Source organism: Heteronotia binoei, chromosome 21 (assembly GCF_032191835.1).
Source record: "Heteronotia binoei isolate CCM8104 ecotype False Entrance Well chromosome 21, APGP_CSIRO_Hbin_v1, whole genome shotgun sequence".
Lineage (NCBI taxonomy): Eukaryota > Metazoa > Chordata > Lepidosauria > Squamata > Gekkonidae > Heteronotia > Heteronotia binoei.
In genome coordinates, this window is record NC_083243.1 from 30446808 (window position 1) to 31023523 (window position 576716).

Consider the following 576716-nt stretch of genomic DNA (forward strand, 5'->3'; position numbering starts at 1 on the left):
TGGAGAAGTGATTTTAAGAGACATGCTTTCTCCAAGCTGGCCAACGGGGTGGTGGGGGCTTTGAGAGCCACATAATATGTATGAAAAAGCCACAGTTTGGCCACCCCTGTGCTATAGAATCCATCCTCCAAAGCAGCCATTTTCTCCAGGGGAACTGATCTTGGTAGTTGGAGATTAATAGCAAAAGCAGATATCTTAAGTGCCACCTGGAGGTTGCTAACCCTATGTGAAAGCCCATCCTGCCAGCCCACTAGTATCCAACTGTACTGGGGTGTCTCCAAAGCCTCTTTTGCCTGAGGTGTTCTTGGGGATGGACTCAGAAGCAGAAGAGCTATTAGCTCTGCCCAAACCCGAGCAGTGGCTAAAGCTCTTTGGAGTGGAGGAATCTGACCATGGTGAATTAGGGGGCCTTGGAAAAATATCCAGGCCCTCCACATCTCAGCTCCCTGGGGCAGCTCACACTTCCGGTTCACTGCTCTATCAGTCCTTTTAGCCCAGGACCACTAAGCCTCTGGCGTGCCCCAATTTGGGGTCCCTTTTTTCAGGTCACTTTTGGAGTGTTTCTGCACCCTCCTCAATCACCTGTGTGGCAGTGCCTGGTGTGGGGCTCGAACCCCCAACACTTATCCTCCACCCTCCATCCTCCACAGGCACCTGCAAAGGGAGCACCCGAGTCTGTTGCCTCCAGAGCAAAGAGTGGCACCCAGCAGGGGGCAGAAGCGGCCAACTTTGTCTCAACAAGAAGGGGTGGGAGAAGGGGAGGCCCGTCTATGCAAAAGACCCACCCTGAGGGTGCTGTGGGTGGGAGTGGAACTTCCAGGCAGGCCATCTTTCAAGACACTGGTGCAGTCAAGCAAAAAGGCTAGGGGGAAGTTCCTTGTCGCTGAGATGGTTGCGGCAGATGGCCAGTGTCCATCGAGGAGGATGTGGCCTTTCACCAGCTGCTGTGCTACGTTGCTCTGGTATTCCATCCCGAGCTGGTGTCTTGCCCTCCATGCACCACTCTGCAGTGGAGATGGTCAGGGCCAAGCTGTCTGGAGCACAAAAGTGGACCGCATACTTCATGGCAGACATTTGAAGTAGGCAGCAGCATGGCTTCCTCTCCCTCATCACCTACCAGTGGCAACCAGAGGACCTCCAGACCGACCATTGGTACTTACAGTGAGGGGTTATTCTCCTCTGAGTACAGGAGGACATCTTGGGTGCTTTCCACCATCTGGTCAGGGAGGCAGGAAATAGAATAATTCTTCTTCCTCTTCCTTGACCCTGGAGCACCCAGATGTCCTCAGCTGGGATACTCCGAGAAGCAGTTTCTAAACTATCAACCTTACTCAGAAGAATGAAACAGTAATAAATAACAGTAAATGCAGCTTCTGCTGAACTATAAGTGTTTAATTTGTAATGTCGAACAAATGTTGAAATGGAAGACCATGTCGCAGCCCTGCACACTTCGTCCACTGAGGCATATTTGTTAAAGGCCACATTAGTTGCCGCGCTTCTGACTGAATGTGCTGTAATCCTTTTGGATACTTCTAATTTCATTGCTCTATAAGCTTCTGTGATGCATTGCTTAATAGCATAACTGATGGCAGAGGTTGACATCTTCTGGCCCAACCTTGGTTGCGTAATGTTGATAAACATGGCATCCGTCTTCCGAATTGGTTCTGTCCTAAGTATGCCTTCAGGCAGCGTCTAACATCTAAATTGTGCCCCATTCGTTCCCTAGGATGTTTAGGGTCTGAACAGAATGATGGCAAATGTAGTTCCTGTGATTTGTGAAATTTAGATATAACCTTGGGCTGAAAGGTAGGATCTGTACGAAGAACCACTTTGTCTTTGTGAAAAATACAGAGTTCTTTCTTTACAGACAAAGCATTAATCTCCGAAACCCTTCTTGCTGATGTGATCGCTATCAAGAAAATGGTCTTCAAACGTAGCCATCTTAGCGAAATGTCCTGTAAAGGCTCGAAGGGTGATTTTGTGAGTGTGGACAAGACAGTGTGTAACCGCCACATTGGGAACCTGTGTGTTTGTGGAGGACACTTGAGTGTGGCCCCCCGTAAGAATCTTTGTACGTGTGCATGTCTGGAAACATCTTTGCCATGTATCAGTCCCGATACAGAGGATAATGCTGCTACTTGCCTACGTAAAGTGGCTGGTTTCAGACCAGATTGTAGCCCATCTTACAAGAATTCCAAATTGAATTGAAGGGTTTAGTGGATCCCTTGCTTTCCGTCGGCACCACCTATGAAACGCTTTCCAAGTTGCATTGTAAATCCTGGTGGTGGACTCCTTTCTGGAGGCCAATAATGTATTAGTAATCTCTGAAGAGTAATCTAACTTCAGGAATGTAGACCATTCAATTTCCACGCGGTCAATTGCAGCCATTCTGGGTGTGGATGCCAGATTGGGCCCTGTGTCAGCATGTCTAGAAGGATCTCCAACCTCAGGGGTTGAGTGGTCGATAACTTTTGAATAGAAGAGAACCATGGGCGTCGTGGCCACCACGGAGCTACCAGGATAATTTGTGCTTTCTGGTGTTGTACCTGACGAAGGAATCTTGATAGCACCGGAATTGGAGGGAAGGCATACAGAAGTCCCTGAGGCCAAATCCCTGTCAGAGCATCCACTGCCACTGTGGCCAGATGAAAAAACTTTGTGTAAAATGTTGGTACTTGACAATTGATGTGAGAAGCAAATAGATCCATGACTGGTTGACCAAACTGTTTGATTATCTGTTGGAACACTGACGTCTTCAATCTCCATTCTCCAGGTTGTATGGTCATTCAACTGAGCCAATCTGCTTGGATGTTGGCAATGTGTTCTGCCCTGATGGACAGAAGGTGATGTTCTGCCCAGTTGAATAGTGTCTTTGCTTCTCTGAATAGAGCTGAGGATCTCGATCCCCCCTGGTGGTTCAGGTAGGACTTTGCAACCATGTTGTCTGTTAGTATTAGAACATGTTGTTTCTGCACTAGATCGCTGAAGAATAGTAGGGCTAGATGGATTGCTCGTAACTCTAAAACACTGATTGGGAGTTGAGCCTCTGACATTGACCAGCGACCCTGTGTTGGGATGTTGTCGAGCGTCGCTCCCCATCCTGACAGACTGGCATCCGTGAACAGTTGTACTTCTCTGGGAAGGTAGTAAACTTTCCCTTGTCGAAGATTGGAGTCCTTGGACCACCACATCAAGGCTTCTTGACCTCTAGTGTGACCTTGATCTGTGGATTCTGCTTTTCCATGATCTGGTACTGATGGGGACGGAGCAAGCTTTGTAAAAGTCTTGTATGTAGTCTGCCCCATTGAACTGCGTCTATGTTTGAAATAAGTAGGCCGAAGGGAAGTGCTCTGAATTGGAAATGTCTGTCCCAAGCAGAATCGAAGGAACCGCCGATGAGATAATAGGATGGAAATGTGGAGATAAGCTTCCATAAGATCCAATGATGTGAGGAACTCTCCTGGTTGTAGGGCCTCTGTGATTGACTTCAGGGTCTCCATGCAAAAGTGCCGAAGTTGAATGAATCTGTTGAAAAACTTTAGGTCGAGTATTGCTGTCCAATCCCCATTCTTCTTGGTGACCGTGAAGAATATTGAGTATTCACCTCGACCCACCTGATCTGTTCTATAGCATGGATTTCTAGGAGATGTGTGATGGCCTTGTTTGTTAATGATCTTTTTGCCAAATTCTTTCGGATTGGAGATACTAGGAAACGTTCTGGTGGGGTGTTTTTGAATTCTATTGCATAACCGCAAGAGACGATCTCTAATGTCCAGCAGTCTGTCCGGGAAACCTCCCAGGCATCTTGAAAATACTGAAGTCTTCCCCCTACTGGAATTGAAGTCCAGTCACGCCTTGTTAAACTTTGATTCCTGTTCCTGTTTGTCCCTACAATCTGAGTTCTGTTTGGGAAATCTAGGATTGTTGAATCCTTTTCTGAAGGGTTGTCTTGGTTGATTCCAAGATGATCTCTTGTTATCTGAATAAGGTCTTGGTCTGGCCAAGGTGTGTGAGGAACGAAATGGCTGAGAATAAAAACCTCTTCTATCAGTTCTCCGAAGGTTCTTTGGCATGGCCTTCCTTTTGCCTTTAGTTTCCACTAAAATCTTGTCTAAGGCACTACCAAACAGTTTTTCTCCTTGAAATGGGTAAGATATCACGATTTGCTTGGATTGGTTGTCTGCGGGCCATGCTTTCAGCCAGATGTGTCTTCTGGCTGCTGCCCCTGAGGCCAGACCTCTGGAACAAAAGATGAGTGCGTCTAAGGAAGCGCCGGCCGTGAATTCCACTGCTTTAAGCAACCTAGAGGTTCCCTCCATTAACTTATTATTTTCTGGTAACAGCTGAGAAAGCCTCCTAGCCCAGACTATAGCTGCTCTGGATACAATGGAGGACGCTGTACATGCCTTTTTTGCCATGGTTACCGCCTCGTGGGATCTTTTTAGAGCCAGATCAATCTTCTTGACCCAATTGTCTCTGATGGAACCATGACCGTCTTCTGACACCAAGCCCGGATTCTGAAGTGCCGTCATTGGCGCATCCACCACTGGAACCGGTAACATCTCATTTGCAAAAACAGGCAAATCATATAACTTTTTTACAAAACCAGGAAACTGGCGATTAGAGTTAGGTTTTCCCCATTCAGCTTTGAGTTGCCTCTCAAAAAATTGTGGGAATGGAAAAACCTTAGAAGTTGTGTGTAGCCCTGGAAAAAACTCCCTATCCCCAGTAGTTTTGTTCCTGGGGTTGGTATTCCCCTCCTCAGGTATTCCCCTCCTCAAGGGGAAGGATCCTGCAGTGCTGGTGCTGCCATAACTTTGGTTAATAAATACTGAAAATCATCAGCTTTAAAGCAACGAACTGACTGTTTCAGGACACACACATCCTCCACCTCATCTGAAATAAAACTCTCTTGATCTTTAGATTGAGACTTCACATCCAAATGAGTCTCTTCTGAATCCTCCTCTATAAATCTAGAATTATTAATCTCTTCTCTGGCTGCTTTAGTTGGCCAAGTGCGCTCTCTGGGCAGATTTAGTTCTGGGAGGCGTGAGGAGGAAAGAGAAGGGGAGGGAGACCTGGACCCCACTGACCCCATGCCCATAGTCCCTGATTGACAAGTGTTGAACAGCTCTGCCCTAATCGTTTGCTGGAGCATGGACATAAATTCTTGAGAAAAGGGCCCCGTGGGGTGAAGTACATTACCACACCATTGAAGTAGGGCTGGGTCAGTCGTGGAGGCTTGATCCGACATGGACTGGCCGCCTGAAGTGGCTCCCGCCGGGAGGTTGGCAACCATCCCATGGGGCGAAGCAAGGGGCTCATGGTGACCATCAGCAGAAAAGCGTGCCAAAAAGCCTTCCCCAAGATGGCTGCCGTCCGTTGCAAGCTTCTGCTGAGGAGGAACATCGAGCCCATCTGTTGCCGCTCCTGCGCGCTTTAGCCCGCGGTGACTAGAGCCACCATGTCGGGAAACGTTGCTGGGAACCGCAGCAAGCTGAGAAGTCATGTAGGCCCCGGGGTCCCTTCCCACGGCGTCGGCGTGAGAGCCGAGCGAAGCTGTGTCCTCCAGGAACTCGTCCCTGAAGGCTTCCATCTGCCGCTCCTTGCGGCGCTCCACAGAGAGGTGAGAAGAAAAAAAAAAGTCAGCTGCTTTGCAGCAGCCGCGGGAAATACTCCCTCCCTGCTTAAAGAGATATGACTGAAGAAAATAGGTAAAGCCTAAACCAGATTTAAAGTTAAAGAGGAGTAAAGGTTGACAGATAAGACTTAGATAATGGGAGCTCAGCTAACTAGTTGCTCTCCTTTCAGAGGCAGGAAAGAAACTGAGAACTGGGTGCTCCAGGGTCAAGGAAGAGGAAGAATTATTCTATTTCCTGCCTCCCTGACAAGATGGTGGAAAGCACCCAAGATGGCCTCTGACTTGGAGGGAGAATGCCTGGGTTTTGATTGCCCACATGCCTACCAATCCAGAAGCACTGCAGAGGGGGAATTATGAAACAGTAACCTGTTGGGTTAGGAAAAGCACATTGACTGGGGCTAATCGTTCTTCACAGCCTAATCTACCTAGGAATGGCACAAATAGCACTTTTGCAGTTCAGGACTGAACCAGTTAACACCCCCCTCCCCCTGCGTTGTTTGCTCCCTGCTGCTTTTCGCAGGGAGCAGAAAGTTGGGGGGTTAAATGGCTTTCTGCTCTTCAAGGATTGCATCAAAATTTGTGGTGGTTCTTCAGTTTGTGAACCACAAACCACCTGAGCCAGTTCGTGTCCATCCGCACCTCCCAGGGCTATGAGGGTGAAATGGAGGGAACAATGTACACCATCCATAGTTCCTTGGAGGAACAGGGGGACAAGAATATACTCAAGTTTTAAATATGGAAAGAAACCCACAGCGAGCCATTAAGGCCGATGGAATATTGCACTGTTCTAGAGGTGCCATTCTTCAGAGAACCGCAACACTGATAGAGGTAATGATGTCCAACTGTACAGTCCAGTTGCCCCCCTTCCTTTAAAGGAAATTGTATTCTATTTAACAAGCACTTTAACATAAAATGAACCATTACCATATACAGTTAGCTGTACAGTACAGAAAGGATGTCCATTAGTTTATGAATAACCTGATGCTACCCACAGCATAAACCATCCAGTTTGCAGGTACATAAAATATGACGAACAGAAAAATAAGTAAAAACTGGGAAAAACATTCTTTGGGATTCAAGGGTAAGTTATTACACTAAAAGGTTAATGATTCACAGTGAGTGTAAATAACTCGATTTAGTAGCAGTGTTCCCTTTAAGCTGAGTTAGTGTGAGCTACTTCAGTTTTTTAGCCTCTGGCTCTCACATTTTTGCCTTGCCTCATGAAAAATGGCCCTAGAGCACACTAATTTATGCAATAGCTCACAACTTTAATGCTAGTAGCTAAGTAGAATTTCTGCTCACAAGACTCCAGTTTAGAGGGAACATTGCTTAGTAATAATTTAAATTGTGGGAGGCAATTCCCCTCCCCCCATACCCAATTAGCAGATTACATCTCTGAATGAACTGAAGGACTGAGGTTACCGTTCAGGTTTCCCTATAGCACACAATCAATGGCATTAATGGCAGACTCCACCTAAGACATGTTGTTGTAGTTTAGACTGCATAACCTCATGCCGCATGGAACATAGGTGCTTGTGCATCATGTGGCTTATGTATACATCCATTTCCCCAATTCTTATTGAGACAATACGACACGACCCACACCAGAATGGCAACCTTCCACCCCTAGTTATGCTTTTTGCATGCCAGGCATTAATTACAGGTTCATTATAGCCAGGATATGGGCCCCTTACATTACTTACCCGAAGCCAGGTCTGTGTGTGCGCCACGGGTTATGCAAGAGCATTAAAAAGTTGCAGCATACAGTACTGCAAACGGTATGCCTGACAACTATAGCTTTCATTTTATTTGTATAGTCATAGCCTGCTCTCCTCGAAATCATCTCCCAAAGTGGCTTACATGGATAAAAAGAGATGGGCCCTGCCCTCAGGCTTACAATCTAGAGATGTAGAAGGGAAGGAGCATAGGGAAATGGGAGGGGAGGAAAAATCAGCTTTCTAAAAGGATTCCATCCCTCCTGGTTGCAAACATGTGTTTAGTACACAACTTGGTTAGCATGAGGAGCAATTGAATAAGATTTTCGTTAGGGCTAGAGCATCATGTCCTATGCCATAAACAAATCAGGTAAAACATTTTATACATTGTCACAAAATTCTGCTCTTAGTCCAGATTTTTATGTAGTTAAAATTCTTCAACAAAGTCAAGAGTTCGCTGAAGGAGCAGACCATTCAGATGAATCCAGTCTGAAAGAAATGCTCTATACATGCCAGCTGTGGCAGCAAATACCAATCCATTACACAGAAACAGTTATACTGGGAGGAAGGTGGTATTTCTAGATGATGGATTCCAGACCTCATTACATCAAAATAAACTTTCTATAGCTGTCTGCAGGGTAATAGATAGCATGGCTGCTTATTACACAGTTAACCTGAAGGGAATGGCTACAAACAGAAGACATTCTGAAATGCCAATCACATGCCAAAGTCTCCTGAAATGCTAATGGGGGGAGAGGAGAAGAGAATGGCTGCTACTACCTTACCATGCCAGAAAAGAGCAACAAGCAGCTCACTGAATTGCCGGGCTGTTCCATTAACTTGTGGGCTGCAGAAAGTGAAGCTAAAACTTCACTGCAAATCCCCCAGAACTTTTCACTTTACATAGTAGGAGGGAGAGTTCCAGAGCATGTGCCAAGATCCCACTTCCCGTTCCATCTGCATAACGCTAATTCTTAAATGCCATAGGTACTGCTTGTTATTAAACGCAAAAAGCAAATGTAAAGGTAACTTGTGTTTTATTTAGCTTCCAATTTCCTGGGAGGTTAAAGAACTATAATTTGTTCTGGACAACAGAAGAAAATAGGCTGTGCTTACAGATAATTTTCTGCCATATTCTTTCTTCAGGACCACTGTTTTATTGTTGCCCACTCTATTACACGGGATGTACATATCAGGTGTTAAAAGGTCAGTGCCTGTACAATACATTCTACAACTGAGCACCACTTTCCTTAACTGAACAGGCAAAGAGAAAGTACACGGAACATCGGCATCTGGCAGTATTTTTCCCAAAAAAAGTGACTAAAATGGGTTTAGGTTGATTAACACTATTAAATCACATCTAATATTTGATACTACATGATTTCATTACAGCTATACGATACAATTATACAAAATGTGTTAACATCAAAGAATACAACCAAAAAAATTAAAGAGAGCAAACAAAACCTATATAACTTTTTTTCTCTTTACAGGAAAATACTTTTGAAGTATGCATGTAACTGCCCATTCTTTTAAAGAAAATCTACTGCAAGCAAAGTTATCAACCTCCAGAAAAAAATCACACATAGCATTACTAAGCATATCCCCCAAAAGTGTACAATATGCACACTTAGAAAATACAAAATTAAAAAATTGTAAGCAACAGGTGAGCTTCGTATTTATAAGAATGTGAAAAGTCCAATTTTAGCACTGTTGTAGAAAGAACTGTCTCTGATGCAAGTCCATGAACTGTCTGCCTCCTTCAGATGGGGCCACGCTTTACAAAAACACCATGCTCTCGGAACCAATTACAGAGCAAAATCGAGCATCGTAGCAAAGAAGTCTTAAAGTTTATTTTTGCTACTTTATCAAAAACAAGTCCTTTAGGCATGTAGGGCTTTTTTTCTTTTTTTAAATTCTTTCCTAGAAACAATATATAAAGGGGAGGCTTATTTATTCCCAATCATTCTCCTGTAAGGTAAGATGCTTTGAGTTCAAGACCTTTCTTCTTGCAGTTTCACTGGTTATTTTTGGCCTTCGCGTGTGTTAAGATGTGAGATTTCAGGTTAGTTGACTGAGCAAACTTCTTATTGCAGCCATCAAAAGGGCACACATAGGGCCTGTCGCCAGTATGAATTCGCACATGTGTGCGTAAATTGAAGTCCAGTGAAAAGCGTTTGCCACATCCTTCGAACGTGCACTGTGGAATGAAAAAGAGAGGGTGTTAGCAACACAAGTTAAGAAATGCGTGCAGATCAATGTCTCATTTAATGGATTTATGTGCAAACAAAGAAGTGATCCATGGAGTGCCAGATCAGGATCTCACAGGTGAATTTCACTGAAACCAGGATCAATTCACACTTGTGTACAGGGGTCTCAAGTCAATCCAAGCTATGCTCCATGACTTCAGCAGTGCCATTTCCAACCACTATGGGTCCCAGGGCCAATCCATTTAGTTATCAGCAGAGTGTTCCCTTGATCCAAGGAGTCTTCCTCTGCTGCCAGAGGCTCTTCTGCTGGTGGAAGATTCTCATGCATAAAGATGGCTTCTGGCCCTGGGCAAAACCACTGCTGATAGCAGAACGGAGTCATGAACCATTTACCTGAACACACATCCCAAGTACTATGCAGAAATGCCTCTGCTATAATGTTAGGCACTACTGTAAAGAGTTTGAGCTGTCAATTTTATTACATTAGTACTTTCATTTAATGTTGTTTCTGTCTATAATTGTTATGAGGGTAAGGGCTCTACACAAAAATGTAACTACAATCATTTATGTAGAAACTGCAGCCAATCAAGGACAACATGGGCAAAGGGAAGTGGAATTTCTGGATGCTCAATATCTCTTTCGAGCACGGTCACCTTAGTAATACCCCTTTCCTCCTTGTACTTTGGGGGGAGGTAGAAGGCTAATATTTTGTCATTTACTGGTCAGTTTTTGCATTTGGCATTCACTCAGGTCAAGTACAAGTTCTAAAGTCCATGGAAGATTGATTTCCACTCTACATTTTTAGCACTCTCATATAACCAGTGACCCAGCAAGTATATATATATATGATAGCCAATCAACAGCTTGATAATCTCTGCTTTTGCAGTCTTAGCAAAGCAATACAAATTGGAGCGTTCTTAACCCCCCCACCCCAAACTATGCTTGGGAATTGGCATGGCCCTTGTTTAATATACACGCTGAATTAATTCCTACAACACTTAAACATACATTACCAACAGACAGTCACATCACCAGGAAGACACATTTCTATTACACTTAATGCAGAATGGGGTAATCCAGCAATCATCACTTAGATCTATAAACAGGATGGCATGTCTTTCAAACACCTCACCCCTCGATCCTAATTTTGCACTTCAGAAACGTAGCCTATATATCCTAACTGACCACAGTTATGCATTCCCTATAATTTATTCTTCTTACAAATAGCAAGCTTGCCAAAACATGGCATTTTTGGACCAGAAATTTTATAACAAGATAGGTAGTGAGAAATATAGACATGAACAGGAAGCTGTGCAGTGTACTGAAGCATCCTTCCTCATAGGAGCTCTCAACATCCCTAACATTTGATAATTCACCAGGTACTAATCACCTCTAACTGAGCTGCATACTTTGCCAGTGCTCTTATCAACAACACATTAAAAAAGCCAGCCTTTTAAAAATAGGAACTTTTTAAAAAACAGGATTGCAAAGAGGCTTTCTCCACTGCCCTGATTTTTGTGCACTGTTCCAATCATAGAAGAGGAGACAGTTTGCATACAAGCACATTCTAAGAACCTCAGAGAAAACAAAAAACCAACATACAATTTGTTTATGGTGTTGTCCAGTTTGTACATCTTGTTCTGGCAAACTAGACAGTATGACTTATCAGGGAAAGACATCCCACACCTACAAAACCTCTGAGGCCTGGCCTGTAGTGGGAAAACGCAGCATGTCAGAAAAGGGAGAAACAATTAAAAAAAAGAAAATACTGCTCTCCATTTACATCAGCTGCCCTGACAATTAAAAAACCATCAAGGAGGATGCAGCGTGCAGAAATGCAAGCAGCATCTGAAATGCTTTGTGCCATGAGTGAGGAGAGGGCAGTTAACAACCATGCAATCATATTTCAAGCATTAAGTTAGGAATAACTTTAGTTGATACAAGTTTACTGGCCCTCTGTCTGCATGTTAATAATGGTCTCTGTGCACTTGGGTCTCTGAGCTGTAGACTTTTCCAGCTAAGGAATAATACAGCTTGCTTTACTCCAAGTTACTCAAGTAAAGATGAGGCTAGCGTTCAGTCTACATACAACTTTACACATCTTCCACACTCATCAGGGATGGTCCCAGTTAAATGCTATCAGCTAATTCTACCTCCATAGCATTTAAGATTCTTTCCAGCTTTTTCAGCTGATGCATGTTACCTAAGCACAGTTTTATCTCGGAGCAGGTGCCTTTTTTATCTCACAAATTACAGCCCAGATGACTGCCAGATGGAACGCTGTGGAAAAAGTTACCTGAAAGGGTTTCTCTCCAGTATGAACTAGTTGATGCCGCTTTAGCTTTGAGCTCTCCACAAAGGCTTTGCCGCATTCTGCGCAAACGTGTACTCGTGGCCCGTGAGTGTGCAGATGCTTCCTCATGGCAGAGTTATCCCTGAACATCTTTGTGCAGCCCTTGAAAAGAATGCAAACATATTCTTTTAGTCAGTGGGCAAGTTCCAAGGCATGAATCGCAACTGTGTGGTTCAACAGAAACAATCCATTCACACTGCACCTCTTTCCCCACCAGGGCCAGGGAAAAATAAAGCATACCACAGCTAAACAACTACCTGCCACAAGGAACTGGTGGCAGAACAAGACTAAACTGGCTAACAGCTGCTGAACCTTGGGCTGGATCCTAAGCACTGCAGGCGGAGTGGCGCCTGCCCTTCTCCCAATATAGCCTCTTGTGGGTGGGTGGACTCAGGAACAGTGGGGAGATGAAGTGGGAATCAATGGAAATTTTGCACAAGTCCTCCTTTCACAATGGAAGGAGACTTTGGAAATATCCTGTACTGAGGCCACTGAGAAAAGAGCATAATATTGCTTAATGCTCCTGAGCTTATGATGGCACTTAAACTTCAATAATTTAAATACACTGAAAGCGCCACTAACTTGGCTCCTGATTTATCCTGTAAGCAACTCAGCAAAAACAGTATCACAACGTTTTACTCACTTTGTGAGGACATGCTATCGTTCTTGGAGCATCATCTTCTTTTATTTTTCTTGGCTTCATTCTTACAAGACAAAGAGAAATCAAACAACACTGATCAGTCAACCAAACATACCTATCTCAGATATGGATCATTATACCTCTCTCATGACCCAGAGACATTATATGGTGTGTATAAGAGCCATAAACAAGCTATATTATACTGTGCTTGTGGGAATAATGCCTCTGATGGGCTGAACTGCAATGATGGCACACTGGGAAAAGGCCCTGGCTTGCAGGGAAACCTAGGCAAGGCTAAAAGAAGGGACAGAAAACGAAAGAAGAGTAAACTTAAAGGAGGGAGTGTGGTTCAAAGGAAATGACAGGGAAGACATTTATTTCATCAAGAAGGGGCTAATGAAAACAAAATCTCTACATAAATTAGGTCAGAAGGTGCAGTAAACTATGGGGGATGAGAGAAAGGGAACAGGAGGCTGGTCAGGAGACAAGGCAGTTAAAGAAAGTAGTTGACAAGTCTAGATTCTGATGGGAATCCTGGCACAAGCATAGTGTACCCTTAAATGAATTATTATTTGAATGAATAATCAAAAGATGTGCAGACTGTATTACTGCTATGAATTTGACAGAGTGGATTTTCTAAGTAAGATGTAGTTGTGGTTTTTTTTATTCCTAACCTGGCCTAATCTAAACACACAAAAAGTGGATAATGTATTTCATATAGATAGGCTCATGTAAACTTGAACTGGGGACCACAGAGAAGGAACATGAAGCAGTCCAAAAGGACCATCTGTTGTTTTGAGCTTTTCAGATCTTTCCTTTCCTCAGAGAAAGATAAAACAGTTTCAATTCCTAGATTATCAGAATTTACTAAAGGTCTAAATGGAAAAAAAATCAAGCACATCATAATAATCTGTACCTACTATATATATATTTTCTCCAAGATACTTTTCTTACTATTACTCACCTTGCAAATTCAGCCAGCTGTTTGGGGTCTGAGAGATCAATGCCCGGGATTCCTCCAGGTGGGAGCTTCTTTCCGGTCATGTACTCCGAGTAGTCCGGCGGCGAGTTCTCTCCGATGATCTGCTCCTCGACCACAGTCTCGTGGTCAATGTCTTTTTTGTCATCTGAAAGGAATAGAGCAACCTGAATTTGGATTTAAAATCCATGAAGAACACACCCCCTCAGGAAGCACTGCAACGTTAGTTGCAGGTTTTTGCTTTGTTTTTGTTTTTAAATTTCCAAAGCTATTTTGTTCACATAAACAAAAAGCTTGAACTAGATCTCTATGCAGAACACAAAATAAATTAACCATTAGCAGAATCGCACATCCTTGGTAACCTTATATGCCTACAAGATTTTTTCAAGTTCAACAGTTCAGCTACTGAGGGAAATTTCCAAGAGGGAAATTCTCTGGCGTTAACAGCATCAACCCCCATCAGTTCTTCACACAGCCAATTTTTAAAGAATCACTGGCTGCTAACAAGAACCAATCACATTTAAATTATTCAATAGTCATCTTCTTTTACAACAACATATACTTTTAATATGCATCGAAGTACAAATACATAAACTGCAAAGAGACAACATATTCCAGCCAATGAAGAATATTGGGCTATGAGGGAGGGGCACAGAGAAGTCTCATTTTACAGGGCTTGCAATAAGCCTAGATCCAGTAGCCCCTCACTTCTTAACAATTTTGCATTAAAGTAACGGAGATAAAATGGGACTGCATATAGTGCTGAAGTGTGGGAAAGCAACTGAAGGCTAGTGAGCTTTGTAACTGAGACGAGATCACAAGGTTGTAACTGTTAAAACAAAAGGGAAGCTTCTCCCACAGACTGAACTCAGCCACTCTTCCCTCTAGCATTCTCAACTGTACTATCTAGAAAGGGAACAAACTGTCATAAATGTACGGCAAGCCCTCTTCAGATTCCTCAAGCAGACTGTTCCACCAGGCCCCAGGATCCCTCGCCTGAGAAGGCCATTGGACTTGCTTGTTGTGTAGAGACTCTGGGGAAGGAAGTTGCATCAGAGCAGAGAAACTGTAGAGGCAATAGTTAAGTAGATTGCAGGAAGCGGGGTTAAAAATGACTATGAAAGGAACTTCATCTTTCCCCATTATAATATCTCATTTTTACTGAAAAGCACAGTATAGATAACAAAGTAATATTTTGGATTACTGAGAGTTTGCAGGTTTACAGTTCTATCACAACTACTAGCGCTAAGGCTGAACATTTCCAAGTGCACACCTAGAAACCTGACAGGTTACATAAGCCCGTTAGGGGAAGGTGAGATATAAATATGATAATAAAATAAAATAACTACAGAATCCCAACTGCAAGCATCTCCCCCAACAGCAGATACCAGCCATATTAAGTTCAGTCTCAAAATAATATTACTAATAATAATGTAAAAATTCAATAAGATCTGAATACACTGGAAAAGTGGGTGGATGTGAACAAGATGCAATTTAACAAGAATATGTGCTAAGTTCTACATCTGGATAACACAAATGCAGAACACACAAACTGGATTGGGGATACACTTCTGGGTAGCAGTGTGTGTGAACAAGATCTTGAAGTATGGGTGGACTGTAAGTTAAATATCAACTGCCCAGTGTAATGTAATAACAAAAAAGGCTAATGCAATCTCGGAGTCTATCCAAATCACAAGATATCCTAGTCCCACTGTACACTGCATTGGTCAGGCCAGTGTGCAGTTCTGGAGGCCTCACTTCAAAAAGGATGTGGATAGAATGGAGCAGGTGCAGAGGAGAGTGATGAGGATGATCAGGGGCCCAAAGACCAAGCCCTACAAGAAAAGGCTGGGGGCCTTGGGAATGTTCAGTCTGGAGAAGAGGAGGCTGAGGGGGGAACATGATTGCTGTCTTTAAGCATCTGAAGGGCTGAGAGGAGGGTGGGAAGGTACTGGCTAGAGATTAGGAAAAACTTTTTTTACAGTAAAAGTTGTTTAATAATGAAATTGGCTACCCAGGGAGGTGGTGAGCAATCTTTTAAACAGTGGTTGGGACTAGATGGCATGTATGGCCCCTCCCAACTCTGTAATTTTATTCTACATTCAATAATAGGCTTTTTTGTGTGTGTAACATTTTTAAGAGGTCATCCTACATTTAAGGGTTGTCATCCCTTAACAGTAGTTAAGTTCCCAGTCCAAACAGAATTACTTTTCCTCAGGCCAAATCAACTACTCAAACTACTGTCTACTACGGCACAGAGTCCATATGAATTCTATGTACACTTTAGGCCTACTTAGATAGGTCTACCAAAGAATGTACGGAGTATACATTTTAAGTTTGTCCTTCAGATTATGCATGTTCTGAAATGTTTTATCTTGGAAGGATTGGGTTTTTTTTTTAATTATGTGATGTCATGACAGCTTATGCAACTGAAAGATTTATGCAATTAGGACTCAGAAAATCCCTATCAAGCAACTGCCAAGGTGCCCAAAAATGTTTTATCGATGCATAGAAATTAAAATTAAATTAAAAGACGTTTGCTCCTTGGGAGGACAGCTATGGCGAACCTGGGCAGTATAATAAAAAGCAGAGACATCACCCTGCCAACAAAAGTCTGTCTAGTCAAAGCGATGGTATTCCCAATAGTAATGTATGGCTGTGAGAGTTGGACCATAAGGGAGGCCGAGCGCAGAAGAATAGCTGTGGTGCTGGAGAAGAATCCTGAGAGACCCTTGGACTGCAAGAAGATCAAATCAGTCAATCCTAAGGGAAATCAACCCAGACTGTTCCCTGGAAGGTCAGCTGCTGAAGCTGAAGCTCAAATACTTTGGCCACCAAATGAGAACAGAGCACTCACTGGAGAAGATCCTGATGCTGGGAAAGACAGAAGGCAAAAGAAGGGGACGGCAAAAGATGAGACGGCTGGACAGTGTTACTGATGTAACAAACACAAATTTGAGCAGACTTTGGAAGATGGTGGAAGACAGGAGGGCCTAGCGTGACTTTGTCCATGGGGTCACAAAGAGTTGGACTTGACTGTGCGACTGAACAGCAACAGAAGAACTTCTTTCATGTTTATTATCTACAAATGGCCACAAATATTAAGCACATTTATAAGAACATAAGAGAAGCCATGTTGGATCAGGCCAACGGCTCATCAAGTCCAACCCTCTGTGTCACACAGTGGCAAAAAAAATGTTATATACACATATACACTGTGGCTAATAGCCACTGATGGACCTGTGCTCCATATTTTTATCTAAACCCCTCTTGAAGGTGGCTATACTTGTGGCCGCCACCACCTCCTGTGGTGCCTGGAGAAGTGAATTCCACATGTTAATCACCCTTTGGGTGAAGAAGTACTTCCTTTTATCCGTTTACCGTGTAAAAGGACTTACAGCCATCACCTTTTCACTGCTTTATTCCACAAAAAGGAGATGGAGAAAAGTACAAGGTATGATAACCTGATAACCTCACATTTTTAGGAATAGCAACTAAATGCATCCCTATATTAAATTACAAAAAAAATGGCAAAGAGAAAAAACAACACATACACTGAGACTACTCTGCTTTAAAACGTTTCTTTGTATATAAGATACAGCTATTCCCAAATAACAAGGAGATGCCACAGGTTGCTGATAAATATTTTCAGTAAACCAGCAATGTGTATCACTGACACTTATAGCTTTTGAATATATCTCATGGTACACTTTCTCTTGCGCAAACATTTTTAAGGATTCCTCCTCCTTCCATGAGCATTTAGTCTCATCTCAGTAATTACTATTTAAGACATATCAAGCCATCAGAGGGCTTATATTTTAGTAAGGAGGAAAGATGAGTCTAATAAAGGAGCCTGGAGAAGATACTGAACAAATGATGTTACAGTGATTCAGCCTGCAAAGGCATGCATGTCTATTGAGGGAGTACTCAGACGTCCTGGTTTTGCGTTGATGAGTATAGAGGGGGAGTCTGCTCAAAGAAGACAGACTTGGCAGAACCACGGGAAAAGGAGGCAAAGGTGGTGAACTGGCATGGAATAAATAGAACAAGGTAACAAGTAAAATCTGAGAATATACAATTTGTTTACACAAATGGTAGTGTCATTTCTCCACAGTTCTGTGAAGCGAGTAATGAGCGCGATCTAAACTAAAGCACATAGGATTTTAGATTCCTGAACCCTGGGCAAACCCACAGAGATGGTAGCAATTCAGTAACATTCAAACCATGGAGCAGATTCTCTGGGATAAAGACACTATCCTAAAACAGAGACTGTCTTCTTAATTTTCCAATACGAATTAAACACGTTTCAGCACAAATTGCTTAACTAATACACAACTCAGTTGGTGACAATGTATGTGCCTGCACTCTCATCGACCCACCATTCAGAAGATAATTCAAGGCTTTGCTCCTTGGATCAGATCAGTGATACTAAGTTGCTTCGGAGCAACACACAACTCTGACATGTCACCTGAGCAACCTCCCCCGGCCCTCTTTCAGCACAGAGGGCAAGGCCATTGTCCAGCAGGGGTTTCCGTCCTGAAACAGAGGAGGAAAACAGGCAAGCTGTGAGCTTCCCTGAGCGGCAAGTCCTGCACTAGGGGTGGCTGTAAAGAGACTGTGCTCATCAACAACTTTTATCCTTCTACCACAGCCTCTGCACCCTCAATCCTCTGCACCCAGGTGGCTGCTGGGAGGGACAGCAAGCTAGCCACAGTGGGGTGGCAGTTGTTTTGCTCCCCTTTCTCCAGGCACTCTCTCACCTTCCTTGCTGTGACTCATGCTGAGTGGGGAGCAGGCAGGCAGAGGGAAATCATTCCTCTGCTCTATATACACAAGAGCCAGCTAAGGCTCAATTTCAGTAGGGAAAGACAGCTCCAACTGCACAGAGATGCTCTAGCTATTAGAAAGATTATAGCATTATATTAGAAAGATTATGATTGTTGTTGTTTCTATTTCTGTACTCTTGGAATCCACCTTGAACCTTTGTGAGGAAGGCAGGCTACAAATTAGATAAACAAAAACATACAAGCAGTAGTCATGTGGCTCTTTGGGTTAACAGTAATTGCAAATGTGGCTCTCTGCATGCCATAGCATAGAGTTATCACTGGATTAGAGCCAAACAGAAAAGAGCTTTCTTGTCTGCTCCTTCCAGTTGCAGACTATTGTGCATTATCCTGGACAGTCCCCTCAAGAAAAGTGTGACATGGGAGTCTGCAGTCTTAAAGGAGAATAGATTAAAATTGGCTTTCAAAGGGTGGAGAAAGTTTAGACACAACCCCTTGAGTATATCCCAGCTAGAGTGAACAAAGGTTACAGGAGAAAACCATCAAACTTCCCACTGCAGACGGCCGTGCTCCCTGAAGTCATGTTCCCCTGGGATAAGATTTGGCAAAGCATGGGCAGGGGTCCCCAAACCCCAGGCTGCGGACCGGTCCTGGTCCGTGGCCTGTTAGCAACCGGGCCGCGGAGTGAGGCAGAGATACCACACCACCCCTTTTGCTCCACCTGAACTGAGTGAGGCAGAGCAGCCCATTGCCCCTTTCAGCACCTGGGCAGACGAAAGAGCCAGTGTGGCCTCCCTCCTACGTACCACTTCTTTCACCTACCCTGGTCCCAGGTGGATGGAAGGGGGAGTGTGGCAGTGACCTTTGCCTACCCCTCATTTAAAGACTCCCATGGGGGGCAGAGATGGGGGGGGAGCCTGAGGTGGCAAAAATCCCAGCACCGCCCCCCGTCTTCCATGAAACCGGTTCTTGATACCAAAAAGGTTAGGAGTCACTGGACACGGGGGTCAACACTGGAAGGGAGGAATTGATGGAATTAATTGGTTGCTAGCAACAATGCAATCTACTTGGCTTCCATAGAAGAACATTCAGTGAAAATACATATGTATCATTTTCAATAATGAGAAAACTAAACATTTATTAAATCTAACTGGTTCAACTATTTGGAAAAGCAGGGGCATTTAATACACATTTTGGTTAATTCGGGTTCCCTACTTAAGAGCAGTTAATTTCAATCTTGATTTTATTCTTTGACAGGTATTTTACTGAACTGTGTAAAGATTCCACTGTAGAAATAACTACAATTTGCAGCTCAATTCCAACACTGTACTGTTCAAAGTGTGATCTAAATTCACACTTCAGACTATATGGCTACCACCTATTTTGACACTATGAGGAATAAACCGAGTGCCTTATTTTATTTCCTGTACTAATTAGTATCAGGGCACTGCTTCTATATGCCTGGCTTAAACTAGTTCTGCAAAACTGATGGCCTACAAAGCATAGATGTACTCCGAAGGGGAAAACCAAGAAAATCATAAAGCCAGCAGTGTGTTATTTCAGACAATAGCGCTGATGGACCTCTCAAGAGCTGCTTGGTTACACAGAATGTCAGAGCAAATTTTGGATGTATAACTGAACTATGTTTCTGTAGAGAAAGCTGTGGCAACAGTTATTTATACAAGGATTAACAAGTTTCAGATACCAACTCTAAAAAAATGGCATTAATATTCTAATGGTTTCCAAAGATAACTGGGCCCATATTTCATTTAAGCCACCATTACCTGCAATGTTAGTTTCTACACAAACAGCTTGCTGGACATCTGAAAACCCAAAGTTCTAACCATATGCTAGTACTTGCCTTTCAGACTTTTGGCAAGCTTTAGCAATCTGCATGCTCATTTGCTTCCAGGTCATACAAACCCTCACTTTGGTCAAGTAAGCATGTTCTGAGGGATACTAGAGTGAATTTATTAGCCTCTTAGGCAGGACTAGAGGGAGTCATGGAGAAAGAGAGGGTTGGTCAAAGGATGCAATATTGGAATGCCACTTGCTTGGCGTTCATAGAGGGGAAAGCTGTGAACTTTGTGTGATACTTGCCAGTTTCTCAAAAACATTAGTTAGCCCCTGTAGAAAATGGAATGCTAAACTAGGTGGGTGCCAAGGTTATACTTTGCTTCGGGCACAAAAAAACCGTGGGCCAACCCTGGATGGGTCCCCATACTAAGTAAATTTGGACTTGTGGGTTACCATACCATGAGGGTAAATGCTGCTCTCCCAGTATTTTGGAAATATTTACACTCCCCGGATCTCCAAGGCATTTTTATTTCAAAGCTCATGAGTCATGTGAAGTCTTCTTGTACTATTACCATTCTGTAAAGCAACTGAACCCTTATAAAAGTTTTGTTTTGCAATACTACATTAGGAAGGGGGAAAAGTCAATTAATATATATATCACATAGAAATGTTTTTACGTGCATTTCAGGAATATCAACATAGAACCTGGCAAAACTGTGCTGTTTTGGCGGAATTGATCAGTCTTTTAAAAAAGCTTCCCCCATTTAAATAATACTCTAGTTTAAAGATAACTCTGAATATAAGCAAGTTACAGTGCATGTTTATAAATTCTTATAACAGAACCCTGGAAAATGATCTTAGTAGAAAATAATTAACTTATTTTTGGTTCTCTATTAGATAAAAAGCAAAACTTCAGAATCCTGGTCTCGCAAGGACCTACGCCCTTACAATCCTCCAGAAACTTGTTTTCTTAGGAAGTGCCAGATACTTACATCCCAACACTATGCATTTTTACTCTATGCAATCTCACTTAAGTGGTCTTGTATAGGGTCCTGATTGCATACAAATAAATATCCATCAGCTACAATTCTACATTGATCAAAGCTTTTGAATTATGTTCCAGAGGTATACAGAGGCACCAGCTAATACAGTAACTTATTAATATACATACTTATTTGGAAACTATAAGCATTGTATAATGGGGTTCAATTTTCTTTTCTGGTGGGTTTTTTTGGTCCAACCTGGTTTAGTCATTCTGTCATAGCGCTACTTTATAAAAATGATGTTACTTTTTTTTTAAATGCCAAGATGAGGAAACATGACCATCAAAGTCCATATTCTCCAGGTAGTAATAAGCTAAAAGTGAGTGTTAATTTGGAAAATATTGAAGTTTATATAAACTATTTATCCAAAAGAGGCATATACTCTGTTAGAAAACATACATGTCACTGCACTGAAGGATCCAAGTTCTTACCCATGTTTACAGCTGAGGGTACAAGACACACTATTCAACATGAAAAACTACAATAATAGCAAAGAAAACAGCTAAATTTTGAAACATCAGCATTTTTGATCATTAAAAATTTTATGTAATTTGAAGGCATTCATAGAAAGACACCAGAGTCCCAAAATGCTTCAGAGCTTTACTCAAATGTTATACAACAAAAACACCCTTCTTGTGGTGATATTCCCTCTGAAAAATTGGAAATTGTTTCTGAACTACATGCAGTCAGTTACATGCACCTGCTGTGTGATGTAAAGAGGAAGGTCATAGACAGCAGCTTTAAAAAACAAGATTCCAACTCTGAGCTATTGCCAGGGTCCGGGATTCAAGGATTTACTCTGTTCCTCAAAGAGCTATCAGTGGCCCACAGAAGTCCAGTGGCATCCTTAAAGAGTAACTATTCATCAATTTTTAAGGTGCTGCTGTTGTACTCTGCTGATAGGCAAAGTTAAGTTCACTCTAGGGCAGGGGTGGCCTAACTTGCTTAATGGAAGAGCCACAAAGAATAAATGTCAGATGTTTGAGAGCCACAAGACATGAACAAATACAACACACACGTTTTTGTCACAACTCTTAATATTGGACTAGGTAGTGCAGGCACCTTACATGCTCTCTTTTCTCCCTTGGCTCTTGTGCTCTCTTACCCCGATCTGTGTGTCTGGGTGACCTCTGTGATGAAGGGCTGCCTGAGGTCCCAAGCGCTATGCACACTTACTCAAGAGTAAGCCTCAATCTCTGGGAGCCACACGATATACGTGAAAGAACTACATATGGCTCCCAAGCCACAGTGTGGCCACTCCTGCTCTAGGGCTAATGAAATCAGTGGCTGCATCGGAATAATTCTGCACAGTTAGGTCTTGTGAAAGGACTCACTCCTACTTGTGGGAGGACTACGTTGAACACTAAGAGGAGTTCTGATGATATTATAACAGTCTTCCTTTCTCTCTCAACGCTACAAAGTCCCTAAAGATCAGCTTCAGACTCATTGGAGCCAGAAAGAAATCTATTCGCAGAAAGACGGGCACGACTTGAAGGGGAAGGTGGAAGAAGGGAAACGAGGAAGGAGGGCAAAGAAAGCCCGTGAAGACACACACACACGCAAACAAAAAGGCCCGAAAAAGGAAGAGTCAGAAGGGGTGGCACAAGATTAAGGGGAGTCTGAGGGAGAAGGCGGGTCCCGAGACTCCGCTAGAAAAAGGCAAAGCCGCGAGAGGAGAGTAAAGGGGAGCTGAGGGAAAGAAAAAGGCGCTTTAGGTCGTTCAAAAGTATTTTTTTTAAGGCGGGAGGAGGAGGCGAAAGACGACACCCCTTCCTCCTCCCCGCCTCGGCAGAAAGGCGCTGGCTGTGAGGGAACGAACGGGGGTGAGGTGGGGGGAGTTTCCCAGCCAAGGCACTGAGAAGCGCCAGCGGCCACCCAGACGGAAGGCTGAGGATACAATGCAGCGGAGGGAGGGGTGGTGGGGGCGCCACCGAAGCCGAACTCTCGCCGCGTGCCCGCCCCGCCTCCCTTCCCCTCCTCCCCCCCCTACTGCAGAAACTACGCCATTGCGGCCTAGTCCAGGAGAGAGCGTCAGTCAGCGAATGAGGCTGTGGAAGGGGAGAGGAGCGGGAGGGGGGAAGGGGAGGGGAAGGAGCGCGCGCGACCTGGCTCCCCTCCTCCTCCTCCTCTCCCTCGCGGCCGCCATCTTGGCGGGGCCGCCGCCATCTTTCTTTCCTTTTTCTCTCCCCCCCCCCTGCCGGAGGGAGCCGGGCAATCAGGAAAGGGAGCAGCAGCAGCGCAGACCCCGCCATCTTTTCGGGGGAAGCCGCCGCCATACTTGCCCTGGCGAGATGAACATGGCGGCGCCCATCACACACATCCCAACATGGCCTCCCTTCAAAACAAAACGGGGCTGTAGGAGCCCGCCGAGCCCTCCCCCGGGGCCCGCCGCCCCTCCCAAGTGCCGCGCCCGGCCCGGCCCGCTCCACTTACCCGAGGCCCACATGGTGACCGAGAACTCCCCCTCCAGGGTCTTGATCTGCACCTGCTTCTGCTCCCATTTCCTGCCGCCGCCGCCCCCTTCGGCCCCTCCGCCGCCGGTCAGGTAACTCTTCTTGCTGCTCTTCTTGCCGCTGCCGCCGCTCTTCTTCACCCGGCCGCCGCCGCCGGACGAAGAGCCCCCTCCGCCGCCCTTGCTGCCAGCCGCCGCCACGGTGACGAGGGTCTGCTCGATGTACTCGTCCTCGCCGGCCGGGGCCGGCACGGGGATGAGGATCTGGTCCTCGAAGCCGTCGTCGGCCCGCAGGCCGTCCGAGTCGTCGCCGCCCACCACCTCCTCGCGGGTCTGCACCAGGATCACCTCCTGGTGGTGCGGGTGGTGGTGCAGGTGGAGCTGGCCGCCGCCGCCGGGCCCGACGCCCACCACCCCGCCGCCGCCGCTGGGGTCGCCGTCGGTGACGAGCGGCTGGAGGGCGATCATGGGCGGGTGGTGGTGGTGGTGGTGATGGTGGCGGCGGTGGGGCGGGTGGTGAGGGCCGCAGTCCTCGCAGCACTCGTCGTCGTCGTCGTCTTCCTCGTCGTCGTCCTCCTCGCCGCCCACCACGGTGGTCTCGATGGTCTCCACAGGGATGGTCTCCACCTCGATCTCGTGCAGCTCCACGATCTCGGCCGGCATCTCCGAGCCGTCCGTGGCGATGTAGAGGGTATCTCCCGAGGCCATGGTGGTGGGGGAAGGGGCAGCCCCCGGCAGCAGCTGTGGGCCTCCTCCGCGCCTCTGCCCGACGCCGGCGGGGCTGGGGCTGCGCTCGCTCCCCTGCCTTCCCCCGCTTCTCCTGCTACGCCGCCGCCTCCTCCCCCTTCCACACAAACACCAGCTCTTCGTTGGGAGGGAGGCTGGGAGGCAAGCAGGCAGCAGCAGCCACCACCGCCGCTGCCGCCAAATCCCGCCTCGCGAGACTTCCGCCGCTACCGCCGAGAGAGACAGACACCCCAAGCCACCCTCACCCGCCATCCAGACCCGCGGAGGCTGCCGCGGCCGGCGGGCCACGCCCACCCCTCGCCGACGCCAGCCAATCGCCGCGCTCCGCTCGACAGAAAGCCGCCCGCCCCAATCCCTCTCCGCGGCTCGGACCAATAGACGGGCCTCCCGGCTCGCTTTCGTCCGGCCCTTTTTCGTGTTTCCTCCTATCGCGGAGAAACTGAGGCCTGGGGAGGATACGCCCCCTCCCCTGTTCCCAGTCAGCTTTTATCACTCGCTTCACAACCCAACTGTTCCCTCGCTCCGGACTGCCGTTGCTGCTTGAAGCCCCGCCCACCGCTCGTGAGGAAACGGTTCGCGGCGGCCGTTGGCGGCGCGGCGTCGCTCGGCGGGAGGTTTCTAGGCTTCGGGTCGGCCCTGTGGCGTGAGGGAGTCGGCAGCGTGAGACTTAGATTTGAGCCGCAGGTAGGTTGTGGGTAAGCCAGCGCCATCTTTCTTTCTCTGTTCTCCTTCCTTTGAGGCGCAGTCACACATCTTCTCGGTCCAAGTCGGGAAGGGAGAGAAGGGCGCCGCGCGTGTTGTGTGTGCGGTTGCTCCTCGATCAATCCGAATTACGGGGGATCGCAACTGGCTGCTTTTCTTAGGGAAGATTCCCCGACGATCCTACGACCAGCGTCTGGCGCTTCTTGTGGAGGTAGTATCCCTCCCCAAATATACCCGGATCTTGCTCCACCCAGCCGCCGTTTTGTTCCCGAGCTCTTAGCAGTGCGCTTTCCTTGCGTGTGGGAGGCGATTGACTGAATTGCGTGGGGAATGTTATCCTTGGGGGTTGTGACTCCAGAAAGCTCGTACTGGAATAAGTGTCAGCCTTTAAGGTATCCCTGGGTCTGCGTTTCCTACAATAGGGACGACACCTCCGCCCGCCCTTGCAGTTCCATGGCGCTGAAGCCATCTGCATAGAATTGGAGCCTAAAGCTGCAATTTGTTATGAGGCCAGTAGTGAACATAAGAGAAGCCGTATTGGATCAGGCCAATGACCCATCCAGTCCAACACTCTGTGTCACACAGTAGTCAAAAAACCCAGGTGCCATCAGGAGGTCCAGCAGTGGGGCCAGGACACTAGGAGCCATCCCACTGTGCCCCCCCAAGTACCAAGAATACAGAGCATCACTGCCCCAGACAGTTCCAACGATAAGCTGTGGCTAAAAGCCACTGATAAACCTCGGCTCCATATGTTGATCCAATCCCTCCTGAAGCTGTCTATTCTTGCAGCCGCCACCACCACCTACTGTGGCAGTACATTCCATGTGTCAGTCGCCCTTTGGGTGAAGAAGTACTTCCTTTTATCAATTCTAACCCGACTGCTCAGCAATTTCATTGAATGTTTACGAGTTTTCATATCGTGAGAAAGGGAGAAAAGTATTTCTTTCTCTACCTTCTATATCCCGTACATGGTGTGAAAGAAAACAGTTCGGTAAGTACATAGCATAGTTCCTGGCCGCATGTTTGAGTTGAATCTGGGTTTTTTGTACCCTATAATTGATGCTACCCAGCATTAAAAACATGTGGGCTACAATCCTAAATGGCAAACCACTTCATGAAAAGTCTGCCATGAAAACGTTGTGATGATGTGACTGGTGCTTGCGCAGGGGACTACCTTTACCTTTTTAATCCTAAATGCACATTCTTCCCAGAAAGGCTTGCTTTTTTATAGATTAAAAATTCTGAGGAACTCGCTGCCTGTCAGGTTTTTTTTTTCAGATTTTAGGGAAACAATTGAGTGAATATCTAGAAGTGGCTTAAGTTTAGGAAATCCTTCTGGCGAATAAAAAAGTGACTGTTGCTTATCTTCCTTCCAGGGTTCTGTCGTCATTGGGTGTGTACTTGTAAGGATAGAAATGTTAGGAGAATTAGCCTTCCTTCCATTTAATTCAATATTGTAGTATCTCTAAAAAAATAAAGATGATGTTATGCCTGCAGGACTTGTACAAGAGCCAGTGAGGCAACAAAATTTAAATGTATAGGAAGTGATGCCCTATAGGTCTTAAAAACAGCACTGGTATGTTTGAAGAGGCACCTCTGCTTACTGCTAGCATTGTTGTGATGAACGTCATATTTAGTGCAAAAATAGTTGTGGGTGGACAGCGTTGTCTATGTAGTGAATGTGTTGGTTAAGGGGAAGCAGCATGCTGTACTCCCAATTATATGGTGATGCTGTTCAGTTAAATTGAAAGAAGCATCTTAAACTTGATTTTGGTCAGGCTTTTAGAACTATAGAGCCATTTCAGTTAACGCAGATTTAATTTGGAATTCCCGGGGTTAAATAAATGAGTAGAAAATTGGCACAAAATATAGCTCTTAATTGTACACAAAAAAAATGTAATAAAATTTTAACACTGAATAGTTAAAGGTGAAAAGCGTTCAGGTACAAATATTTGCTCAGGGCAGTGTACATGCCCTCATCCCATATCCTGGCACTCACACAGTGCGCTTCATGGCAGTATGAAAAGCTGTACAGTAGTCTTCCAAGGGTTAGTCAAATTCTTGGTGCAACATATTGGTTCTGTTATCAGTTAACTTGGGAAAATTTTCATTGCATGTTCCAAAAGAGGAGCAAAATTTAAAAAGCTAATATACCTCAGAAGATCTAATAGCAATTAGTTGAAAAAGAGGTCACACAAAGGTTCAGCGGGACAATAGGCAGAATAAGTTGGGAGATATGAAAGATGGTTGACAATTTTTTTGTGTACTGTAGCTCATAGGCTTACATTGCAGCTGCTTGATTTTAGGAAGGGAAAGGATTAAAAACATAACCCTGAATTCCCACAGTTCAGAGACTGATTTTTAGCAAGACATCAGTTTGCAGTTTTATTTCCTGAGATGGCAAGTCATAGTACAAACTTAAGTTCTGAATCCTAATGCTTTCCTTAAGAGCAAGGTTTTATGAGTACATGCTTTTTTTTGTTAACATGATAAGAAAGCCTGACCAAGCCATCTCTGCATCCACACTCCTTACTTGGAATTCAGACAATTCTGAGAGAACCCAGTTCATTTAATACCTTTGAGGCTGCGAAGGGTGATGGCAGTAGGGAAGGAGTCCACAACTGCAACATGTTGCTTTTCCAGAGTAGCAACCATTGATTTCTGGAGTTCCATTCTTCTTTGTCATTAGAGTGAGAAAACCAGACATCCATGTTCAATACAAAATCTGTGAGACTCACTAGTTGTATCGACAGAAAGTAGAGTTCTCTTGCTTATTTCTTTTTCCCATTGTGACAGGACTAAATCTGTTACCATGTCACCTCTATTAGTCTATCTCAACCCTTCCCTCCATTGCTCCAGGGAAGGAGTCAGAAAAAGGCAGTTAAGGTCCTTGAAACACCCAGAGCGGGAGAACAAGAAAAGGGGGAGTACATAGGAGAAAAGGAGCATGTAACAATCATTCCCAGGTAGGGTCTAGACCAAAGGTGGCCAAATTTGCTTAATGTAAAAGCTACATAGAATAAACGTCAGATGTTTGAGAGCCTTAAGACATAAATGTCAGATGTTCGAGAGCCGCAAAACAGGCAGACAAATAGATGGGGTGAGGCGGTAGAGGTAGAAAGAAAGCAACTAAAGTTAATGCATTTTCCAGGACAGCCAACAGGGTGGTGGGGGCTTCGAGAGCCACAAAATATGTATGAAAGAGCCACATGTGGCTCCTGAGTTAGTTTGGCCACCCCTGGTCTAGACCATGGGTGTCAAGCATACAGCCTTTGGGCTATAACAGGCCTATTCAGGGCTCTTATCCACCCTGTGAGCAACTGGCATGAAGGAGGGAAGTCAGGCGGTTGCTGGGGGGTGGGGAGAGAAACAGGTACACATGTGAGGACACACCAGCTTGGAGCTTACCAGATGCTAGAGGCCCCTGGCTCCCAACATGGCCAACCAGCCCAGAGTGACCTTGGGCCAGCTGGGGAGAGTGGCACTGGCTATCAGACCTGGCAGAGATAGGCTTCTTTCTGGTTCACTGCTCATGACTAGGGATTTCTTTCTTCCAAGCTGTTGGAGGGGGCATTCTTTTGTTTGGCTTGGGGAGCTGACTCAGGATTTCTCCCTCTTTCCCAGCAGGGAACCCATGCTTCCCTTCCAAGTCATCAGATCAGGCAGCCTTCCCTAAATGATAACATGCCACACGCAATTAAGCCTAAAGGGCAAGGCACTATTATATTGAAGGAACATGGCCAGTATGACTTTGTGTGTACACTTTTTAAAATCTGTCACCCTTTCTCTTGCAGCATTGCCTTTGCGCACGTGTGGTTTGGAAAGACATTGACAAGCATGGCATTCGCCAAGAAGAGAAAAGTAGATTCAGAGTGTCGTGTTATTCAAGAAAAATGGAAAAATCTTTATTTTTCTGTGGAATGCAATGGGAAACCAACTTGTTTGATTTGTTCAAAGCAGATATCTGTTCCTAAAGACTACAACGTTCGGCGGCACTATGAAAGTTGTCATGCTAAGAAGTATGATAAGTACAATGGAAAATTCCGTGAGGAAAAAGTTGCTGAATTGGAGGAGTCATTAAAAAAAGTTGCTGAATTGGAGCAGTCATTAGAAGAACAACAATCACCTTCTAAAAAGTTGCATCAAGCCAGTGAAGCTGCAGTTAAGGCAAGCTATCTGATAGCACACGAACTAGGTGTGTCATCCAAACCCTTTTCAGAAGGGGAGTTTATTAAAAAGTGTATGACCATAGCCGCAGAAGCAGTCTGTCCAGATCAGAAGCAGGCTTTTGCAAATATAAGTCTCTCAAGAAACACGATAGCAGAGAGGATTTGTGACATGTCTGAGAATCTTCGTAAGCAACTTACAGAAAAGGCCAAGTCCTTTACTGCATTTTCAGTTGCTGTAGCTGAAAACACAGATGTTACTGATTTAGCACAGCTTGCGATCTTTATTCGTGGAGTTGATGAAGAGATGCATGTTACAGAAGAATTTGTAGAAATCATTCCAATGAAAGACACGACCACAGATGATGACATCTTCAGAAATCTTGTAGGAGCTCTGGATAAAATGGGTGTTGACTGGGCAAAAGCAGTGAGTCTGGCCACAGATGGAGCCCCACAGATTATAGGGAAAATAGCTGGAGTTGCTGCAAAACTCAAAGAAAAATTGCTAGCTGCAGACCCACAACATCAGTTTTTCAATTTCCATTACATTTTACACCAGGAAACTCTGTTCAGTAAAACCTTGGAGATGGATAATGTGATGAGTGTGGTCATAAAAACTGTTAATTTTATACGAGCCAGAGGTCTCAACCTTAGGCAATTTAACAGTCTTCTGGAGGAAAGCATGATCAGACGTGGGGTACCATATGACTCTGAAGTGCGATGGTTAAGTGGTGACGCTGTACTGAAACACTTCTACGAACTACGAATTGAAATACAGGTATTTATGGATATGAAAGGGAAAGCTGTTCCTGAATTACAAGATAATGAATGGCTTCAAGACCTTGCTTTTATGGTGGATATTACGGAACACCTGAATTGTCTCAATGCAAAGATGCAGAGTCGCAGCAATATTGTAACAGAGTTCTATGATGGCATTTGTGCTTTTGAGATGAAGCTTCAGCTTTGGGAAATGCAACTTCAAGAAAATAATTTGGCACATTTTCCCACCCTGAAATCTTTGTCCGATGCTCCTATATACACAGAGAAGTACTGGAGCAAAATTTCTGACCTTAAAGATGAATTCCAAGAAAGATTTTCTGACTTCAGAAACCTAGACAAAGATTTTGGAATTTTCAGTAAACCGTTTTCTGTGGATGTGCATGAGGTTCCAGAGGAGCTCCAGATGGAAATAATTGATCTGCGGTCTGAAGTTGAACTGAAGGATAAGTTTTCTGACGTTGGTCTTACCAAATTTTATCAGTTTTTGGGTCCAAATTATCCCCAGCTTAAGGCTTTTGCTTCTAAAATTCTGTCTATGTTTGGGACAATGCACATCTGTGAACAGCTCTTTTCTGTAATGAATGTGAATAAATCAAAAATACGTTCTCAACTTACAGATACACGCCTAAACAGCATACTCAAGATTGCTACAGCACAGACCCTGACTCCAGATTTAGATGCGATAATTCAGAGCAAAAGGTGTCAGTTATCAAAGACTGCAAATAAAGGAAATACTGCTTAGAATTTTAGTGTTTTAAAGCATGTTTGTAATTTCAGTAAAAATAATGTTAAATGGCTTTCCTTGTGTTCTTTATAAAGATTATGTCTCTGGTAATGGAATGGTCTGTTCCCCTTCTGATATCTGTGAGAGTTTGGTCTTATTGGGTGGAGCTTTTGTTTCAGTTTTCACTTTTGTATGTTAGCTGTAGTTGTTGGTTATGGGAGTTGTCCCCTTGCAAATACATGACTGACATTTTGACCCAGCTTGTCTCTGCTGAAATGGACTTGAGAACAGGTGCCTGAATGAATACTCTAACCTGGGAACCCACTGCCAAAGGGGGACATTACTTGGAGAGCCCCTACCACTCTGAGTAGGCCTGGGGCAGAGGAGAGGTTTGCAATGGCTAACCATTTCATATTTTCCTAGGCTCTGAGCATTTATATTTTTAGCTTCTGCTGTCCTTTGCTTTTTCTTGATGGGTTATTTGAAAAATATTGCATTGCCAAATCCCACTATTTTCCCACCTTTCCATTTTAGGCAGGCATCTTTTAAGGATGGTGGGGAAGCTAGGGAGGTGTCAGATATCAAGGACTATTAAATAAACAAAATATTGCTATGTGTTACTGTTTTAAGCATGTTTGTATTTTAAGTAAAAAAATAATGTCCTCAATTGTGTTCCTGTCTTTTATAAAGTTTATATCTTTGCTACTTGGCATTACATTTTATGACATGCATGGTGACTCAGCCTGACAAAGTTGCATTTTTGTTAAATCCAGTCCTTATCACAAATGTATTATTTTTTTTTAATACACTTGTATCCTGCCCTGTCCCAGAAGTGGGGTCAGGGCAGCTCACAACATATGAATAAAATACAGTGAATATATAATTAAAAACACAATCAGGATGGCAGTTAAGAAACACACATTACTCCAGAGTAGTCTAGTATGCCTCCTGTTAGACATTAGCAAGATGGTAGGCATCCATAGGCTTACTATGGGCCACCTCAGCCAAAGGCCTGGCAGAACAGATTCATTTTGCAAGCCCTGCAAAACTGTAACAAGTCCTGCGGGTCCCAAATCTCAGAAGCATGTTCCACCAGGCTGGCACCAGGGACTACCAGCAGATGTTGGTCCGCAGAGCACAAGGCTCTTTAGGGCAGGTTCAGGGAGAAATAGTCCCAAAGGTATGTTCATCCCAGGTTGCTTAGGGGCTTTAAAGGTTCTTACCATAACCTTGAAATGGATCTGGTACTCAGTTGGTAGTCAGTGCAGTTGGTGTAGCACCGAATGCATGCCTGCCATCAGCAAATGTGCTACCACATTCTGCATTAACAAGTTTGATGCCCCAGCCTATAGAGGGGCATAGGATGAAGGGCATGCAATGGGGTGTGTGGTGGGAACTGTAGTTGGAAAGCCATGGAAGGGGAAGAAATACAGCTGTTGGGATAGAAGGTGCTGAGTGTGTTGGGGTGGCATGCAAGAGCAGGGGTATAAGTGGAGGCTAAGCTAAAGCAGGAGTCTTAAGCCACCTTAAGGACTTAATGATTGATTTTGTTGCATCCACTAAGCATTTGTGTCTTGCTTTTCTCTCCAACTGGGGACCCAAAGCAACTTGCAAGTATTCTCCCAGACTGTGTTTTTGTTCTCACAACAACTGCAGAGTTTGTTAGATAGGCCAAGAGTAACTGGCCCAAAGTCACTCAGCAACTTTCATGGTAGAGTGGAGCTTATGAACCTGGATCTCTCAGTTGTTAGTCCCCATGCTCAAATCTCAGCACCATGGGTACACATATGTCTTTGTGGAAGGTCAGGTCTCTAAGGGACGGGAGTCAAGGAAAAGAGTGGTCGGTGGGAGCAGACTTGAGATTTAATTATATGGATGAATCACATAGAGGTGATAGCAGAAAAGGCCTGTTTTTGGTCATTGATAAGTGGCTGACAGAGCCAGTTTGGTGTAGTGGTTAAGTGTTTGGACTCTTATCTGGGAGAACCGGGTTTGATTTCCCACTCCTCCACTTGTATATGCTGGAATGGCGTTGGGTCAGCCATAGCTTTCACAGGAGTTGTCCTTGAAAGGGCAGCTGCTGTGAGAGCCCTCTCAGCCCCACCTACCTCACAGGATGTCTGTTGGGGGAGAAGATATAGGAGATTGTAAGCTGCTCTGAGTCTCTGATTCAGGGAGAAGGGCAGGGTAAAAATCTGCAGTCTTCTGAATCTTTGGAGGGTTCATGGTTTTTTTGTGGTAGATTGAATAAGTGTTGAAGGCAATGGCTCCAGTTCCTTGGAGTATAATATGCATATGTTTTGGGGTGCACCTCTCTAAGTGGGGAGGAAACCTTGCTTCACACACCAAAACACGTCTAAGTTTGCAGAGGAGAAAAGGTGTTGATCTATGTAGTGAGGAAGTATATTTTCAGAGATGGAAGAGGACACCTGGGATTCCTTGTGCCAAGGAGAGGGGGTTAGATTGGAAAAGTTTCTCTAATGTGAGAGGTGGAGTCAAGGCAGATTACACATAGTTTGTAGAATTGACAAAATGGAACATTCACACTGCTCCCCACCCACCAGTGAAAAGTTACTATAACTTTTGGGTAGGTGGGGGAAACAGTGTAATGCTTTACTGAAGGATGAGCCTTCTGAAGTTGGCCTTAGCAAGTTTTAACAGTTGGGGGTTGAATTACCCCAAATCTTTTGCTTCTAAAATTCTATTACTGGGGCAGTATCTATGAACAGCTCTTTTCTGCAATAAGTGTCAGTAGATCAAAAGCATGTCAGCTTGACACGCCTAAACAGCATATTCAAGATTGCTACAGCACAGATGTTGACTCCAAATTTTGATGCAATCATTCCAGAGCAAGAGGTGTCAGTTATTAAAGGAAATACTGTAAGACTATTAATATTTTAAGTGCATTGATATTTTTAATAAAAAATACTGTTAATTGGCTTTGTATGCGTCCTTTATAAAGTCTATATCTCTGGTACCTGGCATTACATTTTATGATACACATGGGCTGGGCCCAACAAAGTGACATTTATGTCAAGTCTGACCCTCTTGACACTTGATAGGACAGTGGCATTACATTAAGTGTGGGCTTTCTTTGCTGAGAGAAAACACCTCAAAATTGAGAAATAACCACTGAAACGATGTAAAACAAACATATCTACTTACTTTATTTAATGAGTTTGAGTTGGTTTTCAGTTTTAAAAAAGGGTACATATGAACTTAATAAATTGTTAAAGTAATGCACAATATGGGAAATTAAGAGTGACTATGCTTGTAATTATGAAAAAAGTTTTGCAGTCAAGCTTGTGTAAAAGAAAATCAGATGTTGTGCAGCAGATCTCAGTGGACTTCCCAAGGGGAGGTGATCTCTCTATACACAAGGACTCATCTGGTATCACATTCCACTTCTGGGAAACAGAATGCTATGAGGACATTTTAGACCAATTCATAACAAGTTCTCAGATGAGTTCATGAGTATAGATACTATAAAAGCAGTAGAACTCTTAAGATGAATGGCAATTACCAAGTTTCTAATCGTTCTACCAATAACATAAGAGAAGCCATGTTAGATCAGGCCAATGGCCCATCCAGTCCAACACTCTGTGTCACACAGTGGCCAAAAAATTTTATATATATATACACACACACACACACTGTGGCTAATAGCCACTGATGGATCTCTGCTCCATATTTTTATCTAAACCCCTCTTGAAGCTTGCTATGCTTGTGGCCGCCACCACCTCCTGTGGCAGTGAATTCCACATGTTAATCACCCTTTGGGTGAAGAAGTACTTCCTTTTATCCGTTTTAACCTGTCTGCTCAGCAATTTCATCGAATGCCCACGAGTTCTTGTATTGTAAGAAAGGGAGAAAAGTACTTCTTTCTCTCCTTTCTCCATCCCATGCATTATCTTGTAAACCTCTATCATGTCACCCCGCAGTCGACGTTTCTCCAAGCTAAAAAGCCCCAAGCGTTTCAACCTTTCTTCATAGGGAAAGTGTTCCAGCCCTTTAATCATTCTAGTTGCCCTTTTCTGGACTTTCTCCAATGCTATAATATCCTTTTTGAGGTGTGGCGACCAGAACTGCACACAGTACTCCAAATGAGACCGCACCATCGATTTATACAGGGGCATTATGATACTGGCTGATTTGTTTTCAATTCCCTTCCTAATAATTCCCTGCATGGCGTTGGCTTTTTTTATTGCAAACACACACTGTCTTGACATTTTCAGTGAGTTATCTACCACGACCCCAAGATCTCTCTCTTGGTCAGTCTCTGCCAGTTCACACCCCATCAACTTGTATTTGTAGCTGGGATTCTTGGCCCCAATGTGCATTTTCTTAATGATGAGTGTGGCGGAACCGGCCCGATTCTACCTTCAGACCCGGTCCCGTCAGCTCCCTATGGAGTCGCCAACTCCTGGAGGGAGCTATTTCTCCTCCTGCCCCTTGGGCTCGCTGCCACCACCTGCTCAGTCCCGGGGTTCAGATTGAGAGGAACAGGACTCCCAATCCCCCTTTCCAGCTGTGAGGCCAGGCCTCAAGGTCCTCTGCCACCCTGCACTTGGGTTTCACAGAGACCTCAGCGCTTCTTTGGGGCACCCCTGGAGGATTGGCACCTTATCCAACTGCATGCCTTCCCCCTTCCCCGGGGCCCCCTTCTCAAAAACAGCGTGGTCTAAAGCGGTCTGGGGATCTATGTGGTACAGTTTGACTGCCAGCATTTTAAACAGAAAAAACATTTATTTAAAAGGGAAAAGGATAGGGAAAGAAAAACAAAACAAAAACAGTTGCATCTACAAAATTAGCATAGCACAGCACACAGCATAACAAAGAAAAGTTGATTATAAACGCATCCTGCTGGCCCTGATCTAAACTTGCCCTGTCTTGTGAATTACTTACTTAGTCCGCCTGCCTGGGGGCCTCCCCGGCAGGAGCCTCCATTGCTCACCACATGCTCGCTCGAGCCCCAGTTCAAATCTGGCTTCTCTTCCTGCCTAACACATGCAAGGAACAACAGCACTTCCTGCCTCTCTAGGAGATTTTCCCCCTAGCGTTGTTGGTTTGGCTCTGGAAGGGAGGGGGGGAGTGAGGGGAAGGCTACAACGCCGGCTGAGGGATTTACTGACCCCTGCCAAATGAAGCACCACCACTGACTAAAATGGCGTTTCTCCACAATGAGACTAGAGCCAGTTAAAATGCTTGTCACCCCCACATGGGTGGGAAAATAAAACAACCTGACACCTGAAACATAATTAGTGCAAGTCCTCCTCACTGGCAGTCTTTAAGCAGGAGCTGTACAAAGTCTTGTCGGGGATGCAGTCTAGGCTGATCCTGCATTGAGCGGCCCCTTCCAGCTTTGGTTCTATGATTCTGTAAGTAAATAGATAATACCCTTACGTAAAAAGGAAAATATTTCTAGAAAGCAGTTCTCAAAAGGTGAGTACTCTTGAGAATTAAGCATGTGAGGATTTGTTGTGCAACCCAAGGGCTGAACGGTCTATCTGAAAAGACCAGACGGGAATTCAGTTTTCTCCCCTTGAGGTTAAGAGGTAATAATAAGAGAAGGAATTAGGCTTGCCAGTCCCCCAGTTGGGGGCAAGGGGTCCCCTGGTCTGAAGGCTCTCCCCACATTTCAGAATTATTAGAAAGTGGGAGGGGGTTGAATGTTCATTGGGCAATCCATTATGCCCTATGGAGACTGGTGTAATGGTGAATCAGTCCATAGGTATCTGTGGAGGTGTGCTTTGAGGTAAAGGCACCAACTTTTTGGCATCTGGTGACTTGCTTCAACCCCCCCTCCCCCAATTTAAAAAAAATTGGAACGGGGGTCTAATTCCATGAGGCTCAAAAGAAGGTGCCCTCATTCTCCATTATTTCCAGTGGAATTTAAAAGAGTGCAGCCCTTTTAAATGTGATGGTCAGAACACCCTTGGGAGTTCAATCATGCTTGCCACAGCCATGCTCCTGGCTCCACCCCCAAAGTCCCCAGATATTTCCTGAGTTGGATCTGGCAACCCTAGAGGAAATACATAGATCCCCTCCCTTTCTCAGAAACTGATAGGAAGACACCACCAATGAAAGTGTCTGGCTGATGCAAAAGTGGCCAAGATAAATGGGAGTCTTGTGGCACTTTAAACAGGATCATAACTTTGTTCCAGCATAAGCTTTGTGGACTCACTTAGTCAGAGGCTGTGAGTGTGCTATGACTTGATATTGTATGAAAAAACAAAGCAAAGGGCAATGAAATGCCGGAAACACAAATTGAATCAAAAATAAAGAGGGCATCCACTAGTTATGCTAAGCTAACGAAATCCTGTCATAAGTGAAGAGTCTCTCATATTGCTAAGGCAGCTCTCTCTCACAGCAAGAGAAAAATTCCAGGTATGGCTTGAGTTCTACTGACTTATTTGGTACTGTGAAGAAAGTACAAGACACCCTTTGGGAGTTCTTTCTGAGAAGAACTGGCTCTACTACTCCAGTGGATAACAGATGGTGGTTTTAGAAATCAGTCTGGTTGCTCATCTCTGCTTAGTGGAGGTGCAAAGAGCCAGTGGTGGATTCCAGGAGGTAACCTCATATCATGCACAAATATCCATTTGTATGTGAATCCTACCAAATACCCATTAACTTTCACAGGCATCCTTTTACTGGAACTTGAGGTTCCAGGGAGTTGTAACGTTTTGCTTCTTTTCTGAGACCCGTTATATGTCTGTAACAGCCCTTGTCTGTAACAATCTGAGACGACACCTTAGGCTGTCTCCTTGCTTTCCTTATTCCCTACTTATTTTTGCTGCCACCAATAGACTTAACCTTCTTAGCTGAACTTTTCTGTAGGCTCAGTTATGTTCGGTAGAATGATCAGCATTTTGTGGGGTGGCTCTGAGGTAAAAATGGGATCCCTTGCTTTAAATCTGGGGTGTCAAACATGCGGCCCGGGGGCCAAATGAGGCCCCCGAGCAACTGGCTGTCATCTGCTTCCTTCTCCCTCTCTCTTGTTTCCTTCCGCATCACAGCTTGCTTTGCAAGGCTTGCTCAATTGCACAGGAGCTACAGAGCAAAACCTCTATTTTCTCTATTGGCTGAGGATTCTCCCTTGTAGAGGAAGGGGAGGCAGAGCTTGTTTTCACAGGCTCTCTCAATCTCACAGCAGAGCTACTAAGCCAAGCCTCTCTTCCTTCTATTGGCTGAGGCTCCTCCCTTCCCCTACCAGTCCCCTCGAGAAGGAAGAAAAGAGCCAGAGCTTCCTTTGCCCAGTTTCCTGGATCCCATGGGAGAAATAAAAAAAAAAAAACCTTTAAAACCAAGAAGTGCTAACGTTTTAAGCATGTTTTAATTAAAAAAGAATTAATTGTGTTTGTGTGCTTTATGAAAATTTTATCTCTGCTACCTAATCTTAAATAGGTACACACTTGACCTGGCCCAAACCAACATAGCCCGGCCCAACAAGGTCTCATGTCAGATCCAGGCCTTATAACAAATGAGTTTGACACCCCTGCTCTACGTATACTGACCCAGTTGCCAGTTGTCCCACAGGGACTACAGAGAACAAAAAGGAGGAGGATCTGAGAGATGGACTAGACCAGGGGTGGCCCAGCTGTGGCTCGGGCGCCACGTATGGCTCTTTCACACACATTGTGTGGCTCTTGAAGCCTCCACCGCCCCAACAGCCAGTTTGGAGAAGGCATTTTTCTCTTTAAACCACTTCTCCAAGTCAAGCCAGCCAGTGGCTTGGAGAATGCATTTAAAGAAAGTTGTTTTCTTTCCACCTCTCCTTCTCTCCCTCGCCAATCTATGCCCCCTCCTTCCTTCTGTCTTGTGGCTCTCAAACATCTGATATTCATATCTTGAGGCTCTCAAGCATCTGACATTTATTCTATGTGGCTCTTACATTAAGCAAGTTTTGCCATCCCTGGACTAGACAGTAACGGGAGGCACCTCAGCTGTGACTTCCATGACCCATCGTTTCTGCTACTAAGAGGGGAAGGCTCAAAAGCAAGGCTTGAGTGTCCAGAAGGATTTCTGCTCTTGCTGTGAAAATACCTCCTTTTGCAGTTTTTTTTTTGTTTAAGCTGAAGCTGAGCTCTCAATGATTCTGCTTCGCTTTTTCCTTTTCAGTAGACAAGGCATTGCCCTGGGGGTGGGGGGTGGGGACACCTATACCTTTGTTTGCAGGTCAACATACACTATGCCGAGTCATACAAAATACATCCTCGGCAGGTATCACATCACATACAACGTTTAGGAAACGATTGCAGTCAGCTAAATGTTGCAAGCGCCTGTTGTCCTTGAAAGATAAATGTAGCGGTGTTCTGTGATTTTCCAGCTATTGAAGTTTTTGTTAAACATTTATTGTAGCATTACCTCACTGTTACATTAAGAAGGTTCAGTCAGGCTTCCAAAAGTTTTCAGGGCTTCTTGCCAGTGGTTTTAGAATATATCTTCAGATGCAGCCTTTGGGTGGATATGTGCATGGTGTGCAACCTTTGAACTGGTAAGGAGAAGATGCCATCCATTTCAGTCTCACTGATTTCAACCTGACAGTATCCACGGTAGTAGTTCCACATCAAAGGCAAGTCGACTGAAGTTTCAATGCCACAGGACCCAGAAGCATCAGAATGGTGCAAAATGAGGCAGCGTACGGAATGCGACAGTGCGAGTCCTGACAAGAACACCACGGACAGCACATATTCTGCCTGTGCTGCGCCAGCTACACTGGTTGCCGGTTGAGTACCGGGTTAGATTCAAGGTTTTGGTTATGACCTTTAAGGCCTTGAGCGGTTTGGGACCAACCTATCTACAGGACCGTCTCCTCCACTATATCCCTGGAAAGGTGTTACGCTGTACTGGTCGAAATCCGCTGGTGATCCCTGGCCCAAAAGAGGTCCAGCTGTCCTCAGCAAGGGCCAGGACTTTTTCAGTCCTGGCCCCGACTTGGTGGAACGCTCTGCCAGAAGACATCAGGGCCCTGCGGGAGCTTTTATAGTTTCGCAGGGCATGTAAGGCAGAGATTATCCGCCAAGCCTTTGCATAAGGATGGCAACGGTTGCCTTGCTGGCACCTTTTTCCTCCCCACCCCCTCTTGGGGGGATCCCCCCACCCCTGATGTGATGTAATGACAATAAGAGCACTTTAAAAGATGCCATCAGGGTTTGTAATCTTTTTAATGTAAGTGTATATATATATATATATATATATATATATATATATATATATATATATATATATATATATATATATATATATATATTTGTTTTAATGTTATACATTGCCCAGAGCCTGGCACTAGCCGGGATAGGGCGAGTCATCAAATGCAATTAATAATAATAATTTTAAAAAGCCCATTATAAAATAATTAATTTTTTAAAAGGTATACACAGCCCTTTGGAATCCTTTCTATCTTTTGCCCAGAGGCGTCACTAGGGTGGGTTGCACCCTGGGGTGTAACTGATTCAAGTCAACCCCCCCCATTGGGCATCACCCCTTTTGGAGGGCTGCGTCACCCCTCCGCACACAACCCCGCCCACTTCACATGGCCCCTCCCTCATCCACCCTCTGGTCACATGACCAGCCCCCTCTGGTCACGTGACCAGCCCCCGTCATCCAACCCCGTTGGAGTTTTGGAAGCCCCCCCCATGCACAGAAAGCAAGCAACTCAGCAACACGGCACCGGTTTGGGAAGCCCCTCCTCCCCCCCACCCCCCAGGCACACAGAAAACAGGCAGGACTCACTCAGCAGAGGCACCGTTGGAGTTTTGGAAGCCCAGCCCCCCCCCCCATGCACAGAAAGCAAGCAACTCGGCGGCAGCGTGAGCTGGGAAGCTCAGCCAGCCCGCCCACTCACCCCTGCTGAACAGATTGCTGATCCCCTTGTGGTAGAGGCGGCAGCGCGGCCCCGGTTTCAGAATCCCGGCCAGCCCACACAGCAGCAGCGTTCTAGTCCCAGGGCCAGCCCCTTCCTGTTGGGGGGGGGTCATGGGTCAGTGCCTGGGGCCAATGAGAATGCTCTGGGGGAGGGCCGATGGCCCCCTTGGCCCCGCCCTAGTGACGCCGCTGCTTTTGCCAAACGTCACTCAGCACTCCGTTTCATTCTAGGGGAAAGATGTGATTTTAATAAATAATGCAGGTTCAGATGCTCAAAGCCACAAAAACATATTGCTAGCCCTGTAACACCAAATAACAGTAAGAGTAAAGATTTTTCAAATATTTTGTTTTGCTTGTCTTTTTGATTTTTCCTTATTCATTTGTTTACAAATTTAAAACCAAAATTAAAATTCATATATGAAGAGTAATGAAAACATAGGACAAGAAAGAGGGATCAGTATGGGAAATGCAAGATGAAGCCAAAAAAGTCTTCCCCTGCCGGGAGTGACCAGGAATAGACAAACGTTTTGTTAATGTATGGGTTTGAGTGCTTGTTATGTAACCAATAATTTTGAAAAATCTTTACTCGTATCAGTTCTGACTAGTAATACTTTCTCTAATTAATTTGTAAATGAAAATTAAAACGTAATCTTAACGATTTTAATAGTTCTGTATTTTTCCCAAGTAAATCTAGGTATTTGTCTTCAATATTTGCTTTGTGTTGTTAAGGGCCTTCAGAAGTTGTTCAGGGTTATAGAGACCTTTAGAAAAATCTGATGCTACTAGATTCTGTGTTTTTCAGGGCTTTTTTTGTAGCAGGAACTCGTATGCAGATTAGGCCACACCCCCTGATGTAGCCAATCCTGGACCGTACAGTAGGCCCTGTACTAAGAGTCCTGTAAGCTCTTGGAGGATTGGCTACATTGGGGGTGTGGCCTAATATGCAATGGAGTTCCTGCTACCAAAAAAAGCCCTGGATCTCATCATGTGTACTCATTCAACATATCATTTGCAAAGCATCTGCATAGGTAATTTTGAGGACCCTTCTTTTTTGTAGGGGTAAACACAGCGTCTGTGCTTAGTCTGGAATTTTGCACTCTAGATATCTCAAAGCAATGTTGAAGTAAAGAAACTGTTTACCACCTTGCTCCTTCACTGGAATTGTACATGAGACATACAGAATTCTTCTGCGGGTGTGCTTTTTCAGCCTTCTGCAATCCATGGATTTTGGAGCGACCAACCTGTCCTTAAGATCTTGAATTCTAGTAACATCTAACAACTTCGGAAAGTTCAAAATTACATTGAAAGGTGTTCCAGTTTGGAGGGGGGCAAAACTGGGAAGAATATTGCATTGTGACCGTTCTTAGAGCTACTGACCTTCCACTTTTTGTCGCTGTCAAGAAGCAGTGAATGAACTCCTTGCATGAGGTTTATAATGAAACAGCTCAGTTGCAAGTGCATTCCCCTACCATAGTATGTTTTGGAACGACTTTCCTTTTGTACGTTGAACCTTTCTTTAATCAGACTTCACTGGAGAAACACTTTTAACATGTTTTGAGTTCAAAGAGTTGCTGGAAAACGTGTGGCTCCAAATCGGGGGTGGCCAAACTTGCTTAATGTAAGAGCCACATAGAATAAATGTCAGATGTTTGGGAGCCACAAGACATGAAAGTCAAGATGTTTGAGAGCAGGAAGGAAGGAAGGAAGGAAAATAGATGGGAGGAGGGAAGACAGAGAGGTGGAAAGAAAGCAACTTTAACAAACCTGCTGGCTTCATTTGGAGAAGTGATTTAAAGAGACAAATGCCTTCTCCAAGCTAGCTGATGAGGCAATGGGGGCGTCAAGAGCCACAAATATTTGTGGAAGAGCCACATGTGGCTCCCGAGCTGCCATTTGGCCACCCCTGCTCCAAATTAAATTAAATTAAATCGTGCCAAAGGCAGACTCCATTCTTTTAAAGAGCAGTGTGTGGTATTGTCCTGTGTTGTCTCCTTGTAAGAAGAACTAACAGAAAACAGACTTCAAACAGCTACATTCACATTTCTTGTTCCTGCTCTTCTCATTTCTTGAAATAGTAATTTTGATTCAGTAGAAACAAAAGAACGGGGAAAACAGCCCTGTTTTTATTATAGTGTTCATTCTTCTGCCAAGAAATGTACTTTGCGTGCTTCATCTTAGAATGCTCAGAGAGGAGGCACCTCACTAAAAGTTTGGCAAATGGATGCCACGCTTTCTTTATAAATCCCAAGCCTGCAGAAGCTAAGCTTCACAATGCAGCTTGTTCTTTTGCTGAGTAGCGTTTCATTTAAAGATGACTTTCCCCTGTAATTATGGAGACTTGCTGCTGGAATGTTCCAAAAGCAGCAATGTGTGTCAAGCACTGCATTTGCTGTACAGTGGAATCCTATGCACCTTCTATTACTCCATCCATGTTTTGACATTTCTGGTTGGTTTGGGCATAGATGACTGGAACGGCTTCTGCATTGCTGCACTTGCTTAATGAACAATATGTGCCCTGGGGGTCTCTACACCCTCTCATTTTAACTCTCTCACCCCAAATAATCACATGTAATCACCTCAAATCCCATTAGGTGTGACCTAGAGCAGTAGTGCTGAACCTTTTGTATCTCATGTCCCACCAATCACTGTCAAAGAAACTGGGTCCCGCTCTGAGACAGTGTGCTGTAGTGGTTAAGAGTGGGGAACTCAATCTGGGGGACTGGGTTTGATTACCCACTCCTCATCATGAAGCCTGCTGGGTGACCCTGGGCCAGTCCCAGTGCTCTCAGCCCCACCTACCTCACAGGTTGCCTATTGTGGGGAGTGGAGTGGAAGGCAATGGGAAACCAGTTTGATACTCCTCAAGGTAGAGAAAAGGAGGGTATGCAAACCAAGGGCGCGGTCACACTACAGGCTTGGGCGTACCTCTAATTTCTCCAAAACTATTTTTTTCTGGGAAAATGCAATCAGATTGATCACTGACCGCTGCTGTGCAATTACTGCAGAGAGGGTGGGCAGGCAGATTTGTTTTTTTTAAAAGTCAGCTTTGTGCACGCGCTTTGCTCTTAGGTGAATATGCGGTTATGTGCACATCGCTAATGGCGGCAAGGGACCTCCTAAAGCAGGGCTGTCAAACATACAGCCCAGGGGCAGAATCAGGCCCCCAGAAATTACACACACAAATACAAAGAGAGAGAGAGAGAGAAGAAAATTATTAGGAACTATGGTCTATACCAGGTGTGGCCAAACTTGCTTAACATAAGAGCCACATAGAATAAACATCAGATGTCTGAGAGCCATAGCATGAACATCAGATGTTTGAGAACTGCAAGAAAGGAAGGCAAATAGATGGGGGGAGGAAGAGGTGGAAAGAAAGCAACTTTAAATGCACCAAGCCAGCCAATGGGGTGGTGGTGGGAGCTTCGAGAGCCACACAATAGGTGTGAAAGAGCCACATGTGGCTCTTGAGCCACAGTTTGGCCAGCCCTGGTCTATACTACTGCATATAGCTTGCTGAAGTTATGATCCTATTATGGAATTTTGCATAATTTAATGTGTCATGTTAATCCTTACATTTTGCTTCAGCTCTGTTTATAGATCTGGTTGGTTCTATTACAGCCTTAATTCTATGATATGGTTTATTGAATGTTCCATCTGTTGATTGTATTTATTCACTCTGTGTAATTCATCTTGAGTCCCGGTGAGAAAGGCATACTATAAATAACACAAATAAATATCCCTGAGTATGCAGAAGATCCAGTCTTCCTACTGTAGTAATAGACATTTGACTATGAAGTGTGTTATTGGAGGTTACAAGTGCAGGGTGTTTTTTTGGTATCAGGAACTCCTTCGCATATTGGGCCACACACCCCTGATGTAGCCAATCCTTTAAGAGTTTACAGGACTTTTAGTACAGGGCCTACTGGAAGCTCCAGGAGGATTGGCTACATCAGGGATGTGTGGCCTGGTATGCAAAGGAGTTCTTGCTACAAAAAAAGCCCTGGGTGTAAAGAAACATAGGCCATTTCCTGCCTACTCTCACCCACATCTCCCCCATCCAAGCAGGAATTCTATAAGCTCTCTACAGCTGGTGAAGGTCAGTTTCCCCTCTGCTCTGCTCTTCTTACCCTAGTCACTCACTGTGTGTAGCCTACCTCACAGGGTTGTTGTTCCCAATGTTTTATGCTTCCTGGAGCATAAAGTCAGTACAATGATTCAAGGGGAGACCTCTTTTGGTTAATTTACAAAGATATTTCTCTGCATACCTCTGAGTATATAGACGCCTTGATTGATTTTATATCTTATGGACTGGATATTTTATGTACTCTGTGACTGTTGTTATACCAATAAAGGTCTAGGATGATGATGTACATAGATGCCTCGTCTCAGTGTATGGCCTAGTTTTGCTGCCTTTGTGAATGATCCAAGCCGCTCACCTTACTATTAAAGGTAGTAAATGAATAATCGGGATATTAAAATCTTGGGCCTGGAATATTTTTTTTTAGGTTACTGTGTCGCATTGCATACTATTTTGTCTGCAATCTTAGATGCACTCGGACATAAGGACTACTGAAATAACTACTATTTATTGTTGGTCCAGTAAATCAGTTTACCTTTTGCTGTTCCGGCCATAATCAGGTATGGGATCACATGGGCTGAAGTGTTACACAAAGCACAATCCAGAAATAAAGTCCGAGTCCAGTGGCACCTTTAAGACCAACAACGTTTGAGGTATAGGAGGTCTGAAATATATTTTGCCATCTTTTGGGCTTGGAAGAAGAAGAAGACTGCAGATTCATACCCTGCCCTTCTATCTGACTCAGTCTCCAAACGGCTTACAATCTCCTATATCTTCTTGTAGCAGGTGTACATGTCTCGCCACCTTATTGAATGTAGCACCTTTAATTTATTGTAGTTTTTAAAAATTTTATGTAACCGTTTTAATTGTATTCATTAACTGTATTTTATAATTGACTTGTATAATAATCATGGTACATACCATGCCTTGTTAGCCGCCCTGAGCCTGCTTCGGCGGGGAGGGCGGGATATAAATAAAATTTATTATTATTATTATTATTCCCCCACAACAGACACCCTGTGAGGTGGGTGGGACTGAGAGGGCTCTCACAGCAGCTGCCCATTCAAGGACAACTGCAATAGCTATGGCTAACCCAAGGCCATTCCAGCAGCTGTAAATGGAGGAGTGGGGAATCAAACCCGGTTCTCCCAGATAAGAGTCCGCACACTTAACCACTACATCAAACTTTCATGTGCATGCACACTTCTTCAGATGCAGAAAGTAGTTTCTGAAATGTGCTTGCTGTTAGCATTGGTGACCACTAGATGTCAGAATTCTGTCAATCAAATTTATAGTCACCGAAGTAACTTTAGAAATGGCATTGGCAAGCAAAAAAAGGTATCCACTACTAATGGGTTTATCTTGCAGCACCTTATTGATTGTTGTATAACATTTCTCGGATGGCCATAGAAGCAGGTGACTTCATTGACCACAGCTCTCATTTAGTACTGTTCCATACTTCAGTTTATCCCAAATAGAGCTCCAATTTAAGAATGTTTCTTCATTGTGACATCTGTCATGAGCTGTTATCTTCTACCACTCCATAGGCCTTTACAACTTGCATTGATCTCATATCAAGCTGAGCAGAGCATTTCTGTTGGGAGAGAAAAATCTATTCCCTTTCTACATGGATAAAGGCTTTCAGATGTATTTCTGAATAAAAAGGGTCATCAATAAGAGTGGAGGGGGAGCACTTTAATCAGCTTTCCTGAAATTAAAAGAAGACACAGATGTTGGCATGGATCCACCAAAAAATTTCCACAAATGGATGGGACGGAGAAATTTGATGATGCCTCACTCTTGCTACTGAGATTTACCTCCTCCCATTGATATTATCGGTGGTCCCTTGAACGTAGGGAGCAGTCCGGGGTGCATTTTTGGCTCCAGCAGGGAGGGGACAAGGTGAGGAAGTCATTCACTGGTGGAAATTACCTTGAGTTGGCAGAAATTACCAGTGAATCCCAGCCTTGGATCTTCATCAGTGGTGGAAAGAGTCTTCAAGTTACAGCCAACATGACATCCCTGTAGGGTTTTCAAAGCAAAATATATTCCAAGGTGGTTTTCTTTGCCTACCTCTGGGACTTGGTAGTCTTCCATCCAACCGGGGCTGATCCTACTTAGCTTCTGAGGTCCGACAAGATTGGGATGGCCTGGGCCAGGGGTGGCCAAACTTGCTTAATGTAAGAGTCACACAGAATAAACATCAGCTGTCTGAAAGCTGCAAGACAGGAAGGGAGGGGAAGGCAAGCAAATGGATGGGGGAGGAAGGAGAGAGGGTGAGATGGAAAGAAAGCAACTTTAATTTTAAATACATTCTTCAAGCTGCTGGCTGACTTGGCTTGGCTAAGTGATTTAAAGAAAGAAACGCCTTCTCCAAGCCAGCTGACAGGACAATTGGGGCTTCGAGAGCCACAAAAACCAACACATTTGACACCAGCTACAATGGACAAGGAAGGTTTCTTCAGTAATCTCTGTCATCATGTCATTTCTTCAATAATCTCTGTATAACTAGAGAATTACACCTGATTTATGATACCAGGTCTCTCTTTGTTCAGCTCTTCTTCCCTTCTGATCACTAATTCTGTGCTGCTTGTTACAGCATTCAAAAAGGTCTTTCAAAACTTGTCCTAAGTTTATACATTTAACTAGTACCCATATTTGTTTATGTTTTAATGTAATTTTTAAATAAGCTATTACTGGTTATATGTTTTAGTTATATGATGTACTGGCCTGGTTAGGGCTGTTTTTGTAGCAGGAACTCCTTTGCATATTAGGCGACACACCCCTGATCTAGCCAATCTTCCTGTCCTAAGAGCCCTGTAAGCTCCCCCCCACTTTTTTGTTTGCACAAGCACTGAAACGTTGTAGTACTTCAACAGCCTCAAGGGGGCAGCATTAAATCACCATCCATGACACCTGAGGCTTGTAGCAGGTGTACATGTCTCGCCACTTAGTGATTGCTCCTTTTCCCACTCTTTTGAGTGGTCTCTGATTGGTTCCCCCCTCCCACATTTGAATTCCTTTGCTTGTTATGCATCATGTGAGCAGCTCACTACAACACCGCACTAGAGCAATGAGCATGCCTGATCACAGGTCTGTGCTTATTTTGCTCTGGAAGTTGATCATCCTTTTTGAAAGCAGCCTAAGATTGTGTATTACTTATCCAAAAAAGCATGCAGGACAGACAACTAGGGATCTCAAAAATGAAGTTTTGTGTGCAGAAAACAGACCCTCCTGGAGGAAATCCCAAGGGAAATTTGTGGTTTGCCCTGGTGGAGGCTGGCAAGCGCTGTTGATTCTGGATCATCCCTCGCAGCACAGAGTGATGGGATGTTTTCCTTGGCCCAATGAACAGTGACTGGAAAACTTTTGAATGACTCCCACCCCAATACCCATCTTCCATTTGGGTTAAATGAGAAATGTGACTTGAACTCTTTTGTTTAAGCAATATGGTATTGCGTGTGGCCCACTCAGGGCTTTTTGTGTAGAAAAAACCCCAGCAGGAACTAATTTGCTTATTAGGCCACACACCCCGACATCACCATTGCTTCACACAGGGCTTTTTTTTTAGAAAAAGCCCAGCAGGGACTCATTTGCATATTAGGTCACACCTCCTGACATCACCATTGTTTCACTCAGGGCTTTTTTGTAGAGAAAGCCCAGCAGGAACTCATTTGCTTATTAGGCCACACCCCCTGACATTACCATTTTTTCACACAGGGCTTTTTTTGTAGAAAAAGCCCAGCAGGGACTCATTTGCTTATTAGGCCACACCCCCTGACACCATTGTTTCACAGAGGGCTTTTTTGTAGAGAAAGCCCAGCAGGAACTAATTTGCTTATTAGGCCACACCCCCTGACATCACCATTGTTTCACACAGGGCTTTTTTGTAGAAAAAGCCCAGCAGGGACTCATTTGCATATTAGGCCACACACCCCTGGCGCCAAGCCAGCCAGAACTTCATTCCTGTGCGTTTCTGCTCAAAAAACCCCCTGGGCCCACTGTATCTTTAAGAGGTAAACTACCCTTTGAGTGTGAGAGGTTTGCAGCTGATGATTGTGAATGTGAAGAAGATGAGGAGGAGGAAGAGGAGAGATTGGATTTATACCCCACCCTTCACTCAGAGTCTCAGAGCAGCTTGCAATCTTCTTCCTTTCCTCTCCCCACAACAGACCCCTTGTGAGGTAGGTGGGGGCTGAGAGAGGTCTGAGGGAACTGTGACTGATACAGGGTCACCCAGCTGGCTTCATGTAGAAGAGTGGGGAGTCAAACCTGGTTCTCCCAGATTAGAGTCCACACAATTAACCACTACACCCAACTGGCTATCTAATCTAATTAAGTAATACTTAATTGCTGTTTTAGCTAGTTATAATTGATCCACATGTGAGCATTTGGCAATTGCTGTTTAGAACAATTAAGCTATTGATATGTTGCAATTTGGGATTGCTTTATTAAAGTTTGGTATCACATTATCATTGTTATTAAATGGGAGGAATTTGATGGATTTGACTAGTTGCAGCTATTTAGCATTAACTTTCATATGCTGCAACTGAAATGTGAGAGGTTGGTCTCTAAGAAGAAAACTTACAAATGTGAGTGGAGCTTGTGCCCCATCCCAACATCTCTTTTTTCGAATTATTACAATTGAATACATTTCTCAGTAAATGACCACCAAGTTGGATTTTTAAATTGCCGATTTATTGTGGAATTATTCAAACTGGAACTTTGTGATACGTAAACTTCTCCAACTTATTTTTCACTTAGTATTTCATGTTTGATGTCAGCCCTGTAATATAAATCTTTGTAATGACATAATTTGACATCCTTTTTCTGGAGGCATGTATTTAGTACTTTTTCTGGATCACTGAAGTGGAGGGGCCATCTATTCATTTGTTATTTTATTCTATTCAGCATTGTGGCATTTCATCAAGCATATGCATATTATGATCTCGGAATGGGGGGCCACTGGAAAGGGAACTTGATCTCCTGCTGAACATGGCCCCAGACCTTTGGATGCCAACTCCTGGCAGGGAAATTCCTGGAGATGTGGGGGGGGGGGTGCTTGGGGTGGGCAGGGATATCAGCAGAGTATAATGTCATAGAGGGCACCATCCCAAGCAGCAGATCTCTCATTGGTAAATTCCCTCCTAATTTGAGATCAATTGTAATTTTGGAGATCCCCAAGTCACACCTGGAGATTAGCATCTCTTCCCTGATCAGGTGTGTTTACATCAGGGGTGGGGAACCTTTTTTCTACCAAGGGCTATTTGGATATTTATAACATCATTCGTGGACCACACAAAATTTTCAATTAAAAAAAGCAGTGCTCCACCAAGGGAGAACAATTCAGGCCAGCAAAATTAATGCAAATAATTGTTTTTCTATTTGAAGTCATGTGGAGAGAGCCTTTTTGCCACACACACACACCCGACCCACTGACCTAGGTCCAGGGCTTTTTGTAGAAAAAAGCCCAGCAGGAACTCATTAGCATATTAGACCACATCCCAGCAGCAGTCCTTCACAGTGCCCACCACTGAGGGGAGAGAGAGAGAGATGAGGGAAGAAAGGGAAATGAAATGGAGGGAGGAAAGGTTACTAAAGGAAAATAAAGAAATGGGGGGAGAAAGGGAAATAAATGGAAATAAAATGGGGGGAAGAAAGGAATAAAGAAAAGTAAATAAATAGGAGGAATAAAGGGAAATGAAATGGGATGGAGAAAGGGGAAGAAAGGGAAAGAAATGGGGGGGGGAGAAATTGAAAGAAAGGGAAATAAAGATATGAGGGGGAGACTTACCTGAACTATGACAGTGACTTTTCCAGGCCCCACAGCAATCCTAGACAGCCAGCCAGGCCCCAAGGAGGCTGCTGCACAGCGCGGTTGGGCCCCATGATCCTCACTGGCCAGCTGGATCCCAGGAAGGCCACCACATGGCTTGGCTCAGCCCAGCAATCCCCAAGGGCCAGACCAAGTGATCTTGAGGATGTTCAGGCTGGACGTTCCCCACCCCTGGTTTACATTGTCTCAACCACATACTCTCACTGACTTTCTTCTCTCCTTTCCATACAGATCACAAATGGATTTGCTATGCTCGATTTCCCACAATGCATCAGTGCAGTGGACAGCACCCACATTCAGATTAGAGCACCCAATGGCAGAGGGGCAGAATACACCAACCGCAAACAGACTACACCAACCGCTCTCTTCTGCTACAAGGGACTGTGGATCATCCTGGCAGATTTGTAGATGCAGAGATTGATTGGAGTGGGGAAAACCACAATGCATTTATTTCTTGATACTCAGACCTCTTCAAGGCCATGGATGCTGGCTTGTTTTATCCTGGAAACCCTACTATTAACTTGGGTGGTGATAGGCAAGTTCTAGAACTAATTGTAGTAATGGTATGCCCCATTAGATGCTGGTTGCTGAAACTGTATGGACAATATTTGGACAGATGTAGGAGGACTTTTGACCACACACCAAGCAGGGTGAGGAATGTTGCAGAACGTGCCCTTGGACATTTAAAGACACATCAATAATGCTTGCAAAACGGATTGGAGGTTTCGGAGCCTAATGTTGCAAGCATTATTACTACCTGTGTGATCCTGCACCATATAAGCAAAAATAAGGGACACACCGTTCTGGGTGAACTTTGCACCAGGAATCCTCCAGCAAAAGAACACAATGTGAGGGGGAGGGGCAACAGACATAAAAAGGAAAGGGAGAAAGCCTGAGGTGCAATCGTTGATTTTCTCTTGTGGCACCAGAAAAGATTTTTGATTGGGATCTGCTGGGGCATGCTCTCCAAACTTTATGTTTCAGTGGCGCTTTGCTGCAATGTGCCTGGGTACACAGCAATACTCCCTCTGTGGAGTCTTGTGAGCAAAAATTCTACTTTGTGAGCTCCTGGCATTAAAGTGGTGAGCTACTGCATCAATTCATTTCTTCCAGGGCCATTTTTCCTGAGCGAAGACAAAAATATATGAGCTGAGGAGGCTTTGGGAGCAGGGTAGCTATTCCAGCTTAGAGGAGGTCCACCATGAAGAAGAAGAAGAGTTGGATTTGTGCCCTGACTTGCACTTGGAGAGTCAGAGTGACTTACAGTCTCATAAGAACATAAGAGAAGCTATGTTGGATCAGGCCAATGCCCCATCCAGTCCAGCACTCTGTTACACAGTAGCCAAAAAAACAGATACTATCAGGAGGTCCACCAGTGGGGTCAGGACAATAGAAGCCCTCCCAGTGTTGCCCCACCAAGCACCGAGAGTACAGAGCATCATTCGCTCCAGACAGAGAGTTCCAACAATATGCTGTGACTTATAGCCACTGATGGACTTCTGTCCCATATGTTTATCCAATCCCCTCTTGCAGCTTATCCAATCATCTATGCTTGCAGCTGCCACCACATCCTGTGGCAGTGAATTCCACATGTTAATCACTCTTTGGGTGAAGAAGTACTTCCTTTTATCTGTTCTAACCTGACTGCTCAGCAATTTCATTGAGTGCCCATGAGTTCTTCTATTGTGAAAAAGGGAGAAAAGTACTTTTTTCTCTACCTTCTCTATCTCATGCATAATCTTGTAAACCTCTATCATGTCAACCCCAAGCACTTTAACCTTTCTTAATAGGGAAAGTGTTCCAACCCTTTAATCATTCTTTCCACTCCCCACAACAGACATCCTTGGAGATAGGTGGAGCTGAGAGAGCTCTGAGAGAACTGTGATTGACTCAAGGTCACCCAGCTGGCTTCATGTGGAGGAGGAGGGGAGAATCAAACCTGCTTCTCCAGATTATAGTCCACCACTCTTAACCACTACACCATGCTGGCTCTCTAAGCTGCTAAGAGACACAGTCAGCCATGATTCCCTCCTTCCAATCATTCCCACAGTAATTACGTAGGTGGAACATACAAATCTCCAAGAGTTAGAGCTCCTTTCCTTTCCTCACCTCTCCCATGTTTGAGACAGTGTGCTACTATAGTTCTACGAAGAACCACTGTACTATTCTATGGATTTGCTGGCAGCACCTCTCCACCCTGAGCTGCAGGTTTGCCAGCCCTCCCTCTCCCAGGCCATGGGAAGGTGGGAGCAGGGGTGGAATTCTAGCAGGAGCTCCTTTGCATATTAGGCCACACACCCCTGATGTAGCCAATCCTCCTGGAGCTTGCAGTAGGCCCTGTAAGAAGAGCCCTGTAAGCTCTAGGAGAATTGGCTACATCAGGGGTGTGTGGCCTAATATGGAAAGGAGTTCCTGCTACAAAAAAAAAGCCCTAGAGGCAGAGAAGAAGAGTTAACTCTTGGAGGTAAAATGCTGTAGAATCCATCCTCCAGTGTTGGAGTCCCAAATGGTAACACCATTGATTCCCTTTTGGGACTGGAATTTTGTATAAAAAGATTAAGCGTGGATCCACATAAAATTATTCCTGCGGCTCTGAATAAGATTTTTGCACTAATTAAAATGTTGAGGAAATAGTATCAAAACCACCTGTCTACAACTGGGAGGTGTGTCCGCCTGCTTGACTGAAGTATATTGCTGTTTTCATATGTACTCGTGAAGTGACTAACCTGCTAATGAGTGTTATTGGTACCTTTAAACCGTGGAAACAACAAAAGCATTCTTCTGTTTAGTTTTGACAAGTCAATGGGGCTTGTCATTGAGTTTCAGTTTCTTCAGGAGGGGGAAGAAGATATGTATACGGGACTGTTCCTATTTTTTGTAAGAAAAAGCCCAGCAGAAACTCATTTGCCTGTTAAGCCACACCCCCTGATATCACCATTGTTTCACACAGGGCTTTTCTTGAAATAATAATAATACTTTTTATCTATATCCCGCCCTCCCCGCAAGCAGGCTCAGGGCGGCTCACAACATGTAAATGCAGTGTACAATAAAACCATATACAATAATTACAATTTCAGTTATAAAATCAACCTTAAAATCATTAAAATTACAATAGGATTAAGATTATGGTGCTATAGTTAAGATCTTCCATAAAATCCAGTGACTGAAACATAAAATATATCCAGCAGGACCTTCTTGGCTCGGTATTAAGTGAAGGCCATTTTAAAGAGGTGGGTCTTACAGGCCCTGCGAAATTGGTCTAAACATCGCAGGGCCCGTACCTCCTCCGGAAGTTGGTTCCACAGCAGGGGAGCCGCTATGGAGAAGGCCTGATCCCGGGTGGACTTCAATCTGGCCTCCCTTGGCCCAGGGATATTCAGCTGGTTCTTTCCAGCTGACCTCAGCGCTCTCTGGGGTTCATACGGGGAAAGACGGTCCCTCAAGTAGACAGGTCCTTGGACATATAGGGCTTTAAAGGTAATAACCAGCACCTTGTAACGAACTCAGTACACCACCGGCAGCCAGTGCAGTCCGCGCAGCCCTGGCTGTATGTGCTCCCATCTTGGGAACCCCAACAGCAGCCTAGCCGCTGCATTCTGAACCAGCTGCAGCCGCCGAGTTTGGCACAGGGGCAGCCCCATGTAGAGGGCGTTACAGTAGTCCAGTCTCAAGGTGACCGTAGCATGGATCACCATTGCTAGGTCCTGGCGCCCGAGGAAGGGGGCCAACTGCTTCACCCGTCGAAGATGAAAAAACGCGGACTTGGCAGTAGCCGCTATCTGTGCCTCCATTGACAATGAAGGCTCCAGAAGAACCCCCAAGCTCCTGACTCTATGGGCCGCTTTCAGCGGCACACCATCAAAAGCCGGGAGGGGGATTTCCCACTCCCCCCAGGGCACCATGGCCCAAGCAAAGGACCTCTGTCTTCGTTGGATTCAGCTTCAACCCACTCAGCCTGAGCCAACCTGCCACGGCCTGCAATGCTAAGTCCAGGTTTTCCGGAACGCAGTCAGGCCGGCCGTCCATTAGTAGATAGAGCTGGGTGTCATCCGCATATTGGTGGCACCCAAGTCCAAACCTCCGGGCAATCTGGGCAAGGGGGCGCATGTAGATGTTAAATAACATCAGAGAGAGAACTGCGCCCTGTGGCACCCTGCACACTAGTGGGTGCCTCTGGGACAGCTCTCCTCCAATTGCCACCCTTTGTTCCTGACCATCAAGGAAGGAGGAAAGCCACTGTAAGGCGGACCCCCTAATCCCTGTGTTGGCAAGCCGGTGGGCCAGTAGCCGATGGTCAACCGTGTCGAACGCGGCCGACAGATCTAACAACATCAGCACCGCCACGCCGCCTCGATCCAGATGCCCAGATAAAGCCCAGCAGGAACTCATTTGCCTATTAAGCCACACCTACTGATACCAAGCCAGCCGGAACTGCGTTCCTGCCCCCCAAAAGCCCTGGTTCTTATCATTTCACATTGATGTTATAATAAATAATCATACTTAAGAAATGAATAAGGTTTGCCTTATACGAATTGGGACCATTCATGGTAGTTCAGCAGTCCCATCAAGAGTATGGCAGTTTTGTAGTCCCATCAAGAGTATGGCATGCTAAACATACCTTCCATACACTTCCTGACCAAAGGCTTCATTGAAAGCCATCATTTGGAAAGTGTTATTACATGCCAAGCCATTTTTTAAAAATAGTGTCCACACACCCACTATCTTTCCTTCACTGTGATTATGCCTGTAGAAAAATCTAACATTGTACTTAACGTATTTAAGTTTAACTGTGAAGACAGAACTTCCAAGACAGGCAGTGTCCGCACGCGGCAGCATACATTCCTCTTAAGTGAAGTGAGAAGTTAAAGGGAGTACTTGCAGGTGCAAGTGGAGGAGTGGGGAATCAAACCCGGTTCTCCCAGATAAGAGTCCGCACACTTAACCACTACACCAAACTGGCTCTCAGAATAATTATGCATTGGATTTTTCTTACCTAAATGCAGAACTTCACATTTATCCCTGTTAAAGTTCATTTTATTTGTTTTAGCCCAATTTTCCAGCCTGACAAGATCATTCTGTATCCTGACTCTGTCTTTTACTGTATTTGAGACCCCTCCCAATTTAGTATCATCTTCAAATTTAATAAACATTCCCTCTATTCCTTCATCCAAAATCATTTATGAAGATGTTGAACAAAGCAGTTCCCAGGACAGATCCTTGAGGCACTCCACTTGTCACCTTGTATCTTTGAACTGGCAAAACACACACTTGTACCAATGTCGAATGCAGTAATGCAAAGGGAGAATCCCAACTCATTTGTGGGGGTGATCTCCTCCCTCTACTCACCGAACGAGCAAGTCATGACTACATGTAAGACACTCCCGACCAGTGTTCCCTCTAAGCTGAGTTAGTGTGAGCTGGTTCACAGTTTTTTAGCCTCTTGTTCACACATTTTTGTCTGAGCTCAGGAAGAATGTCCCCAGAAGAAACTAATTCATACAGTAGCCAGATTGCTCACTCACAACTTTAATGCCAGTCACTCATGAAGTAGAATTTTTTCTCACAAGATTCCACAGCTTACAGGGAGTATTTCTAATACCATTCATATAGGCAGGGCTCTTTTTCTAGCAGGAGCTCCTCTGCATATTAGGCCACGCCTCTCTGATGTAGCCAATCCTCCTGGAGCTTACAGTAAGCCCTGTACTAAGAGCCCTCTAAACTCTTGGAGGATTGGCTACATCAGGGAGGCATGGCCTAATATGCAGAGGAATTCCTGCTAGAAAAAGAGCCCTGCATATAGGTTCTTTTATAGAGTGACTGGAAAATGGACAACGCCACCCTGGAGCAACACATCAGGACATAGTGGTCTAAGGAGGTTGGGCTTGTAAATAGTTTCTTCCTTTAATATGTAAGTACTTCCCCATAGTAGGCACCCCTTGTGGGCCGCTAGTTCCTCCCTCCTGACCTTATAGGGTTTGAATTCTTCCCCCATGTTCCCCTCTGGCCACCCCCTCACCACCCAGTCGAGCACCCGTGCAAGTGTCTTATGTTTCTGGGTGGCCTTGGCGACCTCCGCTGCGTGAAGGGGCGGCTCTGGGAGGCTTTCCATCAGCATGACCTGGTGTGCGGGGGCGGGGTCTGGACCCATTTCCGGAAGCGGCAAGCGGCTGAGCGCGTCCGCGTGACCCATAGCTTTGCCGGCCCGGTGTACCAGTGTGTAAGTGTAGGAGTTGAGGAATTGATTCCACCTCAACACGCGCTGTGACAGGATTTGGGGGGTTTGTCGATCTGGGGCCAGCAGACCTAAGAGGGGCTTGTGGTCCGTGGCTATGGTGAACCTCCGCCCGTACAGATATTCATGGAACTTGCGGACCCCCGCCACGATCGCCAGAGCCTCCTTGTCTATCTGCGCGTAATTGCGCTCTGCCGGTGTCAGTGTGCGGGAGTAGTACGCTACCGGCACCTCCCTCCCGTCCGGGAGTTGGTGCCCCAGGACTGCTCCCACCCCATACGGCGACGCATCGCAAGCCAAGATGACGGGGAGGCCCTCGTCAAAATGGTGGAGCACCGCATTGGACACCAGAACGTCCTTGACCGCCTGGAACGCAGCGGCTTGTCGTTTGCCCCAAACCCAAGGGGCTTTTTTGTCCAGTAGGCGGTGAAGGGGCTCCGCTAGGGCTGCCTTGTGGGGGAGGAATGAGTGATAAAAGTTAAGGACCCCCAAGAAGCTTTGTAGCTCCGCTTTGCAGGTGGGGGCCGGAGCTTGCACGATGGCCCGTGTCTTTTCTTCCGTGGGGTGGATTCCCGCTGCGTCCACGGCGAACCCCAGGAACTCCACCCGCGGAACCCCCAGCAGGCACTTCTCCCTCTTGACTTTGAGCCCCGCAGCCTGGAACCGGCGGAGCACCTCTCGTAGGCGGTTGCCGAATTCTTCGGGGTCCGGGGCGGCGACTAAAACGTCATCGAAGAACGGCTGGACTCCGGGGATCCCTTTAAGGAGAGCGTCCATTATACTCTGGAAGATCCCCGGAGCGACGCTTACCCTGAACTGTAGCCTCCTCACCCGGAAGGCCCCCCTATGCGTTACTATCGTCTGGGCCTCGGCCGTCTTATTGTCTACCGGGAGCTGTTGGTAGGCCTGGGCCAGATCCAGCTTCCCGAAGATTTTAGACCCCGCGAGGGCAGCCAGGACGTGGCTCACCACCGGCACTGGGTAGGGGTTATCCTGCAGTGCCCGGTTTATCGTGCATTTGTAGTCTGCACAGATCCGCACCTCCCCGTTTGGCTTTAGTGGGGTTACAATGGGGGTCTCCCAGGGGGCGTAGTCCACTGGCTCCAGGACTCCCTGGGCTGTGAGGCGGTCTAGTTCGGCCTCTATTTTGGGCTTCAAGGCGAACGGAACCCTCCTTGCCTTGAGCCGAATCGGCCTGACCGTGGGGTCTAGGGGCAGGGAGATGGCCGGCCCCTTGTAGCTTCCCAGGGACCCATCGAATACTTCGGGGAACTCTTTGCAAATCTCCCCGAACCCGCTGGGCGTTAAGGTTTGCCCCACCCCCTCCACGCGTATCCCCAAGGGTTTGAACCATGCCAGTCCTAGCAGGGTGGCAAGTTGGCGCTTTACCACCAGGATGTCCAGCGGCCCGTGGAAGGACCCCCTCTCGACTTGCACCCGCGCCCACCCCGCAATTTGCACCGGGTTCTTCTGGAAGTCCCGGAGTATGAAGTTCGCCGGCCGTAGTTGCAGCCGCTGCCGGGGGCACAGTTCCCTCAGGGTCTCCTCCGCTATGAGGGAAATGGAGGAACCTGAGTCCACCTCCATTTGGCAGGGGTTCCCTTCGATGAGGACTGCCACTTTAATTTTATCGGGGGTGGCGAGGGGCAAGTTCAGTACCTGTAGTGACGTGGAGTCTGTGGAGTGGGACTCCGCTGACTCGTGGTGCGTGGTCGGCCTCCGTCGGTTGAGCTTGGCCCGGTAAGCCCTGGCGATGTGGCCGGTCTTCCCGCAGCTCCGGCAGTCCCAGGTCCGGTACTGGCAGTCTCTCCGATCGTGGGAGTCGCCGCAGCTGGCGCACTTGGTGGCCGGAACCCTCTCCGACGCCGGTGGTCGATCGGCCGCTCGGGGGCGTTGGGCCGCTCTGTTGGGTGGGCCGGCGGGGCGACGCAGCTGGTAGGCTTCTCCCTCCTCCATGCGGTCGTGGTCCAGCTCCTCGTGGTGGACGGCATCTGACCGGGTCTTGGGAAAGGTCCTGGAGGTCCTCTCGAACGCCACCGCTTCGCTGAAGGCGTTCTGGAGGGTGAGCTCTTCTTTGGCGAAGAGCTTCTGCTGGAGCCTCTCGTCGCGGAGGCCCCACGTGAATCGGTCGGCCAGGGTGTCTTCCAACTGGGGGAAGTTGCAGTTCCCGGCGATCTTGCGGAGGGCTGCCAGATAGTCGGCGGCCGATTCTCCTGCCGCCTGGTCCCTCCTGTGGAACAGGAATCTGCGAGCCACCCGTGAGGGCTGCGGCAAGAAGTGGCCCGTGAGGAGTCTGATGATCTCCTCGTAGGATTTCTCCGCCAGGCGGGCGGGCGCCGAGAGACCCTTTGCGATCTCGAACGTGGCAGGCCCGCATACGCTCAGGAGAACATCCCTCTTTGCTCCGGCGTCGGTGATCTTGTTGGCCCGGAGGTAGAACTCGACCCGTTCCGAGTAGGACTCCCAGCCCTCTGGATTTGCAGGGTCGAAGGGTTCGAGGTAGCCGGTGATTCTGCCCTGGTTGGCCATGGTGGCAGCGGCGGTCGTGACCGGTCGTTCGTTGCCCAAGATCTCCGTCGTAGCCGATAAGGCTAGTATCCCATCCTCGTCGCCAGTGTAACGTACTCGATGCGGAGACGAGAGTAGGGCAACATTGTTTATTAGGAGCACGTTGCAAGAGAGCGAACACGCGGGCCGGGTCCCACTTATATACAATCCCCGGTACAGCCTACGGGGTTGGTCAGGCCAATCCTGACCCGTTGAACTTCCCGCCACAGCTATTGATTGGCGGGGAATTCGCGCCCTGCGCTGGGGCTGCTGGGACGGCCCAGTTGCCCCTGCGCCCGGTCGCATATTATTTACTGATACACTACAGGGGGGTTTACCTGAAATGCTCTGTTTCTTTTACGTTATGATGAATATAGTTAAGCTTGCTTTTTCTATATAAAATGTATTTATTAATAATAACAGTTTAATTTAAACAGTACAAACTTTCAAACAAAAAGGCGATGCGCTTCAACTTTTCTAAATATAACAAGACTCTCTGCAAACATGTACCAGAAGAGTCTTGGATTGTGGACTACCCAGGGTACAAATAGTGCAAGCAAGTCAGACTGTTGTTAAAACTGAAGACTCAAACACAGTCCTGCTTATGGGAAATAAGTATTCTTTGGACAGACAGGATGCCTACAATGCAAAGTTTGTGTTTCTCGTTTGTTTGAAGAGTGTCTTGCATTTTCTGATGACTTCTGTGTGGAAATATGTAGTGGTTGCCACATTGTACCAGGATTGTCCATGTAGGCAGCAGTGGGAGGTGGATGCTGTTGTGTCAGGAATAGTAGTAGTAGTAGTAGTATATATTTTATATATAATTTTTTTTGCCACTGTGTGACACAGAGTGTTGGACTGGATGGGCTGTTGGCCTGATCCAACATGGCTTCTCTTATATTCTTATGTTGTTAACAAAGCACTGGGCTTGGGCTCCAAAATCCCACAACATAGAGAAAATGGAAATGTTAGATGTTGGACTCTATAGCATTGTACCCCACTGATGTCCCTGACCTCCCTAGAAGAAGAAAAAGAAGAATTGCAGATTTATACCCCACCCTTCTCCCTCAGTCAGAGACTCAGAGCGACTCACAATCTCCTATATCTTCTTCTCCCCCCACACCCCACAACAGACATCCTGTGAGGTGGGTGGGGCTGGAGAGGGCTTTCACAACAGCTGCCCTTTCAAGGATAACCTCTGCCAGAGCTATGGCAGACCCAAGGCCATTCCAGCAGGAGCAAGTGGAGGAGAGGGGAATCAAACCCGGTTCTCCCAGATAAGAGTCCGCACACTTAACTGCTACTCCAAACTAGGCTCCATCGCAGATCTCCAGGTAGGACCTGGCTATCCTCCCAGAAACGAACCTGAGTTCCCTGTGGAAGAACCACTTATGTCTGCATGGTTAGTGGTGACCAGATCATGTGCATAAAATTCCTTGGCTCCCTCTTGCAACCGCACAGGCACAGCTGGCTGTCTCATCCGGGCCTGAAACTTCAAGCTTCAAACAATTATCGACGGTTTCATGCTAGCATCCACATGCAGAATGTGAGGCAGCTCTGAGTAAATGTTGCCCAGGGACATGTTATAAGGTGCTCTTGAATGTGAATAAAGGAATGCCAAGAAAGGTGTTGGACCTCCCAATGGGATGGACCTTCAGTGCAAGAACCCTCCAGCACTGAAATGGTGGCATACTGGCATGCAAATGGGAAAAAACTGCCACCCAAACTTGCCCTTTCTGGATGGGTTTTGGCAGCAATCTACAATGCAAAAATAAATGTTCAGATTACGAGCAAGAAGTTATTTTAAGAATTCATTCTGCAATGCGGGGTGGTATGGAAAAAACTATGTTAAAAAGGGGAGAATGAGGAAAAAACAAGACAGCACTGGGATGTTATGAAGTTGTCTAGACACTTGTGGGGGTGGGGGGGAGGAATCCAGTAATGTTGGTGAACAAAAGTGGAATATTAAGGCAGTCTGGAAAATGCCAAACCAAGACCTTGCATCTTGAAAGCAAGTTTGGTGTAGTGATTAATAGTGTGGACTCTAATCTGGGAGAACTGGGTTTGATTCCCCACTCCTTCACATGCAGCTGCTGGTGTGACCTTGAGTCAGTCACAACTTCTTTCAGAGCTCTTCTCTCAAGAGCAGTTATCTCGAGAGCTCTATCAGCTCCACTAACCTCACAGGGGAGGTGGAAGGGAAAGGAGATTGTAAACCACTCTAAGACTCCAAGTGAAGGGTGGGGTATAAATCCAATCTCTTCTCTTGTTCTCTCATGCAGCTGGTTCTAATGGCACTTGCCCCAGCAGATGTTTGGCACATGCACCAAAAATTGCCCACCCCACATTTAGGTCCTATGATGCCATTCAAAAGGAACCCAAATCATGACAAATCAACAGATGGCAGTATCATAATCCCTCTGTATAAATTGATGGTGCAGCCTCATTTGGAGTATGGTGTCAATTCTGGTCATCACGCCTCAAAAAAAAGATATTATAGCATAGGAAAAAGTGCAAAAAAGGACAACTAGAATTATTCCAGGGTTGGAACATTTTCCCTATGAAGAAAGTTTAAAATGCTGGGGACTCTTTAGCATGGAGAAACGTCAACTGAGGAGTGACATGACAAAGGTTTACAAGATTATGCATGGGATAGAGAAGGTAGAGAAAGAAGTACTTTTCTCCCTTTCTCACAATACGAGAATTCGTGGGCATTCGATGAAATTGCTGAGCAGTCAGGTTACAACAGATAAAAGGAAGGACTTCTTCACCCAAAGGGTGATTAACACATGGAATTCACTGCCACAGGAGGTGGTAGCAGCTTCAAGCATAGACAGTTTCAAGAGGGGATTGGATAAACATATGGGGCAGAGGTCCATCTGTGGCTATTAGTCACAGGGTATTGTTGGAACTCTCTGGGGCAGTGATGCTCTGTATTCTTGGTGCTTGGGGGGCAACAGTGGGAGGGCTTCTAGTGTCCTGGCCCCACTGATGGATCTCCTGATGGCACCTGGGTTTTTTGGCCACTGTGTGACATAGGGTGTTAGACTGGATGGGCCATTGGCCTGATCCAACATGGCTTCTCTTGTGTTCTTATTCCTCATGTCTCCTGTTATTACTTGTGAGAGCAAAGGATTCTTTAGATGATAATATTCTGTTAAACATTTACCAGCGCAGGTGAGAAGGAGGATTGGCTCTATTAAATTGCAGAACTTTTATTTGTGCTTCGGAGAATCATCAACTTCCAGCAAAGGCAGGCCTGCATAACTTGACAGTGACTCATCACTCTTTCTGTGGTGAACCCGATTAGCAAGCAGTGCTGTACACCACCTCTTTGTTGCCATTCCAGGCAGGCAGGAGACAGGGCAGCTCTCCTGCTATTACAACTGATTACTGGACAGTAGGGATCAGTTCCCCTGGAGAAAACAAATGCTTTGGAGGGTGGACTATGGCCTTGAAGCCTGCTGAGGTCCCTTCCTCTCCCCAAACGAGCAAGTGCAACTATTTGAATAGCAATTGATGTGTTTTAATTAATTAAGTGATGTTTGATGGAACAGTGTAACTAGCAATTATACGGATAGTGACCAATGTATAGCAATTAATTAAGGAATGTTTGATGGGACAATGTAACTACCAATGACATGGTTTAATTAATGACACAACACCTTACAATCTGATAACGTATTTAATGCTTTTGGTTGGTTTCCCCGACAGGATCATAAGGTAGTATCATCAGCACTGCGGTCCCAATATGTACGGTTCCCTTTCTTCAGCTACTTTTAAAATCCAGGATCACACCAATTTACTAATAGAACAAAGTCTGAGAGACCAGCAGCACCTTCAAGACTGTAAGCCGCTCTGAGACCCCCAAGTGAAGAGCGGGGTATAAATCCAATCTCTCCTCCTCCTCCTCCTCTTCTTTCTCCTTAATATTTCTTATCACTTACTTCATCACATTAAACATTTATTTATTTATTTATTTTATATCCTGCCCTCCCTGCCAAAGGCAGGCTCAGGGCAGCTCACAGACCAAGGGTCGACACAAGCACATTAGTGTGCCGATAAAATAAACAACATTCTGTCCCTCTGATTGAGTGGGCAGCAATTTGGAGGGAAAACTGGCCCAGATAGGTGGGACCTGGGAGGAAAGCATAAACAACCCTAGCTGGAGAGAGAGGTGGTTCTCTTTGGAAAGGCTGCAGCCAAGAGTGTTCACCCTAACTTGTAAAAGGCTGGGCTGGAGAAGGCTGCAAACGGAGAGGGATCCCTCATCCAAGGAGGGTGAGTTGATCTGAAATTAGAAGAAAGGAATGTCTAATTAGTCATACCAGGGCTTTTATTTCTTTGTACCAACCTTTGCTGTTTTCACATTCAGTGTTGCACAACCATTAGTTGCTTTGAGCACTTTAAACTTGTTATTGTTTTACGGCCTGGGTCCTCATGTCTCTTTGGTCACAGATAGAAGGGGGTTTTTAAAGAAGGAAGACACATCCAGTGGGTGCCAGATGCTTACCAGAGTGGTGGCAGCCATAGAAGGCCCTCCCTCATCCCCTGCTGTATAACAGGGGGAAACATAGAAGCAGGACAAATGGAGGATGATGTATAATGCGGATGCTCTCCCAAGCAGTGTAACAGTAAGGAGGCTGAGGCACAGAAAAACATTCAGGTGGAAATGGCCCAGGAGGCACTGCAGGCATGACTAGTTAAATTCAGGGCTTTTTTATAGCAGGAACTCCTTTGCCTATTAGGCCATACACCCCTGATGTAGCCAATCCTCCTGGAGCTTACAGTAATACTAAGATCCCTGTACTAAAAGCCCTGTAAGCTCTTGGAGGATTGGCTACACCAGGGGTGTGTGGCCTAACATGCAAAGAAGTTCTGCTTTGGTTAAAAGCTTTGGTTAAATTATTCAGGTAGGGTAGCCATGTTGGTCTGAAGCAACTTGTAAAAGGAAAACCTTGTCAAAACACTTTCTCCTTCCTATGTTGCTGTGGGCATAAGGTCTCTAATCACTTCCAGAAATTTGAAGTCCAAGCTTTCTTTTCAGTGATGAGAAGCAATGCTGATAAGGAAAGCCAAAGAATGAAAATATCACAACAGGAGATAGGATATGTAGTATATGTGGACTCTGTGTTTAATGTTATGGGTGAGTTCCTGCCTGGCTCATTGGAGCCATTAGGACTGACCTTGGGGACATGGAAACAGTGGGAAGCAGGATCCAAATCCCTGTTTCCCCGGACCAATCAGCAGCCCTCTGCTGATTCAAATGGCCCAATGACGTTATAGCATAGGAACTTTGGAGTGTATAAAGTTGGCCCAGTTCAACAGTTTTAGCCTAGCCGTTCCTATGCTGTAACTTGAATAAAGAGCCTTGATCACTGCCACCTTTGCCTTTTCATGTATTGAATCCACTTAGCAAGATACGTCTTTCCGGAACTTTTAAACCATTTCGTATCTTCCTCTGCTTAACAATAATTAACCTCTTCACGGAGCCACAGAGAAAAACATTCATACATGGATCGATGCCCCCAGGACTTTTTTTGTAGCAGGAACTCCTTTGCATATTAGACTACACCCCCCTGATGTAGCCAATCCTCCTGGAGCTAACAGGGTTCTTCTTACAGGGCTACTGTAAGCTCTTGGAGGATTGGCTACATAAGGTGGGGGGTGTAGCCTAATATGCAAAGGAGTTCCTGCCAAAAAAAAAAAAAGCCCTGGAACAATTTCTAATCTATGCAGTTGGCTCTGCACCCTAGGAATCTTCCAAATCTCTGTGGTTTTATCCTAGAGATCTGGAAGATTCCTAGAGTGTCACAGTGGATGATGATGACAATGTAGCAAACCTACTGGATACCATACCCTGCTCTGGGCTTCTGTGCCATGATGGCTGCTGTGAATTTTGGCAGGCTGGTTTTACGAGAGCTCACAAGCAGGTAGAAGCCATGGGCAGGACTATGAAGTTCTTCCTTTAAACTGTCCAAGAACTGAAATCATAAGGTCCACTACAATTACTGGCTTTCATCTTCCTTCAATGTCCACTGACTCCAGTTGCACTGACTGTAGTGTTTGCATGAGACAGCATGCAAAATTATGTTTACTACAAAAACGGGTGGTGGTGGGGGAGAGATATATCAGGGCATGATGAAAATGTTTTGGTCTGTACCCTGTAGAATCCTAGGCTTGAATCCTGCCTACGGTTTCCACAGATGGAAGCTTTTCTGTCCACGGAGGAGCAATTTCTCCACCTTCCTGCCCCTACTGCAGCCTGAAACCTACCCCCAAAACTGTGTTCCCTCTGAGCTGAGTTAGTGTGAGCAAGCTCAATTTTTTAGCCTCCAGCTCACACAGTTTTGTCTTAGCTCAGGAAGGATGGCCCCAGAGCAAGCTAATTTATGCAGCAGCTCACAACTTCAATGCCCGTAGCTCATGAAGTAGAATTTTTGCTCACGAGATTCTACAGTTTAGAGAGAGTATTAATGCTGATAGTGATAGGAGATGCCAAGGAACAATTGAAGAGGCTAGAAGTCTGCTGTGGAAGGAAGGAATTAGTAATAATCACTTGCACGCACTGTGCATGGGTGGAAGTTTCAGGCAGGATACAACCCTTAAAATGGATTGAAGGCTGTGTTGCAGAATTAATTGGATTGCGCAGTGCTGGGTGCAAAACATTTTTCCTTCCAGGATGCATCAAAGGCAATTAAAACAGATGGTGGGTGAAAATGGCCATACTTCCTTGGAGAGGATAAACACCAGCTTGAATCAGCTGTTACTCCAGCACCAGCCAGGATTCCTTGTAGGGCAGAGGAGAGAAGGGAAATATTCTAGCCTTCCGTATGTGTCACAAAGTTGAAGACTAATTTTGATGATGCGCTAGACCAGGTAAACAGTTAATTGGGGTCATATCGGGTGGTATACCCAGTGGTTGTGGGCAAACACCTCCCTCCCCTAAGCATAGTTTCATTAGACAGTTCCTAGAATAATAATAATAATAATAATAATAATAATAATAATAATAATAATAATAATAATAATAATAATAATAATAATAATAATAATAACTTTTTATTTCTATCCCACCCTCCCCACCGGGGCAGGCTCAGGGCGGCTCACAACATAAAATACATTATACATCAATTTACTTATAAAATCACAGTTAAAACAATTTACAAATTATTAAAATTATAGAATTAGAAGGGACCTCCAGGGTCATCCAGCCCAACCCCCTGGACAATGCAGAAAATTCATAAACACCTCCCCCTAAATTCACAGGATCTGCATTGCTATCAGATGGTCATCTAGCCAAGGAAGGAGAACCCAGCCCACCACCTCCCGAGGAAGCCTGTTCCATTGAGGAACCACTCTAACTGTCAGGAAGTTCTTCCTCATGTTAAACTGGCAAATCTTCTGATTTAATTTCAACCCATTGGTTCTGATTCTACCTTCTGGGGCAGCAAAAAACAATTCCACACCATCCTCTATGGGACAGCCATTCAAGTACCTGGAGATGGTGATCATATCACCTCTCAGCTGCCTCCTCTCCAGGCTAAACATGCCAAGCTCCTTCAACCTTTCTTCATAGGACTTGGTCTCTAAACCCCTCACCATCTTCGTTACCCTCCTCTGGACCCGTTCCAGATTGTCTATATCCTTCTTAAAATGTGGTGCCCCAAACTGAACACAATATTCCAGGTGAGGTCTTACCAGAGGGGAGTAAAGCGATACCATCACTTCACGTGATCTGGACAATATACTTCTGTTGGTTGAGTAGTGTTATTGGATTTCCAGGTACAGAGGATAGGGGAGGGGAATAGAAGGAAAGGGGAAGGGTACTTGAATATAAAAAGTTTTTGTAATATTTCTACTTATACAATGCTCAATTCATATCATCATTAGTATCTAAAATCTTAAAATATTCACTGCAAACAGCTCTTCTCATTTAATAATGCAATACAATAGTCCTTAATATCTCTTGAAGCTCCTACTAAGACAAGAATATAATTATATATGGCAAAAATTTTCATAAATTACTTGATTGACTTGTTTTGGAAGTTTATATATCGCGACCTAGCCAGTTATATAATGGTTCCCAAATTTTCTTAGTTTCACAGAGATTGACACCTCTCAGTCAGGCTGATAAAGTATCTATTTCTGCAAATTCTATGAGCTTAGATATTAGTTTCTCTTTACTTGGTATTTCTTGAAGTTTTCAGTATTTGGCGTATATTATTCTAGCTGCATGTATTAAAAACAATTTCGTCTGTCTGGAGTAATCTTCTGGTAGTATATGTAATAAAAAGAACTCTGGTTGGAATCTAACTTGTATTTTCAGAATCTTTTGTAGTAATTCATGGAGCATCTTCCAATAAGTTTTGGTTCTGTCACATAACCACCAGATGTGGTAAAAAGTTCCAGTTGCATTTTTGCATTTCCAGCATTTGTTTGACATATTATGATACATTTTTGCTAATTTGTCTGGAGTTAACTGCCATCTATAAAACATCCTATATATTTTTTCTTTTAAGTTCATTGATCTGGTCATTTTTATATTACATTTTCACACTTTCTCCCAAACTTCTGAATCTATATTATGACCCAAGTTTTGGATCCACCTGACCATGCAGTCTGACAATATACTTCTGTTAATAAAGCCCCAAATTGCATTTGCCTTTTTAGCCACCATATCATACTTTTGACTTATGTTCAGCATTTGGTCCACCAAGACCTCCCCTTTTCACACATACTACTGCTAAGACAAGCCTCCCCCATCCTATAACCATGCATTGGATTTTTCCTACCTAAATGCAGAACTTTACATTGATCTCTTTTAAAATTTATTTTATTCGTTTTAACCCAATTTTCCAACCTGTCAGGATCATCCTTTATCCTGACTCTGTCTTCTACTGTATTTGCAAATCTCACCCCCCCCCCCCCAATTCATTTATAAAGGCATTGAACAAAACAGGCCTCAGGACAGATCCTTGAGGCACTCCACTTGCCACTCCTCTCCAAAAGGATGAGAAATCATTCACAAGCACTCTTTGGGTACGATCTGTCAGCCAGTTGCAGATCCACCTAACAGTAACAGGATCCAAATCACATTTTACCATCTTGTCAATAAGGATAGTATGTGGAACCTTATCAAAAGCCTTGCTGAAATCAAGATAAACTATGTCTACAACATTCCCCTGATCAGCAAGATAGTCATTTTCTCAAATAAAGAGGTTAGTCTGACATGACTTGTTCTTGAGAAATCCATTCTGGCTCTTAGTAATTACAGCCATCCTTTCTAAATGTTCCAGGACTGATTGTTCGTTGATTTGTTCTAAAACTTTTCCAGGTATAGATGCCAAGCTGACAGGTTGATAGTTACCCGGATCTTCCTTTTTCCCCTTCTTGAAGATGGGAACAACATTTGAGCCACCTCCAATCTTCCAGCACCTCACCTGTTCTCCAGGAATTGTCAAAAATAATGTTACCTGTCCCCTTCCTTGGAGACATGGTGGGTTACCACAAGAAGCGGGGCCTTCTATGTGGTAACCCATCAGTTATGGAATTCTCTTTGCTCTGTTAGGAATTTATTTGGGAAGGAAGGAAGGAAGGAAGGAAGGAAGGAAGGAAGGAAGAAAGAAAGAAAGAAAGAAAGAAAGAAAGAAAGAAAGAAAGAAAGAAAGAAAGAAAGAAAGAAAGAAAGAAAGAAAGAAAGAAAGAAAGAAAGAAAGAAAGAAAGAAAGAGGGAGGGAGGGAGGGAGGAAGGAAGGAAGTTTTCATTTTTATGGTTTTTTTTTTATTGCAGGATTTTATTATTTGGCTGTTTTACCCCATAAACTTTGAACACATGAAAAGCACATGTTCATATACATCATCTGATTATTATTATTTTTTTTGCATTTTGTAATTGCAGTGAGATGTCAAAACAAATTTCCCGAAAGGTATTAAAATGATTCTATTTATGGGATGTAGGTGGAACAGACTGTCTACACACAAAGTTGCCTGGAACTGAGCCAAAGCACTGGTCTGGTGGCCTCTGGGTGGAGCTAAGTCTCAGTGGCAGAATATCTGTTTCATGCACAGAAGGTCCTAGGTTCAAATCCTGGCATCACTGCCTGAAAGAGACCAGTGGCTCGACTCAGCCTCAGGCAGCTTTGTGTGCAACCTGACATGCAAAGTCTCCACTGGATAACATAGCAACAACCCCAAAGGCTTGTGTGAACCAGGCAGAGTAGTTAGGCAATTCTATGATCAACTCTGAGCCACTATCATGTATGAGACAATGTAGGCTCACCAGCTTCAGGTCCTTTATTTTCTGGAGATTTTGGGGGTGGAGACTGGGGAGGGGAGTGGCCTCAGTGGGGTACAATGCCATAGAGCCCCCAGGGTTTCTCCAGGAGAAATTGATCTCTCTCATCCATAACTCAGTTGTAATTTTGGGAGGTCTCCAGATCCCACCTGGAAGCTGGCAGCCCTGTAATGTAGTGTAGTGGGAAGAAGAAGAAGCAGCAGCAGCAGAGATCCATCAGTGGCTATTAGCCACAGATGGAATTCTCTGTCTGGGGCAGTGATGCTCTGTATTCTTGGTGCTTGGGGGGGGGGGCACAGTGGGAGGGCACAGTGGGAGGGCTTCTAGTGTCTTGGCCCCACTGATGGACCGCCTGATGGTGCCTGGTTTTTGGCCACTGTGTGACACAGAGTGTTGGACTGGATGGGCTTGATCCAAAATGGCTTCTCTTATGTTCTTATAATAGTAATATTTAATTTATATCCCGCCCTCCCTGCCAAAACAGGCTCAGGGCGGCTCACAACATAATATAAAATACAAAGATTACATAATAAGACAACAATCTACAACATTGTACAATTTCCTTAAAATTCCCTTCAAACCAACTAATTGAAACCAACAATTTCATGCGATCATACTCGGTGCTACATTTTCAAAAATTTCCAATCTTACTCATTTACAGATTTTCGTAACGACGGTACAGCGGAATCCGCATTAAGAAAAGGCCAGCTGAAAGAGGATAGTCTTGCAGGCCCTGAGGAACTGAGCAAGACTCCGCAGGGCCCGCACCTCCTCTGGTAATTGATTCCACCAGTGGGGAGCCATGATTGAGAAGACCCTTTCTCTTGTAGTTTTCAGTTTGGCCTCCTTCGGCCCGGGGATTATCAGTAGATTTTGTGAACCTGATCTCAGCACCCTCTGGGGTACATATGGGGAGAGATGGTCCCTAAGGTAGACAGGTCCTCGGTCATAGAGGACTTTAAAGGTAATGACCAGCACCTTGTAACAGATCCGGTACACAATTGGCAGCCAGTGCATCTTCCGCAGCCTTGGCTGTATGTGCTCCCACTTAGGGAGCCCTAATAACAGCCTGGCTGCCATGTTCTGCACCAGCTGTGGTTTCCGGGTTCGGCACAAGGGCAGCCCCATGTAGAGGGCATTACAGTAGTCCAATCTCAAAGTGACCGTTGCATGAATCACTGTTGCCAGATCGTAACACTCCAGGAAGGGAGCCAACTGCCTCGCCCGCTTAAGATGAAAGAAGGCGGATTTGGTAGTGGCTGCTATCTGGACCTCCATTGACAAAGAAGGCTCCAGTAGCACCCCCAAGCTCTTGACTTTGTGCGCCATTACCAATGGCACCCTGTCAAAAACTGGTAGGGGGATTTCTCTTCCCAGACTGCCACGGCTCAGGCAAAGGACCTCTGTCTTTGCTGCATTCAGCCTACTCAGCCTGAGCCATCCTGCCACAGCCTGTAACCCAGGTCCAGATTTTCTGGGACACAGCCAGGCCGGCCGGCCGTCAGTAGATAGAGCTGGGTGTCATCGGCATATTGATGACAACCCAGCCCATACCTCCAGGCAATCTGGGCAAGGAGACGCATGTAGATGTTAAACAACATCGGGGAGAGGACTGCTCCCTGTGGCACCCCACAATTATGGATGCCTCTGGGACAGTTCTCCCCCAATCGCCACCCTTTGTCCCCGACCATCAAGGAAAGAGGAGAGCCATCGCAAAGGCAACCCCTGAATCCCCGGGTTGGCAAGGCGGCGGGTCAGTAATCGATGGTTGACGTTATCAAATGCTGCCGATAGGTCTAACAACATCAGCACCACCATGCCGCCTCGATCCAGATGTCACTGGAGGTCATCCACCAGGGCGACCAGCACTGTCTCCGTCCCATGGCCCAGACGAAAACTAGAGGCCTCCCGGTTCCTTACAACAAACAGTTCCTCCCGTTTTTTAAAATCAGCTCTTCTCTTTGCCTGGTCAATAACAGGCTGAGGATATCCCCATTGTTGAAGGATCAGGCCAATGGCCCATGCAAGCCAACTGTAGAAGATTATACATAATCGAAACGGAGCTAATAATAAATCCTGAGGTCTTCGTATGAGACTTTGGGCTGAATGGACTGCTGCGTGACTACTCATTGAGTTCATAAAAGCCACAAGTGTCGGGTTCAGATTATTTTGATTAACTGTCACTCCTGTTTTGTTATATATATTCCACCCCAAAGTCCCCACATATTTCTTGAATTTATAATACAGTGGGTTCGATGCATTAAAGAGGCAAGGTGGTAGTGTTAACCAGTTCTTCATTAGATACAGCATGGTAGGTGTCTACTCTACAAAGATTGAAGAACTGTGCCCACAGGGTCAACTATATACATTTCAGGGTTCCCGCGCAAGCATGCTATTGGATCATTCAGCCCAGCAGGGGGCCCGTGATTGGAGCAGGACAGCAGGGATTTGTTCCCAAGTCCCCAAGCTCAGTCCTTCAGGCTCCAATGAGCCAGGCAGGAACACCATCGATATTTATATTAGTTCACACACATAACAAATTGGACCAGGCAACCCTAGTAGGGGTGTGGCCTAATATGCAAATGAGTCCATGCTAGGCTTTTTCTACCAAAAAAGCCCTGGATCAGGCCAATGGCCCATGCAATCCAACACTCTGTCATACGGTGGCCAAAAAACTCAAACCCAGTTGCCTTCAGAAGGTCCACCGGTAGAGCCAGGACACTAGAAGCCCTCCCCCAAGCACCCAGAATACAGAGCATCACTTGCCCCAGAGAGAGTGTTCCATCTATACCAGGGTGGCCAATATTGCTTAACCTGAGCCACACAGAATAAGCGCCAGATGTTTGGGAGCCACAAGACCTGAACATCAGATGTTTGAGAGCTGTAAGACAGGGAGGGAGGCAAACTGATGGTGGTAGGAGAGAGAGAGAGGTGGAAAGAAAGCAGCTTTAACTTTAAATGCCACTAGCTGCTTGTGATTTAAAGAGAGGGATGCCTTCTCCGTCCGCTAATGAGGGCTTCCAGAGCCACGCAATATGTGTGAAAGAGCCACATGTGGCCACCCCTGATCTATACCCCGCGGCCAATAGCCCCGGATGGACCTCTGCGCCAGCTGTTTATCCAATCCCATCCCTTCCTCATAAGAACATAAGAGAAGCCATGTTGGATCAGGCCAACGGCCCATCAAGTCCAACGCTCTGTGTCACACAGTGGCAAAAAAATTTATATACACACATACACTGTGGCTAATAGCCACTGATGGACCTGTGCTCCATATTTTTATCTAAACCCTTCTTGAAGGTGGCTATACTTGTGGCCGCCACCACCTCCTGTGGCAGTGAATTCCACATGTTAATCACCCTTTGGGTGAAGAAGTACTTCCTTTTATCCGTTTTAACCTGTCTGCTCAGCAATTTCATCGAATGCCCACGAGTTCTTGTATTGTGAGAAAGGGAGAAAAGTACTTCTTTCTCTACTTTCTCCATCCCATGCATTCTCTTGTAAACCTCTATCATGTCACCCCGCAGTCGACGTTTCTCCAAGCTAAAGAGTCCCAAGCGTTTCAACCTTTCTTCCTCAATCCAGTTTTCTGGTACCAGAGGCTTCAACTCTGCCTCCAGCCGCTGAGGACGGACGACAGGGATTCTCCAAGAGAGGAAAGTCGCGAGGGGCTGGGCCTCGTCCGGCAGGCTCAGCGGCCGGGGGCGCCCTCCACTCCCCCCCCCCGGGGGCCGCGCGACTGGCGGGAAAAGCCCCTCTGGGGGCGCGCCGGTCTCAGGTGCAGCCGGGGGCGTGGCCGGCGGGCGCCACCCCCTGCGGGGCCCCGAGGTGCTATAAAGCCCGCGGGCGGGGCGCCAGGGCCGGGGAGAAGCGGCCGGAACAGCAGCAGGAGGATGGGGAACCGCGTCACCCGCGACGACTTCGAGTGGGTCTACACCGAGCAGCCCCACACGCAGCGCCGGAAAGAAATCCTCGGTAGGCTGGGGGTCTCCCGGGGAGGGGGGCGCTTGGCGTGGCCGGACCAGGGCCAGGTCCCGGGGGTGGGGGGGTGGGATGAGGGCTTCTCTGGCTGCCCGGGCTGGAAGAAGCCTTTCCCGGTCGGATCTTCCCAAAGGGGGCTCGCTGGGTTTCCAAACTCGCTCTCTCGCCTTCTGCCTGGTCGGAGCGTGCCTTGAATCCCGGGTGTTGCTGCCTGCTCGGGGAGGGGAAAGGAAGTCTGCACATGCTCTAGGGCGCTGTCGCTTCATGGGAATGGTCGCCATGATCTAAGGATGCCAATCTCCCAAGTGGGATCTGGAGTTCTGCTGGCATTATGGCTCATTTCTAGACTGCAGAGCTCAGTTCCCCTGGAGAATATGGCTGCTTTAGAGCGTGGACTCTGTGCCACTGTACCCCACTGAGGGTCCCTGGTCATCCGACCCCAAATCTCCAGGAGTTTTCCAACCTGGATCTGGCAACCCGACCCCCCATCCCCCGCCAGTGACCGGGGGAGGGGGGGATCGGGCAACCCCATTGCCATCCGTCTTAGGGCTTACTCTTTGCAAGGAGGCTTACAACCCCCTCCCCTCCCCAGTTCTTGCTATAATCAGGTTGCCTTTTGTGTTTCAGCTCCTCCCCCCCCCCCCCCCCCGGAGTTCTTTTCCCCTTCCTTTGTTTGGAACCCCAAGTCTGTTCTCCTCTTGTGAAGCTGAAGGGCCAGGCCCATGTTAGGGAGGGGTTGCTTTCCCCTTTGCTGCATTGGCAAGATGACAAGTTATTGCTTGGCATGCGGTTGTGAAACAGGCAGGTGCTCTGCTGCAAATCAGGCTGGGGGACTTGGGGTGTGCCTGTCCTCCCCTTTTGTCCTTTTGGGAAACTGTTGCTTAGGCTCCCAAATAAGGGGTCACCCGCTGGGGTGTAGTCTCCCTACATTGTGCAAGAGATTTGTCTAGATGACCCTTGGGGTCCCTTTCCATCTCTGTATTTCTGTGTTTGCATTAGAGGGGCAAACATTCAAGCCCACATGGAAAGCCATGGTTTTTTAAAAATAGCCATGTTTCTTTATGAGCTGCAGCATTTGCCCATAATATAAAGATGTAAGCATGCTTTACATGAGCCAGTTTGGTGTAGTGGTTAAGTGCATAGACTCTTATATGGGAGAACCGGGTTTGATTCCCCACTCCTCTGGTTGCTGGAATGGCCTTGGGTCAGCCATGGCTCTGGCAGAGGTTGTCCTTGAAAGGGCAGCTTCTGGGAGAGCTCTCTCAGCCTCACCCACCTCACAGGGTGTTTGTTGTGGGGGGGGGGGGAGAAGATAAAGGAGATTATGAGCCACTCTGAGTGGAGGGTGGGATATAAATCCAATGTCTTCTTCTTACTAGACTTCGGGGCACCAATGACTAAGCAGTGCAGCAGTTAAGTGTGTGTGTGGGGGGGAGTCCCAGCCATTTCATGGCACCCGTGTGTAGTTCCGTCTCATGGGGTTTTCCAGGCAAGAGACAAGCAGAGGTGGTTTGCCACATTTTCCTCTGCCCCATTGGTTTCTCTTCAGATCGCATAAATCTTGCCCCACTGGTTGTCTCCCATCTGGGTACTCTAACCCTCCTAAGCTTCCAAGCTTTTCTGAGAGCAGGCAAGTGTGGGCAGTTAGGACTGCTAAGTCGATAGGCATCTTAAAACCTGAGGTCCTTCCATGATAACAGGCCAGGTTTGCATGCCAAAGAAGTCAAGCTGAACAATCTACGATGAAGCTGTAACATGCAAGGAAAATAGAAGGCTGTGCATTAGTATTTACTATTCCAGTACACCACAAAACATTACCTGTTTCTCAATAAATATATCCACGGCTTCTGGAAAAGGTTGGTGGTTGACAACAGTGAACATATGAAGCCACCTCGTGCTGCTGAGTCAGACCACCTGTCTGTCAAGATCAGTATTGTCTATTCTGACCGGCAGCAGCTCTGCAGGGTCTGGGTAGAAAGTCTTTCTCATCACCTCCTAACTGACCCCTTTTAAGTAGAACCTTCGACAAAACTGTGGGGAAGAGGCAGAGAGAGGCAAACTTGGCAATGACACCAGCAGCAGCCACACCAGGCAAGTCGGGCAAAGAGCGGCTCAGTTGCTGGCTGTGTGTGCAGGCTGGGAGGGCTGCAAGCAGCGGGGAAATGGGGGGGGGGAAGGGAAGCCTACCCAGGGCCCCTAAAGGTGTGGGGGCCCATAGGCCAGTGCGTAGTTGGCCTTATTGTTAATCTGGCCCTGGGCTTTTGCCCAGCAAGGCTTCTTACTGACCATTAAAGATTGAATTGGCTGTGCAGAATTGTTTGAAATGTTGCTTTGACAGCAGATGGCACTGCAGCGGCAGGTCCTTCAGTAGAACAAAGGTGGAGTCCAGTGGCACCTTGAAGATCAACAACGTCTTATTCAGGGTGTGAGCTTTTGTGTGCAGGCTCACTTCCTCAGACAGAATGGAATGAGACTTATTACCAGTCCCTGCATCTCAAAGGAAAAGATACCATCAGTTACCTCCACACTTGAGAGGAGAGGGATGGGGCATGACAACAGGGTCAGAGGATTGCTCCATAATTGACACATCTAATACATTTGTTTGCATGTTTTCTCCTGGAATTGAATCTACAAAATGATCAGGGCCAGTGCTAGGGGTTCTGGTGTCCTAGGCGAGCTGCCCACTAGCACTCCCCCTGAATTTTTTTTGTTTAAAACAGAGAATTGTGGGACAAATGAAACGCTTTACATTTTTAATTTACAGTTTTTTATTTTATTTTTAAATTGTGAGATTAAGCTACTTGGCCTACTCACATGCGCTGGCCATGACAATGACTGTATAAACTTAGCTTGTTATTTCTGCTTGCATCTGTTAAAACATTTCATTATAGTGTATGCATGCATGCTGATTTCCCATTCAACTTCTGCCTTAGATGTATGGATGGGTGAGTCTCATCCCATTCTGTCTGACAAAGTGTACGTGCACGCGAAATCTCACGTGTTGTTGGTCTTCAAGGTGCCACTGGACTCTAACTTTGTTCTGTTGCTTCAGACCAACATTGCTACCCACCTGGACCTCGGTCCTTCATTGTGTGGTGGAAGGTAAACTGTGGCAGCCATTGTACAGTTGGTTTCAGTCACAAGTTCTCTCAGAGCTGTTCCTCTCAAAAGCAGCTTCTGTCAGAGCTCTCTCAGCTCCACCTACCTTACAGGGTGTCTGTTGTGGGGACGAGAAGGGAAAGGAGATTGTAAGCCACTCTGAGACTCCTTTGGGTAGTGAAGGGTGGGGTATAAATCCAATCTCTTCTCTTCTTCACAAATAAACACAAGCCTTCATTGGCATATATCAAATTGTAAATAAGGCAAAAAAGAGATACAGAAACGACAAAATAAACCAGTCATATACAACTATACCTTGGACAATTAAGCCTTGATTACCAGACTCAAGAATAAAGCGACCTTTTCAGTTATTTCAGATGACAAATCATTCTGAAGATGGCATACCTTTGCAGCATCTGAGCAACTTGTCATATTAAGCAGAATTGGGTCTAGAAACCTAAGGCAGATAGTATCATATTGGGAGCAGTAAAGAAGACTATAGGACAGCAAACCAACTTGTTTTGAATTGCATGTACAAAGTCTTAATGAGAGTGGGATTTTTTTACATCTACCATAAGTAACTGCTGATGGGATAGTATTACATCTGGCAAGAGTAAATGCTCTATGCAATTGTGGAACATGGAGAGTTGATAGATAAGAAGGCAGGTGACCAATAGTTGGGGAGATGATGAATAGTTGGGGCTCTTCTCTTCTTCATCATCTCCTATGGTAGACGTTTTGTGCCAGCCATTTTATGGTTGTGTACACCATGCTGTGACAGAATTTTAAAGGTGCCAAGTCAGGTGTAAAAAGGCTGGGGATCCCTGCTCTATTTGCTTCTGTAGTGAAGGCAGGCATTCAACCCAGTGCCCTATTTCATCAGACCGGTGGTCCATGTATAGGACTGTTAACTCCTGCTTCAGAAATACCTGGAGATTCTGGGGGCGGAGCTTAGGAAGGGTGGGGTTTGAGGCATAATGCCGTAGAGTCCACCTTTCAAAGTAGCTATTTTCTCCTGAGGAACTGATCTCTGTTGTCTATAGATAATAGAATAATAGAGTTGGAAGGGACCGCCAGGGTCATCTAGTCCAAACCCCTGCACAATGTAGGAAATTCACAAATACCTCCCCCTAAATTCACAGGATTTGCATTGCTGTCAGATGGCCATCTAGCCTCTGTTTGAAAACCTCCAAGGAAGGAGAGCCCACCACCTCCTAAAGAAGCCTGTTCCACTGATGAACCGTTCTAATGGTCAGGAAGTTCTTCCTCATGTTGAGCTGGAAACTCTTCTGATTTAATTTCCATCCACTGGTTCTGATCCTACCTTCTGGGGCCACAGAAAACAATTCCACACCATCCTCAATATGACAGCCCTTCAAGTACTTGAAGATGGTGATCATGAAGATGGTAATCCCAGGAGATCTCCAGCTCCTACCTGGAGGTTGCAAAACAAAACACAACCTCAAAGTTACGATGACAAAATTACTAATATTGCAACAAATAACAGTACATAAAGAGAACAAGTCCCTTGATGAAAAATCATGAAGGGTCAATATCCAAAATCCGATCGGACTTGATACTGATTCCAGTAGATGCAAAGGCATTCAAGTCTCACACGTAGTTGAAGTTGGAATTCCCCGGAACAGGTCATCAACTTCTGCCACACTTGTTTCAATCCTTTGTCAACACAAGATATTCCACAGTACTTATATAGAATACAGTTTGCAATATTCAAACATTATACATAGGGACCATGTCCGTTTGGATTTTGAATATTGACACTTCATGATTTTTCATCAAGGGACTTGTTATCTTTATGTACTGTTATATGTTGCAATATTAGTAATTTTGTCATCATAACCTTGAGGTTGTGTTTTGTTATGCAAATCAGTGGTGACTTTTCTCTTTGTTTAACCTACCCAGAGGTTGTTTAACCTACTCAGAGGCTGGCAAACTTATCTGTGTAATCCAGCATCCTGTTTCACACAGCGTTCAACCAGAACCTTGGAGGACCTACAAGTGTAGCAGAGTGGCCAAGGCCTGCCCTGATGCTGCCTCCCACCACTGTTTATTGAGATGTTTACAGCCTCTGAGTGCGAAGGTTCCCTTTAGTCTTCTTAGGTAGGCATCACCAATGAACACATCTGTCCCAGGAATCTGTCTTCTTCAGATATGTGAGGAGCAGACACAAGAAAAAAAGAGGTGATGGGCTCATTATTGGGTGAAAATCCCTTGATCCAATAAGCTTGTCACTTGATTGAAGAGAGAAATTAGGTTGGTCTGGCAGAACCTGTTCGAAGAAAATCCGTGCTGACTTCCCTGGATCACCAAGTTGTCCTTTAGGTGCTCATTGACTGATCCCTTTAAAATCTGCTCTAGTATCTTCCCTGGGACAGAAGTCAGACTGACTGTAGTTTCCTCCTCTTTTTTTTTGGAAAATTGGGATAACATCTACTCTCCTCCAGTCTTGTGGCATATCTCCTGTCCTCCAAGAGGTCCGGAAGATGATGGACAAAGGCTCTCCAGGGTCTCTAGAAAGTTCTTTGAGCACTCTTGAATGCATGCCATCTGGCCGAGGGGGGTTCGTACTCATTCAATGCAGTCAGGTGCTTCTCAGCTACCTCTCTGTCTGTGTCAACCAGCAGCCTTGCCTACTACCATCTCTAGACGAGCCTGTTCTCTTCTTCAGGGAAAACACTGAGGCAAAATAGGCACTAAGCCTTTCAGCTTTCTTGCTGTCCTCTGTCAGAGTTTCTCCATTTTCACCCAGCAGTGGGCCCGATGCCTCTTTTATCTTGCTCCTCACATATCTAAAGAAGATTTTCTTCTTGTAGCAGGCCTCCCTGGCCACCTTTAGCTCACTGTGAGCTTTGGCCTCTCTGATGGCTGGCCTACAGTGCCTAGCAACCAGCACTCTTCTTTAGAGATATGTCCTTGTCTCCATTTCTTGAACATTTCCTTTTTTTCTCCCTTAGCACACCACAGAGTTCTCTGTTCATTCACATTAGCTTCTTGAATTCTCTTCCATGTTTCCCTCTTGTTGGAATAGCAATAGTTTGAGCTTGCAAGAGCTCTTGTTTTAGGAGAGCCCACCCTTCACTTGCTCCTTTCCCTTCCAGCGCTCTTGCCCATGGAATTTTTATCATGCCTCTGAATTTATTAAAGTCTGCCCTACTGAAACCTAACATACATGTGTGGCTACAAGCTTCCTTGGTCCCCCACAGCAAAAGGAATTCTAGGGATACATGGTCACTTCCCCCTTAGGTCCCTTTCACCACCTTCACCCCATCTACCATCTCTTACCTGTTGGTCAATATTGTCGTGTATGGCTGAGCCCCTTGTAGCTTCCTCCATCATTTGATGAAGGAAGTTGTCAGCCAAACAGGTCAGGAATGTGCATGACTATGATAGACTAGAGGACTGTGGACTGGACTCTAGGATAGTTAGTATAATATAGTGGGTTCTATGCACTGAAGAGGTGAGGTGGTAGTGATAACAAGCTCTTCATTAGATACAGCATAGTAGGGGACTGCACTACAAAGACTGCAGAACTGGGCCCACGGGGCCAACTATATACAACACTGGGTTCCCATGCAAGCATGCTATTGGGTCATTCAAACCAGCCGGGGGTCTCTGATTGGTGCAGGGCAGTAGGGAATTGGATCCTGCTGCCCATTGTTCCCAAGCTCGGCCAGGCAGGAACTCCTAAAACAGTCTTCACTTGAGTCCAGTACACAACAGGTGGATAAGGAATTGGTTGGAGAACCACACTCAAAGAGTAGTTGCCAATGGCATTTCATCTGAATGTAAGGTTGCCAAGTCCAGTTCAAGATATATCTGGGGACTTTGGGGGTGGGGCCAGGAGACTTTAGTGTGGAGCCAGGAGACATTGGGGGTGGAGCCAGGAGACATTGGGGGTGGAGCCAGGAGCAAGGTTGTGACAAGCATAATTGAACTTCAAGGGGTTCTGGCCATCATATTTAAAGGGACAGCACACCCTTTAAATGCCTTCCATCCATAGGAAATAATGAAGGATAGGGGCACCTTCTTTTGGGGCTCATAGAATTGGACCCCCTGGTCCAGTTGTTTTGAAACTTGGGGGTATTTTGGGGAGAGGTACTGGATGCTATGCTGAAAATTTGATGCCTCTACCTCAAAAAAAAGCCTCCCAGAGCCCCAGATACCTGCAGATCAATTCTCCATTATTTCCCATGGGAATAGGTCTCCATAGGGAATAATAGAGTTCCCAGCAGACATTTCCCTCCCCTCCCCCGCTTTCTGATGACCCTGAAGCGGGCAGAGGGCCTCCAATCTGGGGGATCCCCCACCCCCACCTGGGGATTGGCAACCCTATCTGAATGCAGGGAGGTGTCCAGTGGGGTGCCACAGGATGACTTAATTTGGGGTCTGATACTTTTGAAATTTTTATCAGTGATCTGAATGAGGGTGTGGAGGCAGGTGCTCATTAAATTTGCAGATGACACCGAGTGGAGTGGAGCAGCAAATACATCAGAAGATAGAGAGAGAATTTAACAAGATCTGAACATGCTGGAAAAGTGGGTGGATGTGAGCAAGATGCAATTTACTAAGGATAGGTGTTGACTTCTACATCTGGATAACAAAAATGTGGAACACACATACTGGATTGTGGGGGTGGTGGTGGTGGTGGAATATACTTCTAGGTAGCAGTGTGTGTGTACAAGATCCTGGAATATAGGTGGACCATAAGTTAAATATGAGCAGCTTAAAAAAAAAAAGGCTAATGTAATCTTGGGGTGTATCAACTGAGACGTAACATCCAAATCACAAAATGTTCTAGTCCCGCTGTACACTGCATTGGTCAGACGGCATCTGGAATATTGAGTACGGTTCTGGAGGCCTCACTTCAAAAAGGATGTGGACAGAATTGAGCGGGTGCAGAGGAGAGCGACGAGGATGATCAGGGGCCTGGAGACCAAGCCCTATGAGGAAAGGCTGATGGAGTTGGGAATGTTCAGTCTGGAGAAGATGAGGTTGAGGGGGGACATGAGTGCCCTCTTGAAGTATTTGAAGGGCTGCCACTTAGAGGAGGGCAGGGAGCTGTTCCTATTGACCTCAGCGGATAGGACTCACAATAATGGGTTTAATTGTAGGGCGGGAAGGTACCGACTGGATACTAGGAAAAATCTTTTTACAGCAAGAGTTGTTCAACAGTGGAATCAGCTACCCAGGGAGGTGGTGAACTCCCCCTCACTGGCATTCTTTAAGCAGCAGCTGGACAAACACTTGTCAGGGAGGCTCTAGGCTGATCTTGCATTGAGTAGGGCATTGGACTAGATGGCCTGGATGGCACCTTCCAACTCTGTGATTCTTTGATTCTAATCTGGCTAATGCCCCATTAAGCCCTCAGGCCACCTGTGTTGTCTCTAATTCGTACCACACCCCACTGTACAATTTCTGATACCTGTTCTGATACCATGTTCCTGGGTGGGGCATGATGTTCCTTCAGCTAGTTTTATGTCCTGTTTTCCTTTTGAAAAACAGGCTTGCTGGTGTCAGCGAGAAAACAAAGCTCAAACAGGTCCCAAGGGCACCTTCTTTTGCTCTGCCATTTTGCAAGTCTATGGCATGGAATGCTACCCTGGGCCTGAGTGTGAGACGCAGGTTAGGGTTGAGACTGGCACATCAAGCAAACGGCGCATCTGCTTGGGATGTCTCCTTCTCTTGTCCTTCCAGTTGGTGAATGTGGAGTTAACAGAAGAACCATTTGCATGCTGGGAAAGTGTTATAGAAAGGAATAATAAATAGTTAATAAAAGGCAGCGTGTAACTTCTGGTTGAGGCAGGCTAGTGCTGACCTATATAGAGTTGCCATGTTATAATTGAGGCTTGGAAATTTTCTGGGCTTACAACAGATTACCAGACTACAGAGATAAATTCCCCTGGAGAAAATGTCCGCTTTGGCCTCTATGGCATTATACTAGGGTTGCCTTACCTTCAGGGTAGATTTCAAAAAAATACCTGTAGACCAGCATCTCTGTTCCTGTTCCAATCAGACAGAAGATATTGCTCATTGTATTCTATCCTGTCCATTCTGTGGGCCCATTGGAAATAAACTGGTGAATCAATTTCTTATAAAGTTTAAATCAGAAGAGGAATGTATTAAATTCGCCCAAGACTTGGTGAGAGATGTAAAAGTGATCCCACCGCTTGGGAGCAGTGACCATAACGTTATTGATTTCACCATTTGTATAAATAGGGAGTTGCCCCAAAAGACCAGCACAACCACATTTAACTTTAAAAGGGGTAAATTCTCTGAGATGAGGAGACATGTGAAGAGGAAACTGAAAGGAAAGGTAAATACAGTCAAAACCCTTGGGGAAGCTTGGAGGCTATTTAAAACTACAATCCTAGAAGCTCAGATAAAATATATACCACAAGTTAGGAAAGGCACAAACAGGTACAGTATAAGAAGAGGCCTGCTTGGTTAACAAACAAAGTAATGGGAGCTGTAAAAGGTAAGAAGGACTCCTTTAAGCGGTGGAAAGCTAGTCCAAGTGAGATTAATAAAAGGGAACACAGGCTATGGCAAATCAAATGCAAAACTGTGATCAGACAGGCAAAAGGGGACTGTGAGGAGCATATTGCAAAAAACATAAAGACCAACAATAAAATTTTCTTCAAATATATTAGAAGCAGGAAACCAGCCAGGGAGGCAATGGGGCCCTTGGATGACCAAGGGGTAAAAGGATTACTGAAGGAGGATAGGGAAGTGGCTGAGAAGCTGAATGCATTTTTTGCCTCAGTCTTCACTGTGGAAGATGAGAAGTGTTTGCCCGCTCCAGAACCACTAATTTTGGAAGGGGTGTTGAAAGACCTGAGTCAAATTGAGGTGACAAGAGAGGAAGTCTCTTGTCAACTGGATCGAGGCGGCGTTGCGGTGCTGATGCTGTTAGACCTGTCGGCCTCATTTGACACAGTCGACCATCAGCTACTGACGCGCCGCCTCGCCGACATTGGGGTTGAGGGGTTGGCCTTGCAATGGCTTTCCTCCTTTCTCCTGGGTCGGGGACAGAGGGTGGCTATTGGGAGTGAGCGGTCCCGGAGGCGCACACTGGATTGTGGGGTGCCTTAGGGAGCAGTTCTCTCCCCGATGCTGTTCAACATCTATATGCGCCCCCTTACCCAGATTGCCCGGTGGTTTGGGCTGGGTTGCCATCAATATGCAGATGACACCCAGCTCTATCTACTAATGGACGGCCGGCCCGACTCCGCCCCAGGGAATCTCAACCGGGCTTTACAGGCTGTTGCGACGTGGCTTAGGCTGAGTGGGCTGAAGCTGAATCCAGCGAAGACAGAGGTCCTTTGTGTGGGTCGCAGCGCTCTGGGAGGGGAAATAGCTCTCCCGGCCTTCGACGGCGCGCCATTGAAAGCAGTGCGCCCGGTAAAGAGCCTGGGTGTTTTACTGGAGCCTTCATTATCGATGGAGGCCCAGATAGCAGCCACTGCCAAGTCAGCATTCTTCCATCTGAAGCGGGCAAGGCAGTTGGCCCCTTTCCTTGAGCGCCGGGACCTCGCAACAGTGATCCACGCAACGGTCACCTCAAGATTGGACTACTGTAATGCCCTCTACTTGGGGCTACCTATGTGCCGGACCCAGAGGCTGCAGCTAGTGCAGAACGCGGCGGCCAGGCTGTTGTTGGGACTCCCGAAATGGGAACATATACGGCCGGGGCTACGTGAACTGCACTGGCTGCCGATTATATACCGGGTCCAGTACAAAGTGTTGGTCACTACCTTTAAAGCCTTATATGGCCGAGGACCCGCCTACCTGAGGGACCATCTTTCCCCATATGAACCCCAGAGAGCACTGAGGTCAGCCGGGAAAAATCTAATGACTATCTCTGGGCCGAAAGAGATTAAACATCAGAATACCAGAGCACGGGCCTTTTCAATCGCGGCCCCTGCCCTATGGAACCAACTCCCTGAGGAGGTGCGGGCCCTGCGGAACCTCGATCAGTTCCGCAGGGCCTGCAAGACCACCCTCTTTAAACTTGCATATTCGGACTGCTAAAGAAAGCTGTCAATTAAGGATCCGCCAATGCGGCTCTAAAGACCTATACCGCTATGTATAAACTGGCAGAACTAGCGTCAAAAACCATCAGCACTGTCAGACCAAGTTGCCTAACTGTATTGACTGGTTTTTAATGTTGTTAAATTTAATGTTTTATATTGTTAAATTTAAAGGTTTTATCTATTATTGTATGTTTTTATGAAATGTTGTTAGCCGCCCTGAGCCTGCCGAGGCGGGGAGGGCGGGATACAAATAAAATTTATTATTATTATTATTAGTCTTACAACTGATAGACGAATTAAAAACTAATAAGCCACCAGGTCCGGATGCAAGAGTTCTGAAAGAACTCAAAGTTGAACTTGTGGATATCCTGACAAAAATATGTAATCTTTCATTGAAATCTGCCTCCGTTCCTGAGGACTGGAAGGTAGCAAATGTCACCCCCATCTTTAAAAATGGTTCCAGAGGAGATCCGGGAAATTACAGGTCGGTCAGTCTGACTTCAGTACCGGGAAAGTTGGTAGAAAGCATTATCAAGGACAGAATGAGTAGGCACATCGATGAACACAAGTTATTAAGGAATACTCAGCATGGGTTCTGTAAGGGAAGATCTTGCCTCACTAACCTGTTATATTTCTTTGAGGGGGTGAACAAACATATAGACAAAGGGGACCCAATAGATGTTGTTTACCTTGACTTCCAGAAAGGTTTTGATAAAGTTCCTCATCAAAGGCTCCTTAGAAAGCTCGAGAGTCATGAAGTAAAAGGACAGGTCCTCTTGTGGATCAAAAACTGGCTAATTAATAGGAAGCAGAGAGTGAGCATAAATGGGCAGTCTTCGCAGTGGAGGACGGTAAGCAGTGTGGTGCCGCAGGGTTCAGTACTGGGTCCCATGCTCTTTAACTTGTTCATTAATGATCTGGAGTTGGGAGTAAGCAGTGAAGTGGCCAAGTTTGCAGATGACACTAAATTGTTCAGGGTGGTGAGAACCTGAGAGGATTGTGAGGCACTTCAAAGGGATCTGTTGAGGCTGGGTGAGTGGGCGTCAACGTGGCAGATGCGGTTCAATGTGGCCAAGTGCAAAGTAATGCACGTTGGGGCCAAGAATCCCAGCTACAAATACAAGTTGATGGGGTGTGAACTGGCAGAGACTGACCAAGAGAGAGATCTTGGGATCATGGTAGATAACTCACTGAACGTGAGACTCAAGACAGTGTGCGATTGCCATAGAAATGGCCAACGCCATGCTGGGAATTATTAGGAAGGGAATTGGAAACAAATCAGTCATATCATAATGCCCCTGTATAAATCGATGGTGCGGTCTCATTTGGAGTACTGTATGCAATTCTGGTCACTGCACCTCAAAAAGGATATTATAGCATTGGAAAAAGTGCAGAAAAGGGCAACTAGAATGATTAAAGGTTTGGAACACTTTCCCTATGAAGAAAGGTTAAAACTCTTGGGGCTCTTTAACTTGGAGAAACGTTGACTGCGGGGTGACATGATAGAGGTTTACAAGATAATGCATGGGATGGAGAAAGTAGAGAAAGAAGTACTTTTCTCCCTTTCTCACAATACAAGAACTCATGGGCATTCAATGAAATTGCTGAGCAGTCAGGTTAAAACGGAGAAAAAAAAGTACTTCTTCACCCAAAGGGTGATTAACATGTGGAATTCACTGCCACAGGAGGTGGTGGCGGCTACAAGCATAGCCAGCTTTAAGAGGGAATTGGATAAAAATATGGAGCAGAGGTCCATCAGTGGCTATTAGCCACAGTATAGATATGTGTATGTGTGTGTGTGTGTGTGTGTATGCGTGTGTGTTTGTGTGTGTATATATATATATATAATATATGTTTGTGTGTATATTTACACACAGACATATATTGGCCACTGTGTGACACAGAGTGTTGGACTGGATGGGCCATTGGCCTGATCCAACATGGCTTCTCTTATGTTCTTATTGGATGATGCCATTCCAGATGTTACCCTTAAGGTGGCTACTTTCATCTTTTTAGCAACAAAAATAAGGAAGAAGATAACCACAGCCACCAATAAAAGAATTTTGGCCAAATTATAGTTTCATTCTGTCACGTTGTTTTATTATTTATGTTTTAAATCTTGTTCATAGTTCTGTATTTTACTATGCTTTTTTAATGTTTTAATTTTTATGGCTAGAAGTAAACTGTATTCTTTGGGGGGTTTGCTGGGTTGTTATGGCCTATGGCTTCAACAGTAAAACACCATGAACTTTTATTAGGGTTCCAGGTCAGACTCAATAAATATTTGGGAGTGGAGCCAGGAGCAAGGTTGTGACAAGCACGGCTGAACTCTGAAGGGAGTTCTGGCTGTCACATTTAAAGAGACTGTATGCCTTTTAAAATGTCTTCCCTCCATTGGAAATAATGGAGGATAAGGATACCTTTTTGGAGCTCACAGAATTGGACCTCCTGGTCCAATATTTTTGAAACTTGGGATTTATTTTTTTTTTTTTAGGAGAGGCCTCATATGCTAAACTGAAAATTTGGTGCCTCTACCTCAAAAAACAGCCCCTCCAGAGCCCCAGATACAGATTGATTCTTCATTTTTTCCTATGAGAATTGATCTCCATAAGGTATAATTGAGTCCAGTGGACCCGCTCCCCCATTTTCTGATATCCCTTATGTGGGAGGGGATTTCCAAACCAGGGTTATCTCCTGCCCCTGACTGGGGAATGGCAACCCTGTAATTGTACCCTGCTGAGGTCTGCCCAAACCTTGGTCTCTACAGGCTCCACCCCCCCCCCCAAATATTCAGGAATTAACCAAACCAGAGTTGGCAGATGTGAGGAAACATCTGGGTCAGCTTGGGGGGAAGTGACCACTGAATTTTTCGGTCACTTTCTCCCAGTACCTCAGGCACACCAAATAAAATCCTGTCAGAAAATAACTAAGCACTAGATGTTTTTAAATTGAAGACCAAAAATATATTTATTGATTTACAAAAGGCAAGGAAGGGAGTGAAATAATAGTTATTGATTAGTATAAACAGATCAGTTGGCAAGCAGAAGTTCAACTAAACAATCTCTAATTCCCAGAGTAGGGCTGCCAAGTCCAATTCAAGAAATATCTGGAGACTTTGGGGGTGTAGCCAGGAGCAAGGGTGTGACAAGCATAATTGAACTCCAAAAGAAGTTCTGGCCATCACATTTAAAGGGACCACACCTGTTAAATGCCTAACTTCCATAGGAAATAATAAAGGATAGGGGCACCTTCTTTGGGGGCTCATAGAATTGGACCCCCTGGTCCAATCTTTTTGAAACTTGGAGGGTGTTTTTAGGAGAGGCACCAGATGATATGTTACAAATTTGGTACCTCAAATAACAGAGCCCCAGATACCCGCAGATCAATTCTTCATTATTTCCTAAGGGGATTAGGCCCCATAGGGAATAATGGAGTGCCCAGCAGACATTTCCCTCCCCTCCCCCCACTTTCTGATGACCCTGAAGCAGCAGGTAGGTCTCCAAACTGGGGGATCCCTTGCCCCCTCTTGGGGATTGGCAACCGTACACCAAAGATGTTGGCAGGCTGAAGTACTATGAAATATAAAACTGGCAGTAGATATACAAAACTAACAAGCAGTCAGTCAGTGCTTTCTTAGCACTAGAGAAACGCTCTATTCAGAGAAAGGTTATAAACCCTATGCTCAGGTTTCCTAAACCATAAATTAAAAAAGGGTCACACACTCTTTGTCTTTCACACAGAGGACTATCTGACTTGTGCCAGAAATATTCCCACACAGATGCTTTCACTAGATTACAGGCACACTCCAGGCCTTAGAGTGATACTTTAGGACTCACACCCTTGAGAGCTATTACACAAGCCCCTCAATCATGTGTGTCTCAGTCCCACCAAGCTAGTTTCCCTGTCTCCTGGGATTTCTTCTAAGCCACATGTCTAGTCTCTCTCCCAGTGTGTTGGTGTGCTCTAAATTAAACCAGGAGTCTGCCCTGAAGTACTGACAGATCTCCTCAGCAGAGCCTTCAGTTTTCCTCTGCTTTCACTCAGAGAGTTTCCTCACAGAAGGTGCCTGGTTTTACCTCTTCTTCCAAATTAAACTCTCTCTTCCAGACAGAAATTTAAATCTAGTTCTGTCACAAGGAACTCAGCCAACAGGCTGTTCAAGGCACCTTCTCAGTTGAATCTCCCAACTGAACTCCTTTAGTACTGAAACTGAACTACTCCGTGAGGTGATTTTCCCCACTGCAAGCCTCCTTCAAATTGATACATTTGGTATCTATGGCTGCGGCTCAGTCAATCAGAGTGACCTGTTCCCTTCTCACCCAGGCTAACTGCTTCAGTGCATTACAGCAGCCCTGCTGAAAGGTCCCTCTTTGTGGAGTAGAAAGACCTGCACTGAGTTGCTTGTTGAGTTATGCAACAAAGATGGGAAAGTTGAGAGTCATGCATGCCGCACCTCCCCCCTGCCCCATGACAGTCATGGCCCAGTTGCTGGGAGAGGCAATACCAACGGAGGAAGGAACAGTGGTGTAGCTTCTCCCAGGGAAACACAAATAAGACACCTTTGCTTGTTTTGGCATGCTCTTGGGAGCCTTTTCGTGGCCACTGCTGGTGTTTGGAGTTTGTTTTTTTTTAATGCATCACGAATATGCCAGGAATGCCCCAAACAATCCCCCACGTGATTACAATGTGGAATTTGCTGCCAGAGGATGCTGCGATGGCCACAGGCATTTTCTTGTCATGAGCTACAGTTGATTTATGGTGACCCCATGGGATTTTCAAGGCAAGAGGCATTCAGAGGTGGTTTACCATTGCCTGGCTCTGCGTAGCAACCCTTTGTTGGTAGTCTCACATTCAAATACGAACCAGGACCAATTCTGCTTAGCTTCCAAGATCTGATGCAGTAGGCTAGCCTGGGCTATTCAGGTCAAGATAATGAGAAAATGGAGGCCAGCTTGCCCCCTGCAGACAGGGTTGCATCCAGATCCTGTCCAGGGCTTGGGACTGGCTGCCAGAGGCTTCCAAAGGAAGGAGGAGGCTTTACAAGGCATCTCAGGGCTTTTTTTTTGTAGCAGGGACGCCTTTGCATATTAGGCTAGACCCCTGTGATGTAGCCAATCCTCCAAAGGCTTACAGGGCTCTTAGTACAGGGCCTACTGTAAGCTCCAAGAGGATTGGCTACATCAGTGGGGCATGGCCCAATATGCAAAGGGATTCTGCTCCGTCAGGAAGTTCTTCGTAATGTTTAGCTGGAAGCTCTTTTGATTTAATTTCAACCGGTTGGTTCTGATCCAACCTTTTGGGGCAACAGAAAACAATTCTGCTGGAGATTTTTGGAGATGATTCTGGAGACTTTGGAGGTGGAACCTGGGATGCACAAGGTTTGGGGAGGAGAGGGACCTCTGGGGTATAATCCCTTAGGGTCCTCCCTCCAAAGCAGCTATTTTCTCCAGGGAAGCTGGTCTCTGTTGCCTGGGGCTTATTTTAATTCTGTGAAATTTCCAAGCCCTGCCAGGAGGTTGGCAGCCCTACTGGGCATCCAGTGGGAATGAAAACAAAACCACTCAGAAGTGCCTGTGTGTATAAAAGCCCTATGGGACAGGGTGGTAGAAAGGAGATGAATTAAACGAGATGGAACAAAAGAGCTGGTTGGATCTGAACCAATTGCTGTACAGCTGTGCTGTAAAATGAACCATGTCATTCAACGTTCTCCTGTGCCGGAGCTGCCTGAAGAAAAATGTCCTGTCCATTTAACAGAAGCTTAAATGGGAGCCTGGTGGCTCAATGGTAGAGCATCTGCTTGGTAAGCAGAAGGTCCAAGGTTCAATCCCCGGCATCTCCAACTAAAAAGGGTTCAGGCAAGTCGGTGTGAAAATCCTCAGCTTGAGACCCTGGAGAGCTGCTGCCAATCTGAGTAGACAATACTGACTTTTATGGACTGTGGGTCTGGTTCAGAATAAGGCAGCTTCATATGTTCATAAGCTTAATAGGATATTGTTTATCAGTTGATTTTATGGATTGATTCATGCCAAGAAAAGCTTCAGCTGCCCATGATTGCAGGTGGAAGCCTCTATTAAAGGGACAGGATGCTTTTTCTCCAGGCCTGTTGACAGCCATCCTATGCTAGTAGGGTTCTCAGACCCCAGGTCAGAGTGGGGGATTCTCCACTTTCTGATGCTCCTTCCCATCACCAGCCAACTGGCTGGTGGAGGAAACCCTGCCTCCAAACAGCCACGTTGTGCAGGATGCCCCCAGTGCGATGACATCACATGGAAGTGGTGGTGACACTCTGGCTTTTGGGCCAAACTTTATGATTTGAGGGTGATTTTTACCATGGAGTTTTGACCTTGAACTACAGTGTCACATCATGACGTCCCCAATGTGATGTTGTCACTTCTGCATGATGTCATAATATCGGGGATGTTGCACAATGTCCCTTCCCCCTCCAAGAACATCCCTCCAAATACCCCTGCCAGTGAGAAGGTAGAACCTGGCAACCCTATGTGCTAGTAATAGGTCAGTTACCTTTATTGGAATTAAGGAGAAATAAAAGACAGGGCAGGGAAATAGATGTACACACATATGCATACAAATGGATAAAACGAAGGAGCTGGGGATGTTTAGCCTGGAGAGGAGGCGGCTGAGAGGTGATTTGATCACCATCTTCGAGTACTTGAAGTGCTGTCATATAGAGGATGGTGCGGAATTGTTTTCTGTGGCCTCGGAAGGTAGGACCAGAACCAATGGGTTGAAATTAAATCAAAAGAGTTTCCGGCTCAACATTAGGAAGAACTTCCTGACGGTTAGAGCGATTCCTCAGTGGAACAGGCTTCCTTGGGAGGTGGTGGGCTCTCCTTCCTTGGAGGTTTTTAAACAGAGGCTAGATGGCTATTTGACAGCAATGAAGATCCTGTGAATATAGGGGGAGGTGTTTGTGAGTTTCCTGCATTGTGCAGGGGGTTGGACTAGATGACGCTAAAGGTCCCTTCCAACTCTGTGATTCTATGGTTCTATGAGTCAAGGCAAAAGAACATTCTAAAAAGGTCTAAAACTGGTAAAAAATAAGTAAAAAGTCAATACATACAACTAGACAACACAGTCTCAACAGTCTTGCAACAAGAAAATAAGAAAAGCTAACTTCTCTCATACATCAATACTTAGTATTAGATGGCACACTTTTTAGAATATCTGACTCCAAGGTTAGGGTCTTATGCGCTGTCTATGCAGCACCCAACGGTGTGGGGTTTAGCATAGTCCGAGCTACGGCCCAGTCAAATCATGAAGTTAGCATGGCTTCCCCGCTTGTCTCTGGCTTAATTATAGTCTTTGGCAGTCTCCCAAGCCCAATCAGGAAGCTCGCTTGATGGAACCTTCTAGAAAATGATGACATCTCTTCCTGCTTTTCTTCTCTTATCTAGTTACAAAACTGAGCACAGGTTCCCAGGATCAGTCAGTTACCACATTATTGAATCTGGCCTTGAAAGGGATAAGGATGGTGTAGGTAGGGAGGCCCAATTACAGACACCTGCAAGGAACACCTGCGAGCTGGAGCAGATCTGCCAATATTCACGTTAACCCTTGAAGGGAAGAAATCAGAGTGCTTTGCCATGCAATGTTCTTTCCCAGTCTCCATTTCCTTGACAATCATCCTTTCAGGTCTTCTCTTTTGGAGCAAGTCAGGGGTAATTCTGTAGAAAAATAGGTGGCGGAGCTCATTAGCATAACTCATTAGCATATGCCGCCCCCCCCCCAGCCAAAAGCAACCCGATGCAAGAAAGGAGAGCCCCAGGTGAGCGAGGCCTGCTTGGACAGGCTAGAGAGTCAAAAGGCCAGCAAGCCACCCCCCAAAATCACATAGGAAGTGGAGAAAGGTTGGTGTGGACTTCTCCAGGGGTTAATGAGGGCTGCTGGGGGTGTGGCAAAGCCCCTGGTGGCTGCCTGGCTGCCCCTTCTCCTAATCCATGGATTGTTACGCAGCTGCACCTACTATTCAATGGACAAGGGAGGTGGGGAGGAAGAGGGGGAGCCCTTAGAAAGGTTCAGGAGCTGCACTCCTGTGAGCTCCTGCTGAGTGAGGCCTGGAGCAAGTGGAGATCGACCTTTTGACATTTGTCTAGGTGCCTTTTGCCATAGAATGGAATCCTGCTTGTCTTGCTTCTTGTAACAATGCAGTTTTTGACTGCCTATGAGTGTGCGTCCAACTGAAGGCATGAAGGGAGAGGTGAGAGCTGTCACTTTATGGCAATCCACAACATTCAAAGAAGCCGAGTGTGTCCCAAGGCTGCTGTTCCCTTTAGGCTAGACCTGTCTTAACCCAAAGGTTTCATTTTAGGATGTTGTGGTTGGTAGCTGATGATCTGGACACCGAAATATTCACCTGCATTTTTATAAAGGTGAAAGGTAAAAGTCATCATCCAGACTTCAACTTGTTGAGCTTCCAGTAAAACAAGCCAGTGCAGTGTAAAAAAGGTAAAGGTATATCCCTGTGCAAGCACCAGTCGTTTCCGACTCTGGGGTGATGTTGCTCTCATGTTTTCACAGCAGACTTTTGATGGGGTGGTTTGCCATTGCCTTCCCCAGTTATCTACACTTTCCCCCCGGCAAGCTGGGTACTCATTTTACCGACCTCAGAAGGATGGAAGACTGGAGCCAGCTACCTGAACCCAGCTTCTGCTGGAATCGAACTCAGGTCGTGAGCAGAGCTTAGTACTTCAGCACTGCAGCTTTACCACTCTGCGCCACGGGGCACTTGGCCAGTGCAGTGTAATGTGTTGAGGCTATAGGAGAAGGATGGTTGGGGGGGACCTGGGTTCAAATGCTCACACTACCATGAAGCTCAGGGAGGGGCTGTGACTCAGTGATAGAGCATTTTCCTGGAAGGTCCCAGGTTCAGCCCCCAGCATCAGGCAGTAAGTGATGTGAAAGACCCCTGCCTGAGACCCCTGGAGACCCGCTACCAGTCTGAGCAGACAATACTGACCTGGGTGGACCAAAGGTCTGATTCAGTACAAGGCAGTTTCATGTGATTTCATGTGACCTCCAGGTGCTCCATTGGGCCAATCATACCCGGGCTGGTTCCAGATTTTGGAGCGCACTGGCTTCTTCCCTCCTCAGCCCACCCTCAAGCTGCCAGCCTAAAGGTCCTTCCCCAACTTGGGTTTCCCAGATTTTAGTCTGATGCTTGAATTGCTACATCCCACTGGGTCACTGGAAAAAGACTGTATCAGATATGAGAACCAGCATGGTGTAGTGGTTAGAATGGTGGTCTAGGATCTGGGCAGGACCAGTGCGTAGGAGTAGGCCAAGTAGGCGGCTGCCTTGGACGCCACTTGGCCTAGGGGCACCACGAGGCGCCCCCTCTCCCCACACCCCACTGCCGTCCTGACTTTGTGGAGGCTTCCCGAGGCTCAGGCAGCCTCCGCAAAGTCGGGGTGTGTGGCAGCGTTTTACGGAGGCTTCCCAAGGCTCAGGCGGCCTCCGTAATGTGTGGTAGCATTTTGCGGAGGCTTCTCAAGGCTTGGGTGGCCTCCGCAAAGTCGGGCGCAGTGCATGTGCTCTAAGAGCGCCTGCTGCCTTAGGGTGTGGCAGTGACGTCATTATGAATTTAGCTGTGTGTGCGAAAGAGCGAGATCCATCCTGGGGTGCTGGAAACTCCAGCGCCGGGCCTGGATCTGGGAGAGACAGGTTTGAATCACCGCTCTGCCATGGAAACTGGTTGGGTGCCACTGCCAGGGCTGGTTCCTGGTTTCGGGGTCCCTGGGGCAGAGGATACCCAGGGCCCTCCTTCCATGTCCACTCAACCCATGTGCCTCACTGATTTGCCTGTGCATCCTTCCCTTGCCCCACTCGCAAGCCCTCCCGCTTTTTGGGGCGTATGGGAGGGTTGGCAGCAGTGGGCCATGTTCTGGGCCCCAGCAGCTGCCTGATTGGAGGGTATGCTGACACTAGTCCTACTAGGTGACTTTGGATCATTTTTCTTTTGGCTTAAACTAGCTCACAGGATTGTTGTTGTGAAGATAAAACGGAGCAGGGGTAAATGTTGTAAGCTGCTTTGAGCTACCATTGGGGAGGAAAGTTGGCTACATTTAAAATGAGGGGGAAATGGAGCTTATACACCAATGAAGGAGGGAAGATGGTGGAAGGTGCAGAGTGGGTGGAACGACCTCAGTGTGGGTGGGGAGTGACCTACAAGGGGCGGCAAAAGGCCGGTGGGCAGGGGGAGGATCTGAAGGAATCTGTATGCTTTTGAATTGTCTCGAAAGCAGAAGGGAAAAACTTACACAATAGCAACCTCAGAAAACCTGGGGAAACAGCAACCAGAAAGCAAACTGAGCACTGAATGGAGGTACATCAATGCAAAACAACAAAGAAAATCTGACAGACATGCACACTGTAACCTAGGAAAAATACCTGTGCGTCGTTGTTTCTGCGGAACAGCAGCCTCTTGCAGTGACTCAGTACTGAAGTTTCCTAGGAGAAAGGTCTCTTTCAGCTGTTGGATGGGTGTGAGTTTGTGTGTGCACTAAATAAAATAACATTTGGCACCCTTAGCAAAAATGTAGCTTAGCCAGGGGTAGAAATGGGTTTTGAAAGCGGGACCTTCGAGCCTAATGGTGCTTTCAGTCATGCTAAATAATGCAGTTTCGATCCACTTCAGCAACCATTTGCAAGTGGATTTTTCCATTTCACACTGCAAAATGCAGTTGCAAAGTGCATTGAAAGTGGTCTGAAAGTGTTATTTAATGTGTGTGAAAGTAAAGGAGGGGATTGAGACAGTGTTAGGATTAAAGTGAAACCATTGATGAAGAGAGCTTTGACCCTCAAAAACTTATACCCTGGAAATCCTGTTGGTCTCTAAGCTGATCCTGGACTCTGATCTAGCCAGGGCTTTTTTTAATATAGAAGTCCAGCAGGAACTCATTTGCGTATTAGGCCACACACCCTGACATCATCATTGTTTCTCACAGAGTTTTTTTGTAGGAAAAGCCCAGTAGGAACATATTTGCATATTAGGCCACACCTCCTGATGCCAGGCCAGTTGGAACGGCTTAAAAAAGTTCTGGATCTAGCTCTTCTAAGGCAGACTGACATGGCTAGCCACTTGAAACTATTTTCTATGGCTTCCTTATGTCCCTGGGAGTTTTTCCTCCACACAAACCAAATCACTCAAAGCCCATTTCCAGATGTCCACGCTCTCTTGCAGAATCTCTGCTGCCTTTTCATGTTTAGCAAGCTAGGATTCAGCTCTCTTGAAAAGGGATCCCCCAATTTTGCAATATCCCTCAGCTGGGCAGACTGTTCCTCCGAGTCAGGGCTGGATTAACAATTAGACCAAGTGGACATTGTCCCATGGGCCCCCACGCCTTTAGGGGCCCCAGGCCGGCTTTCCCCTCTGGTTTTCTCTTTGCTTCCAGCCTTCCCAGCCTGCACGTGAAGCCAGCAACTGAGCTGCTCTTTGCCTAACTTGCCTGGTGCAGCTACTGCTGGTGTTGTCACCAAGTTTGCCTCTCTCTGCCTCTCCCCTGCAGCCTTAGTAAAAGGGGCTTTTAAGAAGGTGGCTGCAGTCTGTAGCGGGGGCTGTGGGGTGGGCACTCTGAGATAATTTGCAAGGGACTCCCCAAAATTTTGACTGCCCAGGGACCTCCACAGGGTTTAATCTGGCACTGCTCCAACGATAGTCAAGGGAAGAGAGCTCTGGTTGGAGTTGGCAGCCTTGTAACCGTGTGCTAGCAGCCTTTTGGGGGCCTAAAGGGTAGGGTTGCCAATCACCAGGTGGGGGCAGGGGATCTCCCGGTTTGGAGGCCCTCCCCCTGCTTCAAGGTCATCAGAAAGCATGAGGAGGGGGAGGGAAATATCTTCTGGGCATTCCATTGTTTCGTATGGAAACCAGTTCCCATAGGGTATAAGCAGGGGTGTGGAATTCTAGCAGGAGCTCCTTTGCATATTAGGCCACACACCCCTGATGTAGCCAATACTCCAAGAGCTTACAAGGCTCTTTTTTGTAAGCTCTTGGAGGACTGGCTACATCAGGGGTGTGTGGCCTAATATGTAAAGGAGCTCCTGCTAGAATTCCACCCCTGGGTATAATGGAGAATTGATCCACGGTTATCTGGGACTTTGGTGGGGGGGGCCTGTTTTTTGAGATAGAGGCGCCAAATTTGTCACATAGCATCCAATGCCTTTCCTCAAAAGACCCTCCAAGTTTCAAAAGGATTGGACCCAAAAGAAGGTGCCCCTATTCTTCATTATTTCCCGTGGAGGGAAGGCATTTAAAAGGTGTGTGGTCCCTTTAAATGTGATAGCCAGCACTCCCTTTGGAGTTCAGTCATGTTTGTCACAACCTTAGTCCTGGCTCCATCCCCAAAGTCCCCAGATATTTCTTGAATTGGACTTGGCAACCCTACCAAAGGGCCCTTGGGATACACTTGCCTAGCCAATACAGGGAGTTTGACTGCCAGCAGCACCAATCCAAGGGACGCTGGGAAGGAAGGCTTTTGTGCCAAAATGGCCCTCCTGTTGTATCTCCAAGAAGTACCAGGCTGTGAAATGTAAAACTTTTATGGTGTGTATTTGATTGCTTAGATGCCACTAGAGGGAACCCAGAGCAAGAAATCTCAGGTTCTTATTCAGGCTGCAGAACTGTGGTCCTGGTTTGATGGCAGGGCCTGGACTTAGGGTTGCTAGGTCCCACTCAAGAAATATCTGGGCACTCTGGGGGTGGAGCTGGGAGCAAGGGTGTGATAAACACGACTGAACTCTGGCCATCGCATTTAAAGGGACTGCACGCCATTTAAATGCCTTCCATTATTCCAAGTGAAGGATAGTGGCACCTTCTTTTGGGGCTCATAGAATTGGATCCCCTGGTCCAATCTTTTTGAAACTTGGGGGATGTTTTGAGGAGAGGCCCTGGATGCTATGCTGAAAATTTGGTGCCTTTACCTCAACAAACAGCCCCCCAGAGCCCCAGATACCCATGGATCAATTCTCCATTATCCCCAGGGTTGGATTAACAATTAGGCAAAGTAGGCACTGGCCTATGGGCCCCCAAGCCTTTAGGGTGACCGGTCCAGCTAGGGTTGCCAAGTCCAATTCAAGAAATATCTGGGGACTTTGGGGGTGGGGCCAGGAGACTTTGGGGGTAGAGCCAGGAGACATTGGGGGCGGAGCCAGGAGCATGGGTGTGACAAGCAAAATTGAACTCCAAGGGAGTTCTGGCCATCACATTTAAAGGGACAGCACACCTTTTAAAATGCCTTCCTTCCATAGAAAATAATGAAGGATAGGGGCACCTTCTTTTGGGGCTTGCATAATTGGACCCCCTGGTCCAATACTTTTGAAACTTGGGGGTTATTTTGGGAAGAGGCACTAGATGCTATACTGAAAATTTGGCACCTCTACCTCAAAAAATAGCCCCCCCAGAGCCCCCGATACCCGCCGATCAATTCCTTATCATTCCTTATTGGAATTGTTCATGGAGGTGCATAATGGCTGTGGGGGTGGGGCTTCCCCCGCCGGCCAGCTGGCTGGGGGAGGGGGGAAGCCTGTAAAACCAGGGGATCCCCTGCTGGGACCTGGGGATTGGGAAGCCTAGGTCCAGCTCCCCCCTCCCTCCACTCTCTGATAATGCTGAAGAGGGGGAGGGCCTTCAAATTGGGACATCCCCTGCCCCCAACTGGCGATTGGCAACCTTAGCCTGGATTTAGAGGTGACCCTGGTGAGGCAGCAAAAGAACCATAGCTAAGGTGCCCAGCTCTAGGTTGGGAAATACTTGGAGATTTGGGGGCAGAGACTAGCGAGGGCAGGCCTGGAGAGGACGCTCAGCCAGGTATAATGCAATAGACTGCACCCTCCAAACCAGCTGTTTTTCTCCAGTTCCAGGGAAACTGGTGTCTGTGGTCTGAAGATCAGTGAGGTCAGAACTCCCTTAGGTTTTCAATTGTGCTTGTCACACCCTTGCTCCTGGATCTGCCCCCAAAGTCCCCAGATACTTCTTGAGTAGGACTTGGCAACCCTAAAATGGACAGAAGCCATCTCTTTTCTTGCATGAGCCTGGCAATACTCTCTCAAGCTATAGCCCATCCCCTTCACTATGTAGCATCCTCCTCAGGGATCCCCTGGCCCTCAGGGATAGCTTTTTGAAGGGCGTAAAAAGGTGGAGGAAGTGTGTGAGAGAGCTGCTCCATGACTGTGATCCTTTCACAGCATCTGACTAGGGTGGCTAGTCAGTGGTGACACCTGGGGAGGGGGACGGGGGATGTCATCAGCATTGTAGCATCATGGCACTTCTGGGGAAGACTTGGACCTGACAAAGACATAAGAGAAGCCATGTTGGATCAGGCCAAGGGCCCATCTAGTCCAACACTCTGTGTTGCACAGTGGTGCAAAGCAGGTACCATGAAAATGCTCCACTCTAGGAATTGCTGAGTTTCCAGCGATTCCTATAGTGGCAAGTTATCACTTCTGGTTTTCCCCAAGAAGTGACATAATGATGGCCATTTATTACCTTTATTTTTCTTGTTCCTGCCACTGGAGCAATGGTGAACAGCAAGAGCTGGTGATGGGAGACCTCTCTCCCCTAGTGGCAGTTGGACTCAGGAACCTGAACTCTGCAAGTCCCTTTTCCCTAAGGAGCTGGTTCACTGCCTTCAGAAAGAAAGAAATTCTGAGGTGTCCCCAAAACAGCCTGCAACATGTAAGATTTCACCATGAACTTTGCAATTTTAAGCACGTTATCTTAAAACCTGGGGAATCAAGCCAAACAGAAAGTCCTCCAGTGCCCTGAACTTGATTTGCTTTCATGTTTGCACCTAAGTTATTGTTGGCTTCCTGGGACTCAAAGCAGTTCTATTTATTTTAACCTCCCAAATGTTTTATTGCTCTTGTTTTCCCTCCCAACACCCTTGTGAGGTAATCAAAACAAAGGCTTGGTGTGTGTGTCTGGCAGGTGGCCACACAAATTCCAGTCAGAGGTAAGACATGCAACCAAGTCTAAATATACCTCTTCTCAAGGCCATATATACATGTTACAAATAAGACAGTGTTGGAGGCTGCCCTGTTGGAGGTTCCACTGTTGGACTTGGAGACTGCCTGCTATTACAACTGATTTCTGGACAATAGAGTTCAGTTCCCCTGACTGCTTTGGAGGCTGGACTCTATGGCATTGGACCCTGCTGAGGTCACCCTCCCAAATCTCTGGGTATTTCCAGGGCTGGGAGTAGGCCCAGTAGGCGGCCACCTAGGGGCGCCACCCAGCCTAGGGGTGCCATGAGGCGCTCCCTCTCCCATCACGGCTGCTTCCTGACTATGCCAAGGCTTGGAAGGCCTCGACGAGGTCGGGAAGACAGCAGGCCGCGCTCAAAGCTGGCTCTGAGCACGCTCACTGCTACGCCCCCTCACCTCGGCGAAGTGCCAGTGGCTCTGAGCATGCCCGCTGTCTTTTTGACCTCGCTGAGGCTTTCTGAGCCTCGGCAAGGTGTGGGTGGTTGCCTGGCCCTCTCCTGCTTCAGGTTTTAAATTTTTTATTAGTTTTCCAGAAAAGTAAAGGGAACAGCGGAAAAGTGGGATAGAAAATTAGATATAAACATCTGTATCAATATAGTTTAGCCTGTGTGGAAATAATCACACCTTATCAAATATTATCACTTTACTCTATATCATCATGATCTTAGTAAAATGTTTTAACGATTGTAGGCCTATGGTTAAATTGTCTACTTAGCTTTGCATTTCAAATATATGTGACATTATAATATGGATCAGGGGTGGCCAGTGGTAGCTCTCCAGATGTTTTTTGCCTACAACTCCCATCAGCCCCAGCCATTGGCCATGCTGACTGGGGCTGATGGGAGTTGTAGGCAAAAAAACATCCTGAGAGCTACCATTGGCCACCCCTGATATAGATTACAGGAGAAGGGGGTAAACGTTCACACCAGAGAATCTTAGTATCTAACCACACATATAGCTTCACCCAAAGTTTTCTTGCTTCTTCCTTAGACTTCCCTGTAAGCAGCTGGGATAAATAGTCCAGGCCCTCTTCTGCTTCAGAGGGAGCTGGGAAGAAGTCTTTGAAGTGGGAAAGGGCCGAGCAAAGGGGTGGGCCAAGCGCATGGGGCCCCATGATGTCACTTCCAGTGATATCATTGGGCCGCGCGCACAAAGTGTGTGCGAAAAAAACTAGTAGTGGGGCGGAAGTGCAGGTTTTGGCCTGGGGCGCTGGAACCCCCAGCACCGAGCCTGGGTATTTCCCAACCCAGATTTGGCAACTCTTCTTCCATTGCTTGCTCCTGGGCTGAAATTTCATATGCAGATTTGAGCCTTTTGCATTTGGATTCCATCGAGTAGTTAGCGCACCACAAAAAAAACCCATTGTTCTTTCTTCCATCCTTTGCCAGATGGTCAGGAGTCAGGAGCAGTCCACACCCATGCTGAGTTGATAATTTACTTTTTTGTCGGAATCATTTCCCCCCTCCGTGCTCTGCAATGTTAATGGAACATGCTTATTTCCTGGAAAAGTAAGCCTTCTGGCCTCTCTGTAACAACAAGCCCTCGGCTTTCTTGCTGTTTGTAGCTATAGGTATAAACCTTTCTGCCAACTGAATGGAACCTTCCATGTAATTTACAAAGTGGGCTCCATTTTGTTGGTCACTAAGGGTCACTGGGGGAGGCAATGGCAAACCACCCCGTAAAAAGTCTGCCGTGAAAACGTTGTGAAAGCAACATCACCCCAGAGTTGGAAATGACTGGTGCTTGCACCGGGGACTACCTTTACCTTTAAGGGGCATCAAAGACTTTGTTCTTTTGGCTGCAGGGGGATCTAGAGCTGGGTGGCAAAAATTGCTTAATGTAAAAGTCACATAGAATAAGTGTCAGATGTTTGAGAGCCGCAAGATATAAACATCAGATGTTTGAGAGCCGCAAGATGGATGGAAGGAAGGGAGGAAGGGAGGAAGGAAGGAAGGAAGGAGATATATGGGTCTTCCACAAGTCGGGGGTTGCCAACCCCCCAAGTGGGGACTGGAGATTGCCTGCTATTACAACTGGTTTCCGGACAATAGAGTTCAGTTCCCCTGGAGAATTGGACCCTGGAGTCCACTGCTTTGAAGGAAGGAAGGAAGGCAAGCAAACAGATGGGGGGGGAGAGAATGGAAATAAAGCAACTTTAAATGCATTCTCCAAGCTGCCGGCTGGCTTGGCTTGAAGAAGTGATTTAAAGAGACAAACACCTGCTCCAAGCTGGCTAATGGGGTGGTGGGGGCTTCGAGAACCACACGATATGTGTGAAAGAGCCACATGTGGCTCCCAAGCCACAGTTTGGTCACCCCTGATCTAGGGAAAGCAGGTCACAGCTGAAATTACAGCTTCTGGATGTGGGTATGGACATTCCCTTTAGTCATTGTGGCTAGTAACTATGGATGGATCTCTTTTCAGTTTAATTTCCCTGGTCCCTTTTTCGCTGTTGCAACTTTGATATAATTCCTCAGGGCACGAAGTATGTTATGTATGAGAATCAAGGTTATGTTGCTATATGTGGACTCAATTGAAAACTTGGGTGTTCCTGCCTGACTCATTGGAGCCATTCGGACTGAGCTTGGGGACTTGGGAACAATGGGCGGCAGGATCCAAATTTCTGCTGCCCTGGACCAATCACAACACCCCACCAGTTTGAATGACCCAATAACATGCTTGCACAGGAACCGGAGATGTATATAAGTTTGTCCCCGTTGGCCCAGTCCTTGGTCTTGCTAGTGCAGCCACCTACCATGCTGTACGCAATAAAGAGCTTGTTATCACTTCCACCTTGCCTCTTCAATAATAATAATAATAATAATAATAATAATAATAATAATAATAATAATAATACTTTTTATTTGTATCCCGCCCTCCCCGCAAGAGCAGGCTCAGGGCGGCTCACAATGCCTAAGAACCCACTATAATATAAAGTACATTCCTTTTCCAGAGCTGTTACAACTGAACCATTGATTGACAGGAAGCCTTTTTTTTTTGGCTGCCTTCTTAAATGTCTTGGGCATCTTTGACAGCCTTCGCAACCAGTTCATTGAGCAGAGCAGGTTCTTTGCTTGTTTGATAGTGAGGCAAGAGAGATGCACAATTGAGATTAGATCTTCAGGCTTTCTTCTCCCCAATGTGCCTGCTAAATGTTAATTGTCCAGGAACACCATGTACCGCTTGTAGTCAGAAGCCAAAACCCTTTTAATGGATTGCTTGCTCTTACTGGTATCCATTAAAAGAGCTTCCTGTGGTTGTGTTAAACATTTAGCTTGCAGCATTGGCTTGACCTCTTTAATTTTGTTGACTTGGCGATGTCTTAAAGAAGAGAGATGGCATAGTTTCATAGCTCATTGAATTGGTGTCTTTTTTTTTTTTTTGGCATGTTCTCCAGGAGAGGGTAGGGTGAGATGGATGGGGCTGTCCTTGTGACATGGCTCCGGTTGCCTCCCTACCCTGGGGAAAATGGCTGTTTTGAAGGGTGGACTCTATGGCATTACCCTTTTGAGATGATACTCTTGACATTCTTTCTTCCAGTGATTGTAGAGGCATCCTCTGAGATGTAAAGCTCAGACTTCCTGTCTTTGGCTATCAGAATCAGGCCAGAGAGGGTCTTGTGAGAGCCAGTTTGGTGTAGTGGTCTTATCTGGGAGAACCAGATTTGATTCCCCACTCCTCCACTTGCACCTGCTGGAATGGCCTTGGGTCAGCCATAGCTCTGGCAGAGGTTGTCCTTGAAAGGGCAGCTGCTGTGAGAGCCCTCTCCAGACCCACCCAAGGGTGTCTCTTGTGGGGGAGGAAGATAAAGGAGATAGTGAGCCGCTTTAAGATTTGGAGTGGAGGGTGGGATATAAATCCAATATCTTCTTCTTCTTCTGTGAAATTGGCCAAGTGCATCCATTCAGCTATACATGCTATGACTGCGCATGCACAAAAACGTGTACAGGAGAGCCAGATATGTGTGATTTGTCCACCAAAGAGTAGGCTAGGACTCTATTTAAAAATAAGCTAAATGTCTGCCAATTGGCTGTTCAGGAGTTTTAGCTTTTTAAAGAAAGGTAGGGTTGCCAAGTCCTAACTCTGTTTTGGCAGGGGACCCGGAAGTGGCATCATTGCACCAGGCACATCATGCCAGGGATGCTCTAGGACTCAGGCAAAAAAACCTACAACACCTCTATGGCACCATAGAGTTTCTACCCAAATGTTAGAGCACCCCTGGCACAATGTCTCCAGCATGATGACATCACTTCTTGTTGATGTCATCGCGACAGGCCTGTTGCCGCAGGGCTCTGTACTGGGTCCCATGCTCTTTAACTTGTTCATAAATGATTTAGAGTTGGGAATGAGCAGTGAAGTGGCCAAGTTTGCGGATGACACTAAATTGTTCAGGGTGATGAGAACCAGAGAGGATTCTGAGGAACTCCAAAGGGACCTGTTGAGGCTGGGTGAGTGGACGTCAACGTGGCAGATGTGGTTCAGTGTGGCCAAGTGCAAAGTAATGCACATTGGGGCCAAGAATCCCAGCTACAAATACAAGTTGATGGGGTGTGAACTGGCAGAGACTGACCAAGAGAGAGATCTTGGGGTCGTGGTAGATAACTCACTGAAAATGTCAAGACAGTGTGTGTTTGCAATAAAAAAGGCCAACGCCATGCTGGGAATTATTAGGAAGGGAATTGAAAACAAATCAGCCAGTATCATAATGCCCTTGTATAAATCGATGGTGCGGTCTCATTTGGAGTACTTTGTGCAGTTCTGGTCGCCGCACCTCAAAAAGGATATTATAGCATTGGAGAAAGTCCAGAAAAGGGCAACTAGAATGATTAAAGGGCTGGAACACTTTCCCTATGAAGAAAGGTTGAAACGCTTGGAACTCTTTAGCTTGGAGAAACGTCGACTGCGGGGTGACATGATAGAGGTTTACAAGATAATGCATGGGATGGAGAAAGTAGAGAAAGAGGTACTTTTCTCCCTTGCTCACAATACAAGAACTCGTGGGCATTCGATGAAATTGCTGAGCAGACAGGTTAAAATGGATAAAAGGAAGTACTTCTGCACCCAAAGGGTGATTAACATGTGGAATTCACTGCCACAGGAGGTGGTGGCGGCTTCAAGAGGGGTTTAGATAAAAATATGAAGCAGAGGTCCATCAGTGGCCATTAGCCACAGTGTGTATGTGTGTGTGTGTGTGTGTATGTATGTGTGTGTGTGTGTGTGTGTATATATATATATATATATATATATATATATATATATATATATATAAATTTTTTTGGCCACTGTGTGACACAGAGTGTTGGACTGGATGGGCCATTGGCCTGATCCAACGTGGCTTCTCTTATGTTCTTATGACCTCAGAGTAGCTGTTTTATTGCAAGGAACTTCAAGAACAGAATGGAAAGGGAGATTGCTGAATTACAAATTATTACAACACTTGAACAAACACCTCTCCAGGATTTAACAGGGATATTGTTGTTGTTTTTTAATCTCATGACATATGCTAAATTCATTCAGTCCTTACAAGTATATTCTCACCAAGAAGGGCTAAAGTAAAAAAAAAGGTAGTTCCCTCTGCAAGCACCAGCTGTTTTTTCGACTCCGGGGTGACGTTTCTTTCACGTTTTCATGGCAGACTTTTTTACGGGGTGGTTTGCCATTGCCTTCCCCAGTCATCTATACTTCCCCCCCAGTAAACTGGTTACTCATTTTACCGACCTCAGAAGGATGGAAGGCTGAGTCAACCTGGAGCCAGCTACCTGAATCCAGCTTCCGCTGGGATCGAACTCAGGTCGTGAGCAGAGGGCTCCAACTGCAGTACTGCAGCTTTACCACTCTGCACCACAGGGCTCTTAAGAAGGGCTACACATCCTCTTCATTTTAGTGTATTTCTTGTTTGGAATACTAGATTAGTGATTGTAATATAATGCAGTGAATCAGAATGGTATATTGGGATGCATTCCTCTGACCTGGTGACAGAGAAGACATAACACAGCAGGGCTTGAATTCAGCAGGAGCTCACAGGAACACAACTCCTGAACCTCCATCCAGGGTCTGATCCCGGGGCATGTGCAAATGAGATATGCTACTGAGCTCCTGCACATTTTTTCCTACAAAACAACCCCTGTAACACGGCATCATAAATCACCCCGTCTCAAGGAAAAAGATACCATCAGTTACTGCCACACTTGAGGGGAGATAGATTTAGCATGACAACAGGACCAGATGATTACTCTTAACGCTCCATAATTAACACATCCAACACATTTATTTGCCTGTTTTCTCCTGGAATTGAATCTAAACAATTATAGCCATATGGATTTAGCCTGTTATTCCCGCTTGCATCTGTTAATACATTTCATTATATTGTATGCATGCATGCTATTTGCTGTTCAACTCCTGCCTTAGATGTATGGACTGGTGAGTCTCATTCCATTCTGTCTGAGGAAGTGTGTGTGCCCATGAAATCTCACACCCTGAATAAAACTTTGTTGGTCTTAAAGGCACCACTGGACTCTAACTTTGTTCTAGTTTTTCTTTTCATTAGTTCAGTTCCCTGCACTGCTAAGTAGTTCACTGTCTGACCTTACTGGGCGGTTCTCAGAATGGAACTGTGGTGGGAGGACCACGTCCTCTGCCTTGAGATCAGTGGAGACAGGGCAGGATAAAAATGTACTAATGTACAAGATGCAAATGTACAAATGTAAAAGATGGTAGTCTATATTGTTATGTTGTATTCATAACATAGTAATGCAACTTTAGGAAATCAACAGCTGTGTGTGGTGGTTGGAGGGTCAGGTGGAAGATCGGGGAGCCCCAGGTTCTAATCTCCGCTCTGCCACAGAAGCTTGCTGGGTGACCTTGGGCCAGTCACAAACTCGCAGCCTAACATAGCTTGCAGAGCTGAACAGTATGGGGCCACAGCTGATGGCAAAAACCAATGCGGAAAAGCCCACCATCTCACAGTTGAAGAGGGGATCAGTATTATGGTCACAACTGTGCTAGCAGCATGGTGGGATATTGACTTCCATTTGAACATCAAACCTTTCACTCTGCAACTGTGTATTATGCATGTTAATACCATCAAGTCGTTTCCAGTTTAGGGTGACTTTATGAATTAATGACATATGAACATATGAAGCTGCCTTATACTGAATCAGACCCTTGGTCCATCAAAGTCAGTATTGTCTACTCAGACTGGCAGCAGCTCTCCAGGGTCTCCAGCTGAGGTTTTTCACGCCTATTTGCCTGGACCCTTTTTAGTTGGAGATGCCGGGGATTGAACTTGGGACCTTCTGCTTACCAAGCAGATGCTCTACCACTGAGCCACCGTCCCTCGCCATTTCATTTTGCTCCAAAATGTCATGACTCCAGGGTAAAGTAGATCCTTATAAATGGTTACTCAGGCAGGAAATGCGGTGGATTTTTAAACTGAACTCCCTAACACCTAATGGATTGAACAATGATTGGGATCTTTCTTTTTTTTTTATGATAATGAATTTCATGTTTGCAACTGTATGTAAGTTTCATTGTGGATCTCTGTGGATATTATATCTGATATTTAAAGAGTTTAACATGCACTGTAACTTAAGGATTTAGGTAATGTTTGACATCTGTTCATATATATTGCTTGAGGTGTGTGGCCGCGCGGTAGCCTCTTTATTCTGCAGAAAATGATTTCAGCTATTGCTTGGTATGAATGTCTTAGGAGTCATGAAGGTCCTTATCTATATTTTCTTGTTATATTTTATGTGTCTTAGCTTGTGACACTATTATATTATCTCTTGTGACACTATTATATTATCTCTTGTGCAGCTTGTTAAAGCCTCTGGTGAAACAGGGCTATATGCGCTTCCCTGTCGCTCAATGCGCTCTGCTGCTTTTGCGAAATAGCGGCATCACGTTTTTCGCTTCTACAATTTTTCGGCTTCAAAAATTACGAAGTTGCACTGTGTCACCTTAGCAGAATAACGCTGTATATATTATTCCATACACGCCTTCTCGGCTGAAAGAATTACTCTTTGAATTCCTGTTCATGGCTTTTCAAGAATTTTTCCCCCAGACATCTACTTTATAAAGGAACTCTGTATTTGAAAGATAAGACTTGGTCTTCGGGGGAAATGTGTTTATCTGTAAATGTGTATTTACTATTGTAATTTTTGGATTTAATATTGTAATTTTTGTATTCAATATATTATTGGTATAAGTTTTCCATAATTGGTTGGTTGTTCGTGGATGCCTTTGGGCTGTTTTTTTTTCCTCTTCACTTTTCCACGTTGCTCTTTCGGTTACTCAACCCCCAGTTTGGGGCAGGGGATCTCCTGGTTTGGAGGCCCTATCCCCACTTCAGGGTTATCAGAAAGCGGGGTGGAGGGAAGGTTTGAATGACTGTTGGGCACTCCATTATATCCAATAATGGAGAATCGATCTGTGGGTATCTGGGGCTCAGGGGTGTATGTTGTTTTTTGAGGTAGAGGCACCAAATTTTCAGCACAGCATCTGGTGCCTCTCCTACCCCCCCTCCCCAATTTTCAAAAAGATTGGACTAAGGGGTCCAATTCTATGAGCCCCAAAAGAAGGTGCCTCCGTGCTGCATTATTTCCAATTAAGAGAAAGCATTTGAAAGGAGTGCGGTCCCTTTAAACGTGATGGCCAGAACTCCCTTCAGAGTTCAGTTGTGCTTGTCACAACCTCACTCCTGGCTCCACCCCCAAAGTCCCCAGATATTTCTAGAGTCGGACCTGGCAACCCTACCGTACTGCCTTTTCCAGTGAATCTTTTCTTTTTATAACGTGACCAAAGTACAAAAGCCTCCGTTTAGTCATTTTAGTTTCCAGGGAGTCCATTAGTCATATACATTGCAGCATAATAACTGTGGATGACATTATCACATTTAAACAAATATACACGCCTGGAAACATGCTGTGTACCAGGAACAATTGTTCTCTAATGCGGTAGGCATAAAAGTCTGCATACTACCCACTGAGTGAAATAAACCTTGTTATTTCACACATTCCAAAAGATAACATATTTCATTGGGTTGTGTCTTTTTTAGCTGCTCCAAATTTTCTATTGAAAAAAGGGGGAGGGATTCTTGGAAGAAAGGAGGATTCCCCCCACCCCCTCATTTCCCCCCCCTGACCCCAGAGGGGAATTACCTTTCTAACCACATACTAAATATTGATGGGGAAATGTTGCAGTATCCTCTGGTAGGGAAGGATCTAGAGAACAAAGGAGCACTTCTGCCTAGTAGCAGCTCTTGATCTCTGGTCATCTGGACAGTCTGTAGTAGTGCAGATCCTACCAGAGTGTTGTGCTTAGCTATCCGATTCATCTACAATGATAACATTTTGCAACAGTCACCGTAAAGGCAGAATTAATTAATATTCCTGAGCAGAATTAACGAACAGAAGGCTTGATGGGTTTTTTTTTTCCTGTGAAGGGCAATCAGGGTGAGGCTGGTGCGCAGTAATATAGCCGATGTTCCATATGCAGAAGGACCCAAGGCTCCGTAATCCCTGCCATCTCATAAGAACATAAGAGAAGCCATGTTGGATCAGGCCAATAGCCCATCCAGTCCAACACTCTGTGTCACACAGCGGCCAAAAAACCCAGGTGTCATCAGGAAGTCCACCAGTGGGGCCAGGACTCTAGTAGTCCTCCCACTGTGCCCCCCCCCCGCAAGGTCGAACTGTCCATGAAATGTAGGTAGGTGATGTGAAAGACCTCAGCTTAGGACCCTGGAAAGCCACCTGCCTGTCCGAGTAAGCAATGCTGACCTCCATAAGGTTGCCAATCTCCCGGTTGTGACTGGAGATCATCTGGGATTACAAATTATTTCTAGCTGGATCCAGGTGGGCAGCTGTGTTGACCTGAAGCAGTAGAACAAAGTAGGAGTCCAGTTGCACCTTTAAGACCAACCAAGTTTTATACAGAATGTAAGCCTTCATATGCATGCATACTTCATCAGACAATGGGATGGGGTACAGTGAGCAGAGCTACTTATAGCTGGTAGGCAGTGGTTGAGAATGCAAAGTGGTATAAAGTTAGAATCCAGTGGCAAAATAGTGAAATTAACAAACTGAAAGGACATTTGGTCTGAATAGCATTTGTGTGGGAAACCAGTAAAACAGCAACATGTCAGAATGAGAGAATGAGGTAATAAATGTCTGTTAATTACTCTATTGCTAGCAAGTCTGGGTTAAAATGAGGACATTTCTTTCTCAGAGGTTTTTTCTGTCCACCTAATTTACCTTTTAACATGCAGCATATATATAAATATCATTCTAGTTTGCCATTAGAAAAAAAGAATAAATTAAAATATAGTGGAAGATGGGTTTAGTATATGTAATGAGATAAACAGTCAATATTTCTTATTTGAGTATGTCAATACAAAAAAGATTATTCTGATACACTAGCCTAAAAGAGAAATACATTTGAATACTGTGGCTATATAGCTATACATGGTGAGTGGGTTTAGCATATGTAATGAGATTTAAAAAATCCAATATCCCTGTCCAGTCCTGGGGAAGTGTTTGTTCCAAGTTTCATAATAATTTATAATTCAGCAATTTCCCTCTCCATTCCAAGTTATCTCCGGGTGACAGAAGTCAGTTCAATTTGAGAAAATGGCCGTTTTGGAAGGTGGACGCCATGGTATTCTACCCCATTGAAGTCTCTCTTTTCCATAATCCCACCCTCATCAGGCTCCACCCCCAAAAAATCTCTAGGTATTTCCCAACCTGGAACTGGCAACTCTACCTTCATAGGACCAATAATCTGATTCAGTATAAGGCAGCTTCATGTGTTTTTATGCTCAAATGGACAAGGTCTGCTGGGGTGGTCTGTTTATTCAGCTCACATTGTGTGTGCTTTTCAAGTACCTGTTCAGTTCAACCACCACAACTGTGCTAGTCACAGAGGCCCAGTGGCTTTTAAGGGCATTGCTTGTAGCACCTCAGGGCAACTGCTCTCTGCCGGGTTAAGAGTCAACGGAGAATGGGACCACGAAGGTAAGGAGAACTGTGGAATAACAACACTCACTCTGTGTAGAAAAAATGCAGTTGTATTCAGTATATATTCAGTCTATTTCAAAATATATCCTCTTATGAGTATCTCAGTGGTACAGACAAAAAACCATCTTGTGCGCAACACTCCTACTGTAAAAAAATAATAATCAAAATTGATAAAAGTCCAACGAATCATAAAAGAACCAGTCCATTTCGTTTCGGAAAGAACCCTTCTTCAGGGAACCGTCTTTTATATTTATGGGCTCAGTAGTGTTGCAGTGCTGTATTTCATATCTACAGAATTTACAAGCTTTAAAGTATACATTAGCACATTCAGACTGGAGAAACAAATTAACTTAAACTAACTTCTACTTAAGCTCTACTATAGGGCTTAAGTAGAAGTTAGTTAAAATTATTTGTTGAAATACATGAAATTCAGCACTGCGACACTACTGAACCCATAAATATAAAACACGGTCCCCTGAAGAAGGGTTCTTCCCGAAACAAAATGGACCGGTTCTTTTATGAATCGTTGGACTTTAATCAATTTTGATTATTTTTATGGACAGCAGGAGTGTTGCGCACAAGATGTTTTTTTTTCTGTACCACTGAGATACTCATAAGAGGATATATTTTGAAATAGACTGAATATATACTGAATACAACTGCATTTTTTTCTACACGGAGTGAGTGTTGTTATTCCACAGCATGGTTAAGAGTGGCAGACTCTAATCTGGAGATCTGGGATTGATTCCCCACTGCTCCACATGCAGCCAGCTGGGTGACCTTGGGCCAGTCAGAGTTCTTGCAGAGCTGTTCCTCTCAAGAGCAGTTTCTGTCAGAGCTTTCTCAGCCCCAGCTACCTCACAGGGTGCCTGGTGTAGGGAAAGGAAGGGAAGGAGGTTGCAAGCTGCTCTGAGACTCCGAGTGAAGGGTGAGGCATAAATCCAACTCTTCTTCCTAACACTTAATGTGGAGGCTGATCGTGATCAAATCAGATGATCTGAGAGCTGACAACTGTATAGACTTTATATCTTTATTTTAACCTGTTTTGGTCTTCTTCCCCCAGCCAAGTATCCATCCATCAAGTCTCTGATGGTACCAGATCCCACTCTTAAATGGATTGTGACTGGAATGGTACTCTCACAACTCCTAGCTTGCTACCTGGTGAAAGATTTGCCCTGGAAATGGGTTTTCTTCTGGGCGTATGTGTTTGGAGGCTGCATTAACCATTCCCTGACACTAGCTATCCATGACATCTCTCACAACGTCCCCTTTGGCAACAAGCGGGCAAAATGGAACCGATGGTTTGCAATCTTTGCCAACCTGCCCATTGGTGTACCTTACTCAGCCTCCTTCAAGAAGTACCACATCGACCACCATCGATACCTTGGTGGGCACAATCTGGACACGGACATCCCCACTGATTTTGAGGGGTGGTTCTTTTGCACTCCATTTTGGAAACTGATCTGGCTCATCCTCCAGCCCGCTTTTTATGCCTTTCGACCCATGTGTATGAACCCGAGGGCAGTGACTCAGATGGAAATCTACAATGGTTTGGTGCAATTTTTGGCTGACTTCATCATCTTCTACTTATGGGGTGTGAAGCCCATAGTTTATATGATAGGAGGGACGATCCTTTGTACAGGCTTACATCCCATTGCCGGGCATTTCATAGCAGAGCATTATATGTTCTTGAAAGGATATGAAACCTATTCCTACTATGGGCCCCTCAACTGGATCACCTTTAATGTTGGTTATCATATGGAACACCATGATTTCCCAAGTATTCCAGGGAGCAGTTTGCCAATGGTAAGCTCCTGAATTTTTATTACATTGATTATTTAATTCATTTACACCCCACCTTTCTCCCAAATGGGGACACAGAGCAGCTTACATCATTCTCCTCAGTTTTATCCTCACAACAACTCTGTGCAGTAGATTAGACTGTAGGTGTGACTAGCCCAAAGCGACCAGTGAGTAGCTTTGAGTAGGGATTTGAACCTGGGTCTCCCAGATACTAGTCCAAAGACTCTTAGCCACTACATCACACCAGCTGTCCCCACCAGTACTGTAAGACCTGTGGTGTGCTGCTCGTTGCAGAAAAGTGGTTCCTAAATTCTAATTAACTCCATTCTTAAGGCTGCCGGCTCTGGGTTACCTGGAGATTTTGGGGGCAGAGCCTGAGAAGGGTGGGTTTGGAAAGGGAGGGACTTCAGTGAGGTATAATAATATATGGATCTAGGGGTCTTCGTGGACCATACGTTGAACATGAGTCAACAGAGTGATGTGGTGGCTAAAATGGCAAATGCAATTTGGGGCTGTTTTAACAGAAGTATAGTGTCCAGATCATGTGAAGTGATGGTACTGCTTTACTCTGCTCTGGTAAGACCTCACCCGGAGTATTGTGTTCAGTTTGGGGCACCACATTTTAAGAAGGATATAGACAAGCTGGAACAGGTCAAGAGGAGGTCAACGAAGATGGTGAGGGGTCTGGAGACCAAGTCCTATGAAGAAAGGTTGAAGGAACTGGGGATGTTTAGCCTGGAGAGGAGACAGCTGAGAGGCGATATGATCACCATCTCCAAGTACTTGAAGGGTTGTCATATAGAGAATGGTGCAGAATTGTTTTCTGTTGCCCCAGAAGGTAGGATCAGAACCAACGGTTTGAAATTAAATCAGAAGAATTTCTGGCTCACCATTAGGAAGAACTTCTTGACAGAGCGGTTCCTCAGTGGAGTAAACTTCCTAAGGAGGTGGTGGGCTCTCTTCCTTGGAGGTTTTAAAACAGAGGCTAGATGGCCATCTGACAGCAATGCTGATTCTATGAATTTGGGATGAGGGTATTTGTGAATTTCCTGCATTGTGCAGGGGGTTGAAGTAGATGACTTGGAGGTCCCTTCCAACTCTATGATTCTATATGGCCCACCTTCCAAAGTAGCTATTTTCTCCAGCTGAACTGATCTGTTTCCTGGAGATCATTTGTAATCCTGAAAGATCTCTAATCACCACCTGGAGGTTGACAGCCCTTCCATTCTTGGAAGCTAGCATGCGGAGAGAGCAGAGCTGACTTAAGAGCTGACTGGCTGAGCCAGCTGACTTAAGCAGCAGCCAATAAATGTTTATCCCTTCATCAGCAGCCAATAGATGTTTATCTCCTCATCAGCTGGCTCAGCCACATCTAGTAAACAGCACCTGAAACAAATTGGTTCAATCCTGCCTCCTGTTTCCATTTGTACAATGGGACGGGGTGGGGATTGTTGTTGATTTGAAGCAGTCCACTTGGATTTATGCTTTGGAGGACATTTTATTAGACTATAGCAGAAGGGGGAAATGAGGTAGTTGCCTTCTGTGGACAAAACTCCTTTCTATCTGAGGAAATGTTAGGCAGGATCCAAGCCTCATCATTCCACTCAGAGCTTTACGAAGAATGTTTTCATATGTAAAAAAAGGGAGAAATCAATATTATGGGATAGTCATCGAATGTAGTCTTCTAACAAATACGTGTATCCTTAAATAATTCTTGGGTCAGGATTTATGTGAAACTGGATCCCTGATTATTTTTTTTGTTTACCCTCAAGTCACAGCTGACTTTCAATGACCCCAGAGTTTTCATGGCAAGAGATGGTTTTCAGGGGCGGTTTGCCAATGCTTGCTTCTGCATCATAACTCTGGGCTTCCTTGGCGGTCTCCCATCCAAATATTAGCAAGGGCTTCCCTGCTTAGCTTCCGAATTCTGATAGGTATGCAGAAGAATTAGGTGTTGGCTTGGTGGTTAGTTCTGCAGTCTGCAGGAGGGGAACTAAGTTAAGTCCAGAGAAGCAGCAGCTGAGAAGGAGGGGGAGGAGATTGGATTTATACCCCACCCTTCACTCAGAATCTCAGAGCAGCTTACAATCTCTTTCTCCCTTCGTCTCCTCACAACAGACACCCTGTAAGCAATGATCCCTCTAAGCTGAGTAAGTGTGAGCTAGCTCACGATTTTTTAGCCTCCAGCTCACACATTTTTGTCTCAGCTCGGGAAAAATGGCCCTAGAGCAAACTAATTTATGCACTAGTTCGCAACTTTAATCACAGGAGCTCACAAAGTAGAATTTTTGCTCACAAGGCTCCACAGCTTAGAGGGACCATTGCCTGTGAGGTAGGTGGAACTGAGAGAGAACTGCTCTTGAGAGAACAGCTCTCAAAGAACTGTGACTGACACAAGGTCACCCAGCAGCTGCATGTGGTGGAGCAGGGAATCAAACCCAGTTCTCCCAGATTAGAGTTGGAGCACTAAACTTGTACACCAAACTGGCTCTCTGTAGACTCTGGGCATGTGTTTCCTGAACATGTGGTCTCCGTGCAGCTAGGAGGGAGAACAATTCTTTGCGGTTTCATTTCATTTTTTAAAATACTGTGGTTTTAAATTATAAGATGCTTCAAGCAGGGCTCTGAAGAGACGGTATAGAAATGTTTTAAATAAATTTTCCTCTTCCATGTAACAGACTTGGCCCTTTTACTTTGTGTAAAGTTTGTTTAAACTTCCCCCTTCTACAGTCCAAGCTGAGTGATTTTCTCCATGCTATAGCCCTGTGCTGATGGCCAAAGTGCATATGGATAAACAAATTTATCTATGTAGTTTCCTCCCTGACTTTCCTTCCCAGGAGCCAGCTTGGTGTAGTGGTTAAAAGTGCAGTGGTTAAATGTGGGAGAACTGGGTTTGATTCCCCACTCCTTCACATGTACCTGCTGATGTGACCTTGAATCAGCCACAAGTTCTCGCAGAGCTATTCCTCTCAAGACCAGTTTCTGTCAGAGCTCTCTCAGCCCCACCTTCCTCACAGAGTGTCTGTTGTGGAGAAGGGAAAGGAAAAGAGATTGTAAGCCACTCTGGGATTCCTTCAGTTAGTGAAGGGTGGGATATAAATCCAATCTCTTCTTCTCAACTCAGACTGCATGGTCTATCACCCTGCCTCTGTTTTAGCCTCATAACCACCCAGTGAAGGAGGTTAGACTTCAAGACATGTATAGCCAACTTTGAACCCATGTCTTTCAAGTCCTCATTCAGCACTCTAACCCAGGGGTGTCAAATATGTGGCCCGGGGGCCGAATTAGGCCCCCAGAGGGCTCCTATGAGGCTCCCAAGCAACTGGCTGTCGTCTGCTTTCTTCTACCTCTCTTGCTTCCTTCTGCATTACAGCTTGCTTTGAAAGGCTTGCACACAGGAGCTACAGAACAAAACCTCTATATTCTCCATTGTCTCAGGCTCCTCTTTGGGGGAGGAAAAGTGGGAGGGAGAGCTTGCTTTGCCAGGCTCTCTCAATCACACAGCAGAGCTACTGAGCCAAACCTCTCTTCATTCTGTTGGCTGAGGCTCCTTCCCCTCGTCATTCCCTGGGAAAGTAAGGAAAGAGCCAGAGCTTCCTTTGCCCAGCTCCCTGGATTGCATGGGAAAGATACAAAGAAAGCACCTTTAAGACCAATGAGTGCTAATGTTTTAAGCGTGTTTTAAGTTTTTTTTAAATTGTGTTTGTCTGTGTCCTTTATAAAGTTTATATCTCTGCTGCCTGGCATTACATTTTATGACACACATGGCCCGGCCTGACAATGTCTCATTTGTGTCAGATCCATCCCTCATAACAAATGAGTTTGACACTTCTGCTCTAACCACTAGCCATGCTGGCTGCCAATTCACATTAATTAGTCAACCTTCTCACAGTATAATTTCCCAGAAAGAATAAGCTCTGCTTTAAAGTAGGTCAGTTTGGAAGTGATGAAAGAGGCATCCTAACAATGTTAAAATTACAGGGCTAGAAGGGAAGAGAAAGTTATTTATCCACTTGATCTCTGAAGGCTGCATAAACACTTCCTTGTGGGAAGTTCTAGCAGTCACTCCCAGACTTCCAAGAGAGCTGTGAAATGGAGATGATTGGAAGCGAAGGTGACTTTCTACATGCTTAAGGCAGCCGAGTTAAAAGGCCCTGAAAGCATGGCTCACCAAAGCACAGGTGCATATGGACCCACCCCCTCCAGAAGACTTGTAGACCTCCCCCCAGCCCACTGCTAAAGAGAGGGAGCAATTATAAAACCTGCCAGGGCTACTTTTTCCTCTACTCGTGTGCTAAGTTTGATGATCTCTCTTGGGCGAGGACAGATATAAACAGCAGCTTTTAAACACTGAGCTGGTGTGAAGTTTGACTGTTAAATAATGACTATCAACTCATTCACAGGCTGTCCTTTCCCCTCCCACCTGCCCCCAGCAGTCCTCTCCACGTGCTCCAAGGTTAAAGTCAACGCCATATGAAAAAGTACAGATTATTTAGCATGATTTGTAGGAGAGGAACAGTGGCCAGGACTGGCACACCTATTAGGCAGCTGTAGGCAGTCACCTATGGGAGTAGCCCTGGGGAGGGACACTGAATTGGGTGCCTCCCAGGAGGCGAGTGGGGGAAACCAACGAGCAAGTAAGGGAGATCTGCTGCCCTTCCGGCTCGTAAATAAGGGCTCCGTTGATCCCATTAAGGGGAGGGTGGGATATAACTCTAATAAAATAAATTATTCCAGATTCTCTTCTTGTTTCCATGTAATACATCTTTACCAGGGCTTTTTTTTGTAGCAGGAACTCCTTTGAATATTAGGCCACACCCCCCTGATGTAGCCAATCCTCCTGGAGCTTACTGTAGGCTCTGTACTAAGAGCCCTGTAAGCTCTTAGAGGATTGGCTACATCAGGGATGTGTGGCCTAATATGCAAAGGAGTTCCTGCTACAAAAAAGCCTTGCATTTTTCTAAATACAATTAAAATGCGCATACACCCCCCCCCTTGATTTCTTGCACTAGGGGCAGTCCCTGCTATCTACAATTTTCACATTATGGGTCGGCTCCAAGTTGTATGAATGAAAGGGGATTATTTTCCTTGTAATTCCCTTCCTGAAACAACCCTGCCCTGCCCTGCCCTCAGTGTGGTATAGCAGTTAAGAGCAGTGGACTCTGATCCGGAGAACCAAGTTTGATTCCCCACTCTTCCTCCATGTGAAGCCTGCTGGTTGACCTTGGGCCAGTCACAGTTCTTTCAGAACTCTCTCAGCCCCACTTGCCTCACAAGGTGCCTATTGTGAGGAGAGGAAAGGAAGGCTATTGTAAGCTGCTTTGAGACTCCTTAGATAGAGAAAAGTGGGGTAGAAAATCCACTCTTCTTCTCAGAAGGAGATGACTGAATCCAATTTTCCTTCTTCCTTCAGTTCCCTGTCCCACTCACGCTGTATATGGCATTTTGTTTAGAAAGTTCTCTCACATTTCATCAGAAGAATTATTTCAGGTAGGGGGGGAGGAGTATGCAGGGGAGGCTGCTGGGTATAAGGAAGCCCTAGAAGATCTGCTCTGCTTTCTTTTCCTTGAAGTTTGCAGCTAGTTTAGTATCGTTTTTAATACATATAATGTATGCAGTAAGCCTTAATAATGGATTCCATAAAAAAAGAAAATGCTTGATGAGATGTAATTTTTTCCTTTTGCAGGTAAAGAAGATAGCTGCAGAATATTACGACACACTGCCTCAGCATCAGTCTTGGGTTCGAGTTCTGTGGGACTTCATCTTTGATAAGACCATTGGTCCTTATGCAAGGGTCAAGAGAATATGCAAGCTAGCAGAGAATCCTGAAAGACTTCACTACAGTGTCCCTTTAAAAAAAGACTGATGTGCCCCATGCCTTCTAGGAGTGCAGCTGTATTTTATGTATGGAGCGTGCCGAGACCTGATGTAATATTTCTGATTTCACAGGTTTTCCTGTAATCCAGAATGTGAAGAAATATTATGATGAAGCCAGTCAGAAGCACTTTTTCAAATTAATAGTCTTTCTTTTTTTTAAAGATATTATCGGTTGTGTTTACTATCTGTTGAAAGACATACATGTGCGAAAGATTTTATCTTAAGAACATTAGAAGAGCCTTGCTGGAGCAGATCAGTGGCCCATCTAGTCCAGCATCCTATCTCACACAGTGGCCAGCCCAGCTCCTCTGGAGTGCCAACAACAGGACACAGAGGCCAAGGCTTTCCCTTGATGTTGCCTCCTGGCTCTGGGATTCAGAAGTTTAGTGTTCCCCTCAGTCACCATGGCTTGCGGCCACTGACTGACCTATCCTCCATGAGTCTATCTAATCCCCCTTTAAAGCTAGTTTATTCCTGTCACCATCACTGCATCCTCCGGCGGCGAATCTTCACTTTCTAGAGCTGGAAAGAACGTACGAAATAAGAGTTAAAGGGATGAAAAGGAATAAATGCTTTCCCTTTAAGATTGAGGGGGGTCACTCTGCCTTGTGAGGAGTGGTAAAGCTGCAGTACTGCAGTCCAAGCTCTCTGCTCACGACCTGAGTTTGATCCCGGTGGAAGCTGGGTTCAGGTAACCAGCTCAAGGTTGACTCAGCCTTCCATCCTTCTAAGGTCGGTAAAATGAGTACCCAGCTTGCTGGGGGGAAAGTGTAGATGACTGGGGAAGGCAATGGCAAACCACCCCGTAAAAAGTCTGCCGTGAAAACATTGTGATACGTCACTCCAGAGATGGAAACGACTGGTGCTTGCACAGGGGACCTTTCCTTTACTTTTTTTTTTTTTAACTTAGAAAAAAAATTGAAAAAGGAGAGGCAGGCCATAAGTCTAATATTGTGAATGGTGCAGAGAAACTGAATAGAAGTTTCTCTCTCTCTGGAAATACAAATGTTGTCACTCAGCAGCATTTACTGGTAATAGATTCTGCACCACCCAAGGGAGATGCTTCCTTCCACCAATGCAGCCAACAGCCACGTGGCACTCCTTACCACAAGACACCTTGAGTAAGCAATTAGCTGCAACAGGATGATGTCTGTAGATAGCGGTGCTATGATGGAACAACCATTGTACACTTTGATAGACGTTTGAAAACATGCGTTTTAACTTTTAAATATACGCATTTTTGAGTGGATATTGAGTTCTTATTTGAAATTGTAAAATGGGCATGTATTGGTCAGAAGCACACTAATGGCCCTAGAGCACACTAATTCATGCAGTAACTTTAATGCCAGTATCTCACAAAGTAGAATTTTTGCTCATAAGACTCCACAGCTCGGAGGGAACACTGAACGTGATCCCATCTGTCCTAATTATTGGAAAGGGAAGGGATTTCGGATGCTGAATGGGGCATCACCACTCCACTTTCCAGATGGACTCACATTCCAGTTGTATCTGAAGAAGTGAGTAGCGACTCATAAAATCTCATGCCCTGCCACAGATTTTGTTAGTCTTTAAGGCGCTCCTGGACTCTTGCTTTTTTCTACTGAGAGCCAGTTTGGTGTAGTGGTTAAGTGCATGGACTTAGAACCGGGTTTGATTCCCCACTCCTCCCCTTGCAGCTGCTGGAATGGCCTTGGGTCAGCCATAGCTCTCACAGAGCTGTCCTTGAAAGAACAGCTTCTGGGAGAGCTCTCTCAGCCCCACCTACCTCACAGGGTGTCTGTTATGGGGAGGAAGGTAAAGAAGATTGTGAGCCCCTCTGATTCAGAGAGAAGGACGAGGTATAAATCTATGGTCTTCTACTACTACTGCAGGAAAGGCTGTTGGGGATCCAGCAGTATGCACTAGCTAGGATGAAGAATAATGAAGTTTAAAGTGTTAGAAAGAATTTCTTTAAAAACATAAACTATAGTAGTGGACAGAAACAGTTAAAATATGTTGGAGTTAGCAAGATATAGTACAAATGATCTAAATGGCAGAGATTTTTTGTCTGAGGAAGTTTAAAAGATTAATAGTAATGTTTGATGAAGCTTAAAAGATTAATAGTAATATATGTTTGAATATTTCATGTATTTTTTAATCTCCAAATAAAGTGTTTTTCTTCAAAGAAATAAGCCAAGATGACATTAGAAAGCTCTTACACCTTGTTAACCCACATACAAATTGAAACTGGGACTTCAAAACAAGGTTTAGTGAAGATGATACTGTGTAGTCAGGCGAGCAGCTTGAGAACATCTGAAGCTGCCTTATACAGAGATGAAGTGCACGGACTCTTATCTGGGAGAACTGGGTTTGATTCCCCACTCCTCTACATGCACCTGCTGATGTGACCTTGAGTCAGTCACAAGTTCTCACAAAGCTGTTCCTCTCAAGAACAGTTTCTGTCAGAGCTCTCTCAGCCCCACCTACCTCACAGGGCATCTGTTGTGGGGAGGGGGAGAGAAAGGAGATTGTAAGCCGCTCTGAGACTCCTTCAGGTAGTGAAGGGTGGGATATAAATCCAATCTTCTTTTCTTCTTATACTGAATCAGACCATCGGCCTAGTCTATTGAGGTCAGTATTGCCTACTCGGACTAGCAGAGACTCTCCAAGGTCTCAGAACTCTTTCACATCACCTGCTACCAGAGCCTTCTAACTGGAGATGCTGGTGATTGAACCTTGGACCTTCTGCATGCCGAACAGATGTTCTTTCACTGAGTCACAGTCTCCTCTGATTGGTGACAACAAAAAAGGGACAGGGATAGGTGGTAGTATAGAGGTCAGTGAAGCATCATTCCTAGAGTGGCAGTCTCGTCCAAAAAGAGCAGGCTACTGAGACTCTGCTGCCATTCTGTTTCACTGGTGTGGGCTGACATGTGCTGTGGAGGTCATCTGCCTTCACCAGTAATGGATGGTCCCCACTAGAAGTGTGAGATCTGCTGAAGAAACATGACACATAATCAACAACGTCAATAATGCTTGGGATTATAGTTGGCATAGGAAGCTGCCTTATAGAGTCAGTTCTAGTGCTGTATGAATGACATCTGTTCTCCAGGGTCTTAATCAGAGAAGGACCCTTCCCAACCCAGATCAATGGAGACGCCAAAGATTGAACTTGGGACTTGGCATTACCAGAGATCACTGGAGATGTCAAGGACTGCACACAAGGCATGAGTTCTGCTCACAGAGCATCCAACACCTCCCCATTTTTTAAAAAAAGCTATAGGCTCCTCTTTCCTACCTCCCAATATAGGCTTATTGATATGACCTAGAACCCATTTATATGCCTTTTGATGGATCACCAAAAAGACAAGTGGGTTCTAGATCAACTCAGCCCTGAACTCTCCCTAGGAGGTTGAAATGACCAAGCTGAGGCTTATCGTACTTTGGTCACATTATGAGAAAATAAGCTGGAATGGGTTCAGAGGAGGGCGACGAAGATGATGAGGGGTCTGGAGACCAAGTCCTATGAAGAAAAGTTGAAGGAGCTGGGGATGTTTAGCCTGGAGAGGAGGCGGCTGAGAGGTGATATGATCACCATCTCCAAGTACTTGAAGGGTTGTCATATAGAGGATGGTACAGAATTGTTTTCTGTTGCCCCAGAAGGTAGGAATGTTGCCCAGAACCAATGGGTTGAAATTAAACCAGAAGAGTTTCCAGCTCAACGTTAGGAAGAACTTCCTGACAGAGTAGATCCCAGGGCCAGCCCTCCCACTAGGCAAATTAGGCATTTTCCTAGGGTGCTGGGCTGGGGAGAGCATCAAATTGGCCCCTCCTGGCTCAGTGCCATAGACAAATGCCCAAATTTTGGCACCCACCCTGATCATCAGAGCGAGTGGGAACGAAACCCAGCCGGCATGCAGTCTCTGTAACGTTCTCTGAGCGTCCTCCGCTTTTGGGCAAAGGATGCTCAGAGAATGCTACAGAGACTGCATGCCTTCCAGGCATCCCCCCCCCCCCCCGTCTGGTCTCTGATGATTTTGATCATCAGGGAGCGAACAGGGAGGGTACCTGTCTGGTGTGCAGTCTCTGTGGGGCGTGAGGGGCATTGAGGTGCCGAGGGCAGGGGATGCGGGGAGGCGGCAAGCCTGCCTGGGGTGCCCCATGCCCTAGGGCAAGCCCTGGCAGTTCCTCAGTGGAACAGGCTTTCTCGGGAGGTGGTGGGCTCTCCTTCCTTGGAGGTTTTTATACAGAGGCTAGATGGCCATCAAGGACAAGGAGATTGACAACAGGCTGGCAAAGGCAAATCGTGCATTTGGCCGACTGCACAAGAGTGTGGAGCAACAAGCATCTGAAAAAAGGCACAAAGATCAATGTTTACAAAGTGGTTGTGATGACAATCCTCATCTACGGCTCCAAATCGTGGGTTTTATACCGTCATCACCTGCGACTCCTTGAGCGCTTTCATCAGCGCTGCCTTCGCACCATCCTCAACATCCACTGGAGTGACTTTGTGACCAACACTGAAGTCCTCAAGAGGGCAGAGGTTACAAGCATTGAAGCACTGCTGTTGAAGATGCAGCTGTGCTGCACAGGGCATATTTCTAGGATGGAAAACCACCGCCTTCCCAAGATTGCTCTGTATGGCGAACTTTCCACCGGCCATCGAAATAGAGGGGCACCAAAGAAGAGGTACAAGGACTCCTTGAAGAAATCCCTTGGCACCTGTCGCATCAACCATCACCAGCGGTCTGACCTAGCCTCAGATCGCAAAGCATGGAGGCACACCATCCACCAGGCTGTCTCTTCCTTTGAGAACGCACGCATAGCTGTTCTTGAGGACAAAAGGAGATTGAGGAAGAATCGCACTGCTACAGCACCACCCCCAAATCAGACTTTTCCCTGCAGCCACTGTGGCCGGATCTGCCTGTCCCGCATTGGTCTTGTCAGCCACCAGCGAGCCTGCAGCAGACGTGGACTACTGCACCCTTCTTAAATCTTCGTTCGCGAAGTCAAGCCGAGAGAGAGATGGCCATCTGGCAGCAATGCTGATCCTGTGAACTTAGGGGGAGGTATTTGTGAAGTTCCTGCATTGTGCAGGGGTTGGACTGGATGACCCCGGGGATCCCTTCCAACTCTATGATTGTAGGACTCACTGGAAAAGACAACCATGCAAGAAAAGTTGACAGCAAAAGGAATACAGGAAGGCTCAACGTGAGATGGAGTGACTCAGCCAAGGGAGCCACCACTCTCAGTTGGCATAACCTGAACAAGGTTGTTAACAATAGGCTGTGTTTGGAGGCCTTTAGTTCATAGGCTCATTAGGAGTCAGAAGCAGCTTGCTGGCACTTAACACAGAGCATTCAAATGTGGGAATTCTTGGCCCCACAGCAAGAGCCAGTTTGGTGTAGTGGTTAAATGCATGGACTCTTACCTGGGAGAACCGAGATTGATTCCCCACTCCTCCACTTGCACCCGCTGGAATGACCTTGGGTCAGCCCTAGCTCTCGTAGGAGTTGTCACTGAAAGGACAGCTGCTGTAATAGCTCTCTCAGTCCCATCTACCTCACAGGGAGTCTGTTCTGGGGGGGGGGAGAGAACGTAAAAGGTGATTGTGACCACTCTGAGACGCTGAGATTCAGAGTATAGGTCGGGATATAAATCCAATATCTTTTTCTTCTTCTGTTCTCAGATCAACAAGTTCCACACAGCTGGCATCAAATTTCCCCTAAATTTAAGGCTTTTTGTGTGTGTGTGTGGGTTGTGCTCAGAAGAAATGGAAAGCATTTTGATGAGATCAGCAACATTGCTAAAAGGCAGAGGTTCTGTATATTGCTTGTAACCACCTCAGGAACCTAACGTAAGTTGGCCAAAAACAAATTGGGCAGAGGTCAAAACAATTACACAAAGGGGTATGGAAGATACTGAGCAACAGAGTCACGTCTGGAATTCCTGGAAGACTGCCTTATACAAACAACCTTCTGGGTTGATTGGGGATAAAAACCTTGAAAACGCCCAGCAGAACCTCTAGACGGGGCAGGCCCTAGACTGTCCGGCACCCTAGGCAAGGCTAACTTCTGGCGCCCCCTCCCCCTGCACTGATAGCATCACTGAGTCACATGGGGAGGTGCCCAATCCGGTGTTCCCAAAAGGTCAGTGCCCTAGGCAATCGCCTAGTTTGCCTAGTGGTGGGGCCAGCCCTTCCTCTAGACCAGGGGTGGCCAAACTTGCTTAACGGAAGAGCCACATAGAATAAACACCAGATGTTTAAGAGCTGCAGGAAGGAAGGAAGGAGGAAGAACAGAAGGAAAATAGATGATGGAGGAAGAGAAAGGTAGAAAGAAAGCAACTTTAACTTTAAATGCATTCTCCAAGCTACCGGCTGGGAGAAGTGATTTAAAGAGAGAAATGCCTTCTCCAAGCCGGCTGAAAGGGTGGCGGGGGCTTCGAGAGCCACGCAATATGCATGAAAGAGCCACAGTTTGGCCACCCTGGCTATAGACATTCCTCAGATGGCAGTCTTCAGGAGTACATAGACCAAAAAAGGCCAATCTCTAGGAACACTCCATTTTCTGCACGCTGGTCCAAAAGGTTGTGGTCGTCAGCTTCTTGTTAAAGTAATATTAAAAGCAAAAATCCGAAGACGATATGCAAATATTAAGGTATGAAATCTCCATATCTTATAGGTCAAAAACCAGGACAAAAAGTGGTTGTTCCAGAGGATAGTATATACCAGGGTACCCAAACTTTTCATAGCTGCAGGCAGTGTTGCCTCTAAACTGAGTTAGCGTGAGCTAGTTCACAGATTTTTCACCTCCAGCTCACACATTTTTGTCTTAGCTCAGGAAAGATGGCCCCAGAGCACACTAATTTATGCAGTAGCTCACAACTTTAATGCCAGTAGCTCATAAAACAGAATTTTTGCTCACAAGACTCTGCAGCTTAGAGGTAACACTGGCCGCACGCAACTTTGGAATTCTGAGACAAGGTTGCGGGTGCAACTACAAGTTGGCTTCTGTGGGAGGTGCAGCTGACCATAAAACGTCAGGGAGTGAGGTTATGTGCAAGTCTAATAACTCTCCAACATTTCAGGCACAAGTTCTATTTAACAGGATACCTTTTAAAAGGAACACACACACACAGTAGCACAGCGAAGACTCTTTTGGTGCAGCGGCAGCTGTTGCCAAAGCAAATCTACTGCTGCCAATCAAACCTCCCATGGCAATCAGAAGCCTTGCTGGGCAAAAGCATCACCTGTCCCCATTCAACACTTGGGGAGGCACCATGGCACCCACGAGCACCATGCTTGGGAGCTACGGTATATACCTTGCAGAGGGCCACTTGGCCATTCCTGATACAGTCATTCCATAGAAAAAGAGGTGCTGGAGTTCGTTAGCAAAACTAATTTGCACAACTCATTTGCATATGCCACACCCAGCAACACTGGAATTATAGCAGCTCAGCATCTACCTTAAAATGCTTCTTGAATTATAATGGTCATAATAAAACCTTACTCCCATCCAATGTTTCCTCTCAGCTGAAGAGTCTTGTGAGCAAAAATTCTACTTTGTGAGCTATTAGCAGGAGTTGTTTTTGTAGAAAAATAGGTGGTGGAGCTCATCCACGATTGTTATGCAGCTGCATAACAAGGTGGGAAGGAGGAGGTGGAAGGAGGAGGTGGAACTCTCAGAAAGGTTTAGGAGCTGTGCTCCTGTGAGCTCCTGCTGAATTTGAGGCCTGGCTACTAGTATTAAAGGTGCTGGCATTAAAGCTGTGACCCACTGCATAAATTAGTGTGCTCTGGGGTCATCCTTTCTGAGCTAAGACAAAAAGGTGTGAGCTGGAGGCTAAAAATCTGTGAGCTAGCTCATGCCAACTCAGCTTAGGGGGAACATTGCTTCCATCATATTTTTAAAATTACTTTCTCCTATGTGGCCACAGTGGCATGAGGAAGATTTTCCATTTGTCTGCTTTATATCATTTTGATTATTTCCCCATTTTGTGTGGGGGAAAATATTAGAAAGTTTGTCAAATCTTAAAGTTCAGCCAAATTCTCACAGGGGGGGTTGAACAATGGAGCCCTGAAGCAAGTATTTGGGGGAGGGGTCAAGAAAGAAAGAGCACAATAAAATTTAGAGCAGGGGTGTCAAACTCATTTTGTTATGTGGACTGAATCTGACATAAATGAGACCTTGTTGGGCCAGGTCATGTCAGGCTGGGCCATGTGCGTACCTATTAAGATTAGGTAGTAGAGATATACACGAACCGGGCAAAGGAAGCTCTGGCTCTTTCCTTCCCCAGGGGACCAGAAGGCAGAGGAGTCTCGGCCAATAGAAGGAAGGAGAGGCTTGGTTCTATAGCTCTTGTGCAATTGATCAAGCCTTGCAAAGCAAACTGTTATGCAGAAGGAAGCAAGAGAGAGGGAGAAGGAAGCAAACAGCCAGTTGTTCGGAGGCCTGATAGGAGCCCTCCGAGAGGAGCCTGATTTGGCCCCCAGGCCACATGTTTGACACCCTTGATTTAGAGGTTCTGGAGCTCCGCTCCTGTGAGCTCCTGCCCAAAGGAGGCCTGCAAGAAGATAAATAAAGCCCTGATGCAGTGGAATCCGTGTCCACTGCGGAAAGACCAAAATAAAAGCTAATCAAGGCCACACGGACAATGAACAATTTATTACCAATATGAACACAGATACTGTGATGCACTGATGTACCGCTTTAATATTGTAATAGCTCCGAGAGACCAGGAATCCGCTGGCTGACGCAGCTGGCATCTCTCTGCCTCCACTGGCGATGCCACTAATAGGTTTCTGTTGGCAAAAAGGGGGTCTTTGTATACATTGCAGACTACCAGTAAAATTACTTTGAAGTCATCTAGTAAAAGCGAATGGTTCACGTGTTTCCTTACCTACTATACTAAAAAGGAAAAAAAAAGTCATACATTTAAATAAGCAAATACAAAATACAAAAAAAAAAAAAAGGCTGACCAAATCCGATGCGCATTGTCAGATGAAGTTTTAAAAAATCCGGAAATTTAAATTTTAATATTTTCTTTTGTAAGATTTTTAAGACTTTTTTTTTCTTTTCTTTTCTTTTTTTAAATGAAGCAACTCCAAGGCAGCAGCAAGCTTCAAAGTCTGCTGAGTCTGCTAATAAAAAGGATTTTAAGAACAAAAGACGGTGCCGGGGGGGTCCTCTTCCACCATCGCGCATGATTCTTGGTACACTCTGAAATGATCCAATTGCCGTTCACATCCTCTGTACCTTCCTGATGGCTCCATCGACATTATGTGGTGCTGATTCTACTCAACTCTTGCCTGATGGCTGGAAGAAAACAACAACACCACAATGAAACAAGCTGTAAGCCAAGAATTGTGGCTAAGGCTGGCTGCCATTCTAGCCTAACCTAAAGACCACTGACTGGCTTTGGAATCTGGAGCCAAAGAATAAAGCGTGAATCCCAGGGTCAGGGCGGGCATTAGTATATACTGAGGAGGGGGCACTGTCTGGCCCTGTGCATTCTGGCTGGGCCCACTGTTGCTGACTCCTTACTCCCAGAGCTTTTTTTGTAGCAGGAACTCCTCAGCATATTAGGCCACAGCCCCTGGTGTAGCCAATCCTCCAAGAGCTTACAGTAGGCCCTGTACTAAGAGCCCTGTAAGCTCTTGGAGGATTGGCTACATCTGGGTTGTGTGGCCTAATATGCAAAGGAGTTCCTGATACAAAAAAAGCCCTGCTTACTCCTCCAATGCCTTCACTCATACCCTTCCGCTGCCTACTTATCAGTGTTTTGTCATCTGTGCTCTCAGCTGTATACGTTGCATAGCACTACACGGGTGAAATTCTAGCAGGAGCTCCTTTGCATATTAGGTCACACACTGCTGATGTAGTCAATCCTCCAAGAGCTTACAAGGCTCTTTTTTGTAAGCTCTTGGAGGATTGGCTACATCAGGGGTGTGTGGCCTAATATGCAAAGGAGCTCCTGCTAGAATCCCACCCCTGGTTGTATGCGATGAAATGGCAGAAGGGAGGTTGTGTATGAAGTCTTTACCCCAGGTAGCACCTTCAGAGTATGTAGATTATGGGACCCCATGAGAGAGGCAGCATCTATAGTGGTTACAGCACCACACTAGGGTTTGCAAGACCTGAGTTCTAACCCCAACTCTGCCATGAAGCTAGCTGGGTGAGCCTGGGCTGGGCACTCCCAAGGTTATTGCGAGGATGGAAGGAACAAGGGAGGGGCATGTATGCCACTCCAAGCTCCATTCATTATCGACCAGTCAGCTGGTTGATCCTGGGCTGTGTTCTTGCCTCCTGAAGACAACAGTCTCAGAGTAGAGCCCCAGTGCAATTCTAGTCTTGTATGCTGCTGCAGTATTTGTGAAACTTATCTCTAATAGCTATTCATATTATCCTGTCTTGGAATGGAAGTTGCAATGATCTGCAAACACGGGCACACCTACATGAATATATTTGGATATTAACAGATGATAAAGATGGGGTTGGGGTTGAACTCTACAAAGCCTAAGGCAGGATATCTTCCCACCCACCCCTTTTAAGCAGCGTTCTAACTCATCCAGCAACATAGGTGTGGAGGAACCTGTTTTTCAATGCCTTTTGGATTGTTTAAAATGTAGTATGCCTAGGGTGTTATCTTTTAACTTGGAAGCATGCCAAAGCACAGGTGCTCTGCTAATAATGAGGCTGTTTGCTGAAGGATCGGCAAAAGCTGGTGCATAAACATAAGTGGGGAACCTGCTTTTCATCAAATAGAGTTTCCGTTGTCTTTCGTCATGCTACACAGCTCAGCATTCACTAAGATCTGAGACCAAGCAGAAGAAAAAGAGCATTCCAAGTACCTTTCTAGAACATCCGCTCCACAGGCAAACTGGTTTGATACCATTTTTTTTCACCACAGGCACTCCCAGTTTCTCTTACCAAACTATAGTTTCCAGGATTTGGATGTAAGAAACTAACCCACCAGTCCTGGCCCTGTTCTCCGCAACCCCACCTGCAGAGGCAACGCAGGGCAGGGATGGATCTTCTCAGTGGTAGCACCTCTCCCTTTGAAGCTTATCGCATGCTTCCCTACTCCCTTTAAGAAGCTGTGCTAAAACATTTGCTTTTACCTACTTCTTAATAGCCTGAGGACTGTCATGAAGGTTGTTTAGGCTGGGTTTTATTCTCAGGGGTGGGTGGGTTATGCTTCTTGATTTTACCGGTTTGTTTTGAATGGTTTAACAGTTGGAGAAGTAATCCACCGGGGGGGGGGGGGGAGGGATCATTCTTTTCTTTTAGAACAACAAAAGACCGTATTTTAAAAACCACAAGAAATTCATTTTTCTTCTTACCATCGATTATCTCTTCTTTTACTTTGTGTAACTCTTTTACAACTTCCTCCAATATTTCCTATGGAGATAAAACAATTGTCAGCTGATCAAAAATGTCTTTTTCCTCTTTTTAAGAATAATATTTCTTATTCACACTCAATTCTTACACAGGGCTCTCTGGAGCCCCTTGTTCAAGGAACTGAGTCTACACTGGTTTATTCATGTCTAACTGAGAGAATTCTGACTCTTAAAAACTGAAAATCTTGTTGGTTTCTAAGGTACCGTAATTCTGGACTCTGCTCTAACTGTTCAGCTGCTAAGCAGCCCTCTGAAACAACATCAATACTGCTTAACTTTGGCAGTGCTACAGCATCTTTTGATCTATTTCATTTTTAAGCCCTAAAAATATCAGGGTGGCTAAAAAGATTTTTTAAAATGTCAATTGAAAGTATAATAAACATATATAATTAAAAACACACCACAATATCTGTTAATTACAAGCACAGCAAAACCCCTACTTAGCAGCTCTAAGGAAGAAAGCTTACTGAATGACCTTTGCAAATGGATTTGCCTCCCATGCCCTCAAGATGCAAACAGCAAAGAAGCTCTACATACACCCTTCAGTACCCTGTTCCTTCCCTTTCCTCTAATCAACAGACCTTGAGCAATGTCTAAAAGAGTACTCAATTAGTTTCTGAAGGAAAATATGATAGACAGGAATTTAGCAACCAATAAGGTTAAATTTGAATCACTGTCTAACATCAGATAGGAAATAACTTCCCCTTGAGAATTACTGAAGGATAAATAGTTAATGTTAGTTTTACTGTTAAATGTCCATTTATTGTTACTTTAGAGCAGTGGTCCCCAACCTTTTTGGCACCAGGGACAGGTTTTGTGGAAGGCAATTTTTCCACAGACTTGGGGGGTGGGGTGATGGTTTCAGGATGATACAGTTAGTTGTGTATTTTATTTTGGTGTGGTGGTTAAGTGCACAGACTCTTTTCTGGGAGAACTGGGTTTGATTCCCCACTCCTCCACTTGCAGCTGCTGGAATGGCCTTGGGTTAGCCATAGCTCTCACAGAGTTGTTCTTGAAAGGACAGTTTCTGGGAGAGCTCTCTCAGTCCTGGTACCGGTCCATAGCCCAGGGTCATGCTTTAGAGTCACGATTTCTCTGTGACTTTGTAACCAATCCTGAGCCTGCTTGTGGGGAGGGCAAAATAGAAATGGAAAAAATAAAATAATAAATAAATGTGGTATGAGAGGTAAAACCCACTGATTCCTAAAAGGAGTATAAAAGGAGCATTCCAGAATTTTATGAAATAAAGTATTGGTTCTACCCAGATCACAAGGACAGATGATCTGAATATGGAATATTACAAAATCTCCCCTGCAATACTGCAGAACGGTTAGCGTTAAGACAAGCTAAGAGCAAATGCCCTAGCATAATGAGGAACCACTGAATATCTAGTATAGGACAAGAAGGACCAAAGTCGTTAAGATGTGGTAGAACCAGGGCTCTTTTTGAGCAGGAATGCACAGGAACAATAGAGACATCGGATATGTGGCCTATTATGCAAATGAATTCCTGCTGGGCTTTTTCTACAAAAGAAGCCCTGGGTAGAACAAACTCTATGAACACAAATTACTGTGCTATTGAGCTTGGTGAGATGACAATACTGAGGGTCTCTGCCTCACCCAGCTGGAGAACTTCTATTATAAGGCCCAACTGCTGTAATCTAGGGTCAATGGCCTTTATCCACACTGAGTAATAAGCATCTTGTCTGAGAGAAAACAGTAATCCATCCACTTCTATTTTGAGCTTAAAAGCACTAAGCCATGCTCTAGCTTCCAACAACTTTTGGCCTAGTTCAGCTCTGAGACACATATCTGAAATACATCGAGGGACACTCACTACCCTGCGCAACAAACTGACCAAGAGGATGATCAATAGATCCTAAGATTACTGAGATCCAGATAGCAACACCATAGAGTAGCTGTGAAATTATTTTTAAACACCTGAATTGGACCAGGGATATATCTTCCTCATAACATCCCTGATGTGATGACATCACCCAGTTTCTCCCATAGCTTTGTCCATTTGACTGATGATGATCCTAGACCCTTGCCAGTCCGCTTCCATCCTAGACCCTTGCCAGTCCGGCTTCCGTCCGGGTCATGGGACGGAGACAGTGCTGGTCGCCTTGGTAGATGACCTCCAGCGACATCTGGATTGAGGTGGCGTGGCGGTGCTGATGTTATTAGATCTGTCGGCTGCGTTCGATACGGTCAACCATCAGCTACTGACCCGTCGCCTCGCCGACGTAGGGGTTAGGGGGTTGGCCTTACACTGGCTTTCCTCCTTCCTCAAAGGACGGGGACAAAGGGTGGCAATCGGGAGTGAGCTATCCCAAAGGCACACACTAGATTGTGGGGTGCCGCAGGGAGCAGTCCTCTCCCAGATGTTATTCAACATCTATATGCGCCCCCTTGCCCAGATTGCCCGGAGGTATGGGCTTGGGTGTCACCAATATGCAGATGACACTCAGCTCTATCTGCTAATGGACGGACGGCCTGGCTGCGTCCCAAGGAACCTGGACCTGGCTTTGCAGGCCATGGCAACTTGGCTTAGGCTGAGTGGGCTGAAGTTGAACCCGATGAAGACAGAGGTCCTTTGCGTGGGTTGCGGTGCTCTGGGGAGGGAAATTCCTCTCCCGGTTTTTGACACTGAGTCAAGAGCTTGGGGGTTCTACTGGAGCCTTCATTATCAATGGAGGCCCAGATAGCAGCCACTGCCAAGTCGGCATTTTTTCATCTGAAGCGGGCATGGCAGTTGGCCCCCTTCCTAGACCGCCAGGACCTAGCAACAGTGATTCATGCAATGGTCAACTCAAGATTGGATTACTGTAATGCCCTCTACATGGGGCTGCCTCTGTGCCAAACCCAGAAGCTGCAGCTGGTGCAGAACACAGCGGCTAGGTTGTTATTAGAGCTCCCGAAGTGGGAGCACATACGGCCGGGCCTGCGTGGACTGCACTGGCTGCCAGTGATATATCGGGTTCGTTACAAAGTGCTGGTTATTACCTTTAAAGCCCTATATGGCCGAGGACCTGTCTACCTAAGAGACTGTCTCTCCCCATATGAACCCCAGAGAGCACTGAGGTCAGCGGGGAAGAACCAGCTGACTATCCCCAGGCCAAAGGAGGCAAGACTTCAAAACACTCGCACACGGGCCTTCTCTGTTGCAGCGCCACACCTTTGGAACCAGCTCCCGGAAGAAGTGCGGACCCTGCGGAGCCTTGAACAGTTCCGCAGGGCCTGCAATACCATCCTTTTTAAGATGGCCTTTGCCGACTGCATGATCGAAGGATTTGCTTAAAATGACTTGCCATCATATTCGCTGATAGAATAGCACCAGAAATGTTAATTTTAACTTATAATTAGAATGTTTTAAGATTAATGTTGTTTTAATATCCATTGTATAATTTATTGTATGAAATGCTGTTAGCCGCCCTGAGCCTGCTTCGGCGGGGAGGGCGGGATATAAATAAAATATTATTATTATTATTATTATTATTATTATTATTATTATTATTATATTGGATATACATCCCACCCTATACTCTGAATCTCAGAGTCTCAGAGCGGTCACAATCTCCTCTACCTTCCCACCCTCCCACAACAAACACCCTATGAGGTAGGTGGGGCTGAGAGTGCTTTTACAGCAGCTGCCCTTTCAAGGACAGCTTCTATGAAAGCTATGGCTGACCCAAGGCCATCTCAGCAGGTGCAAGTGGAGGAGCGGGGAATCAAACCTGGTTCTCCCAGATAAGAGCCCGCGCACTTAACCACTACACCAAACTGGCTCTCAACTCCTACGAGAGCTAGGGCTGACCCAAGGCCATCCCAGCAGATTGAACCTCTCTGCAAAAAGGCTGTGGGAAACATTCATATTATGCAAAATTACTTATAATTCATATGATATATCTTACAACCAATATGAAATACATGTGGTGTCTGTTTGGTACCCCTTACCTGCTTTTCTTTCTGAAAATGACATCATTCCACAGAATCAATATTATAGAACAGGGGTGGCCAACGGTAGCTCTCCAGATGTTTTTTGCCTACAACTCCCAATGGCTGGGGCTGATAGGAGTTGTAGGCAAAAAAAAAATCTGGAGAGCTGCCGTTGGCCACCTGTTATAGAAAATTAATTTATTTTTGATAGTCCTATTGCTTATGTATATTATGCAACCAATTGTTAAACTTCAGTTAGTTTTACGTAACATGCAATGAAGGTCAGACTTTGAAGGATTGTATTAGATTAGATATAGCAAGGTATCTATTTATGTTTCCATTGGTTTTCTGTTTGATTTTTAAATGTAATACTGTTGGATTAAAAATTATTTTAAAAAAAGGACAACTCTTATGAGAGCTAGGCCATTCCAGCAGGTGGAAGTGAAGGAGTGGGGAATAAACCTGGTTCTCCCAAATAAGAGTCCACATACTTAACCATTACACCAAACTGGCTCTCATTACACCAAACTGCACCCTTCTGGTACATAAAAGCCACATATAGCTTCCCCTTTGGCCTAGCTGTATACTCTTCTACTAAGTGGAGAAGAATTAAATAGTAGTCAGTTAAATAAATGAAGAATCCTCTCCTGAAACCAATTTGTTCCCATCCTAAAATATTATTCCATTAACCAGGGCTTTTTCAACAGGAACTCATTTGCATATTAGGCCACACCCCCTGATGCCACTATTGTTTCACATAGGGCTTTTCTGTAGTCCTATTGCTTATGTATATTATGCAACCAATTGTTAAACTTCGGTTAGTTTTATGTAACATGCAATGAAGGTCAGACTTTGAAGGATTGTATTAGATAGATATAGCAAGGTATCTATTTATGTTTCCATTGGTTTTCTGTTTGATTTTTAAATGTAATACTGTTGGATTAAAAATTATTTTAAAAAAAGGACAACTCTTATGAGAGCTAGGCCATTCCAGCAGGTGGAAGTGAAGGAGTGGGGAATAAACCTGGTTCTCCCAAATAAGAGTCCACATACTTAACCATTACACCAAACTGGCTCTCATTACACCAAACTGCACCCTTCTGGTACATAAAAGCCACATATAGCTTCCCCTTTGGCCTAGCTGTATACTCTTCTACTAAGTGGAGAAGAATTAAATAGTAGTCAGTTAAATAAATGAAGAATCCTCTCCTGAAACCAATTTGTTCCCATCCTAAAATATTATTCCATTAACCAGGGCTTTTTCAACAGGAACTCATTTGCATATTAGGCCACACCCCCTGATGCCACTATTGTTTCACATAGGGCTTTTCTGTAGTCCTATTGCTTATGTATATTATGCAACCAATTGTTAAACTTCGGTTAGTTTTATGTAACATGCAATGAAGGTCAGACTTTGAAGGATTGTATTAGATAGATATAGCAAGGTATCTATTTATGTTTCCATTGGTTTTCTGTTTGATTTTTAAATGTAATACTGTTGGATTAAAATTATTTTAAAAAAGGACAACTCTTATGAGAGCTAGGCCATTCCAGCAGATGGAAGTGAAGGAGTGGGGAATAAACCCAGTTCTCCCAAATAAGAGTCCGCATACTTAACGATTACACCAAACTGGCTCTCATTACACCAAACTGCACCCTTCTGGTACATAAAAGCCACATATAGCTTCTCCTTTGGCCTAGCTGTATACTCTTCTACTAAGTGGAGAAGAATTAAATAGTAGTCAGTTAAATAAATGGAGAATCCTCTCCTGAAACCAATTTGTTCCCATCCTAAAATATTATTCCATTAACCAGGGCTTTTTCAGCAGGAACTCATTTGTATATTAGGCCACACCCCTGATGCCACTATTGTTTCACATAGGGCTTTTCTGTAGAAAAAGCCCAGCAGGAACTCATTTGCATATTAGGCCACACCCTGATGCCACCATTGTTTCACATAGGGCTTTTCTGTAGAAAAAGCCCAGCAGGAACTCATTTGCATATTAGGCCACACCCCGGATGCCACCATTGTTTCACATAGGGCTTTTCTGTAGAAAAAGCCCAGCAGAAACTCATTTGCATATTAGGCCACACACCCCTGACACCAAGCCAGCCAAAACTTGCATTCCTGCTCAAAAAAAAGCCCTGCCATTAACCTTTGATATAGATGGGAAGAATACAGTTTCCCAACATATAGTAAAAGGCAGATTGGGCAATAATTAGTGGGGGTCAGACCTATTATGCTTTTTGAAAATTGGAATAATTACAGAATGCTTCCAAATGGGGGGAATTTCAGCTGTCGAATTTATTGCGGGGGGGAACTGGCGCTAATATGTTACCCCACCAGGAAGAATCTAATCTTAAATAAGTCATTTGGGACCCTATCAGAGCCTGGAGCATTACCAGATCACACATGACAAATCATACTACATACATCCTTCTCCAATACAGGAACCCAATTGGGAAGATCCCCAGGTATTGTACCCACTGCCTTAGTATTACAAGAGGGGCTAGAGCAAAACAACTTTTTAAAATATGTTGTCCACCAACAGGCAGAGATGCATGACGGTAAGTTAGATCTCACAATCATAACCACAAAAACGATTTCCCAAAAACGTGATAAAAAGGTAAATGTAGTCTCCTGTGCAAGCACCAGTCGTTTCCAACTTTGGGTGACGTTGCATCACATTTTCATGACAGACTTTTTACGACGTGGTTTGCCATTGCCTTCTCCAGTCATCTACACTTTACCCCCAGCAAGCTGGGTACTCATCTTATCGACCTCAGAAGGATGGAAGGCTGAGTCAACCTTGAGTCGGTTGCCTGAACCCAGCTTCCATAGGGATTGAACTCAGAGCTTGGACTTCAGTATTGCAGCTTACCACTCTGCACCACTCACTATTATTAGGTGATCTAATAAAAAGTCACCACCCCTTACACTTTTCTTCTCTTGTTTTATCAAGCAGCCTGTTCTACCACAGGAACTACCACAGAAAAAACTCAGGACCACACTGAGGACATATCAATAGCTTTCAGAAGCCAGCAGGGTTGGTCTTGATTTGAGTCCAGTAGCACCTAAGAAACCAAGATTTTCAGGGTATTGGCTTTTCAGAGCCAAAGCTCCATTTTGTTGGCCTCAGTCTCTACCTCACTGGTGTGCCACCAGTCCATCTGCCAATGTGAAAAAGGCGTAGCCTCAGGTCAGGGGCCATTTTGCAGAAAAATAGGTAGTGGAGCTCATTATCATATGCCTCCCCCAGCCGAAAGCAACCTGATGCAAGAAAGGAGAGCCCCGGGCAAGCGAGGCCTGCTTGGGCTGGCTAGAGATCCAGTCAGCCCAAGCAGGCCTCGCTCACCTGGGGGTCTCCTTGGCTTCCCCCGCCTCAAGTCAAAAGGCCAGCAAGCCACTCGCCACCCAAAATCACATAAGAAGTGGAGAAAGGTTGATGTGGGCTTCTCCATGGGTTAATGAGGGCTGCTGGGGGTGTGGCAAAGCTCCTGGTGGCTGGCTGGCTGCCCGCTCTCCTAATTCAGAGATTGTTATGCAGCTGCACCTACTATTCAATGGACAAGGTAGGTGGGGAGGAAGAGGGGGAACCCTCAGAAAGGTTCAGGAGCTGCCATCCTGTGAGCTCCTGCTGAATCTGAGGCCTGCCTCAGATGAGCCTCTGCACACAAGACTAAGGAGGCCAGATTGGGCAGGAAGAACAGGCAGCAGGTGACTCCTTCGCATAACTGAATTTTCGTTTCCTTTAGGACTGTGGATATGTTGACATAAGATGAACACCTCTTATGTACGGGTACATGTGAAGTGGAAGCTCTGACATAACCTACAAGCTGGAAATAGGCACTTCAAGCACTTCCTACATGGAAAGCATGGAAAGGGTGAGACACTTGTGGCTTTTGCTTTGTGTACATATACTGCAACACTCGCAATAGCAGCATATTCATGTAAGTGCTTTCTAGGAAGAAATTCTGTAACATTCAGATACCATTTTGAACACAAAGGAAGTCAGGATAGCAGGGAACAGCCAGCTCTTGAAAGCAGCCTTTTGAGGAACCAGGCAAACTGTGAAGCTCTTCCTCCATGTGATCTTGGTAGTGTTAGCAACAAGGGAGGCTCACAATATAAATGAGCTTTGGATAGGCACTTCTAAAAAATCTGCATCCATTGCAGACCCAGAGTTTGGGCACAGCACTGGTTTCATTATTCCCAAATTTTCAAGAGCATCATTAACAGCTGGGATTCTCTTCAGTTTTGCTTTGCCCATCCCCAGGTTCTGGAAATTCAATTCCTCCCTTGTTCCCCCCTCCAAGCCAGTAGGAGCATGGAGAAAGTGGAAGCTGGCCTTGGCAAACTGCTGTTAGTCAACATCTGTGTTCCCACTATGGTTTACAAGACCTCTGGAGACCATGTCTACTGACATAGAAAATTACAGCGAAGAAAAAGGAGGAGGAGAAGGAGGGGAGAAGAGGGGAGAAGAAGAAGATTGGATTTACATCCTGTCCTTCACTTGGAGTCTCATAGTGGCTTACAATCTCCTTTCCCTTCCTACAACAGACACCCTGTGAGGTAGGTGGGGCTGAGAGAGCTCTGACAGAAACTGTTCTTGAGCAGAACAGCTCTGAAAGAACTTGTGACGGACTCAAGGTCACATCAGCAGGTGCATGTGGAGGAGTGGGGAATCAAACCCGGACCTCCTGGATTAGAGTCCGCACTCCTAACCACTGCACCAAACTGACTCGGGGACAAGAGAAAAGAACCAGAGATGCCAATTTGAGACCTGAAAATCCACTAGTCCTTTGAAGGTCCAGTCTACTGCCGTTACCTCCTAAGAAGGACAGACTTGACCTCACTGGCCATTTCTCCCCTGCCTTGGGAACTGATATAACATTATAACAACACTTGAAACAGGATCTCTGAATTCCCAAATGAATCCCCAGAAAAGTAAGTCTGTAGCTTTTTCCTTCTGGAGGCCTGGTCTCTTTACATTTTAAAAGGTAATTATTTTCCATAGTACATATAAGTGTGCCAGCCAAATTTATTTCCATGACCTTCCAACGCCAAAAGCTTTCTGTTTAGTAGCATCACCCATTCTTTTATCCACACTAAGCAGACTGCTTCATGATAAAGTTTTAAATCTGGTAATTGGAATCCTCCTCTCTCTTTTGCATCTGTTAAAATTTTCATTTTGATCCTTGGTTTCTTCCCAGCTCATACAAATTCTGAGATCTTCCTCTGCCATCTGTTAAACTGTTTGCTGTCCTCCACAATCGGAATAGTTTGAAATAAATACATTATTCTAGGTAAAATGTTCATTTTAATTACAGCTATTCTTCCCAGCAATGACAAATTAAGTTTATTCCATTTTATCATGTCTTCATCCATTTTATACCATAGCTTCTCATAATTATTTTTAAACAAATCAATATTCTTCATTGTTATCTCCACACCCAAATATTTTACCTTCGAGGTAACTTCACAACCCGTTAGCTTTTGTAACTCCTTTTGTTTACTTACTTGCATATTCTTACATAAAATTTTTGATTTTTCTTTATTTATATAAAATCCCGCCAGTTCTCCATATTCTTGTATTTTAGCTAACAGCAAGGGTGTTACTTGAGTGGGATTTTCATTTATAAACATTATATCATCTGCAAATGCTCTATATTTATAAGTAAATCCTTTTATTTTTAATCCTATTTCTTTGTCTTCTTGAATTTGCATCAGCAAAATTTCAAGTGTCATTATAAACAACAGTGGAGAGAGCGGACACCCTTGTCTTGTACCTTTACTAATTATCATATCTTCTGTAAGGTCTGCATTTATACATAGCCTTGCACGTTGTTCAGTATATATTGCTTTTATCATCCTTATAAAGTCTTCTCCCAACTCCATTTTCTCCATAACTGCAAACATAAAGTCCCAGTTTAGATTATCAAATGCTTTCTCTGCGTTCGCAAACAATAATGCTACTTCCTTTTCTGGATGTCTTTCATAATATTCTACAATATTTACAGCAGTCCTAATATTGTCTCTTATCTGTCTTTTGGGGAGAAACCCTGCTTGATCTTACTTTATAAAGTTTATCAAATATTGCTTAAGTCGTTCTGCCAGTATTCTTGTGTATATTTTATAGTCATTATTCAATAATGAAATCGGTCTATAATTTTTTACATTCGTGACATCTCTATCTTCTTTTGGAATTAACAAAATCACTGCTTCCTTCCATGTATTTGGTATTTTACCTTTTAATCTTAAAGAACTTAGCTGTATATCCATCTGGCCCAGGTGCCTTTCCAATTTTCATTGCATTGATCGCAGCTTCAATCTCTATTCTTTCAATTGGCGCATTCAAAACTTTTTCATATTTTCTGTTAAGGGTGCTATTTTAATATTTTGTAAATACAGTTCCATCTTTTCTTTATTTTAACACCCTTAAATAGTTTAGCATAATATTTTAAAAATTCTCTCTTTATTCCTTCTTGGTCCACTATCTCTCTTCCATCAGCCACAATCTTACTAATAATTTTACTTTCTCTCTTTTTTTTCAATTGCTAGGCCAGGTACTTTCCAGGTTTATTTGCTCCCTCAAAAGACTTCTGCTGTAATTTTTTCAAATTCCATTCCAGTTCTTTATTTAACAAATGTCTCATTTGTGTTTGCAATATTGTAATCTCCCTCATAATTTTCTTTTTCCCTGGCCTTTTCCTTAATTCACCTTCTATTTTCTTTATTTCATTTTGAATGTCCAACATCTGTTTATCTTTTGCCCTCTTACCTTTATTGTTCAGTGTTATCAATATTCCTCTCATTACTGCTTTATAGGCATCCCACACCGTCAGGAATTCAATATCTTCTCTGTCGTTTATTTGGAAGAAAGCTTTGGTTTCGTTTTCTAGAGATGTCACTATTTCTTTATTCTGTAGCAAATTTTCATTTAATCTCCATCTTCTTGATTTTTTCAACGAATTTGTAACCCACGTTATTGGGTTATGATTAGCTCCTATTTTAGGTAAAATCTCAATTTTCTTTGTTATAAGGCCCAAATCTTTAATGCCCCACAACATGTCAATTCTAGAAAAAGAATTATGTCTTGCTGAAAAAAGGGTATAGTCCTGTACTTCAGGATTAAATTTCCTCCATATATCTTCCAGATTTTCTTGTTTAACCAATTCAAAAAAAGATTTTGGCAATTTTCCTTCTTTATTATTTTTTTTTGTCCAGATCTATCCAATGCATTCTGAATTGTTCCATTAAAGTCCCCCATTATCAAAACTTGATCATATGTCAATTCATCAAGTTGTTGTGTAACATCCTTAAAAAATACATCCTTCGCTCCGTTTGGAGCGTACAATCCCAATAACAACGTTTTTTTCCCATTCAAATTTATTTCTGCTACAAATCTTCCATTTTTATCTTTTAAGTACTAATTTCAGATCCAATTCCTGTTTAACATAAAAAATCACTCCCCTTTTCTTCTGCTCAGCCAGGGAATAAAATTCTAATCCCAATTGTTTATTCCATAAAAATATAGAATCTTTCTGTGTTATATGTACTTCTTATAGACAAACTATATTACAATTTTGCTTTTTAATCCTATGAAATGTTGCCCTTCTTTTTTGTGGTGAATTTAGTCCATTTACATTCTAAGATAATAATTTGTAATCCATCATGATGCAAATTCTTTATGTTCTTCATAAAATCTACGCAGTTCTTGTTCATTTGTAATTGTAATTCTTTTCCCCTGAAGTTCAAAGCTCAAACTTTCAGGTATTATCCATCTATGCCTCATTTCGTTTTCCCGGAATTTCTCTGTCAGTTTTTTGTATGTTCTTCTGTCATTTATCACTTGCCTTGGTAACTCCTTCATGATTCTTACTCTTCTACCTCCCACTATCAATGTCTTTTCAAAATTTTTGTTCATGATCTTTCCCACCATTTCCTTTGTCATATATCTTATGACCACATCTCTTGGTAGATTATTTTTTTTGACATAGAATGAATTCACTCTATACATATAGTCATACATATTTTTAGTCTCTTCAGAATCTTCCTCCAAAAATTCTGCAATTGTTTTATTATATATTCTTTCAAGTCACTTTCTTCCTTTTCAGGTACTCCTCTCAGACGTATCTGAGTCTCCATCAATTTGCAATCATGGATTGCCACTTTTTCTTGTATTTTCAACAAGGTGGAATAATGTACTTTCATTCTCCCTTCTACCTCCTGCACTTTCTTGGATGTTTCCTCAGTCTCATTTCTGAGATCCTCAATATCTTTTTTAATCTCTTCTATAATTTCTTTCTTAGAGGCAGTTATCATCTCTTTCATACCTTTCATCATTCTAGCCTCTATTGCGTCTAATTGTTCCTGCATTTTCTCCAAAGAAGTAGCCCTTATACGGGTTTGCTTATGCTCTGACGTTTAAAAACACCAAAAGTTTTACTCTAACCAATTTAAAATTTGACTATCAGATTCAAAAGATTAGAGCTTGCTTTTTCCAACAAGCCTAATTTTGCTGTCCTCAGAGCCTCCTAGGCTGAGATATTAATTTTTAAAGTTTTTATTTCTTTCAAAATGGCAGTCGCAACTTTCTACTTCCCTTTAAAAAAAAACTTTTTTCCTTTAAAAGCTTCTAAAATCCATTATTAACAACAATATCCAATAGTATTTATCTTTTCATTACCACCTCAATTGTTTCCAACAATCATTAATGTCCCGAACACCTTAAAATATTATTTTAATTTTGACCTCCTCGCAACGGCTGCCTATGTTTTTCTATGGTATTATAGTCCTAGAGTAGGCTTTTCATCTAATGCTTCCTGCTTTACTTGCCACCAAATCCCGTTTTCGCTGGTAGAGAGATCTCACAATACTTGATGTACTTCTTTTTTCAAAACCGCAAGTAGACCAAACAATAAATTCCTTTTCACTTTTTAGCACTGTCCTTTAAATTTAAAAAGTCCAAATTTCACCTCTTCATCCCTTCTTCTTCCAAGCTTTCGAGATTTCCATTTCCCACCTTCTGAATTTATTCTGTTTAACTTTAAATAGTCCCAGAATGAAAGATAGTAATCTGTACCTTTTCTGCAAGTTATCCAGATCCACACTGGTCTTGTGTAGCTTTAGATGTTTAACAATGTCCAAGAAGGTTAGGATTCTGTCAAGCTTATGTCAAATAAATGACTCTGAAAACTTCTGCAGATGATGAAAATGCAACTCTTCTCCGGAGACCCCTCAAAGTCTCAAAGGAGCCCCCCCGGGACTCCCTTTTAGCCAAGGTAAATCTCCTCAAAGTTTTTTGTGCATATCTTGGACTAATCTCTGACTGAGAAAAGTAGGCAGTAGGCATTAATTTGCCTTCCACTACCCCGAACAGAAGTTCCAGCCTGCTCCCTTTATGAGAAGCAGCTTAGCTCAGCATTTTCCTATCCCGGAAGTCCTCCTATTGCGCAGGGGCCATGCTAATCTTCTCTGTATCGTTCCAATTTTAGTATATGTGCTGCCGAAGCTGGCATGCTTATATGTACTATGGGAAAAAAAGATGGATGGTTTTTTCTCTCATCATTATATAAGAAATAATTTGTTGAATATGTGGATGAAATATAAGAAATATGGTGATGAGAGAAAACTGTTATGGATAGTGCCAGCAGAAGTGATAAAAATAACGGCTGGAGTGGGTGAAGAAAAGTGGTTGTCATATAATCAGCTATTAAAAATACAAGGCAGTAAAATAGAGTGGAAAACTGCAAAAGAGTTGAATAATAAATATGACTGGTTTCAAATGCAACAAATAAAGAGTATGGTGGAAAAAGATATTAAACCTGAAGGAATAAGAAAAGAACAAACAGAAATGGAAATAGTTCTGCTTGGAGATAATGAAAAATTAATTTCAAAACTATATAAACTGCTTTTGAAATGGTCTACAGAAGATGAAGTAGTGAAATCTCAAATGATTAAGTGGCAATTAATGTAAATAAAGAAATACAGATGGAAACTTGGGAATATCTTTGGAAGAATTCTATAAAGCTTTCAACATGTCATAGTATTAAAGAGAACTGTTTTAAAATGATGAATAGATGGTATATAACTCCTAAAAAGTTGGCAAAGGTGAGCAATAAGATGCCAGATAGATGTTGGAAGTGTAAAAAACATGAAGGTTCTTTTTACCATATATGGTGGACTTGTAAAAGAGCAAAAAAGTATTGGCAGATGATTCAACAAGAAATATCTAGGATCTTGGGATATGAAATCAAGAAAGTTGCAGAGACTTTTCTGTTGGGATTATATATGGAAAAATTTCCAAAAGAAGATAGAACTATAATTTGGTACTTGCTCTCAGCTGCTAGGACATTGTATGTGCAGTTGTGGAAGCAAGAAAGAATACCAGAGAAATGGGATTGGATTATAAAAGTTGCAACATGGAGTGAAATGGACAAATTGACAAGAATTTTAAAAGACTATGATCTAGAAACTTTTAAGTTGGAGTGGAAGAACTTTAGAAGTGGAAAATAAAAGGAGTGGAAAATAAAAGGACATTGGACAATTTTTGATAATGATTAAGTCTTAAAAGAAAGAAAAATAGAAATTTTTGTTTCATTAGTTAAGGGTACCTTTAAATATTAGTATTTTAAGTATACAACACCGGCGGGGGTCAAGTAACGGGGGGAGGAGGGGTTAGAAAAGTAATATATGGGATAGATAAAAAGAAGTAATTAATAATGCAAGAATTGATTGTTACCATATGTTACTGGAATAAAATTGTTTTAACAGTAAAAGGTAATTATTTTCTATAGGAATAGACCCAGCCTCTGGAACTTCAGAGACAAGTCTTCCCACAAGAAACAATGGCTCTTTAAAATTTAAAGGGAACAGAGACACTGACTGGGAGTTGTTTGTTGGGGCCAGTTTCTCCTCCCTCCCCTCCTGAATGCTCTGAAACCCAAGAAGATAACTGTTCATTATTCCTGGGATTTCAGGAATGTTTTGGCTCATTTTCAACGCCCCCAAGGCAACCTGAAGTACTTAATTTCATATATATTTTCAAGTTCTGCAATATCCAAATGCATACCCCTAGCTTTTGAGATTTAAGAGTAAGCTGTAGTCCCACCATCTTGATATCTAACATTTCCACAAGTACCATTTTGCTAGCTAGTCTAACATTAATTTGATGTCTACTGAAACAAATCCAGCCAGGCAACCTGTTGATCCTGTTCAAAGAAGAAGAACTGCAGATTTATACCCCACCCTTCTCTCTGAATCAGAGACTCAGAGCAGTTTACAATCTCCTTTATCTTCTTCCCCCACAACAGACACCCTGTGAGGTGGGTGGGGCTGAGAGGGCTCTCACAGCAGCTGCCCTTTCAAAGACAACTCCTGCGATAGCTATGGCTAACTTAAGGCCATTCCAGCAGGTGCAAGTGGAGGAGTGGGGAATCAAACCTGGTTCTCCCAGATAAGAGTCCGCATACTTAACCACTACACCAAACTGGCTCTCAGAGAGAAATTGCTTTTCTTGGGCACCCAATTTCGAAACACAATTTCCCATCCCCATGCATGAAAGGGTAGACCACCGACTCACCTGTTTCATGCGATCAAAATCTAAGGTGTCCATTGCCACGTCATTGCTGCTGCTTGCTGGCTTCATCCTCGAGAAAGAGAGAAAAATGAGAGAGAAAGAGAAAAAAAGGTCCTTGTGGTGTTCCAAAACCACTAGATACGCTTAGTAAAGCATTGCCTCTGAAAGACATCATGCAAAAGCATGGCTTTTAAAATGATTGTTAGTGAAATCATTCTACCAACTATGGCTGGTTAGGGCATAGGTCAAACCAGGAAAGGGAAGAGGAAGAAGAAATGGAGGAGGAGGAGACTGGATTTATGCCCTGTCCTACACTCAGAGTGGCTTACAATGTCCTTCCCTTCCTCTCCCCACAACAGACACCCTGTGAGGTAGGTGGGGCTAAGAGAGCTCTGAGAGAACTGCTCTTGAGAGAACAGCCCTGAGGGAACTTGTGACTGACCCAAGCTCACACCAGTAGCTGCATGTGGAGGAATGGGGAATCAAACCCAGATTAGAGTCCTCCATTCTTAACCATTACACCAAACTAACTCTGCATTATGTCTAAACAGAGCCACTCTGTCAGCAATTCCTTGTTGCACAAAGCAGTGCAGAAAAGCAGTTGGGAAGCCCTTTATTTTGTCATCGTTTCAGCAGTCTGATGTGCCACAGTTCCCTGTTGCATCACTCAGGAAAAGCTGGCAGCCAGCATGGTCTTACTAAGCAAGTAGGAGGAGGAAGAGGAGGAGGAGACTGGGCTTGCCCTTCACTCAAAAGTCTCAGAGCAGCTTCCAATTTCCTTCTTTCCTCTCCCCACAATGAACAGCCTGTGAGGTAGGTGGGGCTAAGAGAGCTCTGAGAGAACTGCTCTCGCGAAAACAGCTCTTATGAGAACTTGTGACTGACACAAGGTCACACCAGCAGCTGCATGTGAAGGTGTGGGGAATCAAACCCAGATTGAAGTCCTCCGTTCATAACCACTAAGGCAAGCTGGCTCAGTTCCTTAACTTAGCTAGCTAACCTAAGTGTGGTGTTTCTTAACCTAGCTAGCTTCCGTTGTGGCTTCTCACAACATACAAAAAACACAGACACCCCAGCTTGTTTCCTGCTGCCCCCTTTTAAAACAGTGCAGACAGGGACTATCAACCAAGCCTCTGAAGTGAAAAGCAAAGGCCATTTGTCAAGACAAACCAGGATTTTAATGACTCTGCAAGCTGAATCCCAGTTTTGCAAAGCAGCCTAAAATTAGCCATGGTCTTGCATTATGTCTGAACGGAGCCACTCTGTCAGCAATTCGTTGTCGCACAAAGCAGTGCAGAAAAGCAGGTGGGAAGCACTTTATTTTTTCATCGTTTCAGCAGTTTGATGCGCTGCGGTTCCCTCTTGCGTCACTCTGGCAAAAGCTGGCAGCCAGCATGGTCTTACTAAGCAAGCAGCGCCAAGCGCCTTTGAAAAACCCCTGGATTTTCTACCTGAGAATGACCTAGGAAAAGGGAGGATCACATTTGTGTGCGTGAGGATTTTTGATCAGCCAGGCCAAAGTTAGATAGTTTCCATGACAACTTTATGGCAGAGCCTTTCACGGTGGTTAATAATTTACTGTGCTACAGTAGTAGCCAAGGCTTCCAGGGCTGGGTGCTTTTCCCAAATGCTTCCTCTTCTCCCATGCACACCTGCCCTTGTTTTTCCATAAAAACTAATCAGTGCTTAAGTTACGCACCACTTGATATGCAGCTAGAAGAGCGCCATCTACATAGAATCCTCCCTTTACCTGTGCCAGTAGCCACTGAGCATTCCAGAACCTAAGCCGGGCTGGGGGGACGTCAAGTTGTTAAAACCAGGGTGGGTTTTTTTTGTAGCAAGAACTCCTTTGCATATCAGTCCACTCACCCCTGATGTAGCCAATCCTCCTTGAGCTTACAGTAGGCCCTGTACTAAGAGTCCTGTAAGCTCTTTGAGGATTGGCTACATTAGGAGTGCGTGGCCTAATATGCAAAGGAGTTTCTGCTACAAAAAAAGTCTTGTAAGCTCTTGGAGGATTAGCTTACAAAAAAGAGTCTTGTAAACTCTTGGAGGATTAGCTACATTAGGGGTGTGTGGCCTAATATGTAAAGGAGCTCCTGCTAGAATTCTACTCCTGAGTAGTGCTATGCAGTGTATACAGCTGGGAGCACGGGTGACAAAACACTGATAAGTAGGCAGCTAAAGGGTATGAGTGAAGGCATTAGAGGAGTAAGCATGCTTTTTCTGTAGCAGGAACTCCTTTGCATATTAGGCCACACACCCCTGATGTAGCCAATCCTCCTGGAGCTTCCAATAGGCCCTGTACTAAGAGCCCTGTAAGCTTCTTGGAGGATTGGCTACATCAGGGGTGTGTGGCCTAATATGCAAAGGAGTTCCTGCTACAAAAAAAGCCCTGGTTAAGACTATGTGGTGCATATGTTTAGAGGAATTGTTAGTTGGGAGAAGGTCTGACCCCCATCGAGTGATTGGCTCACCAGGTACCCAAACTGCATGTTAAAAACTCACAAAACTTCCTTATGCAACAGAATCAGGCCTTTGTTCCATCTACCTCAATGTCCGCTATGACTGACAGCAGCCCTCCAGGGTCTCAGGCAGAGAAGGGGGTTTCCCATACCTGAGATCCTTCAACTGGAGATAACAAGTGGTGATCCCTCACCAACATTTGCTCTGCCCTTGGACTTCTTGCATCGGCACAAGCCATCGATTCCCCACCAGTTGCTCCACAGCGCCTCTTGCTTCGGGGCTACTTCCGATTCCCATTGCGGCAACTGGAACTCCAAAAAACTAGCATCCTGTTGCTGCAACAGTAATAGGAAGTAAGAGGTGCCCGCGGAGCAACTAGTGGGGAATCCATCGCTTGAGCCTGCGCAGGAAGATGAGCAGGGGCGGAGCAAATGCCGGTGAGGAATCACTCAAGGACTGAACCCAGGTACTTTGTTAAAATATTTGTACTTTGCCTTCGTCTTGGCTCAAGGCAGCAATCTTTTGCATGCAGAATGGGTGTGTTGCCTCTGAGCGATTACACCCTTCCCATTATAACACCTGATTCTTCAACATGCAAGAGAATTTCTGCTTTCAGTTTAATTTATGCAGGTTTGCTGAAAGCCATGTTGGCAAAGCCCAAGATATTTATAGTTAAAAAGGCACCGGGATATCTAACCGGTTGCTGTTCATTTTTAGACAAGCACAGAGAAATGCATGGGTGACAAAAAACGAGTTGTGTTTTCCCATTACATCTGAACCGTGCCACTGCGCTGGCACCTGTTAAATCTTGAAACAGTAACTAGTTTTTGTTTTGTTTTGCTTAATCATGGCGACCTCTGGTGGGTTTTCAAGGCAAGAGACGTTCAGAGGTGGTTTGCCATTGCCTGCCTCTGTCACCCAGTATGCCTTGGAGGTCTCCCATCCAAATACTAGCCAGGGTCGACCCAGCTTAGCTCCTGAGTTATGACAAGATTAGGCTAGCCTGGACTATCCAGGTCAGAGCAGTAAGTAGTATACGTGGTGGTGGAAATCTAGGGGACACTCCCTACGTGACTTTTCTTTTTTGTCTCGGGTATTCTGAGTCACCCAAGGGCCACTTACACCTTGGTATTGTCAAGAGGACTCTTGCTATTAACAGGGAGTGCTTTCACTTTCCACTGTCTCTGCTTTGCACTGCCACTATCTCTTTGTAATGGGGGAAACATTCATTTCTGCCTGGTCTCAGGAATGGCCAAGGCCATTCCTGCCTGATTAAGCTTGCACCAGCAAGGGGCCTGGGAAGAACTCTGGGGGGAGAGACTGCTCGCTTCGCACCTTTTCTTTGAATGTGTAATGGTCTAAGCCTGATCTATAAGAAGGGGCAGACTGCCCACCAAAATCAGTTTGCACAAGGGTCGTCTTGTCCTGACCTGTAATGTATCAATAAACAGCTAATCTTGCAATGGACTGATCATTGAACTGCTGGGGACTTGACAGGTATCAGTGCTCCCTCTAGGCTGAGTTCGTGTGAGCTAGCTTACAATTTTTTAGCCTCCAGCTCACACATTTTTGTCTCAGCTCAGGAAAAATGGCCCCAGAGCACACTAATTTATGCAGTAGCTCACAACTTTAATGCCAGTAGCTCACAAAGTAGAATTTTGGCTCACAAGACTCCACAGCTTAGAGGGAACATTGTGGTATGTGCTGCAGAATGCAGCAAATATAACTTCACATTGACGTCATCCCCTACATGAGCCCCTTAGAAGCAACAGCTTGTTAAACAGCAGAGCAGTGCAAACAATGGCAAACTGTAACAAGGGAGACAAGTTGTTAGCTGAGGAATGAAGAAATGACATGATTTTGCAAAGGTGGGACAACAAAAGAACCAGAGCATCCCCCCCCCCCCAGTACCTAAAAGATGGCTGAAACTGAATAGGGCTCTTAGGTTCAGGACTCCTCCCCACTGATAGGTTTCTATGGCAATGGAATGAAACAGGATATGGAATGAGTACATGCAGAAGCATCATGCTCACAACCTGCTACATACAGATCTCCTAGAAACGATCTTCTGTCGCTTACCTAGAGAGTAATGAAGCGACGGGTTTTTCCACTGAGTTGCTTCTCTCCCAGGGCTTCTTCCCAGCATCTATTGGATTAAAAAAAATTACCATTGTTGTGACAGATTCAGGTAAGTAGCTGTATTGGTTTGAGGCAGCAGAACAAAGCTTGAGTCCAGTAGTACTTTTAAGACCAACAAAGTTTTATTGTGGGGTAGAAGTTTTAGTGCAAATATTTAAATCCAGAATAAAACCTTGTTGGTCTTAAAGGTACCACTGGATCCATTTTTATAATAGCTGATTATTTTTTGCAACTGATTTTCCTCTTAAATATCATGGGTGTTTTTTTTTTAAATGATATATGTTGCAGAGAGGTGATCTAGGCTAAGAGTACAGAAAACTCTGCTAAAGTGGGAAACTACTATGTAAAAATGCAGGTATGGCAAAGAAGGACGTTTTCAACTAATACTACAAAAATTAAGCTGCTCTTTGTGGGTTAAACAGACATTAAATTCTGAACTTTTAAACATAAAATTCATATGTTCACAGAAAAAGTTCAACTTAGATGGCGCTCATGCTGCCTGTTTTCATCCTTGTATATTACATCCAGGGGTGGAATTCTAGCAGGAGCTCCTTCGCATATTAGGCCACACACCCCTGATGTAGCCAATCCCCCAAGAGCTTACAAAAAAGAGCCTTGTAAGCTCTTGGAGGATTGGCTACATCAGGGGTGTGTGGCCTAATATGCAAAGGAGCTTCTGCTAGAATTCCACCCCTGGTTATATCTGATGTGGGGGTCGTGGTAATGCAAGAACAAAGATAACAGTGTGGGAGGGGTTGGGGGCAGGTAAGGAAATCCACATGTCTCCTTTGTCTGCCCCTTGCGTGGAGCCACCTCTCCCATGTGGCACCTCCATTCCAACACCACTGAAACATTGAGGCATAAAGTAGCTATTCCCACTGCTGGGATATATATAAATTGGCCCTTACATTTGGAGGCTTTGCAGCTCAAAAGGTTTACAACCAGAATTCTTTTGGGAAAAAATAGTACTGAGAAATAACTCCCCAGGAAAGTTCACTGGCCCTGGAAGTTTAGAGTATTAGACCAGCCTGGGATACTGGGAAGCAGGGCCTTTTTTGAGCAGGAACACAGTTCCGGCGGCTTGGTGTCAAGGGTGCGTGGCCTAATATGCTAATGAGTTCCCCTGATGCCAAGCCATCCGGAACTGTGTTCCTGTGTGAAACAATGTCAGGGGGTGTGGCCTAATATGCAAATGAGTTCCTGCTGGGCTTTTTCTACAAAGAACAGCCCTGCTGGGAAGAATATATTCTCTTGAACAGGATTCTTCCTGTCATGAATTGCTAGGTGGACAGCACAATTTCTGTGGTGCAAATAATACCCATGGACATGATATAAGAATTGATGGTGAGCGTTGGGGGATCCAAAGCAAAAAGCATGGAGATCCATGAAGATCCGTGGTTCAAAACCAAGTTTTTGCTCTAGGGTGCTGCCAAGAAGCCTTGGATCCATGATTTCTGTGGTGCAAACTCTGCCCATGGGCATGAAATGTGATTGGATGGTGAGCTTGGGGGGATCCAAAGCAAAAATCATGAGGATCCATGAGGATCCGTGGTTTGGAAACATATTTTTCCACTGCTGTGGCACCACAGATTCGTGGAGGCATGATTTTTCTGGTGCTGCCTATAGTCTAAGTCAGGATCTACAGCATGAAGGTGGTTTGATTTCATTTCACCATAAAAATCATGAATTCATGAGGATCCATGCTTTGGAACCCTGTTTTGGCACTGGTGAGGCACCATGACTCTGTGGAGGCATGATTTTTGTGGTCCTACCTATAGTCTAAGACAGGATCTACAGAATAATAGTGGTTTGATTTCATTTCAACGTAAAAATCATATGAATTCATGAAGATCCGTGTAGATCCGACTTTTACCCAGATCCAGTTTTTAGAGTATCCAGTTGCAAACACTTTGCATTTTTGCTTACTTGTCCCTTGCAATCCTTAGCTCTTCCCCCTTTCTCCCTCTTTGCCAAAATGCAAGCTGTAACCTCCTCGGTTGGGGCAGAGATTTGCCTTATGTTAGTCTGTACAGCACCGCATACAGGAACAAAACTATGAATATTATTACCAGTTCTCCTTTTTCAAGGTGAGCAGCTCTCTAAATTTTATACTGGCTTGTAAGAAAGTCCCACTGAATTTAATGAGACTAGAGGAGAGGGGACCTAAAATTGCAGCTGAGAGTCCTGAACCTTTACTCAGAAGTTCCACATATCTCAGCATTTAGTATCAAGTATGTATGCTTGGGACTGTGGCCTTCTTTGCTGCAGATCCCAAACAGTTTATGCACTTAGATAAATGCAAACAGCCGTCAGATCCCTGGAAAGAAATGCATGCCATATTGAGAAGGGAAAACCAACCTGGGTTTTTCTCTTTCTGTTCAGATGAAGATCCTGTGAATTTAGGGGGAGATATCTGTGGGTTTCCTGCATTGTGCAGGGAGTTGGACTAGATGACCCTGGAGGTCCCTTCCAACTCTAGGATTCTATGATTCTAGGTTTCTATCCTTTTGCCACTGCTGCACAACTCTAGAGAAGGAAATTTAAACTTTAAACCCCTTCTCTGGTGTGGCGCTGCAGAGGGGCGCACAAAGTCAGTTTTGGCTAGGGCTCAAAATGCTCTAGGGCCAGCCCTGCTGAGGCTTCCTCTCCCCATACAAACACCCAATGGGGTGTTTAAATGGAGTGTGTCAGATTGCCCACAGGTCCCTTCATTTTTTGAGTGGGGGAGCCATTTTTTGGTTTTGTCCCCCCCACTCAAAAATATGTAGATCCGGCCCTGTCTGGTATCTTTGTTTACACCAAACATGTCTGGTGTTCTCTTGGTGATTCCTCTTCCATACCCTTTTTTTAAATTGTAGATTTTAATGTTTTTGCATGTGTATTTTAGTTTTGGCTTTACTTGTTTTAATGCTGTACTTTTGTTTGGTTTTGATGATTTTTAAGACATGTTTTTAATTATGTATGTTTTTAATTTGCCAGCTGCCTTGGTGGCCCCAATGAGGGCAGAAAGGCAGAGTACAAATTTTGTAAAGAAATAAAATAGAATAAGCCACAATTAACTATTCCCGAGCAATTTATCCACATTTCAGTTGCCTTCAAGTCAATGAGATACACTTAAACTGTTCAAAAATGCTACCCACCCCCTGCCTGCAAGCTGAATTGGAACAGTTCACCTCAGGATTCCATCACCACATCATGCTGCATGAGTCTGCAAGCCTTTAAACTGCACCAGTGATGTGCTTGCCAACTGTTTTAAAAAGGCAATTGGTGAGAGGGCTGAATACCTGAAGAATTCTGCTGCTGGACAGGGCCTCGCGTAACGGGTGAAGGTGAGGTGCTTGTATCTTCCTGGGGGGAAAAAATAAAACTTCAGTCTAACATTCTGGAATAGGTCGTATTTCTCTACAAACTGCTACACTGGGGACAGCTCTTTCCCTGCCTTATAAGAACACCACTCAGATGTTCCTTTCCTTCAGCAAAGTAAAAAACAAACAAACAAACAAACAAAAACCTGGAGAACATGTCATGCAGTTGCCTTTTTATCTTCCCAAAGAAACCTTCTGAGTCCCAACCTTAGGAAACAACAGCATTGTATTTCACATGATCCATCTTTCTCTTTTATATGAATCTGCCTCCTTCATAAAGTACTGGTTTGAATTGTGGAGTTTAACTTTTTATTTATTTTATTTATTTAAAACATTTATGTGCTGACTTTTTTTCTTATGGCGCTCAAGGTGGCTTACTGAATCCAGTTTCTTTTAAAAGTTCATTTCAAGGTTGGGTTGTATCATTTTGTTGCACTAACATGAATACTCCTTTATTGGGGAGGATATGGGAGGAGGAAGAGATGGAGATTGGATTTATGTCTCACCCTTCACTCAGAGTCTCAGGCTGATTCCGCATTTGGCGTTTGCCCTCCTTTCGCTCCAGGGTTGTTCCATGCGGGCCAGATTTCCCGATTCCGCATTAGAGGATTTCTTCCGGATTCAATTCCCAATCTGTTCCATGTTTTCTGATTCCGCATTACCGCTGCTCCCGGAGTTCCCCCTCCCTCATACGTTTCCCTGTTTTTTTACACGCATACGTGTTTGCTTTACAACGTAACGTCTTTGTTTGCATTACAACGTAATGCCAGAGGCATAATACTGGCAAAGTCAAGTGTTTTCCTTTCGCCCTGCCATTGGCAGGTTAAGCACCTGAGTCGGCGATCCACCGTTTTTATCCACACACGCTGAATGTTAAGCACACAGTTTTCTGTTAAAACTTATAACAAATTACAAACAGATGCGTGAAAGGGGAGGGGGGAAGAAATATTCAGAGGGGTTAAGGGAGAAAGTTTCCCCAACCTATCAAAAATATAAAGCTGTAAACTTAATCAAATTTCTGCTCCCGTTTGAGGCCATTGGGGGGGGGGGGATTGATAAAGGTGGCAATCACGCATGTTTAAAGTAGTTCGTGCAACATCACTTTTTATTTAGCTGTGTTGCAATGATCTTATTTGGAAAAAAATATAGCAGATAGGATTGATTTTTTTCGGAGGGGGGAAGAAAGTAATCACAATGCAATGGCACATTATTAAATTCACATGGAATATAGTAAAGAAGGGGGGCGGGTGCAAGTAAGTGATGCATTCGGGAAAAAGAAAATAGCGTTACATCGTATATTGTTTTCGCGTTGTAAAGCGAAACAAGTTGGTTTTTTAAAAAAAATTAATCAATTTCAGGAAAATATTGCATAATTTTCAAAGGGAGTAAAATTGCGGAAGTATGACGAAATAACTGGGCGGAATCATGGGCGTGGAGTTATGTGGGTGTGTTCTACTGATGCAAGAAATTTGACAGTGCACTGGCTCGAGTTCCGCACATAAAATTCTGAGCCTCGGAACCGCAGCAAAAAAAAAATCTGGTATTTTGCCGATCTCCTTAATCTGGGGCAACACCGCTTCGGAGGCGGGTCAAACTGCCGCCCCGGGTCAAAATGTGCGGAAACCAACATCTGCCCCAGAGGAAACACAGTGTCGGAGCCGGAGCAAAGGCTAATGTGGAATCACCCTCAGAGTGGCTTACAATCTCCTTCACTTTCTTTCTCCACAACAGAAACCTTGTGAGGTAGGTAAGGTTGAGAGAGCTCTGACTGAGAACTGCTCTTGAGTGAGCAGCTCTGAGGAAAACCTGTGGCTGACCCAAGGTCACCCAGCTGGCTGCATGTGAAGGAGTGGGGAATCAAACCCAGTTTTTCAGATTAGAGTCTGCTGCACTGCACAAAACTGGTTGAGATCTTAGCCCAACTCCTTGTTAAGTCTCCCCCTCTCATGTTTTTTGGCATCAATCTCAAGATCCTGATCATTACATTCAACATCCTCCCCCTCCCCTCACAATCCTGGCTCCTCAGGAGGGAATTCTTGGGGCACAAGAACAGGAACTCCCAGATCTGTGAGTAAACAAAGATGAGGTTTACCAGTTCCCTTGTGCAACAGTGCAAGAATGTTTTAACAGGCGTGACATCCATTTTAAAGCTGCTATCAGAATCAAATACGTTTAAAAAGAACGCATGCTGAGTGACATGAACTTCTTGCCCCTTCTCACAATGTCAATAATGCTTTTATGTACTGTGGTAGTAGTTTTGGGGGGCAAGGTACCTGGCAACCTGAGAAATATTGTCTAGAGAGGGACAAGCTTCTGGATGGTTTAAGGGCTGGTTCAGGAACATACATTCTGCCTAAATCTGGGACACACACCCAGGCTAATCTCAGAACACTTTGGCTTCTTGAAACAAAGATAGAAAGCTATTTGCAGAACTCAACTCACATGGCTGTGAACGATCATGGAATTTAGCCTCTTTTGACAGGGCCATCCTAAGCAGAGTTATTTCTCCTCAGCCCACTGACTTTAATGGACTTAGAAGAGCGCAACTCTGCTTAGGATCGCACTGCGAGCTGCTTGACCTGCTCCAGCCTGAAAGCACAAGCTGATCATGTGACTGCTGACACCATGTGATACACTCAGTGCAGACAGGCTTCTAAGCACACCCACTCCACCAGAATTAGGGTTGGAATTGAGTACAGGCTGTTTTCTTGCCAAAAGCACCATGAGAAGATGGTCATGAGACTGGGCCCTGACTTTATGAGGTCATTATCATGAACTTCATAACTAGGGTTAGATCTTGGTGGCCCTGTGAGGGCAGAAAAGTGAGGTATAAACTTTGCAAACATTGAAGTAACAAATAAAACCAGTGGTGACGTGAATCCTGTTTAAGAACACCATGCCTCTTTTTCTAGGAAAAGAGGGCTTCCCGCCTGCCATAGAAGCACACTCACTTGCATCTCTTGACTGTGGTTAAAACCAGGAGTCCCCAACTTTTTTAGGCTTGTGAGCATCTTTGGAATTCTGACCCAAGGGGATAGGAGCACTTCTGAAATGGCTGCAGCAGGATGCAGAGCCAGCTACAAAATGGCTGCCACCAGTGGCTGAACCAACCACAAAATGTCAGGAGGGTTATGCATAACTCTAATAGTTGAGTTGGGGTAGGCAGGTTGAGGTGAGAACATGGTGCGGGCAGGGTACATCGCTGGTATGACAATGTCATTTTTGAAGTAAAACCATAGTTTCCAGCTTCCTAGAGTCATGTTCTGTCACTTTTCCCCTGCTTATTAAGTCACACACCCCTGATGTAGCCAATCCTCTGAGAGCTTACAAGGCTCTTTTTGATAAGCTCTTGGAGGGTTGGTTATATCAGGGGTGTGTGGCCTAATATGCAAAGGAGCTTCTGCTAGAATTCCACCCCTGCTGGTCACACTATTGGGTTTAATACTTGACAGGTGCCAGGAAGGGTGCACATGGGAACCACGTTGGGGACCCCTGGTTAAACCCCAAAACTCCAGGCTTCTCATATCTCAGTTAGTTTTCTCTTTTGCAAACTCTACCGCTTGAGCAGAGCTTCCACTTACATTTTGGCTTTCCTCTTCTTTTTTGTCAGTTGGCTTGTCTGACTGTGATGCTGCTTTCCTCCTTAGGACAGAGTGAAAGAGAGACTATAAACCGGTCCCTGGGAAAGACATTCATGGCCCTTGAATTCAGGGAACCTGCTTGTGCAAGGGTTGTACTTCCCCGCCCCACCTCCTTTGCTTTGCAATGAGAAGAAATGAAGGATCTGAAGTGGGCAATAAGGCTGCATCCATATGGTGAGGAGTCTCCAGTTTGCATGCAGAGCTGCTGCAAATGCAGAGGTTTCTGCATTGCCAGTGAGATTTCCACACTGGAGTTTTCTGTATACTTATTCCCCATCAGCCCCCATTTCCCCCCTGCATTTCCCCCCACTGTGCCACTGGAGGGTTTTTTATGGCTTAAAAATAGTAAATATAACCAGGGGTCATTTTCTAGAAAAATAGGTGGTGGAGCTCATTAGCATAACTCATTAGCATATCTTCCCCCCCACACACCAAAAGGCCAGCAAGCCACCTGCTGCCCAATGACATATAAGAAGTAGAGAAAGGGTGGCATGGGCTTCACCAGAAATTAATGAGGGCTGCTGAGGGCGTGGCAAAACTCCTGATAGCTGCCTGTCTGCCCACTCTTCTAATCCAGAGGTTATTATGCAGCTGCACCTACTATTCAATGGACAAGGTAGGATGGGAGGAAGAGGGGTAATCATCAGAAAGGTTCAGGAGCTGAGCTCCTGCTGAATCTGAGGCCTGAATATAATACTAGATTAATTGCTGTTTGTTTGGGCTTTTTAAAGCTTTCTGGTGACTCTGCAGGGAAAATGGCAACAGAGGGGCTGATGGAAGGAAAATGGTGCCATTTGGGCAGGTCCATTGAAAATGGGCACTTTCCCATCTAGATGGCATGATACCACACTTCAGCTATGCTTGGACCTAAAAAGATCACAGAGAAACCGGCTTTTAAGCATTTTCATTTTCTGTACTTGAGTGTTCCTGTTACTTCAGGGTTTCCCACCCATTCCACATGTGTTTTGTTCCCTCTAGTGGTCGACTTGATATTATAGCGTTTTATGTCTGGCATAAAAACCTGAAGTTTAAATCTGCAGGGAGATACGCTGGATATAAAAAATGTAATACTGAATCAACCACTAGAGGGAGTAAAACATGCTAAACAGACCCTGCCCCTGGAAGCAATGGGCTCCTCCAGTTGGGGAAACAGCATAACAGAAGATGGGGGAAGGATTATTGAGGTCCGGTCAGAGCATGATGTCATACGGATGCTCCTCACCCCTCCTCCAAAAAAAAAAAAGCCCTCAAACACTGCAGTCTGGACGTCAAAGTGGAGAAGAGCTTCCACCTGTAAGCAACTTAACTTGGCCTAAATGAAAACCAGGACTGTGGCTATTCTTTCTGAAACAATACTGAGGATAACTGTGGACTTCAGACTAATTCATTGGTGGTCATCTGGTCTCTTCTCCTAAGGCAAGATCTCCAGTATCCATAGCACCTTTGACCAATGCTGCTAACGCCTTGCCTTGAAAATGTCTAAGAAAGGCTACCCCAATCTCCTCACATCGGTTGCCGGCCACTGGAGCCCCATGGGCTGAATCATGTTGCCAAGAGGCCAACCTGCTCCCCTCTGGCACTGCAGACTTCTTGACAGCAGGACCAAGTGCAATAAAAGAGGGTTGCTTTGTGCTATTCTGTGTCCGCACTTGTATTTTTCTGACCCAAGAGCCATTGTACACGGATGTGGGTGGGTGGGACAAGAGCTAGACACCAAAAGAAAACTGGAGAAGGGGTGGCCTTCCAACTCTCAAAGTGGTCCATCTATGAAACTCACTTTATTGCATCGGACACCATCAGAGTCACATGTAGCTGCTTTATACTGAATCAGACTCTTGGTCTATCAAAGTCAGTACTGTCTACTCTGACTGACAGCAGACAGGCTCATAGCTAACCAGGGGCCTACGAGGCCTGGGCCCCTCACCCCCGCCCCCTCATCCCAAGGCTGCCCTTCTCCCTCTCTCTCCTGCATGATTTAAATCTCCTGTGTGATTTAAAGGTGGACTAAATTTAAATCACACAGGAGAAGTGCCCAGGAGCAGTCACTACCCCCCAATCAGCTGATTGGTGGGCTCTAAATCATGTGAGGAGGGTGGCAGAAGCAATCATCAGCCTCCTGCACAATATAAAGGACCCCCTCCCCCATCCCCCCCGCACTCTGTAGCTACGGGGCTGGCAGCAGCTCTCCTGGGTTTCAGGTTTGCATCATCTTATCAGTGTTCCCTCTAAGCTGAGTTAGTGTGAGCTAGCTCACAGTTTTGTAGCCTCCGGCTCACACAGTTTTGTAGTAGCTCAGAAAGGTTGGCCCCAGAGCAAACGGATTAATGCAGTAGCCAAATCACTCGCTCTCAACCTTAATGCCAGTTGCTCACAAAGTGGAATTTTTGCTCACAAGACTCCACATTTTAGATAGCACTGCACCTGATCTTTTTAATTGGAAATGCAGGGGGTTGAACTTGGGACCTTCTGTGTGCAAAGCAGATGCTCTGCTACTGAGCCACAGCTAAAGACTCACTGCATTCAGCATGCAGCACCTATTAAAGAATGGTGACCTAATTTCAGCTGGTAGCCTAGATATTTTCAGCAATGTGATGCTGTATCTTGAGCATTGTCAGGTGATTTCATGGGGTCAGTGGACAGCCATGCTGCTGCTCACAGATAACGCAAAACATCCTTTCCCTCCATTACCGCGGCCGGAAGGACCCACCTTTTTGCCAGCAATTTATTCATTTCTTCCATTAGTCCTCCTCCTCCACTACTTGTTCGATTGGCATCGCTCTTGGAAGCCCCGCTGGGGCTGGAGCCTCCCGAACCATCCTCTGGCTTTTAAGACAGAAACCAGAACTTCTGTTCTTCAAGGCTCTTAAGACTCAGAGTCTGTTTTTGTGACCTACTTAAATGACTGTGAAACGCTAAAGTTGGCATTGCTCGCTTGTGTTGAGAAGGTGAACTAAAAGGCAACTGTACGCTCCTTTAGGTCGGTGGCTAAAGTGTGCTATGGACAGCGTGGTGAATTTTTGTCTGCTTCTGTTATAATTATTGAAATTTAAACATTTTTTAAAAAGTAGGTTTCTTAGCTGCAATTGTGTTGTTAAAAATATAATGGGGTGAAAGTTTGTTGTTGAAATTTAATTGTTAAAATTTAAGCATTTCAATTTTTAAAGTAGATTTCTTAGCTGCAATTGCGTTGTTAAAATATAATGGGGTGAAAGTTTGTTGTTGAAATTTAATTGTTGAAATGTAAGCATTTCAATTTTTTAAAAGTAGATTTTCTTAGCTGCAATTATGTTAAAAATATAATGGGGTGAAAGTTTGTTGTTGAAATTTAAGCATTTCGATTTTTTAAAGTAGATTTCTTAGCTAGAATTGTGTTGTTAAAAAATATAACAGGGTGAAAGTAACTTAAATTGCTTACTGCTATAGTTTCTCTTAGGCTGTTCACAGCAGAAGATGGGGCCTACTACCTTGGCCATGTTCTTACTGGTACTTCATTCTGGCCCAAACTAATTTACTTTAACCCACAAATAATACGACTCACTTCCCCTTTTCAGATTAGCAACTGAATATAATATACAGTATAGACAACTAAACCCAGCTGAATAAAACACAAGCAGATTCCAAGTTATGGACACAGTCCATGTGGTGAATATTACTTTCAAAATAAACTGAATATTAAGAGAAGCCATGCTGGATCAGGCCAATGGTCCATCCAATCCAACACTCTCTGTCACACAGTGGCCAAAAATCCCAGGTGTCATCAGGAGGTCCATCAGTGCGGCCAGGACACTAGAAGCCCTCTCACTGTGCCCCCCCCCCCCCCAAGCACCAAGAATACAGAGCATCACTGACCCAGACAGAGAGTTCCATCAATACTCTGTGGCTAATAACCACTGATGGACCTCTGCTCCATTAACACATTAGCACATGGTCTCCCTCTCCCTGTCTTCTTTAATTAGTAGGTTCCTGGATTTTAAAAAATGGCTTTGTTTTTCCACATGGGAACTGCTGAGGATAAAGGGGCTAGAAAAATGCACTGTATGTGGGTGGGTGTGTATTGTTAAATTTGGATCATATAATCTGATCAAGAGCTAGGTACGCTGATTGAGGGGACATCCTCATTCATTTCAACAGGCAACCAGATGATACTGTACATTTTAAAGTTTTTCCTTTTTTTCCATTTTTGCTCACAACAACCTGGTGAGGTAGGATGTGCTGAGAAAGACTGACTGGCCCAAGGTCACTCAGTAAGCATCCCTGGAATAGTGGGGATTTAAACCTGAGTCTCCCAGATCCTAGCAGTTTGAATAGCCCAAGGCTGGCCAAGCTCATCAGTGTTTGGGAGCTAAGCAGGGCCGGCCATGGTGAGTACATTGATGGGAAACAACCAAGGAAGACTGGAGTTGCTATGCAGATGAAAGCAATAGCGAACCACCTCTGTTTGTCTCTTGCCTGGAACGCCCCATGGATGGGGTCACCATAAATTGACTGCAACTCAACAGCACCTTCTTCATCTCCCAGGTCCTATTCTTCAAGCTTCAAGAGGGGATTAGGTAAACATATGGAGCAGAGGTCAGCCAGTGGCTATTAGCCATAAGTATAGAACAGGGGTGGCCAACGGTAGCTCTCCAGATGTTTTTTGCCTACACCTCTCATCAGCCCCAGCCAGCATAGCCAATGGCTGGGGCTGATGGGAGTTGTAGGCAAAAAACATCTGGAGAACTACCGTTGGCCACCCCTGGTATAGAAGGAACACTATATGTCTGGGGCAGTGATGCTCTGTATTCTTGGTGCTTGGGGGGCAACAGTGGGAGGACTTCTGTAGTCTGGCTCCACTGGTGTGGACCTCTTGATGACACCTGGTTTTTCACACCACTGTGTGACACAGAATGTTGGACTGAATGGGCCACTGGCCTGATTCAACATGGCTTCTCTTATGTACTCATGTTCTCATGACCATTTAACTTCTATACCACACTGGTTCTCAAATCACCCCATATTACAATGAAAGAGGATGGCGGAGAGGCAGGGACTTTCCTAAGGTCTCCTAGGAGTGAGCTGGACTTCTACCTTCTTGACTGGCACTCCTAACCTCTATGCTGCAAGCAGCACCTTGCCAGGAATCTTACCCGTTGTACTCTTCTTAATTTGGCACCAGCCAGAGCTGCTGCGAGTCCTGATACTGACCCATCATCAGGGCCAGTCCCCGCTGGCAAGGGGGGAGGGGGAGGCGGCGCAGTTCCTGTAGGTGGAGGAGGTACCGGTGGAGGAGGAGGTGGTGGAGGTCCACCAGACGACAAGGGTACTCCAACAGCAGCAGAGGGATGACCTGGTGGAAGGATAGGGCCTGAAACACAAAAGAATACTCCATTCAGTGACTCAAATGCCTTGATCCTTTAGTCACTGCCTATTGCCCCAATCAAGCAAATGAAGTTCGAGAGAGAGAGACTACCAAGCTGAGTTCCCACAGTTCAACAGAAAGATAATATGTACTGAGTGCATCAGTTGTATACTGCAGCCTCCCCCGTAAGGCCACAAGAATCTTAAGCACTAAGAGAAATACTGCTTCCCCAGAGACTTACTCAAGATGTCCTTTCCGCCTCCATTAACCACCAATCAGTAAATAATTCTCCAGCATTCCAGCCTCCAGCAGCTCCCCTTGCTATGAGACAAAGGCTTCCCTGCTTGATCAGAGTTCCTCCCACTTTCATACCCCTCTCCCTTGCTGAACTGGCATAATGCAAGAAATCTGCAAGCCCTTCAAAGGAAACTCTGTCCTCTATATACCATTACTAACTGTTCACTGATAACTCCTTTGCTTGAGCCTTTTGTAAAGCAATCGGGCAAGGTTATAGATACTTCTTCAATCCCACCAGCTTCTCGTTCTGTATCTGATCAATGATACTGATCCAGTGGATCAGTGGTTCTGGATCTGAAATACTCCCACCTCTCACTCTGAACTGATAAAAGGTATTGTCAGTTCTAAAAGAGCCAGTCCTTGGGTAGGAGGACATGATCCGTCCAAACATACCAGTGAGTGTCCCCCCTTCTACAGCACCCTTTCATTCATCTGAGGCAACATCTGGACAGGCGATTCATGGGATGGGTTGTCCCTGCTTTTGCAGAGGAAGAAAAGGGAGGACCCCAAGACTGTTGTGGATCACAAGGCCTGTGTGACTAATAGACACATGTGGTGGGGGGCTAAAGTAAGAAGAAGAATGGGAGTGAAATGGAGTAGCAAAACTGGGAGGATCTAACCCCATATGTAGAAACAAATTGCCTTTGATAAATATAGCTTTTTGTGAAATATGGCTTTTTTGTGTCATTTCTCAAACTGGTTTTACCCAAGAGTCACTGCAAGCCGCATGTAGACTGCTATTATCGTTGCTATGTTTTTGTTCATCTCTGAGAGAGTTGCTGCCATTCAAACACAACAGTTATTCTTTGGTTCAGCAATTACAAAGATAAATTCTTCCAAGACAGAGTGATATACTTGATTTATCCTTTACTCCATTTTCATCCTCACAACAACCTTATGAGAGCAGATAAGGTTGAGAGAGAGTGACTAGCCTGAGAGCCGTCCTGAGCCTGCTTCGGTGGGGAGGACGGGATACAAATTAAATATTATTATCATCATCATCCAGTCAGTTTCACAGAAGAATATGGCTCTGATTGGATCTCACAGCACGTAGGCCTATGCTTGGCCAAACTTGCTGGGCTGTAAGCACTGCTGGAACTCTGAGAAAGATCATGGGAGCTGCCACAAAATGGCTGCTGCAGGTGCAAGGCCAATCACAAACCACTGGGAGACTCCATAAATAGAGACAGCAACTTCTCGATGAGTGCTTGCAAAGGTGATACCTTTAGGGCCATATTGAAGCCACTCCTGCCCTGAGGAAGCAGAGGGAAGCTGAGATCAGCTTTGTGTTTTGAGAAACAGATGCTCTTTGGTAGCAGATTCTAAAAGAGTTCCCCCCCTTCAACTTATTATAGCTTTATACTGTTTGACTCAGTGCCCACCTCTTGGAATCAATTGAGACTGTGGAATTTGGTGGCACTGGGTTTCTCTCACTGCTGGAGGGAAGAAAGACCTAATGCCCTTGTTCCAAGCTGGAGAAGCAGAAAGAAATGCAGTCTTAATTTCTCCCTCCATCAAGAACATAACTGTTTATTACAAGAGGGTTGCTCTCCTGAGCCTGTTATTGACAGGATGCCAAAAGCGGTCCAGTAGCTTTCTCAGAGAAGAGACGGTCATAAAAGTGGCGAAATGAAACAAAGAAATAAGACAATAGATGGGAATTCAACATATTCATATCACAATCCTCCTCCCAAACTCAAGAAGAAAATGGGTACCAAGAAATACAGTGATGAGTACCATAGCACACTGGTGAACTCCATGCTCTAATCACACCCCATTGGTTCTCTACAGCTCCTACACTAAGATACATGTAATATGTACAAAGAGTTAGGTAGTTTATTTATTTTGAAGTATCTTTTTTAAAACAACAACAACTCTCCATTTACATCTATGAAATGTAAAGGTCTAAATTCTAGGATGCTCACGTATTATCCATTTCCAGCTGTTTCAAGAGATTAGCCATGAGTCATTACCTGCGTTTACTTTATCTGCCCCCATCACCATTCCTTTATGAATGACAGATGAACATCTCATACATGAAAAAATATACTTTAGGTAAATACATTTCCCCTATTTTCACAGGCTTTTAAGCACTATGAATTACAGAGAGTGTACACTGACTTCAAAGATACCCATCTAAGAGTTGTGAATAATTTCACATTTGAAAGAACCAAAGTACTTGTTTACATACACAGATCTCTATAGGACGGAGTTTGATGAATTGAGGTCTGTGATCACATGGGGAGAATGAACTACTATTGCCTATTAAAGGTTTTGCTGGCTTAGAGCCAATATGAGAACTATGCAATATGTGGGCTGTATTTTCATTCCTCTCTCTGAAATAATCTGTTCCTATGACAAGGAATCAATTCTGTGTTATAGACACACAGCTCATCTTGTAGATAACCACGCATAGTCAGATTTTGCAATGCTTAGCAGACACAGAATTTGCACCTCATAATAGCCAAACATGGCAGATGCTATACTCTTTCATCACAGATGTGACAGGATGTATGTGAAAAAACTCTGCTTATGTATATTGAGGGCAGCTTGGGGCCAAGCTGGAGATTTAAATTACACTGAATCAGGGCTTTTTTTGTAGCAGGAATTCTTTTGCATATTAGGTCGCACCCCCTTGATGCAGCCAATACTCAGAGAGTTTACAGTAGACCCTGTAATAAGAGCCCTGTAAGCTCTTGGAGGATTGGCTACATCAGGGTGTGTGTGGCCTAATATGCAAAGGAGTTCCTGCTACAAAAAGGGTCCTGCACTGAATCTAATATAGATTCAAGTGGGTAGCAGCATTGGTCTGAAGCAGCAAACGGAGTATGAGTCCAGTAGCACCTTTAGGACAAAAGCTTATACCTTGAATAAAACTTTGTTGGTCTTAAAGGTGCCACTGGACTCGAACTTTCTTCTACTGCATCTAATACCACAAATACATTTTTTAGTTGGGACTTGGGAGAAATTATTGGTTAAGAGATTTCCTGAATATACATAGCCCCATAATGATAACAAATCCATACACGCACACCTGTAAAATTTCAACAGGAAGACTATACCAATCTTCCTTCACTTTTGTGAAGGATTATGTTGCAATATGAGAATAAGCAGAGATGAGACTGCCAAGAAATTCTGATTAGAATGCCAAGCGCCTCGCAATGCAGGTGATTCTAACACACAGCTCTTGTGCAGCTCATTTTAAAACCAAAAGAGTTGTGATAAGATATACCTTCTCTGAGACATGATATTAATGTTTTGTCCCCAGAAAACATAATAGTCACTGGATACACTGGTCCTTCAGACAAAACAAATACTCGAGTGCAGAATGACCAGGTGAAAAGCAAAAACCAGTAGTTCAGTTACATCCCATTTGTAAGAATAAAACCGTCCGTAAGGATAAAAGTAATTGAGTATCACATCTACAATACGTCCTCCTAGGCTTCATCACAAGCCAGCCATTAGCGATTGACTCACAGTTAGCTCGTCCAAACTATTCTGTGAAGGATGATCATTCAAAACTATTCTGTGAAAGATGATCATTCAAAAATTTTGAAATAGTGTTCATACAGACAGAGGGCAATGACATCACCTCATATGAACAGATGGTGACCACATGTCCATCTAACATAGTATTCTCTACTCTGACTGCCCACAGCCCTCTAAGAGTCTCATTTCCAGCTTTGTCACCTGAGATCATTTAATTTGAGATAGCTGGGATTGAACCTAGCACCTTTGACATGAGAAGCAGTTACTAAACCATAGAATAATGGCAACAGTGTTCCCTCTAAGTTGAGTTAGTGTGCACTAGCTTACAGTTTTCTAGCCTCCAGCTCAAAGAGTTTTGTTTTAGCTCAGAAGAAGAAGAAACTGGATTTATATCCTGCCCTCCACTCTGAATCTCAGAGTGGCTTACAATCTCCTTTATCTTCCTCCCCCACAACAAACACCCTGTGAGGTAGGTGGGGCTGAGAGAAATCTTACAGCAGCTGCCCTTTCAAGGACAGCTCTGGAGAGCTATGGCTGACCCAAGGCCATTCCAGCAGCTGCAAGTGGGGAATCAAACCCAGTTCTCCCAGATAAGAATCTGCACACTTAACCATTACACCAAACTGGCAAAATGTTCCCAGAGCGTACTAATTTATGCAGTAACGCACAACTATAATAGCAGTAGCTCACAAATTAGAATTTTTGCTCACAAGACTCCACAGCTTAGAGAGAGAGTTGAATGGCACCTTAGCAGTTCTTTGGAGTAATCCTTTACATGTTTTAGAGGTCTAAAGCAATGCTCAACCAAGTTTGCTTCCCAAATCTTTCGATAAAATATGCTCCACAATTGAATGAAATAGATTGCACAAATCTTGTAGGCTGTCTGTTTGGACAGATATCCTTACATTATGCTTAAGTCTATATTATTCCAGAATGGTAAAGAACTACTGGACTAGTTCCCTGAGGAAAGTCAGAAATGTGACAAGGAAGATATTTTCAAAGTTGTTTCATTTAGCTCACAAATTATGAAGTGAGGCAAGTGAGGACAGATAAACTAACAAAATGTTGAGGACTGTTAACTTTGAAAGATTTATTCACCAACATGTAGGTCCTTGGCCATGGTCTAAAAAACACCCGATGCAAAACAAATTGAAGGTAACCAGATCTGAGTCTGGCAGGTCCCTGGGAACACTATAAATGTCACCTTGTGTTCACATACACTAATTTTTTGTGTGCCACCAAGTTGATGTCTCAGAGGGTGTTCAAGGAAAGAGACATTCAGAGGTGGTTTGCCATTGCCTGCCTCTACATCACAACACTGCTTAGCTTCTGAGATCTGATGAGATAGGGCTAGCCGGAGTGGGGGGGGATAAATAGACAGGGCTGAGTTATTGTTATTCTAACTTAAATATTCCATTCTCCTACTTTCTTAATGACTCTTGATGACGATTTTTCTTCTTTACAGAGCCTTTTGCACCAGGTCAGGTATTCAGAATACATTTTCCATTATTTAATATCACAGCTCACCTCAACTGTTGATCTTTCCTCAAGGCTGAATAAAACTTGGCTGAAACATTATCTCAGAGCTCTTTCCACACAGTTCCACTTAACTGAAAACACTAATCATCTTTTTGGTACCCTTCTCTGAACTCTGCCCCAAATTTTCAGGCTCCCTCCCCACTTAAACATGAAAAATAAAAGCCAATGATACCACTGAGATCTAATAAGGTCTACAGCTGTAGTATTTTTGTCTAGCTGAGGTGGGGGAGGCCTCTGTTTTTGCACTTCAATGTTATGAATTATCAGAAACAGTTGTGCAAAGGGGAGTTATAATGTTTTAAAATACATAAACAAAAGGTAGCATTTCTCTATTTTTGTCTCATGTTCTAATTTTTGTTCAGCTAGTGATCTATAATAATCTAACATCAGGAGCAGGCAATTTCCTGAACATGTGCCAGACAGCAACAGGACAACCCATTTTGCGCAATACATGAGTCCAATTCTCTGCCAGAGCAACAAAGAGCCTTTGAAGTGCTGGCAGCACTGTTGGGTTTTAGCTGGCTCCTACTTTGTCCGGCCAAGTACCAGCCTCGATCCTTCCACCCTGACCCCTGTCTACTAATACAGTGACATCTTCATAGATAGGCGTTGCATCCTTTTGGATCTCAGACCAGCATGAGATGTACCTCATCTAGGTCTGATCCTGATCTACAGACTCTCACAGAAGATCTTGGAACTGAACCCCCAGGAGTAGAAAGGGATCAAACCTTAAATAGGGTGGAACTGAAGGAGTCTGCTCCTCCCTACAATTTAACCAAAAACTTTCTGGTTCCCCTCTACGTCTTTCAGCTGCTATTTTAAGATATGCCTCAGCTCTGGGTCTCCAGCCAGTGTGGTTCTCTGGATTGTAGCCTACGCAACCTACCTTTCCCATAACCGCTAAGAATTTTCCTGAAAGGCTGACAGAAAATGTGGTTTTATAACCAACCAGTGGGAAGCTAACTTTTTTTCTCTCTTTAAACCCAGCTATGTCAAGCCATGTACTTACTCAAGTGGGAAATGGTTGATGAAGTCATGTAAGGAGGGGTCCTCTTGGGCAAATTCACCTCAGAAACAGCCGCGTAATGGGGAGGTAACGAAACAAAGTGTGACATGGATTGATAGAGGTGATGTGGCGCGTGAGGTGGAAGTTGGGAAGGTTGCGAAAAAGGCTGGATAAAGGACCCAGTTGGGCTGGTTATAACAGGCAGATGGGAAATGGGCACAGCTTCCAAATAGGAGAAAAAGCCCTCGTCTGTTCTCTTTACCTGGGTCCTAGAGGAGGTTAGAGGAATTTGTGTGGCTACATGTTCATCAGGGTGGCCATTCAGACCTAGATGAGGTACATTTTCTGAGGCGACTTGGACCACTGTGTCTGTAGACCCTCTGATCCTGCCATTCTGGGCTGGAATCACAGGAAGCACTACTGGAATATGGGGCTGCAGGACCAACCCCTTTTGAATAGGGGGCGTGAGGGTTACAGGAGGAGAGGAAGACTGAGGAGAATATGAAAGAGAGGAACGTCTGATGGGCTGCTGAGGGGTGAAAGGATAATGGGAAGCAGGTGCAGGGGGAGGGGATAAAGAGATTTGTTTGGTGGTCCTTGTAACAGGCTTGTGGCCTGGCCATGCTGGACAATAGGATGGGCTGGGAGATGGCGAGAAATCAGAGGCAGATTGTTGATGGCCAACTACAGGGGATTCTCTGGCTCTGTGAGGAGACTGGATGGAAGAGGCTCTGCTGGTGGGTTCAGGGAGAGAAGGAGACGCCGAAGAGATCACTTTGGCATATGGAGGTGGAGGAGGAACAGTGGCAGCAGAAGTGGAAGCGTTGTAGTTACTGTAGTCAGGAGGAGGAGAGTGGCCGTGGAAAGGGGAAGAAGACACTTTAATCTGAATGGTAGAGACTGAAAAGGACAGAGAGGGGAGGAAAAAATAAAAATGGGTTTATACAGAGGATTGAATTAAAGTAATGGTTAGAATAAAAGGATTAAATAAATCAAAACCCAAGCTTAAAAAAAAAAAGTTAATGCGGATGTTGCTTTTAAGGATGAGCCTAGAAAAGCTGCTAATTCATTTAGTCCAAAGCCAACACAAAACACAACACAGGCCTGTCAACTACCAAATCCTTCACAAAGAAGAGGAGGAGGAGTTAGTTTTATACCCTGCTCTTTCCTATCAAAAGAGTCTTGGAGCAGCTTACAATCACCTTCCCTTCCTCTCCTCATACCCTATGAGGTAGGTGGGGCCGAGAGAACTATGACTGACCCAAGGTCACTCAGCTGGCTTTCTGTGGAGAAGGTGTGGGGAATCAAACCTGGTACTCCAGACTTGAGTCCCTCACTCTTAACCACTTCACCATGCTGGCTCTCAACCCATCAACATAAACAGCTTTTTGTTCAAGATCCACCTGTTTATACCTTAACTCAACCTAAGAGTGTGGTTGCCAACTCTGTACCTCACGCTGCTCTGGTATCATGTATATAATATGGAGAACAGGTTGGAGGGAAGCATGGCATAGTTAGTGTGGTTAGCTCCCTGCTTATTAAGGAGTGATTCCCACTCCTATCTGGTCCTCAAGGCCATATACATGTTACTGGAATTGTATGGGAAACGGCAACACCGAAACAGCAATCAAATCAGCAGGCCAACAACATGCATAATCAAGGGCACTGTGACTTTATACATAGCTCATTATCATTGACCATGAGCCAACACAAGACTAAAGATGTCTTAATCCTGAGGTACAGCATCCGTTCTGCATGCAGAATGTCCCAAATTCAATCCCTTGTATCAGCAGCAAAAAGGAACAGCTAGCAGGTGACGTGAAAGACCTTGGCCTGTGACCTTGAAGAAATGTTGCCAGTCAGACTACAGCAAGTCCCCAAGTTACAAACAGGTTGTGTTCCAGAAGTTTGTTTGTAAGTTGGGTATTTGGAAATTAAAACACATTTCTCACCGAGATGCAGGTCAAAGATGGTTTCAGAGGGTAGCTGTGTTGGGTTTGCAGTAGAAGAGCTACATCTGATTCCTGTGACACCTTAGAAACCAACAAGGGATTTAGAGTACAATTGTTCAAGTCGAAGTATCTAGTGAAGGGAGCTTGGAATTTTGAAAGCTCCTACCCTGAACATCTTGGCCTCTAAAGTGTCACTGGACTTGAATGAAACAGATGTTGTTTAGATTAATGGATCAGCCCACGGAAGTCTATTTAACTTATAATGTAGCTGAAATTCTGTATTTTTAAAAGGAGAACAGGAAAACAATACTGTTATAATACTGCTATCCCTGGCATCTCCAACTAAAAAGGGTCCAGGCAAGCAGGCATGAAAAACCTCAGCTTGAGACCCTGGAGAGCCGCTGCTAGTCTGAATAGACAATACTGACTTTGATGGACTGAGGGTCTGATTCAGTAGAAGGCAGCTTCATATGTTCATATGTGCTGTAATTAAACAAATAAAATAATGGTAGAATGAGAAAATGTTTTTGTTAATGCTAGTATGGTTGTGCTTGTAGAAGGCAGATCTCATTACTGAAAGCTAAGGCTAAGCGGCAGAACTTTGGGGAAGGGCTGCAGGTGGTTCTTTAACTCATTTCTGAAGCTAAATGGCTTCTAAGTGTTGGAATCTTTTAGGAGCAGCCAACACAAACCCACTTCAGAAGGGAAAGGTGGCTAATTTATCATAAACCAAAGGCTCCCCCCCCACCCTTGCTTAGTCTCCATTAGTACTTTGTGAGTGTCTATTCTTCTACATTATCCCTCCTTGATCACTTGTGGCTTCTCCCATAACTACCCTGCTACCAGTTCTGAACATGTGAGTCACTGCCTGTGTTTGTAAACGCCAGTCATTTGTAAGTCGAGGACTTGCTGCAGAGAATATTGGTTTTGATTAGACCAGTATTCCGACTCAGCATAAATCAGCTTTGCATGCTCAAATGCCTTTTTAAACTTTGCTCCTTTGTGACATGTGTGTATTATAATGCCAGATAGGAGAGACAGAATATACAACTGTGGCAGAACAGCCCCACTGGGTGGTGGCTGGTTACCAGAGTGTTCTCCTGGAAACCTTGGGTCTAAGGGAGTTTCCAACCAAGGAAAGGTATCTTCCCCCTTTCCTTCCATAACAAAAAAACCAATACAGATTTGGCATTTGCGTTACAGACCAACTGAAGCCAAAGAGAGCCAAGAGCTTGGATTAAGGATGTGAAAGGACCTATTTAACAACTTCTGAAATCCCACAGCACACCGAGAGGTAAGTTCAAAGGTTCTGCACTTTAAACTTCCAGTTAAAATCTTTGCAATTTGTTCCTCTGTGTTCCATTATGCGGTCCGTTGCTGTCTGACTGGAGCATTTTTAAACCACAGAATAATCCCCATTGATATTCAACAGGCCAAACTGTTTCCATAAAAGCACAGGGAGCAGCCAAGAGTTAATAGAGACAGGCAGTGAGAAGGCTGGACGCAAAAGAATGTTACGTGCCTGTGGTAGAGGTTCTTCTTTCCAGAGATTCCTGGCGCTGCTGCTGCTCCATCGCTTGCCTAGAACAGAGGGGAAAAAATTATCCTGTTATATTTAATTCATTTATTTAATTCATTTATACTCTGCCTTTCTTCCCAGTTAGTTTGTATAAGGCAGGGGTGGCCAAACTTTGATAAATGTAAGAGCCACACAGAATAAACGTCAGATGTTTGAGAGGAGGGAGGGAGGGAGGGAGGAAGGAAGGAAGGAAGGAAGGAAGGAAGGAAGGAAGGAAGGAAGGAAGGAAGGAAGGAAGGAAGTTCAACCAGAAGCGTCAAGCCAAGCATATAATGGTTCCCAATGTTTTTTTAGCCTCTTCCATAGTCTTGTCTCTCAGTAGAGAAGATAAGTAGTCCAATTCAGCTGTATCTAATATTTTTCCAATCAGTTCTTGTTTTGTAGGCAGTCCCCAGTGTTCCCATTTTTGCGCAATCAATATTCTTGCTGCTGTATTAATATGTGCCATCAAATGTTTTGTCTCTTTTGTATAATCACTAGGATATATGTTCAATAAAAATAACTCTGGTTTAAATTGAATTTGCATTCTTAATATTTTCTGCAATAACTCATGTATCATCTCCCAATAGCCTTTAATAACATCACAAGACTACCACATACGATAAAAAGTTCCAATGTGAGATGTACATTTCCAACAATTATTAGATACTTTAACATACATTTTAGATAATTTTTCAGGAGTTACATACCATCTATAGAACATTTTATAAACATTTTCTTTGAAAGCAACCAATTTAGTTATGGTAATTCTAAGTGATCTCCAGCCCTCACCTGAAGATTGGCAACAATGGTTCCCCAGGAGGAAATGGCTTATTTGGAGGGTGGAGTCTATGGCATTGTACCTTCCCTCAAATTTTCAGGAATTTCCCAACCTGGAGTTGGCTGCAAAGGAAGATGCTGCTGAACAGGAGCGAGCAAGCAACCAGTTCTGGTTAAGTCATGCCAATGAGGTGGCATCAAGTCACCCAGAAGGTGCTGCCAGGCCTAGAATATAGCCAACCTCCAGTTGGAGCCTTAAGATCTCCTGGCATCACAACTGAACTCCATACAACACACATCTCTTCCCCCTGGAGAAAATAACTGCTTTGGAGGGTAGACTCTTCACCCAAAGGGTGATTAACATGGGGAATTCACTGCCACAGGAGGTGGTGGCGGCTACAAGCATAGCCAGCTTCAAGAGGGGATTGGATAAAAATATGGAGCAGAGGTCCATCAGAGGCTATTAGCCACAGTGTGTGTGTGTGTGTGTATATAAAAAAAATTTGGCCACTGTGTGACACAGAGTGTTGGACTGGATGGGCCATTGGCCTGATCCAACATGGCTTCTCTTATGTTCTTATGACTCTATGGCGGGGTGGCCAAACTTGCTTAATGTAAGAGCCACAGAATAAGTGTCAGATGTTTGAGAGCTGCAAGACATGAACATCAGATGTTGAGAAAAGGAAGGAAGGAAGGAAATATAGAGGGAGAAGTGGAAAGAAAGCAACTTTAAATGCATTCTCTAAGCCACCAGCTGTCTTGGCTAGGAGAAGGGATTTTAAGAAACAAATGTCTTCTCCCAGCAGGCCAATGGGATGGTGGGGGTTTCGAGAGCCACACAATATGTGCGAAAGAGTCACATGTGGCTCCTGAGCCACAGTTTGGCCACCCCTGCTCTATGGCATTATAAAATTTAAACATATAAATATATAAAATTTAACCTAGCATATATAAAATTTAATCTAGTTTCATACAACAAGATAAACTGTATCTCAGAATCTCGTATTTGGAGCATTACCTGCCTCTACAGTTCAGGCACAGCCAAATATGCCAGCTGGTTTTTGGGATCTATTACCTGCCCACCCTCAGAGCAAGCAAAATTATGTAGGACAGATGCGCCAGTGGACAGAGTTAGTACTACACAGAACCTACAGTTTCCAGGAATACCCACCAGAGGGCCTTTCGTATGGAAATCACGTTGAAGACTGATCGCTAACACTTATAATCTGTCCTCTCTTTGGTTAATTAAAAAGCAAATGCTCATGCTTTGAGCTAATGTATTAATATGAACAATACACAAAAACTCCTTTAGAAATTACAACAGCACGTTAAAAAGAATAATTTCATTCTGTTCATATTAACGCAGTCTGAGCAAAATATATGCAATGAAAATATTTTCAAAATATATGTCATGATCTGTTTTAACTAAAAAGCACCTCCTGAATTTGAACTGAATCTTCTGATCCTTCCTAGAAACAGAAAAATCCAATGATTAAAAAAAAAAAAACCACCAGAGCATTCCTAACGCAAGTTAATTAAATCGTTACTTTGGATAAAGGTAATTTCTAATAAAATATATAAGAACATGAGATTGCAAGAAGCATCCTGCTGGATCAAATGAGTGGTCCATCTAGAAGTCCAACATCCTAAAACAGCTGCCTAGCAGGGCCCACAAGCAGGCAACAAGACATTCACCTGATGCTCCCTCCTAGGATTGGTTTTCAGAGCTTTGCTGCCTCTGTATATGGATTCTAGGGTTGCCAATCCCCAGTTGAGGGCAGGGGATCCCCAGGTTTGGAGGCCCTCCCCCTGCTTCAGGGTCATCAGAAAGTGGGAGGAGGGGAGGGAAATGTCTGCTGGGAACTCTATTATTCCCTGTGGAGACTTATTCCCATAGGAAATAATGGAGAATTGATCCGCGGGTATCTGGGGCTCAGAGGGTGGGGGGGTTGAATTTTGAGGTAGAGGCACCAACTTCTTCAGCATAGCATCCAGTGCCTCTTCCCAAAATGCCTCCCAAGTTTCAAAAAGATTGGACCACTGGGTTCAATTCTATGAGCCCCTAAAGAAGGTGCCCCTATCCATTATTTCCTATGGAAGGAAGGCATTTAAAAGGTGTGCAGTCCCTTTCAATGTGATGGCCAGAACTCCCTTTGGAGTTCATTTATGTTTGTCACACCCTTGGTCCTGGCTCCACCCCCAAAGTGTCCTGGCTTAACCCTCAAAGTCTCCTGGTTCCACCCCCAAAGTCCCCAGATATTTCTTGAATTGGACTTGGCAACCCTAATGAATGCTGTCTTTTCTACCATGGCTAGAACTGATTTATATATGATTTAGTGCCAGTGTGGTAAATGGCCACTGCCCAGACAATTTAGAATCCCAGTTTGGTCCAAGATAGAGGGAAGAAGATTGGATTTGAAATGGGATTTTGTGAAAATGACACTGATGAGGGTCAACTGATGACAGGAAACTGATAACTAATGGAGAGCTTTAAGAACACTGAATTAAATACACTAAAATCATACATGGTCAGGGCCTTTTTTTGTAGCAGGAACTCCTTTGCATATTAGGCCGCACACCCCTGATGTAGCCAATCCTCCTGGAGCTTACAGGGTTCTTCGTACAGGGCCTACTGTAAGCTCTTGGAGGATTGGCTACATCAGGGGTGTGTGGCCTAATATGCAAAGGAGTTCCTGCTACAAAAAAAGCCCTGGATGAGATACTTCTGTAGGATCCCACACAACAGAACATCCACCTTTCCCCTGAAATGGTCAGTTCGGGCTACTACAGACATCAAAAAGGTAAAGAAATCAGGGTTTTAATAATAATAATAATTTTTTATTTCTATCCCGCCCTCCCCGCCGAAGCAGGCTCAGGGCGGCTCACAGCATAAAATACACATTACATCAGTTTACATTATAAAAACATGGTTAAACAGTTATAAATTATTAAAATTAACATAACAATATGGCGTTATAAACATTAATTTCGTAAACATCAGATAATAAAAACATTTCCAGCAGCATACCTAGCTTTTTGTCACTTGTGCCCCCCCTTAATTTATTTTAAACATTTTAATGTTAAATATGTGTCTATTTAAGTGTCATGGGTGCTGGGGACCCTTCAGAGGAAGTTGAGTCTGATGAGGAAACTGTGCCCCTGCCACCTGCACCAGTGCCCCTGCCTCCTGCTGGAGAAGATCCCAGCCCCCCTGCCTCGCCCTCTCGGGTGGCTCGTGTGCGTGACCGCCTCCGGCAGGACCTCAGGGATCGGAGGAGGGCGGCACGCTCACAAGCAAGACGCTCCCTGAGCCCTGAGTTCTGAGAGGATTCTGGCCCTTCTAAGAGCAAGGATGCTTGAGTGGTAACAGGATCCTGGCTGCCTCCCTGAGCCAGCAATTAGCCCAAACGGGCAACAGCCAGCAGAGGGCTATATAGCTGTGGGCTTTGGGAGGAAGCTTTGTGGAAGCAACTAGTCATCTCCCTGACATTCTAGCATCCACTCCGGCTTGACTTTGGTTCCTGACTCCCTGACTTTGGCTTTGGACTTCTGGACTCCCTGACCTCGGCTTCTGGACCTCAGACCTGCGATACTTCTACAGTGATTCGGATTTGGCGCCTCGGACCCTCCTGCTTACTGGCTACAGACCTCGGACTGCCTCTGGACTTTGCCTGACCCGGCCCCAGCCGTGACAGATTGCTTCCACCGACAAACACCCACTCCACAGGATGGATGCTGAAGCAAGTGAAACCACAGAACTACTGGCTGCGCTCCAAGCCCAGGTACAGCAGCTAACACAGGCAGTAGTGCACTTGCAGCAACAACCTGCGGCCAGTGCTCCAGCCAAGTGCCCAGTTCCCCCACCTGACAGATTTGGGGGTGCCGTGGAAGAATTTCCTGCCTTCCTAGCACAGTGTCGGCTGTACTTTGAACTGAGAGCACGGGACTTCCTCAATGACAAAACCAAGGTGTGTTTCGTCATCAGTCTGTTAAAGGGGCAGGCGGCCAAATGGGCCACACCCTTACTGGTCGCGTCCTCTCCCCTACTGACTGATTACCAGGGGTTTGAGGCCCACCTGTCTGCTGCTTTCTCAAACCCAGTCCAAGCAGCCACAGCTAACCGGAAGATCAGGGCACTGAAACAAGGCAACTCCTCGGTGGCTCAATATGCCACTGAATTCAAGCTCCTGACCCAGGACTTGGCGTGGAATGAGGCTGCCCAGATGGACCAGTTTACTGAGGGGTTGGCAGAGGAGGTCCTGGATGAACTGGCCAGGGTGGAGCAGCCACCCACGCTCCAAGAACTTATCACCCTCTGCCTCCGCATCGATGGCCGCCTGGAAAGTCGCCGCCAAGCCAAGACCAGAGGGCGCCAGCTCCCTGCGCCGTGCTACCTGGCTCCTCGCCCGTCCCCAGCTAGTACCAGCACCAAGGACGAGCCTATGCAGCTTGGAGCTGCTCGACCCCGCCTGACCCCAGAGGAAAAGACCAGACGCCGCACGCAGAATCTGTGCCTCTACTGCAGCACGGCAGGCCACTATGCCTCTGGCTGCCCTGCTAAGCATCGGATACCTGGACCTTCGCTGCCACCGCCGCCAAAAGGGCAGCCCCAGGCGTAAGTGGACCCCCCAGCCTGGGGCGACTAGCTGGGTCCTCCGAACAGCGGGCTGATACCCCAGGGCCATTCCTGCTACCAGTCAAACTCCGTCTGCCTGACGAACGCTGGCTGTTCGTGTATGCCATGCTGGACTCGGGAGCGGCCCACTGTTTTATAGATGCCGCCTTTGTGAAGCAGCACCAGATCCCTGTGCAGACAAAAGGGATTCCGTCGCTGGTGGAGGCTATTGACGGGCGCCTCCTCCGTTCTGGCCCCGTCACCCAGGAGACCTGTCCCATCACCTTCCACGTCCAGCAGCACCAAGAACAGCTGCGGTTTGATGTCGCCCGCATGCCTCGCTTCCCGCTGATTCTAGGCCTTTCCTGGCTGAAGCTGCACAACCCCATCGTGGACTGGGCCCAGCAGGAACTACGCTTCCGAGACCCATGCCCCCATCTGACTCCTCCCACCACTCTAGCAGCTGGCATCCCGAGTGGTGGTCCTCAGCTCCCTCAGAAGTATGTGGACTTTGCTGATGTCTTTGAAGAGACAGGAGCTGATCAGCTTCCCCCTCACCGGCCCTACGACTGTGCCATTGATTTGGTACCTGGGGCACCACTCCCGGTGGGGCGTCTGTACCCAATGTCGGAGCCGGAGTTGGCAGCTCTGCGAGACTTCCTGGACAAGAACCTGAAACGCGGATTCATCCGACCCTCAACCTCTCCCCTATCTGCTCCAGTGCTCTTCGTGAAGAAGAAAAGTGGGGAGCTCCGGCTGTGCAATGACTACCGGGCCCTGAACAAGATCACCATCCGCGACCGGTACCCTCTACCACTGATCCCTGAACTCTTGGATCGCCTAAAGGGGGCCCAAATCTACACCAAGCTGGACCTCCGTGGAGCGTACAATTTGGTGCGCATACGGCCCGGAGACGAATGGAAGACCGCGTTTGGGACCCGATACGGGCAGTACGAGCACCTGGTAATGCCCTTCGGACTGACCAATGCCCCCGCTGTCTTCCAGAGGTTCATGAATGACATATTCCGGGACCTGCTCGACCGCTTCGCGATCATATACCTGGATGACATCCTAATTTACTCCCGCAATCCTGCCCAGCACGCCGAGCACGTCCGCCAGGTCCTGCAGCGCCTACGAGCCCATGGTCTCTACGCCAAGCTGGAGAAGTGCGACTTCGACCTGCGCTCCGTCGAGTTCCTTGGGCACATCGTGTCACCGCAGGGGATCCTCATGGACCCGAAAAAAGTAGAAGCGGTCCTGACCTGGCAGGCTCCTCAGAACCGCAAAGACCTGCAGCGGTTCCTCGGTTTTGCCAACTACTATCGGCAATTCATCCCGGCCTACGCATCCCTGACCACACCCCTGACTCAACTACTCCGCCCCAAAGAACCCTTCCACTGGTCCCCAGAGGCCGATAACGCCTTCTCCACCCTGAAGACTCGCTTTGCCACCGGGCCACTCCTGAGATACCCCGACCCCCAGCTTCCCTTTACGGTGGAAGCTGATGCCTCCAACGTGGCCCTGGGAGCAGTGCTGTCCCAGCGCGAGGAGCCGTCCCAGCCACTACAGCCCTGCGCCTATTACTCGCGGCAGCTCACTGCTGCAGAGAGGAACTATACCATCTGGGAGAGGGAGTTGCTCGCGATCAAGGCGGCGTTTGAGGTTTGGCGACATTACCTCGAAGGGGCTCGCCACCCTGTTCAAGTGCTCACCGATCACCGGAACTTGGAACACCTCCAGACCACCCGCCGTCTCAACCAGCGCCAGATCCGGTGGTCCCTATTCTTCTCTCGCTTCGACTTCCGGATCTCCTACATCCCCCATACCCAGAACCGGAAAGCAGACGCGCTCTCCCGGAAACCGGAATACGCCCCTGCCTCAACTGAGACTGCGCCCGCTGCTCCAATCCTGCCGCCCTCAGTATTTGCAGCCACCTCCACTTCACCAGCACTCGTGGAGGACATTCGGGCTAGCCAGGCCAATGATCCCTGGGTCCAGCAACACCTCCAGGCTCTCCAAGATGACCCAACAGGGGAGTTCACGACTCGAGGCGGCCTCTTGCTACACCGCGAACGCCTCTATGTGCCGCCCGGGCCCTTGCGGGCAGAAGTGCTACGCCTGACCCACGACTCGTTACCCGCCGGGCACTTTGGACAGCATAAGACCACCCACTTGCTGACAAGGGAATTCTGGTGGCCACGAGTTCGCGCTGATGTTGCCCGCTATGTCAGCTCCTGTGACGTCTGCCGACGGGCCAAAGACATCCCAGCCAAACCCTCAGGGTTGCTGCAGCCCTTGCCCACATCTGCAGGACCCTGGGATACCATCTCGATGGACTTCATCACGGAACTTCCACGCTCCAAGGGTCAGACTTGTATCTGGGTGGTCGTCGACCTATTTACCAAGATGGCCCACTTTGCTCCGTGCCCGAAACTCCCCACAGCTCAGGAGACGGCCCAGCTTTACCTGCAACACATCTTTCGTCTGCATGGACTCCCAGCCCATCTGATCTCCGATCGGGGCCCTCAGTTCTCCTCTCGGTTCTGGCAAGCCCTCCATTCCAGCCTGGGTACTCGAGTGCACCTGTCCTCGGCCTACCACCCACAGACAGATGGCCAGACAGAGCGCACCAATGCCACGCTAGAGCAATATCTCCGCTGTTACACCTGTTACCAGCAGGATGACTGGACCACTCTATTGCCCCTAGCGGAGTTTGCATACAACAACGCGGTCCATTCATCCACCCAAATGACCCCGTTTGCTGCAACCTACGGGTACCACCCTCGGTTCTTCCCAGCGATCCTACCACCCACGAATGTCCCCGCCGTCGATGCCTACCTGCAAGAACTCCGTGCCAGCCAAGACTTGCTCCGAGAGCAGCTACAGCAAGCCAAGGAGGCGTATAAACGGGCTGCGGACCGAAAGAGGCAAGAAGGCCCTCCAGTGCAGCCGGGGGATCAGGTGTGGCTCTCAACTCGCTACCTGCGCCGGCCTGGTCGGTCTCACAAGCTGGATGCACGGTTCATTGGACCCTACCCCGTCATTGAACAAATAAACCCCGTCGCCTTCAGGCTCCAGTTGCCACCCCACCTCCGCATTCACCCCGTGTTTCATCGCTCCCTCCTTGTTCCGGCTGCACCCCCTGACCCAGCTCGGACTCCTTCCCCACCGCCGCCACCACCAGTGTTGGTGGATGACGAGGAAGAATATGAGGTGCGCCAGATCCTGGACTCCCGGTACCATCGTGGAGGCCTCCAGTACCTGGTGGACTGGGAGGGATACGGCCCAGAAGACCGGTCTTGGGAGCCCGAGGACAATCTTCATGCCCCGGACTTGGTGCACCAGTTCCACAACGACCACCCCGACCTTCCAGGTCCCTCGACGGCGGGGGGCCCTGGGGGGGGGGATAGTGTCATGGGTGCTGGGGACCCTTCAGAGGAAGTTGAGTCTGATGAGGAAACTGTGCCCCTGCCACCTGCACCAGTGCCCCTGCCTCCTGCTGGAGAAGATCCCAGCCCCCCTGCCTCGCCCTCTCGGGTGGCTCGTGTGCGTGACCGCCTCCGGCAGGACCTCAGGGATCGGAGGAGGGCGGCACGCTCACAAGCAAGACGCTCCCTGAGCCCTGAGTTCTGAGAGGATTCTGGCCCTTCTAAGAGCAAGGATGCTTGAGTGGTAACAGGATCCTGGCTGCCTCCCTGAGCCAGCAATTAGCCCAAACGGGCAACAGCCAGCAGAGGGCTATATAGCTGTGGGCTTTGGGAGGAAGCTTTGTGGAAGCAACTAGTCATCTCCCTGACATTCTAGCATCCACTCCGGCTTGACTTTGGTTCCTGACTCCCTGACTTTGGCTTTGGACTTCTGGACTCCCTGACCTCGGCTTCTGGACCTCAGACCTGCGATACTTCTACAGTGATTCGGATTTGGCGCCTCGGACCCTCCTGCTTACTGGCTACAGACCTCGGACTGCCTCTGGACTTTGCCTGACCCGGCCCCAGCCGTGACATTAACTAATAAATTTAAAACAATCATATCTTTAATTCTGAACCTGAACAACATTGTGCCAATTGAAAAATCCATGCAATGGGGTCAGATAGAAACATAGAGTTGGAAGGGACCTCCAGGGTCATCTAGTCCAGTAGTCCCCAACTTTTTTGGTACCAAGGATCGGTTTTGTGGAAGACAATTTTTCCACGGACCAGGGGGAGGGGCGCAATGGTTTCGGGATGATACAGTTGTGCACTTTATTTTGGTGTGGTGGATAAGTGTGCAGACTCTTATCTGGGAGAACCGGGTTTGATTTCCAACTCCTTCACTTGCAGCTGCAGGAATGGCCTTGGGTCAGCCATAGATCTCGCAAGTGTTATCCTTGAAAGGGCAGCTTCTGGGGAGAGCTCTCTCAGTCCCACCCACCTCACAGGGTGTCTGTTGTGTGAGAAGATGATAAAGGAGATTGTGAGCCACTCTGAGATTTGGAGTGGAGGGCAGGATATAAATCCAATGTCTTATTATTATTATTCTTACCACACTGTAATATATAATGAAATAATTATACAACTCACGGCCCAGTTGCTAACAGACCATGGACCGGTATGGGTCCATGGACCAGGGATTGGGGGCCCCTGATCTAGCCCAAGCCCCTGCACAATGATGGAAATTCACAAATACCTCCCCTCAAAGTTCACAGAATCAGCATTGCTGTCAGATGTCCATCTAACCTCTGTTTAAAAAGGAGAGCCCACCACCTCCCGAGGAAGCCTGTTCCACCAAGAAACCATTTTAACAAGGTACTAATAAGGGCCCTTTCCTTACAAAACTCAGGGGGGGCATTTGCAGAAAAATCACAATAATAATAATAATAATAATAATAATAATAATAATAATAATAATAATAATAATAATAATAATAATAATAATAATAATAATAATAAAGAATTATGAGGTTTACAAGAAATCTCAAGATGGAACAACCACTGTCTATGCAAGTGTAGCCAGTAGCCGGTGTGAGTGCTGATGGTGGTGAATCAAGAGCACAGTGCAAAACCAGAGCAAGATGGAGAAGGAGAGAATGCAGATAGTGGTGGGATGTGCTACAAACCAGAAAAACTGTCAAGCATACAAGGTGGTAGCAGCAGACAGAAAAAGGAAGCAGCAGTGCTGCTTTTTCCTTTTTTCCTTTAGGCGATCAACACACATATGAACATATAAAGCTGCCTTATACTTAATCAGACCCTCGATCCTTCAAAGTCATTATTGTCTACTCAGACTGGCAGTGGCTCTCCAGGATCTCAAGCTGAGGTTTTTCACACCTATCTGCCTGGACCCTTTTTAGTTGGAGATGCCAGGGATTGAACCTGGGACCTTCTGCTTACCAAGCAGATGCTCTACCACTGAGCCACCATCCCTCTCCCGCCAGAGAGAGAAAGGAGACAGACAAGGATCAGCCAAGCAGGAGGTGGAGGCATTGCTCCTTCTTTCTCCTTTCCTGAGCTCCTGTCACCGCACAAGAGAGAAGGCTGGTAGAGGCAGTGGAGTTAGCCAGGAAACAGAAGGTATTGCCTTGCTGCCCCCGTATATGCAGGGGTGGAATTCTAGCAGGAGCTCCTTTGCATATTAGGCCACACCCCCTGATGTAGTCACTCCTCCAAGAGCTTACAAAAAAAAGCCTTGTAAGCTCTTGGAGGATTGGCTACATCTGGGGGGGTGTGCCTAATATGCAAAGGAGCTCCTGCTAGAATTCCACCCCTGCATATATGTAAGGGTACTCTCTCCTCAGACTTCCCCTGCCAGCTTGCAGCCTAATCAGGAAGCTGGAGCAGGAAATCACTAACTGACCCCGCCTACTAATGTGCCACTACATCTGGTAATATCTGCCCCTCGCCCTCACTTAGTTTCACCTGAGGGTGACATTATTGGGATGTGTTTCATCAGTATACCGAGTGGCAAGGCTATGACTAAGGAAGTGTGTAGGTTCATTAGTTAAACAACATTATTACTGCAAGGCGCAAACTCAGCGTAGCTAAAAGACAGGTTCTAGGTGCAGCTAAACAAAATGAAGAAGAGAAAAGTTACTAGCTAGTTACTTAAATTCCTTGGAGCATCTGGTCTTTGCCAGTTATAGAATCATAGAGTTGGAAGGTACCTCCAGGGTCATTTAGTCCAACCCCCTGCACAATGCAGGAAACTCACAAATACTGCCCCTTAAATTCACAGGATCCTCATTGCTTTCAGATGGTCATCTAGCCTCTGTTTAAAAACCTCCAAGGAAGGAGAGCCCACCACCTCCTAAGGAAGTCTGTTCTATAGAGGAACCACTCTAACGATCAGAAAGTTCTTCCTAATGTCGAGCCGGAAACTCTTCTGATTTAATTTCAACCCATTGGTTCTGATCCTACCTTCTGTGGCAACAGAAAACAATTCCACACCATCCTCTATATGATAGCCCTTCAAGTACTTGAAGATGTGGTACCCCTCATATCAGGGGGCACCTGCAAGCATCCTTCATTCCCCTCTTTCATTCCTCATTGCCGTGCATGCATGAGCGACCATGCTTCTCAACAACTACCACAACTTCAAACAAAGGGACAGCTTCCCCTTTTAGACACTTCCCCCAAGTGGTCTCTGAGGGCCTTAGTCAACCTGGGTGCCAGGTCCTGGAGCTGAAGCCCATCAGAAATGGGACCCTCCAATCAAGAGCTATTAACCCTTTAGGTTGCAAATGATTCTATCTACCCGGAAAATTGCATCTTTCCCATACTCTGCCTGTCTCAGGGATGCCAATAAACCTTTCCATCACCATAAATGACAAAGCCTATCTTGCCCATCTGCCCCTCACTCACAATCCCACTTTTCTCCCAGATGATGGCAGGTCAACACAACCGGCACAAAACATAATTCTTTTTAAAAAAAAGAAAAGAAAAATTGAAACAGCCACCAGGAAACAAGCTTAAAAAGAGAGCTGTAGACCTTCTAATTTTCTCTGGAAGGCTGTTCCACAAAACCAGATCAGCCACTGAAAAAGCCCACCAGAGGGAAGTATCAGAATGTGTCTTTGCAGGGGTCAGAACAATAAAGGTGCTGCTGTGCCGAGCAAACCTGCAGCACAGGGTCCAACTGAAGAGAAGAAATATCTGTAAGGGCACCAGGTCATAAGGAGTGTAGGGCTGCTGAGGTTAACTAGCAAAAAGTGAACAAAATTGAAACGAAACTGAAAAGACAGAGACAGTGCTGGTTGGGAAGGCAGAGATCTTGAAGGACACTGTGCTCACCACTTTCGGAGTCCAGCTGACTCATGCATACTCAGCGAAGAGCCTTGGGGTTATATTGGACTCAGCTTTATTACTGGAGAAGCAAGTTAATGCATTGGCTAAAAAGGCTTTCTTCCAACTCAGCCTAGCCCGAAAGAGGGCCCCTGATATTGACACAGCTGATCTGGTCACCAGGACCCACTCCACAGCCACATTAAGATCAGGCTACTGCAAAGCTCTGTACACTGGTCTCTTCTCAAAATCCATTTGAAAAGTCCAGTAGTTGCAAAATGTCACAACTCTGCTATTACCAGGTGCTAAATGGAGCATTCATATTACACCCATCCTGCAGCCACTTTCCTGGCTGCCCATCAGTTACTGGGCTCAATTTAAGGTCTCAGCTATCGCACACAAAGCCCTTTGTGGCCTTAAACCCTCATACCTGCAAGACTGCCCCCTCCATGCTCTGCCATGCCAGCTTCACTCATCAGAGTAGTGTCTTCCGCAGGTGCAAGGCTGGTCCTACAGTGTTTGGCACCCTAGGCAAGGCTAACTTCTGGTACAACCCCCTGCACTGATAACATCACCAAGTCACATAAGGGTTCCCAATTTGGCACCCTCAGAAGGCCAGCGCCCTAGACAATCACCTAGTTTGCTTAGTGGCAGGGGTAGCCCTGTGCAGGTGCCATCCTTAGAACCTGGCTGTATACAATGGATCTTTTGGTATGTTTGGGATGGTAGTTGGAGGCATACAGGTATGTTTGTCGGTCAATAAGTTTCCGGTATAAGGTAGTGTCTATGCATCCATTGTGTATTTTTACAGTGGTGTCCAGAAAATGTATTTATTGCATAGACTGGTTCATTGTCAGGTTGATGGTAGGGTGAAAGTCATTGAATGCTTGATGGAATGCATCCAGGACTTCTTTACCATGTGTCCAGATCATAAAAATGTCATCAATGTAACGCAGGTATAAGGTAGGTATGAGTGGGTGGGAGTATAGGAAGTATCGCTCCAAGTCAGTTATAAAGATGTTAGCATATTGTGGGGCCATGCGGGTGTCCATGGCTGTACCATTGATCTGTAGGAAAAGTTCATTGCCAAATCTGAAGTAGTTATGGGCAAGAACAAAATTGCAGTTTGAAGAAGAAGAAGAAGATATTGGATTTATATCCCGCCCTCCACTCCGAAGAGTCTCAGAGTGGCTCACAATCTCCTTTACCTTCCTCCCCCACAACAGACACCCTGTGAGGTGGGTGGGGCTGGAGAGGGCTCTCACAGCAGCTGCCCTTTCAAGGACAACCTCTGCCAGAGCTATGGCTGACCCAAGGCCATTCCAGCAGGTGCAAGTGGAGGAGTGGGGAATCAAACCCGGTTCTCCCAGATAAGAGTCCGCACACTTAACCACTACACCAAACCGGCTCTCCACACCAAACCGGCTCTCCGGTGGCAAAGTCAGTTGTGTTTTTATCAGAGATTATATTACTTACAGTTTGTAATCCATTTTGGTGTGGGAGGTGTTAGTGAGTTTAGGGGGAGGTGTCTGTGAGTTTCCTGCATTGTGCAGGGGTTGGACTAGATGACCCTAGAGGTCCCTTCCAATTCTATGATTCTATTCTATGATTCTATGTTGGTATACAAAGATTCCACACCCATGGTGGCTAAAATAGTATTCTCTGAAAGGTTGTTCAAAGATTGTATTTTCATCAGAAAATCTGTAGTATCAGAAACATAACTGAGGGTTCTGTTGGGATAGGGTCTTAGAATAGAGTCCATATATCCAGAATGCTTTTCTACACAGGCAATAGAGTTGTGAATAAATGATTCACAAAGTTACTTAGAAAAATTATTAGCGACTGTGATCTTTACTACTGTGTATAGCTCATTGAAACTATGATCTTATTATGGAAATTTTGAAATATTTAATGTGTCATGTTAATACTTATGCTTTGCTTCAGTTCTGTTTTTAGACTTCTGGTTATGCAACCCTAATCCTATTGCATTATGGAATGCTCCATCCAGGACTTTTTTTTGTAGCAGGAACGCCTTTCTTTAAATATTAGGCCACCCACCCCTGATGTAGCCAATCCTCCTGGAGCTTATAGTGAGTCCTGTAAACTCTTGAAGGATTGGCTACATCAGGGGGGCGTGGTCTAGTGTGCAAAAGAGTTCTTGCTACAAAAAAAGCCTGGTTCCATCCATCAATTGCATTGACATATTGTGTGTAAACCACCTTGAGTCCAAGTGAGAGAGGCAGACAATAAATAATGTAAATAAAATAAAATTGGAATCAGAAATCTGTAGGCAACCAACGCAAAGATCGCAAAATAGATTTAATATGGTCATGCTGCCAACCCTGATAACAGATGGGCTGTTTGCACTCCTACATTTTCTGAATAGCCTAGAAGAAGAAGAAGTGCAGATTTATACCCCGCCCTTCTCCCTGAATCAGAGACTCAGAGCGGCTCACAATCTCCTATGTCTTCTCCCCCCACAACAGACATCCTGTGAGGTGGGTGGGGCTGAGAGGGCTCTCACAGCAGCTGCCCTTTCAAGGACAAGTCCTGCGATAGCTATGGCTAACCCAAGGCCATTCTAGCAGGTGCAAGTAGAGGAATGGGGAATCAAACCCGGTTCTCCCAGATAAGAGTCCATTCACTTAACCACTACACAAAACAGAGCTTGCTACAGTAGTCAAGCCTTGAGGCTACTGCTGCATGGATCAGCATAGCCAAATTGGCAGTCTCCATATTGGGGGAATAATTATGGGCAGGGTTGGCCCTAGAGTGCCTGGCACCTCAAGCAAGGCTAACTTCTGGCACCCTACCTGCACAGATAACATCACCGAGTCACATGGGAGGTGCCCAATCTGGCGCCCCCAGAAGGCCGGCACCCTAGGCAATCACCTAGTTTGCTTAGTGGGAGGGCTGGCCCTGATAATGGGCCAAGTGCAGGTGGTAAGATGCATTTTTGGCCACTGAAGACATTTGTTTCTCAAATAACGGAGTTGGATCCAACAGGATTCCGAAGCTCTTCACAGATCTACCAAGGAAAGCTGGAACCCATTTAACAAGAGGAGAAAGATACCCTCCAAAGCAGATGAACATATGAACATATGAAGCTGCCTTATACTGAATCAGACCTTTGGTCCATCAAAGTCAGTATTGTCTTCTCAGACTGGCAACGGCTCTCCAGGGTCTCAAGCTGAGGTTTTTCACACCTATTTGCCTGGACCCTTTTTTGGAGATGCCAGGGATTGAACCTGGGACCTTCTGCTTCCCAAGCAGATGCTCTACCACTAAGCCACCGTCCCTCCCTTTCTGACCAAGCATCCCCTACATCTTGTCAGGATTTTATTTGAGAGGCTATTGATACTAGTCTCAAAAATGAAAGAACAACTTAAAACAACCAAGGTTTATAGTGGAATCTTAAACACAGTTATACCCTTCCAAGTGTTGGGATATGGCAAGATATAGATTTCAGTCATTATAGGGTTAACTTGATTCTAGCACAGACCTGACCAAGAAGCACAACCTGACTCAAAGCCAATCCTGTGTGTTAACTGGTGTGTTTGATAAACTGTTTGGGTGGTTTTAACTTATCAGTGATTTGGGTTGGCTAATGAATTCAGTTTCTTCCTGTCAAGGTTGTATAAAAGAGATTAACTGCCTATTAGCCTCACCCACTCTACTTGGCTACCTATCTGCCTGTACTCTGATGCTTGTTGTGGCCGCTGCCCTCGTTTTATACATTAGCCTATTTGTAGAGTAAATATGTAGTTTTTATCACCTTTGCTATCTTATTAAGAACCATCCCCTTCCTAATAGACTTAGATAAAGAGCTTCATTTTAAACATTGCCTCCATGCCTTATTTATCCAACACTAAGTTCATTGAAGTCAATGGACCTAAAAGGGCACAACTATTTAGGGACTGCACTGTCAATCACAGGCATGGATTCAAAAGACCACACAGTGAAGTATATGCATTCAATGTAGCTTCAGATATAGCTCCCTTCCCCTTTTATAGAAGCAGTTCAATAAAGCCCTAAAATGGGAGGGGACCTCTTCAAATACCAGCCGAAAACATTGCTCTGTACTGACATCTGCCCAAGACTGTAGGCCAAAAACCACAATCATGAAGATTACTACTACCGGAACTTCTAGTTGTGGAACAACATTATCTCCCCTATGACATTTCATATTGCTGAATTGCACTGAGAGAGATACAATACTACAATTCACAACTGTTATTTATTTAGTTGTTGTTGTTTTTTAAATCAACATAGCAAATTGCACATTCTGCCAGAACTCTGGTATGATTTTAATGGATCAGGGCTGCACAAAACAATAGGCAAGCTTACCGCTGGCTTCCATAGGATAAAATTTGTATCCATGCTGTCAAGTTTGATCACTCTTCAGTTGTTGAACCATAACTCTTTGGTACAATTCCACATCTTTGCGTTAATTTCCTGATGGCTTCAGGAGAACTTGAAGTTTTCATAATAAGCAACAGCTGTTTGTTTTATAAAAATATTACCTCAAAACTGCATTTCCCCCTTGCAGATTTTGGCTTCTTACCTTCTCTGAACTTCCATTTCATCTGGAGACGGTCCATTTTGAACCTGGCGTTGGGTTGCTGGACCTGGAAAATATTACAATAGCAAAAACATTATTATTAATGCAAAGGAATAACAATATTCCTAAAGTATGTTGAAGAACAAGAGGCTATTCAAGGACAAATTAAGATGATTACATGCAATAATACCAATGGTGGCCATGATAGACTGAATCTTCATCACTGCAAGATGTTAATCTAGCAGTCGTTAATGTCTGTTTTGATGACTAAATGAACTAAAATTGTCCACAGTCTCTAACAGATGCCAAGACAAAGACAAGCACTGTGGGAAAGGTTTGAGTTAAAGGGTGGACCAATGTGTTATAAGGAAAAAACAGTGTGTACTTACTTGTAACTATTGTTCATTGAGTTGTCATATGGGAACTGCACAAGTGCACAGGCCAGCCAACAAGATATTCTAGCTAGCCTAATAACAGAGCAGGAGAAGCCCCTTCCAATTAGAGACACTGGAGCCATTTTCCCACCCAACGGTCACATGCTCCAGGGTGGGGCTCCGCATTCTCTCTAAGTTCTGCTGAGCTGCCACTATGAGCCTGTGATAAAAAATTTTTACAATAGAGGAATAGCTCACAGTGGGATAGGAGAGAGGGATGTGTGCCCATCACTTACTGGGCTCAATTTAAGGTAGTAGCTATCACACACAAAACCTGTAGTGGCCATGGACCCATCATAATGACATCACCTGAAAGTGACATCATCATAGTGCTGATGTTGGAGAGATGATTCTGTAGCTTTTCGGCAAAACTCTACGGTTTATAGCTAATTTTACCATAGAGTTTTGTCCAAAAACTAGAGTGTCACCACACAATGTTGTCAATGTGATGATGTCACTTCCAGGTGATGTCATCATGTCACCTTTCAGGCCAGATGGGGGCAGGATTAGCAGTGGGGAAGCACACTGCAAAAGCAAGGGTTCCCCAATCTCCATTGAAGCTCTGGCAACCCTAACTGGGGGTAACTGGGCAAACTCTGATAGCTATTTTCAACAGTGGAAAACATCCAATAATCAGAGGTAAAGTTGTGTCACTAGGGTTGCCAGGTCCGATTATCACACTGATGTGGAAGGGGAAGAGCCTTTCCAGGAGTGGGGGTGTAGTGCTGTGATGTGCTGATATCACACAGAAGTGATGTCATCATGTTGGTGATGTTGCATGGCGACACTGTTTTTTGGGCAAAACTCTACGGTAAAATCATCCTGAAACCGTAGGGTTTTGCCCTCAAAACAGAGCATCACCATGTAACATCACCAATGTGATGACATTACTCCTACACTACATGAGCACATTGTATCTGGGGGTGGGATTTCCACCTGCCAGCCAGCTGGCTGGTGGTGGACAGGAGCCTGAAAAAACAGGGGATCCCCAGCTGGGGAATGGCATCTCTGTGTGCCACTCTAATTAAAAGGGTCTACTGACTGGCAGACCTAACCCTTTAAATGACATGGGAGGGCTAGCAACTGCTCCTGCAAGCCCCCCCTGCATGATTTAAATCATGCAGGAGGGAGCGGGATGGCCCTGGCCTCTCCAGCAACCTGCTCTCACCCCGTGCCCCCCTCCCTGTGACCCCCACAGCCCCCTTTCCCCATGATCCCTAGCTACAGGGCTGAGTGAAAACAAGCTTGGGACCCTTTCTGGGATGGAAATCAGTAACCAAAAGTAGGGCTAAGTGAACTCACTCTTCCTTCTGGATTCTCCATTAGACATGTCCCTCCGCCTCTGCATTCATGTTAGCATCTGTGAGTTTTGGGGTATATGTTTGACAAGGCATTGGGTCACTCATATTCTTGCCCAATGGTGGCTGCTAAACTTCACCTATACAGTGTTCTATGAGACTCACAGATCTGTGCCAGGTGTTTTAAAAAAGGGCTGCTCTTGCTGGCATTTAATTTGGTTCCATGCCAATCGATTTACAATTGGTGACACTATAAAGCTTTTTATTCTACATGCCAACATTCTAAAGATTGCTCAGATGGTATTTTTTTTAAAAAATGCATAAGCCACCTTTTTAGAGACCTGTTTGAGAAGGTTCACAAAATAAAACAATAAAACAATTTAAAAAACTATTAAAATTAGCAACCATTACAAACCAGCCAATAAAATGCATAAACACAAAACATATGGCAAAATAAATAATCTTCGTAACAGTCCTCAGACTACAAATGGATCATGAAAACAATATAAAAGATTGAATTCAAATCAAATTTATCAGATTTGTTCATTTTATGATTCGATTAATTCTTTATATGCATCCATAAAGTTTTATATTCACTATCAAGCCTGTCCATTAATTTTTTAGACATTACAGTTTACAAAGATCAGTCAGGTAAGCTGGGCATTAGGTTGTACCACCAATAAAACATCATATCTGCATTTCACATCATAGTATCCATGCCATTTATATACAGATTTGTCCTGTGGGCAATTCCTTCGGGCAAAGAGAAATCTGACTATTGAAAGAAGACTAGTTTAAAGAACCTGAGAATTTGGGCAAGCAATTTAAAGCAAGAGGCTATATGCCCGACATCATTGATAAGGCTACAAAGTGCTAACAATGAAGAGAGAATGCAGCTATTACAATATAAACAGAAGGCCAACATAAATAATATCTGTCATGCCTTTCAATTTTCACACTGGCAAATGGGATGAGTAAAATTATAAACAGACATTGGCAATTGTTTCCCATATGACTGGTTGTGCCTCTTTTCCTTGATGGCGGAGGGGCAGGAATATTAAAAATATGTTAATTAGGGCAGACAATCTTATAAGTAGGACACAGTTAGGTCTAGGTACAAGGACAAATCATCACTGTGACCATTGCAAAACATGTAAATGCATGCTGAAGGGAAATAATTTTCACGATCCCGCAAAACATATTAACATAGATCTTTTCCTTTTTTGCTACATGCTCTACTAAACATATAACATAGCTTGTAAAACTAAAGTCCCCTGCTGAATGCCCTTAGCTGATATAGTGGTCAACCACTGGGGCATCCCTAACCTGATGACATATTCTGGATTGGTGTTCTGAGATTTGTGTTCGAATGGCCCGCTGGTTGACTACTATATCAGCCAAGGGTATTCAGCAGGGGACCTTAGATTCTGTGTTATTTCTCTACATTGCATTCCTTTATATGGTGTGGGGAACATCAATCAGTTTTTGTTGCAAAAGGAGACACAATTTATTTTTAAACCTCAGACCCTCTAGCCATCAGGATTAAATCAAAATATGGATTTCTTGCCCTTTATCTGAAATTAAGTCTGAGCAGGGGCGGTGTGAGAGCACCCAGGTCTGAAAGCGCCGCGTTGTTTCTGCATGCTGACAGGCCAGAGGAACTCTTCTGGCCCCTCTGCGCACAGAAACAGCGCACCCCCCCCAAGAGCCGGCGCCCAAGGCAACTGCTGAATGTTGCCTAATGGACGCACCGGCTCTGGTGCAAAGAACCCTCCTGTCATTAGGAAGCCAGCAGCTTATGCTCCATGAAAAGACAAGTTTTCTTTGGGTTGTGTACATTTACATGATGTGCCCATCACACAGTCTCAGCCTAATGTGTCTCACAGGGTTGTTGTGAGGATAAAATGGAGGAAAGAAGAACCAAGCAAGCTGCTTTGGGTCCCCACTGGAGAGAAAAATAGGATATAAATGAAGTATTTATTCTTGTATTAACCTCTAAGGCTTTGAATGGTCTGGGGCCAGTGTACTTTCGGGACCACCTCTCCCAATATAACCCCTGAAGAGCATTATGCTCTGGGGAGCAAAATCCTCTGGTGATCTGGCAGTCCTCAAGCAGGGTCTTTTCAGCCTTGCCCCTGGCCTGGTGGAACTCTCTGCCTGGTGACATTGGTGCCGTGTGGGGCTTGGGACAGTTCTTCAGGGCCTGCAAGACAGAGATGTTCTGCCAGGCCTGTGGTTGAGGACAGCAATGGTCTACCATCAAGCCTGGCCTCCACTTTTCGGCCTTCCCTCTGTAGTGTTGCCAGGTTCTATCTCACTGCCAGTGAGGGGATCCTGGAACTGATCTGGGAGCCTTCTGCTGTGTGTGCAAGGAGTGATGACATCACTCAGAAGTGACATCATTATGTTACCAATGTTGCACGTGATGCTCTAAGTTTTGGGCAAAACCTCTGTGCGTTGTTTTTTTTTTTGCTATAAAACCAGAGTTTGCCCAAAAACTAGAGCATTTTTGTATGATGTTGTGACATAATCACGGCACTTCTGAGTGATGTCATCACATCTGGAACAGGGGTGGGATTTCCTCTGGACGGCAGGAGACTGGAGCCCTGAAGGCCAGGGGATAGCAACCCTATCCCCCCTCCCTCTGTGGCAAGGGCAGAAACTTACACCATACGCCAGTGGTCCCCAACCTTCTTTGCACCAGGGATCCGTTTTGTGGAGGACAACTTTTCCACAGCTTCGGGGGGAGGGGGAGATGGTTTTGGGATGATACAATTGTGTGCTTTATCTTGGTGTGTGTGGTTAAGTGTGCTGTCTCTTATCTGGGAGAACTGGGTTTGATTCCCCAATCCTCCACCTGCAGCTGCTGGAATGACCTTGGGTCAGCCAGAGCTCTCACAGGAGTTGTCCTTGAAAAGGCAGCTTCTGTGAGAGCTCTCTCAGCCCCACCCACCTCACAGGGTGTCTGTTGTAGGGGAGGAAGATAAAGGAGATTGTGAGCCACTCTGAGATTCAGAGTGGAGGGCAGGATATAAATCCAATGTCGTCTTCTTATTATTACTACACTGTAATATATAATGAAATAATTATACAACTCACGGCCCGGTTGCTAACAGGCCACGGACCAGTACTGGTCCACGGACTGGGGGTTGGGGACTCCTGCCATATGCTATCAGAGGATTACACTGCAATAATTGTTTTGTTGAACTTGTTGTAGTGCTTTTATTTAGTGAGACATAGGTTGTATATTTACTGAGGTATAGGTTGTACTCCACCCTGAGCCCTTGGGGTGAGGCTGGTTTATAAATCAAATCAATCGAGTAAATAAATTAATACCCAGCGGGGACACAACATAGACAACAGAAAACTCTGCTTCCAGTGTTAGGGACCTCGTAGGAGATGTCTTTGCAGAGAATTCAGGGATGTGTTTTGAAAAACATCTTCTATGGGTGTCTCTGTAATATAAAGTTACTCTTGGCATAAACGCTTTGTCCATCATAACAGCAGAAATGTTGCTAGTTTTAAAGAGTAGAGCTTGACAAAACTGTGAGAAACTGACCCAAGGAGTGAGGAGAAGAATTCAGGGCTGTTTTCAAAGATCTTAGTAAAAAAGGGCTAACTTCCTGTCATTATGACAGCCAAATGAATAAAACAAAATTACCACAATGCAGATATTGCATTGTCAGGACTGGCTGTAGCTACCAGGTGCTACTAAGGTCCTTGCGCCCCATGGCTACACAGCACTGCTGTGTTCTGGGTATTTGGAGTTCAATCTAGAAGGCTATTTTTAGCAGCAGTCAGGTTTCATATATACACATGACTCGTCCAAGGTAGGATCAGACGCTTGCTGCAGCAGAACTGACTACCCATTACATGGAAACGCATTCAACTGAACCCGTATGGGGTCGTTTACCATGAAAAGCTGTTTGGGGAGAGTGGAAATTTAAGGAAAATATAGAAACAAACAGCTGTAAGGCACCCCAGGGGTCATCTAGTCTAACTCCCTGCATATGAACATATGAAGCTGCCTTATACTGAATCAGACCCTTGGTCCATCAAAGTCAGTATTGTCTTCTCAGACTGGCAGCGGCTCTCCAGGGTCTCAAGCTGAGGTTTTTCACACCTATTTGCCTGGACCCTTTTTTGGAGATGCCGGGGATTGAACCTGGGACCTTCTGCTTCCCAAGCAGATGCTCTACCACTGAGCCACTGTCCCTCCCCAAGGAAGTTCACAGCCACCTCCCCTCACGCTCCCCCACCGACCCCTGCTCTATGCCCAAAGTTCACAACCAGGGAAAGGGGGGCATTGACCTTTTTCTGAGTTCACTGTTGCTCCACTCTAAATCGCCTCCTCCCCAAGCCGCTTTCCCCACCAAACACATTCTCTTACAAGGGAGGCCAATTGGGGAAGTCTGTGGAGAAGAGAGCAAGGGAAAAGGTGTTTCTTCTTCTCCTTGCCGTTGCTCCCATTTGACTCCTGACTGCTTTTGTGTTGTACCTCTGCATGCTGACTCCTTTCTTTGCAATACCCCTTCCACTTTCAGAGTGGAATATGAGAGAATCTGCGTTCCTATTTGTAGCTGATGAAGGGAGCTTTGATGCTCGAAAGCTCCTGCACCAAAAACCTTGTTGGTCTCTAAGGCACTACTGGACTTGAATTCTGTGAATTAGGCAGAAAAAGGGCAGGAAGGGTTGCATCAGTGCTTCTCGTAGTCCTTTCTTACACCCTCCAGGGAAATGCTGATTGCCACTTTGGAGTTAGGCAGCAATTTTTCTCCAGGCCAGTTTTGCCAGGGATCCTGAAGAGGTGTTTTCTTTTTGCCATCTTCTGGGCTTGGAGCAGGGGTCACTGGAGGTGTGGGGGGAGGTATTTGTGAAATTTCTGCATTGTGCAGGAGGTTGGACTAAATGACCTTGGTGGTACCTTCCAACTCTATGAGTCTATGATCTAAAAGTCTCTTCTTCCCAGAACACCTTGCCACAGAACAGGGATGGCCAAACTGTGGCTCAAGAGCCACATGTGGCTTTTTCACACATTTTGTGTCATTCTTGAAGCCCCCACCACCCTGTCGGCCGGCTTGGAGAAGGCATTTGTCTCTTTAAATCATTTCTCCAAGTCAAGCCAGCTGGTGACCTTGAAAATGCACGCAAAGTTAAAAGTTGCTTTCTTTCCACCTCTCCCATCTATTTCCTTCCTTCCTTCCTTCTTCTCAAACATCTGACATTCATGTCTTGTGGCTCTCAAACATCTGATGTTTATTCTATATGGCTCTTACATTAAGCAAGTTTGCACACCCTTACCATAGAATAACAAATTGAATAATAAAAGCCTGTACCGAATTGGAGCTCACTTATTCAAAGTCAGCTCTCAAGATTCCTGCTCTCTTTTAACTTAACAGGAGTGACCTGCATATAACAGGCTGGCACAGTTCTGTGTGCTATTAAAGCATGAGCAATAGCCACAATTAGTAAGCACGCTGAGAGCTCTTCTGGGCTTGCTATGTGACCTGTCTCCTTCTGTGACAGTTTTTTGGGAACTAGCCAAGAAGGCTAAATTTTGCTGCTGAAAACAATGATTGGGGAAGAGGTGGGTGGTTATCCCTAGCCCCCTCCGGCTGTTCTTTTTTCTTCTTTTTTGGAGCTGGGCCTTTGGCAATCAATTCAGGAATTATATCGTTACTGTTTGAAGTCTCCCCCACTGGCTGCATTGTAATAAAAAACTCCTGGATTTTGCAGAAGTATCCTATGACTCAGCCGTGGGCATATTTTTGGGAACGCTAATACCGGAAACATGCTATATTAAGTGTTGTGCCCCCTTTTAGCTGATGACAATTAGTCAGAGCATCTTCAGGGTTGGAGAACTCAGGGACTGCTTTCATTCTGGCGCCCGCTACTGCTGTTTTATCCACTGGCTCCAGAAGATGCTCATAAGCTGGTTTGTGATCGAGTCACATCGTTAGCTACTGTGCAATAACTATCCAGAGACCGCCTGGCTCGCATCAAGACTCCCAAGGTCACCTGTAAACCTAGCTCTCTGGTACCGGAACAGTGCTGATATTTGACTACACCTGCTCTACAAGAAGGGCATTATCATTTTTTCTACATGGAATGAATTATTTACTGAAAGTCTCTCTGTATTCCTTTTTTTAAAAAACTCTCTTGGGATCTTGGAACATCCTCATCCCATCTAACAGATTTGCTCATCATTCTTCTCATCAGTAACGCTGGGTGCCAATAACCATCTCATGCAAACCCCTGTGATGTGCAGGAAAGCTTTGGGCTGGACCCGTTTAGTTTTTCTGCTAAAGAAAGTAGGAGGAGGACCTCTTTTTAACCCCTGAAAAGGCTATGTTGGAGACTCTGAGTTCCCACATGGACAACGCCATGCAGGATGGGGGTTAGAAAGAGGGGAATAATCAGGCAACTGCAAGCAGAAAAGCTGATCATATCCAGGTGTTGTGTTTTTTTTTTTAAAAAAAGGACTCCCAGTTCCCCAGATTCTAAGGAAACACCAGGCACTGGCTTTATGCTGCCTCTAAAGTGGGCAACTCATGAACAATGTACAATTGGGTTGGGGCCAGGACCCAAAAGGCCCTGGCCCTCGTTGAGGACAGCCAGATATCTTTGGGGCTGGGGGATCGCCAGCAAGTTGCTGTTCAAGGATCATAACACTCTTCCATGGACAAAATGGAGGAGACAGCCCACTCCCTTCCTTCTAACCCCTCAATGAGCTCTGAATAGCCATTCCCCTGATTTCCAACCTTTGCTCTCCCTTCCGGACTATTCCTCCTAGCTGGGCTGAACGCATTCAAAGTCCTTGTCTCTCCCGTTCTTGCCCCCTCACCACTTTGGGCCACTCCCATTGGCAATACCTGGGAGTATCAAGATGCCTGCCTCCACCCATCTCTCCCTTTCAACCTCCTCAGTCAGCAGTAGTTCACTGAGGCTTAAGCCAACGTGCAGCAGCAGTGGGCGGGGTTGGCACTTGCAAAAGCTCTTGCCATGCAGAATCTTCTACCTTGCCCCATTTGCTCAGCAGCCTATTTGGTCTGAGGTTGCCTGAAATTGTCCTTCTCAGGTGTGTTCCACTGCTCCTACCTCAGGCTCCTCTGCTTCCAGGGGAGGGGGACAGTTGTGTCAGGAGATCCAGGACATTGAGCAACTACGGACATGTCCATTCAAATGACTATTCTACTGAAGCACAATGCTACAGACAGAGATCACAGCCAGTGTCTTAATCTAGTTAAAGATGCGCATACAGATAGTCTTACCTGGACACGAGTTAAGTATGGGTGCAGAAAGGACAGAAAAGAAGTGGGGAAAATTGTTCTTTGTTCTGTATTTTCTACTGGACTTACACCATTTTTAAAAGGACCACAAACTGCAACAATATTTTGCAGGTCTGCATTGTATAAGCTGCATTTATATTCCACACTTTTACCAAAATACTAAGGGAGGAGCTACAAAAATATTAAAATACAGAACTGAAAGCAAAGAATGCATCATGATAGATTTGGCAGAAGCCTAAAACGATGCAAGCCACAAACCGGTATTTTTTAAAAATCCCCATAACCATTTAAACAAACAAATTAGCAAATGAGCAATAAAGCTGTAAACTACCACTGTTGTGCCTATTTAATAAACATAGCAGCATCTACCCTACCATTGCACTGAACAAAGTCTGAACCCTTCCTCCAGCTTCTTCCCCAAGAAGATCTGCTTTGTATGCCCAATACATTTCTCTTTTGCCTTCCCAACTCCCATTTGTAAAATTCCTGGAGATTTGGGGGCAGTGCCTGAAGAGGGTGGAGTTTGGAGAAGGCTGCTCAGCAGGGAGGTGATGCCTTGGAGCCCTCTGAAGTGACCCTCTTCTCCAGGGTAGCTGATCTCTATACTCTGGAGATCAGGAAAACTCTGTCCCTCATGAATTTTGTTTATTCTTTTCTTCATGTATAGCTCCTCTTCCCCCTGAGACTCAAATGGATCAAATGGGGCAGCGATACTCTGTACTCTTGGTGCTTGAGGGGCAAAGTGGGAGGGCTTCTAGTGTCCTGGCCCCAGTGATGGACCTCCTGATGGCACCTGGGTTTTTTTGGCCATTGTGTGACACTGAGTGTTGGACTGGATGGGCCATTGGCCTGATCCAACATGGCTTCTCTTATGTTTTTAAATCATTCATTCAGACTGCCCTGACCTGAATAGCCCAGGCAAGACAGATCTTGCCAGATCTTGAAAGCTAAACAGGGTTAACTCTGGCAAATACTTGGATGGGAGACCTCCTTAGAATACCAGCAGTCAGAAAACAGGGGGAAGGCTTTATTCAGCCACCTCTCTAAATATCCTCCATGTCCCCAGTAAAGGTCAATCACCAGAGGTCACCATGACTTCCAGGTGCATACACTCGTGCACATGCATGCACAAATACAAAAATACACCCCCAATGCAGAATAAATAGATTACAAAGGTAGAAGCAGTGCAGTAAAACCAAGATGATACATACCATAAGCACTGCAATAGACTACAATCCTATTTCCTTATTTAAAAAAACACCCTCCTGGACTGTTCCATTATATTGCAATTTTGATTCCTTTTTTAAAAAACAAAAACAAAATAATAATAAAAGCCTACCTGCTCATTCTGTGGAATTATGAAAATATGAGAGCCACCTTGACCTCTTCAGGAAGGCTCTTGTACAAGGTGGGAGCCACAACAGAGAGCTCTGTGAATAGGCAGTTACCAGTCTTTCCCATTCACAGGGTGGCATCCTCAAAACGCTTCGCAATCTTATTTAGCTTGCATGCTCAACTTTCTGAAAACTTAAAAAGGTGCAACTCAGATCATTCACCTTTGAACAAAAGGGTCTCTCGAAAGCTTATACCTTGAAAATCTTGTTGGTCCCAAAGATGCTTCTGAACTCGAATCTAATTATTAGTACAAATAATCAAAAGCACACTTTCACATAGCAGTACAAAATAAAGCTCTGCAATTTTGTTTGCATCCGGTAATGAGACTTCCACAGCTCTCTCGCTCTCTCTCCCCAGCTCCTCTCACAGTTATAAATATTTCAATCAGATTGCCGTGAGGCAAGGAAAGGTGGCTGCTCCACGGAGCAAATTTTGGCTCTCATTTAACAAGTTTCTTTAAAAGCCTACTGAGTGTTAAAAGGAGAATGATGGGAGTGGGGGAAGAGGGAAAAATACCTTTCAGATGGCACCGGGCATGTGCAGTTTCCCAAGACTGGTGAATCTGGGAGCAGGATTTTATGAACATAAGCACCAACTATCTTTTTAGTTGACATTAAGCAACTTTTAGGGAAAAGATAATTGCAGTGGAAAAGCATACTGTCCTGTTTGCATCAAACCCAAAGAGATCAAGAAGACCACACAGGGACACTAAAATATCTTCAGTAGGTAGGGTTGCTAACCAGCAGGTGGGGCTGGGACCTGAGAGATCTCCTGCTATTTCAACTGATCTCCAGAAAACAGAGATCAGGTCCTCTGGAGAAAATGGCTACTCTGGAGGGAGGACTCTACGACATTCCAACCTGCTGAGGTCCCTCCCCTCCCCAGGCTCCATTCCCAAAATCTCCAGATATTTCCTAATGCAGAGCTGACAATCTTATCTATGGGCACACTTCTGGTAGAACTATGAACCTCTCAGAACAATGGGCCACAGAGGAAAGTGGGGGGAGGGAGAAGAAGAGAGAGAGAGGGAGAAGGAGACCATAGATTTATACCTGCCCTTCTCTCTGAATCAGAGTCTCAGAGCAGCTTACAATCTCCTTTATCATTTTCCCCCACAACAGACACCCTGTGGGCTGAGAGAGTTCTCACAGAAGCTCTGTCCGCTAAAACCCAGTTTACGTTTGCTGTGCAAAAGCCACGGCACTTCCTGTAACTCCGGCGCAGATAATGGGAAATCCGACAGACGCTGCGAAGAGAACAGGAACGTGACCGTGTGGTAAGCTGTGTGCGAAAACGGTCACTGTTAGGGTAAGTCATGCCCAGACTAGTCTCCCAGACCTACACACAGAGAACACAAAATGGTAACTGCGCATATCAGGGAAGTTGCATCTACAGCAAGCTCTTGTTATGTGAGGCCGCAGCACCAAAACCAAGCATTGAATGGGGGAAGTCACAGCGGAATACCCTGGGAATCACCTGTTTGTTTTTGAAGGTTGCAGTGCTCCAAGCCAGACCTAAGTAATTTAGCAGCTGATCAATTATGCTCTAGTGAAATACAGGCTAATAAGCCTGCCACCTGTTGCCGGAACACTGCCAAGGAGCATCATGATGCTCAACAACCCCCTTTCCCTGCACTAAGTAAGGGTTGCTGTAACTTCATTACATGATCAAAACACTCTAGTGTTTACAGGTCACTGAGGGTGCATGAAGAATCTTCCCACCTCTTATGAGCACATGAAGAACGGCCAGAAAGAATGCACACTGGAGCTGGTCTCTCTGCCCCATGTGCACATTTCAAATAGTGTGACATTGAATTGAGTCTGAAGAATCTGTACATGCCCCACTGGTGAGGTGGAAACCCTGGAACATATTGACCGATTTCGCACTCAGCTTACCCCGCGGTCACGTTCCTCTTCTCTGTGCAGCGTCCGTCGGATTTCCCACTATCTGCGCTGGAGTTACAGGAAGCGTCGCGGCTTTCGCACAGCAAATGGAAGCTGGTTTTTAACGGTTTCCGTTTGCAGTGGGAAATCTGACAGACGCTGCGCAAAGAAGAGGAACGTGACCGCGGGGTAAGCTGAGTGCAAAATCGGTCATTCTTACTCATTGTCCCCTCCATAAGGAAGTTAGGGACAAGACAATTCTCCCTATTTTGGAACAGTCTAAGGTGCTAACAGATTGTCACGGCTGGGGCCGGGTCAGGCAAAGTCCAGGGGCAGTCCGAGGTCTGTAGCCAGTAAGCAGGATGGTCCGAGGCGCCAAATCCGAATCACTGTACAAGTATCGCAGGTCCGAGGTCCAGAAGCCGAGGTCAGGGAATCCAGAAGTCACAAGCCAAAGTCAGGGAGTCCAGAAACCAAAGTAAAGCTGGAGTGGATGCTAGAACGTCAGGGAGATGACTAGTTGCTTCCACAAAGCCTCCTCCCAAAGCCTACAGCTATATAGCCCTCTGCTGGCTGTTGCCCATTTGGGCTAATTGCTGGCTCAGAGAGGCAGCCAGGATCCTGTTGCAACTCAAGCATCCTTGCTCTTAGAAGGGCCAGAATCCTCTCAAAACTCAGGGCTCAGGGAGCGTCTTGCTTGTGAGCGTGCCGCCCTCCTCCGATCCCTGAGGTCCTGACGGAGGCGGTCACGCACACGTGCCACCCGAGAGGGCGAGGCAGGGGGACTGGGATCTTCTCCAGCAGGAGGCAGGGGCACTGGTGCAGGTGGCAGGGGCACAGTTTCTTCTGCAGGCTCAACTTCCTCTGCAGGGTCCCCAGCACCCATGACACAGATAAGATATCTCTGGGGAAACTGCTGATTGATGAAATACCAGCAGACACTAGAGTGACAGCTAGCTTTTGCACCCAAGTGATCAAACAGAAGAATAGTTTTAAATCATAGGAGCTTTCTCTTTTGGTGTAGACTTTGTGAAGCTACTACAAATAACTATTGCTATGTACTAAAATTTTATCTACATTTTAATGTTGTTGCATTATATGGATATGTATTTTAGCAGTATACCTTTGACAGATTTGTACTTTTTATTACTGACAGATTTGTGCTTTTTACCTTGTCTATGACTGTTCTAATAAACACTGACTGACTGACGGAAGAAGAAGTGGGCATGCACATGAAAGCTTCTACTCAGAATTAAGCTTTGTTGGTCTTAAAAGGTGCCTCTGGACTCAAACGTAGTTCTGTTGCTTCAGACCAATGTGGCGACTCACCAGAATTTTCAGGGCACTCGGATTTGAAAAGGAATGCAAAGATCAATTTGGCAATATTGAGAAAGTGAAACTTCACCGATCTGCAAGCATAAATCTGCCAACTAAGCAGCTACATGTGGATTTTTTTTAAAAAAGTAGCTCCTGTAGCATTGTTGTTGTTTTAGCTAGTTATTTAAGAAAAAGGAAAGCAGAAACGGACAGTTTTTTTTATTTATAGAATGCTTTGAAATTCATTTCAAATGTGTAAACTAAACAGTCCCCACTTCTAAAAGAAAGCTCTGGGCAGGAATTTTTTTTTTGTACTTACAAGTTTTCATTGCAACTCATTTTTATAAATTAACAGTGGCAACAAAACAATGCCAACTCAAAGAGGGGCCTGCGGCCTCTCCGATCCAGATGGCACCCCTCCGCCTGGCTCTTCCTTAATTAATTAAGTGAATCTTGTTAGAACAGAGCTGCAACGCAAATGCTCCTTGTGTCAGTGAAACACCGAAAGGCCATCTTCCTAAACCAAAAGGTAGAAGAACAAATGCCAACCTTCTTCTGCTCGTAATGTCATCTGTCATTTAAAGGGACCACACTCCTTTTAAATGCCTTCCCTCCATTGAAAATAATGAAGGCATGAGGGCACCTTCTTTTGGGGCTCCCAGAATTGAACCCCTTAATTCAGTCTTTTAAAAACTTGGTGGGGGGGATGCTGAGGAGAAGCACCAGCAGCTACGCTGCAAATCTGATGCCTCAAAAAACAGCTCCCCCAGAGCCCCAGATACCCACAAATTGATTCTCCATTATACCCTATGGGCAGGGCTTTTTTAAAAAGAAAAAAGGCCAGCAGGAACTCATTTGCATATTAGGCCACACACCCTGGCACCATCATTGTTTCACACAGGGTTTTTGGTAGAACTAGCCCATCAGGGACTCATTTGCATATTAGGCCACACCTCCTGACGTCAACCCAGCCGGAACTGCGTTCCTGTGAGTTCCTGCTCAAAAAAAGCCCTGCCTATGGGAACTGGTCTCCATAGGGATAATGGAGCACCCAGCAGACACCCCCCCGCCACTTTCTGATAGCCCTGAAGTGGGGGGAAGCTCCAAACCAGGAGATCTCCTGCCCCTGGCAACCCTAGTACATGGTAAAAAGGTACATGGACAAGGCTACACATTACAGATATGGGGCTGCATAATTGAATGCTTCCCCAAATTAAGAATTAAAAAAAAACCCCTCCCTATGTCTCATTTTCTAGGTGCTGCCTGGAAGAGCATTCAGTCATGCAATTTCCCCCATCTACAGCTTAAAGTGGTACAGCCCAGGAACAGTTTTATCACACCACGCAACCTGCTTGTGTGGTGGTAGATCTGGCTTACCTTGCCTGTGTTCTGAAGGCAATTTGGGGGGTTCATCTTGCTTCAGCCCTTGCATTTTCTCTTGTAAACTATCAGCTGGGTTATGTGAGCCAGTTTGGTGTAGTGATTAAGTGTGCGGACTCTTATCTGGGAGAACCGGGTCTGATTCCCCACTCCTCCACTTACAGTTGCTGGAATGGCCCTGGGTCAACCATAGCTCTGGCAGAGGTTGTCCTTGAAAGGGCAGCTGCTGTGAGAGTCCTCTCAGCCCCACCCACCTCACAGGGTGTCTGCTGTGGGGGGGGGGGAGAAGATATAGGAGATTGTAAGACGCTCAGAGTCTCAGATTCAGAGAGAAGGGCGGGGTATAAATCTGCAGTCTTCTTCTTGTGAGAGTTAGCATGTTTGTGAATGACTGGTATTGGACAGGTGTGATGGAAGTCATGGGACTTTTCCTGATATTTCCATTCTACAGTTCTGTAAACAGCTTTAAGCATGGGAAAGATCATTCCCTTATAAACTCTACAATTTAGGTATGAAACTTATGAACCCTAAAAGTTAAAGCCTATAAAGCATTGGGGACTTTTTCATCACTAAGCTACCTCGAGTCCTTTCCTGAGGCAGCGTTAAAGAAATTTAAGTGAAGCTGTAAAATAGTGCTGGGGGTGGGAAACTCTGTACCCAATGTGAACAAGACCAAGGATACATCAAGGGATTAGAGGGACATTTATGAATAGAAGAGGCAGGACTTTTTTTTTTAACAGGAAAGTAGTGCTAGTATCCAAATGAGTTCCTGCTGGGCTTTTTCTACAAAAAAAGCCCTGTGTGAAACAACAGTAACATCAGGGGGTGTGGACTAATATGCAAATATGATCCTGCTGAGCTTTTTCTACAAAAAAAAAGCCCTGGAAGAGGATAATCTGATCTTGTGAGCCAGGGGTCTCCAACCTTTTTCAGCCTTATGGGCACCTCTGGAATTCTGATACAGGGTGCTGAGGCATGACCACAAAATGGCTGCTGCAGGAGGTGGCGCCCCATACACACACAAAGGAAGTCCAAGTGCAGTGGAGAAGAGGGGTAGTTTAAAAAATACACTCTGAAAGTGGAGTGAGAGAGAATAAAACCAACACTTTGGTGGCATCTGTTCCTAAATCATCATTATTTCAATCTCCACAGCCAATTAGATCTCCAATTCCCAATCATAAATTTTGCTAAGTAAGAGCCTAGCCTGGCCCTGCCTTAAAGTTGCCAGGTCTCATCACCAATCCAGCGGGGGGATTTGGGGGGCATTCCAGGGTTGGGCAGGGAAATCGTGTGGGGGATGCTCTGGTTTTTGGGCAAACTCTATGGTTAAGTTGGGCTTAAACCAAAAAGTTTGCCCCAAACCTGAGTGTTCCCTGTGTGACATCCCCAATATTATGACATCACTTCCATGTTTAAGAGAGCCAGTTTTGTGTAGTGGTTAAGTGTGCAGACGCTTATCCGGGAGAACCGGGTTTGATTCCCCACTCCTCCACTTGCACCTGCTGGAATGGCCTTGGGTCAGCCATAGTTATCACAGAGCTTGTCCTTGAAAGGGCAGCTTCTGGGAGAGCTCTCTCAGTCCCACCCACCTCACAGGGTGTTTGTTGTGGAGGAAGAAGATAAAGGAGATTGTGAGACACTCTGAGACTCTTGAGTGGAGGGCAGAATATAAATCCAATGTCGTCTTCTTCTTCCTCTTCTTTTTTAGGGGAGGTGTTTCCCCCACTAGTCAGCAGCTCTGCAGTGGGGAGAAGCCCCTGAAAATGGGGAATCCCCCACTGGGCTCTGGGGAACTGCCCCATCCATTTTCTAGAAACACTTCTTGGGTGTCAGATTAGATGTTGGCAGCCACCATGGTTAGGAAGCCTTGCTGCGAGTTATGCACCTGCCTGGTAGAATACCTGTGAGTCTCTGTCACATACATACACTCCTCTCTCACTGAATTTGATAGTGCCAAAGAACTGTCAAGTCGCTCAATCTTTCCACTTTGGTTGCAATTCAAGGGTCTCTTCACCAGCTTCAAAGAAATCATAAAAAACGGGTGGCTTTAATGCTCTCCAGGTCATCTCCAAGCTCCACACAGAACCCTGCAACTCCCTTGTTTACACGTCATCCATGTTGGAGTGGGTTTGCAACCAAAGGGGGGAGGGAAGGAATTAATCATGAGCGTGATTCCTGTAGCATAAGCAAAATCACTAAATCCAACCAAGAAAGTGTATTTAAAAGTAATCATGGAACGCCAAGTCACATGGCACGGAGAAAGGTCATTAAAAAAGACTTACTAGTTTCTCTCACTTTGGAAAAGCCTTTTTAAAAAAAAGCCCTTAAAACACAGCTGACAATTTTTATCTAAATAATAAAACTACAGTTCTGTCTGCTCTTAAATTTTGTACCACAGACTGCGGAAATCTACACTACCCCAGAAGCCAAGACTGACGATGGTTTTGCATTTCTAAAGTAGGAAAAAATTGTAATCAGCCATATTGATTCATGCACCACCACCACCCTACAAACACACACAAAAAATACAACAACCCTTTCCCCTCAAGGCCTGGCTTGACTCCTAATTTTAAAAGTACTACATTAATTTTTTTTTGGCTGTTTAACAAAGATCCTTTCAAGGGCCCTTTTTCTTGGTAGTAGTCAGTTAAGAAAACATAACAGATGATAAAGAACAAACAAACCAGAAAAGGCTCATTCTCTATGTGACCTACCATGCCTACTGGCTTAAGCTACACTAGAGGCACTCCTGAATTTAAAACTAGAGCTTTGTTGCTCTGCCTGCAGCTCTACAAAGCTCACCTACTGGAGAGAATAGTACATGTAACTTAGTATTTATAAGCTTCTCCTATATTGGCTTGTAAAGCAGAACATGAAAATAGTAATAATAGGGTGACCAAATTCCCCAGTGGAAGTGGGGATCCCCTACCACCATGCCTCACTCCCACCACTAATCAGCTGGCTAGCAGGGGGATCTTACCATAAGAGAGAAGAAGACTTACACAATATCACCTGGGCAACATGGCGGTATTACTTCTGGCATGCACAAGAAGTGACATCATCACACTGCCAATGTCTGGGTAACAATCTGGTATTTGAGCAAAAACTCCGTGGTAGAAACCAATTTTTTTTAATGGTAGAAACCAATATGACTCATGGAGACCCACCACAGTGGTTACAGGGCAAAAAGCAAAGCAGAGGTCATTGGCCATTGCCTTCCTCTGCATAGCAACCCTATCATTCTTCACGGTCTCCCCTTCAAGAACAAACAACAGCCAACTCTTCTTCGCTTCCAGGCTCTGGCAACCTTGAGCTAGTCTGGGCTATTCAGTCTGCTAAAAGATGAAAAATGCACTTCAATTTAAGTCATATTCAATGAAAAAAACGAGTGACTTCCATGTGTGGCAAAATTCCAGAGAAGACTTTGGCATTCATCTCAACATGGTTTTGGGGACTAGGATAGTTTTTAAAGATCCATCAGTCTTGTCCTTGTCCCCCTCCCATTCTTAGCACTGTAATTCTCTCTCTGTGTTAAGTGTCGTCAAGCTGTTTCCAGTTTATGTCAACCCTATGATCAATGACACCAGAATGTCCTATTGTTAACAGCTTTGCTCAGGTCTTGCAATTTTCTAGAGCCATCGATGCCTCATCAGGAACTGCAACCAGCCTTGGGTTTTTGTTTTTTTTTTAAAGAGGAATTACAAAATCTCCCCGTCCTCAATAAAAAACAGAGAGTGGAATGAAATTATAATATAGTGCAGGGGTCCTCAAACTTTTTAAATAGGGGGCCAGTTCACTGTCCCTCAGACTGTTGGAGGACGGGACTGCTGTTACTGTACAAGGCCGCGGGCCGTCAGTTCTTTGCCTTCTGCATCTCTCTCCCTTCCCCACACCACACACCCCGGCCTGGGAACTCACCTCACCTCGGTATCACCTCACACTCTGTCTCCGCCGCCTCAGCCCAGTGCCGGAAGTGTGCGTTGCTAACACGAGTTTAGGTCGAACGTCACTTCCGGTCTGATTTTGCCATAACCCGGCGGGCCGCATAAACGTCCTCAGCGGGCCGCATCTGGCCCACGGGCCGTGGTTTGAGGACCCCTGATATAGTGGGTTCTTAGGCACTTAAGAGGTGAGGTTGGTAGTGATAACAAGCTCCTTACTGAGTACAGCATGATGGGTGGCTGCACTAACTGACCTAGAGAATGGGGCCTGCTGGGCCAACTATATACAGCACTGGGTTCCCATGCTAGCACATTATTGGGTCATTCAAACCAGCAGGGGGCCTGTGACTGGAGCAGGGCAGTCTGGATTTGGATCCTACTGCCCATTGTTCCTAAGTCCCCAAGCTCAGTCCTTCAGGCTCCAATGAGCCAGGCAGGAACACCATTTGGTAACACAAAGATTCACATACATAATAGAAATACAGCTCCTCTTCACTATAACAGTCAACACTTCAACAGTCCTTTACTATACTGTTAAAATCCTGCACTACTTCTTAGTATGGATTTAAAACCACCTACGAGGGGCAGTGTATTTTAATGGAACCAAAAGGAATGTTTTCCTCATTTTAAGAAACCATTATACATTACTTATAGTCCGTCTCTCTCACTGACACTCAAGATGGATTACATCTTTTGAAAAATGCAATAAGAATAGTATAAGCCATAATTAAACTGAATTACAAAAATCAGAAAATGAAGTAATAAAAATAAAGTGATACATAAACAGTGCTATTTAAAAACTGCCTAATTTTTCCCCGCAGACATTTAAAATTGCAACCCCATTTGCCCTGACTTGGATAGCCCAGGCAAGTCCGATCTGGAAGCTAAGCGGAGTCAACTGTGGTTAGTAGTGAGATGGGAGACTGTCCTTGAAATACCCAGGTGAGAGGTGGAGGCAGGCTTATTCAGCCCCCTCCCTGAATATCCTCCAGGCCCCAAGTAGGGGTCAGTCACCAGAGGTTGCCATGATGTACAGGTGCACACGCATGCACACAAACACACACATAAATACAAAAATACCACAAAAATTGCAACCCCATTCGTTTTGTAAACATGCTCTGTTTTACTATAACCCTATTCACAAAATAGGAAAAATGCATTTGGAACCCTATAGGGGGAGTAGCTGGGGGTGAGATTCCAAGCACAAAATGCCCAACCCACAGGGAAGAGGTTAAGAACACAAGCACTTTCCACTCCTCAACACCAAATTGCACTTTTCAAGGTGGCTGCTCCTTTTTAGAAACATCCGAGTTTTGCTATGCACATTTGTGTGCAATGCCTACTTGGGTTTCTCAGTTCTGCAGTTCAAATCCACATTTATTAAAAACTAGATATATTAACATGCATTTGAAAAATACCATGCAATTCCCAACAGCTCTCAGGAACAGTTAAGGCTATTAATAAAGCAGCAGACTCCAAGCAAACATAAGGAGACATGAATAGTTATGTAGCTTCACAGTTGCTAATTTAATTTTGGGGCTCCCCCCGCCATCAACTCTTATTTTTGTCCGCATTTTCTCCGCTCGTCAAATTCCTCCTCCCACATCTCCTGGTATTATTTAATTCTAACCACCTCTGCAGTTTAATCACCCACCACTGGAAAACAAGGGGCAGAAAAGCAGGTTGCGGCTATAAAAATTATCCTCCCAGGGCTAGCAAAGGAAGGGGGGGGGGAGTTTGTTTCAAAACCTGCTACTGTCCAAACATAATGGAGCCGGTGAGGAAAAATGCCTCCCACTCTTCCCTTTACAGACACAGTTCGACTCTGAAAGAGGCACTCAAGGAACAAGGAACACTCAAGGAACTCTTAAAGAGACACTCAAGGAACAGAAAAAGAGAGCGGAAAAAGTTTCCATCACCTACAAGACATTCTGCATAAGAGGATGCAGTCACACTGACAGAGGCAGAAGCAGTGGCAGATCCATTCCCTGTTCACCATAGTATGGTGGCCCTTTTTGTGGAGACACCTTCAATGCAACTCTTTCATGGCCGGCTCACAGCTAGGATCCCACGGTCACCGGGCCAGGTTACGCTGGGCGTAATCAATACCCCCTGCTGCAGCAGTGGAGTGGGCCTCTCCCTTTAATTATTTAATCGGAGGCTGCCTTCCTGGCCTATCAGGGCGTTCGAAGGCTGGAATCCATCGTCCAACACATTGTCTGGACCACAAGAATAAGCTTGCAGCTGAAATAGCTCAGAAGGAAACAAAGAATAGTCCCAGAGGAAAAGGGGGCTCTCCTTTCTCATACAGCTACAGCTACACTCTTTAAGATCAACAGGTAATTCTACAAAGCAGCAGGGTTTTTTTGGCGGGTTGGTGGGGGGGAGAAGCTTGGGATTCCTTTGGCTTCAGCTTTCCCAGAACCAGCTTCCACTTTTAACATAAACTACAAAGTAGATCACCATTTTTTAATGCATACGATTCTCTTCTTGAACGTGTGTGTACGTTACTCCTATCTACATTGCAAATACATTGGTTTAGCTATTTATTTATGTAATTTATAGTCTGCCTTTCTTACAAGGACTAAAGGCGGATTACACAGAGCAAATCAGCAGAGTCGACAAAACGGGACATTCAACAAGCAACGTATGAGGATTTTAGAAGTCTGGAACCACCAGAAAGGACTGAAGCAGAGTATAAATATTCACAAGACACATTAAGCAGTACAGAAATTACACAAATGGGATCTTGCTTACAATAAGCTATACACAGTAATAATTCCTTCTACCCAGGGAACTCAAGAAATCACCATGTTGGGGGAACCTTGATTCCACATTAGCCTTTGTCCTGGTCTCGTTCTAGGCTCTCGAGTTTGCATGGGGCAGGGAGCAAGCAGGGAACCCGCAGCCATGCTCCAGAGGTGACAATGAGGAATCCAGGAAAAAGAGCTGCTAGGAGGAGTCCCACACAAAAGGGAGGCAAGTGCTAAATGCAGCATCAGTCTAAGAGAATTCTTACTCCCCTCACTAACTTAGAACTCCCATTAACAGAGATGGAAGATACTAACGTAACATCTGAAAATGTGGAGCGTGGAATGTCCAGCAATACCTACAGTAAAAGAATGGTTGGAGAAGTTGATACACCAGTTTGGTGTAGTGGTTAGGAGCAGTGGAATCTAATCTGGAGAAGTGGGTTTGATTCTCCACTCCTTCACATGCAGCCAGCTGGGTGAACTTGGGTTAGTCACAGTTGTCTCAGAGCTCTCTCATCCCCACCTACCTCACAGGGTACCTGTTGTGCGGAAAGGAAGGAAAGGAGATTGTCAACCACTCCGAGGTATATTCTGTTGCAGGGGTGGTCAATGGTAGCTCTCCAGATGGTTTTTTTGCCTACAACTCCCATCAGCCCTGGCCATTGGCCATGTTGGCTGGGGCTGATGGGAATTGTAAGCAAAAAACATTGCGAGAGCTACCGTTGGCCACCCCTGTTCCGTTGTATAACTTCAACTCTTCTTGTATGCAGCTATGCTTAAATTTACAGTACTGTTTAGGGAAAAGACAATCTGCACACCATTTATCAGTGACTGGAAACTCCTCATTGACCTTTTGCATGATAAAGAGGAGGGTTACTTGATAATTTGTGATTTCTCTGAAATATTCTTAAAAGGAATGAAAAGAGAGAGGTTTGCTGTTTGTAATTATAAGCCAGGGAAATTTTGTAATCAAAATTATATTTGCTGCAGAGAAAACTGGAAGACTTTTATATCCCCCTCCCCTTTACCTTTTAGGTTATTTTATGGTGTCTGGTTTTGAAAGGTTTTCACTTTCTTCATCTGTCATCTAGTTTTCTCCTTTTAATAAAACCAGGGGTGGAATTCTAGCAGGAGCTCCTTTGCATATTAGGCCACACCCCCTGATCTAGCCAATCCTCCTAGAGCTTGCAAGGGTCTTTTTTGTAAGCGCTTGGAGAATTGGCTCCATGAGGGGGTGTGGCCTAATATGCAAAGGAGCTCCTGCTAGAATTCCACCTCTGAATAAAACTAAAATTTCTATTTCAAATGTGGGACGTGGCTGTGGCTCAGTGGAAGAGCTTCTTCTGAAGAAGGTCCCAGGTTCAAACCCCAGCATCTGCACTTAAAGAGATTTAGGTAGCATGTGATGTGAAAGGCTTCTCTGAGACCCTGAAGAGACATGGCTAATGTGAGTACAACGTGGCCCTTTCTAACACACTCAGGAAAATGCTGTTCACCACTTTGGGGTCAGGCAGCAATCTGTCTCCAGGCCAGTTTGGCCAGGCATCCTGGATAGGGTGTTTGTTTGTTTTTAGCTATGGATGTGGAGCAGATGTCACCGGGAGTGTGTGTGGGGGGTGGTACTTGTGAATTTCCTGCATTGTGCAGGGGTTGGACTAGATGACCCTGGAGGTCCCCTCCAACTCTTTGATTCTATGAGTAGAGAAGATTGACCTCAATGGACTGATGGTCTGATTCAGTATAAGGCAATTTCCTGAATAGTTCAATTTTGCATAGTTTGTGGAAAGTGAAGTGGGAGCCTTCCTGACCTCTCAGTAGAACCGGGTTTGATTCCCCACTCCTCCACTTGCAACTGCTGGAATGGCCTTGGGTCAGCCATTGCTCTCACAGAGTTGTCCTTGAAAGGGCAGCAGCTGTGAGAGCTCTTTCAGCCCCACCCACCTCACAGGTTGTCTGTTGTCAGGGAAGAAGGTAAAGGAGATTGTGAACCTCTCTGAGACTCTGAGATTCGGAGTGGAGGGCTGGGGAGGGACGGTGGCTCAGTAGCAGAGCATCTGCTTGGGAAGCAGAAGGTCTCAGGTTCAATTCCTGGCATCTCCACTAAAAAAGGGTCCAGGCAAATGGGTGTGATAAAACTCAGCTTGAGACCCTGGAGAGCCGCTGCCAGTCTGAGTAGACAATACTGACTTTGATGGACTGAGGGTCTGATTCAGTAGAAGGCAGCTTCATATGTTCATGTTCATATAAATCCAATATCATCATCATCATCACCACCACCACCACGACGGCTTTTTTGTAGGAAAAAAGCCCAGCAGGAACTCATTTGCATATTAGGCCACACCCACTGACCCCAAGCCAGACAGAACTGACCAAGCCAGCCGGCACTGCGTTCCCATGCATTCCTGCTCAAAAAAAGTCATGATCATCATCATCAGGCCCTGTTCAGATGGGCAAAGCTGACAACGTGGAGCACAGGAGGAGAGATAGCTTCACAGATAAGAGTGAGCTAAGCCGTGAAGGGCTTTGTATGTGATAGCCAACACTTCAAACTGAGCCTGACAACTGATAGGCAGCCAGCGGAGTGACTGCAGAACAGGAATAATAGGCATGTTCCATTTATCAAAATTTATAAATAATGTGGGGGTTTTTTTAAAAAAAAAATAATCCTAAAGTTAATGTGCAAATAAAATTATGCCGCCGGAAAAGATGACAGCAAACATGCAGCCTCCTCCCTCCCCCCTTCAAGTGTAAGTCCTTCTTCTTTTAATCACTCAGAAACACCTGCTGTGACCAAGTGAAGATGAGGAGACTTCACAAGTAGTGTGCTGATTGCTTTAATTGCTGCAGGGCTGCACCCCTTTCACAACATCATTAGCAGTGGGACAGAGCAGCTGCCTTGGATAAGTCACAATGTCCTCTGTTGCTTCTGCATCCAAATGAGAGCAGCATCCTCCCCCTCATGTTAACAGACATGAGAGAAGGAAGTGAAGCCAGCACAGAAAGAGGGGGGAGGGCTAGAGCAAAAACCACTGGCACTCTGACCCCACCCGCTGAGGCTCCTCAGTCTGACAATGTGGACTTTGTTTTGCTTTCGCCAAAGATGAACCTCAACCACACTGGCTTGCCCGCCCTAGTTATCAAATGACCTGAAATGCTGCCCGATTGTCTGTCACGGCAGCTGGTTCCCTTAAGAAACAGGGAGTGGCTGCCTGGTTGCCAAACTGCGTCTGTCATGTTGGGAGCATCTGATAAGCGAACTTGTCCTGTCAATACTTAAGAGCATAGGATGGCCTAGAAATGTCTTATGGTCTTCAGGCTTGGTATTCCTTCCTGTTGTTTCTTCTGCAGCTTCGAAACACCCTCTAATTTGATATTTAAAATCCTGACACATCAAAGAAGACTGGAAAGGAGGGGTGAAAGTTTTTTTCCATGCATTAAAAAAAGAAAGAAAGAAACTGGGGCAACAGTACAGTCAGATTTTGCTTGTATCTCTGATTAAGCATAATAAAACATCTTTCTTAGGTAAGAGTGGGGGTGGGGGAAAGAAGATAAAAATCTGAAATAATCTTCTAATTAAGGCCTGAGCAGACATTACTCATGGAGTTATAGAACTAATTAACTAACTGCATTAGACAGTTGATCAATGTTCGCTCCCTCAAAACAAACCAAGTGCTCTTGAGGTTCGTTTAATCTCTGTAGAATTGCTCTGAAACATGGCTCAGTTCTGCCTCGTGAGCAGGTGATTCTTTGACTCGCTCATTAGAATCTGGAAGACAGATTAACCTAAAAGTGACTGCAGTGCTCTGAAACCATTGCCAATACAGATTTAGAATAATCTCAAAGCCAAACGGTCAGTCAACAGACATTTAATGGATACAGCTGGCTGCTAAAATGCATTAAGGGTAGGACAACTATTCAAATTCACCTGTTCGCACAAAACAGAGATAGACTGGTTGCACTTGGACGTGGCAGATGGCCACTTTCATGGTTTGACGTTTAGTTTGATGTCTAAATGCAGTAAACTGTAGTTTGTTTGTTGGTGAACCCAATAGGGCTGCCAAGTTCCCGGGCTGCGCAGGGGTTACCCCGCCCTGGAGGTTCCCAACCTGTCAGTCCACATTGGGCCAGTGGGGGGATCTTCCTCCAACATCGCAATGACATCACTCGCAGTGACATCACTGCACTGGTGACATTGTGTGCCGGCCGCTCTAGGAGCTTCTAGGAAAACTTTGGTTTTCCCGGACGTTCTAGCAATTTGGGAGGGAAAATTCTATGGTACCTACTGTACCACAGATTTTTCCCTCCCAAATTGCTAGAGCGTCCGGGAAAACCATAGTTTCCCCGGAAGCTCCTAGAGCGGCCGGCGCATGATGTTGCTGGCGCAATGACGTCACTGTGAGTGATGTCACACCTTGCGCAAGCGAAAACAGTCCCCTGCCAGAGGCTGTGGGGGACTTGGCAACTCTAGAACTGGAAGTCTAAATAATGATTTGTACCTGGTTGATAAATTGTGATTCTTGATTATTAATTAATTGTGAAGTTTGAATACAGAAATCTCTGTTTGTTCAATAGAGTTCTCTGACCCCACCGCTGCCTTCCTCCAGCATACACAGACAAGAGAACAGAGTAACAGAAAAACCTGGCTGCATTCAGCTCTGGAAGCTGCTTCCATAAGGACACTAACCACGCACAATGCAAAATCTCCCTAACAGTTAATGATTTATCAAGAAGGAATGTGATTCAGAGACTACAGCCTCTCTCCTCAGCTGAAATCTTAAAAAGGCAGTTTAGATAGAAAGAAGGTGGATTTTTGAAAATTTCAGCTGGGGAGAGGCTGAAGTTTCTAGAGTAAAGTTTAACAGATGCCATAAGCATGATTTCAGGTTCACTAAAACAGTGAATGAAGTTGAGCTTTCAGTATAAGATGGAAGGGGAATGGGGAGAAAAAGACCTATTCTAGGCCTGATTTAACAAACCTTGAAATCCGCAGTTTGTGTCTTTCTTAACAAGGAGACCAACAGATACTACAGTCTTACTTTGATTAGCGGCTGGTACATGCCCAACAGTCTTCAAAATACACAAATGTCCATGCTCCTTTTGAAAATGTAAAAATCATGCTCCATCTTTTTTCCAACCAGAATTGTAAATTTTGCCACAGGGATTGTTCTTTAAATGTGTCTACCTTTTCATCTCTTCCTTCTGGATTAATCATTTCCTGGTCCTTTCCCAGTTCAGTTTCTCTTGGTGGCAAAAAGGGTACTTTATTGCTTCACAAATTTCCTTCAGCTAAAGCTGGCTTTTTTATTTTCTTGTGCTATTACAAACACAAATGGTCTGAAAACTGAGAGCAGTTATTTTGACTGGCAACAAAGTCAAGTCAGGACTGAAACTCCTCATATCTTTTCAGTGAAACAGAAAATGATAATTAACAACTAACACGCCAAGAAAAAAACTGAAAATGATTAATTAGGCTATAATTTCAGCATGGGTTATTAGGCAGAGAACAGGAAGGAGAAAACTAGTCTAAAATAAACAAACAAGCAATTTCAGGAGAACTAGGACCTTGCTGAAAAGAAGCTGCATATTTCTGAGCAGATGATATTTGATCGATGATATTTGATATTAGGAACTATCTTAACGGGGAGTATAACAGTTTCACCGATTTCCCACTCACCTTACGCTCCCTCTCACATTCCTCTTCTCAGTGGGGCTTCCTTCTGATCTGCCCCAGGGCTGCAAGTAATGTTGGCGTTTTCACACAGCAAACAGAAACTGGTTTTTAGAGGTTTCTGTTTGCTGCACGAAAACACTGACATTACTTGCAGCCCCGGGGCAGATAGTGTGAAATCGGACGGAAGCCCCGCTGAGAAGAGGAATGCGAGAGCGGCGTAAGGCGAGTGGGAAATCGGAGTTTGTTTTAGTTCTTCTCGCAGCTAAATCCAGAAGAGGAATAATTCAGCTGTATAAAAATGTTATAGGATGGAACTACTCTAGGAGGAACTGCTTTAGGAACAAAGATACTTGAATCCAGTCCTTAGAGACCAACAATGAGGAAAGGTTGAAGGAGCTGGGCATGTTTAGCCTGGAGAGGAGATGACTGAGAGATTATAAGATCACCAAGTACTTGAAGGGCTGTCATACAGTGGATGGTGCAGAGTTGTTTTCTGTTGCCCCAAAAGGGGGAACCAGAACCAACAAGTTGAAATTATTAGGGTTTGTAGAATCTTTCGGGCTCAAGTGCCGTGTTCTACTGGAGAAAGTTTTCCTTCCAGACGTTTTGTTCTCAGCTGCGGAGAACATCCTCAGTGGCGTTGCAGCCGGAGCAGGCGCTTTGACCTTCTTGGCTGCTGTGCATTGAGTGAGTGCATTGAGCAGCCAAGAAGGACAGAGTGCCTGCTCCGGCTGCAACGCCACTGAGGATGTTCTCCGCAGCTGAGAATGAAACGTCTGGAAGAAAAACTTTCTCCAGCAGAACACGGCACTTGAGCCCGAAAGATTCTACAAACCCTAATGATGTTACCAGCCATGAAAACCTGAAATCTTTGATAAGTTGAAATTAAATCAAAAGAGTTTTCAGATAAACAATAGGAAGAACTTTCTGACAGAGCGATTCCTCAGCAGAGCAAGCTTCCTTTGAAGATGGTGAGCTCTCCTTCCTTGAAGGTTTATAAACAGAGGCTAGATGGCCATCTGACAGCAATGCTGATCCTGTGAATTAAACAGATCACGAGAAGGAGGGCAGGAAGGGTGTGTGGGGCGGGGGAGGTATTTAGTTTAGTTTATTTGTTTTCCATCCCGCCCTCACCGCTGAAGCAGGCTCAGGGCAGCTCACAAACATAATAGAATAACAATTTTAAAAAGTTAAATTAAACATTAAAACAAACAGTTTAAAACAGTTTAAATAATTTGGTGCTAATTCCATATGATTTAGGATGGCATTCAGTGTTCTTGGACATCCAATTGGATCTAATATCACAGTGGTGGTTGTCATTCCGTTAAAAGCTAACTGAAATAATATTGTCTTGCAATTTGTGAAATTCCTGCATTGTGCAGGATCTTGGACTAGATGATCTTGAAGGTTCCTTCCAACTCTACAATTCTATGAACAAGCTTTTTGGGGGAATAAGCTTTCGAGAGTCAAAGCTCTCTTTGTCAGATATAAAAACTGTCTGAACAAAGAGATATGCAGCATACTGCTACGTACATCAAAACTAAGCTGCTCTTCATATAGACATAGTTAGGAAGACAGGGATGGTTCTCATGACAGGTACAGGGAAAGATCCTTTCCCTCAGTTCTTTGCAGTTTACAGAAAACTTGGGGAAAGGGATCACCACAATGGGTGTCTAGTAGCGATGGGCACAAACTGAAAAATGAACCATGGTTTGAAGATGAACTGGGCTGTTTTGCGGTTCATTTTGAACCAGTTCATTTGGCCACATCATTCCTGAACCAAAAAAACAAACCACCTTTTTTTCCACAGAGGCTTGAGTGGTTTATTAGAACAGTTCTCCAGACAACTTGGTGCCGCTTCAATCAATTCCTAGGCAATGCTGGGGATGGACTTGTGGAGAGCCCTAGAAAACACCTATAGCAGTTGTTCATAGGAGCTCCCATTCTGCTCTCTGAGAGCAGATTATATACCACACCCTGATTTAGTTGCTTTGACTTGGCAGCATGAAGAGAGAAGAGTTTGTCATTGTGAGAGCAGAAGAAGAATTGTTTGCTATGTGGTTGATTTAGGGAAGGCTTTGAGGGACAATTTCTTGGTTGGGAAGATGTTCATTGCTCTAGTTTCAGGGACTGAACCTGAAAGCTAGAGCTGAGATTTCCTGGGAGCACCTGCTTTGGGGGGCTATAACCAGGGCCAGTGCGTCCATTAGGCAGCCTGAGGTGGCTGCCTGGAGCATGGCCCTGGGGGGAGGATGCTGGTTTTGGCCCTTCTGCCAGCCCTTGCCTCTGAGGTGATGGAAATAGCGAGCTCAGTAGCAGCCACCATGAGGTGTCCAACCTCAGCATGCACACATGCCACTCGCTCCCTTTGCTCCACCCCTCACATCTGTGCCTCCAAGTGTGTATGCACATGTGTGCGTGTGTATGCATGCTGAGGCTGGAAGCCCCGTGGCAGTGGCTGTTGAGCGTGCCCTCATAGAGGAGGCGAGGGGCAGTGTGGCCTGCAGCACTGGCCTTGTGCCAGCTCCCCAGCACCAGTTCTGGCTATAACTTGGACATCTTAAATCCAATCTTTGCCAAACTTGGAGGACAGGTAGAAGAGAGCCTGCTGAAGACTCCCTGCGAGTTTGGCATCTCTCTCTGTTCTACCACCTCCGAAAGCAAATGAACTAAATGAACCACAACTGGTTCAGAAAATGGAAAAGTTTGTGGAATCAAATGAACCATGAACCAACACAAACCACCATTTTCCCGATTTGTGCCCACCCCTAGTGTCTAGCGATGGGGCAGCTGCCAGATAGAGACCAGATCTGTCAACCTCTGCTAATAAAGAACAGTTATTTTCAGTCATGGTTTCAGGACCTTTGCCAATGTCACACACGCATTACAGAGAACTCATGCTAAAGGATGCAACAGACACTGCAAGACAGCTGAAGTGGAGTGGGAATGTGCTACACAACCAATCATTTCAAACTCCATAGAGCAGTGATTTCTCCACATACCGGATAAAGAAAACAGTAAGTGTGGGCCAGAACTTCAAGCAGAGGGATGCTGTTTGTACATCAATACTGCCCTACAGAGCATGTGTGAAGGATGCTCAAACAAAGGAGTGGTGAGCTGCTACTGTGGCTGTGATGAAAAAAAATGGAGGAAGGAAAACAGAAAACTGCCCAAGTGGAAGTTCTGTCCCCTCTGCATTCCCAGAGACAATTGAAGCAAAGGTGAGAACCTTTGTTACACATTAGAAGTCACCAAGGTACTAGAGACCAGTACCCAAATGATTTAGGCTGCCGGAATTGAAAGAACTACTGAAGAATTCATGTGCCTGTCTACTTGTGCTTCTGAACGTGTGCTAAAAATCCAACAAGACTGCAGAACTGGAAACCATGACTTTCAATTAAATTTGACAACTTTCCACTTACATTACTCTCTGGCCAGGGCTATTTTTGGCAGGAGTTCCTCTGCATATTAGGCCACGCCCCCTGATGAAACCAATCCTCCAAGAGCTTAGAGGGCTCTTAGTGCAGGGCTTACTGTAAGTTCCAGGAGGATTGGCTACAACAGCGGGTATGGTCTAATATGCAGAGGAGCTCCTGCTAGAAAAAGAGCCCCGAGACTGACCAACCATTGTTTGGTATTCTTGCGGCAGTTCTATGGAAGGAAAGTATAAGTGACAATCGACACAACACTCTGTAATATCCTTTGCCACCCTTCTTCTAAACCAAAAGCATTTGGAATAAGCATTAACAGAGACAGGAAAGTTAGGCTAGATTGGCCATCAGTTTGACCCAGATTGATCATCTTCCTCCACTTCTCAAAGATGTATTCTTGTATGCTCTGGATACTTTGCTGACATCTCATTGCCCATTTCCACTGAATTTTGTCATGCAAATTGTTTTTAACAGCTACCCTTTTGCAACTCCAGCTATCAGGAGCTAATCATAAAAGACTTAAACATAGTGCAAGGTTGCCTGTATCAAAACATTAGCCAATCCCTGCGGGATGCACACACGCTTTAAATTTAGCATGTTAACTGTTGAGACAAACTACTTAGGAAAATCTCAGCCAAGAGATTTCTTATTCAGTTCTACCTTCTCGGCGGGTTAATTAAAACGTTTTGCTAATAATAGAGCCTTGTGTTTAGGCAGATAAGCCACATTAGTCACTGAGATTTCTGCAAAGGCTACAAAAAGATGCGTCCAGAGAACACAATTCGGTCAGCATGTTGCAAGTCTATTCTAATGCTCAGCTTCTCAAGCTGCTTGCCTGGGAGGCCTATTGTCAACATAATAGTTGGTAGAATGGGGGAAAGAGAAGAAACCAAGCATTTTTCCAAAGCAAGAAATGTCTCCTAAATAAAGACAGTGGACAACCCTGGAATAATGATGCTAAGCATCAACAAAGCATCAGAAAATGGTTCAAGTAATGACTGATAATGGCTGCAGCTACTTAAAACCCTTGGAAACTATTAGAAGGTTTGGAACGAATCTATAGTGATGCCAGCTTTACAGCCCATGTATGCAAGGGATAGCTGACCACCACAGTCCTGCTCATCGGTTTCCCTTCTTTTCTTCTTCCCTGTCTGGACCAGTGCTGTTAAAAGGCCTATCCAAAGTTTGGAGAGGGGAATATCCCTGTGTTAGTCTAAAGAACTTGGAACTTGGGAGCCTGTTTGGTGTAGTGGTTAAGTGTGCAGACTCTAATCTGGGAGAACCGGGTTTGATTCCCCACTCCTCGCACCTGCTAGCATGGCCTTGGGTCAGCCATAGCTCTGGCAGAGGTTGTCCTTGAAAGGGCAGCTGCTGTGAGAGCCCTCTCCAGCCCCACCCACCTCACAGGATGTCTGTTGTGGGGGAGGAAGGTAAAGGAGATTGTGAGCCGCTCTGAGACTCTTCGGAGTGGAGGGCGGGATATAAATCCAATATCTTCTTCTTCATCAACTCATTAGTAAATTCCCCCAGTAAGACCACAGAAGCGTGCAGTTGTGAACCGTTTATTTTGGCTGCTCTGTGTGTGTGAGTGTGTGTGTGTGTGTGAGAGAGAGAGAGAGTCAGAGTATACAGGACCTGCAGCTGCATGGGAATGAGGAAATGAAGACTGTATTCAGGGGAACTGCACTGCTGTATTTTTACTTATTTATTTTAGGATTGTGAAAGTCTCCTGGCTCCACCCCCATATATTTTCTGAGGCAAACTTGGCAACCCTAACTGATTGTGGTACATTAATAAAACATGTATCTGTTTCCCTTTTAAATATAAGTACATATATGGTAATTGATGTACATTATCTTGGTAATGCTTACGGTAGCCCTGCAGATAGATTCCAGGGGATAGACATGTTGGTCTAAAGCGGCAGAATGAAGTTTGAGTCCGGTGGCACAAGTTTTGTTCTGGGTATAAGCTTTCATGTGCATGACAGAAGTATATTATTCTCCCCTTGTTACAGATCTTTTCTGGAGGGGTAGAGTTAAAACTATAGTGTCTTGCCTAAGGTCACGTAGCAGCTAAGATGTGTTTTGAATCACCAGTTCACAACTCAAGCTTTCAATGCTATGCTACGCCATAAACTTTTATGTTACTGTAATGCACCACAGCTCTGATTCCACCTTTTCCAATCCACTATTTGTGGAGATGCATTCCACCCCTCTGTCAGTGAGTTTTAGTCAAGACAGATGAACGGTCCTGAGGGAAAAACAAAATACCATACTATCTAATGTGCTTCCCAGCCCCCTGGGGCTCATCTGGACAAACACCAGCCCTAAAAACTTGCTCATGTGGCATGAGTGATATGAATAATGTTGAGCTACCAGGGAGGATCAGCCAACCTACATCTCCAGGGCAAAAATGCTGCCCTATCCAAGGAATTTTACAGCAGGGCATGTGAGCGGGGACTAGGCAAAGAAGAAAAATCGCTTCGTCATGCTTACTTTGGGCTGCAACGTTACTCCTCTTATTCCCGCAGAGGCGGGAGTGAGGGTGGGGATAGCTTACTATCAAAATTAGCCTAGAGACGACAGAAGCAGCTCAGCTTCACAGACAGTGCTGTAAATCTGAAATAACTCCAGTGAGCTTGCTGCGCTTCTTTTACCACAACTGTAATACGACAGAAAGACCAATGGAACAGTTAAATCACATTGTACCCCGCTGTTGAGGATTCTGTCAGTGTTCAGGTTATGCCCTTGAGAACACCTCACAAACATACCCTCCCAGCACCAACCACAGTTTATATCTTCCAAACACCACTGTTCTTAGACGAGTGCTTCTAAAAATTAACATACCCTGTTTAAACTATCTCCACAAACTATAACTTAGAAGAGCTAGATTCAAGTCCAGTAGCACGTTAGAGACCCACGAGGTTTTGGGGATATAAACTTTCAAGAATCAAAGCCCCCTTTTGTCATATACCACTTAGAATCACCCTACCCATTCTAATAACACTTAACCTCAAAACTTGAATTATCAATGACTTCCCCCTTCTTCATTTCTAAGCTCTCTTCTAGTAGGTCGAGGTACCAGAGTAAGATCACAGAGACCCGGGTTCAAATCCTTCCTCAGTTACAAAGCTTGCTGAGATATTTTAGGCCCATCAAACTCTCTCACCTCGCAATGTTCTTGTGAGAATAAAACAAAGGAGGGTGCATGATGAAGGCTACCTCAAGTTATTGGGAGGAAAAGCAGGAAGCGGGGGGGGGGGGGGAGGGAGGGAGAACCCCGAAATCTATGAATAAAATCAGGCACAGAAAAACCCCAGAAGTTAGTGACAGGCAAACCAACGAACAAAAAAGCAAAAGCCATGCCTTCCTGCATCAACTTTAATCAAAACTGCAGTGACTATGCAACTTTTACAAGTATGTAATCTATTGCAAAGGACTGGGAATGGTAAAACTCTCGATGGTTTTGTGTATTGCAAAGAAACCCACCACTCCCTCAGTTAAAGTGCTGAGTTGTCACAGCTTTAGGGTCAGTAGCCAAGGGTGTCAGCAGGGCCCAAGGGGTGACTCGCCACGGTCCGAATCAGTAAGAAAGATGTACTTACAGTGAGTGCTGAGGCTGATTGTGGCCCAGCTCACTCCTTTCAGATGACCGTGCCGAGTCCGCCGGACTGGCATTTTAGAAAAATAAAATTACTTCCCACGTTGCCACATGAAGAGCGACGCTTTACAAAATCCGTCCAATTGATTTCTGCGTTAGGCATAGAGGACGTTGTCTCCAAATGACACATCAGGGAAGAGGACTTACAGCTAAACAACAACTGAATCAAGTCTTCAGCATAACAAGGGAAATCCTATGTGTAGGGAAAAAAATCCCCAAGGGGAAAAAAGAGAGAGAGAAAAGGGTGGGGGGACAGGGTAATATCTGAAATACAGCCAATAACCCTAAAGACTCCTTGGGATATTTTGGACTTTAAAGTCCTCCAATCAGAGCCGTGGTGAGACGAGAAAAAAACCTGAACACATGCCCTTCCTAGACCATATATGTCTTAGATTAGGCAGACTTTGGAGAGACTGAAACAGGAGATGTGTCTTTGAGACCCATCAAACGGCATCACATGTCAGTTGTCAACGTGAAATACAGTAGGGTCCCCGAGGTCCTGTTTTAAGACACAGAAATACTGGGTCAAAGAACACGGGTTAAGCAAAATAAAGTAAAATAAGAGGCATTTAGACAGACCCCCCTCTATTACAACCAGCCCCTTTCGATTAATTAGACAAACCTAGAAAGGGAAAGAAACGCACCCCCTTCCAGGAGCTGTTAACGTTTCAAGGTTAAAAATATTAGCTCTGACTGGAGGGTAAACAAGCAAAGCGACAGGGAATCTACAGGCTTAGAGGCTGCTGCTGATCCGGGAAGCAAAAGTAGGGACTAGCTCCTGACAACCTTGTTATGTTGCCAGCTATCTTTTGCCTGCACGCTTATTTCCCTGCTGAATTCTAACGCGATTAATCAAAATTAATCTTGGGAAGGAAACCAAGTTCCAAATCAACAGATCTTTTTTTAAAGGCTGTACACTGCAGAAGCTACATGGAATTGCTTAATTTCATCACTGCTGCTCTTCAATTAGGAGTTTTTATTATTTAATTTACACTCTCTGGAGTAATACTGCATGCCATTCATCCACTGAGAAAAGAATGATAAAATCTAAACCAGAGTACCACAAGAACAAGGATCATTAGAAATTTATATCTGATGTTCTATTCAGATTAGGAGGGGTAGAGTTAAAACTATAGTGTCTGAATATAGTGGCACTGAATCGAGGCTATTATGGCTAAAAATGACAATGCTAAGATGGTTCCTTTTGGAGACACCAGACAGTATTGTAGCCTTGGTGGTGTTCACACAGCGAAGAAGAAGAAGAAGAATTGCAGATTTATACCCCGCCTTTCTCTCTGAATCAGAGACTCAAGAGTGGCTTACAATCTCCTCTATCTTCTTCCCCCACAACAGATACCCTGTGAGGTGGGTGGAGCTGAGAAAGCTCTCCCAGAAGCTGCCCTTTCAAGGACAACTCTTGCGAGAGCTATGGCTAACCCAAGGCCATTCCAGCAGCTGCAAGTGGAGGAGTGGGGAATCAAACCGGGTTCTCCCAGATAAGAGTCCACGCACTTAACCACTATACCAAGCTGGCCCTCTTCTACACCAAGCTGGCTCTCTTGTATGGCTTGTATGGTTTCCCTTTTGCTGCTGCTGATACTGTAAGGCCCCTTATGTACCTCTGCAAAAGTACACCGGGAAAAAGATGTCTCTCATAATCCTTCACTCCCAATTTTTTCATAGTACAAGTGCCAGCTTTGTTTGACTCACGAGTGGGCCAGACTGAAGTCTGGAAGTGTACAATACAACCAAGATGGAGTAGGGTCAAACAAAACGGTTCTATAGTGGCAAAAGGACAAGTCTGTGCTTGTTATTTTTGGAGGTGGCTATAGAGTGTTTCTGGGTTACATGTCCCCCACCCACCCACCCAGACATATATGGTTGAGGAAGGGCATGGATTTCTATCTGTTGTGGAGCCCACAGGAAAGGTAAAATTCCTCCTTATCACAAAAGCCTTTGAGTCCTCCCTTCCTAATTTTGTCACCTTAATTAATGGGCCATCCCCATCACTGGGTAGCCTTTTCTGTTCAGCAATCAAGGTTTATTAGTGGATCGTTAAGCTTTCACATTCCTAGCCACATTCCTACAGAAACATTAACAGTTCCTGCTTACACCCAAAAAAACCATCTCCTGACCCCATTCTCTGAGCAAACAGAGAACATTACACTTTTTGTCTAACACCTGGGAGAACCCAGTCCTTGCTTTTGTCAAGATATCCCAAAACCATCAAATCATATAAACCACTTAACCAGGACTTGTTGTGTAGAAAAATAGGTGGTAGAGCTCATTAGCATAACTCATTAGCATATGCCGCTCCCCACCAGCCAAAAGCAACCTGATGCAAGAAAGGAGCCCTGGGCAAGCGAGGCCTGCTTGGGCTGGCTGGAAATCCAGCCAGCCCAAGCAGGCCTTGCTCGCCTGGGGCTCTCCTGGGCCTCCCCCACCCCCAGTCAAAAGGCCAGCAAGCAACCCACTGCCCAAAATCACATAAGAAGTGGTAGAAAGGGTGGCACAGGCTTCTCCAGGGGTTAATGAGGGCTGCTGGGGGCACGACAAAGCTCCTGGTGGCTGGTTGGCTGCCCACTCTCCTAATCCAGGGATTGTTATGCAGCTGCATGTTCTATTCAATGGACAAGTTAGGTGGGGTGGAGGAGGGGGAACCCTCAGAAAGGTTCAGGAGCTGTGTTCCTGTGAGCTCCTGCTGAATTTAAGGCCTGCACTTAACACACCCAGTCATACCTTCAGGATACATTTTGAGGTACAAATAGACTGTGCTTTGCCCATGCTCAATGTGTTGTGTGTTCCTGGATCCAACCACACACCCAAGATGCTGGTCATCTTGTCCCTCTCCTCATGGACATCTACTTTTTGGACAGGGAGCTATGAATTGCCCCCCCCCCCGGTCTCAGTTCTGCTAACTACTATTTTTCTAGTGATCTTGAATGTGTGCTAGTTTAAATTGTTTGAATGTGTGTTAAAATACTACTACTACTACCATCTTTAAATAAAAATTCCTTTTCTTTAGTATAATTGGTTATTGTTTCCAATAAAAAGGGTCTATTTGGGACTATCTCTATAAAAACATAGGTAATAGTTCCAGTTTTACCCCACCTCTTGCTATGCTCTGCCTTTTGAAGCTAATTTCCCCATATAAGGATCAAAGGTAATAATTAATAATTCCGTCAGGGGTAACACAGTGGTGGAAACCTGGGCAATTATCCTAAGTTTCCGGGAATTGTGAGTCGACGAGCAGAACTTGGAACATACAAGTAAATTGAATTCCCTGAGAAACCCTTGCTAGGACTTGTGTGCATGTGTGTTTGAGAAAAACCCAGGGGGTTTTTTGGAGCAGGAATGAACAGGAACGCAGTTCTGGCTGGCTTGGCCTAATATGCAAATGAGTTCCTGCTGGGCCTTTTTTCTACCCAAAAGACCTGTGTGAAACAATGGTGACAGGGGGTGTGGCCTAATATGCAATTTAAAAGGCTGAGTGGGTGTTTCACTCTGGGTTTCCCCAGGTCACAAATTCCACACTAATCTCTCAGTTATGGGGGCTAAAATGGGATGCCAACAGCAATGTATTTATGTAAAATTGGGCAGAGGTTGGACCTACAGCTTTTAAGAAAACCAACTGGAAGTTCAGGGTGGCATACATGGTTCTCCCCTCCTTCATTTGCTTTTCAAAATAATTCTGTCAGGCAAGTGCAGCAGAGAGCAAGAGAAAGAAGGAATGAGTGAGAGAGAGAGAGAGAGAGAGAGAACTAATGACCCCCAAATCAGCAAGACATAAAAGGGGAGAGATCATTTGTCATGTCCATTTCACTGTGGTAGCCAATGAAGTGAAACAATCTTTTCCTAATGAACTACAGAAGGTATTCGACATCTGTTGCTGCTGGAATCAGGCCAATAGGAAGCACAGTCTAAAGGAAGATGTTTTTAAAAACCCAAGGCTTTTACTGAGAATAATCCCTGATGGAGACACATCACATATGAGCAGCCTACAACCAGGGTCAACAAGGCAGCTCAGAAAATCAACAGGCTGAACAATAAGAAACAAATGAAGAGACGGCAGGCAACTAATTCTTTTTTTCCCCCTCAAGTGCAACATTCTTTTCAAGAGGATGGGTACCTATTAAAAATATTTGAATGACATTTTAAAAATAGTCACGTGTGTTTATGGTTTGCAATAGCCACACACACACACAATATTTTTTTGTATTTTTATGTGCATTTGTGTGTGTTTTTTGTGTGTGTGCCCCTGGAAGTCATGGCAACCTCTGGTGACTGATCTCTTCTGGGGGGCATGGAGGATTTTCAGGGAGGTGGCTGAATAAAGCTTGCCCCTGCCTACCAACTTTGGTATTCCAAGGAGGTCTCCCAGCCAATGACCTACCAGAGTTGACTCTGCTTAGCTTTTGAGATCTGATGAGATCGGGCTTGCCTGGGCTATCCAAGTCAGGGCACCTAATATATTTTTAATTGGCTGTAAGGAATAGAAGCCCTGACTTAGATGGTCTCGGTCAGGGATGGAATTCTAGCAGGAGCTCCTTTGCATATTAGGCCACACCTCCCAGATCTAGCTAATCTTCCAAGAGTTTACAAAAAAGAGCCTTGTAAGCTCTTGGAGGATTGGCTAGATCAGGGGTGTGTGGCTTAATATGCAAAGGAGCTCCTGCTAGAATTCCACCCCTGGTCTAGGCTAGCCCAATCTTGTCAGACATCTAAAGCTTAAGCAGGGTCAGCCCTGGTTAGTTCTTGGATGAGAACAGAGCTTTTTTTGTAGCAGGAACTCCTTTGCATATTAGGCCACAAACCCCTGATCTAGCCAATCCTCCAAGAGCTTACAGGGCTCTTAGTGCAGGGCCTACCTTAAGCTCCAAGAGGATTGGCTACGTCAAGGGTGTGTGGCCTAATATGCAACGAGTTCCTGCTACAAAAAAAGCCTTGGATGGGAGACTACTGAGAAAGTCCAGGATTGCTATGCAGGCAATGATAAACCACCTCTGGATGTCTCTTGCCTACACACTTGGCCCTACAGGGTCGCCAAGTGTTGGCTGTGACTTGACAACACTTCCTACCATCACCAGTTGCACAAGAACTCCGAAAAGCCTAGCCTAAAACAAATTTTGTCAAGTTTTTGGACTCTACAGCCACCCGTCTGAAAACTTGTCATTCCTGAAGGAGTCGATGTCAAATGCAGCTGAAACATCATAAAACTTTCCCTGAGAGGACTTACATTTTGTTTCGTGTCCTTCAACAGCTGAGGGAAATCCTGTGCCTTTCGGACAATATTAAAACAGCAGGACTTTTCTTCTTGTCACACTCCACACTCTCAGAGGTTACTTAGAGATAACTTGTCAGCTCCACTTGAAGGTTCAAGAACACTTGAGCAAACACAATGCTCTCTTGTCTCCTTATTGGAGTACCTCTCACCAGCATCACTGTCATCCTCTGCTTTTATTGTTCACACTGAAAGCTGCAGAATGCACACAACTGTTCAAAAAGATATTGATCTTGGGTTTATTAAGAAAAAAAATCTAGGGCTGAGCTAGAAGTGTGTGTGTGCTTGCAATAGTGCTTGGTAGTTCCAAAAAATGACTCCCTTTTGGCAATTTTGCCCTGACCTGGACGACCCAGGAGAGCCCAATCTCGTCAGATCTTGGAAGCTAAACAGGGTGGCCCCCATTACTACTTGGATGGGAGAACACCAGGAAAGTCCAGGGTTGGTACACAGAGTCAGTAAATGGCAAACCACCTCCGAACATCTCCTGAGGGTTACCATAAATCAGTTGTGACTTGATGATAGATAGATAGATAGATAGATAGATAGATAGATAGATAGATAGATAGATAGATAGATAGATAGATAGATAGATAGATAGATAGATAGATGATAGATAGATAGATAGATGATAGATAGATAGATAGATAGATAGATAGATAGATAGATAGATAGATAGATAGATAGATAGATAGATAGATAGATGATAGAGAGAAAGAGAGAGAGAGAGAGAAAGATGAAACAAACAAACAAACAAAAAACAAGCAAACTTTAGGGAAGCCCTCCAAAAAGGAGTGAAACATCTTTACACAAGGAAGCAAAGAACCATCAGTAATGGTAATGGTCCATTTAAGAACAGAGGGTAAAGAGGTACCAGATCATCTGTCTTTATTGGGGGGGGGGGAGGCTGCCAGATATGTTGAAAAGAGGAAAAGGAGGGGGGGAGAACCTCCCTGACCATAGGGATGCTTTATCTCCTACCTACTCAAGGTGAAGACAATGCAGCATAGGAAGCACTTTCTTCTCTCCAAACTGGATAAATGCAGTTGGTTCCATGATGCTTTGACATCATTATCCTCAGCACATCCTGAGTGATTCCTGCTTGTCTGGAATCACATTCCAGGAAGAAAACCAGCTTTTTTTTTAAAGCCACAGCCATTCATAGTAATGAAAAATGATAAGCATTCGGGTTATTCTCAGACAAAACATCTCTTGAAAGCACAGCTTTTGTACTCAAAATAGAACTGGGTGAATCTCCAGATGACTCCTGAACAAAGGTTGAGTGGTAGGTGTGTGTTTATATCGATGTTTTATCATGTGCACCTAACAGAAAGCTGGTTTTGTAAATCTCCCATTTGCATGGTTTAACACACTTTTTGTGGAATTTAATTATATGGTTTTAAAAAATCATTGTACATCACTTTAGATATAATAAATAGAAAAACAACAAATTTATAAAATAAAGAGAATAATTTCTGATTGTCTTTAAAAAAAGAAGAAGAAGAAGGGCATGAGCTTTTGTATGTGGCACAGGAGAGAGTCTACAAATCTGCTAGAAGGCAGCATCACAAGGGGGTGTACTTTAAATGGCACCATAAGCTCCCCGAGAGAATAAACTGGCCTATTTTGTTTATCAGTTTTAGTGGGGCAGCCATGCTACTCTGACATGTAAAAGTAACTGGGAGTCCTGTTGCACCTTGACAGATTTACTGAAATATAATTTCAGAATGTTAGTCTGCAGGAGAGCAGCTAGATTCGAGTCCAGCAGCTCCACAGAGACCAACAAAGTTTTGGGGCTATAAGCTTTTGAGAGTCAAAATATCTAATGAAGGGAGCTTTGACTCTGGAAAGCTGATACACCCAAAATATTGTCGGTCTCACTGAACTCAAATCCAGCCATTGAAATATAAGATTCTCTAGATTACAACCAACTTTAATAAATCCGTTAGTCTTTACAGGGCCACAAGAATCTGATGACAAAACTATGAAATTGTTTCACTAAACCTTTAGTTCTGAGGGGGCTAAATTTGCTTAATGTAAGAGACACAAAGAATAAACATCAGATATTTGAGAGCCGCAAGACATGAATGTCAGATGTTTGAGAGTCAGGAGGGAGGGAGGGAAGGAAGGAAAGAAGATTGGGGAGGGAGAGGTGGAAAGAAAGCAAATTTAAATGCATTCTCCAAGCTGCTGGCTAGCTTGGCTTGGATAAGTGATTTAAAGAGACAAATGCTTTCTCCAAGCTGTCTGACGGGGTGGTGGGGGCTTCGAGAACCACACAATATGTGTGAAAGAGCCGCATGTGGCACCTGAGCTGCAGTTTGGCTACCCCTGCTTTAGTCTTTATAAGACCACAACTCTTGGTGGGGGGGAGGGTGGTGTGGATGCAACTGTGTCAGTCACTAGGTATGCCAATATTAATTGTATAAATAATTATATTATTATTTAAAATTATCATATTATCATCCCTTCCAGTGGTTTTTGTTTAGGGATGCATTCTTGAGCTGAGCTTCAGATCACCTGCCCTCACTGATGTCCACATAGGATTGCCAGCTTCAGGTTGGGAAATACCTGAAAATTTGGGGGGGGGGGGTGGAGCCTGAGGAGGGTAGAGTTTGGGGAGGGGAAGGACTTCAACATTATGTAATGCCAGAGTCCATCTTCCAAGGCAGCCATTTTCTCCAGGTGAACTGACCTCTGTGTCTCCTGGCCATCAGGAGATTTCCAGCCACCCCCTGGAGATTAGCAATCCTATGTCCACAACTAGGGCTTTTTTGTAGGAAAAGTCCAGCAGGAACTAATTTGCATATTAAACCACACCCTTCTAATGTCACCATTATTTCACACAGGGCTGTTTTGTAGGAAAAGCTCAGCAGGACCTTATTTGCATATCAGGCCACACCCCCTGACATCAAGCTAGCCAGAACTGCATTCCTGTGTGTTCCTGCTCAGAAAAAGCCCTGTCTACAACTGCCGAACAGCTTTGTGGCTGAGTAAGTCACTAAAGCAGTTCAGATTTAGTACTGCAAGCTGCTTTTACATCTGCACAGTAGGTGAAATAATTTATCCTCTAGAGCCATGGGTGGCTGGGTCAGGTAATGAAATGTCATTTTGGGGCAGGGGGGTTTACAACAACTCCCAAATGGCTGAGCAAAAATGTACATATGGACATACGAAGCTGCCTTCTACTGAATCAGACCCTCAGTCCATCAAAGTCAGTATTGTCTACTCAGACTGGCAGCGGCTCTCCAGGGTCTCAAGCTGAGGTTTTTCACACCTATTTGCCTGGACCCTTTTTAGTTGGAGATGCTGGGGATTGAACCTGGGACCTTCTGCTTATCGAGCAGATGCTCTACCACTGAGCCACCATCCCTCCCCTACATGTGACAAATAAGCTTGACGAGATACAAAAATATATGAGCATCGAGGAGTAAGATTTTTTTTTTAAACACAGTGCTTATTTATAATCACTGGCTGCCCAATTTATTTGCTCACTGTTTATTTATACAATTGGCTGCCATGCAGTGAGCAGCAACGGGAAGTCTAGGAGGGATGAAGAAATTAGGACTCCTATTGGGCTGTCAGTTGTACTGTTGTGTGCTTTGCACATATGAAAAGTAACTCAATGATCAGGTTCAAGTTGCTCATGAACACCCATACTCCTTGGCAAAAAAACCTCCCCCAAACAGTTCCCTGTTTGCTACTGCTGAGCAGAATGAAAGCCATTCAAACAGCTGTAATTTTGCTTACTATATTGCAATATAGCTCAGAATGGTGCCTCCTTGTAAAAACAAAGAATTATAAACAACACAGGGAGGAGTCCTCCCCGGCTGGCAGAAGATACCAATAGATGGAGACAGATGAATCTTCTGGGCGAGAAAGTTTCAAAATTTTGGTGCTGAGTAGGGATGGGCACGAACTGAATTATGAACCGAAATTTGTCAGGATCTGGGCCTGGCTTGTGGTTCACAAACTTCGGTTCATGCCATCCCACCCCCATGAACCTCCCAGGTGGCTTTGGGAGCTTTGTGTGATTCGTGTCAGCAGACACACAGGCACTGGTGGCCAGGCCATGCCACTTTAAAGGGACCCCCTTAAATGGCTTTTACAAGCTGTGCCACGTCATGAACTATGAATCTTAAACTGGTTCATTAAAAGGAAAGGTCTGTTGAAGGATTGTGGTTTGTGAAATCCCATGAACCTTCACAAACCTCCATTTTCTGGGTTTGTGCCCATGCCTAGTGCTGAGACCAAGATGGTCCTTTCTCAGGTTGTCACTCATCTGGCCTCAGATGGCAGTAGTACTTGGGGAAAAAGGCCAGGGAGGATGATTGGATGGGATAGGTAGGTTAATTCAGGAGAAGGCAGACCTTAAAGTAATTCTTGCTGAATTTGTCTAAAAGGACCAATGCTCAAGGCTTCTTCTCCAATCAGTAACCCAGAGAAGACTATCTTTACTTTCTGGGGTCAATTTAAGGGACTTCTCAATGCAAGGCAGCTGGCCCTAGTCCGTCTGGCACCCTAGGCAACACTAACTTCTGGTGCGCCCCCCCCTGCACTGATAATGTCACCATGTCACATGGGAGGCAACCAATTTGTTGCCCCCAAAAAGTCGGCACCCTAGGCAATCACCTAGTTCGCCTAGTGGCAGGGCCAGCCCTGATACAGGGCCATTGTGATTCTCAACATGTTTTGTTGTGGTTATTGTGGTTGCCTACTGGATTGCATCAGTAATAAATATGCTATGAACTAGGAATGTGTGGGTTTTTAAAAAGCACAGCTCTCTTTAGAAATGAAATTGGTGAGACTAATAGCTGCCCTCCAGATCTAGTGTAGTCAATTTCACATCTCCTTTGTATCCTACAGGAAGAGTCAAGTGCTGCAGATAGGAAAACAGAAACAAAAGGCGCTTTTCCCACTCCTCTGCATTGCATTTGTAGTGTAGGACTGTCATAAAGCTAGGTTAGTCTGATTAAAGTGTCATGTCCGTCATAAAGACAGGTTAGTCTGATTTCCTCAGAGAAATCATCACAGCATAAAAGAGAATTAAATGCCATTCAATTTTCCTTAAATGTTTCAGATCACCGCGACTTCAAAGATCTTTCCCTCTGAAGAACTGTTTGAAATATTGATCAGCCTTTTTTTTTTTTAGGGGGGCCAGTTGTTTACATTCATTTTTTTGCTATTCCTTGCTAGCATCATATAAGGCTGCAAGCTTTGGGTTGGGAAATACTTGGAGATTTTGGAGGTGAAGCCTGGAGAAGGCAGGGTTTGGGGAGGGACCTCAGCAGGGTACAATGCCATAGAGTCCATCCTCCAAAGCAGACATTTTCTCCAAGGGAACTGATCTCTGTCAGCTGGAGATAAATTGTAACAGCAGGACATTAGCAGGGGCCACCTGGAAGTTGACAACCTTGGACTGTCATAATGTACCATAACATAAGGCTGCATGCAATCCATAGACAATTTTACTGGAAGTAAGCTCCACCGGGATCAATAGAACTTGTTTCCAAGTAAGCATAGATGGCATCATAGTTTGGTTATAAAGTGTGGAAGATGTGACAATACATTAGATAATGGGCTGGATTAGATGCAACGTTTCTGAGGACAGAAGGATTTCCGTTTGCAGAGTTTCAGAGGGCAGCCAGCTTGGACTCTTATCCCTTCCCACCCCCCCACCCCCCCAAAAAATCTTGTTGGTCTCCAGGACTTGTTTTGCATAAAAAGCCCAGCAGGAACCTATTTGCAATATTAGGCCACACCCTCTGATGTCATCATTGTTTTCACACAGGGCCTTTTTCTAGGAAAAGCCCAGCAGGAACTCATTTGCATATTAGGCCACATCTCTGACACCAAGCCAGCCGGAACTGTGTTCCAGTTCATTCCTGCTAAAAAAAACCCCTGTTGGTCTCTAAGATGCCACTAGACTTGAATCCATTACCAGAGTGTGACTTTCTCACCTCTTCTGCCTTCCCCAGTCCCAAATTGCCCCAGGCCCTCCTAGAGTAGCATTTCAGAGGGCAATTTTAAAGTCAGCCAGGAGGTAGGAAGGAGGGGGAAAATTAACAATCTGTATAAAGTATCTGATAAAGGGAGCTCTGACTTTCAAAAATGTATCATCCCTGCCCCCCCACCGGTCAATCCTCTTGGTCTGTAAAGTGCTACTGGATTCAAATTTCCCTCAGATCAACAGGGCTACCCTCTAACTCAGGGGTAGGAAACCTTTTTACTGCCAAGGGCCATATGGATATTTATAACATCATTCACGGGCCATAAAAAATTATCAACTTAAACAGTGCTCCGCCAAGGGAGAATTATTCAGGCCAGCAAAATTAATGTAAATAATTGTTTTTCTATTTGAAGTCATGTGGGGAGGGCCTAATCTGGCATACACACACACCTGGCCCGCCACCCTAGGCAAATGCATAGGTCCAGGGCTTTTTTGTAGAAAAAGCCCAGCAGGAACTCAGTAGCATATTAGACCACATCCCCTAATATTAGCATATTAGGTCACACACTCATTAGCATATTAGGCCACACCATCTGGGATAATCAAGTGCAAACTGAACTGAGACAGTAACTTTTCCAGGCTCTGCAGCAATTCTGGTTGGTCAGCCAGGCCCCCGGGAGGCTGCCGCATAGTACATCTGGGCCCTGTGATCACAGCGCGGTTGGGCCCCATGATCCTCGCTGGCCAGCCAGGCCCCAGGAAGGCTGCCACATGGCCCGGTTCCACCCAGCAATCCCCAAGGGCCACACCGAGTGACCTCAAGGGCCATATACAGCCCTCGGGACGGAGGTTCCCCACCTCTGCTCTAACTCCTCAGCTGGAAATCCTTCAATGGAAAGGGATGGTTTTGTATTTTACATTTCTTCTTTATTTTGTATCTTCTTTCATTGTTTGTTTTGATAAAGATAAAAAGGATGGAAATCCCCCTGCAGAAGCACTTCATCAGATCCAAGCCAATGTATTATATAATTTTATAAAGATGATCCCTCCTCCTCTATCCTTCAAACTGTGGCTTTGTGGTTATTAAACTTGGAGAGCCAACTAAAAGAAATGGCACTAGTGTAGAGTAGCAGAAAAGGAACCTATGCAACTGGCAAAAAAGACGATGCATATTTGAAACAATTCTTTGGTGGAAAAGATCTAACCAGTGCTGGTTATCTGAACCATTTCAGGAAAACAGAAAGACATTTAATTCCATGTTTAATAGACTTAAGCATCACAACCAAAACTGTTTAGATGAAAGTGTGGGAGAGTTTATACTGTACCTTGTTCTTTTGGCAAAATATGGGATCAGATGCTGTAATATTTTCCATTTATGCTGTGCTTGTCATTCCACAAGATCTCGACACATGTGGAAAGAACCGCTGAAGTATCATCATTTTGTAAGTTGAAAACAATTTTCAACAGTATGAAAAAGGTGTGTTTTGGGGGTGGGGAGAGACCAACTCATCTTTCTTTGAGATGAGAATCTCAGACCTTCAACATACAGTGGTGCTACGAATATAAGGAGGACTCAACCAAGGGTCTGGATAGTACAACCTCTAGTTTCTGAGCCAGAGGCTTCTGGGAATTTTACAACCATGGCATGAAGGCAACCATCTCCCTCTATAATTTGCCCATGAGCAACTGGTTTTTAAAGGTATGCTGCCTCTGACACTGGAGGTTCTATTTCACAATCATGACTAACAGCCACTGAAAGACACCACCACCCCCCATTTTCCATTAAATTCAGTAGCCATGAAGTCTATCCTTATGCATTGTATGAAAAGGTACTTTTGTCTATCCCAAATCTATTGTCACTCCATTTCATTGAGCGATTCCAATTTCTAGGGTTATGGGAAATGGAGGGGAACAAAAATCTCATTCTACAACAATCACAATTCTTTGAAACTCCACTTATTCTAAACCAGGCCTTGAATTCAGCAGGAGCTCACAGGAGCACAGTTCCTGAACCTTTCTGACAGCCCCCCCCCCAACTTACCTACCTTCTCCATTGAATAGAAAGTGCAGCTGCATAACAATCCCTGGATTAGGAGGGGGGGCAGCTAGCCAGCCAGCAGGAGCTTTGCCTTGCCCCCAAGCAGCCCTCATTAACCCCTGGAGAGGCCTACTCCAGTTCTTATGTGATTCTGGGTGGCAGGTGGCTTGCTGGCCTTTTGACTGGGGGTGGGGCTGCCAAGGAAAGCCCCAGGTGAGCAAGGCCTGCTTGAGCTGGCTGGATCTCTAGTCAGCCCAAGCAGGCCTCGCTCACCCAAGGCTCTCCTTTCTTGTGTTGGGCTGCTTTTGGCTGGTGGGGGGCATATGCTAATGAGCTATGCTAATGAGCTCCACCTCCTATTTTTCTACAAAACTACTCCTGCTCTAAACTATAATGGTGCAAATACTGAAACCTTCTCTCACAGGCATGGGGCCCCAATTGTATTTGGGGTTCCACTTTTCTGCACCTTCCCCCATTTCTACGGACTCTGAAAAACCCATAGAAAAGCTGCTGCCATACCCATTAGCTATGTTGTCCTCCTTTACTGCAAGGCGTGAACATTAACGCTGCAAAAATAAGTCAGGAAAGCATCTCATAGACTTGACTGTGCCAGCACTTGAGCTTTTTGGAGCTCTGCAAACAAATATCCAGGACCTGGATCCACCTATTACATTTTTATCCCACCCTTCCCACAGGGTGGTATATATGGTATTCCTTGACTCCATTTTATCCACCTGATACTGCAGAGAGAACATCTAGTGAAAGGTCACCTAGTGAACTTCACAGCTGATGAAAGAGGATTTGAAACCACATCTCCACATACAGCCCAGCTTCTATATTACACTAGCAGACTGGGGAGTGGGGCAGGAATGGGGACAAAAGACCAGGAAACTTGCACAGGGTTCAAGGAGTTAACCTCTGTCCTCCTGTACGGTGGATCTGAATCAGGGTTCCTCTTACCTGCTTTGTTTGGGGTTTGATCTGTTACTATTCCTGTCTCTGTTGCAGACCGCAACAAACCCCCCTAAAAATAACTCTAATAAAAATCAGCTAGACTCCCTGGACTTTGGGCTGTTGTCATCAGTGCATAAAGTTAACCCATGCTGTATGTTCTTGGGGCAGGGGACAACCTAAGTAGTTTGTAGCTTTACATTAGCAGAAATAAGTTCCTATTTTAACACGGCAAGGCCGGGGGGGGGGGGGTAGATATTTCCCCTCAGGATTTTTGTGCCTTCCTAGTGGAATTCCACAGCATAACAGTCAGCGCCTGCTGAAATAATGGTCCCATGTCAAGAGCTTTACCAGAGGCTCTGTGTGACCCCCAGTTGAGAATAGGAAGAAATCCTGGTGGAATTGTCCGGTAGAGGTGGCTGAGATGGAATAATCCCAGGGCGTTTTTTAAGCAGGAATGCAGCTCCAACTGGCTTGGTGTCAGGGTGTGTGGCCTAATATGCAAAAAGCAAAATGATGCAAAATGATGGTGACATCAGGGTGTGGCCTAATATGCAAATGAGTTCCTGCTGGGCTTCTTCTAAAAAAAAAGCCCTAAATAATCCTATTTGTTTTCCATACTTCCCTGGCTCATGGAGCAGACTTTAGGATAGCACTACTTTAAGGTTGTTGGTTTTTAAAATTTTAGTAAATTTATATTCATTAGCACAGCTCATTCGTATATGAACAAATGAAGCTGCCTTATACTGAATCAGACCCTCGGTCCATCAAAGTCAGTATTGTCTACTCAGGCTGGCAGCGGCTCTCCAGGGTCTCAAGCTGAGGTTTTCACACCTATTTGCCTGGGCCTTTTTTGGAGATGCCAGGGATTGAACCTGGGACCTTCTGCTTACCAAGCAGATGCTCTACCACTGAGCCACAGCCCCTCCCAAACGGGCTCAGGACAGATTAAATCCAAATAAAACCAGTCAAATACAATAAAACCAATACAATAAAATACAATTAAAAGCAAACAACACAGCACAGTACTATATAACAAAGGCAGGCAGGCTCATAGTGCAGGTTGGAATATAATCAATGGCCCAGATATAATAATTCAGATAACGGATCACTGTGGGAGAGGATAGCAGATGGTATAGGCAATGAGAAGAAGGACGCCCGCTTGCCTCAACCAAACACCCGGCTGAACAGCTGTCTTACAGGTCCTATGGAAAGGTAACAAATCTGGTAGGGCCCGTTATCTCCATAGGGAGCTGATTTCACCAGGTTGGGGCAAGACGGACGTCCTTTGGGCCAGGGATAGCCAAAAGATGTTGGTTGGCAGATCGCAACAACCTTCGGGGCTCATATGGGGAGAGTAGAAGAATGGCCCTTGTTTTGTTGCATTTTTAAACACATGCTTGTAAATTCAAAAGCCAAACCCAACCAAGGTGGAAAACTGTCATTTGCTAACATTCTAAATTTAAACATAAAGTTAGGAGGGCCCTGGAGAACATGCTGTTTCCAAAAGTTTAACTGCAGTTAAAACAAACAGGCTCTGTAGAAAGCAGGCTAAGTGCTGCGAGCGCTCCCCCTCAACCATCCGACTGATTAATTTTGGGCAGTACAAGTGGGTGTTTGAATCAAGTAAGCCTTTCCAGTCAAGTGTTTGGCATCAGCAACAATGTAGGCCTTGCAAATGCCTAAACAATCAGCACTGAGAAATGCAAGCAAATGTTAAAAATAGAAGGCATCTGAGACTCGTCTAAGAAACTACAGTCACCCATTTGTCTTGTTTTCTTCTTTTTTTTTTTTTGCCAGTGCTTTGCCAGGATTGGAGTTTTGACATTACATCTACTTTTTGGCAGAGCTTTCAATACAATTCATTTGGAGCTCTGCATAAATACAAGAAACTCTGCACGAATCCACAGACTGAATGCAGAGGCACTAAGGTTGCCAGGTCTGCCCTGGCCACCAGTACAGAATAGAGGGGGAGTTTGCCAGATACAGGCTGGGAAACTCCTGGACACTTGAGAACAGAGCCTGAGGAAGATAGGGACCTCTATGGGGTACAAGGCCATACAGTCCACCCTTCAAAGCATCCATTTTCTCCAGGGGAACTGAGCTGTAACTCTGGGGGACCTCCAGGCCCCACCTGGAGGCTGGCATCCTTAATATGTGCATGTGTGCATGCACGTACACACACACGTATACACACACACACACACACAAACCTTGATTCCAAAAGCCAGTTTGTGGTAGTGGGTCAAGTGCACAGACTCTAATCTTGGAGAACCAGCTTGGATTCCCCACTCTTCCACATGCACCTTGGGTCAGTCATAGTTCTTAAAAGAGCTGCTCTCTCAAGAGCAGTTCTTGAAAGAGCTCTCTTAGCCCCACCTACTTCACTGGTGGGAGAGGAAGGGAAAGGCGATTGTAAGCTGCTCTGAGACTCCTCACAAGCTGCTCTGGCTATTATCCACAGCGTATTTTAAAAGTCTGCCATGAAAACATCGTGATACAATGTCACCCCAGAGTCGGAAAATGGCTGATGCTTGCACAGGGGACTACCTTTACCTTTTTATTGTTGGAACACTCTGTCTGGGGCAAGCGATGCTCTGTATTCTTGGTGCTCGGGAGGGGCAGCAGTGTGAGGGCTTATAGTGTCCTGGCCCCACTGATGGACCTCCTGATTCAACATGGCTTCTCTTATGCTCTTATGTCCAAGTCTCCAATATTGCTCTGAGACACCAAGTGAAAGGCAAGGTATAAATCCAATTTCTTCTTCCCAGGAAAATGCATATCTGTGCATTTGTGCAAAGATCATTTATTAACTGTATATGCTGTATTAACTCCAGGGATATATAATAATCCTTTTGCTTAATTAGCATCAGTATAAATTCAACTCTTAGCCTCTGCATTAATCTGATAACCCTCTGTCTGGACTTTAGTTCTAGAACACTTTTGTCCTAATAAATATTATTTTTAGTAGCCTATAGTTCTCACTGAAACCAGGATTCACAAATCAAGTCTGAAAGTTCTTCACAAACCCTGGTTAAAAGGGAACCTGGTTAGAATCGGTACAGATTCAACTCTTAGGAGTATGTGAGTTTGGGGGACTGGGAGTTCTGTTGTCTTAATTACGTATTGTAAGCCACCTTGTGTCAAGGAAAGGCATGATATAAATGTTTGAACAAACAAGCCACAATTAACAGAAGGGAGTTTTTGCATGCAAGAACAGTGGAGATTATCAATAGGCACAAATTGTTGAAATTTCTCATGGCAATGTCACAGCCTTTATCTCTAGCATGTTGTGTCTTTGGGCTTTTACTGTTTATTATTTCTTAAAGGAGCTACTTGATTTTTGTTTTACTGACTAATACAGCTACTCTTTCGAATTCACTGCAGGCAGTGGAGCAGTGGAGTGAGAGCCAGTTTATTGTAGTGGTTAAGTGCACAGACTCTTAATTGGGAGAACCAAGTTTGATTCCCCACTCCTTCACATACAGATGCTGGTATGACCTTGAATCAGTTAAAAGTTCTCTCAGAACTGTTCTGCTTAAGAGAAGTTATGGGAGAGCTCTCTCAGCCCCACCTGCCTCACAAGGCGTCTGTTGTGGGGAGGGGAAGGGAATGGAGATTGTAAGCCACTCTAAGTCTCCTTCAAGTAGTGAAGGGTGGTGTATAAATCCAATTTCTTCTTCTCTTCTTCAAAGGTGGTCTCTGAGTCAGATGCTTACATGCTTTCACTCAGCTAATGTGCTACATCAGATTCTATTTCTCAAGATGAGAATTAATGAGATTTCTTCACCAAGCTTCTGCGTGGTAGAGTGGACAGAATATCAGACCAGGGAGAGCTACAGTTCAGGTCTCCTATCTTAGGAATCCCCTTAGGGAAACTCAGATCAGTCACAGACCGATTTCCCACTCACCTTAAGCTGCTCTCACGTTCCTCTTCTCAGAGGGGCTTCCTTCCGATTTCACACTATCTGCCCCGGGGCTGCAGCTAGCATTGGTTTTTTCGCTTGGCAAACAGAAACTAGTTTTTAGAGGTTTCTGTTTGCCTCGCAAAAAAGCCAACACTAGCTGCAGCCCCAGGGCAGATAGTGTGAAATCAGAAGGAAACTCCGCTTAGAAGAGGAATGTGAGAGCGGCGTAAGGTGAGTAGGCAATCAGTCACACTGTCAGCCAAAATGACCCCTCCATGCTGGAAGGATTAAATGGAAAAAAACAGTGTAAGCTTCCAGATGGTGGCTGGAGATCTCCCAGGATTACAACTGATCTTCAGGTGAAACAGATGGAAAAAATGTCCATTTTGGAAGGTGGGCTCTATAGCAGATGCAGGGCTTTTTTTGTAGCAGGAACTCCTTTGCATGTTAGGCCACACACCCCTGATGTAGCCAGTCCTCCTGGGGCTTACAGTAGGCCCTGCACTAAAAGCCCTGTAAGCTCTTGGAGAATTGATGTGTGGCCTAATATGCAAATGAATTCCTGGTACAAAAAAAGCCCTGGGCAGATGTAGCAACCAGCACCTCACTGAAGTCCTACCTCTCACCAAACCCTGCTCTCCTCAGCCTCCACTCCCAAAATTTGTAGGTATTTTTTTAACCCAGGGCTGAACCTTGGAGGATTCGTTGGGACATACCATCAACCTGATTTTAGGGCTGGATAATGCTAGTTTCACTGGAGAGGGCATGCAAAGAGCTGAGAGAAATGACATTGGGTCATCTAAAGCTTCTGGAGAAAATGCAGAGGTTTTTTGAGTCTGATGTCCATTTGGCAATCAGTCTTTGCATAAGCCTAGGCACAAGAGCCCACAGGCTTTACTGAACCCATGAAGCAAAACTTTCTACTCTAAACCTTTAATGGTCATCAATATAATATTTAAGAGCGTTCAGTGGCATCTGGAATTTAAGACTTTTGGTCTTCCCAGGATCATGTTACTAGAAGCCACATACTGTACATACGTTCTTCCTCTATGGAGGCAGCTGGGTCAATGTTTGCAACTGAGAATAAGTATCCCTGAAGAAACCCGAGCTCTCCGTTTTAACGTATAAACTTTCATGAGGTTCATAAAAGGCTGCAGACCTAAACACATTCACTTGGAAGTGGGTCCCACTGTCTGGAACTTAACTTGAGAAGAAGCACATTTAAATATATAGATAAGATACATTAGATAGGCAGTTTAGATAGAGAGACAGGTTTATCTCAACTTCATTAAATTATCAATATTAAAGATCAAGTACTGGCTTTCAGGCACAGAACATAACTAAAGATTGTATGGCCTTGTTTAGTCTTCAGAAATCAACCAAGACTATTTGGAAGAAAAAGAAAAAAAATATGCCTCAGTTTTGTCCTCAAGAACAATACAATATCCATTAAATCAGCTATTTCCAGAAGGCTGTTTCTTTGCCTCTGGTGCTTGGGTCATATAAGGTCGTTGTGAATACTGTATATTTTTAAATTCTTATTGAGGTCAAATTTGGGCCTATAACTGTTTTTAAATCATTCTATAGAAATAAAAGCCAAGGCATACTGGTGACAACTCACCTACCCTCCCTTTGGCTAAGCCATGTGTCAATCAATCTCTCCAGCCGCATAACAGGTAAGGATTGGGCCACTGGGGGAAGCTGCCTTCGCATCCTATTAGCCCGTTCCGCTGGGTCCTCCATTTTCCCTCAGTGGCTGCTGCTAGGCAACCATAGTATTCCAAGCTTAGTTCTGTCAGTAAAAGGCAGGGGGAGGAGGTCCTTTCCAGGCCTATTTTGGCCTTTGAGGGAAAACTCATTGGGGCCAGTCCTGACTATGGTTGCCAGCTCCAGGTTGGAAAATTCCTGGAGATTTGAGGAGTGGAGCCTGGAGAGGATAGGGTTTGAGGAGGAGTGGGACCTCAGACAGGTATAATACCATAGAATCCACTCTCCAAACCAGCCATTTCCTCCTAGAGAACCATTGTTGCCAATCTCCAGATGAGGGTTGGCAATCACTCAGAATTACAACTGTTCTCCAGATGGCAGAGATAACTTCTCCTGGAGAAATTGGTGCACTCTGTGTCATTATGCACTGCTGAGGTCCCTTTCCTCCTGATTTGGTCACCACTGTGGAGAAAGATTGTACTTTTCCTAGGTAGAGGCTGCAGGGAGGGGGAGGAGATGGAAAACTGAAGTCAGATCACTTCTCCTACAGAAAACGGCCCCCTTGAAGTGCATACTCTATGGTGTACCATAACACGACCATGTCAGCCCAAAAAAGGTCATACCACAAGCACATGCTGATGCTAAAAGCTGCAAGGCCAAACTGTAGGAAAACTATCAGAACTGTAGGAAAAGGTAGAAACAACACACTGCAGATAAAAGAAATGCCTACATGATCATTGTCATGGTATGTCAGCACAGCAAATTGACGCTGAGTGCCCAAGGCTGGGGCACTTGCCCAGAGCCTCTTTCTAGAGCTTGTTGTATTTATTCTCACAATGGGCCTTATTCCTAGTTTGTAATAAATACATGTATTTTTGATAACCTGTATTATTCATATGTTAACGTTCTATATCTATTGATTTGAAAATTTGGGCCTCCTATTTGTACGTACTTAACCTTGTAGGTTCTTAAATTCATTACAACATAAAGGCCATCATGTATTGTAGCTGAATGGAATTTAAATCCTCTACAGGAACAAAAACCTGGCCACGGGTCTGCACCTAAGTACAAAATCTCTTTCACGCCCTCATTCTGAAATAATTTCTCCTTCTGCGTTGGAACTGTGGACATTATTTTTACTACATCTACCCAGAGGCATAGAGAAAGTGCAGGCGAGGAAAGAAGGAGCCAGACAACTTGCTATTTGAATAAAATAAAGTCCACAGCCTTACTGACTTCACAGCAAGAAGTACAGCATGGGGGTGGACCCAGAATCGGGCAACCCACCTGCCACTTGATTAACCCCACCCCCAGCCCAGCTGCTGGGGGTGAAACTGTGGAGTGGCAACTGGCCCTGCATGGTTCCCATGCCACCTGGTGGTGAGAACCCCTCAGACAGCTCCTGAGCCGCACATACCATTGAATTGGCTCCACCCCAAGACCCCTTAAGGGAGTCCCAAAATCAGGGGAAGTGAATGCACAGGCACAGCATCCCCCCACAAGGATCCATCCCAATGCCCAAACTGCCAGAACAAAACTTTTTAAAAAATGACAAGGAACAAAACATGTTTTAAAAAAGAGCAATCCCTAACAAGAGAAATGCAGGGAATTTGGGAGGGGATAAGCTGCACAAAACTGAGGGCAAGAGCTCTCAGGCGAAGGAAAAAGTGACTGGGCCAAGGTCAGCTGGCAAGCTTCATGGCAGAGTGAAGATCTGGATTCGGGTCTCCCACATGGTAGTCCAAAACACTAAGCATCACTACACACTGCCTCTCTCAAAAGCAGTGAGAACCTTTCTGTCATTGTGTCTCTCTTCACCTTTCCTTGAAAGGAAAAGCCCGTAACAAGTGAGCAAGCCAAAGAAACACTGAGAGCGACCACCTCGTGACAACACGACAGCTCACACTAAATAAGTAAAAGAAGGAAAAGGCCTATTTGCCTTACCTCCATCTTGCTGTGAGTTCATGATATTCAAAGCAAACAGCATTGCGTTTGAGAACGTAGTCGCTTCTTCCTTACTGGCGAAGTTCAATCCATACACCTGCCGTGCATCACGCCACTGATGGAAAGTGGGCGTCGCTTGATTGTACTTCAGTCCTTTCACAATTGAATAATTAATCACTACCTAAAATGGAAACAACAGAGCGGAATACTAAGAAACTGAAAGAAAACTAAATGAAGCAATCACTACCAGGTAGAGAGAGAGAATTACCATACCGTTTGAAAGATGTCTTCACAGACATCACTTAACAGACGATGCTCATAAAATCTCTGCCTCCTCATCTCCTTTTAGCATTTTCATATCCTTTTATATTACAGTCAAAAGAAAAGTTGTCTCTACAGAGAATCAAGCATTGATTTGCATGTTACAGAATATGCAGTTGGAGTCTGGGGTGCCCCCAACTGTGTTCAGTGCATTATGCACAAATGTTACATGCTCCCATCCCCAAACCATTAAAGTGTATGAAAATGGTGCACAAGAAATACTTAAGTGTATTCACCGAATGCATTAGTTGTAATCCAAACTGGCACAGCATGCACAGGAATTGCAGGATTCATGTATGAATGTTGCACAGGGAAGAGATCCTGGACCTAACTTACATACTGCATAATGTGGAAATCTTAGAACGGATTTGCTGGTTCATTATAGCCAACTATGCTTACTTTTGCTTATGGATATTTGCTTCAGCCTACACTTGGTAAAGCTGCAGTACTGCAGTCCAAACTCTCTGCTCATGACCTAAGTTTGATCCCAGCGGAAGCTGGGTTCAGGTAGCCGGCTCAAGGTTAACTCAGGCTGATTCTGCACTCACCTTGCTCCGGGACAGGCTTCTATTTCTGTGTGGAGCAAGCTGGCGATTTCACACCAGTTGGTCCATGCCGCCATTTTGTGTGGGGCAAACCCATGATTTGCCACACTGCAGTGTAAATCTGAAAAAACAGGTTTACATTGCTGCGCAGCAAATCGCAGGTTTGCACCCCCGCACAATGACGGCATGGACCAACTGGTGCAAAATTGCCAGCTTGCTCCGCACAGAAACAGAAGCCTGCCCCGGATCAAGGTGAGTGCGGAAACAGCCTCAGCCTTCCATCCTTCCGAGGTCGGTAAAATGAGTACCCAGCTTGTTGGGGGGCAAGCATAGATGACAGGAGAAGGCAATGGCAAACCACTCCATAAAAAGTCTGCCATGAAAACGTGATGCGACGTCACCCCAGAGTTGGAAACAATTGGTGCTTGCACAGGGGACTACCTTTATCTCACACTGCAATACTGTTCCAAGAAAAGTCCCCTATAGAAGGGGGGGAGGGCTATGTATGATATTGTATGCTGTTCTTGTTTGGCTAGATTCTGAATGTTTTGGAAATTATTAGATAACAATTAAAATCAGCAAAGAAGGGCAAGTTTCTACAGCCAGTAGTTTGTCCGTTTGGTCAGTCCTCTTTAGTTTCTACACTGCTCTCATGGCAACTCACAATAAAGACAACTAAAACAGAATAGAAACACAAAAACAGTATTCCAATATCAAAAGATTCCAGCTGGCAGAACAGCACCAAAGCTAAAAAGAACATACAAAAGCAAGCAAGTTGGTTCTATTACACCACAAGGCCTCCTGAAAAAGAAAAAGCCGCCACCTTTTGAAAGAGAAAAGCTTCTGCCACTTTTCTAAAATTTGTGACAGAGTGGCAAAGATCCACAAATTCTAGCATGGCGTGCTGTTATCCAGCAAATCTTTCCCCCTCCCACAAGTCCTCAGAATGACAGAATACTGGGGAAATGGAAGGGCATGTTTAGAGAAAGCACAGGGGAAGTGGTGAGGAAAGGAAAGGAAAGGTCCCCTGTGCAAGCACCTGTCCAACTCTGGGGTGACGTTGCTTTCACAACGTTTTCACGGCAGATTTTTTACATGGTGGTTTGCCATTGCCTTCCCCAGTCAGCTATACTTTCCCCCCAGCAAGCTGGGTACCCATTTTACCAACCTTGGAAGGATGGAAGGCAACCTTGAGCCGGCTACCTGAAAACCCAGCTACCGCTAGGGATCGAATTCAGAGCTTAGGACTGCAGTACTGCAGCTTTAGCACTCTGCGCCACGGGCTCTTGAAGTGGTGAGAGAGACTGCAAAAAAGAAAAAAAGCTCTATGCGAATGAAACAAGACCAGCACTTCCAGCAGAGTCTTCTGGCACGCAAGAAAGATTGAGGGGGGGGGGTGGTATGCAGGAGGAAGGGAGCCTTCTTTTCTTCTATGCAAGACTCTTACAGAAGGCTGAAGCTCTTGTGTATTTGTAATAGCTGGTTCTTTAGAAATCAGCTGGTTGACAAGAAACAGGTGGAAAGCAGAAAGAAGCTGTTGTCTAGTAGCTTCAAAATCAAGTTCGGCATCAAGTGTAAGACAATGGATAAATACCCATGTGCTGGAAGTAATGCTTTTGCCACCTTAGAGAAATATTTTTTTTAAAAAAAAAAAAGTTAAGAGTGGCACTGTAAGGTGAAAGGCCTGAGCCAAATTTCCAAAAGTCAGTGTAATGGCTATCATAATCAACACTTCGTTCGTTTGGTCAAGGCTTGAATTTTACTCCATCTTCCCATATATCATTTTGTCCATTCCTCCCTGTTCTTACCCTGCAAATCCTTGAAAAACAAGATTCTCGGGACTGTAATATAAGCAAATATAAGCAATAACCAAATAGATACATGACTGAAATTTAAATATACACACACACAAATACAAAATAGTCTCAAAGTTTTTTCTTTCCATGTCACTTCCAGATAATTTTTAAAAAGTTAAAATGCAGCAATCTGAAAACAGATTATCTCCCCCCCCCCCCCCCCCGCACCAAAAAGGCAGTATCAGACTATGGTAGAAAACAGTACTATTAAAACACTCTGCAAGGGCCTGTAGCCTGCTTCAGTGCCCACAACCATAACAGTTATGGGTCAAGGGCATATGTGGGGTCAGAAACCAACATACAATAGCTTTTGGGAAATCATGCTGTTTTTGCCTAGCTCACCAGGCTTGGCACCAGGTAAATCTCAGTGGGCAAGGAGTTCCACAGTTAAGACACCACAACTGAAAAGGCCATGTATCTGGTGCTCACCGACTTCTAGTGAAGGTGAAGGCACACGGAACAGGACCTGATAAGCTGATCTTAACTGAAAGTCAGGCTTATATAGGAGTATAGGACACAGATTAAACAAAATGCAAAGTGTGTGGTGTCTTTCTGGGGTGGAAGAGCAGATAGTACCTAGAGCTGTGCACATGAGTTTCATTTTAACACTGATGAGGAAGATACTGGTGGAAACCAGAGTTACTCACTTGCTGATCTTGTAGTTTAACTCCGACTACTCTAAATGTGTTACTGGCAGTGTTGTGGTAGATGTTGATCCGACTGAACCCTTGCTGGCCGGGCTTTATTGGCACCCATTTCTTACTGGTATCGTCATAGACCATGACTGACGCCCGGGCTTGGCAAATACTCTGCTCACTGTAAATTGGAGAAAAAAAGAGAAAGAAGCAGCTATTAAATAAGAGAATGTGCAAACTGTATCACATTTATAATCAGAAACAGAGAAGGCAATATTCCAGAACTTAAAAGTGTGCTGTCAATGATGGACTGGATCATGTAGCACCTCTGGCCACCATCACACCTGCCCATATGTATCCTGGCACCTATGCACTTCTTTCCAAAAGCAAACCTGGCTGTCCTCCACTTGATTACAAAGTCAGGGCTTTTTTTGTAGCAGGAACTCCTTTGCATATTAGGCGACACACCCCTGATGTAGCCAATTCTCCAAAAGCTTATAGGGCTCTTAGTACAGGGCCTACTGTAAGCTCCAGAAGGACTGGCTGCATCAGGGGTGTGTGGTCTAATATGCAAAGGAGTTCCTGCTACAAAAAAAAGCACCCTGATTACAGTAGGCAGCACTTCAGAATATCCCAGGAGGCTTCATCTTTGTGTCAACAGGGACATTTTGAAACAACTGCCTGCATGCTTGGCCTGGAACCTCCTAACATTTTGTGGAACCTCCCAATATTATGCAATTGGACCCCACCCCCATAGCAGCCATTTTATGATTCATCACACCCTCCATTTTTTGCTATGGTAGCCCCTACCTCTACCTAACATTACAACAGGTTTGACAAAAATTCCAGACCCCAGGTTTAGAACTCTACAATGCTGGTCCCCAAAGTGGGTCTACAAAAAGAATGTCTTGAATTGCATATTGAAGTTCACTTAAAGCGGATCAAATACTGACACATTTCAGCCAGCCTTTTGTACACAAAGGTAACCATAAAATCATGACCTTGTGTATATATATATAAGCATACACATGAAGCTGCTAGGGAAGCCAACTCCCAGGCAGGGCCTGGGGATCCCCCAGAATCACAGCTCATCTCCAGACTATAGATATCAATTCCCCTGGAGAAAACAGATGCCTTTGGAGGATGGACTCTATAAAGCTGCCTTATATTGAAACAGACCATTGGTCTATCAAGATCAGTATTCTCTGTTCAGACTGGAGGCAGCACCAATTGCTCAATGTTCATAAATACAAGTTAGACGGAGTCCTCCTCATGTAGATGTCAGTCCCAGGAATAGAAGGCAGCCCAGTTTACATAAACTAACAATCACCAGACTCCAAATTGAGCTTCTTTTAATCTGCTAACAAACATTTCCATGATTTTGCATGCTAATTCACTGCCCACTTACTCTATATTTAGGACTGTTTGCCATTCCATCCTATTGTCTGATGAAGTGTGCTTTTAGCGCACGAAAGCTTACATTCTGAATAAAACTTTGTTGGTCTTAAAGGTGCACCTTGACTCCTACTTTGTTCTATTGCTTCAGACCAACACGGCTGCCCGCTTGGCTCTAACCTCCTCTATGTGTTCACAAGCTGATAAACCACGTTTTGCATACAAATTGCTTTTTCACGAAGCCAACATTTCTGAAGTTCTGAGCAGTCCAAAGACCACTAGAAGCAATTCTTACATGTATTCACAGATATAAAAAGGTAAAGGTAGTCCCCTGTGCAAGCACCAGTCATTTCAACTCTGAGGTGACGTTGCTTTCATGTTTTCACGGCAGACTTTTTACAGGGTGGTTTGCCATTGCCTTCCCCAGTCATCTACACTTTTCTCCCAGCAAGCTGGGCACTCATTTTACCGACCTCGGAAGGATGGAAGGCTGAGTCAACCTGGAGCTGACTACCTGATATAGATGGACACAAAAATGAGCCATTTTAGAGACTGTGAGCTATTGGAGTCCTGTCCTCTTTTGGAATCTATCTTGATTATACGGTATCGATGGTTTGGTTGTCAGTTTGTATAAAAATATTTTGAGATAATAGAGAAAGAATTTGTGATGCATATATGTGTTTGTTATGTTGCACAATTGTTTTATTGCACTACAAGTAAGAATGTGGGCAGGTTATCATGAACGAGCTTTATTGGAGGAAAAACTGTATTTCAAAGTCACTTCCCTTCAAAAATAAGAGAGCTGTTCATCTAGCAGATCCTTTCCTGATCCATGCTGATGACACCCAAGGCTTTTTCTGTAGCAGGAACTTCTTTGCATATTAGGCCACACCCACCTGATGTAGCCAAGCCTCCTGGAGTTTACAGTAGGCCCTGTACTAAGAGCCCTGTAAGCTCTTGGAGGATTGGCTGCATCAGGGGTGTGTGGCCTAATATGCAAAGGAGATCCTACTACAAAAAAAGCCCTGCACCTCATTTTTTTGCTTGTGGCTGAAGGAGATGCTGTGGCTACAGACCTGTGGTCTTATGCAGTCATGCCAGAACTGGATGATTTTGCACGCAACAGTTGTAGTGTCAAGCCTTTCCTGTGCTTTCTGTTTCCACCTGCTACACCACCTCCCCAGACTGTTCTCTTCTTAACTGAACCGGGGGGGGGGGGGAGGCTAGGAAGAGGGTACTGCCACAAAAAAGCAGTCGATGGGGAAGGGGTGATATTACTGATCTACTTGGTATTTTCCCAGCTGTGCTATATAGCTGATCAACACAACTTCCCATCTAAGATTTGGGGTACTGCCTCTGCAGCCTGGACCCCCATCTCCTTACCCCTCAGTGTTCCTTGTCCACTGGGACTGGCTTAATGCATTATAAAAAGCCCTTTAAAGGGCCAAGGGTGAGGACAGCAGAGCTCAGCTCCACCCACCTTCCCTATAATGATGATGGAGGGAGTGTCCACGCACATACTGCCCTGAAATCTCACCACAGATCTCCCTCTGAGCCTGAGAAAAACATACAAAGGGGGACAGATTCAGGTGGGTAGCTGTGTTGGTCTGAAGTAGCAGAACAAAGTTTGAGTCGAGTGGCACCTTTGTTGGTCTTCAAGGTGCCATTGGACTCAAACTTTGTTTTACAAAGAGAGAGTTATGGAAGGGGTTGTGGCTTAATGGAAGAGCCCCTGCTTGGCATGCAGAAGGTCTCAAGTTCAATCCCCAGCATCTCCAGTTGAAAGGACCAGGCAGTTGGTGATACCTGAGACCCTGGAGAGCCAATGCCAGTCTGAGAAGACGATACTGGCCTTGATCGACCAATGGTCTGATTCAGTGTAAGGCCGCTCCATGTGTGTTCATGTGAACAGCATGGACAAATCATGCTCAGAGTGAGCATAACATCATGCAGATGTTTCCCTTTAGCGTTGGGGCTTCCGGCTTTCCATGCAGGGGGGAAATCCCTGCGCGGAAGCAGCCTGGGGTGTATAGATATTGATCTGCTTAGGATTTTTCATATTCACATGGGGGGGGGGAGGAACAGCAGCAGTAACACAACATCTGACACAGCTGTTTAACATTTTGAAAGGTTTATCATTCAAGCATTTCCCCAGAGAAGCGTGACTATAAAAGAACGCTGTGGGTTTCCAAGCACAGGAGAGCACAGAAAGCCTTAAAGCAAAAGAAGAACAGACATTTTAAGGGAGGGAAAGTGTTATCTTTCTAATACAGCTGCTGCAGAGCAGTGGCATTCTCTAGTCAACCCGCAAGAGACATCCCCTTCACAAGTCCAAACACACACACACAGCTGTGCACTGTTCATCGACTAAAACAGCAAAACTTATGGTTTCCTCCTCTCTAACATTTGTTCCAGAGCCCTAAAGCTTCGCCAGACAGATGCTGCACCACAGCAGACATACCAGAAAGAGGGCTTTTGTATGATCAGCCTGGGAAATATGCCTGGTAAATACTTTGTTGTTGTTCAGTCGCACAGTCGATTCCGAGTCTTTGTGACCCCATAGACCAAGTCAAGCCAGGCCCTCCTGTCTTCCACCATCCTCCGATGCCCACTCAAATCCTTGTTAGTTATATTAGTATCACTGTCCAGCCATCTCATCTTTTGCCATCCCCTTCTTCTTTTGCCTCCTGTCTTTCCCAAGGCTACATTAATGATCACAGACAAGGCTTTTTTTGTAGCTGGAACTCCTTTGCATATTAGGCCACACACCCCTGATGTAGCCAATCATCCAAGAGTTTACAGGGTTCTTAGTACAGGGTCTACTGTAAGCTCCAGGAGGACTGGCTACATCAGGGGTGTAGGGCCTAATATGCAAAGGAGCTCCTGCTACAAAAAAAAAGACCTGATCACAGAATTCTAAAACTTGGATTCCCCCCACCCCACCCCAAGACAAATTTAAGCCTCTGAGGGATAGTCCTGGACATCTTGGTGCAAAACCAATAGCTTTATGTGACTAAACTGACATGGGGAGGGGGGAATAATCATTGTGAATGAGGAGGCCATACCAACAGCATTAAAAAAATGTATCCTTTTTTTGCCATCAAGACACTGCCAATTTATGGTGATGCCCATGGGGTTTTCAAGACAAGAGAAAGAGGTGGGTTTCCATTGCCCACCTCTGCATAGCAACCCTCAGCTTCCCTGGTGGTCTCAATCAAGTACTAACCAGGGCTGACTCTGCTTAAATTCCAAGATCTAAAGCAGGCTAGCCTGGGCTTCCCAGTTCAGGGGCAGGTGTACCTATCACATACCAAAGAGGTGCTTAAATAAAGGTTCATCTAGAAGCTGAAACTGCTAGGGAAAAGTCCAGATCAGAAGTGGCCGAACTGCGGTTCAGGAGCCACATGGGCTCTTTCATACATATTGTGTGGCTCTCAAAGCCTCCACCGCCCCGTTGGCCAGCTTGGAGAAGGCTTTTGTCTCTTTAGATCACTTTTCCAAGCCAAGCCAGCTGGTGACTTGGAGAATGCATTATAAGTTAAAGTTGCTTTCTTTCCACCTCTCCCTCTATTTCCCTTCCTTCCTTCTTGTGGCTCTCAAACATCTGATGCCCATGTCTTGTAGCTCTCTCAAACATCTGACGTTTATTCTATGTGGCTCTTACATTCAGCAAGTTTAGCCACCTTTGGTCCAGATCATTACATTTCAGAGCAAAAGCTTCTTGTTGTATTTATACACACACACATACATAAATCAGCTTGCAGTCCATAACAGACCTATGTGGTAAATCCAACTTTACAAGTGAAATGACAAACATACATATAAGTGAATGGAATGCTGGGCTCCACTGATTCATCTATAGATCTTTGGAAATATTTTAAAGTGCTCCGCCCAGGAAACTGCAATCGCAGTAACTGAAGAAAACAACAATCCAAATGATTTGTTTTAAATCTAAGAAGAAAATAAATGACAGGAAAATCCACTTCCTTATGAATGCATGCAGACGTTTAAGCAAAAGCCAAAGAGTAAACAATTGCCTTGATTTCACAAGCCAGAAGCAGGAAAGACAAAAATAATTTGTTTTAAACATCAGCCACTGTTTCAATAACAGTTGGAACATGTTTCTGTGAATCTCTAAAAAAGGGCAAAAACAATGGCAAGCTACAAGAGGGGAAAAATAAAGCGATCCAAGGGAACAATTCCAAATGTGGCAATTTAATAGCAGAGATCCTGTAGCACACTGAGCGCTGGAATCTGTGTTTTTGTTTCAAAATAAAAGAGAGCTTTTAAAAACACATGCAAACTCCTGAGGGTCAATCACCCAAGATCTTCCCCACTGTAATCTGAACTGCAGCTAGAATTCAGATGTTACAGCTGACACAGGACTGCCATTGAAAACAGGAGTCTTGTGACTCACTCACCTTTCCTGTATTCACAGTCATCTCTAGGAACACAAACTAACCCATTGTACTCTTTTGCAACAAATAATGTTGATGACGGAAGAGGAGGAGACTGGATTTATATCCTGCCCTTCACTTGGGAGTCTCAGAGCAGCTTACAATCTCCTTCCCTACTCCCCACAACAGACACCCTGTGAGGTAGGTGGGGCTGAGAGAGTTCTCAGAGAACTGCTCTTGAGAGAACAGCCTGGAGAGAACTGTGGCTTGCCCAAGGTTACCCAGTGCCAGCAGCTGCATGAATGGTGGCAGAGAAACCTGGGATCATGAAGATATAATGTCATGCATTTTATACTCCTAGACATTACTGGGGAGAAGAGGAGATGATGCAGGCCACGTGTCGGATGAGCAGCAGCAGTTTTGAGCAGCAGCCACGTGTCGGATGTTACCTCTTATTCCAAGCATGAAACGAGTCCTGGTTGTGAATGGGTCTTGCATGTGTGTGTGTGTAAAGTGCTGTCAAGACATGGTGACCCTAGCAAGGGGCTTTTCAAGGCAAGTGAGAAGCAGAGGTGATTTGCCATTGCCTTTCTATGCAGTTATCTTTGGAGATCTCCCATCCAAGTGCATATACCAGAGCTGACGTTGCTTAGCTTCTGATATCTGACAAGAGTGGCCTATATCACGCCACCTTCCTTTCAGAACCGGTCTTACACAATGACTATAATGGTGCAGATGGAGGAAAATTTTCCTCAGGGATTGTGTCCCTTACTCAGTGTCCAAAGTAGCCTTTCACCTTACAGAAGAATGGCCCACGGACAGAATAATATGGATTCAGCTACTGAGAAGGCAGCATCCAAAACTGAGTCAGAATACCTCTGCCCCAATTTCCTTTTTTAACCAACCCAGGGATGCCAGTCTTCAGTTGAGACCTGGAGATTCCCTGTCTTGTGACTCACTCACCCTTCCTGTATTCACAGTCATCTCTAGGAACGGAAACTAACCCATTGTACTCTGAGTTTTGCAACCAATAATGTTGATGACGGAGGAGGAGAAGACTGGATTTATACCCTGCCCTTCACTTGGGAGTCTCAGAGCAGCTTACAATCTCCTTCCCTTTCTCTCCCCACAATAGACACCCTGTGAGGTAGGTGGGGCTGAGAGAGCTCTCAGAGAACTGCTCTTGAGAGAACAGCCTGGAGAGAACTGTGGCTTGCTCTATTCTAGACTATAGAGATCAGTTCCTCTGGAGAAAATGGCTGCTTTAAAAGGTGGACTTTATGGCATTGTACCCCAGTGAGGTATCTATTCTCCACAGGTGCCACCCTCAAATCTTCAGGAGTTTCCCAACCTGGAGTTAGCAACCAACTGGTGGCCAGGGGAGGGAACCTAGCAACCTTAAACTCCCCACCCCCACAGTATATTTGCTATGCTGGGGGAGGGGATCGCTCTCTTCAGTATTTGTGGGTCTCTATATAGACTTGCCTATCTTTCTGCACTCATCCTGTCCCCTCAATGGCTCTACAGGCAATTTCTAAAAACTGCATAAGGAATTCTTTTTTTCTCTTCAGCTAGTTGCTGCTGGATTGGTATAAGATGAAGAGGTGACTGGGATAATGAGAGAGCAAATGGGCAGCCAAAAGTGTAATGGTTAGATTGATCTTTAGTTGATTAAAGGGTGGAGGGCAACTGTAATCAATGAGGGCCTAATTTAATGACCCGCTATGTAAAATTAAGAGCACAGGCCTGTTTATATTGAGACCATTTTGGCCTTTGGTGCATTAATGAATGGAGAACGGGAAAAGACCACATTAAAAGATGCCCTCTTCTTCTGACACATCAGTCAATATCTCAAAAGGCACCTTACATTGAAGTTTTGCTAAACGGTGAATATGTTTAATTTTAATTGATCCATTAATCAAGCCATCAGAAGGAAGGCAAATTAACCTACTGACTGCCTTAATAAACCTCCTTTATCTGCAAATTTGACTTGCAGATAAAAGATACCTGTCTACCTCTAATTACTTTCACAAGCAATCAAAGCTTCTAAGCGACGGTAGACTTTTCTTCACACTGCAGATGTAATGGTTTCTGTAACACAAGGCCGGGCAGCCAGACCAAACTCATTTAAAGTTTGCCAAACTCCCACCATACTAGGATCCATCTAGGAGACCAAACCTTACTCATACATTCTAGTTGGTGGCTTCTGTCCCCATAGAATACAAGGGCAAATCAAAATTGTGGCAAAAGGCTAATTAATCTGCCCCCAGTAGCTTTCGCCTAAGCAGGGCTTTTTTTGTAGCAGGAACTTCTTTGCATATTAGGCATAAACCCCCCTGATGTAGCCTCTTCTTTCAAGGCCTACTGTAAGCTGTTGGAGGATTAGCTACATTGGGGGGGTGGGGTATAGCCTAATATGCTTTTTTTCCTGCCACAAAAAAAGCTCTGCAGCACTTCAGCACAGTACTATGACAACTGTTTAAACTGCTCTATTTCCCCTTTCACATTTAAAAAAGAGACAGTGATCCTTACAGGAAATGACAAAGTGGGAGAGCCTCATGTGAAGCCTCCATAGCAGGTGCATGCATAACATTGCCAGCCTCCAGGTCCCAGCAGGAGATCCCCCAGTTTCAGGGGCTCTTCTCCACCACGGACCAGCTGGCCAGCAAGGGAAACCCCTCTCATAAACAGGGACACTGCCATGAAATATCCCTGATGTGATGATGTCACCTGGAAGTGCAGGGACACTCTGGTATTTGGGCAAACTCCATGGTTTTGAGGGTGAAAAAACCACAGGGTTTTGCCCAAACACCAAAGCATCCCCCGCAACTTCCCCAATACAATGAGGTTACTTCCGGGTGACATCACTGCATCAGGGACATTGCACAAACCCACCCCCGGAAAGCCCCCCAAATCCCCCTACCAGACAGGTGAAGGGACCTGGCAACCCTATGCATGCAGCTGTTACACGTACATACATTCTCTCTCTCTCTAGATTTGAGATTCTCTAAGGCTAGAAGAGAGAATCTCACATGCAGTGCTACGGAGGCTGCGTAAATAGCCTTATCATTCCAGCCAAGTCTATTATGGTTTGCCACTCAGATCTTTCCATGAGTGGGGGAAGCATCTGCCACATCTCATGTGAATAGGTAAGAAGCAAATTATCCAAGGCCTCCCAGACCCCTAGGGAAGGGGCTGTGACTAAGTGGTAAAGTGTCTGCTTGGCATGCGGAAGGTCCCAGGTTCAATCCCTGGCATCTCCAGTTAAAAGACTCAGTCAGCGGGTGATGCAAAAGACCTCTGTCAGGGAACCTGGAGAGGCACAGACATCTGAGTAGGCAACACTGAACTTGGTAGATAAGTAATCTGGCTCAGTATAAGGCAACTTCATGTGTCCACATTTAACATAGATTATTGTTTCTCCATTGTTTCTCCTTACAAGCAATGGCAACAAACAAAAAAAACCCCACAACCATATACAACACCACTAAAAACACATATCATACTGTGTAGACCCCAGCAGAGCCAATTCCTATCAATGAGCCGCGTTTCCTTTTTAATGCCCCACAAATGGACGCAACAAGGATAGTTTATTTCACATAAGATGTTTAAAGTTCTGGTAAGCCTACAGGAAATCAGAGACTTGTGGTCAAATATGCTGTATTAGAAAGAGCTGGCTACCCTAAACCACAATCAGCATTGGCTATTTTAATAAAAGGAAATGAAACGTCATAGTACAGGACATGCGGCTGCCCTGCCGTGCTAAATTTAGCAGGTCGGTGAGGCAGAACGAGAAGACCACAAAGATGCAGCTCTAGGTTGCAGACTCTAAAGACCTTGCGGGCACTAGGTAAAGTTCTTTAAATAGTGTATCAATTAATTAATTTACTTATAGCCCACCTCCACAGCTGAGACTCAAACAAGAAAGATGGAATGCTATGTCTAGTGATGCTCTATATTCTTGGTGCTTGGGAGGGGCAACAGTGGGAGGGCTTCTAGTATCCTGCCCCACTGGTGGACCTCCTGATGGTACCTGGCTTTTGGTCACTGTGTGGCACGGAGTATTGGGCTGAATGGGCCATTGGCCTGATCCAGCATGGCTTCTCTTATGATCTTGTTAGGATCATGTAGCATAAAACAATGCAATCAAATAGCATGAGATGTCCAAACAGACAATACAATAGAACTAGGATCACAAATATTAGAAATAATGCAGGAAAAAGGTATCAAGCAAGAGATGTCATAAATAATGCCACCCCTCCCACCACGTAATTACTATAATAGAAAACAATGCAGTAAGAGCAAGATAATATATAATCTGGGCTTCTTTGTAGCAGGAACTCCTTTGCATATTAGGCTACACACCCCTGATGTAGCCAATACTCCTGGAGCTTACAGTAGGCTCTATAAGAAGAGCCCTGTAAGCTCTTGGAGGATTGGCTACATCAGGGGGTGTGGCCTAATATGCAAAGGAGCTCCTGCTACAAAAAAAAGCCCTGTATACAAGGAACAGTAGAACAGACTGATCCAAATATAATCATTTTCCCTTCATAAAAGCTTTCTTCTGGATCATTCTGTTATACTACAGCCTTTTTCCCTTTACAGAAACACCCTCCTGAACTGGTTTTTGTGTTTTGGCAGAATGATAGAATGGTGGAGCAGCTAGATTCCAGTCCAGTAACACCTTAGAGACCAACAAGATTTTCAAGGCTTGAGTTTTCTAATATTAAAGCTCCCTTTGTCAGTTACTTTTGTCAAAGCTTTGACTCTCAAAAGCTCATACCTTCGAAATCTCTAAGGAACTATTGGAAACAAATCTAGCTGTTGCACTGCAGACGGACATGGCTGAAAGAACTGTAGGGACTTTCCTGACTTCTTTGTTAGAAGAACTGACAATGTATCTTGCTCAGTCCTCCAAGACTACAAACACGCATAGAACAAACTAGACAGACAGGACAATATCAGTTACCTTCTGGTTTGCCCTAACCAAAAGAATGTGACTCAGGGAACTTCCTTCCTCTTTGTTCTCCTCCTCTTCCTACTTCTTTCCTGCATGCATCAGGAGGAACAGCATGGTGTCTCTCCTCCTGCACTGAACTAAGCAGATGGCCTACTACAATCCAAAACCACCCAGTTAGTTAAAATAGTTTAGATACTCTTTCTTTCCACAGTACTTATAATGTTCCCTCAAAGCTGTGGAGTCTTGTGAGCAAAAATTCTACTTCATGAGCTACTGGCATTAAAGTTGTGAGCTACTGCATAAATTAGCTTGCTCTAGGACAATTTTTCTTGAGCTGAGACAAAAATGTGTGAATGAGAGGCTAAAAAAATTGTGAGCTAGCTCACACTAACTCAGCCTAGAGGGAACGCTGCTTATATGTTATGTTTCTTTTAATAAATCCACCAGTACTGGTTTCTGTAACATAGTGGGTTCGATGCATGGAGAGACGTGGTTGGAGTGATCAAAGCTCTTTATTGAGAAACAGCACGGCAATGGTTAAACTAAAGACTACTGAACGGGGCCAACTGTGTACTGTCCCAAGTTCCCATGCTAGGACGCCATTGGGTCATTTGAACCAGCAGGGGGCCTGTGATTGGACCAGGGAAACAGGGATTTAGATCCTGCTCCCCATTGTTCCTTTGTCCCCAAGCTCAGTACTAAAGGCTCCAATGAGCCTGGCAGGAACTCCTAGATAGCAGCACAAGAAGGACACAGCATACACAACAGTTTCTTAACTTAAAGCAAGGCTCTCTGTGCAGTTTGTGAGTTAGTGTGATAACCATTAGACTAGGCCACACTGCTGTGCTGAAGCTCAGAAGGAGCGCTCTGCTAAGAGAAGGTAAAGACGGCTGCCTGACCAGTCCAGCCATCCTAAAGCAGGCCCAACGTTCTTCAAACAAGCGAGCCCACAAGTGGGAGATGCAACAGAGAAGCATGGGCACGGGCAGCTGTCAATCTCACCCATTTGCAGAGCAGTGCCCTTCTGAAGGCTTTGGCCCTTTACTGTGCCTGGTTCCTAACGGATTTCCCCCTCCCGGCCCTGTTTTCCCACTTGTTTTTTGATGACTGTTCTTGGGCCTTCAATGTTCACATGACAACCGAAATTCCCCCTGTGGAAAAGCCTTACTTAAAACATTGCTGCCTGTAAAAGGAACAGACACAGCAGTAAAGAGATTCCGAGCTTGGCTCCAAAGCATTCTTTGATATGATGCTGCAAAAGCCTGGTGTTTGGTTTTGTTTGCTTGCTGTTTAAGAAGACAACGATATTGGATTTATATCCCGCCCTATACTCTGAATCTCAGTCTCAGAGCGGTCACAATCTCCTTTACCTCCCCCCCCCCCCACAACAGACACCCTGTGAGGTGGTTGGAGCTGAGAGAGCTCTTACGGCAGCTGCCCTTTCAAGGACAACTCCTAAGAGAGCAATGGCTGACCCAAAGCCATTCCAGCAGGTGCAAGTGAAGCAGTGGGGAATCAAACCTGGTTCTGCCAGATAATAGTCCACGCACTTAACCACTACACCAACCTGGCTCTCATACCTTATTTCAGGGGTGGCCAACAGTAGCTCTCCAGATGTTTTTTGCCTACAACTCCCATCAGCCCCAGCCAACATGGCTGATAGCCGGGGCTGATGGAAGTTGTAGGCAAAAAACATCTGGAGAGCTACCGTTGGCCACCCCTGTCTTATTTGATTACCAAAAGATCCATCTGGCCCTGAGGAATAATTTGATACGCTGAGTTACACCTTTCTAAATCCACTGACGTCAATGGGCTTAGGGTATAAACTCCACTTAGCACTGCGCTGTAAGGATATTTAATGCTATATTCATTTCTGGAATAAAACATGTTTAGTTTAGGGGCACAGTGGTCTCCACTAATAGGAAGTTTCTTGTTTGCCAATATACACACTAATAGAACAAGACATGAAAGAAAGAATTCACATATAATTTTTTAAATGTCCTGCCATGAGTGGTGTAACTTCATGCATTTAGTAAACTAGACTCCAATCCAAGAAACGTAATGTCATACTACATCTGTTTGTCTTCAAAGTGTCACAAGCTTGAAGGTTTGAGCTGGGTAAGGAATTTTATGGGTCCTGTGACAAAATTCTTAGGCTAGAGAAGACTAAAAGCAAGGAAACCACCCCCTACAAAAAACAGAACCTTTTACATAAGATGTCAGCTCACAGTCAGACACTAACAATCTAAAATAAAAAAAATGTAATAATTTTCTAGTGTCATGGATTTCTTTTGCTCTCCATGAAACCTGTTCTGTGTAGTATTTTTAGACATCCATAATGCTTTAAACTGTGGTCTGGTTTTCCTTTTTGCATGAAAGCAGGGGCCTTCCAGGAGACAAAATTTTATGTTCCATCTATATTTAATGATATTGGCAGATTTTCAGGTACAGAGGCTGAAAGTGGCTTAAAAATAAAAGAAAGAAGCGATTCATAAAAACTAGATCCAAATACTAGCAGAATATACATTTCAAAAAAACAAACTGAGTTCTTAGAAATCCTGGAAGAACATCTTTACAGATTTGCAAAAGAAAGGCTTGATAGTTTCCCCAAGGGATCAACAACACAGGTAGATGCTAACACACAAAAAAAGCAATTTCTGAGTGATGTTGATCTCAGATGGTAGTGAACTCAGTGGGATTACTAGTTAAAATGTTGGATTAGGATCTAGGAGACCATGGAAGTTTGCTGAATGACTTTGGCCAATTGTACTCTTAGCCTAATATACCTCACAGGGGTGCTGTGACGATAAAATTGAGCAAAGGAAGAAGATATTGGATTTATATTCTGCCCTATACTCTGAATCTCAGATGAACAAAGCAGGAGTCAAGTTTCACCTTAACGGTGCAACTTGACTTCTGCTTTGTTCAACTGCTTTAGATCAACACAGCTGCCCTCTTGGATCTATCTGAATCTCAGCGTCTCAGAGCAGTCACAACCTCCTTTACCTTCTCCCCCCACCCTTCAACCAGGGCCAACCCTGTAATTAGGCAAACTAGGCGACTGCCTAGGGCACCAGCCTTCTGGGGGCACCAAATTGGGTGCCCCCTATGTGACTCAGTGATGTTATCAGTGCGGGGAGGGGAGCCAGAAGTTAGCCTTGCCTAGATGGTCAGACAGCCTAGGGCTGGCCCTGCCCACAATAAACACCCTGTGAGGTGGGTGGGGCTGAGAGAGCTCTTACAGCAGCTGCCCTTTCAAGGACAATTCCTATGAGAGCTATGGCTGACCCAATGCCATTCCAGCAGCTGCAAGTGGAGGAGCGGGGAATCAAACCTGGTTCTCCCACATAAAAGTCTGCGCACTTAACCAGGACTCATGAGCTTCAGTAAGTTTCTGAGGTGTTTGGTGAAGGTCATCCAAACCCAGAATGATGAATTCAAAATTCTGTCAGGATAAGGTTGCCAGGTTCCTCCAGGCAACCAGCTGGGGGGGGGGGCACCTCACCAGCAGTAGCAAGCTGGCTCACCTGATATACAGTGACGTGTCTATGTCATGGTCCACATGACCTGGAAGTGACATAATCACATCCTGGACTTTGGGGTAATACTCTGGCATTTGTGCAAAAACTTTATGGTAAATTTGGCTTCTACTATAGAATTTTTGCCAAAATATCTCAGCGCCAGTCCTGATGTCCTGGACACAATGACATCACTTCCAGGTCACATGGGCAGTGATGTAGACACATCGCTGCATGTCGGATGCTTCTCCCTCTTTTGGGGGTAAGTTCCCCCCCTGCTGGGCAGCTGATTGGTGGCAGGGAGGTGGGGCCTGGCAGCAAGGGAACCCTGCCTCCACTGGGGGTCTGGCAACCCTATTTCAGAAGCAGAAATCAGCAATATCTCGAGCCAACATTAGCTGCTCGTATTATATACTGGCTCTGATGCAGGTTCCTTGCAGGCTTGCTTCCAATGTTAAAAGTCATAGTTTAAAAACAGGAAGAACTCCCATCTAGGTGAGCTCAGAGACAAAGGGTTTTCTGCTAATGAAAGAGGTGGAATAATTTCCACTCTCCTCCTGCAAATCCTCAACTTTCTCCCCTCATTTTGAGAACCTCCTAGCCACCAGGAGCAGCACCTCAGGGAGATCAATGGGTTGTAGCAGCTTTAGTAGAAGATTTAGTCTGGATCTAACCCCAAGACTTAGATACAGCTCTAGACTACAACCAGCACCAACACAATCCTTAAACCTCCTCTTGTCACTCCTGGACTACTCCTTTCCTCCTTCTGGCACCTCCTGGCTTCTTCTTGAGCTTGGGGCAAAAGAGGAATGAGGAAATCTCCCCAGCTGACCAACATCTTCATTACTCTTTGCTGATGCAGAAACATATCAAAGCAGAAGCCAGATACGGCTGCTGGTCAAGTAAGCAAACAAGCGGCTGCCAGGTTCAGACTGACCATCTAAGTCACCGGGAAAGCTCCTGATGCCCTGGAAGGGGCGCTGGAACTAGCCATGAAAATGCCATGCCTCAGTCACTACAGAAGCACTGCAGGAGTTGCTTGGCTTCAGCTGTGTCAGTTCACTAATTGCTTTTCTCCTGCAACATTGCTGGAAGCAATGTGGGAAGCAATCCCCATTGCCACTACTGCTGACTGGGTCTGAGATGGGCAGTCCCTTCAATGAAACCCCACAGGTCTGCATAGACTGCTCAGCTTTGGTTGTTCCTGTGCCACTTAAACCAAGGGTGTCAAGCTCATTTATTATGAGGGCTAGATCTGACATAAATGAGATCTTGTTGGGCCAGGCCATGTGTGACATAAAATGTAATGCCAGGGAGCAGAGTTATAAACTTTATAAAAGACACGGACATACACAATCAAAGATTTTTTTTTAAAAAAAAACTTAAAATAAAATATGCTTAAAAGATTCGTACTCTTGCAGTGTTTTGTTTATTTAACAGTCTCTGATAACTGACACCTCTTGCTTTGAATTATTGCATCAAAATCTGGAGACAATGTCTGTGCTGTAGCAATCGAGTAGGATGTGCAGGTGTTGTTTAGGTGTGTCTGTAAGTTGCAAACCTACTTTTGATTTAATTACATTCATTACAGAACTCTCATGGTTAAGGCTTTGAGCCTAAGACCCAGGGGGAAACATGAAATGGCTGCACATTGCAAGGTTTTGTACTTAAGTCGCTTCATGTGCTGGTTAGCCAATGGAGAAAACAGAGGCTTTGCTCTGTAGCTCCTGTGCGATTGAGCAAGCCTTGCAAAGCAAGCTGTGACGCAGAAGGAAGCGAGAGAGAGAGAGAAAAGAAAGCAGATGACCGTGAGTTGTTCGTGTGTCTGATAGGAGTCCTCTGGGAGCCTAATCCATCCTTTGGGCCGCACGTTTGACACCTGTGACTTAAACCTTCCAGTCTGCCCCTAGTAGTTGTTAACACCTGCTGCAGCCACACAGAGCCTTTCCACCATGTGCAGCCTCATTTATTGCAATATTAAAAGGACTCTTTCAGTCCAATTTTATTGCTCTAGCCTTAACCAATTAATTATGTTGTATGTATATGTTTTTCAGCTAAACAAAACTGGCAATTAATTTGTCAGCTGTAATGCCAGGTCTTTCATAGCAGTGGCACAATCAACAGAGAGACTTTCACAAAGAATGCTAATATCCATTGAATGAACTACATCTTAGAACTATAAATAACATTAAACACAGCTGTCATTTTCAACTTTCAGAACTAAAGCTATGCTGCAAAAGTGCCATACGTGACAGAGAAGCCCTCAACAAGTTCTAAACAGATTCTACGTTTACACTTATTAGTTGCTATACATCTTACATTTTTAATAATTGGGATAGATCTTGCCTACGTCTGAGTCCTAACCAATAATTATACCACAAAGAATTATTCAGAATGTAAGCTTTCATATGCATGCATACTTCTTCAGCTAACATTCCGAATAAAACGCTGTTGGTCTTAAAGGTGGACTTGACTCCTACTTTGTTCTCCCACTTCAGACCAACACGGCTGCCCACTTGGATCGATACCACAAAGAAAAATTAATAATGATTTTGAAGCCATTCATTTTGTGTTTTGCAGCAAGATGAATTAAGGGAGAAGAAACTTTATTTCCAGGAAGGACTAAATACTAGAAATGTAACAAGAGGGAAAAAAAATCACACCAGTTATATATCTGGATAGTCTTATCAACTTTATCCACTCTTCAGAAACTTCAAATCACAGTAGTATTAGTCCTTTTCTTTCACTCACTCACATACACATAAAACACAAGTAAAGTGAACTCACTTCTATATGCATGGTTCAAAAAATAAATTCTTATTGTTCATATAACATAATATTATTCTGCAAGAAAGTGGCCACAGATTCGCAGTAAGATCCCCACATACTTACCTCTGCGCCATCGAAAACTTCTGGTGTATATTTTAGGGGAGGGGAGAAACTAAATCTATCCAGTCTGCACTAAAACATAATCTTTGTAACTTCACCAATTTATGAAGCAGAACCTGAACTTAGACAAGCAATCTGACTTGAACGTTTACACAGGGGCTTGTAACCAAACAGGAAAAGGAAGCTTTACCAAAATAGAGAGCGTATGTGCAGGAAGCAAATGCTGTGTTTTTACTCGGGTTTCCCCCCCACCCTAAATTGAAATCTACTGTTTAGCAGAAAGGCCAATAAAGAAGAGGCTCAAGTCACCCAAACTGTGCCCACTTTGGTGACAAAGCTGGTGTTACAATCAGATGTTCCCAAACAAATAAGTCCACCAGTGCCAGTTCAATTCCTAGGATCAAAAGTCTGCACAAGACTTCTTTTTTTTCAAATAAACTTTTTAAAAGAGAGGGATTTGATATATTAGGGGATTTAATATAACAGGTGGGGGTCAGGTAGGATAGGACATCGGGCGCTGTTGGGGTTCTCAACCTCCAGGTGGGGCCTGGAGATCTCCCAGAATGATTTCCAGATGGCAGAAATCAATTCTTCTAGAGAAAATGGCTGCTTCAAAGGGTGGACTCTAAAGCATTATACCCAACACGGAGCTAGCAGCTCTTGATGTTGTTGGCTGACTGCATCACATCACTGCCACATGACTAAGAAAAGGGGAAACCCAGAGGTGACATCCATCTAGGGCTGCCAGCCACCAGATGGGACCCGAGGATCCCCCAATTACAGCTCATCTTGAGACTATAGAGGTCAGTTTCCCTGGAGAACATGGATGTTTTGGAGGGTGGGCTCTGTGACACTGTACCCTACTGAGGTCCCTGTCCTCCCCATGCTCCATCTCCAAATCTCTGGGAGTTTCCCAACCATGATCTGGCAACCCTATCTCCCCCATCCCCCACTGATGCCCAAGGGGGCCTGGCAACCCTACATCAGTCTACTCTAGGAATTGCTGGAAACTCTATTGCTAGAGTGAGGATCACTGCTCTAGACCAGTGGTGTCAAACACTCGGTCCCTGGGCCAAAACCACTGGCCCAGAGCTTTGACCAGGCCCGCCTGGCTCTTTTCTCCCCCTTCCTCCCCCTCCTGTCCTTACCCTTTGAAGCTGGAGACTGCAGTTCCCAAGCTCTCTGAAGCTCTGAGGCAGTCTCTTGCAGTTCCCAGGCTGAGTCTCAGTTCCTGGGCTCTTCCTGCCTTTGTTCTCTGGCTGCTTCAAGGAAAACATGGGGTGGATTTTAAGATCCATTCCATGTTTTTCTTGCAGCTTTGTCTTTGCTTTGCAATGGTTTCAAATGGAGTGAATATGGTTACATTTTCAGCATTCCTGTAGCCAGGTGAAATTCATGCTTCCTGGAGTTCTGGCCTTGCAAACAAAAGGTTGATGTTTTCAGCCAGTGTATCTCTATTGAATGGCCCTAATCTAATGAGTACTCTAATGTGGGAACCCACAGCCAAAGGGGGATATTATATTAGAAAGCCACTGCCAATATAAGTAGACTTATGGGGTGGGGGAGAAACTTGCAATGCCATTTCATTGTTTTCACAGAGTCAAAGCCTTTGTGCTTTTTCTTGATGTTTTATTTTTAAAATTGCACTGCCAAATTCCACTATTCCCCCACCTTTCCATCTTAAACAAAATACTGGAAGAGTTTTAAGCATGTTTGAGTTTTAAGTTTAAAAACAATATCTTTAACTGTGTTTGTCTCTGTCTCTTATAAAGTTTATACCTCCACTACCTGGCATTATATTCTATGACACACATGGCCCGGCCCCATAAAGTCCTATTTGTGTCCGATCTGGCCTTCCTAACAAATGAGTTTGACACCCCTGCTCTAGACTGACCCATATATTCAACAACCAAGGAGCAAGATGGTCGTTAGGTGGTGTGGTAAGACGAGGGCAGAAATTCACATTTATCTTACACATTCCACAGAAAGCCATACACTTATCATCTGCCTGTCTGTTGACTATTTCATGAAACACTTTCCTAATATGGAATCCAATAAGGTTTGCAGGAAGATTGAGACAGGATTTCAAATGCTGGATGGTTTAGCTCAAATGTTCCCAGTTCAATTTCATTTCCCCCTTGTGAGTTTTTATTTCCTCTTTCCTTGCACCAAAACCTCCCATTTAACGAAATGTGTTGTTCAACACTATGTTGCTTCAATTGTGCACACACAGACTATAACAAAAATAGCAAGAATGGCAAAAAATAGCATAGAAGGAACAAAAGAATCATTGGCATTAAAACTGAGGTCAACGGAAACTGACAGCAACAACACTATGTGGAATCAAAAAGGAACAACATGGCTGTTTCAAGTCATATCTATATTGAACTGCAACTCTCTTCCCCACAGAGTGTTTCAGTGACATGGTCAAAAACCTTCTCTTTTTTCCCACTTCCCACTTCCTATGACAGCCTACTGAACTCCTGAAAAAGTAACTGCTGGAGATTGGAGGCTAATACGAGTGCAGTTTGGGGACTGCAGTGAGAGAAGGGGAAATAATGTATCATTCTTAGTTTAAGAATTGCCTCAGTTTCCACAGATTTCACTGGACAAGTGAAGTGGAAGATTTCACTGGACAAATCACCAAACGTAGCTTCATCTTATCTGTTAACATGCAATGAAAACATCTTCCAGCCTGAACAGCAGAGTGACAGAGGGACACATGAACGCACGAAGCTGCTTTATACTGAATCATACCATTGGTCCGCCATGGCCAGTACTGTCTACTCAGACGGCAGCTCTCTCGGGTCTCAGGCAGAGTTTTTTCACACAACCTTCTGCCTGGGTCTTTTAAACTTGAGTTGCCAGAGGTTGAACTGGGAACTTTCTGCATGTCAAGCAGACGCTCTGTCATTGAATCACAACCCCTTCCCAGGGACTTTCCCGCTTCTAGCAATGCTTGAAAAGTGGCAAACGTAAAAGTCAGTCTTTTAAAAATTATGAACCACATCATTGGCTGGGGCTATCTAATATGATTCACTACATTCTCTCTTCTGCTTTCTGTTCCAGAAGAAGAAGATGATGATGATACTGGATTTATATTCCACCTTATACTCTGAATCTGCCCTATACTCTGAATCTCAGAGTCTCAGAACGGTTACAATCTCCTTTACCTTCCCCCCACCCCACAACAGGCACCCTGTGAGGTAGGTGGGGCTGAGTGAGCTCTTACAGAAGCTGCCTTTTCAAGGACAACTCCTACAAGAGCTATGGCTAACCCAAGGCCATTCCAGCAGCTGCAAGTGGAGGAGTGGGGAATCAAACCCAGTTCTTCCAGATAAGAGTCCACACATTTAACCACTACACCAAACTAGCTCTCAAGACTGAACACTTGTGAAGGTTTCCACACAGGAGTGGGTTTTATCGTTCCCCCATGCTGGTGCAGCTGCAGATAAAGCGCAAATAATTCACAGCAGCAATGGTCCTTCCACATGGAAGATTCCCTTGCAGTTTCCCTGCCCCAATCCCCCCACCACTCCCCCCTTTTCTCCTGAGCCACTAAAGCTTTGCAATTGTTATTTTAAAAAAATCAACACTAGAATATTGTGATATTGATATATAGTTGCAACAGTAGCTGTAGTTGGCTCACCTTCCATTTAGAAAAGAAGTTAGTCTCTTCCCCCTTCCCTTGCAAAGCCATACCTTTCCTCTTATATTTCTGCCACACCTATTATTACAATGGTATATTAATATAATGATATTCTAGTGCCAATTTTAAAAGCCAAAGAAAACAACACCGATGGTGGGAAGAGGGAATAGGTAAGTGTCCTAACACAAACATAACGGACGTGTAAAAGCGTGCTCTAGATTTAAAAATCCTTCTCTGATAACAGCCTTTTCACGTTTGGCTCTGTACCAACCTGTCATCATGTTCTACTTGTTCTTAGCCACAATACAACAGAGTAACAAATTCTTCCTCTTTTTGAGTGGGGAGGGGTGAAGTGAGAAGTCTGCTTTTAGAGGTAAGCTAAAGAGAAGCACATGACCTAAATTATAACTGTGCTATAAATTAGCTTTTGTTTTTCCTGACTGAGCCCCATAGTGGGGAGGAAGAGACTTTCCTAAGCAGCTCTGGCCTTGATCCACTCGTTCTACTCCTGAATCATTCAAAATTCACGCAAGTTGTATATTTTATACCCAGGGGTGGAATTCTAGCAGGAGCTCCTTTGTGTATTAGGCCATACACTCCTGATGCAGCCAATTCTCCAATAGCTTACAAAAAAAGAGCCTTGTAAGCTCTTGGAGGATTGGCTACATCAGGGGTGTGGCCTAATATGCAAAGGAGATCCAGCTAGAATTCCACCCCTGTTTGTACCTATATTTAAATAAACAGAAAAAGAAAAGGCCTCAAGTAATGTTCCCTCTAAGCTGAGGTAGTGTGAGCTAGCTCACAGTTTTTTAGCCTCTGGCTCACACATTTTTGTCTTAGCTCAGGAAAAATAGCCCCAGAGGAAACTGATTTATGCAGTAGCTCACAACTTTAATGCCAGTAGCTCACTGCATTGCCGTATTCTTTTTTTAAATTAGGGAATGGGAAAGTCTCCAGGCTCCACCCCAAAGTCTCCAGGTATTTCCTGAGTTGGACTTGGCAACCCTAGCTAAAGGCCAGGCTTGCAATAGCGAATCTACCACTGCAGTGTTTTTAGTCACATCAATACTGAACACGTATTTCAAATACAGCAAGGCTACTTATGTATGGCTTTTAAATTGGGTTATTTTATAACAGAATTGTATTTCAGAGCCCTGTGAGATTCTTTTAAAGTAAGGGATCCTGAAAACTCAGATAATTGACTGAGCCTCAAAATAACAGGCCTCTAAAAAAGATGAAAAGGAAAACAAAACAGAGGAAGAAATTTCAAATACCATTTGTCTGAAGTCAGGAACACTATTCCTGTCCTATAGTCATTAAAATTGACTACTGACAGAGCAAACAGATATGAATAACATGTATACATATACAGCCTTTGAAACACTGTTTTCAGAATTTAGTTGTCTTTACTGTGTGCTAACAACCATCATTATGAAAAGAGGGATATATGGGGTGAGGGGATGTATAATTAGACAAGGGTAACAAGGGGGTGCAGAACATCTCTGCTTGCAGCTATACATTGAAGCCATGATCCCTGTAGTATAATACAGGTTTCACACCCATTTCTTTCCTTTCCCCCACAGGAATTCATTGCAGCCTTTCACTTATATAGAATCCTGCAACAGTGTTAGGAACTCTCAAGTCAGTTGATGGGGGGGCACATCTGCTCCTTGCCCCATTCTTAATTATTCCTTGCCATTAAGAATAAAATGTGATCTGCCCTGGATAGTCCGGACAAGCCTGATCTCATCAGATCCCAGAAGCTAAGCAGGGGTTGACTCAGGAGAATACTTGGGTGGGAGACTGTCCTTGCCTCAGTCGGGAGGCAAGGTCAGGTTTATCCAGCCACCTCTCAGAATATCCCCCAAGCCTCCAGTAGGTCAGTCACCAGAGGTCAACATGACTTCCAGGTGCGCGCACGCGCACACACAGGGGTAGAATTCTAGCAGGAGCTCCTTTGAATATTAGGCCAGAATTAGTTGATGCATGCATAAAGAAAAGTCACGCGCACACTCTAGACAAATTATATATGTGTTCATTGTCACTTGTGAACTCTTCTGGAACATGGAGGTCTCAAATTTTAACCATCATGGATAATAGCCTCCTGATAAACTTACCCTTCATTAATTGGTTTTACTCTCTTTTCAAGTCATCTGCACATCCCTTGGCAGTGAGCTCCACAAGTTACTGTTCACTATATAAAGATTGTATATCTATCCTGAACGTACTGTCCCTGTCAGTTTTACTGGGTGACTCCAACTTCTAGCAGCTTAAAGGGAGGAAAAAGCTCTCTCTAGCCAATCTCTCCAAAACATAAGAACTGACACACACACCATAATCATCTGTATACAATGCATACGTTGGACAGGTTTATGTTATATGGGTGCAGGGGCTCCTTTGCATATTAGGCCACACACCCCTGATGTAGCCAATCCTCCAAGAGCCAGTTTGGTGTAGTGGTTAAGTGTGCGGACTCTTATCTGGGAGAACCGGGTTTGATTCCCCACTCCTCAATTTGCACCTGCTAACATGGCCTTGGGTCAGCCTCTGGCAGAGGTTGTCCTTGAAAGGGCAGCTGCTGTGAGAGCCCTCTCCAGTCCCACCCACCTCACAGGTTGTCTGTTGTGAGGGAGGAAGGTAAAGGAGATTGTGAGCCGCTCTGAGACTCTTCAGAGCGGAGGGCAGGATATAAATCCAATAACTTCTTTTTCTTCTTCTTAGGCCCTGTACTAAGAGCCTTATAAGCTCTTGGAGGACTGGCTACATCAGAGGTGTGTAGCCTAATATGAAAAGGAGCTCCTGCTAGAATTCCACCCCTGTATGTGTATGTTAGACAGGTGGCAACCTAAAACAGAGCCTTCTCAGTCATGGCACTAGTGATATATGCCTGTCCCGTTCTATCAGTGTCTTCTGCCAGCAGGTTAAGACTTCTTTGTTTAATCTGGCATTCCCTCAATAACATTTCCTTCCCACCTTATGTATTAATTTCTGCATTTAGCATTTTATATATGTATTTTTAGTTTGCTTTTTTTTTGTTGCTTTATAACATTCTGCTTTTAATTGTTAGCGGCCTTGGTGGCCCTGATAGGACAGAAAGGCAAAATATACATTCTATAAATAAGTAAACCAATAAAAGTTTTTCTTTACTTTTTAATGATCATTTTAGGCATGACTCAACATTTAAAAATTCCTCATAGCTGAGAATAATACCACATGTTGAGTACAGTCTTTGAAGGTATCAATTGCGGAATGACACAGATTCCCCACTAGCAGTTGCTCCACCCTTGGGCTTCGGCTTTCTGCAGCTCAAGCAATCAATTCCCCACCAGTTGCATTGGAGATAAATAGGTCATGTTTTTGACGCCAGTATTCTAGGTTGCTTGCAAATCTTGGAGCCCAGAAACTACTGTCAAATTCATCAGTGGCAACGTGCAACTATAAGACAACTGAGAGTTTCAGGTACTTAACAAGGAATCTTGGAAGCATCATTGTATTTTGTTTTGCACCAAAACACATATTTGCAAGCAACCTATTATTATTGAGTAGATATTCAAAACACATCCCAATACTTAACTAACAAGGTACGATTTCAGCAGATGAGGGTAATTAATATACAGTAAAGTTGACTCAGAGGAACAAGTACCTCACATAACATTTTCCGTACACCTACAGAAATGTCAAGTGGGTGGACTTGTGATGTAGGCAGAGCTCAGGAAGAGATATAAAAAGGAGGGAATTCTGCAATAAAATAGCCTTGGGCCAGAGAAAGGTCTAGCTTCAGCTATCCGGCTTAAAGCCTACAGCAGGGGTGGGCCAAACTGCGGCTTGGGAGCCACATGTGGCTTTTACACATATTGTGTGGCTCTCCAAGTCCCCACCACCCTTACAGCTGGCTTGGAGAAGGCATTTGTCTCTTTAAATCACTTCTCCAAGCCAAGCCAAGCCACCCAGCAGCATTTAAAGTTAAAGTCACTTTCTTTCTACCTCTCCCTTCTCTCTCCCCCGTCCATTTGCCTGCCTTCCTTCCCTCTCTCCCTCCCTCTGGCTCTCAAATATCTGACGTTCCTGTCTTGTGGCTCTCAAACACCTGACATTTATTCTATGTGACTCTTATGCTAAGCAAATATGGCCGCCTCTGGCCTGTAGTCAAACTAGCAGGAAAGAACAATATCCTAACAGGTAACATTCACTTAGTATATATAGCTCCCTAGGATGAATATCCAAATTGCTATTCTAGGATTCAAACTAAGCTTAACATGAAGGCAATTGTTGTTAGCTGCCCTGAACTCACCAGGGGAGGGCGGAATATAAAAATAATTTTTTTTACAAAATTCTCAATTTCAGGCTAGTAGCCTTGTCCTGGATGGCCCCCTGGTTAGTACTCGGATGAGAGTTTACCAGGTGCTACTATGTAGAGGCAGGTAATGGAAACCACCTCTGTTTGTCTCTTGCCTTTAAAACCCTACGAGGGTCATCATAAGTCAGCTGTGACTTGATAGCACTTTTTACAGCAGCAGCAGAAAGTTCACAGGCTTTTGTTTCAAGATAAGGGGCTGCCCCCCCCCCACCCCTGTGAAAGGAGAAGCCAATCATGAGTCAGATATTGTATTAGGAAATACATATTATTATAACACTTTAAATCAGTAGGCAACTTGACATTTTTCTCTCAATAAATCGTGGTGCGGATAATGAGCCGGGACCCCACACAGAGCAGCAATGAAACAGTTTATGGAACATATGGAGAGCAATAATCCGCCACCTCACTCATACAAAGGAGTCTGCACAACGCTATTTACACCAGCATCAATGCACAGCACATCCACCGATTAGCCAGTGCCAAATAACTGCCAAGTCTCAAGTCATATAATTACACAGAAATGCATTTAGCCTTCCCCCCCAACCCCAATTGCTAAAATATTCAATTTAACAGCATTAAAGGTTCTGGGGCCCCAAACACCGAAGACATTTTTCAATGCACATTAAGTTAAACATTTCTGCAGCTTGAGGCTGGCTGTATGGAAACAACAGTGGTGGTACAAGAAATGACCCAGCCTGGTTTCCAAAATCACAAGGAAAGGATCCAGTAAGGTCCGCCATGGGGGATAAACACAGGCATCTGTTTGCCTTGGGAGAACTTCCATGTAGCCATTTGGTGAGCCAGATGTTTGTTATCATTCTAGCCCAAGAAATGAGAAGAAATGTACTACTCCTGTGCTTCCTGGGGGTCACCTTATATCTTATGGTTGTTGATCAAGGGCTATGCCTCAGAAATTCAACAGGAATTTTGTGCCTCCCAGAATCCTGTCTCCCTTGTGATCACCGCTCCTGGGTATATGTAGCTTCAGCCACCCTCCCTGCCATTTTTACTTCCCAATGGAATCACAACTGGCTCCATTTGTGAAATCGAGTAACTTACAGATTTGCAGGGCTTTTTTGGTAGAAAAGGCCCTGCAGGAACTCATTTGCATATTAGGCCACACACCCCTGACACCAAGCCAGCCAGATCTGTGTTCTTATGTGCTTCTGCTAAAAAGAAAAAAAAGAAAAAGCTCTGCAGATTTGCAATAGACTTGCACTGTACTAAATGGTTCACAAAGCTGCTTAGAAAAATTACTAGGGACTGAGCTCTATACTGCAATGTTTAGCTTACTGATTGTATGATATAATTTTTGTATCATTTAATGCAGGGGTCACCAACTCCCGGTCCGTGGCCTGTTGCAACTGGGCCGTGAGTTGTATAATTATTTCATTATATATTACAATGTAGTAATAAGACGACGACACTGGATTTATATCCTGCCCTCCACTTTGAACCTCAGAGTGACTCACAATCTCTTTTATCTTCCTCCCCCACAACAGACACCCTGTGAGGTGGGTGGGGCTGAGAGAGCTCTCCCAGAAGCTGCCCTTTCAAGGACAACTCTGCGTGAGCTATGGCTGACCCAAGGCCATTCCAGCAGCTGCAAGTGGAGGAGTGGGGAATCAAACCCGGTTCTCCCAGATAGGAGTCCACACACTTAACTACCACACCAAAATAAAGTGCACAATTGTATCATCCCAAAGCCATCGCCTCCCCTGCTCTCCTGGTCTGTGGAAAAATGGTCTTCCATAAAATCGGTCCCTGGTGCCAAAAAGGTTGGGGACTGCTGATTTAATGTGTCATGTTAAGACTTATGCTTTGCTTCAGTTCTGTTTTTAGACTTTTGGTTGGTTCCACCACCCTAATCCTATCGCACTGCTCACTGAGTGTCCCATTCATCAGTTGTACTGACTCACTCTATGTAATCTGCCTTAGTCCAAGTGAGAAATGAGGACAATAAATACTGTAAATAAAATCAATATTATATGGCTGTACATAAGTTTCACAATGGAGCTCAGAGAGCAGTTGGAGGAAGCTTGCTTCCCTGTATTATTGTCAGCCCTGACAACTTGGGTCAGGTGGCTCAGATCTCAGCCTTGAGAGGGGATTGCTCCTTCTCTTTACGTCGTGATCTTGCTTCTTTTGTGTTGCCACAGACCTACTGTGATGTGTTTTAGCACTCTATCCTAATTCCAGTCTCTATCCTGCTTAAACGAGTACTTAAAAGTTCATAGTGGCATGCATCCAAACATGACTTTGAAAGGGAGCAGAAATGAAGTAGCAATTTCCACTGTTTTCTCTCTCCAGTTACAGACACCCCCCCACACACACACACACACACTGCCTCTGATGTTATTCCTGACGGGTATAGGAATAAAATCGGAGAGGGCCCTTAGTGGATAGTTGTGGCAGAAGGCGGCAGGAAGTCCTACCATGTGAAGTCCACTCCAATATGTACAGCTTTCAATTACCCAAGGCAAATACCTTCTGAGAACATATAAGTGCACATGAAAGCTTACATACTGAATAAGACTTCATCGGTCTTAAAAGGTGCTACTGGACTCCAACTTTGTTCTATTGCTTCAGACTAACGGGGCTGCCCACCTGGATCTATCTATATGTTCCCATATCAGTGGTAATCAGGGCTTTTTTGGTAGAAAAAGCCCAGCAGGAACTCATTTGCATATTAGGCCACACCCCCTGACACCAAGCCAGCCAGAGCTGCGTTCCTGCTCAAAAAGAAGCCCTGGTGGTAACAATGGCTGGCTCTGCAGCCATTCAAAATGCCTGCTATCCCTTTGTTTCCATGTGAGGAGGGAAACTGAGATATGGACATCATAACTGGGTAGGATTACGACAAGGAAGTCTCAAAGCAAGCAGCCAGAATTCAAGTCAGTTAATGAGCTCAACAGCAAAAAAAGGCATACTGAAGGTACAAGCGAGGGAAAAGAGATGGAACAGAACTTATGAACACATGAATCTGCCTTATTCTGAATCAATGTTAGTATTGTCTACTCAGACTGGCAGCAGCTCTCCAGGGTCTCAGGCGGAGAGGTCTTTCACGTCACCAACTGCCTGGTCCTTTTAGCTGGAGATGCCAGGGATCAAACTTGGGACCTTCTGCTTGCCAATCAGATGCTTTACCACTGAGCCACAGCTCCTCAGGATACCCTGTCATCTGGAGCTAAATTTCTTTTTAATGGTACTGGATAATTTTCTGTAATCACACCCCCCCTCTAATTTTTCTGGAAAAGCTACATAGCTGAATAGCATGTAACAGTGTTTCTGCTATACCTTGATAAGATGCCAGGGATTTAGTCATGGACCACCCGCATTCAAAGTACTCAACCAAGGCTCCTCACAGCTCCTTGCATGCAAAAAGTGAATTGTTAAAGTAAAGGGTTATTCTTAGGAATTGCTCAAGCATGAATAGGGGAATAATGATCCTAAAAACTCCATCCTGAGTCAAGGGATAATTTAGATGGCTGAGCTGAGTAGGTTAGAGATTGGAGCAATATCACTTGGGCATCATTCACGACCATTTTTAGTCAGAAATTTTCCATCTATAAAAACATTCTTGAAATGGAAGCTGCCAGGTCATAAATTAGAAGTACTTTAAAAAATATCCGGGGGTGGGGGAGAGAGGACAAACTGGTTCTCTGGGTGTGGCAGTGCAACCATTAGCACCATCCTGTCTGCAGTCACAGTCCTAAAAAGACTTTCTTATAAGTAAACCAAACTGATTAAAATGGGCCTCACTTCTGAGGAGACCAGTTTAGTTGTGCACTTAAGTCTAAAATTGTGTAGTATTTTAAAAGGGGGCAATGAAGAAGCATGAAATATGGGGAAAGCTTTGCTCAGCCATGAACATACTAGTCAGACTTGGCAAGGCAGTATTTTAATTGTCTTGACTTCTTTCACAAAATCCAGGGGATTATAGCTTGTTGTGAGGTGTTGAGAATTTACTGTGGAGATTACCATCTCTTTTCATGGAACTACAGTTCCCAGGGTACCCTGGAGGGAAGGAATGACTCTTGAACCACTTTAATATAGATTTGTCCTCTGCCTTGGGTCTCAGTTTCTCATCTATAAAAGAAAATGAAATGAAATGATGGTGATTTACCTCACAGAGCTTTTGTGAGAACAAAAATACCGTAGTGATGATTGGAATTTCATATTTGCAGACATGTAGAGATGCTAAGTCGCAAAGAGTCAGAATAGACTGTGCGACTGAACAACAACAAAAGAGATGCTACTACAGATTATAATAATATAGGAATGAGATTGAAATAGTTTGGGAGGTAGAGGCTGGGTGTGGGAGGAGAAAAGGAAAAGGTACTTCTGTTGCTCAAGAATGTGATGTCTGAAATCATCTCATGGTTGCCAGCTCCAGGTTGGGAAATGCCAGGAGATTTTGGGGGTAGACCCTGAGGATGGCAGGGTTGGGGTGAAGAGAGACTTCAATGGGTTATAGCAGTTTCAGTGCGGTAGAACCTGGAAGTTGGCAAACCTAATTAACTTCGTGGTAATTGTGTGACTGTAACTGATGTTTTAAAAGTGTTAATAGGACTATTGTTATAATTTTATGTTGTAACCCGCCTTGAGCCGATTTGCGGGGAGGGCAGTATAAAAACTAATTAAATAATATAAAAATAAAAATGGGCCTTTGAAAAATAGCATAGAGTGTCTGAATGCCTTTATTGCTGAAGGCTAGAGCATCCTCTTCCCTTTGAGGCATGAGAATTCTGTTTGTAGATGCCCATTCCAGTGTTCATAAACATAACTGTTTTGAACTTCAGATGCATTAAGTTAAAAGGGGCTATAATTGGGGTGTTAAAGCCTGTGAACCTTGACACAGAAAGACCTGAAACAGGCAAGTGAGTGGAAACATCAAAGACTAAAAGACGGTAGCAAAAAAAAAAAAAATGCTGACATGTTAGAAAACTCATATTTACATTTCTCTAATACTTGGTACCCCAGTCTGTTGCCTGTCATGGGACTGCAAGCTGGATTTGAAAGCTGTCTCAGAGGTCAGTGTGTTATCTATAAAGCTGTTAACTGCCTATATGGAGTATGCAGCACATGACAGGCAGGCAAGGCCTTGGCTTGATTTCTTATTCTGTTTGTGCCATGGGGGAGTTGATCTTCTTTTTTTAACCCAGCCCAAAGAGCACAAGAACCTCTCTCTGATGATAGCAAACCAATTATTTTTTAAAAGTTCACCATGTGAAGCTGTGCAGCGAGGTAATTAATTAAGATTTTGCACAACCTCTTTGGGTTGAGTTGAATCTTGGGAAGTTGCTCCGTGAATCAAATTTCAATTTCTGTCAGATGACATCGGAGATGTCTTAACAGCGCAGTGATTCCTAGTTAATCTTCTGGAAGCCTGTTACTGCATGATAATCAAAGGTTGCTGTTAGATGTGACTGCCTTCTGGTCGGCCACGGTTGATACCGAAAAGAGGCAGCAAATCTGGCCCACGCCCTTCCTGTTCTGGCTGTGGCTCTCAGTTTGGCCTACAGAGCTTTAAACTTTATCTGCAAAAGCCGCATTGCAAACTGCCTAACAGTTACTGACAGGAAGCAGGCAATCTGCGCTGGCATCTGATTGTCTTTAAAGCATTCCTCCGTGTCAGTCATGGCAGATTAACGCTTCTGGTTCAGTTTCCTGAGAGAAGGTGAAACTTTCAAGAAAGTAGGACAAACCAGGAAGACAATGCTTTCACAACAGCTCCTCAGCCCTGTTCCGCTGGCTCACCTGAGGCCATGAGTTTCTTTGAAACGTGCCTCCTGGGAGTGTCTACAAAGAAAGCAGCCTTCCTTTTGATCTTGATGGGCCAAAAGGCCTGTTTCAGTATAAGGCAACTTCCTGTGTTTGTAAGAGCTTATTTTAACTTATATTTAGTAAAAGTGGGGGGGTGGGGGGTTGGTCGCCTGATGCTAACCCGGAGACGAAAGCATTTCCCTGCAGCCACTGTGGCCGGACCTGCCTGTCCCTCATTGGTCTTGTCAGCCACCAGCGAGCCTGCAGCAGACGTGGACTATTGCACCCTTCTTAAATCTTCGTTCGCGAAGCCAAGCCGAGAGAGAGAGAGAGAGAGAGAGAGTAAAAGTACCTCTACTTGTATGTCCCCCCACCAAAAGCCAATACCTAACCCCAAATATCTTATTAGGAACAATAAAGAAATAAAGCAGGAGTCAAGTTGCACCTTTAAGACTAACCAAGTTTTATTGAGAACGTAAGCTTTTGTGTGCTCTTCAAACCAACACAGCTGCCCTCTTGGAGCCAACAAATAAATAAAGTGCCGTTTAAATGTTATATATTCAAATATACACAATGTTTTATGGGGAAATTGTTTTTATTGGAATTATACTTGTCAAAATTTTAAAAAGCTAATACAGCATATACTTTACTTTGCATCATTTAAATTTAACAAAAGAACTAATAATGTTGACAGGGTAATTTTAACATACACAAAGAACTGTGCATGATAAGCCATGGAATTGTTAGGACACTGAAGTGAAATGTGTTGTCACTGTTGCCAAGTTGCAGCCAATTTATGGGATTTTCAAGGCAAGAGATATTCCATGGAGGTTTGTTATTGCCTATCTATGAATGACCCTGGTATTCTTTGGAGTTCTCTCATCTGAGTACTAAGCAAGGCCAATCCTGCTTAGCTTCTGAGATTTGAGGAAATCAGGCTAGTCTGGGCCACCAAGGTCAGTAGTGAAATATTGACTATGTTATGTCCTGCATGCAAATCTCTATGTACAGCACAGCGCACGCTACAGAGGCGACCAGTGGAACCCCACTGGTCCCCGGATGTAGCTCGCTAATATGCACCGCCAATCAAGATCTGTGGCGGGAAGTTTAACTGACCAGGATTGGACCTGGCCTGACGGAGGGTTGTTCCGGGGCATGTATATAATTGGGACCCGGCCCGCCATTCTCTCTCTCGTGATGTACTTGCTAATAAAGTAAGTTGCCTTCAACACGTCTTGTCACTCAGTACATTACAGTGGCGACGAAGGTGAGATTCTAGCCAGGTAACTTACGCAGCAAACTTCGCTGACCTGGCTGGAGACGAGGAAGGCACGCAGTCCAGGGAGACTGAAGAGCCTGCTGCTGCCACCGCTACCATGGCGAACCCGAGCGTGACGACGGGCCATCTTGCAGAGTTCGACCCGGCCAACCCCGATAGGTGGGAGACCTACACAGAGCACGTTGACTGCTACCTAAGAGCAAACCTGATCACGGACGACAGCCGTAAGAGAGATGTGCTTCTGAGTGTCTGCGGGGAGGCCACCTTCGAGATCGCCAAGGGTCTCTCAGCTCCCACAAAGCTCACGGAGAAAACGTACGAGGAGACAGACTCCTGACTGGGCACTTCTTGCCCCAGCCATCCCTCTTCCACAGGAGAGATCAAGGGCCGGGAGAGACGGCTGCAGTCTACCTAGCCGCCCTCCACCAAATCACGGGAAACTGCAGCTTTGACAAGCTGGACGAAGCCTTGAGGGATCGATTTGTTTGGGGCCTCTGAGACAAAAGGCTACAGCAAAAGCTTTTCGCAAAAGAGGAGCTCACTCTACAGAGCGCCTTCAACGAAGCCATCGCATTTGAGAGAGCCACCAAAGGCTACAACAACCCGCGAGCAGAAGCCATCCACCAGGAAGAAACAGCACCGACCAACCCAGAGGAGGAGGAGGCAAACCAGCTCCGTCGCCAACTGGGAACGGGACCAAGGGTGGCCGCGAGACCACGAGCAACGGAGAGACCAGCCAACACCAGGTGCACCAGCTGTGGGGATCCACATGAGAGATGGGACTGCCCCTATCGGAACGTGGACTGCAGGAACTGTGGGAGAGTGGGCCACATAGCGCGAGCTTGCTGGGCCGAAGTGACCTGCAGGCGCCAGTCCACCAACTACGACTCGATGGAAGCATACTCGACTGCATCAACGAGCCTGCAGGTAATGAACTTGCCCCTCACCACCCCCGACAAGGTCAGGGTGTCGGTCTCTATCGAGGGCGCTCCATGCCTAATGGAGCTGGACTTGGGCTCCTCCCTCTCCATAATCTTGGAGGAGTCGCTGAGAAAACTTTGCCCCAGGGGTTGTTTCAGGCTGCGGCCAGCCGATTTCATACTGCGGGACTTCCAAAAAAACCCCGTACAGGTTTTGGGTTGGGCCACGGTAAGGGTGGCGTATAAGAGCTTCCAGGGCAAGCTGGAAATCCTAGTAGTCAAGCGCCAGCTCACCACCTTGCTGGGGCTGGCCTGGTTTCATCCATTGGGCATTCACATAGTGGGGGTGCAGCAAATTCGAACACAGGATTTTGAGCATGTGAGCCGGGAATTCCCGGAAGTGTTTGATGGGTCCCTGGGGTGCTACAAGGGACCTCCCATCACCTTACCCTTTGATCCCCACGTGAGACCGATAAGGCTCAAGGCCAGGCGGGTCCCCTTCGCTCTTAAACCTAAAATTGAAGTGGAGCTGGACCGCCTCACGGCACAAGGGGTGCTTGAACCGGTGTCCTACACCACCTGGGAAACACCGATAGTCACCCCAGTGAAGCCGAATGGGGATGTGCGCATATGCGCCGATTACAAGTGCACCATAAACAAGGCACTGCAAGACAACCCATACCCCGTCCCCGTGGTCAGCCACGTGCTGGCAGCCCTAGTGGGCTCTAAGATTTTGGGGAAGTTGGACTTGGCTCAGGCATACCAGCAACTTCCGGTAGATGCCGAGACGGCAGAAGCCCAAACCATTGTGACTCACAGGGGAGCTTTTCGGGTGCGGCGGTTACAATTCGGGGTAAGCGTGGCTCCGGGGATTTTTCAGAGCATAATGGATTCTCTCCTTAAAGGGATTCCCTGAGTGCAACCATTTTTTGACGATGTTCTGATCGCCGCCCCGGACGCTGAGGAGTTCAGCAGCTGTCTGCGCGAGGTACTCTGCCGTTTCCAGGTGGCGGGACTCAAAGTTAAGCGGGAAAAGTGTTCCCTCGGGGTGTCGAGGGTTGAGTTCTTGGGGTTTGCTGTAGATGCTGCGGGGATCCACCCGACGGCCGACAAGACTAAGGCAATTGTCCACGCCCCGGCCCCCACGTGCAAGGCAGAGCGACAAAGTTTCTTGGGGTTACTGAATTTTTATCATTCATTTTTGCCACACAAAGCAGCCATTGTGGAACCCCTTCATAGGCTCCTGGATAAAAATGCCCCATGGGTCTGGGGAAAGCAGCAGGCCACCGCTTTTCAGGCAGTCAAGGGCCTCCTAGTTTCTAACGACGTGCTCCACCACTTTGACGAATCCTTCCCAGTGATTCTGGCGTGCGACGCCTCCCCCTACGGGATGGGCGCCATCCTGGGGCACCAACTCCCAGACGGGAGGGAAGTTCCAGTGGCCTATTACTCAAGGACCCTGACCCCCGCTGAGCGCAACTACGCCCAGATTGACAAAGAGGCTTTAGCAACTGCGGCGGGGGTGCATAAATTTAATGACTACCTGTACGGTAGGCGTTTCACGATCGCCACGGACCACAAGCCGCTCCTGGGCCTCCTCGCCCCAGACCACCAGATGCCGCAAATTCTGTCGCAGCGTGTCCTGCAGTGGAATCAGTTCCTCAATTCATACACATATGCCCTGGTCTACTGCCCGGGCAAAGCTATGGAACACGCGGATGCCCTCAGCCGCCTGCCACTGCCCTTGATGGACCCGGCCAACCATGTGATGCTGATTGAGACACTACCGGAGAGACCCCTCCACGCCGCTGAGGTGGCTAAAGCCACGGGTCGAGACCGCATCTTCGCCCGTGTTTTAGACTGGGTGGGGAGAGGATGGCCTGAGGGGAAACAGGCCGCAGAATTCAGGGCCTTCACAGTGTGCAGGGAAGAATTGTCCACACACAAGAGGTGCCTTCTCTGGGGAAGCAGGGTGGCGGTTCCCTCCCCCCATTGCGGAAACAAGTGCTGGAAGCCCTACACGAAACACATTCGGGAATAGTGCGGATGAAGGCCCTAGAACGCAGCTATGTGTGGTGGCCGGGAATGGACGAAGAGATTGAGGGTTGGGTTCGAAGGTGTTCACCCTGCCAAGAGTCCCGGCCTGATCCACCTAGTACTCCTGTCCACCACTGGGACTTGTTTTTGAAATGTACAGAACATGTTGGGGTTCCATTTGGGGTTGCGGCTAATGTGTAGCAGTATCTACCTGGAGCAGAAGCTGAAAATGTTTCCTGATGTAATACTCTTGCCATTATATTACCATATTAGGTTTATAGTATGTGAAAAAACCCAACATATTTGGGAAAGAACCCTGAGGGAAAAGCTAACATTCTAACTGAAACTACCTAAGGGCCTTATCAAACCAGACTTTTCACAGCAAACAGTATTCATTTATCATTTAGGTGAATGAAGAATCAACTGCCTCTGGCTCGCCTCCATTCCATAGATCAGGAGTCCTCAACTTTTCTGACTCTTTGGGCACCTCTGGGCCTCTAACAAAGGGCAGTGGGCACAATCACAAAATGGCTGCCACAGGAGGCGGAGCCAACCCCTAAATGCCAGAGAGTGACATTACATACAACTCTAATGGTAACTTTTCAACATTTCAGACAGAAGTTCTGTTTAACAAGATGCTTTTTAAACTGCAGAAGTGCTTCTGGGCAAGAGCTCTATCTAGATTCACTCACTTTCTGAAAGCATTTGGCAGGTCTCACGGACACCACGCTGGGGACCCCCGACATAGATCATTCTGGTTGGATTCAATTATTATGTTAACTGACACTTTAAAGCAGGGGTGGGGAACCTCCATCCCAAGGGCCATATACGGCCCTCGAGGTCACTTGGTGTGGCCCTCGGGGGATTGCTGGGCCAAACCGAGCCAGCCTCCCTGGGGCCTGGCTGGCCAGCGAGGATCATGGGGCCTAGCTGCGCTGTGCAGCAGTCTCCCCCGGGCCAGGTAGGGATCACAGGGCCCAGATGTACTGTGCGGCAGCCTCCCTGGGGCCTGGCTGGCCGGCCAGAATTGCTGCAGGGCCTGGAAAAGTTACTGCCACAGTTCAGTTTGCAGTTGATTATCCCAGATAGTATGGCCTAATATGCTAATAAATGTGTGACCTAATATGCTAATATTAGGGGATGTGGTCTAATATGCTACTGAGTCCCTGGTGGGCTTTTTCTACAAAAAAAACCCCTGGACCTATGCATTTGCCTAGGGCAGCGGGCCGTGTGTGTGTGTGTGCCAGATTAGGCTCTCCCCACATGACTTCAAATAGAAAAACAATTATTTGCATTAATTTTGTTGGCCTGAATCATTCTCCCTTGGCGGAGCACTGTTTTTTAAGTTGATAATTTTTTATGGCCCGCGAATGATGTTATAAATATCCAAATGGCACTTGGCAGAAAAAAGGTTCCCCACCCCTGCTTTAAAGTGTGTTTTACATATATCTTTGTATGTGCAGGCCTTTGGAATTTTTTTTATCGCTATTGTTCATCTTTCTAAATCCTTTCCTCCCTCTGTCTCATTCTTGCTCTATACCTGAATGGCCTTCTTACCTAAACACAGGGTTGCCAACCTCCAGGTGGCATCTGGAGATTTTCCACTAATACAACTGATCTTTGGATAACCAAGATCAGTTCCTCTGAAGAAAATGGCTGCTTTGGAGGGTGGACTCTATGGCGTTATAATCTGCTGAGGTCTCTCCTCTCCTCTCCCCAAACCCCACTCTTTTCAGGCTCCATCCCCAAAATCTCCAGGTGTTTCCCAACCCTGAGTTGGCAACCCTACCTGTAAGTCAATAAAAACAAAATACTTTCGGGCAGGGCATGTTAAGCAAATGCAGCATTTTTTACTCAGCAAGGAAGGTGGAAGGGGTCATATGACAGTGGCTGAAAAGATAATGGTAGTCCCCTGTGCAAGCACCGAGTCATTACCGACTCATGGGGTGATGTCACATCACGACGTTTTCTTGGCAGACTTTTTACAGAGTGATTTGCCATTGCCTTCCCCAATCATGTACACTTTACCCCCAGCAAGGTGGGGACTCATTTTACCGACCTCAGAACGATGGAAGGCTGAGTCAACCTGGAGCCAGCTACCTGAACCCAAGTTCTGTCAGTATTGAACTCAGGTTGTGAGCAGAGCTTGGACTGCAGTACTGCAGGTTACCACTCTGCACCACGGAGCTCCTAATATGACAATGGTTATAAACATGTAAAATGCTCGTAAAATGAGGTGCTACAAGATAGACCAGAAACAATGGAAGCAGATTTGGGCTGGTTGTCAGAGAAGCTATTAATACTGATTAAGGCAGTGTAATGAGTGGCCTACAGAAAACTAGAAATCCCACCCCCCAACCTCCAAGCTTTTAGAGGAAATCAGATTTGTGTTTATTTGGAGTCGTTTTAAAGCCAGACATTGCATTGCAAGCCATAAACTTCTGTGATTCACTCTCTTCCTTCCAACCCTATGCTTTGTGTACTGTATGCCAAGGTTTCAATTGATACCTCCAATGCTGCTGGTGCTTACGCTTCTATTCTGAACAGAAATATTCAAAACATTTTGCCAGGGAGAAGATAACAAAACAAATCGATGCTCTACCTTCATGTAGGTCATACCCTGGGGTTGTACAAACCCTTTCATTTTCCCAGCCGAGAACCTGTCATACTTGTGTGTCATTAGCAGCCTTGAAGAATAGGCAATCCACTATAAAAATGTTTGTATGTGTGTATAAGATAATCAGTAACACGGAGAAACGATCTCATTGGGCTTCTAGACTGGAATAGGCAAAAAACCACAGATTATGCAAAGGCGGTCCCCTTCAGCGTAGCTACAGAGGAAGCACAAGCTGACCTACTGCTCTAATTAGAGTTGTAGACATTTTGACATTTATGTTGTTGAAAGTAGACAATGTTAATGGCTGGAGGCAAGTCTGTCACGGCGTCTAACGATCACAGCCTTGCTGGCATCGCACGCTGTGGCCTTAAAACATCCAAGTTGCTCATTGAATTCATCTTTATTTTTGTACAATCAGGAAAACATAGCACAGATGGCTGGTTATGCAAGACGCATGTTCTGCAAATTACAAGATTTCAGTCTTTGCCTGATATTGTTTCTCCATTTCCCGGTACTTTAGAATTAATGCATTTTTGCAACTTAAACAGAAGTGCAGCATACAGCAAGGCATAACTGCAGTCATTAGACATTATAAAGATATGTGTGATCTCTTGCAGATACCAATGACCTTGGCCCTGAGTCCCACCCTTTCTCCTCCTCTACCCACAATGCTACTCTTTCTGTATCTTTGGCTATGCCACCCCCTTTAAAGAAAGAAACATGAATCAGTGTCTAGTGCAAAAGCACTTTATAAATAGACTAGGGAATCAATGTTTAGTGGATTGGTTAAAAACCTTTGAAATCAGTGACAGGTTAAGAAGCATTTAATTAGCTACAGGGCCCCCCTTGGTGAATCAAGTAACACTTTAAAAGAATTATTATTTATTATTTGGGCAAAAACTCTATGGTTGTGGCTCAGTAATAGAGCTTCTGCTTAGAGTGCAGAAGGTCCGAGGTTCAATCCCTGGCATCTCCAGTTAGGGCTGGCCCTAGACTGTCCGGCACCCTAGGCAAGGTTAACTTCTGGTACTACCTCCTGCACTGATAATGTCATTGAGTCATGTGGGGGCGCCAAATTCAGCCTCCTCCAGAAGGCTAGTGCCCTAGGCAATTGCCTAGTTTGCCTAGTGGCAGGGCCAGCCCTGACTCCAGTTGAAAAGACCAAGGGCCGCACAGTCTCGCTCCCAGCTGCCTCCCCTGCAAGGGGAGACAGCCTCTGAGTGAGGCACAGCAGCCCTGCAGCCCCTTTCTCCTGCCCGGCCCCCAGGCAGAGGAAGGAGGTGGTGCAGCCTCACTCTGAAGCTGCCTCCCCTTCAAAGGGAAACAGCCTCAGAGCGAGGCACGGCAGCCCCGCAGCCCCTTTCACCTGCCTGGCAGCTGGGCAGATGAAAGAGGCCGTGCGGCTTTGCTCCTGGCTGCCTCCCCTGCAAGGGGAGACAGCCTCTGAGCGAGGCACAGAAGCCCTGTGGCCCCTTTCACCCCCACCCCTGGCAGCCGGGCAGACAAAATAGATGGTGTGGCCTCACTCTGACCCCATGGGGGGGGGACGCAGGCATGGGGGCAGTCTGGGGTGGCAAAAACCCCATGCCAACCCTGCCCACCCCTGAGAAGTGAACAAGTGGGAGGGAAAATGGCCTCCATATAGTTACGCTCTAGAAATTCACCCTAGTCTCTCTAGAAAAAAACTTCAGAGACTAGAGGAGGCAGCCTAGAGCATAACCAGAAGTGACATCATATCCTTCCCAAACTCCATCCTCCTTAGGCACCGCCCCCTAAATCTTCTGGCATTTACTGAGGCAGTGTTGGGATCCCTAACTGGAACACAGGGAAGACAACAGATCAGAAACCATATATGACACAGGAATCTTAAAACATCAAATTATTAAAATAGCCAAAAGAAACCATAAAAATGTATAAGAGGCTGTGACAGGCTGCTATTCTAACAACTAAAGGACTGTGAAGGGTTAGTTCCACACACAGCCAGAAAGCCTTGAGTGACAGGCTGCTCTAAGCAATTTGATTGGTTGGTATCAGCTGAGCACAAAAAAAAAAAGTCTTGTGAGAGCTGAGTGCTGAGGAAAGACATTCAGATTCCTGCCTTAACTGAGAAGAGATGTGTACTGAGACCACCTGAGAATAGTCCTGATAGAAAAGATAAGAGTGTTGACAGAGTTAGTTTTCAACCTTGACTGAACGCAGTCCGAATTCAGCTCCTTAGCTGAGAGCAGTTTGAACACAGAGAAATGAGGGAAAAGTCTGGCAAGAAACTTGCATGTGATCAGCGAATGTTTCTTTAGCTGTGTGATAGCCCTACAAGCAATACAGTGTAATAAAAATAATACATTTTAATAAAATAATGCAACAATATAAACGATAAAAGTATCTTTGATTTTCCTTCACTACAAAGCAGCAACAGAATATCCTTTCTGGGCAAAGCAAACATGATACAGGAGATCCATGATCGGAATTTCCAGTCCCTGGTGTTGCTAATTTGATGAGGAATGTGACACCAGGGGAGTGTCAAACCTTGGTTGACCCTGAAAATTAAGGTGCAAAACTTACTTCAAGGGCAGACAGCAGAGAAGAGATGTGTACTGACACCATCTGAGAATAGCCCTGATAGAAAAGGGTTTAGTGTTGACAGAGTCAGTTGTCAACCTTGACTGAACACAGTCTGAATCCAGCTCCTTAGCTGGGAGTAGTTTGAGCACAGATAGGGCAGAGAGCAGGGTAACAAACAAAGACAAGGATGAAATCTATGTAAGACCTTTAATTAGGACCAACCAAACTGACACAAATACTTTGGCCACCAAATACTTCGGCCACCAAATGAGAAGGGAGCACTCACTGGAGAAGATCCTGGTGCTAGGAAAGACAAAAGGCAAAAGAAGAAGGGGACAGCAAAAGATGAGATGGCTGGACAGCGTTACTGATGTAACTAACATAAATTTGAGCAGACTTTGGAGGATGGTGGAAGACAGGAGGGCCTGGTGTGACTTTGTCCATGGGGTCGCAAAGAGTTGGACTCGACTGTGCAACTGAACAACAAAACTGACACAAAACAATGTGCAAGCTTTCAAGACCCAGGTTCAAATCCCCACTTTTCCATGGAACTTGCTGGGTGATCTTGGGCCAGTCACACACTCTCAGCTAGGGTTGCCAGGTCTATGTTGGAAAATACCTGGAGACTTTGGGGGTGGATATGAGAGAGGTTGGGGTTTGGGGAGGGGCCTCAGCATGTGACAGTGCCAGAGAGTCCACCCTTCCAAGCAGCCATTTTCTCCAGGGGAGCTGATCTCTGCCAGCTGGAGATCAGTTGTCAAAGTGGGAGATCTCCAGGCCCCACCTGGAGGCTGGCAACTCTAGCCTAACTTGAAATAAAAGGAAGGAGAGGATAATGATGTAAGCTGCTCTGGGTCCCCATCAGGGAGAAAGGAGGCGTATGACTGAAGGAATTAGCAAATTTTGTAAAAACGGAAGGATAAGAAGCAGATTCCTCAGATCATGTTACACCTCTGACAATTTAACCACTGTCCAAACTCCCTTTGTAAGTTAGTAGCATTCTCAAATGTCATACTCCATAATATTAAAAATAGAGTTCACGGGCCATAGTTTGGTAATTCCATAATCACAACAAACCTTATACCAGGATAGCCAAACTTGCTTAACATAAAAGCCACACAGAATAAAAGTCAAATGTTTGAACATAAGAACATGAGAGAAGCCATGTTGGATCAGGCCAGTGACCCATCCAGTCCAACATTCTGTGTTACATGGTGGCCAAAAAACCAGGTGCCATCAGTGGCTCCAGGACACAAAGCCCTCCCACTGTGGCCCCCCAAGCACCAAGAATACAGAGCATCACTGCCCCAGACAGAGAATTCCAACAATACACTGTGGCTAACAGCCACTGATGGCCCTCTGCTCCATATGTTTATCCAATCCCCTCTTGAAGCTGTCTATGCTTGTAACTGCCACCACCTCCTGTGGCAGCGAATTCCATGTGTTAATCACCCCTTGGGTGAAGAAGTACTTCCTTTTATCAGTTGAGAGTCACAAGACATGAAAATCTGATGTTTGAGAGCTGCAAGACAGGAAGGCAGGCAGGCAGGCAAATAGTTGGGGGGAGGGGGGAAGAGGTGGAAAGAAAGCAATGTTAAATGCATTCTCTAAGTCTCCGGCTGGCTTGGAGAAGTGATTTAAAGAGAGAAATGCCTTCTCCAAGCCAACCAACAAGATGGTGGGGGCTTCAAAAGCCACACAATATGTATGCAAAAGCCACATGTGGTTCCCAAGTCACAGTTTGGCCACCCCTGGCCTTATACCAATAACTACCTTGACCATTAAAAAAAAGGTAAAGGTAGTCCCCTGTGCAAGCACCAGTCTGGGGTGACGTTGCTTTCACAATGTTTTCACGGCAGACTTTTTACAGGGTGGTTTGCCACTGCCCTGCAGTCGGAGCCCTCTGCTCACGACCCCAGTTCGATCCCAGCAGAAGCTGGTTCAGGTAGCCAGCTCCAGGTTGACTCAGCCTTCCATCCTTCCGAGGTCGGTAAAAGCAGTACCCACTTGCTGGGGGGAAAGTGTAGATGACCTTGACCATACCTGCTCACTTTCCCCACCAAATAACCTCCCTGTTAGAGGCAAAAACCAACTACAGGCATCCGCAGACAAAGAGCTTGGGCCCAAAGAAAACACCAGCAAAACGGATGCCAGATTAGATGTAAGCTTTTAAAAATATTATGCCTTTGGAAGAGGATATAACAGACATTTAAATACTCAAGAAAGACATTCTACAAAAAAGAAAGCGAAGTGTTTTTAAAGGCCACGCAATTCAGGTTGACATAAATATCTCATTGCCTGGGAAGAAAGGACATCTATAGGTTAAGATCACTCTCTTGCAAACTGTGCCTTGTCATTTGTCCTACTGCATGGAGGCTGTTAATATGCTTCTACTCTAATTAAATGGAATTTTATAGCCCATTTAATCTGGCGTAAATCACTGTTCTGGGTATGCCACAAAACAAGGGAGCTCAGTTTTCAGGAAGCATTTTTCGCTTGACTAGCAGGAAAAAAAATTATTGCAAACATTAAGAAATTAATTCTAGCTACAGTTACACTACAAATAGGTTTGCCAACCTCCAGGTAGGGCCTGGAGATCTCCCAGTGTTCCAACTGATCTCTACATGATAGATTTTAGTTCCCCTGGAGAAAACAGCCACTTTGGAGGGTGGTCTCTCTATGGCATTATACCCAACTGAGGTCCCTCCCTGCCTTCTCCATGCTTCACCCTAAAAATCTCCAGGACTTTGCCAACCACGAGTTGGTCACCCTAACTACATACCAAGAAAAAATATTCTAGATTTTGTTTTCTTGGGTGGGTTCTTATTTCTTAGCAACTTGAAGCCTATTTTGCACCCAGCACGATTTAAACCAATGCACTTTAGACAAAAATTACATATGCTCTAGGTTTTGTATTCATGCCTTGAAGCTACTGTCTACCCCTTTCAGTTTGTTTGTTTATTTAGATATTTATATCCTGCTTCTCAGTCCACTGGGAAACCCCAGGCAGTTCACAACATCATTCTTTCTCCCTCCCAACATAATCCCTTTGAGGGAGGTTAAGCTGAGAAAGAGAATGACTGGCTGAAGATCCAGCCCCAATGAAGAGTTCTAGACATTACAGAACTTTGATTTTTAGCATCTCCAGGGACCTCTGTGGCCCACTGGCAACCTTTGCATGAACTTTCTGGGGTTTATCCCTCCGAGACTTTGCATAAAGGCTCACAGCAGATCCACAGGAAGTGTTTAGGCACCCCTTTGCAGGTCTACTCCCTTCCTGCTGATAGCACACAGCTTCTCCTATCCTGGACTGAGATTTACCCTGCAGAAGATATTGAAGAAGATATTGAATTTATATCCCGCCCTCCACTCTGAATTTTAGCGTCTCAGAGTGGCTCACAATCTCCTTTATCTTCCTCCCCACAACAGACACCCTGTGAGGTGAGTGAGGCTGAGAGAGCTCTCCCAGAAGCTGCCCTTTCAAGGACAACCTCTGCCAGCGCTATGGCTGACCCAAGGCCATTCTAGCAGGTGCAAGTGGAGGTGGGGAATCAAACCCGGTTCTCCCAGATAAGAGTCCGCACACTTAACCGCTACACCAAACTGGCTCTCAGGCTTTCTCAATTGTTTCTGATCCCCTCAGATCTAGGCCCTCTCTAGCCATTGTTCACTAACCCAACTCTCTGTTTTCACCCACTTTTTCTGACTACCCTTCATTCTGGCCTCCTTCCCTACTCTCCCCAGATTTCTGAATCCTCATTTTAAGAATCAAAACACTATAGCCCTTAGGACTGGAGAAATACAAGTTGAAATCACTACATAACTCTGAAGGTACACAGAACTCCCACATATCTCAATACATAGGCTGTCACTAGCAATACAATCCCATGCAAAGTTACTCCATTTAGGATTGCCAGCCTCCAGGTGTGGCCTGGAGACCTCAGAATTCCAACTGATCCTCAGGTGACAGCAATTACTTGGCCCTGAAGAAAATGGCTGTTTTGGAGGGTGGCATTATTCCTTACTGAGGCCCCTCTTCTCCTCAAGTTCCACTGCCAAATTTTAAGAATTTCACCAGTCTAGACTCGCAATGGGTTTCTATTGAAGTAACTCGGAGCAAGATTGCACCTGTGATCTTGGACCAGCCAGCCATGCTTAACCTAACTCACTTCAAAGTGTCGTTATGAGGATACAATAAGAAACGAAGAAACCGTGTGTATGTGCTGCCTCAAGACGGAAAAGCTGGTGAGATAAAAATGTAGGCTAGAGAAATGGATCCCTGCCTACCCAAACAGCTTTAGCTGATTTGTTGTTGTTGTTACTTTCATCATAGAATAGCTAGTATTTTGGTGACCAACAAGATTTCCGGGCTATAAACTTTCAAGAGTCAAACTTCCCATCATGAGATGTGAGTAATAGAGATGTCTGAGTTCTTACACCCCAGCCAGAATGTGGGAAAAAGGTTGCCAACTTTGGGCTGGGAAATACCTGGAGATTTGGGGGGTGGAGCCTGAGGAGGGCAGGGCTTGGAGAGGGGGGGGACTTTAATGGGGCATAATGCCAAAGAGTCTACCTTCCAAAGCAGCCACTGTCTCCAGAAGAATTTGTCTTTGTCACCTGCAGATCAGAGGAGGAGGAGGAAGAGGAGGCGGAGATTGGATTTATACCCTGCCCTTCACTACCTGAAGGAGTCTCAGAGCAGCTTACAATCTCCTTTCCCTTCCTCTCCCCACAACAGACACGCTGTGAGACAGGTGGAGCTGAGAGAGCTCTAACAAAAACTGCTCTTGAGAGGAACAGCTCTGAGAGAACTTGTGTCTGACTCAAGGTCACATCAGCAGGTGCAGGTGCTGGAGTGGGGAATCAAACCCAGTTCTCCAAGATAAGAGTCTGTGCACTTAATCACTACACCAAACTGGCTCCCAGATCTCCAGGCACCACCTGGAAGTTGGCAGTCCTAGTTGCAAAGAAGGACCTCAGGATGCAGAGATAAAATTAGAGCAGAGGGGGAATGCTTGGTGGGATCAGCTAAAGAGAATGCTTGACATATGACATTGCATAGCTATGGTTACCAACCTCCAGGAGGGACCTGGAGCTCTCCTGGAATTATAACTGATTGCCAGACTACAGTTCCTTTGGAAGAAATGGCAGCTTCAGAGAGGGGACTCTGTGGACATTACTGATGGATTCCCTCCTCTCCTCAAACTGTGCCCTCTCCATGCCCCACTCCCTAAATCTCTAGGGATTTCCCAAAGCAGAGTTGGCAGCTCTGTGCACAGCACCTAAGTGGCTCCAAGGGAAGTGTATTCTGCTTATTGCTCGGTACAAATTAAGACATTTCATGTTAGTCATTCCCCCCACCCATAGCTGAGCACTTCTGAACATAATTAGGCTCTTAAAAAAATGCCAACATTAAGGCAATTTGCAAAACAGGTACTGATATACTGATGTAGAATGTCCCACTTGCATATAAATACCCGTAAAGTATAGCTTACAGGCAATGGACATTTCACAAGAGAACAGAATGCATACAGGCAGGGGTCGTTTCGTAGAAAAATAGGTGGTGGAGCTCATCCAGGGATTGTTATGCAGCTGCACCTACTATTCAATGCGCAAGGTGGGAAAGTGGAGGGGGAACCCTCAGAAAGGTTCAGGAGTTGTGCTCCTATGAGCTCCTGCTGAATCCGAGGCCTGCATACAGATAACCATTTCTGGAGAAAAAATTCCATACCAAGAAAAACATAACTCGGAGCTCAGAATCAACTTAGTAAAATATATGCTCCTTTCCTATTATCTTGAGCACACAGCACCACACTTCTGCTAAATCAGAACAGAATTTCATGTAGCACAGATCTGTCTGTTCAGACTAGCAGTCGCTCTCTTTTCCACTGGAAATTATGGGGATTTGGTTTGAGAGTTTGTTGAATGCAAGCCACCACCACCACGCTCAGCACTGAGTTATGGCCCTTCTGCAAAAAGAAAGAGGTGTTTCTCTTTCTCCAGCCCCTTGCAGGGAAAATGCACAGGAATTTTATATTGCTGTTGCAACACCTATCTATGAATATACAATTGAGAACAGTCCTAGATGGACAGTCTTTAAAGCAATATCAGTCTCCTCCAAAAGACAACGGCATCCTCCAAGACTCCTCTTGGCCAGACAACTGCAAAACCCACACTTATTTCCCCCTCATTACTGACTACATTCCAATGACAGTACAATCTCTCCAACGCAAGCAAGCAGCAGATGTCAAACAGCTAAGTAATCACTAGATATCTAAAAACGTCGATTCTCATTTAAGCAGCATCTTCAAGCCAATGATGCTTGCTAAAGAAATGCTGCAACTTCTAATAGTAAACTTGATGAACCTGTGCCTATAAATAGGGAAGCGAAACTGGGCCACCACAGTTAAAAGTGGTGGCTTTTTTGCATACTTGTAGGATTCCACAGTTATGCAGTTTTTAAAAAATAAGAAAAAGGGGAAGGGGGAATACCTTGAAAACATTGCAATGAGGACTGAACATGCTCCGGCATCCAAAGACATCAGCTGGGGGGAAGGCAGAATTCAGAAGGAAGAAATTCTCCTGAATAAATCCAAATAGTTTATAGTGTGCTGGATGAAAATGAAGGCTAGGGGGAGCTGTGGAGTATTGAGTGCATCAGCCCCAGTTCGCCTCTGTGGTCCAAAATACACTAATCTTTTAAAGGCTTTAGAGTTACAAGAGTGTAAAATGAGATTGAACAGCAGAGTAGGAGAAATATTCCACCAACTCAGTCCTAATTAATTGCCCTCTTCCAATGACTCCTTAAAGAGAGGGAAATTATTTATTTGCTTTATTTATAGTCTTTCTCCTTGAGGCTCCAGGAAAATTATAACGTTTAAAAACACACAATAAAAAGCATCATCTGTACAAGATACAATGCATGAAAACATGATTACAGAAATTCTTGGCAGCCCCTGGAATGTGAAAATCAGGCTGAACAGGTGTGCAATATGAGGTGTGTGCAGGGGAGGCATGGTGCATATGCTCAGGACTAGGGGCACAGCTTCAAACTTCACCAGTCACCAGCTCTGGGTTGGAAAATTCCAGGAGATTTTTGTGCTGGAGTTTGGGGACAGTGGGTTTTGGGGAATGGAGGGATCTTAGTGGGGTACAATGGCATAGAGCAGGGGTGTTGATCTCGTTTGTTATGAGGGCCAGATCTGACATAAACAAAACCTTATCAGGCCAGGCCATGTGTGTCATAAAATGTAATGCCAGGTAGTGGAAATGTAAACTTTACCACTCTTGCAATATTTTGTTTATTTAGCAGTTTCTGATAATTGACACCTCCTGCTCTGAATGATTGCATCAAAATCTGGAGACAATGTCTGTGCTGACATGCAAACCTACTTTTGATTTATTGACATTAATGACAGAAATCTCATGGCCTATGCTTTGAGGCTAAGACCCAGGGGAAAACATGAAATGGCTGGGCATTGCAAGCTTTTGTACATAAATTGCTTTGTGCGTTGGTCAGTCAATGGAGAAAATAGAGGCTTTACTCTGTAGCTCCTGTGCGAATGAGCAAGCCTGGCAAAGCAAACTGTGATGCAGAAAGCAGCAAGAGAATGAGAAGGAAGCAGATGACAGTGAATTGCTTAAGGACCAGATAGGAGCCCTCCAGGTGCCTGATCTGGCCCTTGGATCATATGTTTGACACCCCTACTATAAAGTCTACTTTTCAAAGCGGCCATTTTCTCCAGGGGAACTGTTCTCTGCTGCCTGGAAACCAGTTGTAATTCTAGGAGGTCTCCAGCCACAACCTGGAGACTGGTAATTCAATGTGACAGCTAGAGGGCAAATGTGCTCCAGTTCTACAGCTTTTGCAGAGGTTACTAAGAGACTGCTGGGGTTTAGGGCTAGGTGAGCAGGAAGCTACTCATCTGAAGCTCAGCATGGCAGGCGACAGGAGAATGCCCAACCAATGGTTTATCTCTTTCTCCCTCTCGCAATCCTTTGCAGTCATTCAATGCATCATTTACTACTGCTATGAGTCCATCTCATTTTGGCTCGACCACATGCTGTCAAACTGAGAGGGGATCCCCCAGTTTCTTGAATGCACCAGTGAGTTTTCAGAGGCTGCTGAAGCTCTGTGACATTTTTTGGTTGCCCACTCATGCACTCCTGTCTTAAATCAGAGTGCATGTTTCAAAACAGCACACCAAGAGCTATTAACAACCACTGGGTGGGTGAAGGGGGTGGAGAGAAACAAAAGAAAGGACTCATCATGCATTATTTCATCTGACAATGCACATTTCCCTTTAGGCTTGTACAGCTGAGGTTACCGTAAAGCCAAAACCATGTATCTGTACCTGAGTCTACAGAGTCTCCCCCACCACTCAAATCCTGAATATTCAGAAGTCTGGTTCTAACACTGCCTGGCTAAAGGACAGAAGGAGAAATGCTGTGATCGACATGACCTTTACAGCAGCTATGAATTCTTATTTGGAGCACTGGCTGAAAATGTTAGAATTGAAAAGGGTAGCAAGGGAAGCATCACTACAAAGGTAAAGCCAACTCTAAGTGTGCTTATCTACTGCTTAACATCATATCCTTTCACAGGTAGATAACTAAAAATTTGAATTTATACAAAGACACATATACGCACAGATCCTAGTATCATCACCCACTCGCCCGTAATTCTGAATTTGCATCACATTTGTAAGGAATGACTTTTGGGAGGGAAGACAAGCATAGCCCAATCTCATCACATCTCAGAAGCTAAGCAGAGTTGGTACTTGGGGAAAAGACCATCAAGGAAGAGTCTGCAGAGCTCTGACCTGGATGGCCCAGGCAAGCCTGATCTCATCAGATCTCATAAGCTAAGCAGGGTTGACCCTGTCAAATACTTGGATGGGAGACCTCCAAGGAATACCAGGGCCAGGATGCAAAGGCAGGCAACAGAACCACCTCTGTGAACTTCCAAGCCCCATAGGGGTCACCAGAAGTCAAGTATGACTTCTAGGCGCGCACACACACAAAATACTCACAACATTAAATAAAAAGGAACAGTCTGCAGAGGAAGCCAACCACCTCTACTTCTCATTTTTCTTGAGGTCGCCATAAATCAATTCTGACTGGACAGCACATATGTACATAGTCCTTTTCAGGGGTCGTTTTGTAGAAAAATAGGTGTTGGAGCTCATCCAGGGATTGCTATGCAGCTGCACCTACTATTCAATGGACAAGGAGGTTGAACTCTCAGAAGGAGAAGGTGGAACTCGCAGAAAGGTTCAAGAGCTGCAATCCTGTGAGCTCCCACTGAATCCGAGGCCTGGTCCTTTTACATTGATTATTCTTGCATCTTTCTTCCATGGGTATGGAAGGAGAAGAAAACAGACATCAGGGGCTGCATGATGAGGCCAAATTAATTTACTCCCGTCATTTAGCTTTGGGTTAAGCATAAACAGTTGGCAATAGCCAGCAATGGCTTAGGTCTCCAGAGGTCTTCATATCACCTAGGACCTTCTGCATGTGATAGATGCTTGGGCACTAAACCACAACCACATCCAGATAGCACAGACCTTCTCTGTTACTGAGCGTGAGGTGACAATTTTAAAGGTTTTGTATGTTCTATGTGAGCATTTCCGCCCCCCTGCTTTTAATGATTGGTGATATTTTATCATTTTGTCCTGAATTATTTTGCCCTGACTTGATCAGCCCAAGCTAGCCTGATCTTACCAGATCTCAAAAGCTAAGCAGGGTCAGCCCTGGTTAGCACTTGGATGGGAGACCACCAAGGAAGTCCACAGTTCCTACACAGAGGCAGGCAATAGTGAACCACCTCTGAACATCTCTTGCTTTGAAAACACTATGCAGGGGTGTCAAACGTGCAGCCCAGGGGCTGAATCAGGCCCCTGGAGGGGTCCTATCAAGCCTGCAAGCAACTCAGTGTCGTCTGCTTCCTTCTCCCTCTCTTGCTTCCTTCTGCATCACAGCTTGCTTTGCCAGGCTTGCTCTAACCTACAGGGAGCTACAGAGCAATGCTCCTCCCTTGGGGAGGAAGTGGGGGAAGGATAGCTTGCTTTGCCAGGCTCTCTCAATTGAACAGCAGAGTTACTGAACCAAGCCTCTCTTCCTTCTGTTGGTTGAGGCTCAACAAGCTAGTGAGGTGGATTAGGCTGAGTCTTTGTGTTTGTGTCCTTTATAAAGTTTGTATCTCCACTACCTGACATTACATTTTATGACGCTCATGGCCCAGCCCAACAAGGTCACATTTATGTCAGATCAGGCCCTCATGACAAATGAGTTCGTCACCCCTGCCATAAGCTAGATCAGAAGACCTTTGTAGTAACTAAGTTTGGGGGTATCCAACTGTATGTACCAACAGCACAGACTAGTTACAATCCTCCAAATACATGAAGTCTCCATTTTATCACCACCAGCTTCAATGAGCGCTGCAATGAAACAGCGAGGGGGGTCACCCCTAGAAAGCTCATTTAGATTGGTCTTCACCTTTGTAAACTGAGATTGGAATCACTACTGTAGCCTCATAAGTGCACATTCTCACTGTTGTATCCTTCTAAGGGCTTATATTCAGAAACAGAAAAATGGCACGTACATATAGAGAGGGATTGACAACTGGGCAATTTATTACTGGTAATGTGGCCCAGTACCCAGAAAGTGGCCATTTCTGTTGCAAATTATGAGATGTATCATTGATTCATTTTCATTTAAAACATTTCTATGCCATGTGCTCACCCAAATAGGGCCCCCAAGGAGGCGAACATCAAACATTAAAACATTTCAGTATTAAAAACATTAAAGTAAATATACCAGGGCTTTTAAAAAAAAAAAAAAGCAGAAATGCACAAGAACACAGTACTGGTGGGCTTGACATCAGGGGGTGTGGTCTAATATGTAAATGAGTCCTGCTGGGCTTTTTCTACAAAAAAGCCCTGAAATATACAATAATTCAATAAAAAAAAAAACCAATAAGCAGACAAAACACTAAAAACCAGGGAGAAGGCCAATAACCAAGGCTTTTTTTGAGCAGGAACTCACAGGAGCACAGTTCCAGCTGGATCGGCATCAGGGGGTGTGGTATAATATGCAAATGAGTTCATTCTGGGCTTTTTCTACAAAAAAGCCCCGCCAATAACAGCTACTGTATGCAAACAGAACAAAAAAGGTCTTCATCAGCAGGGAGAAGGCAACAATGGAGGGAGACAAAGAAATCTCCCTGGGCAGGGGAGTTCCAAAGTGTTGGCACTGTGACTGAGAAGCGGGTTGCGAGAGGTCTTTTTTTGTAGGGGGGGGGAATTCCCAGCAGGAACTCATTTGCATATTAGCCCACACCCCCTGACCTCACCATTGTTTCACACGGGTCTCTTTTTTTTGGCAGAAAAATCCCAGCAGGAACTCATTCGCATATTAGGCCACACCTCCTGCTGCAAAGCCAGCCAGAACTGCATTCCTGCTCAAAAAAAGCCCTGCGTTGCCACCCATCTAGCCTCAGGTGGTAGGAGCACTTGAAAGAAAGTCTCCAAAGATGACTGGAGTGGATGGATAGGTTCATAGGGGAGAAGGAATTCCTTAAAGGATTCATGTTTGTAAAATTTCTTAGTTTATATAGGAAAAAATTGCAAGCCAAGGTAACCTCATTTTATTTAACCCCAAAGCTGAAACTCATTTAGAGTACCTTCCCAGTATCACTCTGAAGAACTCATGCAGAATGTGTGTATACGTATGTATTTCCCCACCCCACCCCCACTGCTTCTGAAACTGAGTTTCAGAATGAGTACTGATAAGTTAAATCTCATTTCTCTAATTCACATTTATCTGAGCCACTGGGATCTCACGCTCCCGCTTCCCCTTTCAAATTCACAATATCACAGCTGCCAAAGTTGTGAACCAGAAAGCCACTAGCGAATCTTTCCCCTGATCTGTGCAGGCATTATAAGCTATCAAATATTAATCTGCAAGCATCCTGCAATGAGCTGTAATAACATTTCAGGAATGTAACCTTAATTATAACATTTCCCCCACATTCCTGAAGATTAAATCCGGGGCAAAGCTCTGACTTCAGCTCAGGGTGACATGCAATGAATTGCTCACCAGCAATTAAAAAGAATGTATTAAATTAACAAAAGCAGAGATCTGATACATCAGAGCCCAGAGGGGATAAAAACACAGTTACATTGGAATAAAATACTTCACCCCTCCCCTGCCTCGTCTATCCTGTGATTCTCTAGGATTGCATTTGTACCATTATCCCTTCCCTTGTATCTCCAAGGCTGTCCACATTTTGCATTCCGGCTAGAGATCACTATAATTTTCTCTAGAGAAAACCTCTTTCATTTTCATATCATGTGTTCGTGGTTTTAAACCATTAAGGAGGAAAAAAAACCCCACTAACCCAGAAGAACGACAGTTTTCATGACCAAAGCAATTTTGTGGGGGGGTTTTGCTGCAAAGGAAACAGTTTTCCTTAGTGCCACATTCATTTGGAGGTGACTCACTCACAGATTTTTTTTGGGGGGGGGGGCATTAAAGACCAGGATTTGAAGCGTGAAAAGACCATTTTTGCACATGCTTATCCTAGCAGAAATTATCTCTGGAACATAATCTAAAAGTCAGCTGCATCTTGGTTTCTAAAGAGCTGCAAAGAGATGGAACAAGTTAAACAAGTATCAGTGCCTGTGTGATTTTTTTTTTTTTAGGAAGAAAGCTAAAAGGTCTTTTTTGTGAGATCCAGCTTGCCTTCAAATCACAGAGTAACAAACATTTAAAAAATAGAAGTTTGTTCTTTAGCCAGTCATCTAGCAGCTCTGTAACGAGTAACTTCCTGCATGCAAACCCTTTTGTGCACTGCTTTAAAGCTTGCACAGAGAGAAATGATGAAACAATTACCAGTGGCTGTTAACCAATCAAATACATTTGGCAGATATGGTAACTGGTGAAGTAGGCAACTGGTAAAGTAGGAGGAAAACTGCAATTGCATTAGATAGACTGCTTTATAGCTTGCCAGCCAACTGAACGTGTTATGTTCTATTTCATGTGCAACGCAAGAGAACTGCTGTGCTCTTGAGAGAACAGGTCTGAGAGAACCTAAGGTCACCCAGCAGCTGCATGTGGAGGAGTAGGAAATCAAACCTGGTTCTCCCAGATTAGTCAACACTAAACTGGCTCACAATCAACCAATTAAAAAAAAAAAAGCTGGAAACTGCCATTGCTTTTTCCCAGAAGGACAAAGGTGACATTGTGATACCATCTCTATTTAATAACATCTGTTAAAACCTGTCTGACATTCTACACCAGACTGAGAAAACAGACTTTAAGGTCAGAGCCTGAAACATCTTTGCATCGCACTCCTTTTTTCTTTTTTTAAAAATGCAGCTTGATTAAGAGTTCTGGAGAACACGAAAGTTTGCACACTTTTGGTGTCATTTTGGTTGGTCCTGTAACAAAAGTATTACACATCCCCTGTTTTTAGATTTTGCTTAGGACCAACGCAGATTCCTGCAGCCTCTTATTTTGCATCAGTTCTGTTTGGTTCTGAAAGTGAAAAAATTTGTTTTAGAAAGCAGATACCATGCAGGCAGACAAACTGAAGCTACGCTGCTGTATTAAATGTATATGTTTTTAACAGTGCCTTTTTAATTTCTATGAAAACCATGATCTTCTGAAACAAGGACCAATTCTTTCAAAACAAGAGACCTCTAGCAACGCCAAAGTTAAAACCAAAGTACTTGAAGCTGTGCATCATTCTCCTAATATTTAATTATGCCTACCCTAGCAAGCACATAAATACATGGCCATCTCCTCCTCTTATGGTTACAGACAGTAGCACAAATCAGGCAAGCATTCTGCCGCTTCTCTGTAGGTAATCAAAAATCAAGCCCCATTGAAGCCTGATTTAAGCTGTCAGGGCCCCGATTAGTAAAGCACTTACTTGGCCAGATTTATACATTCAGGGGATAAGTCTCTGATTCAGCAAAACACTCTAATGCTGGCAGCTCCCCGAGTCAGAGAGGCAAAGGGACAGGAGAAAAAAATCAAAATAGCTACTGAGGATGAAGACATGACTTGCATAATTAACAAAGAGTTTGTTAATTAAGGTCGCAGGTCAAAAAGCAGCAAAGGTTAGTCTTCTACATCAATTCCTTAAAGTCCTCAGAAGATAACAGACAAAAATAGATGACAGGATTAGGGAGTTGTACCAGCTTAGTTGCTTTGGCTTCCTGGTAGTATTTTAAAGAGGCAGAACTGGGAGACAGTTTTGGTCTTGAGGAAGAGATGAGCAGAATCAGTTTTAAATGAAGCTCAAAATCTTAAGGGTCTCCCCTAAATTTGCCTACCCATTTCAAGATACCTTCAGTGATATAATCATACACACTACTACTTAGAACTATTATGGGATGCTGGCAGGGCTGGAAGCTAACATGCAGGGCTTTTTTGAGCAGGAACGCACAGGAATGCAGTTCCGACTGGCTTGGCATCAGGGGGTGTGGCCTAATATGCAAATAGATTCCTGCTGGGCTTTTCTGTTAGCAAAAGCCCTGTGAGAAACAATGGGGACATCAGAGGTATGGCCTAATATGCAAATGAGTTCCTGCTGGGCTTTTTCCACAAAGAAAGCCCTGTTACATGTTTATGTTAAGCTAAACAACATGCCTACATTTTATTAATTTATTTATTTTAGATAATGTATATTCCACCCTTTCCCAGACGGGCTCAGGGGGGATAGCAACATTTTAAAAACAGTAAAACAACAATTAAAGCCAATAAAATAAATAATACAAATTGGCGGCTCAGTTGGGCACATCATAATATACTGAAAGTCTCAAACATCAGATAGTATAAAATCAGTATTTCAGCAGATGTGGTATCGCAGCATAGGGGCCAGCCGATGGGATAGGATGCCCACTGCTTCAACCAAATGCCTGGTGGAATCTTACAGGCCCTAAGAATAATCATATACACTACTGCTTAGAACTATTAAGGGATGCTGGCAGGGCTGGAAGCTAATATGCAGGGCTTTTTTTGAGCAGGAACACACAGAAATGCAGTTCCGGCTGGCTTGGTATAAGGGAGTGTGCCATGGTGATAGCACTCCGGTTATAAAGTTGGCAACACTGGCTTGGGAAACTCCTGGAGAACTGAGGGAGAGGTATCTGGGGAGGGCAGAATTTGGGGGATGGAAGGGTTCTCAGTGGGGATGAGATGCCATACAGTCCATTCTCCAAAGTCTCCATTTCTTCCACAGAGACTGATCCCCATAGTCTGGATTTTAGCTGTAATCCCAGGAGAGCTCCAGGACCCACCTGGAGGTTGGTAACCCTATCCTGTTACTGCCATGTTGAAACAGTGCGATGGTTCATCTAGCCCAGCATCCTGTTTCCAACAGTCACGTGACACCAGAAAGCCCACTAGCAGGCCATACAGGAAACACCCCTCTTCTACTTTCTCCTCCCTGGATTCCAATAGACACATTCTGTCTCTGAACCCGGGAGGTCCAATTCAACCAACAGCCATGATAAACCTACCCAGTCCCCTTCTAAGAAGAATTTCAGCACCTCTCTCCCCCACCCAGTGATCCATCTTCTGTGTCATATGAATCAGTTCTAACACACAGGTCAGCTGTAACTGGCGGTGGTGGAAAGTACCAGCAAGTCAAAACACCCAGCATCCCCTGTTGAAGATGCTGAAGCTGATATTATCTTATAAGGCCCAGATTAGATGATGTTAGAGGACTACTGGTGCCAGCTGGAAACCATGTACATGAGTTTGCTAAACTATGCTGTTTTAATTGTTTTTAATTATTTATAATTTATTTGATGTTTTAAATTCTCTTGTAATCCACACTGAGCCCGCTTGCAGAGAGGGCGGAATATAAACTGAAATAATAAATAAACTTAGGATGACCCCAAAGGGTTTCTTTCAAAGCAAGAGATATTCAAACGGTTCAGTTGTCACTTAGAAGAGGGAAGGGAGCTGTTCCTGATGATAGTGGAGGAGAGGACTTACAAGAATGAGTTTAAATGAAGGGTGGGAAGGTACTGGCTGGATATTAGGAAAAACTTTTTTACATCAAGAGTTGTTCAACAGTGGAATGAGCTACCTAGGGAAGTGGTGAGCTCCCCCTCACTGGCAGTCTTTAAGAAGCGGCTGGACAAACACTTGTTAGGGATACTCTAGGCCAGGGGTGGCCGACGGTAGCTCTCCAGATGTTTTTTGCCTACAACTCCCATCAGCCCCAGCCATTGGCCATGCTGGCTGGGGCTGATGGGAGTTGTCGGCAAAAAACATCTGGAGAGCTACCGTTGGCTACCCCTGCTCTAGGCTGAGCCTGCATTGAGCAGGGCGTTGGACTAGATGGCCTGGATGGCCCCTTCCAACTCTGTGATTCTATGAAACGTACTTTGCCCGTTCCTGCCTCTGCATGGTGATTCTGATATACCTTGGTGGTCAGTCTCCCATCCAAATACTATCCAGGGCCTACCCTGCTTAGCTTTCAAGATCCGATGAGATCAGGCTAGCCTGGGCCATCCAGCTCAGGGCTTCTGCTGCTGCGGCTCTTAGTTATATATTATTTATCCAAATAAAAATAAACATTGTGCTTTTTGTGCACCCCAGGGGTTTTATTTCATCCATCCTGACAATAATATCCTTCTGTGGCTGGCTGGGATTGTTATCCCCAAATCACCACTGCCAGGATGTGTGTGAGATAGGTACTTAGCAGGCAGGGCTTTCTTGGTAGAAAAAGCCCAGCAAGAACTCATTTGCATATTAGCCACACACCCCTGACATCACCATCGCTTTGCCCAGGGCTTTTTTGGCAGATAAAGCCCAGCATGAACTCATTTGCATATTAGGCCACAGACCCTGGCACCAAGCCATTCAGAACTTGCATTCCTGCTCAAAAAAAGCCCTGCTAACAGGACAATCCTGAGCAGAGTTAGGTGCTTCTAGAGGCACTGAGTTAAGTGGTCTAAGAAGAGTGTAACTATGCTTAGGATTACCTTGCAAGGCTTGCAGCAGATTCAACTCTGGCCTAGGGGTGTCCTGGTTTGCAACTACACTAGATGAGCCCTCATGAATATCATACTCACTCACTTCTCTGCACCCATGGACTTACATCTTCACAGGTCACCTTATAAAAAGGTAGGTCAGAACAGAGCTCTTATGGAAGGGCAGCATCCTGGAAATACCGCACTAAACATAATTTTCCAAGCAGCTCATTTAAAAGAGAAGTTTTACAGAACTAAAGTCCTTCTGAAAATGAAATCAAACCAGAATTTTTTTAAGATCCATATCATCAATGAGGCTATCTCCCCCTCCCCTCTTAGAAATAACAATACATATTACTGCTTCATTATTCCTAGCAATAAAGGCCATTTAATTTAGAAAGATCTCATTAAATTCAAATGCATTTTCCTTTTGATTTTTTATAATTAGAGATTTATTCCCCTCACCAGCATCATCAGTCAGAGTGACGGCTACAGGAATAAACCGTTTTAAAAGGGGATTAGATAGATTTATGAAGGATAAGTCTACCAATGGCTACTAGCCATGGTGGCTAAGGGGAACCTCCACATTCAGAGGCAGTAAACATCTGAATCTCAAAGCCAGGAGGCAACATCAGGGGGAAGTCCTCAGCCTCTCTGCCCTGTTGTTGGCCTTCCAGAAGAATTGGTTGGCCACTGTATGAGACAGGATGCTAGACTAGATGAACCAATGGCCTGATCCAGCAGGGCTCTTCTTATATTCTTATCTTTCTTCCAGAAAAAGATATTTGAAAACCAGCAGTAACCTTTAAAAATTAGTTGCGACACTCAGAGACTTTTTCCTAGGAGCTAAAATGTTCTTCTGCAATGAATTCTGTTGCATGTCCTAGCAAATGAAAAGGCTGCTCTTTTTAATAGACTCCAGTTTTGAAGGCTGCAGAGTTATTTACACACATGCACACAAATCTTAGTTTAATGTTATTAAAGTGAGTGATTTACATACCTATAATTAATATTTAACACTACCACAGATGAATGTGTGAAGAAACAAACACAACCATACAGAGAGTCAGCTTCAGAAACCAGTGCTATCTTATGCTTGCCTGCAAGAGTTATAACGTTTTAATTGAATGTGAAGCTATACAAATGTCCAGGGCTTTTTTTGTAGAAAAGGCCCAGCAGGGACGCATTTAATATTAAGCCACACCCCCTGACATCACCATTGTTTCGCACAGGGCTTTTTTTGTAGAAAAGGCCCAGCAGGAATTCATTTGTATATCAGGCCACACCCCCTGATGCCAAACCAGCCAGAACTGCATTCCTGCTAAAAAAAAAAAAAGCCTGCAAATGTCATTTCAGTCATATTATATTTATATTATGGAGTGGAAAACAACTTGTGAACCTAAGCAAAGATTTCCTCCTCTATGACCCCCCCCCCCCGAGTTCCTTCTAAGAATGTAAGAAGTGAACTGCTGGATGGTCCATAATCAGGGCTTTTTTTGTTGCAAGAACTCATTTGCATATTAGGCCACACACCCCTGATGCAGCCAATCCTCCAAAAGCTTGCAGGGCTCTTAGTACAGGGCCTACTGTAAACTCTAGGGGGATTGGCTACATCAGGGGGTGTGGCCTAATCTGCAAAGGAGCTCCTGCTACAAAAAAAAGGCCTGGATCTAGTCCAGCATCCTGTTTCTATATGGTGGCCAACCAGGTGCCCTGCAGGGCCAACAAACAAGGCATAGAGGACAGAACACCCCCCACGTTGCCTCTTTGCATTGGTATTAACATTACTGTTTCCGGATGTGGAGTTTAGTCACCCTGGCTAGTAGCCATTGATGGAGCTCTCCTATCTGCATTCATCCTTGCAGCCATCCATACTTGTGACTATACTACATCCAGTGGCAGTGAATTCCATATTTTAATTACTTGTTGAGTGAAAAAAAAATTCCTTTTATTTGCCTTTAATCTTATTACCCATCAACTCCATTGGGTGCCCTGAATTCTAATGTTGCAAAAGAGGGTAGACCGAGAGAGAAATGAAAATATTTGCAAGTTGCAGAGCTGTGTTTTTGTGTTTTTTTGCAAAATTGCAGCTGGAGGCATTCAGATACTTCACTCATATACTACTCAGAAAGGTTCATGTGTACTTTCTTTTCCAGCCTCCTTACATTTGCTGGATAACCAGTTCCTCATGGGGTTGCCAATCCCCAGTTGGGGACAGGGGATTCCCTGGTTTGGAGGCCCTCCCCTCACTTCAGGGTTATCAACAAGTGTGGGGGGGGGAGCAGGACTGGAACTACATGTTTTTTGAGGAGAGACAAAATTAAAAAATGACACCCCCCCTTATGGGCCATTCTATCTTATGGTCCCATAGAATACAATGGACTCCAAACCCAATTTGGCGCCCCCCTCCGTCGGTGCCCGGGGCAAGCACCCCCCCTCTGCCCCCCCTAGATCCGGCCCTGGTGTGTGTGGGAGTTTTAATGTCTACTGGGCACTCCATTATACCGTTTGGAGACTGGTACCTATAGAGCACAGGTGTCGAACATTTGTTATGAGGGCTGGATCTGACATAAATGAGACCTTCTTGGGCCGGACCATGTCGGGTTGGGCCGGACCATGTCGGGTTGGGCCGAGCCATGTCGGGCCGGGCCATGTGTGTACCTATTTAAGATTAGGTAGCAGAGATACAAATTTTATAAAGGACACAGACAAACACAAATATATATTTTTAAAAAACTTTAAACATGCTTAAAATGTTAGCACTCATTGGTCTTAAGGATGCTTTCTTTGTATTTTCCCCCCTTCCTCCCGAAGGAAGGAGCCTCAGCCAATAAAGAAAATAGAGGTTTTGCTCTGTAGCTTCTGTGCTATTGAGTAAGCCTTACAAAGTAAGTTGAGATGCAGAAGGAAGCAAGAGAGAGGGAGAAGGAAGTAGACAAGAGCCAGTTGCTCAGGGGCCTGATAGGAGCCCTCCAGGGGCCTGATTCGGCCCCCAAACTGCATGTTCGACACCCCTGCTATAGGGTATAATGGAGAATTGATCCATGGGTATCTGGGGTTCTGAGGGGCTGTTTTTTGAAGTAGAGGTGCCAGATTTTCAGCACAGAATCTTGTGCCTCTCCTCTACACCCCTTGCAACGTTTCAGAAAGATTGGGTCAGAGGGTCCAATTCTATGAGCCCCCCAAAAAGGTGCCCGCATCATCCATAATTTCCAGTGGAGGGAAGGAGTTTAAAAGGAGCACAGGCCCTTTAAATTTGATGGCCAAAACTTCCTTTGGAGTTCAATCGTGCTTGTCAGAACCTGGCTCCTGGCTTCACTCCCAACCTTCCCCGATATTTCCTGAGTCAGACCTGGCAACCCTATTCCTCAGATTCTCCCTTTATTTGTCATGATTAAAGGCACACAAATTCAATTTCCAGATTGCCAGCAATGATGTTCTGTTTGTTCCATGTGCAACACAAATCTTCTCCTTTCATTTTTGTATGCTAAAAAGGTAAAGGTAGTTAGTTCCCTGTGCAAGCACCAGTCATTTTCAGCTCTGTGGTGATGTTGCTTTCACAACGTTTTCACAGCAGACTTTTTATGGGATTGTTTGCCATTGCCCTCCCCAGTCATCTACACTTTCCCCCCAGCAAGCTGGGTACTCATTTTACCGACCTCGTAAGGATGGAAGGCTGAGGCAACCTGGAGCCAGCTACCTGAACCAGCTTCCGCTGGGATCAAACTCAGGTCGTGAGCAGCGGGCTTCGACTGCAGTACTGCAGCTTTGCCACAGGGGCTCTTTTTTGTATGCAAGTTCCAGGCAATAGTGTTTGATGTTTAATGAATTTACTATCATTGCATTTGTATGAATTCTGCAAGCTGGCAAGCATCTCAAGAGGTGGCAATATGTTTGGTTCCCCCCAATGCATTTGTTTGAGCCCAATAAAAGTTATTACATGGATTTAGTCCTTGGCATTGCATTTTGCAGAGATCTAAATGATCATAACAACTTTTTTCTACAGTATTATTTATAAGCCTCCATTATGCCAATAAAGAAGCAATGCAAGAATTGGATCATGAAAACACAAGGACTGACATTTCAGAACTTGAGAGTTTATGCTAAGCTTAATGGCATTGATTCTAAAGCTAGAAACTAAAATTGGCTGCACACACAGCAGTTTTGGACCAGGGAAAACACCAAACAGACCTAACTCAATGCCTTTGGCTCCTCTCCAAAAATCAGATAAATCGTGCATAAGCTTTCTAGGAAATTGGTTATCTAACAATTTTATTTCCTTAAAAGGATGGCATCAAAAGTGAACCTGACCAGTGCAAATACACTACAGCAATCAGTGAAAAGAGGTAAAGACAGCTCTTGAAAGAATGCCTTCAAATGCCAATTTATCAAACAGCAACCCAAGTTTTAATTTAATTTTTAGATTTATATCCTGCCCTATTCTGCAAGCGGGGTCAGGGCGGCTTACAACAATAAAATAACAGAGCTGAAATAATACCATAAAAACAGACATTACGAAACAGAGCAGCACAGTAAACAATCTTACAGACATAGGCGGTAAACAGCATGCGGCTGATGGCTAACAGCATAACATAACATCATAATGGTGAAATGCTGGGGGAAGTGATGACTTTCAATGGATAACCAATGCACCATGTTCTGTTTTTGCAGAACAAACTGAATCAAGACCTCTTCCAACTGTATTATGTCCCATAGTAAACCAGTCAGACTTAGAATTGCGAACCCCCAAGTCCCAGTTAGGGTTCCCCTGTTTTGGGGAGCTCCAATGTACCCCAAACAAGGACACTGTTGCACAATGTCCCTGATGCAATGACATCACTTGGAAGTGACAGCGTCACATCGGGGATCATCATCACAATGATGCTCTAGTTTGGGGGCAAAGTCTTATGCTTTTGTAGAAAGAAAATCCATAGAGTTTTTGCCCAAAACCTAGAGCATCATGTGCAAAATTAGCCATGCAATGACATCACTTCTGGGTGATGTCATCATGATGCACAAAATGCGCATGGCAGAAGGCACCTGGAGAGGCTCCAGGATCGTCCACTGGCAGCCAGGTAGGACCTGGGAACCCTAGTCAAACTTGCTACTTTTCAGCAAATTAGCATCCCATCCCCCAGTGAAGTACAAAATAAGTAAAATGAAATTTTTCACCTGAATGTCATAGGGCTTTGCTTATGTTGTTTTGTTTTTGCCACAGAACCCAATGGAACTCAAAAGGCTTGGATCCTATTAATGTGTTCTTTGCACGCTAACTAATCTCTGCCACAGAACATGCTTCTTTCTCTAAAATGTTCATTTGTGCAAGAGCCCATTGAAAAGCACTGTTTTGCATGAATGGGAAGTTTTAGAGGAAGAGGAAGCATACTGCCTTCCAGAGACTATCTAGCATGCCACGGAACAAATTTGCAGTTTCAGTTATTCCACATTCAGAAAACAGGAGAAGCAATGTCTTATGAAACACTCCCTGCTTAGATTAAAAGCCAAGACCAAAAAAAAAAGGATCCATCCTCATAAGTTTCACCAGGGCTTTTTTTTGAGCAGGAACACACAGGAACACAGTTCCGGCTGGCTTGGTGTCGAGGGTGTGGCCTAACATGCAAATGAGTCCCTACTGGGTTTTCTACAAAAAAAGCCCCGAGTTTAACTGTGTCAAAAATGTTAAAGTTTAATGAGCTCAAAGAAATTTCTTTGCCCACCCACATCTCAAATGAAACACCACACTATGGGTTAAACTGGGACTTCTTTAATCTCTGTGTTACTGGTAACGATTCACCATTCTCTTTCCCTTTCTGTAAAGCTTCTCTAAGAAGCCCTCGAGTCCCATCAAACCTTTTCCTGCCATTCACTTCACATACTACTTTATTCCACCACCCCACCTACCTCTCCACTACACCTTAATGTCCATATTTAATTTTCTTCTAAAAGAGCCATACTTAGTCCCATACTGAGCCACATTTGTCTCCAGTGCCACTGTTGGAACACCTTTGCTTTAGATGCTTGGCCAGATGGGGGAGCTACTGTTTCACGGGAAGCCTATGCAAGAACAACAATTCAGAAGTGCGGCCAGTGCTGGAGAATGCTCCAGATACCTGCCCACGAATTTTTGGGGTGGCTCAGAAGTCATTTTAAAAGAGAGAGAAAATGCCTTCAAAACATACATAAGGCTGCTTTATACTGAATCAGACTGTCTGTTCATCAGGGCTTTTTTTGTAGCAGGAACTCCTTTGTGTATTAGGCCACACACCCTGACACCAAGCCAGCCGGATGCGGCCAATCCTCCAAGAGCTTACAGGGCTCTTCTTACAGAGCCTATTGTAAGCTAAAGGAGGATTGGCTACATCAGGGTGTGTTGCCTAATATGCAAATGAGTTCCTGCTACAAAAAGAAAGCCCTGAATTGGGTAACTTACAGTACAATCCTATGCAGGTCTACTGAGAATCCTACTGAAGTCTACTCAATGGGGCTTACTCCCAGGAAAGTGCTCCTGAGATTGCTCTGGTAGTCTACCTGCCAGTTGGGTTTCTTCTGCCAAGGCTGTTGCCCTTTGCCCATTCCTGGTCTTGTGAAAGTTTGCACTTGGTTAGGCTCAGAGGTTGTGTTTCGCAGGTGCCGAGAATACAACAGAGCTTGTAACGGCAGCCTTTCTTTTCCAAGTTCAAGTAAGCAATGCTGTAGTTGTTTTGGCATAACTGGGACATGCATTCATTTACTCCCAGGAGATTCCGCACCCTTTGTCTATATGCACGGATGCTGTTGCACTAAGCCATTCCGGGCTGCAAGGTCACACAGAGCACTTGTACATGTCACTCTGCTAAAACTAGGGAGCTAAAATGGGCTCTTTATGACACAAGTAGTGGCGGTGACTTGTTTAAATTGTAAATGCATTCCCTTTTTGAGCACCACTATCATTACATCCTCAGTTCCAGAGAGGTAGAGTGGCAAATGGATTGTCGTATTTTTTTTAAAAAAGAACTTTTGCATGTACAGTTAAGTGTGCACTTAGAACTGAACTCTCTACTTGGCCTTCATTCAACTCCTGTAGCACCTTAGAGACCAACAGGATTTTCAGGGTAATAAAGCTTTTGAGAGTCAAAGCTTCCTTCATCAGATACCTCTGCATATCTGAGTAAGGGAGCCTTGATTTTTGAAATATTAAACCCTGGAAATCTTGTTGATTGCTAACATGCTCCTGGATTTGAATCCAGCTCTTCTACAGAAGACCAACATGCCTGCCTTCCTGAAACTATCTCCATTCAGCCTTGTTTCTCAGTCACCGATAGTAAAAATAATCAACCACACAGCAAGAACTGAGGTGTGGATTCTACAGATTCTGTAACATCTTATTGTCTTACAGAGTTTAATGATTATATAAGCAGAATGCAGTGGACACCTTTTTTTGGTATTTTAAAAAATTTTCTGTTTGTGCACGTGGAAGTCATGGCACCCTCTGGTGACTGACCCCTACTGGGAACTTAGAGGATATTCAGGGAGGTAGCTGAATAAAGCCTGCCCCTGACCACCTGACTGCTGGAATTCCAAGGAGGTCTCCCATCCAAGTGCTTGCCAGAGTTGGCCTCACTTAGCTTCCGAGATCTGATGAGATCAGGCTTGCCTAGGCTATCCAGGTCAGGGCGCAGACACTCTTTTTAATAGACAAACTACTGAGCTTTAAAGAAAGAGCTAGTCCAATGCACATGCGTAGACTATCATCTAAAACCTAGCTACTAAATTAAGAGCACAGACTTGCCGTAAGTCTTCTGACTGGAATTCACACACACACATCAGGATTGCAGCAATTTAAAATATGACAGTGCAGACAATATTTTAGCAATCATTTTTAAATCACAGAGGTAAAAAAGCCCGAAATTATTCATTCCCACTTCATTGGAGGCAGAGTATCATTTGTCAGAGTATCAGAGTATCAACTGTCTACTTGCAAACACTTTGAAAGCGTTTACTGTTGATAATATGGAGAAATTCAGTGGGCGGTTCATGTTTTGCATGCAGAACAATCCCAGGGTTCACTGTCTGGCATCTCCAGCCAAAAGGTTCTCAAAAAGAACTAGGCGAGAAAGACCTTTCCCGGAAGAGACAACCACCAGCTAGATGAACCAACAGTCTGAATTAGTATAAAATTGCTTTGCGTGTCCACGTGTGATGTTCAGCACAGGCCACTGCATGACCTTATAATGTACTGCCAGATCATTTTGCCATTATCCCTTACATAGCAGCATCTTGGGCAGCTGCCTACAGTCACCCTCAAATCTATTGCAAGCTGGTATTTTTAACAGCAAATTCATGTGAGCTTTGTTATTGTTCAACAGGAATCCAACCACAATGAGACTGCTGCAGAGAATCCCCCCCCCAACCGCGGTTATGGGTTAAGTTCCTCTATCAAGGTGTGACTGCACATATAATATAATAAAAAGAACTTCATTTCTTGTTCATTGGTATGAGTAGGACCGTAACATTCAACTTGGCATTCAGGCTCTCAGACTCCTTTCAACATGGCATTTTAGTAGGTTAAATCTATCAGATTGTCTGTTCAAATCACAGAACCCTTGAAATACAACCTCTTGAAGTCTCTCACCGCTTAAAAAATGAGTATGTGTTTTTATAATGATGTGATCTGCCTTGAATCTCAATGAGAAATGTAAATGATACACGAAACAAACAAGCAAACCCTAAGCAGCACCTTTAAATTGCTAAACTTTTTAAAAAAAAGATCTTCTGGTTACTGAAATACTCTGCCTTGGTCCAGACAGTTCAGGTGGTGAATAGCAACAAAGAAGATAGCTCTAGGCAGGAGGCGCGCTGTGAAATATTGGTTCATCTGCCAGAGGTAAAAGCCACTGGACTAAGGAGGGGTCAAAGAAGAACTTGGAAGGCACTGGAACAAACATGAAAGTGCAGGGCCATCCTGTGGAGCTGTCCAGCAAGAGGCACACAGTTGTCCAAAAAAACTAAGCAACAGGCCATACCACACTGGAATAGCAAGCTACCAACAGTGCAATCCAGTCTGAATTTTGCTGACTGCAGATCAAGGCCTTGCCTCTTTCAGAAATACTGAGGCCTTGCATCCAAATTACCTTTTCACCTCCTCTGTACTGCTTGGCTTTTTTCCCAAGCAGCCAGGTACAAAGAGCTGCCACAGCTTGCGTTTGGAATCCTCAGTGCCGGGCATGAGTGTGAGGAGAGATGACCTCAGACTTAGCGGCAGTCCAGAAATGGAAACAGAACCTTTAAAACTCCAGAGGTTCAGAGGGCAGCCATGTTGGGGAGCAGTAGAACAGCTAGATTCAAGTCCAGAAGCACCTTGTGGACCAACAAGAATTCTGGGGTATGAGGTTTCAAGAGTCAAAGATCCCTATGTCAGGTTTAAAAAAACGGTCAAGGTAGTCCGCTGTGCAAGCACTGAGTCCTTACTGACCTATGGGGTGACATCACATCATGACGTTTTCTTGGCAGACTTCTTACAGGGTGGTTTGCCATCGCCTCCCCCAGTCATCTACACTTTACCCCCAGCAAGCTGAGTACTCATTTTACTGACCTCAGAAGGATGGAAGGCTGAGTCAACCTTGAGCCAGCTACCTGAACCCAGCATCCGCCAGGATCAAACTCAAGTCATGAGCAGAGCTTGGACTCCGGTATTGCAGCTTACCACTCTCCCTTTGTCAGAGACCTCTGCATATCTGGAGCTTATTCTTAACCAGCACCAAGAAGTTATTCCTACCAGCACCATTCTCACTCTTTATCTACCCCTGCTCTTTACCTTCGGGCCTATTCTCATTTTGCTCCTTATCCTTTAATGTCTCCAGCTGAGGAAACCAGTACATGCCTCTGCTGCCTGTGCGTTACATTCAACATATTTACACACCATTGTGTGTCTATCAGATTGCTGAACTTCAACATCCTTTCCCCGGATGTTCCTCCAATCATACAAAAGAAAAAAAAGGCTCTCTGACTTTTGTGTTGTTCTTGGTGAGATCACAAAGAGCTTTTCTCTTTAGCAACAGGACTCAGTGGCCCAGTTTCTCACATCCTAGTTGGCTGAGACACAGCCTGCTGGTAGTCTACTCCTTCCCGCCTCCAAAATGAAACAGTACTGGATGAGTGCTTCTTAGTGGTGGAAAGCACTGTCAAGTGACAGCAAACTTATGGAGACCCCATAGTGTTTTCAAGGCAAGAGACATCCAGAGGTGGTTTGCCATTGCCTACCACTATATAGTGCCCTAGACTTCCATGCTGATCCCCTTTCAAATACTAACCAAGGCTAACCCTGCTTAGCTGCTGAGATCTGGCAAGATCAAGCTAGCCTGAGGGAGCAAATCCACCAAGGTCAGAAATGAGATTAAAAGTACCAAGAAAATGGAAGGGTGGGTTAGTTAAGGTGTCCCTTTTTTAATTGAAAAAATACTGAGCAGGATGAGTGTTCTTGTCAGGAATCCCCTCCACTGAGCCAGACCAAAGAACAGAATCCTCATTTAAGGGAGAGCAAAAAGATTTAGAATCTGCTTCCAATGAAGACCTAGGGGTCTCAGGAGACACTAAATCAGGGACGGCCGAATAGCAGTTCGCCAGCACTCCCCCAACACAAGGCAGGGATATGGCTCAGAGGCAGAGCATCTGCTAGGCATGCAGAAGGCTGCAAGTTCAATCTCCAGTATCTTCAGTGGAACAGGTCAGGTAGCAGGTGATGTGAAAGTCCTCTACCACAGTGCTGCTGCCAGTCTGAGTAGACAATATTGAGCAGACACTACTTGGCGGACTAAGGGTGTGATGCAGTATGGCAGCTTCATATGTGTCCATGTGGCAGGATCGTCAGCCACACTGAGCCCATGAGAAAGCAGCTCTGCAAAAGGCGAAGCACCTGGCTTGCAGTCCAAGCTCTAACCTTTGAACCAGTCCGCTGCTCCTGTTTATATAGCCCCTCACAGGATCACAGCCGGAGTAATTCTTCACAAGAGGAGGCCCCAGAAACCACACTCAGAAGAGGCGAGGCTGCTTCTTTCTAGGACTGCATAAACCTCAACCTTGCTGATTCAGCTGCTTCACATTGACCAGCTCATGACATAAGAACATAAGAGAAGCCATGTTAGATCAGGCCAATGGCCCATCCAGTCCAACATTCTGTGTCACACAGCGGCCAAATATATATATATACACACACACACACACTGTGGCTAATAGCCACTGATGGACCTCTGCTCCATATTTTTATCTAACCCCCTCTTGAAGGTGGCCATGCTTGTGGCCGCCACCACCTCCTGTGGCAGTGAATTCCACATGTTAATCACCCTTTGGGTGAAGAAGTACTTCCTTTTATCCGTTTTAACCTGTCTGCTCAGCAATTTCATCGAATGCCCAACTATTCCCAGATTCTATATTCTGCCTAGGTGGCAGTAGCTGTGGGAGGGGGAGCTGCTGACAGACTTCATTTAGCACATTGTTTCTTTACATCTGACGAGCTCTTCTCCAGCTCTGGTTTTTTGCTAACACTAGGCATAACAGTTCTAGATAGGAGTGCTAAGCCCCCCGTGGGTGTGGGGGATTCCCCACCCTGAGCTCCTGTTGCTCACTGCCACTCCAAGTGGCAGCGGAGGAAAAATATTTTTAATAACCACATCGTTGCTGGCATGACAACATCACTTCCAGGGGAAACCCAGAAGTGACAGTGGGTAGCTCTAGGAATTGCTAGAACTCTATGACTTTCCCATACAGTTTCCGGCAATTCCTAGAGCTCTTCACCATCACTTCTGGGTTTTCCTCAGAAGTGGAGTCATCACACTGGTGACACCCCCCACTATGTCTCCACCTACTACCCCCTAGCTCTAGAGCTAGAGCTGTACAACAAAATTAAAGTAGTCTGCAAAACAGGATGGACAGAAAGAGCATACAGGGGTTTTAAGTAATTTTTTATATTTCTTGTTGTTTTCATTTTAAATCATCATTGTTTATTATGTCTATAACTTTAATTTAATTTTGGGATTTATATCCCACCCTATCCCGCAAGCAGGCTCAAAACTTGTGAGTCACATTGGGCATGCACTGAGCAGAAAGGCCACATACGCATTCCTTAAGATGCATAAAAATAAATATGATTGCACAGACAGTGGATTGTGATCCAGACTCAGCGAGCAGTTTCTGCTGATTCCTCTTCTCATGTCATTCCTCAGGCTCCCCTAAACTCCTAGAACATCAGTTCATGGAGGTCAATGGGATGCAGGGCTGGATTAACAATTAGGCCAAGTAGGCAGTGGCCTATGGACCCCCACACCTTTAGGGGCCCCAGGCTGGCTCCCCCCCCACCCCTAATTTCCCCCCTGTTTGCAGCTCTCCCAGTCTGCACATGCTGCCAGCAACTGAGCCTCTCTTTGCCTGGTGCAACTACTGCTAACATAGTCAAGTTTGCCTCTCTCTGCCTCTCTTCTGCAGCTTTGTCAAAGGGGCTTTTGAGAAGGTGCCTGCAGGCTTTAAGAGGGCTCCAACTCTGAGATAATTTGCGAGGGAGCCCCTGAGATTTCGACTGCTTAGGGGCCTTCACAGGGTTTAATCCGGCAGTTATGGGATGAAGTAGGGGGTGAGGCTTCTAGTGTCCTGGCCCCACTGGTGGACCTCCTGATGGCACTTGGGTTTTTTGGCCACTGTGTGATACACAGTGTTGGACTAGATGGGCCATTGGCCTGATCCAACATGGCTTCTCTTATGTTCTTATGAGAAACAAAATTTCCATTCTGCTCATAGAAAATTTAGTCTTGATCTTACCTTCTATCCAAACATGGGACGTGCAACAACCATACATGCACACTTGACCTCTCTCTCTCTCTCTCGGCTTGGCTTCGCGAACGAAGATTTAAGAAGGGTGCAATAGTCCACGTTTGCTGCAGGCTCGCTGGTGGCTGACAAGACCAATGTGGGACAGGCAGGTCCGGCCACAGCGGCTGCAGGGAAAAGTCTGATTTAGGGTTGGTCCTGTAGCAGTGCGATTCTTCCTCAATCTCCTTTTGTCCTCAAGACCAGCTATGCGTGTGTTCTCAAAGGAAGAGACAGCCTGGTGGATGGTGTGCCTCCATGCTTTGCGATCTGAGGCTAGGTCAGACCACTGGTGATGGTTGATGTGACAGGTGCTAAGGGATTTCTTCAAGGAGTCCTTGTACCTCTTCTTTGGTGCCCCTCTATTTCGATGGCCGGTGGAGAGTTCGCCATACAGGGCAATCTTGGGAAGGCGGTGGTTTTCCATCCTAGAAATATGCCCTGCCCAGCGCAGCTGTGTCTTCAACAGCAGTGCCTCGATGCTGGTAACCTCTGCCCGCTTGAGGACCTCAGTGTTAGTCACAAAGTCACTCCAGTGGATGTTGAGGATGGTGCGAAGGCAGCGCTGATGAAAGCGCTCAAGGAGTCGCAGGTGATGACGGTATAAAACCCACGATTCGGAGCCATAGATGAGGGTTGTCACACTTGACCAGACAGCAATGAATAGCTACAAGCTTCTGCAGCAAGTTGCATGTATTGTATTTCCCTCAGGTTCTGAATCAGAAAGGGTAATATTCCCCCCTTTCTGAAATAAGACATGCCCTCTCTGAAAACAGCCACTTTGCTTTTCCTAACAAAGAAGATGCATAATTTGGCTGAGCTGAGAGAATCATAACAGGGTTCTTCGATATGTCAAAAGGCCACTTCGCCATGACATTCCCTTGCCTGCCAAAAGATACCTAAAAACAGAAGCGGCTGGAATGTCTGCTAAAGGATTCAAACAACAGGAAACTTTGGAGAGAAACAGTAGATCAGACGAGGACTTGAAAAAGACAGCACCATCTTCCGATTTTGTCTGCAGCAGCTCCAATCAGTCTCACAACATTCTGTTGTATCAAACAGAAGAATGCTTTGATTTGTTGATATCCTCTGAAGTTACTTCTTATGTGCTGCACCACAAGCTACAGGTTGGCACCCTCTACAAGCTTCAGATCGGCACCGTCTATTATCACCATGCCCAGCAAACAGTGCTCAAAAATAGCAGCCCCATCTCAAAGCCCTAGACACTCTTTATTTTAAAAACACTCTGGGCTAAAGAGACAATAACAGAAGACCATTAGTGGTCACATACAACTCTCCTCAAAACACTTCAACTCATCATTGGTGACTTACAGCCTCTATCGGATGACAGTTCTCTTTCACAAGTGCTGGGAAGCAAACAGTTTCTTGCACATAGAAAGCCCCCCCCCCTTCTCAAACAACTCCTTACCCACAATACCATAACATCTAATTTGAACACAGACACTGGAATCAGAGCTTGCAATAAATCCAGATGCCAACTTTGCTGCCACATATACCCAGATAACACAATCATGGGACCTAACAACATCAACTACACCATCTCAGGCTTATTCACTTGCTCATCTTCTAACATGGTATATGCCATTAAATGCCAACAATGCCCTTCAGTTCTTTACAAGGACAAACAGGTCAAACCCTACACTAGGGTGGCCAAACTTGCATAAGAGCCACACAGAATAAACGCCAGGTGTTTGAGAGCTGCAAGACATGAACAAATATTACACACGCTTTTATTAAAATTCTTAATACTTTCTTTGCACAGAAAGATAAAATACATATGTACACTCTTTGCATCATCACCATGCTTGAAAGAGATTTTTTAAAAACTAAATCTGGGAATAAAAGTCCCCATAAAACCAGCACAGGGAAAAGTTAGGAAATTATTTTTTTTGCACCAGTAGGAGAAACAGACATATACCATATAAATCACTGACCACTGTTTGCATCATTATGCATCTCTCTTTGCCTTGACACTAAGGTTAGTAAATATAGCTCCTGCAAGAACTATGGAATTAAGGGGGAACCCTGTGCTGCCCTCTTTAATTCTGTCCCTCCTTCCTGTGACTCCTTTGGCTCTTGCACTCTCTTTCCCTGCTCTAGGTCTCCAGACGACCTCTGCGGTGGAGGAGAAAAGTTTGCAAGCCTGTCTCTTTCCCCCTCCTTCCCTGCTTCACAGGCAGTGGAAATAGTTGCCTACCTATGGATCAGCACTCAGAAGCTGACTGAGGTCCTGATGCTAAGCACACTTACTTGAAAGTAAGCCTCCTGGACCTCCAGGAGCTGCACAGTATGTGTGAAAGAGCCACACGTGGCTCCTGAACTGCAGTTTGGCCACCATGCCCTATGCTAAAGGATTAATGGACACAAATCTGATATAAAGAATTACAAGACTGAGAAACCCGTTGGAGAACGCTTCAGCTTTCCAGGACATTCAATGAAAAGGAACTTCAGGAACAGACTAGAAAGGGAAATTCCTGACTTGCAAGTTATTATAACACTCAGAACAATGAAATCCCCAGGACTTAACAGGGATATTGGTTTCTTATCTCACAGCACATGCTAACCTCATTCAGTTCTTAACATCTGTATTCTCATCAATCCCACAGATGGGCCATACATCCTCTTTATTTTATTTCTTATTTGGAATAATAAGAATAGTAGATTGTAATGTCATGTAATGAATAGTGCAATATAATGTAATTTGGAATGGTAAACTAGAATGGATATCTCTGGTCTGGTGACAAGGGAGATAGTTCTGTACATCCAATCACCCCACTTCAAAGAAGATGATGCTGTAAAGCTGCCTCCATGCTTGAGAGAAGACAAATGAAGCGTGATGATGGGGTCTCAGTTAAGTACTCTCAGCATTCCACAATTAAGGATGCATCTGCTCATCAACCTCCAATTCTGACATATTTATTTTCTTCACTATGTTTTGCCCTGGAATTAAACCCAAACAAATGGTAACCATATAAACTAAGCTTGTTATTCCTGTTTGGTCCTTGAATCTGTTAAAACATCTTCATTATGTTTCATGCTAATTTACTTCTCACTCTCTACCTATGTGTATAGACTGTTAACTTCCATTTGATTGTACCTGAAGAAGTGTAATAGCTCACAAAAGCTTATACCTTGAATTAAACTTTGTTGGTCTTAAAGGTACCACTCAGACTTCAGTGGGAGGGTCATACCATTTGGGGGGGAAACTCAGGCCAGCAAGATCCATACAACACTCAAAAACCCTCATGAGAAGCACACTTTGCTTAGCTGGCTGAGAGCAAATGGAAGCCTTTGGTAGTCTGTATATTAACAATGGACAGCAACAACAACAACAAAATTTTATTTGTATCCCGCCCTCCCCGCCGGAGCAGGCTCAGGGCGGCTAACAGCAATTCAGACATTAATTATACAGAAATAAATAAAAATTGCATTTAAACAGTTTAGTTAAAATGGATGAGATAAATCTATGAAGGTACACAAGGTATGCCAACTTGAAGTCAAAATGGGTTGTTACTATCTCTATGCTGTCTTTCCCCGGGTTATTCCCATCCTGTTGATAGTACATGAGGGCATGAATGATGTTATCAGGTTTGTATTCACTTTCTTTATAAAAAAAAAAAAAAAAGAAGCCCCAAAGTTATATATTCACATGGGGGTGGGGGAGGAACACCCCAATATAATTAACATTTATTTAACATTTATGTAGGGTTGTCAACCTCCAAGTAGTGGCTAGACATCTGCTATTACAACTGATCTCTAGGTGACAGAGATCAGTTCACTTGGCGAAACTGGCTGGTTTGGAAGATCGACTCTAGGTCAGGGATGTCAAACACAAGGACCAGGGGTCAAAACCGGCCCATCCAGGGTTCTAATTTGGCCCACAAGCAACTACTAAGTATGAAAATGAAAGATACTCCCCCTTTTACAGTACCTCTTAGAAAAAACTAGTCTTGCATATTAAATACATTTATTGGGGCTTTTGTGGGCTCCCCAGTAAATCAATTGCTTTCAATGCTAGGAATCATTTGCTTTTGTTTGCATTTTGAGTAAAAGATAATATTGTTAACTGGGTATGCCTGTGTTCTTTATAAAGTTTCTATTCCCGACAGCTGGCATTACATTTTATGGCATATATGGTCTGGACCGACAAAGTGATATTTATGTCAGGCCCAGCCCTTGTAACAAATGAGTTTGATGCCTCTGCTCTAGGTCATATCTTACTGAAGTCCCTCCCCCCAAACCCTGCCATCCTCAGGCTCCACCCCCAAAATCTCCAGGTGTTTCCCAACCTGGAGCTGTCAACTCTTGTTCCATGAACACAAGATGCTAGTTTTCACAGTCAGGATGTTGGCTCCTCTAGCCCAGTATCCTCTTTTTCAGTTGTTATCAGCTCTCTGGAGTCTCAAGAAGGTATATCTTTCCCCCATTTCACTGAAGGCACTATAGACAGGATCTTGGGTTGGATTTTCCCTGGAGAAGTTGACTTAAGGTGGCTTCACAAGTTTAAAGTGGCTGAACAAAGAAACCACCGGCCCACCTTAAGCTTAGAAAATATGTAGTATGTAGTAATAAGTTCTTGACTTTAAAGAGATGCATGACACGGTATGGGAACAGAAAAATCTTTTTGGAGGACTGCATATTTTAAATAATGCAACTGTTACAGGTATTATTAAAAGTCCTTCCTTCACTTCAAACAATCCATAATGGTTACATTTATTAAAGAGCTCATAAAGAAAAAAACCCTCTTCCTTGTTTAAGTATTTCATACACAGGTTCTTCATAAACAGCATGCAGGGAGGTACTACATCCGGCAACGAAATGAGCCATCCTTTAGGAAGAAATCCATTAGCTGTTAGAGAACACACAGCTATAGTGCACAACAATATAAGCCAGAAAATGAAGTGTGCTGCATCGAATGAAGCTGCGGGGGAGACAGACCGTGATGACCTCATTTGGAAGGGGGCCAAGGCACTATGGTAGTTAAGCATCCTTACACTCAGAGAATCAAAGGAACCTTCTCACCAGTTCATCCTTTCTAAAGTCGCACTGCTGCAACAGCTGGTCTGAGCTTTTATTATCTAATCATTTCAACAGCTCTGCAATGTCTTATTCTCTTTATGGGCATTGATTGTCGCAATAGTCCTGTAAAGCTGCCCCCAATTCTCAGAGGCAGCAAGTCCACAAACAAAAGCGGAACTTGAATCTGGTTCTTCCAGGTTTGGAGACCCGCCCTCTTTTCATTTAGACACTTACAAAGCTAAAGTGCATCATTATTTAAAATGAAGGAATTTAGGATTGTACAAACCACTCCATGAACCAATGAATCCTCGTGTCTCACGAATCTAGGATTTACACATTTCGGTTCTGTGCAATTACAAACATGCACACTAAGTTCCAAAGGGTGGAGTTACAGGTTTCTTTAGAAGAATGTTTTTTAAAAAAGCAATGAGAGACAGTTGGTGTAGTGGTTACGTGCACAAACTCTTATCTGGGAGAACCAAGTTTCATTCCTCACTCCTCCACATGCACCTGCTGGTGTGACCTTGGGTCAGTCACAAGTTCTCTCAGAGCTGTTCCTCTCAAGAGCAATTTCTGTCAGAGCTCTTTCAGCTCCACCTACTTCACAGGATGTCTGTTGTGGGGAAGGGAAGGGGAAGATGATTGTACGCCATTTTGAGGTTTCGAGTATAAAGTGGCTTATAATGGGGTATAAATCCAATCTCTTCTTCTTCAGTGGGTAGGAGGAGGCACATGAAAGAGACAATCAGTGAGAGGGAGGGAGGAGGGGTTCCTGGAACTGCCTGCCAATCTTCCCCTGAAATCCTATGCCATGGCTTTTCCCTCCTCGACTGGATTTCAGAGACAGATAGGAGGAAAATGGAACCAAACTGCACAGTAAAAAGATTGTAGGGAAAACCAGCATTCATCCTTCACCTGCCTATATCCCCCTGCAAATGGTGCCCCCTGGTTTGGAAGTGGTAATTCCTGCCTTTGCTCTGTAATAGGTGGTTCTACCCTCAAGGGAACTTCCAGTAGTAATAGCCTCATTAGTTGCAATTGCCATTTATTTAAATCCTCTGCTTCCCCTTGTGTAGGATTATATCAGCTTGGAAATAATACAATCCGATCTCTGAATCGATGTCCCTGAAGCTACTCAGATAATTTATTGGCTTTAAAAACATCACAACCAAATTTTCTTTTAAAAAAAAATCTTCAAGGCATCTAAAGATAAAGGAGATTGCACTATCTTAAACCAAACCAAATTATTTAATTAACTGCACTGGAGCTCAGGAACCTGACCTGGATGGTCCAGGTTAGCCCAACCTTCAGATCAGCTTGGAAATAACCACCAAGGAAGTCTAGGGTTTCTACACAAAGGGGGGCAATAGAAAACCTCCTCTGAACTTCTCTTGCCATGAAAACCCTGCTATTCGCACCCCCCTCCACACACAAAATGGTGTTCAGGTCTTGAGATGAAAGGGAACAGCCAACACCATGGCCTGAAAGATGTGTTTTGCTTTCCCTCCACTTTTGTGTGCATATGTTTGGCCTGATGAACAGCTCTGGAGGACTCGAAGGCTTGCACAACGGGTTGTGTTATTTTGGTTGGTCTCAATTACTGTAAGGTTTTGCATTGCATGGCTTTTGTTAATGGGAAACTCTCCAGGTTTGCTTTTTTTTTACAAGCTGGCATGTCAAACAGATTTTATTTTTAGTGACAACCCAATCAGAACATCCCTGCAGATTTTAAAAATCACTTTTGCAGCACTTGGTCGGTATCTGGGCAGGGCAACAATTTGCACACAAAAAAGGACAGAGAGATAGGCTGCGGCAACCCCATTCGCACCTCAGCTTGGCGACCCACTAATAGGCCACTCCATGGCTTGCGAGCATTCTCTTGACAATGCTACAACAACTGCAGGTGCAATCGTGCACTGGCTTCTAGTAAAAATCCTCCTCTTCCTACAGGGATGGCACTCTCCTACATTTCATGAGCAAGCTCAAGCGCCTTCTATCACCCCCCCACACACACACACACACATTTTCCAAAAAAGAACACTCCTTTCCCAAGAAGATGGAATCCTGGTAGGAGCCTTCCCTTCAGGATCAGCACCAGCCCAGCCAACAAAGATGCCACCACTCTTAACATCCAGTCATTTTAAAGATGCTTAACATAGAGGGGGGGCAACGTTATTAACTCAATGTCTGTGAGCAAATCCAGTACTTCTCCCTCAATCAGGTTACCTGTTCTGCTATAGTATACAATCCCCTGCTCTCAAATACACACATAATCTTCAAGTTAGGTTTTTCTTTTACAGACTATTGTTACTGAAACACTAGGCATCAAACCTCTAGAGATGGTTATGGTATTTTCACAATTTCAACATTAAAAGAGTTCTTTTTAAAGGTGAAAGACCACTGAAGGTCAGACAACTTAACAGATCTCATGTACTGTTTTGTGGCTGCTCAAAATTGCCTTTACTGTGGTTTATTTATATAAAATGTCTCCAAAACTACATGGGGAGGGGTGTAAAAGAGTTATAAAACAAACTGCCAGATACAACACTCCCTCCAAAGTCAGCATTCAGAGCAGAATATTTCATCAAAAAGACAGTCTTCTTGCCCAGCATCCTCCATGGCACTTAAAAAAAATTGCCTAAAATAAAATACCTGCAGTCTAACATCGAGAGCATTCTATTTTTACCGGGTGGTTCTGACAAAATCCCGCAGCTTGCAACCTCAAGCAGCCGACATGTATGCCGCATGTGCAACAAGCCTCCCCAGCCTAATCTTGTGTACGATCTGAACATCAATATTTTGCCCCTTAACCATTGCAATCTGCATTCCTTCTAGAGGAGAAGCATCTGCCATGCACCCAAAAATAGCAAAAAGATACTTTTTTTTCATTTTCCTGATGGAACAGCAGATTTTTAAAATATTTATAACTCTAGACAGTTGCTTGCAGTTTCAAGCTCCAAACAGTGATTTCAAAAAATCTCAAATCCCAGAAAGGTGTAAGAAGCTCTTACACATCTGTAGCTATTGTTTACCTGCATCTCATCCTTGACACACCCACTTCCCAAATACCACAGAAAGGTTGAGATTTTTGTATGATGGGGAAAAGCCCCCCCCACCTTGCATCGTTAAGAGCCTTCTTGCAACCGCCTGACATTACACAGGAAAATTTGTACCAAAAAGAGAGAAAGAAAAGCATGCTGATGTCTGAAACATAGAGCCTACCTGAATTCTTCAAATGCATACATGGCCTAGGAGGTAAGACGGAGAGGCCTTCAAGTCTGCAAAAATACCCTTCCTAAGGCGCAGGAGAAACATTTAGTTGGTCAACACCACAGCCATCAATGAGCAGCAGTAGGTTGGAAAGATTCTGGGAGGGGGAGAAAAGGGTCTGCAGATAACTGGCCTGCAGCCCTGCAGCTCTCAGCCAGCTGCCGACAAGCAGCAGCTCGCAGGGAAAGGCGATAGAATACCATGTGATCATTCCAGCAAGTCTGATTAATGCAGCAGACTCCGAGAATACAGGCTGATATCTTTATTATTCCAGCCAAATCAGAGCCATCCGTATAAGAACCTCACAAGCACATGGTAGTTAACACCACTGGTTCTTGATTTGGAGGGGTGAGGGTGGGGAGTTAAAAAAGCGAAGAGTAGATTTGTTCACAGAAGGAAGGAAGACAGAATGAAGGACAGGAGGATGCTGATGTTTCAACAGGATAAATTCAGGACTTTTTTTGTGGTGGCGCTCGCCGGTAATGAGTGCCGGCAACTTTCAGAGAGGCTCTTCCACGTGGGGGGGGGGGGGATAATTTGTAGGGGAGAGAGAGAGAGAGAGAGAGAGAGAACCACCAAGAACACCTGATGACCCAGAAGGTTGTCCTTACTACAAACAAGTCCAACTACATCATTTTGCCTCCCAAATAAAAAAAAATAAAGTATTTTGCCACAGCACCCAATTATTACTGAAAATTCTGGCTCACAATGGTTAATGTGGGGTGGAACAACACTGGAGTAAATCAGGCTGTGTGGATTGAATGAGACCGAACAGTAAATCCCCCTTTCAAAGGAGAAAGAAGTGAAATGAAGCTGAGGAAAGCTGAAGGTGTCAGGGATTGAAGCTTGTGACTGGAGATGCTTGGGCTGCCTAGCAACAGCCCAAGGAGCGATGCAGAACATTCTAGGTCAGAAGACACCATGGGGTCATGGGAACAAATGGGAAACTCCACTAAATGTGAACATGCCATCTTTCTTTTCAAGGCTCATTACTGAAGCTGTGAAAGAACCAAACAGATTAGAAAGAACAGAAAAGGTAGATGGGCTGGTAAACAGAAGCCATGTTTAATAAGATGATTTTAAAAAGAGAGAATGGTCAACATATATAATTTGGAGATAGAAGCATGGTGAGTAAGCTACTTTCCAGGAGCAACATTCCTGGAATATTTCCCAATTAAAAAGGCACCAGCTGTTCCCCAAAAATCCAATTTTTAAGGATGCTTGGCTGTTAAGAGAAAGACAGCACATACTCAACCATAAAATTATTCAGAGACCACCTGTTCCCATGAGAACCAGCCAGTTGGTGGAGATTAGCTACAAAGGGTTTACTGTACAATCCACCATGGACTGTAGTAAGGTGGGTGGGTACCAGCTGAATCTCTGGTAGTATCAAGACTACGGAACTGCCTGCCCTGTATTGGTTCACCCAGCTCCAAGATGAGAACATTCCCTGGATTTCTGTTTGTTTTTTCTTGCCTTTCCCTTGTATTAGATTTTAATAATGACTGTCAACCTCCACTTGGTGTCTGGAGATCCCCCAGTATTACAACAGATCTCCAGGTGAAAGAGATCCATTCACCTAGAGAAAACGGCCACTTTTGAAGGTGGGCTCCATGGCATTATACCCCTCTGAAGTCCCTCGCCCCAAACCCTGCTCTCTTCAGGTTCCACCCCCCAAATCTCCAGGTATTTCCCAACCATTTTGAGATGGCACTCACCTCCCTCTCAGAATTCCAAAGGTGACTGAAGGCTCAAAAAGGTTGGGGAGCCTTGTCTTAACATGTTCTACAGGTATGTTTTCATTTTTTATGGATTCAAAGCAAGAATCCTGGGAACTGGGGTCCTATGAAGATAAAATCGTTATTTTTTTTCCCCAGGGAAATAATTCCTGTTTGGGTTCAGAAATGAATTTTCAGAGCATATGGTAACCTCAAAAGGAACAGTGGAAAGTATGTTGTTTTGGTGTAGGCGGTATGGAACTGGACTGTAAACTAGAGAGAGAAGCAACTGCTTTGCATCAAGAGCATGCAAATTTTAATTCATTATGCTTATAGTTCAGCATTATTTAAGTCCAGAATTTCATGCCCCAGAGCTAGAGATGAATGATTAGGTGTTCCCAACTTCTGCCCATGTGGAATAAGTAATTCTAAACCATTACAAAATACGTGTACATGAACAAATATGCTGGAAGTGAAAAACCACCTGAATGTTTCTAGAAATCCAAGTGAAGTTCTACCATTGTTCTATGTGCATCCTGTAATGCCAGGGTACTACAAATCAAAACAAGAATGAAAATCATTCCTCAAAGACTTTTCAGTAAGACCCACATCATTCATTGGGGATTACTCCCAGGAAAAAGTCCTTTAGATTGTAACCATAGTCTGAGGAGACTCCCTCCAATTTTTCGGTAGAGCCGCTTGACTCTAATAGCACCATGTCTTTTTCAGCAGCCATTTTGCAGCTTCTCTGTACACATATCCTGCGAATTTTGACATCAAAGATGAATAGGGGAGATACAACTTTATTTTGGACCTAATTAAAGAAACATTGTGCCTGATTTTTTGTTCTCTGTAGAATGCTACTGGGGAAGGTCACACAGATTTAAAAAATGATCTTAGCCCAAATCCTTACATTAACTCATCTGCTGTCTCTTGAGCATTACAAGCAGCATGGACCCTTTTTACAGAATGAGGTCCATGGTGAGAAAAATTCCAATCAAAAGAATGGTTCCATTTTAAATTTTGACCCCTGTTTTCATAGCAAGATCAAGAACAGCGCTGCCTGAAGTTACAACCATTGTCCCCAACCCACCAGAGATTAATACTCTCATTTCTTAGTGTTAATTATTATTTAAAAGACCCATATGAAAGGACAGAGAGCATAATACCACATGAATAGAGATCAGCAAAATAATTTCTGTATGACCTTTGGGTTTAATCAGTGCATATGATGAAAATTCAAAATATTATTACCCATCTGCTACTTTACTTTGGAGGGAATGATGACTGTAGGAATAATTAAGTAATTTTCCCCATGAGGTTTCTAACTAAATCAGTCAGACTCCACAAGATCAGCTAAATAAGCTGGTTTTGGTCACTGATTGTGAAGATCTTTGGTCTCAGATTTGCCTCATGAAACAAAACAGACTATAGGTCTTGATAGAGCCCCAGCACATACCTGCTCCTTTTACAAGGGGATTTTCAGGGACACCTCTCCTACTCTCATCCTTAGGGCTGCCAACCTCCAGGTTTGGACTGGAGTTCTCCTGGAACTATAACTGTTCTCCAAAGATCAGTTCCCCTGAAGAAAATGGTTACTTAGGAAAGTGGTCTTTACAGCATCATCTGAACACATGAAGCTGCCTCATACTGAATCAGACTACAGGTCCATCGAAGTCAGCACTCTCTATTCAGACTGGCAGTGGGTCTCTCCAGGATCTCAGGTAGAAGTCTTTCATATCACATCCCTCCCCCCGAGCTAAGCTCCCTCCCCAAACTCCATCCTCCCCATGCTGTGTCCCCCAATCCCCAGGAATTTCCCAACCTGGAGTTGCTATCCCTAAGCTCCCTACACAACACACAATTCTGGAGGGTTTCTTTGCTCCTGGTCCAGTTCTCTGACCAAGCCATTCACAGTGCAGTCCTAAACAGTTATACTCTTCTAATCCCACTGACTTCAACGGACTTGGTGGCAGCTGTAGAAAGTGTCATCAAAGTTGCAGTTGACTTATGGAGACCCAGTAGTTTTTTCAAGGCATGAGATGAACAGAGGTGGTTTGCCATTGCCTGCCACTGCATAGCAACCTTGGACTTCTTTGATGGTCTCCATCTAAGTATCATAGAATCATAGCGTTGGAAGGGACCTTCAGGGTCATCTAGTCCAACTCCCTGCACAATGCAGGAAACACACAAATACCTCCCCTTAAATTCACAGGATCTTCATTGCTTTCAGATGGACAGCTAGCCTGTTTAAAAAGGCCACAAGAATTAACAACTGATGCAACCCATCCTGCCCTCCTTCTCATGATCTGCCTAATTCACAAAATCAGCATTGCCGTCAGATGGCCATCTAGCCTTTGTTTAAAAACCTCCAAGGTAGGAGAGCCCGCCAGCCACTTCCTGAAGAAGCCTGTTCCACTGAGGAACTGCTCTGTTAGGAAGTTCATTCTAATGTTTAGCAAAAAAACTTTTGTACATCAGTGTAAACTGATAACTCTTAGGGCAATTGCCTTCTCTCTCTTTTTTTCCATTCTCTCTCTCGCACACAAAGAAGCATGCTGCATTCCATCTTTGGCACCATGGGTACAAAGATGCTCTCTCCCAAAGGGTGATTAACATGTGGAACTCACTGCCACAGGAGGTGGTGGCAGCTACAAGCATAGTCAGCTTCAAGAGGGGATTGGATAAAAAGCAGAGGTCCATCAGTGGCTATTAGCCACAGCGTATTGTTAGAACTGCCTGAGGCAGTGATGCTCTGTATTCTTGGTGCAGGGGGGGGACAAAGTGGAAGGGCTTCTAGCCCCAATTGTGAACCTCCTAATGGCACTTGGGGTTTTCTGAGGGGAGCTACTGTGTGACACAGAGTGTTGGACGGGATGGGCCACTGGCCTGATCCAACATGGCTTCTTTTATGTTCTTATGTTCCCTCTGTACCCATCCTAGATAATTAAGAGTAGTTAGATCCTATAGGTGTCTCTCATCTCTAATATCTAGAATGTACTTCCAGAATAAAGGCTTCTTATTACTTTGAAACTTAAAAGAGGCTCTGTGCAACTTTGATAGCACACACACAAACAGAACAAAGAAAACTTACCCTGTGTTTAGTCCTAGTGCACTCTGCTACTTTGAGGTAGATTCCTGGCTTACCATAGCAGTGACTAGCAGCTGACCCTGCTTAGCTTAGCTTCTGAGCCACTTGCAGTACCCATTAGAAAGGAAAGCAGCGTATAAATATCTGTGTTAATAAGTTAAGTCAAGCCTTGGCCAATCTTAAAATCAGTAACTTTCCCATTCCTGATTAATGAAGAAGCCAGCAAGTCTCAAAGCAATATTAGTGGATCAGTGTGCCACTGGTCAAAAATATTTAACAGCAAATGGATCTCAGAAGCTAAGCAGGGTCAGTCCTGGTTAATACTTGGATGGAAGATCACCAAGGAAATACAGGATTACTATGCAGAGGCAGGCAATGGCAAACTACCTCTGAATGTCTCTTGCCTTGAAAACTCTATAGGGTCTTAGTAAGTTGGCTGCAACTCGGATGGTGCAAAAAAAACCCAAACCACTAGAAAGCAATAATGAAAGGTAAGGGCAGTAGCAGTCTGACAATTCTTGGGAAAAGAGCAAAGGATTGATAAAACTTTGAGAAACACACCCATTCAAAGCAGGCATGGTTTGATGGCACAAAGAGAGGGCTTTTTTTGAGCAGGAATGCAGTTCCAAATGGCTTGGCGTCGGGGTGTGGCCTAATATGCAAATGAGTCCCTGCTGGGCTTTTTCTACAAAAAAAGCTCTGCGCAGAATTAAAATCTAAGCCTCAAGAGGGCGACAAACACTTCCCTCATTCAGTAAGGTTTGCGCCTCTGTTTATTAAGGAAGACTGAATTAAATGAATTCAATAAAAAAAACCTCAAATTGTTTAAATGTTATTTAAATCATTCAGTAGCGAAGCTTCAATCAATATCCCTGATTTTATATCAGGTCTTTTTGTTGATATAAAATAGTATCAAAAACATTTGAGGAAACGGCTGCTGGGATTTACAACTAAACAGACCTCCTTAAAGACTGCGAAACTCAGGAAGGTGTGCCATAAATATATTCATTTTTTTGATTGATTTTTTGACATTTGACAGCTTGATTTTTTAACATTTGCATCATTTTAGTATTTTTGGCAAGTTAACAAATGGTACATTTGTTTGTTTTACTGCAGTAGATAATTTCTGTTTATGACTTGTGATATGAGCCTATGAAGCTGCAAGAGACAAGAAAAGGGGAAGGGGGTTTCTTCTCCTTCCACAAGTCCTCACCGGTCCCTTTCTTATCATTACCAAAACCTATGGGAGGATATTTTCAGGCAGGAAACACCACACTGTTCATTAAAAACATTTTAAGTGAACAAACCCTGGTTTTATAAAATTATTTAATTCCAAAGGGGGAGGGGGGAAGATGCATTTCATTGGAACTATTTTCCCAATTGCGCACAAAATTTCCAGTTCTTCCTTTGAAAAAACTGGGACAAAGTCATCAAGAACCCGTCTTCCCCCATGATTTTCCTATATTTTTCTGGGGCTGTGCTTAAAGCTTCTGTTGCAAAACATTCTTTAATATAAGAAAGGCATTACTGAGTGTTGGGAAATGAGGTGTGGAAAGCTTCCATGAATGGGGACACAGAGTACAAACTGTCTTTTTGGTGCTTAAAAGAGGTTGAAAGAGCCCATTGCCCTGAGGCTGATAGAACAGTGGGGGATAAATAGGGCTGCCAGCCTCCAGGTGGGACCTGGGGATCTTCCAGAATTAAAACTCGGCTCCAGATATCAGTCTCTCTGGAGAAAAGGGCTGCTTTGGAAGGTGGACTTTATGGCATTATACCCTGAGGTCCTTCAATTCCCCAAGCTACACTCCCAAATCGTCAGGAAATTCCCAACCCAGAGGTGGCAACCCTAGAGACAAACCTCTACTTTTCCAATATGTCCTGCTTTTGTGAATCACGGTATACATCTGATATAATTACATGTCTTAAACCAGGAGTGGCCAAACTTACTTAACATAAGAGCCATATAGAATAAATGTCAGATGTTTGAGAGCCGCAGTACATGAAAGTCAGATGTTTGAGAGAGGAAGGAAGGAAGGAAGGAGGAAGGAAGGAAAATAGATGGGGGGTGGAGGAAGAGGTGGAAAGAAAGCAACCTTAAATGCATTCTCTGGCTTGGCTTGGATAAGTGATTTAAAGAGAGAAACGCCTTCTCCAAGCTGACCAATGAGGCAGTGGGGACTTGGAGAGTCACACAATATGTGTGAACAAGCCACATGTGGCTCCCAAGCTACAGTTTGGCCATCCCTGCCTTAAAACTTTCTTGTCTATTCACTATTGTGCTGCTTAACTAATACCAGTTTACAAGAATGGCAAGTCTTGCCATCACAGATCCTGTAGCAATCAACGTCTCTCAATAATTTAACTTGGGGCTGTCTGCTTGCAAAGTCTGTGCTCTTCCACAGAGCTGTAGACCACTACCCACCATCCTGTGACCAACTTCAAATTGCTTTTTTCGTAATTTGTCTTCTGAGCATGCACATAGGCTGTGGCAAATCAAATGCAAGACTGTGATCAGGCAGGCAAAAAGGGACTATGAGGAGCATATTGCACAAAACATAAAGACCAACAATAAAAATTTCTTCAAATATATTAGAAGCACGAAACCAGCCAGGGAGGCAGTGGGGCCCTTGGATGACCAAGGGGTAAAAGGATTACTGAAGGAGGATAGGGAAATGGCTGAGAAGCTGAATGCATTTTTTTGTCTCCGTCTTCACTGTGGAAGATGAGAAGTGTTTGCCTGCTCCAGAACCACTAATTTTGGAAGGGGTGTTAAAAGACCTCAGTCAGATTGAGGTGACAAGAGAGGAGGTCCTACAACTGATAGACGAATTAAAAACTAATAAGTCACCAGATCTGGATGGCACACATTCAAGAGTTCTGAAAGAACTCAAAGTTGAACTTGTGGATCTTCTGACAAAAATCTGTAATCTTTCATTAAAATCTGCCTCCGTTCCTGAGGACTGAAAGGTAGCGAATGTCACCCCCATCTTTAAAAAAGGTTCCAGAGGAGATCCAGGAAATTACAGGCCAGTCAGTCTGACTTCAATACCAGGAAAGTTGGTAGAAACCATTATCAAGGACAGAATGAGTAGGCACATTGATGAACACGGGTTATTGAGGAAGACTCAGCATGGGTTCTGTAAGGGAAGATCTTGCCTCACTAACCTGTTACATTTCTTTGAGGGGGTGAACAAACATGTGGACAAAGGAGACCCGACAGATGTTGTTTACCTTGACTTCCAGAAAGCTTTTGATAAAGTTCCTCATCAAAGGCTCCTTAGAAAGCTCGAGAGTCATGGAGTAAAAGGACAGGTCCTCTTGTGGATCAAAAACTGGCTAATTAATAGGAAGCAGAGAGTGAGTATAAATGGGCAGTCTTCGCAGTGGGGGACGGTAAGCAGTGGGGTGCCGCAGGGCTCGGTACTGGGTCCCATGCTCTTTAACTTGTTCATAAATGATTTGGAGTTGGGAGTGAGCAGTGAAGTGGCCAAGTTTGCAGATGACACTAAATTGTTCAGGGTGGTGAGAACCAGAGAGGATTGTGAGGCACTCCAAAGGGATCTGTTGAGGCTGGGTGAGTGGGCGTCAACGTGGCAGATGAGGTTCAATGTGGCCAAGTGCAAAGTGATGCACACTGGGGCCAAGAATCCCAGCTACAATTACAAGTTGATGGAGTGTGAACTGGCAGAGACTGACCAAGAGAGAGATCTTGGGGTCGTGGCAGATAACTCACTGAAAATGTCAAGACAGTATGCGATTGCAATAAAAAAGGCCAACGCCATGCTGGGAATTATTAGGAAGGGAATTGAAAACAAATCAGCCAGTATCATAATGCCCCTGTATAAATCGATGGTGCGGTCTCATTTGGAATACTGTGTGCAATTCTGGTCACCGCACCTCAAAAAGGATATTATAGCATTGGAAAAAGTCCAGAAAAGGGCAACTAGAATGATTAAAGGGTTGGAACACTTTCCCTATGAAGAAAGGTTAAAACGCTTGGGGCTCTTTAGCTTGGAGAAACGTCGACTGCGGGGTGACATGATAGAGATTTACAAGATAATGCATGGGATGGAGAAAGTAGAGAAAGAAGTCCTTTTCTTCTTTTCTCACAATACAAGAACTCGTGGGCATTCGATGAAATTGCTGAGCAGTCAGTTTAAAACGGATAAAAGAAAGTACTTCTTCACCCAAAGGGTGATTAACATGTGGAATTCACTGCCACAGGAGGTGGTGGCGGCTACAAGCATAGCCAGCTTCAAAAGGGGATTGGATAAAAATATGGAGCAGAGATCCATCAGTGGCTATTAGCCACAGTGAGTGTGTGTGTGTACATATATATATAATTTTTTTTTTGCCATTGTGTGACACAGAGTGTTGGACTGGATGGGCCATTGGCCTGATCCAACATGGCTTCTCTTATGTTCTTATACGCACATATGGGAAACAGTGCTTCAAACTCCTGGCAGGATGGTGGCGAATGGGATTGCTGGAGGAGGCTGCTGGGATATGTAGTGCAGCATGGGGGAAGTGCTTTTGAAACCGTACCTTCGAAGGTTTTCTTAAAAACACAGTCTTGAAAAGCTCCCGTGAGAGATAAGGAGAAAGAGAGATGCCTGTAAACTGTAAATTATAAACACATCAGTAGTGATTGATGATCATGGGGTGATTATATGCTTATACACACATCTGTTTGATAAAAAGGAGGAGGGCGGAAGTGGACAGAAAGGTTCACATTTCCCAACCAGCTTGAGTTCGCAACTGGGGAGTTCAAACATTTAGGAATGAGGGGTGAAAGCGCTGATATCCATAAAGACTTGACTTTCCCCAAAGCCTAAGGCAGGTCAGAACAGGATGGCAACAACTGGGGAACAGGAGGCAGATGTCACTGTCTGCTCGTGCACTTTAAATGCGAAAGGGAACAGCAACAATATTGGATCAAACTGCTCATCTGCCTGCAGACGTTATCACCCCATCTGATCTTGGCTGTGTATCTTTTAAGCTGGAGATGTCAGGAGTTGAACCGGAGACCTTTGGCATGCCAAGCAGATGCTCTACCATTGAGCCACAGCATCTCCCCACAGCTAGTTCTATAGCTTATTTCAATCTTGAGTATAAAATAGGGGTTACCAACTGTCATCTAGGGTCTGGAGTTCTCCTGGAATGATGCATGATCTTTCACAGGAGAAAATGACAGTTTCAGAAGTCAGATTCTATGGAATTATGCCCCTGCTGAGCTCCATCCTCTCCCCACTCCTCCCCACCCCCAGCACTGCCCCAAGTCTCCAGGAATTTCTGAATCGATAGAAGAGAATCATGAAAGCGTGTCCAGCTGCTTCTTGACCTCCCTCTGACCACTGGAAGCTGAAGGCAGAAATATACCTTTTTGCACCATAGCACTGAGAATATCTGCAGTAATACATCACAAACCTTTAAATATGTTTTTTGAAGTCTGAAAAGCTTAGATGTTTTCTTCCTGAAACAGCACTGTTCAAAGGAGGCTTTCTCCCCTCCCTAGGCCTTTGCTTCTGTCTAGAGAACACACTGACTTTGAAGAATGAGGCAGTGGGGTTAAAAGGATAAAACTATTCAAACAAACATATGCACCTTATTTCTGCAGGCTCTCTGTTGACCTGAGGTAGGGCACGTTTTGCATTAACTAATTAATTTCCAAGTACACACGAAGCTGCCTTATACTGAATCAGAACACCAGTCCATCAAAGTCAGTGTTGTCTACTCTGACTGGCAGCAGCTGTCCAAGGTCTCAGGCTAAGATCTTTTGAATCAACTCCTACCTGGTCCATTGAACTGGAGATGCCAGGGATTGAACCTGGGAACTGTTGCATGCCAAGCAGTGATTCTACTGCTAAGCCACTGTTTGCAATGTGACTCTGTTGTTTGCTGAAACATGATGGTTTTATATTTGCACTGTTCTTGGTTTTAATATTGATGTGTTCTGTAAGTCACCTTGAGCTTACTGCAAAATCAAGGAAGAAATCATATGAATAAATAGAATAAGTCCAGGTTTGAATTTCTCCCTGCCTGGTTTTTTAATGTAATACATTATTTAAGGATTTACTAGAGAAGAGATACAAATATGATTTACAAAATCACAGGCAACAATGAATTATTCATCACTAAACAAGAAGTAGAAATATAAGGGTGTGGTTTTCTTTTTTTCCTAATGCCCCACGGGTGGATTTAATTTATGTGGCAAGTAAGTGTAACATTAACCGTTAAGAATTTTGAGGCACTTCAAAACATGTTCTAGAGTGGCAGTCAGTTTGCTGAATCAACTTCAGGAAAATGCCAATCAATGAACTCTAGGTGCTTCAGATTCTTAAGCCCAAGTTCATATAAGAGCTTTTTGATTCTGGAATCAGTCTCTCTCTTCCTTATTTGAATAAGTACAGAGGACTGATAGCCAGCACCCTGCAGCATACCTGAGGCTGGGAAACAGCACAATAGTTGTGTAACAAACTGCTAGTTTTGTTGGGGATCAGTCACAACTTACTCAATAGAGCAATGAGTTGATATAGGCTTCTCAAATGGCGGCAACAAGAGTTACAATCCGGTCATTGCCCCAGTGGGGGAGGAGCATGGGGCATTCTGGGAGTAAGCAGGGATGCTGCCATCACCCGGACATGCTGCCATCACCCGGAAGTGACAAAACTCTGGGAAAATCACTCTCAAATCAGAGTTTTGCCCAAAATCCAGAGTTTCAACCCTCTGTCACTAACGCACCCGTGCCACTTCTGAGTGACATCAGCACATCATGCAAAATGTCACTATTTGGGAGGTGGGGGAAAGACTGTATAGTCCAAGGTGAGTTTCAAGGCTGAGTGAGGATTTGAACTTGTCTCCTCAGTCCTGGTTAAACGTTGAACCACCCCCCAAGATCTATAACCTTTCTTCTAGTTCTGCACACTTCTCTCATATCATCACCCCAATATTTGACAAAACATTCAAAATTATGAAAACAGGGAGGGCTATGTCCATTTTTATTTATTTACTTCACTGTTTGCAAAGGCTTACACAGTGTATATGCATAAATCCATGTACACAGCATACATGAACCGCAGCCACCAAATCCACCTTTGCAATCCACTCTGTTCCAAATATTTGTTCTACCAGGATTTTTTCCTGTGGCAGTAGTACTTGCTGGGACTTAATACCAGCTCCTTTTGGAAACTGAGGTGTTCTTGTATACCAGTACTGACACTTTCTTAACCAACCTCCCCCTCCCCCAAAGCACTGAGTTCTACACCACACAGATAAAGAAAACACCACAAACTGGTATCACCACTTGCTGTGGTTACTGTAAGTATCTGCAGTGGGTGTTTTCAAGGTTGATTTAAGACAGGCCCACACAATTTATGACTCAACAAGACAAATGCAGACATGCACGGCAGCCTGTAGGGTGCTCAACAAACTTTCCCATTTTTGGCATTCCCAAGTAGGCAGCCGAAACAGAGTTACCCTGCTCAAGCCTTCAACTTGATAGTCCCAAGTCATGAAAGCCTGATTTAAGACAAACCAAGCAATGAAGCACATTAGAGTTGTACCCAGGTCTCAGATTCAGCAGGAGCTCACAGGAGCAGAGCTCCTGAACCTTTCTGACAGTTCCACCTCCTCCTTCCCACCCTGTCCATTGAATAGTAGGTGCAGCTGCATAACAATCCCTGGATGAGCTCCACCATCTATTTTTCTACAAAATGACCCCTGGTTGTACCTACCATCAGGGCAGAAAGCCCTAGTGTTTGTCCTAAAATCACCATTTTTGTGTGGCTAAATCACATTAACCCCTGAGCTGAAAGAGTCTGTAAATCATGAACAGACTCTCATTTATTGCACTTCACACCCAGGATACTTAATGATATAGACATCAGTCTGCTATTCTAACATATATTGCCCTTCGTTGTTTAAGCCCAGTCAACACAAACTAACAAACACCGGACTGCAACTTGTGATTCTTTTAATCTGCTAAAAAAAACATTCCCATGACTTTGCATACTAATTCACTGCCCACTTTCTCTATATTTAGAACTGCTTGCCATTCCATACTATTGCCTGATGAAGTGTGCTTCTAGCACACGAAAGCTTACATTCTGAATAAAACTTTGTTCGTCTTAAAGGTGCCACTTGACTCCTGCTTTGTTCTACTGCTTCAGACCAACACAGCTGCCCACCTGGATCTATCCCCCTTCTAACCGTTATGCATCTCACACTGCTCCTGACAGGAAGCTAGGTTCTCCTTTCTTTTTTCAGCTTAATCCTGTCTCTACTTCAATTCTTCTCCCCAGGCCATAAGGAGAAAAGAGTCCCAGGAAACTATATCATCCTCTAGCCAGAACTTTAAACAACTTTAGACAAGGCTTTTCACCCTCTTCTCTGGAAACCAAAATATTCACCAGTGACGACAGCCAAGTCTGGAACAGCTTTCCATGTAAGGAAGTATTTTTAAACAACTCATCTCTTTAAAGCTTTAAAAATTGTCATCGCCTCTTGAAAAAATCTCACTGTTTAGAAATTTCTGATCTTCTGCTATTTGAAATAACAAAGAACATGATGGGAGGAAAGCCAGGAAACTTCATTCAAGCTTGCCCCAAAAGAGCTGAGAGAATCCAGCAAGATGCAACCTTTTATTCAAACTTCAAAAACAAACCAGAGTTTTGAGGCAAGTTCAAGCTTGGTTTATTCCATAGCAATCAAGATTTTTCCCCCCTTTCTAATCTGATGCTACTACTAGTCTGTGCCGGATTAAACCCTGTGGAAGCCCCTAGGAAGCTGAAATCTCTGAGGGCCCCTCACAAATTATCTCAGAGTCGAAGCACCCACCCTGCCACCCGCTGCAGCCTGCAGGCACCTTCTTAAAAGCCCCTTTCACTAAACTGTGGGGGAGAGCCAAAGGCAAACTTGGTGATGATGCCAGCAGCAGCCGCGCCAAGCAAGTCAGGCAAAGAGCGGCTCAGTTGCTGTCTCTGTGTGCAGGCTGGGAGGGCTGCAAGGAGGGGGGAAACTGGGGGGAAAGCAAGCCCGGGGCCTCTAAAGGTGTGGGGGCCCATAGGCCAGTGCCTACTTGGCCTAATTGTTAATCTGGCTCTGCTACTAGTCAGTGAAGAAGTACTCTTTCATTACACTTACTACACTCCACAGGATTTTCAGTAAATTCTTGCCACATCCTAGGCAAACACCATCAAAGTAATTTGCCTTCAGTGATTCCATCTTCAGATCCCCTGCAATTGGTAACAACACATAAAGTGCCAAGGATCTGAAGTATTTATATTTGAAATACGAAATTAAGAACCATATTTCCGCTGCACTAATAATCAACTTTACATAAATGTAAAGAGTGCGAAAATATCCTCATTAAGTTGCCAAGCTAAAAACCTCAAAATAAATATATAAAATTGTAATCATCTGTCAAACTGATGCATTATGAATTGCTCTGCCAATGTGCTGTCTTTTATCTGCTCTTCCCACTGAAGATGGGGACCATTTTATCATCAATAAGGCAATACTTCTTAACCCAAAGGGTGACTAACACGTAGAATTCACTGCCATAGGAGGTGGTGGCGGCTACAAGCATAGACAGCTTCAAGAGGGGATTGGATAAACATATGGAGTAGAAGTCCATCAGTGGCTATTAGCCACAGAGTATTGTTGGAACTCTCTGTCTGGGGCAGTGATGCTCTGTATTCTTGGTGCTTGGGGGGGCTTTTAGTGTCCTGGCCTCACTGATGGACCTCCTGATAGCACCTGGGTTTTTTGGCCACTGTGTGACACAGTGTGTTGGACTGCATGGGCCATTGGCCTGATCCAATATGACTTCTCTTATGTTCTTATGTTCCATGCTAGAGATTGTGGGGAAAAGCCATGTGGGATAGGAACTGTAGTGAGGAAACAAAACACATGAGGTTGAGTAGGATTCATTCCAATTCTTTTGTTGATTTCCAAAAATTCTAACAAGTGTCACCATGCTTATAGTTTAACTGGATTCTCAGTACATTTCCTTAAAATTATTAACATGTATTCTTTATGAAGATACTTCTATCCCTAAGGTGGCTCATGTAGTAAGATTCCTTTTCTGTGAACCACCTATGTGCTTCAGCAATTCTCACCTTACAAACAAAATTAGAAATTAAAACCACCACAAGCAATTTTCTTGTTTTCCACACCAGTGGCATTTTTAAAATCCTGATTATTTGGTAGCCTGTTCAACTACATTCTTAACATTAGTTATTTAAGCTGCATATTCTATTCATTCAAATTACTTTGAAAGCAAAGCTGCAACCTAATTGAGGAAGAGTTATGGTTGGAATATGCTTGATTCCCAGTTAACAACAACTGTTATAATTCTAGTGCAAAAGTGTAACTTCTTTAAAAAATTATATTTCTGCATACCAATGAATATTAAGAAGAAGAAATCCGTTCAGAAAACAAGGAAGTCTGGGCATTCTTGTGTGAATCTGTCAGAGAATCTTGCGCTGAATCCAACCCATAATTCTGCACTGTTCAGCAAATCACTGCATTGATCCTAATTCACTACAGTTTCTATTCATCTATACTGATACTAAGTAATTCATTTATAATATTTTTGAGCTGTCTCGCCAACTAAATATATAGGCCTTTTTAATTTGGGCTTCAGTGAGCTGAAAACCAAACCTCACCTCATGCAAACTCATCAGTACATTTTTCATATTTATTTTATTGCTCTGTATATATTTTTTTCTCCCCTTCTGCAGATGTTCTTACTGAATAAATAAACTTCAAGCAAGTGCAGGAGCCTTCTAGACAAATGCATTATGTCACATTTAGGGCATCAGTAATCAAATTCTGTAGATGACAAATGTAGAGCTGGTTGCCAGTTCAATCATTTCGTTCCTATTCCTGTAAGGAATTCAAGTTTAACCTAGATTTCCAATCTCACTTCATTCTAATTAGGTGGGATTTTTGTTTGGGTTTTTTTTTGCCACCAGAATGTATTTTGAATGGCTTCCTTCCTTTTCTTTCAGATCAGCGGAGAACGGAGAAAACATTTGATTATATGTCTACCAGGGCTTTTTTTGTAGCAGGAACTCCTTTTCATATTAGGCCTGATGCAGCTAATCCTCCAAGAGTTTACAGGGCTGTTCTTACAGGGCCTACTGTAAGCTCCAGGAGGACTGGCTACATCAGGGGTGTGTGGCCTAATATGCAAAGGAGTTCCTGCTACAAGAAAAAGCCCTGAATTGTCTACATTCTTCATGCAGTTCAAATATTCTTTGCTTCACTTCCTGTTCCCCCTTAATATTTCACATGAATACATGAAGCTGCCTTAAACTGAATCAAACCTTGGTCCTTCAGTCAGTATCGTCTAGACTGGCAGTGGCTCTCCACTGTTTCAGGCAGAGGTTTTTCACCTCATCTACTGCCAGATCCTTTATTAACTGGAGATGCCGGGGATTGAACCAGAGATCTTCTGCATGCCAAGCAGATGGTCTGCCACGAAGTCATGGCTCCTCCCCTATCTGAGAGTGGCCAGTATTGTGGACAGGACACAGGTTGTGTGTTACTCTGGAACTGTTTCTCATTTATCCAAATGACAGAGGCAAAAGATGTTTCATTTCCATTTGACAGACAAAAAGGCTGAAATCCAACATTAAAATAGATCAGTGAATAATGATCATAGCATTCCAAAGTTAATTTCTTACACTACATATAGAGATGCCCATTCCACGGCCTGGCACCCCCAGGAGGATTTGGGAGATGGAGACAGGTATGCCAGCATCATAGCAGTGCACAGATTAACTTTAGGTGAAGCCCAAAAGTGACATCATGACATGGGGGGGGGAGGGGAGAAAATGCATCTAACATCATGATGTCACTTCCAGTTTTGGCTGGAAATGGCAGCATGCTCTGAAGCAGGGGTGGCCAAACCGTGCCTCAGGAGCCACATGTGGCTCTTTCACACACATTGTGTGGATCTCTAAGCTCCCACCGCCCCACTGGCCAGCTAAGAGAAGGCATTTAAAGTCTCTTTAAATCAGAATGCCAAGCCAGCCAGCAGCTTGGAGAATGCATTTGAAATTAAAGTTGCTTTTTTCCACCTCTCTCCCTACTCTCTCCCCATCTATTTGCCTTCCTTCCTTCCTTCCTGTCCTGCAGCTCTCAAACGTCCGACGCTCATGTCTTGCAGCTCTCAAACATCTGACATTCATGTCTTGTGGCTCTCAAACATCTGACGTTTAATCCATGTGGCTCTTCTGTTAAGCAACTTTGGCCACCCCTGCCCTGAAGCAATACCAGTGCATCCACTCCACTTCCCCCCTTCACCCGCCTTTGAAGTGCTAGTAGGAAATGGATGAGATTGCCAGGATGTCTCCCACCATAAACCTGGCATCTCCAGCTATGGAACAATCCAGGGCTTTTTCGGTAGCAGAAACTCCTTTGCATATTAGGCCACACACCCCTGATGAAGCCAATCCTCCAAGAGCTTACAGTAGGCCATGTACTAAGAGCCCTGTAAGTTCTTGGAGGATTGGCTACATCAGGGAGGTATGGTCTAATATGCAAATGAGTTGCTGCTACAAAAAAAAGCCATGGAACCATCACAGCAGGGGGGGGGGTTTCTGCAGGAGCAGAGCTCCACCTGGGGTGGCCAGGGCTCCAGCTGGCCTGATCCACCACGTAGCAGCCACGTGCTCCCAGGCCAGGTGGTGTGGCCTAATATGCAAATGAGCTCCTGCTGGGCTTTTCCTACCAAAAAAGCACTGCACCACAGTATTGCTCTGCCAAGGCCTGGTTTACACATGACATCTGTCTACAGATGCAGAAGAACAAAGCTGCCAGCTTAAAAACATTTTCTCAGGAGTCAGCCCCTTGAATAAAATGACCTGTTTAGGATTGTTCCATAAGTTAAGGAAGGGACAGTCAGGGGGAGAAGCCTAGAGGACATCTTTGCCTCTTGTATGAAATCTAGACTGCACTTCTGCTACTTCATTGTTACCGCTGCTGGTTATGATCACGTCTGGTGTAGCCAGATCTAGATTAAGAAATTCCTGGAAATTCTGGGGATGGAGCCTGAGGAAGGTGGTGTTTGGAGAGGGACTTCAGGAAGGTATAAACCAGGGGTGGCCAAACTGTGGCTCAGGAGCCACATGTGGCTCTTTCACACACATTGTGTGGCTCTCAAAGCCTCCACTACCCCATCGGCCAGCTTGGAGAAGACATTTCTCTCTTTAAATCACTTTGCCAAGCCAAGCCAGCCAGCAGCTTGGAGAATGCATTTAAAGTTAAATTTACTTTCTTTCCACCTCTCTACCCCTACCCCTCCTCCATCTATTCTCTCTCTCTCTTCTTCCTTCCTTCCTTCCTGTCTTGTGGCTCTCAAACATCTCATGTTTATTCTGCGTAGCTCTTATGTTCAGTAAGTTTGGCCATCCCTGGTGACCTACTTCCAAAGTAGCCATTTTCTACAAGGGGACTGATATTTGTTGACTGGAGACCAGTTGTAATTCCAGGAGATCTCTGGGCATTATCAAAGCACCATTGGCAAGAGCCAAAAGCAATTTCTGTTCATGGCTTAACATTAAGGTATCCAACCTTAAGGTGAGGTTCGGAGCTTCCAAGAATTATTAGTGATCTCCAGACTCCCTATTATGGATACACAGCATACCATCTGGCTGGGCCAAATCAAAATCTGATCTTCTACTAGCTATATCATCAGTGGAGGAAAATAGAAAAGTAGGCATTTCCATGAAGCACCTTCTTAATGTTTGGAAAACAGGAGGAAGAGCTAGGAAGGCATAAAGACCATCCTCTTCTACTAAAATACTGATTTCATAAGCCCAGCAGGAACTTATTTGCATATTAGGCCACACACCCTGATGCCAAGCCAGCCGGGACTGTGCTCCTCTGCACTCCTGATCACAAAAAAGCCCTGGATTTCAATGAGAAGGAAGCATTTTGCAAACATCAGCTGAGTGATGGAATCTGATTACCTACATGGGCACCTATTAAAAATAACAGCAGGGACTATATTACCATCATATTAATAAAAAGATTAACTGATTAAAGAGTGGCAAAACCTGAGCTCGCTGTTCCCCACTTTGCATAGCTGACCAAATAGTTCTGGTTTGCTGAGATTGTTTTTAAATTGCAAAAAGAAAATCAGATAAGACTGAGTATCTTTAATTCATTATCTGGAGCAAATGTGAACCAATGTACATGGCAGAAAAGAAAGTAAAACACAAATGCTCATTCCTGCGCAATCAATGAGACGGGCTACACTAGAATGTGAGAACTGTTTTCCTTCAGGTCAGACAAATAGTCCATCTTGCCTGTTTTCTAGAAACCACTGGGTTCTGAACAATATGAAAAGATACTGCTTCAGAACATTTTTAGCGCTGACGGGCTTTGAAGAAACATCCTCCGTGAATTTATGCAGTTATTATTTCTTAAAGTAATCTAAACTAGAAGCCAATGTTATATCTTACCCAATTAATTCCATCTCTTTAATATCCTCTTTAGAGATATGGGTGCCTTGAACTGTGCATTATGTAGTCACATTACTTAGCAAAGCTGTTTTGGACCTTGGGTATTTACTTCATTTTTCCCCTGAGTCTCCCTGTGTGATCTTGCTAGGGTTGCCAGGTCCATGTTGGAATATACCTGGAGACTTTGGGGGTGGATCCAGGAGAGGGTGGGGTTTGGGGAAGGGGGGGGCCTCAGTATGATACAATGCCATAGAGTCCACCCTTCAAAGCAGCCATTTTCTCCAGGGGAGCTGATCTCTGCCAGCTGGAGATCAGTTGTAAAAGCAGGAGATCTCCAGGCCACATCTGGAAATTGGGAACCCTAGATCTTGCCTTTCACCAAAATGTAGATTCTCAGGGCAGGCTTGACACTCCAGGTGGAACCTGAAGACCTCCAGGAATTACAACTGTCTATATACTACAAACATCCGTTCTCCTAGAAAAAATGGCAGCTGTCCCAGACAAATTAGCAGCAACTGCAGTCAAAAATAGAATTGTTAGGCACACAGGAGGAAAAATCAGCATGGCTTCTGTGAATGGAAGTCCTGTCCCACCAACCTTTTGAGTTATTTGAGAAAGTGAACAAACATGTAGGCAAATGTGACCCGGTAGATATTTTTAGGGCTTTTTGTGTAGAAAAAGCCCAGCAGGAACTCATTTGCATGTTAGGCCACACCCCCTGACATCACCATTCTTTCACGCAGGGCTTTTTTATAGAAAAGCCCAGCAGGAATTAATTTGCATATCAGGCCACACACCCTGGTGCCAAGCCAGCCGGAACTGCATTCCTGCTCAAAAAAAAGCCCTGGACTTTCAAAAGGCTTTTGATAAGGCACCTCACCAAAGACTCCTGAGTAAATTTAGCAGACATAGAATAAGAGGACAGGTTCTCTTGTGGATTAAAAACTGATTAAATGACAGGAAGTAAAGAGCAGGAATAAATGGACAGTTCTCACAAGGGAGGGAAGGAAGCCATGGGATTCCACAAGGATCAGTATTGGGGTTATTTAATTTATCCATCAGTTATCTGGAACTAGAAGAGAATGGTATAGTGGCCAAGTTTGCAGATGACACATTATTCAGGATGGTAAAAACCAAGGCTGACTGTGAAGAGCTCCACGGGGACCTTCACAAACTGGTTGAGTCGGCAACATTGTGGCAGATGAAGTTCAATGTTGGTTTAAAACAAAATCCCTGTGCCCTGTTGTTGGCTATCCAGAGGAACTGGTGGGCCACTGTGTGGGACGATGCTGGACTAGATGGACTACTAGTCTGACCCAGCAGGGCTCTTCTTACGTTCTTATGGAGAGTGGGCTCCATAACATTATACCTCCCAGAAATCCACACCCTCCCCTGCTCTACCCCCAAATCTCTAGAACTTTCCTAACTCAGAGCTGGCAACCCTGCAATCATACAAGATTATTTCTTTCTTTTGATGCTCCTCATTACCAATTTGCATTTGGCTGACCAGCTAGGCACTGCAACCAAAAACCGGCTCCAGTACCCAGCTTTTAATTGTACAAAATTTCTCCCACTGAAATCTGTCCTCCTTCAGGTCTAATCAATCACACCACAGGAGAAATATTTCCTTGGTTTTCTTTAAATCCCGGTGCAGCAAGGCCAAGCCAGTGTTTTAATCTCTCCTAATAATTCCAGGGAATTAGTCGATTTCATTACTGGCACTAGTTTTTTAACTCAGTTCTGACTAAATGGGAAGATCCTGCTCTCAGTTAGAAATTCTCCAGGGCCAACTGCACACTATTTCTCCTGAAAACAGCTCTTGGCAACTCAAATAAGGCTATCCTTTTTTCACAATGCAATTATTTGCCTATATGATACATTGGTGAGCTTTCCCTTCTATGCTTCTAGCAAAAAAAAAAGATGCTTTCTAAGAAGGCTTGTTGCTGCCCCTCAATGGTAGCTTGTGTAACAGTGGAATCAATTTTCAATGACACTGCAGAGCAACAAGTATGAAAATGTAAGAGGGACACAAAACAGAGTTTTGCTAACTTCAGTGTGCATAATCAGGCAACAGAGAACAACCAAGATCATTAAGAATCAATATAAAAACATTCTTATGCCACTGAGCAGGGTATGCATTATTTGCTTGTTTTATACATTATTCTGCTCTTGTTTGCATTGTTTTCTACTTTCAGGTTCTTAATTCATTCTTAATTTATTTCGTAAGCAATGCTATTATTAAATGATACCGCAAAATGATGCCGCCCAGTTAGCCAGTTCTAACAACATTCTCTACTGTTATTCCATATCTGACAACAACCAGGGTGTCCCTATAGCTGGTTTCAACATCTGAAACTGGGTGTTTCACTGTGATGCTGGAACAGATAGGCTGTCTCCCATTGCAAACTCTCCCAATGGTTCACACTGCTCAAAAGGGACCATGTTAGAGCCTCCTCCTTGGTTAATATTCCTTCCCACAACCTCAGAATAGCCTTTACCTCTAGCTGGACATTATTCCAAAATACCGCAAGCCCTTCATCATTGCATTTGCAGAGTCCAAGTTACAGAAGAACTGTCACACTATACAGATCCAAGTGGGCAAACATTCTCACGTTTTGACATGTTACTGTTTTACTGGTTTCTTGCTCATGCTACCCAGATCAAAGGTTTGCTCAATATGTTAATTTTACTATTCTGTCATTGGATCTTAAATTTGTACCATTTTGCATTCTAAATCACTGCCTACCAGCTGTAGCTCTGCTCACTGTACCTGATTCCTTGTCTGATGAAGTGTGCTTAGAGCACACGAAAGCTTCCATTCTGAATAAAACTTTGTTGGTCTTAGAGGTGTCTCTGGACTCCTGTTCTGTCACACTATATATTATTCTGTCCTCTCTATACAGAGCCTAGAACTGCATTCTTACAGAGCTTTTAATGGGCTTAAACTTTTCTTCAGATTCAGGGAAGCTGCTTTTCCTTCTCTCAGACACTGATCCATTTGTCTCTTATAGAGTTTCACTTTTTGCTTTAGCAGACAAGACAATACGGGCAAGAATCGTACCTAGAGAGAGAAATGTTTCTATTTAATCAGTACCTTTTGGTTGGATCATTTTAACACTGATATTTGTAATTGTGTGTTTGCGTGTATATATATAGACACACATGTGCACACATGCAAACACGTGCATACACACTCACATGCTTTGTTAATTCTAGTTTCTGCATCATTTTAATTATTACAATCCTAGCCCTTTTGCATTATTCATTATCTCTCATGCTATTTAACTGCACTGTTCTATACCATGTAATTCACCTTGAGTCTCAGTGAGAAAGGGGAGCTATTAAGTTCATTTTTTAAAAAAAAAAATTAATTATTCTTCTCTTTACTCTGTCTTTGAGTACGTGCCACAGTGATCCAGAATGAAGTGGAAAGAGATCCAATATCAGATAATACCTTTTGTTATACCACACTGTTGGATCCCGTCTGCCTTCATATACCAAACTATGATAATACTTGCTTGCTGGGAAGAATTATCTTTTGGTTTAGGCCCAGCTTTCAAATGTCTGTTTCACACTATGAATTACTTTCAGTGAAGCAAACATATAGCTGATTTTCTCTTACACAGAGATCCATGGAAGAAGTAAAAAACTGCATCCTTTTGCTTTAAGGCCTAATTCATATAATATTTATGTGACACAGATGCTGCGACAAAGCCACATCCTTGAGCATGGCTCCTTTGCCATATCAGCAATATATGGAAAATTGTGCTTGGGTCAACATGCCTGCTTCATGAAGACTGCTGATGCTGGCATTATACAGACACAGAGAAGCACTTGTTTGTGATATCTGTGGCACAACAGTGACATACAAAGCAGGCCTCAGCTATGGGACATCTATCAATGCCTTTTCCCCTTTGATATAAAAACATCCAAATTTAATATTTTTCATATATTTTAAGCATCACAAATGCAACATAGGTTCTCATTAGTTAAAGTTAGCTGCTGCTAAGTCCCATTAAAAGCCATGCAGCCTGAATTAGTCACTAGTAATTTTTTTAATTGATTTCAATTGGTACACATTCGCAACAAATTTTAGCTGCGTTATAGAATCAAAGAATCATAGAGGTGGAAGGTACCTCCAAGGTCATCTAGTTCAACTCCCTACACAATGCAGGAAATTCACAAATACCTCCCCCTTCATACACCCCCAGTGACCCATGTTCCATGCCAAGAAGATGCCCAAAAACTCCTCCAGGATCCCTGGCCAAACTGGCCTGGAGAAAAATTGCTGACCGATCCCTAAGTGGTGAACAGCATTCCCTGGACATGTAAGAAAGGGCCACAAGAACTAAGCACTGATGCAACCCTTCCTGCCCTTCTTGGGGTTATGGCCAATTTGGTGTGAGAGCCAGTTTGGTGTAGTGGTTAAGTGAGCAGGAACACACAGGATCGCAGTTCCGGATGGCTTGGCATCAGGGGGTGTGGTCTAATATGCAAATAAGTTCCTGCTGGGCCTTTTCTACATAAAAAGCCCTCTTGACTGCTCTGAGATTCAAAGTATAGGGCAGGATATAAATCCAATATCATCTTCCTCTTCCTCTACCTCTTCTTCTTCTTTTATGGGGTTGCACTACAGCAATCCAATCTCTGCATTCTCTCCTATGGCCCACAAGATAGAATGCTGTTCATTCTATCCTATGGGCCCATAGGGCAGAATAGAGTGATCGGGCCACTACTGCAGTGTGACACTAGAGAAGAGGGTTTCAATTTTAAACCCCTTCTCTGGATCGCACCATAGCAGTGGCCCAATCTCTCCATTTTATTTATTTATTTATTTATTTGTGATTTATATCCCGCCCTTCCCACCAGGTGGCTCAGGGCGGCTTACAACATATAAAATCTGACATAAAAATATAAAATTATGCATAGAAAATTAGACATTCCACAATTTACGTAGTAAAAATCTAAACATTCACATAGGATGTGTGGGCCCATAGGATAGAACTTGTTATCAGTGTGGGGTGTGTGTGTGTGAGTAGTTAGCCTTGTCTAGGATACCAAACAGTCTAGGTCTGACCCTGGTGGAATACAAACTTTTTGCAACTCTGAAACAACAGACAGGGAAGATGACAATGGGTTTGAACTAGATTCAATTCTAGTAGCACCTTGGAGACCAACACGGTTTTCGGGGCACAAACGTTTGAGAGTCAAGGCTTCCGTGCAATAAATCGAGCGGTTCAAGCAGCAGCAGGAGGAGGCAGGCAGCAGGCCTCGGAATCCTCCTGTAACAGCCAGGCAGGATTCAACTTGACCCTGCTCATGAAGCCACACACACCCTAGGACAGCTGATGGTTTAGGAGCCATGATGTGCATCAGGTTGCAGTAGATGTCAAATGTTGCTTTAAACTGTGGATCAAGAGACCTTCGAACTCCAGCTGATTCTTAAGCCTAGCCCTCTAAGCCCAAGGTGTTGAGCTCATGTGTTACGAGGGCTGGATCCGACATAAACGCCACTTTGTTGGACTGGACCATGCATACCATAAAAAGTAATGCCAGATACCCTTTTACCACTGAACATGACCCATATCCCTCTTCAGCAGAGCCAAACCAGCCCTCTTCACCCCTTATGGCTGCCAACTCTGGGTTAGGAATTCCCTGGAAATCTGGGGAGGACCTGCATTTGGGGAAGGGAAGGATCTAAGCAGAAGATAGAATACCCTAATATAGGCCAGGCCAGTCCACATTTGGACTGCCCGCCCCGCCCCCCCCCCAGTTGCTCGTGAGCTGAATAAGAGGACTGGACAGGCCAGTTCTGTCCCATGGGTCGTATGTTTGACATATCTGCTCTAGGCCATGTATGAAGATCAGGCCCATTCTAAAAAAGATAGATATAAACATGGTTTTTGTAGCAGGAACTCCTTTGCATATTAGGCCACACACCCCTGATGTAGCCAATCTTCCTGGAGTTTACAGCAGGCCCTCACCTAAGAGCCCTGCAAGCTCTTGGATGATTGGCTACATCAAGGGTGTGTGGCCTAATATGCAAAAGAACTGCTACAAAATAAAGCCCTGGATATATAATATTCCATACTCAATATACATTGTGGACAGAAAGGGGGGCTAAGAACTCTATATGAACAGAACGGCTTCAAATATTACTGTTCACTGTTCACCCCTGCTGCTGCTCCAGTTTGCCCAGTACTGGCTCACATATTTGCACCACATTTGTTATCTGATCTGGAACTCTTCATCTTCCAGCCAAATTATAAGTGAACTGTGTGTGTACACAGCAGGGAGCTGATTCCCATGCCAAGAAGTTTCTTCCCAGGGTTTGTTTGGCATGCCCTTTTCTCTCCACCCCTCACAGCAGTTTGCTTGTCTGCTAGAAGTTATCCTCCTGCTGCACGGAGCCTGCAATGTTACGTGCTTATTTGCTGAAATTTTATATTGCAGACTGCCCCCTCTCTCTAATGTGTGGGGTTTTTTAGCTTCACAGAGACCTCTGAAAGGGAACTCTCATAGCAAAAGTGTTCATTAGTGCAAAGCAAAAACAGAACCCACGAACCAGACGCTTTCTGGGTACACAAGCATTCCGGAACAGATAGACAGCAAAAGACCGACCAGCTTGGCTGATATACAACAGCTACAATGCCTTCAGGCAACCGTTTCCAGTTTTTCAGGCTGAATGTGTGTCCCCTGCAACTTCTGTCAATCACACTTTTGAAGAGCCACTTCCCAAGGATTTGCACTGGTGTTTTCAGCATGGGTGGCTGCTGCTTAAATCAACTTCCACTTTCGCACGGGTTCGGATCAAGTCACGCAGTAAGTAATTTTAGAACAGAGCATGAGTCCAGTAGCCCCTTAAAGACTAACAAACTTTGTGGCAGGGTATGAGCTTTCATGAGCCACTGCTAATTTCTGCAGTAATTTGGTGATCATAACTGCAAAAAATGAAGTCCCTGTAAAACCAATGGCACACAAATCTCTGTCATACAAAATTCAGAGCTATCCACGCTTGGGACAAGCTCCCTATGGGACTAGCTACTGGTGCAAGACCACAGTCCTGTGCAGGCAACCAATTCACTAAACAGGGAGGGAGAGTTATCTTGAGTGTACTGGCTCATCCCCTGTCTGTCTTCCTACAGCTCAGTTTTGTGAGACATGAAATTAAAGGCACAATTGCATTCACATTTGTTAAGAAACAAGTCCCACTAAGCAAATCACACTGCTAAAATTGATACCTTCTGTTCATGGGAAACAGTTTAGTGTAGTGGCTAAGACTTGTGGACTCTGGAGAACTGAGATTGATTCCCCACTCCCCCACATGCAGCCAGCTGAGTGACCTTGAGTCAGTCATAGTTCTCTCACAGCTGTTCTCTCAAGAGCTCAGCCCCACCTCCCTCACGGGGTGTCTGTTGTATGAGAGGAAGGGAAGGAGATTGTAAGCCAATCTGAGACTCCAAGTAGTGTATTAATCAAATCTCCTCCTCCTAGAATCATAGAGTTGGAAGGGACCTCCAGGTTCATCTAGACCAACCCCCTGAACAATGCAGGAAACTCAGAAATACCTCTCCCTAAATTCACAGGATCTTCATTGTTTCTTCTTTTTCTTCTTGAGAATCCAGTCCTGTTAACTCTGGTTAGGCTTGCAGCCCTGATCTAATGGTGAACGTACAAACATTGGAAGCTCTCTTATACCAAGTCATTCTGTTCACATGTCTCCGGAATCTTCAGCAAGGATTTATTTTTAAAATTATATTTTGCTCTTCCCCCAATCAATGGGATCTTTTCCAGACTTCCTACTAGCAGGGCTTTTTTTGAGCAGGATCATACAGGAACACAGTTCCAGCTGGCTTGGTGCCAGAGGGTGTGGCTAAATATGCAAATGAGTTCCTGCTGGGCTTTTCCCACAAAAAACCCTGTGTGAAACAATGGTGATTATAGGGGTGTGGCCTAATATGCAAATGAGTTTGTGCTGCTAATATGCAAATGAGTTCTACCAAAAATAGCCCTACCTACCAGTAATCCCAACTGCTGGTGTCACTGAATAAAGCTGGGAGTTTCAGCACTGCAAATATTTATTTGGGGAAACTGGTTGTCCTAGTTTTATCCTCATGTTTCGGGTGGGTAGAAGTGTTAGGGTGTGGTCGTAGAACAAACTGCAATTCCAGCAGCACCTTAAAGCCAAACAAAATTTTCCAGAGTATAAGTTTTCTTGAGTCAAAGTTCGCGTGGTTTGCCTCACAAAAGCTCTTTTTATAGCAGAAACTCCTTTGCATATCAGGCTACACATCCCGATGTAGCCAATCCTCTTGGAGCTTACAGGGCACTTAGTACAGGGCCTACTGTAAGCTCCAGGAGGATTGGTTACATCGGGGTGGTGGAGGTGGCCTAATATGCAAAGGAGTTCCTGCTACAAAGCCCTGCGAAAACTTTGCTGGTCTTTAAGGTGCTGCTGGACTCACAGATTGTTCTCTCCTCTGTATTCCCTCCCCCACCGGCTTCCGCTGACTTGTCCACACGCCCCCACACCCTCATCCAAAGGAAGTGACTAAAGGAATTTTCACACCAGTCTTTCACATTGCTAACATTAATAGCTTCTTTTCATGGGAAACAGAAAGCAGAGGAAAAACATTTGGTCATGTAAATGAGCATTCTGACCAACGTAAGTTTGATATTTGCATTCAAAATCCTACCAAAGCAAGGGGAGCCACTTTATATCCTTCTGTAGGAAGACACCCTCAAGGTCTGTTGCTTCTGTTCCCAGAGCCAGAAGCTCAAACCACAGCACTCTGAACCAGGAGAAAAAGATGCAGGTGTGATGAACTCAGGCCCTTAGCCTGAGTAGCTGAGAAATGGGCTTGCAGCGATTGGCTGGAACGTTGCCCGAGCAATGGAAAAGTATCCTTTGGAAGTTTGCTCAGCAGAAAATCACCTCAGGATTTTTAGTCTGAGCCAGGGGGTCTTCGAGTGAAGTCTTCAGTATACCAGTCTGAAGTGAAGACAGTGGGCTTAGGCCAGGCAGTTGTTAAACCAACGGATGAGGGGCTGAGAGCAGCCAGAGTAGCTGGGCTCCTTGTGGCTGACAGAGCTGAGTGGACTCTGCCTGGAAAAGGGAGTTTTCAGATGGTTTAAAACTCTCTGAGGGAGATTTTGCCAGCACATCAGGCAATCTCCAAGTACAAACTAGATCACACAATTACACACTGAGAGGAGAACTGGATTCTGGGGGGTCAGCAGAGGTACCCAAGACGCAGACCAGAGGACTAGCTGTGGGGCTGAGACGCATTGTATTCTGGGGTGCAAGTCCTGGAAGACAGTTAGTGTGAAAGGGTCTGTGAAGGAGAATACTGACACCAGTCAGGAGTTCTCTATGTGTGTGTGGAAGAGTGATTGAAGTTTGTTATTTATAGGATTTAGCACTGCCTAAGTTAGGGTAAAACATCTGAAGAAACAGCATTCCAAGTTTCAAAAAGAATGGACCAGGGGGTCCAATTCTATGAGCCCCAAAAGAAGGTGCCTCTATCCTTCATTATTTCCAATGAAGGGAAGGCATTTAAAAGGTGTGTGGTTCCTTTAAATGTGATGGTCAGAACTCCCTTTGGAGTTCAATCATGCTTGTCACAACCTTGCTTCTGGCTCCACCACAGTGTCTCCTGGCTCTACCCCTGATGTCCCCGGATATTTCTTGAATTGGACCTGGCAACTCTCTAAGTCTGGGTGGCATAAAGGGAGGGTCAGAGAATTTTGGCTCTCTGCAGCTGATGCAAGAAGAGGAATATGATAATCTCTTGCGGTCTTCCCAGGCTCCTGTCATCCAACAGGACAAACAGGTGCAGATTAACATGAAAGTTACTGTAATTAAAAAAACTGAAAGCTCATATGCAACAGGATTTGTTCTTTATATTAAATTATTTTTTTCTCCTTTTGTAAAGCCATGACTGTTTTAGCAAGAAAGAGAAGAAGGAACTTTAACCATTTAATTCCCTGCCATTTTCTTGCTGGAAAAACCACTGAACTACTGTTGGGGGGGGGAGTATTTTTTTTCCCCTGCCAGTGGAGGTGAAAAAAGCTCAAGGGGGGAGGTATTTGTTAGTTACCCACATTGTGCAGGGGGTAGGACTAGATAAGCCTGGAGGTACTTGCCAATTCTATGCTTCTAACTTCATGTGTTTGTGTGTGTGTCTTCTCCCTCCCTCTTCTTCATACTTTTCTCTTTGATAAAGCCATCCTTGGTGCTAACTTTGCACAAGGAAAAAGATCAATACACACATGTGGTAATTAAAATAAACAAGAAACTGTAATGTGAGTTGAGAACTGTTTCAAATGCTGCCTCCTGTGTACTACATGGGGATAATATCCACCTACAAGAATGAGGATATGAAGAAATGGAATGGCTTCCAATTGACAAAGGTGTCTAACAAGGGTGTATTTTATCTCCCTGTCTCTTCAATCCATATGCAGGACATATCATAAGAAAACTGGATTAGAGTCTGATGGAGGTGGAGTGAAAACTGGTGGAAAGAACATTCAAAACATGATATGCAGACTCATGAAGGTTAAAGCAGAAAGTGCCAAAGCAGGATTACAGCTGAAGGGGGGGGGGGTTGTAGCAGGAACTCCTTTGCATATTAGGTTACACACACACACCCCGATATAGCCAATCCTCCTGGAGCTTATAGGGCTGTTCTTAAAGGACCTACTATAAGTTCTTGGAAGATTGGCTACATCGGGGGGGGGGGGGAGCGGTGTAGCCTAACATGTAGAGGAATTCCTGCTACAAAAAAATACCCCAGAAGCTGAACATCAAGAAGACAAAAGTAAGGGCTGCTGGGGAATCATACAACCAGGCCTTTTTTTGTAGCAGGAACTCCTTTGTCTATTAGCCCACACACCCCTGATGTGGCCAATCCTCCTGGAGCTTACAGGAGACCCTGTACGAAGAGCCCTGTAAACTCTTAGAGGACTGGCTACATCAGGGTTGTGTGATCTCATATGCAAAGGAGTTCCTGCTACAAAAAAGCCCTGCATACTACTTTAAAATTGAAAATAAAGAAATAGAAATTGTTCAACATTTTCCATTCCTTGGTTCCACCGTCAACCAAAGGGGAGACTGCAACCAAGAAATCAGAAGGCAACTGAGATTGGGAAAGGCTGTCATGAAGGAAAATATTCTCAAGTGCAAGGATGTGTTGCTGGTGACCAAGAGGTTAATTCATGCCACAGTATTCCCCATTAATATGTATGGGTATGAAAGTTGCACAATGAAGAAAACTGGCAGAAAGTAGATTCATTTTAAATGTGGCAGAGTTTTACCGTGGACTGCCACAAAAGAGAAGTGGATCCGAAGCAGTTTTCCCTGTAAATTGTGCGCGTGAGCAGCCACTCATTAACACAGGAAACCCCACTCAGCAGCAATTTGGAGCCACACAGGATCTTGCACTGCCCCTTGCCCATTGTAACATTGCAGAGGTTATATTCTGCTGTGGGGGGGGCGGAGATAGAGGGAACATTGGTTCTAGACAGGGGTTGTTTTGTAGAAAAGTGGTGCTGGAGCTCATTCAGGAACTGTTATGCAGCTGCACCTACTATTCAATGGGCAAGGTGGGAAGGAGAAGGGGGAACCCTCAGAAAGGTTCAGGAGCTGCGCTCTTGTGAGCTCCTGCTGAATTCAAGGCCTTGTTCTAGATCAAATCAATCCTGATCAAATCAATCTGGATCAATCTAGATCAAATCAATCCCCCTAGAAGCTAAAATGACTAAACTTTGGGTACATTAAGAGAATACAAGGGCTACTGGAAAAGATCATTGTGTTAGGAAACGTTGAAGGTAGCAGGAAAACAGGAAGACTTGACATGAGATGGATGGACTCCATCAAGGAAGCCATGGCCCTCAGTTTGCAAGATCTGAACAAGACTATTAACAATAGGACATTCTAGAAGTCATTAACTCCTAAGGTCAGAAGTGACTTGATGGCATTTAACACAGAGAGAGAGAGAGGAATCAGGGGGGTGTATTACACACAGAAATATACTGTGCAAATCACATTCTGGAATACTCCAATAAAATGCATACAAGCATTAAAAAATAATATCTGCCCTTCAAAAGACCATGCAAATATTTCAGAGACAGCAGGCTGAAATTAATCTGCTAAATTAGAAGGAAAAAAGAACTGCTAGTTATTTTTAATGGAAGTATTTAAAGGAATAGCTCAGGTAACTGATCATGTATTAGGAGAGGCACACCTCTGCAACAAAACAGATGCAAAAAAAAGTCATGTTAAGAACATAAGAGAAGCCATGTTGGATGAGGCCAATGGCCCATCCAGTCCAACACTCTGTCACACGGTAGTAAAAAAAACAACTAGGTGCCATCAGGAGGTCCATCAGTGGGGCCAGGACACTAGAAACCCTCCCACTGTTGCCTCCCGCCCCCCAAAGCACCAAGAATACAGAGCATCACTGCCCCAGAGAGTTCCAACAATACACTGTGGCTAATAGCCACTGATGGACCTCTGCTCCATATGTTTAGCCAATCCCCTCTTGAAGATGCCATGGCATGTGGCATCTTAAAAACTAACAGGTTCACTGGCAACTTTGTGTACTGCATGTACAGAGAGAAGAAGGAAATATAAAAGTGAGGTTAAAAGGCCATAAATTGCAAACCCTGTAATATATGACATTCTATGCAAACTTTCAAAAGTACATCAGGTAAGCAACGTGATAATTCTCAGTCATTAATAGAGTCTGTGATGATGTCCGGTCAGCTGGACCATAACTATACACTGCCTAAAAATAAAAAATGTTCTCCTGCCCCCCACCCCAAAGCTCCTGGCATCTGACAAAGGGAACTTTGACTCTTGAAAGCTTACAGTATGTCACAGGAGTACACTCCCTCACATTTTGTAAATATTTAAGTATATCTTTTCATTTGACAACACTGAAGAAATGACACTTGGCTACAATGTAAAGTAGTGAGTCTACAGCTTGTATAACAGTGTAAATGTGCTGTCCCCTCAAAATTACACAACACAGAGCCATTAATGACTAAGCTGCTGGCCACAAAAGTGAGTACACCCCTAAGTGATAATATCCAAATGAGGCCCAAGTAGCCATTTTCCCTCCCTAGCATCATGTGACTCATTAGTGGTACAAGGTATCCGGTGTGAAGGGGGAGCAGGTTATCACTCTCACTCCCTCATACTGGTCACTGAAAGTTCCACATGGCACCTCATGGGAATGAACTCTCTGAGGATCTGAAAAAACGAATTGTTGCTCTACATAAAGATGGCCTAGGCTATAAGAAGATTGCCAAGACCCGGAAACTGTGCTTGCAGCATGGTGGCCAAGATCATACAGCGGTTTAATAGGACAGGTTCCACTCAGAACAGGCCTCGCCATGGTCGACCAAAGAAGTTGAGTGCCCGTGCTCAGCGTCATATCCAGAGATTGGCTTTGGGAAACAGACGTATGAGTGCTGCCAGCATTGCTACAGAGGTTTGGGGGGGGGGGGGTGTCAGCCAGTCAGTGCTCAGACCATATGCCACACACTGCATCAAATTAGTCTGCAGGGCTGTCGTCCCAGAAGGAAGCCTCTTCTAAAGATGATGCACAAGAAAGCCTGCAAACGGTTTGCTGCAGACAAGCAGACTAAGGACATGGATTTCTGGAACCATGTCCTGTGGTCTGATGAGACCAAGATAAACTTATTTGGTTCAGATGGTGTCAAACGTGTGTAGCAGCAACCAGGTGAAGAGTACAAAGACAAGTGTGTCTTGCCTACAGTCAAGCAGGGTGGTGGGAACGTCATGGTCTGGGGCTGGTGAGTGCACTGGGGAGCTACAGGTCATTGGGGGAACCATGAATGCCAACATGTACTGTGACATACTGAAGCAGATCATGATCCCCCCCCTTCAGAGACTGGACCGCAGGGCAGTATTCCAACATGATAACAACCTCAAGCACACCTCCAAAACGACCACTGCCTTGCTAAAGAAGCTGAGGGTAAAGGTGATGGACTGGCCAAGCATGTCTCCAGACCTAAACCCTATTGAGCATCTCTGGGGCATCCTAAAGCAGAAGCTGGAGGTACGCAAGGTCTCTAACATCCACCAGCTACGTGACGTCATCATGGAGGAGTGGAAGAGGATTCCAGTGGCAACCTGTGAAGCTCTAGTGAACTCTATGCCCAAGAGGGTTAAGGCAATGCTGGAAAATAATGGTGGCCACACAAAATATTGACACTTTGGGCCCCATTTGGACATTATCACTTAGGGGTGTACTCACTTTTGTTGCCAGCAGTTTAGACATTAATGGCTGTGTGTTGCATAATTTTGAGGGGACAGCACATTTACACTGTTACATAAGCTGTAGATTCACTACTTTACATTGTAGCCAAGTGTCATTTCTTCAGTGTTGTCACATGAAAAGATATACTTAAATATTTACAAAATGTGAGGGGGTGTATTCACTTCTGTGACATACTGTATATCCCAAAATTCTTATCGGTCTCCAAGGTGTGACTAGACTCGAATCCAGCTGCTCTACTGCAGACCAACATGAGTACCCTCCAAAGCTGGCTACATTTAGTGTCACAATAAACAGAAGCCTTTCTATGATGGACATGGATGCAATTCACCTCCTGCTTCCCACCGTCTCCCTTCATGCACAGGGCACAAAGGAAGGCTTCTCGCATCTTGAACCAGGCTCCAAGTCACTGTGATATCTGGATGCAGGTACCCATGCAAGCTGGAGTTTGCTTCCTTGGTTTAATTACAGTTAAGAATTTTGGCATGTGTGAGAAAGCAACTTCCATCTTGCTTGCTGCCCAGGTGCATGAATTCAGGTGCCACAGAAGTAAATGAAGCTGCCAGCTCCTGAATTAGACCACTGCTACACCAGACTGGCATTGGCTCTCCAGGGTCTCAAGCAGAGATCTTCCATATTATGTACTACTACCTGATCCTTTTAGTTGGAGATGCTGGGGATTGAACCTGAGATCTTCTGCACACAAAACTGATGCTCTGTGACTGAGTCACAATTCACCCTCCCTCGGAAGGGAGAGGAAATGAAGGTAAATCTATTCTAGAGCTTGATTCAAGATTTCCCAGGCTGGAAGACTGGAAACAAAGGGAATGCACAGAAAAAGAAATAAACTGTTCATATCCATGATGGTCAACCCTCTACTTTTTTTATTCACACACAACAGTTTACAGAATCCCCAGAGCTTTACATGCGGTGGAGCAACATCTACCGGTAGTCCCCAGTCCAAAAGACATCCACTTGGCATCAGTGAAGGCCAAGGCCTTTTCTGCCCTGGCCCCAAACTGGTGGGACATGTTCCCCATTGAGATCAGGGTCCTGCAGGATTTATTACAGTTCCACAGGGCCTGTAAAACAGAGCTGTTCCACCAGGCTTTGGGTTAACTATCAGGCATCCAATTTATTCTGGCCTCTCTTGCCCAAACTGCTCTTCAATTGCCTTATGGTGCAGACAGCAGCCATTACTATCAATTACAACCAGACGGCTACTATATCTCTGCCCACCTGGTCTTCAATACAAATGGCACAATGGACTGTTACTGGCTTGCCATCTGTTTTTAATCTGGCCTCTAACAGCTATAATTTAAAATGTTGTTTTATTGACATATTTCTGAGCCCACATGTGGGGGAGGGTGAGATATAAATCAAATAACAAAATACAGTTTTAAATGCCTAATTAAAGCCTTTGTGATTAACTAAGATTTCTTAAATCAGGTGATGTGTGTTATAAAGTCACAGTTGCCTTATGGTGACCCCATTGGGTTACCAAAGCAAGTGATTAAGCAAAGGTGGTTTGCCATAGCCTTTCTCTGCAGAACTTTCTTTGGAGGGCAGAAAGCTGACTTGGCTTAGCTTCTGAGATCTGGCGATATCAAGCTATACCATGTATACTCTGGTTTCTCTTCAGATCGCATAAATCTTTCGTTATACCATGCCGTCTTCCCTCCCAAATCAGGAGACAGCCCTACAAAAATATATGTAAGAAAGTAGCCTTGAAGTCACAGCCAGAGTTCATAAATTCAGTCACCATGGCGACTTGCTCTCGTCTCTGACATCATACTGTCCTTCACAGACATTCAGAATCTCTGAAAGGCGAAGTCAGAGGAGACCCTGCACTTTCCTAAATCAGGAACTCAATAGAGGCGCTTCTAATACTGGCAAAGCACAAAGTGAAAGCAGGGATCGTGTCCTACTCCCTTGCCTAATGAGCACGAGGCCTCTGACTTCAAATCTGTCCTTCAGGTGCACTCACAGCCAAAGCAACTCCAAGGCCACATATGCTTTATGAGGATTTCTCATAGCTGTTTTTTTTAAGGTTAAAAGCAGTCGTGGAACAAGGAAAGAGGCAAATGGCAGTGCAGAAGCTGCTATTAAATCTGTGGGGGAAGGGAGGGGAATATGCTGGCTCCCCATGTGGCACTTTCAAGAGCCATTATGGTGTAGCAGTTAGAATGGCAGACTCTAATCTGGAGAAGTGGGTTTGATTCCCCACTTCTCCTCCACATGAAATGGGCCTGAGTGGCCTTGGGCCAGTCACCGTTCTCTCAGTGCTCTCTCAGCCCCACCTGTCTCGTGAGGTGACTGTTGTGGGGAGAAAGGAAGGCAACTGTAAACCACTTTGAGATTTCTGAGGGTAGAAGAAGAACAGATTGGATTTATACCCTGCCCTTCACTCAGAGAGGCTTCGAATCTCCTTTCACTTCTCCCACAACAGACGCCCTGTGAGGTAGGAAGGGCTGAGAGAGCTCTTTCAAGAAATGCTCTTAAAAGAAAAGTAGAGAAAAGTGGGGTATAAAAACGCTCTCTTTTCTTCTTCTATATGCTCACCTTTCCTAGGCAAGCAGCAGCTCTAGGAAGGGAACCGGTATTGAGGAAATTCTGTAATAGGAAAAAGCTAATGCCCCCTTTCTCCCCACCTCAGCCCCAATCCTAATCACATGCCTCTGAAAACACAGCAGGAAGTCAAAAAGGACACCTTCACCCTTCTCCTAAACCTGGCAGCTTGGTCTTGCTCTCTGTCCAAACTGTACTTTGTCAATGACAAAGAAGACATAAGCCCCCTTACTCGTCCTCCAGGTCATAAGAAGCTGGCCAAAATGACTAAGTTTCATTGTTTTGGCTAAGGCGAGAAAATATATTAAAGGGTGAATTGGGGTTTCATCTTCCACAGAGAGAAACAAGAAAGGGATCAAACTAGAATTATATCAAAAGACTTGGCAGCCCAACCATTAAAAAAATTGGGGTTCCCCAGAGCACTAAACTGACTGAAAATTATTTCTGACAGATGCTATTGGGACAAATAAATACTTCTATCACCTTGTCTCGCCTGAGCAGCTCTTTTTACAATGTTACAGGGAGTTCTACTGACTATACCAGAAGATGAACAAGTATATTTAGAGAGTTTTGGAAAGGAGTCCAGATTGTACATACACTCTTTGAGTTTAGAAATATGAGAGACAGAGAGAGAGCTCTTTCTGCTTATAAGTATGTTCACATCCTTTTAAAGCCCATAGGTTAATAGGTTATATAGGTTTCTCTAAAGCAAGGGTGGCCAAACTACAGCTCAGGAGCCACATGTGACTCTTTCACACATATTGTGTGGCTCTTGAAGCTCCTGTCAGCTGGCTTAGAGAAGACATTTAAAGTTAAAGTTGCTTTCTTTCCACCTCTCTCTCTCTCCTCCCCATCCATTTATTTCCTTCCTTCCCTCAAACATCTGACATTCATGTCTTGTGGCTCTCAAACATCTAACGTTTATTCCATGTGGATCTTACGTTAAGCAAGTTTGGCCACCCCTGCTCTAAAGGCAGCCAAACAGACCAAAAAGTAAACACATACACATATGAGCCTGCAGCTATTAAATGCATCTTGCTGAAGATGAGGGAGACACAGCAATGCTTTATTGCTGTTCTCCAGCATATCCAGTTCCTACCCAATCAATAACCCACAACAGGAAGCAGCAAAACACCTTGACATTTCCAAGTTCCATTCAAACCCAAGTGCTGGGAAGTGATTTTGTGAGCTTTTCTAGAGCCGCTGCTGCGTTGAGTAAAAGAATGACTCCTTAATTGTGGGCCTAAGGGATCAGAACAGTGACATGCAGTGGTTAAGAGTCAGAGCCGGGTTCGAATTCGCACTCTGCAAGGAAGCTCACAGGGTGACCTTGGGCCATCTAACCTCTCTCAGCCTAACCTACCTCATAGGGTTGTTGTGAGGATGAAATGGAGGAAAGAAGAACCATGTAAGCGGCATTGGGTCCTCGCTGAGGTACGAATGAATGAAATAAACAAACATGATAGAGCGGCAAAACTTTCCTCTTCCTGCTATTCTGATCTTTCCCTGAGATGGATGTCACATAAATAATGAAACACAAACGCAGTTATGTTAATGGCTCAGCCATGCTGAGAGCCTCAGGAACAACAGTCCTTCACAAAGTCAGCTGCTTTCAGAATTCAGGGGAGGGAAGGATGACGGAGTGCCCCCACTATTCAATCTGCAGTAGATGTGACATCAAGGGGATACAAAGTGGAGATTTAGTGTGCACTACTATATCCTGCCTCGAAAGTGAGCAGAACACAGGGTTAATCAAGGAATTGCCCAGTCCCTCCATCTCTTCATCCCAGGAAAGCACAAATGGTGTGCATGCAAAGGAAAAGCAATGAAAAATAAATGCACAGCCAGTGAAGGCCAGGGCTTCTTCTTTTTTTTAGCAGGAACACACAGGAATGCAGTTCCAGCTGGCTCGGCATCAGGGGGTGTGGCCTAATATGCCAATGAGTTCCTGCTGGGCTTTTTCTACAAAAAGCCCTATGTGAGACAATGGTGCCATCGGGGTGTGTGGCCTGATATGCAAATGAGTTCCTGCTGGGCTTTTTCTACAAAAAGCCCTATGTGAGACAATGGTGCCATCAGGGGGTGTGGCCTAATATGCAAATCAGTTCATGCTGGGCTTTTCCTACCAAAAAAGCCCTGGCAAAGGCATAGGGTGGGGAGAAATAATCACAGTCTATTCAATAACCCCGATGGTGGTGGGAGGGCCGAGGCAGATTTGCAGCCACATCTTTTATAAAAGAAGCACCTGGGACCTAAAGAACCTTTCTCCTGCCAAAATCACAAAGATGGACACATGTAGCAAATGGGAAGATATACGGCACACATTCTGCATAGCAACAGAAATAAAGGCCCATGCAAACACACGCAAGCATCTATTTCATGCATGGTAGTAGGGATGGAGGAAAGGCACACACCCACATGCATGACAACACTGCGCATTTCCTCCACCTCTGTTGCTATGCACACACTCCACATGGTGCACTGCGCCCTCCATATTCATTCGGCACATGAAGTGCTCATTTCCCCCTTTTCACTCTCTGCACAAATAGGAAGCGCCGGCTGGCGAAACGCCCATGCACAACCACCCAGCTTTTCACATGGCAACAGAGATGCTGCTTGAAGGACAACAAAAACACACATCTCGAATGGGAAAGAGGGGAAACCCGCATCTTCAAACACACACTGAATGTACAGGGAATACAATGGCTATTTCCGTCACACCATGTGCAAACCTACATCATCGAAACTAGCAACAAAGGCCTCTTTGCAATTTGCTTTTTCCAGAAAAGAAATTTAGGCTGGCGTTTTGCTACTTTGGAATGGCTGCACATCAGTCTTCCCCTCTGCGGGGAGGCAGCCTGGGAAAAATAAATTGCCGGTGCTTGTTTGAGAGAGCCACAGATGCAGAAAGGACAAAATGAAGAGAGGGCATCCATGCTGCCATCCCAACAGCAGGGCTGAGATTTCGAAAAGGAAAGCAGCTGAGGCTGGAACCTGCCGGAAAGCCTCCTCCTGTGCAGCCCCACAAATCTGCTCCCCCCAAGCTCAGCTGCCACAGGGGCTGGTGATGATTACTTCGAAGGAGTTCCCAGTGCCACCCCAAAATGCAGGCACCTTGCCAACAGTACCCTTCCAAGGGGAAATAACGAGCTTTGCTACAAGGGATGCCCTTGCCCTCCACAAGGAGAACGAGGGTGCTCAGAGCCCGCAGGCTAGGGGAAGGCACTCTGCAAATACTCAGACACCCCCCCCCGAGGGTTATTACCGCTGGGGTTGACCGGGACAGGGGTAAAGGGCCTAGCGTGTGCATTAAAATAATAACGCGACCAGAAGGCGAGGTTGGTGTTTCCGCACCGCGGAGCTCCACAAGAGGACCAGCGAATGCGCAGGGGCTGCTCCAAGAGTTAGCAATCGCCGCCAGGCCGACCGGCTGCTGCCTGCCTCCCACCGCTGCGGCAGAGGGCCGGGAAAGGCAGAGCGCGTAGAAGCCTGCGGCGAGGCGCGCCCCCTGGCCGGTCGGGCCCTAGCAAGAGCCTCCGGCGCGCGCGGGGGGGAGCTCTTCCGGCCGGGCTGCCAGGTGAGCGCTCCCCCGGGCCGCACGCGTGATGCCCCCGGCGGCGCGGTGTCTCCTTCTCCTCCCCGCAGCCTCGGCAGGCGGGAGACGGCGCGTCGCTCTGCCTGCTAGACTCGCGCGCAGGAGGAGGAGAAAGGCGCCGCCGCCGCTGGGCTGACTCACCTCATTTTCCCCGCCGCAGTCGGGCTGTGCGCAGCCGCCCCTGGCCAGCGTCTCTCCTCCCCCGCGGCGGGAAGCTTCCCCGGGCCCGGCCTCGGGCTTCGGCGGCGATGCTGCTGCTGCTAATGCAAGCAGCGGCGTCTGTGGCTGCTGTCAGTTGCTGCTCAATGGAGGAGCGCCCTCGGTGCGGAGAAAGCCCGGCGGCGAGCGCTGGCGTGGCTGCATCTGCTGCTGCTGGCTCCTCCGGCGGGGCTGCTGCGGCTCGCCTGCTGCCAGCGCATCTTTCTCCGGCCGGCTAACTAGGGAGCTGCGGCCGCCGCGCCTCGGCGCCCGGCTCCAGGGGCCTAGCCATCTTCTTCCCCGCGGCCCCCGGGATGTGGCGAGGTGGGGGTCGGGGCGGCACGGAGAGGGAAGCGCACAAAGCCCGCCCGGCTCTGCTACTGCTGCTGCCGCCGCCAGACACTTCGGCCGGCCCAGCCTGTCTGCCGCGCTGACGGCGGCGGCTCCTCCTGGCTGCACCGCGGACCTGGCAAGCCAGTCCAGGCACGCGCAGAGAGGGGGGGGCGCGGAACCTTCCCTCTTCAGCTCACGCGACGCCCGGGCCCAGCCGAGCGCGCGCCCCCGCGCGGGCGAAGGAGCGCGCGCCCTTGGCTTCTTCTCACACGCTCGAGCCGCGAGCAGCCCGGGGCGTCCTCGGGAGGGGATGGGGAGAGCAGAGCTCCGTTCTCCTGGCAGCCTGGGGACGCCTCCGGCTCTGTCGGGAGCACGTGGACACGCGAGGGGGCCCTGGCCCAATTGAAAGAGCCGGTAGGGTGTAGAGGTTAGAGCAGGGATGGCCTAACTGCCACATGTGGGTCTTTCACACATATTGTGTGGCTCTCGAAGCCCCACCAGCCCCTCAGCCAGCTTGGAGAAGGCATTTGTCTCTTTAAATCACTTCGCCAAGCCATCTAGTGGATTGGAAAATGCGTTTAAAATTAAAGTTGCTTTCTTTCCACCTCCCTCTCCCCAAATCTATTTCTCCTTCGCTTCCTTGTCTTGCAGCTCTCAAACATCTGGTAGTTATTCTGTGTGGTTCTTTAAGGAAGTTTGGCCACGCCTGGGTTAGAGTGTAGGACCAAGCTCTGATGGGAGAAAGACCCAGGTTCAAGTCCCAGCTTTGCCATGGAAGCTTGCTGGCTTAGGCCAGGCAGGCGCTTTCACAGCTTAAACTACCTCACAGGGTTGTTGCGAGGATGAAACAGTGGAAAGGAGAACTGTGTGAGGTGCTTTGGGTGCCCATTGGGGAGAATAGTGAGGTGTCAATGAATGAAAGCAGTAATGTCCAACCTTTTTGGTATGGTGACCTAGAAGTACACACTTCCTTGGTATGTGGTGACCCATCTGGGGTCATCCCAAGGTTTGGTTTTCTTTTTGGTACCCAAGGTAAATTACAACCTTGTTGCCCATCTAGCCTAGCAGTGCGTTTTCTAAAATGATCAACAATATGCTAGGAGAAACCCACAAACATCATACAAAGGGTGGTAATCCATTTTCCCAGGGCTTTTTTGGTAGAAAAAGCCCAGCAGGAACTTATTTGCATATTAGGCAACACCTCTGATCACCATTGTTTCACACAACAGGAACTCATTTGCATATTAGGCCACACCCCTGACTCTAAGCTAGCTGGAACTGTGCGTTCCTGCTATTAAAAAAAGCCCTGCATATTCCACTCCTTCCAGCTTACTACAGTAAACCTACTAATATCTGGACAGATTCTCCCCCCCTCATTGTCACAAAGGGAGGTGGAAAGTAAGAATGTGAGAAGCTCACAGAGAATGAGAAGAGAAAAAATGATGCAAAGGGCAGGGGAAGCCATTTGGGAGAGCTGGCCCATGACCCCCTGTCAGACCATTTGGGTCCCACCCCACAGGTTGGGAAACACTGAACTAAAAAATACCGCAGATACCCTACGCCCTTCTCTCTGAATCAGCATTGCAGAGCCGCTTACAATCTCCTATATCTTCTCCACCCAAAACAGACACCCTGTGAGGTGGGTGGGGCTGAGAGGGCTCTTACAGCAGCTGCCCTGCCAAGGACAACTCCTATGAGAGCTATGGCTAACCCAAGGCCATTCTTGCAGGTGCAAGTGGAGGAGTGGGGAATCAAACCCAATTCTCCCAGATAAGAGTCCGCACACTTATCCACTACACCAAATAGCTGCTATGGCTTTTCAAAAGGTATTCAGCTGATAGAGATTTCTTCCTTAGCTATGAGTGAAGCTGAGGGTCCCCATAGTGTGTCCTGCATACCAGTCACATGCAAGTTGTAAGTTCTCCTCAGTTCCCCCATGAGAAGTGCCCAGTTTGCCCAACTATGGCATGTGTGAAGGAGCTTCAGCTCCCCCCACCCCCATTTTCCTGCCCTGAAACAGTCAGTGTAGGGTAATATTTGGAATAAGCCACAAATATATATGTGGGTTTGCCTAATGGACCATATAATGTACCGCCAGACCTTTTGTTGGTCAGGAAAAGAGCACGGGAGAGGAGGCAGGCTTAAGATCTTTCTCCCACTGTGCCACAGTTGTGATCTATTGGCACTACACACACAGGAACTGAAGAGAAAATACAACTCATATGACTAGAGGGATGCTTACTCTCCACCTAACATCCTGCGGGGAATTTGAGGGGTGTGGACAGGCACACTGCTCTTACACAAGTGCATGTCACTTCCGTTGAAAACCTGGAAGTGATGCCAATGCTGTTGGGGTTAACCATAGAGTTTTGGGGAAATCCTAGGGTGTTGTCTCTAGCATCTGATGAAGACAGCTGTGTTTCTCTAAAGCTTATGCTACATTAAAATTTGTTAGTCTTAAAACTGCTACTGGACTCTCTACTATTTTCCAGCATCATGAGATCACTTCTGATTTGTGCTGAAAGTGAAATGGTGTGCTGGCACAATACACAATACATCCACCTCATTTTCCTTTTGAGGTATCATTGGGCAATGTTTTGAATTTGTCCCCCTGTAGCCAGAGACTTGATACCCCTGCTGATGTGACTGTTACACAGGGTGGAGACCTCTGACCCAACTTGTGTTTTCCATAATGTGAAAATTGGCAGTCTCCTTTATTGGCTCTCCTAGGTCATTACAGGAACCCAACAACATCTTATACACAATTGCATGTGAGCAGAAACTTGCTGCCATTGTCATATTTATGATTCCTTAGTTCTCTGGCTCATATCTCCCCCTCTCAAAGCAGCATGTCCTTATTAAGGATAAGTAGCTTTGGAGCAATGGAAGAACTGCTGAACCACCAGAGATGATAACAGTCCTGATATCTGAGGAACTGGGATGTGTACATTGTCCTCCCTTTCCTCACAACAACCATGTGTGGTAATTTAGGCTTCGAGAGTCACCAGCTCAAGGTCACCAAGCATTAGAGTCAGGGGTGTGGCCTAATATGCAAATGATAGTAGAGAGAGCTGTGAGGCTTGCCCCTGCCAACCCCAAGAGCTTTTAGAGGCAGGGCATGGGGAAAGGAAAAGAGCATCATGTGAGACAGCAATGCCATTTCGAGGTGAAGACTCAGAAATGACATCATGCTGTGCTACCTTGTAGGATTCCTCCCAGTCTCTATGAGGCATGGAAAGAAGGGGTGGAGATCTTACAGTACCCACTTAAAAATTTACAGAGAAGAATTTCCACACACACACACACACATAGGCAGTGTTCCCTCTAAGCTGAGTTAGTGTGAGCTAGCTCACAGCTTTTTTGCCTCTGGCTCCCGCTTTTTGTCTTAGCTCAGGAAAAATGGCTCCAGAGCAAGCTAATTTATGTGGTAGCTCACAACTTTTAAATCCAGTAGCTCACAAAGTTGAATTTTTGCTCACAAGACTCCACAGCTTAGAGGGAATGTTACACGCACACATACAAACACACAGTGCAATGGCAGAGAAAAATCTGAATGAAAATAAAATGCACATTGCAAAAAGCCTAGATTGGACACCCTCTCTCTCTCTCTCTCTTGCCATCAAGTCACCTCCAATTTATGGTGACCCTGTAGGGTTTTCAAGGAAAGACCTGAACAGACATGGTTTGCTATTTGCATTCTTTTGTGTAGCAGCCCTGGACTCGCTTGGAAATCTCCCATCCGAATACTAAGCAGGAGCTGACCCTGCTTAGCTTCCGGGATCTGAGAAGATCAGGCTAGCCAGGTCAAGATTAGACTACACAGACACAAATACAAATGAAGCTGCTTTCTGCTGAATCAGACCCGAGGTCCATCACTGAGTACTATCTGTTTAGATAGGTAGTGGTTTTTCAGGGTTTCACAGGAACCTGGGATCTTCTGCCTGTTGAACAGATGCTCTGTCACTGAGGAGTAGCTCCTCCCCTATTGGTAGACTGCCAGACATCAGTTCCATTTATAACCTGCCGTCATGCAATGCAAAGACAGATTTCCAGGATGCTTTTCACCCAGGCACTATCAGCTCGATGCAGGTTTGCTTAGCTTCACAACGCTGCTATGCCCTGTTTTCCCCAGTGACTTCCTGGGCTATTGACAAAGAGCTCCATACCAGGGTTTTTTGAGGTTGAAAAAGCATATTAGGGCACACCCCCTGAAACCAAGCCAGCCAGAACTACTCAAAAAAAGTTCCTGCTCAAAAAAATCCCTGGCTACATACAATTTATTTTTATTAAGACTCTTTTTAAAAAAAAAATAGTATCCCTCCCTCTTCCTATATTATATATAGCCAGACTGCCTTAAGTTTTGTATCCTTGTTTATTTGGGGAAGGTCAACCCATTTGTTTCTTGTGCTAGGAAGGTTTCTCCGAAGACCTTTGGCTCTAAGTCTAGCTCTGCCTCCTCCTCAACTCCCCATTAATTTGGTGATGTATTAAGGAAAGGTTTTAAACTCTAGTTGCTGACATCCGTGGAACAATTTAAATACTATTCCTGCATCAGCAAGTACGCCCTTGTTTAAGCAGCAGCAATCAGATGGTGCATTAAAGCGGAACTCTCTCTCCTCTTGTAAGCCCTGCACAGCGATTTGTTCTGAAATAAATCAGTCTCTGCTTTTTGCAACGTTTCAATATTGATCCAGCTCAGAATATGCATTGTGAAAATCTTCTGGTGCAAAAGGAACAGGGTTCAGGTTTGCTGAAAAAGGAAACAGGAATGAGGGGACATAGCCCCTCAAGGGTTGCAGAACTAGGAAATCAGTGCTTGAACATCCAAAGCTTTCACAGTAGTGCTAGAAAGCCAGCATGCAAACCAGCATAGTAACATACTTCAAGTTGTTCAAATTCTCAACCAGAGCTAATAAGTTTTTAAAGTCCGACTAACTAAATGGTAGGGATGTGGAATTGTATGGTTTAGTCCTATCTTATCAATGGAAGCTAAGCAGGGTCAGTTCTTGGATGAGAGACCATCAAGACCTGCAGAAGAAAGCAAACCACCTCTGCTGCTCACTTACTTTGAAAACCCCTTGCTGAGGTTTCCATAGGTTGCAACTTGATGAAACTGATTCACCGGTGTTGAGCCAGCACCATGCCAGCACAATGCAAAACACTCAACAGTAGTAGAGATCTCCAGACTAGAATCTGCCGGTCTTAACCGCTACTACACCAAACTGGCTCTTGGTGAGTGTCTTTGACCCAGTCATATACTATCCCCCTGTGTAGTTGTGGGGGTGAAATGCAGGAAAAGACAGCAATGTAAGAGCCCTTGAGGAGAAAAGTGGAACATACATGAAGTAAATAAGCCAATACTAGGGCAATGTGGCTGAACAGGAAGGGTACAATCCTTCCCATCTCTGTTACAGCATTCTCTTTTTGACTGGACATTTACTGGACACGTTGCAATAATGATCACAATAAACATTGACATCTAGCATAATGTTGTGGCTGGAGTACCAGACTAGGATCTGGGAGATATAGGACTTTTTTTTTTTTTAGCAAGAACACCCAGAAATGGATGGCTTGGCATCAGCGGGTGTCACTTAGTATGCAAATGAGTTCCTGCTGGGCTTGTTCGAAGAAGAAGAAAAGCTCTGGAGAGGCCACAGTTCAAATCCCCACTCTGCTATGAAAGTTTGCTGGGTGACCTTGGGCCAGAAAGACTCTCTTTGCCTAATTTACCTCACAGGGTTGTGGTCAAGTTAAAGTGGAGCCACAGTTGATCCCCATTGGGGGGGAAAGGGAAGGGACATAAGCGAACTGAAATAAAAGAATAATAAATAAACTAGCATCTCTTTCTAAAAAGAAGAAAGCACAAATGCCAGCTTGGAGACACTCAGTCCCAGCGAAGCATTCCAAAACTTTGGAACAATGTCAAAAACAGCCGAATGACCTTGCGGGCTGGAAGACTGGGGCCTGTAGCAACAACTCCTGCTTAGGTTGCAGGGATAGGCACTGAACTGGATTGTGTACCTTCAGAATATGCCCTCTTCCCCACTATCTCCCATTTTACAGAACTGTAGGTGTTTTCTGTAACTGGAGTGTTTGCAAGTAGAAGAAGAAATAATATTCCTCACAAAACTTAACAGGGGAGGGACAGTGGCTCAGTGTAGCCAGTTTGGTGTAGTGGTTAAGTGTGTGGACTCTTATCTGGGAGAACCGGGTTTGATTCCCCACTCCTCCACTTGCACCTGCTGGAATGGCCTTGGGTCAGCCATAGCTCTGGCAGAAGTTGTCCTTGAAAGGGCAGCTGCTCTAAGAGCCCTCTCCAGCCCCACCCACCTCACAGGGTGTTTGTTGTGGGGGAGGAAGGTAAAGGAGATTGTGAGCCGCTCTGAGACTCTTCGGAGTGGAGGGCGGGATATAAATCCAATATCATCATCATCATCATCATCATCATCATCATCATCATCATCATCATCATCATCATCATCATCATCATCATCTTCTTCTTCTTCTTCTTCTTCTTCTTCTTCTTCTTCTTCTTCTTCTTCTTCTTCTTCTTCTTCTTCTTCTTCTTCTTCTTCTTCTTCTTCTTCTTCTTCTTCTTCTTCTTCTTCTTCTTCTTCTTCTTCTTCTTCTTCTTCAGTGGTAGAGCATCTGCTTGGTAAGCAGAAGGTCCCAGGTTGAATCCCTGGCATCTCCAACTAAAAAGGGTCCAGGCAAATAGGTGTGAAAAACCTCAGCTGGAGAGCTGCTGCCAGTCTGAGTAGACAATACTGACTTTGATGGACCGAGGGTCTGATTCAGTATAAGGCAGCTTCATATGTTCATAGTATGATCTAACTAACAGTACGATCTTTGTGCAATATTATTGCAAGCCCTTCCCCCCCACCGCCCCAATAACAGCAGTGCTGCTTCCCATAACACATGCTTGCTGGAGTAAGTAGCGCTGTATGGCTGTTTCCACGGATGAAGAAATTTTTGTCAACTATGTGCTCCAGGACAAGGGGATACATAGTCCTCAGAAAACAAAATTGGAGCCATACACGAGCATTGCCAGAGGAGAGACAAGACACATCACTTTAAATAGGGTCAGATGAGTCTTCCTGGGCCAGCTAGGAAAGGCAGCCTTAAAAAAAATCTATATGTAAAATAATGAATATATATATGGGTCTCAAGGAAAAATGCTTAGTATCAAGAGAACTGGGATTGATTCCTCCACATCACAAGCAACTGCTGGGTGATCTTGGGTCAGTCGCAGTTCTCCCAGAGCTGTTCTATCAAGAGCAGTTCTCTCAGAGCTCTCTCAGCTCCACCTACCTCACAGGGTGTCTGTTGTGGGGAGAGGAAGGGAAGAAGATTGTAAGCCCAGTGAAGTAAATCCAACTAATAAAATGAGACTCCCAAGTGAAGTAAATCCAACTATTAAAATGAGACTCCCAAGTGAAGTAAATCCAACTAATAAAATGAAGTAAGTCCAAGTGAAGTAAATCCAAATAATAAAATAGTAAATAAACTGTCCTCCTTCTCTTCGCAGTGGAGGCCCAAGGAATCCAGTTTGGTGTAGTGGTTAAGTGAGTGGACTCTTATCTGGGAGAACCAGATTTGATTCCCCACTCCTCCACTTACAGCTGCTGGAATGGCCTTAGGTTAGCCATAGCTCTGGCAGAGGTTGTCCTTGAAAGGGCAGCTGCTGTGAGAGCCCTCTTAGCCCCACCCACCTAACAGGGTGACTGTTGTGGAGGGGGAAGATATGGGAGATTGTAAGCCATTCTGAGTCTCTGACTCAGAGAGAAGGGTGGGGTATAAATCTGCAATTCTTCTTCTTCATCTTACATTTTTCTCCTTTCCTTAATTTTACCCTCACAACTGCACTGTGAGATAGGTTAGGCTTAAAGTATATGACTGGGCCAAGGTCACTTACCAAGCTTCCAAAGCAGAGTGGGGATTCAATTCTGGGTCTCCCAGCTCCTAGCCTGATATTTTAACCACTTCAGCACATTGTCAGGGATGGAGATTCTCTACTGTTACAGCTCTGCATGAGGGGAAGATTCTGCTCTGCAAAACATTTGGTGAGTAATGACTGCTGCTTGAAAAATAGACCCACTTCAATAGACTTTCCCAACAGTTCTACTTTGTCAAGCCAGGTATAAGATCCTATGGGCCTTGTGTCTGCAATCTGTAAGTCCAGAGCTGAATGTGACTCCGTGAGGAACTGAAAAGGACTTTAAAATGTAAAAAAGAAAGAAATATGGAAGGAACAGGTGAAATACTAGAATAACCATTGTGTGCCAGGAATGGCAGGCAAAGATCTTTGTGGGAATAAAAGACTTCTCGGAGATGCTTTGTGGAAAGTGAAACAATAGCTGTGACTGGTCTACTAGTATTCCACCTGTGACCCCTGTGCAAATTTACGCCAGTGCACTAAAACATTTGCGTGGTGTACTCCAGCGCACATTTTGGACACTTTGTGTGTGCCACTTCCAAATAAAGGACTCATAACCTCCAGTGTCTGGGCTGCAGAACCATTATGGGTTACTGAACAAGGCATGTGGATACGTTGTATAGTTTCTGGGGCACAAATGAGTTTTCTTATACTGGATCTTTGTTGATCACCGGTTGTGGGCTCTTTAATTATAAAAGCTTGCTGAGTTCCACTTTAGGCAATGCCCTTTTGCCTAAAGGGCAAGCAGAGACAAGCTTAAATGTGTAAGCGACTCGCACCCTTTCTCGTGGGTGGTGACATGGCCGATTCCAGGTTTGAGGGGACTCTAGGCAAAGAGTGCTTGGGGACCCTTATGCCAACAACTACATCCCCTTCTTACCCATCCACCTGCCTGTGTGTTCTGCCCACTGGCTGTTAGGATATGCCTGACATGTTTCCATAATGTGTAATTATATATATATTCTGTTTCTGTAACATGGTATTGTATGGGCATACTGATTCGTGGTACCTGCTGATTATGCTTGCCTAACACACTTTGGAACTCCGAATTCTATAATTTTGACTCGACTGGTAACAGACATAACTGTGTAACCATTAAGAAATGTGCAGGTGGAATAGGGAGGAAATTATGTGTGTAATCGATTACACTCTAAACTGAACTGATACTTATCACATTGTTTGGTAACACATAAGGAGGACTTGGCCATTGACCTTGATTCTCCAAATAGTTCTATGAGGTGTCATCTGTAGGAACTAGCCCTAGCTTGGAGGGAGACTTTTTGTGCATATTTTGACAATAACTGTATGCTTTCTTCCTGCTTTCATTATTCCTGGCTTTGACTGTTTGCAGCACAAGGTACATGCTCTGTATCCGAACTCAATAAACCTTTTGCTCTTTTAATATGAGAACTGGTGAGTTGGGTCAATAACTGGCACAACCTTACACTGGCAAACACACAGCACCTGCAGTCACAGCTGCTCACACTGCCTGTATGCCCGTTCCCCAGGGATGCAGGATGGACAGTGCAGCTAGACGTGCCATTCCTGTGACCTCTTTTGCTGTGTGCACAGACACACACACACAACCCTTCTCCAGCAGAATGATCCTGTGAAGTACTAAGAGGCAAATGTACTCATGGCACGGCAGAAAGTTTATTCACCTTGCAGAAGTGTTGGAATGGGACAAGACTGACAGGAGGAGGAGAACCGAGGCATGCAGGACTCACCCATTCTAACAGTTCTGTGTAATAAAAAACCCATTCTTGGAAATTCACTGGACAGTGCCAGAATAAGCTACTCACTGCCCTCAGGATCACACTTTGGGAGTTCAAATCACCATGTCAAGGCCTGCATATTTAAAGTAATATGCATATCTTAAGTAATAATAAATATCGGGCTTCTTCAGTCCAAGGGGGAAATTCCTGAGTGGCACATAGCACCGTTCCCTAAATTCAGTGAGAAGCAGCTTGTGAAAAAAGCCTTTCGTCTGTGTTCTGTCTTTTGAGGAGAGGAAATCGGTTTAGGGCCTTTTGAAACACCATACTGAGAGGCAGGGTTTTTGAGAGGGAACGTAGTTCCAGCTGGCTTGGCATCAGGGGGTGTGGCCTGATATGCAAATGAGTTCCTGCTAGGCTTTTTCTACAAAAGTGCCATGTGACACAATGGTGATCTCAGGGTGTGTGTGGCCTGATATGCAAATAAGTTCCTGCTGAGCTTTTTCTACAACCCCCTCCCTCCCCCCGCTGAGCAGGGCTTGTTTGCCCACTTCAGTGCTATTATTGTAGCAACAGCTTAACACTACTCAATAAAAAAATAAGAGTAGACTGATTTGAGCCTTTGGGTCGTAACAGCATGATTTGAGTCTTGCAGCACCTTGAAGACCAACTTGACTTCCAAGGTAGAAGATGATATTGGATTTATATCCCGCCCTCCACTTCAAAGAGTCTCAGATCAGCTCACAATCTCCTTTACCTTCCTCCCCCACAACAGACACCCTGTGAGGTGGGTGGGGCTGAGAGGGCTCTCACAGCTGCTGCCCTTTCAAGGACAACCTCTGCCAGAGCTATGGCTGACCCAAGGCCATTCCAGCAGGTGCAAGTAGGGAATCAAACCCAGTTCTCCCAGATAAGAGTCCGCACACTTAACCACTACACCAAACTGGCTCTCCAATCTTTCAAGTGTCAAAGTCCCCTTTGTCAGACGAGACTCTCGAAAGCTTATACCCCTGGAAATCCTGTGGATCTTATAAGGGGCTACTGAACTCAAATCATGCTGTTGTACCGCAGACCAACATTACTACCTGTCTGCAACTTTGGGTCGTAAATCACTGCTACAGCCAGTGTTCCCTCTAAGCTGAGTTCGTGTGAGCCAACTCAGTTTTAACCTCTGGCTCACACATTTTTGCCTTTGCTCAGGAAAAACGGCCCCAGAGCAAACTACGCAGCAGCTCACTTTAATGCCAGTAGCTCATGAAGTAGAATCTTTGTTCACAAGACTCCACAGCTTTGAGAGAATATTGGTTACAGCCATTTTTATATCTCAGATGAATTTTCAAGCAGTGGATGTGTGGTTTTAGTAAAGCTAGCTTTAAAAAAAACAACGAATAGCGCACAATTTATGTGAATTCTTGTAAGTAGCTTCAGATGCTGAGAATGCAATAGAATTGTCTCAGTGGGGACTGCCTCCTTTCCACTTACCACAATGGGAGGAAGAGTTGACGACCCTTCTCCAAGCAGCAGCAACCAGCCCCAACAGGACAGGGAGACACTGAAGAGCCAGTTAGAGCAGTGGGACGACAGCCAAGCCCAAAACTGTGGAAGAACACGGCATGGCGGCTGACAGTGAAACAGGTAATGGTGTGTCCCAAATCCCAGCATGTTCCTGAGGGGAGGGATGAATGCTGGCAGGAGACAGCTGTCAAGTGATAGGCTGACATCTGGGAGGAGGGCAGAATGAGGAAGGAGAAATCCTGCCCTTCCTAGGCCAGAGTGCCCCTAAAATACTGGCCCTTGATGATACCTGGGGGGCAGGGGGAGACGACAGAGGCAAGAATCTCCAGCCAGCCCCTCATTGGCCTGAGGCCTTGCCAGTTGAGAGGGCCCCGCCTCATGAGAAGAGAGAATGAAGCAATCTGGGGGGTTCCTCCCCCGGGAAGGCCCTTGAAAGGAGGATGGAAGGAGGGCTAGGAAGGAAGAACAAGGTCATATCCCAGATGTGTGTGGGAAAGTCCTGGAGGAAGCAGAGGAGAGGGAACTGGGTGAATGTATAAATTGATAGTGAGGCCTGTATAAATCGATGTACAATTCAATGGTGCGGCCTCATTTGGAGCACTGTGTACAATTCTGGTCACCACACCTCAAAAAAAGGTATTATAGCATAGTGCAGAAAAGTGCAACTAGATTAAAAGGGTTGGAACACTTTCCCTATGAAGAAAGGTTGGGGCTCTTTAGCTTGGAGAAACGTCGACTGCGGGGTGACATGATAGAGGTTTACAAGAGAATGCATGGGATAGAGAAGGTAGAGAAAGAAGTACTTTTCTCCCTTTCTCACAATACAAGAACTTGTGGACACTCAATGAAATTGCTGAGCAGTCAGGTTAGAACGGATAAAAGGAAGTACTTCTTCACCTAAAAGGTGATTAACACGTGGAATTTACTGCCACAGGAGGTGGCGACAGCTACAAGCATAGGCAGCTTCAAGAGGGGATTGGATAAACATATGGAGCAGAGGTCTATCAGTGGCTATTAGTCACAGGGTATAGATAGAACTCTCTGTTTGGAGCAAGTGATGTTCCATATTCTTGGTGCTGGGCAGGGGGCAACACTGGTGGACCTTCTGATGGCACTTTTTTTTGGCAGGGCCCTCTCAATAGTGGGAGGGCTTCTAGTGGAGAGCCAGTTTGGTGTAGTGGTTAAGTGTGCAGACTCTTATCTGGGAGAACCGGGTTTGATTCCCCACTCCTCCACTTGCACCTGCTGGAATGGTCTTGGGTCAGCCATAGCTCCGGCAGAGGTTGTCCTTGAAAGGGCAGCAGCTGTGAGAGCCCTCTCCAGCCCCACCCACCTCACAGGGTGTTTGTTGTGGGGGAGGAAGGTAAAGGAGATTGTGAGCCGCTCTGAGACTCTTCGGAGTGGAGGGCGGGATATAAATCCAATATCTTCTTCTTCTTCTTCTTCTTCTTCTAGTGTCTTGGCCCCACTGGTGGACCTTCTGATGGCACCTGTCACTGTGCAAGAGTGTTGGACTGGATTGGCCATTGGCCTGATCCAACATGGTTTCTCTTATGTTCTTAATGTAAGCCCCCTTCCCCTTTTGCTTTTCTGATGTGCTCCTTAAGATTTTGCCTTGAGAATGGAATCCTGGAGGGCTCTGCAGCCGTGGACTCAACCCCAGAGCCCCCAGAAGCAGACAAGAACATTCAATAACTAACTAACTGAAAGTGGGGAGATAAAAATCCAGAGCAGCAGGTTTGACTTTTGTTGCTTTAACCAAGGTGAAGATACAAAAAACATTTCAGTCAACCCAAGTTATATTGACAGATGTCCATTTCTGGGATGTTAAACAACAGTAGGTAAAATGCTGAACAGTGTGACACAACCACATTAGAACAATTCACCTTGATAACATGATTTTTATTGGTGTCCTGTACTTTAAGTGTAGCAGGCTGGGGATGTAACTTTTTTTTTTTAAAGAAAGCTTCAAAACTTATTAAATCTTCATTGAATTACTCTAAACAACCCATGATTCAGTTAATTCCCATTTCCTGTCCATTACACACACCCCACACCGCCACCACCACTTTTACGATTTAAGCATTTGCTTATAGCAATGCTCCCCTTTAAAATGTTTTCTAAATACATTCCCCCAATGTAAACACTTTTTCTCAGTCTCCGTCACAATCAAAACTGGTAAGGCCTTTGGAACTCTCTTACGTCGTCCTCCAGTTCACTTGGTTGCAAAACAACAATCTTTACTTCTCAGTATAAATTTTCATCCATCAAAAGATGTTGGGCCGGGGGACTTGATTCATTACTGATCGGCCATTTTGGCTAGCCCCAAGTGGGCTGCATGGTATGATCAGGGGTGGAATTCGAGCAGGAGCTCCTTTGCATATTAGGCCACACACCCCTGATGTAGCCAATTCTCCAAGAACTTACAAGATTCTTTTTTTGTAAGCTCTTGGGAGGATTGGCTACATCGGGGTGTGTGGCCTAATATGCAAAGGAACTCCTGCTAGAATTCCACCCCTGGGTATGATCGAAGAATAGCAGCCGGACATCTTCCAAAACATTACAAAGGGGGCCCGGGGGGGGGGGGTAGCCATCTCTCGGACTGTGCCCAGAATTGCGGCCCCTAATACCAAGTTAGGCTGCATGCAGTCTAGTTGGCCTTCTTAATGGTTTATATACATTTTATTTCTGCGTTTCCTTCGCAGGTTTACAGCGTACTTTAAAAAGTTCCCTTTATACTCTGTCTCCTCAGCCTTTAACACACGAATATACAATATCCATAAGCAAGACAAGTAAAGCTTAGAATGCCTTACCGTTCTTTATGAACTGCTATAAAAACCTTACGTATGTGTAAGGCGGTAGCACTCATGCTGATCAACTTGACGAATCCTTTTATTCTGTCAAAGGAACCATGGTGATGGGGTCAAGTTGGTTTCATTATTTTTAATCAAATGGTTCATGTAGAAGTTTTTCTTTGAAAAGGGGGTTTTGTCTTGACCCAGATTACCTGAACCTGTCATCCCTGCTGAGACTCTCAAGTTAAAACTGGGATGGTGCCTGATAAATTTAATTGAACAACAACAACAACAACAAAAAGGGAAGCTTTTATTTCGTTGTGACCAAACCCCACCCCAGTGGAAACTGGTCCATCGATCACATCTGTGGGATTGTATCCTTTCACTTTTAACGTTTGCTACGCCGGAAAATTTAAACAATGCAAAATTAACAGATTCTCTTTCACGTTTCCTTGTTTAAACAAGTTCTTTACTTTAGAAGAAACTCGGCAAGTTCTGCTGTCGTGAACTGTCTTATTTCATTTCAGATCGCAGACCTAAGGCAGCTCCTTTCAAAAGAAAGAGTATTGCAGTATCTAGGGGCTTCTCTAGCTCGCGTTGCACCTTCTGCACCCATCAAAAGCTGGAGCACCGTTATTTGAGTGGTCACTGGGACCTTCTAACTATGCAGCCAGACGGTACAAAAGGGTAAATAATGAAACTATGAAGCACGTATATGTAACTATCAGGATGAGCTTTCTGCCCAGCTATTAATAGAAAACAGTCCTGTTTGTATGTATTGCATAAATGTTCAAGCCATGGATTCATTTTAAAGTTGTACTGCTTTGTATGTTGTGTACAACTACAAAACAAGAGGGTCTTCCTCCCCCACAAAGGGCCCCCCCCCAATGCTTAACAAGTTACTGAAATAAGTATGGCAGCTAGCCGAGGACTTTGCTTTCCTGAGGTTTTGTAAGGATTTTTTTTCTTCTTCAAACTTAAAAATCACAGTGACTAGGCTAGACGGCAACCATACTGTTAAATTTTAAATATACAGTTTTTATACAGGACTTCTGTGCAGGGGCCAGTTCTTGGCAACACATCTGTTCAGACAAGGTTTCCTCTAAATGACGCGCCACTGCATAATACTGGTATCTTTTCCACCTGTTGAGATGAGATGAGTGTCTTCATATAGAAAATCTACGTTGGTTACGTGACTACTGTGCCCACCGTACACGTGACTGGGAGCCTGAAATGAAGAGAGATAACCATTGCTAACAAAAATGTAAACGTTGGTAATAGGTGCAATTGCCAAAAAACCCTGCTTTCATCTATCAACATGTTTTGTGCTAGGAGGAAGAGGAGGAAGAAGAGACTGGATTTATATCCCGACCTTCACTACCTGAAGAAGTCTCAGAGCAGCTTACAATCTCCTTCCCTTCCCCTCCCCACAACAGACACCCTGTGAGGTAGGTGAGGCTGAGAGAGCTCTCCCAAAACTGGTCTTGAGCGGAACAGCTCCAAAAGAACTCCGACTGACCCAAGGTTACATCAGCAGGTGCAAGTGAAGGAGTGGGGGAATCAAACTCGGTTCTCCCAGATAAGAGTCCGCACACTTAACCACTACTCTAGGCTGGCTCTCAAAGAGGTAGTGGGATCCAACAACGTGTGAGCAGAAAAGAAAATAACTGTCAGTTTGTGTGGTTTTAGATAACCGACAGTTTGCAAAATATTAGCTCAAAATAAAATAAAATGTAACAATTATTTAATTCACTTTTTGAAATCTCATTGGAAGAACTACTGTGCACTATGCCTTGTGCACACCTAGGAGAAAAACTCAGTTACCAATACAAGCTCACAGTAAAGAGCAATTTCAGCACTTCTGCTTATGCTTCATTGATTTAGTTCCCAATACAGATGCAATGTTAAGTGATGGATGTCCACTCGTAATAGTCATATTTGAACCAAGATGTGTCTTTTCATCTAAACTGGGGCCTGTAAGAGTTAAGAGAATGAGCCCTGAAGCCTCCAGTTCAAAGTTCACTTGGCTGCACAGGAGGCAAGTTAGGAGAATGCTGTCCCCACGTGGCTCAGTGTCTCGTCTTGTTTGGACTCAAGCTGATGACTTCAATGAACTTCTTGTTGTTGTTCAGTCGCACAGTCGAGTCCGACCCCATGGAAAAAGTCTTGCCAGGCCCTCCTGTCTTCCACCGTCCTCCGAAGTCTGCTCAAATTCGTGTCTGTTACATCAGTGGACTTAGAAAGGCGCAAGTCTGCTTAAGTCTCTGTTATGTATTGAGACTGGAACTTGGCCTTAGGGTCAAGCAGGGACTGGGCTGAGCTTGAGGCTCCCTTAGAATAGCCACCTGGATTCTGGAAGGAGGCCAATCAGGGGTCCTTAGGCTAGCCGGGAACCTATAGTTGTGTGTCATGGGTTTTTGGGTGGGGTTATTTGCATGCATATAAGCAGGGTCTTTGGCCCTGCAAGCCAGTTTCTACCTTGCTATGCTGAATCACTGAATAAAGAGCTGAATTCACTATCACCTGAGCGTCCTCATGCTTCGAACCCAGTACATTTTACTGGTGACGAAGACCCTAAGGCCAAGTTTCAGTCTCAATACATAACAGTCTCTTTACAGCGTAAGAACTATACTCAAAAGGGCCTTTTCTCTACCTTAAACAATACTCTGAACCCATCTCATACGTACCCTGAACTGTGAACATGGATATGAGAAGAGATGTACTTTGCCAAAGTCATCACCGGTTGACAACAGTTTCCTCCCCTGTGAGCGGCAGACGGCATTGATATCTGTGCCATCGGAGCCTTCTGGCCACACACCTGAAAGACAAAACGAGCATTTTAGCATTTCTTCAGTTCATCTGCTTTAAATACCTTCTCTTTTAACCCGGATCACTCGCCCAGGGTCTGCTGTCTACGGATTTGTGTCCTTCTCTGAAAACAATGTATAGCGCCCTTCCAGCTGGCTAACACAACAACCTTGAGAGGTAGGCTAGGCTGAGGCAGTACGGTTAGTGCAAGGTCACCCCACAAACTTCTCTGGCAGATTGGGGATCTGAACCTGGGTCTACATCTAGGCTGAAGGCTACTTTGACAGGTAATTCTACTCTAGAAGCAAAGAAAATGAGAGCAGACTAAATCAACTACCTTGTTTCAAAAACCATGACCCTTGCCAGGACCGGCAAGGAATATATATATATTTTTTTTGGGGGGGGGGGGGTCAAAATTAAAAAATGGTGCCCCCTTATGGGCCCATTCTACCTTATAGGCCCATAGAATAGAATGGACTCCATACCCAATTTGGCATCCACCCTCTGCTGGCGCCTGAGGAAAGCACCCCCCTCTGCCCGCCCCCCCCCCCCCGATCCGGCCCTGACTCTTGCCTCCTACTTCCAGGTATCCTGGAAACTGCAGTTTTATGATAGTTCTTTAGACAGCACACCTTGTTAAATTTTCTGCATTTCACAGATAATGGGTTAGATACAAAGAACCATGAATGGAATGAATTCACAGAACAAGTATCTCCGCTTTACCACCATGGCCTTCTTCAGTAGCCTACACCCCTTCTCCCAAACATGATAATGAGAGTCTCATTAAATGATAAACGAGTGATGAGCAGAGCTGGAGCTCCCCCAACACATCTCCCAGACACACCTACTCCCAGGGACAAACCTACCGAAGCACCCATGGCTTGCGAAGGCTCCTAAATGCTGCAAGAGGGGAGGAGGGGTTTCAGGCTTCCCTTCTGTGCTACTTCCCTGAATGGGCTGCAAGGGAGGGGGCTGTTTGTCCCTTTCTCTGGCTCCACAGGTCCTGGGATCAGGGGGTTGCAGTAAAAAGATGGGCGGGGGAACCAGCAGAAAACTTGCTTGAGCTCTTTATTTCATTTCATTTCTATTTTTAGCCTGCCCTTCCTGTAGAACAGGCTCAGGGCAGGTTACATCATAAAAACAATCAACAGCAAAAAAAACCCCAATTTAAAATATATAAAATCTAAAATTACAGAGAACAATAGGTACTAAAATGGCAAATTCTGCCTCACAGACATGGCCTATTGTCCAGGTCCAGCAGGTCTTATAGCACTGGGATGGAATAAAGTGGGGAGGCTGATGACAAGTGACATCCACTGCCTCAGCTGAAAGCCTAACACAACAAAAAATACAAGCTAGTGACCAATTTACTAAGAAATATATAGAACATAAGAGAAGCCATGTTAGATCAGGCCAACAGCCCATCCAGTCCAACATTCTGTGTCACACAGTGGCAAAATTTATATATATATATATATATATACACACACACACACACACACACACACAGTGGCTAATAGCCACTGATGGACCTCTGCTCCATATTTTTATCTAAACTCCTCTTGAAGGTGGCTATGCTTGTGGCCGCCACCACCTCCTGTGGCAGTGAATTCCACATGTTAATCACCCTTTGGGTGAAGAAGTACTTCCTTTTATCCGTTTTAACCTGTCTGCTCAGCAATTTCATCGAATGCCCATGAGTTCTTGTATTGTGAGAAAGGGAGAAAAGGACTTCTTTCTCTACTTTCTCCTTCCCATGCATTATCTTGTAAACCTCTATCATGTCACCCCACAGTCGATGTTTCTCCAAGCTAAAGAGCCCCAAGTGTTTCAACCTTTCTTCATAGGGAAAGTGTTCCAGCCCTTTAATCATTCTAGTTGCCCTTTTCTGCACTTTCTCCAATGCTATAATATCCTTTTTGAGGTGCGGCAACCAGAATTGCACACAGTACTCCAAAGAGACCGCACCATCGATTTATACAGGGGCATTATGATACTGACTGATTTGTTTTCAATTCCCTTCCTAATAATTCCCAGCATGGCGTTGGCCTTTTTTATTGCAAACACACACTGTCTTGACATTTTCAGTGAGTTATCTATCACGACCCCAAGATCTCTCTCTTGGTCAGTCTCTGCCAGTCCACACCCCATCAACTTGTATTTGTAGCTGGGATTTTTGGCCCCAATGTGCATTACTTTGCACTTGGCCACACTGAACCACATCTGCCACGTTGACGCCCACTCACCCAGCCTCAACAGATCCCTTTGGAGTTCCTCACAATCCTCTCTGATTCTCACCACCCCGAACAATTTAGTGTCATCCGTAAACTTGGCCACTTCACTGCTCACTCCCAACTGTAAATCATTTATGAACAAGTTAAAGAGCATGGGACCCAGTACCGAGCCCTGCGGCACCCCACTGCTTACCGTCCTCCACTGCGAAGACTGCCCATTTATACTCACTCTCTGCTTCCTATTACTCAGCCAGTTTTTGATCCACAAGAGGACCTGTCCTTTTACTCCATGACTCTCAAGCTTTCTAAGGAGCCTTTGATGAGGAACTTTATCAAAAGCTTTCTGGAAGTCAAGGTAAACAACATCTATCGGGTCTCCTTTGTCCACATGTTTGTTCACCCTCTCAAAGAAATGTAACAGGTTAGCGAGGCAAGATCTTCCCTTACAGAACCAGTCCAAATGTCCAAAACATGTACATTCAAGTCCCAAAGTAGTGCAGTGACAAGCCAATCGATTAAGTACTTGTTTCTTTCCAGTCTTCATCAGACCTGGGACCAATATTGATTCAATTATATAGATTCTTTACATAATTTTTAAAAAAGGGGATGCCGAGCATCTCCAACAGCGATTTCACATCGGCTACAGCAAGAAGCCTCATACTGAGCTGTAGCCAATGTGAAATTGGCCCCAGGTCTGATGAAGACTGGAAAGAAACAAGTACTTAATCGATTGGCTTGTCACCACACTACTTTGGGACTTGAATGTACATGTTTTGGACATTTGGACTGGTTTCTATATATTTCTTAGTAAATTGGTCACTAGCTTGTATTTTTTGTTGTGTTATCCATTATGGTGACCTCTCTCCGATTATATTCTATTCAACTAAAAGCCTGGCAAAAGAGCTCTGTTTTATAGGCCCTGCAGAATTGAAGCAGATCCTGCAGAGCTCTTGCTCCGTTTGTGGATTTCTGCTGATTCCTCCTCCCTCAGCTGCATCTCATTCTGTTCTTGAGGGTCCCCTGATTTCTTGGAGCTACTTTTCAGGGGCCACAGAGGGATGGAAATTAAGGGTTGCATCTTGATTCTTGTTAAAAGGCTGACATGCTGGAAGTCAGCTAATTGCAGAGGCACGAAAAACTGGCTGAAGAGCTTACCGAAAACGTGGAACCCTAAAGTACACGTGTACGTCATCCATTCTATGTCTCTAGTGGTTTCCACGCTTACTACTTGTTTACAAGCCGAAGGAACCCCTGCACAAAAAGATGGGAGACAGACACACCAGTTAAAAGGGTACACAGTGAAGCTTCGGAGGCCAAAAACACATGTCCCTGATCAGTTGTGGTTTCTTTTTCCATCTCAGAAATACTTTACTAGCCAAGAATGAACTCTGTGCTGAGGACAAAACCCTATTTGTTACTCACAGTATAGGATTTCATAGTCCCCTGAATTAGACACGAGGTACTGAGAATTGACGGACCAATCCAAGTGAGTAATGAAGCTGGAATGACCCTATGAGGGGAGAGAGAGGTATTATATTAATTCCAGCAACGTAACATTCCCCCAACAGAATTACACCAGCACATATAAAAAGCTATACAGAAAGGTACACTGAAGCCTTGTTTACATTACAAACCGTGGGCGACCTGTGTTTGGGTAGCAACCTGGGGCACCCCGTTAGTGACCTGTGTTTGGGTAGCAACCCGGGGCACCACACTGGAACTACAGGGCTCCTGTCCAAAGTTCCATGTGCTCTTTTGATGTGGAAGAAAAAGAGTGGCGCACGTCTGACTGAACTGAGGGCGCATCTGTTAAGGCCCAATTTAAACCTGAGGCTAGAGGGCAAGGAGAACTTTGCACATGTCACATGATGTGCACTCAGCATCTCATTTCAACAGGTCTATTTATTTATTTAGGGTATGTCTATGCCATATCTTCAGAGTCCCCTGCTCAAGGCGGCTTACAGTTAGAAGAAAAAGAGGAGACTGGATTTATACCCCACCCTTTGCTACCTGAAGGAGTCTCAGAGCAGCTTACAACCTCCTTTCCCTTCCCCTCCCCATAACAGACACTCTGTGAGGTATGTGGAGCATGTGGAGGTGCATGTGAAGAAGTGGGGAATCAAACTCAGTTCTCCCAGATAAGAGTCTGCACACTTAACCACTACACCAAGCTGGTGAGGAAGAGTTGGTTTTTATACCCTGCTTTCCTCTATCCTCAGGAGTCTCAAAGCCACTTACAATCCCTTACTCTCCACACAACAGGCACCATGTGAGGTAGGTTGGGCTGAGAGAGTTTGAGGGAACTGTGACTGGCCCCCAAGGTCATGTGGAGGAGAAGGAGGGGGGCAGTAAACCTGGATCTCTAGAATCTGTCACTCTCAACCAATACACCACACTGGCTGTCAACATCACACATTTAAAATGTGTCAACATCATACATTTAAAATAAGCCAATGGGCACAAACATGGTAAAAGCTATCAACAGAACAGTAGGAGACCATTAAATAAGCTGATAAAATAAGCAGAGAGCCAGTTTGGTGTAGTGGTTAAGTATGCGGACTCTTATCTGTGAGAACCGGGTTTGATTCCCCACCCCTCCACTTGTAGCTGCTGGAATGGCCTTGCGTCAGCCATAGCTCTTGTAGGAGTTGTCCTTGAAAGGGCAGCTGCTGCGAGAGCTCTCTCAGCCCCACCCACCTCACAGGGTGTCTGTTGTGGGGGGGGGAGGTAAAGGAGATTGTGACCGTTCTGAGACTTTGAGATTCAGAGTGTAGGGTGGGATGTACATCCAATACCTTCTTCAGTGTTCCCTCTGAGTTAGTGTGAGCTAGCTCAGTTTTTTAGCTTCTGGGCCCAGAGCAAACTAGTTTATGCAGTAGCCAAATTGCTCGCTCCCAACTTCAATGCCAGTAGCTCACAAAGTAGAATTTTTACTCCACAGCTTAGACAGAACATTGAAGGTAAGCCCCCTGCCCCCTAAAAGGCTGGGTTAAAAAAAAAAAGTGTTTTGGCCTGGAGCCTATCAGAAAGGTCTACTGATTTATTGATTCAAAACCTTTGTACGTCTGCCCTTTCTACCGGAAAGTGTGGTGTAGTGGTTAATGTGCCGGGTTCAAATCCCCATTCTGCCATGGAACTTTGCTGGGTGACCCTGGATGAGTCACATGCTCTCTCTCTTGGAGGAGAGGAGAATGATTGAAGCTGCTTTGTGTAGTAAATAAATACATGTGCAACATTAGCAGGCCGGATCAATGCCTGGCCGGGCTGTGGACCTCTGCCGTGTTAACACTGCACAGCAAGCAGATGAGGGATCAGTTTCAATGAACCACTGAGCGTGTGCAGCATCACATGGGCAGGTTCTTTCCTAGCAGCATCAGAGGTCGTTGGTAGAAAAATAGGTGGTGGAGTTTATTAGCATAACACGTTAGCATATGCTGCCCCCCCACTAGCCAAAAGCAACCCGATGCAAGAAAGGAGAGCCCCGGGCGAGTGAGGCCTGCTTGGGCTGGCTAGAGATCCAGCCAGCCCAAGCAGGCCTCACTCAGCTGGGGCTCTCCTTCGCCCCCTCCCCCAGTCAAAAGGCCGGCAAGCCACCAGCCACCCAAAATCAAATAAGTGGAGAAAAGGTGGCACAGGCTTCTTTAGGGGTTAATGTGGGCTGCTGGGGGTGTGGCAAAGCTCCTAATGGCTGGCTGACTGGCTGCCCGCTCTCCTAATCCAGGGATTGTTATGGACAAAGTAGGTGGGGAGGAGTAGGGGGAACCCTCAGAAAGGTTCAGGACCTGTGCTCCTATGAGCTCCTGCTGAATTCAAGGCCTGAGAAGCATCATGTACCCACAAGGGCTACCAGTATTCAATATGGCTCTACATGCCTACCAAGGTTTCCTTATACCCCTTCCAGGACTGGGAGCTCTCATTCTTCTGAGCTCCTACTTTCGGTTCAAAGAAAAGCTTACTTGCACAAATGGCTCTTTTTATAACCCTCTCGACTTTAAAAACAGTTGTCTTGAATGAAGACTACCCAGAGTAAAAGCTTCAAGCCTCACCCTCACGTTCTTAATTCAGGTGATGTAAACGAAATCAATCCATGACGGAGTGGGTTAGTGTGTTGGACTAGGATTTGGGAACCCGGGTTCCAGTTTCTCCCCTGCCATGGAAACTTGCTGGAGGAACTTTGCCCAGTCACACATGCTCTGCTTAACATACCTCCTAGGGTTGTTGTGAGCAGGAATGCACAGGAGTGCAGTTCTGGCTGGTTTGGTGTCAGGGGTGTGTGGCCTAACATGCAAATGAGTTCCTGCTGGGCTTTTTCGGCAAAAAGCCCTGTGTAAAGCAACGGTGATGTCAGGGGTGTGACCTAATATGCAAATGAGTTCCTGATGGGCTTCTTAGTTCCTGCTGGGCTTTTTCTACAAAAAAACCCCACCCTGATTGTGAGGATAAAATGGAGGAGAGGAAAGCCAGTGTGGTGTAGCAGTTAAGAGCAGTGGACTCTAACCTGGAGCACTGGGTTCGATTTCTCAGTTCTCCGCACGAACCCAGCTAGGTGACTCTGGGTCACTCACGGCTCTTTCAGAACTCTCTCAACCCAAAAGATAGGTCTAGCTCACCACCTAATGGTGTATAACACTAAGAGAGCTAGAACTTTGTGTGTGTGTGTGTGTCTGCGCCTGGAAGTCCTGGTGACCCATACTGGAGCATGAAGGACATTCGGAGAAGTCTTGATAGCCTGCCATTGCCTCCTGACCCTGGTATTCCTTTGGGGGGGTCTCCCATCCAAGTATTTGCCAGGGTCTGTCCTGTTTTGCTTCTGAGATCTGATGAGACTGGGCTGGCCGGGGCTATCCAAGTCAGGGCAACTTTGTTGGTCTTAAAGGTGCCGCTGGACTCAAACTTTGTTCTATTGCTTCAGACCAAGATGGCTACCCACCTGAATCTGTCTTGTGTCATAACTTAGCTAGGCTCATGTTCGTTTTTCTTTCCTTCGATCTGTTTCTGCTGGATAGCCAGGGTTTTTTTTTTTTTGAGCAGGAACTCAGTTCCGGCTGACTTGGGAGCAGGAGGTATGGCCTAATATGCGAATGAATTCCTGCTGGGCTTTTCCTACAAAAAGCCCTGTGGATGGCTATTTTAGGGTGTGGCCTAATATGCAAATGATTCCTGCTGGGCTTTTTCTACAAAAACCCCTGTGGATGGCTATTTCCCATGTATGTGCTAAAAGTTTAATCTTTAGTAATAAAGTTTATTTCCTATCTAAGGAAGCAGACTGTGATTCAAATCCTACCCTTACATGCTAAGGACACGGATGCAAAATAGGCACTGAAGTCATTGGAAGCTCTGCCCTTCGTACTTGCTCAGAGGCAGCCTTACCAGGGTTCCCAGAAGCAGCCTTCCCAAGGCGCTGGTTACAGGATGGGCTGCGTTTTGTATCTTGGGGTGGTGACACAGAAGAGGGACTTGCTTTTGCATGCAGGCAAACATGCGACACGCATGTGAGAACACACAGATCCAGGGGAGTTTATGACACTAGTGAATTATGATGATGCTTCAAACAGATTCTGGAAATATTTGTTTCCCTTGGAAACAAAAGTAATCTGAAGTGGTAAAAATATTTTGACTGTAAGTGACTGGGGGGAAAGTACTTTTTTAAAAAGAATATTGTTGAAACAAGAGCCTGAGTAACTTCTGGAAGTAATTTAATAGTTTTTCATTTTGCAAAACTCGGAGCGGTTGGGGAAATGAGATAAAATCACTTTAAACGCTACTTTGTGCCCTATTTTTTTTTAAATGCTACTCAAACCTTCTGGGTATTTTAAGCAACAAGAAATAAGGTGGAAACTTACTGAGCATTTGCCGATTCTACTGTATTTTCTCCCACTGTCGTTAACGCTGTATATGTAAATACAATTATCATGAGAACCTATTGCCAAGAAATTGCCATCTGTATGCACAGAAAATAAAACAAAACAATCATATTTAAGTTTCAGTGTTGCGATAATTAGGGTGCACAAGAGGTCAAGATATCTGGATACATGTGTTCGTATTAATGGTCAGCAGAGGCAAAATTCTAGCAGGAGCTCCTTTGCATATTAGGCCTTGTAAGCTTTTGGAGGATTGGCTACAGCAGGGGCCTAATATGCAAAGGAGTTCCTGCTAGAATTCCACCCGATGGTCAGCATCTGCACTGGGGAGGGGGGGGCCTCACTTGGACACCGGGAGCTCTAACCCTCCCCTTCAAGAAGCAGCCACTGCCCACTCCCCGAAAAGCCCTCAACCTTCCCAGAACTGCACTTCATGAGACACGAGAAGCTGCTAGGGAAAACAAACATTGGCCTTCTCCCTTTGACAAGTGGAAATGCTTTCTGCTCATGCATGAGAAAGATCAGATCTCATCCACCAGAACTTGCAGAGAAGCTGTGCTTGATAGACTGCACTCCATGAGCCGAATCCACTCTCCTGCCCAGTGGCATGCCGGACCCTCTGCTCTGCCAATGTCAGCCTCATCAAAGGTCAGTGCAGTATGACAACCTGTGATGCTGCTGTGATGGGTGGAAGCACTGCAAGACAACACAGACTGTGGCTTCTTTCTCCTGCTGTCTGACTTGAAAGCTGCCGCTACTTGTGTGTGGAGAATCGTATGTTCTGGGAGCCCACCACCAGGCACGTATCCTTCCAACAGCTGCAGTTGCCATGCTGCATGAACAGGAATGATGCCATGCGTGCCACAGGTCCAGACCATGCAACCTGACCATTGGGGTTTTCAAGGTTTGTGTTGATGCATATAAAGATTGTACACACACAGAGTGCAATCACGCAAGAGTTTTGGCCCGACCTAGCCACACCTCCCTCCAGATTTAACGTACACAAGCACACGTGCACATCTGCTCCAAGAGTCCCGCCCGTACCTACCTCATCTTAGGATGAGCTGGGACCGGATTAAATAGCTACTGGGTACTTCCCAGTAGCAAATCTCTAAATCGTATGTAGGGCGTGTTTCCTGGCTGTCTGAACGGCTGGGCACATGCTGTGGTCACCCCACATGCACACAAGGAGTCTGAATGCTCCTTGTGTGTGTGTGTGTGGCTGGTGCCTCTCCCAGCAGCAGGGCGGGGGTTGTGTGAATCCCTGGGCACACACCAAACAATACTAGCTTTTTCAAAGCCAGAATACTGCCAAGCCAGACTTCTTGTGTGATCGCACCCATAGTCAATACTCTGGTTGCACAATATGGCAACCATGCTTATTGAGAGGACTGCAGGTAGTGCACACTCCTAGTACGTGTGATTGTTAACATATGAAGAGGGTTAATGTCGCAGCAGTGTTCCCTGAACAGCAGCTTATCCTTGCTGCCTCCAAGCCCCCAGGTATAGCTGGGCTTTATACAATCTCAGATCTGTGCTGCCACAGAGCGAAGAAGGGAAGGACTCGCAACAGTGTGATTGTTGCTATACAGGGCTTTTTTTTTTTTTTTAGCAGGAACGCACAGGAATGCAGTTCTGGCTGGCTTGGTGTCAGGGGTGTGTGGCCTAATATGCAAATGAGTTCCTGCTGGGTTTTTGTAGGAAACAATAGTGAGATCAGGGGGTGTGGCCTAATATGCAAATGAGTTCCTGCTGGGCTTTTTCTACAAACAAAGCCCTGTTGCTACACATTCTAATTTTATGGGCTTGCTCCCCCCCAAAAAATGCTCTATATTTTATGTTGTGTTACCTGGCCAGAACAATATGTTATGTATGGTGGTGGTGGTGGGGGCTTAGGCTGGCCTTAAGCACAACCAGATATGAAGTGCCATTGTAATTTAGTCTCTTAAAAAGATACTCTTGAACACATTCAATCAATTAGGAGTACAGCACTGGGGAACTTTTTAAATGGCCAGTTACCCATACTGAAACCAAACCACAAAACTGGAAAGGTCACATTCACCGTGGCTTTGCCGGATCCAAAGACCAGCCATGCGAATTGGCTGCGAGACACTGCCAGTTGCTGAAACAACATTAAAAATGCCCTTGTTCAAATTAGCTGCCCCCCCCCACGTTAATGGCTTAAGTTTTTCCTGTTAACAAAATAAAAATATATTTAATATATCAAGATTTAAACCTTAAAAGAGAAGCCTTCAGTGATGTGCCAAGAAATCTAAGCACAGTATTTAAGAGTGTGACATTAGCAAGCATGGTTGCTACAGCATTCAGGCCCCTTCCATTTTGTTTAAACAACTGAGCAAGCGATGCCAAACCTGGTGAGTAACGCATTGTGGACAGCTGTTCGTTCCCGTCTGTGTGCACAGTGACCAAATCTTTTGTTTCAGTGTCAAACACAAACCACCTGTCGAAAACACAAGAAGGAAAAGTCAACAAGTTGTTTGGCAGAGAAGGGGAGCAGGGATCATCAACTCCACCCCCCCCGCCCCCCAAATCATTCTCAATGTCAGAAGAGGAACCATGTTCTGTTGACAATGAAGCCGCGAACAATGAAGATGGGATCAGCTTGGCTGCAACAAATATTTACCAGAAAGCCTGTGAACATTTTAATATCAAAGCCCTCTAGTCAAATATTATTACTGTTCAAATATATTGCTCCTTTTAAAGGCAGGCAGGCAACTGAGACATACTTGTTCACAAAATGACTGAGCTTTTTCATGTCAATTATACAAATGAGAAAATGCAACACTATCGTTTCACTTGTCTGGGCTATTTTCCTTTTTCTGAGATAGGTTTTAGGAAAGCCAATGCACAAATAACCTTTCTGTCTGTGCTTTTTCATGGCGCAGAGTGGTAGAGCTACAGTACTGCAGTCCGAGCTCTCTGCTCATGACCTGAGTTCGATCCTGGTGGAAGCTGGGTTCAGGTAGCCGGCTCAAGATTGACTCAGACTTCCATCTGAGGTAGGTAAAATGAGTGCCTAGCTTACTGGGCGGAAAGTGTAGATGACTGGGGAAGGCATGGCAAACCACCCCATAAAAAGTCTGCTGTGAAAACGTGATGCAACGTCACCTCAGACTCGGAAACAACTGGTGCTTGCACAGGGGACTACCTTTTTTAAAGGGTTACTAGGATGGTTAATAAATTGTAACATACATAATAAAAACCACAAAATAAAAGGCAAGAAAAAACCAAGACACATCAATAAAATAATTAGAACCAGAGTTAAAGTACATACAAAAATATTTTAGAAAGTAAAACAATGTGCAGGAAGGAACTCAGTCCAAAACAGAAATATACCTTTTGAAGTCCATTGAACTCACTGGACTTAGAAGGGTGTAATTCTGTTTAGGACTGCATGTGATGTAATAAAAGAGATCATCTACTGCATTACTTATTCTTTTGTTCATTCACCTAATGAAAAGAAATAATGATGACTCCTCGAGCTCCAATAAGAGGAAGAGACATTATAAAATGCCTTAAGTGTCGGGATTATGCTTCTTGTATTACTCATCTTTACAGTGCCTAATAATCCAGCCTTTTAAAATGGTACACTGTGGATTACTGCTTGTCCATTTCTGAAACTTTCTACCACTCCACGCCAAACCATTATTGGAGCAGGTTCTTTTCTTTGGTTCCAAATATACATGGCTCAATAGAGAAAGGCAGTATTCTCAATAGAGAAAGGCAGTAAGTTCTAGCTTGGGCCATCAGATCTGAAAACCTGGGACTTTTATCAGGCCCTCTGACTTTCCATCTAAAGTTCCTTGAGTGAGGGCAGTGAGGCGGTGGTGTTTGGCACCGGGTCCCCATTAAGGGCATTCTTCTTTCACCGTTTCTGTGCATAGGATACATTCCAGGAACTTCTGTGCGGGATGGGAATCAGCAACAAGGGGACTGACATTCACCACAAAAGACAGAATTCTCTATAAAATAAGATAGATTTGAGACTGAAACTATCTAAACAACAAGGGGTCATTTTGTAGCAGGAGCTCCTTTGCATATCAGGACACACACCCCTGATGTAGCCAATCCTCCAAGAGCTTACAGGGCTCTTTTTTGTAAACTCTTGGAGGATTGGGTAAATCAGGGGGTGTGGCCTAATATTCAAAGGAGCTTCTGCTAGGAAATGACACCTGAAAACAATACATTCTGAATGCAGTTCCTAGCCATTTGAGTAATTCTTTCCTTCACCCATAGCTGCCACAAAGACATTTTGATTTTAAAGCCCCTGATCTAGAACATAACCTCCGACATACCTCCATAGGCAACAAAGAGATAGAGCGATACAGGAGGTGGGGAGGTGGCAAAGTATTTTCTAAACAACTAAATATAAATGGGGGGGGGGCTGCAAGGAATAATTGTGAGAGGGAGGACAATTTGGGAAGACCCATTCCACCTCCTAAATCTTCCCCTTGAGAATGCTATAAAGCCACACAGGCTAGCAAAACAATCCCAAGCAGAGCTATACCCCTCTGAGCCCATTTTCAATTGACTCAGAAGGGTAGAACTCTCTGTTTACACTTGTAATATAGCTCTTCCTCCTTCAGCTGATACAGATCTGCTTTCAATATTCCATGTCTCCAGGAGAATATTCAGACTTCACTGGGCTGGTGTTTAAAAAAAATATTTCTGGTTAATTTATAAAGTCCACCAAGTTTTGGGATTTTTTATTTTATAGTCTGCTTTCAGCTTGAGAAATATTTTAATAAGACCCTTTTTAAACTGTTCCATGTTGTACTGTTTCGTGCTCTGGTTGTGTTTTTTTTATGCTGGGTTTTAATCAGGGCTTATTTTTTTTTGAGCACGAATGCACAGGAACGCAGTTCCGGTTGGCTTGGTGTCAGAGGGTGTGGCCTAACATGCAAAATGAGTTCCTGCTGGGCTTTTTCCCCACAAAAAAGCCCTGCGCAAAACAATGGTGACATCAGGGTGTGTGGCCTAATACGCAAATGAGTTCCTGCTGGGCTTTTACTACAAAAAAAGGCTCTGGTTAATAATTTATATTAAGTCCTAGTCTGGTGTGACTACCTGGTCAGGCTAGGCTAATCTCATCAGATCTCAGAACTAAGCAGGCTTTGCCCTGGTCAGTATCTGGATGGGAGATCACCAAGGAATATTACCTAGTGACAGGCAATGGTAAACCATCTCTGATCCTCTCTTGCCTTGAAAACCCCATCAGGGGCTGCCATAAATCAGCTGTGACTTGACAGCAAAAAAAAAAAAGTTAAGCTTTTAACATGTCTATATTGTAAGTCTCCCTAGGGGAGGCTGCCTAGAGCGGCAGCATAGAAGTTTTCTAAATAAAACAATAAATATATAGTGACAAAGTTGGTGGATGATTTTACTTCTTTTTTTTTAACATCACAATGTTTTTTTGAAAGAATATTTATCAATAATACAACAAAAAATGTAATTTAAATGTGGTGTGTAGACAAAATACACCAAAGTATACTGCACATATTAAGAGTACAGGAACAAACAGTGATGTAAATAACCAGTGTGTTTTTTTTTAAGTTCCACAGTTTGCCATTCATAATCTAATAGAGGATATTTGTCCAGGAGGTTCGATAAACCTGTGTGTGACTTTATCCTGTGTAATGGATCTGCTATTTTTATTCATTACCAAAACCCCCCAAACGTTAGCACTCCATTGATCCATAGAAGGAACAGACTTAAGATTCCAAAAAGTCCTTAGCAGCCATTAGTAAATGCATTATGAGCTCTTGCCTGATCTTAGGGATGGAGGTATCTTTCCAAAAATTTAGGTGAATTAACTCCTGGTCAGTGATTTTATTCCATTTACGACTGGCACAAGTCATCCCCGTTTACTATTAGATACAGCAACAACTTGGGAGCCTGTAAGGAATCAATGTGAAACTTCTTACAGCAACTTGCTTGTGCCAGACTTTTTGAGCTTCCATTGCCAAATGAATACATTAAAAAAATATACCCCAAAGCCCCTTTTTGACTCTGATCTTGAGCATGGTTACACTGAGCCAGAAAAGGAACGCTGCTAGTCTTAATTGCTTGAAGAGCTTGTAGCTTTATTTTGGCCTCTGGTTTTATTCTTATGACTTTTTCTTCATTTTTTAAATTTTTCTTGCATTCTTGTTTTTTTTTTTCCAAAACGGCCTCCTCAGACAGTACCAAGAGTGTGGAGTGTAAACACTTTACATAAATAAAGAACATTCTTTTAACATCTTACCTTCCAGTTAGTGTTCCAACTGCAATGACAGACCCTGAAGGATGAAAACCAGCAGACTGCGCTGGATCCTATAAAATTGGAATTAGCAACAGTTAAGATCAAATGTCCACTCCAATCAGGGCTACTGCCCCTTTTGACTTCAAGTTATGAATCTATTTAAGGTCGGGTAAGTGGGTGTTCAAGGTTCCTCAGGTCTGAGTCCATTATGGTGAGATCTGCTGGCCAGTTCTCACTGCCCCCTTCCCTCCTGCCATAGCTGTTGAGATCTTCTCTTCTCTTTGGACAGGTAATCGTATCGCCCTGTGATCAATGCTTCAATCCTGCTAATACAAATGCCCCTATCCAATTTTTCACCTCTGTACACTCCTAGTTCAGTTATGATTGTGCAAATGCTAGTGTAACTGTATGATTGTGTGATCTTATTATTAATGAAAGCACCTTGAATTTTAGCAGCCATTCTCCTCAATTCATTGGGTCTCTGGAGAATTCTGACTCCCACAGACATAGATTGTTGATCCTGCTTTGGCCATTTGCCTATTAATTTAATTCCCCAATTTGATCTCCAAGGCAATTTGGCTAACAGGGTGTGGGTTGCTAGTGCTTCAAAACCAGGGCTTGTAAAGCAAACGCCGGCAGGAGTCTTACACAGCACCTAAAAAAATTAAGTTTTTATTCTAGCCTAAGGCCTTGTGAACTAAAATGGCTTTAAACATTTCAGGTGCCACAAGGCTCCCGTTTATTTTTGTTTTAAAAGGCCGAACTGGCTGCCCCTCTGGAATTACTTTTTAAAAGGCCAGAGCCAGCCCAGAAGGCCTGTGCGCCCCCTGGTGGCCAAGGGAGTCTGCCTCCTGCGGCATTCTCTAAGGGAGCCAGTTTGCATACTGAATGTAAGCGACAATCAGTACAGCTGTCACCATACCAATCTGGTGTTCACAGCTGGAAGCACCGCCAGCATAGGGAATGCCTTTATAAAAATGCCCCTCTGAACATTTCTGCTTTGTACGTTCTGCAGAATGACAGATATCCGGGAGCCTTCCTAACCCTCTCAAGGTGGGAGCCACCACAGAGAAAGCCTGTTAACAGGCAACTGCAGATCTTATCCATTTGCAGGGTGGCACCTGCAGAAGGCTTTGCTCAAATGAACGAAGCTGTCGCAGTGGAACAGAGCAGGAGAGGTTGTCCTCCAGGTAGGTGTCCCAGGGCATCAAGGGCTTAGTAGTGAGCCCCGCAGCACAGAGTGGTAAGCAGCAGTACTGCAGTCCAAGCTCTGCTCACGACCTGGGTTCGATCCCAGCAGAAGCTGGGTTCAGGTAGCCAGCTCAAGGCCGGCCATCATTCCAAGGTAGATAAAATGAGTACCCAGATTGCTGGGGGTAAAGCATAGACTGGGCTTTTTTTTTTTGGTAGAAAAAGCCCAGCAGGAACTTATTTGTATATTAGACCACACCCCCTGGTGTCACACAAGGCTTTTCTGTAGAAAAAGCCCAGCAAGAACTCATTTGCATATTAGGCCACACCCCCTGATGCCATGTCAGTCAGAACTGCGTTCCTGCTCAAAAAAAGCCCTGAGCATAGATTTATACCCCACCTTTCACTACCCAAGGAGACTCAGAGCAGCTTACAATCTACTTTCCCTTCCCCTCCCCACAATAGACACCCTTGTGAGGTAGGGTGAACTGAGAGAGCTCTGGCAGAAACTGCTCTTGAGAGGAACACTCTGCGAAAACTTGTGACTGACTCAGCGTCACATGAGCAGGTGAACGTGGAGAAGTGGGAAACCAAACCCGGTTCTCCCAGATAAGATTCCGCACACTTAATCACTATGCCAAGCTGAAGTCAATGGACACAGAAGGATGCAACTCTGCCTAGGATTGTACTGTTCGATATGAACCACCTAGCAAGAATGCAACCATTCATGCGCCACATGCAAGTTCTCATTGTTGAACCTAATGCCTACATGGGCACCATTTTATAGTCATCCCTTCTCATTCGACATTTTTCTTACTGTGTCATCAGATTTCTTTTAAAAAAATAAATAAACCAGTGCTGTATCAGCATACGTCAACCGCTAGTAAAGAGTGCTGTCAAATTACAGCTGCCTTATAGCAACCTGCAGGGCTCTCAAGGCAAGAGACATTCAAAATTGGTTTGCCATTTCCTGCCTCTCTGTTACAACCCTGTTATTCTTTGGAGGTCCCCCCCCACACACAATCCAAATACTAGCCAGGGTTGACCTTGCTTAGCTTCTGAGATCTTACAAGATCAAGCTAGTCTGGGCTGTTCAGGTCAAGGCTATACCAACCACTAACTTTAAAAAAAAAAAAAAAGGTAACAAAAAGCCCCCTGGTAGCATGGCAGAAACAGCAGCTGCAAGGGGATAACCAAGGAAAGTGTGAAAGAAATCCCCAGGTTGATCTTGATTCTACTACTGGGGGGAGGTATTTGTGAATTTCCTGCATTGTGCAGGGCGTAGGACTAGATGACCCTGGAGGTCCCTTCCAACTCATAGCAAAGAATCACTGTGGTTTGGATGATGATGATATTAGATTTATATCCAGGCCTCCACTCCAAATCTCAGTCTCAGAATCTTCTTTATCTTCCTCCCCCACAACAAACACCCTGAGAGGTGAGTGGGGCTGAGAGGGGTCTCACAGCAGCTGCCCTTTCAAGGACAACCTCTGTCAGAGCTATGGCTGGCCCAAGGCCATTCCAGCAGGTATAAGTGGAGGAGTGGGGAATCAAACCCGATTCTCTCAAATAAGAGTCCACACACTTAACCACTACACCAAACTGGCTCTTTGAAGTCATAGGGAGTGGGTCTAGCAAGCCAGGCTACTCAGAAGTAAATCCCAGGGAAAGGTTTTTAGGGCTGCAGCCGTAAGCTACATATTATCTGGAAAACTCTCTTAGTTATGTCCATAGTTATTTCACAACAGAAGCTGTACTTGCCATCTTCCTCTTGATAACGTTACAGACCAATCTGTCATCATTACTCGGGTGCTGAACTGTAAAAAATTCTGAAGGGCTGTTTTGCTTTCATCTGTGAGAGCATTTGAAGTAATGGTCTCTCACAGAATCCAGAAGGTCACTCTTATCAGCAAAAATCGAAATTTGCTGGACCGAAATTTTGTGCTCGTTCAAACTGAACGGTAATTTCAGAACTCTCCAAGGCTCAGCAGGTGTATACAAGTTTGGATGAATGCCTGTGTGGTGCTCCTCTGGATGGGATTTCAGATGTTAAGAGTCTCTCAAGCTGAAGCATGCCACTCTTGAAATAAATAGTCATCGTGTTATCAGACTCACTTCATGTAAGGAGATACCAGCTTGGGCTGTGTTTGGTTTATGCTAGTCTACAAAGAAGGTCAAGTAGATTGCACAAGTTAAGGCTGGCCTAAAGGCCATTATTGCTGGAATAACTTGCTGCTGAACGAATCTTCATTTGATCCAGTCTTTATGCTTCTGAGCAATATCTTTGTCCGGGCATTCCCTCTTCCTAGGGAAACCCTGAGAATCTGAAGCTCTGTGCTAAAGTTTAGGAATCTTCCCTGCATTTTCCTTTTTTTAGCACACTCACCAAACCACATTTCCAAGGGTGCTTTTGGTAAAGCCACGTCAGTGAAACTGGTTCAAAAGTTTGTAGACATGTCCCAGAAAAGCAAGTGGTAAAGATAGCTTCCGAAATATACACAGATGGTTCTTATTAGGGATTTTTTTTTTTTTAAAAAAAATAAAGATATAGTATAAATGATGTATGTGTCTAGATGGCAGGCGCATAAAAACAGGCATCTGAAGTGCAGAACTAGCATAATTTGAAATTTGCACTGTTGCCAAATGAGAGTAGAAGTAAGCCACTGTGAATTCATACGTATTTAATCACTGTATCTAACTCTCAGCATGACCTCATTGGTGGATACTTAAATCCAGAGACTGGGGCCATGAACAGACAAGACAGATCCTTCTACAAAACTGAGAAAAACCCAAAGGTTTGCAAAAAATCAGAAATAAAAATCGGGGGTATTTAAAACACCCCAAATAATAGCACCTGTAGCTTTAAAAAATACAATGTCCCCTGCAGTGGGTGCTGTGCAACCACAACAGTATCACCAGCCTTCAAGACTTTGTTGCAGTCATTATGGGAGAGGGCCCATTCCAGGGTTGTTTTGGCCTTCACAGAGAACTCATCAGGGCCACTGGGGCCACACCCACCAGCAACCACTGGGATTCCTGCTACCACATGCTTTGCATGACTAATTTAGGTGCTCACACCTCTTCAACAGCAGCGATCCCACGAAAGCTACTGTGGCATAGTGGTTTAGGATCTGGAAAACCCAGATTCAAATCTCCACTCTGTCATGGAAGTTCACTGGTGCCCTTTGGTCAGTCACACACTCTCCGTCTAGCCTGCCTCACAGGATTGTTTTGAAGACAAAAATGGAGAATGTTGGTGTAAGCTGCTTTGGGTCCACCTTGCAGAGAAAGCTGGGGTACAAATGAAATAAATATTTAATATGTACAGTTGGAGATAAGGGGCAGATAAAGGTAGGTTGGTAAGTGGAAAGCAGGGAAATTGGGGTGGCTATGGGAGCTGCCAGAAGGAAGGAAATGGGAAGTAGTGTGGGAAGGGGATACAGGGGAAAGTGAGGTTCACCTTGCAAGCCCTTGCAGGTTCCCCACTGCACAGTTTGGCCTGGCTGATCCAGCACACTGCAACTCAGCCAGAATTTTCCAGGAGAGAGGCTGCCAGGGAAAGGTAAGGATGGAAAGCTGAAGATAGGGTTGGGAGATAAATGTATACTGGCTGGAAGGTGGGAAAGAGAATAGGAAGTAGGTAAAGAGGGGAGGCTATAGGAACTTTGACGGGAGGTAACAAGGTAACTATAAAACAAGAGCTGGATCTATTGGAGGGCAGTGGAGACAATAAAAGAGCCCCGTGGTGCAGAGTGGTAAAGCTGCAGTACTGCAGTCAAACTCTTTGCTCATGACCTGAATTCGATCTCATCAGAAGCTGGGTTCAGGTAACCAGCTCCAGGTTGACTCAGCCTTCCATCCTTCCGAGGTCGGTAAAATGAGTACCCAGCTTGCTGGGGGGAAAGTGTAGATGACTGGGAAAGGCAATGGCAAACTACCCCATTAAAAAGTCTGCCATGAAAATGTGGAAGCAACATCACCCCAGAGTTGGAAACAACTGGTCCTTGCACAGGGGACTACCTTTACCTTTTAGTGGAGACAATACCATGCCCCTCTCAGCCCCCCCCCCCCACAAGGTCAAGCCTAGCATCCACCAGGCCCAGTAGGGTGACGGCTGCACTTTATAAAGAGTTGCGTACCAGCCAGGTGATCAATGGCTGCTGGCCCTTTAAGGGTCAAGTACCCTTAAAGGGCCAGCAGCTGACCCTTTCCAGCTGGGAAACTCAACCGTGGGGATGGGGAAGGGGAATAATGAGGCAGAAATGGCTCAGAGGGTGCTATTGTTCCCTCACAGGTTGGGACAGGCCCCATAAGGCTGCTGGGTAGAGGAAGGCTACTGGGCATGCCCCAGGCCTGGCTAGGGCCTTCAAAAGGTTTGAGGGAGAAAGCCAAGGAGGAAAGATCTGCTCAGACTCCCAGCTCAGAAGGGAGCAGAACTATGAGAGAGGAGGTGGGTGCTAAGGGAAGGCACTTTGGCCAAATTAGGAACTGGTGCCTGATGGCTAGGCCTGGGATCCCTACAGCTTCTAAAAGTACAATTCTGCCAACAGAATGGTACTTTTACTGGTAGAGGAAGGGGGCTCAATTTTTACCAGTCTCCTTTCTCCTATTACAGACCTTCATTTTTGTCTCCTTCCCCGTTCACTGAGAAACAGAATGCTGTGATCACAGAGGTCCGCAACAGGAGGAAAATCCAATCTTGTCAAAACTTTGCTCTGTTCACAGTTCTTTGGATCCAGCCCAAGTTTAACAATATGGCATTCATACTGGTGAATGTAAAAGGAAGCAACAATGGAGTTCTGTGAGAGGAAAAAGCCATCAAGCCTCCAGAAATTAGCTTTCAGAGTGATTTCTGCGCAGGCTCTGTACTTCTATCCAAATGGATCTTCCCTAGTAGTATCCAAAGGCATTCATACACACACACAAAGTATTTTTTTTTCAGCGGCTACAGTTCAGATTTGGGCAGGGGTTTTTTTTTTTGTCATGACCCCATTTCAAGGAAACGTTCCTCACATTCCATGGGAATCGCTCCAAAAGTCAGCCTCCGTAGACATAAAACATTAAACTGGAATTGGCTCCTAGATCGAACAAGTCTAAGAAAAGACAGGTCTGCTAGCCTACCACCATACTATTTTTAGTTTGTAATTCCCCCCCGCTCCCCATTCATCCTAATGCTAATAGTAGAACACCATTCTACAACTATAAATCAAGACCTTATTTATTTTTGTCAGTCAATATAAATTGATGGCCAGAGAGGACAGCTACATGCATGTGCTTCAGGAAAACTGCTTTAAAGACGTAACAATGAACATACCTCTATAATTTTGGTCCAGATTGGACTGTGACTGATAGCATCCCAGAGAGTGATGTGTTTGTCTTGCCCACACGTGAAGAACTGAGGTTTGGAAGGATGCGCGGCTAGTCCCCAGAGCTCATCAGTATGGCCCTGAATAAATACAACAAGGATGTTTCTCAGTAGGTTAACGATAGTATCTCTGATGCAAATTCTTTCATATCACTTTTGTGAGTGGAATAACCCACAAAGAGGGGTGATTTTTGCCCCTCCAAGTTATATTCCATATTGTTTCAATTGTTCTGTGACCTACTTGGGGGAGGGTGTTGCAAAAAGGAGTCAGAACTGGAAACGCCACATTCTACAAACAGAATTCTGCTCATGATGAACTGGATCCAGGCAGGAGGAGTTGAACGTACACCCACGTTATGTGTGTTGGTAATATACACAAATGCTTGCAAAGACCCTGACCGATTTTGCACTAGGGCTTGTTCCAGGTAGAGAGCCCTTTTGCCACCAGGGCTTCTCTCCATTTTTGCATAAGCTGCCATGGAGCTGTGAGTTGGCACACTGCTTTTCCGCAGCAAGCAGAAACCGCTTGTCAGAGGATCTCACTTGCTGCAGAATAGCAGTGCACCAACTCGCAGCTCCGGGGCAACTTGTGCGAAAATGGAGAGAAGCTGCGGTAGCCCTAGTGCAAAATCAGTCACATATAAAACCTCTTAGTCCTTCAACAGATCAGTCAACTCTATCTTCTCCTGCAGCAAAAAAAAAAAAAATTAAAGGAGGGGGAGACATTGGGGAGAGTGGCCCCCTTCCTCTTGTGCAAGTGGAACACTTGCCAGTTTGGTGTAGCGGTTAAGTGCGCGGACTCTTGTCTGGGGGAACCGAGTTTGATTCCCCACTCCTCCACTTGTAGCTGATGGAATGGCCTTGGGTCAGCCATAGCTCTGGCAGAGGTTGTCCTTGAAAGGGCAGCCGCTGTGAGAACTCTCTCAACCCCACCCACCTCACAGGGTGTCTGTTGTGGGGGAGGAAGATAAAGGAGATTGTGAGCCGCTCTGAGACTCGGAGTGGAGGGCGGGATATAAATCCAAATCTTCTTCTTAAACTCAGTGCTGAGCTGTTGCCTCACCCCTAAGAAACAAGGGAGTTATTTCACCATTATTCTTAAAACACTCCAGGTTGGACTGCATTTGGTTCAGCAGCCCCCCCTCCCCCATTAACTTTAGATTTTTAAGGAGAGACGCAGATTGCTCAAGGAAGGGAAATCTGCTCCTACAAATTCCTTCCATTTGCAGTTGTTCATGTCCAACCCAATGAAATGAAGCCTACTGCTTACAAAAAAACAATCACCTCAGGTCTTCAAGATGAGGAAGGTGCTCTCCGCCAAACAATTTACCTGTGTAATTGGAGTAAAGTCTCCTGACAGGGAGCCTTGAAGAACAAAATTTCGAGTAGTGCCTATCAACACGACGTCACCTTTCCCCTCGGCTATTGTTCTTATGGGTCCAAACTGTTCTGGAATCTATTTTCAGAATGAAAAAACGACAGGATTACATCTCAAGCATGCATTGTCTACGACGTTGGCATGGAGGGATGTGTTTTCCCTTGATAAGCTTTATGTTAATATCAAATGGCCGCTTCCAGATGAAGGAACTGAGGCCCTGAAGTGTTTACACAAGGCTATCAATCATGCAGCACTAAGGCCAGACAGAATTCTGAAGAGCAACCAAAAGCTACAGATTCTCAAAAGAGAGTAACTCCAAGATTTTAGCATTCCTCCCTCCCCCCCCCTCCCAAATTCAGTTTTGGTACTCTAGTCACTCATAACAGAAGCATATGCCAAGTGAAATCCTCCCCATAGGTGTGCTCACCATTTTACGCAAATGAGGAAATGCATGTATTTTCCATGTGCACAGAGCTGCTTCAGTAAGCCCAAACAGAAGCCCAGACTTTTGAGGGAAAGAGTTCATGCCTAATGCAGCTGTATGTGCACGGAAGATATGGGTATACTACACTCTCACAGTGATGATGTGTATTAGGAGGATCTGCTCCTGTTACACAAAGCTTCAATGTCAAAATGGGATGTATGATAAGGGCTGTACACACTACGCAAAATTATTATCAGAAGTCGCTTCAGGATAACATTATCAGGTTAAAAAGAACATGAGAATTAACCTTTATGCTTGCTGCTAAAAATGAGAGAGAGAGAGAGAGAGAGAGAGAAAGAGAGAAAAAGAGAGAGAAAGAAAGAGAGAAAGAAAGAGAGAGAGAAAGAGAGAGAGAGAGAGAGAAAGAGAGAGAGAAAGAGAGAAAGAAAGAAAGAGAGAAAGAAAGAGAGAAAGAAAGAGAGAAAGAAAGAGAGAAAGAGAGAAAGAAAGAGAGAGAGAAAGAGAGAAAGAGAGAGAGAGAAAGAGAGAGAGAGAAAGAGAGAGAGAGAGAGAGAGAGAAAGAGAGAAAGAGAGAAAGAGAGAAAGAGAGAAAGAGAGAAAGAAAGAAAGAAAGAAAGAAAGAAAGAAAGAAAGAAAGAAAGAAAGAAAGAAAGAAAGAAAGAGTAATTAGGGCATCATTTAAAGTGTGAAAACTGATCCTGAAATTTAAATTTTATCTTCCAAAGTTGCAAGCTTACACACAGCTTACATCATTTATACACACACCATATTACATATCAAGTCAAGTTAGCCTTTATTGGCATATTATATGTACATGTTCCATTGAAATAAATGCAGATTTGTGGGTTGTTTGTGCCTATCTGCAGATTGTTGTCTGATATTAAAATTCTGGAATGTTTGCATTTTATCAGGAAATGCAAGGAGATTTTATTCCATATGCCATATTGCGCCCAGTGCTTACACCGCAAAGGTGCTTGGTTTTCAATTTCCCTGTAGCAATGGATGATTTCTGTCATCTTTTAAAGAAAGCTGAAGACCCATAGAAAGATGATCCTCACAGCAGAAGGGCCATATTGTACAGACAATGCCTGGAGGCTGTCAGAAGTCAGAACCTCGAACGGTGAGCGTGCCGGTCCTACTGACCACAGATTCAAACAGCTCTTCTCCTCTGTCTTGCACTTCAGAGCAATCTTTAGCACTTGTGCTGATGGATATGCAAATCATTTATTTAAAAGCTAATTGCATTTTAAAAAGCAAAACCATTCCTGCACATAGACTGGATATTCCAGACAGCATCCCTCAAGAAGAGATGTACTACATGAACCTTCTGATTTTATATTTTATTCCTATTAGGACACAGTGTTATTCATGAAAAAAGCATTATTGTCCTTTGTGTCGTGGCAGGAAACGGAACTCATGCTGTAAAAAGAAAAAATCACTCTAATTTAAAAAATTAACAGATCTGCCTTCAAAGGACATGAGCAGCACACCTCAGTTTTGTGAAGTTTTTGAAAATTCCCATTCCACGATATGAGCTTTCTGTCTTTTCCGCCTCCAGACACAAGCGTTCCATCCCGCAGCATACAAAGTGCAAAAATGCCACCCTCGTGGGCGCCTTGGACTGCAGAGCTTATTCTGTTGGTACCTAGGCACGGGGAGAAAAGAAGACAGCAATAAAGCAGCATGACTGTATTTAATCTTCCATTTAGTTCTATCTGTGCTTCAACAAGCCTTGGTTCAGAGAAACAAAATCTTTGATCTGCGGCTATGTTGTCATAATTAAACTGGTCATAGATACTGCATTCTTTTCTTTCTTATTCTCTTTCCTGATTGCCAGGTGCATTCTTAGAATATACTTAGAAGCTTGAGTGTTTAAACTAGACACGGGCACGGAATGGGAAAATGGTGGTTCATGTTGTTTTGTGGTTCGTTTGATTGCCCAAACCAGTGACTCATGGTTCGTTTTGTTCAGGAGGAGTAAAACTCACCCGGAGTCTTCAGCAGGCTCTCCTCCACCCACCCTCCAAGTCTAGCAAAGATTGGATTTGAAATGTCCTAGTTATAACCTCCCAACGCAGGTGCCCCCAGGAAAGCTCAGCTTCAACTCTCACGACAACTAACTCCTTTCTTCGTGCTGCAAAGTGGAAGCAGCGAAGTCAGTATCTGCTCCCACAGAGCAGAATGGGAGTTCCATGACTGGCTCCCACAGGCTGTCATTCAAACAATGGGCACCTGCTATGGGTGTTTCTAGGGCTCCCAGAAGTCCACCCCAGTGTTGCCTAGGAATTGACTGAATCAGCACCAAGCTGCCTGGGAAAACAAACTGCAAAAATGATCGAAACAATCCACCAAGGAAAAAAGGCAGTTCGTTTTCCAGTTTGAGCATCGCGCAATCAAACAAACCAGTTCAAAATGAACTATGAATCAGCCCCACTTGTGCATGAATTGCAATTCACAGATTGGTTCATGCCCATCCCTAGTTCAAACCTGCACACAGCAATTTAACATTGGTAAATACAGAGGGGAACACACAGCTCTTTCAGACTAGGCTACAATTTTTGTGAGTGAATACTGCTGGTACAAAAATGAAGGCGTTCTGGAAGCCCTGAAATATTCTGGTTCCTTTCTTCCTCTATTTTGCACCTGACTGCTGCCTATGATGGCAGCGGCTTCAGAAGTGCTAGCATCATTCTTTCCTCTAAACATTAACTACTTCTAGCAAATCAGGAATCATAAACTTAGGATGACAAAGAGATGACATTACATAGCCAATCCAATGTAGCTATATGATGGCGTCACAAAGCCATTTTAGAATGAATACAATGTTTCTTGCAATCACTCTGAATAGGCCTTTCACCTTTGTCTGCGGTCCTATTCACAATTACTGACTTTTTGAAAGGGATGGGAGTGTTAATGAAAAGGGCTTTGCACACACTCATTTCAACTTTGCTCTCTTGCAGCTACTTTTCTAGGAAACTTCTATAAGCACATGCTTAAGTCTGGGATTTTGTTCTCCATCATTCCAAGGAGACTACATCTGACAAAGAGAGCTGTGTTTCTCAAAAGCTTATGCTACAACAAAATTTGTAAGTCTTAAAGGTGCTACTGGACTCCTCAATATTTTGCAGAAACAGACTAACACGGCTAATTCCTCCGGATCTACAAACTTATTGAAGATCGTCGGCTATAATTTTCTCATTTTCGATAACGGCAAAGTGTTATCATATTGCAATGCAATCTGGGGTAGAGTGTACTGTTTTGGAAGCTCACCCTCATCTTACCTTTTCCCCAAACTAAGATATTTCCACTCGAGTCTCCTGTGATCGCATCACCATTTTCAGAGAAAGTTACACAAAGGACAAACTTTGGTTTCTCTTGTTTCTGCACAATAGGAGATTTAACACATTTATGAAACAATATAGTAAATGTATCTTTCTTCCATATTTTTCATTTATGTATCATATTTTAATCAATTAGAACTAAGAAGTATATTAATACTGATTTTGTACATTTCCACCCCCCCCCCATCCTAGTTTAAAAATCAGAAGAAATGATCAACAGTTGTACAGGGTTTACAGATTTTTTATCAGCGTGATTACCAGCATAATTTAAGAGTTTTTAAGTTGCACAAAAGTTTTAAGTAACCAAATAAGAAAAATCTGAAGTAAATTATTTTAAATGAAATGCATTGTACAAATGGAATTATATATGAAAATATGAAGATTCCTTATATCAGTTGGAGTCATTTGTCTATCCTGTTCAGGTTTGTCTACTCTGACTAGCTGCAGCCTTCTAAAATCTCGGTGGAAAAAAAGATCTTTCTTAATATCTGCTAAAAAAAAAATCCTTTACCAGGCTTGGAACCTTGGGATCTGCTGAATGTAAAGCATGCTCTCAGCAGAGTTGGTGCTCAGACAAAAGACTATGCAGAGGAAAGCCATGGCAAACCACCATAGCCTCTCACTTTCTTGAAAGCCCTTTGCCACAATCACCATAAATCAGCTACAACTGAGGACACTTGCATAAATAACGTTCAGGAGGGATGTGTGCTATGCACGGTAGGTAAGAGAGACAGAGGGGGTGGTTGCTAGCATCCAGAGTCTAGACTTTAGCAGATTAGTACTGTCAGCTGTGGCTTCATTGGAGTCTTGTGACCAGGGGTCATTTTGTAGAAAAAGAGGTGCTGGAGCTCAATAGCACAACTCATTTGCATATGCCACACACCCCTGACATCACCGGAAGGTGTACTAAATTAGATCAGATCAGCATTTACCTTAAAATGCTTCTTGAATTATAATTGTCTTAATAAAACCTTTCTCCTATGTGGCTGCAGTGGCACAATGAAAATGTCCATCCGCCTGCTTTATATGTTTTCGGTATTTTCTTATTTTGGGTGTGGAAAGATATTAGAAAGTTTGTCAAATCTTAAGAGTTCAGCAAAATTCTCACAGGGAGTTTGAACAATGGATCCCAGAAGCAAGGATTGGGAGGGAGGGAGAGAGAGAAAGAGAGAGAGAGAAATTTAGATGTTCCAGAGCTCCACTCCTGTGAGCTCCTGCCCAAAACGAGGCCTGCTTGCGACCTGGAAAACCTTTTTCTTTTTGCTGTCAAGTGGCAGCTGACTTATGGTGACCTGAAGGGGTTTCAAGGCAAGAGACATTCAGAGGTGGTTTGCCATTACCTACCTCTGTGTCATGACTCTCAGTATTCAAATACTGACCAAGGCCAACCCTGCTTAGCTTCCAAGATCTGACAAGATCGGGCTATCCAGGTCAGGGGGCCCCAAAAGCAGAGGGAGGAGGCTGAATTTCACATACTGATTTGAATTATCCAGCTTTAAACTAATCTATGATTTGGCTGCAGGTTTCTAGCAAGTGCGAACTAAGACCAGAAAAAAGCCACTGAGAATGTAGCGTTAGTACCTCAAACAATCCTTGCTTTTTAATAAGACAGTTTCCTTCCAGCGTCCAAAAATAAAGATGCGACTTCCCACATGTAACAATTATATTCGTGTCCGTAGGATGAAAATCAGCGGCAAATACTGCTTCATTAGAGCACTGGAAGATGATAAAAATTAGTTTAGATTTTGGTAACAATATGAGAAAACACTAATGGACAAACTTAAAGGAGCACCAAGGATAATTTCAGGTACTTCAAGAACAAATTATGCACCTACTGGGTTCTTTTGATTAGTTTAGTTTAATTAAATTAGTTTAATTAAAAGAAAACAAATTGTTCCAGGCTACGTTGCTTGATGCATATAAAGGCTTAGGAGGAAGTTCTGCGCCTTATTTGGTCTGTATGTTTTAAAATTATTCAATCACTGTATTCATCAAGAAAAATACATGATTATGATCACTACAAAATTTGATCAAGCAAATATTTTTGAATTTTTTTTAAAAAAAATTGGGGCATTTAAGGGGATACAGAATAAAAGGGGATACAGGGAAAATAAGGACCATAAGGCATTGCTTGTTAAACACATTTCAAGGACACTGCCTGACAAGTCAGAATGTGGTAAAAGCAATCAATAGTTCCACATAACATATTTCCATTATATCTATTTATAGGGCTAGGTAGGGAGGCATGTAAGAAAAGAGAAGGAAAGAAGGAAAAAAACTATACTATCATATAACGACTAGTAAATATGTAACTATAAAAAAATTGATGAGAGTAGTTACAAAAATCGTGATTGTATAATTCTATTAAATCAATTTAATTCTCTTCATATCTCCTCTGACAGCCTTATGTCATCTATATAGTTTGAAGTTATTATAAAAAACTCTCCACTTATTCTCAGGGTCTATTATCTGTTTTTTTTTAATTTATACAGTTTGTCAATTTTGCCATTAACAGCATAGTCTTCCACTTTGTCTCTTCAGTTCTCAAGATTTTGGCAAACTTGTCTTCCACTTGGTTGCAAATACTAATTAAAAAAATTAATGAGTTGTATATGGGCTGATCCTGGGCTCATGTTCTATACATGTATGAGCATCTGCTAGATCTGAAGCACAATCCTAAGCAATGAAGTCAATGGGTTTAGAGGACTGTGAACTCTGCTTAGGACTGCATGGTTAAACATATGCCTTTATTCATAATCATTTTAGGTACTGGCAGCTCTGTAAGACCTCAGAAGAGCTCAGGAACACTTAAAGATGAGAGAGGCTCTAATGAGTATCATTTATTTCACATCCAGTCCAGTCACATTCCATACTCCTGTCCCAATCAGGCAAACACTGTGGTTCAGAGCCATTTTGCTCTTGCCAGTCTGCATTTGTCCCAAGCAAATAATTGACACAAGAGTGTGATGTTCATCAGTGCAAACTTCTTTGTTTAGCCCAGAGGCAGATAAGCTAGTTTTCTTACTGCATTAGCTATTTAGTCTGAAATTGTCATTCCAGACTCTGTTTTCCTTACAGTTTTTTCACATTACTATCTTTCTTCAGTTCTCATTTGCAGTGACTATCTAAAAATTTAAAATGCAATTACAGACGCCAAACCAGGGCTGGCCCTGCCACTAGGTAAACTAGGAGACCGCCTAGGGTGCCAGCCTTCTGGGAGTGCCAAACTGGGTATCTCCCATGTGACGGTGACTTTATCAGTGCCAGGGGGCGGTATGTGCCAGAAGTTAGTTTTGCCTAGGGTGCCAGACAGTCTAGGGTCCGCCCTGCACCAAACAATCCAATATTGTCAAAGTACTATGCAAAATTTTTAGGGGTACTGCCCCCTTAAATTATCCTCCTACTCATCTCCTTCCAGCTTCATTAATCAGTTGTTTTTCTAGCAGCTGCTGGGATCCTCTGGAAGTATTCATGAATCACAAGTTCCCAGGTGGAGAAGAAGAAGAGATGGATTTATACCCTGCCCTTCATTTGGCATGTTGGAGCAGCTTACAATTACCTTCACTTCCTCTCCCCATGACGGACACCCTGTGAGGTTGGTGGGGCTGAGTGTGTTCTGAGAGAACTATGACTTACCCAAGGTCCAGCTGCTGCATGTGGAGGAGTGGGGAATCAAGTCCAGTTCTCCAGATTAGAGTCCACTGCTCTTACCCACTGCACCAAACTGGAGTGGGAAGCTTTTAAATTTTTAAATGCTCGATATTTTGCAATTGCACTACTATATTCATGAACAATAAAAATAACAACTACTTATTTGGGTTGGCTGCAGAGTGAAAAGCTGTACTAAATCCGCCCGTCACCATGATAACGCAAGCCGACAATTAACCTTAATTCATAAACAGTAAGAATGCAAGAGGATATGCAAGAGAGCAGTTATTCACAAAAAGCCCTCAGATATTAAGTAGTACACTAAACATCTTCTCACACTGTACCTTGACCTCGGCAAGCTTTTCTTCTCTCTGCCAGTCCCACACTGAAAGCACATGGTCATTGGAATCATCCACTGAACAAAGGTTACTTCCTCCATTCTAAAACAAATAATTGATGATTCCATAACGCACAAACACTTACACAGGTAAGTAATTTATTGAAATGACCCAATACTATCAAATTCCCAGCTGAGAGTTCTGAACCCACCGGAACACTGTAGCATCTTTTACGGAAGTGGGTGTAGGAAGCAATAAGCAAGATTCTCACCAATAGAGGTTAAAGACATCCTCTTGTCTCTCCTCATTTCAGCCCACCAAACCACACCACTGTTCCTCTGAATGGATCTTGCAGTCCCAGGAAGGCAACTGAGAGGGCCTGCAGGAATGGGCTGTATAGGGTTGCCAAGTCCGACTCAAGAAATATCTGGGGACTCTGGGGGTGGAGCCAGGAGTAAGGATGTGACAAGCATGAGTGAACTCCAAAAGGAGTTCTGGCCATCACATTTAAAGGGATCGTGTTCCTTTTAAATGCCTTTCTTCCATAGGAAATAATGGAGGATAACGGCACCTTTTTGGGGGGCTCATGGAAATGGACCCCCTGGTCCGATATTTTTGAAAACTGGGGGATATTTTGAGGAGAGGCACTGAATGCTATGCTGAAATTTTGGTGCCTCTATCTAAAAAAAAAAAAACCTGCTATAGAATCCCAGATACCCACTAATCAATTCTCCATTATACTCTGTGGGACCTGATCTCAATAGGGTATAATAGAGCGCCTAGCAGACATTTCTCTCCCACCTCACCTTCTGATGACCCTGGAGCAGGGGGAGGGCCTCCAAATCAGGGGATCCCTGTCTCCAACTGGGGATTGGCAACCCTAAGACTATAACATGGGAAAATGTCCATGCACTGATAGTTGGACTGACACCATTAAGGTTAAGAGACAAAGGCCATTCCCATGCAGGTTATTTGCTCTGGGTTCAAAGGCTGTTGGGAAAGCAGGTATTTCCTCCCTTGCTCCCCAAAGCACCATGGTGCATTCATGCACCCTCCCAGGGTTTTTCCAGCATTGCTCTGATCTTTCTCAAACCTGGTTTGTTGTAAAGCTTTAGGAATATCTCTGCCCCAGTCTTCCAAGACACCTATTTTTCCTGGTCCCTTTTCCCCATGGCAGCTATGTCCTCCTCCCATCACTGGAGGAATTTTTTAAAAATTGGCAATCAAGTATGGTTACAGCAATAAAATGTTATAACAATATGTGTACCAGGTTTGCTGAATTCCAGCTTTCATTTTTTAACCAACCCCTGTCCACTGCAGAGATATAACTCTGCAAAAGGAGGAGGAGGAGGAAGAGAAGAGTTGGTTTTTATATCCTGCTTTTCTCTATCCGAAGTCTCAGAGTGGCTTACTATTGCCCTCCCTTCCTCTCCCCACAATAGACAGCCTGTGAGGTAGGTGGGGCTGAAAGAGCTCTGAGAGAACTGTGACTGGCCCAAGGTCACCCAGCTGGCTGCATGTGGAGGGGGGGGGAATCAAAGCCGGTTCTCCAGATTAGAGTCTGCTGCTCTTAACCACTACACCATGCTGGCTCTCACTTATCTTCCTTTTTTAAAAATAAAAGTTGAGAATTCAGAGAGAACCTGTTACACGTATTTCTATAATAAAATTCAATTGATTTAAAACAAAAAGACCTGGCGATGTTGATAGGGGTTGGTGGTCATTGCCAGGGCCATTGCCCCATTGGTGCTGCACTGTACTGGCAGCTGCATCAATAACAAGGAAACCACACTAGCCTGCCCCTGTCTGAAAACCACTCACAACCAGTGTTCCCTCTAAGCTGCAGAGTCTTGTGAGCAAAACTACTTTTTGGGCTACTGGCATTAATGTTGTGAGCTGCTGCATCAATTATTGAACTCTGGGGTCATCCTTCCTGAGCCAAGACAAAAATATGTGAGCTGGAGGCTAAAAATCTGTGAGCTAGCTCATGCTAACTCAGCTTAGAGGGAACACTGCTCGCAACTGAGGGACAGAGGCAGTAATGAGGGGACTTGTTTCATGGGTGAAATGGACAGAGCTTTAAAATTCCTGTTTGGAAACTTCCATCCAGTTTAAGCTCTTAATTAAAGACAATATTTCACTGAAACAGAACAAGCTTGAGCACAGAGGTTTGCTTGATTAAAGTAAAGCAACATTTGATACAATCCACCATAAAGCTTCCTGCACAAATGACACAAAAATGCACTTGTTTGCAAAGGAAGCTTTCCCACTCAGGGCCGGCCCTGCCAGTAGGCAAACTAGGTGATTGCCTAGGGTGCCAGCCTCCTGGGGCGCCACATTGGGTGCCCCCCATGTAACTTGATGATGTTACCAATGCAGGGGGGGTGTCAGCAGTTAGCCTTGCCTAGGGTGCCAGACAGTCTAGGGCTGGCTCTGTCCCTGCGGAGTTGGGCCCACAGGGCTGGATCCAGACAACAGTGACAATTTCCACTATTTCTTGGCAGGCTCTTTGTCCAAATGGGGTTCCTTGAGATTTTCCTTTCCTACTGCAGACCTTTCTCCCCCCCACATGTCACTGCTTGGGGTCCCCTGCCCCCCCAGGAGAAGCATGTGGCAGAGATCAGTGAGGGGGGAGGTAGGACACTTCTCTTCTGCAGCTGGAAAATTCAGTCTGGATCCAATCCACTGATCTTAATTTTCAGAAGCATACACTAGTGTTCAAAAGCACACTCAACTACTTTACAAGAAAGAAAATATGACTCACCGATTTGGAAAACGCAATGCAAGTGACCGCCCTGTCGAAGAACCCCATTCCAATAACGTGCAGAGTATTCAAAGTGACAGAGTCCCAAACGCGGACATGGGGTAGTAATTGCTGGAGGAAGTGAATAAATAAACCAAAAAAGCAGCGGTCAGGCTGGGAAAACAACCTTTCACAAAGACGGGGGAATATGAAATGGACTTTTGAGCACACTGAAAATGCACTTGTGAACACTATCTAATACAGTAGTGAAAGAGAGGGACATCTCTTCATACATGCACAAGCAAGTAGGACAGAAGACCCTGTTCCATGTTCCCTAATGTTAAATTGGAAAAAAAAGTCTTTTCCACAAAAGGTCACATAAAGTCTGATTTTGTTCAGCGGAAATTAAAAACAATTGATTTAACATACAGCAAGCTCTTTCCTTAATTGAATAGTCCATCATAGAGCAAAGGCTCAAGACACAACAGTAGGAAATGGTAATATGGCTAGCAGAATAAGCTGTGTGCCAAATACCAATACATTACTGATAAAAAAAAAATCTTATTTGTTCCCTCCCTTTCATACCATGGAAATAACAGTGCCAATCTAAGATAGTCAAGCCTGGTAGAAGCTAAAGACCAGCAAGGTTTTCACAGTATAAACTTCTTTATTATTGTTATTCTGTGTGTGTGCGCCTGGAAGTCATGGGTGACTTCTGGCGACCCCTACTGGGGCTAGGAGGCAAAGACATTCAGAGAGAAGGAGGAAGAAGGAGATACTGGATTTATATCCTGCCCTTCACTCTGAATCTCAGTCTCTCAGAGTGGCCTATAATCTCCTTTACCTTCCTCCCCCATAACAGACACCCTGTGAGGTGGGTGGAGCTGAGAGAGCTCTTACAGTAGCTGCCCTTTCAAGGACAGCTCCGCGAGAGCTATGACTGACCCAAGGCCATTCCAGCAGGTGCAAGTGGAGGAGTGGGGAATCAAACCCCGTTCTCCCAGATAAGAGTCCACGCACTTAACCACTACACCAAACTGACTCTCAGAGGTGGCTTGCTATTGCCTGTTTCTGCATCCTGGCCCTGCTACTCCTTGGAGGTCTTCCGTCCAAGTAACTTGCCAGGGCTGGCTTTGCTTAGCTCCTGAGCTCTGACAAGATTGGCCTTGCCTGGGCTATCCAGGCCAGGGCCATGGTATAAGCTTTGACTCCCAAAAGCTTCTACCCTGGAATTCTTGTTGATCTCTAAGACACTAGTGGATGTGAATCTTGCTCTTCTGCAACAGATCAGCCCTTCTGAGAAGATCTAAAACAGAGGACTGCTGCAAGGATTATGGGACCCAGGCGTGTGAGGCAATCTGAAACTCAGTTATATCAGGGCTTTTTTGGGTAGAAAAAGCCTAGCAGGAACTCATTTACATATTAGGCCACACCTCCTGATGCCACCATGGTTTCACACAGAATGTTTTGTAGGAAAAGCCCAGCAGGAATTCATTTGCATATTAGGCCACACATCCCTGATGCCAAGCCAGCTGGAACTGTGTTCCTCCTCAAAAAAAGCCCTGGTAATTTTTAATATGGATACCAAAGGAAAGATTACATCCAACTCAGTACCAAGAGAGCAAAATGGTAAAATACATTTTCAAAAATCCAGCTTCCTGACATCTGTAGCCTGACATTAAAAATCCACTTCAAACAACACTTCCAAAAAAATGACTAACAAACTGCAGCTGCAGCTTGCATTTGGGGCTCTCTGCTATAGCAATGGAGGGCTTTGGGGGGGGGAAAACATTTTATTAACAAGGTTGCAATGCATTTCTGGAACCACTAGAGAGCAATCTTTGGAAATGCAGCAAAGCACATGGGAGACTGACAGAGTCTGTATATTTGCCTACTGGCAACTGCAGGAAATGAAGAGAGCTGGTTTGTGAGAGTTTTGCAAGTTCCCTCCCTGAAGTCATGAAAGAATTGATTGTTTAGGCATGCTGTTGTCTTAACTAGCTTAAGGTTACAGACAACAGAACAGCCTGCATGTATTTCCTGCCACAGCTATGTGACAAAATGCCTAATTAGCTAGTACTGCGATGCTTCAATTGGGTAATCAATACACTGGGGTGGACTGGAGAGTAAAGACTGAGTTTCAATTTATGGCCATTTGTTGTAGTCTTTCCTCACGCGGGGTTTACAAGTCTCTGAGACAGGACGCTTCTTCTATATTGTTTGTTATTTTCAACTCCTACTAAACCCTCCCTTATTAGTAACCGAAGTTTCTGTTTTAGAGATAATACATTTGCCTCACTGAGTTTTTATCTCTGCTATATTTGCACATATCTAATATTTTGTCTCTAAGCAAGATTCAGGTGGGTAGCCCCGCTGGTTTGAAGCAGCAGAACAAAGTTCAAGTCCAGTGGCACCTTTACGACCGACAAAGTTTTATTCAAGGTATAAGCTTTCGTGTGCACGCACATGCCTGCACACGAAAGCTTATATCTCGAATAAAACTTTGTCAGGCTTAAAGGTACCACTAGACTCAAACTTTGTTCTGTCTATAAGCAAGACAGCCATAGTTCTAGTTACCAAAAGATGTTTGTTTTTAAAGAGGACCCAAGCCTTATTTTCAATATTTTAAAGCAAATATAGCAGAATTTCATTCTGCAGCAGGTGTGGCCTGCAAAATAGGAAGATTTAAATCTTATACTCAAGGCTTTAAGTTCTTTTGAACTAAGCAAGAAACTGAGAAGTATGGGTTTCCACTTGGAGACAATAAGGATTAACAAACAGAAGCTGGAACATATAGGTCAGGGGTGGGGAACCTCTGTCCCAAGGGCTGTATACGGCCCTTGAGGTCACTTGGTGTGGCCCTTGGGGATTGCTGGGCCGAACCAAGCCATGTGGCAGCCCCCTCTAGGGCCTGGCTGGCCAGTGAGGATTATGGGGCCCAGCCGCGCTGTGCTGCAGCCTCCCCAGGGCCCAGCAGGTATCACAGGGCCCAGATGTACTGTGCGGCAGCCTCCCTGGGGCCTGGCCGGCCGGCCAGAATTGCTGCAGGGCCTGGAAAAGTTGCTGTCACTGTTCAGTTTGCACTTGATTATCCCAGACGGTGTGGCCTAATATGCTAATGAGTGTGTGACCTAATATGCTTACATTAGGGGATGTGGTCTAATACGCTGAGCTCCTGCTGGGCTTTTTCTACAAAAAAGCCCTGGACCTATGCACTTGCCTAGGGCGGCAGGCTGTGTGTGTGTGTGCCAGATTAGGTTCTCCCCACATGACTTCAAATAGAAAAACAATTATTTGCATTAATTTTGCTGGCCTGAATCATTCTCCCTTGGCAGAGCACTTTTTTAAGTTGGCCCGCGAATGATGTTATAAATATCCTTGGCAGAAAAAAGGTTCCCCACCCCTGCTATAGGTAGAAGAAGCACATGCGAGAGGATCTTTCCCTTCTTCCATTTTTCCCAGACAGATCCCTCCTCCCTCGCATAGCCCCAAAACCTTCTGCCGAGGGCCACATGCCACAGGGGCTGCAGTGAGCTCCTGATAGAACACCCACATTTCTATGAACCAAAACTCTGATTCTGAACCAGCAGACTGACTTACTTTCCCATCTTTAGATGTTCCAGCAACTTGGCCAGTTGCTATGGTGATCCTGTCTGGGTGGACAGCGAGGCTACAAGAGAAAGCTGTGTCAAACTCAGATTTTACAAGCCCCGTCAAGATTGCAAGCAAATGTAAGAAAAGAATGCAGAACTCTTTGGGCATGATTATTTTGTAAAATGGGCTGAAAGCCAGAAACACTGTCTCCATCCCTGCTCGAAACATCACTTCAGCCATGAATTTATTGTGTGGCTTTTGACAGACGACATTTCCAGCAGCCCCCTCATTTAGGTAGGGCAGCCTTGCTCTAAGAATCAGTGGGGGGAGGGAGAAATGTGTGTGAAGCTCTATATAAATGATTATAAATGTACTTGCTTCAGCATTTAATGTACTCTTAGCAAGAGAACTGCAGCACAGTTCAGCAAGGCACAGGAGAGGAATTGTCAGCGGTGTTAAATGCTGTCGAGTCACAGTTGATTTATGGCGACCCTGAGTTTTCCAGGGCAAGAGAGGATCAGAGGTGGTTCGCCATTGTTTGAGTCAGGACCCTGGACCTCCTTGGTGGTCCAAGTACTAACCCAGGCCAACCCCACTTAGATTCTGAAACTTGGCAAGGTCAAGCTAGTGAGAGAACATTTAGCCAGCTGCACAGCCTCTCAGTTCTTTTCTATCTTTCCTGTTGCAGGCACTGGTAACGCTTGGATGTGGCCAAAGGTGCGAGCCCTTGGGTGCAAGGAGCTGGCAAGAGGAGAAGGTCCCTTGACCTCTTAACTCTTAGCCTGTGGCTTGCAGCTGGTGCTTTTGAAGAAGCCAGCCACAGAATCTGGGACCAGTCCAAGACACTGTTTGGGGAGGAGGGTGTTCTGTTGGCTTATTATACTCTTTTGCTGTTAACAGCTGCTTTGGTTCCCTGTGGGGAGAAAAACTGGACCCAAATATTTAAAATGAATGAGTTGGTGTGCATCTTATTGGTGAATGTACGCCTGGGCTCATGGAGACCTAGGACTTTGTTTCAGAAGTCTAAAAAAAACCCCTTTACTCTAGAGCAGCTTTTCTATCTGTTCCAGGGTTCCCGATTTGTGTTAAAGGCCACAACATGGTCAGACTTACCACTTCACGTCATCATTGTGACCGGTGTAATGTCTTTGCAGTTGCTCTTCAACGTTGTACAATACAACAACCGATGCAATGAAATAGACCGTTTCACCTGTTGGAAGAAGGTACAGGTTGCTGCGACAGTCCCGGCCCCTGTAGCCATACCTGAGTGCCTGAGTTAAGATACAACAAGTGTGGCATTAAATGGGATGTTTCAGGGCTGTAAACACGTCCAGAGGGGCAACAGTCTTGAGAGTACTCATCAGTTTCCCTCTTAGGAACAGCTGGAGTTGTTCACACCAGACCTTGAACGGAGCCACTGACCAGGATAATCTGGGGGATGGTATATTCTTTGAAGACAAACAAACGTTTTCCTGAAATGTTCCAAGCGATGGTGTAAATTAGGACATCAGATCTGCTGGCTGGTTAGGACATTAGGCTTTGAACTGAATGGAGCTCTCCCCCCTGCTGGCTGTAATAAGTTCTATTCCAAAAGGCAGAAAAGCATGCCAACCGAAATGGATCCTTCCACCAAGACGGAGGAACTGCTCAAGTACCCACTAGGGAGGGCTCTGCAGCAAGCGAAAGACTGGAAACCAATCATCTAGAGATGAATAAGATCACAAGTAAGCAGGCTAGGCTGCAAATCCCACAATGAATCTAATTCACGAATAGAAGCAGCAAACATTCCAGGGAGACAGTCAGACAGGGCCGGCCCTAGACTGTCTGGTACTCTAGGCAAGGCTAACTTCTGGTGCTCCCCCCTGCACTGATAACATCACCGAGTCACATGGGGCACCCAATTTGGTGCCCTCAGAAGGTTGGAACCCTAGGCAATCGCCTTGTTTGCCTAGTGTCAGCCCCAGCTCTGCAGACAGACATGAAAAGAACACGAGTAAGCAGGCCAGGCTGCAAATATTCCTAATCCACAAATAGAAGCAGCAAAACATTCCAGGTAGACAGACATACATAAAAAGATCCCTCCTTCTGGTGCCCTGTACACTTCGGGTGTTTTTACATTCAGTTTGATCCAGAGTTTTAGACTCTTCAAATTGCCTGCCACCATTCCACTTTAATTATTTTCCTTTTACACTGGTGGATTTGCTGTGCTCATTTTGCCTAGCCAAACTTCTATATTTCCTGCTGAAAGTGTTTCAATTGTGTGTGGGGGGGGGTGTCTCTGATCAGAGGGCAGACGGAATAATTTAAATTACAAGATGAGGCAAGCAATGATATGTAAAAATTTCAAGTGCTGTCAGTTCTCATGCAAATTACTGCACCTTGTGGCTTTTGGAGAAGTCTTTTAAAACGCATGAAAACTTCTACAATACAAGTTTGAAACGCCTGTAGAGAAATGACTGGAACAAAACTAGTTTTGAGAAAAACGTTGCAACAGCAGCACCAAAACTCATCTCACCAAAACAAATATAGATGCTTCGGGCAGCAAAGATGCAAAACAGTTGTGAGAACGTTAGGTAATGTAAAAGGTGAGTTTCCAATGTCAGTGTAAATACACCCTCCAGCTCTCTTTACATGCTTTCCCTAAGCTGTAAGCTTCCATGCTTTTCCCTCAGATTCGCCTTCTATGTGCTCAGATCAACTTCCTCTTGGGAAACCATGGTCTATTCTTACTTGTGGATTAGACAAGCATGGGTTTCCAAAAACTGTAACCTGCCATGAAAAGGCATGTTCTGGTTTGCATCTTTGGTTTCTGGGGAAATTCTGGTAGTTTGACAGACCAGAATTTCCCCAGAAACCAAAGATGCAAACCAGAACATGCCTTTTCATGGCAGGTTACAGTTTTTGGAAACCCATGCTTGTCTAATCCACAAGTAAGAATAAGCCATGGTTTCCCAAGAGGAAGTGGATCTGAGCACACAGAAGGTGGATCTGATTCTCGCAGATTACAGTTTGCCAGGAAACAGAAAAGAAGGAAACAGAGTCAGAGGATGGGAGGAGAGAAGAAAGAAAGCGGACTAAAGAGCCCACAACATATCCCAAATCACCCAAAGCTGTTGGTAGGAGGACTGAGAACAGAGGGGGTTAGATCCTAAGGTAAGCCTTCCCTTCTTCTCCAACTTATTGAGCTCCCTAAAATGTTGCTTCCTAACTCACAAGTGGCAAACAGGAAGTCTGAAAAGAAAGGGGGAAATCAGAAGAAGGGGAGGGAAGTCCTCCCTTTCCATTGATGGAAACCAACTTTGGATTCAACCCATTATTGTCTAAACTATTATGGATTTGGATTCAACCCATTATTGTCCAGGGCTTTTTTTGAGCAGGAATGCAGTTCCACCTGGCTTGGCATCAGAGGGTGTGGCCCAATATGCAAATGAATTCCTGCTGGGCTTCCTCTAAAAAAAAGAGAGCTCTGTGTGAAACAATGGTGACATCAGGGTGTGTGGCCTAGTAAGCAAATGAGTTCCTGCTGGGCTTTTTCTACCAAAAAAGCCCTGTTATTGTCTAAACTATTCTGTCCACATTCCTAGCTTCAATGCTCAGATATGGGTGGATATATTTCCATTGTCATGCTTCTATAAAGCACAACTCACTCCCTGTTCTGTGTTTTTTGCCAACACTATGCCTTAAAATACTTTAAGGATGTGTGGAAGCCGAAAGCATTAAAAATAAGTTTCAAGGCTACTTTCCTATTTAAATGAACATTGTCTGGATGGAGGTGACTTCCACTAGGTCAGCCAATACATTCTCCCCGTCCCCCCCACCCCCCACAAGTCTCTTACTAGGATTGATTTCATTTCCCCACGTTCAGGATGATTGCTTTCATTAACTTAATGTTAACTAGCCAGATGGAAACAAGATTGCAAAGGGGGTTGGCACTGTGTGTGTTTTAGCAACGAGCCAGATTCTCATTCTACTGCTACGAGTGCAAACCCCAGACAAATCTAATCAAATCACAATGAGAGATAATCTATACGGAAGGTAGCAATATATGTCACCTATCAACTCCCACCAAACACAATGCAACAGCTTCTCTTTGTGGAGTGTCTTGTCGATCGGCTGTTGTATCAACTTGGTTACGTATTTTATATCATATGCCTCCTGTCTGTAACTGTCATATGATAAATAAAATAATAATGCCCACAAAGATGAATCAATCTGCCTTGGTTAACACATTTCTCCTAACTAGCGTGAACAATAAAGTCACACCAAAGCAAGTTTTTTGTTTTTTTTAAATCTAGATGCCTTAATTATATCCATGGCAGCTTTCCATATTATGTTCTCCTACTCTTGAGTTTTGAAAATGGCTGCAGGGAAGGAACTTCAAAATAAAGGATCATTGGTGTTTCTAACTAAACAAATAATCAGAGAAGTTACTTGCCCTTGGCTACTTCCTGACACATTTTGAACAAGTGCAGATAGGAAATATAGAAACCGAAAGGAGCTGGCAGGCACCTAATTAACCAAGGATTTCCCAAAATTGCTACACAACTCCCACCTATCCAGCATGATTAGCTTCTTGCTCAGAAGCACACACAGAATAATAGAATCACAGAGTTGGAAGGTCCATCCACGGTCATCTAGTCCAACCCCCTGCAAAATGCAGGAAATTCACAGATACCTTCTCCATAGACGGTGGTATCCCAGGGTACGGTTACCAACCCCCCAGTCTGTGCAGGGGCTTCCCTGCTTTTGTGAGTACCTCCCTGCCTGCAAGTGCCCTGAAACACAATGTGATGACATCACCCAGAAGTGATGTAATCACACCGCCATTCTAGGTTTTTGGCAAAACTCCATGGTATATTTGGGTTCAAAATCATAGAGTTTTGCCAAAGAACTAGAGTATCGTTGGTGTGATGATGTCACTTGCAGGTAATGTCAATGCACCATGCATGCCTTGCACATACAGCACAAAATCCTAGTGAGGACCCAGGAGCCCCCCGTCGGATAGAGGGGCAACCCTAATCCCAGGTTTAGAACAATTTATGTATGCAATTATTCAACACAGGGAAAGCACTGCAAGCCATTTCTACAATATGTCCCAAGGTTTCTGCACACTTAATACCAAGATTGCGTTGGGTGCCATACAAACTACAGCAATGGTAACAGTTGCTGTTTAGAGGAATCACAGCATAAATCAGGAAAACAAAATTAGGATTGGAAGTCAATGCAGAAGCAGATACGGCAGAGCTGCTATCTAAGGCTGCATGTACACAGAGCTGGGATGTTGTGTTATTGTTACACTACAGCAACTATGTGGTTTAATCAATCCAGTTGTAAACGACTGCTCTAACACCATAACTGTGCAATATCCAAACTATGTAGGTGGGTCGAATCCAGACCTCACGCAGGAGGGCACCTTCCTTTGGGGCTCATTGAATTGGACCCCTGGTCCAATCCTTTTGAAACTTGGAAGGTCTTTTATGCATGGGATAGAGAAGGCAGAGAAAGAAGTACTTTTCTCCCTTTCTCGCAGACATTTAATGAAATTGCTGAGCAGTTGGGTTAGAACTGATAAAAGGAAGTGCTTCTTCACCCGAAAGGTGATTAACATGTGGAATTCACTGCAACAGGAGGTGGTGGCAGCTACAAGCATAGCCAGTTTCAAAAAGGGATTGGATAAACATCTGGAGCAGAGGTCCATCAGTGGCTATTAGCCACAGTGTATTGCTGGAACTCTCTGTCAGGGGCAAATTATACTTTGTATTCTTGGTGCTGGGGTGGGGGGCTTCTAGCGTCCTGGCCCCAACAATGGGGCCTCCTGATGGCACCTGGTTTTTTTGTGGGTTTTTTGCCACTGTGTGACACAGAGTGTTGGACTGGATGGGCCATTGGCCTGATCCAACATGGCTTCTCTTATGATCTTACAACAGCCTACATACATTTTGTGTGGAACTAATTCATACTGTGGGCTTGATTAGTGCTAAACAGGTTGACTGCCAATGGCTGAAGAAAAACAATCCACAACCTAGCTCTATGAGCTAACAAATTCTAGCATGATCTATCCTTCCAGCTAGAACATAACCCAAAGTAATGGTGGCACTTTGCAAAAAAATATCCAACTGGTTGTAAATTTTTCCTAATAAGAATTGCATGCAACTTAGAAAATTGTGCAAATACTATAAATATATTATTTTATTAGTAAAGAGAACAAATCTGTTCTTGGTACATTATACTTAGCAATCATAGTGTCCTACTTTCTCACTATGTGCCTAAATTTAATCCTGTGATAATTAACTTGTTTTAAAACGTAACCTTCAGGCTAAATTCAGGTGACACTTTCCTGCAGCTGCTTAGCCACTTGGCATAAAGATGGAGAACAGAAGTTTCATTACCATTAATACCAAATTTTTACTGGTGAAACTGTACACATTTCCCAAAACAAAAGATGCCTGATTCATTTAAGAACATTCCATACTTCATTAACTAAACAGCTGCAAAGAATAAACCACTTTCAGTTTAAAATATAAAAAAAAAAAGAGAGAAAAGGATACACCCATTCCAGTTTAAGCCTCTTGGCCGGTAGTTCCGCTTTTGCTTCCAAATTATAAGATTCCACTTGATCTTTGGGCATGTACATGGTAACAGGACGTCCGCGCAGAAACATTTTTACATATCCTTCCTCTATAAAAAGGTCAAAAACAGAAGGAATTACACACAGTAACTCATATATCCAGCACTCTTCCATCCCAACCCGATAATACTCTTTATTTGATTAAAACCACTGCCTAATGTCAGTGTAAAGTTATATTGGGGGGGGGGGGCGGGGAAACGATTTTTTAAAAAAAACGTTTGTATGATCAGTTATATTGCATGGTGCCTCCTTCTGCTTTGAATCTCTTTAGAAACAGAAGTCTCAACAAATGTGCAATCAGACTGCACACAATGAATGCTACACATGAGCGGGGGGGACAGAGAAACCACAATTGCCTGGAGAAAAGAAGTGATCTTATTTTTGTACCCAGCTGAGGGAGAAACCCCCCAAGTAAAGATTACAATTAACACAGTGATGCCGCTTCAAAGTCTTTTATTTCGTTTGATTTGGTCTTTACATATCTGAGCATCAAGCATCCGCAATTGTCAACATTTACTTCATGTCAGTGCAAATGTGAACTTCACACTTGGCATATATTGTTAGAGATACACTGAAGCATGATGAGCTAGAAGAACTTTCGTGATGTACATGCAGAAAAAAAAACAGCTAGAAGTTTAAACAGCAATCAGCAACAAAAGCCACACAGATAACGAAAAAAAACATACAAAAATACAGATCCTCTGACAACAGCAAGTAAACACCAGAACGAATCTAGTTGGTGGTGCTATAAGCAAGATTATTTGGATGGAGAAACCTGGACTTAATAACAGATCTGGAAATACTGACTCGGGGACTTCATGGGGCTTAAAAAACTGGGTGACCTAGGAAATGACATGACAGTCTGACTGGGACTTTTAGGAACTGGCAATGCCAGAGGAGGTCTCTTGCGAACACCGGGTGTAGCTTTTCGAGACTCGGAGCTTGTTGCCTCCTGTCGCTCCATCGGCCGATCAAGGGATCCAGCCTCGTTCTCATCCAAACCAGGAAGTTTTGGAGCCAGTGACATCAGCAGAATTACTAGACGGGACAATCACAGGCGCAGAGAAAACGGAGGGGCAGAAGGAACAACATGGTGTAAAACAGTGACAAAATTTAGATCTACTAAAAACATTACTAAAGATTTTCAAAGCACCATTAAATAAAAGCCAAAAATTATTTTTCTTAAAACAAATAAGGCTTTATTTTAATGGAAGAAATGAAGGTTGTCAAGTAGTGGTGGCACCTGTAATCAGAAACCACTAAACAAAAATAACATGATACATCAGTTACCACCGTGTAACAGCTTTTAAGATGCTGCAATAACAAGATCTCTCTTTCCCTATCTTTTTTTTTTTTAATGAAGCTTAGCCAGGAAACATTTCAAGAGTTTAATTAGGTATCTTGGAATTCTAATTTTGCAAAAAGGGGAAAAGATTGTGTTAAAAAAGGAATGCATAAATGCCAAATCACAGTGCAAAGACATACCGTATTTGCTGGCGTATAAGACTACTTTTTTGCCCTGAAAAACATGCCTCCAAGTGGGGGGGTCGTCTTATACTCCGGGTGCAGTTGGGATAGACATAGCTGCCCATAGTGCCATTACAGTACCTGTCATTGTCACCATTGTACGGCTGCAGCGCGACCGCAGCGCCTCCGGCCCGCCCCTGCATCTCCCTCTGACCGGCACTAGTGCGCAAGTGCGCATGTGCAAGCTCTGCGTAGACAAGGGGCGGGCCGGAGCGCCACTGCTTCCCGCCGAGCAGAACAGGCCGGTTACGCTGAAAAGGCTGGCACCCCTGTCTCGCTGCTGATGCTCGCTGCAGCCATGCTGATGACCCGCCGCGCTGGATACCGCGCAATACTGGACGGTATGTAGAATGAGGTGGGCGGGCATCGGGAGGCCACTATGGGCACCGGGAGAGTATATAACAAACTCTATATTTTGAGTGGAAATGTTGGGGGGGTCGTCTTATACGCCCAGTCGTCTTATACGCCGGCAAATACAGTACTTTGCACTAGACATATGATATTGGAGATACTGTGAAAGGACTACTAATGTAGTTTATCACCATGCATGAAAAGTAACAAAAAGTAACACAAAGAACAGATGGACACCTGACGAAACAGAGAGATGTATGGGAAGTTATATTGCAAATAGCTCCATTTCTAGCCCTATTGTCAAGAAGCAAATATACATTGCAGACCTTTTTCAAAAAGACAGACTTTGCAGCATATTTTGAAAAGTTCAGGAAACTAACAGTGCAGTCCTAACCCAGTTACATCCTTTTAAAACTCACTTGACTTCAATGAACTTAGAAGGTTGCAACTCTCTTTAGGATTGCAGCACTTCACTATCAGTGTATGGGGTTGTCCGACATTAAAGCCATAGCACTGCTGCTTTCAGAACTATGGACTCTGGGACTTGGTTAGCAAGTTCTTGTATTTCTGCTCTTTTGTTCATCTCTGAGATGCTACTGGACTCAAATCTAAGCATCCTCGTCTAGTTCAAGGTCATCAGGTAACCAGTCCTAACCGGGATTTAAACTTAGGCTTCGATGAGAGACCAGGCACCCTGACTAAGGGAGAAACCTAATTAGAATTAACCATAGTTAGGTAACTATAAACCATGGCTAGAGCCAACCAGCGAGGAGGAAGAGAATAGCAGCATTGTGTCTGGACCAAATTCACTGTGATTGGAGGATTCTAAGGCTAATTTTTATGACTGAATTTTTTTTTGTAGTGTATTACTGTTCTGCAATTTGTTGAGCACACTGTTAGGCTGAAAATAAGTTAATTGCATCCAGGTGTTGAGAGATAGTCAGCTTTCAAAACGCTGACAGCTTTCTGGCCCAGTTCTATGCTATACAACTAAATAGATGCAATGGGTGGGGAACTGTAATTGCTGCACCAGATGTTTACTACATGCTGTTACTCTAGTACAAAAAGTTTAGGAGCACAATGTTAAGCTAGAGTAGGGACACTCCCCCTCCCCCAATTTACTTAAACCATTTCTCTAGTCAGCCACATGACAAGGATGAATCACAGTAATTTCCAGGCAAATAACATGTCAATCCTAAACAGAGGTCCATGGGTTTAAAATGGTTTAACTTTCCTTAGGGCTACCCTGTTATGGCTTTGCCCACATAACAGGCTTGAGAAGCTAGGGAAATAACAAATGTCTTTTAAAAAACTTATCTTAACATTTTGCATGGCCTCTATCACTTTGAATACGAAAGCAGAAAAGTTACGCAGACATTCTACCTGTATTTCAGAACAGATTACAATAAAAGATATGGGTATAAGGAAGTGAAGCCACTTAGATACAAAGATGAAAAACCAATTGTTAGAAGCAACGTTAGTTAATGCAACCCATAGCATTCTTACAACACCGCACCAACAGTTTGCAAACAGCACTGAGAAAGATAGCATCTAATACTATTAGGAGAGCAGGAAGCTTAATGCTAAGCTCCTTACTTGCGTGAGGGATTGCAGGATTAAAGTTACAAGCAGTAGACAGTTTGGTCCATAAGAACAGAATCATCAGTGACTTTTAAAACACCCTTAGCCTTAATTGATATAAAGCCAAGATGCAGTATATGGGTGAAAATAAACCATCAGTGAAATCTGCTGCTCAAAATTCTGTTCACCCACACAAGCTACTACACACACACACACACACCCCTCGAGTGAACACAGGTTGCAATTTGCTTAAATGTTAATCATTTACAAGCACACCCAACTTTCACCGAAGCTAAACTGACATTAGCATAACATATTACACAACACTAGCAAACGACATTAGCTGCAACAATTTAGCTGCTGGCAACTTGGGTTAAAGCTACAATCTACCGGGGATAATTCAGGAAAGTGAGCAAGCACCGCAATATCACTCTAAAACAAAATGATGGGGGTTTTTAGGCATACGTTAGGATGCTACTGGACCAGACTACCGAGCAGGAGCTGCTGCTATCACACACTGTTTCAGCCCAGGTGTCAAGCAACTATTATCACACGGTGGTGAGACATTCACAGGTTGCCATATAGCTCTCTTAACATTTCCACTGTATCTCTTGTCATTCATTGGACCAGATCAAGCAGAAGCCTAAATGGAAAATCCTTGAGTCGGTAACACTACGAGGCTTTGAAACCCAGTAGATGCTCTGCGAGAGCTCTGGTTTTAAAAGACAAGCTGAACTGGTTTAACGTTGGTGCAACAAGTGCAAGGACGGGCTTGCTTAGAGAGCTATGAGGTTTCAGAAGCAAGGCCTACCTACCTTTGCAATGGGTCACACGGCGCTTCCCTTGTGGTTACAGAGACAGAGACAGAAGTGCTAGATAAAGATGTATTCAAGAACAGTCAGGCTTACCTAATTCCCTGTTCTAGGGATCCTCCATAGGGCCTCTTCCACTAATACATTTGCTCATCCTTATAAACTGTCTAATCTGTCCCTGGACATGGGCAAGCAACATGTGAGCAGCATGATAACGGATGGATAGGGTTGCCATCTCGGAGTTGGAAAACACCTGGGGATGGTGGAGTTTGGGGATGAGAGGGTTCTCAGTGGAGCGTATAACACCATACAGCCCACCTCCCAAATCAGCCATTTTCTCCAAGGGAATTGATCTCTGCCACCCGCAGACCAGTTGTAATTCCAGGAGATCTCCAGCCTCCACCCCACCCCGGAGGCTAGCAACTCTATGCAACAATTTTCGCGGAAGAAGCCAAAAGTAGAAGTCCAGAGATGTTTCTGCTGAATTGATCTGAGACTACCCATGTTAAGCTATACAGAATAGGGGGACAGACAGGACCGCATGTATAGGCAAAAATATATATTTTGAGAACTGGCCTTTTGATGCCCACTTGCTGGTTAAGAGAGCACTGGGCCCCTAAAGATCAAGCTAAACCGGGAAGAACTCTCCCAACTCTGGTGTGGCGTGACTATCTGCATCATTTCGCCAGGTGGCAAGGAACACTTCCATTACACATTAGGCAAGGTAAGATCCGTGACTAGATCTTATAGCAAAACACTCCCATGTCTGATTTCAATTGCTAAACAACTCAATGCATCATATTCAGTATTCTAAGCTTTTTCTACAACATCAATAGAATGCATCCCTCTTTCAGAAGTAGGCATGAATTTAAGCCTATCCTTTGAAAGTACACAGCAAAACAAGATCCTGCTTTGCTAGGAAGGTTACCTTTTATTTATGATTTTTTTTAAAACAACAACAACAAAGACTTAACCACCCACCCAAATTATAGTCAAGCTGACTTGAGCTTAAAGTAAAAGAAAAGAGCTTGATTTTTAAATTCATCCATTCTGGAAAAGTCTAGGACCGTATACCAAATCAGAAATTTACTCGGCTTGGATCTTGATTTCTGCAGGCACAAGGACCCTTTGACTACGACTTTCCCACATTCCCCTTTTCATGGAAAGAAAAAAAGAAGTCTGCAGATTTATATCCCATCCTTCTCTCTGAATCAGAGACTCAGAGCAGCTTACAATCTCCTATATCTTCTTCCCCCACAACAGACACCCTGTGAGGCGGGTGGGGCTGAGAGGGCTCTCACAGCAGCTGCCCATTCAAAGGACAACTCCTGCGATAGCTATGGCTAACCCAAGGCCATTCCAGCAGCTGTAAGTGGAGGAGTGGGGAATCAAACCCGGTTCTCCCAGATAAGTCCGCACACTTAACCACTACACCAAACTGGCTCTCTAGTACAAGCTCAAAGCATCTGTCAAAACTCTATCCCCTAGGTCCCCTCTCCCCCAGGGACAAAACGACAGCTAGTATTTGGGGCTGCTGTGGGAGGGGGGAGGCAGAGAAATCATGCTCTGAGGGTAGAAGTCTTTGTGCTCTCAGAAATATTAGTTGGCATCCAAACTATGGACCTGATCCTAAGTTTGCCAAGCTGATAAGAATTGTGTGGAAGAACACCTAGGGAAAGAAGGGTAGGAAGAAGGGATGCGTACAGGTAAATTCCAGCTGTAAGTACTTTCACACAAGACAATCCACCCCACTCTTCCCAAGGGTGCCCCACTTACAATTTTAGAACCTAGCAGAGGTAAAGAGATTTTTTTAAAGTCCCTCAGCAATAATATACAAGGCAAAATCAGTGGTCAGGAAAGAACTGGCCACCCATACACCCCCTCCCCTAACTCTGCCTTGTGAACGATCCCCACCCCACAATAGAAGAACAAGATATATACAGGCTGGAGCTTTTCAGCTAAATACACTGTCAATTAGAACAGGGAAACAGAGGGGAAAAAAGTGTACCAAGACTACACAATTCCTTATTATGTGACATACATTTAAAAAAAAATTCTAAAGGCTGTGGGCACACAAAATGATTACTGATGGTGAGTTACTGAATCCTAAATTCAACACATGACTTTAGTTGTCAAGTGTAATTTCCTTTAAACACGCCAAAGGATGATGCAGATGATTTTTTTGTTCCCTTAGCAAAAGAATGAGAAAAACAAGTTTGAGCTTCCAGCTGGGTTTGGTACTGACCGGATGCTGGAGCATTCTGAAACAACGGTTGTTAAAACCCCTACTCAAATAGTTTAGTGACTGGTTTTATGACAGTCTGAGTTTTCTTTTTTATATTCTTCCTTTTCCTCTCCATTACCCCATCGCTCCCTTCCCTAAATGTTGACTGTTTTCCTTTTTCCTCCTTTCTTGCCACTGTCCTTCCCCAAATAGCAGTTTTTCTCTCTCTTAGGCTGGATAAGAACTGGGTTTTGGAACTGTTCCCTTTCCATACTGGAGAAAGTGAGGTGGGACCACAAATAGGAAGAGGGCAGATTGTGACTTGTGCAGGGTGATGGGGTGGGCACAGGGAATTCATGGGAATGGAGGGTGCCTTGGCTTGGTTTTTGTTGTTGTCTTAGCTCCTCTTGGCAGGTTTGGAACTTATATCATGGGCTCAGAAGAGGGAGGGTAGGTCTTAGGATGGAAGGAGTGTTAGGATTAGAGCCAGTTTGGTATAGTGGTTAAGTGCACGGACTCTTAACTGGGAGAACCGGGTTTGTTTCTCCACTCTTCCACTTGCAGCTGCTGGAATGGTCTTGGGTCAGCCATAGCTCTCACAGAACTGTCCTTGAAAGGGGAGCTTCTGGGATTGCTCTCGCAGCCTCACCTACCTCACAGGGTGTCTGCTTGGGGGGGGGGGGGGCGGGGAAGGTAAAGGAAATTGTAAGCTGCTCTGAGACTCTGAGATTCAGAGTGAAGGGCAGCGCATAAATCCAATATCATGTTCTTCTTCGTTAAGAATTTTATTTAACACTGCCTAAAGGATGCAGTGCCTTCTTATTTTGCTATTGTTTGGTATTCCCAGTTGTGGTTGGTGATGAATGTCAAGGCTGGGAAGGGAATTGCTCAGCATGCAAATATCTAGAAAAGTGTTTAAAAAAAATCCAAGAAGCAATATGTGAAGTATTTGGAGAGGGAGCAACTGTATCATGTTAAGGGGAGGGTACTGATTTCCTGTCTTAGTCAAACTGCTTAGAAATGAAAACAGGGAGTGGGTAATGTACATTTTAGGTTTTAATGTATCTATTTTGTACCTGCATGTTTGTAAATAATTAAAAAAAATAAAAATAAACAAGCCAAAGGAAAACAACCCTAGGTAGGCTGTGTATTCCGGTCCAGTTTGTGTTTAAAACACTCAAACCCTGGTTTGGGGTCTGGATTGTTTATTTGTTTTTCAGTCATTGACACTGCATTAGGATGACCTGATCTATCTTCCACATTATTCTTTCACTTACACATCCCTGGGCTTTTTTGCATTCTCATTTTCCTTGCTTGGGTGTTTCTGTTGCTTCTGGGGTTTTCCCCTGAGCTGCATGTGATTTGCCCCCTCTAGTAATCAAGTCAATTTTATACTTGAGAGCCAGTTTGGTGTAGTGGATAAGTGCGCAGACTCTTATCTGGGAGAACCGGGTTTGATTCCCCACTCCTCCACTTGCACCTGCTGAGATGGCCTTGGGTCAGCCATAGCTTTCATAGAAGCTGTCCTTGAAAGGGCAGCTGCTATGAAAGCACTCTCAGCCCCACCTACCTCACAGGGTGTTTGTTGTGTGTGTGTGTGTGGGGGGGGAAGGTAGAGGAGATTGTGACCGCTCTGAGATTCAGAGTATAGGGCGGGATATAAATCCAAAATAAAAAAATCTTCTACTACTTTATGTCCACAATAGCTCCCTGCAGATTTGAACAGCGGGTTTCTATGCTGGGCATTACATGATGAAATATTGAGTCAACCACTAGAGGGTGCAAACCACATGCAGAACAGGAAAAATAACAAAGGGAGAGGAACATGCAGGCAAGGAAAATGTAAATGTGGAAAAGCCCCCACCTGGATAAGGTGGATATTACAACAAGCTCAGAGAGATGTACCCCTCGTACATACAACACAGAATTCTGCACAAATTGGGGTAGACTACTGCTACTTTTCTCTTTTGAATGCAGTCCCTGCAACCCCTGAAACACAACTCCTTGGGGTTGAGGAACCTTCAGGACCAGTCAGAAGAGAAACATAATCAGAGCCCCACCCCCAAACACATACAGCTTCATCTATTGCTGCAAGCCTTCCTGGGCTGGCTCAAAACCATTTTCTTCCCAGAGCCCATTGAATGAATTCTGCTGTCTACTTTCTGGGTTTTAATGGCTCTTAATATGCAGTGTCTGGTTTTTAAAGATTGTTTTGAAGTATGCTGTATTTGTTTTTAGTTGTCATCTTCCTTGAATATCACACTGCATAAATAAATACCGCACAAGCAGTATATGCAGGGGAATGGCTTTCAATTTCCCCTTCTGGCCCTTCACATACACATACCCCCATTCCACATCTCACAATGATGCTAAATATGTTGAACCCTCAGGAGCATGTTTTCAGGAGTGGTCTGCATCTAAGGGCCAAACTAAATGTGATGAGGACCTCATGGCCACCATGAGTTTGGCATCACCATTTTAAAGTGCCTGATTCTGACTGGGTCCATGGCATGCAGTTCTTTCCTACTCCCACCCCTTGCCTTTTCAAGTGTCAAGACAGCCACAGGGTGGGTGGGGGAATCTGTTCAGTTTGACTCTAACCTACTGGATCTTAACACACACCCCTGCAAAACCACAATGCTGGCCTCCATATTATCAACCAAAGTTTGTGTCCTAAAGCTTGCTTGCATTTGTAAGAACATAAGAGAAGCCATGTTGGATCAGGCCAATGGCCCATCCAGTCCAACACCCTGTGTCACACAGTGGTCAAAAAACCCAAGTGCCATCATGAGGTCCACCAGAGGGGCCAGGACACTGGAAGCCCTCCCACTGTGCCCCCCCAAGCACCAAGAATACAGAGCATCACTGCCCCAGAAAGAGCTGTGTCTAATAGCCACCAATGGACCTCTAGCTCCATATGCCTATCCAATCCCCTCTTGAAGCTGGTTATGCTTGTAGCCACCACCACCTCCTGTAGCAATGAATTCCATGTGTTAATCATCCTTTGGGTGAAGAAGTACTTCCTTTTATCAGTTCTAACCCGACTGCTCAGCAATCTCATTGAACGTCCATGAGCTCGTATTATGAGAAAGGGAGAAAAGTACTTTCTCTACCTTCTCTATCCCATGCATAATCTTATAAACCTCTATCATGTCACCCCTCAGTCAACGTTTCTCCAAGCTAAAGAGCCCCAAGCATTTTAACCTTTCTTCATAGGGAAAGTGTTCATTTGTACTTGGTGCTTTGGGGGGGGGGGCACAGTGGGAGGGCTTCAAGTGTCCTGGCCCCACTGATAGACCTTCTGATAGCACCTGGGTTTTTTGGCCACTGTGTGACATAGAGTGTTAGATTGGATGGGCCATTGGCCTGATTCAACATGGCTTCTCTTATGTTCTTATGTACTTCACTTTGTCTTTTGCCAAGGCAGACCGTCACCATGCTCAGCTTTCAGGCTCACTGCATAATGCTAATCCCAAAAGACTGGAAGCTTCCAGCACTAGAGGAATGTCCTCCACAGTGAAGGACCAAGCAGGACAATGCAAACAAAGCTTAGGATCAAAGCCAAAAGTTATAAAGTTGGTACCGGTGACAGATTTGTAGCAGTGGTCTATGGGAGCTAACTGTGCAAAAATGAAATCTAATAAAGCAATAATTATGTAGATCCACTTGGAATTTTGCCTCAAGGAGCTTATTGCAGCCGAAGGTATGCAAAGGTGAGATAACATAATTTCTACAGAAAAAAAGTGGAATTCCCCATCTTTATCACTCTGTATCCTGCCTTCCCTCCAAGGAGCTGAAAGATCCTTTGAATGAGGTCCCCTGCTGGTTTCATCTAAGTATCGTTTCGCTTGAACTGTCATTCTCAATGCATGGAAAGCGAATTCTGAATCTACACTAAATCCCAAATGACCGGGGATTAATGATTTTGTAAATGCCTTTCATAGCAAACAAATAAGAGAAAGCACAACCTGGTAAAGATTGGTATACCAGTTCCGTTTTTTGAAAATGTGAAATTGTTTATTCTCATTCCATTACTCCCTACAAAGAAGACTTAGAAATAAAACCTATTTCACACAAGCCATGAGTAGTTAGGAATCAAGTTATAATATCAGTGATGACCACTTATCTCTATTGAAAACCTAGATGATACCAAACCAGTATCTTCAAAGTCATGATTAGAACCAAACTAGTTAACAGTGTCAACAATACACCTTTCATGCAAGAATAGAGAAAGCAAAACAGTTACCTGCACTGAACATTGGTTCCTTGGGTTTGCTGTGAAAATAATCAAGGAAAAAAAACACCTCTTTTAATGAATCTGAGACACCAATTTTTCCTCCCAAACCTTCCTCTGCTTATCCTCCTCATTTCTGTTACCAGTATCACTACCCACCAATGTTCCCTCTGACCTGTGGGGTCTTGTGAGCAAAAATTCTACTTTATGAGCTACTAGAATTAAAGTTGTGAGTGACTGGATAAATTAGTTTGCTCTATTTTTTGCTGCCCTTTTTCCTGAGCTGAGACAAAAATGTATGAGCTGGACACTAAAAAATTGTGATCTAGGCTCACACTAACGCAGCTTAGAGGGAACATTGCTACTCACCTAGACTGCTTTTACATAGAGATTTTGTTCTTGTTTGGAATCAAAACTGGATTTTTGTTAAAGGACATCCACACAACCGCATCCCCTAATCGTCAGTTTTCCAGGTTCTCTTATGGTTTGCTACAATCTTTCCCAAACCTGGTTTGATATATCTTCTTGGGGAAGATTTTATTCCTTTATTTCTTTGGAATATTTCTATGCTGCCTCTTCAGAATCCTGTTTGAGGCAGCTTTCAGTTAAAACCATAATATTAAAAACCAACCCATTAAAACAAGAAGCCATAAGCACATAAAAAGTCTCACCCATATTTGTAACATTTTCCTTCCCTCTGCCCGCTTTTCCTAAAGCATCACAAGAGGTCTTAAAAATTGGTAACTGCTCAATTGCTATAGCATTATAATGATCTATTGCCGCTGTCTATGAGTTCTAATGAATTTCCAGCTTTTGTTTGAAAAAAAATAGTAAGTCTCCAAGTTTCCAGCCCTTTCCAGTCACTTCCCAACAAACAGGCTACAGACTTGATTCTTTAAAATAAAAAAAAAATCAGAAGACCTGGAAGGCTGCAGTATTAGATCATTATAATGCAATAATGCAACACTGATCTAGCAGTTACTGCTGTTGTTGTGTTGGGGGTTTTCTTTTTAAGTCTGAAAAAGCCACCTGGTGGTGCAGCAGGAGAGAAATACAGAGGAAATGGTGATTGTTTGGGGGTGGGGGGGCACACTAAACTCTCATGTGGATGCTGCATTCCCAAAGCAAATGTTTCTGCATTAGTATGGCCATGGCAGGGGAAAGAACATATGAACATATGAAGCTGCCTTATACTGAATCAGACCCTTGGTCCATCAAAGTCAGTATTGTCTTCTCAGACTGACAGTGGCTCTCCAGGGTCTCAAGCTTAGGTTTTTCACACCTATTTTCCTGGACCCTTTTTTGGAGATGCCAGGGATTGAACCTGGGACCTTCTGCTTCCCAAGCAGATGCTCTACCACTGAGCTTCACTGTATGGAAGCAGCCACAGTCAAACCAAAGCCTCTCCCTTTTCATTCTTCCATTTTCTCTGCGCCACACTCCAACAAGTTATGACACTTGTCCCTATACAGAAATGCCAAAATCTGTCCCTTCCTCTTGGCCTTGTCACCAGGGCTTTTTTTTGTAGCAGGAACTCCTTTGCATATTAGGCCACACACCCGATATAGTCAATCCTCCTGGAGCTTACAGTAGGCCTTGTACTAAGAGCCCTGTAAGCTCTTGGAGGATTGGCTACAAAAGTGGGGTGTGGCCTAATATGCAAAGGAATTCCTGCTACAAAAAAGCCCTGCTTGTCACCAAACACTGTTGTGTTCTTCCACCTTGATAATTACGATCTTCTGTATTCTTTGATTTTCCTACAAGGACTTTCCATCTATTCTCAGTACAAATGCCTTGTCAACACTGCAGGGGGTGGATGGAGTCACAAGAGGAGACTGGGAGGAGGAGACAGTACTTTCAGCTTCAGTAGGAAAGGGTCACAACTTTATTGTTGCAGCTCTCAGAAAACCATTGTGTTGCTAACAGATATGAAGACCACAGACATACCAACCAATATTTTTTTTCAAAAGCTGGGGGAAATGCTAGGCAAGGAAGATTGGTTTTTGACCGTGGATGCCATGTGTGCTGTTCCTCTTGCTGCCAACTGGGGTGAAAAACAGCATGTCTTTCTCTGAGATTGGTGGGTTATCTTATGAAACAGCCATTGGCCTATCAAGATCAGTACTGTCTACTCAGAATGACAGCAGCTCTTCAAGGTCTCAGTTGTAGGTCTTTCACATAACTTACTGCCTGATCCTTTTAACTTGAAGACTGAACCTGGGAATTTCTGCATGGAAAGCAAATGTTCTGCCATTCAAAAGTAAGAATGGTTCCTCATTCTTACTTTTGAAACTTTTTGTGTCTTTACTGGGACCTTTGCTCCTCCAACTCTACCACGTTCAGTTGCCAAAAGAATCCAGCCATTGTACCTTTGCTGATTCCTAAGGTTGGGACTCCTTTCCATAACCACCCCTTCCTTCCTTCCCTTAGAGCCCACCTCCACGGAAATGAAACCTAGCCTAACAACTTACAGATTTGACATTCTTTTCACATTCAACCTGGGCTAAATTAAAGAAACTGCTACCAGTTAAGTATGCCTAGCTCCTTCCTTCTTACTCCTGCCTTGCTTTTCCCACTCACTCCCTCTTTTTGTTATTCATCACCCTTCTCCCCCTTTGACATCTCCTCCACTGTCAAAACAGTAACCTTCTTATGTTACTCTGTAAAATGCCATGACAACATCAAAAGGCCTTAAAATCTGTGGCTAGCCTTAAGAGTGGGGTAAAGCGAAAAGAATGTAAAGAACTTTCCATACCTTTCACTGTTCTTTTTGCCACTTGATGAACTGCTAGTGGACCCAGCTCTATTGCGGCTGCCTTTGGAATCTCCGTAGCTTTCTCTTCGACCCCCAGGGGACACACGTTCAGTAGAGTTGGTTCTTTTGACAGTGCTGTCGGAAATGGGGGGGGAAATCCATTTATGATCATGGAAACTTACACATAAAGCTCTAAAACAAGAACAAAACAAAAATGTAGTGCCAAAACAGTAATCTAATTTATATGGCGTCAAACTAACTGGACCCACCTTTCAGAAGCATGCTGCAATATACATGGACTTCGTAACTTCTAAGCAGGGCTTTTTTTGTAGCAGGAGCTCCTTTGCATATTAGGCCACACACCCCTGATGTAGCCAATCCTCCAAGAGCTTACAGTAGGCTCTGTAGTAAAAGCCCTGTAAGTTCTTGGAGGATTGATTACATCAGGGGTGGTGTGGCCCAATATGCAAAGGAGTTCCTGCTACAAAATAAGCCCTGCAAGTTCTAAGCAAAAAAATTATACACCTCCCAAAATTTTTATTTCAAAGATTTCCATTTAGTACTTAAAACTGAGTCCTTGCTTACTGAATTCTGGTCTCAGTCACTGCTGCGCAGCACTGAGGCAACACCAAGAGACCAACAACTTTGGTCAACTCTCATTAGGGCTGTTTAGGCCACGGTTCAGTGACCCATGAAAATGAGTGTGCCCAGCAGGCCTTTGTGCTTTGGTTTTAAACAGCAGGCTCCTTGCAAACAGCAACAGGAGGAGGGGGATAAAAAAAATAACTTGCAAAGGGGCCTTAGGGGTCCGCTGTTCTAAGAAGCAGAAACAGTCAAAGCGCTGGGGGTACATCGGCCCAAGGACCCATGACTGGGGAAGGGTTTCTGTGTGGCATATGCAAGGGAATCTGGGTGGTTTCTACTCAGATGGGACAGAGAGATTCCTTGTGTTTGATCATGGGCTAACTCAGAGATTGCATGTCTGTTGTACTAGGCAAATTCAGAGCAATGTATGTACCTAGCAAATTCAGAGCAATGCTTTGCATTTCAGGTTTGCTCGGGGGACAGGAGAGTTCTTAATGATGCTGTCGGGGGTGGGGGGGTGGGGAGATTCAGAATAGATTTAGAAAAAGAAAAGGAAATACCTGATGAAATACAGTTCCTAGACCACTGAGAAATGTCACTAAAGTGAGATCATTAGGTGTCTCCTCAAAAGTATTCTTAGGAATGGCACATACGTACACTTCCATTGCAATCAGACGACAAAGCAGAATTCACACAAGGGCATTTGAATTAATAAGGAGTCTAATTAGGAAATCCTCACTAAGAAGCAGGAGATGTTAGTATGGAAACAGAGGAAGTAAAAGTTAATATTTCCTAACATTTAAAACAAATTCAAGAGGGCTAACTACGAGAACTTGTTTCAGCTGGGTTCCCTCCCCCCTTTAATCATTATTACTACACAATAATGCAAGATGCTGTTTTCATCATGAACTGCAGGACAAATGAACAGCAAGAGAGAGGGAGGGAAGAAGAAGGAAACAGAGACTTAAGAGATATGACATTACAATACTAGAAAGAATCCCTCACCTTAGAGCAGTTTTTTTCAGTTTGCATGCATTGAGAAGACTCACAGACCTGCTTATTCCATGAATGAGAAGTGCATAAACAAAGCAGAATAAAAGTGAATGCAGTAAAATAAGAATGTAAGAGCAAGGAACATCAACAACAACAAAAGTTACAAATACAAGACATACTACAATTGCATGCAATCAACAGACAATCCTGCATGTTAGGTGCAGCAGGATTAAGGAACCCTGATGCTTAATGGATTCCCTGATTGGGTGTTTTGACCATTCCAGCTAACTGCTTATGGCACATAGCACAAAGACACTGAAGGCTTCAAGAAGTTCACAAAGAACAAGCACATCCTCCGTCTGAAGCTCTCTGCAGGCAGACATGAGATGTCTTTGTTCTCAAAGCATGAAATTCATGAATTTCCCATGGTTGGCAGGGGATAAAAGGCAGAATATAAATATTTTAATAAATAATTATAAAAAGCGAAACCGTAACCCACAGGAGACAGACCAAACATTCAATACTACAGCAGCAAGGTGGAGAAAAAAACAAAGGTAAGAGCACATTAGAGAGACAAATAATGGATGATGGCACATACCATTTGAAATGGCGGATATCCAAAACCAAAAATCCAGCTCCAGGTTGGGAAATACCTGGAGATTCTGGGGGTGGAGCCTGAAGAGGGCAGGGATTGAGGAGAGGAGGGACTTCAATGAGGACACAATGCCACAGAGTCTACCTTCCAAAGCAGCCATTTTATCCAGGGAGGATTGCCAGGTCCCATCATCGTGCCAACGGGGGGATTGGGAGGGTGTTCTGGGAGTGGGTGGGGATGTTGTGCAATGTGCATACATCACCCAGAAGTGACATAATCATGCCGGTGACACTGAGGGCGACACTCTGGGTTTTGGGCAAAACTCTATGGTAAAAGTGCCCTCAAGCCATATGGTTTTGCCCAAAAACCAGAGTGTCACAAACACATCCATGTCACCAACATGCCTATGTCACTTCTGGGTGATGTCAGTGCATTGCTGGGGGAGGGGATTTCCTCCTGCTGGCCAGGTGGCCGCCAGTGGGCAGGAGCTCATGAAAGTGGGGGATTCCCCGCACCCACCTGCGGAATGGTAACCCTATCTCCAGGTGAAATGATCTTTGTCTCCCGGATATCAGTTGTTATCCCAAGAAATCTCCAGCCACTACCTTGAGGTTGGCAACCCTAAATATATGAAGGTAAAAAATGAAAACTCTCAAGTCATTCTATCTAGTAATAGGTCATTGTGTTTTAATATTTCTGCAATAGTCAGCAGAGCCCATATCAAGGGATAGTTGACGCTGCCATATTCTAAGAATGCAGAACACCCCAGCCTTCTGCTGTAATAATTTTGTGTTTGTGTGTGTGTGTGTGTGTGACTGAGAGAGAGAGAAAGATGGGAGATTAATGTGCCTTTTTGAAATTTATAAATTAGTGCACATACACTGGTGGATTTTTCCTATAAATACATAAGCAAGCAGTTTATACTTTTAATGTTTCCTTGACGTGCTCTTTCCTTTCTTATTGAATTAACCTGAAAAAATACCATAAAGTTTTATATGATTTTCTTGACTTAATGGTATTTTCCAGGATCTTCTGAAATAGTTGTCACATCTGTGTTGAAACTGTGCCCCCACCACCCTTTTTCTTCTCCCTCTCTTCCTGTCTTTCTGGCACCACTCAGGTAATTCTCATCCTTTCTGTGCACAGGCAACCAACACAATGAGCTATGCCTCTTTGAATCTAAAAAGTATGTTATGCACATCACAGCAGAAGTATGAGCATCTGGCGATGTCTAAAGCAAGACAAGCACAGCCCCTGCAGGCAGGGTAAGAAAGCATGAACTTTTCACCATGCCACATATAGGGAGAACCAGGGCTTTTTTTGAGCCGGAACGCACAGGAATGCAGTTCTGGAGGGCTTGGTGTCAGGGAGTGTGGCTTAATATGCAAATGAGTTCCTGCTGGGCCTTTTCTTCAAAAGAAGCCCTGGGGAGAGCAAAAGAAGCCTGGCATCTTGTCAAGGCCTCTCTTATTTCTCTAATGCAAATGTTTTTAAAGTACTTGGTTTTTAAAATTATTTTCAAACTATCTCCACCTTTCTGGAGAAAGGTGAAATCTTTGATATCTCCACCTTTCTCTCAAGGACACCTTCAACATCTTAATTCATAGCACGGAGACTTCTGTGTTGATTAGAACCACAACGGAAACAACAGACCTAGTATCCATATATTAGTTGTTTTAATTATGTAAATTATTGTATTTTAATTCTGAATTTTATTGTTAGAACTTTTGTGCTGTGAGCCGCCCTGAGCCCGCCTCGGTGGGGTAGGGCGGGATATAAATCAAATAAACAAACAATGATGATATATATCCTGCCCTCCACTCCGAAGAGTCTCAGAGCGGATCACAATCTCTTTCACCTTCCTCCCCCACAACAGACACCCTGTGAGGTGGGTGGGACTGGAGAGGGCTTTCACAGCAGCTGCCCTTTCAAGGACAACCTCTGCCAGAGCTATGGCTGACCCAAGACCATGCTAGCAGGTGCAAGTGGAGGAGTAGGGAATCAAACCCGGTTCTCCCAGATAAGAGTCCGCACTCTTAACCACTACACCAATAGTGTGACAGCATGGCTCAGTGGCAGCGTATTTGCTTTGCATGCAGAAGGTCCCAAGTTCAATCCCCAGTATCTCCACTTGAAAGGACCAGGTAGTAGGTAATGTGAGAGACCTCTGTCTGAGCGGACAATATTGTCCTTGATGCACCAACGATCTGATTCGGTAAATGGTAGCTTTGTGTGTGTGTTAGTGTGTGATCTATGCAAAGAGAAGGGTCTTGAAGCATCCAGTATAACACCACCTCTGGTTTAGAGATATAACATACTACAACATAACTTTGTCTCCCATCATCTGCCATGTTGGAATAATTTCAGCAGAGGTGCATACATAGCCAAATGCATCAGGTAAGAATCCTGAATTGTGGGGCTACAAGTATTGTATCTCATAGGCTTTGCTTCTTTTACATCTACAAGTTGTTCTCCCCCACCCCCAAACCCACGCTTTATCTATGAACATTTACTGTCATCCTTGGAGTAAAACAAAAGTAAGCAAAATATAACCAAAGAAATGAAAAATGGCTCGACAAGGGAAACCAGGGAAAACTGAAAGAAAAATCACATTCACTTGCCACTTGAGGGCATGAATTCTCATAACAGTACCGGACACAGCTAGACAGGCAAAGAAGCAAACATTCTTGAGAAAAAAAAGAAGATCCCTAAAAGGACTCCTCTGCATGATAACAGTAGAAGAAAAACTGGAGGTGTTTGGCTTCATTGAATGTTTGTCATTGTTGAAAATAAGCAGACTGCAGAAAGTTAAGGTAATGGGAACAACAGAAGTCCCATCTTTGTGAAATTTAGCAATGAAAAGCAACTAGAATATTGTTCAGCCATCTTTGCGGTTTCTGTTGGTAAGATAAAAGAAATCAAGGCCTTTTCTTCAGGACAGATTACCCCAAAGGACCAAACTACATGTGGGCATTTTTAAAGAACTGGACTGGGGTTCCCTGAACCAAACTCAGGGTGTTTTTACAGTCAGTTTGATCCAGAGTTTTAAAGTCTTCAAATCGCCTGCCACTGTTTCACTTTAATTATTTTCCTTTTACATTTAAGCGTTTCAATTTTGGGGGGAGGGGTGTCTGATCAGAGGGCAGCCGGAATACCAGTGTATACGATTGGCTGGAAATCGTGTCAACACTGCAAAAACAAAACGGCGGCATCGAAACCCATCTCACTGAAACAAATGTAAATGCCTCAGGAAGAAACGATGCAAAACAGTTATGAGAATGTTTTGTAATGTTAAAGGTGAGCTTACAATGCAGAGATAGAGTTGCAAACTGCTAGTGTAAAAACATCCTCAGTCTCCCAACAGGTGCTATGGGGAATGGCTTTTTAATAAATAGAAAGCCTGAGCAGGCTTAGAAGAAGAAGAATTGCAGATTTATACCCCTCCCTTCTCTCTGAATCAGAGACACAGAGCGGCTTACAATATCTTATATCTTCTCCCCCCACAATAGACACCCTGTGAAGTGGGTGGGGCTGAGAGGGCTCTCACAGCAGCTGCCCTTTCAAGGACAACCTCTGCCAGACCATGGCTAACCCAAGGCCATTCCAGCAGCTGCAAGTGGAGGAGTGGGGAACCAAATCCGGTTCTCCCAGATAAGAGTCCATGCACTTAACCACTACACCAAACTGCCACCACAGGGGAAGGAATGCCTTCTTGCCTTTCCCCCAAGGTCATTTTCCCATGTGGAAGCAGTGCTGGAGGGAGTTCTTTCCCCATTTTTGTTGCTCTGCCTGGAGTATTCTGTGCACGTGAAGCAGCAAAAATGGGGAAAACTTCTCCCAGGGGTTGTTTTGTAGAAAAATAGGTGGTGGAGCTCATTAGCATAACTCATTAGCATATGCTGCCCCCCCCACAGAAAAAAAAACCTGATGCAAGAAAGAGAGCCCCGGGTAAGCGAGGCCTGCTTGAGATCCAGCCAGCCCAAGCAGGCCTTGCTTGCCTGGGGCTCTCCTGGGATGCCCCCCCCCAGTCAAAAGTCCAGAAAGCCACCCGCCGTCCAAAATCACATAAGAAGTGGAGAAAGGGTGGTGCAGGCTACTCCAGGGATTAATGAACACTGCTGGGGGCATGGCAAAGCTCCTGGTGGCTGGCTGGCTGCCCGCTCTCCTAATCCAGGGATTGTTATGCAGCTGCACCTACTATTTAATGGAGAAGATAAGTGGGGAGGAAGAGGGGGAACCCTCAGAAAAGTTCAGGAGCTGTGCGCCTATGAGCTCCTGCTGAATCTAAGGCCTAATTTCTCCCCAGTGCAATTTCTGCATGGGAAAACAGCTCAGGGGAAGGCAAGACTCCCTTCTGCCCCCTGTAGCTCATTTGGGCTCTCCTTCATTTTTAAAAAAGTCATTCTTTGTGTAGCTGCAGGGAACCCTAGTTGGGTCTGGGTTTCCCAGAGTCATCTTGTTAAAAACCCAAATATATAGTTTGACACAAAGAGGTTTCCTACGCTTAACCTCAAATTACACAGGAAATAACCACCTACTTAGGTGCTCCTTTAGAATTAAGGATTTCTTGCAACAACATTTACCCTAATTAATTAACCCAGCATGAATAACACTGTGATATTGCTACAAGGTTCCAAAGTACTTTAATTTACTTATGTAGACATTTATCTTGAATGGATCACCTTGGAAGCATAAAAAAAATAAGAAACCGAAGAAAGGCAATTATTACACACATGGTAGATATTTAATACCTTTTTGCTGCTGGCGATACAATCTCTTTCCTGGTTCCTGATGGGGAAGGTAGAGAGCCACTGGGTTTTTTTGGTAGAACCGTTCCATTATTAACAGTAGTCTTCAAAGGTAGTGTTTGTACTAGGGGTCTTGCTGTAAAACAAAGAGAAGGCAAAATGACTGACCATCCTTATAAAGCTCTAGTTGCAAGAATCTTGAAAGCAAGAATAAAATGTGACCGAATGTGGTTTGCAATTTCAGCTGGTTTTTTTTTAATATCCTAAAAAAAAAAAAAGGACTTAATTGACTCTAACCAACAATGCAAATACTAGTAAAAGACAACGTTTAAAAGTGCAATCCCTGCTTTCTCTGTACACAAGTTAAAATACCCAGGGGACTTCACTAAAGACAACCCTAGCCCTGTCCTCCCCTCCCTTCCCATATTGCCTCTCTCCCTCTCCTGTGTTCAAGGATTTGGTTGGTTTGGGGTGCATCAGGTTTTCTGTTATAGAATATTGGCTCATGTTACATCTCCAGTGGCCTAAACATTATGAACATGAGACAAGTTTACTGGATTCAAGTCCATAGAGGCCCTAAAAACCAACAGGTATCTAACAAAGGGGGCTTTGACTCTTGACAGTGTACACCCTGAAAATCTTGTTTGTCTCTAAGGTGGTTCTTGACTCAAAACTAGCTCTTCTGCTAATACAGCTACCCTCCTAAAACCAGAAACAGCAGCATTTTATGAAATCTTGACACTCTTGTTACCAAACAACTTTTTGCCTCTTATTCTTGTGTAGAAAACCAGGAATCTCACAGGGCTTTTTTTTTTTTAAGCAGGAACGCATAAAAACGCAGTTCTGGCTGGCTTGGTGTCAGAGGGTATGGCCTAATATGTAAATAAGTTCCTGCTGGGCCTCTTCTACAAAAAAGCCCTATGTGGAATAAGGGTGATGTCCGGAGGTGTGGCCCAATATGCAAATGAGTTCCTGCTGTGATTTTTCTACTAAAAAAAAGCCTTGGAATCTCATATTTGTTAAACAGAAACACTGCTGCAGCTTCAGCACACCAGAGGATGTATTGGAATGTAGCTACATCTTGCATGTTATCTCAGCTGTCTACAAGGAAAGATGGAGGGTGAGGTTATGCGCAAGAGCCAGCATCATCATCATGTGAGAGGTTGCTGCTTTGCTAGAACATTCCCACAGCCCTCAGAAGCCTAGCCAAAACCATGCCAAAGAGGCAACTATACCCTAGGTTCCAGCCAAGAGCCCATGCTTTCTGCACATTTCTACATCTGCCAGAATGTAGAAAATGCAATTGTTCAGGAGGGCGTTTTTATAAAAGGAACGGTACTACAGGAAAATGGAACTATTCCAGAGGATGCATTTAAAGGCAAGGGCGCTATTTATGGTACTATTTATCATATGCATTATCTTGTTCTTACCATGCTGGTTTCTAATTTCTGTAATCCGTTTTTGCTCGTTTCTGAATCTTTTATGGTATGTTGCATATTTTTTATTGCATTGCTTTTAAATGCCTAAAAGGGTTTCTGATCTATTGCAGTGTTTGTTTGTTTTTTCCATTTCTATTGTATCTCATTTTGCTGCCTTGGGATACTATTTGGCTGGAAAGGTGGCATACAAATGTTTTAAATAAATAATAAAAGGTAAATAATTTTGTAATCTGACCTTATTACATTGTTTATTGGTTGTCTTATACTGCTCCTGTAACAAACAGTGTTATAAAATGTCCTCTGCCCCCAATCTCAGTGAGAAAGGAGAAGTTTACATAAAGAAACAGATGCTCTTTTGACAAACTCTACCAACTTAAGTTCACTGAAAAGTAACCCACAAGTTTCTGGAGGTTGTCTGTAACCATGTTGAGCTGCAAGGAAAAGCAGTGTTAAAATGCCTTATCGAACAAATGTAAGCAGCAATTCTCAAAAATCGGGGTGGGGGGGAGGAAAATCATGCATCTATGTGACACTATAACTACAAGCCTTACAGTGAAATCCTAAGAAAAGTTACTCACTCCCAAATCCATTGAGGTCAATGAGCTTCAAAGGGTATAAACTCTACTTAGGGCTGTGCTGATAAACAGCAAATAGCCACGAGCCGTTTACAGGCTCCATAGAAAACCTTTTAGAAGTCAGGAAAAAAAAAAGATTTGTCATTTCCACAAACAGAGCCTATTGAGAATGAATGAGTAATACTGCTGAAATTCCTCAGTGTCTTCATAGCCTGCTGCTACTGAATTTTTTGTTGCTGAAGTGAATGTAAATCTTAATGTTAGTAACTACAGAAACAAACCCAAACATATCACTGACTATTGCCAAAGTCTGCCAAAAGCAACAGTTCAGATAAATCACACTTTCTGACAGTTGTCGGATCTACATTTTGGAAGGGTAGGATTTTCTGGGGAGGAGTGGTTGCTCCCGGGTCTTACCTGTGGCAGCAGCATAAACATGTTTATGAAGCTCAGAAACAGCTGGTTATATGATCATTGCAATGCTGATGATCTATGGATTAATAGGCCTGTCAAGATTACAAATAAAGTGATAGCTGCCAGAATAGGCAGGAAGGGGGGGATTAGAAGAAGATATTGGATTTTGAAGATATTGGATTTATATCCCGCCCTCCACTCCGAATCTCAGAGCACAATCTCCTTTATCTTTCTCCTCTGCAACAGACACCCTGTGAGGTGGGTGGGGCTTAGAGGACTCTCACAGCAGCTGCCCTTTCAAGGACAGCCTCTGCCAGAGCTATGGCTGACCCAAGGCCATTCCAGCAGATATGAGTGGAAGAGTGGGGAATCAAACCCGGTTCTCCCAGATAAGAGTTCGCATGCTTAACCGCTACACCAAACTGGCTCCCAAATTATATTATAAAATTAAAATTAAAGCTTTTTGTAAACCTAAATGTGGTATTAGATATCTGGGATCTGTAAATGGCCAGGGAGGGAAGACTATTTGAGTGAAGTGAATCTACATTTTAATATATTTCTGAAAACTCATGTTACAAACACCGTCATAGGGAAAGAGAGAAACTGTGCACAATTGCCTTTCTAAGTAAGTTGTCAACACTCATTAAAACCAGAAGCAGAAGGCAATTTAGTTCTCAGCGTCTGCAGGCCATCTCTCTTAGGGTCTCAAAATATCAGTTCATCCAATAATAACTAACAGATAACTTGTGAAAACTGAAGAAGAAAACTGTATACATGGAATTATTTCTTTACAATGCCACAGTGACCAGCTGTAACACAAAATGTATGGATGCCAGACCCCTCCTGGGTTGGGCCGGGGGCTTGCCACTTTCAGCCCCCACCTCTCTGCTGCTGGCGGGGGGGGGGGATAGCCCCTGCAGAAGGGAGGAACACCATAAATTAACATGTGTTTACTTGACCCAGAAGTGATGTAGGCACATCAGGGATATCAGGGCGACACTCTTTTTTGCAACAAAACTCTGTGGTAGAGGTTAATTTTGCCATAGTATTTTACCCAAAAAACAGAGCATCACCCCCTCCCCCCAACATGCTACATCACTTCCAGGTCATGCAGGCACACTGCATTAATTTCTGGCAATCCTCCTCGCTCATTGTAAGTGTACCCTCCATCCCCCTCCAGCTGCTCCAAGGGTCCTGGCAACCTTTCCAAAAAACAATAGTACAATTATTTGAGTGTTTACTTTTCCACCTCAAATAATATTATTTCTAGCCACATACGCAGTCTGGCCACAGCTACTCTTGACTACATCCCCACTGAAACCAATGGGCCAAGTTAGTTGTAGCCCCCCAAGTCTAGGGCTGCGATCACACACACTAAATAATGCACTTCCAATGCACTTTCCAACTGGATTCTGCCAGTTCACACAGTAAAATCCAGTTGTAAGGTGCACTGAAAGTGGATTGAAAGTGCATTATTTAGTGTGTGTGATCACAGCCTAGTTGTAGCTAAATAGAATGGAAGCTTTTAGAAATGAGGGGGGGAACAGGCTGGTGAAAGGTCTTGTTTTAAAGGAACTGCAAAACATTAGATTTGCACGCAGAACTCCTGAAAAGAAGCAGTCTGTCTAAAAGCTGAAAGGAGAATATAAAAGCAGAATGCCGATGAACTGCAATATTTTCAGTTCATGGGCCAATGAGTTCGTCTTACAAACTACGAACTCTTAACTCTTGCCTTTTCTGCATTTCTGCACACCTTGAAATTCAAGGAGGAGAAATTCGAAAGCACCAATTTCCTCTACCCTGAGAAAAAATAAATAAATGTCTCAATGTGTTGTATTATGGGATGTACAAGGCCATTATAAAGAAGAAGAAGAAAGTGCTGCTGAGTCACAATCAATTCATGGTGATCCCATACAAAGGCGTTGCAAGCAAGAGAGGTTCAGAGATTCAGAAGTGGCTTGCCATTGCCTTCCTCTGCATAACGACCACCGCCTTCCTTGGTGGTCTCCCATTCAAGTACTAATTACGGCTGACCCTCCTTATCATTCAAGCTGCAAAGAGCTCAAGCAGAACTGGGTAATTTGAGCTGCTGTCATCACAAAAAGCAACTGCTGTTCTGGAAAGGATGTTCAGCCCTCTGCTAGCACTACATACTGCCACACCCAGACATGTCCTTCAAATATAACTGGGGCCAAGTATCAGATACCTTGAATACCTGTAAAATCTGGGTATAGAGTTAAAACTGATAAAATGTTTGTGTTGAACATTAGAATCTACCCACAGCCTACCTGAAGGGAGTGACTAAAATGTTCTGGTACCCAAAAGTCAGTTGGTCAGTTTGATTCTCATTATGAAAGGCCCCAGGCTGAAAATATTGCTGATACAGACCCCGGCATAGACACAACAGAAGAATACTGAGAATATGAATAGAATACAATCTTATGCTCGCCATCTTGAAACTGAAATTTTAATTTGTAGAATTTTTTAAATCATGAAATTTTAAAATTGGTAAACTTAGTGGTTTATGTGGTAATTTATGTAACTTGCTTTCTTAATTGTTGTTTGATTGTTTTTAAATCTGACCCGTTGTTACCTGCCCTGAGAACATAAGAACATAAAAGAAGCCATGTTGGATCAGGTCAACGGCCCATCCAGTCCAACACTGCATCAAACAGTGACTACTTGTGTCACACAGAGTCCACTTGTCGGGAGAATGGGCTAAAAATTGAAAAGACAAATACATAAATAAATAAGAACGTAAGGGAAGCCATGTTGGATCAGACCAATGGCCCAGGTTAGCCCAGCATTCGGTTTCCAACCAACCAGAGGCCACAGCTCTCCCTCATGTCCTCAAGCCCCCAGCAGCTGACCATCAGAGCGCTTTAGCTATCATGGCCAGCAACAGACCTATAATCATAGAGTTGGAAGGGACCTCCAGGGTCATCTAGTCCAACCCCCTGCACAATGCAGGAAACCCACAAATACCTACCCCAAATTCACAGGATCTTCATTGCTGTCAGATGGCCATCTAGCCTCTGTTTAAAAACCTCCAAGGAGAGCCCACCACCTTCCAAGGAGGAAGCCTGTTCAACTGAGGAATCTCTCTAACGGTCAGGAAGTTCTTCCTAATGTTGAGCCGGAAACTCTTTTGATTTAATTTCAACCCACTGGGTCTTGTCCTACCTTCTGGGGCCACAGAAAACAATTCCACACCATCCTCTATATGACAGCTCTTCAAGTACTTGAAAATGGTGATCATATGACCTCTCAGCCGCCTCCTCTCCAGGCTAAACATCCCCAGCTCCTTCAACCTTTCCTCATAGGACTTGGTCTCCAGACCCCTCACCATCTTCGTCGCCCTCCTCTGGACCCATTCCAGCTTGTCTATATCCTTCTTAAAATGTGGTGCCCAAAACTGAACACAATAATCCAGGTGAGGTCTTACCAGAGCAGAGTATAGCGATACCATCATATCACGTGATCTGGACACTATACTTCTGTTGATGCAGCCCAGAATTGCATTTGCCTTTTTAGCCACCGCATCACACTGCTGACTCATGTTCAGCGTATGATCCACTAAGACCCCTAAATCCTTTTCTCACATACTACTGCTAAGACAAGTCTCTCCCATCCTATAACTATGCATGGGATTTTTCCTACAGAACTGCAGAACTTTACATTTATCCCTGTTAAAATTCATTTTATTGGTTTTAGCTCAGTTTTCCAGCCTGTCAAGGTCATCCTGTATCCTGTTTCTGTCTTCTACTGTATTTGCAACCCCTTCCAATTTAGTATCATCAGCAAATTTAATAAGCATTCCCTCTATTCCTTCATCGAAATCATTTATAAAGATGTTGAACAAAAGATGTTGAACAACATCTTATAAAGATGTTGAGCCTACCCTCCACGTTTAAAAGATTGCATTTGAAAAGACTAGCCCAGACTAGCCTGATCTTGTCAGATCTCGGAAATTAAGCAGGGTCGGCCCTAGCTAGTATTTGAATGGGAGACCTCCAAGGAATACCAAGGTCATGACGTGGAGGCAGGCAATGGCAAGCCCCCTCTGAATGTCTCTTGCCTTGCTATGGCAGCGGTCCCCAATCTTTTTTGGCACCAGGGATCAGATTTGTGGAAGACAATTTTTCCACAGACCAGGGGGGGCAATGGTTTCGGGATGATACATGCCTAGGCGCAGCTCCCCCCCCCCCCCCCGCAAGAGAAAGTCCCTGCACTTAATGGGAATTCTGGGAAAAAAACCTGAACAAATCGCTATGCAATTGAGTCCTGGGCAGTGGCTGGGCAAGGAGGAGCCGCTGCCCGCTTCACCCTTGAGTCGTTAGGTCAGCTGATGCATGGTGGGGAACCCATCCCCTCCTCAGATCAGATAGACTCTCCTCTGCACAGCAAAGTTGCTGCGAGAAGCACCACAGTGCTGAGAGTGAAGCGGGAGCCACGAGGGAGGCGGGCTGGGCAAAGAGGAGCTCCCGGACAGCAGTGCTGAAGTGGCGTGCAGCAAGACCCTGAGGCTTTGAGCCCCCTCTGACGTCAGCTCACCGCTCTCACCCACCTCTGAACTGTGCAGGCATGGTCCCTGCTTACTGGTTGGGTACTCTCCCAGGAGTTGTGTTAGTTACCCCCATGGGGCACGTCAGGGGAGAAAGCAGAGCAGTGAAGCCTGCCTGAAGGAGGAGGAAGGAAGCAAACAGTGCGCAGTAAAAGAAGAAGGCAGCAGGCATGCAGGCACCACATGCTCATTCTTGTGAGCTCTCTCTCACCCTGTACAGCCGCACTGCTGCCCCCACCCCTAAGCATCATCCTTGCGTGTGCACACGGTGGTGTGCATCGCAGCAGCAGCCCAGCAAATCAAGTTGTCCCAATGCACCCTCCCGGTCACCAGAGGCACTGGCACCTGCCCAGTATCTAGAAAGGAAGAAAAGAGCATAAGAACATAAGAACATAAGAACATAAGAGAAGCCATGTTGGATCAGGCCAACGGCCCATCAAGTCCAACACTCTGTGTCACACAGTGGCAAAAATTGTTATATACACACATACACTGTGGCTAATAGCCACTGGTGGACCTGTGCTCCATACACTGTGGCTAATAGCCACTGATGGACCTGTGCTCCATATTTTTATCTAAACCCCTCTTGAGAGCCAGGCAAGGCTCTTGGAAAAAGTGCAGAAAAGGGCAACTAGAATGATTAAAGGTTTGGAACACTTTCCCTATAAAGAAAGGATAAAACACTTGGGGCTCTTTAGCTTGAGAAACGTCGACTGCAGGGTGACATGATAGAGGTTTACAAGATTATGCATGGGATAGAGAAAGAAGAAGAAGAATTGCAGATTTATACCCCGCCCTTCTCTCTGAATCAGAGACTCAGAGCAGCTTACAATCTCCTATATCTTCTCCCCCCACAACAGACACCCTGTGAGGTGGGTGGGGCTGGAGAGGGCTCTCACAGCAGCTGCCCTTTCAAGGACAACCTCTGCCAGAGCTATGGCTGACCCAAGGTCATGCCAGCAGCTGCAAGTGGAGGAGTGGGGAATCAAACCCAGGTCTCCCAGATAAGAGTCCACTCACTTAACCACTACACCAAACTGGCTCTCTGAAAGTAGAGAAAAGTACTTTTCTCCCTTTCTCACAATACAAGAACTTGTGGGCATTCAATGAAATCGCTGAGCAGTTGGGTTAGAACGGATAAAAGGAAGTACTTCTTCACCCAAAGGGTGATTAACATGTGGAATTCACTGCCACAGGAGGTGGTGGCGGCTACAAGCATAGACAGCTTCAAGAGGGAGTTAGATAAAAATATGGAGCAGAGGTCCATCAGTGGCTATTAGCCACAGTGTGTATGTATGTATGTATATATATGTGTGTATATACACACACACACATATATTGGCCACTGGGTGACACAGAGTGTTGGACTGGATGGGCCACTGGCCTGATCCAACATGGCTTCTCTTATGTTCTTATGTTCTCTGCGGCCAGGCAGGGCAGCTGGGCTCAGAGGTTCGTATGGTCGGCACAGAGGTCTCTTCCCCCGTCCTAGATCCAGCTGTGCTGCTCACCCACTGCTCACCTCCTGTGCGGTACGGTTGCTTAACAGCCATGGACTGGTACCACTCCATGGCCCGGGGGGTTGGGAACCCCTGCCCTATGGGGTCACCACATATCAGCTATGCCTTGACAGCACTGTCCACCACTACCATCTGAACAGACTACTATAACAGAGCATTACAACTAAACTGTGGAACAGTTTTTTAAATTTTTAGTTTGATTTCCAGCAGTTAATCCCAGTGGGCTCGAAGCTTCACGTTTATTGTCTCAGCCAGAGCCATCATAACTTTACATAACAATCAAAACCAATAAAAACACAGAAACATATAAAGTAGTAATGAAATCAAAGATCACATGCTGAATTAATTCTCCCTTCAAATGAACACGCCTGCATGAAATCGTATCTAATTTTGGCTGGGCATAAAACAAATGCTGCTGTCTGGTGTGAAATACTGGGATCCAATCCATCTGGCAAAATAACCAATTTTAGAAGGCGTTATCTCTGGTTTATAAGCAAGCTAAGCAGTGAAGTCTTCAGCTTCTGGTATCAAGGGCAGAAGAAAAATAATGTGGTAAATGCAGGTGGAAGTCAAACAAACAGCCAGCCTATCTGGGTATGAAATGTTCAAAAAGCAAGTTTCACCCTCCATGAAGCAAATTGTCTGGTATCTTAAGGCCATGGGAAGGGACTCAGAGCAGTTTACAACAGAAAATAAATACAACAGAAAATAAAACCCAAAAGCTTCAAAATAAAAGAAACAAGAAGTAATTAACTATAACTTGGACTGGTCTTGAGTTCTGTGGTCCAGATTATTCAAGGGCGTGAGCCACAGGCTAAAAGGCAAGGGTCGATCCCGGTGGAAGCTGGGTTCAGGTAGCCAGCTCAAGGTCAAATCAGCTTTCCGAAGTTGGTAAAATAAGTACTCAGCTCCCTTGGGGTAGAGTGTAGATGACTGGGGAAGGCAATGGCAAACCAACCTGTAAAAAGTCTGCCAAGAAAACATCATGATGTGACATCACCAAATGGGTCGGTAATGACTCGGTGCTTGCAGAGGGGACTACCTTTACCTTTAGGAGCCCTTTTGCTCTTGCTTTCATATGGCACCTCTGACCATGCCCAAGTCTACACCTGGGGAACCAGGAAGAGCAGGGGGGAAGATGATGGAGCTGGCAGCAGTGATGTGCCTCCTACTCTGGACACACCCACACCCAAACACCAGAAAACAAAAAACATTTAACCCCACGTTAACTACCAGCAGCAAACTAACATACAGGGAAGAGGGGAGGAGGCAGAGATGGTAGCAGTTCTGCTCTAAATGGCCGCCCCTGCCCTTTCCATTGCTGTCTTTTGTATTTTGGAAACCAAACTCTGACCCTGGAAACAGTATCTTCCATGTCATAATCTGGTTTCTCTGCATTAGAACAAAGTTGGAGTCCAGTAGCACCTTTAAGACCAACAAAGTCTTATTGAGAATGTAAGTTTTCGTGTGCATGCACACCTCGTGTGGACCTCAAAGTAGTTGTTTTACTACAAAGGAACTTCAAGAACAGTATATGTTTATACCCATGCATACGCATGAGCATGTAAGCCGCCCTGAGCCAGCTTCGGTGGGAAGGGCAAGATATAAATGGAACTAAATAAATAAATAAACAGAATGAAAAGGAAAATTGCTGAATTACATGTTATTATGAAACTTGGAACAAACACCTCCCCAGGACTGAACAGGGATACTGGTTTCTTATCTCATTACATATGCTAAGCCCATGCTCACCAAGTAGAGCTATACGTCCATTGTATTCCAATGTATTCCAATACATTGTATTCGTCCATTGTATTCCAATTCCCTTTTAGAATAGTCTATCAGAATAATGTCTTTCTTGTATTGACAAACTGGAATAAGGGATATTGGTTGTTTATCTCATTACATATGCTAAACCCATCTTCCATTGTATTCTAATGTATTTTTTTGTATTGGCAAACTGGAATGATGATTATAATGCTATGCTGCATGTTAAAAAGTAAAGACCTCTAAGAAAACGATGTTCTCAGTTTAATCCATGCTTGAGGAGAAATAGAGCAATCAACAAACTCTACATTTATAGCTTTGCGACAGTGGACACTTACCATCAGACATGTTTATTGCCTTTGCTATTTCCTCTCACAACTGATACTATCCAGACCAAACTCGTTATTTTTTCAATTCGTTAATGTCACTATTTTGCCACTAGATCCTAACTTTGTTCTATTTTGTGTGTTTAACCACTGCCCACAAGCTGTAGGTAGCACTCTATACACTGTACCCCATTTCATCATCTGACGAAGTGTGCATGCACACGAAAGCTTACATTCTCAATAAAACTTTGTTGGTCTTAAAGGTGCTACTGGACTCCAACTTTGTTCTGTTGCTTCAGACCAACATGGCTGCCCACCTGGATCTGTCTTCTCTGCATGTACATGTCACTCAAATACAATATGTCCTGATGGTCATTAAAGTGAGTTTCTTAGAATTTTTGGGTTGGGGGAATTACAAGAAGTGAAGGAGTGGGTGGTCAAGGCTGGAATGTAACCTCCATATGCAAAGTCTGACCAATTTCCTACTCACCCTACGCTGCTCTGACATTCCTCTTTTCAGCACGGCTTCCTTCCGATTTCCCACTATCTGCCCCAGGGCTTCAGCTAGCGTAGGTGTTTTTGTGCAGTAAACAGAAACTGCTAAAAACCAGTTTCTTGTTGCCTGTAATCCCCCAACCCAAAAACACGTAGGGTGAGTGGGAAATCGGTGCCTGTGTGTGCAAGAATGCCACTTGCTTGGGATTCATAGTGGGGGCAGCTGCATTCTTCATGGGATGTTTGCTGGTTTCTCAAAAGTATCTGGCTAGTCGCTGTAGAAAATGGAATGCTGAAGCAGATGGGCACCAAGATCATAGTTTGCCTAGGGTAAAACCCCCCCCAAAAAAACAACCTTGGGCCAGCCCTGGATGGGTCATCATACCAAGTATATTTGGACTTAAAGGTCACCATACCAAAAAGGTTGGGACTCTGTTTTAAGGAAGACCGAACATGTTGAATCCAAAACAAACCCCCCCCCCAAACTCCACATACCTTTTGTTAGGGTCAACTAAAAGAACAGAAAACACTGCAAACTTTCTCACTCACCAGACCAGCTGTTTAAACTTTAAACAAAACTGTTGTGGGAAGAGGCAAAAAAAAAAGCATTTTTCCAGGCCTTGATCTTAAGACCTGGTGTTGCGAGATGCTGTGCAATCTTCTAAATTGCTGCTGGTGTCAGATTACCATGCCTGCATCCTTGGAAGAAGAACAAGTAAACAACAACGGAGAAAGCCTTCCTCACTGGAACAATAAAGGCCAGCAGAGTCCCTGCCGAAGTCAAACCTCAGATTCATGAACTGCTGCCAAACCATTCCCTGTCCTTGATCGACCGCTGAGAGGCATTATCAAAGGCTACTGTGACATCGTTCAAATTCAACAGCAATCAGCATATGACGCATCCAAAAACGACTACCTTTGGTAGGTCCTTTCTTGTTCTGCATGGCCTGCTGCTCCTCTGTAATGTTCAAGCGCCTCACCACGTCCGCCAGAGCTGACTTCAGCAGCTGAATATCATCTTCCTGCAACTGGACTCGCTGCTCCAGCGAAGCAATGCGGTCTGTCACCTCCATGCTGCTGGCTGCAGAAGCGCTGTCATCTATTGTGGGGGGGGGGGGGGAGAGAGAATTGAAAGTGTGAACAGGTAGAAAGAATCCCCCCCTCCAATGATCAATTTTAGCATTCAAGATTTAGAACACTGGAAGAACTGAGCCTAATACATTACACATAAAAACAAATGCATAACTCAAACTTTCCTTAACTCTATAAAGTAATGGTTGGAATCGGCGCTTTCCTTGTAGAAAAAGACCAGCAGGAACTCGTTTGCATATTAGGCCACACACCCCTGATGGCACCATTGTTTCATGCAAAAAACCCAAGAGTTTATTTGCATATTTGGCCACACCCCTGACACCAAGCCAGCCAGAAATGCATTTCTGTGCGTTTCTGCTTGAAAAAAGCCCTGATTGGAATGCCCTGACCAGTGTGGCCCAAGCTAGCTCAATCTTGTCAGATCCCAGAAGCTAAGCAGGGTCAGCCCTTGCTAATATCTGGATGGAAGCCAGCCAGGGAAGCCCAGGGTTGCCGCACAGAGGCAGGCAAGGGCAAACCACCTCCTCTTGCTTGAAAACTCTATGGGGGCACCATAAATCTGCAGTGACTTGATAGTGCTGTCCACCACCAATGGGTTCACTGTGACCTGGTGACACTTTATTTACTAATTTATTTATTGGACTTATAATTCACCCTCCCCTGTAAAGCAGGACTCAGGGCAGGTTTGGAAACGATATTTGTAAGATTAAGAAAAACAACTGAAATAATTAATTAAAACCATTTTACAACAATATTAACAACTAATGCAACTAATACAGGTGGCACCTAAAAAGGGCACAACGTAATGCCCTTTATCCAGGGGAGGGAGTAAAATATGTTGCAACGGGTCATATGGAGGAATAATAGTACCAGTCCGGGAGTGGGGAGAAAAAGAGAGAAGCCAATCTAAGACACAACCATCACCGCCTCAACCATCAAGTCGCAATTGATTTATGGCAACCACACAAGTGTTGAAGCAAATGTGGTTTGCCAGTACCTCACTGCATAGCAGCCCTAACCTTCCTTAGCGGTCTCCCATCCAAGTACTAACCAGGGCTGAGCCTGCATAGCTTCCGAGTTCTGGTAAGCTTGAGCTAGTCTGAGCTACGCAGGTGCCGCATCATATATGACATGACAAAATGGAAGCAACACTAGTGCAGCAGCAGAACCTTAGTTCAAAACTGAGATTGCCCCAGAATCCCTCATACAAATGCCAACAAACCATTAAATTAGGAATTCCGGACACAGAATTAAGTATAGTAAGTTTACTGCTAAAAGAACACTGTTAAGCAGCTGCTCTATGAGGATTACCACCATTAAGTAACTGCCAGTTTTGTTCTAAGCCCGTCTGAAAATGCTCCGGTTTTTTAATGACAGAAAGCAAACTCATCAGCATCTGAGCTAAATAAATACAGAGTTGGATCCCATGGAACATCTCCACGAGCAGAAGGATCTTCACCCGTGGAGTATGACCTTCTCACCTCCCACCTACAGCCCCAAATGCCCCTCCTGGAGGTCCCCAGGATTTTGAGCTGGAGACAGAAGAGGCAGGAAGGCAAGAAATTATGCTTCACTGGATTCAAATCACAATTAGTTATTAGGATCTTACATGGAAGCAAAACTCTCTTTGTTGAAGTGGCATGTGGGAAACAGCTGACAGTCCGAACTCATTGCTTTTGTGAAGCTGCTATTGTGCTCAGCAGTAGCTTCTTGTAGCGATACAAGGTATTAATCCTAAAATTCAGATTAGTGGGTACCTCAGCAGCTGTGTGTCTACAGCACAGATGCAAGGTCCGTGCCACTCTAATAATTTTGTGCTTGAGCTCAGCTGGAAGTAATGTCAATTAGCATATTGGACAAACAATCCCACCAACGGTCTGATGTAAAGCAACATAAAACACATTCAACTGTACAAGTGTTCTGCTAAGTTCGATAGGACTTTAAATGGTTCGATCTCAAATATTTCTAAAACTGCATTTGTATCAACCAGCTTCTCGGCACACAGACAAAACCTACAGCAGTGTACTTTTGTTATTGCATCCTCATCGCAATGTCGCAACAAAAACACCTTGTAGAACTATTAGTCTCTATTGGTCCCGTCTGGGATATGACAACCTTCAATTGAATCCTCAGACAGATTGTAACCCAGCTTTAAAGTGGTCAAAATAGCACTGATGGCTGAGAAACTGTATAAATAATAATGGGGAAAGAGACCATTAGATAAGAGTTGTAATCATACTGCAGTCCACTTACAGCAAGTATTTTGGTACAACAGCCTTTTTTGTCACTGTCATGATTAAAGCAATTAGAGCAGGGATCTCCAACATGGTGTGGTACACGCTGTGGTACCCTCCAAACTTTTCAGAAAGTAGATATAGCAACTATAAGATACTGCTATTGGCTACCCTCATTCAAAGGGGTTTTCCACACAGCTACAGCAGCAGCCACAGGCAGCCATCTGAGGATTAGGAGGACTGGTAAGCACCCAAGTTTCCTTATAATAATAATAATAATAATAAATTTTATTTGTATCCCGCCCTCCCCGCCTCGGCAGGCTCAGGGCGGCTAACAACATTTCTCAAAAACATACAGTATAATAAAACCTTTAAATTTAACAATATAAAACATTATTTAACAACATTAAAAACCAGTCTATACAATTAAATAGTTTAATCTGACAGTGCTGATGATGTTTGACGCTAGTTCTGCCAGTTTATATACAGCGGTCTAGATCTTTAAGCCGCATTGGCGGATCCTTATTAACAGCCTTCTTCAGCAGTCTGGGTAAGCAAGTTTAAAAAGGGTGGTCTTGCAGGCCCTGCGGAACTGGTCAAGGTTCCGCAGGGCCTTAGTCAGTGAACAGTTCCATTTCCCTTTCAGGCTTTCCTGTTTCGTTTTCCTGCTTCTCTTTCTCCCTCATTTCTTGATATTTTCCTTTATCTCCCTGCTGGGATTCTTTTGGAAAGCAATAAGGAAGGTATCACATTAGGCTCCAGGTAATATGGCAGCCATTTTGGGTATGGCTCCGCCTTCTGTGACAGCCATCTGGAACTGGCAGTCATCACCCATCTCAAAATTCCAAGGCTCAAAAAGGTTGGGGACCCCTGAATTAGAGGGGCTGTAGATCTGGTCAAGGTGAAGGGTAAAACTGAGGAAACATGGCTTGATGTCCCCTCTCTCAATTGTGCAAAAGTTTTGGGCCTCTATATTGTCTGAAATGAAAAATATAATGAGTTTTTACCCCTTGAGCCACATATTCTCCTTTTGAATATATGGAAAGGTTTTAAAACTCATAATTAACTAAAAGAATTAATTATGTTGATGCTGACAACAGCAAAATGGCTATAGGGTGGAAGGCAGTTGAACCACCATGTTTGACAACCTGGCATACTAAACTTTGGGAGTACTTTGTTTTGGATAAGTTGGCTGATACTATTGTTACTGTTAAAAAATCTGGACTGCACTCATTATTAGATAAATGGTTGCCCATCTTGAATTGGGGAGGGACAGTGGCTCAGTGGTAAGCAGAAGGTCCTAGGTTCAATCCCTGGCATCTCCAAAAAAGGGTCCAGGCAACAGGGGCGTAGCTAGGGCTTTCGGGGCCCGGGGCCCAAGATTTATGTGGGCCCCCCTACGTGTGTGCACGCCGCCGGAAACAGGAAGTGACATCACTTCCGGTGGGGGCTCGGCGGGCAGCAGCGTTTCCTGATTCACCGCGAGGGTTAGTTCTGCAATTCCAAACGAAAGAAGGGCCTGATTGGCCCCTTCCAGTGCCGCAAAAAGAAGCCAGAAGCTCGTGCGGGGGTCTTTGGTGTCCATTCCCCCCCCAGATCCTGTGGCCGCCCCCTCTAGGCCAAGAGAGCCGCGAGGGCTGTGTGCGCGCCGCCTACTTTGCCTTTCCCGTGTGCCCAGGCGGAGAGCAGCAGCAGCAGCAGCAACAAGGGGAGCCGCAGGCGGCCTTGTCCGGAGCGCCCTGGCATGGCGGGCAGGCAGGGGAGCGAGGCTGGCACCGACGGCAGGTTGGAGGGGGCTCGTCCCAGCCGCGTGTCCTCCTCCGGGCTCTGCCTGGTCTGTGCCTGGTCCGGAGAGAGCGGGAGAGAGACTGGCGGGGAGGGGCTTCCTCGACGGCGCCCCCGCCTTCGGCCCGGTGGAGGGGGGGGTCCCGCCTCCCAAACCTTCCCAGAAGGCGGAGTCTCCTGAGCTGGGGTGGCCGAGAGAGAGAGAGCTCTGTTTGGAGTGACGTCAGAAGGAAGGAAGGCGAATCCCTTTGCAGCTGCCCTGGCATCCCCCCGGCCCCAATTCCGCCTGCACTGGAGGCCCGCGCGCGGGGCCCTGCGGCGGTCGCGGAGCCGGGGAAGCGTCGGAGAGGCCGGCACTGGTCGCTGGAGGCCCTCCAGCGACCAGCGCCGGCCTCTCCGCCGCTTCTCCGGCCTCCGCCACCGCCGCCGGGCCCCGCACGCGGGCGGGGAAGGCGGCGAGTGCAGCCGGCTTCTGAGGGGCCCCTTGGCATTGCCAAGGGGCCCCCCAGACCTGGGGCGATCCGCCCCCCCGCCCCCCCTCCTTATGCCACTGCCAGGCAAATAGGTGTGAAAAACCTCAGCTTGAGACCCTGGAGAGCCGCTGTCAGTCTGAGAAGACAATACTGACTTTGATGGACCGAGGGTCTGATTCAGTATAAGGCAGCTTCATATGTTCACGTTCAATTATGCGTTGGGCAAGGAGTTTGTGTCTGGGCATGATGTACATTTAGATAGTACTGTATTATCATTATTGGTGTTTCATTAACTGTCAATACTTGATCGCTTATTATTTTTTCTGTACAATGTTCCATCTGTGTTAATTCTGAAACTATTTATTTTTCAATAAAACTGTTGAACTGGGGGGGAAATGTCCCCACTTCATGTTGCTCCCCTACCCCTCAAAACTTAGTATGGCACTGCTGCTGCCCTCTTAAAATGTAAATGTGAAATGTGCCCCTCAGGGCTTTTTTTGAGCAGGAGCGCACTGGAATGCAGTTCCGGCTGGCTTGGGATCAGGGGGTGTGGCCTAATATGCAAATTAGTTCCTGCTGGGCTTTCTCTTAAAAAAAATAAGTGATGGTGCTCCTTGCCAGCAAGTTCCAAAAACTATGTAGAATCCATAAACAGAAGCCTTCTTTAGGGTTCCTGCTGTTTACCCCACCCCCAACCCCCACACACTGAATTTGGACATTTATACCCTGTCCCACCCCAGAAATTTAAGTTGCATCTTTCCAACAAAAGGGGTGGAGACACCATTTTGCAGTAATTTTCCTCCTTCTTGATGATCCCCTGGTACCAGGGTGTTGTTCCAGCCCATGGAAATTAAATTGTGGGATGTGCAGCAAGATTCTATCTTGCCCCCCCACAATGGTATTCAACATCTACATAAAGCCTTTGGGAGAAGCCTTCCAGCATTTGAAATTTAAAGTCATCAGTATACTGATGACATTCAGTCTTCTCTCCTCCTCAGAATCTTGCCAGACAGAGGAACAGGTACCTAGAATGAGATGAATACAATGATATCCTAGAAAAGGCTGAGTAGGTAGATTTGGGAGTTGGCAAGAGCAGGGCCAACAACAGAGGGGGACAAAATCTGGGAAGCCCAAGTCAGACAAAGGGCCTTTGAAGCCAGCATCAAGCTACATCCAGCCAAACCTTTCCACTCACTTCCACTGCAATTCTGGCTGCAGCCACTAGGGGTGCATGGAAGCCTAAGCACAGTAGAAGGCACTCAGCTAGCAACTAGACCAGGGGTGTCAAACTCATTTGTTATGAGGGCCGAATCTGACATAAATGAGACCTTGTTGGGCTGGGCAATGTGGGACTGGGCCATGTGTGTACCTATTTAAGATTAGGTAGCAGAGATATAAACTTTATAAAGGACACAGACAGACACAATTAAAGGGTTTTTTTAAAACTTAAAACATGCTTAAAGCATTAGCACTCATTGGTCTTAAAGGTGCTTTCTTTGTATCTTTCCCATGGGATCCAGGAAACTGGGCAAAGGAAACTCTGGCTCTTTCCTTCCTTCCCCAGGGAACCAGGGGGAGGTGCCTCAGCCAATAGAAGGAAGAGAGACTTGACTCAGGTCTGATGAGCAACTGGAAGAGCTTACAAAGCAAGCTATCCCTCCCCTCCCCTTCCTCCCCAAAGGAGGAGCCTCAGTCACTGGAGAAAATAGAGGTTTTGCTTTGTAGTTCCTGTGAGATTGAGCAAGTCTTGAGCAAGCTGTTATGAAGAAGGAAGCAGATGACAACCAGTTGCTCGAGGGCCTGATAAGAGCACTCCAGAGGCCTGATTCGGCCCCCGGGCTACGTTTGACACCCTTGAGCTAGACTGCCCTTTCTCCAAGATTGAAGCAAAATTGCCTAACGGATCATACTAAACCTATCGACTAATCCAGCAACGGAGCAAGACAAACAACCCCAGCAGATGGCTGCTACCCTAACTGTTGGCCTGCAGACTGATAACCAAGGTCATAGAATCATAGAGTTGGAAGGGGCCTCCAGGGTCATCAAGTCCAGCCCCCTGCACAATGCAGGAAACTCACAAACACCTCCCCCTAAATTCACAGGATCTTCATTGCTATCAGATAGTCATCTAGCCTCTTTTTAAAAACCTCCAAGGAAGGAGAGCTCACCACCTCCCAAGGAAGCCTGTTCCACTGAGGAATCGCTCTAACGGTCAGGAAGTTCTTCCTAATGTTGAGCTGGAAACTCTTTTGATTTAATTTCAACCCATTGGTTCTGGTCCTACCTTCCAGGGCCACAGAAAACAATTCCACACCATCCTCTATAGGACAGCCCTTCAAGTACTTGAAGATGGTGATCATATCACCTCTCAGCCACCTCCTCTCCAGGCTCTATAGCTCCCCTGGTGGTGGAAAGATCATTTTCTATAACAGCCTAGCCTTTCTCTCTCCCTTACCTTGCACCCTGCTCTGCCAAATCTTGCAAAGCAGTAGTTGCAGCAGGATAACTTTCCCCTCTTTTCCTTGATCATGGTAACAGCAAGCCATCTGATTTATTATGCTATGTTTTGGTTGGATCAGGGTCATATGGGGACAGGAGGGGGTGGGGAGATGGAATCTTTGTCCAAGGGGCCATGCTGGCTCTCAGCACTCCTCGGCAAGAAGTTCATGGTGGATTCAGACACCTACATCCCTGCCCCCAAGAATTAAATTCATAATTTGATGATACTCCTAGATCCAAATTTCGCTTCATTCACAAGAAGAATCTACAGCCAGGAGTACTATTTCCTCCACCATCACCCATGCTTAGTATCTCCTGGATGACAAATTTCTAAGTACATACATGACTTGGAGCCCCATAGTACAGCAAAACTTTCCACATGGGAGAGACTTTGAAGCACTAGATTGACTCACATAATCTATCAGCCTGGCTTTGAACCTTGAAACTTAAGTCTGGCTAGGGGGTGAAACAAAACAGCCAAGGAAAGGATGCCAAAAGGGAAGATCTGTTGGGAATGTACTGATAAGGTTCCAGCAGTTCTGCACACTTCTATTTGAAAGCAAGGGTGGAATACTAGCAGGAATCCTTTGATGTAGCCAATCTTCCTAGAGTTTACAAAAAAGAGCCTTGTAAGCTCTTGGAGGATTGGCTACATCAGGGGTGTGTGGCCTAATACGCAAAGGAGCTCCTGCTAGAATTCCACCCCTGCTTGAAAGCATCCCCAAGCTTCTGCTCTATAGCTCCCCTGGTGGTGGAAAGTCCCACCAAATCATGGTCAACTTAAGGCTACCCCTCGTGGTGTTTTCAAGGCAATAGCTATTCAGAGGCAACTTGCCATTGCCTGCCTCTGTGCAACAACCCTGGGCTTTCTTGATGGTCTCCCACCCAAAACTAACCAGGGCTGACCCTGCTTAGCTTCTGAGATCTGATGAAATCAGGTTAGCCATAGCTCCTCTACCACATCTCATATCTACAGCCACCAAAAGCTTGTTCAGCTCATTTCACTGACACAGGATATGTTCGCCCTACATTATTGATACAGGATTTACCCATAGTCAAATTGAAAATGTCTCCAAGCAACACGTTTTTGTTTTAACTCTGTAACTTATCTGTAGAAGTCACAATCACCAGCACAAAAAATATGCTTTCACGGTGCCTTCAGAAAGAATGCAGGCAGGACGGTTTTTTGAGCAGAAACACACAGGAATGCAGTTCCGGCTGGCTTGGCATCATGTGTGTGTGTGGCCTAATATACAAATGAGCTCCTGCTGGACTTTTTCTAAAAAAAAAAAGCCCTTTATGAAACAATGGTGATATCAGGAGGCATGGTCTAATATGCAAATAGGTTTCTGCTGGGCTTTTTCTACAAAAAAATTGCCTAACAGATCATACTAAACCCATCAACTAATCCAGCAACGGATCAAGACAAACAACCCCAGCAGATGCGGGTGTATTTGTGGCTCAGCAAGAGTGGATGAAAGATCTTACTTTGGAGAAGTTCCCCATATCACTGACTGTTATATAAAGACTTTGTGGAGAATCCACCCTGAAGTGTCCTCATCTAAATGGTCTGTGATTCAGATGTACCCTAGGATAAAGGGGAAATGAGCCTTTCTTGGCTTTTGTGTTACTGACTGAAAGCAAATGCTCTTAACATTTAGCTCATCGCTGAGGTCCATATGTTCCCAAAGAGTGCTCTGAATGTGGCAACGTTCATCATGCTGCTCCTTTTATTCCCCCGCTAATTAATCCATGATCTCATACACTGGAAAGATTCCTCGTGGCAGGTTTCAGGACAATGCAGAGTGATTAATCCATTCCTCCCACACTACCTTTCAGTTTAAAAGCATCTCACTACAGCACAGAGGAAGAAACAAAGGAGTAAGTCAGAAATAAGGGACTAATGAAGGATATGCACTGTATAAATAAGTCCTGTTAGAATACTGCATCCAAGACTTTCATGGAAAGCTATTTAAGAAGCAACATCTGCCAATTCTACTCAAACAGAAAAAAATTAACTGCAGAAAGAACAATGGAAGAAACTTTCAGAACGACAATTTTAAAGATGTTTTTAGTCATATTTTTTTTAAAAAAATTGCATTACAGAATACTTGCATTAGGGAATGCTGAAGGTCAATGGGAAGCTAGGTGAAATCTACCATGTTCCAGGACAGCTCAGGATTTGAACATTTAATGCAAAAACATGACAGCCAAGGGTCAAGAGCATGCGTGGCCAAACTGCAGCTCGGGAGCCACATGTGGCTCTTTCACACATATTGTGTGTAGCTCTCGAAGCCCCCACCACCCCATCAGCCAGCCTGGAGAAGGCATTTGTCTCTTTAAATCACTTCTCCAAGCCAAGCCAACTGGCAGCTTGGAGATGCATTTAAACTTGACGTTGCTTTCTTTCCACCTCTCTTCTCCCGCCTCCCATCTATTTGCCTGCCTGCCTTGTCGTTCTCAAACATCTGACATTCATGTCTTGTGGTTCTCAAACATCTGACATTTGTTCTGTGGGGCTCTTATGTTAGGCAAGTTTGGCCACCCCTGGTCAAAACTACGCAGCTCAAACAACAGTGCAGATAGACCGGTACAAAGGAGCAAACACGGTGCTGAATGTAGGGAGATAGCAGGCACTATTCCTTGCAGCTTGCGATACCATTGTGCAACTTGTGTTACAGACAACTACGAGGCCCACCATTTCATGGCACATAGCTGTGTTGTAGCACTCAAATTCATCAGTTAAGCATTGCACGTTTTCAGATACACAGCAATGGAATGTCTAAAAGCCTTTCCCTGAACAGTGCCTACTATTTTGGGGGGGGAAGGTACATCTTTCCTATTCTGGTCTGTGTTTCTTTTTGTTTTAGTAACTTCCCATAAAATGCAGTGGGCCTGAGAGACATAACATAGGACCTTAAGATCTCTTAACATTTAAGATGGAAGAGAAAGCAGTTATATGAAATCCAGGTTGGTTGGTATCTGTATGTTCCCTGCAAAGACACCACTCATGGAAGAGGGGACAAGACATTGTCACAGCCACATACGTGAGCAAGAGGGGCCAAACTGTGGCTCAGGAGCCACATGTGAATCTTTCACACTTATTGTGTGACTCTCAAAGCCCCCATCACTCGTCGGCTGGCTTGGAAAAGGCATTTCTCTCTTTAAATCACTTCTCCAAGCCAAGCCAGCTTGGAAAATAAAGTTAAAGTTGCTTTCTTTCCACCTCTCTCTCCTCCATCTATTTGCTTTCTTTTCACCTTTCCTTCCTTCCTGTCTTTTAGCTCTCAAAAAAATGACATTTATTCTATGTGGCTTTTACATTAAGCAAGTTTGGCCACCACTGTACAAGAGTAATGGACATTAAAGAATATAACAGAGATCTGCTATTTTTAGCAGCCACTTGATGTTTCAGTGGAGAGAAATGCCTCCATCCATCTCATCTAGAGCGGAGGTGGACTCCCCCATCTTGACCAAGTCATTCTGCCTATTTGGATCTATGCTATAGTAACCTCAAGGCTAGACTACTATAACATCACCTACATGGGACTGCCCTTGAAGCCAATTCCTAAATGTGCGCAAAATGCCAAAGCTCAGTTATTATCAGAAATAAAGGCAAAATGATTGCAGGGTACAAATTTAAATGTTTTAATTGATGACATCACAATGCTTCAAAAAATAAATAAGTTTTGCAGTTATTTAACTGGTTGCCAGATAATTTCCAGGTTCAATTCCAATTGTCACTTTTTACCTGTAAAGTCCTTCATGGCCTGAGACCCACATATCCATAGGACACTCTTTTCCATGATTCTCTAGAAACATAAGAGCTGGAAGGGAACTTCTGTAGAATGCAGGAAATTCTCAGCTACCTCCACCACCACTCCCCAGTAACCCCTGCTCTATGTCCACTCCTTTAAGACAAATACGATCCATCCCACCTAATGCTTGTTTTTTTCAACTGCAGCTCATACCTAGTTGGACAACATACTAGAAGATGGCTCCCCCCACACACACACCTTCCATAAACCATGTAAAGCAGAACTTTTTAGAAAGGCTTTTGTAAACTGGGGTGCTGTGTCAATATTGTTTTATTTTGTGTCAATATTGTTCCATAGATTAATTTTAATTTAATTTAATTTAGGGGGTTATATCCCGCCAAGGCAGGCTCAGAGCAGATTAACTGGTTTTAAATATTTTCAAAATATATTTACTTAACATGGTAAACTTTGTTTACTAAATATACATCCAAATAAACACACTAAATCAGACCATGCTTTATTTAGGGCACTGCAAAGTTTTCTGGAAAACATCTCAATTCTAATTTTTCCTGAAAGCCTACATCCCTGCTGGCATCCAGTGGGTATAACAGGATAATCTGAAGATCTACTATATGGTTCTTTTCTACAATGTAAAAAACAATAAGGGAGACATCTCTGAAGATTTTCTTCCATGGCCATCTTCTCAAATTCTCCTTTCTTCTCAGAAGACAAGGGCAGATCCCTATTCATGACAGAACTGCAGAACAACAATACAGCAGAACTAGAGAATCCAGTCATTCCTGTATGAGTTGGGACGCATGAATGTTGTCAAAAGATGTATCTAATAATAATGTCACAAGCAAACTAAACCTTACCCTGGCTTCTAATCCACAACTTTTCCAAATACAACAAACCAATCTGTTCCCAAATTGCTGAATATGAGACATTTAGCAAAAATTTCCAATGCAATCACAGCTGTTTCCAAATGGAGATTCCTCCTGCCACCCCAATATGGACAGCAGCAAGCAGTGAAGGGGAGGATTCAGACAATGTCATGCCCAATCTGGGCACGACTAACCAAACTTCCATTTTGCTCCTATTCCTCCCTCCCCTTTATTCATTTTCTCCAAAGTAAAAAGCAAACTAGAGGGGAGAGGATTCCAGCTAAGCTCCATCTTTAAAAAGGCAGAGCTAAGCTTTGCATTTCTGCCTCCACCTTTGGGAACAGCTATAGCATATCAAGCTGTAGCTGGGGGAAAGAAAGGATAAATTCCTGAAGAAGGCTTTAAGGTGGCGTTCCGAGCCAAGGGGGCTGCACAGTAAACAGACACAACATTTTAGTCTGCTCTGGTAAGACCTCACCTGGAATATTGTGTTGTTTTGGGCACCACATTTTAAGAAGCATACAGACAAGCTGGAATGGGTCCAGAGGAGGGCGACGAAGATGGTGAGGGGTCTGGAGACCAAGTCCTATGAGGAAAGGTTGAAGGAGCTGGGGATGTTTAGCCTGGAAAGGAAGTGGTTGAGAGGTAGTATGATCACCATCTTCAAGTACTTGAAGGGCTGTCATATAGAGGATGGTGCAGAATTGTTTTCTGTTGCTGCAGAAGGTAGGACCACAACCAGTGAGTTGAAATTAAATCAGAAGAGCTTCCGCTCAACATTAGGAAGAATGTCCTGACAGAGCAGTTTGTCAGTAGAACAGGCTTCCTCGGGAGGTGGTGGGCTCTCCTTCCTTGGAGGTTTCTAGATGGCCATCTGACAGCAATGCTGATCCTGTGAATTTAGGGGAAGGTATTTGTGAATTTCCTGCATTGTGCAGGGGGTTGGACTAGATGACCCTGGAGGTCCCTTCCAACTCTATGGGCGTTTTCGCACTTACCTTTTACTGGCTCGACCACCCTCCTCACGCCGGCGGATCTGCAGGGATTTCGCACCAGAAGCGCCGGCGCAGCCAAAAGAGCCGGCAACTTCCGTCGCGGAGCCAGCTCAAACGTTTTCCTGCTTCTTGGCGGTTTCCGTTTGAGCTGGCTCCGCGACGGAAGTTGCCGGCTCTTTTGGCTGCGCCGGCGCTTCTGGTGCGAAATCCCTGCAGATCCGCCGGCGTGAGGAGGGTGGTCGAGCCAGTAAAAGGTAAGTGCGAAAACGCCCTATGATTCTATGAAAGAAAAGTGGGAACTGATGCAGAGCAAGTAGCATGGCAAATAGGATGCGGATGCCATTGCTACCTATTCTTGCTCCACCAGCGGTTACTGTAGCAGGGGCACATTTTTACACCCGTTTGGAAGCAGCCCATTATTTACTCAATAAGGTATCTCAAAAGAAAATGACCATTGGGTACTTACCGTGAGGGGTCTTTCTCCTCTGAGGATAGGAGGCCACCTTGTGGGTGATTCCCAACCTATCAGTAGGGAGGCAGGACTAATTTTCAACTTCCTGCTTCCATTGTGAGTCGCCTACATCTCAGTTTGGCAATTCCTGAAGCAGTAGAAACCTATTCTCTAACTAGAAACATAACTGTCAATAAACAACAGGGGTTGAACATAATAGAACAGTAAAGATACAGTAAGAACATGGAAACAGGAAGTTTTAGTGATATTTCACGGTTTATACTTATTCTTTTTTTTTTTTGCATGTTCTGAAAATCCTAAACGTTCTGACAGCTTTGATAGTTCTGAAGAATGTCAATGGCGGCATATGGGGAAGAGCCAAGGTGGCCTCCTATCCTCAGAGGAGAAGGACCCCTCACGGTAAGTACCCAATGATCATTCTACCTTTGAGGCGGAGGCCACCTTGTGGGACATCTTAAAATCCCTACATTTTGGGAGGAACCGCGCCATCGGCATCCCCCAAAACATGCTGAAGTACTTTCCTCCCAAAAGCAGCATCAGCCGAATCGTAAGCGTTAATCTTATAATGCCTTATGAATGTAGACAAGGATGACCACCTAGCAGCTTTACAAATTTGTTCTACTGAGGCTCTGTTAGAAAATGCTGCGTTTGTAGCTGCGCTCCTCACTGAAAGAGCCGCCAAACCTTGAGGAGGAATCATCTTTTGAGCTTTATACGCCTCTGATATGCACAGGCGCAAGGTTTTGCTGATTGCAGCGTTAGACATCTTCTTGCCTACATGAGGAGGGACAACATTTATGAATAGTGACTCTGCTTTCCGGCAGTCTCTAGTCCTATCAATATAACATCTTAATGCTCGTTTGATGTCCAATTTGTGCCACGTCTTTTCCTTGAGTGTGAAGGGTGCGAGCAAAAAGACGGAAGATGTAGCTCCTGTGACCTATGAAAACTAGAGTCCACCTTAGGTCTAAAGGTGGGGTCCGTCCTGAGGACCACTTATCCTCATGAAATATACACAAATCCTTGTGAACTGACAGCGCTCCCAATTCAGAAACTCTTCTGGCTGAGGTTATGGCGACCAGAAATATAACCTTCATCCTAAGACAATGGTATCTCCTTTATAGGCTCAAAAGGAGATCTTGTTAGAGCTGTGAGCACTGTATTCAGCTTCCAAGTAGGAAATCTGTGAGTCTGAGGAGGAAGCGACAATGTAGCCCCTCTTAAAAATCTAGAGACATGTGGATGTCTAGATAAAGAATTCTTCTCTCCTTTCGACAACACTGACGACAGAGCTGCCACCTGATGACACAGAGTGGCTGCCTTGAGGCCCAATGTCATTCCGTCCTGCAAAAATTGAAGAATCTCTTTCATTTCTGGATTCAATGGATTGACCTGTTTTCTCCTGCACCAGCGGACAAATGCTTTCCAAGTCACGTTGTAAATATATACTGTGGATGGCCTCCTGGAAGCTAGGATCGTCTGTGTCACATGGTCCGAATACCCCATCTTTAACAACTTTGACCTCTCAATTTCCATGCGGTTAGTTGTAGCCAATCTGGACGGGGATGAAAGATTGGCCCCTGATGTAACATGTCCACAGACACCGGCAGAGTTAGAGGATGATGGGTCGATAGTTCTTTCAGATCTGCGAACCAGGGTCGTCTGGGCCAGTATGGAGCTACCATGATTGCCTCTGCTTGCAATAGTCTGATTCTTCTTATCACTCTCGGTAAGAGAGGAATCAGTAGGAATGCAAACAGTAAGGTCTGCGGCCATGGTGTTGTCAACGCATCCATGCCCTCTGCCTTCGGGTGAAAAAATCGTGTGAAGAAACTTCGCAGCTTGTTGTTGAGATGAGATGCAAAAAGGTCTACTTCTGGCTGGCCAAACTGGTCTACTATTAGTTGAAAAACATTCATGCTCAGCGCCCACTCTCCTTGACGTATCTGTTGGTGACTGAGCCAGTCTGCTTGCACATTGGAAATGCCCTTCTGATGGATGCCAGATGAACTTGTGCCCATGTCAGCAGGATTGAAGCTTCCTTGAGAAGGGTAGATCTGGAGCTTCCCTGCCTGTTGACATATGCCTTTGCAGATACATTGTCCGGCCTTACCAAAACATGGCGGTTGTTGATTCTGGAGGCAAAATGCAGCAGTGCCAGTCTGATAGCTCTTAATTCCAGCACATTGATTGGAAGCTTGGATTCCTTCTGGCTCCAGGTGCCCTGGACTGGAACACTCTGACACGTGGCTCCCCAGCCCGATAGACAGGCATCTGTATATATTTGTATCCACTCACTTATCCAAAATTGTTTCCCCTGATTCAAATTGGTGATCTTCGTCTACCAACGAAGGTTGAATTTCAGCTTCAGTGGAACCTTTATGGAACAATCTATCTTCTTCAATATATGATACTGAAAGGGACATAAAAAGCTTTGAAGTGGTCTGGCATGGAATCTTCCCCATTGAATCACATCTATTGTAGAGATCATCAGACCCTGCAGTGTAGCTAGTGTTATCAAGGACGATGTCCTGCTCCTGAAGAGGCCGCCTCTCTTATCTTTTGAGCTTTCTGAAGAGGGAGGTGACTCGTGTCTATGACAACCCCCAGGTGTTCGAGGCAATATGAAGGTTCCAGGGAACTCTTTTGTGCGTTCACCCAAAAACTGTGACTGCAGTGTCATGATGGTTTGGTTGGTGTCTGACCGAGCTCTCTTCTGAGAAGGTGTTCTTATCAGGCTGTCGTCCAAGTAAGGATGGATGTGTAGCCATTGCTCCCTCAGAAGAACCACTAAATTGACCAGCACTTTGGAGAACACTCTTGGGGGTGACGAGAGACCGAAGGGAAGAGCTCTGAATTGAAGGTGTTGATTGAGATAACAAAAACGAAGGAATTTCCTGTGACCAACAAAAATCGGTATGTGGAGGTATGCCTCTGTTAGGTCTATTGAGGTGAGTAGCTCTCGAGGCTGCAGGGCTTCTGTTATTGAACAAAGTGTTTCCATTTGGAACTTCTTTGGAAGGATAAAGGTATTTAAAAATTTTAGATCTAATACTGCTCTCCAATCTCCTGTCCTTCTTGGGATTGTGAAAAATATAGAATAGACTCCCTTCCTCTGTTCCTCTGAGGGAACTGGTTCTATTGCCTTTATATCCAAAAGATGCTGAATGGCTTGAATCGTACGTTCTTTTTTGATTGGATTTGCACAAAGTGGTTGGGTGGGATCTGTTGAAATTCCAACTTGTAACCATTGGTGACTATCTCCTTGCACCAGGTGTCTGTAGTTGCATCCTGCCACTGATCTTGGAAGTGAAGGAGACGTGCGCTGACCGGAATTGATTGGAAGTAATGCTTTGTTTGGTTTGTTGTCCCTGTCCATCTTTTCTGACTGTTTGTTTCCAAAACTGTTGAATCTGATGGAATTGTTGTGCCGAAATGGCTGCTTGGTAGAGTTCCAGGAAGATTTTCAATTTTTTGGACGAAAGCGTGGTAACGTGTGTTGCACATGAAAGGAAGACTGGTATCCTTGTCTGCTGTCCTGTTGACGTAAAAATTTTGGCATTGCCTTCTTTTTGTCTTTGATATCCACCAAGATTTTGTCCAGAGCTTGACCAAAAAGCTGACCTCCATGAAATGGATAAGACATCACAATATTCTTTGAATGAGAGTTGGCTGACCAGGCTTTCAGCCAAATAGAACGTCTGGTTGCTGTTGACGATGCTATGGCCCTTGATGCAAAAACCATAGTGTCAAGCGTGGAGTCTGCTGAAAAAAGAAACCGCTTTCAGTATTCGGTTGGCTCCCTCCACTGTACGATGGTCCTCCTCTGGTACCCTTGATATCAGCTTCCTCATCCAGATGATAGAAGCTCTCGCTATCATGGAGCCGATTGCCAACACCTTGAGAACCTTGGCAGAAGCCTCATCTGCCTTTCTTAACGCGAATTCTGCTTTCTTGTCGATGTGGTCCTTTAGGTTGCACTGACCATCTTCTGAGACCAAGCCATATGTCTGCAGCGCTGCTACAGGCGCATCAACCAGAGGAATCTGTACGAAGCTATTGGTAAATGAATACAGCTGATACAGTTTCTTTAAAAAACTTGGGTATTGTTTATTGGCAAATGGTTTTCTCCATTCTGCCCTCACTTGTCTCTCAAAATATTTAGGAAAGGGAAAGGCTTTTGTATAGGATGCTTTTGGGGGAAATTCCATGTCTCCTTCCTTGTGTTTAACTTTTTTGCTTTCCTCCTCCTCATCCTCCACATCTGGGTCATCGTGGAGCTCTAGTGCTGTAAATGTTCTAATGAGTAAATATTGATAATCTTCTGATTTAAAGAACCTCTGTGCAGGTTCTGGTACATCAATAGGTAGATCTTCCTCATCAGTGAGGAATTCCCCCTCTTCCTTGTCACTAAGCTTATCAGATTGATCATCACCTTCTGAGAGGTCTAGATCTTGTTCCACACTTAAAGGAGTTGTTTGCTTCTGAGCTGCCTTAGTAGGCCATTTACCCTTTCCCTTAGGCCTTCTTGGTGGGGATTGCGAGGAAGAGGAATGGGACCTACACCTCTTTTTGCTGTGTCTTTTCAAAACTGCTGCATCTTCTCTCTCATCTGGTCTCTCAGTACTGAGAAAAAATTTTGAGGCAACAAAATAGGCACCAAATCCTCCTGGACAGTACCTTGAGAAGCCACTGGAGGTCTACTCCAGAGGAGGATGTAAGAGAGGCGCAATGGCCAACCATGAATTGGGCCCCTGTACTACCTGATTTTCCTCCTCCTAAAACGCCTGGCTCTCGTATGTCTCACCACCTCCGGCGCTCAGGGGACGATCCTGCCTGTGTGCGCTCTGCATACCACTGCTAGCCGGGACGTCGTCAGCGAAGCGGCCTGTTTTGGCGCGCTTTTTCTCTCTGGCCACGAAATGGCGGCTTCGTCGAGGAGGTCCGTGGAAGCCTCTCCTGGGTCTTGCTGGCTCCACTGGAGTCCTGGGCGCTTAGGGGCTCGCACTCTCCTGCTGACAGGAACCCATCATCTTCTGAGTGCCTCATGCAGTGTAGCCCGTGCCTTTCTTCAGCCCTGGTAAGAAATTGACACGGGGCAATAAAATGGTGTTCGGGACGCCTTCGGGTGATCCCTCACAGACCGACAGTGAGGTAGGCCCAGGGAGTGACAGCAAGAAGTAGAAAATAGACTAAGAATAGTTAGGAATGAAAACGAAGCAGTAGTGTAGTGCATGGAGAATTAAGAAGATGGATGGCTGAATCCTAAGCTCGATGTTCTCCCTGCAGAGGCAGGAAAAGAACTGAGATGTGGGCTACTCCTAACGGAAGGAGGAAGTTGAAAATTAGTCCTGCCTCCCTACTGATAGATTGGGAATCACCCACAAGGTGGCCTCCGCCTCAGAGGGAGAATAGCGGACCATGCCACATTTCATTCTTTGAAAGTAGTGTGGTGTGGACAATCTCAGTTAATTGTCAAAGTAAACTCAGTGAAAACATATAATTTATTGCCTTATCTAAAATGTAGAACAAAGTGCACACTGGCTTGGATCCAACAAGGCACGAGCAGAAACATAAATGGTCTGAGCGCAATTCCACTTGCACAAGATCTGCTGGAACACTTAGAACTTTGATCATGACAAATTACAGGGCCCAGAAATTGGTTGCAAAGGTCTTGCGTGAACAGAAATGCAAGCGGGAATACAATATGCTTGATTTAGTGCAAGAAGCTACTACTCTTTTTCTTGCATTTCTATTCAAGCAAGAATCCTACCAAGCACGTGGGACTTTTCACTGCATCCAAATCATTAGCTATGTATTATATGCACATTTCATATTTAATTCTGTAAATGCTGTAGTGTGTCTGGTCACCTGATATATCCTATTCTCAATTTCTCCTTTGTCCATAGATGAAATAATGCTTTAGGTATGTGGTGTCCCCAGCAGCTGGTTTGCCTCTGTCACCCTCCCTTGTGGTGCTCTACCTGGAGAGGCTCTCCAGGCCTCTGTGGATAACTGTTGTTATACCCAGACCTTTTCCCTAAGGAAAAACTCAGCCTTAACACCAGGCTCAGCATTTCCTCATTCCCCCCTCCCTGGCCTGATCTGAGAGCCCTCCTCTTCTTCTCTCCCACCTGGTCTGTACTCCACCCCACCCCTCTCATCCTTCCCTGATCCATCCAGGGTGTACTCTTTCTCCTTTCCCAGGTCTTTAACTGAGAGCTCTGGATGGCTGCCAGAGATTCCCTGTTATGGTGTGAATAGGCTGCTGGTTCTTTGTCACCATCTGATTACGTCATCAGCAGGTGACTAGCAGCTGTTGGAGGAGCTGGCTGTTGCAAGGGCTGGCTTCTGGGCTTCCTGATCGGTATGGTACCCAGCAGTGAGGCAGAGCATTGGCATGACTCCATCACCATACCTAGTGAATGAGACAGATCCAGGGCTACTGCCAGGGTAGAGGCCAGGTGAGGGGCCACACCTAGACAAGGTACTCACTGAAGTCATACAAACTAGTAGTTCCCAATGACAGCAATGTGTTGTCAATATCAAGCTTATTTTTTTCCACAGTTCAATGTTTCCATTCCAGTTTCTGTATTTGTGGGAAACCATGAACCTTGGCTCTTTATGGACCTGCTACCAATAAGACATGCAAGATGTTTATTACTGATTTGTGAGCGTCCCTTGTCACACAAGCTTTTCAGTCAGAAAGTTCAAGTAGACATCAGATACGGACATTTCTTATTTTGGTTTTCTGTACCCTGCACGCTTATCACATTTACCACACGCTCAAGAAATAATTGACGTCAGGTTAACCCCTAATGAATTGAAAACTTTAAAAAAAGATACAATATACAGCTTTTTGTGACTACAATTTATTTTTGGGGAGGAAAAGTGGTACATTTTCTGTTTCTTGGCATGATGAAATGATTAATATTTAAATAACTTATTGAAGATCAGACAAAAATGTGACTTCCTTGCAAGGATCCCATGCTTTAATTTACAATTCTGAATGTTGTTTTATTCATAACTGAAATACTGATTTTCCACCCCCCTACAAGCTTCAACACCAGGCTCCCTAGTGGAGACTAACTTCTGTAGAAAAATTTCCCATATTTGGATGTGCAATATTAGCCTAAAGTATTAACGCAGAAGAGCATGTTTGTTTTTGGAAAGCTACAATGAACCCTGAACATAATGCAGTCAATGTGTAGGAAACGAGTTAGAACAGTGTCTCTTCCATGGGGGTGGTCTCATTTTATTGGCGGAAGCAATGCACATAAAAGCAAATATGGAGACTTCACTGAATATTAATCTCACAGAAACAGTAACTGATAAATGCTTGTAACCAGCTAGTTTACAACCAGCTTGTAACCAGCTTGTACAGCTAGCTTACACACTTTGTGGCCACCAAGCCCAATGCGCTCCACCAGCCATGTACAGACACAATAATTAACTGATTATTATAATTGTATTGCAATGGGTATAGTATAGCCAGGAGATTGTCTGGCAGCTTGAAACTCTAACTCTTTTTGTGGCGAGCTATTTTGGGGGGCTGAGAGCACTGTGACTGACCCAAGGTCACCCAGCTGGCTTTAACTATAGGAGCAGGGAATCAAACCTAGTTCTCCAGATTAGAGTCCACTGCTCTGAATCACTACACCAAACTGACTCTCTAGCCAGATGCAAGCTTCACTCACTTTGAAGTTCCAGATTGGTAGCAACAAAACAGATTTATTGAACCCCTGGCAGTCCATCATACACAGGTGATAGATTGTATCTGGCAGGAAGGGTCAGTTTTATAATCAGTCAGGCAAACCTGACCTTTTCCTCAGTGCTAGGACTTTATAATTAGAATTCCCAGTGGACAAAAACTGGGGCCAAAGGGTGAATAGATGTGATCATCTTGGAAAGAAAATAAAAAAGAAAAGCCTGAACTATTTACATGAAGTTCCTAACAATTCTTAGAGCTACCTGAAGTGACAAGGGAGCTACTCTTATCACTTCTGGGCAGCTGTATGAATTGTCAAGAACTATGTGATCAGAATTTCATTGAAGCAACAGAGGCCTGGCCTTGTTTTGCTTTTTAATTTTTCTCCTCAGACTCACACTAGCTGCCAGACAACCCAAGTTTACAACATTAATTTAGTAAAAGGTACCTCTGAGCATATGCAGAGTAGCTTTTTCTCTTCCTCCACAGAGTTAAATTCAACATATTCAGTCAGATAGTTCAAGCAGACATTGTACCCAGCATGCTTATCACATTTACATCCTCTTGTTCTCCATTTTAAGATAGCTATGAACTACAGACATGGAGCTTTCTCAACATTCCCTAAAACATCTTTCTATGAAGAGCCCTTCTTGATCAGGCCAGTGATTCAGCCAGTCCAGCAGTCTGTTTCTCACAGCTTCCAATGCTCCAGGACAGGGGTGGCCAAACTGTGGCTCAGGAGCCACATATGGCTCTTTCACATATTTTGTGTGGCTTTTGAAGCCCCCACCTCTCTGTCGGCCAGCTAGGAGAAAGCATTTGTGTTTTTAAATCACTTCTCCAAGTCAAGTAATTTGGCAGCTTGGAGAATGCATTAAAGTTAAAGTTGTTTTATTTTCACCTCTCCCTCCCTCCATTTCCCTCCCTTCCGTCAAACGTCTGCCATTCATGCCTTGAGGCTCTCAAACATGACATTTATTCTCTGTGGCTCTTACTTTAAGCAGGTTTGGCCACCCTTGCTTCAGGACCACAACCAGGAGCCCAGACACCAAACAGTCCCCCCTCCATTGTTGCCTCCAAGTCCCAACAATACCTGATATTCAGCAGCATATTGCACCTGAATACTGCACCTGAACATGGAAGTATCATGTAGACAACATGACAAATCACCACTGATAGATCTATTCTCCATGAATCTGTCTAAAATCCCCTTTGACAAGCATCCATACTAGTGGCCATAATTAAATCCATGGGCAGTAAATTGCAAAATATAATGATTCACTAAAAGGAATGCTTCACTTGTCCATCCTGAATTTATCACCCATCAACATCATCAAGAGCCTCCAAGTTCTACTGTTTTGAAAAAGAGAGGTTAGTTTCAGATGTCACACTAAGTTGAGGCTACAAACTGTACATGTTTGGCTTATGGAAAAAGAGTCTAAACTCTTAAAGACCAATACGCTAAAAGTGTATGGTTTTTTAAATCAACGTCAAATGTTTTCTCTGATGAATTACAAAATGGCCTAGGACTAGATCTATAAAAACAAAGCTCGCTAACAGGTCTACTTGCTAAAGGTCTTGAAAGCTATCCTTTAAATTAACCCCAAACACAACACTGTATTATCACTAGATCACATTTATTCTGTTCCACAGAGTACATAAGTCTCACTTCAGCTCTTCTTTTGAGAGAGAGAGAACATCAAATGTTTTTATGTTAAAGGAATAACTTTCTGGGGGGGGGAGCCCCATACTCACCTCTCTGTGTAAAATGAGCTTGAATAAAATATGCAAAAATATCCACAAATGTCAAAAGACCTAAGAACAGGGAGACATCATGCCAACTATTTTAAACCTCTACAGTAGAGTCTCCGCTGAAATCAAATGGGAGAGTTAAACATATGCTTGGTCCCCTCCTGTTGGGAGCAAAAGGCTTTAGAGCCCTCCTCGGTTTTGGCATCTACAGCAGATGTACAATTTATGGTTATCAATAAAAGCTTTCTGTCCAAAACAAAACAAATTTGGCAAAGCCTGACAGGCAACGGTAACAGATTTCTGACTCTTTCTTCCCAATAAAGAATGTAAACCAGGAAGAAAGCTATAACCATCTGCAGGCCCACAGAGAATAGGACAAATAGGGGACCAGAGCTCAGCAGAAAGATGCAGTTTAAGGAATGGGGGAGACATGTTCGGTCACCAGCTCTTGCATGTGTGATTGAAGGATTTTTAAAAAACAGTTTCATTTACAAAGGCAGCACCAAACAGAGTAAGAGGCTGGGAAGTTGCTCAGGCCCTGATCTGTAAGTATGAATAAATGTTTTCGTTCATTTTCCACCACCTCCCCACTCACCCCCAAAAATTATTTCTTTGGCAATATCTTACATTTTTTATTCTATTAAATTCATTCCTGCTGGAACTCAGAATAGAGTATGTGGGATCATGTACACTGGTGGGGAGCCAAACACAAAATCTGCACCAAACTAACAAAATTTCTGTGGCCCTTCAAAATACCTGGTCCATTCCATCTATCATGTCTTGCTATGGGCCACAGAGAAATGTTACACCGCTGTGTAGTGGTTAAGAGTGGCGGGCTCTAATCTGGAGGACCAGGTTTGATTCCCCACTCCTCCACATGAAGCCTGTTGGGTGACCTTGGGTCACTCATGGTTCTCTCAGAACTCTCTCAGCCCCACCAACTTCATAAGATGCCTGTTGTAGGGAAAAGAAGGGATTGAGATTGGAAGCCATTTTGTGACTCCTTAAGGTAGAGAACAGTACGGCATAAAAACTCTTCTCTTCTTGTTGTATTTGCCACTCTCATCCTGACTAGTACCCAGGACTTTTTTTGAGTGCACAGAAACACGGTTCCAGAGAGCTTGGTCTATAAAGAAAGCTTTGTGCAAAATAATGGTGATGTCAGGGGGTGTGACCTAATATGCAGATGAGTTCCTGCTGGGTTTTTTCCTACAAAAAACTCCCCTACTAGTACCCACGTTTTAGAGTCTCTCTGCAGACGTTGGGAATTGCTTGCGATCTGATCCTTTGCATGTTATCTCAGAAGTATACCTTAATGAAGCCAAAGGGATTCATCCTCAGGTAAAAGCTGAAACCCTGTGCAGGCTTATCTCTCTATCAGACATAAGGTACCTCAGGGTATTCTCTCTTTCCCCTTTCTGTCTTTTCTCCCCACCCCGTTTCATTGAGTATAATAGTTGATAATTGCAGGCACCCTCCCTTCCTCCTGAGGATGAACTCATGCTGAAGACTAAATATTGCTGAGTTCTAGGATTTCTTTATGCTGCAGGAGAGGAATTCCTCAACTGCTTATGAACAATGCAGTTGCACTACCTATTATAGGGTGGGCAGGCATGGGCACAAGGAGGCGTTACACCAAAGTCTTTCATAGCTCAGGATATCAGAGGTTATTACAGACCACCAGCTGCACCCTGATGTGATAGGAACATTAATCAAAACTCATAATATTTAGAATTTTTTAAAAAAAGCATTTAAGGGGCAAGAACTCCCAAGGCCCACCAAACTCCGTAAATGTGATATAAAACAACTCAGGATTCCTACACATCTCACTTATATGTGGTTTGGAGACCCTCCCCCTGCTTCAGGGTCATCAGCAAATGTGGGGGGGAAAGGGAAATGTCTGCTGGGCACTCCATTATTCCCTATGGAGACCAATTCCCATATGGTATAATGGATAATTGATCCACAGGTATCTGGGGCTCGGGGGGGGGGCTGTTTTTTAAGGTAGATGCACCAAATTTTCAACATAGCATCCGGTGCCTCTCCTCCAAACATCCTCCAAATTTCAAAAAGGTTGGCCCAGGGGGTCCAATTATATGAGCCCCCAAAGAAGGTGCCCCTGTCCTTAACTATTTCCAACGGAGAGAAGGCATTTAAAAGATGTGTGGCCCCTTTAAATGTGATGGCCAGAACTCCTTTTGGAGTTCAATTATGCTTGTCACAACAACCTTGCTTCTGGCTCTACCCCAATGTCTCCTAGCTCCACCCCCAAAGTCCCCAGATATTTCTTGAACTGTACCTGGCAACCTTACATATTGAACTGCAATTGTTTTATTATGTTTTGATAGTAATGTGATCTCTTTACTGCTTTAGTTTATATATGGTCAGTAGCTTTGTTGTCTTTGCAAATTAGATATATAATCTAGAAGTGATAGAGGCCAAAGATTATATATTTTGCATTCAGAAGCAGCAGGCATTTTGAGTATGTCCCTCCAAAGGGACATAAAAGACTTTGTCTTGGAGGGCCATTAACAATTGGGAACAGATGGACTGATATAAGGCACTTTCAAATGGATTCTCATTGTATCAAAAGGACTAAACCAGAACAAAAGTAAGCAGATACATACAAGATAGGAGTAATATTGTTGTTATAGCATTTCCATTCATACTCAAACTTGGATTGGAAGGGAACCAGCAGACAAGTACCAGAGATTGTACACTATGAGCAACAAATCCACAGTATTAAACGGCATATATCTCCATACCTACAACAGTCATCTTGTTATGCCCTGCCAGTAACACTGCAAAACATTACTGCTTTTGGTGGATAGCTGTGAGTTGATGCTGACAGAAGGCCAACATTGCAGGTACCTGATAAAGCAATTCACTCCAATAAATTATGTTTTTCAGTACAGTCCTTTCCCCTTTCTTCCACCAACAATCGTTAAGGATAAAGATCCTACAGACCTATCCTTCTTACTAAATTGTTGCAATTCCAGTTAAGTTTTTCTTTGTCAAAAGAACACAGGTGGCTGGAAGACAGAATGGTGCAATCAGGGCCTTTTTTTTGCAGCAGGAACTCCTTTGCATATTAGGCCACACACCTCTTGTACTAAAAGCCCTGTAAACTCTTGGAGGATTGGCTACATCAGGGGTGTGTGGCCTAATATGCAACGGAGTTCCTGCTACAAAAAAAAAGCCCTGGGTGCAGCGGTTAAAATGCAGGACTTTTCTGTCAGGAAGTTCACTGTGTGATCTCAGACCAGAACTCTCATTCTAGCTGGCTTCCTGGGGTTGCTCTGCAGATAAAGTGATGGATGCGAGAACCATGTATGCTGGGCTTCTTAGGAGGAAGGGTGGCATAAAACATGGTAGTCACATTGAGTCATACAGTCCTGTTTAAAGAAACTAGAGAAAACAAAAGTGACAAACCTGTAAAGCAAGGTTGACAGAAGAAACAGAAAAAGAATCTGGAGTTCCTGAATCATACTCCCAGCAGGAGTCCCTAGATTAAATTTAGCAGAGACTTCCATGAATGAAGTACCTTTGAAAAGCTGTCAGACAGGACTGTGATATGGGAGGGAGATCTCCACATAAAGAAGCCACACAATTGATATTAAGAATGCAAATTTGTTCCTTTTGAACATGCAAGAAAATAGTTGAATGCCCAAAACCGTAAAGTTTAAAAACAATTCCTTCCTTGCCCATTAGTTCCGGTAATTCCAGAATACTAATCTTCACCATTAAAGTACATTCCAACATGTATTGCTCTCTTTTCTTCCTTCTCTCAGCACTGCAGATTATTTATTTCAAACATTTATATTCCACCTCTCCAGAGATCTGCTTGATGTGAAGATGAACCTGCTCAAAAATAACAATGTCCTTTTTTCACAGCCAACATAAAATCTTGTCTATATCTCTTGTCTATCCAGTTCATCCTGGTACACTTTAATTGCATTTCCTCTTTTAGCTGAGCTAAATATATATGCTAAAGAAACTGCCCCAAACTTTTCATCCTTCATAAAGCCTCCAAGTCAAATTTCTCTTCACTTCCCCGCACCCCTAATGTCTTAATCTGGTCTCCATTCATATCTTCCCACCTTCTTTCACACCATTCTCTATACTTGGAACACATTCCAAAAGTTCCTGCCAGGCTGTGAAGCAACCTTCACTCTCTCAAAACCAGCTCTGTTACAACGTACACGTTCCCCTTAATGTTGTTTCCTCATGGGCCAGAAACTGTACATCTCTATTATCTCATCTCCTCAGGGAAGTAACTATGGGTCCAGTTCTACCACATCTTATCAAGCCAGCTAATCCTGTTGAAACTAAACACACGTTAGAAGAGCGTGCACGAATAGAGCTACTCTGGCTGCCTGTGAGCAAAGAAAGCCATAGACATGAAGAATGATACCTCAGAAACGCTCATTAGCTAATGTGCTTCAGTAAGTCCACTATTATGGGGCAAAATGCCTACAAATCTTGCAGAAAAGCAGACAGTTTGATCGGCAGTCATTACTGCTTGTAATATATCAACCTCAGTAATAATAAAAAGGGATACAATCCAGAAATTCTGCTCAGCTACAGAGCTAGTATACATTACACAGAGAGCTGTCTTGCCCACAATATAAACATTGATTGATAGAACCCCATCTTTTGTCTCTGATTTAGTAGAATAGCTACCTCCCTGTTCTCTAATTTAATGCGAAATCTAATAACATAGAACGCAAACACAGCATTTCACACTTAACACTATCCCACCCTTTCATCAGAGGCAATTAGATTTCATCTAAGGATAAAAGCTTTGCCACACTGCATTAAAGTTTTGAGGTACATGCTACAATTTACAGTCAGAATAATTACAGTTGGTAGAGATAAATCCAATACTCTTAAGGTCTGTATTAGAAAGCCAAGGTGTTATTAGACTGAATATAATTTCCTTTAAGTTTCCTTTTTTAAAAAAAAATATCCCCTTTATGTTGTCTTACTGGCAACCCATACCCTTAAGGTCATATTACTATATATATCCAGTTAACCAATATAAATCCTAGTTACAGAAGTGACCCCACCCCATCTTAACTTTTACCATAAAACTTTACTTTCAATTAAACATCACTTTGTCAGACTGCCATCTAAACCATCATGTCAGTTAACTCAATCCTGAAGAAACGGGCCATAAACTGAAGAACCAAGAAAAGGGCAGTTTTCCCCTCCATTTCCAAACACACTTTGGGTTTACTTTAAAAATAGCCTTCCTCTACGAACCATAAATCTTTCTCTTTGTGTTCTGTCAGAAACACCACCAGAAATATACAAAACATCAGATATCAATTTAAAAAAATAAATAAATCACAAATTCCTGAGAAACTGCCAAGGCTTCCTCTTATCCCCTCATTCAAAACCAAAACGCCTGTAAAAATGAGAAAAACCAGGCTTGGAGCAAACCAAGCAGGGGTGGCCTCCACACTCCAACCAGACCCAGAAAACAGCATTGGCTCCCTCCATGCACAGAGTCCAGTGAGTTTTCACTTTCCACTCTGGGTGCAAGCAGAATACATCTTTTATTACACACGTCTGTGCATTCCTGCAAACCAGGGGGGAAAGTTCTCCACAGCAGTACATCAGTTTACACGCACGTCGCTAGAACAGGAGAGAGAAAAATCCCCCCTGCCTTGCTGTCAGCCAAAAGGAACTAGTTTTTTTTCCCCCTCTAGCTCTCCTCTTCCTCTAAGCCTCCATGGTTCAGAGCCGTATTTACTGGAGAAGCCTCCAAAAGGCCCTGCCTAGTTCGTGCTTCCACCCAGAGCCAGGAGAAGACTTCTTCCTCGCCAGCTTGGCGCTGCACCCGCGCTTCACTTGCAAACAAGCCGCCAGCGAAGAGTTGCAAAAGGCACCTCACTCGACCCTCAGCGGTTACTCTCCAGAGTCCTCCCCCACCCATCCACAGCAACCCCGTAGGCATACGGGGAGGACGCGGGACTGCATTTGCTCTCCTTACCGTTGCAAAACTGCAGGAGCGAGGAGGTGTCATAGAGGCTGCTGTAACTGGAGAAGCCGTCCTCCATCATCCTGAAGCCCGCACCCTCCCCCCTGCCTGGATTTTTATCCCCCCACCTTGGTCCTACTCTAGTCTAGGCTAACCCTTCTCCCCCCTCCAGCTCGGGCAGCTTCTCTCCAGCCTGCCTTGCTCGCTCGCTTGCTCCCTCGGTCTCACCCACACACACTGAGCCGAGGCGAGCTGAGCTGAGCTGGGGCCGGCCTGCTGCCTGCCTCTGCCAGTTGCCATGGCAACGCATTCACTCCGCCGCGGCTTGGGCGGCCGCCGCCGCTTCTCCTCCTCCAAAGGGGAGTGGGGAGGAGAAATGGGGGCTGCTCCCCTTGAGGAAGGGAAGAGGAGCCAGTGCACCCACGCCCCCCCCCTCCTGCTTGACTGGGGAGGGGCAGGCCGTGAGAATGGGGATGCTACTAAGACATGGCAGCACCATCCCCACCCCCCCTTCTCTGCTGATGGTGGGTGATGTCACTGCTTTGGCTCTCTAAATTTAGGATGCCCGCGAAGGCAGCGGGCATGGCTCTGGATAGAGATGCATGGCATCTTCCGGGGGGGAGGCGGGCAGAGATGCAAGTGGGTTTTTTAAAAAGCGAGAGAGAGAGAGGTGTTATGGAGCTGTGGAGATAAGAAACTGCCTTGCCCCACACCAGACTATTAATCACTCTTCCCAAAGCGGAGAAAAGGCAGCGGGGAGCCCTGAATGAGCTACTTGGGTTGAGAGGGGGGGGGGGGAGGCTGCTCGTCCCTCGGAACAATGGGTATGTGGGAGATCCATCTGTCGACCAGTGAGCAAAGCAAAACACAAAAAAAAGGTCCTTAAAAAAAATAAAAGGAATTACACCATTGGAATGCATTGGCGTCCCACACAGAGAGGGAGACAGGCCCAAGGCCTGGTGAAGAAACACTGGGGCCGGTGCAAAGAGCTGTTTTCTTCACTATAAAAGTGTGGATGGAGGGATGAAAGGATGCCCCAGGAATGAAATGGTAATCTCTGGAGGCAAAGGCCCTGCCCAATTCAAACAGCCCTCCAAACGCTTGAGGGATGCGGGCAAAACACTTGGGAAATCCTGTGCGTGCTCTTTTGCATGAGTTGTGCTTTCGAAGGAAGAGGGGTTTGCAACCGAGCGCCAAAAAGCCTGGCTCCTAACAGTGCAGTCCTAAACGAAGTTGCACCACTCTAAAGCTACTGACTTCAGCGGCTTTAAGAAGGGCGTTGACTCTGGTTAGGATTACAACCCGTCGCGCGACTGGCTCGTTGTGGTCGATAATGTGCTAATTTGGAGGCATGCGGTATCTAAATCATTGATAATCCCACCCTTTCCCCAAGGAGTTTAGAAAAGCATACATGAGTCCAGTGTTCCTTCTAAACGGAGTTAGCGTGAGCTAGCTCGCAGATTTTTACCTCCAGCTCACAGATTTTTGTCTTAGATCAGGAAGGATGACACCAGAGCACACTAAATTATGCAGTAGCTCACAACTTTGATGCCAGTAGCTCACGAAGTAGAACTTTTGCTCACAAGATTCTGCAGTTTAGAGGGAACATTGCATGAGTCTCCCCCCCGCCCCATCCTCGCAACAATACTGCCGAGGTTAAGCCGACAGTGCCTGTGGTCAATACGTTTCATTAGTGGTCTTGAACCTAAATGTCATAAAATCTGAACCCCCCATCACTCTAGCATGACTCTTATTTAAAAACCTAATTTGATTTAACAGTCTCAGAAACTGTAATCTCTGTGTCCTGGACAGAACGTGCGAACGCATGAGAAAAATAAAAACAGCGCTCCCAAGCACGTGTAGAGCGCCTTAACAGGGAACGTACAGCCAAACTTGCCACCAGAGTTCCTCTGAAATGAGAATACCGCTCTCGACTTCCAAACAGTCGTGAACCCGGCACCTCTTCGACTTTCCGGGTATTAGCCTCGTAGGAACTGGAAGCCGCCCTTCTAGCTTCAGGATTAAGCTACACCCCTAAATCCTGGCTCTGCCCCTCTGATCTTAACCTCTTCCCGGCTGCCTTGCGAGCCGCGAGGTTGGAGTTACTCCCTAGCCCCTCCTTTCGAACCATAGCCGAGGATCTACAAAGGGTGAGAGTTTGGGAGGACTGTTTGGAGAGGCGCCTAAAAGCAGGAGGAAAGAAACTGAAAGGTGAAATCACGTCCGCCGGATTTCGAGTATGGTCCGGCAAGAGCAAGGAAGAAGTGAGCAGCGGGTGATAAGGGAAAGCTAAACAAATCGGGAGGGAAAGGCCTCCGCCCATTTCGGATCTGGAGCACAGCCTGCTCCAGCTGCTTCTGGAGGCGGGGACGCTGAGCACATGCAAATAGGTAGGAGGGGCTGGGTAGAGTCACGCGGGGAAGGCTGGGTCGGTGTCGTAGAAAAGGCTTTTGGAGCACTAACCCGGGAGGGGTGTGAGGTTTGATTCGAAGCGCCTCCTCCTAAATTCTGGCCAATCCTCTCGGTTTAGCGGGTGTGGATTCTGTCCCAAATGCCGATGACTCGCTTGAAGGCAGGTCCTTAAGAGGCCCGACTTCTGAAGTGTCCGGGATGGCTCACTCGAGAAGTGTCTGAAAGATTCCCCTCTCTTTATTAGAGATGCGGAAAGGAGGCTCTTCTCTTGACCCTTAAATGGCTTCCACCTGGAGGTTTTTGTCTACCTCGGCTTCTAAACCAGCACTTTAATTAGAGCTTCCATAGGATAGAATCATCCTGTTTCCTGCTTTTCCCCATTTGCAATATGCGGCTTCCCAAACCTGCTTTTCTCAGGTGTGTGGGTTTTTTTGGAAAGAACTGAGCATGTTAGCAGGTCATCCAAAGGAATGGGGTATATTTTCCTGCCTTTCAAAGATCCCACCCACATCCTTGACAGATCTCCAATCTGCCATGGAAACTTGCTGGGTGATTTGAAAAGGGAATTGAAAACAAATCAGCCAGTATCATAATGCCCCTGTATAAATCGATGGTGCGGTCTCATTTGGAATACTGTGTGCAATTCTGGTCACCGCACCTCAAAAAGGATATAGCATTGGAAAAAGTGCAGAAAAGGGCAACTAGAATGATTACAGGTTTGGAACACTTTCCCTATGAAGAAAGGTTAAAACGCTTGGGGCTCTTTAGCTTGAGAAACGTCGACTGCGGGTGACATGATAGAGGTTTACAAGATTATGCATAGGGTGGAGAAGGTAGAGAAAGAAGTACTTTTCTCTCTTTCTCACAATACAAGTGTTGGACTGGATGGGCCATTGGCCTGATCCAACATGGCTTCTCTTATGTTCTTATTTGAATCTGGGTCTCCCAGACTTGGCATTCTAACCATTGGACCAGCTAGCTCTGAAATGTGGGAAATGGTGCTTGTCAAGAGGCTGGCCATGGGAAACCAGTGGAAGCTTAACTAAGCGGTGTAACAACACTGAATAAAATGCTTTGGATCGGAGCTTCACAACTGCAAAAGATAGGTGTTTAGGGTAATCTTATGCACGTTTACTCAGGCTGTGTCCACACACACTAAATAATGCATTTTCCAAATGGATTTTGCCAGTTCACACAGTAAAAAAAAATCCAGTTGGAAAGTGCATTGGAAGAGCATTATTTAGTGTGTGTAATTGCAGCCTCAAATATTTCCTCCATTGGATTACACAACTCAGTGTGGGCATTGGATCTCAGCCTTCAGATTCATTACCACTGAATACATTTTAATTACTCTGTTCACCTTGCATTAATTCAAGGGCGTTAGGAGAGTGGCACAATTCCATCTTAGTGGCACGTGTGACAGTTCACATGTTGAGTGGAAAGGAGTCTGATCCATGGAGATAGTTCCAGGTGGGTAGCCATGTTGGTCTGACGCAACAGAACAAAGTTTGAGTCCAGTGGCACCTTTAAGACCAAGAAAGTTTATTTCTGGGGTATAAGCTTTTGTGAGCTCATAGCCAGAAATAAACTTTGCTGGTCTTAAAGGGCTGGACTCAAACTTTGTTCTGGTCCATGCAGGGCTAGCCCTGCCTCTAGGCAAACTAGGTGGTTGCCTAGGGCAGTGGCCTTCTGGGGGCTTCAAACTGGGCACCCCCCATGTGCCTCAGTGATATTATCAGTACAGGGGGGGGGGCGGTGCCAGAAGTTAGCTTTGCCTAGGGTGCCAGACATCTAGGACCAGCCCTGGATTCATGGGTTCAAAGAATCAAAGTGTGGCAGTTGTTCCACAGTACGGAAACATAGGAAGATGTGGTTTTATGCATGTCATACTGAGGAAGGGGTGAACTGAAGCCCTGGACACAGCAAAGCCCTTATCTTGTTTTGAATGCCACTCTGGACATTGGGATATGTAACATAATAACCACAGAGGCAGGTATTGGCAAACCATCTCTGAAGTCTCTTGCCTCAAAAACCCCGTGAGGGGTTGCTGTAAGTCAGCTGTGACTTGATAGCTCTTTACACACACACACATAATAGTCAAGAATGCTTTTGAACATCTGCTAGACATTTCCTCGAGTTTTAATGCAGTAGTCTTCAGCCCATGGGTTGGAACCCACAGGTGGATCACAGAGCCCATCTGGAGCTATCATTTCCCTCCTGCCTCTTGGAAGGATCCACTGAGGCTTGAGCAGAGAGACAAAGGGCACCACGGTCTTCGCTGCTCTTTGCGCAGCTACGGAGAAGAACAGATAGCATCACATTAATATCACCCAAATCTGGAGACTCTGTGACTTGGTCCGCAAGACAGTACACATCTGGGTGGTAGGGTTGCCAGCCTCCAGGTGGTGGCTGGAGATGTCCTGCTGTTATAGTTGATTTCCAGGCAACAGAGGTTGCTTCACCTGGAGAAAACAGCCACTTTGGAAGATGAACTTTATGGGATTGCACCCCACTGAAGTTCCTCTCCTCCCCAAATCCTGCCCTCAGGTTTCTCCCCCCCCCCCAAAAAAAATCTCCAGGTATTTTATTTATTTATTTATTTGGGATTTATATCCCGCCCTTCCCACGAGTGGCTCAGGGCGGCTTCCAACAATTAATCAAACTTAAAAGTAAACAATTTCAAATATAAAACAGTTAAATAATTTAAGCAGTTAAAACATTAAAACAGAGTAATTCAGTTTCCTATGAACAGATGGCTGGCCAGTTTCCTCAAGTTGTTATCCTAGCTAAATGTAGGCTAGGTATAGGCTAGCCGGAAGAGGGTCGTCTTACAGGCCCTGCGGAACTGTGTCAAGTCCCGCAGGGCCCTCACCTCTTCCGGCAGCTGATTCCACCATACGGGGGCCATAACGGAGAAAGCCCTTTCCCTGGTGGCTTTCAGACGGGCTTCTTTTGGCCCGGGGATAGTGAGGAGATTTTGTGTTCCTGACCTCAGTGCTCTCTGGGGAACATGTGGGGAGAGACGGTCCTTCAGGTAGGCAGGTCCCAGGCCATATAGGGCTTTAAAGGTAATAACCAGCACCTTGTACCGGACTCGGTATATCACTGGAAGCCAGTGCAGAGTCCGGAGACCCGGCTGGATGTGTTCCCACTTTGGGAGACCCAATAACAGCCGGGCCGCGGCATTCTGCACCAGCTGCAGTTTCCGGGTCCGAGACAAGGGCAGCCCCATGTAGAGGGCGTTGCAGTAGTCCAACCTTGAGGTGACCGTAGCATGGATCACTGTTGCTAGGTCGTCGCGCTCCAGAAAGGGGGCCAGCTGCCTTGCCCGTCTAAGATGAAAAAATGCGGACTTGGCAGCGGCTGCTATCTGAGCCTCCATCTTTAAAGAAGGCTCCAATAGCACCCCCAAGCTCCTGACCCTGTCCGCCGCCATAAGCGGCGCACCATCAAAAGCCGGCAGGGGGATCCTCCTCCCCGGGCCGCGGCGGCCCAAGCAAAGGACCTCTGTCTTCGTAGGATTTCCCAACCAGGAGCTGGCAACTTTATGTTCAGTTTGTAGTTCCTGCCCCACTTCTTCCCCAAGCTCTCCTGGTCTGCCACCCATGATCCTGGCCTTGGTAGACCTAGAAGTAATATTTCTAGTTTTCCTCTAGGGATGCTCCCCCACTTTCAGGTCCCACTTCTCCACCATTACTCTCCCCCCCCCAAAAAAAAACAAGGAAGAATGCTGGAAATCAATACAAGGTGTCTACATGACCCAGAAGTGACTTGGGGATGTCAGAGGTGACACTCTGGTTTTTGGGGCAAAATTCTGTGTTTGAAGCTAATTCTACCATAGAGTTTTTGCCCCAAAACCAGAACATTGTCCCCTGATGTCCCCAGTGTGCCCACATCATCTCTGGATCATGGAGGCACATGGCATTTATTTTTTTATGTTCTTCCCCACTCCTGATAAATTCACCCTGGATCCCACACCAGCTGTTCTGAGGGACCTGGCAACTCTATTCTCCCCTCTTCTATCACATGACTAATGTTACATGTTTGCAGTTCAATGGAAACCAGGTTTAAAATCTCAGTTTTAATGGGCCCCCAGTCCTCTGCGGTCAAAAATATGAACTCCAAATAGAACTTTTAGGTCACTTGGGAGTTTTTCTGCCTCTCTCTTACAAAATTAATGTAAGGATTTTGTACTTGTTACTTCATCAAAATGAATATTTGCAAGACATTGAGAATCTGAACAATACAATCCACAAATTACTTAAGCCAGCAAATGTGAGCTAATGCTAGGCTTAGTCAAAATGTTGGGTTGTGGCCCTAAGGCAGTATTTTAATGGAAAGCAAGAGCAACATTCATTTTTAATAAAAGACAGAAATCTGTACAAGAAGAGGAATGATAAACTCTTTAAGATCTGAATCAATGTCTTTTGTAATGATATTGGCCAAAATAGTTCACAAGTTATGCTGATCCTAGTTATGCTGATCCTACAATTCTGAGTACATTAAAGACAAGTGGATGAGATAATCCTGATTCCGCAGGGCATTTCCCTCCACAATCCCACTAAAATACATTATTTCAGATAAGGGGCTGATGGAATTATTTTTGCATTGCACTGAATATGACCTATTCAGTTTGGATTTCTACACAAACACCCTGTTCAGACACTTTATACACGAGTCACCAACATGGGAGAGTAATTAGCAGGCCTCAGATTCAGTGGGAGCTCACAGGAGCACAGCTCCTGAACCTTTCTGAGAGTTCCTCCTCCTCCTCCTGGGAGTTCCACCTCCTTGTCCTTTGAATAGTATATGCAGCTGCATAACAATCCCTGGATGAGCTCCACCACCTATTTTTCTACAAAATGACCCCTAGGTAATTAGAAAGCTACTTCTGATGCTGTGAAACAGGGATCCCCAGCCCTTTTGAGCCTGTGGGCACTTAGGAAGTTCTGATACGGGGTCACAGGCGCAACCACAAAAATGACTGCCACAACAGGCAGAGCCAACTACAAAATGTTAGGGAGTGAGGTCATGCATATCTCTAACAGTAGCTCTTTAACATGCCAAGCAGAAGCTCCGTTTAACACGTTGGAAATGAACATATTGTTCAAAAATATTTTCTTACATACATTTTCAGTCCTGCAGTGAAGATCCTTTTGCTGTGATGGCAGCTGCTGCAGAAGCAACTTTTCAAAACTCTGCACAACCAATGACATTTCCAATGGCCAGTCAGAAGCCCAGCTGGGCAAAGGCTTTACCTGACTCTGCCCACTTTCTAAAAACACTTGGTGGGCAGCAGAAAAGGTGTCAGAGGCTGTGATGGTGCTCACAGGCAAGGCTCCCTCTAAGCTGTGGAGTCTTGTGAACAAAAATTCTACTTTGTGAGCTACTGGCATTAAAGCTGTGAACGAGCGATTTGGCTATTGCAGGGGTGTCAAACTCATTTGTAATGAGGGCAGAATCTGACACAAATGAGACCTTGTTGGGCCAGGCCACATATGTCAAAATGTAATGCCAGATACCAAAGATATAAACTTTATAGAGGACACAGACAAACACAATTAAAGATTTTTTTTAAAAAAAAGAACCTTAAAATAAAACATGCTTAGAACATTAGAACTTGTTGGTCTTGGTATCTCTCCCATGGGATCCAGGGAACTGGGCAAAGGAAGCTCTGGCTCTTCCCTTCCTTCCCCAGGGGACCAGGAGGGGAAGGAGCCTCAGCCAATAGACAGAAGAGAGGCTTGGTTCAGTATCTCTGTTGTGCAGTTGAGAGAGCCTGGCAAAGCAAACTCTCCCCCCCCCCTTCCTCCCCAAGGGAGGAACCTCAGCCAGTAGAGAAAATAGAGGTTTTGCTCTGTGGCTCCTGTGTGATTGAGCAAGCCTGGCAAAGCAAGCTGTGATGCAGAAGGAAGCAAAAGAGGGAGAAAGGAGCAGATAACAGCCAGTTGCTCAGGGGCCTGATTCGGCCCGTGGGCTGCAGGTTTGATACCCCTGGTCTATTGCATAAATTAGTTTGGTCTGAGACCATCTTTCCTGAGTTAAGACAAAAATGTGTGAGTCTAAAAGACTGTGAGCTAGCTCACACTAACTCAGTTTAGAGGGAACACTGCTCACACAGACTCTACAGTCAGAAACCTGAACTCGGCAGCTAACAACTGCCGCAAGTGCTACTATTTGCTCGCAAGCTTATATTAAGTAAATTTAGTTCCCCTAATTCCGATGGAAGAATGAAGCTCACACGCTTTTCCCCTTGCTAATATAACTGCTCTTCAAAAACTCTGCCTCTGGATCAAACATTGCCAGAGCAAGTAAAGTACTGAAAATTACTGCAAGTCAGTCAGTCCCAATGAACAGTGCAATCCTATGCTGAGTCGCTCCCATCTAAGGACTAGAGTATTTATTTGTAGGATTGTCTTTGTAAGCTCTATTACAGGGTCTCCCAAAAATTCGGCCTGACCTAATTTGTCCCCGCCACTGTCACTAAATTAATGACCCCTTCTGAGATTACTTTTGTGGCATGAGAACCATCGCAGTCACTCCTTCCTACAAGTAAAAGTGTGCAGTCGAATTCCAAACAACTCATGGTGACCCCATCAAATTCCAACTCGGGTTTACAAGGAAAGATGTGCTTTGCCATTTCTTTCCTTTGCATAGCTGCCCTCATCTCCCTTGGTGGTCTCCCATCCAAATACTGACCATGGCTGACCCCGTTTAGCTTTTAAGCTCTGACAAGAACAAGTTATTTGGGGGCAAGGGCTACTATCACACCTTGCAGCCACAACCCAGCTGTTTCAAAGTAAGCATATGACACTTCTTGACAGGAGAAGTGCGTGGAAATCTCTTTTTCGACTGGGTGACACATTGATTCATATACTTATGTTCCACCGATGCAAAAAAACAAGTATGTGAAATTCGCTAGGTTGCTGTTTGTTGCAAGAATTAAACTTCCATCTAATTTGCAGCACTTTTATATACCCGGTTTTCAAGATAAGCAAACTTTCGTTAGATTCTTATCTCCTCAGTTCTTATTAGAAAGTTTCAAAGACTATATTTGCATAGGGAGTCTAAATCATTCCTGTTTCCAACCACATTGGCCTTGTGACAGTCCAAGACAAGGATAGGGTCGGCGAATGACAATATTCATGAAATATTAATTCCATAAAGCACCTGTGACACAGAACAGTGCTACTCTAGTTTTGTGGAGAACGAAGTTCGGAGCGGTCTGGCATTTGGGTAACAAAACTTTGAATGCAAATAGAGGCCAGCTGGTTGACTAATATCAGAAATTCCATCTCACAGGAAGAGAAAATGGCAGACAGGTGGTGAATTAACTCAGGTTGCACCTCCCAAGAATAATATTCAAAATGCCCAGCTACAGTTCCAACAGGTACTCACTTGATCTTTCATCAAAGGGTATTTTTATAAAGGGGACGGGGCTGCAGTATAATGGAATGGTTCAGGAGGCTGCTTTCATAAAACAAATGGAATGGAATAGAATCTGTTGCACTGTTCATGAGATGTATCATCTTGCCTTTTCTTCTGCTTTTCAGAGCCAATCAGGATAGACAAAAGGAAGTACTTCTTTACATACAGAGTGATTAGAATGTGGAATTAGCTGCCAGAAGATGTAGTGATGGCCACAAGAGTACACAGGTTTAAAAGAGGATTAGATAGATTCATAAAGAATAGGTCTAGCAGTGGCTTCTAGTCACGGTGACTGAGAGGAACTTCCACATTCAAAGGCAGTCAACCTCTGAATCCCAGTGCCAGGAGGCAACATTGGGGGAAGGTCTTGGCCTTTATGCCCTGTTGTTGGTCCTCCAGAGGAACTGGTTGGTGAGACAGGGTGCTGGACTAGAAGAACCACTGATCTGATTCAGCAGGGCTTGTCTTACATTCTTAAGTTTAATTTCTGCTTTGTTTATAGTGTGCCACAGTTTACACTTTTAAAATTTCCATTGTTCTCTGATTTTGTAATCTCATCCTGTGGTATTGCAAGATGGATGTCTTATGCTGCTTGAGCACATGGTTTTTAGATTTTATACTTTATCTCGAGTCAAAGCAAGAAAGGCGGACTATAAATAAAGTCAATAAAATAAATACATTTTCCCCGCAGGTAAGGTTTCAGATAGAAAGCACATCACTGAATACAATACCCGTTTGCCACTTATTCTAATCTGTGGGTTTTTGAACTTTGCAAACAACATAATATTTGCAAGTGCAAACAGGCGCACACAAATTTCCCCAGTGTTTTGTTTATTCATATGATCCTTGTCAAAGCAAAATATGCATGCCATCATTTTTACCCTGTAAGGAAACTGGTCATATTTTGAACACATGAATCTGCCTGATACTGAGTCAGGTTCGCGGCTGATATCAGGTTCACGGCTGTCTGTTATGACTGGCAGCAGCTCTCCAGGGTCTCATAAGAACAGCCCTCTGGATCATACATGGCCAGGGCTTTCTTTGTAGAAAGACCCCAGCAAGAACTCATTTGCATATTAGCCACACCCCCTGACATCACTGTTGTTTTACACCTTTTTCTACAAAAAGCCCAGCAAGGACTCATTTGTGTTTTAGGCCACAGCCAAGGAAGCCGGAATTGCATTCCTGTGTGTTCCTGCTCAAAAAAGGCCCTGTACATGGCAACCAACCAGTTACTATGGAGGGCCAACAACAGGGCATAGAGGCCAAGGCCTTCCACTCATGTTTCCTCCTAGCACTGGTTTCCAGAGGTCTACTGCTTCTTAATGTGAATGTTCACTTTAGTCAACATGGATAGTAGCTCCTCGTAGAGCTATCCTGAAGGTCTCCCGCTATAACAGTTTCTTTCCAGATGACCAAGATCAGTTCCCCTGGAGAAAATGGCTGGTTTGGAGGGTAGACTCTATATCATTACACTCGTCTGTGGTCCTGCCCCCCCAAATATCCAGGAATATCCCTACCCAGAGCTGACAACCCAATCTCAAGTTGGGGTCTTTTATTTGCCGCCAGGGACTGAACTTTGACCTGCATACAAAACGGGGCTTTTTGATTTTTTTTTTTTTAAATTGTAATTGCTGTAGTGCTATAGCAATTACTAGCTCTGTGTGTGTTAGCCATCAAAAGGTCCTCCAGCAACATGCCAGGCACAATGGTAGCCATGAGGTGCTGGCAGGACAAAAATGGCACCGATGTGTGTGGGGCCTGTGAACTTTCCTATCCAACAGTGTGCATTCTATCCCAAAGGACTGTAGCAAAGCACACTTGAAAAAAAGTGTTTTGTGGATGTTGAAAACCTAGAAAGGGTAAGGGGAGAAGAAGAAAAGCTGGGTTTTGAACCCCATTTTTTCTGTACCCTGAGGAGTCTCAAAGTAGTCTTTCCCTTCCTTTCCCCTCAACAGACACCTTCCAAGTTAGGTGGGGCTGAGAGAACTGCGGCTGGCCCAAGGTCACCCAGGAGGCTTCATGTGAGGAGTGCAGAATCAAACCCAGTTCTCCAGATTAGAATCCACTGATGATGAAGACCATAGATTCATACCCTGCCTTTTCTCTGAATCAGAGTCTCAGAGCAGCTTACAATCTCCTTTATCTTCTTTCCCCCACAACAGACACCCTGTGAGGTGGGTGGGGATGAGAGAGCTCTCACAGCAGCTGCCCTTTCAATGACAACCTCTGAGAGAGCTATGGCTGACCCAAGGCCATTCTGGCAGCTGCAGGTGGAAAAGTGAGGAATCAAACCCAGTTCTCCCAGATAAGATTCCACACACTTAACCACTACACCAAACTGCCTCTCCAGTTTTAACCACTTAATCACTACACGGAGCAACATCATGTAGATCAGGGGTGTCAAACATGTGGTCTGGGGGCCGACTCAGGCCCCCAGAGGGCTCCTATCAGGCCCCCAAGCAACTGGCTGTCATCTGCTTCCCTCTCCCTATATCTTGCTTCCTTCTGCATAACAGCTTGCTTTGCAAGGCTTGCCTAAATGCACAGGAGCTACAGAGCAAAGCCTCTATTTTCTCCATTGGCTGAGGCTCCTCCCTTGGGGAGAAAGGGGGGGAGGCACAGCTATTTTTCCCAGGCTTTCTCAATCACACAACAGAGCCAAGCCTCTCTTCCTTCTGTTGGCTGAGGCTGCTTGTCTGTGTCCTTTATAAAGTTTATCTCTGCTACCTAATCTTAAACAAGTAGATGCATGGCCTGGCCAGACATGGCCCGGCCCATCAAGGTCTCATTTATATTAGATCTGGCCCTCATAACAAATGAGTTCAACACCCCTGATAGATGCTCCCTAAGTCTAGGGTCCAATTTGGAAGCAACAAAGGAGAAAAAATTTCTATGTGGAAGAAGTCCTGAGCAACACTGAGTCGATGGAGCACAAGCAAGCCTACTACTACTGAATTAATCACACATGCATTGTTCCATTATTGGATAAAATTTCTCAATTCATCAATATGTGCTCCAACAATTTTGCAACCTAGTTCTGTTGGCCTGAAGAAGGTGATTCATCAGTACACACCTGGAGTGATTTTGGGAGTGGATCATTGAGTGGATCAAGTAGCTAAATATTTTCTCTACATAGCTACTCACTTGGTATAGATATCCCAGAGCCCATTTTCAGGAAGGGCGGGATAGAAATGCAATGTAATAAATAGAGTGAGAGAGGATAGATGATTGATTGGTTGATATAAAATACCATTTAAAAGTATAAACAAAATTAATTACTCGTAAGCCTGACTTGCCTGATCATGTTGTCAGAGCTTCGAAGTTAAGCAGGATCAGCAATAGCTAACAATTGGATGGGAGACCATCAGGGTTTTTTTTTTCTGGGGGAATGCGGTAGAACAGAGAAGGGCTGGATCTAGGGGGGGCAGAGGAGGGTGTTTGCCTCGGGAACCACCGGAGGGGGGGCGCCAAATTGGGTATGGAGTCCATTCTATTCTATGGGCCCATAAGGGGGTGCCATTTTTTAATTTTGCCCCCCCCCCCTCAAAAAACATGTAGATCCGGTCCTGGAACAGAGTTCTGGAACTTCTTTGTAGAAACAAAATTCTTGGGCGGGGGGAGTTTAAAAGTTCATGAGGAGCATATTTGTGTTTCTCCTACATTTCTCTTTTGAGAGTTCTGGCACCTCTTTTTCCAGAAAAGAAACCTCCACCACTGTGCAGAGGACACATGAACGCATGAATCTGCCAGTTTGGTGTAGTGGTTAATTGCGACCTCTTAACTGGGAGAACCGGGTTTGATTCCCTACTCCTTCACTTGCAGCTGCTGGAATGGCCTTGGGTCAGCCATACCTCTTGCAGCAGTTGTCCTTGAAAGGGCAGCTTCTGTGAGAGCTCTCTCAGACTCACCTATCTCACAGGGTGTTGTGGTGGTGGGGAAGGTAAAGGAGATTGTGATCACTCTGAGAATCTTGAGATTCAGAGTGAAGGGCGGGATATAAATCCAATATCTTCTTCTTCTAAATCAGAATATTGGTCCATCAGAGTCAGTACTGTCTACTCAGATTGACAGCGATTCTCCAGAGGCTGATCCTTTTTTAAACTGGAGATGCCAGGAGCTAGACCTGGCCTGGGACCTTCTGCATACAAAGCAGATGTTCTACCTCTGAGCCACAGCCCCTCCCCAGTAAGGAAGAGAGGCAGCGGCAAACCACTTCTGCTTATCTCCTGCCTTGATAACCCCATACTGCTGAGGTCACCATAAGTTAGTTGCAACTTGACTGGTTTAAGTCCTGTTAATCAAAATAGGAGAACAAAGCACATTGCCTATGGGTTTAAATAGCAGGGCTAGGAAGAAGACCGCAGATTTATACCCTGCCCTTCTCTCTGAATCAGTCTCAGAGCGGCTTACAATCTCCTTTATCTCCTTCCTCCACAACAGACACCCTGTGAGGTGGGTGGGGCTGAGAGAGCTCTCCCAGAAGCTGCTGTTTCAAGGACAACAACTGGCAGAGCTATGGCTGACCCAAGGCCATTCCAGTAGGTGCAAGTGGAGGAGTGGGGAATCAAACCCGGTTCTCCCAGATTAGAGACTGCGTACTTAATCAGTACACCAAACTGGCTCTCTCATTGTGAGGCTTTGTTAGAGGCATCACCAGTCAATGTAAGATAGTACTGGTCTAGATGGACCAATGGTTTAAATTTGCTATAGTTTTCTGAATTGCACCCTTTACACAAAGCTTTGACAACTGAGTTCTTGTGAAGACATTTTGTTTGAAAATGTGTGCCTCAGTCTAGCTAAGGAAGTCATAATGAAAAGCAGACTTCTTGCAGAATTCTGTCACTTGCCGGATCAGAAATGGCATGTGTGAATCAGATGTGCATCTGGATGTGGATGCCATCTACCTGCCCAGCACTGGTTGCAATGGGATGCATATTCAAAAGCGCATCTGAATACACATCCACATTCAGGGGCAACTACAAAAATGTGAGCACTTTTTTAAAAAAACACACAACTAGATTTAGATCAGGGGTATAGTTTCGATGACATGCAAAACGGTTAAGTGGGATAATTTCTCACTAAGTAGAGCAAGATTTAATATAATTATAGCACACTCTTTGAGATGTCCATGCATGGGTAATCTATACTTCATTAAGATGTCAAACACTTTCTTGTATAAATCCATGAAAATCTCATTATCGTGTCTGATTTTGATGCCAAAACAATTTTCTCTATATGCCAGTTGTAGATCCCAGTACAGTGTGAGGTTAATGAGTCAGTACATCTAAAGATATTACCTTTTGGGTAAATGATGCCCTCGTAATAAGATATTCCACAATAAAATCCCGGGGTTACAGAAGCTTTGCAAATAAGATCACAGCACCTTTCATAATATTGGGGTTATTAGTATTTTAGGAGATTTGGGTTATTAGTATTTTAGTGCTGCCTTATTTTAAATGTTTTAGCTGTTTAATTGTTGGGTTTTACTGGTTTTATGATTCTCTTATTATGTTGTGAGCTGCCCTGAGCCCACTTGTGGGATTGAGCAGGATATAAATTAAATAAATAAAGCTTTGAAATCTAGGAGTGAGGTTGACACAGTTAGTATTTGTGGTTGTTTTGACTACTGGTTTATGTCTGTTAGTTGACCTTGAAGCATACTTCATTGCCCTACAGGACCCTGATGCCTGCATTCCGATTGGCCATTCATTTAGAACTGGCCAATCGGGATGTGAGGCATTTTCTCTCAGGAAATGCAAATAAAGGATCCTGGAGAGACCAATAGGGTGGATTGCTGCCCACTTAAGGGGGCGTGTTTAACTCAGCCAAATGTACATAAGGAGAGTTGTTGCCTGCTTGTATTCAGTTCTGCTCTTGTTCAGTAAACACTGCTTACCTGAAGCTTGCTGAACTGACTATATAATAGTATTTAAGGTACCACTGGCTTATGGTTTTCGTTTCATCTCCCTATATCAGAAACTCAGAGAGAGCAGGGAGTCAAGCAAACCAGTTGAAGAGAGGCTGAGAAAGAGGGTGAATACAAACTTCCTCCCCCGAGCTGTCCCCACTAAAGGAAGAAAAAAGAACTATGTTCCACATAGGGCTGCCAGTCCTCAGGTCCCAGTGGGGAATCTCCCAGTTTCAGGGCTATCTCCCTGCCATGGATGAGCTGGCTGTTGGGGAAAACCCCGCTCCTAAACAGGAATGTCATGCTGGTGATGCTTTGGTTTTTGTGCAAACTAAAAGCCCAATTTAACCATAGAGTTTGCCCCAAAACCAGAGCATCCCCCACATATCATCTCCGCCCATCCCCAGAACGCCCCCCAAATCGCCCCACTGGTCCAGCAAGGAGAACTGGCAACCCTAGTTGTTATCTCTGAAGACTGGGTGCTTGTACTAGTGAATGTTATAAAGTATACTGGAGTTGTGAGTTTCTTCTAGACGCCTCCTTGATAAAGATCATCTTGTAAACGGGGTTCTACTGAAGCTGGCATCTCTGCTGGAGGAGGCTTAAGGAGCTTCTCTACCCAGTGAAAAATAGAAGTTTAAGTGTTGCAAGCACTTTTGCACAAGCACATATTGTCTTTCAAGTAGGGAGTTTGGACTTTAATTTATTGGACATTGAATATTTAATATTTGTGACATTTTACAAGATTATTAAGTGTGTGGTTTTGAACTAGAAATATGAATTGTGATATGTGATTACATTCTAGCTTTATAAATAGTATATAAATATTTGTAAGAGAGTGGCAGTTTTGTTCTATCACAGTACTGTGTGAGACAGTTTTAACCCTAGTTCCACAGTTGTGCCAAGACCAGATCCATGCCACCTCTTCACAATCATACCAGGATATTGCTTTCTTATTTTGAAAGCCAATTTTATCCATTGTTGGTTGTATGTTTTATACTGTATTGTTATTGTCTGTGTAATCGGACTTGAGTCTCAGAGACAAGGTTTCCAGACACAGGCCCCCACCCCCAGTGGAGGCAGGGGTCCCCCACTGCCAGATCAGCTGGGTGGTAAGGGTACTTATCAATAGAAAGAGAAGCTAGTTTTACCATCGAGTTTTCGCCAAATAGCAGAACAGTTGTTGGCACAATGACATCACTTTTTGTGGAATGCCAGTGATGTGACCTGGGCCTTTCTCTTTCTCCTGTTAAGTTCCCCTGATCCTTCACTACTCAGAGAGATAGGTGGACTATAAATGAAATAAATAATAATGTTCATAACATGCAAATCTGACTATGTTTCATATAGCATAAAAAATGAAATATAACATTGTTCACTTGACCATTTCCACAGTAGTGAAATCCCCTCATTGATGTTTTTAAAACTGCATGTTATGTGAAATTTTCTACAGTAGATTTTTCCTCACCAGGGACAAACCTGAAGTTTTCTCTTTTTTCCTCACATTTTCAAGTTCTGAAAATACACAGAAAGAAGGAGAAAACTTCAAGTTTGCGCCTGGGGAGGGAAAATCTACTGCAGAAAATTTCACATAATGCGATTTTTAAAATATCAATGCGGGAAATTTCTCTACTGCGGAAATGGTCCCAATCACTGTTATTTTCATCTTGAAAATATCTTTGGAATGAAACTTTTATCTACTTTGAATAAAATTTAGTAGGACTACCGGAGACCAGACAGAATGCCAGATGGCTTTAAGAAAAAAGCCCAGCATTTCACTATTGAATAGTGAGACCAATCTGTGGGGAGGGGGGAATTAAACCAATTACTTCAGAAGTTTTGTGCAGAGGAAAGGAAACTTGAATCAAACCTATCAGCTGTGTTGTGCAAATCACTGAACGATTTTGGTTTAAGTCTCTGAATGGCAGCCCTTGATTCTATTATATTCTGGGACCAAAGGTTAGAGAAGGAGAAACTCTCTTATAATTTCATTGCGGGGATTGCTTGATGCATTACAATCTTGTTAGGCTACCGAAGCACAAAATGAAAAAAAGAAAATGATATGCTTTGCAAGTGTGCCCAGCAGAATAAATAGAACTGAAAGCTTCTACAGTGGATCTCTCAGAACAGGCAAGGGGACAGTAATAATACCTCCAAATAGTTCATTGTTTAGTAAACAACAGAGCAGCCAGATTTCTACAAATCAAAATTAATCAATCTTAAAAAAAATAAACCTCTTCACCGAGAATATGTGCTTCAGGATAATATAAAATGCGAGGTTGTTGGGTCAGCTCTTCTGCTGGTGAAAGTTTGCCTGTGTCTTTCAAAAAATGTTATGATTGGGGTCATGGGACCTACAAGGACAAAATTTGTGTGGGATGAATTTGGATGTGGTAAAGGAAGGGAAGTGGGTGGGATTGAGTGAAAAAAGCTAGCTGGATCAAACTCATTGTCTCCCAGAAATAATACATTTTGAGAAATCTCCTTGCAGTCTGAAGAACCTGGGAATTAGCACCTCTGAATAGACTTGAGTAGGGTTCGAGCAGACCTGCTTAGCAATGCTCTCTTTGTCTTGGAGCTCCAATCTGTTTCCAAAACTAAAACATTTTTTATACCTTATGAGTGTCTCTGCTTGAAACCTCTCTGATGTAGCATCCTGGCTTAAAAGTTTAAATATCTTTGGAGTGCACAGAGTCAGAATGCTAATAATGCAGATGCTGTTTCCTCCGCACAAAGAGTGGTCCACAGAAAGTCTGTATCGGTATGATTAAGAATTGTCTCTGTGGCTTAGTACGAGTGCATAATTGATTCTGATTTTAAGGCAAAGAGATTTTGCTCTGCTATGCCATCCCCCCCCCCCACCATCATCATTGGGGGAGGGTACCACTTCCCCTCATTATCCCTAACCTTGTTGGCAAGATGACTGATTATCAAAACTACTACGTCCTGCATATTAAAAGATACACTTCAGCATTTCCCACATCAAAAGCATGGTAATTCGTAACCACAGAGCCCCCTATAGGCATTGTTATGTGAAATTGTGACAAATATGTAATTGCAGTTCAAGAGCACAGAGCTCCATTTATGATGTAGGATGTTGTAAGTGTGAGTTGCATCCTTTTCAAAAAAATACTTAAATACATGCAATTAATACCATATCACTCATAGTTAATAGCACTGCAACTCATTTTTTAAAAGAACCACGATGGTTCACATGTCTGCAATTATTGGACCTTTCTCACCAATGGCTAAAAAAAAAATCAAATACCCCACCTTTATTTTTAAAATTAATTCTCACGGATGTTGAGAAAGTGAAAAACCTGTCTATTTAAAGAGCAAACTGTGTTTATTTGGTTTTGTGTCTTCATTTTTTGTATTTTTTAAAAAAATGTATCATAGTTCTTTTATAAATAAAATTCTTCCACCCAAACAATAGCAGTGGTCGGATCTGAGATGATTGTCCCCAAGGCTTTTTTTGTAGCAGGAAGCCCTTTGCATATTAGGCCACACACCCCTGATGTAGCCAATCCTCTTGGAGCTTATAGTAGGCCCTGTACTAAAAGCCCTGTAAGCTCTTGGAGAATTGGCTGCATCAGGGGTATGTGGCCTAATATGCAAAGAAGTTCCTGCTACAAAAAAAAAAGCCCTGATTGTCCCACTAACATATGGATCATTCGCTGGCCTCTACTAAAATTAGGGTTGCCAGCTCCGGATTGGGAATACTAGGGAAATACTAGGGTTGCCAAGTCCAATTTAAGAAATATCTGGAGACTTTGGGGGTGGAGCCAGGAGACACTGGGGGTTGAGCCATAAGCAAAGTTGTGACAAGCACAATTGAACTCCAAAGGGAGTTCTGGCCATCACATTTAAAGGAACCGCACACCTTTTAAATGCCGTCCGTATATTAGAAATAATGAAGGATAGGGGCACCTTCTTTTGGGGCTCATAGAATTGGACCCCCTGGTCCAATCTTTTTGAAACTTGGAGGGCATTTTGAGGAAAGGCCCTGGATGCTACGCTGAAAATTTGGTGCCTCTACCTCAAAATACAACCCCTCCAGAGCCCCAGATACCCCCAGATCAATTCTCCATTATACCCTATGAGAATCGATCTCCATAGGGAATAATTAAGTACCCGGCAGCCATTTCCCTCCCCCCACCCCCCGCCGCCATTTTTGATGACTCTGAAGCGGCAGATTGGCATCTCTACTCACAAATTGCTGAACTTCCAACTTCTTCAAAGTAACACAGAGCAACGAAAGGTTCAGGTTTACCTTTCCTATGCAAAGGACCTCTGAAAAGATTGTGCAACCACAGCCACTGGGAGCAGCCATGTTCTGCTTACCCCCCCCCCCCACCCCCATTCAGCCTTAAAGACACAGACACACCATCCATTCAGACTTACAGACACAAGAGGAAGCCTTTCCAAGTGGAGTCTGAAGCCTCCGAAGGTGGAAAGGCACATGGTGGCTGTGGGGGCGGGGCTTCCCTCCACTGGCCAGCTGACTGGGAGCGGGAAGGAGCCTGGGAAAGCAGGAGAACCCCCGCTGGGACCTGGGGATTGGCAAGCCTAGGAAATACCTACAGATTTGGGGTGTGGAGCCTAAAGAGGGCAGGGCTTAGAAGTGAAGAGACTTAAGTGGGGTAAAATGCCACAGAAGCCACCTTCAAAAGCAGCTATTTTTTCCAGGTGAATTGATCTGTATCACCTGGTGAGAAGCTGTTTTCCCAGGAGATCTCCGGCCACTGCCTGGAGGTTGGCAATCCTAAGTAAAATGTATGAATCGTATTTTAACATTTGCATTCATTTAAATCATATTCCCTAAATATCCACACTGGATACATACGCACCTATGGCCGGCACGTGAGAGTAGGCCATGTAGGCGGCTGCCTAGGGTGCTGCATGACCTACAATGTGCAGCTAGGCACTCCCTTCCCACACACCAGCAGGCCCGTGGCCTTTTTCACCGGCCCACCAGACTCAGGACGAAAGAGGCAGCTTGGCCCCACTCCAAGGTTGCCTTCGCTTGCAGGGGAGGCAGCTTGAGAGCAAGGCAGAGGCCCCTCACCACCTCTTTTCCCTGCCCGAGACTTTCTTGCGCCGTGGGAAGATCGAGCGGGGGGGGGGGGGGGCGTTTGCATGCAGGGCTCCAGGAGCCCTCTGTGCAAACGGAGCCCAATTTGGGCTGGCACTGGGGGCCTTCCCCCACTGGGGTTGGGGCCTTGCCTGGGATGGCAAAAACCCCAGCGCCGGCCCTGCACAAACCCCATGCAGCAATGCCGGCTGAAAAACAGGTGTATCCTCAAACTCTTCATTTCTTTAGCTCTCCGCAAAGGCATCATTCTCTTACTTCTGTGGCTGTAGTTGACCCATGAATGGTCACGATATAGTCATCTGGGCTGCGTGATTGATCTTTCAGGGCTACTGTAATTGTGTGGCTGAGCTCGTAACCTCATTGAAACGTTTTATGTGGATCCATTCCATCCTAAATTAGATGACATTTTGTAAAACTAGAAAGACATGCCCTGTGACCAGTGATTAAGGCCGCCTGGCAGGCACCAGAAACTCAATATTAAAGCCTGAACTAGCTGACACATACCGTTTTTCATCTTCCTTGAATTATTGTGAAATAATTCCTCTCATCAGGAGATAATGCAATTAAGGTAAATAGGGGCATCCTCAGAGACCAAGCTGTACATTTGGTTAAATTATTAATCACCACCATAAATAATACCACATGAATACATTGGGAAGCTATAAATTCGCCACCTCATGAGAACAGGCTATTGTTTTTATTGGAGGTGGAAATCCAATCTTCTCATTTTATCTGTTCAGTCTCGAGTTCTAAATTGGCAGCATGTACAGCCATATGGTGTAGAATCCAACACATAAAGCACATTTTCTCATGGAAGCCAAGACTATCTAGCAGTGATCTGTGATAATCAGCAAGGGAGGCCCCCGTTTGAGGACTGGAAGCCTGTTATCCTTGCTATGAACTGTTTATGCTTGAACTGTTATCCTTGCTATGAACTGCTGTTTGAATTAAGTATCTCCCATAATGCAGAGATCATCTATGTCAAGGGTCTTGGACTCATTTGTTAAAAGGGCCAGATCTGACATCAAGATCTTGCCGGGCCGGGCCATGTGTGTCATAAAATGTAATGCCAGGTAGCAGAGATATGAACTTTATAAAGGACACAAAGATTTTTTTAAAAACGTAATACATGCTTAAAACATTAGCCCTTGTTGGTCTTAAAGGTGCTTTCTTTGTATCCCGTGAAATCCAGGCTCTCTCAATTGCGCAGCGGAGCTACTGAGGGTGATTCTGCATTAGCCTTTGCTCTGGCCTCGGTGCTTTGTTTCCCCCAGGGCAGACGCTGGTTTCCGCATCTCTTGACCCGGAGCGGCAGTTTGACCCACCTCTAAAGCGGTGTCACCCTGAGTCTAGGAGATCGTCATTTTGCGAGAAGTTTATTTTTGATGCGGTTTTGTGGGTGGAGATTTATGTACGGAACTCACACCAATGCGCTGTCAAACTTCCCGCATCAGTAGAACACACCCACATAACTCCATGCTCATGATTCTGCCCAGTTATTTTGTCATACTTCCTTAATTTTACTCCCTTTGAAAATTATCCAATATCTGAAATAAAGTAATTTTTTTAAAAACAAATCACGTTTCGCATTACAACGCGAAAAATATATAACAGTGTAATGTGATTTGCCCATTATCTACACTTATTTGGGATAGCTGTCTAAGCATGCAAAGAGCGCTTAGAATTTAATTAAACAATAATGGTGGATCGCTAACTCAGATTTCCTGATCGCCAACTCAGATTATGTTGTAACGCAAACAAAAACTATCGCGTTGTAACGCGAACACGCATGCATGTTAAAAAAAAAAAGGGAAATGTATGCATGAGTAAGGAGGGAGGAGGGAGGGGGAAATTGCTCTGATTGTGGGGGAAACTCCGGGAGCAGCAGTAATGCGGAATCAGAACGCAGGAACAGATTGGGAATTGAATTCAGGATAAATCCTCTAGTGTGGAATTGGGAAATCACACCCGCATGGAACAACCCCAGAGCGAAAGGGAAGCAAATGCCAAATGTGGAATCAGCCAGAGTCAAGCCTCTCTTCCTTCTATTGGCTGAGGCTTCTCTCTGTGAGAGCCAGTTTGGTGTAGTGGTTAAGTGTGCGGACTCTTATCTGGGAGAACTGGGTTTGATTCCCCACTCCTCCACTTACAGCTGCTGGAGTAGCTTTGGGTTAGCCATAGCTATCGCAGGAATTGTCCTTGAAAGGGCAGCTGCTGTGAGAACTCTCTCAGACCCATCGACCTCACAGGGTGTCTGTTATGGGGGAAGAAGATATAGGTTATTGTAAGCCGCTCTGAGTCTCTGATTCAGAGAGAAGGGTGCAGTATAAATCTGCAGTCTTCTTCTTCCTTCTATAGGCTGAGGCTTCTCCCCACTCCTGGTCCCCTGGGGAAGGAAGGAAAGAGCCAGAGCTTTCTTTGAAGCAAGCTATCCCTCCCCCTTTCCTCCCCAAAGGAGAAGCCTCAACCAATGGAGAAAATAGAGGCTTTGCTCTGTAGCTCCTGTGCAGTTGAGCAAGCTTGGCAAAGCAAGCTGTGATGCAGAAGGAAGCAAGAAAGTGAGAAAGAAGCAGATGACAGCCAGTTGCTCTAGGGCCTGATAGGCGCCCTCTGAGAGACTGATTCAGCCCCTGGGCCGTGTGTTTGACACCCCTGATCTATGTGCTAAATTAGTGAGCTTGGTGGTGGTGGAGGAGGAAAGTGTCATCAAGTTTCAGCCAAATTATGGCAACCGCATAGGGTTTTCAAGGCAAGAGATGTACAGAGGGATGCCATTGATTGTTTATGCACAGTGAGTCTGGACTTCCTTGCTGGTTTCCCATCTGAGTACTAACCAGGACTGACCCTGCTTAGCTATTGAAAGCTGATGAGATTGGCAAAGCCTGGTCCCCTATCCCCCACATTTAGCCTTTTGGGCTGCCGTGGGATGGGAGAGACAAGACAGTCACACGTATTGGACAGCAATCCTTGCTACCATGAAAACACTTTGGTGGAACTAAACTCATAATTAATGCTTATTAAATATTATTTGTTTGTTTTAACTGAAAATATGTTTTTAGATGAAAATAAGAAAAGGTACCTGAGGATCAGCCTATGGTGACAATTGCCATGTGTTCATTTTTTTTTTTTTTTGAGAAAATGTACTAAATTATTTTATTTTATTTTTTTAGCCCTTGGATCATTCCCTCTCTCTTTTACCATTTAGCAAAATGTCGCACTGTTAGGGTTGCCAGCCTCCGGGTGGTGGTAGGAGATCTCCTGGGATTACAACTGATCAGTTCACAAGAGAGATCAGTTCACCTGGACAAAATGGCTGGTTTGGAAGATGGACTCTATGGCCTTATCGCCATCAAAGTCTCTCCCCTCTCCAAATCTCGCCCTTCCCAAACCTCCACCCTCCAAATCTCCAGGTTGTTCCCAACCCGGATTTGGGAACCCTATGCAGTATTTTTTTTTTCATTCTGATCACCATAAATGGTTTCATTCCTGCATGCCTTTAGGGACACCACCACATCCGGTTTTCCTGCATTGTGCAGGGAATTGGACTAGATGACCCTGGGGGGGGGGGTCGCTTCCAACACTATGATTCTGTGTGCCTTTTCATTCTCTCTGCTGCCAGTACCAAATGGATCAGGCCTGCTTTATAACACATTCTTGCTCAGATCCTCCTTACTATAGTCCCCAACCTATATGGTTTTATGCAGGGCTTTTTTTGTAGAAAAAGCCCAGCACGAATCATTTGCATATTAGGCCACACCCTTTGATACCAAGCCAGCTGGAACTGCATTCCTGTGCTTTCTTGCTAAAAAAGCCCTGATTTTATGTATGCAGGTCCCACAACCCTCAGCACAGCCTTTTTTTGGTGTTTCAGAGGGGATCCCCTTTTTTTGTCTCCAGCTGGAAAGCAGGTTGTATCCAACCCACCAGTAGTTGGGAATGTTAGATTTATGAATATCTGGGATCCCTCACTTAGGTTCCCAGGCTTCTTCCTTTAGTTGCCATGTGTTCACTGAAAATGTCAAGACAGTGTGCGTTTGCAATAAAAAAGGCCAACGCCATGCTGGGAATTATTAGGAAGGGAATTGAAAACAAATCAGCCAGTATCATAATGCCCCTGTATAAATCGATGGTGCGGTCTCATTTGGAGTACTGTGTGCAGTTCTGGTCGCCGCACCTCAAAAAGGATATTATAGCATTGGAGAAAGTCCAGAAAAGGGCAACTAGAATGATTAAAGGGCTGGAACACTTCCCCTATGAAGAAAGGTTGAAACGCTTGGGACTCTTTAGCTTGGAGAAACGTCGACTGCGCGGTGACATGATAGAGGTTTACAAGATAATGCATGGGATGGAGAAAGTAGAGAAAGAGGTACTTTTCTCCCTTTCTCACAATGCAAGAACTCGTGGGCATTCAATGAAATTGCTGAGCAGACAGGTTAAAATGGATATATATATAAATTTTTTTGGGCCACTGCGTGACACAGAGTGTTGGACTGGATGGGCCATTGGCCTGATCCAACATGGCTTCTCTTAGGTTCTTATGTTCTTAGTTCTTCCCTTGAAATAAACTACCAGCATGCATTTTTCACTTCATTCAAGTTTGTGCCACAATGCATGTTATATTTGTTGTTGTTGTTCAGTCGCACAATCTAGTCCAATTCTTTACGACCCCATGGACCAAGTCATGCCAGGCCCTCCTGTCTTCCACCGTCCGCCAAAGTCTGCTCAAATTTGTGTTAGTTGCATCAGTAACGCTGTCCAGTCATGTCATCTTTTGCCATCCCCTTCTTCTTTTGCCTTAATATTCTTGAATAACTGAATACTCTGATTCTTGAATAAGATGTCCATGGTGGATCACATATTTATTGGACAGATGCAGGTTTGTTTGTTTTTTGTAGCAGGAACTCCTTTGTATATTGGGCCACACACCCCTGATGTAGCCAATCCTCTAAGAGTTTACAGGGCTCTTTTTACAGATTGCCACACCTAGCCAGCTGGTACTGCATTCCTGTGTGTTCCTGTTCAAAAAAAGCCCTGATCTGTGTGTGAACCAATGGTGACATTGTGGGTGTGGTATAATATGCAAATGAGTTCCTGCTGGGCTTTTTCTACAAAAATGCCCTGAAACAGATGCTTTGGATGGTGGACTCTATGGCATTGTACCCCAAGCATCACCCCAAATCTGCAGGAGTTTCCCAATCTGGGGCTGGCAACCTACCCCACCCCCACATCCCCACCAGTGGCCAGGGGGAGCCTGACAACCCTAGGTTTTCTACCAGGGAAATGGCACAAGGATGTTAGCATTAAGCCACCCGTTCCCCATTTTCTGCAGCCCTGATCATGACCCCCATTCCCTCCGCTGCTCTTTAAAACCAAACTACACATCTGGAGTTCCCAAGCCACAGAAGGAGGCAGATCTGATTTTTTTTTGCATCTGTTGGAGAAGGAGTTCCAAGGGGATTATCATTGCTTTGGGGAAGAACCGGGGCAGTTTTACATGCACCAGCATTCTCTGTCTGAGCACATGCCTTCTAGTCCCTTGCATATAAACAAATAAAAATGTCACAAATAAGACTCATTCAGGCTAACAGATCCTGTAAAAGGTTTCCCCCCTGAAGCTTTCTACCACTTGGGGAACTGGTAGGTGCAAAAATAACCTCAATATTATGCTTCATTTCAGTAACTTTTGCCAGGAACATGCAACTGGGTTCTCCCTCTTTACTGGCACCCAAACCCTAAATATTTATGTGTCTGCCTACAAAGCTGGAATTGTGCGTGTTATACTGCCTTGCTTGCCATATTTTGTCATGTCACGCTGGTACAGCTGCCAAGTGCACCCCCGCCTTACAGATTTCATTCATTCATAATTAAATTATTCTATAAAAGATGCCATCTTCTTTTCTTCTCTACCTTTGCAATTACTAGTCAGGATTAGGAATCAGTCCTTCCCCTGCATTAGCATGCATTTGCAAAATGAAATAATGTGGATTAGTTAACCCTCTCGTGTGCTTCAGCCGCTGTTTTACTCACGCACGTTAGCGGTGGTTAACATGTGGCAAAGGGATGGAGTTCTTTCATGCTTTGGCTGAAATCCAGAGAAGCAATGTGCACACACAAGCCAGAGTGCTTTGTTTGATGTTGTTCCCGCAGCTGGTCTCACTGCCAAAGAGGAGCTTGTGCAGTGAACAGCCGCTTCCTTCAGCAAAAGCGGATCGCTGCGGTGCCACCAACAAAGAAAGCAGCAACGGCGCGGATTGCTTCCTGAGCATGAATGCCACTTCTCATGAATGCAGACCATCCGTCCATCAAGGCCAGCCTCATCTACTCTAACTGGCAGAGACTCTCGAGAGTTTCAGGCGGAGGTCTTTCACATCACCCGCTGCCTGATAACCTTTTTGATTGACCAGTTGTTTCATGGGAAATGCCAGGGACTGAACCCGAGACCTGCATACAAAGCACTTTCTGTGCTGCCAAGCCACACCAAACCTCAGTTTCTCTCAGGGCACTTCTATTAGGAGTATGAAATGAATCACTTTTCTTTCTTTTCCCAGAGGTGTCATGTGTTCTAGGACAAACAGGTAGAGATTTGACAATGGAAGTTTATGAAATTCTCTCTGCCCAAATCTCTTTCCGGATTTTGGGGGTCCAGCATGACCTGATCCTGTTTACATAGAAGCACAAGTTAAAAAAAAAATTAATTGTATTATTTATAGTCCATCTTTCTCACTTGGATTCAGTGCGGATTACATAGAATGAGTTCATACAATCAACAGGATGGGACACTCAATCAACAATACAAAGGGGTTAGGCTTGTGGTGGTAGAGCCAACCAGAAATCTAAAAACAACTGTAGCAAATCCTTAACACGACGCAATAAATGATACACAAATGACATAGGGTTGCCTTGCCAATCCCCAGGTGGGGATACTTGATAATGGATTGGCAAGAAAAATGGAGAATCGAGTAGCACACACACAAAGCTATATTAGATATTTAAAGACACAGAATGTACAAAAAATATAAAAGATACAAAAGTCCCAGTTCTCATAAATCCATAATGATGCTATATCTGTTAAAGATGCAATCTTCAATTTCTTGTATGAAGTCGTGAAGAAGAAAACATGGAGACTGGTTTCGGCCAAGCCCTTCTCAGTCATTACTTGTGATGCGCATTTGCTGCGTACACCTTCTCCAGTATTTCAAACATTCATTCATAGATTGGGACCCAGTCCTACTACGTTATTGGGCTATGCCTTGAACGGATTTCACAGCTGGAACCAGATTGGGTCCCAATCTATGAATGAATGTTTGAAATACTGGAGAAGGGGAGGGACGGTGGCTCAGTGGTAGAGCATCTGCTTGGGGAGCAGAAGGTCCCAGGTTCAATCCCTGGCATCTCCAAAAAAGGGTCCAGGCAAATAGGTGTGAAAAACCTCAGCTTGAGACCCTGGAGGGCCGCTGCCAGTCTGAGAAGACAATACCGACTTTGATGGACCAAAGGTCTGATTCAGTATAAGGCAGCTTCATATGTTCATATGTACGCAGCAAATGCGCATCGCAAGTAACGATTGAGAAAGGCTTGGCTGAAACCGGTCTCCATGTTTCCTTCTCCGCAACTTCATACAAGAAATTGAAGATTGCATCTTCAACAGATATTGCATCATTATGGATTTATGAGAACTGGGACTTTTGTATCTTTTATATTTTTTGTACATTCTGTGGCTTTAAATATCTAATACAGCTTTGTGTGTGTGCTACTCGATTCTCCGTTTTTCTTGGCAATCCCCAGGTGGGAGCAGGGGATCCCCTGATTTGGAGGCCCTCCACCCACTTAAGGGTTATCAGAAAGTGGGGGTGGGAGGGGAAATGTCTGCTGAGCACTCCATTATACCCTATAGAGACTGATTTCCATAGGGTATAATGGAAGACTGATCTGTGGGGCTCTGGGAGGTTGTTTTTTAAGGTAGAGGCACCAAAGTTTCAGCATAGCATCTGGTGCTTCTCCTCAAAAAGCCCCCTAAGTTTCAAAAATATTGGACCAGGAGGTCCAATTCTGTGAGCCCCCAAGAAGGTGCCCCATCCTTCATTATTTCCAGTGAAGGGAAGGCATTTAAAAGGAGCATGGTCCCTTAAAATGTGATGGCCAGAACTCCGTTCAATTGTGCTTGTCACAACCTGGCTCCTGGCTCCACCCCCAAAGTCCCCAGAGATTTCTTGAGCTGGATCTGGCAATCCTAATGAAATAGTAAGATCCTGCTCCCAGCAAGCTGCATGGAGTAGTAGAGACTGCAGTCCTTATGACAGTGGATTAAAAATACAGGCCCCAAACATTGCAACATTGGCAATATAGTTTGCTTTTCAGATGAAGTGAAATCCTAGTTTAGCCAACGTATGTTGTCGCTAGTTCACAGGTTATTTGCATTACACTCTACACTACAAATTGCATTACCAAGTCTGCCATTTGTCCACATAAAAAAGAAATCTGGACTTTGTTGAGATTGCCTATGTGTATATTCCAGGACCTCACTGAAAAGGAACCTTAGTGCAATCCTGCGTTCTCATCCACATTCTTATTTCTGCTATAATCCGTGCTGTGCGCTCTTGTGCTTGTGCACATTGTTAGCTTGTAGGACAAAAAACAGGACCTGAACTGAAAGTTGGAGCAGTTTAGAAATCTGCCGTGTAAAACTGGGAGGCAGGCAGGGTGAAATGCAGGCCAGAGCCAACACCCCATGGAACAACGACAAAATAGAAAGAGGACATCTGCTCATCTGGAAAATGTAACAGAGCTTGGGACAATGGCAATTCAAAACAGCATACAGCTGTCCAGACTCTGATATCTGCCTTGTAGCAACTGAACCAAAACCAAAACAGTGGTCCATTGAACTGAAACAAAAACCAAAACGTTGATCTGCACTGACAAACATTGACTGCATTGTTCAGAATACATACTGCTTGTTGTAAATTGTCTTAAATTCTGTTGCACAATTGAGAATTTGTGTTGTAAACCAAGGGAAAATTAAAGTAACGAGACAGCTCTAAACTGAATAATTTGCAAAGGATTTTTATTATTCAACAGTTTCAGGTGGGTAGCTGCAATTATGAGCATTAGAAGCCTTGGTGGGTTCTACTGAACTAGCCAGAGGTGAAACACATCTGGGCACTTTAAAGTAAATTGGTCACTAGGGATTTTGTCACTGAACACTACCGCCATATTCTCGGCATTGCTGTGAGTGAACTGCTGTTGTGTTTTACAGTTGGGTGGCTCAGGATTGGCCTTTTAAATAAATGCTCTCCCATTTTGACTAAGTAGAACTGCTTCTAAAATTACTCCTGCTTTTGATCTTCATTCTTGCTTCATACTCTTTGTTAAGTCAATAAAGTTAAACTGGTATGGTATCTACTAGGCCTCCTTCTTTCCAGGAGGAGTATCAAGTCTGTGTATGCAAAGAGTGAAAGAATGTTGAAGCCAGAGTCTGGCACCTGCACATGTGGAGACATTGACACATGTAGACCCTAACATGGGTCTACCCACGGGGGGGTGTGTGTAGAAAAAGCCCAGTGGGAACTCATTTGCATATTAGGCCATACCCCCTGACATCATCATTGTTTCAACACAGGGCTTTTTTGTAGAAAAAGCCCAGTAAGAACTCATTTGCATATTAGGCCACACCGCCTAGTGCCAAGCCAGCCAGAACTGCATTCCTGCTTAAAAAAAAAGCTGGTTCTACCACTTTAGACCACCGCCTTGCATGTTCTCCTGCTATACTGGCAATCTCAGGGTATGTGAAGTGTGAGTCCAGTACGTAATAAGCTTGTTTCTGGGCCATGGAGGAAAGTTGTGCCTGGAGGATCAGATGCAGGAAGGGGGAGTTGATGAAACTCTGGGATTATAGAGTCAAACCCCCTCTAAAACTTTACAGAAACACAGAACTAGAAGGGACACTAAGGGCCATCTAGTCCAATCCCTGGACAATGCAGGAAATTCACAGCTACCCCCCCACACACACACACAGTGACCCCTGCTTTATGTCCAGAGAAAGGCCAAAAGCCTTGAGGATCCCTGGGCCAAAATGGCCTGGAGAGGAATTCCTTCCTGACCCCAAAGTGGTAATCGGCATTCCCTGGGCATGTAAGGAAGGGCCATGACAGCTGAGCACCGACTTATCCCTTCCTGCCCTCGCTTGAACAATCTGCCTAAATTCATAGAATCAGATGGTCATCTAGCCTGTTCTTAAAAGTACCAAACCTGAGTTTTAAAATGTGCAGCACATTATCACATGCATATCCTTACTGTGCTCTTGTGGTCTTCAAACATGAAATAAGTGTATGCTCAGGTACCACATATGCACATAAACAGAGATAACAGATTCAGCTGGGTCTGACTAACACTCCCAAACTCTGCTACAAATTAGATCTTGTAGCAATCTGGTAGTAGTCTTCAGGGCTTGAAATTTGTTCTTTTTCCACCCTGGATCCAACTCTGGTCCCATTTTTTTCTTTCAAGCAACAAACAGTGGATATTGCTTTTCCTCAGGGCTTTTTTTGTAGAAAAAGCCCAGCAGGGACTCATTTGCATATTAGGTCACACCCCCTGACATCACCATTGTTTCACACAGGGCTTTTTTGTAGAAAAAGCCCAGCAGAAACTCATTTGCATGTTAGACTATACCCCTGACATCAAGACAGCTGGAATTGCATTCCTGCTCAAAAAAAGCCCTGGTTTCCCTACTTCCAAGACATTTAGCACAGAAACATACATTGCTAGCATTATGAGCATAAATCTTTTTTTGGACAAGGCAATAACTCCAATTTGTCACCCATCTCAGCTCCCCAACTACGGGTTGGGTCGAAAAAAGCTTTGCCACTCAATCTTGCCCTGTTCCCCTTCCCTTCTTCCTTCAGCCTCTGTGTTCACATGGTTTTTATCTCCACAGGTTTCATGAGTCATAGCATAACCTTTTGGGGTGATCAAAGGGGGCCTTGCTCCCTTTTTCATCAGCGGAAAAGGTGGTAGAATCCACCCCTCTGGGTCTCAGAGGTCATCCATCAGACGATTACAGCAAAAGACATTTTTTCTCCCAGTGCACTCCCTTACATTTCTTTTGGCTGCCATCCAAGAATGAGGAAGTAAACTCTTATGAGAAAGAGGTAACACAAGTCGCAATCTGCGATTGTCACAGCATGTGACCTTGAAGGAAACGATGCAGTTAGGTGGAGCTCGCAACACAGCAAACACACCGCTTCACACTCATCTCTGCCGACACAAATTAGGAAGTTTACAGAAAATAGCCCGCTCATTAATGCTGCATGAGTTGCTGTAATAATTTGCAAACAGGTGTTTGCAAAGGACTGCTGTGATCTCCTGAAACGGATTTCGGGAATATATGAATATAAGCAGTCATAAATACAATTAGGCAAGGAAATGAGCGAAACGCAAGCAGAAAGAACAGAAACGGTGCGCTAATTCACAGGAGGCGATGCACAAAATGCCGGGAGCGGAGAAGAACATGTCTATCAGGCAGCTGAGCAAAAGAAGAAAGAGAAGTGCAAGCTGAATGTGAAGGCATCGGAAAAATAATTTGCCTTTCAAAGAGGGCCTTGAACAGATAAAGTCAAAAGATGAGAGCCAGGGCTGGAAAAGCTACATTATTGGTAATTAGTTATCAAACATATTAGTCAAAAACCTGTTTCCGAGAGCAGATTTGCCATTTTGACCTCCTGCTAGGGCTGCCAGGTCCCTTGGAGCTGCTGGTGGAGAATGGGAAATGCACTTACCTGGAGCAAGGAGGAACACTGGAAATTAACACAATGTTCCTGTGTCACCCAGAAGTGATATAGGCATGTTGGGAATGTCGAGGGCAATGCTCTGGGTTTTGGGCAAACTCTATGGTAGAAGCTAATTCTACCATAGTTTTTAGCTTCCACCACAGAATTTTGCCCAGAACTAGGCGGAGCCACACCAGTGGGCTAAAAGCTACATCCAGCCTATCAGAGCCCATACAGCCTGGAAGAGGTGGTGCTGAGCCTGCCTAGGTTGCCAGCTCTGGGTCTGGAAATATCTGGAGGTATGGGGGTTGGAGCCTGGGGCAACTAATCTCTGTTATCTGGTGGCCAGTTGTAATTTTGGAAGAACTCCAGCCATCATCTGGAGGTTGGCAGCTCTAGGCCTGCCCCAGTCCTTTGTGGCCTGGGGGAGGCAGAACCTGGCCTGATTCTGCTGTGTGTTGCTTGCTGGGTAGGCAGGCTGCCCCTTCCACTCTCCCTCCCTCCTTGGGTGTGGGGTGGGTGGGGCCAGAGCCCTTTTCCAGGGCAGTTTTTCTTTCCTAGCCTGTGGTTCCATCCTTAGCAGATCAACTCAGAATCCTGTTCATGTCTATTCAATGAGCCTTACTTCCAAGTAGGGTTGCTTGCGAGGTCCGACTCAAGAAATAACTGAGGACTTTGGGGGTGGAGCCAGGAGCAAGGATGTGACAAGCACAATTGAACTCCAAAGGGAGTTCTGGCAATCATATTTAAAGGGACCACACAACTTTTAAATGCCTTCCCTCCATTTGGAAATAATGAAGGATGGGTCGCCTTCTTTTGGGGCTAGGGCTGCCAAGCTCCCACTGGGGATGGGAGATCCCCTGCCCTGGAGGTCCCCAACCCGCTGGCGAGCAGGCTGCCGGGGGAGATCCCCACCCCTGAAGAGCCCCTTCAGCATGCAGTGTCCCTGGCATAATGATGTCACCCGGAAGTGACATCATCACACCAGGGGCATCACACCAGGGATGCTTTAGGACTCATGCTAAAACTCTATGATACCATAGATTTTTACCGTGAATCCTAAGAGCATTTCCATTGTGACGCTCTAGGACTCACGCTAAAACTCTATGTTACTCTATGTTACCATAGAGTTTTATCGTAAATCCTAGAGCATCCCTGGCACAACGCCTCCCGTGTGATGACATCACTTCTGGGTGATATCATTGCACTCATCCCCCACTGCAGCAGTGAAGGGACATGGCAACCTTATTTGGGGCTCATAGAATTGGACCCTAATCTTTTTGAAACTTGGGGGGGGCGTGTTTTGAGGAGAGGCACCAGATGCTATGCTGAAAATTTGGTGCCTTTACCTCAAAAAACAGCCTTCCAAAGCCCCAGGTACCCATGGATCAATTCTCATGGCATATGGAAATCAGTCTCCATAGGGTATGATGGAGTGCCCAGCAGACATTTCCTCCCCCCCCCCCTGCTTTCTGATAGCCCTAAAGGGGGGGAGAGGGCCTCCAAACCAGGAGATTCCCTGCCCCCAACTGGGGATTGAAAACGCAAAGAGAGGTCATTCTAGATTGCAAAATATAAACAACCTGCAGGGTTATAGTGACCACAATTACTAAATTTTCATGCACTATAAATTTGGAATTATAGTGCATGAGAATTTAGTAATTGTGGTCACTATAACCCTGCGGGTTGTTTATATTTCCCACCTGGGGATTGGCAACCCTACTTCCAAGAGAGCATTGGGCCTTAATTATTTATAAAATGTATTAGTTAACTTTCTAGAGAAGCCTGTACTGAAAGCAATTAGATTAGAGACTTAGGGTCAAACTGAGAGATCCATGATCAGATCTTCCCAGAGTTTCAAAAAACAAATATATTGCCGCCACACTCTGCTTGGTTCATATTGGGGCTGTGCAGAAATGAAAGAGAAGGTTTCATCCTTTTGCATCCAACCCTGACCAATCCATATCACTCTCATACTGTTACAGAATATTGTGGAAGAGTAGGGAAAAAGACAGGCACCTGTCTTTTTTCTTCCCAAGTCTAAGAACAGGGTAGTTTTTGTTCAATGAAGCCACATGAGGCTGAAATAATTATAGCCATCTCTAGGTACAGGTTTGATCTGACTCAGGACAGCAATTTATTTTGCAAAATTTGGCAGAGGATTCAATGACGCCTCTTCCCAATGTTTTGCCTAGTTTTTCACTTCTATCAGTACAACACACAGTAGCATTAAGTCAAAGGAGATGAAAGGTCTATGCCTGAATGACAAATACCAAACACCGTATAAAAATTAATTAAACACTTTAAACAATATAATTTGATATATAGATAATGAATAGATAATTTCTGAATTAATTTTGAAATATCTATATAATTATGAAATTATGAACTCATTCAATTTACAAAAACTCATACAGTACACAAATGTAATTAGAACTGGCTCCAAGCTCGCACGTAGCACAAAATGCTAAGGCACATAAGAACTACAGTTAAAGGTCTATTTTATGTTCTGTAGAATACAGCGACCTATTTTATCACTCAAATACAAGCTAGCAACAACGTGCACTCGGATTTCTGTGCGTTTCAGAAGGCCTTCTTCAAAGTCGCAATATCTACAGTTTTCAGCAGACTGGTCCAGAATGTATGTTTCCAGGCATTCATGGTTGGCAAGACCAATACACCACATTTCTGTAAGTATGACAGCTGCCTTTGTCAGTTTCCAAAAATGGCAAAAAGCTTCACAAGGTCCTGATAAAATCCTGTTGCCCTTATTTGTCAATTGATCCTCATGGTGTGAGCAGTTGTAATACAAACCCATGGCCATCTAAAGTGGTTGTGCTATAAAGTTCAGCAGAGAACAAAGTAGAAGTTCTGTCCTCTCTGCCATGTCTCCATCACAACAGTCCTTGGCTTGAAGCCCTTGGCTACAAACCCAATATTCTATGATATTACAATATTAAACAATTAAAATGCAGTGTCAGTGGAATTAATGTAGGAAGAGTTGGGAAGGCTTTCAAGAAAAGCCAGTTCTTGTTAGTGGAAAACGAGTTTCAGATAAGTACAGGGCTTGGACTTTCAAAATACTGTACATGGCAACATATGCAGCTGACACCTGAATCCTACAACAAGTGTGTTGTAAAGGGAGAAGACAACGCCATTCCACGCCTTTCTTTAGTTTCACTCAACACACAATTATTCCACTGAGCATCTACTGGCCTGCTTGCTCTCTAGTTCTGCACAGAACTACACACAACTAAACAGCTAAGTAAGCCTACATGCTAGCTGCGCGTGTCAAAAACACAGATGCCTTCATTAAAAAAAATTAAGCGACTGCCCTGTAGTTGAGAACACTGCTCTAGCTATAATGAGATATCAAAAGTATTCATAACTAATGCAATTCAAACACACTGGGATTATTTTTTCTTTTGCAATTTCAGTCTTGAATACATCCATAAGAAGGCTTTTGAACTTTGTTATGAATCTTTCCAATTTATATTCAGAGCTTTTTGCCCCCACTGCTACCGAAATGACACCCTGATCCTTACTGGAACCTTTTAAATCAAGGGAGCTGATCTGGAAGCCTCAAAATGTTCACCATTTTGTTTCAGTTATGATTATTCTTAATTTGCCTCATAATGGTTAGTCATGTGATTTGTTTAATATGACTGAAAGAGATGTTTTGTGTTAGCAGCAGAGAGAATCAAAATGAGAAAGAAAGAAAGAAAGAAAGAAAGAAAGAAAGAAAGAAAGAAAGAAAGAAAGAAAGAAAGAAAGAAAGAAAGAAAGAAAGAAAGAAAGAAAAAGAAAGGAAGGAAGGAAGGAAGGAAGGAAGGAAGGAAGGAAGGAAGGAAGGAAGGAAGGAAGGAAGGAAGGAAGGAAGGAAGGAAGGAAGGAAGGAAGGCATATTTGACTGTGGAGGGGATTCATTGTATAATATAGTGGGTTCAACACATAGAGGAGACATGGTTGCTGTTGAGTTGCATGGTTGCTATTGAGTTACAGCACGGTAACTAGTAGCTAAAGAAGACTGCTGTACTGGGTCAACGGGGCCAACTTTACACAGTCCTGGGTTCCCGCGCTAGAATGCCATTGGGTCATTCGAACCAGCAGGGGGCCTCTGATTGGATCAGGGCAGCAGGGATTTGGATCCTACTGCCCAGTGTTCCTGAGTCCCCCAGCTCAGTCCTCATGGCTCCAATGAGCCAGGCAGGAACATTGTTAAATGAAACCAGAAGTCCATATACAAAACACATTTTTAAAAAAAATGCAGGATATTGAAAGAGCAGGGAACTTCATCAGCCTGGGAGCTTCAGATGGTGAGGACAGGAGGGGGGAGAAAATAGCCCTGGGGGTCTGATTAAAGCCCTGGAAGGGCTGGTTCTGGTCCATAGGCTGGATATTTGACACCCCTGCTCTATATGAAAAATTAAATGTTTGTTTTATGGCAGAATGCCTGTTTTGTACATCACACAGGGCCTGCTGCAAACTGGGATAGAGTGATTAATAAATCTTATTTATTTACTTATTTATTATATTTCTATCCCACCTGGAAGTGACATCATTGCATCAGGGCACTGCTCTAGGATTCCACCAGAATAGTAGGGCATCATCTTGGGTGCAATGATATTGCTTTTGAGTTCACACTAGTAGTGACATTGCAATGTTGGAGCAATGCCAATTAACTTGTCCCCACTCCCAAAAGTTCTTTCTGGATACCAGCACTGAGCTTGCAACCTGATTGATCTACAGCAGTTGTCACCTAACTTGTTGAGCTTGTGGGCACTTTTAGAATTCTGAGAAAAGGAAGAAGGCACTACTCCAAAATGGTTGCCATGGGCAGTATGACCACTCACAAAAAGACTTCTGTGAGGAAGGCAAGACAAAATGTTTGAAGGCAAGACCTGTCCCATGATGGAAACAACAGTTTCTAAACAGGTGCTCCCTACTGAGCCCAAAAGTGATGCATTTTGAGGAAATCTTAAGTATCTCCTGCTCCAGTGAGATAGAGGAATGTCAGGACTAGCCCTTATTTATGGAAGAGATACTTAGATGATGTAATAAATGTTCACCAGGGGACACATCAATGTCATTTTGGGGATCAATGGTCTAGCGATAAGATTGCCAGACATTCCCTGGCAACCAGAGGGAGACAAGGGGGGTGCTTACATGGTGGGGGGCCATGATTGAGAATGACATGATGTCACTTCCAGGAAAAAACCTGGAAGTGATTTCACACCTCTCTAGGAATTACCATACTCTCATAGAGTTTCCAGTGATTCCTAGAGGGAACTGATATCACCTGACAGTTGTTTTTTTAAGATTATTCTTCTCCTGGCTACAGCAGCATGAAATAGAAGCCTTGTCTAGAGTACATAACTAGAAATTAGGAGGCCAAAGCATATCTTGGGTGGGGTTCATCTCTACTGCCACTTAACGGCAGTGAGTGAGAGAACTGTGACTGTGTGTGAAGATTGCTAAGAGAGTTCCAACAAATAGTATCCTCTGAACTATTTAGGTGGTGAGAACCAGAGAGGATTGTGAGGAACTCCAAAGGGATCTGTTGAGGCTGGGTGAGTGGGCGTCAACGTGGCAGATGAGGTTCAATGTGGCCAAGTGCAAAGTAATGCACATTGGGGCCAAGAATCCCAGCTACAAATACAAGTTGATGGGGTGTGAACTGGCAGAGACTGACCAAGAGAGAGATCTTGGGGTCGTGGTAGATAACTCGCTGAAAATGTCAAGACAGTGTGCGTTTGCAATAAAAAAGGCCAACACCATGCTGGGAATTATTAGGAAGGGAATTGAAAACAAATCAGCCAGTATCATAATGCCCCTGTATAAATCGATGGTGCGGTCTCATTTGGAGTACTGTGTGCAGTTCTGGTCACCGCACCTCAAAAAGGATATTATAGCATTGGAGAAAGTCCAGAAAAGGGCAACTAGAATGATTAAAGGGCTGGAGCACTTTCCCTATGAAGAAAGGTTGAAACACTTGGGACTCTAGCTTGGAGAAATGTCGACTGCGGGGTGACATGATAGAGGTTTACAAGATAATGCATGGGATGGAGAAAGTAGAGAAAGAAGTACTTTTCTCCCTTTCTCACAATACAAGAACTCGTGGGCATTCGATGAAATTGCTGAGCAGACAGGTTAAAACGGATAAAAGGAAGTACTTCTTCACCCAAAGGGTGATTAACATGTGGAATTCACTGCCACAGGAGGTGGTGGCGGCCACAAGTATAGCCACCTTCAAGAGGGGTTTAGATAAAAATATGGAGCAGAGGTCCATCAGTGGCTATTAGCCACAGTGTGTGTGTATATATAAAATTTTTTGCCACTGTGTGACACAGAGTGTTGGACTGGATGGGCCATTGGCCTGATCCAACATGGCTTCTCTTATGTTCTTATTTAGACTCATTAAGAAAGGTGATGGAAGAAGCACTATGGCTGAGAATCAAAGCTTGACGTAAATACAAATAAAATGAGCCAGACTGCAGCCCTTGGAAGTGGATGATCTGGCTTCAGTGAAACTCAACTTCACTTTAAAAAAAAAAAACAAGCAGTCACTATGGCAATGAAAAAATATTGTGATGTTTAAGAATTATGGAACCATGACTCAGAAAGAACAGAAAGAGAGCATTTAAAACCCTAATTCCCACTGGGCAAATAGCATACTTTAAAACATACATGCGCACCAGTATGTTTCACTAGTAATGAAAGGGGGTGCATACATTTCAAAGAGGATGACTGTCCACATAAAGCTGCTTTACGGTGACTGAGATCATGGGTCCACCTAGTTCATGTTGGATCCACTGGTTTTGATACAGCCAGGAATCACCTCAGGGATGTCAAACATGCCGTTTGGGGGGCAAATCAGGCCCCTGAGCAACTGGCTGTCATCTGCTTCCTTCTCCCTCTCTCTTGCTTCCCTCTGCATAACAGCTTGCTTTGCAAGGCTTGCTCAATCGCACAGGAACTACAGAGCAAAGTCTCTACTTTCTCCATTGGGAGGAAGGGGGGGGGGACAACAGTTTGCTTTGCCAGGCTCTCTCAGTTGCACAGCAGAGCTACTGAGCCAAGCCTCTCTTCCTTTTATTGGCTGAGGCTCCCCACCAGTTCCCTGGGGAAGGAAGGAAAGAGCCAGAGCTTTCCTTGGCCAGTTCCCTGGATCCCATGGGAGAAATACGAAGAAAGCATACATTTTTCAATTTTACAGACATAATATTAGGAAGCAAATAAAGCAAAATACTCTAACATACCGGTATTCACCTTAACATTAAAGAACATATACAAAAATAGAAAATTGCAGTTATAAATCATACTGCTGTCATACTTCATAACAAATGTCTTTTTTTCATAACCAAACGTATAAGAAAGCATCTTTAAGACCAGGGATGGCCAACAGTAGCTCTCCAGATGTTTTTTGCCTACAACTCCCATCATCCCCAGCCATTGGCCATGCTGGCTGGGGATGATAGGAGTTGTAGGCAAAAAACATCTGGAGAGCTACCGTTGGCCACCCCTGTTTAAGACCAATGAGTGCTAACGCTTTAAGTTTTTAATAATATATATTTGTCTTTGCCTGTGTTCTTTATAAGATTTATATATCTGCTACCTAATCTTAAATAGGTACACACATGGCCTGGGCCAACATGGCTCGGCCCAACCGAACATGACTTGGCTCAATGAGGTCTAATTTATGTCAGACCTCTAATTTATGTCAGACCTCAATGAGATCTAATTTATGTTATGAGTTTGACACCCCTGATCTATATAAAAGCGCAGCAAAGCTTAGGTGCTGAGTGTGCTAGCAAGCTCACAAAGTTACACAGAGCCAGTAGACAGATTTATAAAACTACTAACAGTGCAATCCTAAGGAGAGTTACACCGTTCTAAGCCCATTGAAACAAATAGGCTTAGACTGGAGTAACTCTCCTTAGGATTGCACTGTAAGAGTCCTTTATTATACGGAACTCCATTTTAGATCAAGGTGGCCAAACTGTGGCTTGGAAGCCACATGTGGCTCTTTCACACATGTTGTGTGGCTCTCAAATCCCTCACCACCCTGTCAGCCATCTTGGAGAAGACATTCCTCTCTTTAAATCACTTCTCCAAGCCAAGCCAGTCATTGTCTTGGAGAATGCATTTAAAGTTGAAGTTGCTTTCTTTCCTTTCCTTTCCATTCCTTCCTGTCTTGTAGTTCTCTGACATTTATTATATGTGGCCCTTATGTTAAGCAAGTTTGGCCACCCCTGTTCTAGACAGTAAAAATAAAAGCTAGTCGGAATCTAAGACAACTAACTAGGATAAATATAGATGAAGGAGAAACATGCCCTGCATGCATTGTTCTCTCTTGGAAGAGGGGTGTGTGTGTGTATGAGAGAGAGAGGTGTCCAGCTGGAAGGAAGGAAATATGGTTCCTAAGCCTAGCATTCTACTTCAAAGGGATAGAATCAGAAAACAGGAAGGAAAGGATACTCTGTGTCCTGACCCCTGGATCTAACAAAATCTATGTTAGCCTCCTGGTCTGAGGCAGGAGACAGCTCAGACCTTCACTTTCCATCAAGTAGATCCAAGTGGGCAGCCGTGTTGATCTGAAGCAGTTGAACAAAGCAGGAGTCTAGTTGCACCTTTAAGACCAACCAATTTTTATTTAGAATGTAAGCTTTCGTGTGCTCTTAAGCACACTTCATCAGACGAGGAATCCAGCACAGTGAGCAAAGCTTTGCTCACTGTGCTGGATTCCTCTTCTGATGAAGTGTGCTTAAGAGCACACGAAAGCTTACGTTCTAAATAAAAATTGGTTGGTCTTAAAGGTCTACTTGACTTCTGCTTTGTTCAACTTTACAACAGGATAACTCCATATAAATCTGCTTTACAGTGAGTGAGACTGTAGGTCCAACTAGTTCAGGCCTTTCTTTGAGATACTTGAGAACCCTTCAACTGGAAGTGTTGACAAATGAATAAGGGGCCTTCCTCAAGCAAAGAGGGAGCTCTAGAGCATCTATGACCCTTCCTCTTTTGCATCTGGGGGTGGGGGAGAAACTGCTACAGAACTATACATTGATGGACCTCCTGATGGCACCTGGGGGTTTTTTGACCACTGTGTGACACAGAGTGTTGGACTGGATGGGCCATTGGCCTGATCCAACATGGCTTCTCTTATGTTCTTACAACTGTCCACATGTTCTCTGAAGCCCAGTTGCGATATATCTAATTATCTAAAATTACACTATTTGAATTTTCCATTTTGATGTCAGATAGCAAAGGAATATAAGAACCTACAGCCAGGGGTGGAATTCTAGCAGGAGCTCCTTTACATAATATCCCAAACACACCCTGATGTAGCCAATCCTCCAAGAGCCTACAAGGCTCTTTTTTGTAAGCTCTTGCAGGATTGGCTACATCAGGGGTGTGTGGCCTAATATGCAAAGGAGCTCCTGCTAGAATTTCACCTCTGCCTACAGCTAACAAATATGGCATCTAAGACCATAAACATTAATTCTTGTTTTGACCAAAATAGAAGATATATAACACAGTTCCAGCTGGCTTGGTGTCAGGGGATATGGCCTAATATGCAAATGAGTTCCTGCAAGGCTTTTTTCTACAAAAAGCCCTGTGTGAAACATTTGTGATGTCAGAGGGTGTGGCCTAATATGCAAATTAGTTCCTGCTGGGCTTTTTCTACAAAGAATGCCATGTATATACTTAAGAACACAGCAGTTTATGTCATCGTGGTTAGAGTACTGGATTAGGACCAGGGAGTCCCCGTAGTTTGCAGGGTAGCCTTTGGGCAGCCATCATCTTTCAGACTAACCCACTTCACAGATGTGTTGTTACAAATACAAGTTGATGGGGTGTGAACTGGCAGAAACTGACCAAGAGAGAGATCTTGGGGTTGTTGTAGATAACTCACTGAAAATGTCAAGACAGTAGGGTTGCCAAGTCCAATTCAAGAAATATCTGGGGACTTTGGGGATGGAGCCAGGAGACATTGGGGGAGGAGCCAGGAACAAGGGTATGGCAAGCATAATTGAACTCCAAGGGAGTTCTGGCCATCACATTTAAAGGGACAGCACACCTTTTATAAAATGTCTTCCTTCCACAGGAAATAATGAAGGATAGGGGCACCTTCTTTTGGGGCTCATAGAATTGGACCCCCTGGTCCAATCATTTTGAAACTTGGGGGGTACTTTGAGGAGAGGGACTAGATACTATACTGAAAATTTGGTGCCTCTCCCTCAAAAAACAGCTCCCCCAGAGCCCCCAAAACCTCCAGATCAATTCCCCATTATACCCTATCAGAATCGATCTCCACATAGGGAATAATGAAGTGCTCAGCAGACGTTTCCCTTCCCACCCCCACCCCCCGTTCTTCAAAGTAACACAGACACACCATCCCAAGAGGAAGCCTTTCAATCAGAGACTGAAGCCTCTGGAGGTGGAAAGGCACATGGTCCTCTAGGGGCGGGGCTTCCCCCTGCCGGCCAGCTGACTGGGGGTGGGAAGGAGCCTGGGAAAGCGGAAGAACCCCCGCTGGGACCTGAGGATTGGCAAGTCTACAAGACAGTGTGCGATTGCAATAAAAAAGGCCAACGCCATGCTGGGAATTTTTAGGAAGATACTTGAAAACAAATCAGCCAGTATCATAATGCCCCTGCATAAATCAATGGTGCGGACTCATTTGGAATATTGTGTACAGTTCTGGTCACCACACCTCAAAAAGGATATTATTGCATTGGGAAAAGTCCAGAAAAGGGCAACTAGAATGATTAAAGGTTTGGAACACTTTCCCTATGAAGAAAGGTTAAAATGCTTGGGGCTCTTTAGCTTGGAGGAATGTCAACTGCGGGGTGACATGATAAAGGTTTAAAAGATTATGCATGGGATGGAGAAAGTAGAGAGAAAAGTACTTTTCTCTCTTTCTCACAATACAAGAACTCGTGGGCATTAAATGAAATTGCTGAGCAGTCGGGTTAGAACGGATAAAAGGAAGTACTTCACCCAAAGGGTGATTAACATGGGAATTCACTGCCACAGGACGCGGTGGCGGCTACAAGCATAGCCAGCTTCAAGAGAGGTTTGGATAAAAATATGGAGCAGAGGTTCATCAATGGCTATTAGCCACAGCATATTCTTGGAACTGTCTGGGGCAGTGATGCTCTGTATTCTTGGTGCTTGGGGGGGGCACAGTGGGAGGGCTTCTAGCCCCACTAGTGGACCTCCTGATGGCACTTGGTTTTTTTGGCCACTGTGTGACACAGAGTGTTGGACTGGATGAGCCACTGGCCTGATCCAACATGGCTTCTCTTATGTTCTTATGTTGTGAAGATGGAATGGAATGAAAGTACCATGTTTGCCGCTCTGAAATTCAGGAAGCAAGTGTGCATGTGTGCGTAATTTAATACATAAAACCATACAAACAGGATTTGAGACATATTGTAAATGGACAAGAAGACCAAAAGATAGTTTAGGAAACAGAAAATAAAATTGGTAGTGATAAGAAAACCATGTTTCATTGACAGATCGGAAGCTTTGCTAGATGACTGGCCCAGTGCCATTACTGTCAGTGGACAGGGAAGAGAATGAGAAAGGATGGACTATGTACAACCCTCTGAGTCCCTCTAAAGAAAGCCATGGTGAAAATAGGATCAGGAGCCTCTTTTTGGCTGAGAATAAGGTTACCAGCTCCGGGTTGGGAAATACCTGGAGTTTCTGGGAGCGAAGCCTGGGGAGGGCAGGGTTTGGGGAGGGGAGGGACTTTCCAAAGCTGCCATTTTCTCCAGGTGAACTGACCTGTTCCTGGAGATCAGTTGTAATAGGTTTGCCAGCCTCCAGGTGGGGCCTGGAGATCTACTTTTACAGCTGATCTCCAGCTGCCAGAGATCAGCTCCCCTGGAGAAAATGGCTGATTTGAAGGGTGGACTCTATGATATTGTACCCTGCTGAGGCCCCTCCCCTCCTCAAAACCCATTCTCTCCCAGACGCGTCCCCAAAGTCTCCAGGTATTTTCCAATACAGACCTGGCAACCCTAGATAGCAAGAGATCTCCAGCCACCACCTGGAGGTTGGCAACCTTAGCTGTGGTGTCCCCCTAGAGCTGCCACTCTCTTGCTACTTTTTGGAAGGAGTTCTTTCTGTGTATGTAAGTGCGCCTGTGCATGTGCGTATATAAAGGGAATTGCACCTCCTGCCTCACTCTTTCTGCATGGAAGTTGAGAAGAACAGCAGGCCAGCAGCAAGGTGTGGCCATTCAGCAATGTGGAGGATTCCTTTTTAATACAAATAGATTCAATGCACCCTCCAATAATTCTTATCTTTGCATCTCCCAGGGCTTTTTTTGTAGAAAAACCCCAGCCAGAACTCATTTGCATATTAGGCCACACCCCCTGATCCCACCACTGTTTTGGGCTGGACTTTTTGGTAGAAAAAGCCCAACAGGAACTCATTTGCATATTAGGCCACACACCCCAGCCGGAACTGCGTTCCTGTGTGTTCCTGCTCAAAAATAGCCCTGGTGTCTCCTCTCATGAAACGCTCCCTGTCGGAAGGCTGAGACTTTGAGGGTTTCTTCAGTGGTGAATCTGGGAGTATGCAAACCCCAGCAAGTATAGAGACATCTTTCCTCAGTCAGTCACTGAGGGAATGTCTAACAGTCACCAGTCCCCTCTGCTGCATGGCTTGGTGGTGGAAGTTATGACGCAGAGCCCTTTAGCATCAATGTCTTTCGCCAAAAATGAACCAATCATCAGGGCTGTCACCCAGCAACACAAAACTTTAGCACAGCTTCATTAATCTTTAACAATATTTTGCCTTGCTAACTCATAAATAATGAAGACCAGTTCGGGTGTACATCTAGCACCTCCCTCCCGGGGCATTTCAGTTTCATGGGTAAAGCCCACATGTTGACTTCAGTTTGACAGCTTCGCTTTGAACCCTCTTATAAATAACCCATTTATTTATTTATTTGGTAAACAAATGGGTCAAAACGAAATATATGAAATAAATGGGATATTTTGAAGTCCACCCCCCCAAGAAGGCAATGGCTATTGATTAAAATAGCAAAGTCATACTGTTCTGGTTGCCTTGTGCTGAAGGAAACAGTGCGGGACATAAATATCTCCAATAAATAAATATTGCTTTAGTTGGTGTCAGTTTTCTGAGGGACTGTGTATTCATTGTCTGCTCTGCCCTTCAGTCTGACCTCTGAGATTGCCAAATGCCCACTCTGGAAGAGAAAGTGCTTAAAATGTGTGTGTTGGAGAGGAAGCTTTTCTTCTGTCGATCTGAAATTTAGTAAGAAGAACCCCACAGTAGATAAATGCAATCCCACGGACGGTAAGTGGAATCCTCAACAACCAAAGTATCACAACCTGGAAATGTGTTTGAATTGGTGTAAGTTTGTCTTGTTCTGATCATTCCAGATAATCTGTGCCATACTAAAAAGGTGAAGGTCGTCCCCTGTGCAAGCGCCAAGTCGTTACCGACCCATGGGGTGACATCACATCACAACGTTTCCTTGGCAGACTTTTTATGGGGTGGTTTGCCATTGCCTTCCTCAGTCATCTACACTTTTCCCCCAGCAAGCTGGGTACTCATTTTACTGACCTCGGAAGGATGGAAGGCTGAGTCAACCTTGAGCCAGCTACCTGAACCCAGCTTCCAGCGGGATAAACTCAAGTTGTGAGCAGAGAGCTTGGACTGCAGCTTACCACTCTGTGCCACGGGACTGCTTCTGTGCCATACTACCTATGTATAAATGCTTCTTCAGACATTACAACGTACCCAGGTTGTGGCTGAGGTTTCCACCCTGTGTCAGACAGTTTACCACCATCATATGTGATCTGTGGGTTCTCCCACACATGTGGTACCTGATTAGATTCTGCCCAGTCAGAGCACACATGGAGGAGGAGCTTTTGCATTCCCGCCCACCCCCCTGGCTGCCATTTGCCCCTCTTGGAGCAGTCTCAGGAGGAGATGTTGGGCAACTCTCAATATATCCTTGGCAGGGTAGAATTCTAGCAGGAGCTCCTGGGCATATTAGGCCACACTCCCTTGATGTAGCCAGCCCTCCAAGAGCTTACAAAATAGAGCCTTGTAAGCTCTTAGAAGATTGGCCACATCAAGGGGGTGTGGCCTAATATGCAAAGGAGCTCCTGCTAGAATTCCACCCCTGATTCCCAGAGAACATGTGGGTTTCCCCTTGTAGCACCCCTGCCCCAGGGGACTGTTTCAATTTGGGAAAATGGCACAGGGTAGAAGTTTAAGCCCCTAGGTGCCTTAGTCCCACGCCCCACCCACTCACAATGGATGCCAATATTTACTAGAACCTCCAAATGATTCAGACCTCCTTCTCTTCTTCCCCCTCACCTCACAATAAATGCCAATATTTACTAGAACTTTAAATTTCAAAGAGACAGCTCTTTCATCCAGGCAGAGGTGACGTGCTTTGATTGCAGCAAGGAGTGAATCACATTTCCAGGAATGCCCCCGAACTATTTTTAGGATCTGGATAATCTCACAATGAAAAATGCAAAACAGCCTGTCATTTCTCATTAGATTTCTATTTTCAGGCAATCTTCTGGAGTCAATTAGCTGGAGAATGTAATTGTCACAAGAACACTCATTTTCATTAATCTGAATTATCATATTCATGGCAGAGAAAGTCATTCGGATGCTGTTCAGGCTCAGCCAATTGCTTTTGAACAGGGGGACTTTTCCATTGCAATTTTTTTTTTTTTAAAGGCTCAGATTTATTTGTGCCATGTATGGGGAAAACTCAAGTGGCAGTCCAGGATGTGTGTACCCTTTCTAATGTGCCATCACGCACCTAGAGAATTGTGTTGCAGGCACAGGTACCAATTAATGTAAGACAATTCTGGCTCACAGCTTGGTTATAGCTTTTCTCATCCCTCGGCAATTATTGCTTGTTGTAGAAACAACATAGCAACTGATGTTCGAGAATTCAAAGTGCAGCATCTCCAAAAAAAAAAAAAGTACAGATACTGGAAGGAAACAGCCTAGAAATCAGGCTGTTCCATTTGCGGAAGGAAAGAAAATTTGTGAATTTGTATACAAGGAACTAACTGCTCCTATGGAAGTGCGTGCGTGTATGTGTGTGTGTGTGTGGAAGGACATCAAACCTGCATTGCCTTCCGAAAGTCTGGTTTGCCAGATTTGCTCCCCATTCTCTGTCTTTCAGATCTGCAAGCAGGTTGGCCTACTTCTTAAAAAATATTTGAAGGTCTTGTAAATAATGGATGAGGCAAGAGAGTTATACATATTCATCACTGTGGCTGCTCGGCGAGCAAGTCTGAGAATGGCACTGCTGAAGGCGAATGTTCAGAAGGTGCCGAAAAGGAACGGCAGAGGATAACAGCACTGAGATAAGCCTAGGTTTACTCTTTATCCACACAGAGAGAGTGGGGGATCTTAACTTAATAGGGTTGCCTTGTTCCGCCCAGGGCCATGGCAGCCAGGTGTGTGTACTACAAATTCTCCAGCTGGTGTGCAGTTCTCAAGTGAACATAAGAACATAAGAGAAGCCATGTTGAATCAAGCCCATCCAGTCCAACACTCTGTCACACAGTGGCCAAAAAACCCAGGTGCCATCAGGAGGTCCATCAGTGGGGTCAGGACACTAGAAACCCTCCCACTGTTGCCCCCCCCCCCCCCAAGCACCAAGAATACAGAGCATCACTGCCCCAGACAGAGAGTTCGAACAATATGCTGTGGCTAATAGCCACTGATGGACCTTTGCTCCATATGTTTATCCAATCCCCTCTTGAAGGTGTCTACGCTCGCAGCTGCCACCACCTCCTGTGGCAATGAATTCCATGTGTTAATCACCCTTTGGGTGAAGAAGTACTTCCTTTTATCCATGCATGGGATACAGTTCAGATTGAGGGGAAAGGGAATTTAAACTCCCTCACACATTGTTTTCTCCCCCTGAAACAGTCCTGAGAGTAGGGTGCAATTTGGCTCATAGGGGAAAATCACATGCAGTCTTTCAATAAAAGTGGTTTTCCCAATATAGAGCCCATACTGTCCATCTTCCAAAGCAGCCATTTTCTCCAGGTGAGAGAAAATGTCACCTGGAGATGAGTTGTAATCCCAGGTCTCCAGCTATCACCTGGAGGTTGGCAACCCTAGCTTCTGCCCCACACTAGTCCCTCTGCTCTTAGGAATTGAGTTCCTCGTACAGAATTTGCAGCACAAGTGTGATCTCAATAACCCAAAATATAGTAACAGGCAGAGACAACAGCTATAAATATATAAGACGTCTATTCAAGATCATCTGAGTACTAGTTTGACACTGACCATTAGAGCCAGTTTAGCGTATTGGTTAAGAGAGGCAGACTCTAATCTGGAAAACTGTGTTTTATTCTCCACTCTTCCACATGCAGCCAGCAGGGTGCCCTTGAGTTAGTCACAGTTCTCTCAGAGCTCTTTCAGCCCCACCTACCTCACAGGTTGCCTGTTGTGGGGAGAGGAAGAGGAGATTGTAAGCCACTTTGAGACTCCTTCAGATAACAAGGGACGGGGTATAAACACCAACTCTTCTTCTACCATGACCATTTCTAAAAATTTGCCTTGACCATGTTTGAAAACAAAACTATTAGAAATCCTCTGAGAATCATGATTTTCCAACAAATCAAATGACTATCTAGTTTGGAACCTGGAAAATTAGCTCTCCCCCCTTCATTTTTAGAATGTTTATAACATCTGCCTAATAAAGACTTCTATAGAATTCAAAAGCTGACACAATGTTTTGTGTCATCTGGATTACCCTCAGTAAAAGCACATTACAGGAAGGAAGGAAGGAAGGAAGGAAGGAAGGAAGGAAGGAAGGAAGGAAGGAAGGAAGGAAGGAAGGAAGGAAGGAAGGAAGGAAGGAAGGAAGGAAGGAAGGAAATTGCTTTCCCCTAGGAGTGCTCATCTACACTTCAAAGGGAGACTGTGACAACAGAGAATAAACAAGAAGGAGCCTACCTATTGTGTGCCTGCCTGCCCTGCCTACTCTGTGGTCACTTGCTTCTAAGGGTATGAGACACAGAGGCATTGCACCAGGAACTTCCAACATGAGTTACATAGGGAATCATCATCTTCATATGGAAGCAGCACTGGATTGGGATTGAGCTTCAAACTCAGACAGGATCTGCTGACGTATGAGTTTCAAGACACTTCTGCCAGTTTATGAGTCAGCAGTATCTGAATCCCTTCTTCAGCAGAATTCCTTGGGAAAATTCATGTTTTCATGGATAGTTTGTAGTATAAAGGAAGGGCAGAGAAGCTACATGGGTTAAGTGTGCGGTGGTTAAGTGTGCGGACTCTTATCTGGGAGAACCGGGTTTGATTTCCCCAGTCCTCCACTTGCACCTGCTGGCATGGCCTTGGGTCAGTCACAGAGTTATCCTTGAAAGGGCAGCTTCTGGGAGAGCCCTCTCAGCCCCACCCACTTCACAGGGTGTCTGTTGTGGGGGAGGAAGGTAAAGGAGATTGTGAGCAGCTCTGAGAATCTGAGATTCAGAGTGGAGGATGGGATATAAATCCAATTTCTTCTTCAGCCCCAGCACAGTCATCAATAAATCTGTCTCTATCTCACATTTAATGAAGAGTTATATATTACTGTCACATCTCTCTAAGCCGTCAGTGCTGCTTGCAACTTTAAATATATAAATACACAGGGCTTTTTTTGAGCAGGAACGCCTAATATGAAAATGAGTTCCTGCTGGGCTTTCTCTACAAAAAAGGCCCTGTAAATACAAATCCAGCAACATTTGAAACAGAAGGAGACAGCATTTAGTCCACTGAATGAAACTGTGGACTGGTGACGTAGCCCAAACCCTAGCATCCCAAGACACAGGCTCTAGTCCACTAAAGTTTACACCAAGATATAATTTTGTTAGTCCTTAAGGTGTTTTCCTCTTGAGGGACCTTCCCAGCCTCCATAGAAGAAATAATCTCAGCTGCAGACAGGGCTCCTGTGAGGCTGAACAAAATGTCACTTGCTCTAACCCTTAGAAGCATTCGCTAATCTTTGTTAATCATGCTAGCTTCCCATGTCACAACCAATCCCCCGCCTTGCTTGCAAGGAAAGTCTAGCATTGCCAAAATAGAACAGCAAGGTGATGGTACTTCAGCCAGGTAACAGAACTGTGAGGTCTGCCTCTGAAATCTGTTCCTCTATTACAGACCAGGGTGGCCAAACTTGCTTAACATAAGAGCCACATAAAATAAACATCAGGTGTTTGAGAGCCACAAGACATGAACATCTGATGTTTGAGAGCTGCAAGACAGGAAGGAAGGAAAATAGATGGAGGAGAGAGAGAGGTGGAAAGAAAGCAATTTTAACGTTAAATGCCTTCTCCAAGCTGGACGATGAGGTGGTGGGGGTTTCGAGAGCCACACAATATGTGTGAAAGAGCCACAATTTGGCCACCCTGGTTACAGACAGTGTTGTCAGGACTCTACCTTTCCACATGTATCGCTTTATGGGCTGGAGGTGGGGAGACAATGAAGCTATTTCATTTGCACAGGCCACTCCCAGCACGAAACCCCTGCCTTGACAGTTCTCCAGACTGAAGACTCAAGATTAGATTTCTTTAAACTAGCTGCTAAAACACACACACACACACAGAGCAGCTTTCCGAAACTGTGCGCTCATGTGCCGAACAGAAATCCCGCACAGTGGAAAGGAAAGGCAACAACAAAGCTTTGTTTGTTCTCCCTGCTTCTTTAAAGGTGCAGCTGTTTACAATCCGGCCAGTACTGAAACAAGCCCATCTTATTAAGCAGCATTAAAGCCATTTAATGGCATTAGAGCTTGGTTGGGATTTATCAGCCCCTTTTCCCCCCTACCAGCCACCTGTCCAACTTTTCTAATTATTCTGAAGGAGCAGGGAAGCTGCTTCTTGTCTTTAGTTCCAGCTTTTTTCCTTTTTAAAAGGCTCCTTCATCTGAAATGATAATACATAAAAGGAAAGAGCATTCAGGCCTCGACATAATGGCAAAGATTAGAAAATGTTATTAAATGCCTCCCCGCCCCCTTTCTGGCTCTCACTCTCTCTCCGCACCCAAGTCAGTTCTGATGTGAAGGTTTGCAGTTAGGGGGGGGTGGAATTTGGAGCAATTCCCACGGATGCTTGCATGCGCTATCATTTTTAAGATTTTCATCCATCTAGCTTGCTCCGGGACACTCCTGTAAACTGCAGCTGGATCTCCAGAAACATCCAGTTCCAGAGACCATCTCTGAGCAAAACGTTTTTGGATGTATTTTGACACATGGAAATAATTACTCCATAGCAACAGATGCTCTCTAAAACTTATGCCGGAATAAATGTTGTTAGTCTTTAAAGTACCTTTGAATCCTGTTTTGGCTTGACTCGGATGGCTTAGGCTACCCAAGGCCATTAGGTCTCCGAAGTTAAGAGAGCTCAGCCCGGGGGAGTACTTGGATGGGAGACCACCAAGGAAGTCCAGGGCCACTACGCGGAAGCAGACAATGGCAAATAATCTCTGAATATTGGTTGCAATCACACACTTGCAATCAATCCACTTTCAGTGCACTTTCCAACTGGATTTTGCCAGGTCACAAGGTAAAATCCAGTTAGAAAGTGCACCGAAAGTGGATAGAAAGTGCACTATTGTGTGTGTGTGATCACAACCAATGTCTCTTACCTTGAAAACCCTTATGGAGTCACTGTGAGTTAGCTGCAGCTTGACAACACTTTACACACACTATCTATTTTATGTCTTTCTCACCAGTTCATTCTATATTCAAATGCTACACAACAGACACCTGTTAACAAATTTCCCACACAGTATCTGAACTACACAATGTTATCATCCAAGCATTATCAAACTTAAAAGAGTCTGAATTAAGAGCCTGAAGGCTGCCTTCCTGAGAACATTTTCTTGGGAGTAAGCCCCATGGTCTAAAATGAGACTTACTTCTGAGTAGACTCAAGGCTTGCACCCAAAGAATCACAACTAATACATTCAAGTAGAGCTGAAATACAGCAAAACACAGAGAGAGAGAGAAACCTGGGCAGAATTCGGGAGCTCCTGCATGATCCACTTGAGCTGGCTCTTCAGGAATAGATTTCATATTCATTCCCAAAGCTTCCGAGACTGGAGGTGGGGGTTGCTCAAGATCTGAAGACGTTTGCATGAGCGACCAACGGCTCCCTTTTCCTTTGGGATATTTATGTAAAGGTGGCAATGATAACAGGCTGAAAACACACATACACTCTAGATTCACTGAGCCTTCTTTAAGCCAGAGCATTAAGGGGATGTCATAAGAAGAGCTTAGGATGCCAAGGTCATTGGGAAGGGAGAACATTTGTCCTCATACCCATTGGGAGATAAACCAATTTGCAAGCTCAACGATGATTCGTTGGCTGGCCTGCCTTGGTTAACTCTTTAAACTGCTAGGCCACAAACTGGTGAGACTCAAGGCTTTGCTCTGTAAATGTAGTCAAGAAGGGGGAAAAGGAGAGATTGGATTTATACCCCTCTCTTCACTCAAGAGTCTCAGAGCGGTTTACAATCTCCTTCTGTTCCCCTCCCCACAACAGACACCCTGTGAGGTAGGTGGGGCTGAAAGAGCTTTGAGAGAACAGTGACTGACTCAAAGTCACCCAGCTGGTTTAGGGTTACCAATCCCCAGAGGCAGGGGATTCCCTGGTTTGGAGGCCCTCCCCCCACTTCAGGGTTATTGGAAGGGGGGGGAGGGAAATGTCTGTTGGGCACTCCATTATACCATATGGAGACCAGTTCCCATAGGGTACAATGGAGAATCAATCCGTGGGTATCTGGAACTTGGGTGTGTGTGTGTAAGGAACTAGTCAGGGGCAGCTTTGGGAGGGTGACCACTATGAAATTTTTTCTCTGTTACCTTCACCCAGTACCTCAGGCACACACACTGAAATCCTGTCAGAACTATAGGCACCAGACTTTTTTTTTTTAATTAAAAGATATTTTTTGGAACACAAAAAGCCAAGGAAGGGAGTAAAATAATATTAGTTTGATTATAAACAAATCAGTTGGTAGGCAGATGGTTAACTGAAAAGACAATCTCTAATCACCAGAGATTTGGCAGGCTGAGATAGTTTAAAATATAAACAGGCAGGCTTAAGAAATATAAAAAAACTTTTGAACAGGCCGGCAGTGCCTCTTAAGCACTCTGTAGGAACACTATACAGAGGAGATGGTATAGCGCTGTGCTCAGGCTTCTTAAATCACAAAAATAAGAAATGATCACACACTCATGGTCTCTCACACAGACTTCTGACTTGTGCCAGAAATATTCCCTCACAGGCTCACTCATTAGCATACAGGCACACCCCAGACCTTAGAGTAATGCCCCCAGGACTCACACCTTTTGAGTGCTTTTACAAGCCCCTCAATCCTGTGTGTCCCACCCAGCTAGAATTCTAGTCTGGCTCTTGGGATTCCTTCTTAGCCACAAGAATCTGGTTTTTCTTCCAGTGTGCTTGAGTGTTCTAAATTGGAACAGGAGTCTGCCCTGTTGTCAGCCCCGTAGCCAGGATTTGAAGAATTGGTGGGCCCTGAATTTTTTCAGGGGGCACATAATGGCCCCAACCTCCATGGCCTTCTCTCCCACCACTGCTGAGGAGGAAAGCTGCCAGCTCGCTGCCATACAGCCTCCCCGCCCTCCCCTTAGTTGCTCCAAGGTGATCCCTTTCCATCCCTCTTCCAGCAGCCCTGATGGGGAGCCACTCAGAGGTTTAGATACGTGCCGCACGGTCTCCTGCCCTTACCAGTAGCATGATCCAGCTAGGCAAACCTGGCGGGACAAGGGTATGTGTGTGGAAAGCGCCACCAAGTTGCAGCTGACTTCTGGGGCTACAAGACCTCCAATTCAGATTTCTTCCCGTCGGAGGGCGAGCCAAGGCTGCCCAAGCGCAGCTCCCTCCCTCGCTCGGGTGGCCAGGCCAGAAAACCCCTGCAGGTGAACATCACTGATCCCCAGCCCCGAACTGCAGCCGGGACCTCCTCTTGTGTGCGCCAGCCTACCCTACCCTGTCTGGCAGAGAAAGCCTGCAATGGAGTCATCCGCTCCCTACCCCTGCTTGAGGACCAGAACGGCCTCTTCTTGCAGGCACCCTCTCGCCCAGCGTCAGTCCCAGCGGAAACCCCCGGCGCGCCCTGGCCCTTCTGCAGGCAGGGAGGGAGAGAGGAACTTTTCATCCTCCTCCTGCCTTCCCCCAGCACCCCTGCTCTGCAGCTGGACCCACTCCACTCATCCTTCCCGGCACCTCAGACAGGGGAGGGCGCTGGCTTTCCCAAACCAGGAAGCTGGAGGACTTGGTTGGGGCTACCTCAAGCAGGTCAGGGCAGAGCAGCGGTGGGGTCGGGAAGTCATCACTGGGAGGGAGTAGGGGCCTGGAGATCTTCACCTTTTACAACTGATCTCCAGCAGGGACAACCGCCCTGCTCAGCTCCTGCGCGGCAATGGCAGGGGCAGAGTGACAAAGGGAAAGCCCTGGCATGCCTTGTGGTTGGCTTCTCTCGCCTTTGCTGGGCTGATCCCTGGAGTGATGGCAGAACCAGCCCCCAGCCTTCTCCATAGGCAATTTAAAGGCCCTGCAGACAAGCTGATTGGTGGGCCCTTTAAATAGGGCAGGGAGGGTGGTGGCTTTTCCTGCCGTCTCTCCAGCGCAATTTTAATGAGAGGAATGGAGAAGGATGCAGCTGAGGCACTGGGGGCTGGTTGGGGGCCCCAAATTGGGGCCTCCACAGGCCCCCTCATAGCTACAAGCCTGCCTGTTGCCCTCAGATCTCCTCAGAGAGCTCTTCCTCACAGAAGGTGCTTGGGTTTGCCCCCTTCTTCCCAATAACTCTCTCATAGACAGAATCTTTAACTCCATTCTGTCTCCCAAGGAACTCAGCCCACAGTCTGTTCTCAGCTTCTTCCCAGTCGCTTCTTACCACTGAACAGCTTCAGTACCAAGACTGAACAACTCCAGTACTCAGACTGAACTGAACTCTGAGGCGTTTTTGCCCTGCAAGCTTCTTTGCAGTTTGATACATTCTTGTAACAATGGCTGCGGCCCAGCCAATCAGTGCAAAAGTGCAAAACCCCAGCCAATTGGTGCAAGCTACCAGGCTAACTACCAGAGTCCATTATGGGGGCCTCTTTTTTGAGGTAGAGGCACTAGATTTTCAGCGTAGTGTCTGGTGCCTCTCCTCAACAACCCCCCAGGTTGCAAAAAGATTGGACCAGAGGATCTAATTATCTGAACCTCAAAAGAAGGTGCCCCCATTCTCCATTATTTACAACATGGGGAAGGAATTTAAAAGGAACATGATCCCTGTAAATGTGATGGCCAGAACTCTCTTTGGAGTTCAATTGTGCTAGTCACAACCTTGCTCCTGGCTCCACCCCAAAGTCTCCTGTCCCCGCTCCAAAGTCCCCAGATATTTCCTGAGCCAGATCTGGCAGCCCTAAGCAGGCTGCATGTTGAGAAGTGGGGCATCAAACCCAGTTTTCCTGATTAGAGTCTGCCACTCTTAACTATGACACCAAACTGGCTCAGAGACATTGGGTGGTTTCACACAGGAGATTTGGCCCGACCTAGTCCTGCCTCCCATTTGGATTAAAAGTGCAGGATCACACAAGCACATCTGCCCTCCGAGCTGCACCCCTTCTCACCCCATCTCCAGACGCCTCCTATCTGCAATAAAAAGCTACCTGGATTTTCCCGGTAGCATCCCCCTGAATTGGATGTAGGTTGTATAATTGGCTGCTGTCTGAATGCCCCAGGGTGACTCATAAGCAGAAGAGCTGTGTGATCATGCCAAGCCATTTCCAGCACAGTGGGTCCCCCCCCCAACCCCCTCTCAGAGGAGTGCATGTGCACTTCTCTGCTTGAGTGCACACACAGGGGACTTTTTTTTAAAAGAACAGCCTTTTCCACAGAGGGTCCATGGTTGAGCTGTGCTAGCAGTGTGAATGGGCAACCACGGACCACTCCTGAGATCCTGTCCCCTCAGTGGCTGCTGTCTGATAGCCTGGAAACAGACAAAACTCAAGCGGGTTTTTTCCCTATGGGATAATATTGCATTCAACTTCACAGTGTGAAACCAGCCTCAGTTTTTAAGGTGAGATGTTTGCTAGCTGACTAGGTGGTCTTTATGAGGGTGCAAAGGCGGGGTAAAGAAATGTGAAATGACATAAATGTCCCTCATTGTTGAGCAACTATAGAGAGTCCCCACAACTTCCAGATGATGTAGGGTTGCCAACTCCAGGTTGAGAAATTCCTGGAGAAAATGGATGCTTTGGAGGGTGAACTCTATGGCATTGTACCCCACTGAGGGTCCCTGTCCTCCCCAGGCTCCATCCTCAAATCTCCAGGAGTTTCCCAGTCTGGATCTGGCAACCCTACCTTCCATTCCCCCTCTGTAGTGGCAAAGGGAGACCTGGCCATGAAAACCATCACCAGTCCATTTCTATGCAGTCAGCTTCTTTTAAAGAGACAGGGCGTTTCTTTTTCTAGGGGTTGCTGGCGACCAGACCCTCCCCCCTTTCTCTCTCTCTCTTTCTCTGTTGTTTAAAAGATGGTTTTGTGTAAGGGAAGTGGCTGCAGATTAGAAGTGCTTTTGAAAAAAAAATAATCTGGCATGCACATTATAGCACATACAAAGGTCTTCTAGAGATCACAGCTGGAGAAAATCAGGACTGCCAAATCTTTCTTGCTCGACTCTGAGATGTGTTTTGGCCTCTTTAACCTAGCCTGAGTAACACTGAAATCCTATGCACATTTATGGCACTCTAAACCCATTGAAATAAATGATTTTAAACTGGAGCACTTTTGCACGGGATTGCTTGTGTGGTGAGCCAGAATATTACCCATTAGTAATAAGGTAACCTGCATAACACTGAGAATGTAGACAGTGTCAGATCTAGATTATGCGCTCTTCCCTAGAAAGCTGGCTGTTGTTTCTTGCCTCATTGTGTTGGTTCAAACTAACCTTCCATTATATAATTATTTTATTTTAATAGTTATGCCCTACTTTTCTCTCTCCCAAATCTCCAGGAATTTCCCAACCCAGAGTTGGCAACTCTCTACCAGGTCCCAGACCAACACTCTATTACAGCATTTCCCATTTGCAGGGTTGTGACCTGGTACCGGGCCACGCAAGCCCCAATACCGGGTCACCAGGGACGGCCCGATTGCCCCCTCCTCTCTATTTATCTTCAGCGCCACAATGCAGCACCACATTCCAGCTCCTGCCCCTCCATGCCACCACTGACTGTGTCCAGGCGGCGGACACTCAGAGAGCTCTACAGAGACTGTGTGCTGGCCAGAAGCCCTCCCCCATCCTCTCTGATGTTCAGAAACATCAGCGAGGGCAGGGAAAGCTCCTGGCCAGTGCACAGTCTCTGTATTGCTCCCTGAGGGTCCTCTGCTCGAATCACGGGGAAAAAACCAGGCCACGGAGGGGAAAGGTTTGGGAAGCCCTGCTCTATTACATCTCTCTCCCCCCTCCCCACTTCTCTCTCTCACACACATACATCTCACATACACACACACACTCCTTAGCAATAAGGCATAATTACACTGGCGTGTAACAGCTTTGTGAGGATTACAACAAGATAATAATGAACATAGAAATCCTTTGAACATGGAAACTACTAAATGAATGTGTTTCTACTCCGACTTTGGCTGCTTCTGGTTTTCATGTGGATAATCCTCCATATTTCTCCCTAAGTGAACCATCCCTGAGGTTCAACACTTGTCTTCACCACAAAACTTACAAGGTAGCCTTAGGCAAGAAATTCTCAAGGAAGCTGTTCATTGCCTCTCTGTATGAGTCACTGCTCTGGTGAAGAGTGCTCAGGAAGCATGCTCGCTTAGAGCATAAACTCATACAGATTTATTTCTTTATCTCTTCTATGCAGAGTTACACACAGGAAGTACATAATAATCTACAATATGTAGCCAACTTGATACAAAGGGCACCCAGAATGATTGAGCAATCCTCCTAAATACTAACATCAAGATTTTCCATCCTCTCAAGTCGCAACTGTCAGAAAGAGCTCTGTCACATCTCCCTAGAAAGCACGACACATTCCTGTAACTGATGGAAAATAGTTTGGCGGGCTGCACCACAATCACATTTGGGTCCTGGGGTGCAATTCTAGCTAGCCTCCTCATGGTGCACCCTGGATAACGCTAAACGGATTCAGAACTTCTGGCAGCCAAAATTGTAGGATCTTCTGGCTACACTACACACTTGGAAAGAATCAGCTCATACAGAAATACAGAGGGTAGACTCCCCCAGAGTCAGGAAGTTCTTACTCTTGTATACGATAAAAGTAAGCCATTTGTTGTAAGATTTAACGTATTTCTCTCCTGTGGGAAATACTGATTTAAACAGTTGTGTTAATGCTCCTTTATTCATGATCATGGCCACTTCTATTTAACAATATGTATTTGTCATTGCAGTAAACAACATTTAACAGTATTTAACAGTGTGTATCATGTGTACAAGTCATATTTGCAAGCAGTATAATTTTGGGAGTCAGAAGCCAGCAGTATTGGGCTTTTTTTGTAGCAGGAACTCCTTTGCATATTAGGCCACATGCCCTTGATGCAGCCAATCCTCCAGGAGCTTACAGTGCTCTTAGTACAGGGTCTACTGTAAGCTCCAGGAGGATTGGCTAAATCAGGGGTGTGTGGCTTAATATGCAAAGGAGTTCCTGCTACAAAAGAAGCCCTGGCAGGAATATAACCTCCCTGAGGATCATGAACTCAGGAAAAAACCCATTAAAATTAACAGAAGGTGCTGCTGGAACATTATGTGAACTATCTCCTCCTATTTTGCACTGTTTACATAAGTAGAGCATTACTCCTAGCTGTTAAATTCTCAAAAAATGGCACAGTTAGAACAGATGACTCAGACTTTACTCACTGCCATCTCTGACATGAGAGGATATCATGTTCGCTCCAGGAGGGGAAGCTGTCAGTGGTGTTTATAGTGGAAGTGGGATGATATCATCTTTTTAGAAACTGGCAGTTAAAACAACCCTAATGCTCTGTGTGGAGATTTAATGGATCGGTATGTTTTTGGAAGGCTACATGTTTACATTTTGCAAAGAACTGGCTCAAAAGAGACCCCAGTGAACAGACGTCGGTTCCTAGGTATATCTGCTTTTTAGGATTATCTTTCAGAAAAGGGCATGAATAAGCCATCAGATCAGAAACTTTAACGCTGTTTTAAGTGTTTCAGGAATAGAGGCAGACTGGTGTTGCATCATTTCCTCCCTCCCACCCCCCCCTCCCCCAAAAGCCCTACAATTTTAAGTAGTGTTGCCAACGGGCCTGGAGAAAAATGTCCTATCCCTTCAGTAGAGGCTTGATGCTATATTATTTATCATGTGATTTACCTCCATGCCATGCAAAGCTTGAACTGTTCATTTCCACACATTAGTCTCTGTTAATGGGACAGGACATCTGTTCTGTAGGTATGCTGGCAACCCTATTTACTAGGGATGCCAGTTCTTGGTTGGGAAATACCTGGAGATTTTGAGGGTGAAATCTGGGGAGGTCAGGGTTTAGGGAAGGGAAGGACTTCGGCAAGGTACAACAACATGACATCCAACCTCCAAAGCAGCCATTTTTCCCAGAGGAACTGATCTCTGCAGTCTAGAGATCAGCTGTCATAGCAGGAGAGCTCCAGGCCCCTCCTGGAGGTTGGCAACCCTACCTATTTACTAATAACAGGGAAGAATCACTATTTTCCAGGATTTTGTTACATAGTTGGTTCACAGTGACTATGGTGTCACTTCCTCTGGCTGATTTTGCCACTGCACGCCCATGTGTACCATCTGGAGGAATCCTAAATCTTCTCAAGAGGTTGACATGTTCATGGTCATCCGGTTTTGGTGTTTTTTTTTAGAAAAAGCCCAGCAGGAATTCATTTGCATATTAGGCCACACACCCCTGACCTTGCCATTGTTTCACACAGGGCTTTTTTTGTAGAAAAAGCCCAGCAGGAGCTCATTTGCATATTAGGCCACACCCCCTGGTACCAAGCTAGCATTCCTCTGTGTTCCTGCTCAAAAAAAGTTCTGGTCATCCCAGATGCCCTAGAGGGAAGTGGGGGAGGGGCTAAATCACAAGAAATAGTCAAATAATCTATTTCAACAAAAACAACAAAACCAGGAATCTAGTAGCACTAATGAGATTTTCTTCTATCCACTGCTCAGCTTTGCCAAAACAAACAAACAAAAAACAAGCAAGCAAACAAACAAAAAAGAATTGCAAGAGGTTTTTTTTTAAAGGAAAGGATTTCCACCAGGAATTCTGAACATCTGAGCTATTCTACAAACTTTTGGTTAAAAGCCCACTTCACAATACTAGCAGGGAATAAATTTTAAGCCTCTGGGGATTCAGCCTGAGCCTTGTAAGCTGGTCTGAGTCATGCTGTGTGCATGCTAGAAAGGGAGGGGTGATTGAGAGTAGGGTGCAGAGAAAAAGATGGTGGGATGGTTCCCCCCCAGAGGAATCAGTCCCACAAGAAGAAGAAAAAGAAGATTCATGATGAAGATGATGATGATGATGATATTGGATCTATATTCCGCCCTATACTCTGAATCTCAGAGTGGTCACAATCTCCTTTATCTTCCCCAGACACGCTGTGAGGTGGGTGGGGCTGAGAGGGCTCTCCCAGAAGCTGCCCTTTCAAAGACATCTCCCATGAGAGCTATGGCTGATCCAAGGTCATTCCAGCAGCTGCAAGTGGAGGAGTGGGGAATCAAATCCGGTTCTCCCATATAAGAGTCCGCGCACTTAACCACTACACCAAACTGGCTCTCATGCAAGTTCAAGCATTCCATAGGGATTAGAAACTTTAAGAAAAAGAGCTTTTCCCCTCCGTCTTGTCCTTCTATTAGGGTGAATGATTATGCCCCTGCATTCTGTAATAGTAGGGGATAGCTAAATAGGGAAATTGGAGTGAGATGTTATCACGTTCATCAGTGCAGAGAAAAGATCATCCACGGGATCTTTCATTTTACAGGACATACCTGTTCCTAATGATGAGGGGTCCCATTTGGAAATATTCTGCTTACACCAGCAGAACAGAGGATCTTTTCAGTCTTTGATTTCATTCGTTGTCATAATGAAAGAGCAAAGGGTTAATTGAAAGGCTACTATGCCATTTGGCTAGGTTTGCCAACTTCCAGGTGGTGGCTGCAGATCTCCTGGGATTAAAACGGATCTCCAGGCAACAGAGACCAGTTAACTCTGGGGGAAATGACTGCTTTGGAAGACAGACTTTATGGCATTATACCTCACTGAATCCCCCTCCCTCCCCAGCCCCACCCTTCTCAGGCTCCAACCCCCAAATCTCCAGGTATTTCCCAGGCTCACGGTTGCAACATGACACTTTGGGGGAGGGGGTTTCCTGCTAGGTGATTAGTAGTTTATCCAACAACCAGGAAAAAAGATAATCTGGTTTACACTTGTACAGCTTGATGGGGAGAAATCAAAAGATTAACCTTTTCACAGCATGAAAACAACATTATCCCCTGTAAATGTCTGCACATCAAACTGATGTTAAAGGTACAACAAAGGGCTTGTGTGTGGATGGTTGTGATAAATATTTATAAAACACCAAAGCACTTTTTCTCCCTATAATAATACAGCTCATGTGCATCCAATGAAGTTGATGGGCAATAGACTCAAGACGGACAAAAGGAAATGCTTCTTTATTCAACAAATAATTAAATTGCAGAGTCCACTGCCAGTGGATGTCAGGATGGCCATCAACATAGATGGCTTTAAAAGGGAGTTAGACAGATTCATGGAGGACAGGTCCATCAATGGCTACTAGCTGTAATGACTGAATGAAAACTTCATATTTGGAGGTAGTGTATCTCTGAATACCAGTTCCAGCAGGCAACATCGAGGGAAGGCCTCAGCCTCTGTGCTCTGTTGTTGGCCCTCCAGGGTAACTGGTTGGCCCAGGACTTTTTTTTTGCTTTGCATGGTGAATTTTGGTTTTCTTTATCCAGTGCAGGGGTGTCAAACTCATTTGTTATGAGGGCCAGATCTGACATAAAAGAGCCCTTGTTGGGCCAGGACATGTCTGGTTGGGCCGAGCCATGTCAGGCCAGGCCATGTGTGTACCTTTTTAAGATTAGGTAGCAGAGATATAAATGTTATAAAGAACACAAACACATATTTTAAAAAACTTAAAACATGTTTAAAATGTTAGCACTCATTGGTCTTAAAGGTGCTTTCTTTGTATTTCTCCCATAGGATCGAGGGAACTGGGCAAAGGAAGTTCTGGCTCTTTCCTTCCTTCCCCAGGGATGTGGTGGGGGGCGGGAACCGCAGTCAATAGAAGGAAGAGAGGCTTGGCTCAGTAGTTCTGCTGTGCGATTGAGAGAGCTTGGCAAAGCAAGCTATTCCTCCCCAAGGGAGAAGCCTCAGTCAATGGAAAAAATAGAGGTTTTGCTCTGTAGCTCCTGTGCAATTGAGCAAGCCTTGCAAAGCAAGCTGTTATGCAGAAGGAAGTAAGAGAGAGGGGGAAGGAAGCAGATGACAGCCAGTTGCTCAGGGGCCTGATAGGAGCCCTTTGGGGGCCTGACTTGGCCCCTGAACTGCATGTTTTACACCCCTGATCTAGTGCAATTGAGAGAGCCTGGATTGCACAGGAGAGATACAAAGAAAGCACCTTTAAGACCAACAAATGCTAATGTTTTAAGTTTTTAAAAAATCTTTGTGTTTGTCTGTATCCTTTATAAAGTTCATAAAGTTTTGTCACACATGGCCCGGCCAGCAAGGTCTCATTTACATCAGATCCCGCCCTCAGAACAAATGACTTCAACATCCCTGCTATATTGTTTGGCCCTTGGATGGCTGCTTTCCCACTAAGATAGAAGGGTCCCTCTCTACTATACTCTGTTCAGAAGGTAAAATGAGCTTCTGACTTTGTCTTCTGCCCTGCTATTGGTAATTGGTCTCAGCTTTGAATTCTTCACTTTTTAAAGTTTCTCTCTTCAACATTACTTACCTTTTTGACCTTTTCTTTACTTTCATCCAAAAGCAGGGAGTAGTAAAACACTTGGAACCAATCACCCACTGCCTGTACTTCTTCACTTAGCATAATACACAGCTATTAACCTAAACCACCATAAACAGTGAAGGATTCAGAGCCCAATGGGACAAGATGCAGGAGATCTGCAACTGGGGTTCCCAGGCTCACAGGAGTGCAGCTCCTGAACCTTTCTGACAGTTCTTCCTCTTCCTCTCCACCTATCTTGTCCATTGAATAGTAGATGCAGCTGCATAACAATTCCTGGATTAGGAGAGCGGGCTGCCAGTCAGCCAGCAGGAGTTTTGCCACGCCCTCAGCCCTCATTAACCCCTGGAGACGCCTACACCAGCCTTTCTCCACTTTTTATGTGATTTTGGGTGAAGAGTGGCTTGTTGGCCTTTTGACTGGGGGGGGGGGTCGGCCCAGGAGAGCCCCAGGCAAGCAAGGCCTGCTTGGGCTGTCTGGATCTCTAGCCAGCCCAAGCAGGCCTTGCTTGCCTGGGGCTCTCCTTTCTTGCATCAGGTTGCTTTTGGGTGGGGGGGGGGGCGGTGGCATATGCTAATGAATTACGCTAATGAGCTCCGCCACCTATTTTTCTACAAAGCAACCCCCGGGGGTTCCCAACATGTTTAACTGTATAAGTAGCTAGAAAGTTATTTGCCCTGACCTGGATAGCCCAGGCTAGTGCAATCTTGTCAGATCTGGGAAGCTAAGCAGGGTTGGCCCTGGGTAGTGTTTCAGTGGAAGACTTCCAAGGAATACCAGGGGCATCGTGATGCAGAGGCAGGCAATGACAAACTACCTCTGAACATCTCTTGCCCACAGGTTTGTAAGGCTGCCAATCCCCAGGTGGGAGCAGGGGATCCCCCAGTTTGGAGACCCTCTCACCACTTCAGGGTCATCAGAAAGCAGGGGGCAGGGAGGGAAATGTCTGCTGGGTACTCCATTATTCCCTAGGGAGATCGATTCCCATAAAGTAAAATCCGTGGGTATCTGGGCCTTTGGGGGGGGCCTCTTTTTTGAGATAGAGGCACCAAATTTTCAGCATAGCATCTGGTGACATACCTCAAAACACCCTCCAAATTTCGAAAAGAGTGGACCAGGGGGTCCAATTCTGTGAGCCCCAAAAGAAGGTACCCCTATGTCATTATTCCAAATGGAGGGAAAGCATTTGAAAGGAGCGTGGTCCCTTTAAATGTGATTTCCAGAACTCCCTTTGGAGTTCAGTTGTGCTTCCCACATCCTTGCTCCTGGCTCCACCCCCCAAAGTCCCCAGATATTTCTTGAGTCAGACTTGACATAAGTCTGCTGTGACTTGATGGCCAGTAAGTACGTAAATAAATGAAGTTATTTGATCAGTGCTGTATCCCTGGGACTGGAGGGTGGGTTTGGCTCTTTTTCTGACATTTCTTGGTTAGAAAACACCATTTCCTTGAGCTGCTCTACTGGAAGAAAGACTGATTTCTGTTGAGGAATGAGTATGAGGGACAAGGTTAAAGATCAGTGCGGTGGCCCTAGTTTATATAAGTCCTCCCTTCACCCCCATTTGCTTTTCAACAAATTTATCATGAAATTCCAACATCATTCTCTGGATCACATCTAACTGTGCCATAAGTGCAAAACTTGCTACTAGAAGAAATATGAGGCTTCCACTGAAAATGGCCGCTCAAATTCACTCCACTTACCTCAGTGCAGGGGTCCCCAACCTTTTTGGAGCCTGCGGGCACATTTGGAATTCTGACATAGCAACAAAATGGCCGCACAAAATGGCTGCTGCAGAGGCAGAGCCAGCCACAAAATGATTGCCACATCTTAACTTAAGTAACACAGCTGCTCAGGGCTGGATCTAGAGGGGGGGCAGAGGGGGGTGCTTGCCCCGGGCGCCGTCAGAGGGTGGGTGCCAAATTGGGTATGGAGTCCATTGTATTCTATGGGACCATGATCGAATGGCACATAAGGGGGCACCATTTTTTTAATTTTGCCCCCCCCCCTCAAAAAACATGTAGATCCAGTCCTGCAGCTGCTACCAAAGCAACATTTAAGAAAATCTGCCCAGCCAATCAAATATCCCATAGTCAATCAGAAGCCTTGCTGGGCAAAAGCCATAACTACTAGGGTTGCCAATCCCCAGGTGGGTAGCAGGAAAATAAAACACAAAGCTTCCGTGATTACCAGCCTCAACCACTAAAGAAACAGTAACAATATTATCAAAAACTTAGTATATTCTATATAACATAAAGAACAGGCACAACTCAATTATTTAAAGAACAGAACATCCCAAAGTGGCCATCGGAAAATAAGTTCAATTTTTAAAGCAGTCCAATGCTGTTTCCTTGATGAAAGTTCCGATGTAGCACTGAAGAAGAATGATGAGTGATGTCCAAGTAGATTCAAATTTAATTCATAAAGCAGCCAGCAGTCCAGTTATTGCAACAAGGATGTACTATTGCCTTGTTTCACAATTGCTTATTCAAGCTGCATAACATTAAAAAGCAAAGATATCAGCAAACTCTAAGAGAAAACCTGGGATATATAGGCATGGTGAACATATTTACCTTCAAGTAGTCAGTTTCAGATACAGGTATATGAACGCCAAGCAAGTCAAGTCTCCAAACTTCAAGTCACTGTAAGCAACTTAATGCATCCCGCTGCTTCAGGGTTATCACCAGAAAGCTGGGCACTCCATTATACCCTATGGAGACTGAGTCCCATAGGGTATAATGGAGAATCAACCTGTTGGTATCTGGGGCTTTGAGGGGGGGCTGTTTTTTGAGGTCGAAACACCAAATTATCAGCATAGTTTCCAGTGCCTCTCCTCAAAACACCCCCACCCAAGTTTCAAAAGATTGGACCAGGGGGTCCAATTCTATGAGCCCCAAAAGAAGGTGTCCCTATCCTTCATAATTTTGAAGGCATTTAAAAGACATGTGGTCCCCTTAATGTGATGGCCAGAACTCCCTTTGGAGTTCAGTTGTGCTTGTCACACCCTTGCTCCTGGCTCCACCCCAAGAGTCTCCTGGTTCAACCTCGAAGTCCCCAGTTATTTCTTGATTCGGACACGGCAACCCTATACCTGGGCCAACTCACTTTCTAAGAACACTTGAAGGAGTGTAGACGCAAGGCAAGGGGGGAAAAGTCATAAAATGATGTCAGGACATCAGAGTGAGTGAGGAGAAAAGAGACCAAACTGTCTTTTTTAGCAGCAGCCCTTCATTCAATGTGCTACTATCCTGTCAAGTCTGATTAAACTTGATTCCTTCTGATTCATCTTCCAGCTCTCACCTTCTGGGTGCGTTCTCATCATTATTGTTTTCTCTGTTGTGTTAAATGGCTTTTAAATGACTGCTTGATCTTTAGCACCCATTATACGACTGTTTTCATTCTATTTGGGTGGGGGGGTTTTTGTTCTTGCTGCCTGCCACCTTGGGAACTTTTCTGTTGGGAGGCAGTAGCATAAAACTACCCTAAACAAACAAGGTTTATTAGGTTTGCAAATGATAAACAGTACTACTGAATGGCTGGCAGCAAAGAGTCTCATGTGTGCATTCAAACACTTCTGGATTACTGATTCCAGGTGCAGTTCAAGACAAAGACATTTCTTTACATAGCAAGGGGGGAAAAAGAATTCATTTGAGATTTGTCCCACAAGCACCCTCTCTCCAAACAGAAACACCTGTGATGGGAGATAAAATGAAACTGGGTCTATTTCTGGCATTCTTGGCATGTTAAATATTGTATGAAATGAAAGCTGGCAAGAAATGCTTCTGGAGGAGGATCTTTTTTCTAACACCTTGCAAGGAAGATGGATTCAATTTCATTTTCTTTTCATTATCCTTCACAATAGCCACAATAGTTCCATGGTATTCCTGTAGTCTGCTTCCCAGAACAGAATGAAGAAACACTGCATTTTCCTGCTGCATCAAAAGCATCAAGGTTTTAATTTTGCTGGCTGGTTGCAATGCTTTACACAAAGAAGGTGCAAACGGTTTCAGTTCTGAAGCCCAGTTTGAAAACAAGATGGACATGTAGGTTATACAGCATTATCCACTTATACCTGCTGGAATGGCCTTGGGCCAGCCATAGCTTTCACAGGAGTTGTCCTTGAAAGGGCAGCTGCTGTAAAAAGCTCTCTCAGACCCACCTACCTCACAGGGTGTCTGTTTTGGGCGGGGGGAAAAGTAGAGGAGATTGTGACTGTTCTGAGACTCTGAGATTCAGAGTATAGGGCAGGATATAAATCCAGTATCATCATCATTGTGTAGGGGCCAGAGCATTACTTTTTAACTGGGGCCACGAGCCAGTCAAGAAGCAATCAACAAATCATGGCGGGTGTTCAGAACTTCTGGGAGCACACAGGGGGCACTTGGGAGTTTACTACTTTATGCAGCTCCTCCGCTCTTGCAATCCTTTCTTCCTTCCATCCTTCCTGCCTGCCTGCCGGAAAATGCAGGGGTTAAGAGAGCGGCCTATAATCTGGGAGAATCGTGTTTGATTCTCCACTCTTCCACATGCAGCTGCTGTTGTGACCTTGGGTCAGTCACAATTCTCTCAGAAATAGAGGATGGAATAAGAACATAAGAGAAGCCATGTTGGATCAGGCCAATGGCCTATCCAGTCCAACACTCTGTGTCACACAGTGGCCAATATATGTGTGTGTGTATATATATATATACACACACACACATACACACACACAAACTCACACACACACACACATATATATACTGTGGCTGATAGCCACTGATTGACCTCTGCTCCATATTTTTATCCAATCCCCTCTTAAAGCTGGCTATGCTTGTAGCTGCCACCACCTCCTGTGACAGTGAATTCCACATGTTAATCACCTTTTGGGTGAAGAAGTACCTCCTTTTATCCATTTTAACCTGACTGCTCAGCAATTTCATTGAATTTCATTGAATAATAAAAAATAAATTGTGAATACAATTACTGATAATCAAATTGTAACAGTCTTGTCAAAATTCATTAAAATTAAAACATTGTAACAAGTCAATCACATATCGTTCATAAAGTTGATGATTTCTATAAACACGATGCAATACAATAAAGTGCTTGTGCAAAAAATAATATAGTCCAGTATTTCCATGAAGTGCCAGTACGGAATCAGCAAATGAACTGCCTCTACAGAGCTGGCTAATTTATAAGTCCATTTCAAGTACCTTCATTTGGAGGGTCTGGATATCATCCACAATCTCTTCTCTTCCAAGCCACTTATAACTGTCTACATGCACAACAGGCAGTAGATGGGGAAAACTTCTGCCTGAGACCCTGGAGAGCTCCTGTCAGCCTGAGTAGACAGTACTGACATTGATGCACCATGGGTCTTATTCAGTATAAGCCAGTATTCATGTAAACCATGGAGACTGCAGTTCATTTCTTCGTTTGAATCTCACATTGTGAATTTTCACCGATCACTATATTCCAGCTGAAATGATCCTACAAGGCTAAAGCCAGGCCTTTTTTTGTAGCAGGAACTCCTCTGCATATTAGGTCATATATCCCTGATGTAGCCAATCCTTCTAGAGCTTGTAGTAGGCTCTGTATTGAGAGCCCTGTAAGCTCTTGGAGGATTGGCTACATCAGGGGTGTGTGGCTTGATATGCAAAGGAGTTCCTGCTACTAAAAAAGCCCTGGCTAAAGCTAGTGTGGGACAGGGAACACCACTGAACTCTTTGGAGGAAGGACAGAATCTTTAAAATAAATAAAATAATGAATAATACACAGAATGGGTTGCAGGTGTAATTTTTGGCTCATGTGCCAGTACTTAAACAAATGCCTTCTCATGCCATCTGCAAAATAGTTGGATACATCACTCAAGCGATGTCTGCTTGTGTGCGGTGCCAGTGCTTATACATCTATTCTCATGACAGGTTACACATACAATAGGAAAGAGGTCACAAAAACCATTACCTATACGCCCTTACCTATATGTGTGAACCAGATCATAACCTAGATGCCCAGGCTGCGTGTGAAGCTTACCTCTGAATACAGAAGGAGGAGGAAGAGGACAAGATTGGATTTATACCCTGCCCTTCACTTGGAATCTCAGAATGGCTAACAGTTTCCTTTCCCTTCCTCTCTCCATGGATTTTTTTCAGCAGGAATACACAGGAATGCAGTTCTGGCTGGCTTGGTGCCAGGGGTGTGGCCTAATATGCAAATAAGTTCCTGCTGGGCTTTTTCTACAAAAAAGCCATTGTGGAACTATGGTGATGTCAGGGTGTGGCGTAATATGCAAATGAGTTCTTACTGGACTTTTTGTACAAAGAAGCCATTTGTGGAAATATGGTGATACCAGGGGTGTGTGGCATAATATGCAAATGAGTTTCCTGCTGGGCTTTTTCTACAAAAAAAGCCCTGCCTCTCCTCATAACAGACATCTTGTGAGGTAGGTGAAGCTGAGAGAGCTCTGACAGAACCTGCTCTTGAGAGAGCAGCTCTTTCAAGAACTGTGACTGACCCAAGGTCACTTAGCAGGTGCATGTGGAGAAGTGGGGAATCAAACCTGGTTCTTCCAGGGCTTCTAGCCCCACTGGTGGACCTCTTGATGGCACTTGGTTTTTTGGCCACTGTGTGACAGAGTGTTGGACTGGATGGGCCATTGGCCTGATCCAATATGTTTTCTCTTATGTTCTTATTAGAGTCTGTGCATTTAACCACTATACCAAGCTGGTTCTCCTGAAGCTGCCTTATACTGAATCAGACCATCCGTCCATCAAGATCAGCATTGTCTACTTGGACTGGCAGTGGCTCCTCAGGTTCTCAGGCAGAGTGGAGATGCTGGGGACTGAGCATGGAACTGAACCACAGTCCTTCCCACCTTAAATGAAGGGTCAGCCCAACCACATAGGAGAAGTAGGTGGTCACCTACTTTTTTAAGGGATGCTAAGTAGAGTTGCCAAGTCCAATTCAAGAAATATCTGGGGACTTTGGGGGTGGAGCCAGGAGACATTGGGGTGGAGCCAGGAACAAGGTTGTGACAAGCATAATTGAACTCCAAAGGGAGTTCTGGCTATCACATTTAAAGGGACCGCTCACCTTTTAAATGCCTTCCCTCCATTGGAAATAATGAAGGATAGGGGCACCTTCTTTTGGGGTTAATAGAATTGGATCCCCTGGTCTAATCTTTCTGAAGCTTGGAGGGTGTTTTGAGAAGTGTCACTGGATGCTATGCTGCAAATATGGTGCCTCTACCTCAAAAAACAGCCCCCAAAGAGCCCCAGATACCCACAGATCAATTCTCCATTATACCCTATGGGAATTGGTCTCCATAAGGAATAATGGAGTGCCCAGCAGACATTTCCCTCCCCCCTTGCTTTCTGATGACCCTGAAGTGAGGGGAGGGCCTCCAAACCAGGGGATCCTCTGCCCCCTCCTGGGGACTGGCAACTCTAATGCTAAGTTGTATGTAAGTAAATTTCTTTCCTTCCTATATATATTTCTCTGTGTTCTTTGTGTTGTCATGAGGCTTTTCATTTTTTCCTCTATATTAAATGTGATAGAGGGCATCAAAGCCATCGTTTGCCTAGGACACTAAAAGCCCTTGGGCTGACTCTGCTTGAAAATGCATTATAAGTTGGAAGAGTGCTTTTTTTTGTGGCATGTGAAATATGTAAATCTTAAAATATATACTTACATGAACCTGGCTATTACCAATTCATACAAACTTGGCATATTTCATAGTCAACCTCTGACATCCTTATTCAGAAGCACAGCCTTAAATGTAAAGCACTGAAGTGAACAGCTCTTGACTTCAAGGCCAGGCTCATTCAGTTCAAAGCATATTCCTCTCCCACATTTTAGCCTCTATGGAATGGCTCTGCAAGTCCCAGTTCAAAAGGCAGTAGGCAAAATATTTAAACCATGCATAATGGATGGATGAAAGGATAACCTGTCTTCCTCTCACCTTTCTTGTCTTGAATTACAGGCTGGGTGTTGGGCTGTCGAGTGCATGTGGAAGGGGAGCACTCTGCCTGCAAAGAGAGGACTTTGGATAAACATGGAGCAGAGGTCCATCAGTGGCTACTATCCACAGGGTATTGATGAAACTCTCTATCTGGGGCATTGATGCTCTGTATTCTTGGTGCTTGGGGAGGTCAACAGTGGGAGCACTTCTAGTGTCCTGGCCCCACTGATGGACCTCCTGATGGCACCTGGGTGTTTTTTTGGTTTGGTTTCTTTGGGGGGTTTGCCATTGTGTGACAAAGAGTGTTGGACTGGATGGGCCATTGACTTGATCCAACATGGCTTCTCTTATGACTTCCCCAAATAGCACGCTCACTAATTTGTCATGAAAAATACGCAAACTAAATGACGAAAGGCTCTGGTGAGCCCCACAAAGCAGGCTGCACAATATATCTCTGTCCAATTCATTGTTTCGGCATGCCTTCCTCCAATAGCCTTCCTTTGGAGCAAATAATTCTGTCACATAGCTCTGTTAGGTGCGATGGGATCTTTAACCCTCCCTGATACAGAGTGGCTCTCTGATGAGGCAGCCTGTTGCATCTCTGTATGAGTCATCATTACTCAAGGCCTTTTCCCTTTCCAGTCAATAGCAATGTCCAGATCAGTGATTCATATTCGGTGCAATCCTAAGCAGTTACATTCTCCTAATTCCTTTGAAGTCAATGGGTTTAGAAGGGAATAACGCTCTTAAAAGCAGAGGGTGACATTCTGTGAGCATGTACATGAAGCTGCCTTATACTGAGTCAAATCACTGGTCTACCAAGATCAGACTTGTCTACTCTGACTGGCAGCGGCTCTCCTAAGCTTCAGGCAGAGCATAGAGCTTTTTCTGAGCACGAACACACAGGAATACAGCAGAGAGTGTGGCCTGATGTGCAAATGAGTTCCTGCTGGGCTTTTTCTACAAAAAAAGCCTTGTGTGAAACAATGGTGCCATCGAAGTGTGTGGCTTAATATGCAAAAGAGTTCCTGCAGGGCTTTTTCTTTCATATCACCATCTATCTAATCCTTTTTTTAACTGCAGGCTGTGGAGATTGAACCTGCAACCTTCTGTATGCAAAGCAGATGTTCCGTTTTGATGTATATAGTATGCATTTTACTGTTGGATTTTAACTTCTAGTTATTTATTATGTGTTCCTCTCTGATGTAAGCCAACCTGAGCCCTGCTTGCAGGGAAGGGTGGCCTAAAAATTAAACAAATTAAATTGAGCCATGACCTCTCCTTAAATAATAATTAGCAGATGCTTTCAAGGTATGGGCTGTTTGAGAAAAATCTGCCTCCAGTTTTAATTCAGAAACGGAAGGTCAAGCCAGACAAAAATACTGGGAAATCTGTGAACAGAACTGCAGCCTCAGCACAAGACAGAGGATTTAATATTAGCTTCCTGCACCGTTTCCCAGATGGTTTTGCCAAGCTGCCAGTGGACCTGCTTGAGAAACACATAGTGAAGAGTTAAAGCTCCCCCCCCCACACACGCGCCTGCTGTCACTTTGATGTGACATTGGGACCCCAACTGCCAGTTCCAATTCAAGAAATATCTTTGAACTTTGGGGGTGGCGCCAGACTTTGGGGGTGGAGCCAGAAGCAAGGTTGTGACAAGCATAATTGAACTCCAAAGGGAGTTCTGGCCATCACATTTAAAGGGACCGCACACCTTTTAAATGCCTTCCCTCCATTGAAAATAATGGATAGGAGCACCTTCTTTTGGGGGCTCATAGAGTTGGACCTCCTGATCTAATCTTTTTGAAACTTGGAGGGTATTTTGAGGACAGGCATTGGATGCTATCCTGCAAATTTGGTGCCTCTATCTCAAAAAACAGCCCCCCAGAGTCCCAGATACCTGTGGACCAATTCTCCATTATACTCTATGGGAATTGGTCTCCATAGGAAATAATGGAATGTCCAGCAGACATTTCCGTCCCCCCTCGCTTTCTGATGACCTTGAAGCAGGGGGAGGGCCTCCAAACCGGAGGATCCCCTACCCCCTCCCACCTGGGGTTTGGCAACCCTATGTGCCATTTAGAAATTATAATATGGGAGAGCCATTCACTTCTGCATTCATAAGAACATAAGAAGCACCCTGCTAGATCAGACCAGAGGTCCATCTAGTCCATCATCCTGTCTCACACAGTGGGCACTCAGTTTCTCTGGAGGTCCAACAACAGGGCATAGACACCGAGGCCTTCCCCTCATGTGTCTCTTGGTATTCAGAGGTTTACTGCCTCTGAACATGGAGGTTCCCTTTAGTTACCATGGCTAGTACCCTCTGATTGACCTAATCTCCATGAATCATGCCTTGCTTGATTTGACCCAAAATGTATCTCAGTTATCAGAAGAAGAAACTACAAAAAAGCAAAATTCCAGAGAGTGGATTTTTTTTTTCAGCTATAGTCTGCAGTTAGTTACAAAGGTTTGGAGATAACCAGGGCTTTTTTGTAGCAGTAACTTATCCGCATATTAGGCCACACCCCCTGATGTAGCCAATCCTCCAAGAGCTTACAGTAGGCCCTGTACTAAAAGCTCTGTAAGCTCACAGAGGATTGGCTACATCAGGGGGTGTGGCCTAACATGCAAAGGAGTTCCTGCTACAAAAAAGCACTGGAGATAACATTTATTCCAGAGCTGCCACCAAAGTGGGAGGCTGAGGCTGGCAGATCATGTGAGCTCAGGAGTTCTGGGCTGCAGCAGACTATGCTGATCAGGTGTCTGCACTAAGTTTGCCATCAATAGCCACTTGTGTTGGCTGCTTTCTCTTTTTTCCATCCCTGCATTGCTGCTGTGGAAGAGGCACTGTGGGTACCTTTAAGTGTGTTAGAAAGGAATATATGGAAGAAATGCCTTCCAACTGTGACGATCCACTGACATTTGCTAATTGTTATCAATCAGAGACTTGTAAAGAGTGGGTTTAAAAGAACACTGTCAGCCTATGAAAGAATGTATCCAAATGTCCTGAAAAATTCAGTATAAATCCTTGTGAAAACCAAATTGATTTTTCATGGCAGCTGCCACTGTCAGATCTTAACTCCACTTTGGCCAGATACCATTTGAATGAGACCAGGAATGCATCCTTCTCTTTTATAACCATCTTAGGGCATGACTACTCACTGTAACTGAACATCATTCCCAGACATTCTAAACATCTCGATCCAATAATTTTCTTTTGCAACCTGACAAAACCTCTGTTTTTTCTGCTTCCTTGGAAGCTACACCAGTCACACCACTTTGCCACTTGTAAACAAAGATGTGCACTTGTTTACACTTGTAAACAAAGAGGTGCACATCTATCACCATGCTGCTAATTATTGTAGATCCCTCTGTGTGGATTCTGCACAAATGGAGCAGAGCAATCTGGATGTGAGGTCCAAAACAAACCTGACTAATATCACACAGATCGCCCATGTAAACGGAAGAAGAAGAAGAGTTGGATTTATACCCCACCCTTCACACAGAATGTCAGAGCGGCTTACATCACCTTCCCTTCCTCTCCCCACAACAGACACTCTGTGAGGTAGGTGGGGCTGAGAGAGCTCTGAGAAAGAGTTGTGATTGAACCAAAGTCACCCAGCTGGCTGCATGTGGAGGAGTGGGGAATCAAACTCAGTTCTTCAGATTAGAGTCCACCACCCTTAACCACTACAGCAAACTGCCTCTACACAGTCTTAATGTAGAAGCAGGTTTGTTTGTTTGTTTGTTTTATTTGTCGGTACCCCACCTTTCTCTTCAATGCGAACCCAAAGCAGTTTATGTTGTTCTCCTCTCCTCTGTTTTACTCTCACAACAACCCTGTGAGGTAGGTTAGGTTGAGAGAGTATGACTGGCTGGCCCAAAGTCACTCAGCAAGCTTCCTTGGCTTGTGTGGGGATTCAAACTTGGGTCTCTGTTATGTATGTGAATAAATGCTGTTAGCAATGGTGTTCCTGCCTGGCCCATTGGAGCCTGAAGGACTGAGCTTGGGGACTTCAGAGCAATCAGCAGCGGAATCCAAATTCAAACTGCCCTGCTCCAATCACAAGCCCCCTGCTGGTTGAACGATCCAATAACGTGTTAGTGCAGGAACCCAGTGCTGTATATAGTGGGCCCAGTTCGCCAGTTCAGTTAGTGCAGCCACCGCCATGCTGTACTCAATAAAGAGCTTGTTATCACTACCACCTTGCCTCTTCAATGCCTAAGAACCCATTATATTAAAGTTTCCCAAGATCCTCATCTGACACTCTTAACCATTGCACCACACTGGTGATCAACAGCAGCTGCACAGAATTTAGCATTCACTGTTGGGGGGCCCATCTAAAAAGAAGAAGAAGATAGCAGATTTATACGCCACCCTTCTCTCTGAATCAGAGACTCAGAGCAGCTTACAATCTCCTATATCTTCTCCCGCCACAACAGACACCTTGTGAGGTGGGTGGGGCTGAGAGGGCTCTCACAGCAGCTGCCCTTTCAAGGACAACCTCTGCCAGAACTATGGCTGACCCAAGGCCATTCCAGCAGCTGCAAGTGGAGGAGTGGGGAATCAAACCTGGTTCTCCCAGGTAAGAGTCCACACACTTAACCACTACATCAAACTGGCTCTCAAGATCAGGAAGGCTGCCCCACACGATTCATCCCACAGAACATGTAAAAATGAACTTTTTAGGAAGTAATTTCTGTGAAGGAGACATCACTATAATTTTTAATGTCTGCTGAAAGTCTGAAACAGTTTTAATGTGTTGATTCTTAACTTTATCCTCCCGTTTTGCCATTTCTGGTAACTATATACTGTTGCTTTCCTTTTTTTAAATCACACCACCACTCCAAGTAGTGGTGGACAACACCCCCCCCTCCCCCGTGTTGGAAGTCCTCGTTGAATGTAACATGAGAATCACTCAATGTATGTGTAAAGAAAAATCAAGAGTACCCCAAACAGGGCTTTTTTTGTAGCAGGAATTCTTTTACATATTAGGCTACACCCTCCTGATGTAGCCAATCCTCCAAGAGCTTACAGGGCTCTTAATACAGGGCCTACTGTAAGCACTTGGAGGATTGGCTACATCAGAGGGGTGTAGCCTAATATGCAAAGGAGTTTCTGCTACAAAAAAAGCCCTGCTGATACATGGATTGGACATATGTTCAGAGGAGCACATGAGCAAGCTTCTCTCTCTCTGTTTCATAGATTAACTTATCTCATTGGGTTATGAGAATAAACAGAGCTATGTATACCATCATGAGCACTTTGGAGGAAGGACTGGATACAAATTTGATGGATGGGTAGAGGGATGAACAGACAGCCTTTACTTTAAGGGCTTTTTCATGAGGGAATCTTGTCCTAAGTTGGACTTGTGATGCTTGTGAGCAATTAGCAGAACCTGACAAACTTTCTGCTTAAAAAAAATGTTTTTCTTTCAAATGACGTTACTACAAATGCCCTGAGCTAGCAGGAAAGCATGTCTATGAGATAAATGAAATATGCAGATGAGTCAAAGTAGGATTCATTTCATACACAAATCGGTCAGAGAGAGGACCCTTTCCCCTTCTTCCCTTTCTGTCAAGGCAAGCTGATCCAGCTATACACTTATTATACGCTCTTGAGTTTTTCTTCCCTCACAAACTCTTTTATTTCCAATGCTTTTCCCACAGACTGTTCTAAATTATACACTTCCAGGTGGACTTTTGAACCCACAATTGATAGAGCTTGGAAATTAGACCTAATGAGAGTTCTCCTCCCAATAACATTAAATAATATACGTTAAATGAGCATAATTAGAGAGTTCCATTTCCCTCTGGGGAAGTACGAGTGAAATAAAGTACCCACTTTCATTTCACCATTGTGGGTTTTTTGGTTGTCACCAGATCCTTGATAGAATTATAGGTTTATAATATACCGTCAGAGAAACATTAGCTCCTTTAGGAGCAGAGTTAATAGTCAAGAAATACTGTAATGGGTGGAAACCTTTTCTCTGGTATTCATTCACAGCTGAAAGCTATTTTTGTGCTCACTTCTCATGAATGTTCAGACATCTCAATCTGGCTACAATCAACAACATTGCTATTAAGCGTCTGCATTTCAATACTTGCCTTTGTATTACATTGTGCTCATTCATAAAGGCATCAAGAAATATCACATTTTTCTAACCCATTCTCTGTTACACTAGTCCCTACTACAAACTTAGGGCTTGTCTGTGTAAAGACAGGCTGGGTCTTGAACCTGAGACACTAACAATTAGGTTGGGTTGCCGATTCCATGTTGGGAAATACCTCGGCATAGTATAATGTCATAGCAGCCACCCTCCAAAGCAGTCATTTTTTTCTTTTCTTTTTTTCTTCAAAATTTCTTTATAGTTTATTATAGATAACACTGACATACACGCAAAAAGAAAAACAAAACATACACTATATACAATATACAACGAAGCATAAGGATCAAACTCAGTTACATACATCATATTCAATCCTTATCTATTTCAAGGACTTACATTTCTAAATCAAATATAATTATGTTCAAATTCTTTCCATATCATATTATTTAACTCAATATCTGTTTTCCTAATTTAACTTATAACCTTCATCCACTCATATAATGGCTTCCAAGTTTCTTTACACTCTTGTAAATTGCCTTCTTTCAACTTAACCGTTACAAAATCCATTTCAGAAGCCTCATACAATTTTTGAAGGAATTCCTCCCTTTTTAGTAACTGTTGGGTTTTCCAATATCTAGCATACATCAACCTTGCTGCGGTTACAGCATGTAATAGGAATCTATTAGTTAATTTGGACAAGGAGCTTGGGCACATATTCAACAAATACAGTTCAGGTAAATACTGAATATTCATTTTTAGTATTTTTTGGATCCAACTATTAACCTGTCCCCAATATTTCCTGGCCTTGTCACATTGCCACCAAATGTGGTAAAATGTACCCTTTACCCTTTTACACTTCCAGCACTTATTGGCAGTATTTGGGAACATATTGGACAAATTCTCTGTGTAATATAGCATTGGTATGCCATTTTATAAAGATTTTCCTTAAATATGGATGATCTTGTTAGGTTTATATTTTCTTTCCATACTTTCTCCCATTCTACCAGCTCTGTATTGTGCCCAATGTCTTGCATCCATCTTATCATACTTTTTTTGACAATTTCATCCTGCATTTTAATATCCAACAACAAATTATAAATTTTTGTAATCAATTTCTCATTAGTTCCTAAAATTATAGCATCAAGTTCATTCATCTTTTGTGCAAATCCAACTTCTTTATCACATTTATATCTAGATTTAATTTGCATTTTTGTCCATCAGTCTAATTTCACATTTTCCTCTATCTTCAAGTTACCCCTATTATCTAATAGGGATTCATAGGTATATGTCTCTTCCCATTGAAATAAATTTGGATGTACTGAAGCTTCCACTGGCGATAACCATTTAGGTGTGTATTCATAAATTTGCAATTTTATTCCCGCTCAGATTCTATATATAGATTTTCTAATTTCATGTCTAAGAAACAGACTATTTTTTGTAGGTATTTGGTACCAGATGTAAGAGTGCCAACCTCTAGGAAGACCTGCTCCCTCCAAAATCAATAATCTTTTATTCTCTAACAACATCCAGTCCTTTGCCCACATCAATATACATGCTTTATAATATATTTGCCAGTCCGGTAACGCAAATCCACCTCTTTGTTTAATATCCTGCAAAATCTTCAATTTAACCCTAGGTCTTTTGTTTTCCCATAGAAATTTAGGTACTATCTTGTTTAGCTGTTGAAAAAAAGATATTGGTAGCATGATCTGAATTATTTGGAACAGGAATAACATTCTGGGTAAAACATTCATTTTTACTGGCACAATTCTTCCTAACAGTGAGAGTTGTAGATCTTGCCATCTCTCTAAGTTTGTTTTTATTTCTTTCAAGATCTTATCATAGTTATCATTTTTCAGAGTTTTCAATTCAGCTGTTAGATGAATTCCCAGATATTTTACCCTCTTTTCATATCCAAACCCAGAATTATTCTCTAATTCAATAATTTGTTCCTTTGTCATATTTTTTGCTAAAAATTTGTGGGTTTTGGTAATTCACCTTGAAACCTGCTACGTCCCCAAACTGTTTCAACCTTCCTTTTAACTTATCAATTGAATTAACCGGTTCCTCAAGTATAAACATCAAATCATCAGCAAATGCCTGAACTTTAAAGCTTTCACCCTTAATCTTTGTTCCTCGTATCTCTTGGTCTTTTCGAATAGGATCAATCAAATATTCTAATGTCAAAACAAACAATAATGGCGAAAGTGGGCATCCTTGCCTTGTATCTTGTTCGATAACTATGAAATCTGATGGTTCTCCATTAACATTAACTCTGGCTTTCTGATTAGAATAGATGGCTTTAACCAAACTCCCAAAATATTCTCCACAACCAATATCTTCTAAACATTTTAGCATGAATTCCCAATTCACATCGTTGAATGCTTTTTCTGCATCCAGCATGATACACACCATTTGTTTATTCGGATGTTCCTGGTAAAATTCCAAAATATTTAAAATAGTTCTTATATTTTGTCTCATTTATCTTCTTGGGATAAAACCAGTTTGATTTTCATGTATCACATCTGGAATGACTTTCTTAAATCTGTGTGCCAAGATGGCAGCAAAGATTTTATAATCTGAGTTTAGAAGAGATATGAACCTGTAGTTCTTAATGTCCATTGGGTCAGATCCCTATTTGTGTATCAAGGAGATCAATGCTTCATTCCATGAATCTGGAACCTTAGATGTTTGTTTTATCCCCTTTATAACTCTCTTATATGGGAGCAATATCACTTCTTCAAAGCATTTAAAAAATTCCACTGGCAATCCATCTGGGCCTGGAGTTTTATTGTTTTTTTTGAGTTCTTATCATGTCCACAATCTCTTATATTGTTATAGGGCTATCTAAATTTTTTTGTTGTTCTCTTGATATTTTCTTTATATTAGCTTGCTTTATATAGTCTTCTTGTATTTCTGATTTTTCCTGCTTTTTATTTAGTTTTTGGTAAAAGTTCCTGGTAAAACAAATTTTTGGTAAAAGTTCCTGGTAAAACAAATCTCTTCAATTTGTTTTCTCTGTGTGACCTCCTCCAGATTTTTGTTTTTCAGGGACCTTATTGTTTTCTTCTCTCTTTCCTTCCTTAATCTATAGGCCAACCATCTGCTAACTTTATTAGCATTTTTTAAAAAAAATTGTTTAGTCCATTTCAATTTTTTCTCCAATTCTTCATTTAACAATAAATTAATCTGATGTTGTATTCTTTAAACTTTCATTTTCATTTCCATTGTATTTTTCTCTTTTTGCATTTTCTCCTGTATATGTAGTTTTTCTAGTAGTTGACTGTAGGTTTTCATTCTTTCTCTCTTTCTCCTCGAGGAATATCTAATTGCTATTCCTCTAAAAAGGCCTTAATAGTGTCCCATATCATTTGAAAAGATGTATCTTTTTCTAAATTCTGATTGAAGAACATTTTAATTTCCTTTTTGGCTTCTTCCACAAATACTTCTTCCTTTAAAATCTGGAGATTCAAGGTCCATCGAGCACTTTTTACCAAGCTTTGGAGTGTGATCTGTAATGGGTTATGATCTGCAAATGTCTTGGGCATTATGACAGCTTCTTCTAATAGTGGGGACAAAGAAGTTGAGATCCAGCACATATCAATCCTGGACCAGGAATCATGTACCTCAGAATAATGAGTAAAATCTTTAGTTTGAAGATTTTTCATCCTCCAGGTATCTATTAAACTTAATTCATCCGCCATCTTAAAAAAGGTTCTAGGCTGTTGCCTACGACTTTTTAAAAAATATTTTTTCCAAATTTCTTGCCCTTATTGACATCAAAACTGCATTGTAGTCACCTATAATACAGTGGTCTTGATAGTCAAGCTCAATGATTTTAGCATGAATAGTCTTGTAAAATTCTTCTTGTTTTTCATTCGGGGCATATATATTTCCGAGTAAAGTTTTTTTCCCATTATGTACTATTTCAGTCAACAATACTCTCCCATTGTCAGCTGCATATAACAATCTTGATTCAATCTGGGCTCTGATATAAATTGCAAGCCCTCTCTTTTTCTTATGGTCTGCAGATACATATAGTTGACCTAACTTTTTATTTTGAAGGTATTTTACATTTTTTTTTTTGTAATATGTGTCTCTTGCAGACATATTATATCAGGTCATAATTTTTTTAATTGCAAAAAGGTTTTCCTTCTTTTTTGTGGCGCATTTAATCCATTAACATTTATTGAAATAATTTGTAATCCTGTCTTGCCCATTATTCCATTAATATATTATTATCTACTATTTTTCCTTGTTCTTTCTGCGTTTGCGATCTTGTTTTCATTCTCTCTCTCTTTTTTTCTTTTTGGCACTTCTTCTCCGTCTCTATTTTGGTTTCCTTCTTCTTCTTGACCTTCCAACTCTGATTCTTGGCTATCTTCTTCTACGTATCTATTCAGAAATTCTTGACTTTCCACATTGATGTTATATTAAGTCTTTCGCCTTGAAATATAAAAAAGATGCCCTCTAGTACTAACCATCTTAATTGAATAGTCTTTTCGATCAGCCATGCTGTCAGTTTCTTATAACCACTTCTCTGTGTATGCTCCAAGGTACTTCTTTTAGAATTTTTATTTTATTGTCTTCCCATTTTAAATCGACTTCTCTAGTAGCTCTCAGAATCGCCTCACAGGTCGAAACTTTCATGAATTTAACATGTACTTCTCTTGGTAAATTATACTTCTTTGTATAGGCTGCGGCAACCCTTTTAACCCAGTCTATCTCCTGTTTAATATCTTTTACTGCCTCTTCTTCGCCTGATGTCAAGAGATCATTAATTTTCCTATATATATCTTCCCCCTTCTCTTCTGGGAGATTCTGGAATCTCAAAATATATGCAGCTTTGTCCATTTCTAATTTGGCTGTCCTATCCTCAATGTCTGAACACTTAGTCTTATACTCTTGCATTGTGGCGGACATTGCTATCATTTTATCATCCAATGTGTCCACTTTAGTTGATAACTTATGTGTTTGTTAACTATTAAGTAAAAGTTGTCTCTGAAATTCATCAACTTTCTCATTAGTCTTTCTTATTTCCTCTTTTAATTCAAGTTTAATTTCTTCTAAGGCCTCTTGATTTTCTTTAAAACCTGTCATCATTGTGTTCTGTAGTTTCTCAATACCATCCTGGTTTAATGCTGCTGCCACTGGTTTACTCACACCTGGCGAGGTACCCTGCCCCAGTTTTTTTATCTCAACTTCCATATTTCTCCCTTTCTTCACCCTACTACCTTCACAAATTATCTGAAGTCAAGTAGAGTACCCTTAGACTATTACACTCTTCTAAAGGCACTTATTTCTGTTTCTATATAGTCCTTAATGCCCTTCCCCAGTGTTTCTTATTTATTTCATAGACATTAATTTTGTTACCATTTGCGCATTTGCCCTTACTTACAAATCACCGCTTAAATGTTCTTAATCACTCTAATTAATTACATAGCTTAAATTCCTTCACTCAAATTAAATTAAATCAAATCAAGTTCATTAGTTCAATTAATATCATTATTCAATTCAATTTAAACTACTACATTCATTACTTCAGTTCTATTCTCTCCATCAACATATATTACATCCCTATCTACATTTCACATTCATTTAGCTAGTAACCATTTTACTTCCTCCTCCGCAACAATAAGTTCTACTGCTAGAGTATCTCAGACTGCTGCAATTCGTTCTTCTTTCTTCCTCCTCCTTCCCAGAAGCCCCTGTATCTCAGTTTGAAACTTTTTCACGACTCTATTACCCACTCTACATAAGGACCAAACAATACAATGTTCTCAAAACCACATCTTCTCTTGACATGTCGTTTCCAATCGTCCACCCACTCTTCAAAGAAGAGGCAGCCGTGGCTCCGCTAAGAACCGCCTCTTCCTCCTTTTATTCTCTCTAAAATGGCTCCTCTTCTAAACGTCCTCTAATGCCAGATCTCCGCTCTTCTACTTCACTCATCTCTTTTATCACCTTGTTCATATCTTTAATACCGTTTCTTGAATGTGACCCTGTTCAACTCTGTCTGTCCTCTCACTCTCTTCACCCAAACACACGCTCTCGATCTCTCTTCACTCTCTCTCTCACTTTCCACCTCCCGCTGTCTCCACCAAACGCCACGTCTTCCTTTTGCTTCTTCCCTAAATTTCTTAACTCTCTTCCTTACTCCCTCCCGGTGTCATTTCACTCACTTTTCAAACCCTTAATCTTTAAAAGTCCATATTCCGCTCCGTCCCTGTGTTGTTTTCCGTCCCCCTCTCTTCTCCGCTCCGCACTGCTCCATCTCCAGAATTTTAAGTAAGTCCGTATTTGGTTCCTTGCAAATTTATATCCAGTTATTCAAATTAAATTATTCTTTCTTTCTCCAATTATCGGTCAACAGTAGATAGATGGAACTGTCTATTATCCTTATCGCTCCATTTTCCGGCGACCCAGTTCAAAACGCTCAAGGTGTTTACAAGCCTCAACACGGGAAGGGTAGAAGCTGGTAGGGAAACCTCCGCTTCCCCTCCAAAGTTCCTGCCAGCTCCCTTTGCTACAGAGCATCTTCTTGGTGCTCTTTTAAGGGGTGTTTCCTCAAGAAGGCCCCCTCTAAGTCTTGGAATCGAGGTGCTGGCCAAGAGCCCTCAGTCAAGCTTTTCGCATCACATCTTCCCGGAAGTCCCCACAGTCATTTTTTTCTAGGGAAACTGATTTTTGTCATCTAGAGGTCAGTTGTAACTGAGACTCTCAAAAGCCATTGCCGGCCTCAGTAGACAATACTGACCTTGATGGACCAATTGTCTGATTTAGTATAAGGCAGCTTCATGTGGTATACAATTCTGAAATATCTCCAGACACCATCAGGAGACTGGCAACCCTACATTTAGGATACAGGCTATGCCCCCCCCCCCCATATCCCAGAAGAACAACTTGCTGGGTTATTGAGTTTAGGTGCCAATACTACTTATGGCCAGGAGGTGGAAGTGCAGCACCTAATTCAGCAACTGTCAGCTGACACAACAGGCCAATGGAGTTGACTCAGATCTTGGCTTGGGGTCTCAATGCCAGCACCTTGTCCTGAAAGCTGGCCAAGATGCTCTTAGGCTATGTTGGCTTGTCTATCTCAAGGCATAGGCTCTGACTCACTGATAGTGTATCTGCTTTGCATGCAGGTGGTCCCAGGATCAGTCACTGGCATCTCCACTTTGGAAGAGTCAGTTAGTAGGTGATGTGAAAAACAGCTCCCGAAGACCATAGAGACTGCTACCCTTGATGACTTTCAGGGATTATTCAGTATATGGTTTGGTAACCATGACACTGAGCTTGAGTTTCAAAGGCCTGAACTAAAATTTTTGCTTAATTATGCTTAAGCGGGGGCCTATTTTTTTTTTTTAGCAGGAATGCACAGGAAGGCAGTTCTGGCTGGCTTGGTGCCAGGGGTGTGGCCTAATATGCAAATGAGTTCCTGCTGGGCTTTCTCTAGAAAAAAAGCCCTGCACAAAACAATGGTGGTGTCAGGGGTATGGCCTAATATTCAAATGAGTTCCGGCTGGACCTTTTCTACTTCTCAGGAGATAATGAGATGTGTTTCCTTTGAACTGCTATGTGTTCGAAGGTTGGGGGGAAAGCCTGTGCTTCCCTGAATTATTTAATGATGCCCGTAATTCTTACTTTCACTGCTGGCAAGGCCTCCGTAAGGGAAAGGTCTGAACTTGTAACAAATCTATAAAGCTTCACCTGTGTTTTCACAGTGGAAGTCTATCTGAGTGTTACTTGGCAAAACCTCACAGCCAGGGTCCTCCCTTAGTTATTAAACTGTGCTTCTGTTTAAAACTATGCTGCCTCCTTTTCCTGATGACTAGCACTAAGGGCACAACTGTCACCAAACAACATAAATTTGGACCATTGGGTCACCGTACCACAAGGTTTGGGAACCACGGATCTAAGGTAGAAAAGAGTTCAGTAGCACCTTAAGGTTTGTGGCAGAGTATGAGCTTTTGTGAGTCACTGCTCACTTCTTCAGAAACAACATAACTGTGATGTAAATAGACTACCATACTTATATATATATAGAATTACTTTTGGATGTACATACTTTTAAAATATAAAACTACTTTTAAATTTACAAATAAATAAGTTATGTTGTTTGTTTCTGGTAAGGTATGTAAGGATTGACTGCTATGCAGAATGCAACTGAGAAAGGGGACAGAGTTTACCAAAACAAAGTAAACCTCTGCAAGGAATAAACACTAAAAAATAAGCCAGCTCCACCACCTGCATGGTCTTCATCCCATACTGGGGTCCATACCTGGACCTCATGCTGTTCACATTTCATTGTAGCATGCAGAGACATCTAGTGGCTGAATAAAGCACACTGAGTAACCTTTTACTATTGAGAGGTAGAGAGGCAAGATGACCACAATGGGTCAATCCAGACATTGCAAAAGACCATGGTTTAAATCAAACTACAATTGTCTGAATGTGAGTCACTCCACTAAATTGGGCTTGTTAGGATCTGTCAAACCAAGATCAGTACCCAGAGTCTGGTTTATCCTGGCTTAACTATGTTTTGTTCCCTGGTAATGCCCCATGGCACAGAGTGGTAAAGCCGCAGTACTGCAGTTGGAGCCCTCTGCTCACAACCTGAGTTTGATCCCAGCGGAAGCTGGTTCAGGTAGCCGGCTGCAGGTTGACTCAGCCTTCCATCCTTCCAAGGTCAGTAAAATAACTACCCAGCTTGCTGGGGGGGAAATGTAGATGACTGAGGAAGGCAATGGGAAGGGACGGTGGCTCAGTGGTAGAGCATCTGCTTGGGAAGCAGAAGGTCCCAGGTTCAATCCCTGGCATCTCCAAAAAAGGTTCCAGGCAAATAGGTGTGAAAAACCTCAGCTTGAGACCATGGAGAGCCGCTGTCAGTCTGAGAAAACAATACTGACTTTGATGGACCAAGGGTCTGATTCAGTATAAGGCAGCATCATATGTTCATATGTTCAATGGCAAACCACCCCGTAAAAAGTCTGCCGTGAAAACGTTGTGAAAGCAACGTCACCCCAGAATCGGAAACGACTGGTACTTGCACAGGGGACTACCTTTTTTTTTAATGGCTTCTTAGGGTAAAGAGAGAAGTTGACAACTCTGAGTTGGGAAATATCTGGCAATTTGGAGGACGGAGCCTGAAGAGGGCAGGGTTTGGGGAAGGGAGGGGCTTCAGTGAGCTATACTGTCATAGAGGCCACCTTCCAAAGTGGCCATGTTCTCCAGGGATTCTGAATCACCCTTCCTCCCCATTTGCACAAAGCCTACCCCAAGAATACACATACTGAAAAGTAGGAATTTTTTTTTTGACCGGCAAGTCACAGTTGACTCTTAGCAACTCCATAGGGTTTTCAAGGCAAGAGATGTTCAAAGTGGTCTGCCTCTGCATCATGATCCTGGTATTCCTTGGAGGTCTCCCATCCAACTACTAACCAGGGCCAACCCTGCTTAGCTTCCAAGATCTAGCAAGCTTAGCTTCCAAGATCTGGGCCCTCCATTTGCACAGAGCCTGCCCGAAGCAAACACACCCTCAATGGAGAAAAGTGGAATAGATGCAGGGGTGGAATTCTAGCAGGAGCTCCTTTGCATATTAGGCCACACACCCCTGATGCAGCCAATCCTCTAAGAATTTACAAGGCTCTTTTTTGTAAGCTCTTGGAGGATTGGCTACATCCGGGGTGTGTAGCTTACTATGCAAAGGAGATCCTGCTAGAATCCCACCCCTGAATAGATGTGTCCAAATAAATTTTAAAAGCATAGATCTGTGTGGCCAGAACAGCTGAGTCTAAGAAAGGTGAGAGCTGGCAAGCCGGTTGCAGGTGATAGAAGGCACTCTTGACCACTACTCCTACTCCTACTGACAAAGGGAGAGTTGACTCTTGAAAGCTTTTACCCCGGACATCATCTTGATTTTTATGGTGCTACTGGACTTATATCTTGCTCTTGGACTAGATGGGCTGGACGAGATGACCCTGGACTAGATCCCACCCAGCTCTATGATTCTTCTATTACATGTCAACATAGCTACTGTCCTGAAACTCCCCCCATCTGCTTTTTAAAGCAAGGTCTGTGATAGGGCTGGTTTGAACATATGAAGAAGCTGCCTTATACTGAATCAGACCCTTGGTCCATCAAAGTCAGTATTGTCTTCTCAGACTGGCAGCAGCTCTCCAGGGTCTCAAGCTGAGGTTTTTCACACCTATTTGCCTGGACCCTTTTTGGAGATGCCAGGGATTGAACCTGGGACCTTCTGCTTCCCAAGCAGATGCTCTACCACTGAGCCACCGTCCCTCCCCCTGGTTTGGAGCCCGCCCCCCACTTCAGGGTTATCAGAAAGGAGGGAGGAGGGAAATATCTGCTGGGCACTCCA

At 44.7% G+C, this 576716-nt stretch overlaps 5 protein-coding genes and 2 non-coding genes across 25 annotated transcripts in view; 2 read left to right on the forward strand and 5 right to left on the reverse strand.

The window, feature by feature from the left end:
- Positions 1 to 8376: 8376 nt before the first annotated feature.
- Positions 8377 to 24622, reverse strand: YY1 (YY1 transcription factor). 4 transcript variants are annotated; one of them, XM_060263086.1, is made up of 6 exons: positions 23596 to 24622; positions 13524 to 13686; positions 12563 to 12623; positions 11863 to 12021; positions 11169 to 11275; positions 8377 to 9556 (listed from the first exon to the last, which is right to left on the reverse strand). In XM_060263086.1, exons 1-6 carry the CDS (start codon positions 24611 to 24613, stop codon positions 9418 to 9420), a joined length of 1647 nt encoding a protein of 548 aa, XP_060119069.1. In that variant the 5' UTR covers positions 24614 to 24622; the 3' UTR covers positions 8377 to 9417. The 4 variants fall into 4 exon arrangements, with proteins under 4 accessions (XP_060119069.1, XP_060119070.1, XP_060119071.1 ...); XM_060263087.1 differs by having other exon boundaries at positions 13524 to 13674; positions 23596 to 24617; XM_060263088.1 differs by lacking the exon at positions 11169 to 11275 and having other exon boundaries at positions 23596 to 24610.
- Positions 24623 to 24809: 187 nt separating this feature from the next.
- Positions 24810 to 31400, forward strand: LOC132589755 (general transcription factor II-I repeat domain-containing protein 2-like). Its single transcript, XM_060262479.1, has 2 exons — positions 24810 to 25045; positions 28858 to 31400. The coding sequence occupies exon 2, from the start codon at positions 28901 to 28903 to the stop codon at positions 30749 to 30751; it is 1851 nt and encodes a 616-aa protein (XP_060118462.1). The 5' UTR covers positions 24810 to 25045; positions 28858 to 28900; the 3' UTR covers positions 30752 to 31400.
- A 42048-nt stretch (positions 31401 to 73448) lies between these two features.
- DEGS2 (delta 4-desaturase, sphingolipid 2) lies at positions 73449 to 118570 on the forward strand. Its single transcript, XM_060262805.1, has 3 exons — positions 73449 to 73565; positions 111800 to 112542; positions 118226 to 118570. Exons 1-3 carry the CDS (start codon positions 73484 to 73486, stop codon positions 118403 to 118405), a joined length of 1005 nt encoding a protein of 334 aa, XP_060118788.1. The 5' UTR covers positions 73449 to 73483; the 3' UTR covers positions 118406 to 118570.
- An 8470-nt stretch (positions 118571 to 127040) lies between these two features.
- EVL (Enah/Vasp-like) lies at positions 127041 to 367435 on the reverse strand. 8 transcript variants are annotated; one of them, XM_060261600.1, is made up of 15 exons: positions 367280 to 367435; positions 248919 to 249080; positions 245550 to 245730; positions 189322 to 189385; positions 172071 to 172129; positions 168600 to 169496; positions 162054 to 162271; positions 159635 to 159750; positions 156868 to 156928; positions 153206 to 153269; positions 149862 to 149928; positions 149694 to 149756; positions 145320 to 145386; positions 129740 to 129797; positions 127041 to 127712 (listed from the first exon to the last, which is right to left on the reverse strand). In XM_060261600.1, the coding sequence occupies exons 2-15, from the start codon at positions 249051 to 249053 to the stop codon at positions 127675 to 127677; spliced, it is 2088 nt and encodes a 695-aa protein (XP_060117583.1). In that variant the 5' UTR covers positions 249054 to 249080; positions 367280 to 367435; the 3' UTR covers positions 127041 to 127674. The 8 variants fall into 8 exon arrangements, with proteins under 8 accessions (XP_060117583.1, XP_060117581.1, XP_060117580.1 ...); XM_060261598.1 differs by lacking the exon at positions 367280 to 367435 and adding an exon at positions 327343 to 327555 and having other exon boundaries at positions 156868 to 156925; positions 248919 to 249087; XM_060261597.1 differs by lacking the exon at positions 367280 to 367435 and adding an exon at positions 327343 to 327551 and having other exon boundaries at positions 248919 to 249087.
- On the reverse strand, positions 143148 to 143254 carry LOC132590337 (U6 spliceosomal RNA). Its single transcript, XR_009556681.1, has one exon. It is a non-coding gene; the product is annotated as a U6 spliceosomal RNA (small nuclear RNA).
- TRNAT-GGU (transfer RNA threonine (anticodon GGU)) lies at positions 238845 to 238916 on the reverse strand. The gene has a single exon. It is a non-coding gene; the product is annotated as a tRNA-Thr (tRNA).
- A 14487-nt stretch (positions 367436 to 381922) lies between the features above and the next one.
- Positions 381923 to 576716, reverse strand: part of EML1 (EMAP like 1) — a 216436-nt gene continuing 21642 nt past the window's right edge. Inside the window, exons 1-24 of one of the 9 annotated variants that reach the window (XM_060263006.1) lie at positions 541271 to 541476; positions 459892 to 460074; positions 447879 to 448011; positions 442545 to 442592; positions 440955 to 441089; positions 438212 to 438240; positions 431745 to 431771; positions 427391 to 427520; positions 421956 to 422105; positions 420849 to 420918; positions 417270 to 417380; positions 414512 to 414607; positions 412101 to 412235; positions 410460 to 410559; positions 408669 to 408823; positions 406686 to 406811; positions 405305 to 405436; positions 398803 to 398870; positions 394910 to 394998; positions 392520 to 392617; positions 388099 to 388186; positions 387832 to 387927; positions 384322 to 384452; positions 381923 to 382862 (exon numbers count right to left, since the gene is read on the reverse strand). In XM_060263006.1, the coding sequence (XP_060118989.1) occupies positions 382737 to 382862; positions 384322 to 384452; positions 387832 to 387927; positions 388099 to 388186; positions 392520 to 392617; positions 394910 to 394998; positions 398803 to 398870; positions 405305 to 405436; positions 406686 to 406811; positions 408669 to 408823; positions 410460 to 410559; positions 412101 to 412235; positions 414512 to 414607; positions 417270 to 417380; positions 420849 to 420918; positions 421956 to 422105; positions 427391 to 427520; positions 431745 to 431771; positions 438212 to 438240; positions 440955 to 441089; positions 442545 to 442592; positions 447879 to 448011; positions 459892 to 460074; positions 541271 to 541472 (2658 nt within the window). In that variant the 5' untranslated portion in view covers positions 541473 to 541476 and the 3' untranslated portion in view covers positions 381923 to 382736. Of the gene's footprint in view, positions 382863 to 384321; positions 384453 to 387831; positions 387928 to 388098; positions 388187 to 392519; positions 392618 to 394909; positions 394999 to 398802; positions 398871 to 405304; positions 405437 to 406685; positions 406812 to 408668; positions 408824 to 410459; positions 410560 to 412100; positions 412236 to 414511; positions 414608 to 417269; positions 417381 to 420848; positions 420919 to 421955; positions 422106 to 427390; positions 427521 to 431744; positions 431772 to 438211; positions 438241 to 440954; positions 441090 to 442544; positions 442593 to 447878; positions 448012 to 459891; positions 460075 to 488625; positions 488850 to 541270; positions 541477 to 576716 lie in introns of those variants that run through there. The other 8 variants (XM_060263010.1, XM_060263011.1, XM_060263007.1 and 5 more) reach the window with 8 other exon arrangements.

Bases quoted from the DNA above. Each gene is read 5' to 3' on its own strand.
- DEGS2 (XM_060262805.1), top strand. From the start codon at position 73,484: ATGGGGAACCGCGTCACCCGCGACGACTTCGAGTGGGTCTACACCGAG. The intron at 73,566-111,799 runs GTAGGCTGGGGG...TTCTTCCCCCAG, and splicing joins GCGCCGGAAAGAAATCCTCG to CCAAGTATCCATCCATCAAG. The intron at 112,543-118,225 runs GTAAGCTCCTGA...TTCCTTTTGCAG, and splicing joins CAGGGAGCAGTTTGCCAATG to GTAAAGAAGATAGCTGCAGA.
- EVL (XM_060261597.1), bottom strand. From the start codon at position 327,365: ATGTATGCATTTGAAGAATTCAG. The intron at 162,272-168,599 runs GTAAGTACATGG...TTTGTGTTTCAG, and splicing joins ATCAACCATTTCCCACTTGA to GCCCTATCCTTCCACCAGGT. The intron at 127,713-129,739 runs GTAAGAAGAAAA...GTTTTCTTCCAG, and splicing joins AAAAGAAGAGATAATCGATG to CCATCAGGCAAGAGTTGAGT.
- LOC132589755 (XM_060262479.1), top strand. From the start codon at position 28,901: ATGGCATTCGCCAAGAAGAGAAAAGTAGATTCAGAGTGTCGTGTTATT.
- YY1 (XM_060263086.1), bottom strand. From the start codon at position 24,613: ATGGCGGGTGAGGGTGGCTTGGGGTGTCTGTCTCTCTCGGCGGTAGCG. The intron at 13,687-23,595 runs GTAAGTGGAGCG...TATTCCTTTCAG, and splicing joins GGTCACCATGTGGGCCTCGG to ATGACAAAAAAGACATTGAC. The intron at 11,276-11,862 runs GTAACTTTTTCC...TTCCCACTACAG, and splicing joins CTGGAGAGAAACCCTTTCAG to GCCAGGCCTCAGAGGTTTTG.